This window comes from Pristis pectinata, chromosome 19 (assembly GCF_009764475.1).
Source record: "Pristis pectinata isolate sPriPec2 chromosome 19, sPriPec2.1.pri, whole genome shotgun sequence".
NCBI lineage: Eukaryota > Metazoa > Chordata > Chondrichthyes > Rhinopristiformes > Pristidae > Pristis > Pristis pectinata.
The window spans coordinates 40,916,855-41,493,570 of NC_067423.1; the positions used below are offsets into that span (position 1 = coordinate 40,916,855).

The following is a 576,716-nucleotide window of genomic DNA, read 5'->3' on the forward strand; positions in this document are numbered from 1 at the left end:
ACTGTTCATTTCCCCCCATCGATGCTGCCTGACCTCCAGCATTTTCTGTGCGTTGCTCCAGATTTCCAGCATCTGCAATCTCGCTTGTGTCTCCAGAGCATAGGCATCGTGGAAGTTAGCCAGATGTTAAAAATCTGAAGTAGAAAATGATGTACTCAGTAGGTCATGTAACGTTTGGAGAAAGAAACAGTTAATGCTTCAGGCTTTGAAAATAGTTTTTAAACTACTGCAGATACTGGAAATCTGAAATAAATAGAACATGCTGGAAACACTCAGCAAGTCAAGCCGCATTTCTCCCCATAGTGTTTTTCTTTAACCATGGCTTCCCTTCAACCATAGTGGACAAACCCCTGAATGGGTATCATCCCCTACACAGATCAAGAATAGTTTTCCCCAATCCTCATTTTCCACTTTACCACTCTCTGCATGAGTTTATAACATTGTGAGAGGCATAGATAGGAAAGACACTCAAAATCTTATTCCCATGATAGAAATGTCGCATACTAGAGAACATGAGAGGAGGAAACTTTAAAAGAGGTTATGGGGCAAGTTTTTACACAGTGGTAGGTGCCTGGAATGGGTTGCCAGGGGTAGTGGTGGAAGCAGATACGATAGTGATGTTTAAGAGGCTGTTAGACGCATGAATATGCAGGGAATGGAGGGATATGAATCAAGTACAGGCAGAAGAGATTTAGTTTAATTTGACATAATGTTCAGCACAAACATTGTGCTGTACTGTTCTATTCAACAGATCATCCTGCACAATTTTCACTAATTTCAACAAGATTCCACCACCAGATACATATTCCCTCCCCTTTCCCTCTGAGTATCTCAAAGGGATTGCTTTCAGTTTGCTCTTCCTTCTCCATCACCCAGTACCATTTCCACGACATTTTCACATGCCACCACAGGAATTGTAAAACCTGCTCTCTTATATCATCCCTTCCCACCTTCAATTGACTGAAAAGGTCCTTGCAGGTGAAGAATTTGCACTTCTTCCAATCTAGTGTACTGCATTCGGTGCTCGGAATATGGTCTCCTCAACATCAGACACCACCTGTATTTAGTCTGCTTCCAGTTGCATGCTTCTTTAATTCCCCATCTCATTCCAGCTCTGACTTCTTTGTGGCATCCTGCACTGCTCCAATGAGGCCTAACATAAACTTGAGAAATAGCACCTTATCTTCTTTCAATCACATACCATCCTTCAGAACTTAATACTGAATTCAACAATTTTAGGTAGCTCCTTTTTTTTGGTCAGTAACAGAACTGGCCAGTTCTGCTGTAAGATCATCCATGTTTAATATTAACTCAGCGTCTGTCTTTCTGCGGGGCATTTCCAATATTCTCCTTTTGGTTTCAGTTCTCTGCAACAGCTCTGACCCGTATTTCACAACTTTTACATGTCCTTTTATTTGTTTTCTCTCTTTCTTTCTCTATCTGCCTTCAATAATCTATCAACCAAATGGCATAGTAAACAGCATATTACCATGGCAACCTGGCCGTACCCTATCAATGATCTTTTCTTATTCATCCCTTTCCCAGCATCGCTGCAACTCAAAATTAACAAGCTTTCTCACTTTTCCGGTTTTGATGAAGGGTCTTTGAATAGAAACCATAACTCTGTCTCTCTCCACAGATGCTGCCTGACCTGCTAAGTACTTCCAACACTTTCTGTTTGTATCTCAGATTTCCATCATGTGTATTTTTTTATTTTTCTATTTCTGTCCATCCCAGTACTAGCCAGCTCAACTCATCAACAGCTCCTTTCATTTACATAACACCTTTTAATACGATGAAAATGTTCAAGGTGCTTCAAAGCACCATTATCAAATACACAAATTTTCTCTGGGCTACACAGGAGATGACCAACAGCTTAATCAAAAAGGTAAGTTTTAAAAAGGATCTTAAAGGAAGAAATGTGTAGAGATGTGGTTAATTCTAAAGCTTGTGGCTATTGCAATTGAAGGCATGGCCAGCAATGATGAAGCGACAGAATACCCAGATGATCAAGAGGCCAGAACTGAAGCAATGCAAATACCTCAGAAGGTTACAGTACTGGAAGAGATTTTAGAGAGAATAAGGATGAAAATTTTAATGGTTTTGATGAAGCACCTCTGACCTGAAATATTAACCCTGTTTCTCTCTCCACAGATGCTACCTGACTTGCTGAGTGTTTTCAGCATTTTCTGTTTTTATTTCAGATTTCCAGCATCTGCAGTTTTTATATTTTCATTTACTGAGAATTTTAAACTTGAGGTATTGCTTACCTGGGGGCCAATGCACATTATCAAGCATAGCAATGGTGTGATAATGGGACTTGGTATGCATTATGCTGGGATGATCAGTTTTTCAAAATGGCGAAATAGGACATACGGATCGAGAAATTGGTCACAGAATCCTGAATTTTTTCCAGCATTATATTATAGAAAGACATTTTTTTCTGGTGAAATGTGATAAAGATCACTTCCAGGCTGTTTTGCTTTACTCTGGAAAATCAACCAGGCATTCGTTGGAGAGATAAGGACTTGCATGGATAATGCATTTACAGCCACAAATCTGCACCTAGCAATATCAGTCTTTTTCATGTTTCAGCATTACTGGATGAACTTTAGGCATTTTATTTCCAAACCCACATATTGGCCACTTCGAGACCAGCCAGACTTTCAATACGATAGAGACACAAGACACTGCAGATTCTGAAATCTGGAGCAAAAAACAAACTGCTGGAGGAATTCAATAAGTTGAACAGCAGCTGTGGAGGCAAAAGGATAATCAACATTCGAGTCGAATCCAGCAGTTTTTTTTTTGCTCCGGACTACAGCATCTCCTCATCCTTGTTCTCTCTATAATCTCTTCCAATTCTGTAATTGTCTGAGGTATCTGTATTGCTTTAATTCCAGCCTCTTGAACACCTGGGTATTTTGTTGCTTCACCATTTACTGTCACTGATTCCACATGGACAATCATTGAATAGGCAGGATAGGAGAGAGAGGACAAGAAGGAAGTTTTGGGGGGGTGGGGTGAGTCAAGGAAAAAGATTTGGATCATCTCCAGTGACTCCAATAGCAGCGGCAAGTGGAAGTCATATTTTTCCTTCCACCCCATTCCGCCCCTCCCGCACCTTTTTATACTGGATATCTCTCTTCTTTCTTTCTAGTCCTGATGAAGGATCTCAACTCGAAACATCGACTGTCCATTTCCCTCTGTAGGTGCTGCCTGGCCTGCTGAGTTCCTCCAGCTCCTTTGTGTGTTGCTCCAGATTTCCAGCATATGCAATCTCGCTTGTGTCTCCAGAATTGTACTTTCGTTCCTATTATTTGCTAGGTTATAACAACATTTTTCACATTACATTTATAGCATTTTCCCTGAAAGTAGAGTCACAGGTAGACAGGGTTGTAAAAAAGGCTTTTGGCATCCTGGCATTTATAAATCAAATTGAGTATAGGAGTTGGAATGTTTTGGTGAGGTTGTATAAGTCATTGGTGAGACCAAATTTAGAATATTGTGTGCAGTTCTGGTCGCCGAACTACAGGAAGGATGTCAGTAAGATTGAAAGAGTGCAAAGGAGATTTACAAAAATGTTGCCGGGTCTTCAGGAGTTGAGTTACAGGGAAAGATTGAGCATGTTAGGACTTTATTCCTTGGAGTGGAGAAGAATGAGGGGAGATATGATAGAGGTTTACAAAATGATGAGTGGCATAGACAGAGTTAATGCAAGTAGGCTCTTTCCACCTAGATTAGGAGAGATAAGTACAAGAGGACATGGCTTTAGGGGGAACATTAGAGGGAACTTCTTCACTCAAAGAGTGGTGGGAGTGTGAAATGGGCTGCCATCTGATGTGGTAAATGCGGGCTCGCTCTTAACTTTTAAGAGTAAATTGGATAGATACATGGACAAGAGAGGTCTGGAGGGGTATGGGCTGGGGGCAGGTAAATGGGACTAGCTGAATAATGTTTCGGCACAGACTAGAAGGGCCGAATGGCTTGTTTTCTGTACTGTAGTTTCCTATGGTTCTATGGTTCTATCGTGCACAGTTTGTCATCTCAACTTTTAGAGTCAACATGTAATCAGGAAGATGAATTTCTGTCGATAAAGGGTGTCAAGTAGATGTTGCTGGATAACTGAAAGTGGCAGATGTTACACCCTTGTTCAAAAAAGGGAATAGAGGTAAATGGACAACTACACACCAGTCAGTTTAACCTCAGTGGTGGGAAAATTCCAGAAACAGTGATCAGGGTCTGAATTAGCAGTCACTTGGATAAGTGTGGGTTATTATACAAAACCAGGCAAATTTTGTCTAGATAACTTGGCATTTTTTTTTGATGAAGTGACAGCATGGGTCAATGAGGGAATTGCAGTTGACTTGGTATAAATGCTTCCAAAAGACATTTGATAAAATACCACATAATAGGCTTTCCATCAAAATTGAAGTACATGAAATGAAAGAGGCTGTGACAACATGGGTAGAAAATTGGCAAAGTAATAAGAAACAGAACGTAGTCATGAAAGGTGCTTCAGGATTGGAGGGAATGTTCCCTAGGGGTTGATACAGGGACCACTGCCTTTCTTAACATGTACCAATGACTTGGACCTGGGTGAATGGAGCAGAGTTGCCAAACCTGCAGATGACACCAAAGTTGGAGATTTATAGTAACAGATTTAAAGCAGATATAGATAGGCTGGTGGAATGGACAACAGATGAAATTCAGAATCTGAGATACTTAAAGTGTTGCATTTTGTTTCTATTTATTTATTCAATTTTTAGAATCTGGACATTGCTTATTTCCACCCATCATCACGCTTGGCCTTGGCAACTGAATGGCTTACCTGGCCTTTTCGGAGAGGAAAAGTCAACCACATATACGCCAGACTTTGTCCCTTAAGGGGTATTAGTGAATCAATATAGCACTTTTGTGATCATGACTGGGTTTTTTAAAATTCCAGATCATTATAGGTAGTCCCAAGGTTACGACAGGGTTCTGTTCCTGAGAAGTGTTCATAATCCAAACTCATCATAAGTTGGAAATGAACAAAAGCAGTATGTGGAAGAGGATCACAGAAACATCTGTGACAGGAGAGCGAGCAGGCACAGGAAGAGCGGTTGGCAGCCGGCCTCACTGACTCAGTGAGTGAGTGAGTGAGTTTGCCCAGCGCTTCCAGCTCTGTCCAACCCTTGATTATTGTGGCTTTTGGTGTTTGGAGGGTGGGGGGAGGAAAGCAAAGGTACATGGAAATACCCCATTCCCCATGGCAGAAGATGCTGGCAGTGTCTGTAATACAGGGAGGGCCTGTATCTGAATTTACATTCCACAGTTGCCACAGTGGGATTTGAACTCGGGTTCTGAAGTCCAGGCCTTTGAATTATTCACAACATCTGCTGCACCACCACCATCTTCCAATTACATAAGAGATAGAAGCAGGAGTAGGCCAGTTGGCCCCTTGTGCCTGCTCTGCCATTCAGTCAGAACATGGCTGATCTTTTATCTCAGCACCACTTTCCTGCATTAACCCCATAATCAAGGAATATCAACCCTATCAAGCAAAAGACTCCTCCTGTGTAATAGCAGAGAATGCAGTTTATCACAATCATGGTAAGAGGACAAGTATAAAATGACATGGAAACACACACAGTGCAAACAATGACATTTGATTACCACATCATCACTCAATAATGAGAGATACTTGACATCAGAATTATCAGAATAACGTGTGGTGAAGAATGGAGACAGACCACAGATCAAGAAAGTGCAGTGTTCAATCTGCATATCGTCCCTACACAGCACAAGTGCTTCAATCTCAGCAGAGCAGCCTTCGAGCAACAGCGGATACAGCTGCTACTGGATGACAAGCTTACCTAATGGTCACCACAATTGCTAGGCTATTGCAGGCACACTACAAGAAGAAGATATTCCATCCTTGCGTTCTGCATTGATATAACACAGAAGGTGGTAGTTACAGGTTACAGGCTTAAGGGAAAACAGCTGTAATAAGTATACAGCTTCTGACCTATCCAATTATGATACATAACCACTGCCATAGACCAAGTAAATCTTGTACTGGGCTATTTAGTCAAATGCACCATTTATGTCTTAGGCTGCAATATCCACTGTCTCCTACACATAAAAGATTGCCCAAAGAAAATAATAACAGGATTTAAAGTGTAGAAGTGCTGGAAAGAAAGTCAGTGTTTCAACATCACTTTGTCCTCTATATCATGGTTTTAGTAAAATACAGGCCCAGATTGCTTTCCCAGAATTTCAGTGGAACCCAGATCAGCATGCCCACAACTGCCTAACATGTCGATCAGCTCATTTCTGATCAGGTGCTCAAGGTGCAACAAAGTGCTAAGGTGATTGCCTTTCATAAAACTGGGACAGCAGCCAAAGATGGAAAAAAAACTACTGATATTATTGTTGTGTTATACACATGTTCATGCAAAGAACGCTACTTCAATGGCTCATTCCACTTCAAGACTTGTGATCGGGTAATTGCATCCTCAATTGACATCAGGCTGGTTAACATGGTAGACTAAACATGGTATTTGCTTTTGTAGAACTTTCTGTACAAAATGATTCCATATGGACTTCTGCAGACGTCCAGAATAATATTTTTCCACCACTCACCAACAGTCATGCCCATCAACCTCAAATTGGTCATCTGGCAGAGACCTCAACTACTGAATAACTGGCTCCCACAGGACCCAGTCTTAGTACCACCTTAATATATGCTCAGTAATACTCTACTGACGCTGTTTCAGAAATTTGGATGACCTACTCATAACCATCTAGATAGATAGGTATTTATCCAGATAGTAAAGTTATTTCTAGAAACTGGAAAATAGGAACATTAGGATCAGGAGGAGTCTATTTAAGAGCCTCATGCCTGTTTCCCATTAGTTAGGTCATGGTTAATCTGTACCTCAACTATATCAACCTACCTTTCTTTCACGTCACTCGATATCCTTAACTAAGTAAAGTTTATATATTTTGGCAAGCTCTAAATAGCCCTATATTCATAGTCTTTTGGGGGGAAGAGAACTCCAGATTGCTGCTACCCTAATCTCCCTCCTGAATTATCTTGTTCTAAATCCAAGAATATGCCTCATTGCTTGATTCCCTCACCAGAAGAAATAGCTTTTCTGACCTGAATTGTACACACCCAACCTCAATTGTACACACCCATTGCTATGTATTTTATTAGTAATTTGTCTAAACAAAATAAATCAGATTAGTCAAACATGACTTGCGCATTAACTATGTCATAGTAGCTCTCTCCAATTATCTTGTACTTGTTGAAGTGCTTAGTCACTCTATGACTAGTTCCAGTTGCTCCACACAACTGATGTTAAACTAACAGGGCCATACTTGTTCTTTCTTTCTCCCACCCATCTTAAAATAATATATAGGAAATTTGCCAATTGCACTCTGAAGACAAAATTCCTCAATTAAGGGAGGCTAGAAAGATTGTGGTTAATGCTTCTGCAATTTTTAATTTTAACAAAGGAAGGAAAGCATCAGATCCTGGATGTGTATCTATTCAAGACACATTATTTGCTTCATTACCATTTTTTAAAGATGTATTCAATCCACTAGGTTCATCCCCTGATTTAAATGTTCCTCTAATCACTGGTATTTTACCCTCTTCCTCTTCTGTGGAAATGCTACTCTTATAATAAATCTACCACTTTGGGTCTATCTGCTCTTACAGGTGGTTGTAAAAAACACATGATATTATTTTAAAGAGCAAGAGTGTTATCCTCAGTGTCTTGCCAAGATTTATATCTCAATTACACCTGATCGTTTATCTCATTGCTGTTTGTAAGAGCTTGCTGAACTCAAATTGGCCATGCCTGAGTGGAAGACAGCATCTCTCACCACATTTAAGAAGAATCTAGATGAGCACTTAAATTGCCAAGGCCAGAAGGCTATGGGGCTAGTGCTGGTAAATGGGATTGGTGTAGGTCAGCATGGATACGGTGGGCCAATGGGCCTGTTTCTATGCTATACGATTCTGTGACTATTTCCTAAATTACAAGTTTCTGCACCTCCTGAAGCAATTCATTGGCTGTAAAACACTCAGGGAAGTCTTGAGGTTGTGAAAGGCATTATGTAAATGTAACTGTAATCCAAAAGTAAAATGCAGAAAATGTCAGAAATCTGATATAAAAACAGAAAATGTTGGAAATATTCAGCAGATCAGGCACTATTCCACTTGTGTACCGAACACGAGTATCCCAGCTTTAGACTTCCCAGTATTTTCTGTTTTTATTTGAGACTTCTGTTTTATATAAATGTAGTTCTTTTTTTTACCTTGTGATCCACATAGTATCAACTGTGTCAATGTTTAATAGACCAAACTTTCACGTAGTCACCTTCTTGCTTTTATCTATAAAATCTTTTATTTAGATATTTACTTTGTGTGCCTTTGTTGTTTAGTATCTTTCCAAGTCTAAATTTCTGTTTCTTAGTACATATGTATGCTTCTTTTACTTTTATGCTGTGTCTTACCTCATATCTTAACCATGATTGTTTGCGGGACAATGCAAGTGAAACTTTACTCTTTATGATGCAAGCAAATAAAAACAATTGAGCACTATAAACATTCTTGTAAAAGAATGGTTAACTTGGCATTTCAATTGAGCAGAGTTCAGTTATCCTTTACAGGAACCTTTACTGAGGTTTCCTCATAACAGTCTGAGGTTCTTCTCTGATGACCAAAGTAACATCAGGATGTCCGATTCAACAACAATGAGAGGAACTGCTTGCTTCTTACATTAACCCATGTATGTTTGTATTCTTCCTTGGCATGTCATATTGGTGGCAAAAGACATTATTGTCCATCCTAAATCACCTATGAAAATATGGGTGGGTAGTTGCCGCCTTCACTCTCTGCTGAAGGAATTCCCACAATCCTGTTGAATGTTCCAGGATTTTGACCCTACAAAAGTAAAGGAACAGCAATATATTTCCAAATCAGGAAGAGTGTGTGATTTGGAGCTGGTAGTACGTCATTGGGTGGCAGTTGTGACTTTGGGAGGTTTTGTCTAAGGAACCAGTCAAAACAGACATCTGTAACCATTGATTTACAAGTGCTTGTATCTTATGATATGTGGCACACAAATACTTTTCAGCCCACAACTTGGTCTTTGAGCATAGATGTTAGGTTGAATTCAGTGCATTTTACACAACTAAACTCTGATCTCAGCATCCATTCCTTATTTGTAAAGGCGTATGGTGTGTTGGCCTTCATTAGTCGGGGTATTGAGTTCAAGAGCCAAGAGGTAATGTTGCAGCTCAATAGAACTCTGGTTAGACCACACTTGGAGTATTGTGTTCAGTTCTGGTCGCCTCATTATAGGAAGGATGTGAAAGCTTTATAGAGGGTGCAGAGGAGATTTACCAGGATGCTGCCTGGATTGGAGAGCATGACTTATGAGGATAGGTTGAGTGAGCTAGGGCTTTTCTCTTTGGAGAGAAGGATGAGAGGTGACTTGATAGAGGTGTACAAGATGATAAGAGGCATAGATCGAGTGGACAGTCAGAGACTTTTTCCCAGGCTGACAATGGCTAACATGAGGGGGCATATATTAAGATGATTAGAGGAAGGATTAAGGGGGATGTCAGAGGTAGGTTTTTTACACAGAGAGTGGTGGGTGCATGGAACGCACTGCCGGCTGAGGTTGTGGGGGCAGATACATTAGGGACATTTAACAGACTCTTAGATAGACACATGAATGATAGAGAAATGGAGGGCTATGTGGGAGGGAAGGGTCAGATAGATCTTAGAGCAGGATAAAATGTCGGCACAACATTGTGGGTCGAAGGGCCTGTACTGTGCTGTAGTGTTCTATGTTCTATTATTCCTGTTTATGCCACATCTAACTGCACAGTTGACATCACAATTTTCATGTCAATCTCACTTGAATTAATTATTTGAATTAATAAATAAATCTCACATTTGAATATGTAAGTAGTGACAATTTGTTATGATTGTTCAAAAGGACTTGGACAGCACATGCAACCAGAGACTAAACAAACAAGCTCAGGCAAATAGCCAAACTGGAACTGGTTGAATTCTACATCAACTTTCAGATTTGGATCTGGTTTAAGGGAAGCTGATCTTGGTGAAATAAATCTCAGCCCTGCTGGACACAGTGATGTTACTTTTCTGATTGAATGATAGCATTGTTAAAAACAGTATGGATCCAGTAAATTTACTGTGAAAGGATCTAATTTCACGGGCCTGGAATTTGTTGTGTTGTTGTGAATAATAACTCACTGCTATGATTCTTTAAAACTGATCATCTCTTTTTACATCTGAATGTAAGTAAACATAGAAACCTGAAAGTTGCTGTCAGTTCCCATGCTCCTCTTCTGGGTGTACTGTTGTAGACATCCCTGAGGCAAGTTGGTGATTTGACATTGACTTCATCTCTTTATGTACTGTTCTCACTGTAATGTATTAAGGCTTGTAAATGGAGTTTAAGTCATAGTTATTGCTCAATAATCTGGCCTTGAAGCACCAATTCGGCTTGTGAGAAGTCTCATTCCTTAATGATTATTGTGCACTTCCATGATTTTTTTCAATAAATGATTTTAAAAGTCATTGTATTTTAGTATATATTCCAATCATTTTTTTAAAATTTCCATGATATCTTTAAAATCTATTCAAAAATTGCCATTTTTTATTCCCTGATTTGTTCTATGTGAGACTTCTTCAATCTGATAGACTGCTCCACAGGAGGTGCCCAATTGTAATTCATGTCAGAAAAGGGAAAATACACACCACAGAGAATTCTGAATCTTTGTGGGGTGCTCTGAGTCAGTGGCAAGGATTGTCCCTTTGTCCATCGACAGAAAATCTGGGTAATTAAGTTTTAAATATTGTTTTAGCAGAAGTATCTTGACTGCACAACAAAAACAACTTGCATTTATAAAGTTTCCTTAAAGTAGGTGGACTGATTAATAAGTTTGCAGACAACACAAAAATTGGTGGAGTTGAGGATGGTGATGAAGGTTGTTCGAGGATACAGCAGCATGTAGATCAGTTAGAGACATGGGTGGAGAAATGGCAGATAGAGTTAATTCAGACAAGTATTGCACAAGTGTGAGGTGTTGCACTTTGGGAGGTCAAATGTACAGGGAAAGTATACAGTAAATGGCTGGACCCTTGATGGACAGAGGGATCTTGGGGTGCTAGTCCATAGCTCCCTGAAAGTGGCAACACATGTAGGTAGTGTGGTAAAGAAGGTGCATAGCATACTTACCTTCATCGATTGGGGTATTTGGTATTAAAAGTCAGGAAATCATGCTGCAGCTGTATAAAACTCTGGTTAGGCCACATTTGGAGTATTGTGTGCAGTTCTGGTTGTCGCATTACAAGAAGGATGTGGAGGCTTTGGAGAGGTTGCAGAAGAGGTTCACGAGGATGTTGCCTGGATTAGATAGTATTAGCTTATAGGGAGAGGTTGGAGAAACTTGGATTTTTTTCTCTGAAGCATCAGAGGCTGAGGGGTGACCTGGTAGAAGTTTATAAAATTATGAGGGGCATAGGTAGGGTAGACAGAGTCTTTTGCCAGGATGGAAATGTGAAATACTAGAGGGCATAGGTTTAAGTTGAGAGGGGGAAAATTTAAAGGAGATGTGCAAGGCAAGTTTTTTTTACACTGGGAGTGGTTTGTGCTGGAATGAGCTGCCGGGGGTGTGATTGAAGCAGGTATGATAGTGACGTTTAAGAGAGATTTAGACAGGAACATGAACATGCAGGGAATGGAGAGATGCGGATCAGATGCAGCCAGGTGGGATTAGTTTAACTTGGCATCATGGTCATTACAGACAACATGGGCCGAAGGGTCTGTTGCTGTGCTGTAACTGTTCTATGTTTTAATGTCCAAACATCACAGAAGGGTGGCATAGTGACACAGTTAGTAGAGCTGCTGCCTCACAGATCCAGTGAGTCAGGTTTAATCCTGATCTCTGGTCCTGACTGAGTGGAATTTACACATTCTCCCTGTGACTGTGTGAGTATCCTCTGGGTGCTCAGGTTTTCTTCCACATCCCAAAGACACATGGGTTGGTAGGTTGATTGATCATTGTAAATTGCCCCTAGTGTGTAGGTGGTGGTAGAGTCTGGGAGAAATTGATGAGAATATGGGGAGAAAGAACATGGATTTGTATTAATGTGAATGTGTGTTTGATGATCAGCATGGACTTGGTGACTGAAGGGCCTGTTTCTGTGCTGTATGACTCTGATACTCTTAAGTGTTACCAAGCAAAGTTTGACACCAAGTCACAGGCTGATGATCTTTAAGTGAAACTAAAGAGATATTAAGAGAAGTAATCAATAGCTTGGTTAAAGATACAGGTTTTAAGGAGCATTTTAAAGAAGCAATGGGAAGGTCTGAGATTGTGTTTGCCAATGGAAGAGCAAGTGAAAATCAGGAGACACAAGAGAATGCAGATGCTGGAATTTGGAGCAAAAAACTGCTGGAGGAACTCAGCGGGTCAGGCAGCATCTGTGGAGGGAAATGGACAGCTGAAGTTTCGGGTCAAGACCCTTCATCTGGACTGATCTGGACAGATGCTGCCTGACCCACTAAGTTCCTCCAGCAGTTTGTTTTTGCAAATGAAAATCAGGGATGTGCAAAGCATTAGAATTGCAGGAATACAGAGATCTGGATCACAGGACTGGAAGGAATAGGGAGAGGTGAGATCTAAGAGGGAATTAAAAACAAGGATGAGAATTTAAAAAATAGAAGCATTATGAAACCAGGAGCCAATGTAAGGAATGATGAGTGAATGCACACTATGTGGAGGAGTGACATGATTGCATGATGCCGTAAACTGGGAAGACAAGATAAAGATCAGTATTCATGCACAATGAGTTCAACAAACAAAAGATGAGAGGTGGAGAGTAAATGGGGAACTCACCAAAATATCTGAATTAATTTTTCCTCTGTGTGAAACTTTGCAAATTAGTTAATACATTTGCCTAGTCAACAAGAACTATACTTCAAAATTTACTAGTTAGAAACAACTTTGTGGTGTATAAAGACCATGATGAAATATGCTATTGTACTGTAGGAATTTTAGGAAATATTAACTTGATGCACTAGGAAACATTGTCTCCTACCTCACATGCTTGGATTGTGTTATGCCAGGAATAACTGGGACATTGATTTTGAAATCAATCTTATGGATCTTCAGGAATTTCTATTGAAGGTCATTATCATCCATATTATAAATGCAGATGTTGTTGTATAGGCAAGGTTAGTGATTTTCTTTTAAATCTGGCATGTCTATTTTACATTGACAACCGTATTCCCTGCTGTACCGAAATAGTTAATGAGAGTCCAAGATAACAACCAGGACAGTTATCAAAAAAGTGAATTCTGATTTGGTTCGGTCTCTTGAGCTCATATTTTGCAGTTAGCAACTTTAAATTTTGATTGGAATTCTGATCAGTTGTGATATTGTCACTCTTTAATGAATAGGAAATCTTGTTCAAGGAGCTAGGTTTTAAGGATGATCAAGAAAGGGAAAGGTAAAGGTAATTTGACAGCAAATGATCTTGGCAACTATAGGCAAAGGCTGAATGATTACATTTAGGAATGTTCAAGAGGCCATAATTTTAAGGTTTGAACAATCTTGAAAGGTTGAAGTTTAAAGGTTACAGTAAAAGGTGGTGGGGTTAGTGAGGCCATGGAGGATCTAAAAACAGACATCACTTAAGGGGCAGTTAATGTCAGTCAACAAGGGCAGGGTTGAAGAACTGAAGTGGATGGTGCAAGTTAGGACACAGGGTGGAATTTTGGATTGCTTCAGGTTGCAGAGCCTACATAAGGACAGTTGATCAGGAGTGCTTTGGAATAGTCAAGATGGGATGTAGCAAAGGGTTTCGGCAGCAGGTGATTTGAAGAAGGTGAATCAGGCGAATGAGTGAGATGGAAATAGGCCATCTTTGAGAATGGCGTGGGTAATATGTGCTGAGGATCATTTTGATCTCAAACATGACAAAAGACTGTGAACAACTTGGATCAATTTCAGTGTTTACAGGTAGAGAAATGGAGTTGGTCGCCAGGGAAAACACGTGTCATAGTCTAAAGACAATTGCTTTGTTCATCTCAATGTTTAGGTGGAGCAAGTTTTTCTCATCCAGTACTGGATGTCAAACAAGCAGTCCAATAATTTAGAGAGCCATCATGAGAGAGAGCTGGGTGCTCCAATAGGGTTACTACAGGAAATTGATGCCGAGGTAAAAGGTAAGCATTATATTGCAAACAGATGCAAGGAGCCGATTGGCCTACTCCTATTTCTTATATTTCCAATGGTTGCTATCAGCCTACACCTGAAAACTGGTCCTCTGCTTTCAGATGATGACGCCATGGGAAAGCATGTAGACAGGAACAGGAGGAAGCCCAGAAGATGAGAGTTGGGGGACACTGAAGATAACCACACAGGAGCAGGAAGATTCTCTGAATGTGATACATGAAGTCAGGTGAGTGTGGTCCCACCCAGCTGTAGGTCTTTGGATGGTTCAGGGAGAAGGGTGCTGTAGTTAACTATGTCAAAGACTTCAGACAGGGACGAGAGAGAGATTCCAACGAGGAGCTTCAGGTGAGATGGGTATGAACTTGGGAGGCTAGTGTTTTGACTGGAGTAGGAATGGTCGGCAGAGGAGTCACAGATTGATTTCTTGGGGAGGTCAACATGGCAGATTTGTAAGAATTGGGGACAGAACCATTAAACATGGGCACAACCTGTGACCTATTGGAAGGCATGCTGCTCTTCCACCATTCTCCAGTCAGATTCATTTACCTCTCTGCACTCTTGTCAACTCATCAGCAGCCTCCTTATTGCACTGAATCCTACCTCATACCATAATTTTTTTTTCAAGTAGAGTCTTGCTGCAGGCAAGAGTTCTGGAATTTACTTTTTTTTAAAGCAACCTTTTGTCAAAGTGAAGAACTGTGGAACTCGAGAGCACTAGTGAGCAAATCATCCAGTAGCAGGATTCTCAAAGAGCACATCATAAGATTGCAGAGACAGCAAATTATAGTCAATGCGCGGTGCAGATTTCCAGTTGGAGATGTAGAACATCAGCAGCTTGCAATCCAGTTACAGTACATCCTTGTGATTTTCCTCATGAGATGCATCTTCCAAGTACTGTAAAGGCCTTATATAAAACTTTGCATTGCAGTGGGCCCTCTGGAGTTTTACAGATCCATGTTTCAGTACCAGGCTTACCTACTTGCTTGTTAAAGGCAGATTCTCAAGGGGGTGGCTTGAGATGCACAAGGTTCCAGGGAGAAAGGGGGAGTAGGAACCTATTACTGTATTTTTTTTTTACACAACTCTTATCCTGTTGTTGCCTCATCCAAAGAAGGAACTATTTTGCGTATCTACAAGAACATGAACAGGCCACTTAGCCTCTCAAACCAGTTCTGCCATTTGGTAAGATCATGGGTAGTTGAATGGCCAAGAAAGGAATGGAATCAAACCATAGGGTGTATGAAGCAACGTAGTTACTGCTAATTATATTAAAACATGACAATCAAGAAATGAGTAAATGCAATAGCATCTCTATCACAAAGGGAGTTGTGGAAATGTTAAATAACTCAAGTAGTTTTGTATTCCAAGCAAATGAGAACTTCTGAAATATCTGTTTTTAAACATAATTACCTTGAGCCAATTTTGCAATTTATTGTTAGGCAACTCAAAAAAGCACAAAGTAACTTTGGGGTGATGAACCTGCGTCGTTTGGGTTTTTAGGTCCAGCAGGGACTTCAGGTCAACTATCTGCCTTCAGAAGAATACAATCTGTCAAACTGGACAGTTGAGTTAAATTCAATTCAAATAGGTCAACAGTGTCTTAGACAATAACTGAAATACGAACATTCAATTTTAAGATTTTATTGTATTAAGCATCTCAGTGAACTATAGATAATTATCATCACACAGTGAACAAGCTCATCGCACTCCTTATGCTGTGAAAGACTTCACTTTTAATACAGGTTTGCTTCTTAAACAATGCAAATGTGAAAATACCAAAAGAAAAATTATAAATCAATGATGAGTCAAGTGTTCTTTCCTTTTAGAGTGGAATGCAGCAGGATACCAGTAACAGAGATCAGCTCATGGTTAAACCCACTGTCTTTCAACTGATTCATCGTCTTTTGGAGGATTGGATTAATCCTCCGCCTGTGATACCTTTACAAACAGAAAAAGAGCCATTTTTTATTCCTCTATCATGAATTCGCGAAATATATTTGTATAAATGTTTTGATGTAATGTAAACTTCATTAACGGTTCTGTTGCAGGAACAAACAGTAAATAATTTCCATTAACAGAGTAGCATATGGAGTAAGTGAGCAGGCAAAACTCTGTTCCAAGAGTGTGAGGTCAACCATTTGGATCTGCAGAAGTAGAGTTCAGAGGATTTAAATAGTAAGTTAGCTACTGAGATCTAGGTCCTCAGTACTCTAATTACAAAGCTAATGGGGTACATTAAAAATAATTTTTTAAAAAGTGGCGTGACGGCATCTATCTAAAAAATCTATGCAAAGGCTATGTACAGAAATCTGTTTAGACCAACATCTGTAATAATATATTCAGCTCTGTGAGACCACCTGAGGAAGGACATACTGGGGGAAAATCTCTTACCAAGGTTCCACACAGAGCCACTATGGATTCTGTCTGCAACTGAGAAAGTCAAAGCAGAAGCTAGTCTGCAGCCTTTCACTCAGTCGAGTACAACTTAAGGGGCACTGGTAAGAATGCATTTGAAGCACTGAATACAGTTTAGATAAGGATGTGCACCTATTTGGAGTCAGTGAGAGAAGGTTCACTAGGTTGATTCCTGGGATAAAGAAATTGATTTATGAAGAAGATTGAGCAGGTTGTGCCTTATTCATTAAAGTTTAGAAGAATGAGAGGCGATCTTGTTGAAAAACAAAATTCTGAGGGGGGTTGACAGGGCAGATACTGAGAAAATATTTCTCCTAGAGGGGGCATCCAGAATTATGGGACATAGTTTTCAGAATGAGTCCCCCATTTCAGACAGAGATAAAGAGAGACAATTTCTCTCTGAGAACAGTGAATTTTTGTAGAGTTGTGGACGTGGGAAAGGTAGGGAAGCATTAGGAACAATAGGAGCCTAGAAGGTTATGAGAGTAGTCCTAAATGAATACTTTCATCAGTATTTTACTGAGGAATGCTGATGTTGTGGTTGGGAGAATTTAGCAAAGGGGAAAGGTGAGACTAGCGCAAATCTCAATAAATAAAGACGAGGTACTTTGTGGGCTTAAAGATAAATAAGATGGATAAGTTCCCAAGGATAAATGGGATCTATCTGTTGAGAGAGAAGGGAAGAGATTGCTGGGGCTTTACCTGAGATTTAAATCCTTGCTGACCATAAGTGAAGTTCCTCGTTGATTGGAGGACAACAATGTGGTCCCCCTTTTTCAATAAGAGCAGCAGCAAAAAGCCTGGTAAAAATATAGATCTGTGAGCCCAACATCAGTGGAGGGAAGGTATAGGGAGAAAATGGTGATGGACGGTATTAGTGATCACTTGGAATGACAGAGTCTAATCAGAGATAGCTAACGTGGCTTTGTCTGACAAATCTGATCCAATTTTTGAAGAGATGATCATAAGTGGTATTGATGAAGGTAGTGCAGTAGATGTGATTTACATGGACTTCAGTATGGCCTATAACAGGTCCCATATGGGAGATAGGTCCAAAAAGTTAGAGCCCAAGGGATCCAGAGGGCAAGTTGGTAAATTGGATCCAAAATTGGCTTGCAATGGGAGGTGTATACAGTGATAGTAAAGGGTTGTTTAGTGATTGGATACCTGCTACTATCCGGGGGTCAGTGCTTGGGGACATTTGCTGTTTGTAATATATGTGGATGTAGAGGCACAATCAGTAAGTTCACAGATGGCACGAAGATTGGTGAAGTCGTCTTAGGCTACAGGGTGATATCGATGTGTTGGTGAAATGGGCTGAGAAATGGCAGATAGGGTTCAATCCAGGCAAAATTGAGGTAATGTATTTTGGGAGTACTAATGAGAATAGGACATACACCATGAATGGCATGGTCTTGGGGAGTACTGATGAACAGAGGGGACTTGAAGTAGAAGTCCAGAGATCCTTGAGGGTAGTTAGGAAGGCATTTAGGAAACTGGCCTTCATTAGTCATGACATTGAATACAAAAGCAGGAAGGTTATGCTCCAACTTTATAAACTTTTGGTCAGGTCTCAACTGGAGTTCTGGACACTGCACTATTGGAAGGATGTGATAATGCTGGAGGGGGTGTAGAGGAGATTCACCAGGATGGGGCAGTTCAGCTATGAGAAGAGACTGGAAAAGCCAGGTGTGTTCTCCCTGGAGCGGAGGAGGTTAAGAGCAGACATGATTGAGGTATGTAAAATTATAAGGGGTATAGAGTGTAGGAATCTTTTTCATCTTATCAGAGATGAATAAAACAAGAGGACAGATTTGGGGTGAGGGGGTCTGAGGAGAGATCTTTTTCACCCAGAGAGTGGCGAGTACCTGAGAGTGGTAGAAGCAGAGTCATCGACAGCATTTAAGTAGTGTCTAGATGAGCACTTGAATTGCCTGGACATAGAAGGCTGCAGGCCACATATGCTGCCTAGTGCTAGAGAGGATGCAGAGGAGATTCAGTTATAAAGAGAGACTGGAGAAGCTAGGTGTGTTCTTCCTAGAGCAGGGGAGGTTAAGGGGGGACAAGATTGAGGTATATAAAGTTATGAAGGCTCGAGATAGGAAACTGCAGGAGACTTTTCCCCATATCAGAGATTTAGGGCAAGGGGGAAGAGATTAATTTAGTGGAGGAAAAAGGTGAAGGTTTTGATATCCAAGTTTATTTTCGTACTTATTTTGAAGCTCTTACCCTGTGTATTGGGACTTTTTTTTATTCCTCGTATTTTTCCCCAGTTTTTGAATTTTTGCATGTTGCACTCATCATTGGCTATTCTTTTGGCAAGTAGGACTTTGCTCTTTAAGAATAAAATCTGATTATGTAATCTCATTTATTTTTTTCATGCACTTCCCACTAGCAAAGCCTGCACCTTTTTCCTCCATTAAATTAAGATTGTGATTAGGAACAATATGGGCTCCTTAAACTGAAAATGGTAAATGAAAATAAGGAAATGGCAGACCTACCGAATAATTACTTTGTATCAACATTAGTAGAAGAGACAACCCTGAAAAACACCTCAGGAAATCTAATTCTGAACAGTGGTGCAGCTGCCTCACAGCTCAGTGACCCAGGTTTGATTCTAACCTCTCATGCTGTCTGTGTGCAGTTTGTACATTCTCCCTGTTACTGTATGGATTTCCCTCGGGTGCTCCGTTTTCTTCCCACATCCCAAAAAGTTGAGGATTGGTAGGTTAATTGGCCACTATATATTGCTCCTAGTGTGTTGATGAGTGGTAAAATCTGAGGGGAGTTGATGGGAATGCAAGGAGAATAAAATGGGCTTAATGTAGGATTACTTTAATTGGGTGGTTGATGGTCAGTGCAGACTCAGTGGACTGAAGTGCTTGTTTTTATGCTGCATGACTTTGACACTATAATCATACTAAAGGGTGACAAATCCCCAGAGCTTGATGGTTTCTATCCCAGTGTGTTAAAGTATAGGAAAAGCATTTGCAAAGTGCTAGTGCAAACTTGCAAAGTTGTCGTTACAAAGTTAATCTTGGAGTTTTTGCTTTAGACAAGATAGTCAGTACGTGAAACCAGGGAACAGTAGACCAATTAGCCATCAGAAAATTACTAGAGTCTACTAGTAATGATCAAGTATTGAGCAATTTAAGACATAGAATAGCAGTCCTGAGGAATTAACAGTTAGGATTTGGAACACACTCTGCTATAGCCTAGCTTCAACCCCCAGTCTAGATAAATGATTTGAAGTCCCTAATGCTCTCCAACAAATAGTAATTGATGCTAGGTCAATTGTTAATTTTAAAATATGAAAGTGATAAGATTTTTGACAACCAGAAATTTAGAGCGAGGTCACAAATCAGCTGTCATCTCTCACTGACCGGGAAAATAGGCAATCCTGTTGCAGTGTTACCACATTATGATCTGTAAAGGGGAAGCTAGAGCTGACGCAACTGATCATGACGCATGTATAAAAGAAGTGATGATAGAGCTGGACAGGGCTGTACATGGAAGCTTTTATGTTGACGTCAAAAGGTGTTTAATAAAGTCCTTCAGAGGAAACTGTCAGCTCTGGTTGGTGCTTATGGATTTGAAGGCATTGACCTGGCTAGGAAACTGGCTCAGCAGCAGGGAATAAAGTGAGCATAATGGAGAGCTATTTAAATCAGCAGTGTCCTGCATTGACCTGTGTTGGTGCCCCAACTAATCAACCGAATGATAAGATAGAAAGCCCACAACAATATGCAGTGCAGATAGATGGAAGTAATAAAGAGATGTTAGTGGGCCAGGCAAGTGGAAAAAAACATGTCAAAAGAATTGGACCAGTAATATTTTTTAATAGTACTGGAAATAACAGATCAATACGGACTTCTGGGTCCTTGTATATAGATTAAAATGTCACAGCAGAAAATAATCACAAGGCAATAAAATGGCGATCTCTGTATCTGAAGAACTCGAAAACAATGGGGGTGGGTGAGATTGGGGGTGGGTACAGTTCATTATAAAAGCCCTGTCAGACCACAACACTAGTATTATGAGCAATTCTAGAGACTACACACACTATGGTTATGTTTAGAAAGCTAATGGGCAACGTTATTGAAATTTTACAATCTGGAGGGGATGAGCAAAGTAGACAGAAACCATTTCCACACTGAGGAGTCTAGGGTGTGGGACTTAGTCCAAACCCATCAGGAGACTGGAATCCCCTTCCGTAAACAGCAAATGATGCAAGGTCAACTGTTAATTTTAAATATGAGATTGATAGATTTTTATTCACCAATTGTATTAAACTATACTGGGCTAAACTGATATATGGAGTCAAATCACAGATCGGCCATGATCACAGTGACTGACAGGTTGAGAACTATTCAACCTACTCCTTTACCTCTGATTAAAAGACTTGATAGGGTAATCAGAAACTATTTCCTCCAGTGAAAACATCCAGAACAAGGAGCATAATCTTAAAATTAGTCCAATACAAAGGGCAGTGAAATTTGGAACTTTCCCCCCATAAAAGTTATTGAGACTGAGGGTTAAGTGAAAATATCAATGCTGATTGTTTGGTTTTAGGTAGATAAGAGTATTAAAGGCTTACAGAATCAAGGCAGGTAGATGGGACTTAAGATACAGATCAGCTACAATCTAAATGAAATGATACAACAGACCCTGGGTGCTGATTGGTTGCCACCTATGCAACAGTGCTCCTACAGAATATTTAACTTACAATAAGGTCAATACAGACCTAGAGAAAGTAACACTCTGCAGTTAAAATACATGAATAGATAACCTGACTGAGAGCTTACCTTTACATACCCACAAGTAGAAACATTCCCGGGGGGGAGGGGAAAGGAAGAAATTCCAAATATCTGAGATACCTGAGCTTAGTCCTGCCACTCTCATGTTGGTGCTGCAAGATATTCTTCATGAAGCAGCATACATGGACTGGAATGAGGATTAATCTTCTTCAGGTGAACACTTTTAAGGTTGTAGTAAACACAGACTCATTCAACATTTCTTTTAAATACTGAAATCTGCCATGGTTGTGTGAGCTGGACAAATAGTACTTACTGCCCAAATGGATACCAGCGGTGTTTTGTTGTGTAGAACATTTTGCTGAGTTCGTCAATTGTAGGCCCCTGTTTATCTCGCAGCACTTCTTTGTCTAATCTGGCCTTCAGTACCTGGTCATGAGTCTCCTCTTTATTCTCCACAGGTGATGGTCGTAGGATGGGCTGCAAAAGAGGGTGGATCAAATTTGGGAACTGACCACCATTCAGCCAACAACAGGATAACTTTAAAAAATGCTTTCATGGACCTCAAATCCAGAGAACTGAAACAGTGAAGATCATTACACAATCTACACCAGGCCTCTGCTGATAACATGCCCCCCTCTGTCAATTACTTCACCTCTTTGATCAAGCTTTAGGTCATCTCCTTGACCTATTCTTGAATAATTGTGCTTCCGTAAAGCAATGTCGAAACAATTTTCGACAGTAAATGTAAATGCATGACTTTCTAGAAGATCAGTGACAGTATATATTACGATAGCATGTGTAACAGCTTGGGTTTGTCATCTTCATTCCCTGTCCCTACAAGAGAATGTCTTTTCCCAGCAGAACTTCAAATTCAGCAAATGCAGAACTTTGGCATCAGGACTGGGCAGCTCTTGAATCTGATGCCATATTAATTCAAAACTTAAACATTAACAGGAACAAATATGTCAGACCCAGGAATTGTCATTTATTCTTCTTTAGACAAATAGGTCCAAACTGTTACTCTGAAAAGAAACATTTTCTTCTGGAGTATATTTTCCAACCAACAATAAAACAATTTCACCCTTGTTTTGTCCCACAAAGGATCATCTGGCAGACTAACTGCATTCAGATATCCACCATGGCCTGTTTGGTTGATCCACTAGGAAAGCACTGGAGTGCATCGCCAATGTCACAGTAACCCAGTTCCCCCTCACATGCCTACAGCTGAGGTCAGGAATCAAGCACAGAGTCAAGGAAAGCACAGGACAGCTTATGAAAGACATTGAGAGCTCAAAAAACAACCAAGTCTGGAGGAGTATCAAAAGTGAAGAGGTGAACTAAAAAGGAAATTGGGCAGGCAAAATAATATTTACAGCTGAAATAAAGGAAAACCCTAAAGTGGTCTATAAATGCATGAAGGGAAGAGGATCACTAAAAAAAGGAAAGAGTGGGTTTCTATTAAAGACCAAAACTGGAAGCCTTAGTTTGGAGGTGAAAGACATCTGTCTTCATGGAAGAGGGTGATGTGAGAGTTGACATTGAGGAGAAAGATATGAAATACCAAACAAAAGATAAACAGCGAGCAAGGACATATCAGGGGGCTCAGCATCTTTAAAAATGTGGATAAGTCACATCCAGAGTTTTAAGAACCAAGGGACAAAATGTGCAGGCTTGATTACAAGTTTCCATTGTTCTTTGGCTAAAGATGTTTAAAACTTGTTCTGCTGCCTTCAGGAGTTTGTGTACATGTGTCCCAAGACCCCTCTGTTGCCAGAAGTCTACGTACACGGTTCTTCCCAATAATGATAACAAGTGAGTAACTGCATTCCTGACTCTTTTACTGAAATAGAAAGCTAGACTTTACTGCAAGAGGAATGGAATAAAAAAAACAAAGTTTCAAAATCATACCACGACTGTAGAAGACTCTAAGGAGTTTAAAGATGTGCAAAGCAATTATTAAAATATATACCCAGAGAGTGGTAGGTGCCTGTAACATGCTGCCAAGGGAGGTGATGGAAGCAGATACAAAAGCAATATTTAAGGGGCATTTAGACAGACACATGGACAGGCAGGGAATGGAGGGATATGGACCACGTGCAGGCAGGTGGGGTTAGTTAGATTGGCAATCATGGTCGGTCAAAGGGCCTGTTCTTGCACTATACTGTTCTATGTTCTGTGTAGTACAATTCTTTCTAAAATCCTGGATGGCAGATTGATAAAGAAAGTAAAAGTTTAAGCAATCCAAAGGAAAGTGGCAAGTTGAATTGAAAATTGGCTTGATGACAGAAAGCAAAGTGGAATGGTCAACAGGACATTAGTGATTGAAGGGCCGTATGCAAGAGGGATTGGTGGGGCTCAGTACTTGACGCCTGATTATCCATGGAACAAACGTACTTAAACAGAGGGGACAAATTGAGTTTGCGGATGACAGCGTTCTATTGACCATGTAGTCAAAAGTGAGAAAGTAATTTCTAGGCTACTAGAAGACATCAATGACTATTAGGTGAGTACAAAAGAGCTAAATGGAATTTTATCAGAAGTTTGAATAATGCATTTGGAGCAGGCAAACAAGCAAGGGATTATATTAATTGTGGCATAAACAGAGGGGTCTTGGGACACATGTACACAAATTCCTGAAGGCAAGCACGAGTTTTTAAAAAAAGAATCAATGTTCAGAGAGGCACAGATTAATCAAGTTTAGCCAGAATGGACTTATTAAGGGAAGGGTGTAACGGGATGCTTGCCTTTATGGACATGCATTTAAGGTGAGAGGGGGTAGGTTCAGAACAGACAGTGAGGGGTACATTCTTTTACTGAGAGAGTGGTGGATGCCTGGAATGTGTTGCCTGATAGGGTGGTGGAGGGCAAATTCATTAGGAGCCTTTAAGAGGGGCTTGGATGGGCACATGAATGAGAGGAAAATAGAGGGATATGGGCGTTCTGTAGGTAGGAAGGATTAGCTATGACAGCACAACATTGTGGGCCAAAGGGCCTGTTCTGTGTTTATTGGCCAGGCAAAGAATACAAGAGCAGGTAGATCATGCTGGAACCATGTGAAACATTAGTTAGGCCACAGCTAGAATTCTCTATACAGGGTCAGTCACCACACTACGAGAAGTAATGTGAGAGCACCAGAGAGAGTACAGGGAAGATTTACAAGAATTCTCACAGAGCTGCAGAATTGTGGTTTGGAGGAGAGACAGTCTAGGTGGGGGCAGTGTTCTTTGGAATAAGGACCCAGGGTGGGGGGGGGGGGGGGGGGGGTTTGGGGGGGTAGGGATTTAACTGAAGTGCATGAAATTATGACAGACCTACATGGAGTAAACAGGAAGGGCCTATTTCTCTCAGCAAAGAAGGTCAGTAACTAGACAGTGTAATTTTTGGTTAATTGCTAGAGATATTAGGGGAGATTTGAGAAAAATTATTTCATTCAACAGGCAGTGGGAGTCTGGAACTCACTGCCTGGAAGGCTGCTGAAGGTAGAAACCCTCACCACATTTAAAAAAAGCACCTAAATGAGCATTCAAGTGCAAGAATAGACTAGGAAGTGGGACTATTATGGTTTGCCAAATGGCTGTAAATATGAACTGTGTATCACGATTCGAAGTTATCTTGTCAGAATTGAGTAACACTACATCTACCACAAAGTACACAGAATGTACAAAAGAAACTCCAGCACAAACATGCTTAAATTTTAACATGCACAGGTCATTCAGCCCCACCTTGGTGTGTTCGTATGGGATGTCCACCGATGGGTGGTAACAAACAATTGTCTGTCCATCTGACGTCAATGCAAGTTCAACTTTACTGTCAAGAAAAGAAGATAAAAAACATAAAAACCAGCAGCAATGGGCATCCCTCCCACCCACCCTGCTTGCTCCACCATTCAATAAAAGCATGGCAGATCTAATCCCAGCCTCAGCTCCATTTTCCTGTCCAGTTCAATAGTTGTCCATCAGGGCCTTGACAAACTATGATCCAGGGGTGCAAAATTCCAGAGATACAAGGCCCTCAGAGAAGAAAGTCACTCTTTACCTTTGTCTTAAACTGTGCTCTCCGTTCTGAAGTCCTCCCTGATGGGAAACATCCTATCAGCAGCTACCCTGTCTGGATCTCAGAATCTCATGATTCAATAACATCATTTCATCTGAACTCTGAGTGTTAAAAATTGGCTTAGTGGCAGTCTACAAACCAGCTCAAATCTTTCCTCAGAAATCAACATCTTCATTCCAGGGATCAGCCCACTGAACCTTCTCAGAGGTATGATCAATACCAACGTATTGCCCCTTACGGAGACCAGAACTGTATGGGGTATGTGATCTCTACAGACTTTGCAACTTTTTTTTACTCCATTCCTCTTGCAGTAAAGTCTAGCTTTTTATTTCAGTAAAACAATCAGGAATGTAGTTACTCACCAGTTATAGTCATTGGGAAGAGCAACGTATGTAGACTTCCGACAAACACAACCCCAGCCTCCACCTAAATAACAGAATGTGACTCAGGATTATTAACTCGTACCACTGTATTAAATACAGAGAAATAAACGACTGCAGATACTGGAATCAAGATGAAAAAAACAAGATGCTGGAGGAAATCAGCAGGCAGGCAGCACCCGTGGAGAAAAACAGATGATCACATTTGAGGTAAGGACCCTTCTTCAGGACTGAAGATGGGAAAAGGGGAAGCCCAAATTAAGGTGGGTGGGGGGTGGAAACAGAGCAGTGATAGGTGGACAAAAGAGGGGAGGTGGGGTGGGCACAAGGTGGTGATAAGTAGATGCAGGTAAGAGTTAGTGATAGGCAGATTCAGGGGAGGAGGGGAGAGCAGATCCACTGGGGGATGGGTAAAAGTTATGGAGGCAGGCTCCCCATGGGGGGTGCTGTTCTTAAATACATCTTTGCAGAGTTAACTTACTGTCAGTAGTCATGACTTCAAAAATCTTTATGGAACAAATTAAAAAACTTTATGCACAGCCTTTCTAGTCTTTAAATGTGACACAAAATATCAGGGCAATAAATGTACACTTCTCTACCAATGTATTCTGTAGTCCACAAAGTTAAATTTTCATACATTTCCAAAATTAAAATTCTAACTGAATTTCAAATAGACTGTATATCAAACAGATCAGAATGTAATGAAAACGTGCTACAGTATACCAATTATTATGCGCCCCAGAAGCCGTTAAAGTCCTACTACAAGAAGCATGATCTCCAGACTTCCTGCTTCCTGGAGAAGTGAACCAGCTCGTTCCCAACTAATTTCACTATTTTACCCAACACCCCTGTACATTTACATGCTCATCACAGGTTCTTTACTCTTATACTGTCAAAATCGGGTTATTTGTCCTCATACTCCATCTTTCCTGATCACCTTTCATGCCCACAATTTGATCTGGGCCACTAGAGATTTGTTCCCAAAGCAATCATGCCCACCACAAAAATGGCTATTCTGTTTCCATCAGAGCTTACTAACTTATCCCCAACAGATCTTTGGATGGTACAGTGCTGCAGCTAGTAGAGCTGCTATCTTGCAGCTCCGGAAATCCAGGTTCATTCCTGACCTCCAGTACAAAACCTGCTCAAACCTTTCCTCATAATCAACCCCTTCATTCCAAGAACCAGCCGAGTGTGGAGTCTGCATGTTCTCACTGTGAGACCAGAACTCCAGACCGATAAATGGTACATGCACAGGTGTTGATCACCATGAAGCTAGTGGCCATTGATAGATGGAGACTGGGAAACTGAATGACACAAGTGGTGGTCATGCTGGTTCAGAGAAGTTGAAGGCTTGTAAATCACAACAGATCTGCCTGGAAAAGCTGTAAATAAAAGGTGATGAATGAGGGCAGAAGTCAGAGAGAAAAAAATGTTTCTCTCTCCATGGACACTGCCTGACCTGCTGAGTATTTCTGGCAGTTTCTGATTTGCAAGTTCTGAGCATGTAGACACAGGAATGGTATGAAAATAAAAAGAACTGCAGATGCTGGAAATCTGAAATAGAAAGTTTCTGACAGAAAGCCAACGGCCTGAAACGTTAACTCTTCCTCCCTCCATAGATACCGCCCGACCGAGAGTTTCCAGCATTTTCTGTTGTTGTTTCACATGAAAAGTACATTGTATTCCCAGGACCAAAGATTGGTGTGTGTGAGTGGGGGCGAGGGATCAGTCGGCCTCACTGACCCAGGGATGAGGTGTGAGGAGGGGAACGGGGGTCAGTCAGAGGTCGGGCTCACTCCCGGCACCAGAGCGGGGAGGGGTCCTGCACTCCGACCCACGGCCGCCCGGTGCCCGTCTCCCCGCCGCCCGGTACCTCTCACGGCCGCCCGGTGCCCGTCTCCCCGCCGCCCGGTGCCCGTCTCCCCGCCGCCCGGTACCTCTCACAGCCGCCGCTCCGCCCCGAGTTACGAGCCTTCGTCCGACCGCCAACGCCATGTTACCGGAAATGGGACGGAGTTACCAACAATATGGTCCGACTGGCAACCGCAGTCGGCGCACGGGTTCCGGCTCGGTCCCCGGCGCCGGCGGTGCAGCAGTGAGGACAGGGCAAGGAAAGGGCGGGTGGAGTCTGGGGTTGGGACACAGTATCAGAGAATTATTGGGTTTATAATTAAAATATGAACCTTACTCTTTGGTCATCAGAGATGCCAGAGTATCCCATCGTCGCTGCCACGAAGTTTGGGGAGAATTAGTTGTGCAGTTGTCAGGTGAACCATTCACTATGAAAGTATCAGCCGAGGGGCTACGCCAGGGCAATGGTTCAAACATTGTCAAAAATGAAGATAGCCGGATAAAGTTATTTGTAAACGACATAAAGGTGTGGGGATAGAGATGGTAGGGATAGAGGCAGTGGGTGACTGGGAGGAAGGAAAGTTAGAGAGGCTACAGAGAGAGTAGAATTAAAATGAGAGGGAAAGGTTTGGGATCTCAGCTGGTGGGCAGAGGATGACTTTTTTTTAATCATTTCTGGGATACAGACGTTATTGGCGAATGGATTAGGAGCAGGTGGAGGTCACTCAAGCCTGTTCCACCATTTAATGAGATCGTGGCTGATCTGATTGTAACCTCAACTCTGCTTCATGTTTACCCAGGGAAACTTTCAGCTCTTTGCTGATCAAGAATCTATCTCCCTCTGCCTTAACAATATTCAAAGACTCTGCTTCCACTGCCTTTTGAGGAGAGATTTCAAAGAATCGTGATTCTCTTTAAGTGAGGAAAAAAAGCATAATTTCTGTCTTAAATGGGCAACCCTTTTGTTTTAAAATAGTGATGTTTGGTTCTACATTGACCCACAAAAGGAAACATTCTCTCCTCATCCATCTTGTGAAGAACCCCGAGGGTCTTGTGTGTTCCAATCAAGTTCTGAAGGAGGTGGCTTTAGAGATTGTGGAGGCATTGGAGATGATTTTCCATGAATCAATAGAGTCTGGCATGGTTCTGGAGGACTGGAAGGTTGCAAATGTGGTTTTGCTGTGTAGTTCTTAAAGGAGGGAGACAGCAAAAGGGAAATTACAGACCTATTAGTCTGACAACAGTGATTGGAAAGGTAGGTTATGGAATACCTACAGGTGCATGACAAGATAGGTCCAAGCCAGCATGGTTTCCTTAAGGGAAGATCCTGCCTGACCAACCTATTGGAATTTTTTGATATAATCTCAAGTAGGATGGTCAAGCAAGAAGCAGAGGATGTTGTGTATTTGGATTTTCAAAAGGCCTTCGATAAGTGCCGCACAAAAGGCTGCTTAATAAGATGAGAGCTCATGGAATTACAGGTAGGATAACAGAATGGGTGGAGCATTGGCTGGTAGGCAGAAAGCAAAGGGTGGGAATAAAGGGATCCTGTTCTGGTTGGTTGCCAGTTACTAGTGGTGTTCCGCAGGGGTCGGTGTTGGGGGCCGCTTCTTTTTAGACTGTATATTGATGATTTAGATTATGGAATAAATGGTTTTGTGGCTAAGTTTGCAGATGACACAAGATAGGTGGAGGAGCAGGAAGTGTTGAAGAAACAGAAAGGTTGCAGAAAGACTTAGATAGTTTAGGAGAATGGACAAAGAAATGGCAGATGAGATTCAATGTTGAGAAATGTGCGGTTGTACACTTTGGAAGAAGAAATAAACGGGCAGATTATTATCTAGCTTGGAAGAAAATTCAAAATTCAGAAGTGCAAAGGGACTTGGGGGTCCCCGTGCAGGATACCCTAAAGGTTAACCACCAGGCTGGGTTGGCGGTAAAGAAAGCGAATGCTATGTTGGCATTCACTTCAAGAGTAATAGCGTATAAAAGTAAGGAAGTGTTGATGAGGCTCTATGGGGCACTGATGAGACCTCATTTGGAATACTGTGTGCAGTTTTGGGCCACTTATCTTAGAAAGGATGTACTGATGTTGTAGAGGATTCAGAGAAGATTTATGAAGATGATTCCTGGAATGCAAGGGCTTACATACGAGGAGCATTTGTCGGCTTTTGGACTGTATTCATTGGAGTACAGAAGAATGAGAGGGGACCTCATAGAAACATTTCGAATGTTGAAAGGACTGGACAGAGTAGATGTGGCTAAGTTGTTTCCCATGGTGGGTGAGTCCAGGACTAGAGGGCACAGTCTTAGAATTAGAGGGTACCCATTTAGAATAGAGATGCAGAGAAATTTCTTTAGCCAGAGGGTCATGGATTTATGGAATTTTTTGCCACGTACTGCTGTGGAGGCCCGATCATTGGGGGTGTTTAAGGCAGAGATTGATAGGTATCTAATTAGTCAGGGGTATCAAGGGATATGGGGAAAAGGCCGGGAATTGGGGCCAGATGGGAGAATAGTTTAGCTCATGGTGAAGTGGTGGAGCAGACTCGATGGGTCGAATGGCCCACTTCTGCTCCTTTGTCTTGTGATCTTGTGAAGTGGCCTCTCTCCCTACTGAACTCCAGTGGATACAAGCCCCGTGTGTCCAACCCACCCTGTCCAGATATCAGTTTACTAAACCTTCTCTAACAACTTCCTAAGCATTAATGTCATTCCTTGAATAAGGAAACCAATACTGTACATCTCTCAGCAATGTCCTACCTAACTGAAACATAACCAGGCAAGGCCAGTATTTAATGCCAATTCCCAATTGAAGGTGGGATAATTTACCCATTGAACCATTCAGCACATCATGTCTGTGCTAGTCAAAAAAAGAACTGGCCAGCCATAACCCAACATTAGTTCCATGATTCTGTAGGTTACAGCTCTTCCAGTCCATATCCAAGGACCATTTAATAGTGGGGAGAATTTCTGCTTCTACCACTTTTCATGCCACAAGTTTCATACCCCCATCTTTAGACCCCCATGTTTTCCTCACCATTCCTCCAATCCCACTAATTACATCACACCTCTCCCTCTTGGTTTTTGATCCCTCCTATGAAGGGTAATAGGTGTTTCCTATTGATTCTTTCTACAGCCCCTTCAGTTCCAAAGTTCTAATGAATCCATTCTTTCCTCCTAGGTTCAGTTTTCCAGTCCTGGCAACATCTTTATTAGTCTCTGCACCCTTTCAATGCAATCACATCTTTCCTGCAAGATAACAACCAGGACTGTAGATGGTTCAGGTATTCCTCAGTGTACAAGGGGGTTACATCCTGGGAAAATGATTCTTGCATTGCTTTTAGGGGCAGCACAGTGGCACAGCTAAAAGAGCCGCTGCCTCACAGCTCCAACGACCTGGGTTCAATCCTGACCTCTGGTGCTGTCTGTGTGGAGCTTGCATGTTCTCCCTGTTGTATCGTGGGTTTCCTTTGGGTGCTCCAGTTTCCTTCCATGTTCCAAGGCCTTGTGGGTTGGTGACTCTATGACCAAGCTAAATTTCATAAGTTGTAAATGCTTCCCATTAGTTTTATTGTAAAAGACCTGGTTGTGTTCCGGTGCTAAAGAACCAATGTTCAATGCAATTCTAGTGTAACCTCCCTGGTCTTTTATTCTGTCTTCTCAGCTCATAAAGGAAAGCATCCTACTGGCCTTTGTAGCCCTCCTATTGGCCTGTCCCTTTTAAGATGTATGTACCTGTCCATCTGTCTTCACTGAAATATATTACTTGTTGAAGGCAAGACTCCACCATCAGAGCCGGAGGAGGACTCTGTTACCAGTGGTTGCAGGACCACTGTGGCTATGAACTCTTATAATACAGAACCAATTTTATCAATGCACCAGAGAAAGCATCCTATCTGGATGCACCACAGCTTGGTTTGGCAACTGCTCTGCCCGAGACCATAAGAAATTGCAGAGTTGTGGACACAGCCCAGCACATCATGGAAACCAGCCTCCCCTCCATGGACCCTGTCTACACTGCTTGCAGCCTTGGAAAAGCAGCCAACATAATCAAAAAACCCCACCCACCCCGGACATTCTTTCTTCTCCCCCCTCCCATTGGGCAGAAGATATAAAAGCTTGAAAGCACGTACCACCAGGCTGAAGGACAGCTTCTATCCCACTGTTATAAGACTATTGAACTCATCTCTTATATGTTAAAGATGAACTCTTGACCTGCCAATCTACCTCGTCATGGCCTTGCATCTTATTGTCTGCCTGCACTGCACTTTCTCTGTAACTGCAACATGATATTCTGCATTCTGTTATTGCTTTTCCCTTGTACTTCAGTGTACTTATGTTTTGAAACGATCTGTATGGATGGCATGCAAAACTAAGTTTTTCACTGTACCTCAGTACATGTGACGATAATAAACCAATTCCAATACATTACACAAAGGGGCCCCTTGGCCCACAATGTCTGTGCCGACCAGGATGCCAATTCAAACTAATCCCATCTGCCGACATGTGGTCTATATCCCTCCATTCCATGCCTGTTCATGAGCAGGCACCTACCACTCTCTGTATATAAAAATAGAAAAAAATTCTTGCCTCATAACCTTTCCCCCTCTCACCTTAAGCCCTCTAGTACTTGACTTTTTCCCACCATGGGAAAAATGACTCTGACGAAGGTAAGATCTTTATTAGTCACATATACATCGAAACACACAGTGAAATGCAGCTTTTTGCATAGAGCGCTCTGGGGGCAGCCTGCAAGTGTCACCACACTTCCGGCGCCAACATAGCACGCCCACAACTTCCTAACCCGTACGTCTTTTTTGGAATGTGGGAGGAAACCGGAGCACCCGGAGGAAACCCATGCAGACACGGGGAGAACGTACAAACTCCTTTCAGACAGCGGCTGGAATTGAACCCAGGTCGCTGCGCTGTAAAGTGTCATGCTAACCGCTACACTACTGTGTCGCCTCTGAGAAATTTTATGCACGTCTATCAGGTCTTCCCTCAGCCTCCGACACTCCAGAGAAAACAATCCAAGTTTGCCCAATCTCATCTTAAAGCTAATACTCTCTAATCCAGGCAGCATCCTGATGAACCTCTTCTGCACCCTCTCCAAGGCCTCCACATTGTTCCTGTAATGTGGTGACCAGAACTGCTGACCAGAGTTGAACTTGTTTCGGGTTGGAGCGTGCAATGTTTGCATTCTCTCGGAGTTTTCCACCCACTGGTGCACTTCCAGCAGCTTGTTCTGTCTTCTGTGCTGCACTTCAAGGGAAAACTTCTAATGAACCAAAGACCAAGAACAATTGTTTTGTGCAGGAGTTTAAGTCAAAATAATATCCTTCATCATCAGTCATACCACTCCCTGGTAATTTTGGAAATTTGGACTGACTCTGAAATTCCTTGTTGAACCAGAGCAGTAACAAGAAAAAAATCAATCAGCAACCAACCTACAACTATTTGGTGATCTATATAAATACAACATAAAATAAAAGGTGCTGTAAATACTCAGTGGGTCAGGTAGCATATGTGGAGAGAGGAAGAGAGTTAACATTTTAGGGTCAATGATCTTTCAACAGAACTTATCTCTATTAATAATATTTCTCTCTGCTGTTGCTGCCTGATATCCTTAGTATTTCCAGAACTTTTTGTTTTATTTCAGATCTCCGGGGTCTGTAGTACTTTGCTTTTGGATTTTTTAGATATTGTTGGTGGGCCATTCTTGCAGATGCTAAATTGTGCAAAGTTAAGAACGATATAAACTAAAAATAGAGGGCTATGGGTAAGCCTAGTAATTTCTAGGGTAGAGACATGTTCGGCACAGCTTTGTGTGCTGAAGGGCCTGAATTGTGCTGTAATTGTTCTATGTTCTATGTAGATTGTGGAACTTCAATTGGCAACAGTGGTGCTCAAATCATGATCTGCCTACTCTGCATCCTACTGGCAGATGTTGGTACTGCATGTACGGAAATAGCAAGCATTACTCATACCTCAAATGTGCTGTGTGCATCAGTTGCCATATTAGAACCATTGGTCCCCATTGCACTCAAACACTGGGCGTTTCACAGCTGAAGTCTGCTGCCAATCTCTTCCCTTCTAGCCTGTCCCAACTCATTTGTAGTTTTCTTCTTTTGTGAAGATAAAAAGCCACAACCCATTCAATCTTTTCGTTAGCTGTGATATCTCAGTTCCTTTTCACAGGAAGGAAACTAGAACTCCAGACAATATTTAAAGTACATGTCCCAAAGGGGTTTAAATAACTTTTTTTTAAAAATTGATTACATGTTTACTTTCAGCCTAATTGAGCGAATCATACACTTAATTAAACCAAATGAAAAAGCATGATAATTTTTGTGGTAAGTGCTTTCTAAAGTGTGACACTCACTGATTAATAAGATAGCCTACACTAAACTTTTCAGTCACCAGAGATAAAAGGAACATTGTCTGATGGAGGTTATGTGATCTCATTGAAAAGTATTTTTTCTTACTGTTCAATATATATCCATTATTTGATTAATGCTGGAGGCAATAACGCAAACACAGGCAGTCATCCTCCCCGGTGATGCGAAGAGAAAGCCTACAGCTGACACTGAGAATGCACATCCGCAGGGGGCTGCAGTAGTTCCAGCAGGAGGGACACTTTCTGTTGGATTCACTATTGCAAACGGTTTAATGAGCTTCTTCAAAGACACTGCTCACCTACCTCCTTGTACTGCTCTGAACTACTTGGTCTGATTTCTTCGCATTGCATCTCTCTTCACAGATGCTACCTGACCCGCTGAGTGTTTCGAGCATTTTCTGCTTGTATCTCAGATTTTCAGCATATGAAAATTTTACTTTAAAATACTGGAACTACTTGGTCTGACTTCCAACCACACCCCTCCTCACATCCCCCTCTCTGTTAATACATTTACTTGTATCTTCAGCGGGTGGACACCAAATCCTTGGGCAATGTAGTTCCTCTCCTTGACAACCAACACTGACAAATCCTCACTCCCAACCACTTGACACTACTCCTACTCACTGCTTTCTTCTTTGCCTCCTTACAGGGAGAGAAAACACAGACCACTGGGGATGGGCAGGGGACTGGAGGTGGTCCTCCGCTATCAATCTGCCAACATCAGCTGAGAGCAAGGCCTTGGAAGTCATGGTTGTCCAGATGGGGAGATGTGTGTCTGTTATATTGGGTGCAGCACTGGACAGGATATCAACAGCAAGTGACAAGTGATCAAGCACAGAATGGAAACCTGCAACATTTTTCTGCTGAGAGTTCCATTTCGTTTCTTCAGTCTTCCGAGACCTTCACCCATCCAGCTGGGTAGGCAGTGGCAGGACGGACACGGTGACCACTCCTCCATGGAGGCTGCATCCTCTGAGTTTATATTGTCAGAGGACTCAAATCTTTTATCCACCAGCACAGAATCTGATACCACAGTGCAGCCAGTAACACGGGTAAATGTGTGTTAGCACAGGGCATCTCATGTTCAGAAAGAAGCCTGAAGTCCCACACCACCAGGTTCAGGAGCAGCTACTTTCCTACAACCATCAGGCTCTTGAACCAACCTGCACAACCGTAACCCTACCTCAGCAACGGGACACAGCGGACCACCTCTTGCACTGCCATGGACTTGTCTCCGAATGTATTTTCCTGTATTAATGCATCATTTTGCACAGTCATTTTCTTCAGTCTTGTATAATTTATGTTCTGTGTTGTCTGTACCTACCTGCCTGTGATGCTGCTGCAAGCAAGTTTTTCATTGTTCCTGTACCTCACCGTACTTGTGCACATGACAATGAACTCCACTTGACTTGTTCACAAGTAAACAGGAGGAGATGGCGGAAAGAGGAATGTCACGGGGAAGCCCACATTGGGGAGTGCAGGGCTCTCCTAGCTCCTCTCGGCTGGAGCAGATGCTGCATCGGGATACTTTTGGAGCAGTAGGAAGGAACGTGCGAGTTACTGGCGGGCATCCCAGCAGCACCATGCGTCCTTGTAGAAGGAGCACTGTCAGTGTTGGGATGTTATGTTGCAGGATTTTGTAAGAATATCTTGGTCCATATAAAGAGTAGCTACCAATGTGATCATCAAATGCAGCAGTTTCACGAGTGGTCCAGGCCATTGCCTCAGGCTTCTGCATCATCATTCCCACCTTGAATAAGGTCACAGATGTCACTAACTTGGTTGTTTAACAACCCTCAGACCAAAGCGCTCGGCAACTCATTGCTGCCGGTGAGGTGCAGAGGGGTGGAAGGCATGATCATGACAGGGCTACACAAGTTGATTTTGAACAGTGTGTTCCCCTGTCTCACCCTTTAACCCTCCTCCTCCCAAGTAAGAAACCCCCACACCAGCCTGCAGGAATGCAGCGGAGCAGCCTACACTGAGGCACATACACATTCCAAAACCTGCAGGACCTCAGCCAGTTCCTCTCAGCTGTAAGAGCTTGAATGTGAGCACCCTGCCTTGACCTCTGCCGAAGCATTTCCATCATTTTGAAGCGTTAGGAAGAGGAAAAGTAAAGACATGGCAGCATGTGACTAATAAAGTGTTAAGTTTCCATTGTAAGCATTCACATACTAAAAATTAATTGATACCACTTTCTGGTCTGCAGCAATCATATTTTCTGAATGGCAAATGCCCTTTGAATGTTTGGAATGGGGAGATCATCCAGCCTTGCTCAATCACAGGTCTGCTTTGTTTTGGTGGAAAGGGTGAGGTGCAGAAGGGTATGTGTCTAAATATCATCCAATAGACATTTAACTGGACCTGTGGGTTTCATGAAAATGGTGTTGATGGAGAAGATCAGCTGTGATCTCGTTGAGGCTTCCTCACTGGTGTCACACGCCACACTTTCAGCCCTCAGGTGAGACTGCCTGGAGTGCAAAGGTGGAGTGCCACATGACAAGCGAATCGGGACAGCTGGACAAATGTCACCTTGTAGTTGCAGACAAGCCGGACATTATTGGAACGTTATACATCAAATAGCAGCAGGAGTAGGCCACTTGGCCCCTCAAGCCTGCCCAGCCATTCAACCTCAACATCATTTTCTTATCCAATTCCCATATCCCCCAATTCCTCCAATATCCAGAATTCTATGAGTTTTGAATCCACAGTTTTGAATCTCTGGGGGAGAGAATTCCAGAGACTGGTGACTTCTGGGAGAAGAAATTCCTCCCCCTCTCTGTCTGAAACAGGCGACCCCTTATCCTGAAACTCTGCTCCCTAGTTCTAAAAATCCCCATCAGTGGAAACATTCCCTCAGGAGATGATACGTTTTGATAAGATCAACTCTTAGTCTTCTGAACTTTAATGAGTGTATACCCAACCTGCTCAACTTTTCTTCATAGGTTAACCCTTCACCTCAGGAATCAGTGAGTGAACCTTCTGTGCACTGCTTCAGGAGATCAGCAAATGGCTGATAACCACATGGCATTACAGCCCGTGCACGTCATCTATCGCAGAACCCACAACTTCCACTACAAACTTAATGATACTGCTCCCAGGCAGCAGATCTGGTGATAAACCCACCCCAAATTTCAAACATACACCCTATTTCTGAAGGTGGCGAGCAGAGGGACCAGTTTCTCATACGCCTGCTGGCCTATTCCTGCTCTTACCTTCTTACCTAGTTGTGCAGTGTCTGGTAGCTATCCACTGAGACCAGCCAACCCAGGAGGGGTCAGGCGGAATGAAAGACTGCTTCCAGTGGCCAACTTGGGCAGCCTGCCAGTTATAGGAAGATCTATCCCGGTGTAATAAAAGGCTCACTGGCTTATTGGATCAATACCGACCTCTCTCTCATTTCTACAGTTGAATAGAATGGTTTAATAAAAAGTTTAGATCTAACAACAGGTTATTAGACTTATAGAGACATACAGCAGCATCAATCACCCATTTACATCAACCTGATTTTTATTCTCCATCATTCCCATCAACTCCTCCCAGAATCTACCACTCATCTATACACTAGGGGCAAGTTACAGTGGTCATTAACCTACAAACCCTTGTCAACATGATGCTCATTTCACAAACATCAAACCACATTGACTGCAGGTCATGCAGTATTCAGCTCCTAGCTGCTTAAAAAACTTTATGATATCTGCTGAGGATCACTGAAAACTTCCTTCTGAGTCAGATGGTCAATGATTCATAGGTCACTCCAGAGACTTGAGCAAAAAATCTACGCTGACACTTCAGTCAAGAATAGAGTATACTTTGGGATGGTCCCAAGTGATTTACAACCAATGAAGTACTTCTGAAGTGTTGCTGCTGTTGTGAATAAGGGTAGCTAATTTGCAAGAGGAAGTTGTCACAAATCACAATGAGATAATGAGCACATAATCTACTTTTAGTGTTGTTAGATAAAATATTGGCCAAGGCACTTGGAGAACCCACTTGCCCCTGCACATCTTTAAATAATGCCATGGAAACTTTTATGCCCAGGCTACAGGGCAGATGGGCCAACAAATTTATTGTTCATCTTGAAAGACAGTCCCTGCAACAGTGCAGCACTCCCTCAGTACTGTTCTGAAGTAGTTTTGGGCTCAGGTCTTTGCTGTCAGTTTCAAGTCCTGAGGGACAGTTTCAGGCGAAATAGTAAACCAAAGTCCTGTCTGCCCTGAGACTTTGAATAACGCCACTAGCTTTGTTGACTCTGAATAACTTTGGGTTGTCATAGTTGTTATTAGTAACTTTCTTCTTTCTTGAAATCAGAAAAACACCGGATTTAAAATACTCCTTGGCTATATGGATTAATCAAGTTGTGTTTCCTATGCTTCAGTGATGGGCCTTACACTCAACATCCAGAAGACCAACATTCTCTACAAACCTGCCTCTGCTGCCCCACACCCTGTTCTGACAATAAAGGTTTGAACCATTTTCCACATCTCAGGAGCCAACCCTCGACACCGATAGTGAAATTCACTGCCTTTAAATGCAGCCGCACAGCCTTTGGTCGATAGAGGAAAATGGCACTGGAGGACCTGGCACAAACACTCATGGTTCATTGGGCAGCAGTGATCCTGCCCTCCAAGATGCTTCTGATGCTGAGGGCAGTCATTTCAAGGCACTGACAACACCACAAATGCTGTCTCCAGAGTCACTGGAAGGACAAGCAAACCAATGTCAGTGTCCAGCCCAACATCCCCAGTACCATGTCAACAAACACAATCTATTCATCTTCTTTTAGGCTCAGTGGTTATCCCCATGTCCACTAAAATGAGCCTGTCTGGTAGCTCAGAAACTGCAGATTGGAAATTAGTTTTGGAGCCCCCTCCCTTTCTATTCATGAAAGATTGTTAACCTTTAACTTCTGCTCAGTCTAATAGTTACTGCATATGGAACTGGGCTGAAGTTCTGCATGGAAACCAGCAATATATTCCAAGGCATTGTGCAAGGACAACCTTGGGGCTTGAAGATGGTTGTCATGTTTAACTGACATCCCTGATGGCTTCTCTCGACTCTGTGCTGTGAGACAGTGACTCATGCAGACAAATCCAGCTCAAGGTAGCAGTTTGTAAATAGCTGGCTGTGGATCAGAGGAACCCATCAGGAAATGACCGGTCTTTGTTTTGGTTCTGCTTCTCGAAGGGTTTTTATACACCTTCGTGATATTTTGAAGTTTGATGACTGGTTTTGGATGTTTAGTGGGTGTCGGGGGCCTCTGTTCGTAAAGTAAGATCAGAAAACACTGAGAACACCCAGCAGGTCAGACCGCATCTGCAGAGAGAGAAACCAGAGATAATGTTTCAGATCCAAGACTCTTTGTCAGAACCTTCCCAGTTCTGATGAAAGGTTCATTGACCTGAAACATTAACTCTATTTTTCTCTCTCCAGAATCTGCCTGACCTGCTGGGTGTTCCCAATGTTTTTGTTTTTATTTCAGCCTCTGTGTCTTTTGTTTGGTTTTCAGTCCCTGCCCATGGAATCCTTTGACAGCCAGCAAAGCCCTGTCCTAGAGCAGCCATCTGCAAAGCTGTCAATGGTTTTCAGCATTTCTAACTGTCTGGCATTCAGGACATTTAAGTACTATGAAAATGAAATAATGAAACAAATGATTTAAAAACAAAATCAACTAAAACATTTATTAGTTTTTAAAATACATACAAGTGACTCACATGCTTCCATACAGCCCTATAAGCCCTATTTAAATGAATGGTTCATTGGACCCTGCAGGGCATCCGAGAGCAAAGTGCCCAGTGTAAATGATGGGGAAGCTCAGCCATTTCCTGCTCTGCCTTGGGACTCCACAGGGAGGCTACCAGCAGAACACAGCTGGAAGATGGCCGGCAGCTGGCAAAGCACAGCCAGTAAGATTAAAATTTCTCTGTTTTGCACAAATTCAAAAAAACTTACCATCACTTATGCGGAGAAACATTGGCAGTTCTCTACAGAGCTGTAAAAGCAAAATACAGGCCACGTATTTGTTATGGATGAATGCTCAAAGTCTTTAACTAATGACGTTAATACATGCTTGCACTTGAACAGAACTGCAATGCATGACCAATATCTGGATCGATAAGAAAATCATCTTTTTATAATGTTCTCTTTACTCCTTTGTAGCCTGGTGCTTAATAAGTTGTATACAGCATTAGTGTTAGTCAGTCTGGTTTTATGTAACATGGGTTTAAAACACTCCATCTACAAAATTCCTGCAATTAGGAAATTTAGTTTCTCCGGAACATGAAAATATGCTGTTGTTACAGTGTGGTGTTTTGCCCATCAAGTGCTATCACAGTTGGTACTATATCAAAGAGCTAGCATGAAAATTATGTTTTTTTAAAAAAATTAGAATAGATCTCTTGATCTATGGAAAATTGGAAACACTATGAATGCGGCATAAAAACTTCCATCCATGACAGTCAGATCTTGCCCAAGCTGAAAAATTTATCTTTGTGACTAACAAAATCAAAGATACATTTGTCAAGGCAGGGTTTGTGATTTCACCCTGTCCAGCACACAAGAGGCATTTTCACACCCCAATAGGCAGCAAGGCATCCAAACTATTCTATAGACGGCCTCGTCAGTAAATGAGTGGTCAGTCTACTGAGCAGCCACTTTAGTGCGATGTTAAAAGCAGTTAGTTTTTTTTATAAGATATCTTTATTAGTCACATGTACATCGAAACACACAGTGAAATGCATCTTTGCGTAGAGTGTTCTGGGGGCAGCCCGCAAGTTTCGCCACGCTTCCGGCACCAACATAGCATGCCCACAACTCCCTAACCTGTATGTCTTTGGAATGTGGAGTTGTGATTAATACAAATTATATTGCTTTTCGAAGTTATTTTGAAATACTATTGAGAAATGATACGTGGTCAGTGTAGCCTGTTCGAGAGGACAAGTGCTTTGCACCTTTGGTTTCTGGAAGGGTAGAGGTTGAATTAGATGGGACACTTCTCTCTTCATCAAGCATTTCCTGTGTTCCCATCAACAAGTCACGGGAACAGTCTTCAAATTACGGACTATCTATCTTTTGGATGGGTTGAAATTCTGTTAAACATGACCTCTGCCTTTGTGAATGACTATTGGTACAGGAACAATTATGATGTTATGGTCTTGCCAAATCACTGATGTGGATACAACATTGAAGTTTGTGAACCAAAGCTCCTGCTTTATGCAGTCATAATGCCATTCATGCACCACGTGAAAGACAGGAAACTGCAAGAGAGAACTTGCTCAATCTTCCTTGCCACAGTCCTTTCCTTACCTCCAACCTGCTTCCCATTCCAGTGTAGCTGTCTATGGGACGATGGAAGACTGTTCAACCTATGTCACCTCCACTCCAGAACCAAGGTCACCCTCACTTTGTTCATTGAACTGCACACATTCAGAGGCCAAGCTCCAAGTCATAGTCAGCTGGCTAACCTGAGCGTCTGAGCAAATTCCAGGCTGTAATTATACTCAGGAGGCTCCAATGGGCAGGCACGACATTCACTTGCCCGACACCAGACTCCCAAAACAGACACTCTATTCTCTATCATCGTATTCAGAGGGAAAGGTTCAAAAATGATATCAAAGTTGCTTAGGAGTAAGCGGACATGTCTACTCAAACTGGAGAGGGAGCTTTGAAGACGGCATTGAGAACCTTGTGTCTGTGCATTTGGAACACACAGAAGCCCTGCATGAAGATTGGAAGTAATGCAGCCACTCCCAGACTACCCACCCACTTGGTCAAGATCCTCCTGCCCCACCTATGGCAGAGTTTATAGATCTCACATTGGCCTGATCAGCCACCTCAAAACTAGATTGGAAGCAGCAATCATCGATCCCAAAGAATGGCCTAAGGGGAAGAAGTGAGCTGCACTGTTGTAACAGTAGGGTGAACACTCTTGTGCATCTTTTCTACTTGAAAGTAGTACTGCAAGCCTCAACAAAGTATGTTTCCCAAATAAGTTGGAGTAAGCACTAACAGTGTGAAGTGAGAGAGTTTGATAAGGCAATAACATACTGACCACAGGTGGGTGACGAACAACTGTGGTGAGCACAGACACTCGGCTTTTAGTAAATGGGGATACACCAGGTCATTTACGATTCTGGGTCTACCTCACCATGAGTGCAAGCATGAACAGGCAGTGTGGATGTTGCATGAAGCAATGAAAAACTGCCCTGGATCAAGTTCCAGATTAACCACACAGATGGGCCACATTGAGCTAATGAACAGTCTACCGACTGTTTCCCTCTCCACAGATGCTGCCTGACCTGCTGAGCGTCTCCTGCATTTTCTGTTTTTATCTCAGATTTGCATTATCTGCCACGTGGTTGTTTTTCATGTTCCTTTATTAAACATTTTGAACTCAGGAATCCTTACAGTGTCAGTTTTGCCACTCTAACCTCAAAGTCAGAAGGCATTAGTTTAAGTCCCACTTCTGGGGCAAGCAAAAATAATTTTTAAAATACAATTGAGTTGACACAGTACTACAGAACTGAGAGTGCATCACTCTCAACATTAGATCCTTTCAGACAAGAAATTAAATCAAGTCCTTCTCTTGATTCTCAGGTTGACATAAGATCTCTCTTAGCACAACCTGAAGAATTAATTTTTGGAATCATCTATGATTATCTTATATTTATAATTCCTAGTTCCTCTTTCACCCATTAGTGGAAACACCTTTGACATCTACCACATAACCTCAGTTCTGCCATCAGTGGAGTAAATCACTTTTCATCTTCTCCAGGTCCTCTACCTTTCTTTATAAATAAAACAGAGACTGGAAAAGTTCACAGCATTCCAAAGTACTTTACGGACAATGAAGAGCTTCTAAGGTGCAGTCACTGTTGTAACAAAAGGTAGCCAATGTACAGCAAGCTCTCACAAGTAGCAATGAGAAAAGTGCCCGATATTGATTGAAGAACAATAATTGGCTAGAATTGGTAGAATTGTCCTGCTCCAAATTCCTCAAGGGAGAACAGAAGGCATGTGCTTCATACAGCCGCACCCTGGCGAATCCTCAGCAACTCTTGTCACCTGTTGCAGTGGTTACATAGAGTGGTGTGGCACTTTGCAAGCCCCAAGCACATTTTCAACTCCAGGCATTAGGCAGTGGTCTGAGCTCCCACCACAACACTCAAATGCAGGGTAACTACTGCTGGCTTTGCAATGGAAGCTGCAACATCAGCCATCAGATGCTGCTTCATGGTTGGGTCCGTGGATGCACCCACAGAAGTTGGCCATCTCGTCCACATTAGAAAGCATGAGCTCCAAACTCTACACAAAGCTAAACTATGTCCACACTTCTCTGTGGATGTGGGAGCATTGGAGAGGGTGCAGAGGAGATTTACCAGGATGCTGCCTGGTCTGGAGATTATGGATTATGAGGAGAGACTAAGGGAGCTAGGGCTTTTCTCTTTGGAGAGGAGGATGAGGGGAGACATGATAGAGGTATGCAAAATATTAAGAGGAATAAGAGTGGACAGCCAGCGCCTCTTTCCCAGGGCACCAATGCTCAATACAAGAGGGCATGGCTTTAAAGTAATGGATGGGAAGTTCAAGGGAGATATCAGAGGGAGGTTTTTTAACCCACAGAGTGGTTGGGGCGTGGAATGCGCTGCCTGGGGTAGTGGTGCAGGGATGTACATTGGTCAAATTCAAGAGATCGTTAGATAAGCATATGGAGGAATTTAAAATAGGGGGATATGTGGGAGGAAGGGGTTAGATAGATTTAGGCACAGTTTAAAGGTTGGCACAACATGGTGGGCCAAAGGGCCTGTATTGTGTTGTACTGTTCTATGATTCTCCATGCTCCTTGTCAATTAGCATCCTTGCTTCCTGGCAGGCCAATTGATGCACCAGGCGTTTCGTTGTCATCCCTCTCCTCACTGCATCAGAACTCATGTGCAACTGCACCTCCCAGGAAAAACTACCATGCACACTGAGCCGAAGGCTACACACGCTGAGGTCCCACTGCACTGCAGATCCCAGCTTTGTGCTGTGCTCTAAACTCTGCATTGTTGGTTATCACAGTGATAAGAGGGCAAGGGTACAGTTGTGACGTTGGAAGAAATAGGTATGACAAGAACATACTTACATTATTAAATAAATCAGAAGAGACTGAGAACATGGGAGATGGAATGTGAGGAGGACAATTACGTACGAAGATGCTATCGTCTTCGAGCTTTCAGCCAGCACTCCACTGGTGTTAGAATATGCAGGCATTCTCCTCCTGCCCTGGTGAACCCTGCGGCCTTCTGTTCCTTGCCCTGCAAGAGAGAGGGAGCAGTGTTGGTGAACATTGTGCTGTGGCACTGCTAGTTGACTATCTGGCAACAAGTGCAAACTTTGTGAAGCTTGCAGCAGTGCAAAGGGTACTACTGGCGAGGATGCAATAGCTGGATGCCAAGGTCAGGGTCCTAATTGTCAGAGACCGCGTGTGTGTGGAGGGAGTGCGGTGCATTGAGCAGCCTCGGGGGCTTGCTGTGCGGTTGGTGGGATATGGCACTGGATGAAGAGTACACAGTGGTGAGGTCATTCAACGTCTTGTGGCAATGCAACCAGGTTCTGCTCCTGGCTACGACCTTCTGGCTTCTCGGTCCCTTGCCAAACACGCCACATCCCTCCGTCCCGCCTCCTCCACCAAACCAAGTGCTACCTCGGAGTGCGCTCTCTTCCTTAAGGCTAAGCCATCCCTCGCCATTTCCCAGATCAGACTCACTTCTTGTAGAACCCTCACTGCGCAGCACTTTTTAAAAACCAGGTTGGCATCCAGAAAACCAGAGCGACCGACCTTCAGCGGGAGCCGGTCGTTCACATCGCTGGACCCCTGGGATGCGAGAAGTTGCGGCCGGCCCGCGGGGATTACCGCGCATCGTTACCTCCCCGTTCTCCGGGGGAGCGGTGTCCGAATTAGACTCCTCGAATTTCTAAACTAAAATGCTGGAAGCACTCAACGGTCTGGGAGCATCAACAGAGATACGGTTCGGGTCAGTGGCCTTTCATCGCAGCTGTTGAGGGGGCAACGACCCGCTGAGTGTTTCCAACATTGCTGTTGTTAGTTGGGGTTTGCAGCAGCCTCGGTGCGTGTCACACCACTGACGGCAGGTTCCACGGTTCTCGCCGGCTCCACGGCCAGCCCGGCAAACGAGGAGTCGTGCCCGTCACCGTGGCTGCGTTACACAGGCACCAACTGCATGGTGTGTAACTTAGAGACACAAACTTGTCCCCAGTTCTCACTCAGTAAAGTGGCGACAGGATTTTCGACAAAAGACGGGCTGGTAATTAAATACTTCCCGAAGTGAGGCTGTGACCTGCAGACTGGAAGCTGTGCAACACCGCGCCGAACTCTCCGCACACCCTGGCGCTTTCAAGGACACTGAACCACTCCAGTCACCTCCCATCGCCATGGAAGAAAGGCGAAGATTACTCCCTTTCCTGATCTTCACCTCCAGGAATTCTTGGAAACACTTCGGAACGGGGCCCAGTTTAAAGGGGGAGTGGGATTTGAAGGGCAGGGTGGCCGGGCATTTTGATGCGGGCCGGAGGAGCAGAAGCCCCGGGGTGAGCCGAGAGGGAGGGGAGCGCGGTGCCGGGGCAGGTGGAGGCGCCTCACCTTGGCTTTAACTCTGGATATACGCCAGGCCATGTGACTCAATTCTTGGAAAGTTCCTGGAAAGCGGCCTGTGTGTTGGGAGAGGGGGGGAGAGGAGCCGCTGAGGGGAGAATCCTCTTCCTCCTCCCATGTAATAACTTGTTACAACTAGTCTCAACAGAAGCGCGGAGACTTTGTGTCCTTCACCCCTCCCCGCTCTCTCACAACCTCCCATCCCTCACAGGTCACGTTGCTCCGCGCTCTCTCTCTCTCTCCCTCTCTCTCTCTCTCGGCCAACTCTCCCTCCCTCCCATCACCCAATCCTGCCACCGCTCTCTTCCTCCCAATCCCTCCCCTCCGGCCTGTTCCCTACGGTTGGGTGGGTGGGGTGAAGCCGTCACGTTGTTGTTGCCAATCCCCAGTGAATGGCATTTCCTTTGAATTGTACGGCGCTGGCCCAGGGTCCGGGGTCAACTGTCCGGTGGCAGAGAAAGATTTTAAAGCAGCGACCGTTCCCTGAAAGCGACCCCTCTGATAGCCGTGCGACAGAACAGTTGCCCCGTGGTTTCCTTGGCTCTGCTCGGCTCAGTTGTTTTACACACTCACTTGTTGACAAGTGTGAGTGATTGCACCGGCAGGCGAGTGTTGTCCGTCCGAATGTGGCGAAGAAAGTAAACGGAAAGTGTTTGAAGGATTTGCAGCCACTCGCTGAACCAGCCATGGGCACACTCGGTCTCACACTCACCGCGCATCTCCTGGTAAATTCCCGCTGTTTCTATCATGGGTTGACTGGCGATTCCTCACACGCGGAGGTTTGTTTTCCCAATTGCATGAAACCGACTGGAAGCGGAGGGGCTGCGGCACTTTGGGCGGACGCTGCCCACGCCTTCTGGTTGAAATGTCCCCCTGTAATGAACATCGACATTTCCGACTACCGCGGATGTCCCGCAGGTGATCACAGACTGGAGAATTGCTCTCAGACTCTCTCTCTCTCTCTCTCGTTTCTTCCAGGTAATCCAAGAAAGCGAGCGAGTCGATATTATCTTGTGTAGCAGAAAAGTTCCTTCTCCCAGAGGGAAGATTTTGGTAATGCAAGCAAGAGTGGGACTTCGCATTTCTTTGAAGCCCTTTCCCATTACTTGGACAATCGCTTCGCTGGAGTTTCCACCCCAATGACTTGCCAAGAAGCATCGGACGATGTGAATTCAATGCGGACTGGCCGGGGTCCCCAGATAGAGGCGAGGGCGTCGGAAAGCGAACAGGACCGCATTTCGGCAGCCATGGCGGATCTTCAGAGGACAGGTATCCAGTGCGCCTTCGCTCCCATTGCAATGTACGTGTGACTGGTCCTCCCCACACTAAAGCCACCTCCAGGCACTTAATGCAAAGTCCCCTTAAAACCAAATAAATTTGGATTTTTAATTCTTCTGGTCTGTTGGACACATTCTGTAGCAATTCAATACTCTATCTCACGCTTGGACCTTTGGCGGAGTTCATTGAACAACTGTTTACAGAAATCTCTTTATTTTCGCGGACAAACTAGGGATCTGTACAATCCGCTAAAACGTATGATATTCGTGAAATTCGCTGAAACTTGCGCGGGAATGATGTTGCATCGTGACCGTGTTTGAAGATGTCTCTTCACATCTCACATTTTACCGAACAAAGTTTTCACTTTCTGTTGATCTATTTTTTTGGGGGGGGGGGGGGGAAATCGTTTCGTGTATTGTTTATTACATTGAAGTTACCGAGACGGCTTAATGGCGACGGCCTCCGGGGTTTAGTGTTTTTAAAATGACTGAGATGCCACAGACTTGGATAGGAAATGTTATGATGAATGAGAATTGACATTTGAAAAAGTTCATCTTCAAAACTAAAACAGAAACTTAAGGGCGGGTTGACCGCTAGTTCGCGTGTGGCTGTGAAAATGTCATATTTAAAATGATCTTCAGAAGTAGGTGATATCAGATTTTCCCACCTCCAAAACAAAAAGGATGGTGTGGATACTTAGAGAGAAAGATATGCGCAGAGGGAAGAAAGGGAGTGGAGTGCAGGGGGGGCCGCTTGGGAAGGCCGTGCAGGTCCGAGTTGTGCTTTCAGATCCTTGTACTGGCCAAGTAGATGTTTTGTTTTACGGGCTAAAGGTTGGCGTCAGTATAAAATATAATTTCCCCCAAGCTCAGAATAACTTCAAACTAGCAAAAAAAACTCAAGTAATAAGCTATAAAAGATACCTTATTACCGAGATTTTACCATGCGCTCACCTTTCTGATTTAAGTAAATTTATTTCAACTATTTCCTTGAAAGTATATTTCTTCCATGGGGGGAAAAAAAATCCTGATCCAGGGATATTTGGGTTTTTGTGCCGGCCACCTGGTTCCACAGTGGAGTCCTCTCCGTTTTGACATGCCATGTGGAGAGTGAAACATGCCGGTGGGCACTACATTACCAAAGGACTGTTTGCAGAGCCAGGCTACTGAAAAGGCAAGTAGACCGTTCTCACACCTCTTAGATCTGCCTGCAGCCTTTGACGCACTAAACTTTGTTGTCCGGCCGGGTGGGACTGTCCGTCCCGACTTCAATTCCTCCCTATCCAGAAGGAGTTACTGCAATTGGCTTCTGCTCCCGCACTTGACCGAAGATCTCTCTTGCGACCCTTGCAGTTCTCGCTTGTATGTGGCACCTTGGTGATATATATTGGAAGAGAGAACACCAACTTCTCCAGTACGGTTCTAGCTCTTCCGACAAGCTCTCCACTGGCTCGGTGTCCTTGCACCGCTTCTCCGTTATTCAGTAATAAGTGAGCCACAATTTCTTCAATTAAAATGTAGGGAAGGTGTAGGCTCAGCTCTGATTAGTAAGAGACAACATCATCGGGCAGCGATCGTTATACAAGTGTTCGCAGTGTTGCCATTAGCACATTGCCAGACCTCGCTGTCGGCTGCAAACTGCTCGTTCTCCTACAACTCTCGCTTTTCCCAGATTCACCAATATCGGCTGGTCGCCTGGAGACGTCTCGATCCAAAAAGGCGAGGCCATTCATGGCTGCGGACCTTGCGCCTTCTAATCCTTCTAAATGTCCCTGGCATTTGGAAAGATTCAACAATTAATGGATCAAGTAAAATTTAAATCCTTAAAATTGTCCGTTTAAAACACTTCACTCAACTCAAGTAATTAAATAAGTAATTTAGTTAATACTTACCGGTCTCCCTCACAGCCTTTTCTCCAAGTGGGATGGAATCTCCATGGATGCAACAGGCTGGTTGTGGGATTTAGAACAAACTGGTGTCCCAACACGGATCGGGGGAATTGTAGTAGGTTTGCGTTCCGCCACTGTACTCCACCAGCAGTGTAACATCGGAAAACCCCCTGTGTAGCGGGCCCAAGAGGTTGTGGACATGTGTTCACACGGGATTCCAGACACCTTCCATTTAGCGGTGATTCCCAGCAATTCCACCTCATTAGTTTTGTGTAATTGTTGGTGATGTGCGAAAGAAAGATGTGAGTGTTTATAAATGATTTTGAGTACATTTACTTCCTTGGCCACGTTAAAATGGAAGTTTGCTTAAAATTAATGTGCGCAAACTACTTGTATTGTGTGCAGGATTCTTTAAAACTAAAATTACTGCATGCGGCTAAAGTGGCATGTGTCAAAGCTTCACGTGTGGCTGGTTAATGATTTCTGTCGAACCATTGTGGACTGAAATGAAGTATGTTGAAATAAAGGTAAACCCATACATCTTGTAATTATGGGAGAAATTACTGGGAACTTTGCTGGTGAAGCCCTGATATTTCACCTATCTTCCCTTCTCTCCATCCAAAAGGTCTTTTGATTTATTTGTTAAATTACACACGTTACATCTCAAATTATCACGTTCTGTTACTGATGTAAAGCAATCCTAACAGAGGAAAACAAGCTAATCATTAATCTGGATTCTAAAATGCCTGTCATGAAGTTGGGTCACGTAAACAACTACAATTATTTGGATGTCACTGAGAACTTGACCCTTTAAAGGGACTGATCCCTTGGTAGTCCAGCATTACAACCATGCTCCAGACCCCTAGGCTGCCCACTAGCCAAGGTATACCTGTCACCAAGTTGTCCATTATTGTGACACATTGACTGCTGGTGTTTGTATGGCGCTTCTGTTGCTGTCTCTGCAATGGTGGGCATTCGGATTGTAATTACAAGAAACTTTTGCATGCTGATGACTTTATACCAAAAATCTTTCAAATGCAACACAGAAATTAAGTGGCTTTCTAGAAAAACATTTGGCCCCAGTAATGTCCAGGACTGGTTTGCTTTGCAATGAGAGAGTCTAGGGAGGGATTTCTTCAGTTTTTATTCCCTGGCTTTTTCTGTTTGCTTTTTATTTTGCTTCACCCAGGAGATTACGTTAGTTCACTTGGGGTGGAAATTATAAGTCAATTGGTTAGCATGGCCATTTGCTTTAGAGGAAATCAGGCTGCAGACTTAATTTATTTGGCAGATGTTTTGGCTTGGAAGAATCTGGTTGCTTCTACAATGATAAGTAGGGTATCCAAGCATTTTGACCAAAGGATGATGAAGGAACAAAAGAACGAGAGTGGTGTTAATGTTAGTGTTCATAACCTCCAGATTTCAGATTTCCAAAAGTACCTTCTTCCTGCATTATAACAGTGACCGCACTTCCAGCTACAAAATTTCACAATTCATTGAGGAGCAAGGTCTCACAAACGGCAATGTGATCATGGCCAGATAATCTGTTTTTTATTTGTTGGTTGAGGGACAAGTATGGTGTACAGTTCTCCTGACTATCTTGGAAATAATGCTACAGAATGCTTTCTTACAGTCACTTACGAGAGGGAGCAAAGCCATAGTTTAACATCTCACAGAATTAGGAAAGGCAGCACTTCATCCGGGCAGGGACTACAGCTTAGATTTTGGGCTTAAGACTCTGCAGTTGAACTTCAATGCAGAACCTTCTTACTTAGAAACAAGAGTATTAACAACAGAGCCCATAACAAGAAGCAATGATATACAACTGGCACAAGGAGATCAAAGATACTCCCATCTCATTTGCAACTCCAATTGAGCGGTATGGCAAATTGAAACAATTTCTGTTGTCTGTCATGAAAGATATCAGAATCTTAGAAGCTGATGCTTTGAAAATGTTCTGCACTTGTAAGCAAATCTAAGAAAAAAAATGTGACCTCTACAACATCAGAGAAAAGATAAAACACTGGTACGGCTGTGAAGAACCAAAATGGACAGGATGAATACTTTTTCCCCTTTACCAAGGCAGCAAGCTTGTTATAGAAAGCTTTTTAAAATTAATGAAAGCCATTTATAGAGAGGAAAAGAAACAATTAAAGGGGGAAAAGCCTTTTTACTAAAATACTCACAGATGTGGAGCTAATCTTTACGGGGCTCTTTCCTTGAAAACAAACAGTATAAAGGAATATAGGGCCTGAGGAGAAGATGCAAAAATGATTAACAATGACAATGTCAGAACTGAGCTGTTACACCTATCAAAATAGAGACTATTTCTTAACCTGATGCTGTTTAAATTTTGGATGGATTTAATACGGCAAATGCAGAAACGTTTCCACCTGTTGGGCTAGTTTAAAACTTAAGGGCACAAATATAAGATTGTCTCTTGAAAATTCAAGAGAAAGTCTTGACCAGAGACCGTTTAGAATTAGGAATTTGCTATCGCATGAAGTGGTTGAGACAAAAAGCACTGTGTTGGGGAAAATAAATAAGTATTTGAGGGAAAAACAATTAGCTGAAAGGGGTAAATGTAACAGGGCTGGTGGGGGTGTGGATTTGTGTGAGAATCACTGTGTTCATTGGAGTCCTGCACAAAGACCAATAGTCATTTATTTAACCAATCCTGCTATCAAATTAAGATTGGAGCAATTTTGTTTGATCATTAATACTTTCGTTGTAATCATCATGGATGATGATTACATCAAATGGGAGATGGTGTTGTACACTAGTATGGACTAGTGGACGTCCTGTGACACCACCTGTTATTGAAGGGGTAATTTTCAGTTGTGTCATAGTACAACAGGCAACTTAACTCTCCTGGTCTTTGTTTTATTAAGCTCAAAATTACTTGCTTTGTGTTTATCATGACAAGTGTGTGATATTAGGGAACACCCAACAGAGGCTAGCTTCTTTAGTGATCTAAACCAATGCACGATGTTGGTAGGCCAGAGTGGGGAGATTCAAATTTGTCAGGAACTTAAACATAACCAATGTGCACATGCTCAAAGTGTTAATAACTATTGTGGGAGAGCAGTGTAACGTGCTCTTGTTTGACCATTCTGTGTGTCAGTGTCAATCTAGAAACAATTGCAAGTTCGTGCTTGCTCATCAACAGAGTTAAAAACGCAAACTTCAGGCATCTTACACAACTTGTTGGGGCCTTAAGAATTTTGGTCAATGGTGGAGGGCCTTGAAGCAAATTAGGTGATCAGGAATGGGGCAAGGGAAGGAAGTTCCTAGTAAGCCAAAAGATGTGTTTCTACTCCTTTCAAAACCACGATATATTAAGTGTTGTCAAAGTCTTAAGTAACGGACTGTGTGCAGTCTGGGTCTAAAATGAACAAAGATGTGATTTCAAATTGAAATCTGAAATCAAAACTGCCTTTCACCCAGTGTCACCTACTGCAGGGACTGGAAGGATCTTCTGTTGTTTAAGAGCTGTTTCCAGTTATACCACTGTTAAGGTCAGCGTTATTTACCATTGTATGTTTTGCACAGGTATTTAGTGCAGCGTAGGGCCACCCATCAAGGGGCAACAAACTAGACCATTCAACCTTCAGAAAAGATGGTCTGTTCCCTCCATGGATAAAAGTTCCATGGCTTTCTATCTTACTTCCTGATATCAACAATTAGCATGTAAGCATTGTCAATCAACCGTTTGATGGGGGGGGGGGGGGGGGGTTCTTTGCTTGAAATGAAATTTGTTGGGTTTGTTGAACATGAACTACAGTTAGTGGAGAGGCAGCATGCTGTATTCCTCTTCTGAAGACACATTGCACCCTAACACAGAATGATATGTCCACTTCAAACACCCTGACATTTCTGAGAATTGGAAAGGTGTTGGATAGTCATGGGTGCAAATGGCAAATGTTCCCTTTCTGTCCATCTCCCTTTGAATGTGCTGGAACCCTGGGTTTGGGCCCTCTCAGCATTTTCGGATCCTTGAAATAAAATATCAAACTGTCAGGCACATTCCCTCAGCAGATAACAGTGTTGATCAGTGTAATATTAATACAAGACTCCTGGGCACAGTGAGCCAGCTGTCCAGTTATAATTCCAAACTCATACCGAATCTATTGGAATTGCACACATCTAATTATGTGCAAACGAAATTAGATAAATGATCACAGCAACTGCAAATCTGAGGTGTGTTCAAAACATTATCAAATGGAACTGGATGATTGGAACAGTCCAAATAACATTAATATCAAAACAATGTATTATTTTTAAAAGAGCATTAGTGAACAGAACAAAAGATAAGGTATTTTATTTCATCCTTAAACTGAAAGATAAAAGTTGTGAGAAATTCCAACTAGAATATAATCACTCATTTCTTTCTTTTTCTAGTATTTTAAAATAGATTATTTATTGGTGATGCGAAGATTTCTATAAAGTATATTTTTATTAAATGATGCATTACTTAAAATGCAGAGGTTTGAATTAACCACCACAGTTCCTTCCTACTACTCACCTGTCACTGAGGGTATTAATATCTGTGTTGTACCCTAGATCAATAAATTAATCAAAATATTTTCTTAATAATGTCTTCATGAACACATCATTGCAAGGTAGCATGGCAAGTATATGAAGTCTAGCTTGTAAGATTATCTTTAGTATTCAGTAATATCGTTGTATCTCCCTTCAGGAGAAGTTCATTGCCTACTCAAACACTGCATCTCTGTTACAATCATGGGAACACAAAACTGGAGTTGTAGGTTGCTTTGAATCATATTAAAGGAAAGAAAAACATAAAATCTCACAGCACAGGAAACCATTCTCTCCATTGTGCCTGTTCACAAGTAGAGCTATCTAATTAGCCCCACTCTCCTGCCCCTTCATCTAGAACCTTGTAATTTTCTCCACTTCAACTATTTCTCCAATTCAATTTGAGATGATGGCGGTGAGGTGGTGGTGCAAGCAGGTCAGAGATTTCATTATTTAGTTTTTCCAGTGTGGGTCACTACTGGCTGCACTTTCAAAGTGCAAGTTTCCCAGGCAGCAGGGTAGGCAGCTAATTTGGCAGTGGCCACTCCTATTGCTTGTCACCTCATTTTTCTCTTCCTCCTTTGCAATGTTCATGATCAGAATATGCTTCCTGACTGCCTTTTGAATCTGGCTGCTGTTGTTGGAGGGGGAAGTGACATTAGTTGGCATTTTGGGAAACAGCTTATTTGTGATCTGCCAATTAAGGCACTCTGGGCATGTCCTTGTATTGCATTGGAAGGATGCAGAAACACAGACAGTGAAGGGAGTGGTAATTTTCATATAAGTGGCTAATGGATGAGCACAGCAGCATTGTGGTTAAGTGGCTGGAATTATGTCCAGAGGCCTGGACCATTGATCCCGAGACAAGAGTTCAAAACCCACCACGACCACCGAGGACTTTAACTTAAATGATTGTGGAATAAGGAACTAAGATGAAACTACTGATGGTTGTAAAAACAATATCCTTCAGGGAAGGAAATCTGCCATTCATACCAGATCTGGCTGATATGTGACTCTGGAACCTGTCTTGTCAATTCAGAAATGACTTGGAACAAATGTCCACATCTCGTGAGTAAATGAAAACAAAATATGGCTGCTAGTTCTGGCAGGGATAGGAAGGAGGCTACAGATGGGAATAACTACCTACTACATTATCCAGAACCTTTCAAGCCCCTGCTTTTGAACAATCCAGGAAGCTGACGCTCAGTCCAAGATCCCACTTGTTTCCAGCCTTGCTATGGTACAAATCTCTTTATTAATCTGTTCTCTGCTGTCTCCTTTTCTCCAGAATTGTTGTTTACCGCCTCTATTGTACAAGTCCAGATCTCAGCGAAGCACAACTTGACTACCCTGACTGGTAACTGCCTTCCTCCTCTGACACAGTTGGAAACATTTACGGTGGCTCCTATTTCTGATGTTGACCGTTTGAAACTAATCCACAATCGCAACAACTATCTGCAAAATGTTTCCCAGAGGGAACTGTGGAAGCCTGAGCTTTTAGTCATTTCAGCCATTCTGAACTTTAAATGACCCTATGAAGAAATGTTCAATCTTGCCTCGAGTTCATTGGCAAGTTTCCTGATCCCTGACAAACGCATGCTGGAGATGTTAAGTTCAGATCCCTGCTGAAATCTCTTCAAATTTAATATAGTAAATGATAATTTAACTCTGGCAAGTAGGTTGTTTTTATTTACCTGCATTAAGTGCAGAAGTAGCTACTATGGAAGCAATTATGTTCAACACCCACATCCATCTTGTCCTTGTGGGTTCAAATTCTAACCCCACCTACATATGAAAGCTTGTTGATAAACACTGTATTTCGCCTGTCTAAAAAGGATGATGTAAAATGCTTCACTTTATCTGTCTACAAATATAAAAAAAGTGTAATACCATATTTCACCTGATATAACCATAAGACATTCCAATGCAGCCATTCCTCAATTTAGGAAAGGGATGCTTTTCTGGAAAACATTTTGTTAAGCAAAATGTCATAAATTAAAAAGTGTGGGCAAAATGTATTGTGGTCATTTAGGTACAGTGTATTCCTATGGCAGTGTATTCCTATTCCTACATCACTTGTCCATAAGCAAGGAATACTATAATACACCAGGATTTGTCCTATTTGTTTGTATCTTCCTATGAAGTCAGTTAGAGCATTACCAAAAATTTCTGTTGGCCCAAGATCTGATCTCCATCCACCCTAACCCCCAAATCCTGGGACTCTTCTGAGTGTCTCTGGTGGTGATGTAGATTGTCTGAAATTGGAGCACTAGTAATTGGCAAGTTCTGCAAATGACTGAAATGAGATTTGTAGCTCACTTTCAGACAAAGAATATTCTGTTCTTTACTGGATTGATTTTTGGACTTTTTGATTATAAAATGTTAAAATTCCAATAGCAACATCCAGTTGACCATTAGGGGGTATTACTGGGTGTGAAATTTAACTAAATACTGCATACAGTTGGGCAGATGAGAAATGGTGCAGGATTATTTGGTGCTGTTTCCAAGCTGCAGTGAAAAGAATAATCTTGGTGACATTCATGATTTAATAATAATTATTATCAAATCATTTCCCCAGCCTCATTATTGGCTGATGACTCTAGTGCACAGGCATACAATGAAAGCCATTTTGCCATTCAAAATGTGATGGGGCAGACCATTAGCATGCCGAAACAATCTTCCACTGTCTGGACCATTTTGGAGGAGCCTGCACTAATCAGCAAAGGAGTGTGTTGAGAATTCTGGTGATGTGCTGAACGCTGCACTGCCTCATCATCTTGCTAGTGAGCAATTAAGTGGAAGGAAGAACATAGCCTGCCCAATTTACGTGCCTCCTATCTAGAGAGCACCAGCTCTGAGGAAGGTGTCCATGAATAACTTGTCAAGGTGTGAATCCAGAAATAAGAACCCCAACTCTGTATTGAAGTGTAAATAAACTGCAAATCCTGGCAATCTTCAGGAAGAAATAAAAATGCTGGAAAAGGTCAGACAGAATTTGTGAAGAAAGAAACAAGAGTTAATGGTTCATATTTCAGGTTGATGCTGCTTGACATGCTGAGAATTTCCAGCATTTTCTGTATTTATCCCATTTCTATATTTCTAGTTTGTCTCTGTCACTGCCTTCAGTCTCTTTGGGCACAATGCAAAACAGATTTTAAACCAATCGTACTCTTCAATAACAACATGCCAACATCTTGAATGGTGCACTGGAAACGTTTTGTGTGAATAACTTCTAATGCGACGTGAGTCTTCCACGTTCAGACCCGCAGCTCTTTCCCCGTATCCGCACCGCCAGCCCTCTGCCTTACCCCAACTCCGCCTCCTGTCCCTCCCCGGCGCCACAGGGCAACAGCACGATGCCGAGAGCACACCGCTGTTGGAAAACCTCCCGCCGCCGCCAGCCATTGGCTGGCGCTGCCCAATGAAGGGTGGGATTAGTTGAATGCCGCGCTGCCAATCAAGGCAGGGGCAGGACTGTCATGGGCGCCAAGGACAGGCTGCACCCTCTGGGGGAGGTGGGTTATTTACCCGGTGGGATTTCTATTACATCAGATTGCAGAGACTCCAAACAAAACTGTAAGAGTAAGGCGATTTGTAAAGTTGGCAATGTTCAAAAACAAAGCTAAAGACTGCGGCCGCAGGAAATCTGAAATAAGAACAGAAAATGCTGGAAACACTCAGCAGGTCGGGCAGCATCTGTGGAGGAAGAAACAAGAGTTAATGTTTCAGGTCAATGATCCCTCATTAGAACTCACACTTACGAGTATGGCTGGGGACTTTCTGTGGTGGGAGCCTCGCAGGCTGGGCTGTGAACTGCACCCACACAGGGTTGGCTGACTGGTGGGCAACAGCACAGGCAAGGCTTGGAGAATTACAGCAATCTCCCCGAGAGAGCACAGCAGATTTGTGCTCCATGGAACCATTACCCACTCGACCAGGGAACAAACCTAGTGATTGACGGAGTACAGCTTGCTCGACTGCTCTGATATCTCCGAGCTATACTGGCTGTGGTTTGACCTTGCATGGCTGTAATGCTGGCAGTACCTAGGGGGAGAGAAGAACGGAATTAAAATAACAGGTTGATGACCTTTCATCAGGACTGGCCAGTTCTAGTACAAACTGGAAAGGCTGGTTATCTGAAATTGTTGAATTTGACGTTGAGTCCTGAGATTTTGACCGTGCCCAGTCAGACGATATCAGAGGTGTTCAGCACAGAACCAGGCCCTTTGACCACAACCATGACAACCTTTTTACCCAGCAACACGAACCACATTTGCTTGCATAAAGTACCATTGAATGTGAAGGCTGGTGAGGGTAAGGCGATGACCTTATTCTGGGCGATAGGAGAGGGAGTGAGAGCAGAAATTGGGCAAATGGACAGACGTGATGGAGCAGTGTCAACTATGGTGGAGGGGAAGCAAAGGTTATCAAGGGAGGAAGACCTTTCATTAGCACTAGTGTGGAAAGTGCTGTCATCTGAAGGGAGACATTGAAGCCAGGGAAGCTAGGAGAATGGAATGGATTCCTTACAGGAAGCAGAATGGGATAAGGTGACGTTAAACTAGCTACAGGAGTCTGTGGGCTTGTAACGGACATTCATTGCTAGCCTACACCATGAGGTAGAGAGAAAGTAGTTGAGAAAAGAAAGGCAAGAGTCAGAGGGCAGCACAGTGGTGCAGCCAACACTATTGCTTCCTCACAACCCCAGGGACCCAGGCTTGAGCCTGACCTTGGGTGATGTCCATGTAGAAATGGCAAAACAATTAAAGGGGAGTGGATGGTTAAGTCAGAAAGAACACATTGCAGGGCAGCAAAGAAAATAACAAGAGGGGGATTATGACTGATGGGATTGCAGTGTTGGGAGTGAACATGGACACAGTGAGCTGAATGGCCTCTGATGCCATAATATGCAATAAAGTTTATAGATGGGGTAGACAGTCAGAATCTTTCTCCCAGGGTAAAAATGTCAAATACTAGAGGGCATGCATTTAAGGTGAGAGGGGCAAATATTTTTACAGAGAGTGGTAGGTGCCTGGAGCGGGCTGCCGGGGTGGTGAAGGAAGCAGATACTATAGTGGCATTTAAGAGGCTTTTAGATAAACACATGAATATGCAGAGAATGGAGGGACAGGCAATAGTTTAATTTGGCATCATGTTTGGTGCAGACAGCGTGGGCCAAAGGGCCTGTTTCTGTGGTGTGCTGTTCTATGTATATCACCCTTGTGAAACTAACAGTGGAAGTTGGCAGCAAAGGTAATGATTGCTTCAGCTTCTGTGTGAGACCAGTAACTGGCACTGATGTTCTAGAATAAGAAGTGAGGGAAGGAGCTTAAGTGAACTGTTGACATTGCGGTCATACCTCTATCAACAATAACATGAGAATGGCCAAGGACATCGCATCTGGCTTGCATCCTTCCTGATATTACTAATAATGGCTGAAAACATTTTGTAAACCTTATTTTTTTTTCTAATGAACATTACGTAAAATTGCATTTAATTCATTTTTATGAGCCGCTAAGTTTTGCTGGTATCACCTTGGGATTTTCAAAAGTCACTGTACATGTTATTTCTTATGTGTCTTGTTTATCGCAGGATGGTATTGGGGAGCTCTTAATGCAAATGAAGCAAATGAGAAGTTAAAGGAAGCCGCTGAAGGAACTTTTCTGGTGAGGGACAGTTCGCATCGTGATTATTTTCTCACCATTTCTGTAAAAACTGTTTTGGGACCAACCAACCTGAGAATTGAATACCAAGACGGCAAATTTAGACTGGACTCAGTGATTCTTGCAAAACCAAAGCTTCAGCAGTTTGACAGTGTGGTCCACTTGGTGGAATATTACGTAATCTTATGTCGGATGATACAGAATGCCCAATGTCTAACTCCCCAGAACGGAGACGTCCAGCTGCAGCTGACCAAACCATTGTATAATGAGACTCCCACTTTGCAACATTTCTGCCGTATTAATATCCATAAAGCAACCAAAAAGATTCATGAACTTCCTTTACCAACCAAACTGAAGAAGTACTTGTTGGAATACAAGTATCAGGTTTAAAACTTTCTATAGAGGGAGGAAGTCCAGGAGAGAAATTATGTTCAAAGTGCCTCCCCCAGTCAGGAACTTGGTTCCTGTTTGATTGTTTTGTTTTTTGTAAAGTATTGTCTGATCTTATCACCTCTGGGTCTTTCTAGCCAACTATTCTGTTCATTCTTTTACTGGAATGGGATGTTCAGGAATTGCAGCAGCAAAATTGATTCAATCAGAATGTTATTTGGTTACTAACTGATCCAATCTGAAGCAACCTAACCATGGAAAGGCCTCTAGCAATTAAGTACTGAATAGTGTTACCCTTGGAGTTGACTTTCCCTTTGGATTTTATTGTTTGGGACATCTTGATTGAAACAATTAACTGATCTGCATTACATTTTTCAATCATGATTGATCTTGGTTTAATCACATATTAGATTGATACACATCACTGCTATTTATTCATGTACCAGATATTCCTCTTTCAGTATACCAAGTTTGTTATATGGATGTCTGTTTGCCTATATCTCAACTTGCTCCTTACTGTTGGAGGGGGTGATTTTGCTGCTTGGTCAAAGAGTTTTTGGCTCAATCACCTTTATCTCCTTCATCATAAGTTCAGAGTGGAGATGTTTACTGATTACACAAGGTTATTTTCCATTTACAGCTTCTTAGCAAATGAAGCAATCTGTACCTTCAAGCAGCAAGTCGTGGACAACATTCAGTCTGGTTGACATAACACAAAACAACTGCCAAGCAATGACCATCTCCAACTACACCTGGCCATAATATTCAACAGCATTACTACCACCAACCTGTGGGCTGGCCTCCCATCTTGCACTTTCCACAAATTCCCACTCTCACATTCAAATGCCTACATGGCCCATCTCTGTTCTCCTCCAAGTTGCTGCCATTTTTGGCCTCATGCCCTTTTGCTGATTTTCATCAATCCACCGGTGCTGTGGATCAGTCCAAGGAGTGACATCCTTGAACTTCTCCCCCACCCTCCCATCCTTTAGGGCACTCTTTAAACCTTCATCGTGGGCAAGTTTTCAGTCACTTGTAGCCTATATCTCTTTATGTGGTTCAGTGTGAAACATTGTCAAATGATGCTTCAATATGCAACTTCCAGAGAGGTTATGGCAAGAGATTGAGAAAAATATTACAAAAAAGGCAGACATTGCTGCAATTCATAAGGAATCGTACTTTTGATTAAATGTTTTGGATCCATTTGGTAATTTGAACATTTTTATTTGACTGAGTTTTTATAATAGGCTTCAGAAGTGGAAAATATATCCCTACAAAGAGTAGTGTGGGAGGTTGGATTATTAGCTGCTTTCCAGCTCCTGGGATTAAAGTTCTCTGAACTCACCAAAACTTCATTGTGACAAGATGTAAATTTTCTTTCAATTGGATAAACAAAGGAGGCAGAGTACATCTGACCGAGATTTAGTTCGTAACTCTCTACACTACCTTACACCTGTGGTTCCAAACACTGACATCTCCACCATCTGTCCCCATTTTATAGCTCTCCTCATCAGGTAGTGACACTTGGCACCCCCATCAGTAACCCTCCACTTTGATTCTGTCCCTGATCCTCCACACACAGTTCGTTCAAAGAAATGTGGGTAAGGGAATATTTTGCTACATTACAGGTTCGAAACAAATACAAGTTTTTGCCATAGCAGATGTACAGGGATTAGTTTCACTCAAGCCATGAGTGTAATGCTGTTTTAGACCAAAATGGCACCTAGCATGAGTACACACTTCTGCATATTGTGCCAGATTCCAAAATTCTCACATGTGCACAGCTGATGTCCCCCAGAACTCTGCAGAGTAGCAGATAAATCATAATGGCAATCTTAACTTACAGCACAGAAGTGACACCAATATGGCTGTTTTGGACTTGTTCTCTAGTTGAACCCTTTTCTTGACTATGCAAAAGACTGAACACCATTAGGCAGCAGAATATAAAAAAGAATCATAGGAACCACTTGAAGGAACATTTGCACCACTTACAGCTTGGTGGGTGATTTTCTTCTGGCCATTGATGGAATTCCAAAAGTGTTTTGCAATAGTTGTTTCAGTTGCTAAACCCTGTAGGTTAGAGCAAGTACTGAAAAGCTTTGTCTTAATTTGAAGGCTTCTATTGCTGCTGCCTTGGAACACAGGATGAGGCTGAGCCAGAGCCAGTGGCATAGACAATGGGACAAGCCAACCGGAAACAGGAGGAGCAAGAGAAGGGCTCTCAGCATGAGGCCCAATGCACCTTGGATGTCCAGGAAACAAATCTACTTGAATTGTACAGTTGAATAATGAGTCAGATGGCTGTTCTTTAATAAGGAATTCCTCAATGCAATCTGTCACCTTCTACAGCCACAGCTGCAACCTCCAAGCAGGACAAGGATAATATTGCTAATGGCTGCCAAGGTGATTGTAACAATGAATTTCATGGCATCTGGCTCATTCCAGGTTGGAGCTGGAGATATTTGTGTTATTTCACAGTTTGCTGAGTAAGGGAGCTCACTGATACCTAATATTCAAAGACAGCCAATTGCATTTCATTCCATAATACCAGAGACCAGCCAGGATTACAGGCTTTCCTGATGTGTAATGTGCCACATTACACCACAGGAAAGGCACCACATGTCAACCCTGCTGAGCATGGGAACCACAAGAGGTTCCACACCTATCAACATCCAACTGATATGCAGCCAAAGGCAATTCAATGCCCAGTACCCAGACACCTATCAGGTTGTCATCTGCTCTGCATTTGAGTAACCCAAAAGGTGCTTACTGGATGACTAGAGCACGTGGCCCAAGACTCCTATTTGCAAGCCTTGCACACACAGGGACCATCATACAGTGAAACTCATGCCACAGCATGAGCTGTGACAGAGCAATGCACAGTACTTGGCACAGTGGGTATCAAGACCTGTTGTGGTCCGCTACATGCTGCACAACCTCCTAACGTAAGTGGATGGCCCTTGCCACCAGCTACGTGACAAAGGGCTGAGAAGCAGGAGTGGGAGAACAGGAAAGAAAAACGAGGCGGCAACCGAGGATAATCACTTGCTTCCTGGCCTCAATGTCAAGAACTAATTCAAATGAAATGTCAGTAATTGCAACCCCAAATCCCCACACATCTGCCCCCTGCCACCGATCATCTCAGCACCTGCTCGCTCACAAAATGCAAATTAAATGCCATTAAGAAGAAATATTCCAAACCAGGTTTATAAATGAGATCGGGCTATGTTGTATGCAAAAGTCAAATTCTGCATTTGTCATTGTCTTTCTTGCATGTCCCGTTGCTTCCTAATGCACCCACACGGTCCTGACTCAGTCACTGCGGTGGGCAGCTTATTCTTCCCAATAAAAATGGCAGATATTCTGAGAGGTTGATCTCGAAGGCTTGAGTTTGGACTGGCTCACCTTGGACAGGCAGCAGTGGTCTGAACTGGATGGTGAGCAGTAGCAGCAGGGATAATGGTGGAAGGGTAGACACCTGAGGGTCAGTGCCGTCTCCCTCAGAAAGGATAGCAGGTCCATTCCCAATGGAGCCAGTGTCACACAATTGGGCTTCACCAGAGCAATCCCAGTAATCTGCTGCTTGTACTGTGGCTTTAGCCATCAAGGTTGGGTCCATGTACGCAAACAGAATCGGCCACGTTACTGTACTGGAAAGAATGAGATCCCAGCTCTTGCAGAAAGTCCTGTGCCAAGTTGGTACTGGGCCTCCTTCAGGTTCCTGGACTTGGAATATAAGCTTTATGGGAGATCTCCCAGAGCAGACACCTATTGTGTGTTTCTGTGTCAATCCCTTTCCAATTCAAGCTGTGGTTGAGATTTGTTACAAGAAGAAATCAACTTCAGTTTGAAACAAAATAACCACATTAAACTCAGGGAGAAAAAAATATTTTATAGACTGCTTTCACAGACACACCAAAAACTCTTTGGAACAATGTAAGTAGGTAAATCTGCTCATGTGTCTTCACTGAAAATGACGACAGGGTGTACTTCAGGAAGTCACAGATCTTTACACTGCGCCTTCACCATATTCTGCACAAAAGCACACTACTGCAGATGCTGGAAATCTGAAATAAAAACAAAGTGTGGGAAGTACTCAGCAGTTCTCGTAGCACTGCATCATGCCCACAGGTGTCCTGGCATTGAGCTCTACAACCATCTGTTCCCACACCCTTCTGAATGTGTATCTGGAGGGCTCCTGTGAATACAGTATCTCCCCCACCTCCACCAAGTCTCTAAGGAAGCCTGCTCTCTCACATATTGCATGGCCATTTCCCAGGGCAGATCTTGCTGCTGGCACAGCACACCTGGCTCTTTAAGAGATGTAGGCTTGCTTTAAGTGATGCAACTGGTTATAAGTGGTGCTAGCAATTTATAGTAGCATAGCTACAGCTAATCAGCGGTAGAATTTATTGCAACAGGTAGGGAGCATTAGATGGTAAGTTCTGTTAATGTCAATTAACAGGCATGGGTTAATTACCTTTTACAATCACTGTGCCTGTTTGTTGGGGTTATCCAATTTAGCCCCAGATTTTTTAAAATGCCCTATATTCCAGGGTATTTTTGAGGGAATTTCAAACTAAATCTTGGGTAGTGCTGCTGTGAGACAGTCAGCCTAGAACCTCAAGGAACAGTGGATCACTCAGAGGGTTCTGTGATTTCAGACAATATTACAATGTACAGGATCACGTGTCAAGAATTACTTGGATGTTCCTAGTCTTTGATTTTCCAACATTAAAAATGGGAATGTTTACAATTAATTTGTGTACTGTTTGCATTTGTGCAGTTCATTTGCCTGTTTAATGTTCAGTCTGATAGTGAGAACGCAGGGCTACATTGCTGTGTTCAATTCCCCAGGCAGTATACAATCAGGTTCATAGTTCATCTCAAGTCTGCTCATGGACTGTCACTGGCGAACATTAAGGTAATAATAAAAAGTGTGACATTGAAATAAAAACAGAAAACGCTAGAAGTACTCAGAAGACTTGGAAGCATGTTAAGAGAGAAGCACAGTTAATACTTTAGGTCCAACATCTCATCCAAAAAACTGATTATAACAAGAGAAGCATAAACGCCACTCGTGCTAATTTCAATTTAGTCAGTCTGGCAGGAGTAACTTGGTTTGAACATCTGCTTTGAACCCTTTCTGATTGTTACTTGCCTTTGACTTTAAAAGAGTTTTAGATGGGAAAGTTGTGAGACAGGTTGGGGCTGGAGAGACGGGTTAGGATAGAGATGAGATGGAACGAGCTGCGAAATGCAGCTTGGGTGAGATGTGAAGTGGGTATTCAGCTCATCGACAGTGCATTTAGTGGTGGCTACGTGTGTAAATTATTACATTGAGTGGACACCACCAAGCTGATAAGTTGTCTCTATTTCAGTTAATAGTCATAGGTTAATTGCTTATTGCATTGGGGTGGTTGGTCTTGGGGCAACATGACGCAGTTTGAGGGTGGGTGATGTGAGATGGGTCTGGCCATTTGAGACTCGGCTGTTGGGCGAGTACATGAAATTGGTCAGAAGGCTATGTGGGTAGGATTTGGTGGTTGAGAAATAAGCCTCAGCAGATGTGCGGGTCAATGAAGACTGCAAGATTTGGGGTTCAAAATGGGGCAGAGGGTGTAAACGGACAGGTGTAAGGAAGGATGGGGAGACGAAAAGTGGAAAATTGGAGGTGGGATGAATAGCGTTAAATAACTGATGGGCAGGTGTAAAGCAAACATCTGGCCTAATCCATCAGCTCCCTGCTGAGGAAGTTAGGTAAACCTTCACAGCCTAGATAAGTACATAAGAACTCAAGAAATAGGAACAGGGGTAGGCCATCTGGCCTTTTGAGCCCACTCCAGCATTCATTGATTATGGCTGACCTTCTACTTCAGCTCAATTTTGCAGCACTATTCCCCATTTCCCTTATTCCCTTCTTGTCCAGAAGTCTATATTTAGAATGAACTCAATGACTGAGTCTCCACAACCATCTGAGGCAGAGAATTCCAAAGCTTCACCACCCTCTGAGTGAAGAAATTTCTCCTCATCTCATCCTTAAATGGCCAACACCTTATTCTCACACAGATGCCAGGCAACAATGATATCCAACAAGAGAAAATCCAGTTATCGCCTCCTGATATTCAATGGCATTACCATCACTGAATCCCCCACTATCAATATACAGGGGGTTACCATTGACCAGAAACTGAACTGGAGTAGCTATGTACACAATGTGGCTACAAAGGCTGGGAATCCTGTGGTGAGTAACTTGCCTCTTAACTTCCCAAAGCCTGACTGCCAGCTACAAGACTCAAGTCAGGAGTGTGAAGAAATACTCTCCACTTGCCTGGATGAGTGCAGCTTCAACACTTAAGAAGCTCAACACCATACAGGACATAGCAGACCACTTGAAAGACACCCCATCCACAACCATTCACCGACTCCACCACCAATGCACAGTAAGCAGCAGTTTGTACCATCTACAGGATGCACCGCAGCAACTCACCGTGAATCCTTCGAGAGTACATTCCAAACCCACCACCTCTACCAACTGGAAGGGCATGGGCAGCAAAAGCACGGGGACACCACCCCCACACACCATCCTGACTTGGAAATATATCACCGTTGCTGGATCAAAATCCCGCAACTCCCTCCCTCACAGCACTGTGAGTAAACCCACACCTCAAGGACCACAGTGGTTCAAGAAGGGCAGCTCACCACCACTTTCTCATGGGCAATTAGGGATGGGCAATTAAATGCTGGGTCAGCTTGTGAATGAATAAAAGAAAATTCTGAGATTGTGGCCCCTGGTTCTACACCTGCTGAACTTGGGGCAACATCCTCCCTGCATCCAGTCTGTTCAGCCCTCTAAGAATTTTGTAGGTTTCAATGAGATTTCCCTTCATTCTTTTAAACAGTGGAGAATCAGGCCTAGTCTACTCAATCTCTCTTCACACGATAAACCCACCACCCCAGGATCAAGTTTTTTTGTGCTCCTTCTATGGCGAGTATATCCTTTTTATAGGTAAAGAGATCAAAACTGTACCGAGCACTCCAGTTGCACCAAGGCCCTAGATTATTGCAATGAGATCTTTTTAACCCTGCATTCAAATCCTCTTGCAATGAGAACTATTTGCCCTCTTATCTGTTAGTGATGTGCATTTGAACCTTGCACCTCCTTGGCTATGGATATTTTTTGAATTTTATTACCTTGTCAGATTTTACATGGATCAAAAAATTTTTTTCTTTCATATGATGTAGTTTAGTAACTTGATTCACTTCTATCTGCCAGGGTTTGATTTAGGACATACATAAGGATTTTGTTTGCAGGTCTTAGGCAAGAATATAATGCTTGCCACAAAAAAAAGGCCATAATGTGTACAATAATGGATTTTGCTTTCATCATTCGCACTATATTCTCATCCATGGGCTTTTACTCCACTAGCTCTTGCTTTCTGCAAAGTTCAAGGGACTGCTCCTGCGTAGAAGTGGTACATCTATTGGAGTATTTGTATCATAGCTTTGATGATCAAAGGCGTACGGAGGAGACATTTCACATTAATGCATTTTATACGGTGGACTGAGTGTTCACTCAATGGTCTGCCAATTCTTCTTTGAATAGAAGGTTACTCCTTCTGGAAGTGGTAGTTTTTATGTATATGGTTCATTAGAATCCCTTTCATCTGAATTAGAGGGCTGTGGATTCACATCCCACTCAAAAGATTTGGCTGCATAAACTGAGGCTTGTCCTCACATGGATGTAAGCAATGCTACAGCACTATTTAAAGAGCAGAGGAATTTTCTTGGGAGTGCTGGCCAATGTTTACCCTTCAACTAACATCACCAATAGCATCTGTTCATTATCACAGTGCTGCTGTGGGACCTATTATCTGTACACAAATTCGCTGCCATGTTTCTAACATTTCAACACTCCATTGGAATATACTGAGATTGTGCAAGATGTTGTATAAATAAAATGCCCATTCGACTCCTGACATTTGAATGCTTTGATGGGTCAGAGAAGGGAGGGTGTGTGGAAAATATTAACCTACACAATCCTTGAACTGGTAGGCATTATGTGGGACAATTAAACGACTACCCCACCTCCCTTTCCATTCTTGCCAACAGCAATTTTAAATGCCAGGCACCTATTGGACCTATCCAAAGTTGCCAAGGTACTGTTCACTAATTTTCTGCAATTATTTTCCAGCTCTGTTCTTCTCCCTTATGAATCCTTGCTCAGCGTCCAATCCCCCTGGCAGATTAGCTTAAACCCTCTCCAACAGCACCAGCTAACCTGTCATGAGGACACTGCTCTTGGCCCGGCTGAAGTGCCAGCACGCTCTCCAGAACCAGTCACAAGAATCTAAAGCCCTGCAGCACATCCCTCAAGTACCGGCACCACAAAATGAGCTCCTGTTACTCTCAAAACTCCCTCAGTCAGACTTCCACCACTGTGGAATACAAGATGCTGCCTGACCCACTGAGTGTTTTTAGCACTTAGAGTCATAGAGCTCTACAGCACAGAAACAGGCCCTTTGGCCCAACTAATCCATGCCGGCCTGGTTTTCTGCCTAGTCCCATCAACCTTCACCCAGACCATGGCCCTCCATACCTCTCTCATTCATGTACCTATCCAAACTTCTCTTAAATGTTACATTGAACCTGCATCTTTTAGAAAAGATAAGATATCTTTATTAGTCACATATACATCGAAACACGCAGTGAAATGTATCTTTTGCATAGAGTGTTCTGGGGCAGCCCGCAAGTGTCGCCACGCCTCTGGCGCCAACATAGCACGCCCACAACTTCCTAACCTGTACATCTTTGGAATGTGGGAGGAAACCGGAGCACCCGGAGGAAACCCACGCAGACATGGGGAGGACGTGCAAACTCCTTACAGACAGTGGCCGGAATTGAACCCAGGTCGCTGGCGCTGTAATAGCGATACGCTAACTGCTTCACTACTGTGCTTGCCCTTCCGCTGGCAGCTCATTCCACTCTCTGAGTGAAGTAGTTCTCCCTCAGATTCCTCTTAAATATTTCACCTATCACCCTAAAAAATGAGGTTGTTCATTACAAGTTCTGAAAAACAAATTCCTAAGCATGTGAGGAAAGTAGATCTTCCCGTTGTGGGTAATTTTTTTTAACTTTAACTTGAAATATCCAGGTTTTAAATTGGAATGATGAATTTTGAACAGAATGGATGTTCATATACAAGTGAACTTGGTGGCTGTTTTTGTCATTTGCTGGATAGCAAGATCCAAAAAACAGCAATAAGATAATAACCAGACATTATAGTGATCTTATTTGAAGGATAAATATTGGCAGAAAGAGAAGTAGCAAGTTCCTTGAAAGTGGCATTACAGGTAGAGTTGTAAAGAGGGCTTTTGGCACATTGGCCTTCATAAATCAAGGCACTGAGTACAGCAGTTGGGATGTTATGTTGAAGTTGTATAAGGCGTTGGTGAGGCCAAACAGAGTACTGTGCACAGTTCTTGTCACTTACCTACAGGAAAGATATCAATAAGCTTGAAAGAGTGCAGAGAAAATTTACACGGACATTGCTGGGACTTGAATTATAGGGAAAGGTTGAATAGGTTAGGACCTTATTCCCTGGAGCGCAGGAGAATGAGGGGATATCTTCTAGAGTATACAAAATTATGAGGGGTGAATGAATGCAGGCTTTTACCCCTCAGGTTAGGTGAGACTAGAACTAGAGGTCATAGGTTTAGGGTGATAGGTGAAATATTTAAGAGGAATCTGAGGGAGAACTACTTCACTCAGAGAATGGAATGAGCTGCCAGCAGAAGGGGAAGCACAGTAGTGTAGCAGTTAGCGTATCGCTATTACAGCGCCAGCGACCCCGGTTCAATTCCGGCCACTGTCTGTAAGGAGTTTGTAAGTCCTCCCCATGTCTGCGTGGGTTTCCTCCGGGTGCTCCGGTTTCCTCCCACATTCCAAAGATGTACAGGTTAGGACGTTGTGGGCGTGCTATGTTGGTGCCAGAGGCGTGGCGACACTTGCGGGCTGCCCCAGAACACTCTATGCAAAAGATACATTTCACTGCGTGTTTCGATGGATATGTGACTAATAAAGATATCTTATCTTTTCTAAAAGATGCAGGTTCAATGTAACATTTAAGAGAAGTTTGGATAGGTACATGAATGAGAGAGGTATGGAGGGCCATGGTCTGGGTGAAGGTAGATGGGACTAGGCAGAAAACCAGGCCGGCATGGACTAGTTGGGCCAAAGGGCCTGTTTCTGTGCTGTAGAGCTCTATGACTCTAAGTGCTAAAAGCACTCAGTGGGTCAGGCAGCATCTGACCCACTGAGAGAAACAGAGTTAATGTTTCAGGTTAAAAACTCTTTAGGAACTAAAAGGTCTTTAGGTAGATATTGGGAATGTTGGGCAGGATATAGGAAGGAACTTTCCTGCTCTGCTTTTAAAAATCTATGGGATCTTTAACACTGAGATGGCAGACAGATCTTGGTTTAACTGTCTAACTATGTCAAACAGCCATGATAACTTCTGCCTTTGCCCCAAGAGAATCATGAATTATTTTTTTGCAAATTAGTTTAAATAAATCTTTTGAACATAGCTGACGGATACAGCTTCAGTTTGCACCTGTCCTTTAAGCATTGGAACTGACTTCCATCTGTTTTATTGGAGTAGCTTCTCCACCAACATTCCTGACTCCTGTTCTGTAGCTTGCTGGTGTGCAGTTAGAAGTGAGCCAGCCACACCCCAGCCTAAAAAAAAAGGCAGGCTTGGACATACTGTAAAACTCCAATAACCTGCTACCCAACCACTCGGAAATCCTGATGGACAGCTGGCATGGCAACGTCCAACTGAATGGAACACTGTGCAGCAACGAGGCCAGGCCCATCTTTTGCAGCACTGGAGACTGGTAGAACCTCAGCACAAAGAGAAGCTTCTGCAGAAAGAAACCTTTGACCACGTCCATCAAGCACTAATGTCCTGAAGACCCTGCAGGAGAGGGACGTGATTGATCCTGTGAGATGGTTTACTGTCAAAGTCACCTGCCAGAATGCCTCATCGCCAGATCTACCCAACAAGCCAAGATCTCACCTGGCTGGCAGTGAGAGGGGTGCTCCCTGTCAGATCCTTCTTACACAATAGAAGTCTCATTCCCAATACACACTGTGGGGAGGGATGGGGGAGTGGGGCGGATGGGGGTGTGGGGGCATGGGGGTGGAGGGATTGGGGGTAGGGAAGGGGGGATGGAATGGGGAGGGGGAGGATGGGGGAGAGGTGTGGAGGGAATGGGGATGGGGAAGAGGGGGGATGTAATGGGGAGGGGAGATGGGCTAGATGAATTGGGGAGATGGGGAGACGGGGATGGGCTAGGGGGATGGGGAGAGGGGGATAGGATGGAGGGAGGGGGAGGTTATGGGGGAGTGGGGATGGGGAGAGGGCGGGATGGGATGGGGAGGGGGGATAGGATGGAGGGGGGGAGGTTATGGGGGAGTGGGGATGGGAAGAGGGTGGGATGGGATGGGGAGAGGGGGATAGGATGGAGGGAGGGGGAGGTTATGGGGGAGTGGGGATGGGGAGAGGGCGGGATGGGATGGGGAGGGGGGATAGGATGGAGGGAGGGGGAGGTTATGGGGGAGTGGGGATGGGGAGAGGGCGGGATGGGATGGGGAGAGGGGGATAGGATGGAGGGAGGGGGAGGTTATGGGGGAGTGGGGATCGGGAGAGGGCGGGATAGGATGGGGAGAGGGGGGATAGGATGGAGGGAGGGGGAGGTTATGGGGGAGTGGGGATGGGGAGAGGGCGGGATGGGATGGGGAGAGGGGGGATAGGATGGAGGGAGGGGGAGGTTATGGGGGAGTGGGGATGGGGAGAGGGCGGGATGGGATGGGGGATGGGATGGGGGGAGGGGGAGGTTATGGGGGAGTGGGGATGGGGAGAGGGCGGGATGGGATGGGGATGGGGGATAGGATGGAGGGAGGGGGAGGTTATGGGGGAGTGGGGATGGGGAGAGGGCGGGATGGGATGGGATGGGGGATAGGATGGAGGGAGGGGGAGGTTATGGGGGAGTGGGGATGGGGAGAGGGCGGGATGGGATGGGGAGGGGGGATAGGATGGGGGGAGGGGGAGGTTATGGGGAGTGGGGATGGGGGAATGGGGTTGTAGGGGGATGGGGTGTAGGGGGATGGGGTGTAGGAGGATGGGGGTGTAGGGGATGGGGGTGTAGGGGATGGGGTGTAGGGGGATGGGGGTGTAGGGGGATGGGGTGTAGGGGGATGGGGGTGTAGGGGGATCGGGGTGTAGGGGGATGGGGGGATGGGGGTGTAGGGGGATGGGTTGTAGGGGGATGGGGTTGTAGGGGGATGGGGTTGTAGGGGGATGGGGGTGTAGGGGGATGGGGGTGTAGGGGGATGGGGGTGTAGGGGGATGGGGGTGTAGGGGGATGGGTTGTAGGGGGATGGGGTTGTAGGGGGATGGGGGTGTAGGGGGATGGGGGTGTAGGGGGATGGGGTTGTAGGGGGATGGGGTGTAGGGGGATGGGGTGTAGGGGATGGGGGTGTAGGGGATGGGGGTGTAGGGGGATGGGGTGTAGGGGATGGGGGTGTAGGGGGATGGGGGTGTAGGGGGATGGGGTGTAGGGGATGGGGGTGTAGGGGGATGGGGGTGTAGGGGGATGGGGTGTAGGGGATGGGGTGTAGGGGATGGGGGTGTAGGGGATGGGGGTGTAGGGGGATGGGGTATAGGGGGATGGGGGTGTAGGGGGATGGGGTTGTAGGGGGATGGGGGTGTAGGGGGATGGGGGTGTAGGGGGATGGGGTTGTAGGGGGATGGGGTGTAGGGGGATGGGGTTGTAGGGGGATGGGTTGTAGGGGGATGGGGGTGTAGGGGGATGGGGGTGTAGGGGGATGGGGTGTAGGGGGATGGGGGTGTAGGGGATGGGGGTGTAGGGGATGGGGTGTAGGGGGATGGGGTTGTAGGGGGATGGGGTGTAGGGGGATGGGGTGTAGGGGGATGGGGGTGTAGGGGGATGGGGGTGTAGGGGGATGGGGTGTAGGGGGATGGGGGTGTAGGGGATGGGGGTGTAGGGGATGGGGTGTAGGGGGATGGGGTGTAGGGGGATGGGGGTGTAGGGGGATGGGGTGTAGGGGGATGGGGTGTAGGGGGATGGGGGTGTAGGGGGATGGGTTGTAGGGGATGGGGGTGTAGGGGGATGGGGGTGTAGGGGGATGGGGTGTAGGGGGATGGGGGTGTAGGGGGATGGGTTGTAGGGGGATGGGGGTGTAGGGGGATGGGGTGTAGGGGGATGGGTTGTAGGGGGATGGGGGTGTAGGGGGATGGGGTGTAGGGGGATGGGGGTGTAGGGGGATGGGGGTGTAGGGGGATGGGGTGTAGGGGGATGGGGTGTAGGGTGGAATGGGTGAGTAGGGAGGTGGGGAGCAGAAAATGGAGAGAACGGGGGGAGGAGACTGCTGGAGGTGATGACAAAGAAATGGAGGGTCACCGTTATTACAAAAAGAACAGTCCCCAGAGTTTGGCGGCCGGGCGGTGCCGAGGTGTGGGGAGACTGTCCGCCTGTCTGCAGTGATTAGTCTCACTGTACCTCGGATCACACTGCCCTCCATCAGCCTCTCTCCTCCCGGGCCGGCGGAACCAGCGGCCGGGCCGGAGCGATGGAGGCGAAGCAGCGGCGCGTCCTGCGGAGGCTGCGGCTGGAGCTGGCCGAGCAGCTGCGGGTGGAGCAGCCGGTGCAGTACCTGTACCAGGAGCGGGTGGTCAGTCAGAGCTTCCTGGAGGAGCTGGAGGCCGAGCCGGTGGGCGCCCGCAGGACCCTGAAGCTGCTCGACTACCTGCCGGGCCGCGGGCCTCGGGCTTTCGCCGCCTTCGCCGAGTCTCTGAGGGACGAGTTTCCGTGGCTGTGCCGCCGGCTGGAGGAGGAGGAGAGGGCGGAGGAAGAGCCCGAACCGCCGGCAGGTGAGTGCTCCACCATCCCCTCGGCCCAATGTCTCCCCTGCCTCCAACCCCACCGTCCCCCCACCCTCCAGTGTTCCCCCAACCGCGACGTCCCTCACCCCAAAGTCGTCCATCGACATCTCTCCCATCCTCGTCATTGCCCCCCCCCCGACCCTCTCCCCCGACTAGCGAGCATCCCAAACTCCACCCCCAACATCACTCTCCCAGTATGTCCCACCATCAACACACCTCCACAACCCCCATGTCCATCCCACTGTCACCTTCCTCCCACAGCCCTCAACATCCTCCAATCTAGTGTTTGCCCCCATTCTATCATCCAGTACACTCTTTCACCTGCCTCCATCCAGGTCTTTATAGTCCTCCACCAATATCCACATCTCAGGACAACGCAGTGTGTCTCATCACTCACTCTCTCCCAATGCCCCCACCCAAACACCATGCTCATCCCTCCATCCCTCCACATGCTCACCCCTGTGCGCCATGTGGCTCCTCTGCCTTCCCCACCATTCAGAGTCCTACAGAATGGAAACAGGCCACTTCACCCACCACAGCCACACCGACCAGTGGGCACCTATCCGTATTAATCCCATCTTCCAGCTGTGGCTTTCTATTCTTCACTGATCCAAACGTCATTGACTGTGGTTCCACCACTCTCTCTGGCAGTGCGTTCCACGTACTCACCGCTCTCTGGTTGAAAACAGTCCCCCTCAGATCCCCTCTAAATCTCTTACCCCTTACCCTAAATCTATAGTTTTAGTCACCTCAAAGAAGGGAATAGATTTCCTGCAGTCTACCCATCTCTCCTGATAATTTTACATACCTCAGTCATGTGCCCTCTTAAACCCCTCTGCACCAGGGAAAACAGACCTAGCCTCTTCAGTTTCTCCTCATAAGTGAAATGCTCTATCCCAGACAACAATCTCCTCTGTACCCTCTCCAGTGCTATCATGTCCTTCCCATAGCGTGGCCAGAATCGCAGAAAGGTCCTTCTGTTTTTTGTCAGTCCCTAAGACCTTGTGATTCATGGTGTACGTCCAGAGCTCATTTGTTTTCCCAAAATCCATCACCTCATATTTATCAGGATTAAACTACACTTGCCATTTCTTAGCCCATTTCACCAATACATCGGCATCAACAACTTCACCAATCTTTGTGTCATCTGCAGACTTACTGATTGTGCCTTCTACATCCACACCCAAATCATTCACACATATTACAAACTGCAAAGGTCCCAGCACTGATTCCTGTGGGACACCAATCACAAAGGCAACTCTTTATCATCACCCGCTCTCCTCTGTCAAGCATTTATGGATCCAAATTGACAACTTGTCCTGGATCCCATGAACCCTAACCTTTTGGACCTGTCTCCCATGTGGGACCTTGCCGAAGGCCTGACTGTGAACGACATCTACTGCGCTGCCCTTGTCAATACACTTTGTTACCTCCTCAAAAAATTCATTCAGATTGATTGGACAAGATCTGCCCTTGACAAAGCCATGATTAGTCCCTGCCTTTCCAAGTGATCATTAATCCTATCCCTCAGAATAACTTGCCTCCACTGATGTTTGGGCTCATGGGTCTGTAATTGACAGGCTTTCTCTTGCTGCCTTTCTTGAAAAGGGAGACCATATTTGTCATCTTCCAGTCATTTGGCACCTCGTTTGTGGCCAGCAAAGATTTAACAACCTTAGCCAGAGCTGCAGCAATTGCTTCCCTTGCCTCTCACAGCAGCCTGGGATCAATCTCATCTGGCCCTGGGGAGTTATCCACTCTTAAGCCACTACGGCATCAAGAACCTCCTCTTTATTTATGGAGACTTGCATGAGTACTTCACCTTCCCCTTCTCCAATTACAAAGTTTGTATTCCTTTGTGAGTACCAATGAAAAGTGTTCATTTAGGACCTTGCCTATACTTTCTGACTCCACACACAGATTGCCCCTGTAGTCTCCAATAGGTCCAGTATTCTTGCCTTGGTTATTCTATTATTCATAATATACTTACAAAATATCTTCAGATTTACCTTGCTCCTGTCTGCAGTTGATATTTCATGACTTGTTTATGCCTTCTTAATTTCCTTTTTAAGCATCATTCCTTTGACTAGTGGAGATGGATGAGTCTGTCCTTAGGGATGGTTGGAGTTTAGAAGTGACATTGTTGGAATGCATGACGTCAGTTTCCACATGCATTTTGCCATTAGCTCTGCATTTGCCCCTTCCCCCTACCCCTTCAGTGTTTCTGAAGTGTCGGTTTGATTATCTGGTGATAGAATGGAATCCTCCAGCTAAATGTTAAGAAGTCCAAAGACTTTGTCTTCAGTTTCCCAGAGGCTCAATCCCTCTCCCTGGTAACTTCCTGAAACGGAACTAGGCTGTGAGCAGACATTTGTCTCAAAGATTGTGATCATCTATGCCACTGATTTCCACCTCTGCATCAGTCCTCAATGTTTTCCAGCCTCAGGTCATCTAGCGCTGAACCTCACGGCCACATCTTTGTAACCTCAGGACTTTACCATTCTAGGGCTCCCCTGGCTGGGTTCCCATCTTCCACTGTAAACAAACTGGAGCTCTTCCTAGACTCTGTGAACTAACTTGCACTGTTCCAATCAGCCCTTGACCCTGTGCAGGTTGACTGCACTGCCTCACCTTTAAAACTCTCATTGTTTATGAGAGCTCCAGCGACCACACCCCTCTACTTCAGCCTTCTGACATATCTACATTCCTCCAAATCTGGCCCGTGCCAGGTCTGGTCTGTCTCAATTTTCACCACTCCCACCATTAACAACTTAGCCTTCATTTGCCTGGAATTCCCTCCTGTAACCTCACCACCTCTCTCCCTGCCTTCAAGATGCTCATGCCTTTGGTCAGCCATCCTGACAAGCCACATAAAGCAGATGTTCAATAATGCCCTTGTAAAGTGCCTTGAGGCATCTTACCATTATAAAGGTGAATACAAGTTTATGCAGTAAAACCTGCCCAACTGTAAATGCTTTTTTTTTGTTAATGTTAATACTCTGATCATGTTCTCCAGTGACATTATGGAAGATAGTAACAGGGAAAGATTAGCTCAAATAATTGTTCATAGTACTAAGATAACAATATTCATCTGGGGAGAATGGGAATTGGTCAATAAATAGGCCATACTTAGAGGGGTGGTTTTAGGATTAATTGGCAGTGCTATGAACCAGCCTTGGTCAAAAAAAGTTTCACAGCCGGACAGATGAGAATATTTTCCGTCCCATGAGGCTTTACACAACAGCAAAATGGCACCAATGAAAAGTGATTTAAACAAAAGTGTAGGTTTAGACTTGGATCAGCAATTATGTTGTAACCAGTCAAATTGCAGTGGGCACTGGTCTGGGAGGGGATGAGAAATAATTACGCTGTAAAGCACAAACGAAGACAGCAGGCAGTGTTAGAGACGTTTCCTTCTGCAGAACAAATAGAGTTTGACTTTTTCAGACTAGCTTAGAAAAGTCTTTATTTTATTCTATCTGTAAAATTCTGTCCTGCAATTAAACAGTAGTAATGCAGATGAAAAAAACAAGATGCTGGAGGAACTCAGCAGGCCAGGCGGCATCTGTGGAGAAAAACAGACAGTCAACATTTCAGGTCAGGGCCCTTCTTCAGGACTGAAGATAGGAAAAGAGGAAGCCCAATATATGGGGGGGTGGGGGGGGGGAAGCAAAGCAGTGATAGGTGGACAAAAGAGGGGAGGCAGGGTGGGCACAAGGTGATGATAGGTAGATGCAGGTAAGAGATGGTGATAGGCAGGTGCGGGATTGGGTCAAAGGTATGGAGGCACCATGTTTGGAGGTACTGTGGCTTCCCCCCTACTGTGGTCAACAGAACTCGCACCCGCATCTCTGCCATTTCCCGCACCTCTGCTCTCACCCCTATCCCTCCAGACCCAACAAGGATAGGGTCCCCCTTGTCCTCAGATTTCATCCCACCAGCCTACGTATCCAACACATCATTCTCTGCCACTTCCGCCATCTCCAACAGGACCCCAGCACCAAGCATATCTTCCCCTCCCCACCCCTTTTCTGCCTTTCACAGGGACCGCGCTCTCCATGACTCCCTAGTTCACTCCTCCCTCCCCACCCATCCCACTCTTATCCCGGGGACTTTACACTGCCCCTACACCACCTTCATCACCTCCATCCAGGGACCTAAACGGATCTTTCAGGTAAGACAGAGATTTCCCTGCACCTCCCCTAATATCACCTACTGCATTCGGTGCTCCAAGTGCGGCCTCCTCTACATTGGCCAGGCCAAACACAGACTAGGTGACCGTTTCATAGAACACCTGCGCTCTGTCCGTAACCGCGACCTGCATCTCCCTGTTGCCATTCACTTCAACTCCCCCTCCCACACTGTCACAGATATGTCAGTCCTCGGCCTCCTCCACTGCCAGGAGGAGTCCAAATACAAACTGGAGGAACAGCACCTCATTTTTCGTCTTGGGTCCTTGCAGCTTAATGGGATGAACATTGAATTCTCCCACTTTAAGTAAAACAACTGCCCCCACCACACCACACCATACCTCTTCTTTTCTTCCCTTTCCTAGCCTCTCTCTCATTTTTTCTCCTCGCCTATTTTTTCCTCCCCTTCCCCTTCCCCCTCCCCTCCCCTCTCCTCCCCCCATGGGTTGCCTGCCTCCTTACCTGTGACCCACCCCCGGTGGATCTGCTCTCCCCTCCTCCCCCGCACCTGCCTATCACTATCTCTTACCTGCACCTACCTATCACCACCCTGTGCCCACCCCACCTCCCCTCTTTTGTCCACCTATCACTGTTCTGTTTCCCCCCCTATATATTGGGCTTCCCCTTTTTCCTATCTTCAGTCCTGAAGAAGGGTCCTGACCCGAAACGTTGACCATCTCTTTTTCTCCACGGGTGTTGCCTGGCCTGCTGAGTTCCTCCAGCATCTTGTTGTTTTTTCATCTGCATTCCAGCATCTGCAGTCTTTTGTTTCAATAGTAATGCAGAGTTCTGAGAATGCCACATGCGGCTTTCTGAATGCTCAGTCTGACTGTTAGTCATTAACGTGAACGTGATGATTTGGTCAGAGATGGTAAATATGAGTTATTAATCACTTTCAGAATGTAAGTGCTACCAATTTTTAGTTTCACTTTCAAGTGACTGATGTAACTCCTTACGTTTTTAAAATCAAAAATATTTGATTTTGCTGAACACGTTAAAAAAAGAAAAAAATTACCCCAGACTGAACCAAAAATGAAAGAAATTGAAGGCCAAGGAGTCTCACCCTTAATTTGGCATTGATCCTGCCCACAGATGTCAAATAGTTCCATCTACTGGAGGGTTGGGGAGATGCACGTGAGTACTCATTCTGAGAATGATAAATGAAAAGGGTGCTGGACATACTGAGCAGGTCAGGCAGCATCTGTAGAGAGAGAAACATGGTTAATGTTTCAGGTTGATGATTTTTTTTTAATCAGAACTGGGGAAGGTGGTAAACCGAACATGTTTTCAGTTGCAGGGAATGTCTCTGATAGGGTGGAGACCAAGGCAGCAAAGCATTGAGTGAGGGTGGGCAAGGCTTGTTAATCTGAGCAGATGAATGGGAACAAAGGGAGAAAAATACTGGAATTTTGAATTGTAGAACATTGTATTTGCTGGAAATCTGAAATAAAAGAAAATACAGGAAACTCTCAAGAGTTCGGGCAGCATCTGCAGAGTGAGAAAAATGGAGTTAATGGTAGAGGTTCATCAGAATTGTCCATTTCCGATCTACAGGAAAGGCTGGTTATCTGAAATTGTTAAATTCAATATTGAGTCCTGAGGTCTGCAATGTGCCTAAACGAGAAGACAAGGTCCTATCCCCAAGCTTATTTGAGCTTTGTTGGAACATTATAGGAGGTCAAAGACGAAGAGGTCAGAGTGGGAGTTAGATGGAAAATTAAAGTGTCAGGCAGTTGGAAGCTCAGGGTCATCTTTGAGGACTGAAAGGGAGCAGTCTGGAAAACTGTTGCTCAATTTTCACTTGGCTTGACTAATGTGGAGGAGAAAACATTGTGAGCATCATATGCAGTACAAGCGGTTTCACCCGAGAGGAGGGCTTGGCCCTGGAATGGTGAGAAGGGAAGAGGTAAATGGGCAGGTGATGCCTCAAAGAACAAGGGATTGATTTGGATGATAAGTGGGGTATTTATTGTGATATCATAGAATCATAAAAATTATTTTAGAACAGAAGATGGTTAGTGAGCTCTCGTTATAAAATGACATCTCAGCCTAATCCCACTTCCAGCACTTGATCTATGGCTCTGCAGGTCAAAGCTCTTCAACTGCCTGCCCCGGCACTGTTTAAATGTGTTGAGGTGTCCATCTCTCCCACCCTTTGGGCAGTGAGTTCCTGATCGCCTCTGGGTGAACAAAATATTTCTTCATCTCCCCCCTAATCCCTGGACCTGCTCTATCATTCAGTTAAATATTAGGCAGTGTGGGCAAACACTGGAGCATAAGTGATAGGGGTTCTGCTTGTTGGAAGGAAACAATAACAAATTGGAAAGTTCTACCATTCTCTATTAAACTTGTGACCTTCCAAAAAAAACTATTGAGTTATTGGTGATACTGAGCATCAGTAAAGTCATCAGGGTTTCAGAGCCAAAATATTATTTAGAATCAAGTAGTAACTCATAATAAGTTATTTATTTTCTCCACCTCTTCCTCAAAATCTATATTCTCTCCATTCAGTCAGTCCTTTACCACAACTATTGGGGATGTAGTTTTTAAAGATTATGGTAAATACCTGTGAGCATTTAACTTTGTTTGCAAGAGGGGAAAAGCTCTTATGTTCTTGTTCCTCTTGTGTAAATGACCTTTATAAATCGGCCTTAGGAGATTGATCCAGGTTTTTATAAGCTCCTGGGTAAGCCTAGCTATTCGGAGTCCTGAAACTATTTTAAAATGGTGCGTTCCATGTCGTACATGGAAGCTCATTGATGAGGGCTTACTTCTGATAGAAGTAGGGCCTTGGAAACACATGGCTTGTGTTCTTCATCTGCCTTTTGTATGAAAAATAAATTGCAGTTCCATCTGCCCTCTTGAATAGATAAAAAAAAATTCCTCAGTTCCATCTTAAGAAGACCAAGGGAGTTCTCTCTGGTGTCTAAGACAATATTTATCTCTCCACAAGCATCAGTAAGTTCGATTTAACCAGTCATGAGTCACATGGCTGATTATGGGATCTTCGTGTGTGTGCTTTGGCTGCTGCATTACCACATTAAAAGAAGGGCTACTCTTCAGAAAAAGACTTCACTATTTGTAAAGTGCTGAGGAACATCCTGAGGTTATCTTGAGGCACCAGAGGTAGCTAATCAAAACTGACCATTCAATGGACTTTGCAAAATGCTTTCAGCTGACAAAGTGACTTTGAAGTATTCAGTTCTAATATAGGAACGTAGTCGATTTGTATGTACAGGCTCTCACAATCATCAGTGTAGCATGTCCAGATAATTTGTTTTTGTGTAATGTAGATTGAGGGAACAATATCGGCCAAGAGGACGAAAATAATTTGTCTGCTCTTCCTCCGAATACGTTATGGGACTTGAGAGGAAGGGGGCCATAGTTTAATGTGATACCCTAAAGATAGTGCAGCACTCTCTCACTACTGCCCTGGAGCTCCAGCTCAGATTTAGTCTCGAGAGTGAGACTTGAATTTGTGCAGCTGACCTGGTGTACTGAAAACTAGTGTTCAATTTATTGAATGGTGGTCGAAGCTTGAGGGGCCTTGGTCTACTCCTCCTTATTTGTGTCAATATGCTGATGTAAATGGAATGCCCTTGTGAATGACAAGGTTTGAATAGACTGCATCATGTATACAAATTTTATGAAAAGAAGTTGGAATTAAGACAGAGACACAAGACACTGCAGATGCTGGAATCTGGAGCAACAAACAATCTGCTGGAGGAACTCAGCAAGTCGAGCAGCATCTATGGGGGAAAGGAACTGTCGACACTTTGGGTCAAAACCCTGCATCGGGACTGAGAGTGGGGAGGGGAGATGACCAGTATAAAGAGGGGAAGGAGAGTGGTGAGACAGGATTCCAAGGTGATTGGTAGACTGAGGAGAACTGAAAGATGACGGACAGGTGGTGCCAGGTAGGGGAGGAGAGTGGGGATGGAGTTGGGAGTCAGTGGCAGGTGGATGATAGAGGGAGGCAGACAGAGAGAGGAAGAAAATGAGATGTAGAGGGAATGAGGTGGGGGGAGGGGAGGGTGAAGGTTGGAGACAGCTGCTGGAGGGAGATAAGCAGGAACATAAAGAGAATGGGAATCATTAGGGGAATGGTGAAAGGCTGATGGAACCAGAACCAGAAGTTAAAATTAGATGTTCTTGTGGCAGCTGATGGGCCTCAAACTGGCGCAGGAAGCACCAAGGGTACACCAGAAAGGCTTCTGACCTAACATTGGTTTGTGCTATTTTCAGGCATCCCTGGAGGGTTTCTGGAATTGGCTTTAAGCTCTACACAAGTGCATGTATCTTTTTTAGTACAGCTGGTTGAAATTGAGTCAGAACTGAAACTGGCGACGTGAACAGCGACACTGTAATATAGCCACCCCCAAGTGAAGGCACTGCGGTATGTGACCACTGTTTTGGTTGGGCTTGTGGGTGCTGGTTTGTGGTTCTGGAGAAGTTATAACTTGATGATGATGTGTCCATTCTAAATTTGGTTCTTGCAATTTGCAATGACATAGCTGAAAAGCAACAAATGCAGAGAAGGTAACTTAAAACTGCATTCATTATTTGTGGAGAGAGCTAAGGAGAAAATTTAAAAAATTCTCCATGGATTGGGGAGGAGCAGGACTGTTTGCCAATGGCACAGTATCCAATCACCATAGTGTCCTACCCAGTTAAACCTGCTACCTTGTCGCAGATCATACCTGCTGTATACGCCACACAATTACCCATTGCTTCTGACAGACACAGCCAGCAGAAGGGGCATGGTATTCATAATCTTGAAGCCAGGTGAGCCTCCTGTGGAGACATAACAGGCTCTGGCAGCTCTCCAGAATCATTTAATGTGGCCTAAGGCCCAATTTTGGATAAGCATCAGATCTCCTGATTTGGCGAAACCCATTTTATGTTGAATGTGGATTCAAAGTAATTCTCCCTCCTGGTTTCATTTAGCCCCAGCGTACACACCAGACCTTGTCACATTGCCCCTTCAGCAACATTTAATTTCAGAGTAGGGCAAACCTCAAATCCTAACCAAGGCCCTGAAATATTTCAGACAGTTTGTATTGAAGATATAACATCAGTTTTTGAAACCCACACATCCATCAAATCTCAAACATTTTGCATTACTTGAAGTAATACATCATATATTTGGCTTATCTAACTTTCCACTGATTATGGACTACTGAGCAAATAATACACCATTAGGCTCAGGACTTCATCAACAGGACCTTTCACCTCCCTCAATATTCTCTTCAGGCACAAACTTTCCATCTAGGTACAAGTGGCCTTTTGGAGATTATACTGGTCTTCCCCTGCAGTCAGAGCTAGAGTGTTCAGCTGACTGCAAAAGAAAGAGGAATGAGTTCCATCTGTAATTACATCTTGGAAGACAAGTGGTCAGGTCACATCTGCCTGACTTCAGAATCTTTGAGAGCAGAGAGCTTTGGAACTGTGCAAAGACTGTGTCATCAAAGAAACATGCCAAGAGATAGAGATCTGAACTGGAAGAGTGAGTGGACATAAGCACAAGCTGGAATAACTGTAAACCAGTGCTCTTTTTATTAAGTGTTGTGTAAATATCTGCACTGCAATAGCTAAGCATTAGGGGACTAATGCCTGAGGAATGTAGTGGTTGGTCTGTGTATTGGAAACACTGTGTTGTGGCAGTCCTTTTGCATGTGCTTTGTTTTAAGCGGGTAGATGTAGCATTTGTTGGATCTTAATGTTTTATGCTTTCAAGGAGTGGTTGCCATGGGCGATCTCCAACTTGGCATACAACAGGTATTGCACAGAGCTGTTTCTGTTTTGGTTGTAGACCTAAGAACCAGGCACATAGATGGGAAATGTAACAAAACACAACATTAATAAGTCCTCATGAAAGAAAGTGTGTTCATGATGTGGCCTAGCTTGGTCCATGGACCTAGAATTCTGTTTAAGGACCTACTATGCTGAGGAGCACTGATTTCTTGAGCATTTAAGAAAATAATTCAAGGGAAAATTATCTGGTTGCAGGTGCACACTGCCAGCTTTAAATATTTTTTTAGTTTGACAGCTCAGCCTTGCAACAAACTGCTCAACAAGCCAATGCTCATGTCCCGGGCAAAAGCAAAATACTGCAGATGCAGGAAATCTGAATAAAAAAGGAAAATCCTGGAATTACTCAGCAGATCTATGGAGAGAAGAACATATTTAACATTTCCTGTTGGTGAACTCCCATCATTAACAGGAAGAAATTAGAGAAGAACAAGCTTTAAGGTACAGTTTTTCTGCTGCATCTTCAAGCCTGTTTACATCTTTTCCCAGTTCTTAAGAAAGGTCAATGACCTGAAATGTTAACTCTGTTTTTCACTCCACTGCCACTGGCTGACCTTGCGGTTAATGACTGGCCTAGACAATTTGTTTCTTGTACAATTTGTGACCCACAACTAGTCACTCAAAGTGAGCATTGTAAACTGCACAATGCGCTTCTTTCTTTAGATATCTTAATCTATTAAAGCTTAATCTATTAAATCTATTAATACCATTGGATGTGAAATGATTTTAACATTTCATTGTTAATTTCATAATTTTTAAATAACCTGCAGATGAGCATGTTCAATGCCAATATTGTCAGTTATACCCTGAAGTAGAACTGTGGACAGATTTGATTACCCACACATATGGAAACAGACTATTCTAAGTGATCACCAGCCAGGGCCTCTTACCATTGGACCAAAGCCTTGTCCTTTTGAATCCATGTGGTAACTGGTGTACACTGCCATAAGAATTCATGCACATGCAACTTCAACTCTTCAACATGAGGTTTCTGATGCTCCAAATCTTGAATCTCATGGACAGTCCCATCATTGACCAACCTCTCCTGCGTGAGCCATGACAGGTAGGAGATGGCCCAGCATAGACTTTGGCAACATTGGGAAGAAAGAGTGTTTGAAGATCAGGACCTCAAACCCAGCACAAAGCTCACAGTCTACTGGGCAGCAGTGATTCCTATTCTTCTGTATGCTCCCAGGGTCATAGACTACCTATAGTAGGTACCTCAAAGAAATGGAGAGATGCCACCATTGCTCTATCCACCAAATCCTCCAAATCTACTGGCAGAATAAGAAAACCAAATGTCAGTGTCCTCCCCCAGGCCAACATATCCAGCACTGAGACTCTAATTACACTCAAATCTTTCTGAGGGACGGCCATATCATTCACATACCCAACTCCAAACTCCCAAAGTACATCCAAGCCTTGTCATGGCAAGAGAGTACCAAGTGCGCTCCAAAAACAATCCAAGGTTGTCCCCAGAGCCTCTTTGGAAAAAGTGTAACGTCTCCACCGATTTGTGGGAATCATTGGCTCTTGACCTCTCAAAAGGAGCATTCTGTGTGGCGCTGAGAACCTCAAGTCTTTTCATTGGGAGAAATCAGAGGCCCAACATAAATGGCAGAAGAAGCACACCTCCCAAACTACCCGTCCACTGTCTCCATCAAACATTTCTTACCCCACCTGTGACAGTCCCACCATGTCGTCAGTGGCCATCTCAGAACCCAATGGACCTGGAGTGGAATCAAGTCATCCTCGACCCTGAGCAGCTGCCTAAGATGTAGTTATTTTTCCCATAAAGTATTTGTGACTCTCCTTTTAATTATAGTGTGCATGTAGCAAACCTTGGAAGAAATGTGAATGGGATCTTTCACAACTTTGTAGCCAATGAAGTACTTATTAAAATCAGGTCATTGTTATTAAATAGGAAATATGGAAGCTAATTTGTGCACAGCAAAATCTAACTGTAATTGGGTAAGTAACCAGAGTTTACAAGTTAATTAAGGGGTCAATGTTGCCCTGACCTGCAGTCTGTGAACAGTATACACTACAACCACAGTGCACCTTTAATACAGCAAGTAGATATCAAGGCCACTGACAAAGCTGCAGATTCGTCTACTTTGGATAGTGTTGAGCTGTGACAACTGCAGCCCTGTGGATGAGTTGTGGGCATTTTGTCCTACTCCTTCTCTGAGGAATTAGAAATTCTGAGAGGCCAAAACGAAGCCCAGGCCTTTGGTTTATTGACTCTGCTCTGTTACAGTGTTAGCCCAGGTCTGTGGTTATGAAGTGAGGCTTGCGGCTTGGTGAGGGTGCAACCATGAGCCATAGCTAACACCTTTCACAAGTTTTTTATCAGTACAGTTGCTGGTTCACGTGCATCTCATTGTGCACTGCTTAGGTTCATTGCATTTTCCCATATTAAGTCACATTTTATATCACTGAGATGGAGTAGTTAATTGTTGGCCTCCCCCATATCCTGCTCATCTCAAGGTTTTCCAGCTGCTGTATTATAAGCCAGCCTGTGAAGTAAAGTCAGTACTAGTGCTGTTTGGTGATTTTATATTTTTCTGCTCCATTCATAACTCCTTTGACAGCACAGCTGCCATGTCAGTATGATTCAACACATATTTATTCAATTTTTGAGATTTGGGCATCAGTGGCAAGACCAGCATTTACTGCCAATCGCTACTGGCCCTTGAGATGGTGACGATGAATGATCTTCTTGAACCACTGGAGAAGATGCTCCCACAATGCTTTTGGATAGGGAGGTCCAGTATTTAGCCCAGTGACAATGAAGGACCAGCTATATACTTCCAAGTCAAGACAGTGCGTGACTCCGAGGGAACCTGCAGGTGGTGGTGTTCCCATGCACTTGTCCTACGGGTGAGCGAGGTTGCATGTTTGAGAGGAGCTGCAGTATGTATCCTCTACCAAATGCACTGCATTTAGTGCAGCCTAGGCCACTAAATGCAATACATTTGGTAGATGGTACACACTGCAGGTACTGTGTGTCAGTGGTGTAGTAACTGGATGTCTGGGATGGAGTATGCATCAGATGGGCTGCTTTGTCCTGGAAGATGTTGAACCTATTGAACATTGTTGTAGCTGAACTCATGTTGGAGATTATTTCATCACACTTCTGATGTGCTCATTGCATATGGTGGAAAGGCCTTAGGATGTCAGGTGGTGAGTCATTTACCACAGGATACCCAGACACTGACCTGCCCTTGGAGTCACATTATTTATGTTGCTGTTACAGTTGTGTTTCTGGTCATTGGTGTCTCCAAGGATGTTGATGGTGGAGGATTCACCAAATAATGTAGTTGAGTGCCAAGGGTCAGTGATTAGATTCTCTCTTGTTGTAGATGTACATTGCCTGGTATTTTTGTAGCATGAATGTTAATTGCCACTTATCAGCTCATGCTTGAATGTTGTGTAGGGTCTTGTTGAATGTTGTTATGGATTCCTTCATTTGCTGAGAAATTGTGAATGGATTTGAAGATTGTTCATTTGGCAGTGGACGTCCCTTCCTCTGACCTTTCTATAGAAGGAAGAATGTTGGCAGAGGACACTGCCCTGAGGAAGTCCTGGCGTTGGGTTGGGATGATTGACCTCCAACAGCTGTGACTGCCTTTATTTGTGTGGTTTTGTTTGGAGTAGTTTCCCCTTGATGTCCATTGACTTCAGTTTTACCAGTGTTCCTTGATGCCATACTTTTGTTGCCGTGATGTCAAGGGCAGTCACTCGCACCTCGCCTCTAGCCTTTGCCTTTTTGGTTCATGTTTGTACCAAGGCTGTGATTAGGCCTGGAGCTGAGTGGTCTTGGCAAAAGCAAAACTAAGTGCCGTTCAATAGCACTGTTGATGGTACACCTTTCATCACTTTGCTGATGATTGAGAGTAGATTGGTTGGGCAGTCATTTGCTGGATTGGATTTGTTGTGCTTTATGTGAACAGGACACACCTGGGCAATTTTGCACATTATTGGGTAGATGCCATTGTTGTAATTATACTTGAAGAACTTGGATAGAAGCACAACTAGATCTGGTGTGTAGGTCTTCAGCACCACGGCCGAGATGTTGTCTACATGGATTATAGTAAGGTGTTTGACGAGGTCCCTCATGGGAGGCTCATCCAGAAGATTAAGATGCATGGGACCCACGGTCACTTGGCTGTTTGGATTCAGAATTGGCTTGCCCGTAGAGGATATAGGGTAGTGGTCGATGGGACTTATTCTGGCTGGAGGTCTGCGACTAGTGGTGTTTTACAAGGATCCGTACTGGGACTTCTGCTGTTTGTGATATATTTAACTGACCTGAATGAAAACATTGATGGGTGGGTTAGTAAATTTGCAGACAATACAAAGATTGGTGGTGTTGTGGATAGCGTAGAAGACTGGCAGAGGATACAGTGGGATGTAGATCCGTTGCAGATGTGGGTGGGAAAATGGCAGATGGAGTTTAACCCGGCCAAGTGTGAAGTGTTGCACTTTGGGAGATCAAATGTAAAGAGACAGTACACTGTTAATGGCAAGACTCTTAACAGTGTTGATGTGCAGAGGGGTCCGTAGCTCTCTGAAAGTGGCTACACAGATTGATAGGGTGGTAAAGAAGTTATATGGCATGCTTGCCTTTATTAATTGAGGAATTGAGTTCAAGAATTGGGAGCTTATGTGGCAGCTTTATAAAACTCTAGTTAGGCCACATCTGGAGTATTGCATTCAGTTCTGGTTGCCCCATTACAGGAGGGATGTGGAGGCTTTGGAGAGGGTGCAGAGGAGGTTTACCAGGATGCTGCCTGGATTAGAGGGCATATGTTATAAGGAAAGGCTGGACAAACTTGGGTTGTTCTCTCTGGAGCGGCGGAGGCTGAGGGGAGATCTGATAGAGGTTTATAAGATTATGAGGTGCACAGAGTAGACAGTCGGTATCTTTTGCCCAGGGTTGAAATGTCTAATACCAGAGGGCATACATTTAAGGTGAGAGGGGGTAAGTTCAAAGGAGATGTGTGGGGCAAGTTTTTTTTACAGAGAGTGGTGGGTGCCTGGAATGCGCTGCCTGGGGTGGTGGTGGAGGCTAATATGATAGAGGCATTCAAGAAGCTCTTAGATAGGCACATGAATGTGCAGGAAATGGAAGGATATGGACATTGTGTAGGCAAAAAGGATTAGTTTAGTTGGGTACTTGATTACTAATTTAATTAGTTCGCCACAACGTTGAGGGCCGAAGGGCCTGTTCCTGTGCTGTATTGTTCTATGTTCTCATAACTCTTTTTTGAGATCACGTGGAGTGAACCGAATTGGCTGGAGACTGTTGTGGATCTCAGGAGTAAGCCGAGATGGATCATCCACCCAGCACTACCAGCTGAACATGGTTGCGAATGCTCCAGCCTTGTCTTGCCATTATTGAGGGTGGGAAGGTGCTTGCAACATCCTCCCATTAGCACTTTAATTGCCCACCGCCATGCACAAGTAGATATAGTGGAACTGTAAAGCTTTGGTCTGTTAGTTGTGAGATTGCATAGCTCTATTGGTAACAAGAGATGGGTAATATTTCTATCACTCAAGCCAGACAACGACCATTAATAACTAAAGAAGGCCCAGCTTCCTCCATTCCACATTAATAGGCATCACCATGGCTGCCGCTCTCAGCATCTCCATCCTTGGAGCCTCCCCTCCTGTCCCTGAAGCTTAACTGCACCAGTCACATTTACACTGGGTTTATGAAAGCAGGGCAGCAGCTGGATGCTTTGTTATGGGTTGTTCGCCCCAACCTTACAAAATATTAACCACATCTACAAGACTTAAGGTAGGAGCATGATGAAATACTCATCAGGAAGGGTCTAGCTATGACAGAAGCTCAGTGCTGACCAGGATAGAGGACTATGCATGATTTACAGCCTTGACCACTGCAGAGGTTCAAGAAGGGGCTCACCACTACCACCACCACAACAGCAACTTGAAATGGGTAATACATGCTGTCCTTCCTGGTAATGCCCACTTCTGAAATAAGAGCAGCTCGGTTAACCTGCACTTTGTTTATTCCTGTCCCATGACTTTTCTTGAAATGGGAGATGAAATGCTCAGATGCTGAATCCATGTTTGGTTTTTTATTGGACCAAGCAAATTGCCCTTGATATCAGGAGAAGCTGCAGGTCTGGTACTTTAATGCATGTGTTCACAGATTTGTAAGATGTATCAGAGCGTGGTTTCACTAAGTACAGGATACTTCATGTATGAACTAATTCTTGGGGGAATATGGAAGGACAAGAAAGGAAGAGTATTCATGAGGGGTTATGATTGGCATGGCACATGACTTCTGAGTTTACTGAGTGAGTGGGCTCAATAGTGTGACTGGGCTCAACGCCAAAGTTGAGGATCTGTGTTGCGGCCCCGTTACAATTAAACTCTGGTCCTGTATGAAAGAAAATCTGTTCTATCCGGACTTGCAAAGAAAAAGCCTAACTGGAGTGACTTGTAATTCTGCTTGCAGCTGAAAAAACACATATCCCTAACATCATAATGAAATTCATCTGGATGTCTTACTAACACCAGCATCGATTCGTCATTGTGTGGTTTGGAAAACTCTCTTTCTTGGCAAGTTGAACAGTGAACAGTAAACATAAAGCACATCGTTGATTGTTCCTGCACATTCCTAGACATTTATGTGCATTGGGGAGCAGTAAATGTTTCCACTCCACTAAGTACATTTTGGGTCTATTTTCTCATTTTCCAGAACGGTAGAGAATAAATGTAAAATGGTGCAGTGCAGAGAGAAAACACTAACAGTTACATAGAGCTCTGGTTGAACCAATTTGGAACAGTCTGCTCATATCTGTGCTGTGAACCTCATAGAGGGATGCAGTAAAGATTCACCTGAATTAAAAAGTTATGTAATGGGGACAGTTACATTCTCAGGCGTGTAGGAGATTGAGCATAATTGAAGTGAAGGATGATGTCAGGAAGCAATTCCTCACACAGTTACTGGAAAGCTGGTTGGAAATATCAGTACTGCAATTGAAAGGTATTGAGGAACCTAGGCAAGTGAAAGGAGTTTAGTCAGTCTAATTGAATGGTTGAACTGCCTCAAGGTGGTAAATGGCAGCCTCCTATTCCTGTGAAAGACAATGCTTTGCCTGGCTCCAGCAACACTCTCTGTGGTCTTCCTTAGACTGACCTGCAGGATGTCAACTAAGCAAATACTACATGTCAAATTAATGTAGTTCTGCAGTATTTTCCTCTCTACTGAGAATCTCTCCTCTGCATATGATGGTTTAGTTCTGAAGTTGAACTGGAAAGCTACAAAGTCACTCAGTACCCCTTTTTCTCTCTTTCAGATGATTTACAGTCAACCATTTCTGAACACATCTTGAACGGTGTGCCCACTGACAAGCAATTAAATCAGCTTTCCGGCCAACTGGGAGCAGAATGGGAGAGAGTTGTGGTGGATCTCGGACTGAAGAGTTCAGACATCTATAGATGTAAAATGAACCACCAATACAATGTGCAGGCACAGATCCTGGCAGCATTTGTCCTGTGGAAACAGCGATTAGGAAAACGTGCCACTGTGCGGAACCTGTGCAACAGTCTTATTTCAGCAGAAGTTGACCCCACAGTGATAAGCAATGCATTTCAGTAAAAAAAAATTGGGCTGGGTTTGGCCTACTTCCCAGGCTCACCATCTACAGTGAGAAACGAACTGCTGTAGGAACTCAGTGGGTCAGGCAGCATCTGTGGAGGAAAATGGACAGTTGACATTTTAGGTCAAGACCCTTCATCCACATGAAGGGTCTTGACCTGAAACATTGTCCGTTTTCCTCCACAGATGCTGCCTGACCCGCTGAGTTCCTCCAGCAGTTTGTTCTTTGCTCCAGATTCCAGCATCTGCAGTACTCACCTTCCTGCACTTACCTGGGCTAGAAGTGAAGAGCTAGTCAAGCTGACCACATGTGTTTGGGAGATATTTGATAAGGTGCAGCAAGATGGCTGCAAATAGGTCTTGGCCAGTGCAGTCCTTTGGCCTCATCTCTGATATTCAGAGACTTTTGAAAGTGTAAGGTTATAATATAAAGATGTTTTTAAATATTAGAATGAGGAAGGTGAATTCCTCAGTGTAATGCTAGGCTTTCTCAAGCTCTGCCTTTTGGACTCGCATTGAGTTTACACAAGTCCATGTAGTATTTACCCAGGAGTGGCAAAATGCCAGTGGTTCCATTTGGAATCATTGGGCATAGCCAGCCTCCATGGCCCATTGATCTTCAATGTCACCAAATCCTCGTCACCTTGCACAACCTGTATGCTGTGTGAAATATTTAAGGACCAAAAGACAATGTCCTTTTTGTCTTTGTGCAGTACAGTGCAAGTCTATGACCTGTCAAAAGAAACTGGAAAGGGTGTTATTTTGAGAAAGAAATGTTACAGGATATAGGCGGAGTCTTTATATGGTATATTTTAATGCTGTTTTAAGCACTTTTCTGATTTGAAACTGTATGAAGTAATAATAAACAAAGATCGATTTTCAGTTTTGTAAGTGTTGTATCACTGTGTGAAGTATGTCTAGTCAGAGCTTGAAGCATCATTTAGCAAGATGTGCACCAAGGCCTCTCATATGATAGCTGGGTATGTAAAACAGTACTTACATCAATGGAGGAAGGGCAGGGTGATCAATGAAACAGCATTTTATGAAATCCCATATCCTTCAAAGGATAGCTAGATAAGTGCAGGAGGCAGAAATGATTAGAAGGTTATATTGACAGGGTTAGATGAAGAGGAATGGGAGGAAGATCACATGGAGCATAAACACTGGTCTGTAAACTCCCATTGAGCCCAGTTCAGAAGTGGTAGATGCTTTCAAGTTGTACACATTTTCCACATTTTTAAAAATGTTTATATCACCAAGCTGTGGTTTGGTTGATTGAATCCTGGACCCAGGGATGAATTGAACTCATTCTGTCCTTGGCAAAGGAATTCCTATGTGAAGTAGCTTTGAAAACTCTTGATCTGGGTCCATTGTTTACTGGTTTTGCACAATATCAATAGTGTATGTTGTAACTGAATTGTGAATATCTTTCATTCAGGCCTTGTAGTTGACCCAACTGCTCTCCCTAGATATCTTCTTGGCTTAATGGCTTAACAATCTGGATCACCTGAGTTGCTTTTTACCCCACAGCCAATCTAACAACATCAATTCCAAACACTTCCCACTTTACTTGCTTATTGTTTCCACTATTGGTTTACTACCTCAACTGCTAATTTCTTAAAGATTCTCTTCATAAGCCTCAACTCCACACCTCTTATCCTGTGCCCAGTGGTTTGTGTCTTCTCCCAACAATTCAATATTTTCCCAGCACCACAAACTTCACCTGTCCTAGAGAATCAACATCAAGAAAGTGTAGTTTTATCCCAGCAATTCTGCCGTCTCCCTCACAAACCCCCTCTAAACCACTTGTTCTTTTATTCTTGCTTATTATACTGCATTATTTTCCTTTTCATGTACAACCAGTGTTTATATCTAAAATGGGCTGTCATAGTAAAAATCTGACCAGTCCCAATGACTACCTGTTCTGAGTGGGACTTCCTAAGCAGTCCAGAGGTGGGAGAGAAAGAAATGCTTTGTGTTGAGTGAGAACAGATGACTTGGAGAAGCATAGAACAGTATAGCACAGAACAGGCCCTTCAGCCCACAATGTTGTGTCGACATAGCTAATCCTTCCTACCTACAGAATGCCCATATCCCTCTATTTTCCTCTCATTCATGTGCCCATCCAAGCCCCTCTTAAATGCCCCCAGTGAATGTGCCTCCACCACCCTAACAGGCAACGCATTCCAGGCACCCACCACTCTCTCAGTAAAAAACGCACCCCTCCTGTCTGTTCTGAACCTACCCCCTCCCACCTTAAATGCATGCCCTCTGGTATTGGATTGCTCGATAATGGTAAAAAGATATTGCTTGTCCACCCTATCTATGCCCCTCATAATTTAATACACTTCCAACATATCACCCCTCAGCCTCTGTCGCTCCAGAGAAAAGAGCCCAAGTTTGTCCAGCTTCTCCTGATAGCACATGCCTGCTAATCCAGGCAGCATCCTAGTAAAACTCCTCTGCACCCTCTCTAAAGCCTCGACATCCTTCCTATAGTGGGGTGACCAGAATTGCACACAATACTCTAAATGCAGCCTAACCAGAGTTCTATAGAGATTCATAATAACTTCTTGACTCCTATACTCAATACCTCGATTAATAAACGCAAGCATTCCATAAGCCTTCTTAACCACCCTATCTACCTGTGTAGCCACTTTCAATGAGTAATGGACTTGCACCCCAAGGTCTCTCTGCTCTTCAACACTTTTAAGGGTCTTGCCCTTGAGAGTGTACTGCCTCTTGACGTTAGTCCTACCAAGGTGCAACACCTCACATTTATCTGGGTTAAACTCCATCTGCCATTTCTCTGTCCACATCTGCAACTAACCTATATCACGCTGTATCCATCGCCAGTCTTCTACACTATTCACAACTCCATCAATCTTGGTATTGTCTGCAAACTTACTAACCCATCCATCAACATACTCATCTAGGTCATTTATGTACTGTATATCACAAACAGCAGAGGTCCCAGTACAGATCCCTGCGGAACACCACTACTCACAGGCCTCCAGCCCGAATAAGTGCCTCCAGCCCGAATAAGTCCCTTCAAGCACCACCCTCTGTCTTCTACGGGCAAGCCAGCTCTGGAGCCAATTCTCCACTGACCCCATGCATCCGAACTTTCTTGATTAGTCGATTATGTGGGACCTTGTCAAATGCCTTACTGAAGTCCATATAGATGACATCCACAGGTCTACCTTCATCAGTCTCTCTCGTCACCTTGTCAGAAAACTCAACCAGGTTAGTAAAACGTGACTTGCCCCACACAAAGCCATGCTGGATTTCCCTAATCCAGCCATTGGATTCCAGGTGATTGTATATCCTATCTCTAAGAATTTTCTCCAGCAATTTCCCTACAACTGAAGTGAGACTCACTAGTCTATAGTTCCCTGGATTTTCCTTGCTCCTTTCTTAAATAGAGGAACAATATTAGCCACTCGCCAGTCCTCTGGGACTTCACTCGCGGTCAGAGGAAATAAAGATACTGGTCAAGGCCCCAGCAATTTCCTCTCTTGCCTCCCTCAGTAACCTGGGGTATATCCCGTCGGGCTCTGGGGACTTATCCACCTTAATACTGTTTAGGAGACTTAACACTACCTCCTCCTTGACCTCTAAATACCCTAATGTGTTACTGCACTCAGTTCCAATATCTGCATCCTGCATGTCCCTTTCCTGGGTAAATACTGAAGAGAAATAATCATTCAGAACCACACCCACATCCGCTGCATCCAAACATAGATTCCCTTCTTTATCCTTAAGTGGTCCTACCCTTTCCCTCATTATCCTTTTATTCCTGACGTAGGTATAGAATGCCTTTGTGACACAGATGTCTACGTACTTGAATAATTCTGCAGCAATAAAACAGACAGAGCACTTTGTGTTGATTCAAGCACTTCAGGAACACAAAGGGAAGCAAAGAACACATTGAAATAATTCAGCCAGGCTGGACAGATAGCCTTGAGTTTTTGCCAGAGGTGTAACAAAGGCTGTTTCTCAGTGGTGAAAGGGCACAGTTGGAATCTGAATCTTTTCACTGTCAGCCAGTTCCTCTAACTCTGATTTTATGATCTCTCTCCCCTACATACACAGAGCTCTTGAACTGTTGCATTCAATTTTATTTCACAGAAGGGAAAATATTTTCCTTATAACTAGAAGTATGGCATCTATCTTATTAGCTGCAAATACTGTCAGGAGCGAGGACCCAACTATCTATAGGAAGATGGTGTTTTGTGTGTGTGCTGGCAGGTTTGCTGTTGGCTCTGCTTGAACCACAGCTGAGAAATGAATTATGCTCAAGGTAGCAGACAGCCAACTGCCAATTCACAGACCTCATGCTTATAGTGGCAGTGCAAAAGAAATTAAAACAAATAGTTTCTGTAGCAAATGACCTATTGAATGTTTCCAGGAACACTACTGACAAGTTCATCAGCTGCTTTCTTGGAAATCAGTACAAGGCTGGCTTCTCTCCAAAGACCTCGAGGCATGGATTGGATTATCGCCCAAGGCTGGATTTGACAGGGAAAAACTCGTTAATGTGGGTACAAGGATCACTTCATGGCTCTTTCACATTGTTAATAACATGGAATGCATCAAGTTTAATGAAGAGCAAATAACAAGATGTGTTTGTGGATTTCATATTACATGGAATCTACAGCACAAAAACAGGCCATTGGCCCATCTGGTCTGTGCCAGTATTAATGCTCTGTGTTGCCATCCTCCTAGCCTCTACATGCCCTTCTACTCTGCTTTTCCTTAAAGGCATCTATGTTCTTCACCTCATCCACGCCCTGGTAGCCTTCTCACCACTGCTTGTGCGAAGATGTGTTAAAGAGTTATACATGAACAGCTGGAAAAGAACCAAGCTCCCGACCTAATTAGGAACAACTTGCGTACAAAAGATCAGTGATAAAACGTTGAAAATTATGGGAAAAAATGCTGATGAGTTTTTTGCCAAAAGCTCTCCATGATTCTGTAGAACAAAGTGAAATGTTTAAGACTGTGATACATAGATTTTGTTAGTTAAGTATATTAAGAGAAAAGGAGGAAAGGCAGGCAAAATTAGTTAAGATACAGATCAGCATGGATCTCATTGAGTGCTGGAACAAGCGTGAGGAATTGAAAGTTACAAACATTTCTCAGCATGATGTCACAAAGAAGGCACCCGACCTACGTGGAAAGACTGGAGGAATAGGGGGTGTATTCACTGGCACCAAGAGGATCGAATGGAGATGTCCACAATTAAAAAGGGGTTGGACAAGTATAAATAAACCATTCTTCCATTAGTGGGTAATTTAAAGGTTTATGGTAAATGTCAGCTACAGGAAGGGTGAAATTTTAAACGTCTCAATGTAATTGGAATGTATGATATTTTACTATAAAGTGATTAATACATGTCAGCATCCTTTCCCAATTCAATGTCCCTAATATTGAGGCCCTAGTTACACTCAGTTGGCTCCACTGGGCAGGCTACATCATTTGTATGGATACCAGTCAGTCCAGATGAAAGGTCTTGATCTGAAACATCGACTGCATTTCCCTCCATAAATGCTGCCTGACCTGCTGAGTTCCTCCAGTTTTTTGTGTGTTGCCTCACATCATTTGCATGCCTGACACCAGATTCTTGAAACAGATGCTATTCTGAGTGCTGTAATGGCAAGAGATCACCAAGTAGGGAAAAAAATTCAAGAATGTTCTCAAAGCATCCTTGGAAAAATGTAATGCCATCACTGACTCTTGGGAATCCCTAGTCTATGACCCCTGAAAATAGAAGAGCTTTTGAGAGTCCGTTTGTTGGGAGTACATAGAAGCCCCAGCATAAACAGCTTGAAGGAGTACACCACTCCCAAATTACTCACCTACCCTGTCCAGGACATCCTGCCTCGTGTTGTGGAGTCTGCAGGTCCCACATTGGCCTCATCAGTCAACTAAGAACCCATAGAGCTGGAATGTAACCAAGTCACCCACCATCCTGAAGGGCTGCTTAAGAAGCTGATTGAAATTAAACGACTGAGAGGATGTGGGCAGAAAGCAGGAAGATGTGACTATACAATCAACCTGAATTTCAGCTCAAGATTCAAGTCCTAAGTTCTGAAAAATCTACATACTTTTACAATGAAATTTGTTAGTCTTTCATATGGTGGAACCTGGTAGGTAAGGGAACTCCAGTGCATTGAAGGGTGCGTGGATAACAAAGTAGCAAATAGGTTGGTCATTCTTGGTTTACCAGTGATGAGTTCTCTTCCAGCACTACAATTGGGATTCCTCTTTCCTGCACAGCCCACATATCCTATCAATATATCCTTCTGTTGCTTTCTAATTCTCAAAGAATACATCCAGGTGCTGCACTCAGTCTGAATTTTAAGCCCAGGGCTCCGGAATGGCACTGACGGCAATGTTATCACTGAGCCATAAGCTGACAAATGCAGCCTGCTGCCAACATGTAGATTCCTGAGACGACAATGGTAAATATGAACGAATGCAAGGGTACAGTCCCTGAATGTAATATGCTAGACCCAATTAATGGATATAGCTCAACCGAGCAATGTGAAGCCTAAGGATGTGGGAATGCTGTAGCTTCTAATTTTCAGTTACTTAATCAGATCTCAGTTGCATTAATCAAGCTGAAATCTTGACACACAGCAATGACTGGCTTTTCCCTGCCACATGTCAGTCAAACAGCCTCTTGTTCACTTCTCTAATCTTTTTGTAACTAATAGGCTAAAGCGTTCAAGGAAAATGAAATTTTAAAAGAAGTTCCTATTGCCGTTCTCCCTGGTTACTCCCAGTACCGAGGGTTGGCGCTCCTCAATGCAGAGCTGTGACTGAGGTGCTCCCAGGAGCGCCTAAACAGGAGAGGGTCCCGAATAGCAAAACTTACCACTGTATCCATATCCCATGATCTTGACTTTACTAACCTTCACAGCCACGAGGCGCTCCTAGTATTCTAAAACTCTCGTGTTGCCTATTTGTTAAATATTTCTGGACTTACATCTAACGATCCAAACCCACGTCATAAACTACAAGATTCATCAATCATGTTGTTCCACGTATCTTGTATGGTTTCGGGTCTCAATCCGTATTATTACCAAACACAAAAAAAGCAATGGTGCAGGACATACTAACTTCATTGTTTTTTTAAGTTGATGCTAAAGGCATTTAAGAAATGTTTGTTACATACTTCGGGATGTCAATGTTCATAAATTTGAATTCTACCACCGCCAAACTGGTTGGCTAAACTTGCATGAGTGCATTTCAAAAGTACTACGACAGATGTAAAAATCTTTGACGTGTCCCATGATAGACTTTCAGAAACACCTTATTTACTGAGTGATCATTTTAGAATACTGTACCTTAGCAACCAAACGTCAACAATCCTGTATGGTACTCGGAGTGTAAAATTAGGTGTGGAGCGAGATATTCGTTATAATAGTGAGACGTTGGCAAAGATAACAACCTGAAAGGTCTTTGAGCAGAGAACATATTGGTTGGAAATTGCTGTGTTCGGAATTGCAGCGCCGAGGCTGCGCTCTGGTCTCGCCCGGGCCGCCTCTGCTCTTGGTCCATGTGACAGCGCCGTCCGACTGCCTGCGGCTTCCATATAAGGACAGCAGCCAGGTCAAAGCCATCAAGCACGTGGTTTAGTGCAGCTGCTGGCGTGTTGCTGCAGTAAACTACTTGAGCGCTGCAATTCTTCATTGCACAAGGAATCTGCACCGTGGAGCACTGCGGAGAGAAAAAAAACACACGATCCGTCAGGAGAGCGCTGGCACATGTACTGAGTCCAGCTGCAACACTGAAAGGCACCCGGAAAATACACACACACACACACACACACACACACACAGAGAAATTAGCAAGAAGTACCCGGCGAATGCCTCTCACCCTGGCCCTAACCCATTGCTCATGAATCAGAGATGGGCAATCACTGCATGGGCAACAATGGATGAAACCAAATTCAAAGGCCGATTCAGCATTCATTGCTGCAGCTGGTAATTCAAACCACTAGCTAGCATGTAAACAGTTAATGCTTTGACAGAGGACCTGTCATTGAGAATCCAACCCATCCCACACAGTGGCACAGCTGGTAAACCTGCTGCCTCAAAGCTCCAGTGACTTGGTTTTGATCCTGACCTCTGGTGCTGTCAGTGTAGTGTTTGCATGTTCTCCCTGTGATTGTGTGGGTTTCCCCAGGTGCTCCAGTTTCCTCCAACATCCCACATCCCAAACAGACCGCAATCAGTGAGGTTAGGCAGCAATTCCTCTGGCATGATTATTCTCAACACTGGTGCACCTCAAGGCTGCGTCCTCAGCCCTCTACTCCCTATGCGCTCATGACTGTGTGGCCAGATTCTGCTCTAACTCCATCTACAAGTTTACAGATGATACCACCGTTGTAGGCCGTATCTCAAACAGCGATGAGTTGGAGTACAGGAAGGAGATAGAGAGCTTAGTGGAATGGTGTCATGACAACAACCTTTCCCTCAATATCAACAAAACTAAACAGCTGATCATTGACTTCAGGAAAGGGAGCGGTGTACATGCACCTGTCTACATCAATGGTGCTGAAGTCGAGAGGTTTGACAGCTTCAAGTTCCTGGGAGTGAACATTACTAACAACCTGTCCTGGACAAACCACATGGATGCCATGACCAAGAAAGCTCACCAGTGCCTCTACTTCCTCAGGAGGCTAAAGAAATTTGGTTTGTCCCCTTTGACTCTCACCAGCTTTTACCGATGCACCATAGAAAGCATCCTATCAGGATGTATCACGGCTTGGCAACTGCTCTGCCCAAGACCGCAAGAAGCTGCAGAGAGTTGTGGACACAGCCCAGAGCATTACAGACACCAGTCTCCCCTCCTTGAACTCTGTCTTTACCTCTCATTGTCTTGGTGAAGCAGCCAGCATAATCAAAGACCCCACCCACCCGGGACATTCTCTCTTCTCTCCTCTTCCATTGGGTAGAAGATACAGGTGCCTGAGGGCACATACCACCAGACTTAAGGACAGCTTCTACCCCACAGTGATAAGACTATTGAACAGTTCCCTTATACAATGAGATGGACTATGACCTATGACCTCACGATCTACCTTGTTGTGACCTTGCACCTTATTGCACTGCACTTTCTCTGTAGCTGTGACATTTTACTCTGTACTGTTATTGTTTTTTTAACCTGTACTACATCAATGCACTCTGTACTAACTTAATGTAACTGCACTGTGTAATGAATTGACCTGTAAGATCGGTTTGTAAGACAAGTTTTTCACTGTTCCTCGGTACAAGTGACAATAATAAACCAATACCAATACCAATGTGCAGCTTGGTAGGTTAATTGGCCACTGTAAATTGTCCCTTGTGTGTAGGCAAGTGCTAGATTCTGACGTGAGTTGATGGGAATATGGGGGAAACATGGTGAACATGGTTAATGTATATCAATGTAAATAGGGTGCTTGATGGTCCACATGGACTCAGTGCACTGAAGGGCCTGTTTCCTTGCTGCTATACTTTATTATCTATTGAGAATCTGGCCTACGTGGCAATCCTGTTCATGGTGCACAAATAGATGAATGGTCACAATGGCTCAGGTCCAATGGAAGATGCTCCACCAATAAGGGGGTTATTCTGAGCTGTCTCCTCCACAAGTCATCAGGTGACGATGTGGAAAGCCTCTGAAATCAGTCAGTGATTGTATTAGCAAGGTCACCTGCGAAGAGTGATGAGTGTTTCCAAGGATGTTGATATCCATTTTCCATGATGTGCATTGCATTGGCCTGATTTGGTTCCCTTGGTTCTGTCCTAGACTGATATTCAGGGCCATTAATGTATCACTATAGAAACCCAAAGATTTTTGGCAACACCAAGTTCCTCAGATGCCTGCCTCATTCTGATGCTGCCTGCCATGATCATTATTCTCTGGGAACTGCTGTGTCTGATGTTGCCCCTCATCCTCCTCCTGCTGGAGAGTCTCAGGCAGGGCTTTTGTTGGTGAGCTTGTACGGGACGAAGCTTGAAACCCAGTCTGCCTGATATTGGTGGGTGGGGGGGGGGGCAGACTGGACAGATAACAGAAACCAATTTGGAGCAGATGGTGGCATCCTCCAAAGGGCTCCAGGTCGACCAGTAAATTCAATTGTGGCGACATTCACTGGAGCACAGATAGGGCACAGTGAAGAAAGGGAAAGCCTTTATCCGCCTGGGAATATGCTCACCTCTCCCTCAGAAGGACATAGGTTAAAATTCCATTCCAGAGCACAAAGTTAAGCAGAAACATCAAACTGTTGGAAATGCCATCCTTTGTAGGATACATTAAACTGAGACCCTGCCTGTTTTCTAAGCTGAATGTAAAATAGTGATGTGTAACTTTAGGGGAGAGGGAAAGCCAGACAAATTCACAACGCAGAAACATTTATGTGAAATGGGTTTATTTAACAAGATAGTAATTTTCCACCAAAACCATTTAAAACATCTGATATTTGTTAATGATGTTAACACAACCTCTTTCATTCCTGCTCTTGCTTTACCAGAATCCAGCCCTCAGTGTTCCTTGTGCCCTTTTGCTAGGGGAACTTCGACAGGAGATGGATGATTGTCTCGTTCACACCACTTCCATAAGGAGCCCTTGCAGCCATGGAAGGAGTGGCAGGGAGGACCTTCCATTCAGGTCATGTCCTGGTGACTGTTGGTCAGTTCAGGCAACAAGATGTCTGCCAAAAGGCATGGGGCTCTCTGGTAAGGATATGGTGATCACCATGTTTAACCTAGCAGAGCAATGATCCGGAATCCAAGGCTAAAATTCCAGGGATGTTAGTTCAAATCCCAACATGGCAGCTCTGGAATTTAATTTCAAGTAATTAAATAATTTGGAAAGGTAGTGACCATGTAAAAATCTATCTGGTGCACTGAGGAAATCTGCCGTCCTTACCTGTTCTGACCTCTATGTGACTTCAGAACCACAGTATATACTGACTCTTAGTTGCCCTCTGACATGACCACTCAGTTGAATTATATCTGCTGTGCTGAATAGATTAAAAATAAAACCAGATGAAACACTCAGCATCAACCAAGCACTGTATTCAGACATATCAAGGTCACTCCCAGTCCTGACAACCTTGCAAGCCGCCCTTATGAACTTGTATGGACCAATGTCTAACTCTGCAGAACTCTTCCAAAGCTCAGTCATAGCAAGAGATTTCAGGACTGGGAAAATGCCTGAACAACATCCTCATAATCTTTCTGAAAAATGTAATATCCTCCTTCATAGACTTGTGAGAATCCTTTGCTTGCCTGTTCGGCACCTCCGGCAGAGTTTGTAAGCCCCACAATGGCCTCATCAGTCACCACAAAACCCTGAGAACTGGAGTGGAAGTAAATCACCCTGAGGACAGCCTAAGAAGATGGAACGTTATGGTTCAGCTGCATTTTCTGGTTGAAACTGAAATACTATGTTCAGGTGCTTTTGGACACAAGGTCACCCAGGAAGTGGTTAGGAAGTTAGACTGGCGGAGAGCTGTTGAGCAGGAGGTGGGATATTGTTGTTACTAGTACAAGTAAATCTCACAGACATGCAAACTGTGGGAAACCTATGAGCCCTGTCAGGTTTTTCAGGGAGACACACCAAGAGAACAGCTGTTTCATCAGTTGCTATCAGCTGTGCCTTGGTAGGTGCTTCACTGACCTGAGTTAGAAGAGTTACAAGGCTATGGCTCCGAGTCCCAATCCAGAAATATCAGTGTAAAAATCAGGGCCAAAGACCTGGTACATCGGCAGCTGCTCTGGCCCGGTCCGAGGTCAGCTGACTTATAGTCAAAAGCAGTCTCCTCAAGTTAAATAAAATGTTTGCCATATGGCAGCTTTTTCAGGCTTACAGCTCCAATTTTTCTCCAGGACCAACTGTTAGAAACAACCCACCTTCCTACTGCAAACTTTTGTCCTTCCTTCCCGAATCCCCTTCTACAACCCCACCTCCAACCAAAGCTGGCACATCTTTTCTTCTTGCCCTTTCCAAACTTCCTCTGCTATCTCTCTCCTGGAACTGCTTCAAACCTTCTCTCTCACTTGTTATTACCCATTTCTCCTTTCCTGCTCCTCATGCCTCCTCTCCTGCACACACCCCCCCATAACAACCTCTCTCTCATCGATCAAACCTCTCCTGCTCCCATAACACCCCACCACTCATTTCCCTTGAACCTCCTCCCCTGCTACCTTGATTCTCATCTCCCTCCCACCCCTCTCCCCCAAATCCCATTGGCTGCCCTTATCTCTGTCCCTTTGTGCCCAATGGCACTTTGTCTCACAGCAGCTTTAACAGTGCAGTACTCCCCAGTACTGAACCTGATCATCAGCCTACATTTTTGCACTTGGAACTCTGCACCATAGCCTTCTATTTCACCCACTGAGCCACAGCTGATACCATTTTGTTGAACAGCTGTTTTATTGGTAAGTTTTTGTTTTGATTAACTCCCTATTTTTACTTCCAGTCTATAAAATGATCCAGTTTAGGTAACTGAAGCCATCTCGCAAGACGTTGCCACGCTCCAGAATGGTGATATTGGAAATTTAAGCCTTTTCCCTGTGTTGCTCATTCACCATTTACCACCAGTTGTTACGACTTCAGCAATTACTGAAATTCATAGTCTAGATCCCCTTCATCACAAGGGGTGAACTGTAACTCACAAAAAAAGTTTGCAATAACCTTCTGAGAAAAGCAGAAGATGTCTGTGTAAAGGGAAATTTGCTTCTGACTGGCCTGGGGATTTTTGCTTTTAATAAATTCTCTTAAATTTTCACTTTCTTTTTTGGAATTTTCCTAATGGTTCAAAGGAATAACCAAGTATAAGGAAGAGAGTCTGGTGAAAAAGTAAAAAAAAACTGAAATAAAAATAAAAAATATGAGAAATAGCAGATCAGACAGAGAAAGTAAGTTAACATTTCAAGTAAGTGACTTTTCACCAGAAAGGTTTGAAATCAAGCAGATTTTAAGGCGCCAAGGAGGTGGAGAGAAGAAATGAGATCTGTAATAGGGTGGACACCGACAAAAATTAAAAAACACCAGTGTTGGTGGTGCTGGCTGAGAGAGAGCAGTGAAAGCTTGTTAATTGCGGTTGATCTGTCCAGTGGAGGTGTAAATAGAGACAAATGAGGAGAGAGGATAAAGAAACAATGTCAGAACTGGAATACAGAACATAGAAGTTGCTGGAAATCTGAAATAAAAGAGAATACTGGAAATACTCAGCAGGTCAGGCAGCATCTATGGAGAAGAAAGAAAAAAACAGAATTAACTGAATTATGGTTAATGACCTTACACCTGAACTGGGAAGGCTGGTTTTCTGAGATTTTGAATTCAGTGTGGAGTTCTGAGGGCTGTCACATGTCTGGTCAGAAGATGAGGTGCTGCTCCTCTAGCTCACATTGGGCTTCATTGGAACAGAGGCCAAAGACAGAGCGATCAGAGGGGGAGTGAGAATTAAAGAGTTGGAGGCTCAGGGTTGCCTTGGTAGACTGAACAGAGATGTTCTGCAGAGCAGGGGGTGTGAGGTCAGCATGGACATGTCCTCTCTCCAGTCAGGATGGGTGTGTTTGATGTGGCCCTGCACAAACAGATACATTTATAAAGTGGGGCTGTGGGAATGGAGCAGCAAAATTAACCTCAGTTACTGAGGATGTGCTGCTTGTATAAAAGTATATGTTCATTTAGCTCCATCATGTGGTCAGTCTCATTAACTCCACATACAGGGTAGGAGAAATTGTTCTATGGAATAAATGACTGATGTTTTCCAAAAAGGAAGTTTCACTCCCAATTTTTAAAGTTATATTAATGAAAAGAGTTCACAGATTGCTTCCTTTAACATTGTACAATGGAAAAATCTGAGAGAAATAACTAGCACGCACAATTTTCACCAAACATTCAAATCTTTGTGACTGAAGAACTGAATTGGTGGTCACAGGCTAAAGGCCCATCCTAGACATAACAAGTGCTGACAATCCTGTTCAGTCCTAAGGGAGAGCTGTTCTTTAATGGATGCTTTCTTTCAAATGAGATGTTAAAATGAGGCCCCATTTACCCACTTGGAAGGGCTATACAAAGTTTTATGGGCAGGTTAAAGAAGAGTAGAAATACTTTCATTTTATCCTGGGAAATATTCTTCCCTCAATCAATGCCCAAAGCACACTGTTTGTGGGATCTTGCTGTACCCAATTTTACTGCTCTGCTTCCCCATTACAGTAGTAACTGCATATCAAAAGTTTTGAGATGTCCTAAGATGATGAATGGTACTATGGAAATTAAAGTCCTTTTCCTTTATTGCTCGTTCAACATTCACCACCAGAAACAATGACGCACAGACCTTAAAGAATCAGTTAGATTCTCTGGCACTCATTTCACCAAAGTTGGAATAGTTGGAAACGATTCTCTATCAGGAGTTTCAGTGGGATGAATAATGTTGGTTTCAACACCAGTTTACGGTTTGCAGGAGAAAACATCTTAAATTAGTCAGAGAATCATACAGTTATACAGCATACCATGTCTGTGCTGACCAACATGCTAATCAATACTAACCCTACTTGCCTGCATTAATTCCTCTATGCCTTGCTCATTCAAGTTCCCTTCCAGATGTCTTTTAAATGTTGCTTTTGTTCCTGTCTCCACTACCTCCTCTGACAGCTCATTCCAAATACCAACTACTCTTTGTATGAAAAAAATTACCCCTCAGATCCTGCTTAAACATTCCCCCTCTCAACTTAAATCTGTAACCCCTAATTCTAGACATCCCCACCATGGGAAACAGACTCTGGCTATCTACCCTATCTATGCCTCTCATAATTTTATATACCTCTATCATGTCACCTCTCAGCATCCTTTGCTACAGAGCCAGCCTGTTCAATCCCTCCTTATAACTCATGCCCTCCAATCCAGGCAACATCTTTGTGAATCTTTTCTGCACCTTCTCTTGCTTAATCTACATCTTTCCTCTAGTGTGACAACCAGAACTGCACACAATTTTGCAAGTGTGGCATAACCAACATTCTGTACAATTATAACAAGATATCCCAACTCTTGTACTGAATGCCTTGGTCGAAGCAATGAAGGCAAGCATGCCATACGCCTTCTTCACCACTCGGCCTGACTGTGCTTCCACTTTCAGCAAACTAGGTCTCTGTTCAACAATGTTCCCCTGGGCCCTGCCATTCACTACTTTATCTGCCGGTGACATCTCATGGCCTCTATTTGCCCTCCTAATTTCCTTCTTCAGTGTACTCCTACAGCCCTTATATTCTTTCAGGGACTCATTTGATCCCAGCTGCCTACAACTGACATATGCTTTCTTCTTTTTCCTCTCCAGAGCCTTACTATCCTTCGTCAATCAAGGTTCCCTAATCTTGCCAGCCTTGCTCTTCACTGTAACAGGTGTGGTGGTAGTGTAGCGGTCGAAATTAGCCGTCGAAATTAGCCTTCCCCCAATTTAATTTGAGTATCAGTCTTATCTTTTTCCATAACTATCTTGAAATTAATACAATTATGGTCACTGGTCCCAAAGTGTGCCCCCTCTGGCCAGTCTGATTTCCTAAGAGGAGGTGGACTGTAGCCCCTTCTCTAGTAGGGCTATCTATATATTCTAGAAAACTATTCTGGACATACTTAACAAATTCTGCCCCATCTAATCCCTCAGCACTAAGGCAGTTCCAGCCAATATCAGTGAAGTTAAAATCACCAACTATTACAACCCCATTATTCTTACACCTATCTGTGATTTTCCTGCATATGTTCTCCGCTAATTCCCGCTGACTATTGGGGAGGCCTATAGTATAATCCCATCAAAGTAATCACCCCTGTTTTTATTTCTAAGTTCTAAGAAAATAATTCATTTTTCAGGATGAGCAGAGGGACTCTCCCTGGTGTCTTGGCAAATGTCTATTCCTTATTCAGTACCACTAAGGTACCCTGCTGTACGCAAATTGGCTGTGTTGTTTCCTGCCCAATTTGAAACAAACTCAATGGACAATGTTTCATCTTTCAATGTTGTGAAAAATGATGTATAAATGCATTTTTTTAAAGTGCAAGAAACAAAAGATGAAGCAGAGGTCCAAGGTCAACTAATTCTTTACATATATATCATTGCAGCTGAGGGATTCTCATGCACCAAAATGCACCAGGCTTTCTCTGTATTAGTTTACATAATAGGTGATATTTCATGCGGGTAATCATGTGATGTAATGATGAAAGAGCCTGTAGTTTCAAGATATACTAGGTGGGGCTGTGGTTTCCTGCCTTCTAATTAGGTTAGCAAGTAAAGCCACCTTCTGCTCCTTGGCATCATGTTTTTTTTGCAGTAAAATGAAGGTGGTCTCTTCCCTAGGCCTGGTTTTCTTACATCCCATGTGAACAAGCAAGATGATGCTGCAGTGCTTGTGATTATACTGGTTCACAACAGACCGAGGTAGTGGTTCTCTGCACTCCTGTTGACTTGCTGATCCAGTATGTCCTTCTTAATGAATGCTTATCTGTTTTTATCTCAGATTTTTAGCTTTCTTTCACTGAATGTTGGTTTTCTTTATCCAAGCAAGATTTGGTGCCTGATTTAAACTAGTCATAGAGCAATACAGCACGGATGAAGGCCCTTCAGCCCAACAATTCCATGCCGACCATGGTGCCCACCCATCTAGTCCCAATTTTCTGCGTTTGGCTCATATCCCTCTAAGCTACACCCCTGCATGTACCTATCCAAGTGCTTGTTAAATGATACTATTGTACCTGCTATTGTGCCTCGAATTGTACCTAATGTACTATTGTAACTAACCCAAGTTTACAGAAAATGTAAGATTATTTCAGTTCTTTCACTTTCCATTGGATGGCTTAATTCATGGCCAGTGCCAAATTAATCTGCAGCAGCAACAGGTTAATGGGACTGTGGTAATGTTGAACAGCTATCATCAAAAGGAGGAGGCCAGGTTCAAGGTTTTGATCTTTGAACACTCTTGTCATCAGTCGACCAATGTCTGCCTTTGCTGATAGATGACTGCCAATATATGGAGGGTGGGGAGTTGGATGGAGGAGTTGAAGATTGAGAAGGTTGATGAAGCAGCCTTGCTTGACCCCACTTGTACTGGGGTTGTGCTTGTGGTGGATCTGTTGGTTAGGATCACAGCAGGCTTGCCATCATGCAGCAAGTGTAGAATGGTAATAAATTTCTAACAATGCCATTCAGAAAAGGATTTTTCATAATTGTTCAAAGGTTTTTGTGAGGTTATAAAAGGTGATGAGCAGTAGATGGTGCTACTCCCCAAGCTTTTCTCGGATTTGCCACAAAGAACGTCCTGCATGCTTGTGAGACATGGGCAATGTCCAGAGCACTGAAGCACCACCAACAGTGTCTTTGCAAAATTCTCTCAATCTATTGGCAGGTTCAGCAACGTCTCCAAGCCAGCACCCTCAGCATCAAGGCTGTGATCTCACTAAACCGGATCCTGTCACCAGAGACCCAAATCAAGCACTTTGTTGCAAGTGCTGTCAAGAGAAGAGATTTCCAGAAGGACAGAGAAAATGCTTCAAAAGTTTTCAAAGTTTCCTTGAAAAAAAAGTAACATCCTCACCAGCCCAATGGAACCTGCAGCCTATGACTGCTCAAAATAAGGAGCACTTAAAAAAACATGAGCACTTCCAGCCTCCATGAGCAGAGCACACAGGCACCAAGCACAAACAGTAGAAGGAGTGTCCAACATCCCAAACAGCCTGTCCACCACCAACCCTGTCAAGCACTTCCTGCCCAATAAGGGGCAGAGTCTGGTCCCTGTGCAGGATTTTTCAGCCACCTTAGAAACCACAGAATTGGAGTAAATACAAGTTACCCCAAGAGATTGCCTAAGATGGAAAAACAGCAAATAAGCTCCACAAGCAGGAAATGAGTAAAGCCTCACATTATGTTGAGATTACAAGACAGCAGACCCAGACAGGCCTCATTGGTAGTTATTTCTCAAACATTTGAGAAATAACTACCATTTACCCATCTTTCCCCATATCCCTTTCCTTCAACCATCCATCAAATCCCATCCCTCGGAATAATAAAACTTCTCCTGCTCTTTGTCTCATATCGTTTGCATCTTGTATGTTTACCTGTCCTAGCTTGTCCTGCACTGCCCTGCACTACTACACAATGTCCCATTTTATGTAAGTGACACCAAATCCAAACAAGTTAATCATGTTGAAAGTACATGGGTGGAAGTTATGATCCAGTGCACATTCCTTCTCCTTACACCCCTGCTACAACTCTAACCCTTAAAAGAAAATGGAATTTTTGATTTATTTACAAATCAAAATAATGGGAGAACTGCTGCATTAAATACAAAGAGTAATAGTTAAATTAATGCTTGATTCACACTAAACAGCACAGAGTGCTCAATAGCGTTCCCAAGACAGGAACATGAGAAATAGGAGCAGTTCCATGATTCATCAAGATGGTGGCTGATCTTTTACCTCAGTGTAATTTTCACTACAGGTCAGGGGACCAAAACTGTACACAATACTCAAAGTGTGGTTTCACCAAGGCCCTGTATAATTGTATTAAGGTATTTATAGTGGAATCCTCACTTAATAAAGGTTAACATGCCACTTGCCTTTCTGATTGCTTGCTACACCTGCACGTTAACTTTCATTGACTTGTATATAAGGACACCCAGGTCCCTTTGAACATCAACAATGCTCAATCTCTTTCCATTTTAAAAAATACTCCGATTTTTCGTAATGTACAACAAAGATGATAATCTCATATTTTTCCACATTTTATTCCATCTGCTATATTCTTGTCCATTCATTCAGCTTGTCTACTCCCTGAAGCCTCTTTACATTCTCCTTCCTCCTCACATTCCCACCAAGTTCTGTATCATCAGCAAACTTGGAAATATGACATTTGGTCTCTTTTGTTGAATTGTTGATATAGATTGTGAACAGCAGGGGCCCAAGCACCGATTCCTGCAGTACCCCACCGGGCACAGTCTGGCAACATGAGAATGACCTGTTTGGGCACACTCTTTAGTTTCTGTCCATTAACCAATTCTCAATCCATGTGAGTATGTTACACCTAATTCCATTGTAACCTTACTAACCAATCTTATCAAAAATCTTCTGAACCCCATCCACTGGTTCCTCTCGTCTATTCTACTCGTCACATCCTCAAAGAACTTCATTAGGTTCATCAAGAATGATTTTCCTTTCATATGTCCATGGTGATTGTGCTCAGTTCCATTATTCTTGATGGTTGTTCTGTTATTACATTCTTCATTATAGCTTCCACCACATTCCCTCCTACTGATCTCAGCTTAGTAGTTCAGTAATTCGCTGTTTTCCCTCTCCCTTTCTTTGATAGTGGGATCACACTTACAACCACCCAATCTGCAGGAACAAGTCTAGAATCAGTAGAATTTTGGAAGATAATCAGAGCAAAAGATTCTAAAATTATTCCTGCAGATTGCTCACTAGATCCTTGTTTCTGGCAGGTTTTTTTGTGAATTCTTCCATGAAGATTCAAAAATATTTATTTATTTTATCTGCCACCTTCTTATTCCCCATTATAATTCTCCCTTCTGTTGATAAAGAACCCACATTTGTCCTCACTGGTCTTTTCCTTTTTATATGTCCACAGAAGCTTTTACAGTCGATTTTATGTTTCTTGCCAGGTTTATGTTCTATTTTTCCCTTTCTCCATCAATATTTTCATCCTCCTTTGTTGAGGTTGAAAATACTTCCAATCTTCAGCCTTACTGATATTTCTGGCAATTTTGTAAGCTTCTCTCTTTGACGTAATACTAACTTTAATTCCATCTCTCAGTCACAGATGGACTACTTTTACCATTGGTTTTTGAGCCTTAAAAAAGAATACATTTAATCTGCTATATTAGATGTATTATTTCTTTAAATGCTGGCCATTGAATGTCCACCATCATAACTTGTAATACATTTTCCCAAATAACCATAGCCAACTCGCCCCTGATACTTCCATAGTTTCCTCTGTTTAGGTTCAAGGCTGTAGTTTCAGAAGGAACTTATCAATTTAAAGCTCAAAATAAGATTCTATCATATTAAGGGAACTTTTTGCTCCAGTCCTCTTTATAACAAGATAATCAATTACCCTTTCTCATTGCACAATCCAAGATCTAAACAGCCCTGGACAGATGCCTGACCTGCTGAGTGTTTCCAGTATTTTCTGTTTTTGTAGCCTTTTCCATAATTGGTTCGTCAACATATTGATTTGAAAAATCATCCCATGTACATTCCACGAATTTGTCCCCTTTCTTATTACCATTAAATTTTGTCCAGTCTAAATGTGAATTGAAGTTCCCCGCCATTACTATATTACCTGTAAAACATGCACTCTAATATCCTGATTTATGCTATACCAAATGTTACAACTGCTATTTGGTGGCCTATAAATAACTCCTACCAACATTTTCTGCTCTTTATTGTCTCTTGGCTCCAATCAAACTGATTCTAATTCTACATCATGATCTGCTGAGCCAAGATCATTTTTCACCTCTGTGCTAATCTCATCCCCTGTCAATGGAGCTGCTTTATCTCCTTTTCATTTTTCCTTGAACTTCCAACTCCCAGTTTTGGTCAACAGCCCCCCTCACCTCCCACCCCCTGCAGCTAGTTTTCCTAATGGCAATTAGATCATGCCCAGTTACATCTATTTTAATTATTTCATCTTGTGCTGAATGCTGTGCACATTTATAAGTAGAACCTACTGCCATTTTAACTGTTTCCCCACTTTGACCTTATTTGCTCTTTGCTTTTGTCTACTTATTTTCTAACTTCCCGTTTTCTCTCCTTTCTGAATTATCTGCAAAATCCTCATCTCCCTGCTCCCCATTAGCCCCAGCAATCCCCAGTACAAAGATATTAGTCCCAGGTGTGATCAGTCAAATTGCACATATCCCACTGATTCGAGAAGCAACCCCAATGTCTCATCTCCAAAAGCCCTCCCTCCTGCACCATCTCTCCAGCCACAGACTCATTTGTTTTCTTCTCCCACTTCTGCACTTGTTGGCATGTGGCACTGGGAGTAATCTTGAGATAACTACCTTTGAGGTGTTCATTTTTAATTTCTCCATAAAATCCAATAGGGCCTAATCACTTTTTGTACTCATGTCATCGGTACTGATGTAGACAACAACTTTAGGTTGTTTACCCTCCCCTTGCTGTAGCTGATGCTCTGTAGCTGATACCAGGGAGAAAACACATGATCCTGAGAGCCACATCTGTGGCATCAGAAGCAGCTGTCTGTCCCCCAAACTATGAATCCCCTGTCACTGTTGCTCTCTCATTCTTCTTCCTTCTCTCCTGTGCAGCTGAGCAGCTTGTGAGTGAGTGCCAAGATGAACCATTACCCTCACCAGTTTACAAAAGGGAAAATTCATCAGTGAGTGAAGTGGACTCAGTGGATTCCTGGACTATTTCCCTGGTGGTCACCCATTCCCTCTGTGTCTGATCATTTCCCTACACACGTAATCCACAAAATTCTCAGTCTGGTGGACACACCACTGTGACGTCAAACATCATTTTGGCTCTGAAACCTGGAGTTATGCTGTTGCAGCTGGAGACACATGGATGTCTAGTTCACTGGAAATGTCTATGACATCTCGCATGGCACAGGGTGCAGCTACACTTAGCAAATCTCTCCAGCATGCCTCTCCATAATAGATAACTGATAAAGTAGAAACTTGTCAGAAAATATTTACCAGCTACTCACCAATCAGCTCCCTGGCTTGCACTAACAAACCAATGCTAGGACCACCATGCTCAAACCACACAAAAACTTTACTTTTAAACGTCACCCGAATTCATTTGACAGGTATCTGATAGTAACGGGCTTCAAATAAAATGGGGAACCCCTCACAAAGTTACTTGTTAACCACGTCAACTAAAAGCCACAAAACAACAGGATGTGATTTTAAAAGTAAACAAGAAAGACAAAATAACCTGGTCCTTGTACTCACCAAAGCCTAGCCTCTGTGGACCACATTGTTCTTTAGGACTCACTTTTAAACACAGTGAAGGGGAGAGGATAGGAGAGGTGATGGGGAATAAGGGACAGATGTGGGGGGGGGAGGTGAGTATTGGTAGGAGGGGAGCGGTGGTGGGTAGTGTGAGGGAAGAGCTGTGGGGTAGAGGCCAGGTGGGTTGGGTGTGTTGAGGTGAATGGGTGAATTGTGAGGGAAAGTGAGGTGAATGGAACTGGGTGGATGGAGGGATGGGAGCGGATGCGGAGGGATGGGAGCGGATGGAGGGATGGGAGCGGATGGAGGGATGGGAGCGGATGGAGGGATGGGAGCAGGCGGAGGGATGGGAGCGGATGCGGAGGGATGGGAGATGGAGGGATGGGAGCGGATGGAGGGATGGGAGCGGATGCGGAGGGATGGGAGATGGAGGGATGAGAGCGGATGGAGGGATGGGAGCGGATGCGGAGGGATGGGAGCGGATGGAGGGATGGGAGTGGATGCGGAGGGATGGGAGTGGATGCGGAGGGATGGTACCAGGGGAGGGGTGAGTGGAGGATGGTGTGGGACAACGAGAGTACGAGGATAGGATTCAACATCCACAGTACTGATGAGATGTCTCTGTAATAATGTTTAATCAAGAAATTTTCAACTTAATTTCTTCTAACAAGCCAGGTTGTTTCACTCAGAGTCATGTAATAATAGCGTGAATTCAAGAGATGGAAAATTTGACTCTGAGTTCTATACCAAGTGCAATTTCACGTGTGAAGCCCCCTTGAGCTTGGGGCTTTCCAAATGACAAGAGTCCCAGCACTGTAGTCAGGATGTCCTGCTTACAAGCAACATTATCTTATTAGTTTTTCATCCATTCTTGGGATGTTGACATTGCAGGCGAGAACAGCTCTCCTTGTCCCTTGAGATGTTGGTTCTTTATCCACTGTAGCAAAAGCGCCCCCGTGGTGCTGTTAGTTAAGGAGTTCCAAACATCGAGGATTTAAGGGAATTAGCAAAAGAACCAGAGAAGATACTACATAGAGTCATAGAGAGATACAGCATGAACCCAGGCGCTTTGGGTTCTTGAGTCCACATCATCAATCAAGCACCTATTTTAACACTTAATCCTCTCTTAGACCATTTTATTCCCTTCATATTCCCAACAACTTCTCCAGATTCTACCACCTATATACATGCTAGGGGCAATTTGCAGTGGCCAATTAACTTACCAAGCCATACGCCTTTAATGCCACAATTTGTTAAGAGTACGGATTGCACTATGGGTAGTATAAGCAGATATAATATGGTGTTGGATAACTAGTTTTAATGGAGAAATTTGCAGGGCTTTGGGGAGAACAGGAAAGTGGGACTGACTGGATTGCTCTTTTACAGACCCAGGAACACTAAGGATTCTGGTCAGCCCTGACTCTATCTGGACTGTTCCCACCAGACAAATTATATTAAAATCATACCCACTATTTCCACATTTTTCACAGAGGGTGATGAGAATGTAGACCTTGCTACCACATGGCATAGTTGAAGGTGGTGGTATTGAAATGTTTGAGGGCAGCCTTGGTTCATTGACAAAGGAACAGAGAGGAACTGTGGCATGGTGGGAGATAACTCGTATGGAGTATAAACTGGACGAAATGACCCAGGTGTGTTGTGTATTCCATGTAACTTAATCCAATTCTATCTAGAAAAGGAGAAACCTACAAGTGTTTAGAAATGGGATTGAAAGTGCAGGAGAGAAATTAAAGGCAAAATTAGGAAAGCAAAGAAGTGATGTATAAAAGCAAAGATAAAGAACAAGAGGATAATCAAGGAAAGAGCAGAGTCTATTTCGTCCAGAAAGGGTAAACTGTTTGTGGACGTGATGGATATGGGCAAAGTTCTTAAAAATACTTTTGCAGCTGTCTTCACAAAAGGGATGGAGGGTGAGAAAGGGGTGTGGGAGATGAGGATGGGGTGGAGAAAGGGGAGGAAGACAGGGAGGAGGGGAGAAAGAGATGCCAATGTTACAGGTAAAGAAGTTTGTGAAACATTGGATGGACAAAGCACAAGAATTCTTTTCTTTGGAAGTGGATAAATTACCAGGTCCAGATGAAATACATCCAAGGCCATCAAAGGAAGTAAGGAGAGGTATCTGGGAGACTCTGCGTGTAATTTTTCAGTCCTTCCTGGCTACAGGAGGGTGCCCAAAGATTGGAATTCTGCTAAGATGCTACTGTTGTTTAAAAAAGGAGACTTAATTGAAGTGTATAAGATTGTAAGTCTAGATAGAGTAAATAGGGTCTATTCCCGTAGTCAGGGATCAAAATCCACTGGTGTAGATTCAAAGAAGTCGGAGAGGAGAAAAATATTTTTAGCCGGAGCGTAGCTGGCGGCAGGAACTGACTGCCGGAGACTCTCACCACATTTTAACAGGTGCAGGGAAGAACAGTGAGCTGCAGATTCCGCACCGAGTGCAGGGAGGTGGGACGAGGTAGGGAGCTCCTCTCCCACCAGCACCGACAGGCTGCGCTTCTGTGTGTAAAGCAGAAATACCAGCAGGAAATCCAAACGGAAAAGGAAGCGAGTACCACTGTCTCGGCAAGTTCTTGCCACACTCCGCACTGAGCGAGTTGAGAGTGCACTCCAATGGAAGGAGGGCAAGGTCTTGTGCACTGGTAGCCCGGCTCTCCGTTAAGTGCGACGCCCATGCATCCTCCAAAGGGTCTTCGCCTCTGCCTCCTGCTCTTTAACACTTTGCTTGCTTTGGCCACGGAGCCGAGCTACCGGTTTGAGATGGGCACCAATAACATTGCAATGAGCACCAGTGACGGCGGCAGGGTGTTCGTGGCCACCGACAACTCCTTGTACCAGTTCAACCGGAGCCTGGCGCTGGAGATGTGGGTGAGCACGGGGCCGCGGCTGGACGGGCCGTGTGTGCACAGAGAAGGTTGCTGCGTCCGCTGGAAGAACACCACCAATGTGAACAGGATCCTGGTGGTGGACGAGAAGAACAAGCGTCTGCTCACCTGCGGCACGGTGAGGGCCGGCGCCTGCGAGGTGCGTCAACTGAGCAACATCAGCGACTTCCAGACGGACCTGCTGGGCCGAGTGGCCGCGCAGGACCCCCGAGCCTCCACCGTCGCTTTTCCAGTAGAGTTTTCCGGAAAGTCTTACATGTTGACAGCCGCCACATCCACCGACGAGAACAGTAGGTTTGTCCCCGAAAGCTGTAAAGGCAACGCCAGTTACTACGGGATAGTGAAAACGCAGATCTTACTGAGGTCTCTGGACGCAGAGGTGGGATCCGGGACCTTTCTTTACTATGACACCGATCTTCAAGAACCGTCCGTCGATCTTCAGTCTTCCGCCGAGCACCAATTCGTACAGGGTTTCTACTGGAGCAACCATACCTACATCTCACTAAATAACAACATCTCCGCCCCCCAGGTCTTCGTGGCTGAAGTTCCTCTGCTACAGCACAACGCTCTGGTCAATGTGTCCTGCCAGCTGACTGGGGACGGAGCTCTGCAGGTCCTATCATCCGCCCACATCCTGACCCCCCTGCACCAGTCCTTCCTGGCTGCAGTCTTCTCTCGACAGAAACAACCCCAGCACAATGGCCTCTGCGTTTACAACTTGGAGCAATTTAACAAATGCAAAGGTGCAGAGAAGGTACGTTTGCTCATGGTCGTTATTTAACGCGAGGTCCACGGTTAACATGTCGAATAAGGGGCAAATAAATCAACAAAGTGGAGTATTTCCTTGGGGCAGGTACACCAACATTTGTCGAATAAAGTTACCGAATCCCAAGAACACTCACTGTTAATTGGAGCGGTGAGACGAGATGGCATTGGTCAAGCGTGAATAAAGTAGAAACAGTTCACTTCAATTAATAGACAAATGACTTCCAGGCACCTCTTCAAGGTAAAATTAGCTCACTAACTCACATCCAAGGACCTGCATTAATGATCCAAGAACATAAGTTCAAATCCTGTAGGGAAGCTAAGGAATTTAACTTCAGTTATTTAATTAAATTTGGAAGAAAAACCTAATGGCAGAAATGATAACCACCAGGACTGTCAACAGAGACAGTAATATTTGCTTCATCATTCACATCCACTGTGGCACTGTGATTTCCTGAGATTCACTGTGTTGACCATGAGAGACAAAAGGGGAACTTCTAGTTCTCGACACTGTGGAGGTTGAGAAACTTACGGGAAGGTGCAGGGGTGAAGTGAAGAAAAGGAAATTAGGAATGCAATGAGGGTGCATGAAAAAAAGTGGAGGGAACATAAAGGGGAAACTCTTAGATCTTCCAGAAATAACAGAGGGAAAGTGGGCTAGAAGAATGGTATTGTCGGAGACCAAAATGGCAGCCTTAGCATGGAGGTGGAAGATGTGTAAGTTCTGAATGAATACTTTGTATGTCTTCCTGGAAGAGGGGGAATGATAGAGATGTTACTGTTAAGGAGGAAGACTGAAGTGTTGGAAATTTAAAAAAGAGAGGGGAGAGAGAGAGTGTGAAAACTTATTGAGCAGTTCAGCATCTTTAAAAGTGGATAAATCACCAGGCCCGATAAAATGTTTCCCTGGCTCTTAAAAGACAGAAGAGGGGATGAGCACAGGGTTTGATTATTATTTTCCAAAGCTTATAGGGATAGAGCTGGAGGACTCAAAGTTTCCTGACATGGTACCATTGTTTAAAAAGGGAGAAAGGGCTAGTCCGAGTGACTACAGGCCAGTTAATCTGACATGGATAAAGAGGAAATTGTTCAAAAAAATTCTGAGGGCAGCTCGGGACAGTGGAAGACAGAAAACGTGGATTTATTCTTGAAGGGAATATGGCGCCAGGCGAATCTCATTGAACTTTCTGATGTAATGAATGCACGTTCAGAAATCCCTGTAGCAGCAGGACAGGCAGATGAGATGGTTAAGAAGGCATGCAAGGTTCTAGCCTTTGTCAACTGAGGCATGGAATACAAGAGCAGGAAGGTCAGACTAGAACTGTATAAGACATTAGTTAGACCACAGCTAGAATTCTCTGTATAGTGCTGGTCACCACAATGCAGGAAGGACTGACAGCACCATGAGAGAGAAGATTTATGAGAATTTTGCCAAGGCTGGAGAACTGTGGTTTGGCAGAGAGATGACTAAACTGGAGCTGTTTCTCTTAGAACATAGGAGACAGAGGGGAGATGTACTTGAGGTTTGTAATATTATGAGAGGCCTGCCCGTACAGGGTAAACAGGAAGGGCCTAGTTCCCTTAGCGGAGAGGCCTGTAACTAGGGGGCATACAATTAAATTAATTGGTGGAAGGATTAATGGGGAGTTGAGGAAACATAATTTCACTTAATATGAGGAGAAACTTTTTTACTCAGCGAGCGGTTACGGTTTGGAGTGCACTGGCAGGGGAGGTAGTGCTGGCAGGTTCAAATGTGGATTTGAAAGGAGAAATTACAGTTCTGTGGGGAGGATGAGTAGGGAGGCAGGGGACTGGCTGGAATTGTTTTACATAGAGTATAGACTTGACAGGAGGAATGGCGTAATTCTGTGAGTAATTGTTCTGTAACTCTGGCTTTGTTCTGAATCTTGCTGCTGGAAAGGCTGGTGGAGGCAGAAACCTTCAAGTTTCTCAGTGAACACCCGAACAGCCATAAGCTGCCAGGCTACAGATTGAAGCCTGTCAAGTGGGCTTAACCTAATGCCCATTCTTCAGTAAACATGATTGGGCGAAGGGCCTCCTCATGTGCTGCAAATTTCTATGATTCAGTGAAAAGCCACATTTCAGCTGCTTCCCTACAATGGAAACAACCATCTCTAAATCAGGTAATGGTAGATTTAAGTGATATTTAAGTGTTCCCCCATGCTCACCCCACCCACCCCATCCCCCACCAAGGACGGGAGATACAATTTAGACCAAAACTCAGCAGTGATGTCCTTTTTCAGGAGATGCTAAACTGAACCTTCAGCTGCTCTTTCATGGATGTATTAGATTCCATGGGATAAATGGAGGAGAGGTATTCTTATCAGTGTCCTGGCCAATGTTTATCCCACAGCAAAAGTCATTAACGGGGATGGTGCTGCTTTGCTTTGGTTTAGGTGTGTCTATGTTTTACTAGGCAGTGGTACTGAAGGTACATCAGCATTAACAGTCACCCAGTTCAAAACAATTAAATTCTTATTTGCCTTCTGAGAATGTGTGGAAATGTTAGGAAATGAACTACAGTACAGTGAGGATTTGTCTCTGTAACAATTGCAGAATAATTTGTAAATTAGAATGGAAGGAGAACTTTCCACCAAGAAGTCCATGCAACTCTATACCAAAGCAATGCAGCTCATCCCACACCCTGGTCCTCTCTCCATAACTCTGTAATATTTTCTTTCGTGTACTAACCCAGTTCCTCTTTGGTTGCCAAGATGGAATCCATTTCAATTACTATCCCTGGCAGTGCATTCCAGATCCTCATTGCTCACTGTGTAAAATATTTTTACCTTGTGTCATTTATGACTCTTTTGCCAATCACCATCATTCTACATCCCCTAGTTTGTGACCTTTCCATCAATGAAGTTTCTCTTTTATTTTATTTTCTCTTTTCAGTTTCTCTCTATCGACTCTGACTATACACATCTTGATATAAAATCAATAGAAAGAAGGGACATAGGGTCAGAAGAAGTGGAGCTAAGAAATGGCAAGGGTAAAAGGACAATAATAGCAGTTATATATAGGCCCCCTAACAGCAGCCGGGATGTGGACTATAAGTTACAGTTAGAAATAGAAAAAGCGTGTCAGAGAGACAATGTCAAGATAATTATGGGGAATTTTAACATGAAGGTGGATTGGGAAAGCCAGGAAGGCAGTGGATCTCAGGAGAGTTGAGTTTGTGGAATGTCTATGGGATGGCTTTTTGGAGCAACTTGTTGATGAGCCCACCAGGGGATCAGCTGTTTTGGATTGGGTGCTGTGTAACGAACCGGAGGTGATTAGGGAGCTAAAGGTAAAGGAACCATTAGGAACTAGCGATCACAATATGATTGAGTTCAGTTTCAAATTTGAAAAGGAGAAGCTGATATCAGGTGTATCGATATTTCAGTGGAACAAAGGAAATTACAGTGGTATGAGAGAGGAACCGGCCCAAATTGATTGGACGAGTAAGTTAGTTGGAGGGACGACAGAGCAGAAATGGATGGAATTTCTACAAGAAATAAGGAAAATGCAGGATAGATATATTCCAAGAAAAAAGGTTATGAATGGAAAAGTGGCACAAATGTGGATAATGAGAGAGGTTAAGGCTAAAATAAAAGCAAAAGGGAGGGCATACAAGGAAGCAAAAATTAGTGGGAAAACAGAAGACTGGGAAACTTTTAAAAACTTACAGAAAGAAACTAAGAAGGTCATTAGGAAAGAAAAGATGAATTATGAAAGGAAGTTGGCAGATAACATTCAAAAGGATACTAAGAGTTTTTTTTTAAATATATGAAGAGCAAAAGAGAGACACGGGTTGATATCGGACCAATTGAATACGTTGCAGGAAAGATTATAATGGATAACAAAGAGATGGCAGAGGAACTAAATGGGTATTTTGCATCGGTCTTAACTGTAGAGGACATCAGCAATATACCTGATTGTCGGGGTCTCGGGATAGAACTGAGTTCAGTCAAGGTTACTAGAGAGAAGGTGCTCGGGAAGCTTAGTGGACTAAAGACAGATAAGTCTCCTGGACCAGATGAAGTGCACCCTTGGGTTCTGAAGGAGGTGGCTTTAGAGATTGTGGAGGCATTGGTGATAATTTTCCAGATATCAATAGACTCTGGCATGGTTCCAGAGGACTGGAGGGTCGCAAATGTAGTTCCGCTGTATAAGAAAGGTGGGAGGCAGCATAAAGGAAATTACAGACCTATTAGTCTGACATCAGTGGTTGGAAAGTTATTAGAATCGATCCTCAAGGATGAGGTTATGGAATACCTAGAGGTGCAAGGCACGGTAGGTCCAAGCCAGCATGGTTTCATGAAGGGAAGATCCTGCCTGACCAACCTATTGGAGTTTTTTGAGGAAATCTCAGGTAGGGTGGATAAGGGAGAGGCTGTGGATGTTGTGTATTTAGACTTTCAAAAGGCCTTTGACAAGCTGCCGCACAAGAGGCTGATTAATAAGATGAGAGCTCAAGGAATTACAGGTAGGATATTAGAATGGGTGGAACATTGGCTGGTAGGCAGAAAGCAAAGGGTGGGAATAAAGGGATCCTGTTCTGGTTGGCTGCCGGTTACCAGTGGTGTTCTGCAGGGGTCGGTGTTGGGGCCGCTTCTTTTTACATTGTACGTCAATGATTTGGATTATGGAGTAAATGGTTTTGTGGCTAAGTTTACAGACGACACCAAGGTAGGTGGAGGAGTAGGGAGTATTGAAGAAACAGGAACGTTGCAGAGAGACTTAGATAGTTTAGGAGTATGGGCAAAGAAATGGCAGATGAGATTCAATGTTGAGAAATGTGCGGTTGTACACTTTAGAAGAAGAAATAAATGGGCCAATTATTATCTAGATGGGAGAAAATTCAAAATTTGGAAGTGCAAAGGGACTTGGGGGTCCTCGTGTAGGATACCCTAAAGGTTAACCACCAGGTTGGACTGGTGGTAAAAAGAGCGAATGCTATGTTGGCATTCATTTCGAGAGGTATAACGTATAAAAGTAAGGAAGTGTTGATGAGGCTCTATGGGGCACTGGTGAGGCCTCATTTGGAATACTGTGTGCAGTTTTGGGCCCCTTATCTTAGGAAGGATGTGCTGATGTTGGAGGGGGCTCAGAAAAGAGCTACGAGGATGATTCCCGGAATGAAAGGGCTTACATATGATGAGCGTTTGTTGGCTCTTGGACTGTACTCACTGGAGTACAGAAGAATGAGAGGGGACCTCATAGAAACATTTTGAATGTTGAAAGGACTGGACAGAATAGATGTGGCTAAGCTGTTTCCCTTGGTGGCTGAGTCCAGGACTAGAGGGCACACTTAGAATTAGAGGGTACCTGTTTAAAACAGAAATGATGAGAAATTTCTTTAGCCAGAGGGTAGTGAAATTATGGAATTCTTTGCCACATACAACTGTGGAGGCCCAATCACTGGGGGCATTTAAGGAGGAGACTGATAGGTATCTAATTAGTCAAGGTATCAAGGTATATGGGGATAAGGCTGGAAATTGGGGCTAGATAGGAATAGTTTTAGTTTAGCTCATGGAGCAGATGCGATGGGCCGAATGGCCTACTTCTGCTCCTTTGTCTTGTGATCTTGATTTTAAATTCCTCCATCAGGTCCCCTCGCAACATCCTCTCTTCACTTTGCCCTCCCTTCCCCACCCCCCAACTCCCCAACACCAGCATCTCTAGTCTCCAGTTCACCCACGTAAATAAAGTCCCTTATCCCTAGAATTGTTTTGGTAACCTCTTCTCCATTCTGTCCAAAGCTTTCACATCTACTCTCAATGTGGTGCCCAGAACTGGATGCAATACACTAGCTGTGGTCAAATAGGTATTTTATAAAAGTTCACCATGACTTCCTTGTTCTTGTAAATAAAGCCCTGGATCCCACATGTTTTTTTAACTTTCTCAATCTCTTCTGTCACTTTTAATGATTAATGCACACATTCCCTCAGATCTCTCTGTTCTTATATCCCTTCTGGAATTGTACTCTTCAGTTTATCTTACACATTCCCATTCTACCTACTAAAATGCAGCTCTACACAGTTCTTAGCATTACATTTCCTCTGCCACCTACCTGCCCATTCCACTAGCCTATCTACAGCTCCATGAAGTCTATTATTGTCCTTCTCACCGTTCATTATGCCTTCAATTTTGTGTCATTTACAAGTTTGGAAACAGTACCCCGTATCCTCAAGTCCAAGCCATCAAAACATATTAAGAAAATCAGGGATCCCAGAGCTGACAACTGCTGAACTCCACTGAATACTTTGAATAACAACCTTTCACTAGCCTGTTCCCAGTTACTTAGGTAATTTTCTCTCAATGCTGCTGAAGCCATTTTCATTCCATTGGCCTTCAGTCCTAATGACATCTATTATGTGTCACCTTATCGAGTGCCTTTTAAATCATATCAAACAGATTTCCCCCATCTTTCCTACTTCTCCATCAGATGTCATGCTTCTGATTAAAAATGTGCCAAAACTGACAATTGCAATATTTTGACATTTCAGAGATTTCTAAAGCTCAAAGGATACACATTCTCACCTTAAAAATGTCAGCCAGCACAGGTGGGATGGACCCAAACCACATGAGATGCCTGCAACTCGAGGATGCACCTTCTCCCCACCCTCCACGTTGTGCTGGTCCTACACATACTTGTTTTCTTTGGCCGGGTGTCTTCCAATGTTCTGGAGAGAAAATGTCCCAGCAGCAACCAGGCTTCAGGTGGTGTAATTTAAGGCCCTGCACAGACAGCCCTGAAGGCTTTTAACAGCTTGTGCTGTCGTATTAATTAAAATAAAAGAATAAAATTAAACTACTTAACTTCACTTACCTTATCTGTCATCTGAGAGGGGCTGTGCTAGATTTGCCAACAATGGTGAAGTGTATCCCTCCCATCCTTGTTCTGTCACTGTGGCCTTCAGATCTTGCTTAAAGTGGTTCCCTTCATCTTTGTTGTTTAGGAACTACCCCTGGTCCCTCTGGTGAGTCCACAGTGGGGTGGGAGAGAGGAGTTTCGGTCGCTGGAGGCCACATGTACAGGCATCTGACCCCCAGTGCATTCTATGCTTCTGTGGAACTGCAGCTATCTGTTTCTCTGTGCAGGTACCAGCACAATCCAGCTGGGTTCGTCCTTTTAATATTTCACTCAAAGTATTGACATTTTTGGGATTTGGGAATGTTCATCCTTTGAACTGCAGAAATCACCTGAAATGCCCACCTATTGTACTTAGGTGATTGTTAATCACAAGCTGCACAGACATTATAGGTTCTACATCTGAGGATCGCTTATCTCTGTGTTTCTAGAGAATGTCTGTTTAAAAATGGATTGCTTTTGAAAATGGAAGAGAGAGGTATTTGACAAAGTGTGCTTTTTCTGAGAACGTGTTAGTTCAGTGGATTGTATTAGTGCACATGTAAGTATATTTAGGCAGCAAGACAAGGAATCATTGAAACCCTACAACATGAAAACCTGTAATCCTTGCACCCTCATTGGGGCCTTGAGATTCTTCCTCAGTGTGATGCCCAGAACCATACACACAGTTCTTGTTACAGATGGTTTAGCCTGACTCACTTATTTGTGTATTCTATTCCCCCATTTATAAAGCCAAGTTTTTCATTATTTTAAAACCCCTGATCAATTTATCCTGTCATCTGCGAGGATTTGGAAATCTACAGCTCTGCTCTCTCTGCGCTTCATGCATTCACAGAATAAACTGTTTTGAATGTACTGTAAGAGTAGAGGGATCTGGGGTATATATACTAACTTTCTTCTCACAGTGCGATCGTTTACACTAATTTGCATTTAGTTGCACTTGTCATGTCTCGATCCTTTTTACCAGTCTATTACCTCTTAATGAATGCTATTTACCTGATGACTATTCACCAATTTTCCAAGTTCTGTATCATTTGCAAGCTTCAAAATTTGTGGTCCCCACACCTATCCAGGTCTTTTCTGTCTAATAAGCAGTGGTCCACTGTCAGGCCCTGGCGGACCCCACTGCATATTCTCTCCACTACGTTACTCTCTAACTCCTATATTCATAGCCAATGAAGCAGCAGTTATTGTCCAGTGGGACTAACAATAGTTAGAGACAGGCACAGAATCCCAGGACCCATATTCAAGGTTAGTGAACATGTGGGGAAAGCAGAGAATAATAACAGAAAACCATCTTTTAAGAGTATATTGATGCAATAACCAGTTTAAATAAGAGAATGCAGAAAATTTGTCACAACTCTTTTGGAAGACATTTAATGAGGTTTTTCACCTTGGCTTTGTTACAATATTTCTGAAATATGGTATAAGACAATGGTCTAGAAATTCATCACTGCTGGGGTTTTGGGCATTAAAACTTTGTTAGGTGGCTCTGTAACACTATACAAAAACAAAACTCTTTGTGTAGGGCCCACATTGTTTCAGGAATATTGGCCATTTCTGATCAAATTGCTCACTGCTTCCAGCACTTAGAGACACAGTTGAGAGTTCATCAGGTAACCCCAAAAGACAGCAGCACACAACAACACCAGCACATTTCTAGGAACTCCATACTGTTCTCTACTTCAACGTGGCAGCTCCAGTAATTCCCAAAACAATAGTTGGTTTTCAAGGCTTGGGACAAGGTCATCAAGAAACTGGTGGATCACTTTACTCATGTGGGGTGGTGTTCTTTGTTTAAAGGGGCCACAGATATTAAAGTTGCAAACATCATATTTTAAAAATAAGGCTCCGGGTATTGATTGAGAACAGACAATTCTCCTTTAACCTGGGACTACTGACGGAGAACCTTTGTGGTTACAGCCAGGTGCTCCTGGCAGATGCCAAGGAGTCTCTGAAAGGACAGAGTGCAGTTTCTGAGTGCTTATCCCTTGGGGAAGCCTGTGATGCAGGCAAATACCCATGTCTACTCTGCCGGCTCTTGTGGGCTAAAGATGGAGCAAGGTGTCATTGACTTCCTTAATGCAGTGATTATTAGCAAATTGCAATTGTGACCCCACTCCGCGCCTCCCCCCCCCCCCCCACTATAAGGATTGATCTGATGTATTTATTTATGTTCTCTTTTTCACGTAACATGACCACAACACAGATCCTGTCAGGTCTTTGGTCTGTGACCTCCAAAATCCAGCTTCAGAAGGGAATGTCAAGTTTCACATTTTTGGTCCTGAAAATGTGCAGTGACATGTACCTGAGACTAGTGGAGAGCTGTGTCACGAACCAGCAACAAAAGAAACACACTGAGCATGATTTAGTGTTAAAAACTATTTTATTAATTACTACTTATGATAATACATCAAATAAAAGTAAAAATGTTAGTATGTTAGAATTCAAAAATGTTAAACCTCAAATGTTAACCCCAAAACTAAACTCGTCGTGTGTGTGTGTGTGACAAAGTCCCAAACTCCAAGTTCCGGAATGGTTCTTAAAGTTCAGTTCCGCAAGCCATAAGGTGAAACATGAGCAAGGGCTTCTTCAACAACCACCATTGTCTGAAGATAAGACATAGACGTAGAGAAACATAGAGAGAGTACATATGAAATCCAAATGTTCCACGATGGAACCCAAACGACACTTCAGTGTTTACTCGGTAGTGACTTCCTCACCCCGAAAAGCATCCGAATCGTGGTCGTCCACACACAAATACCTGTTTCCTTCTACAGGTCAGCAACAAAGTGAACTCCACCGGATTACTTCCAACTTCCATACATGGGTTTCAGTGGCAAACACAGTTATTGTTTCTCATCCATCGATAGAGAAAACAAGCAGGCTGGTGTCTCTCTCCCTTCTCTCTCTCTCTCTCCTTCTTCTTCTGACTTCTTCAACAACGTCATTACGTCCTTTATCTTCTATTGATGTAAGCACGCCCCACACACACATACACACACACTCTCTATCTTAAAGGGACTTTCACTGAGTCCGTAACAGCAGTGACACTTGTGTGATACACTGGAATTTCTAGGCAACAGAATCCGGAATTTCTAGGCAACAGAATCCTGAATTTCCCTTGATATGACTCCAGCTCGAGAAAACTGTGAAGAAGTGCAGCTGAGTTGTGTCTTGCAGTCAAGGCCATAGATTCCAAGGGGAAAGAAGCAATAGGTTTGTACAGGGCAACAATTAGGCCAGAGTTAGATAATTTGTACAGCTTTGGGCACTCCATTGGAGCTGGCCAGCTGAGGCACTGCCAAAGGAGAATATATTGGAGGTCAAAGCCATGGAGTGGAGAGATGGGAATGAATGAGGCCATGAAAATATTTCAAAAGGAGGATGGAAAGTTGCAGAGGTGCTGGGAGGTCAGGAACTGATTGTGGTATGTGGAGGTGTGAGTAATTGGTGAGGGGCTCCTGGTGTGAGGAAACACAGTTTGGTGCATGCATGTCGACCTAAGAATGCATTGGAATAATTTAGTGGAAGCAAAGGATGAAGATTTCAGCAGCCAATGGGCTTTGGAAGGGTCAGAGACAGGCAGTGCTTTGGAGTTCAAGTAGCTGGTTTTTATAATGGCAAAAGTAGGATGTTAGAAGCTGAGCTCTGAATCAGACCGGTCACTAAGGTTGAGAGCAGAAGAGTGGAAATGTAGAGTGAGAATGACAACCACTAACTCCAGCTCTTTTATATCCTGTTTAGTAACAACTATATAGATAGGATGCAAAACTGGGCTGAGAAGTGGCAGATGCAGTTCAACCCAGATAAGTGTGAAGTGGTTCATTTTGGTAGGTCAAATATGATGGCAGAATATAACATTATTGGTAAGACCCTTGGCAGTGTGGAGGATCAGAGGGATCTTGGGGTCCCAGTCCATAGGATGCTCAAAGCGGCTGTACAGGTTGACTCTGTGGTTAAGGAGGCATACAGTGTATTGTCCTTTAACAATCGTGGAATTGAATTTAGTAGCTGAGAGGTAATGTTGCAGCTATATGGGACCCTGGTCAGACCCCATTTGGAGTACTGTGCTCAGTTCTGGTCGTGTCACTACAGGAAGGATGTGGGAGCCATAGAAAGGGGGCAGAGGAGATTTACAAGGATGCTGCCTGGATTGGGGAGCATGCCTTATGAAAACAGGTTGAGTGAACTCAGATTTTTCTCCTTGGAGCAATGAAGGATGAGGGGGGACCTGAGAGGTGTATAAGATGATGAGAGGCATTGATCGTGTGGATAGTCAGGGGCTTTTTCCTAGGGCTGAAATGGTTGTCACAAGAGGGCACAGGTTTAAGGTGCTGGGGAGAAGGTATAGAGGAGATGTCAGGGATAAGTTTTTTTACTCAGAGGGTGGTGAGTGCGTGGAATGGGCTGCAGGCAACAGTGGTGGAAGCAGATACAATAGGGTCTTTTAAGAGACTGTTGGATAGGTACATGGAGCTTAGAAAAATAGAGGGCTATGGGTAAGCCTAGTAATTTCTAAGGTTTCGGCACAGCTTTGTGGGCCAAAGGGCCTGAATTGTGCTGTAGGTTTTCTATGTTCTATGTTCTTTCTGTCCATTCATTATATTTGCTGTTACAATATACAGCTGATATTTTTTTGGTAACAAGTCACTTATAGAGATCTCATGGGTAAGCTGGAGGCCCAGTGGTTACATTACAGGATGAGCAGCCAAGAGACTGGCCTAACTATCCAGTGTTCAGATTCCACCACAGCAAGTGTGGAACTTAAATTCAGTTAATAATGTGGAATTTGGAATGTGAACAACAAATAATCTTCGTAATGACCATAAAAACTCATTATAACCCATCTGGTTCATGAATGTCCCTCTGTGGAGGAAATCTGCCAACCTCAACTTGCCCAGCCTATATGTTACTCCCATCAATGTGGTCTTAAATGCCCTCTGAAGTGGCCCATGATTCCTGCTCTGTTCAAACCATGTGGGTTTCCTCTGGGTGCTCTGATTCCCTCGACGTCCTGAAGTTTGATTAATTGACCACCATAAATCACTCCTAGTGTAGGTGAGTGGCAGAATCTGTGGGGGATTGATGGGACTTTGAGAGGGAATAGATTATGGGGAAGTAAGTGGGGTAATGAAATTACTCTGACAGCTATCATACACTTGATAGGCCATGTGGCCTCCTTCTATGTCATAAGAAAATGTATGAAAATAAATTGTACAACCTGAGCAGTGAATTAGGACATAGGGAGGTCGCTCCCAGCCCATTCGACATTGCAAAATCCTGCCCTGGGGACTGCTGTTTAAGTTGGGAGTGCAGTCCCACAGATGAGTCTAGCAACAGTCTGACACAGTCACCCCCCAAAGAACCAGACCTTACGAACAACGTGCCAGACTCCTCCATCACAATCCCTGTGCAGGCCCTGTCCCTCTGGAAGGACGGATCCATCAGACGTGGCAGTATGTGTCATACAGCTGGGAGGGAATAGCACTTGGAGTCCTCAACGTTGACTCCAGACCCATGAAGTCAAACATGAGCAAGAAAACCTCCTCTTGATTACCGTGTACTGTCCTCCCTCAGCTGATGAATCAGTGCTATTCCATGATGAACGACATTTGGAAGAAGCACTGAAAGTGGCAAGGGCATGGAATGTACTCTGGGTGGGTATTTCAGTGTTTGTCACCAAGAGTGATATTGTAGTACTGTCGTCCCGAAATCAATTTTCCCTTTCTGTCCGCTGTAAATAACACAGTGCCACAAGGTCGATTCAAACAAATACCTTTACTAGCAGTGCACCGCTAGGAGAATTCTCCTCAGCACTCATTAAGAGTCGCTTCCTGAGTTCTCTCCGAACAAAGGGCAGACAGACATTTATACAGGAATTGTCATGCATATCCCATGCGAACGGCGCCGCGAGTTTCGGTCAAGCTATAGAGATCCCGAGACACCTATCACACCTTTTGTCTTAGTATAATTGAGTTATAATCAAGGCTTTCAAAGGCAGGTATCACCCTTCATTGTTCAGACCAAGTCTTCACTTTGATGTTAATTACACTCAGTATCGCCACTGTCTGACATATCGGAATGGTTCGTTACCCAAAACAAAACATTCCAACCTAACTAGTGGGTCAGCAGCTTGCTAGTCCTTGCTAAAGAAATATAAATGCATATATATATATTTTGTTTGCCAGTTATAGGTATGGTTGCAATTCTTAACCCTTCACTTCCTCATTCCCTCCTTTTTATTATTTCATGATAAACTAGAGCGGCGCTGAGAACGGGCCGAGAGCTCATTAATAAGGACCTTGCAACAGGTACTTAGACAGGCCAGCACCACACAGCATACTATTATAATCACTATTAGTCCCACAGCTCCATGCAGCAGGTATGATGCCCACGACCCTCCTAGCAGCCACCCCAACCAACTTGTCCCTCCTGTAAATCCCTGTCTAAAGCTATCTACTTGCATCTGAATGTCCTGAATGGCATGGGAGATGTTGTAGGACTCATCTCTCATGTTGGTGATACATTTGTCCCCAACTATAGCACATACTCCTCCTTGCTGAGCCAGCTGGTAGTCCACAGCATACCGGGTCTGCTGGGCATAAAGTCGAAGCTCTGCCAGTTCCCGGTTCACTGCCTTCAGGCCCTCCATAGTACTGTTTCCCAGTGCAGCCGGTCCACAAATAAGGTAGTTCCGGTTTTTTGCGGCTATAGTTCCTGCCGAACCCCCCAGAGAGAGAGTACTCAGTAATCCATGGCCTAACGATGCTAAGGGAGATCCCAGTGACATAGGATCCCTCCAATCCTCACAGAACTCCTCACTAACTGACCGCACCACAAGTCTTCGTCGGACATGAGCCTTCTGGGGGCAGGGGACCGTGACCGGCCTGATCGTTCCTATTGCAAACCAGGCTGGCAGAGTGGGGGTGGCTGTGGTGTAAGTGCCACTAAAGAGGAACACATACCGTTCCTTAGCCCGGTAGCAGGTTACATTTCCCGATTGCCATGGACTAGGCATTTGAGAATATCGAGAGATCCCAGCAACATTTCTCCCATGCTCCCTCAGGTAATTCTTCCTGGTTAGCCATTCTAAAGAGACATTAGATAATCTCACGTGGGTCCCGTTCACTTCCCCACAAACCCATCGCTCTCCTGCAAGTAACGTAGCACACCCAGTGGCAGCGCACTCACAGCTAAACCATCCCCCTTTAAACCCGCAATTCTTCTCTGTACAGGTAGTGGTGGCACATGCTATCGTATGCTGTACAATCGCTAGCCCACAACCCCACCCTATGCTGGTGAAACAGTGGGAGAAGGACTGGTGGTGGGCTGTACTACTAGGTCCCGTTACTGTTCCTTGCAAGCATTTACCCGGCAGCACCCTCCTGTAAGTTCCTATCTGTCCAACACACTTTGTTTTTGAAAATTCATACTTTAAGAGGGCCCTGGGGCTCCAGCTTGGTGTGGCTATAAAAAGGCCTTCCACTGACTCTGCCAAGGGGTAACAAACGGTGCGATTCCCATGTAGCTGCATATGTATTTTGTAAAACAAATTATCCTCTAACGCCCACACAAGAGTACTGGTAATGGTGATGAGTCCGAATTTAAAAGGTATTAGCTTTCCTCCGGTGGCTATCATTTGCAGTCGCTCAGATGAATCCAACATTCCTGGCCTTTTACTTTCACGGCTGTTGGTGTTTGGAGTAGTATCTGGAAGGGGCCTTTCCACCGAGGTCCCAGTTTAGGGCGCTCCCAATCCCGTATCAGTACCGAGTCTCCGATTTCCAGGTCAGGCAATTCCGTATTCTGCCCTTCAGGTGGTTTAAAGGCACTCTCCACCTGCGAATGAAGAAACTTGGAGGACGTAAGTTGTCTGAAATACCTTTGTAGTTCATCCCCTATGATATTAAGGTCAACCTGTGTGGGGGGTTGGGTGGTGGCATCCCATGGGGTTCTTCCCGGACGCCCATAGACGATTTCAGCAGCCGATACCCCGGTGGCTGAGTGGGGGGTGATTCTCATATGGTATAATGCTAAGGAGAGAACCTTCAACCAGTTTAGACCTGTCTCTGGTTAGTTTATTCTTAAGGGTGCTGTTAGCTCTCTCTACTACACCCGCTGCTTGAGGGTGGTAGTTGCAGTGGAACTGTTCTTCGATATGCAGTGCCTCGCACAATTCCTTATTTATTTTCCCTATGAAGTGGGGGCCATTGTCAGAACTTATCCGTCGGGGTACCCCAAACCTTGGTATAACCTCTGTGAGCAATAACTTTACCACTGTTGAGGCCTTATTGTTGGTGGTTGGAAAAGCTTCAATTCATCTACTAAATACATCAACAATAATAAGACAGTACTTGTAACAATGTACACGCGGTAATTCAATAAAGTCGAGTTGTATGCATTCAAAAGGACCACCTGGCGAGGGGGTTTTGCCTGGGGTGCACTTCACCCCTTTCCCAGCATTGGTTTGTTGGCATATCAAACACGACCATATTTTGCCTTGTGCTGCTTCCTCCAATCTGGGGTGCCACCAGGTACGTAATAAAATGTTACTCATTCCCTCCTTGCCAAGGTGGGTGTCAGAATGTAGGCAGTCAATAAGCATTGGTAACAAAGAATCAGGTATACATACTTGACCGACTGGAGTAACCCAGAGGCCGTGTAGTGCAGAGTGCGTACACCCGTGCGCCTTGCACATTTGTTTTTCTGAGTCAGGGGCGTCCCCCTGTAAGTGCTGCACAGTCACCATGTCTGGGGTGCCCGGCGTTGCTATCTTTGGCTTGCAAACAACTGCTTGTTTTTCCATAGTGGAAACGGTTTTAGACCCCTGGCATGCTGCCAATTTCGCTTCTGTATCTGCCCTGTTATTGCCCTGGGTTATTAGGGAGGCATCTGAAAGGTGAGCGGAGCATTTAATGATGGCCAATTTGTTTGGGAGGAGGATGGCTTGGAGGAGGTTCTTTACATAAGCCGCATTCTGTATGGGGCTATCTGTATGGGGCTACCTGTAGAAATCCCCTGTGTGTCCAGAGTTGGCCAAAATCATGGGCAACTCCAAAAGCATAGCGGGAGTCAGTGAAGACGTTAGCTACTTTGTCCTTGGCTAAAATGCAAGCTCGGGTCAGGGCAAAGAGTTCTGCTTTTTGGGCAGAGACTGGGGGCTGCAGAGATGCAGATTCCACACTCTGGGAGTCGTTTACCACGGCATAGCCACTAAGGTGGGTGCCCTGTTCAGAAATGTAGGAACTACCGTTGATGTACAGGTTTAAGTCGGCTGACTGGATGGCCTTATCTGAAAGGTCCGGACGGGGTGCAGTTAAAAAGTGGTTACGTATTAGACAGTCATGAGGTGGGTCTGCAAGATCCTCAGGTGGGGCCTCTAGGAAGGTGGCAGGATTAATGGTCGTACAGTAGGCAAAAGTGAGGAGTGGGTTATTCAGGAGTGCTACCTCATATCTGTTTAAGCGGGCCTGGGTAAGGTGTTGCGTCTGGTGAGAAGTTAAGAGTGCCGTTACGGTATGGGAGGAATAAACCATCACTGCCTGTTGCAGGGTTATATTGGAGGCTGCTGTTACTAGGGAATAAATGGCTGGAAGCATTTGTGAGCATGGTGGAAGTCCCCTTGCAACTGGGTCCAGCCGAGTGGAATAGTATGCCACCGGTCTTTTCCTATCCCCATGGGTCCTAGGTAATTATGAGGGGGTGGTGGTGGTGGTGGTCCACAAGGGGGCCCGTACACTGGGGTTCTTAAGTCATTGGGGTACAGTGGTTATCCTTTACCGGACCAGTCAACCCCTTCTGGAACGCAAAATTGCCGCTCCATTTGATAGCCCGTATTGTCGGAGTAGGAAGGTTGTGGCCGAGGGGGTCTCTGCACCATTTCCTGTTTTACCTTTGTGGCTTTCGTATCACGCCCGTTACTCCAGAAGTGGACTAGCGCCCTCCTCATGGCTTGTTGTGTGTGGTCAGGCCAGTTCATGTCATTAGTGCGGATAGCTGAGGCCACTTCCGCAGGGATGCATTGTAGTAGGAGGGCGTTAAACTGGGGGGAGGCATTGCCTCTGTTGTAGGCATCGTCCCCCGCATAGGTACCGTAAAGTGAACAGAAACGGTCCCAAAAGTCTGGGATCTGTAGGGTCACCATAATCAGTGGTAGAATCAGAGTCGGTGTCCATCTGAGAATCTATTGAAGGACCGTCCCTTGCCAAAAAGCTTCATCGTTTGTCTATGGCCTTAGAGCCACCCGTCTGTGGGCTTTCCCTTCAACTAAGCCTCATCCTGGTTCGGGACGCAATAGGGCCGTCCTGTGGGCGGGACTTGGCTAGCAGTCGCTGGTGGTAAGGGCGGGACGGCTGGCGGGCTAGCTGCATTATATGGGGGCGGCAATGAAACCGGGGGTAGGTAGGGACTGTGGGTCGGACCATCCAATCCTCCTCCTCTTCGTCCGTATCATTACTTTGGAACAACAGGGGCACGCCAGACATGTCGGGAGGTACCTCCACTTTATCGTTACCACTTTTATTTTTATTTCTGCTCTTCTCCTTATACACCTCATTTACCTCTTCTCTCTCCCTTCTGCTCTTTTCAGCATCGTGGTCTCCGCACTGAGACTTCAGGACTTCCCAACTCTTAGGATTTCCCTGTTCATCACACACACTAATTCCCCTTCTGCACGCATTATGTTCCCAGCTAGCCTGCTTAGACTTATTTGTTAGGTCTTCGGCCGTTTTTCTCCAAGTGGACATTAATAATTTCCATTTTTCCCCTGTATTCCGCTCCCAAATTGCCTTTTCTGCCTTTAGGCATTTATCTACGTCCCAAGTTCCCCCCAGTGGCCATATTTCGTTTCCCAATTTCTTATTGAGGCATGCTGATAATTTACGGAAGTTACTTTTGTTCTTCGGATCGTCTTTACATAACTTAGATAGTGGGGTATTGGACCCAGACTTATCGAGAGTTTGTCCCATTTTTGTATTCTACCTGATTGGACGGTACGAATTGCTGCGATTACCTATAAGATCGGTCTCTTTCCCTCACCCACTTCAGGTTCCTGACCTTCCCGTGGGGGATTTCCCCTTTTAAGAACCGGTCTAAGGCAGGGTGGTAGTACCGGAGAACCGATCTCAGAACTTAGAGCTCAAAACCTTGAAATTCACAACTTAAAATCCCAAACCCAAAACTGGGGACTCGAACCCTGAACAGAACTTAACTTAACTTAACTTAATTTAACTGGGGACTCGAACCCCAAACAGAACTTAACTTAACTGGAGACTCGAACCCCGAATAGAACTTAACTTAACTGGGGACTCAAACCCCGAACAGAAATTAACTTAACTGGGGACTTGAACCTCTCCTTACCTGTGGCACTCGGACAGGCTCGCGAGGAGTCTGTCAGAGGATTGTCGGTAAGCGAAGGGATCGATCAGGTGCCCGACTGCCTGAGAGGGATCAAGGTGAATCGTACCTTGTGGGCCCATCCGTCTCAGGTGGCCGTTATCCCCGTCGGTCGCTCACGCCGCTTCCGAAACCTCGTCTTGGACTCCTGGCTGGCTCGCCAAATTGTCGTCCCGAAATCAGTTTTCCCTTTCCGTCCTCTGTAAATAACACAGTGCCACAAGGTCGATTCGAACAAATACCTTTATTAGCAGTGCACTGCTAGGAGAATTCTCTTCAGCACTCATTAAGAGTCGCTTCCTGAGTTCTCTCCGAACAAAGGGCAGACAGACATTTATACAGGAATTGTCACACACATCCCATGCAAACGGCGCCACGAGTTTCGGTCAAGCTATAGAGATCCCGAGACAGCTATCACACCTTTTGTCTTAGTATAATTGAGTTATAATCAAGGCTTTCAAAGGCAGGTATCACCCTTCATTGTTCAGACCAAGTCTTCACCTCGATGTTAATTACACTCAGTATCGCCACCGTCTGACATATCGGAATGGTTCGTTACCCGAAACAAAGGCAGTTAACATACTTAACATTCCAACCTAACTAGTGGGTCAGCAGCTTGCTAGTCCTTGCTAAAGAAATATAAATGCATATATATATATTTTGTTTGCCAGTTATAGGTATGGTTGCAATTCTTAACCCTTCACTTCCTCAGTACCACTACGGACTGAGCAGGCCAAACGCTGAACGCAGAATGCGTCTGCTGCAGGTAGTGAGTGAAGTTGGGATCTTTTCTGGGATAGAGGTGACCTATACAAGAGGGACGGCTTGCACCTGAACTGGAGGAGGACCAATATCCTGGCGGGCAGATTTGCTAGTGCTACTAGGGAGGGTTTAAATTAGATTGGCAGGGCGTTGGGATCCAAAACAGAAGTAAGGCAGATGGGAGGCTGGAATTTGAGACAGAATTCAATGACAGTTGGGAGCAAGGAAAGACTGTTGGATTAAACTGCATTTATTTCAATCCAAGAGGCCTGACAGGTAAGGTGGATAAACTCAGGGCATGGATAGCTACACTGGACTGGGATATTATTGACATTACAGAAACATGGCTAAGGGAGGGACAGGACTGGCAGTTAAATGTTCCAGGGTACAGGTGCCATAGGCAAGTTAGAGGTGGAGGAAAGAGAGGAGGGGGAATTGCATTTCTGATTAAAGAGAACAGCAGTAGTCCAAGATGAAATTACTGAGGGATTGTTCAGTGAGGCTTTATGGGTGGAGCTGAGAAATAAGAAAGGGATAATCATCTTTGTTGAGATTTACCATAGGCCCCCTAATAGTCAATGGGAATGAGAGGAAAAAAATATGCAGGGAGGCTGCAGAAAGTTGCAAGAATATTAGGGTTGTCATAGTAGAGGATTTTAACTTTCCTAATATAGACTGGGATTGCCATAGTGCTAATGCCTTAGATGGGGTGGAATTTGTTAAGTGTGTTCAGGAAAGTTTCCTCAGGTAATATACAGAAGGCCCTGCTAGGGAGAGGGCAAAGCTTGACCTACTCTTGGGAAATAGGGCAGGACAAGAGACTGAGGTGTCACTGCGGCAAGTGACTATAGTTCTATTAGTTTTAAATTAGTTATAGAAAGGGACAGATCTGGTCTACAAGTTAAAATTCTAAACCGGGCCAAAGCAAATTTTGATGGAATTAGACAGGAACTTGCAAAAGTTGATTAGAGTAGGCTGTTTTCAGGTAAAGGGACAGCTAGCAGGTAAGATGCTTTTAAAAGTGAGATATTGAGAGTTCAAGATCTGCATGTTCCTGTTAGAGTGAAGGGCAAGGCTGGCAGGAATAGGGATATTGAGGGTCTGGTCAGGAAAAAGGAGGCATGGGTCAGGTATAGGCAACTGGGATCAAGTGAATCCCTAGAGCAGTATAGCAGATGCAGGAGTATACTCAAGAAAGAAATCAGAAGGGCAAAAGGGGGACATGAGATGGCTTTGGCAGAGAAGATTAAGGAGAATCCAAAGAGATTTTATAAGTATATTAAGGGAAAAAGAGTAACTAGATGGAGAATAGGGCCCCTTAAAGACCAAAGTGGACATCTTTGTGTGAAGCTGCAGGAGATGGATGAGGTCCTCAATGAATATTTCTCCTCTGTTTTTACTGTGGAGAAGGACATGAAGACTTTGGAGCTAGGGAAAGTCAATGGGGATGTCTTGGGGATTGTCCGCATTACAGCAGAAGAGGTACTGGATGTTTTAAAATGTATGAAGATGGATAAATCTCCAGGGCCTGATCAGGTATACCCAAGAACATTGTGGGAAGCTAGCGAAGAAATTGCGGGAGACCTGGCTGAGAAATATGCATCATCGTTAGTGATGGGTGAAGGACCAGAAGACTGGAGGCTGGCTAATGTTGTGCCTTTACTTAAGAAGGGGCTGCAAAATAAAACCTGGGAACTATAGACCAGTAAGCCTAACATCTGTGGTTGGTAAGAGTCTGGAGGGGATTCTGAAGGATAAGGTGTACATGCGTTTGGAAGGACGGGTTGATTAGGGATAGTCAGCACAGCTTTGTGCATGGGAGATCATGTCTCACAAATTTGATTGAGTTTTTTTGAAGAACTAAACAAAAAAGTCAATTAGAGCAGTGCGGTAGATGTAGTCTATATGGACTTCAATAAGGCCTTTGATAAGGTTCCGCATGGCAGGCTGCTATGGAAAGTTAGGTCGCATGGGATCCAGGGAAAAGTAGCTTATTGGATACACAATTAGCTTGATGGTAGGAAGCAGTGGGTGATGGTAGACTGGAGGCCCATGATTAGTGGTGTTCCCCAGGGGTCGGTGCTGGGCCTGTTGCTATTTGTCATCTATATCAATGATTTGGATGAGAATGAACAAGCCATGGTTAGTAAGTTTGCAGATGACACTAAAATAGGGGGTGTCGTTGACAGTGGAGGTGGTTATCAGATTTTACAGAGGGATCTTGATCAGCTGGATAATGGGCTGAAGAATGGCAAATGGAGTTTTAATTTGCATAAGTGCAAGGTGTTGCATTTTGGGAAGACAAATGAGGATAGGACTTTCACAGTGAATGGTAAGGCCCTGGGGAGTGTTGTAGAACAAAGGGACCTAGGAGTACAAGTACGTGGTTCCCTGAAAGTGGCGTCGCAGGTAGACAGGGTGGTGAAAGAGGCTTTTGACATGTTGGCCTTCATCAGTCAGGGCACTGAGTATAGAAGTTGGGATGTCATTGTTGTAGTTGTACAAGATGTTGGTGAGGTTGCATTTGGAATATCGTGTTCAGTTTTGGTCACCCTGCCATAGAAAATATGCCATTAAGCTGGAAAGAGTGCAGAGGAAATATACGAGGATGTTGCCAGGACTCGAAAGAGTGAGTTACGGAGAGAGGTTGAGCAGGTTGGGACTTTTCTAATTGGACCGTAGGAGAATGAGGAGTGATCTTATAGAGGTACCTGTATATAAAATCATGAAGGGCATAGATAGGGTCAATGTGCACAGTCTTTTTCCCAGAGTTGGGGAATCAAGAACTAGAGGCGAAAGAGATTTCATAGACACTGGACTCACAACTTTTTCACCCAGAGGTGGTCACTATATTGGAGTGAGCTGCCAGAGGAAGTGGTTGAAGCAGGTGCATTAACAACACTTAAGGGGTACTTGGACAGGTACATGGATAGGAAAGGTTTAGAGGGATATGGGTAAAAGAGGGCAAATGGGACTAGCTTAGATGGGAATCTTGGTTGGCGTGGACCAGTTGGGCTGAAAGGCCTTTTCTCGTACTGTATGATTATGACTCTATAACATGAGGGATAACCCTATTTTATCTTATCCTCATCAATCTAGTTGTAAACTGGTAATTGGTTTATTATTGTCATATGTACCGAGATACAGTGGAAAAACTTGGTTTTGCGTGCCATCCATACAGATCATTTCAAAACACATGTACATCGAGGTAGTACAATGGAAAAGCAATAATAGAATGCAGAATATAGTGTTACAGTTACAGAGAAAATGCAGTGCAGGTATACAAATAACGTGCAAAGGCCATGACGAGGTAGATTGTGAGGGAAAGAATTCAACTTTATTGTACAAGAGGTCTGTTCAATAGTCTTACAACAGCGGGATAGAAGCTGTCCTTGAGCCTGGTGCTGTATGTTTTCAATTTTTTGTATCTTCTGCTCAGTGGAAGGAGGGGAAGAAGAGAGAATGTCCAGGGTGGGAGGGGGGTCTTTGATTATGTTGGCTGCTTTCCCAAGACAGCAGGAAGTGTAGACAGACAACCTCAAATGGACTACATGGTCATTGTCATCTACATGACAGCACTGGAAGGAGTGATCAACATATAATTGTTGTGGAGACAAGGTCCCATGTCCAAACCAAGGAGACCCTCCAACGTGATGTGCGGCAATACAAATGCACTGGATGGGATTGACACAGAACACATCTGATGACTCAAACCTGGGCATCAGTGAGGACCATCAGCAGAATTAGAAATGCGCATCAATAAAATCTTTCTGTCATGGTCCGGCATATCCCTCACTCCTCCATTACTATCAAGTCAGAGAATCAACTCTGATTCAATTAGGAGTGCAGAAGGACATGCTAGGAGCAGTACCAGATATACCTAAAGTGAGGTTTCTGCCTAATGAAGCGACAACACAGGACTACATGCATGCTAAGCAGCAAAAAAGCACACAGTAGATGGAGCCAGGCAACCTCCAAAGGATCAGATCAAGGCTCTGCAGTTCTCCCACATCTAGTCATGACTGGTGTGTGAACAACTAAACAGCTGATGTGAGGAGGAGGCTCCAAGAACATCCCCATCCTCAGTGATGGTGGGCCCAGCAACCGAGTGCTAATGACGAGGCTGAAGCATTCACAACCATGTTTAGGCAGAAGTGTCAAGTAGATGATCCATCTTGTCTTACTCCTCAGATCCCCATCATCATACAGCTAGTCTCTAACCAATGAAATTGGCTTCACATGATATCAAGGCTAGGCTGAGAGCATATGATACAGTAAAAGCTATGGGACAAGACAACATCCCAGCTGTAATATTAAGGATAGATTCTAATCTGTCCAATTACTGACAAATCAGTGTACTTGCAATTATCAGTAAAATGATGGAAGGTGTCATCAACATGCTAACAAATGGCACTTACTCACTAATGCTCAGACTGGGTTTCACCACGTCCACAAGGCTCCTGACCTCATCAGAGCTTTGGTCCGCACACAGACCATCAGGCTGAATTCCACAGGTGGGAGCATCTTTCTTTGATATCAATGTAGCATTTGACCAAGTGTGGCAACAAGGCACCATGATAAAACTGAAATCAGTAGGCATCAATGGGAAAACACTCCAATATCTGGAGTCATAACTTGCACAAAGGAAGATGGCCGTGGTTGTTGGAGGTCAATCACCCCAGCTTCAGGACATCACTGAATTCAGGCAGTATCCAAGCCCTGACTTCAGATGCTTCATGACTTTTCTTCTACCTTAAGGTGGGAGGTAGGAATGTTTACTGATGATTGCATGAAGATTCAATTCCATCTGCAACTGGTCAGCAAATGAAGCAGCCCATGCCTGCATGCAGTACCATCCAGAGAACATTCATCATGGGCTAACAAATGGCAAATAAAGTTTGTGCCACAGAAGTGCCAATGACCATCTCTATCAAGAGGGACTCCAAAAACCTACTCATAATATTCAACAAGATTATTACCTCCAAGACCCTCATCATCATCAACATTCTGGGGGTTATCACTGATCAGAAAATCTACTGGATTAGCTGCACAAATACATGAACAATTTGTGTATCCTGTGAGACTGATTCAATCCTGACACCAATAGCCTTTCCATCTACCAGGCACATGTCAGATGTATGATGGAATACTCTGCCTGGACGAGTACAGTTCCAAGAACTTGATACCATTTAGTTTGACTTTCAAGAAGCTCAATATCATCTAGTTTAAAGTAGTCTGTTTGAGTGGCACTCCATCCACTACTCTAAACATTCATTCCCCCCACAGTGGCTGTAGAGTATACCATCATCAAAATGCAGATCAGTTACTTGCTCTGGCCACCCTGACAGTACTGCCAAAACTGGCAACCTGTACCACCAAGAAGAAGAAGGACAGCAGTTGCACACCATCCTGATTTGGAAATATATCACTGGTCCTGCATTATCAGGTACCAGAAGGACTGTAGTGGTTTGATAAGGCAGCCCACTCTCAGCTTCTTGAGGGTGGTTAAGGATGGGCAAGAAATGCTGGGGTTGAAAGGAATGGGGAGGGTTGGTGAGAGCAAAGGGAGGAGTGTGAAGGTTAACATGTTTGGTTTCTAACTTCTCTCATCTCTGAGCAAAGTTCAGCAACCTGAAATATTAACAAAAACAGAAGTGCTGGAAGAACTCAGCCAGTCAAGCAGAACTGGTGAAAAGAGAAACCAGTTAATGTTTCAGATTGAAAAACCTTTATCAGAACTGAGAATGAGAGAAGGGAAGTTGGTCTAAGCAGCAGAGGAGGTGGGGAGAGTAATGGGTGGTACAAAGGTAAGGACTGTATTGTGGGGGAATGATGTAGCCATTGAATGGACACCTGAAACGTTAACCCTGTTTCTCTCTTCGTCATTGGTGCCTGATCTGCTGAGTATCTTCAGGATTTTCTGTTAGTATTTAGGTTTCAAACATCTCACTCATTTGAACCTGAGGTCTTGATTGTAAGAGTTTTCCCCTAGCTAGTGATAATCTTTCTGCTCCATGTTTACTCAGTGGGGCAGATTCTCCCTGGCTGTGACCGTCAGTTCATTGCTGACAATTCCAGGTGGGCTGAATGTGTTCCTTCTACACTCTGTTGCTGGATTCCCCATTGAGTCCAACGTTTGGGGCCAATCTTGCTACGATCTCCTCAGCACTTGGCTGGGCAATGGCTCCCAGATCCTGCCAGTCACACCTGCTGTAGGATCAGAGACTCCTTTGATTTCAATGGGGATTCTGAAGAATAGGAAGCAAACAATAAGGGAAATTATTTTGCTTTAGTTTAATTATTTTAATATTACCACATTATGGTCTTAATTAACTTTTAATTTTTAAAAAATATTGACTTTGATTTTAACAGCTTTTAAAATGTAAGAGAAATTTAAAATCGATGTGTCAGTGACAGCCTGGCAGAAGCTTTGTCTTCCCCACTATATTTTGGGGGCACACTATTCCATCCAAAGCCTGCTTCCCATTCAGATGTTACCCTACCCAAGGGGATATAGGGCGAATGACATTGTCTCTCATGTCTGTCCCAACAAAGTGCAACAGCTCGTGATGCCACCATTGACTACAATGGCAGGATTGGTCTGGCAAGCTCCATTCTACTCCTTGCTCAACATTAGCCATTGTCCAATCCCTCATTGTCTCCTGGGTCAGGAGGAATGAGAAGGAATGAAAAAAGGTGATTTTCTGGAAAGAGAAAGGGAGAGACTTGGGGTAAGAGAAAGAGAGAGACTGGGGAAGGGAGAGCGCGAGGGGGAGACAGCACAAATAGACGAGAATAGATGATATTAAGCAATTGATTTTTTGACATTTTAATTTTATATCTGCATTTATTAAAGTATGAATATTGTTAGCATTAATGTTTTTCATTGTCTTTTTACAGTTTGTTTTTAATTTTGTCTCCCTTTTAGAATTGTTTACCCACATTATACAGTATGCCGCTGTTTAATTACCCTGGATTGCTCTCTGTGTCAGCTACATTGGTGCAGAACTGGATTGTACTGTTCCTTGGGGCAGAAGATGGACGATTAATTAAGGTCAGGACCAATATTTGCAGATTAACTATACATGATTACAAAGCCCTTCCTAAAGTTGATCCATGCTGACTTGATGGAGCTGTACGCTTTGTTTTACAAAATGCTTGAATTTATCCACAGTTCTGTTGAGGATAGTTTGAATTTTTTAGGAGCAAATGTATAAATTTTATTTAGAAATAATGAGCTGATCTCAGGCTCCAGATGTACAGGTGTGAATTGGCCAACATTCGCTGGGAGAGTGTTGTCAGTGGAGCAGCTGTCTGCTGGGATTTTTCTGTCAGTCTGCTGGGATAGGCCTATGACTGGAGTATAAAGTCTGCTGGTTTTGCCCTTTCAGTGAACAGTCCATGGGGAAAGTCTTGCCAATCTAGCAGTTTGCTGGAGTTGTCATTTCAGCAGGGTGGTTTCCTGATAAGGCTTTTGGAATTGACCTAAGTATACAGGGAAAGATCTGCAGTGGTATTGTCTGCTGAAGCTGTCTTGTCAGATGTGCAGGAATGCCTTTTTAGTGAAAATTAATGTGTTTGGTATTTGTGATCCTCTCACTAATGTTAATAAAGTGACTGAGGGGGCATTTTAGGAGGAAGGCTCAACAGGGGCCTGAGAGGGCATATTAGGAGGGCAAATTAGGAGGGAGGTCCTAATGTGCATCACATTGATGGCCACTTCCTGGGCATCTGATGTACTATCTTCTCTCTTACAGTCTTTCTCTCCTCCAAGGCAATCCTGTCAGGCTGCCATGGGGAGTATGCCTTTAAGGGCCAATTCCATTTCCTGATTGCCATACAGCCAAATTTTGGTAATGGCACTGAATTTAGCCTGGTCCCATCAGAAAGCAAGCAGATCATGTTTGCCTTACAGTTTGAACACTGCTTTCTGGGTGTAATGCACCCCAGCTCTGTTGCACATTTGATTTTGGCCAGTTTTATGGTTTATTTGAGAGTGGCATGAGTTGGTACTGGAACGACAAACAATGTTGAAAAAAACTCAGTGGGTCAAGCACCATCTGTGGTGGCAAAAGGTGTAAGTCAACATTTTGGGTCGAGACTCTGCATCAGGACAGGGCTTGGCACTGATCCTGAGTACAAGGAGCAGACCTCATGTGGTGCACACAGCCATCTGGCCCATAGTGTTCTAAGAATCTTAGTACATGGAAGTTCACAAGCTGTGAGTGTTTAGGATCCAATTTTGCTGCATGGTTGACTGTGCTGATCACTATGATAGTGGGTTGTGAGTTCAAGCTGTACTCCAGAGACTTGAGCATGTGATCTAAGATGATACTATTGTGCCAGTATGAGAGAGTCTTGCATTATTAGGGTCACTGTCTCTCAGTTGAAACATTAAACCAGCCTCAGCTTGCCCTATCAGGTAAAGAGGCCATAAAAGATCTCATGGCACCATTTCAAAGAAGACTAGGGCAATTTTCCCCATAGTCCTGGACAACATTTATCCTTCATCCAATATTATTAAAACAGGCTATTAGCCTCACTGGTGTTGTGAAATGTTGCTGCACACTTGTCAATGGTAACCAGGGTTTCAAAATCACAAACTCTTAACTGCGACATATCATATGATGTGAAAAGCCCCACATTAAATACAACTTGCCCTTAATTTCTCCTTGCATCTTACTGCCACCTCTAAAATATGACTAAATCCTCCTGTAAAATACATCAGTTGAAAAGCTGTATGCTGGTAACTGTTTAGATAGGTGTTGGAAGTCATTTTACTATTCACTATTAATTGATGTTGTAATTTTCTGTAACTGGTAAAAGAACTATTCCTGGAAACTCTTTAGGTCCATTGTTTGTGCCATAGAATGGTTTTAAGTTACTCTGTGCTGAATGGACTCTGTTGAAAGTGACCACTATCTTATTGATCATGGTGCAAACACACAAGCATTTAGTTTTTGTACAATGCTTCCACTTTGGGTATATGTTTGCCATGTGAATTTCATCTTCCTCCTTTTCCTTCTGGGCTCAACATCAAGTTCTCCAATGTTTGGTAACTTGCTCCTTGTTTTGGCCTGTATCCGAATTGGCCACTTCTGCTATTATCATTCAGCTCAGTTTTTCTTTCTCTATTAGTTAATCTGGCTTCCTGGACATGTCCAGTACTCTTGCCATTTATAGCATGTTATAAAGGGGAAGAATAATAATATGATTCTAACTGCTGCTTTAATTACCACCACAACTCACTTGGTCTCATCCTTTCAGAGGTTCACCATTCCCCGCCACCTTCTCTGCTACTGAATTTTTATTGTTTTCCCCATTTCCCTGTTCTAATGGAGGGTCCCACACCTGAAATGTGACCTGTTTCTCTTTCCACAGATGCTGCCTGACCTTTTGAGTGTTTCCAACACTTTGTTTTTTACTGCATCATGGTTATTTGTTTGTGGATCCTAGGGTAGCCCAGTCTGAAGCTCAAACCTTGTCACACCCTTTGGTCAAGGGGACAGTTATCTGTGCTCATTGATGAGCCATTTCCCTTTGTTCTTCCCTTCATTGTTCATTGACTTCAGTTTTACCAGGACTCCTTGATACAGGCAAGTGTAGATACTTCCAGTCACTTAATCCATCTTTAGTTCAAGGCTGTGATGAGGTCTGGAGCCAAGTGGTCCTGGTGAAGTTGGTGAGTTCCACTTAATAGCAGTGTCAGTGACACCTTCCATCACTTTGCTGGTGATTGAGAGTAAAGTGATTGGGTGGTAATTAGCTGTATTGGATTTGTCCTGCTTTTTGTTAGAAGGATTATTGCTGGTCAGTTTTCCCAATGGGTAGGTGCTAGTGTTGTAACTGTACTGGAAGAGCTGGACTGGAGGGGCAGCTAGTTCTCTAGTATGACAACCAGGATGTTATCTGTTCCCATCAGCTTTCCTGTATCCAGTGCTCCCAACTGTTTCTTGATATCACACCTTCAATTGAAGGCTCTCAATCTGCTTCTGTTATGGTGGGACGCTCAGGAGGAAGCCGAGATGGATCATCCACCCGGCATTTCTGGCTGAACATGGTTTCAAATGCTTCAGCCTTATCTTCAGCACTCGCATGCTGAGCTCTGCCATCACTGAGGATGGGGATGTTCCTGCAGTCTCTTCCTCCTGTTAGTTAATGGTCCCCCACGATTTACAACTAGGAATAGCAGGACTGCAAAGTGAGGGATATGGTGGCCTGCGTGGTTCCAGATTGCGATGGCATACAGTTCTGCTGCTGATAATGATCCACGGTGCCTAATGGATGTCCAGGTTTGAGCTGCCAGGTCTGTTCTGAACTTATTTGGTTTAGCAAGATTGTAGTGGCACACAACATGATGGAGGGTGTCCACAGTTTGAAGAGGACAAGGACTGTATGGTGGTTGCTTCTACCGATGCTATCACAGACAGATGCAACTGGCACAGTTAGATTGGTGAGGACGAGGTCAAGTAGGTTCAGTCACTTGCCACAGACCCAGTCTGGCAGTTATGTCCTTGAGGACTTAGCCAGATTGGTCACTGGTGGTGTTACCAAGCTACTCCCAGTGATGGACATTGAAGACCCCCACCAGAGTACATTCCGTGCCTTTGCTCTTTCTCTGCTTCTTCCAAGCGTTGTTCCACGTGGAAGAGCATTGATTCATCAGCTGCGGAAGGACAGTACATGGTAATCAGGAGGCTTCCTGACTTGTGTTTAACCTGGAGCTATGTAACTTAGTGCAGTCTGGAATGAATGTTGTGTACTCTGCGGTCTACTCCCTCCCACCTGTGCACCATTCTGCCACCCACTCTAAAACATCCTATCAGTGGAACAAGATGTTCCCAATGATTGTGGTGGAGGAATCTGGCACTTTGTTTGTAAGGTGTTATTCTGTGAGTAGGACCACATCAGGCTGTTGCTTGGCTACTTTTTGAGCAGCCACAACTACTCCCACCTTCCCACGTATGTGAGGAAGACTTTGCATGGTCGATTGTGTTGGGAATGACTTTGCCCTCTGTTTAGGTCAATGCCAGGTAGTCTGTCTGGTTTTATACTTTCACTGTTAAGTGTAGTAATTTTGGTAGAACTGAGCAGCTTCTAGAACCTGGAATAGTACAGCACAGTACGTAGACCACGATGTTGTGCCGACCCATATAAACACCTAATCCCTGATTAACCTAACCCTTCCCTCCTACACAGCCCATAACCCTGCATTTTTCTAACATCCATGTGCCTATTTAAGAGTCTTTTAAGTGTCCCTATTGTATCAGCCTCTACCACCATCCCCAGCAGTGCATTCCAGGCACCCACCACTCTCTGTGTAAATAAAAAACCTATCTCTGATATCTCCCCTAAACTTGCCTCCACTCACCTCAAAACAGAAGTCCTCTGGTACTGGCCATTGCTGCCCTGGGGAAAAGGTGCTGGCTGTCAACTCTGTCTAAGCCACTCATAATCTTAACACCTCTATCAAGTCGCCGCTCATCCTTTGTCGCTCCAATGACAAAAGCCCTAGCTCGTTCAACCTTTCCTCATAAAACATGTTCTCTAATCCAGGCAGCATCCTGGTGAATCTCTTCTGCACCCTCTCTAAAGCTTCCACATCCTTCTTATAATGAGGTGACCAGAACTGAACACAATACTCCAAGTGTGGTCTAACCAGAGTTCTATAGAGCTGTAACATTACCTCGCGGCTCTTGAACTCAATCCCCTGACTAATGAAGGCCAACACACCACACACCTTCTTAACCACCGTATCAACGCGTGGCAACTTTGAGGGATCTACAAACTTGAACCCCAAGATCCCTCTGTTCCTCCACACTGCTAAGAATCCTGCCATTAACCTTGTACTCCGCCTTCAAGTTAGATCTTCGAAAGTGTATCACGTCACACTTTTCCAGATTGAACTCCATCTGCCACTTCTCCACCCAACTCTGCATCCTGTCTATATCCCGTTGTAACCTATGACAACCGTCTACACTCTCCACAACATGTCCAACCTTCGTGTCATCTGCAAACTTACTAACCCATTGCTCCACTTCCTCATCCAAGTCATTTATAAAAATCACAAAGAGCAGGTGTCCCAGAACAGATCCCTACAGAATACCACTAGTCACTGACTTCCAGGCAGAGTACTCTCCATCTACTACCACCCTCTGCCTTCTGTGGGCAAGCGAATTCCAAATTCATGCAGCCAAATCTCCATGGATCCCATGCCTCGTGACCTTACGGATTAGCCTACCATGGGGAACGTTATCAAACACCTTACTAAAGTCCATATACACCACATCCACTGCTCTACCTTTATCAATTTGTTTGGTCACCTCCTCGAAAAACTCAGGCTCGTGAGGCATGACCTGCCCCTACACAAAGCCATGCTTAGTATCCCTAATAAGACTATGCTTCTCCAAATGCTTGTAAATCCTGTCCGTAAGAATCCTCTCCAGTAGCTTGCCCACTACTGACATAAGACTCACTGGTCTATAGTTCCCAGGATTATCCCTATCACTTTTCTTGAACAAGGAAACGACATTTGCCATTCTCTAATCCTCTGATATCACTCCAGTGGCCAGGGAAGACACAAATACCATCGTCAATGTCCCAGCAATCTCTTCCCTCACTCCCTGTAGTAACCTGGGGTATATTCCATCTGGCCCCGGGGACTTATCTATCCAAATGTTTTTCATAAGCTCTACACTACCTCTTTCTTAACCTCGACATGCTCCAGCACGTTAGCCTGTTCTATGCTGTCCCTCTCCCTAGTGAACACTGAAGCAAAGTATTCATTAAGGACCTCCCCTACCTCCTCCACCTCCAGGCACGTTTACTGCCAAAAGCTTGCTAAATTTTTGGAGGGCATGTGAGTTAATTACATTGTTGGGTCTTGAATCACATGTAGGCCAGATCAGTTACAGATGGCATATTTCCTCCGCTGAGGGATATTCGTGGACCAGATGAGTAATGACAACAGTCCAGTAGTTTCACTAGTGATCATTTCAAAGGATAGTTGTTGTTTTAATTCTAAACTCTAGATATTTAACTAAATTTAAGTTCAACACCTGCTATGGTGGGATTTGAACACTGGATTGCTAGGCTGATGAATGGGCTGCTATTCCTACAACTAAACCACTGTACCATCACCTGATCTGTGAGGTCTCTCATGAGTAAATTGTTACCAAAATAAAAATCAGCCATTTGTTGCAACAGCAAATGTAACGCGTGGACAGAAAGTTGTTACTGAAGAGGATATAAAAGAACCAGAGTTAAGTGTTGTCATTTTCACACCATTCCACTGTTCTGCTCTGAACCACACTGCTCAGAACCTTGGTGACCGGTTTGACTCTGAGCTCAGCTTCTGACCTCATATTTTTTCCACTATGAAGACCAGTTACTTGAACTCCATGGCACTGCCTGACACCACACCTTCCAAAGCCCATTTGCTGCTGAAATCTTCACCCTTTGTTTCTACTAAATTATTCTGATGCATTCATGGAAGGACTTGCATTATCTGCATTCATTCAGTCTTACATCCATTCACCTAAAACAGTGCCACCTCAAACCAGGTCTCCCTCACCAAATACTCTTGTCTCCACAGACCACAATCAGCTTCTGATCTTCCAACACCTCCAAGTTAAACCTTTCAACCTCTTGTTGAAGTATTTTCATGGGCTCACTTGTTGCCATCTCTTGTTCCCACTCCCTGGCTTTAGCCTCCAATGTCTTCTTGCCTCTGACAGTGCCTTCAGCTAGCCAGCTGCCATGTGTTGAGCTACCTTCCGATTGCCCTCCACCTCTTTCCTGCTTTAAGTCAGTCCTTGCTTTGAATATGATTTTGCCCCCCACTCATTGCTTATTTGGTAACTCAGTTATTTTTTCATGTAATTATCCCATTTTTGTAAACTTCTCCATCCTAAAAGACACTATATTTCAAGTTTCTTTAAACTTAGTTTCTCATTTCTGGCATTTTGCTGCTGAATGTGCTGTACATAGGATCTTTGGCTTTAATGTCTGCTTAATTCCATCATGCCCAAATCTGTACAAGTGATCGAACTGTTACCCAATCGTTGTCTCACAAAAATTTGTTGCTTCTTTACTCCTGGACTTTATGATCTTGACTGCAAGACACAACTCAACTGCATCTTCTCAATCTGCAGTCATATCAAGGAAGATTCAAGGTGTTGGTGGAAATTGCTGGTGTTCAAGGTGTTGGTGGAAATTGTGGTGTAGCCACAATATTCACATGGTCAGTGCAGTTGAGTTTTTACTGCTGAAGACTTAAACTGAATGTCATTAAGTTCACAGCTAATCTGCAGATGCAGTTGATGACAGCACAGCGCTGTACAAGTTCACTACTCATTCTGCACACTGCTCACAATGAAAACTGAGCTTTCTTCGTTTCTTCAGTTTGCTGCAACCAAAAGTGACTTGCAAAGCCCATTGCCGAGTCCTAACACTTCTCTATCTGTATGAGATGTGGGTTTGACAGACTCCTCCCAGAAACCACAGTGACCAGGTCATCCTCACTCTCAACTCCCTAACTTCAGGGTCACTCAGCCAAATCTTCTCACAGTTTGCTGATGATCGCTGCGTTCAGGAGATCAATGACACCCTGCTCCATTGGACCTCTCCATTAGCCCACAGGAACCAGCAGAGCGGACACGGGTATTTGCCTGCATCGCAAGCTTCCCAAAGGGGCAACCACTCAGAAACTGCACTCTATCTTTTCGGAGGCTCCTTGGCATCTCCTGCCAGGAGCACCTGGATTTAACCTTGGAGGTTCTCTGTCAGTAGTCCCAGGTTAATGGAGACATCCATTCTTTATTGGAATATTGTCTGCCTCTGTTCTCAATCAGTATGAAATACAATTTTGCAACTTTTATGACACTGGACCCTTTAAGCAGAGAAAATCTCCACACGAGTAAAGTGATCCACCAGCCTCTCGAGGTCCCTGTCCTCAACCTAGCAGTGCATCTTCTCCCTGCCTTGAAAATCACTGGAGCATGTAGAGAGCAGTATGGAGTCACTGGATGTGTACTGGTGTTGTTGTGCACTATTGTCTTGAGGGGTTGCCTGATTCTGCTCTCAGCTGTGTTTCAAAGTGCTGGAAGCAGTAAGCAATTTGAAAGTTAATGGCCAGTATTCCTGAAACAGTGTGGCATTACACAAACAGCGCCAATGAATATTGCCATCTTTTAAGAGTTTTGCTTTAGAGCCACTGGAGCAATGTTACGGATTATAACATTGAACATAATAATGTCTTAATGCCCAAAAGATCAGCACTGGTGAATTTCTAGACCCTTGACTGACAACATATTTAAGAAGTAATGTAGGAAAGCCACTGTGTGAAACTTCATTAATTGTCTACCAAAAGAGTTGTTACACCATTTTCTTCCTTAAATTGGTTATTGCATCAAATATACTCTTAAAGGCTGGCTTTCCATGACTAATCTCTGCTTTCCTGCATGCTCGTTAACCTTGAATGTGGGTTCTGAGATTCTGTGTCTGCCTCTAACAGTTGCTGATCCCACTGGGTGATACCTGCTGGTTTATTGGCTACAGGATAAGAATTATACAGTAATGTAATGAAGAAATAATACAGAGGAGTCCTCCATTGCTTGTTTGATATAAATGACCTGGATGGATGTAGGTACCCAAATTTTGAAGCTTGAAGATGATACAGGACTTGGAATTTTGCTAACAGAGATCAGGTAAATAACATTCTTTAAGTGGTAATAGACCAGTAAAAAGGGGCCAAGACATGGCAAGTGCAACTAAATGTAAATTAGTGTGAAGGGATGTACTGTTAAAGGAAAGTTAATGTATATCCCAGATCCCTCTACTCAAAACAGTTCATTTTATGGTTGTATCAAGAGCAGAGGAAGTGGGCATTAGATTTCCAAATCCTTGTAGGTGACAGGGTAAAATGATCAGTCATTTCAAAAATAGTGGTAAATTTGGTTTTATAAATAGAGGAATAGAATACACAAACAAGGAAGTCAGGCTAAACCATCTGTACCAGGAACCATGAGTATGGTTCTGGGCACCACAATGAAGAAGGATCTCAAGGCCCCAGTGAGGGTTGCAGGACTATAGGTTTCCACCCTCCAGAGGTTCAATAATTCCAAATGTTTAAACAATTCTCTTCAGAGAGTTACTGTTCAACCACCCTTTTGGCCCTCTGTTCCACACCATGGCTTGCTGCTAAATATATTTGCGTGTGCATTAATAGGGTCCACTGAACTAATACATTCTCAGAAAAAAGCACGCTTTGTCAAGTACCTTTTCCTTCCATTTCCAAAAGCAATCCATCTTGAAACAGACTTCCTCCGGAAACACAGAAATAAGTGATCCTCAGATATACAACCTATCATGTCTGTGCAGCTTGTGATTAACAATGCAGCTAAGTACAATACACTGGCACTTCAGATGATTTCTGCTGTTCAAAAGGATGCACATTCCCAATTCCTGAAAATGTCACAAATTTGAGCAAAATATTGAAAAGACAAAACCAGCTGGATCATGCTGGTGACTGTGTAGGGAGCCATGCATCTGCAGTTCCAAAGAAGCATAGAACACACTGGGGGCCAGATGCCTATGCATGCATCCTCCAGCGAGCCAACCCCCTCTCTCCCACTCCACTGTGGACTCACCATAGGGACCAGGGATAGTTCCTAAACATACTGAGTTGAAGGGAACCACTTTAATCAAGAACTGAAGCCTGCAGTGAGGGAACACTTTGCATCTGACCCCACAGCTTTACACTAGCCACTACTGGTAAATCTAGCTCAACACCTTTCAAATGATGGCTAAATAAGTGAAATTAAGTGGTTTGTTTTTGTTCTTTTATTTTAATTAACACAACAGCATGAACTATGAAGGGTGGTCTGTGTATGGTACCTTAGTTTTCACCACCTTAGTTTCCAATGCCTGAAACCTTGTCGCTGCTGGTGGAGAACGCTGAATGACACCTGGCTACAGAAGGTCAGTGTGTCTGGGGAACCAGGCTTTGGGGGAGGGTCCCAGGTTGTATATAGGGGGAGGGTCCCAGGTTGTACATAGAAGGGCTACTTCTCCCGCAGGCCTCTCTGTCCAGTGCTTTGGTGTGGGGAACTGTGTTGTCCAAGCAGTTTCTCATCGCAGCCCCCTCAGAGCAGTGATCCAAATGTTTTGGCATAAGGAACAATGCACGAGGAATGACGTTATCATGTGTTGCCTGGTCACGGAAATCACAGAAAATAAGGTGCTGCTCGACAGCAAGTACTGACTGAATTTTCCAAGGGATGCAAAATGGCCCAGAAATATTAGTTATTGTGTCTCACTATGAAGAATATCAATATCAACTGTGTGACACTGAAAGATATGAACCAAGGAAATTGAGTTTCCAGGCATATGATCTATCCAGGCGTATGGAGAGGGTTTAGAAAAGATTTACGAGGATGATTCCTGGAATGAAAGGGCTTACTTATGATGAGCGTTTGTCGGCTCTTAGACTATATTCATTGGAGTACAGAAGAATGAGAGGGGACCTCATAGAAACATAGAATATTGAAAGGACTGGAGGGAATAGATGTGGTTAAGCTGTTTCCCCTTGTGGGTCAGTCCAGGACTAGAGGGCACAATCTTAGAATCAGAGGGTACCGGTTTAAAATAGAAATGAGGAGAAATTTCTTTAGCCAGAGGGTAGTGAAATTATGGAATTCTTTGCCACATACAGCTGTGGAGGCCCAATCATTGGAGGCGTTTAAGGAGGAGATTGATAGGTATCTAATTAGGCAAGGTATCAAGGGATATGGGGATAAGGCTGGAAATTGGGGCTAGAGAGAAATAGTATTAGCTTAGCTCATGGAGCAGACTCGATGGGCCAAATGGCCTACTTCTGCTCCTTTGTCTTGTGATCTATGCATTACCAATCAACACATTGCTGCACTCTAGTGTCAGGAGAAGCTACAGGACACACCAGTGCCAATAAACACTACGCAAATACTACCGATAGTAACTATTCTCGATCACACTAATGCCGGTAAAACTGCAAGCAAACTGATGCTGGTATGCCTTGGAATTCCAGATCAATCTAGTGGGTGTAGTCAGTGTGTCTGGCATGAGAGTGGTCCATTTTGTTTACCAGCCCCAATTGCATTGATTGGTACTAGTGTTCTCCATTGTTTTATTCACCACCCTCCTTTGGACCTATCCTCCTTTCAGTCCCTCCTCCTCACCCCTTTTCCTGTTACACCGATGGCTGTATTGGTGCTGCTTCCTGCACTTGTACAGAACTTGACTGCTTCATCATCTTTGCTGCCAACTTTCACCCTGCTCTCTGTCACATGGTCCTTGTCTGACTCTTTCCTTCCCTTTCTTGACTTTTCTATGTCCATCACACAGATCAATATCCATGACAAGACCACCAATGCTCACTGCTATCTCCACTACATCTCCTCCCTCCCTGATTCCTGTGAGGTTTATTCCATTCTCCTGTGAGGTCTATTCCATTCTCATTTTCCACACCAGTGCTTTTCAGATGTCTTAGTTTTTCCTCAATCACAGTGTCCCCTCCTCAGCCTAGAGATTTTGCCATGGTAACAACAGTGGTCACTGGCCAAATTTTCCGTGATAGAGAAAGCTGTGCAGCCTTAGAGATAGCGATAATGGTGGGAAAAACAGCTTCCATCACATCCAACAGGTAATGAGAAAGACTGTAGGATCCAGAGATTCTGTTAACACATGAAACAGGTTCCCAGCAAAGGCCAGGTGCAACCCTGAGATCCATATGAGTAGCCGCATTGCCCATCATGAGCCCTCACAGGCAGTCTCTGCACACTGCCTCAGGGGTTCACTACGAAATGAGCAATGTGACGATGAGATCACTGTTTCTTTGCAACACGAACACCAGCAGGGGTTTTTGCCAGGTTCCTAGCACAATGCTGCATATCCAAGCAAATTTTTTTTAAGAGTATAAGGAGGGTACGTACCTGCGTGTATTTGGAATCAAGGACTAAGAATGATATAATGAATTAGTGCTCTGTGAGGTAGCGCTAAGTAGGGTTTCAGTGCACTAACCAAGACAGTCATTCATATCAGGCATGATTTAAAAAAAAGCCTTGCATGCATTCCAAATACTTGTGGAAGATAGCCGCGATCCATCACTTGGAAAATTACTATCATCAGGGCAGGATCCTTTTTGCAGTATTCGCAGCAGGAAGGCTTTTACCTGTGCCACTTTCTTCAATGTCATTTAAAATAGCAAGACGCAGTTCAATGCACTCATTGCAGTCAAAAATGCTATTTCAGTAACTCAGTTATTCCTGCTCTCAGTTTCAGTGTTTCCAGCTGGGGCAGCATAAAGTTTTGGGTGCTTATCGCTGGTGGATGGGCTAGCCCTTAACCATGCCCCTTTTCTCTGGGGTTAAAAAAGCATCTATCATAAATTTCAGCCTACATGGATGCCTCCACCTCACTGCCTCATTCTATCATGTTGTTGATCTTCAATCCATTGTCACACGACATACTTTGGGATTATGTTAATTGAGTCATAGAGTCACACAGCACTAAAATAGAATCCTTCACTACCACATCCACGCTGACCATCATGCAACCACCTGTCCTAATCCCATTTACCAGGACTTGATCTGTATATTTCAATACCTTGGCATTTCAAGTGGTCAGCCAGTTACTTTATAAATATTATGGAGTAACTGCCATCACCACCTTCTCAGACAGTGGGTTCCAGATTGCAACTATGCTCTGGATGAAATAATTTTTCCTCAGGTTCCCTCTAATTCTCTTACTCCACACCTTAAACCTATGCCCTCTGGTTTTAGATGTCTCTGCTATGGGCAAAAGTTTCTCACTATTCACCCTATCCATGCCCCTCATAATTTTGCACACCTCTATCAGGTCCCTCCCCAGCCTCTCCTCATAACTCAAATGATCCATTGCAGGTAACATCCTCTGAATCATCTCCAATGCAGTCACATCCCTCCTTTATGTAACAACCAGAACTGCACACGATACTTTGGCTGACACACAGAGACTCAAGAGATTCTGCAGATGCTGGAATCTGGAGCAACACACACAAAATGCTGGAGGAACTCAGCAGGTCAGGCAGTATCTATGGAGGGTGATAAACAGTCAAGGTTTTCGGCCAAGACCCTTTATCAGGACTGATGAAGGGTCTCTGCCCAAAATGTCGACTGTTTATTTCCCTCCGTAGATGCTGCCTGACCCGCTGAGTTACTCCAGCATTGTGTGTGTGTTGCACAATACTTCGGCTGTGGCCTAATCAAAGTTTTATAAAGTTGTATCATGATCTCCATGCTCTTGTATTCTATGTCCTGGCTAATGTAGGCCAGCACTGAACAGTATTCAAAGCTGCAACTACATCTGGGGTTACTCAACAAAGGAAAATAAATAATGCTTGTGAAGCTTCATTCACAAATAGTGGGTGTGTGTATGCGGTGGTGCGGGAGTGTGTGTGAGGAGTAGCAGTGTGTCTGAGGGGGTGGTGGGAGGGATGGGGTATGAGGGCGTCGAGCACCTTACATGATGCACCTTTAACATGCTGATACATTTTAATTCTCTACTCCAGAGGTGCTGTGGAGGCTCTGTCATTGAATGCATTCAAAGCAGAGATTGATAGATTTTTGGATACTGTATTGAGGGATATGAGCATGAGTGTGTGGAATAATATCAGCCATAACCTTGTGAATGACAGCGCATGCTTGAGTGGCCACACGGTCTCCTCCTGCTCCTGTTTATATTGTAATGTTAAATGCATCCATGAAGACAGTATTTATGAGCCTGGGTGTACTATGCAAGGTCACTTTTGAAATACTTTGCCACCAAACATTGCAGTTAGTTGAGAGATGAATGCCTTCAGTGTTCTTTTGGGAGTGCCACCTCTGTTAATATGCAGCAACAGCAAAGAGACTTAGACTACATATAAATAATGGAACTCTTCTCCACATTTCAATTAATCAACTGATCAAAGGTATGTACTTTTTCTTTTGTCATCATTTTATTTTATTTTTCTTACATATCAAAATTTCCTTTTCAATGCACATAATCTTTTTCCTGGGGGAGGGGAACTAAAAACTGGAGGGCATAGGTTTAAGCTGAGAGGTGAAAGATTTAAAAGGGACCTGAGCTCAGCATGGACAGAAGATTGGCTGACTGGCAGAAGTCAGAGAGTGAGGATAAAGGGGTCCTTTTCAGGATGGCTGCCAGTGACTAGTGGAGTTCCGCAGGGGTCAGTGTTGGGGCCACAACTTTTCACTATATACATTAATGATCTGGATGAAGGAACTGATGGCATTGTGGCCAAGTTTGCAGATGATACAAAGATAGGTGGAGGGATAAGTGGTGCTGCAGAGGCAGAGAGTCTGGAGAAGGGCTTGGACAGGTTGGGAGAGTGGGAAGATGGAATACAGCATGGAGAAGTGTGGGGTTATGCACTTTGGTAGGAAGAAGATGCAGACTATTTTCTGAGTGGAGAGAATTCAGAAATCGGAGGTGCAAAGTGATTTGGGAGTCCAAGTTCAAGATTCCCTCAAAGTTAACTTGCAGGTTGAGTCAGTAGTAAGGAAGGCAAATGCAATGTTAGCATTCATTTTGAAAGGACTACAATATAAAAGCAAGGATGTACTGTTGAGGCTTTACAAAGCAATGGTCAGATTGCATTTCGAATATTGTGAGCAATCTTGGGCACTGTATCTAAGCAAAGATGTGTTGGCCCTGGAAAGGGTCCAGAGGAGGTTCACAAGAATGATCCCTGCAATGAAAGGCTTAATAAGGCTTAATGTATGAAGAGCATTTGGTGGCTTTGGGCCTGCACTTGATGGAGTTCAAAACGATAAAGGGGGAAATCTTATTGAAACCTACTACCAAATACTGAAAGGCCTGGATAGAGTGGATGTGGAGAGGATGCTTGCATTAGCAGGACAGTCTAGGATCCAAGGACATAGCCTCAGAACAAAAGGACATCCCTTTAAAATTGAGATGAGGGGGAATTTCTTTAGCCAGAGGGTGGTGAATCTGTGGAATTCATTGCCATAGAGGGCGACGGAGGGCAAGTCATTGGATGTATTTAAGGCAGAAATTGATAAATTCTTGATTGGTAAAGAGGCTAAGGGTTACAGGGAGAAGCTGGGAGAACGGGGTTGAAAAAATATCAGCCATGATCGAATGGCGGATGAGACTTGATGGGCTGAATAGCTTAATTCTGCTCCTATATCTAATTGATCTGAATATAACCACCTAGAAGAATTCTGCTTGGTTCCTCAAGGCAGTGCTGTCTGCAAAATATGTCTGCCAGAGTGGATTCCCTTAGAATGAAGATAACGTGAAATCCAGGAAAATTCCTCTCATGATCAATGACAGTTAAATTTTGAGCAGAGAGAGGTCCTCCTGATTCATAAAGAGCTCTGGCTTCTGAAGTGCAGTTGATCACTAGCTGAACTATGGAGAAGCCAATGAGGACACACGCTCACAAAGCTACATTTTTATCACGGCAGAAAAGTAGAGGACATCCCTTTTCTGAGAGAATGCAGCATCTGTGACCTCTCTGGTGCTGTGGTGAGCAAACTGTGAGATATGGCATTATCATAGTCAAATGGTTAAAAACAACCAGCCCAGAACAGAAGAATGGTATTCTCAGTTTGAACCAACATTTGGAGGTTGCCACATACAAGAATGGTTAATGGCTCATGAAGTTCTCCGAGAAAATATTAGATAGAGACCCACTTAATAGTAAGAGTAAATTTCTGAGTATTGATTAATCAGTCACAGAATTATGAATCAGGAACTGTGTAGAGAAGCCATCTGTGGCAATTAAATTGTGAAATAGATGTAACTACAGATTGAAACTAGACCTTCACAGATAAGGGAACGATGCTACAAACATTCTCTCATTTTCATTATTCTCCTTGGGGAGTTACCTAGGTTTGTGGGGACTCAAGGTGTCAGAGGCCTAATAAATTTGAAAACAAGACAATGACCGTCTGGTTGGAGTGTGATGAGAAACAATGAGTCCACACTGGAACAGCTCCCATGGCATCCAAGACCTCAAAATGGGCAGAAGAGCTAGTTATTACTATGGTAATGAGAGATAACTAGAGACCTAGGTTAAGATAGTAAAATACTTAGGTGGTGAGACTTGGTCATGAGACCCACATGGGGAAACTGTCAGGAGCAATTGATTACACACTCCTCTTTGCCTGGTTGGCTCAGTACAATAACTAGGATGCTACACAGTTGGTGAAGAGGAAGAAAGTAGTGTAGCAATCAATAGTCAAGCTGCAATGGCATGAAGATAGACAAAACGGGTCAGACCTGGACAGATATATCAGTGGTAGAAGAACATTTGGGACATGAAGGCATGTGTCTTGGAAATGGATACCACCACAGAGGCAATGATATCAAGTAGTTGTCAAGTCCTTGAGGCCCTGGCCAGGGCAAAGAAGGAGGCATGGGTCAGGTACAGGCAGCTGGGATCAAGCAAATGCCTGGAGGAGTATTGGGGATGCAGGAGTGTACTCTAGAAGGAAATCAGGAGGGCAAAAAGGGGGCACGAGATAACTTTGACAGAGAAGATTAAGGAGAATCCAAAGAGATGTTGTAAGTATATTAGGGGGATAAAGAGTAACGAGAGAGAGTATAGGGCTCCTCAAAGACCAAAGGGAAGACCTTTGTGTGGAACTGCAGGAGGTGGGCAAATTTCCTTAATGAATATTTCTCTTCTGTTTTCACTGTGGAGAAAGACATGAAGACTTCAGAACTAGGAAAAGTAAATGGGGAGGTCTTGGGGATAGTCTGCATTACAGTTGAGGAGGTGCTGGATATCTTAAAAGGTATGAAGGTTGACAAATCTCTAGGGCCTGACCAAGTATATCCAAGAACACTGTGGGAAGCTGGAGAAGAAATTGCGGGAGGCCTGGCTGAGATATTTACAAATTTGTTAGCCACAGGTGAGGTACTAGTAGACTGGAAGGTAGCAAATGTTGAGCCTTTATTTAAGAAGGGCAGCAAAGAAAAACTTGGGAACTATAGACCAGTAAGTCTAACATCTGTAGTAGGTAAGTTACTGGAGAGGTTTCTGAAGGATAAGATATACATACATCTGGAAAGGCAGGGGTTGATTAGGAGTAGTCAGCATGGCTTTGTGTATGAGAGATCATGTCTTACGAACTTGATTGAGTTTTTTGATGATGTGGCCAAGAACATTGATGAGGGCAGGGCAGTAGATGTGGATTATATGGACTTCAATAAGACCTTTGATAAGGTTCCACACGGTAGGTACTCTGGAAGGATAGATTGCATGGAATCCAGGGAGAGCTGGCTAATTGGATACACAATTGGCTGTGGTGGAAAGCAGAGGGTGATGGTGGAAGGTTGTTTCTTGGACTGGAGGCCCGTGACTAGTGGTGTGGCTCAGGAGTCAGTGCTGGGCCTATTGTTGCTTGTCATCTATATCAATGATTTGGATAGGAATGTACAGGGCATGGTTAGTAAGTTTGCAGATGACACTAAAATAGGTGGTATAGTGGACAATGAAGAAGGTTATCAAAAATTACTGGGGGATCTTGATCAGCTGAGGAAATGGGCTGAGGAATGGCAAATGGCAAATTCAGATAACTGTTGCATTTGGAAAGTCAAATTCAGGTAGGCCTTTCACAATGAATAGCAGGGCCCTGGGGAGTGTTGTAGAACAGAGGGACCTTGGAGTACAAGTACATACTTCACTGAAAGTGGAGTCACAAGGAGACAGGGTGGTGAAGAAGGCTTTTAGCACACTGGCCTTCATAAGTTGGGGCATTGAGTATAAAAGTTGGGAGGTCATGGTGCGGTTGTACAGGATGCTGGTGTGGCCGCACTTTGAGTACTGTATTCGGTTTTGGTCACCCTGCTATAGGAGAGATATTATTGAAATGGAAAGAATACATAAAAGATTTACAAGAATGCTGCTGGGATGAGAAGCATGGAGTTATAGGGAGAGGTTGGACAGGCTAAGAGTTTAGGAGACTGAGAGGTGGTTTTATAGAGGTGTATAAAATCATGAGAGGCACAGGTAGGGTGAATGCACTCAGTCTTTTTCCCATGGTTGGGGAATCAAGAACTAGAGGGCACAGGTTTAAGGCGAGAGGGGAAAGATTTAATACGAACTTGAGGGGCAACTATTTTTACACAAAGGGTGGTACCTATGTGGAATCAGCTGCCAGAGGAAGTTGTTGAGATCGGTACAATAACAACTTTTAAATGACAGTTAGAATCAGCCAGTTCCACCATGGACACAACTCTCCCCACCATCGAGGACACCTTCAAGAAGTGGTGCCTCAAGAGGGTGACATCCATCACTAAGGACCCTCACCATCCGGGACATGCCCTCATCTCATTACTATCATTGAGCAGGAAGTAGAGGAGCATGAAGACCCACAGTCATCAATTTAGGAACAGCTTCTTCCCCTCTGCTATCAGATTTCTGAACGATCCATGAACCCGTCAACACTACTATGTTATTCCTTTTCTTCGCTCTATCTATCTATCTATCTATCTATCTATCTATCTATCTATCTATCTATCTATCTATCTATCTATCTATCTATCTATCTATCTATCTATCTATCTATCTATCTATCTATCTATCTATCTATCTATCTATCTATCTATCTATCTATCTATCTATCTATCGATTTATAGTAATTTCATGTCTTTGCACTGTATTGCTGCTGCAAAGCAACAAATTCCACGATAGTGATAATAATCCTGACTATGATTCTGACAGGTACATGGATTGGAAAGGCTTACAAGGTTATGGGCCAGATGCTGACAAATGGGACCAGCTTGGATGGGGCATCTTGGTCGGCATGGACCAGTTGGACCAAAGGGCCTGTTTTCGTGCTGTATAACTCTATGACTTTAAGTGCCAGTTTTTAAGTAGGACTCAATAGAAGTGTCCATGTGATGAGGGTACTTTCATGCCCGTGAATACATCCTCCAGAGAGCTCTGCAGCTACTTGCAGAAACCTCCTATTGTGAGTAGCCCTTTAAATGGTGTTACATTGAGCACATGGTACCACAGACACCTGTCTTTCTGTGACTTTCAGATGTCTGCCATTGCCCTAGAGCAGGGACCTCCAATTTGTATTGGCAACAGCTGAGAAGTGGCATTGTGTGGGCTTTTCCATCATTAGGTGTGTGTGTAATTCTGAAAGCACATCAGATGCACAGGTGGGATCCTGTCCTGAGTGCGTGATGCAATGAGAAACAGTCGCAATCTCATTCCATTTCAGCTAAAACTCATTTGTTATCACATGGCGCAGAATAATCATCCGATTTCCAGGTACTGCAGTCAGTTCATTTACAACATCACTTACACAAGTGATACACTATTTGGGACTTGACACTATTTTAGTCATGCATTCTGATATTTTATAATGATCCTTACTGATAGCATGTCTGGATGTCTCTGGTTCATGTTGCACTTTTATGCATAGTTTTGCTTTGTGTAAGAACGAAGAAGAATAAAAAGAAGAAAGAAAGACTTTTTTTCCAATGTCTTGTCCTAATGCAGGGTCTCGACCTGAAATGTCGACCACCCCTCTGCATCCACAGATGCTGCTTGACCCACTGAATTCCTCCAGCAGTTCTTTTCTGTGACTTGTTTTACAACACTGTTGTTGATGACCTCAGGCTATCTCATGCTTTTGAAGTGGAATCAGTTGTCACTGGAAGATTGGGAGATGCAGCAGCCAACCTGAGCACGCACACTCTGACAAACCAATCATGAGAAATGTGAATGGGAGTAGCAGTTTGAGCAGTTAGTTCAGGACTCAGACTGTGGAAGCAATGTCCATATGATTCTATTTGCAGATTTATTAACTGCATGACTTTTATTGCAGCTGGTTCTGGATAAAAATATGAAGGTCATTCGCCCAAGCATTCTGATTGAACTGAAAGATGAATCTCCAATTCGCCACAACATAATGCTTGATAAAGTGGACCCAAATTACTTCTACCTGTTAACTGAGAGGATGGTAAGCTGATATTTTTTCACAGTCTTTCATATTTTTGTCCTGTATTTAAATTGTTTCATTCCTGGGATATGGCATCGTTGGCAAGGCTAATGCTAGTTACCCTCTGTAGACGCCCGGGAAGGTGGATATTGGCTGGCCGTTTGATCTATTGCTATGTGATGGGCTCAGCCTCTTGCAGGACATTTAAAGATCGTGTTAGCGGGGGACTCGAGTCATATAAACTCCAGAATGGGGAGGGGGGAAGTCAGCAGGTTTCCCTCCCTGAAGGTCTTTGATGAACTGGTTGGGGTTTCACAATAAAAAAAATCCATGTTTTGTCTAATACAGTTAGATTCTCATCAGAACGGGGAAAAGAAAGAAAGGGTAAAAAAACAGGTTTTTTATAGGTTAAAGACCTTTCACATAATGAATATTTTGCCTTGATCATCTCTACTTAAATCTTCAAAGGATTTGGTTTTTAATGGTTTCAAATAGTGACTACACCAGGATGAAGATGGTTGGGTGATTTCCAGTTATTGAGTTTCTCCGCTTTTATTGAACAAAGTTGCAATTGTTTCTATCATTAGTTCACTTTCCTCTGCTCTCTAAACAGACAGCAGAATAATTTCTGAGTAAATTCATATTGTTTGCTGTAGAGTTGACCATTGCAAGCACACCATTGTTCCTGCTCTGCCTCCACTCATTGTCTGATACAGTGTTATTTGTTTCTGGCTGCTTTGTAATTCCATGAGTGAGGAGGAAAATTTCATTTCTGTTTTTAATTAATTCCTCCTTGTGATCACTTTGACTGCTTAAAGAGCAGTAGAGTAAAATGTAGTGACAGATCTTCCTCAACCACCTACCGAACTCCATCTTCCCAGATTTTTTTTATTTGGAATCAATTTCTTTCGGAGTCTCAACTTGTGAAATTGTTATTTAAATTACTTCCTATAATTGACTGATGGTGGTCCATCCAGTGGCTGCCTTATGACTGATGGCTGGTTTGTCTCAACTCTACCTTAATGGTGTAAGAGAGCTTTTCTTTGATAAGACGAGGTTCCAAGCTTTCTGCATTATATAATTGAATATTAAAATATGTTTCTCAGTAATATATACTGTAGGATCTTCATATTGTTGGTAGCATCATCATCTCAAAACCAACTGGAAGAGTAGGGGCTGAAACTGATGCTGTGCCATAGTGAACACAGCTTTCACTTCGACAGATTTGCACTTGCATTATGTTGGCTCCATTTTAGCCCATCACTCCGGATGAATTTCACCCCAAACCTTTTGATACCAGACTCAATTTAGTAATTGTCAACAGCAGCTGGTATACTTTCCATTTCAAAATTGAAACAAAAAGCACGAACATTGCACTTTTCATCACCTCTGTGCTCCCCACCAAACTGCACACCATCCTGGTGTCATTCTTTCCACAGAGAGGTGAAGGTCCTGAGAACCCCCAACCAGTAACACTGTGGAAACTCCTCCACCATGGGGGTCCGGAGGATGTAGATGATACTAGCAACTCCAGCATTAACTATCCCTTGAATCAGATGGTTTCTGGTCCATTTCAGAGAACAGAAAATAACAAGCCATATCAGTGGGTCTGGAGTCATATCAAGGTCAGAAAAGGATGGCAGGGTTCCTTTCCTGAAGGAGACTGGTGAACCAGATGCAGTAGTTTAAAAGGAAAGCTCACCAACATGGTCTCAAGGCAGCCAAGGATGGCCAGTAAAGGTCTCCACTGCTCACCCTGAGGAAACAAGAAAAGCAGAGAACTACAAAACTCAGGGGATTTGCACCGCAATGCTTGCTGGCTGCCAAGCCTTCAAGGTTTTGCTCCTTCATTTTAAGAAGCAGAAAATCAGAGGCTAGCAAATTCAGAAGTGGAAATCCCCAGTCTGTATGTCTCTGGAAAGTGTGCCTTATACTGAGGATGTAGTTGTATCAAAGGTTTACTTCAGTTTCATACTTTGGTCTTAAAACACCGAACAAGTGGTGCAAGAACATTTTAAACAGAGTGCAGCAGTCTAGAATATTTACAGATACAAATTTACCATGAGGAATAACATGACACAATTTGCAAACTAACTAGATATGCTTTGTGTGCGCTTACAAAGATTCATTTGCCTTATTTATTCATTTGCCTCATGAGGATGTATTTTGTGAGTTCCAGAGAAAAAACAGCTGGGAGGGGATGGTGGGGCATGTGGGCAATAAGGCAATTGACGGTAGAAAAATAAAGAAATACACAAGAAAAGGGAGGGCAGACGGCATGTGAGGCGATCCATTTTGACTTGAGGGATAAGGAGGCCATTTCCTTCTAAAAAGGAGAGTTACTAAATGCAGTGCAGAAACAAAGAAATCTGGCAATATTGATAAGTAATTCACTAAAAATAGCAGCAGTGCTAGGAGCCTGAAAGGTAGAAAAGGAAGAGGTGAAATGTGCTGTTGGATAGGGGGTGGTATTGTGGGTTCTAGATGAGTGAACAAAACACTTCTTCCAGGAAGGAGTTCTGCTTTTACTGCTTTCAGTTCATTTTGCTGCAGTGACTTTCTGATGGCTCCATCACATCACCACATTGGTCAGATCAACACACATTGAATGACTGCTTTGTTGAACATCTTGGTTCCATTCACAAGAATTACTTCCAATTTCTGATCACCTGTCAGTTTAATTCTCTACTCTGCTCCTATTCTTACCCCTTTAACCTTAACCTTCTCTATGGTTCCATTGAAAGAGCACCTCATTTTCAACAAGACTCTTCACAGCCTTCTGGCCTCGATACAGGCTTCAGATTATAGCTTATAAACTCAGTTTATAACTGCTGCCCCATTTTTTTAAATAGCAGGTTTTGGTAATGGTTCTTCTTTGGTAATGGTTCTACAGCTCTTCAAAACCCATCTTTTTACTGCTAACATTACCAACTCCTTTTGCCTTGCTCCCTTTTTTTCATTTTATCACTCCTGGTATCCATGCCAGTGCAGATCTTCTCTATCATTTCATATCTCCAGCATCCACAGCATTTTGCTTACATTTAGTATATTCTAACCTTTTTTTTTAGATCTCACTCACTGATTTGCCCTGCCAACATCATCACTCAATCTACATTTTCAAATAGATGGAGCAGAAGGTTTTGTACCTTTTTCTTCTCTCTATCACTATCTCTGAAACTTTGTCTTGGATTCTTTATTGCTGTCAATATATGTTCTGGAAACTCAACTCAACAGTAACTCCATCTTCCATCAATATTGCTTTCGAGAAACCATCAGCGAGTTCGTATCAATAAAACCCATGCTCACAGTCTAGCACTCTGTATTGCTGTTCTCTTACTTATTGCTATACAATGTTCAAAACTGGATGATAAGACATGATGATAACAAAAAAAACAGCTCCTATCATCAGCTTTTGAAAAAAAATTGCAATTGAAAAGCAGATGATTAGAATCTGAATATAAACAGAAAATGCTAGACATGCTTGGTGGGCCAGGCAGCATCAGACAATGTTTTGAAACATTAGCTTAGTTTCTCTCTCTACAGATGCTGCCTAATCTGAATATTACCAGCATTTTCTGTTTTCATTAAATAAATGTGCAAGGGTGTGAGATGTTCTCTGCACCTTTCCAAACATAATCATGAAGTACAGGCAGTAGCTCAGTTTTAGCTCACATTTGCAAAAAACATTGAGTACATCAACATGTACTCATCTGTTATGTGAGAATTTGGGTGAAAACAGTTGCTTTGGGATCTTTAGTTGTGGATCTTTGCCATACATTGCCTTTCCTTTGGTCAAAATCCTGATGCGAGGAGGGTGACAGGACATCGGGAAGGTCTGTGATAGGGTAGAGACCAAGAGAGACTGAATGACACAAGTGGTGGAGATGTCGATTGAGAGAGGCTGGTGAAGGTACATCTGGAGGAGGTGTAAAGAGGAGAAGATAAATGAAATCTGAATTATTGGGGGAGGGAGAAAAAAAACAATGTTGAAAATGTGAGATACAAACTGGAATGGGTGATTACCTAATACTGATGAACTTACTGTTGAATCCTAAGGGCTGTAATCTGAGCAGCTGGAAGGTGACGTGCTATTTCTCAGGGTTCATTTACCTATTTCCTTATGGCACAGGAGGCCAACCATCCATCAGGTCTAGGCTGGCTCACAGAGAAATCCCATTCCTCCATTAATTTACCCTGAAACTTATTTTCCCCATATTCTCATTAGTGGCCCCCAGATTCTAACACTCACCCATGCAAGCAGCAATCTTCTTGGCCTATTAACCTATCAACCTGCATGTCTGTGGGATCTGGGAGAGCCCGAAGGAAACCCACACAATCATGGAGAGGACATGCAAACTTCATATAAACAGCATTGGAGGTCAGGATTGAACCCCTGTTGCTGGAGCTGTGATGCACTGAGGTTCATTGGAACAGTGTAAAAGACAAAAGTAGAAAAGTTAGAATGGGATGGAACTGTCACCTGGAAGCTCAGGCTTGTGAACTGAACTGAGTTTGTGTTATACTAAAATAATACATACCATCATAGCAAAACATAGTATATACCATTTCCAACCCTTCACCGATCTGAGGAACACCCACAAATCCCAGGGTCCTGTCCATCCATGTTCTGGATTGGCCACCCCTCATTCTGCCTTCATTAAAATCATAATTGTGTGGGGTTAAGGCTAACTGGGCTCTTGTCTTTGTAACCTCCCATCAAACCAGTCCACATTCGTGGATTACAATTCCCTTCTTTGTGCGTGATGAGATTCCTAAAGTCTTCTTTCTTTTGGCTCTGTAGGTGAGAAGGCTGAAGGTGGCATCCTGCACCCAGTACAGTTCATGCCAAGGTTGTTTGTCTGCACAGGACCCGCACTGTGGTTGGTGCATTCTCGAGGAAAGGTCTGTTTGTGCAAAGCAGATGAGTAGCAGCAAAAGTGCTGACACCTACACCATAAGGCAGTACTGGTATCAATCCATTTTGTATCAAAGTCAGGACAGAGTATTTGGGAGTGAGAGTACTATATTTAGCACAATTGGATTTGTTGGGCCAAAGGACCTGTATCCATGCTGTATTGCTCTATGGCCCTATGACTCTAATTTCAGGGCTGGTTTTTGGATCGTGTTGCTCCTGCCGCTGCCCATCCTCCAGTCTTTCCATATATCTACTGAGCAAATTACTATGGGCCAGATCATCCTGGAACCAACCTGCTGCCCAAACTCTTCACAGTGGTGCCTTCCACCCACACTCACTTATTCCAGATGCAGGGGGCCAGACAAGCTGAGCTTCTGCCCCTCCCAGCTCCCAACTGTGCACTCAACCAGGGTCCACTGAGGAGGGGCTGGCTCTAAGGGGCAAATGGGGCACTGTATCCTGAGGCCTAGGCTCAGGAGTCACCAGCTGTCAAAGTCCTTTTAATTTTGTAGATTTCCAATCGAGACATTTAAAAATTATTCAAATAGGTTTAAATAATTAAAGATAATAAAAACATGAAAAATCATACATTCAATTAAAACACATTAAAACAAACAATAACAATATTAAAATAAAGGAAAATATGCATCCTTTACATGGGAAGCAACCTGGAAGGGCTTAGTGTTTGTATCCCAGTACTGATCTACGCATGTGGGGCGATTGTGCACGGTCTCTCCAGGAAATGAGCGCTCTACCCAGCAGTGCAACAGAGATCAAGATGTGCTAGTATCCAATTTTCATTGTGCCTTGGACCTCTCCACAGGACTGGGCATGCACAAAAGTCCAAAGTGTGCTCAATTCCCTGTTGAATTGCTGGTTCTATTCAGCTCATGTTTCGTGGTGCTACTAATTAATGCAGACCACCTCTTAGTAACCTTGCTTCGTCTTCAAAATATTTCCTTGGGACATAGTAGGAGGCCAAGTCTACACCAGCTCACACAGTAATCCCATCCCCCCATCATTTCTTCCCTGTAATCTATTCTTCAACATTTCCATTAGTTCTCCCCAGATTCTACAACTCACCTACACATTGGGGGCAGTTTTTTTTACACTGGCCCATTATCCTACCAACATCTTTGGGATGTGGGACAAAACCAGAACTCTCAGAGGAAACCTACGTGGCCACAGGGAGAACGTGGAAATGGAATGTGGAAACACAGACAGCACTGAAAGTCAGGACTGAACCTGGGACTCCGAGACTGTGAGGCAGTAGCTCTACCAGCTGTGGCACTGTGCCGCATTTGGTTTGAAATCAACATAATTTCTTCAGCATATATCCACTGCTGTATTTTAAATTTCATCTAAAACTATTGTGATGCTTGATTTTCTTCAAGATTCTACACATTTTATAAGTTTACTTAAGACATTTCACTTCTAATTTGTTTTCCCTCTTTTGTTTTGCCTTTTAAATTTGGCTTTGATTATTGAAACGTGAACAAGGCTATACTTACTACTATTCTGAATGGAAAAGATTTTGGTAACTTATTTCTTAGTCATCAGCCAGTTGTGTGGGAAGTGATTACACATGGACTGGGTAAGATGCCAGGCTCCCTCTTATTGAAGCACATTATTGACCCAGTTGCATTTTCCCCACAATGTAATTGTTATGTTGAACCCTCCTTTGGTGTTGGAGTGTTTTTTGATCCTAAGGCTGATATCACTGACTATAAAATGTCTATAGCATAGAGGAGGTCATTCAGCCATCATATCAGTGCTGGTCAAAGTCGAATTCCCTGGTATAATCTCACTTACCAGTAATGGGTGCCCTGGCCTTCAGTTCACAGCTCTTTAAGTACATATTGAAGTATTGTAGAAAAGTGATTAAGATTTCTGCCTTCACCACCCTTTCAGATGTTGAGTTTTTCACCTAAAATCTTCTGGGTGGAAAAACAAATCCCCTGTCTCCTCCCTAATCCTTCTACAAATTACATTGTATCCATGCCTCTGGTTTCTGTCCCTTCTAGTGAGTGTACAAGGTCCTTCCTGTTTACTCCACGTAATTTTATACGCCTTAATTAAGTCTCCCCTCAGCCTCCTCTGTTCCAAAGCAAACAACCCCAGCCTATTCAATCTTTCCTCACAGGTGGGCTTTCCAGTCCTGGCAACACCCTTGTTAATGTCCTTTGCCCCTTCTTCAGTGCAATCACATTGTTCCTGTAACGTGGTGAGCAGAAAAGTCTGTCTCTTCACTTAACATCCCCCTTCCTGGGTCATGCCTTGGGATGAGGCATATGTAGAGGTGCAACAGTGTGTTTGCTGTTCAGGCCCAGGGGCCAATATTCATTGACCTTACCTTATGATTTGGATGTTGTTAGTTCTTATGAGCCAGACCAATTTCCAGGCTAATGTTTTAAGAATTTTCTGTTCCCATTGTCCATTTTGATTGACTTGCACCGCTGAACAAACAAGCTCCAAGGTTGGCATCTTGAAAACCCTTTTGCTGACGTCACATATCACTGCCATAGACAGAAAATAATCATGGATTAACCTCTAAAGCACGGTACTATTTGAAAGAATAAAGCTTTCTGCAATGTACAAATGTTGAAATATTAACAATATAATGTTATAACTTCGCAACAGGAATGTAAAATAATGTCTACATCTTTATATATTGAAAGCTAAAATTAATATTATCATATAATGCCACTCAACACAATTTGTAAAATGTGCCTTTTTTTAATAGGTGCTCCTTTAGGAATGAATGCCAAGAAGTAAATTGGATAAACATTGCAAAACAAGCTGACAGCTGTCCAAAAGTAACCTTTAAACCCTTGGCAATAGATCATACTTTGAAGAAAGAACTGGTAATATCAAATTATCTCAAACTTTAGAAATTGCCTCATGGATTGTGTTACTATGTTAATATTGTGCATACGGGTCCTTCCCAGGTTATGAACGGCCAACTAATGGACGGCCCACACATACGAGTGAGTGTTTGGGAGGCTGGTGGAATGGATTTGCTAGCTGCTGTGTGGCTGCAGGCATCTGCTGCTGGATGGGAATGGGGCATTTCCATGTGCCTTCTCTCTCCACCACCCCGAGTTACAACATTCATGGGGCTGGTCGAGCTAAGCAGAGCTGGGAGCACTGAGCACACTCACACACTCACTCATTGAGTCAGTGAGGCCAGCTGGCAGCTGCTCTTCCTGAACCTGCTCACTCTCCTGTCACAGTTCTTTCTGTGATCCTCTCCCACACACTTTTTATTCTTTTCTGACTTGCGAACTATTTGGGTTCGGAACAGTTCTCAAGAACAGAACCCTGTTGTAACCTGGGGAAGACCTGTAATTGTGATAGATCACATTAGATTATGTTCTGCTCTCAATTACTTAAGGGATACTTAGGCACCAGAAAAGGAACCAGAAAGACTTACAATCATTAGAGAAGACTGGACAGGTTAGGCTCTTTTCCTTGGAAAAGAGGAGGTTGAGGGTCAAATAAGCCCTTTTCCGGGAAAGTGCAATATTGTAGGATTGTAAGCTCGTGTCATAATAAATGTAATGGATGTAATAGGGAAATCAGGGAGAAGTGTTTTTGTCCAAAGAGTGATTAGAATGTGAATCAATCCATTACAAGGAGTAAATGAGTTAAACAACAGATGATTTTAAGGAGAATCTAGGTAAAGATGTGAAGCAGAAAGGAACAGAAAGAAATGTTGACAGTGAGATGAAGAGAAATGGAGGAGGCTCATGTGAGGTATAAACACTAGCAAAGGACAGCTGGGCTAAATGGTTGTGATACCATTTAAACACTGTCACCATTCCCCTCATTCCTTTCTGCTTTAGTTAACATAGAACAGTACAGCACAATACAGGCCCTTCGGCCCACAATGTTGTGCCAACCATTAAACCTTGCCTAAGACTATCTAACCCCTTCCTCCCACATATCCCTCTCGTTTCCCCATAAAATCATCTGTACTGTTTTAGTTTCAAGTTTGAGAAGGAGAAGCTGATAACTGGTGTATCGATATTTCAGTGGAATAAGGGAAATTACAAAGGTATGAGAGATGAGTTGGCCCAAATTGATTGGAGGAGTAAGTTAGCTGGAGGGACGGCAGAGGAAAAATGGAAGAAATTTCTACAGGAAATAAGGACAATGCAGGACAGATATATTCCAAGAAAAAAGAAGGTTTTGAATGGAAAAAAGGCACAGATGTGGATAACGAGGGAGGTGAAGGATAAAATAAAAGCAAAAGGGGCGGCGTACAAAGTAGCAAAAATTAGTGGGAAAACAGAAGATTGGAACGATTTTAAAAATCTGCAGAGAGAAACTAAGAAGGTCATTAGGAAAGCAAAGATGAGTTACGAAAGGAAGCTGGCGGACAACATTCGGAAGGATTCTAAGAGTTTTTTTAAATACATAAGGAATAAAAGAGAGACACGGGTTGACATAGGACCAATTGATAACGGTGCAGGAGGTATTATAATGGATGATAGTGAGATGGCAAGGGAATTGAATGAATATTTTGCATCGGTCTTCACCGTGGAGGACATAAGCAATGTGCCCATTAGTCAGGAGTCTCACGAATTGGAGCTGAGTTCAATTGAGATTAATAGGGAGAAGGTGCTTGGAAAACTAAAGGGGCTTAAGGCTGATAAGTCTCCCGGACCGGATGAGGTGCATCCCCGGGTTCTGAAGGAGGTGGCTGTGGAGATAGCGGAGGCGTTGGCGATTATTTTTCAGGAATCGATAGATTCTGGCATGGTTCCGGAGGACTGGAGGGTAGCGAATGTAGTTCCGTTATATAAGAAAGGTGGGAGGCAGCACAAAGGCAATTACAGACCTATTAGTCTGACGTCAGTGGTGGGAAAATTATTGGAGTCTATCCTCAAGGAGGAGGTTACCGAATACCTAGAGGCGCAAGGCAAGATAGGACCTAGTCAACATGGTTTTGTGAAGGGGAGGTCCTGTCTGACCAACCTATTGGAGTTTTTTGAAGAAATCACAGGTAGGGTGGATAAGGGAGAGGCGGTAGATGTTGTGCATTTAGACTTTCAAAAGGCCTTTGATAAGGTGCCTCACAAGAGACTGATTAATAAGATGAGAGGTCATGGAATTATGGGCAGGGTAGCAAAATGGGTGGAGAATTGGCTGGTTGGCAGGAAGCAAAGGGTGGAAATAAAAGGATCTCGTTCTGGTTGGTTACCGGTTACTAGTGGTGTGCTGCAAGGGTCGGTGTTGGGGCCTCTCCTTTTTACCTTGTACATCAATGATTTGGATGATGGAATAAATGGTTGTGTGGCTAAGTTTGCGGATGACACCAAGATAAGTGGAGGAGTAGGGAGCATAGAGGAAATAGAAAGAATGCAGAGGGACCTAGACAGTTTAGGAGAATGGGCAAGAAAATGGCAGATGAGATTCAATGTTGAGAAATGTGCAGTTGTACACTTTGGAAGTAGAAATAAGCGGGTAGATTATTATCTAGAAGGAGAGAAGATTGATAGTGCGGTAGTACAAAGGGACTTGGGGGTACTTATACAAGATACCTTAAAAGTTAACCACCAGGTTGGATCGGTGGTTAAGAAAGCGAATGCTATGTTGGCATTCATCTCGAGAGGTATAGTGTATAAAAGTAAGGAAGTGTTGATGAGGCTCTACGGGGCGCTAGTGAGGCCTCATTTGGAATACTGTGCGCAGTTTTGGGCCCCGCATCTTAGGAAGGATGTGCTGACGTTGGAGAGGGTTCAGAGGAGATTTACGAGAATGATTCCAGGAATGAAAGGGCTTAAGTACGATGAGCGTTTGTCGGCTCTTGGACTGTACTCGCTGGAGTACAGAAGGATGAGAGGGGACCTCGTAGCGACATTTAAAATGTTGACAGGTACGGATAGAGTAGATGTGGCTAGGCTGTTTCCCTTGGTGGGCGTGTCCAGGACCAGAGGGCACAATCTTAGAATTAGAGGGTACAGTTTCAAGACAGAGATGAGGAGAAGTTTCTTTACCCAGAGGGTGGTGAAATTGTGGAACTCCTTGCCACGCACAGCAGTGGAGGCCAGATCAGTGGGGGTGTTCAAGGAGGAGATAGACAGATATCTAAATAGTCAGGGTATCAAGGGATATGGGGATAAGGCTGGCAAATGGGATTAGAATAGTTTTTTTTTTCTCTCTCTTTTTTTCCCACCCCATTTCTTTTTCCCTTTTCCTTGGAGCAGACTCGATGGGCCGAATGGCCTGCTTCTGCTCCCTTATCTTGTGATCTTGTGATCTTGTGATGTGGAGAGGATGTTTCCGTTAGTGGGAGAGTCTATGATCTGAGGGCACAGCCTCAGAATACAGGGACATCCTTTTAGAACTAAGATGAGGAGGAATTTCTTCAGCCAGAAGGTGGTGAATCTGTGGAATTCGTTGCCACAGAGGGCTGTGGAGGCCAAGTCATTGAGTGTATTTAAGGCAGAGATCGATAGGTTCTTGATTGGTGGGGGGGAGTTAAGGGTTATGTGCAGAAGATGGGAGAATGGGGTTAAGAGAAAAAAAACTCAGCTATGATTAAATGGCGGAGCAGACTCGATGGGCCGAATAACCTAATTCTGGTCCTATACCTTATTGGCCTTATGGTCTATCTATTCTCCACAATAATACACTCCACATTCTAACCACACTTTGGGCAAAAAAAAATTCTGAATTTCCTGATGCATCTTTTGGTGACTCAAACTTACTACCCCACAATTTTGATATGTTCCACTATTTTTATTATGATTTGCTGTTTTTGCAACAACTGATTCATCCACTATATATCATTCACTGATATATCCTGTGACTTTAATTTCACAATAAACATTTTTTTTAGCGCTTTACAGTAACATTAAAAGGGAACCCTGGCAATCTAAGCAGAGAAAATGCAGAGTGTATGTTGAGGAACACCAGGAACAACGAGGTCATTTGCCATGCCAGTTACAGCACCCAGTGCCTCTGTAAACTGTCTAACAAAACCTACAGTCGGCTCTACGGTCAAACAGGTACGGTACAGTCAGGTGAGCAGAGACTGGATTTTGTCTGGCTAGGCGAACTTGATCTGTTACTATGCAATATATCCTTTGCAACTCAATGTAACATTCATTACTCTGAATTTCTTATGTTTGGAGAAATCCTTGGCAGCCTTAACTTTTCCAAAGAGCAAATTGATATTGCTGAATGCTGATAATTCTCATAAAGCAGCATCCATTCAGAATTTAGCTTGAGTAAATCCAGATGTAAAAGGGTCCTCTTTGTTTCCAATGTCTTAGTTTTGTATTTTATCCATTAGTATCATATGTAATTCTTAGATTTTTAGTTAATCAGATCTAAAAGCCCTCCGGTTAGTTTCAATCATTTGTGTAACTGAAGTCATGAACCTAAGCCAACAGCCCTGACAGTAATGGTGTTAGGAAGGTTTGTTTGCTCAGCCTTCCTTCAGATTGCACCCTCCTGCCATTTTAACTGCCAGGAATCCAACAAGGAGGAAGCTGCCTATCCTAGGCAGGTGGGCAGCGAATTAAAAAGGACTATTGTAGCCCTGTGATGTCACCAGCGCCTTATTGTGCTTTCAGTTTAACTCACGGGGTTGGGAGGCCCAATTAGCACTGAGTACATCAGCAAAAATTATAAACAATAAGAGTAGGACCAGGAGAGGACCAGGTTTCTCTCTGAGCCAAGACAAGCAGGAACTTACTTCCCTACCCAGCAAGAACACCTTGGTCTCTCACCTCAGCTCCAGTGTTCACTCCCATTTTCACTACCTATGATTGGTTTGGATCACCTAACTGTTTATTTAATCGGTGGGAGATTACAGAGCTGTGATATACAGAGGGATCCAGGTGGGCTGAGTGCCCGACTCCTGCTGTTAATTTACATGTTTGTTTGTGAAACTCCACTTACCCAGAGGGGGACCATTCCCATCTCATCCCATTGGCTCTTCCATCATTCCCACCAGACTCAGACAGGGAAATGCAAATGAAACTCAGAGTTAGAGGCCTGGTGCTCCTTCCTGGGGTTTTCAGCCCATCTCACAACATGTAAACCCTGAGTTAAAACCAGACCTTAAAATTCCACAGTGTAAAGATTTTAACACACTTTTCTTGCCTCTTTCCTGCAGACCCAATCGCCATAGAGGCATCTGTGAAATTAATGTCCCTGAACTTCTCCACCAGGGTCAAGCTGCATAATTGTTTTAAGATCACCACATCTGGCGGTAACAATCCGTAAGTTTGTCAGCACATTTGCATTAATTAGAGCCTTTATATTAATCCAGATAAAAACGCTCTTCAGGAATACAAAACAGAAACAATTTCAGAAAAAGATGTGGAGCAATTGCATAAATCCTATTCCTAAAGCATCAGGATCCTCATTCATTCCCACTATGGTTATTGAGTTGTATAGGAATGTCGGCACTTTCCCATATCATGGTGGAATGAAGGACTGTAGTCTTTGAACAAGCACAATTCAGTTTTGTTTGGCTTTCTCACCTCTGCACTGTCAAGGGCTGGGTGATTGGTGAGGAACGCGTTTGCAGAATGAATCGTGCTATTGATGGCTGTACCTTCCTTTGGCCCGATATCACAGTGCTGCGCTACCTTAGTTATCCCCAGGCATAGACAACAAAGGAGTAATTAAACATATGGTGGATTGAAGACACATATTGGAGATGACCCTGGCTCAGGAGGAGCACTCCTGCTTCTGTGTCAGATAGGTTCAAAGCCCATGCCAGACATAGCAGATTGATGTTTCCATGTTGGACGGTCAGAAGACGTTTGTAAAAGATTCTGTAGGAAGTAGAAAAGGGGAGTTCACTTCATTGGCAGTGAAATATTTGGGGATGTCCTGAGTCTATGAAAGTTGGGATACGAGTGTGATAACATGAGAACCAGACTGGCATAATAAACAGAACATGCTGGGGACTTTCAGCAGGACAGGCAGCAGCTGTGGAGGAAGAAGCAGAATTAACATTTCAAGTTAATGACCTTTCACAAGAAACCTGATTGCCCTGAAACATTAACTCTATTCCTCTCTCCACAGATGCTGCCTAACCTGCCGGGTATTTCCAGCATGCTTTGCTTTTTTTCATATTTCCAGTGTCTGCTGTATTTTCCCTTTTGGAGCTGGTCTGGCAGTTCAGGCTGTTTGCTTGGCCTAAGAGTTGCTCATCCAACAATGGCAGGTCCCTTTATCTCATGTATTTACTGAGGTCCTATCGACTGTACAATTGGCAGTGTGGCTGCTGATGTTGTTACTTGTGGTGATGTAGCATTGAGACTCCACTGTTAAACAGTGTTGTCCTGAGAGCTAGTGTTGTTCACACCACCCAGCAGTGAATGAATGTTCCACTTAGAGTCATGGAGTCTTACAGCATGAAAGCAGGCCCTTCCGTTGAGTCCATGCCAACTATCAAGCACTCATTTACACGAATGCCATTATTTAGTCTTCCCATATTCCCATTAAGTCCCCCCAGATACTACCACTCACATACACAAAGGATGATATACAGTGGTCAATTAATCAACCAACCTGCAGGTCTTTAGGATGTGGCAGGAAACTGGAGCACCCGGAGGAAATCCACATGGTCACAGAGGGATCTTGCAAACTCCACACAGACAGCAGCAGAGGGCAGGATTGAACCTAAGTCCTTGGAGCTGTGAGGCAACAGCTCTACTAGCTGCATCACTGCCAAAACAAAAACAGAAAATACTGGAAATACTGAGCGGGTCAGAACAGATCTGTCGGAATAGAAACAGAATCAATGTTTCAGGTCTGAGACCTTTTGTCAGAACCGAGAAAAAACCTAAAAGAAGCTTGTAGACTCAAGAGACTGCAGATACTGGAACCTGGAGCAACAACAAGATGCTGGAGGAATTCAGCGGTTCAGGCATCCCCATTCCCCTCCCCATTCCCATGGTGAAGTGTCTGTCCTCAGCCTCCTCCACTGACAGGGTGAGGTTAAACACAAACTGGAGGAACAGCATCTCATATTGCACCTGGGTAGTCTACAACCCCACAGCGTGAACACTGAATTCTCCAATTTCAGGTAAACTGCTCCCCCTCTGTTTCTTTTCCCTCTCCTCCTGATCCACCCAGTTCCTTCTACACCCACCCCAGCCTCCCATCACCCCACTTCTTTCCCCTACTCCACCCACTCCATCTGCCCATCACACATACACTCCTCCCACTGGGTCCCCTTCCCCCTGCCCACCCCACCTCCCTTATTTGATTCCATGCTCCACATTCCTTTCCTATCAGATTCCATCATCTGCAGCCCTTTCTTGCCTCGACCTATCACCTCCCAGCCTCTGTTACTATTTCCACTCTTTCCTCCTTCATCTGCTTATCACCCCTCCTCATCTGGACCTGCCTATTGCATGCTAGCTCTTGCTCCACCCCTTCCTTTCACCTCTTTATATTGGTTATCTATCTTTCAGTCCAGATGCAGGGTCTCAACCCGAAATGTCAACTGTCCATTTCCCTCCGTAGTTGCTGCCTGATCCACTGAGTTCCTCCAGTATCTTGTTTATTGACAAAAGGAGCTTGTAAAACTGCAGGGAGGGTGAGGGTGAGGGAGACTCTGATGGGGTAAAACCAGGGTGACCATGGGGATAAGTTGTAAGCAAGGTTATCTGGTCTTTGAGTGAATGGGAGCAGTTAATGGACAAGAACATAGACAAAAGAATGTAAAGAGTTACGAAATGCTGAGCAGGAGGTCAAACCCAGTAGGTCAAGCTAGCATGTCCTTTACTCCCTGAGATTAAAAAAAAACAAAGGAAAAGAAAAGGAGGCTGAGCTAATATTACAGATGGATGACTGATACAGATTGAGTAATCAAGTTACCTGAAGTTGTAGAATTCAACATTGAATCCAGAAGGATGCAACATGCCCAAATGAAGGATGTTTGTCAAGTTTGCATTGGACCTCATTGTAATGCTACAGGACATCACAGACACAGTGAGAGTGGGAATGAGATGGTGAATTAAAGTGGCAGGCAATGGGAAGCCCAGAGTCACTTATGAGGATTGAAGGCAGGTGTTCTGCAAAGTGTTCATCCAAACTGTGTTTGGTTTCCCCAATGTAGAGGAGACCACATTGTGAACACTGAGTGCAGTACAGTAGGTTGGAAGAAGTGCAAGTGAATCACTGCTTCACCTGTAAAGACTGTTTGGGTCCCTGGGTGGAGGGAAGGGAAGAGGTGAAAGGACAAGTGTTGTGTCACCTGCAGTTGTAAGGGAAAGTGCCGTAAGAAGGAAGGTGGTTGGTGGGAACAGAAGAGTGGAGCAGGGAGTCATGAAGCAAATGGTCCCTGCAGAAAGGGGAGGAGATTCTCTTTGAAAGTGGTGCAAATTGCAGAAAATGATCTGTTGAATGCAGTCTAGTGGGGTGGAAGGTGAGGACCAGGGAAACTCTATCCCCCTTCTGTTCCGGAGGGGAGAGGGTGAGAACAGAATCATGGGAAATGGATGAGATGCAGTCAGCAGGTTTGTTAACAATGATAGAGGGGAAGTTGTGGTTCAGAAAGAAGAGATGCTTCAGAGGCACCTATACGAAAAGTCTCATCATTGGAGAAAATACAACGGAGACAGAGGAACTGGAAGAATGGAAAAGAGTTCTTACAGGATGCAAGATAGGACAAAGAGTAGTTGAGATAGCCATGGCAGTCTGTAGGTTTCTTTTGGACCCTGAACTTTAATTCTTCATCTCATTCCCTCTCTGACCTGGAGACACAAGAGACTGCAGATGCTGGAATCTGGAGCAACAAAACAAGCTGCTGGCAGAACTCAGTGGGTGAAGTAACATTTGTGGAAGCAAAGGGATAGTCGATGTTTCCGATCGAGACCCTGCATCAGGACCTGCTATCCCTTTGCCTCCACAGATGCTGCCTGACCCACTGAGCTCCCCCAGCGGCTTGCTGTTTGCTCCCACTGTGACCTATTGGTCTGTGCGTGCCACCCGCCCACCCCCCCCCCCCCCAACCCTGCAGTGTTATAGTGAGGCCCACAAGGTTGAGGAACAGCACCTCATTTCCCTGTCTGGATATGTTGCAGCCTTCAGGACTCAGCATTGAATTATACAACTCCAGACAACTTGATTTCTCAGTCTGTATCAGTCATGCATCTGTAATATTAGTTCAGCTTCCTATTTTTTCCTTCCTTTGTTGTCTCTCTGGGAATAGAGGAGATACCCAGCCTGTCCAGCTGGGCTTGTCCTCCCACTCTGCATTTCAGAATTCCCACATTCTTTTGTCTATGTTCTTACCCTTCAACTGCTCCCATTCACTCGATGACCAGATAACCTTGTCTACAGCTTATCCCCATGGTCACCCAATCAGAGACACTCCCTCACTCTTCCTGCAGCTTTACATGCTTCTTTTGTCTCCTATTCAGTTCTGATGAAGGGTCTACGACCTGAAACATTAACTCTGTTTCTCTTCCCGCAGACAGAACACAGAACAGCTCAGGAACAGGCTCTTCAGACCACGATGTCTGCGCTGAAAGATGTGGCCTGACCTGCTGAGTATCTCCAGAATTTTCTGTCTTTTGTTGCAGATTTCTAGCACTGCAGCTTTTTGATTCGTGCCATTGTGCCACCCATTATATGCTCTGCCATGGGATGACTGGGTCAGGTGGAGAGTTGGTGTGTTGTGATTTCTGTGTTTCTCTGCAATGATCAGCCGTTAACAAAAGGTCCTTTACTCCCTTTGTTCACCAGATGTTCTGAATGTGTTAATTCTGGCTGTCAGTGGTGTGCGGTGGAACATAAGTGCTCTTCATCTTGTGAACAAAGTACAAATCAGGTAAGTCATCAATGTTATCAATATCAATATTGATATCAATATCAGAGAACAGACATGAAATTAATAAGATTATGTTTTTTTAGACCTGCCCTCATATTACTCATGCAAAACAAACTTCAAACACAGATCTTCACATTTTCCTGAAAGACGCTGAAATACTTAAGGTAAGGCTTGAACTTCACTCTTGTATCTCTGAGAGGGTAAAGGTCATTGGTGTCACAGACTGCTTAAAGTGAGTGGTTGAAACTTCGACTGTGATTGAGCCACATTTCACTTAGGAAAGAGCTGTGAGATGCCTATAGACTGGAAGAAAGATGTCTAGGTACCATCTGTGGCTCATTGGTGTCATGGTCAACCCTGAGTCAGCAGATTCAAGTCCCATATCAGAGCCTTGAGGACATAATCCAAGCTGGCATTCCAGTGCAGTTTAGCTAGAAAAGGTGCTTGTATTCAAATGTGATGTTAAACCATGGGTCCACCTTGCTTCTTGAGTGGGCATAAAGGTTCCTAGGTCACTAGGAAGAAGAGTAGGGGAGTACTTCCTGGTATTTATCTCCTAGTTAATGCTTATTAAAACAGATTATCTGCTCACTTAACTTGGCACTGTTTGTTGAAGCTTGCTGTGTACAAGTTTCTACAATTCCCACATTACAACAATGATTTCACCACAATGACTGGTGTCTTTGAGGCTGTGAAAGGTACTGTGTAAACGCAAGCTCAATGTGAGGTATTGAGGAAGGCGAATAAAGCAATGGAATGTATATTATAATTGTAGGGTAATGAGAAGTGTAGAGGGACTGAGAGATCTGCAAAGGTAGCAGGACAAGTAATGAGGGTGTGGATGGTGTGTGGAGGATTGGGTTTGGAATTAGGAGAGTTGGTGATATCAGAGGATGCAGCATCATCAGGGCAAGGGAAAGGGTAGGAGCAGCTGATAGTTCGCAGTGATGGAGGAAGGAAAGATGAGAAAGGGTTGGATAAGCAATCGAGCCAGAGTCCAGAAAAGATAGCAGAGTGTGGGCCACTAACACAAAACAACTTGCTACATTTTCAACACATAAAGGTGGTTAAGTGGAAAATATATTTTGTTTTCGATAACAGACATGTAGTTGCTCTTAACTGTAGAGAGTGTATCTGAATAATCATTACATATTGGAACCCTCCCTTCAAGTTCCCTTCCAAATTTCACACCATCCTGACTCAGACATGCATTGTGTTGCAATACTGGGCTCAAATCCTGAAATTTGGTGCTTACAACGGGAGTGCCAACATCACACGTCCTACAGCACTTCAATTAATTCACTCACAGGACAGGTATAATTGACATTTATTTTCCATTTCTAATGTTTATTTGGTGTCAGACAAGCAAAAGGTGACAAATTTTCTTCCCTCAGTGACATTAGTGAACTAGGTGGGTTCTTATGACTTTCTAGAGGTTTCATGTTCACCATTATGGGTGTCAGCTTTTTGTTCCAGATTTACTTAATTCCACAGCTGCAGTGACAGGGTTCAAACATACATCGGTGGTCCATAAATCTGCTTTGCTAAGGTACTTGATAGGGAAAAGGCCGTATGGACAAAAGAATTGTCAAGTTGCCCAAAACCAGGCCATGTACATTTGTAAACCTCATTTACATACTGGGTAATCATCCTTAAATTTATAAGAAGAAGATGTAAAGATTATTGGTTGGTACTTTCTTTATTGTATAGGTTGCACTTCAAAACAAGTGCAGCCCACAAAAAGCTGGAGAAACTCAGTGGGTCAGGCAGTATCTATGGAGGGAAATGGACAGTCGACATTTTGGGTTGAGACCCTTCATCTGAACTTCAAAACAAGTGCCTGATACTCACAGATGTTATGAATATTTAACAACCCATTTCCTGTTTCAGCAAGCTGGTTCCTCTAGCTTTTGAGCACAAGGATGAAATCTGCCTCACGAGGTTGTCCTTATGCAAGTTAGAAGCTGACTGCTTTCTAAATTTGCTGAGTGTTCATTATTCTAGCAGAAATACTTCACCCAATATTCTGTTAAAAGAATTTGGATGGGCTTGTCTGATAGTGATCTTGTGCACTGGACTATTCACTATCGCACTCTTTGGAAAATAAATGCTTTGCAGTTCACACTTATTAATATTATCATTCCACAAGAGGTGGAATGGAATCTAATGTACCATCCAGCAGCAAATGTATATGGAAAGGAACTATGTGATCAGTTAATTCTGTAACCCAATTATTAAACATTTAGCAGTAGAATTTCAGTAACCATGTGTGACCATTGCCCCATAAGCTCAGAGGCAGCAAGCATTGGGACCTGAACTAGCAGGCCTTAAAGGCCTAAAGTCTGTTTTAGATGGCCTGGACTCCCAAAAAAGTGGGCCAATGGGATTTCATGCAGTGGTTAAATTACTGGACCAGTAATCCAGAGCCAGGACTAATGATCTCCATTTGGCATCAAGGGAATTCAAAATTTAAAGAGGGATAGATAGGGTAGATGGTCAGAGTCTTTCTCTCAGGGTAGAAATAACAAATACTAGTGGGCATAGGTTTGAGGTGAGGGGGAAAGTTTAAAGGAGATTTATGAGGGAATTTTTTTCCTACACAGACGGGAGTAGGTGCCTGGAACATGCCACCAAGAGAAGTGGTAGAAATAGATAAGATAGCAACGTTTAAGAAGCATTTAGACAGACATGAACCGGCAGGGAATACAGTGTGATATTGTCATATTTATGTTGTTATATTGTTAATGTTTGTGCTGACTATGATGCCAATCTGAACTAATTTCATTTGCCTTGTATAGAGCCCATTCCTAAGCTGTACTGTTCTATATTCTCTAATTAAACAAATTTAAAATAAAAATATAGTAGAAGAAATGGTTCCCATGAAACAAGATTGTTATAAAAATCCATTTGATTCAGTAATGATCTTAGGGAGGAAAATCTGTCATCCTTATCTAGTCTGGCTTAGATGTGACTCCAGGCATACACAGCTGATCCTAAAGCCATCTGGTTGTATCAAATTGCTACTACAATGTATAATAAAAATAGGGCAGCTGACATTGATCTCATTAATGGACTCAACAAAAACAAAGATTCATCTAGCTGAGTTGACCCACTTCATGTACATCTGCAGACTTTCACCAAAATGAGGAAACCTGTCCCATATACTAGTCAAGCAATACCTTGACATAGTTATGCTCTCAGAATTGTGCCTCTCTGCTGATATCCCAGATGGTGTCAAAGTAACTATAGGTATGTCCCTGGGTCTCCTCAAAACTGACCCTAGACCCGCAGCATCAGCTTAAATCCAGGCAGGAAAATCCTCCATAAATGACCATCTCTTGTTTCTTGTCAGCTAATCAATCTATACAGCTCAATGTTGAACATGACTAGGGAGAAATATTGAATGTAGCAAAGGCACAAGAAGTACTGTGATTGGGGAATTCAGTGTCGATCACCAGGGGTAGCTCAGTAGCATCACCATTAACAGAGCTAGACAAATCTTGAAGGGTACAGCTACAGAGTGTGCTTGTAGAGGTGGTGAGAGGACCATCATGAGGGAAAAAACTTAGATGCTTCTGCCCATGGTCAGTAATGGTAGGAGTGACCACCACATAGCACTCACTGCCTGATGGGGTAGTTAATATATACAGTAGGAGCCTTCCAAAGGTAATTGCATAAATAATAGAATGAAAGGTAATATTTCAGGGCTTTGAGGAAAGAATGGGGTGAAGGGATGAATGTGAGATTGGACTGCTCTTTAGAAGTAGCTGGCATATTGATAGCCAAATGGCTTCCTCATGTTCTGATTCTATAATAAATCTAGGTTTATAAGACACATGGTACTGCAATCTGTTGGCCTCAATTTGAGGTAACAAGGGTCTGAAGATAATTTGAGTTATAATATAACTCAGGAACCAGATACTGAGGAAGCAGAGTGGAAATGAGCAAATGACCCCAGCAAGAGGGAAATTGGGAGGACAATAAAAGGACATGAGATAGCTTTGGTAGATAAGGTAAAGGACAATCCTAATAGATTCTACAACAATAGTAAGAGCTAAAGGGTAACTGGGGAAAGCATAACTCCCCTTGAGGATCAATGTGGACGTCCATGTGTGGAGCCACAGGAGAGGGTCAAGCTGTTAGATGAATATTTCTCATCTGTATTTGCTGTGGAGTGGCCATGGAAGCTGAGGAATTGAATAGTGATGTATTGGAACACATTACAACAGAGGAGGTGCTGGCAGTGTAAAGTTAGGGAAGAAATTGCGGGGGCCTTGGTAGAGATATTTGCATCATCTTTAGCCATGGGTGAGGTACTGGAAGACTGGAGGATGGCTAATGTTGTGCCGTTATTTAAGAAGGACTGCAAGGTCAAGCCAGGGAACCATAGGCCAGTGAGCCTAACATAGATGGTGGGAAGGTTACTGGAGGGGATTCTGAGGTACAGGATCTACTAGCATTTGGAAAGGCAAAAACTGTTAAGGGAGAATCAACATGCCTTTGTGCATGGGAAATAGTGTCTCACAAATTTAACTGAAATTTCTGAAGAGGTTTCAGTGAGCAGGAGCTGCAACATGGAATGAGAGGCAGGAGTTTTGAAAAGAGGTGAGTCTCTGTGCTTGGTGTTCTTTTTCAGTGAGCAGGACGCTTAAAGAGGCACTCTTGCATATTGTTAGCAATAATTGGCTAATTAGCTAATCAGCAGCAGCCAATAAAAAGAAGCTAGGGTTAAGTGGAGCAGTGTAGTGGTTAGCGTAACGCTTTACAGCTCCAGTGACCCGGGTTCAATTCCCACCGCTGTCTGTAAGGAGTTTGTATGTTCTCCCCGTGTCTGTGTGGGTTTCCTCTGGATGCTCCGGTTTCCTTCCACATTTCAAAGATGTACAGGTTAGGAAGTTGTGGGCTTGCTATGTTGGTGCCGGAAGTGTGGCGACACTTGCGGGCTGCCCCCAGAAGACTACGCAAAAAAGATGCATTTCACTGTTTCGATGTACACGTGACTAATAAAGATATATTATATAAAAAAAGAGGCTTCAGCGAGAAGAGGCTAAGCAAGTAACCTAGGTGAGGGGAGTGCGAGCAGCTCTTTTATATAAAAAAAGGTTTCAGTAAGAAAGCACAGGTAAGAACGGGTAAGGTCTTTATTTTGTTGTTTGTATATCCTTTGTCCTTGATTCAGTGCAGGCAGGATGGAGTTAGGGCAGTGGAATGCTCCTCCTGTAAGATGTGGGATGTCAGGGAACCTCACAGTCTCCCTGATGACTACATCCGCAGGAAGTGCACCCAGCTGTAGATCCTGACTGACCAGGTCAAGAAAATGGAAATGGAGTTGGATGTACTCAGGACCATCCAGAAAGCTGAAAACCTCATAGATGAGACTTTTACTCAGGTGGTCACACCCAGGGTACAGGCTTCAGATAGATGGGTGACCACCAGGAGAAGTAAGGGGAGTAAGCAGTCAGTGCAGGGTTCCCCTGTGGCCGTATCCCTGAGCAACAAGTATACCCTTTGGATACTGCTGGGGGGGATGACCTATCAGGGCACAGCAGCAGCAGCCAGGTCAGTGGCAATGTGGCCGGTTCTGCAGCTCAGCAGGGAAGGGTAAAGTCAGGCAAAGCAATAGTGATAGGAGACTTGAAAGTTTGGGGGACAGACAGGAGATTCGGTGGCCATGAATAAGGCTCCAGGATGGTTTGTTGCCTCCCAGGTACCAGGGCCAAGGATGTCTCAAAGCAACAGCAGAATATTCTCAAGGGGGAGGATGAACAGCCAGAGGTCGTGATGCACGTTGGCACCAATGACACAGGTAGAAAGAGGGAAGAGGTCCTGCGCAGTGAGTATAGGGAGTTAGGAAAGAGGCTGGAGAGCAGGACCTCCAAGGTAGTAATCTGTGGATTACTCCCGGTGCCATGTGCTAGTCAGGGCAGGAATAGGATGGTAGAACAGATGAATGAGTGACTGAGGAACTGGAGCAGGGTTTCAGGTTCTTCGATGATTGGAACCTCTTCTGGGGCAGGGATGACCTGTACAAGAAGGATGGGTTGCACTTCAACTGGAGGGGAACCAATACCCTGGCTGGGAGGTTCACTAGTGCTACTTGGGAGGGTTTAAACTAGTTTAGCAGGGGGATGGGAATCAGCGCACCAGGTCAGAAAGTGGAGGGATTGAGAGGAAGTTAGATGTGAGGGTCATCTGTAAGTGTGTGTATTTGAATACTAGAAGTATTGTGGGTAAGGGTGATGAACTTAGAGCATGGATCAGTACATGGAACTATGATGTTATGGCCATAAGAGATTTGGTTGAGAGAGGGACAGGAATGGGTGCATAACGTTCCAGGGTTTCAATGTTTTATAGTAGATAAGGAGGTAAAAGATTGGTGGGGGCGGTGGGGGTGGGAGGAGTTGCACTACTAATCAGGGACTACCAGCTGCACTCAGTGGAAGGGCTCGTCCGCTGTGTCTATATGAGTAGAACTCAAAAATAGGAAAGGTTCAATCACTACAGAGCCCCCAATAGCCACTGGGACATTGAGGAACATGTATGCAGGCAGATTAGGAAAAGGTGTAAAACTAATAGGGTTGCTGTTGTGGGGAACTTCAACTTCCCAAATATAAACTGGGACCTCCTTAGTGTAAGAGGTTTAGATGGGGCAGCATTTATTAGGTGCATACAGGAGGGTTTCTTAAATCAATATGTAGATAGTCCAATGAGAGCAGGGGTCATACTGGAGCTGGTGTTGGGTACAAGCCTGGCCAGGTGACTGACCTTTCAGTGGGAGAACAGTTAGGGAACAGTGACCACAACTCCTTAAGTTTTAAGACAGCTATAGATAGGATAAGTATGGACCTTGCAGGAGAGTATTAAATTGGAGCAGGGCAAATTATGAGATAATTAGGCAGGAACCAGGGAGAATTAATTGGGAACAGCTGTTTTTGGGCAAGTCTACACCTGACATGTGGAGGGTGTTTAAAGACCAACTGCACAGAGTACAGGACAAGTATGTTCCAATAAGAAGGAGGGACAAGGATGGCCGGGTAAGAGAACCTTGGATGTCGAGAGAGGTGGTCAATTTAGTTGAGAGGAAAAAGGAAAAGTACGTAAAGTTTAGGAAGCTGGGATCAAACCGAGCACTTGAGGATTATAAAGAAGCCAGAAAGGAACTCAAGAAGGGAATTAGGAAAGCCAGGAGGGGCCATGAAAAGTCCTTGGCAAGTAGGATTAAAAAGAATCCCAGGGTATTCTATACATACATCAAGAGCAAGAGGATAACTAGTGAGAGGGTAGGACCACTCAAGGATAAAGGAGGGAACATGCGCTGTCACGAACCAGCAACAAAAGAAACACACTGAGCATGATTCAGTGTTAAAAACTATTTTATTAATCACTACTTATGATAATAATAAAATAAAAGTAAAAATGTTAGTATGTTAGAATTCAAAAATGTTAAACCTCAAATGTTAACCCCAAAACTAAACTCGTCGTGTGTGTGTGTGTGGCAAAGTCCAAAACTCCCAGTTCCGGAATGGTTCTTAAAGTTCAGTTCCGCAAGCCATAAGGTGAAACATGAGCAAGGGCTTCTTCAACAACCACCGTTGTCTGAAGGTAAGATGTAGATGTAGAAAAACAGAGAGAGAGTACATAAGAAATCCAAATGTTCCACGATGGAACCCAAACGACACTCCAGTGTTTACTCGGTAGTGACTTCCTCACCCCGAAAAGCATCCGAATTGTGGTCGTCCACACAAATACCTGTTTCCTTCTACAGGTCAGCAACAAAGTGAACTCCACCGGATTACTTCCAACTTCCATACATGGATTTCAGTGGCAGACACAGTTATTGTTTCTCATCCATCGATAGAGAACACTAGCAGGCTGGTGTCTCTCTCCCTTCTCTCTCTCTCTCTCTTCTTCTTCTTCTTCTGACTTTTTCAACACGTCATTACGTCCTTTATCTTCTATTGACGTAAGCACGCCCCACACACACATACACACACTCTCTATCTTAAAGGGACTTTCACTGAGTCCGTAACAGCGCTTGGAAGTGGAGGTTGAGGGTGAATACTGATGCAAACTACTCATTAAGGAGAAGGACATGGAGAATAGGGAGATAAGTGTGGAGCATGCTAATATGCTAGGGCATTTTGAGATAAAGGAGGAGGTAGTGTTGGGTCTCTAAGGCATTAAAGTGGATAAGTCCCCAGGGCCTGATGGGATAAATACTAGGTTATTGAGAGAGGCAAGAGATGAGATTGCTGGAGCCTTGACCAATATCTTCGTGTCCTCTCTAGCTACAGGCGAGGTCCCAGAGGACGGGCGAGTAGCTAATGTTGTTCCATTATTCAAGAAGGGAAACAGGGATAATCCAAGTAACTACAGACAGGTGAGTCTCATGTCAGTGGTAGGGAAGTTACTGGAGAGGATTCTTAGGGAAAGGATTTATGACCGTTTGGAAAACCATAGCCTATTTAGGGACAGTCAGCATGGCTTTGTGCAGGACAAGTCTTGCCTTACTAACTTGATTGAGTTTTTTGACGAGGTGACAAGGGTGATTGATGAAGGTAGAACTGTGGATGTTGTCTACATTTGACAAGATCCCTCATGGGAGGCTCATCCAGAAGATTAAGATGCATGTGATCAACGGTGAATTTGCTGTTTGGATTCAGAATTGGCTTGCCCATAGAAGACAGAGGGTAGTGGTCGATGGGACTTATTTTAGCTGTAGGTCTGTACCTAGTGGTGTTCCTCAGGGATCCGTACTGGGACCTCTGCTTGTTTGTGATGTATATAAATGACCTGGATGAAAATGTACATGGGTGGGTTAGTAAATTTGCAGATGATACGGAGATCAGTAGTGTTGTGAATAGCGTAGAAGACTGGCACAGTGGGATATAGATCAGTTGCAGACATGGGTGGGGAAATGGCAGATGGAGTTCAACCCAGCCATATGTTAATTGTTGCACCTGGGGAGATCAAATGTAAAGAGACAGTACACTGTTAATGGCAAGACCCTTAATAGTGTTGATGAGCAGAGGGATCTTGGGGTTCAAGTTCATAGCTCCCTGAAAGTGACTACACAGCTTGATAGGGTGGTAAAGAAGGCATATTGGCATGATTGCCTTTATTAGTTGAGGCATTGAGTTCAAGAGTCAGGAAGTTATGCTGCAGCTTTAAAAAACTTTAGTTAGGCAGGATCTGGAGTATTGTATTCAGTTCTGGTTGCCCCATTATAGGAAGGATGTCAAGGCTTTGGAAAGGGTGAAGAAGAGGTTTGCCAAGATACTGCCTGGATTAGAGGACATGTGCTGTGAGGATAGGTTGGATAAACTTTGGTTGTTCTCTCTGGAGCGGTGGAGGCTGAGGGGAGATCTGATAGAGGTTTATAAGATTATGAGAGGCATAGATAGAGTAGACAGCCAGTTCCTTTTCCCCAAGATTGAAATGTCTAATATCAGAGGGCATGAATTTAAGGTGATGGGGGTAAGTTCAAAGGAGACATGTGGGGCAAGTTTTTTTATACAGAGTGGTGGGTGCCTGGAATGTGCTGCCTGGGATGGTGGTGGATGCAAATACGATAGGGGCATTCAAGAAGTTTTTAGATAGGCACATGAATATGAGGGAAATGGTAGGATATGGACATTTTGTAGGCAGAAGGGATTAGTTTAGTTGGGTATTTTATTGGTAATGTAATTGGTTCAGCACAACATTGTGGGCCAAAGGACCTGTTCCTGTGCTGTATTGTGCTATATTCTATGTTTCAGGTGACAAAGAGGATTGATGAGGGTATGGACTTTAGCAAGGCATTTGACAAAGTCCCACACGGTAGGCTAGTCTAGAAGGTTAGATCACATGGGATCCAGGGTGAGCTAGCCAACTGCATACAAAATTGGCTTGGTGGAAGGAGTCAGAGGGTGGTAGTGGAGAGTTGTTATTCAGATTGGATCCCTGTCACCAATGGTGTGCCATAGGGACTGGTGCTGGATCCACTGTTGTTTGTCATCGACATTAACGATTTGGGTGACAATGTTGTTAACATGAATATTGAGTTTGCAGATGACACCAAAATTGGTAGTGTAGTGGAGAATGAAGAAGATTATCTAAGAGTACCACAGCATCCAGATCAACTGGGGAAGTGGGCCAAGGAATGGCAAATGGAATTTTACTTGGACAAGTGTGAGGTGTTGCATTATGATAAGTTAAACCAGGGCAGGATTTATACAGTCAGTGGTAGAACCCTGGACAGTGTTGTTGAACAGAGAAATCTAGGGGTACAGGTACAAAGTTCCCTGAAAGTGGAGACACAAGTAGACAGGATGGTGAAGAAGATGTTTGGCATGCTTGCCTTCATCAGTCAGGGCATTGAGAACAAGAGTTGGGGCATCATATTACAACTGTACAAGTCATTGGTGAGACCACACTTGGAGTATTGTGCTCAGTTCTGGTTTCCCTGCTATAGGAAGGATGTCATTAAGCCGGAAAGGGTGCAGAAAAGATTTACAAGGATGTTACCAGGACTGGAAGGTTTGAGTTATCAGGAGAGGCTGGATAATCTGGGACATTTTTCTAGGAGCATAGGAGGCTGGGGGCTGACCTCACAGAGGTGTATAAAATCATGACAGCCATAGATAAGGTGGATAGTCACAGTCTTTTACTCAGGGGAGGGGAGTCTAAAACTAGAAGGCATAAGTTTAAATTGATTTAAAAGGGACCAGAGGGGCAACTTTTTCACACAGAGGGTGATGGGTATATGGTGATGGGTATATGGAACAAACTTCCACAGGAAGCTGTGGTACAATTACAATGTTTAAAATACATTTGGGCAGGTGTATGGATATGACAGGTTTAGAGGGATATGGCCCAAATGCAGGCAAATGAGACTAGCTCAGATGGACATCTTGGTTGGCAGGGATGAGATGGGCCTGTACAACTCTATGACAAAAGTGGGCACCTCTGGAAATTCTGATCCCACCAAAATCAGTTCAATGGGGGTCTTATTAGAGTCAGGACTGGACCAAATGTGCTAAAGAAAATGTCGCGGAACATTCAGAATTGCACTATTAATGAAGTATTTTCAAAGAAGTTTCATATTGCAATGTTTTACAGAATTCCAGTCTGAAGTGTATATTTAATGGGAAGGTTGAAGCCACGGCCAAATGGATTAACAATTCTGTCATCCAATGCCCCAGGCCTCAGGTGAGTGGAGTTTCTTACAATTAATGAAGCCTCTTTCTGTTAAATTTGAGTTATTTTATCTTTCTCTGTTACACTACCACAAACAAAATTTGGGTCCAATTCACAATTCAACTTCGAACTTCTATGTTCAAACGGTAAATGTTGTTTTAATTTCATAGCATTCATTGCTTTATTGAGGCTATTGATTTTGTCATGTTACTGATTTCATCAGCAGGGCAATGTATGCAGTACTTTATAAATAATTGTGCTTTTATACTTTAAATGCAGATCCAAATATCTATAATGGCCCAAGTTCATTTTCTTCTTTGATTCTATGATCATTGTGCCATTTGGAATGGAGATATTTAGAAGGCTCCACAAAATATTAAACTTAAGTAGTGGTGTGGACTGGGTTAATTTCAACAATGTCACAGGCTTGAGCACATAATCCAGGCTGACACTCTGGTGCAGGACTGAGGAGGTGCCATCTTTCAGCTGAGACATTAAATTGAATTTCCATCTGGCCTTTCAAGTCAACAACAAAAAAAAATCCACCTCTGTACTTGAGAAAAGAACGGGAGAAATAGTGGAACAATTGAGATGCAATGTAGGTTAGTTCAAGTGACAGTCTTCAGATCCTGTGGTAGTTATGGATGAGGACAAGACTGGAACTCGGGGAGAAGTTCTAAACTGGGGAAAGGCTAATTACAATAGTACTAGGTTGGAATTGGGCAGAGTAGATTGGGAACAGTTATTATTGAAGCTTACGTAAGGTTTAGGAAGCTGAAATAGGACAGGACCTTTGAGGAATTTAACAGAAGCAGGAGAGAACTTAAATAGGGAATTAGGAGGGCTAAAAGGGGCCACAAGATGTCCTGGCAACTAGGATTAAAGAGAATCATAAGGCTTCTTACACATATATTAAAAACAAAGGGGTAACGAGACAGAGGGTAGGACCACTCAAGGTTAAAGGAGGGGATTTATGCCTGGAGCCAGAGGAAATGGGGGAGGTACTAAACAAGTGCATCAGTATTCACCAAGGAGAAAAAACATGGAGGATGGGGAGATCAGGGAGGGTTTTGATGATATTCTAGGGGATCTTGATATCAAGAAGGAGGAGTGTTGGGTCTCTTGAAGAGCATTCAGGTGCATAAGTCACCAGGGCCTGATGGGATTTATCCCAGGTTTTTGGGAGGGGCAGAGGGGGTTGATGGGGCTTTGACAGATTTGTATCTCTGTATCCTCTTTAGTCACAGGCGTGGTCCCAGGAGAATAGCCAGTGTTGTTCCTCTGTTTAAGCAGGGCAGTAAAGACAAAGCAGGAAATTATGAGCCTTGCATTAGTGGTAGGAAAATTATTGGAGAAGATTCTTAGGGATAGGATTTACTTGCATCTGAAAAAGCATCGACTTATTTGAGATAGTCAGCATGGCTTTGTGCAGGGGAGGTCATGTCTTACAAACAATTGTGTTTTCTGAGAAGGTGACAAAGCTGATGAGGATAGGACAGTGGAGGTAGTATACATGGACTTTAGCTTTCGACAGGGTCCTTCATGGTCAGCTGATCCAGAAGATTAAGGCACTGGTATCCATTGAGACTTAGTTGATTGGATTCAAAATTGGCTTGGCAATAGAAAAGAGGGTAGTGGTGGAGGAGTGTCATTCTGACTGGAGGTCTGTGACCAGTGGTGGTCCACAAGGATAGGGCTTGAACCTCTGTTGTTTGTGATGTACATAAAAGATTTGATTGAAAATGTAGGTGAGCTGATTAATAAGTTTGCAGGTGACTCAAAAATTGGTGGGGTTGTGGATAGTGAGGAAGGTTGTCAAAGGATTCAGCAAGATTCACCAGTTAGAAATGTGGGCAGAGAAATGGCAGATGCAATTTAATCCAGAAAGTGTGAGGTGTTGCACTTTGGGAGGTCAAATTTAAAAGGCAAAAGGCAGCACCATTAGGATGTACAGAGGGATCTTGTGGTGCAAGTCCATAGCTCCCTGGAAGTAGCAACACAACAAGATAGGGTGGTAAAGAAGGCATACTGCATACTTGCCTTCATCAGTCAGGGTATTGAGTTAAGAAGTTGGGAAGTCATATTGCAGCTATATTAAACTTTGGTCAGGCCACATTTGGAGAATCATGTGCAATTCTGGTCATCACATTACAGGAAGGATGTGGAGGCTCTGTAGAGGGTGCAGAGGAGGTTCACCGGGATGTTGCCTGGATTTGAGAATATTAGCTATAAGGAGAGGTTGGACAATTTTCTCTGCAGCATTGGAGGCTGAGGGGGTGACCTGATCAAAGTATATAAAAGCATAAGAGGCATAGATAGGGTAGATAGTCAGAGTCTTTTTCCCAGGATGGAAATGTAAAATACCAGACAGCAAAGCATTAAGGCAAGAGGGGGAAAGTTTAAAGGAGATTTACAAGGCAAGTCTTTTTACACGGAAAGTAGTAGGTGCCTGGGACTTGCTGCCAGGGAGGTGGTGGAAACAGATACAATAGCAATGTTTAAGAGGCAGTTTAAATTGGCATCATGGTTAGCATAGACATGGGACGAAGGGCCTGTTCCTGTGCTGTACTGTTCTATATTCTATGATACATAGTGAAATAGAAGCTAGGAATATGGAACTGAGCAGTTACACTTCAGGTGGGACTCCTTTCTTGCTCGGAACACAATTAGTCCAACAAGACTACTAGTTAATAAGACTGCTGTTGTTTTTTCATATTTCTTTTCTTACAACATGGAAGGAGACCATTCAGCCTACTGAGTCTATTCTGGCTCTCAGAACATATCCATCAATCCCATTTTCCCAGTTGCCTTGTAGCCTATTCTCTCTTTCTTTCTTTTTCAATCATTAATTTCAAATTAATACAGATTAATATATATAACATTGGTAATTATACATGTAATACAAAGAGATCGGGAGGACAATCATGACATTATATAGTCATAAAGAATAAAAAATATATTCTAGGCCCCATGGTTTCTTGGTAAATGAATATATTACAAAAAAGATCAAAAGGAGAAAGAAAAAGATTCATTATATTAAAAATAAACCCAAATTGAAAAACAAAATTGTAAGTAATAAAACAAAACAAACTAAAAGAAAATTTCAAAAGAAAAAAAACTGGACTGATATTTCTCAGTGAACAAAGAGCATTATTACGTCGTCAACTCTGCTCCTCTAAATTCAAAGATTATTGAAAAGGGACCTATATCATATGAAGCTATTGAATAAATGGATTCCAAACTTCCTCAAATTTAAGCGAAGAATGGACAGCGCCACTCCTAATTTTTTCTAAGTTTAAACATGATATAGTTTGAGAAAACCATTGAAAAGTGGTGGGAGGTATTGGATCCTTCCATTTAAATAAAATGGATCGCTTGGCCATTAATGTAACAAAGGCAATCATACAACAAGCAGCAGCAGATAGGTGGCTAGATTCCATCATTGGTAACCCAAAAATTACAGTGATTGGGTGAGGTTGTAAATCAATATTCAATACAGTTGAAATAATGTTAAAAATGTCCTTCCAATATTTTTCCAAAAGAGGACAGGACCAAAACATATGTGTCAGGTAAGCCACCTCCGAATTACATCTATCACATATAGGATTTATATGGTGATAAAAACGGGCTAACTTGTCCTTCAACATATGGGTCCTGTGAACCACCTTAAATTGTATCAAAGAGTGTCTGGCACACATTGAAGATGTATTAACTAATTGAAGAATTTTCTTCCATATCTCTGTGGGTGAGAGTATCTGGAGTTCTCTTTCCTATTCATTCTTAATTTTATAAAGTGCCTCTGGACATATTTTCATAATTAGATCATAAATTATTGCTATCAAGCCCTTCTGATAGGGATTAAAGCCTAAAATTTTTTCTGTAATTTCAATTTTATATGGAGTCGGAAAAGAAGGCATAGTAACTTTTAAAAAATTTCTATTCTGTAAGTATCGAAAAAAGTGTGATTTAGGCAAATTGTATTTATTAGACAACTGTTCAAAAGGTAAAAAACAGTTATCAATGAATAGATCACGAAAACATGTTATTCCCTTCATTTTCCATAAAGAAAAAGCTAAGTTGATTCTAGATGGTTGAAAGAAAAAATTAGATTGAATGGGGCTTGATAAATTAAATTTATTCAATCCAAAGAATTTACGGAATTGAAATCATATTCGTATTGTATGTTTAACTATTGGGTTAGTCATATGTTTACTCAATTTAGTAAGTGCAAAAGGGAGTGAGGCTCCTAAAATAGAAACTAATGAAAATCTTTGCACTGATTCATACTCAAGGTATACCCATTTGGGACATTGAATTACATCTAAATCTTGTGCCCAAAAAATTAAATATCTGATATTAATTGCTCAGTAATATAATCTAAGGTTAGGCAAAGCCATGCCACCATCCTTTTTTAATTTTTGTAAATATTTCTTACTTAACCTTGGGTTTTTATTCTGCCACATATATTTGAAAGAATTTTAGAATCAATAGTGTCAAAAAAAGATTTCGGGATGAAAGTTGGAATTGCCTGAAATAGATATAGAAATTTTGGTAAAATATTCATCTTAACCGCATTAATTTGGCCTATCAATGATAGAGATAATGGGGACCATTTCGTAAATAATTGTTTAACGTGATCAATTAAAGGTAACAAGTTAACTTTAAACAGGTCCTTATGCTTCTTGGTAATTTTAACACCCAAATACGTAAAGTGGTCTGTTACTAATCTAAATGGTAATTGCCTATAAATTGGGGTTTGCATATTTAATGGAAAGAGTTCACTCTCATTAAGATTTAATCTATAACCAGAAAAAGCACTAAACCGAGCAAGCAGTGATAGTACTGCAGGGATGGATTCCTCCGGGTTAAAAATATAAAGTAACAAGTCATCTGCATATAGAGATACCTTATGAATCCCCCGTCCACGAGTGATACCAAATATATTAAAAGAATCCCGAAGGGCAATTGCCAAGGGTTCCAAAGCAATATCAAATAATAAAGGACTTAGAGGGCAACCCTGTCTAGTACCTCAAAAAAGCCTGAACAGAGGGGATCTCTGATTATTAGTAAGTATTGAAGCCATAGGTGTATGATAAATCAAGCTGATCACAGGTATAAAGTTGGGACTAAAATTAAATTTCTCAAGTGTATTCAATAAATATTCCCATTCGACTCTATCAAACGCCTTTTCAGCACCTAATGAAATAACACATTCTGAAATTTTAGATGAGGGAGTATATATAATATTCATTAACCTCCTAATGTTAAAATGCAAATAACAATTCTGGATAAATCCTATCTGGTCATCAGAGATAATTTGTGGAAGAATCTTTTCCAAGCTAGAAGCCAATATTTTGGAATCCACATTTAATAAAGAAATAAGTCTATAAGATGCACATTCAGTGGGATCTTTATCCTTTTTAAGAATTAAAGAGATAGTAGCTTCATAAAAGGATTGTGGTAGTTTACCCACTGATAGGGCATCTTTAAAAAATTTTCCTAACCAGGGAGAAAGAAGATCAGAAAAAGATTTTAAAAATTTGACTGTATACCCATCAGGACCGATGGGTAGCCTATTCTCTCACATGTACATATTAATATTCCTGAATCTTCTACTATCTACCTACACTAGGGATAGTTTACAGTAACCAAATAACTGATCAACCATCCATGTGTCTGGGATGTGGCAAGAAACTGGACCATCCAGAAGAATCCCACATAGTTGTAATGGGTAATGACTAAGAATAGACAAAAGTTAGACAGGCAGGCAAGTTTCTGAGAAATTCAAGAACAACGAACGATAATGATAAGAAATGTCAATGATCCCATCATTAACTGGGACTTTAACAATGCCAATTGTAAAGAATCATAGGGAGGTTACAGGATGGAATAAGGTGGAGAAATCTTGAAATGATTTCAGGAATACATTTTTAAATCAGTATGCAAAGAGGTAACATCAGACTGATTGGTAGGAGGGGAGCATTGTGAAGGCAGCAGTCATAATTCAGTGCAAATTAGGATTGTTATGAAAAGACAAAAAGATAAATGTGTGGTAAAAGTTCAAATGAGGATAAGGCCAACTTTTCTAAGCTGAGATATGGTTTAGCAAAAGTGGATTAGAAGCAGCTTTTGAAAGTAGATTAGTGTGAGATCATGGAAGACATTTATGGACAAGATAGTGAAGGTCCTGATGAAATATGCTCTCAGTATGGGAAAAGAAGAACTCCCCAAATATTTACCCCTTTGGATATCAGGAGCATACAGGATCAGGAAAGTAATACTAAGGGCTCTGCACTGCAGAAGGCAGAGAATGAAAAAGGCAGGGGTGAACATAAAAAAGAAATTGAATAGGCAAAGTGGATACGTGGAAAGATATTTACAGGTAAAATCGAGGAACAACCTAATTTGTTTTATAAGCAAGTTAAGGGAGAGAGGATATCAAAAGAATGAGAAGGACCTATTGGAGACCAATGGAAATCTGAGTGTGGAGGCAGAAGTCCTGTAAATAGATCTAAACAAATACCTTGCACCAGTCTTCAAGGAAGGGTTTATCTAATCCTCTTTTTTTCAGGGTAATAGTGACTGAGGACTGAAAAACTAGTATTAAAAAAGGGATAGACAAAGTAACTGTAGACCTGTCAGCCTAATCTAGAGTGTTGGCAAGTTATTTGAAAAAAAAATGAGGAACTGCATAAATCAACACTTAAGGAGGAAAAAGATTAATAACGGACAATCAGCATGAACTTGTTAAGAGAAGACTGTGTCTGACTAATGATTGAGTTTTTTGAGGAGGTAGCAAGTTGGGTCAATGACCTCTACATGGATTTAGTAAGGCAATTGACAAAAGTCCCATATATCAGATTGGTCAGGAAAGTTAAAGCTCATGGGATCCAGGGAAACTAGCAAATTGGATTAAAAATTGGCAGAGAGTGTTGGTTGATAGGAGGTTTACTGATTAGAGGGCTACGTGGAGCAGGGCTTCACAGGGCTCAGAACCAGCTTCCTTTTTGTGGTATATATCAATGATGATTTAAATGTTGGAGGCAAAATTTAAAATTTTGTAAATGACACCAAAGTTTGGCAGTGTGGTTGATAATAGGAAGGAAGTTGTAAGCTGCGGGAATATATCAACAAACCAGTTAGGGGGGCACAAAAATAGCAGATGCAATTAAATGCATCTGGGGAGGCAAACAAAGCAAGGGAATACATGATAATTATAAAATAAAGTGTACTGTAGGGGAAAACTGGATGATGGAATTTAAGTCCATAAATCCCAGAAGGCAGCAGAATAGATGGCTAAATTGGCTGAGAAGGTATACTGGACAAATCATAGAATAGGAGAGTAGAAGAACTTGTGAGAAGTGAATAAAGTACCAATTAGGCTATAGATAGAGCACTGTAACGGTGTGAAATGATAGAGAGGTTGTGGGATGACTGACAAGTGTGTTGCCAGGGCTGAAAATTTTTAATTGTTAGCAAAAATCATCAAAGCTGGATTATTTTTACTTTGGAACAAAGGAGAACGAGGGGAGATTTGACTGAGGTCTATAAAAGTATGAAAGACGTAGACAGAAGAAAGAGTAAGGATCTGTTTCCCTCAGCAAGGAGGTCAATAAACTGGGCTCATGAGTTTAAGTTATCTGAGAGAAGAATTAATGAGAACTTGAGGAAAAATAAAGGATAGTGGAAGCCTGGAACACTGAAGCAGAAACTCCCATCATATTTCCAAAAAAACAGATGACCACTTGAAAAGCAGTGAAAAGAAGGCCAGGGACCAAGAGGTGGGGAGCCTGATAAGCTTAAGAAGATTTTTTCCCAGGTATGGGCATGCGGAGTTGGATAGCCTTCTCCTGTGCTATAAATTTCCATGATTCTTTGAGAAATAAGGGAGCATCTTAACAGTAGTGATCACAACAGAATAAGACTTGGCTAGGAAATCATATATGGCAGTGACAAAAGATGATGTCATAGGTTAGAACAAAAGAAATTTTGAGGAAACTAACAAAGAACTGGAGAAGTTAAACTGGAAAAAAATCTTGAAAACAAAGATAAGAAAAGAGATAGAGACGGGGAGAAAGAAATCTTTAGAAAAACTAATCAAGAAAGGTCAAGGAATAGATTTGAATAAAAGCCAAAACAAGCAAGCTAATGTACAGGTACCATGGATAAATTAAGGACTAAAGAAAAAATTGATTTAAGGAGCAATACACACAAAATGTAATTCAAAATAAAAATACCACAGATGCTGGAAAACTGTAATGAGAAAGAACAGGCTGAAACAATGTTTCAGGTCAACTGAGCAGAACACAGGGAGTGACAGAGGGAACAAAATGTAAAGTCTGGATGGTGGGGGAAACAAGAGAGATTAAATGACAAAAGTGGTGATGGAGCTCAGTGGAAAATGTTGGTAAAGGTAGCAGTGAATACCATAGATAAGTCTTCAGGTGAAAGAAGAAGACAAATAAAATCAGAAAGGCAAAACAACTGCAGATGCTGAAAGTCTACCTGCATTTGTATCATCAGCAAATTAGCTAAAATACACTTGGTCCTCTCATCAGAGTCATCATTATAGATTGTAAATAGTTGAGGTCCAGCACTGATCCCCAAGGCACCTGACTAGTTGCTGCTTGCTTGCTGGCCTCAAAATAATTCATTTGTCCTGATTCCCTGTTCTCTGCATCCACAACAGTGTATTACTCTGAATGCCATGACCTCTTACCTTGTGCAGTAACCTTTTATGTGGTTATCATATACCATTTAGTATTCCAAAGGCACTACATCTATTGGTTCACCATCATCCACCCTGCTTGTTACATCCTCAAAGAACTGTAATAAATTTCTCCACCATGAATTTGTCTCTTTCATGAAATCTTGTTGAATTTTCTGGATTGCATTAGGATTTTCTAAGTCACCAACTACTTCCTTAATCATGGATTCCAGCATTTTCCCTGTGACAGATGTTCGGCTGACTAGCTTACAATTGCCTACTTTCTGTCTCAGCTTGTTACATCTGCAGTTTTCCAGTCTGCCAGGACCTATCCAGAATTTAGGGAGCTTTGGATGATCACAAACAATGCATTCACTTCTTCTGAGGCCACAAGCCATCAGGTCCGGCAGACTTTAATATCACTAGCTTGTCCAATACATTTTCCCTAGTGATATTGATTGTTTTAAGTTCCTCCCTGCCTGTTGCCCCAGATACAAAATACTTGTTGTTAATAATCATTTTCTTTTAGTAGAGTTAGAATACCTAATTGTCTGCTTTATATTTCATAATCTATTTCCACCCACCTTATTAAATATTTATTCATCACTTGCAGCTTTCCAAAATTTTCCTCATCTTTGCAAAAATATATGCCTTTTCCTCCTATTAAACATAAGAATCAAGGAAGGAATAAGGAATCAAGGAATATAAGAAGAAATAACATAATGTCATTCAGACACATAAATAACAATCAGAAATTGGACTAGGATAGGGCCAAATGACAAGGAACATAATATCATAATTCAGGATACGGAAATTATTGAATAACCACTGCAACTCAGTTTGACCCAAAACAGAGAACAAAATTCCCTTTCCTCCTTTCAATAATTCTTCTTGCCAGCTTATTTGGAAGTAGTTGAAATATTCCTTGATGACTATCATATGATTGCTTCTTACCTTGATTTGTCCACAAATTTCCCCCTCTGATTCCCTTCCACCATTTTATGGTATACACTCAGTCCTCGCTGTCTATGAGGGTTGAGGGCACGACTTTCTGTGAATAATAAAAAAAGTGGATATGATTAAGTCTCACTTCTTTCTAACCAATACCCCCTCCAAATAAATATAAAACATTCCTGGATAATGTTTCAAACATATTAACATTCATTAATAAACATTTAACTACCTAAAATGAAATGATATTAGCCAACAAACTACTTCCACCCAATGTATTGATACTTTCAAGCAGTGATTGATTTTGAAACCACAAGTTGCTGTATAAACAAAGACCCCTCTCTATCCCAACAACACACAGCAGGGATCCACATGACACAAGTGTTCTGGAAACAAATCATGGTATTCGTACAGACGATGATTGGTCCCTCAACATGTACACGTATAAAGATATCTTTGCTTGAAGAAATTCAGAATTGGGCTTGGGACCAACCTTGCATGTATGCGGATCTACTGATAGCAAATCAGTGGATAATGGGGATTGAGTATGAATTATTCCTTAATTTAGTTGTTAGGTTCCTTATCCTTTGATTGAAACCACATAGATGCTGTGTCTAATTAGCTGGCAATGACTATTTATTTTCCTACAACCATTATTCTATCTACTCTTCTATAGATATAGCTACTCCACTCTTCGTTTTAAATGTTATTTATCCTGCTACATTATTTGACCTTCCTTTTGCCAAAGTCACTATGTTTCATTTAACCCTGCTGTATCCAGATCCTCTCCACAAAATATTGTTTTGGTTTGTAAAAATATTGTTGCACCAATAGACTAAATTGTTTTCAGCATTACATCAAAACGATACCCATCCATGACATTCCTATTCCCTTTCTTTACTTTTGTCATTTATTCTCTTGTTGTGAATCTTCCCAAAAGCAGTTTTTCTGTTCCCTCCCTCCATTTTATTAGTTGAAGTTCTACTTTACAATCCTGATAGCCCTTTCTGCTATGGCCTGGGTTCAGGTGCTGCTTCCCTGACTTCCAGTGCTGTTAACATCATTCCATGAAATGGGACCCTCCTTCCCACACTTCCTCTTAACATCATGTTGACCTTTCCAATCTGTTTCTGCCTTTTTCCGATCACCTATCCTTAATCATTAGCAAATTGATGGAAAGTAGCACTAACAGTGCTATCAAATGGCATCGACTGGCCATTACCTGCTCCCCGATGTTTGGTTGGTGTTTTACAAGGACCTCTAACAGCCTTAATCCAAGTATGGACAAAAGAGCAAAACTCCAGGGTGGGCTGAGACTGACTGCTCTTGACTTCAAGGAAAACTGGAGAAGCTGAAGTCAATGGGAATCAAGAGGAAGACTCTTCACTAGTTGGGAGTCGCAACTTGCACAAATGGTTGTAGTTGTTGGAGGTCAATTATTCCAGCCCTAGAGGTTTGCTGCAGAAGTTCCACAGGGCAGTGACCTATGTTCAGCTGTCAAGAAATCCATCTACGTCAGGCTTGGACAATAACTCCAAGATTTTAATTGTGAAGTCCTGCTTTGCTATTTGGTTCTTGTACCTCTTTAGCAGGACTGCTTCTCTAACATTTCCTCTATTCTTCATTCCAGTATTGACCACTATAACTTGATCCTTCCCCATCATTTTCCAGATTTTTCTAGATGTCTGTACCCTTGTACCATGAGGCAATGTTCCTCTGGACTCTCTACCTTGACTGCAAAGAATAGTTGCCTAAAAATTCAACTGACCATTTTGGTGTCATGTGGTGTCACTCCAGAAATTTGACCAAGGCATCTCCACAGTGAGTCAGCCTTAAAACTCTGATGGGAACTTTTGCATTATGGATCATTTCTGATGCAATTTATCCCTTGGAGCATTGTCGAGTAACCTAGACTGTGTTGTCCTGGGACCAATCATAGTTGAGTGCCCCCGGATTATCTGGTCTTTCCAGGGCAATATTGGACTGGGTGCCCTTCAAACAATCAATGCCAAGCTCCTTCCAATCACCCGGACTGTCATCCAACCATCAGTGTTGGGTGTGACATTAACCACTAAAAATACTAAACAGTCAAAGGAATTTGGGTATGAAGTTTTACTTCGTGGAATCTCCCCAGGTTTTCCCCCAGCCTCCCTAGCCTCTCTTTATATTTCTTCCTCACTGTTACTATTTGGTTTAAATTACTTAGCACCTCCTTCCCCTCCCTCCTGCAGAAAATTCCCGCAAGTACAAAATTCCTCCTGCCGTATCATTTTTCAGATGCTCCCAGCTCTGCATGAAATATATTTCAAGGGCTATAATCACGGTCATACAACAGAGAAACCGGTCCTTGGAACAAATGAGTCCATGCTGTCAAACACACTAATCCCATTTTATTCTCCCCACATTCCCATCAACTCTCCCCACATTCTACTACTCACCTACACACTCAGGAAAATTTACAGTAGCCAATTAATCTATCATCCCATTTATCTTTTGGATGTGAGAGGAAACTGGAGGAAACCCTTGTGGTATGTGAACTCCACACAGACAACACCAGAGGTCAAGGTCAAACTTGGGTTGCTGGAGCTAGCAGCAGCACTACCAGCTGTGCCACTGTACTACCCAGTGCTGCTGATAATGTGTCCAAAAAGTAATGTATTTGGTCTCCCAAATAGACAGGGTGACCTTGTCAAAATCAGGAACAACTCTATAGTGGATTTGAGGAAATGTGTAAACTTACCTCTGGGTCAGTGTGACTCACAATACATGGAAACAGCAAAAAAAAATTCACAGAATATTAGACTGATGAGCTGCTCATTGTACTAGAGTTTAGCACATTTGGCTCCTGCCTATTTGTTGCTGACCCTCCTCTGTACTGTGTTCTGTCCTATAAAGGGGTTTGTCCACTTTCTATGATCAATTGCAGTAATGTTTGCAGCATTAACAAATCTCTTTTCCAAAGGCTGAGGGACCTGTTTTGAACGTGTCAGTAATTCCGATGGAATTCAAGATTTTTGCCGTTTTAAAAATAAACGCACAAGTTCACAAATGCTACATGTGGTTAATTCAGCATCTACAGTCTCTTGTGCCTCTAAATTAACACTGTTTTCAATTGCAGTTTGAGGATGAAAGAAGGATAATTCCTGTGAATCTTGCCCATGCTACAAATCCCAAAAATATTATTGACAATCCAAACAATATCACAGGTAATTAAATGTTCATTGTTTATACTTTCCTCTTTAAATACCAATAACAGTAATGTGGCAAATGTTTCAGACCTTTCTGTGGTGTTAAACCTCTGGTGCTTTCTATAAAGAACATCTGATCCATTAGATTCATGTTGGATTATAAATTGAGACACTCCCATGTGGGTTTTAGATTTGTAGAATAGCTAGCTCTCGTAGCAGACTCATGACCCCATGAAAACAAATCTAATTTGTATCCATGTTCCTCAACATATACAGCTTAGAATCAGAATTTTACTTTATTGATTACATAAAGCTCAGAGGAGTGAAACTGGTATCAGGCAACAGTACAAGGGTGGCAATAATGAATTAATGTTACACCCATGCAATTAACATTCCCATGGCTTTACTGTCTGTGACTGTGCTCTGGGGTAAGATGGAAGATGAGGGTCATTGACCTGAAGTTATGTTGACATAGACATAGAAAATTACAGCACAGTACAGGCCCTTCAGCCCACGATGTTGTGCCGACATTTTATCCTGTTGTAAGATCTATCTAACCCTTCCCTCCCACATAGCCCTCCATTTTTCTGTCATTCATGTGGCTATCTAAGAGTCTCGTGAATGTCCCTAATGTATCTGCCCCCACAACCTCTGCTGGCAGTGCGTTCCACGCACCCACCACTCTGTGTGTAAAAAAACAAACCTTACCTCTCACATCCCTCCTATATCTTCCTCCAATCACCTTAAAATTATGCCCCCTCATGATAGCCATTTTCACCCTGGGAAAAGGTCTCTGACTGTCCACTCGATCTATGCCTCTTTATCATCTTGTACACCTCTATCAAGTCAACTCTCATCCTCCTCTCCAAAGAGAAAAGCCCTAGCTCACTCAACCTATCTTCATAAGACATGCTCTCCAATCCAGGCAGCATCCTGGTAAATCTCCTTTGCACCCTCTCTAAAGCTTCCACGTCCTTCCTATAATGAGGCGACCAGAACTGAATACAATACTCCACGTGTGGTCTAACCAGAGTTCAATAGAGCTGCAACATTACCTTGCAGCTTCTGAACCTAATACCCTGACTAATGAAGGCCAACACGCCATAGGCCTTCTTAACAACCCTATCGACCTGCGTGGCAACCTTGAGGGATCTATGGATGTGGACCCCACGATCTCTCTGTTCCTCCACACTGCTAAGAGTCCTGCCATTAACCTTGTATTCTGCCTTCAAATTCGATCTTCCAAAGTGTATCACTTCACACTTTTCCATGTGTTCAAATCCATCTGCTACTTCTCAGCCCAGGTCTGCATTCTATCAATATCCTGTTGTAATCTACAGCAACCTTCTACACTATCCACAACACCACTCACCTTTGTGTCATCAGCAAACTTACTAACCCACCATTCCATATCCTCATCCAAGTCATTTATAAAAATCACAAAGAGCAGGGGTCCCAGAACAGATCCCTGTGGAACACAGCTGGTCACCGACCTCCAGGTAGAATACACTCCATCTACCACCACCATCTGTCTTCTATGGGCGAGCCAATTCTGAATCCACACAGCCAAGTTTCCCTGGATCCCATGCCTCCTAACTTTCTGAATGAGCCTTCCATGAGGAACCTTATTAAACACCTTACTAAAATCCATGTACACCACATCTACTGCTCTACCTTCATCATGTGCTTTGTCACATTCTCAAAGAATTCAATCAGGCTCGTGAGGCATGACTTGCCCCTCACAAAGCCATGCTGACGGTCCCTAATCAGCCTATGCATCTCCAAATGCCCATAAATCCTGTCTCTAAGAATCTTCTCCAGTAATTTGCCCACCACTGAAGTAAGACTCACTGGTCTGTAATTCCCAGGCTTATCCCTACTCCCTTTCTTAAATAAAGGAACAACATTTGCCACCCTCCAATCATCTGGCACTACTCCTGTGGCCAGTGAGGATGCAAAGATCATTGCCAAAGGCACAGCAATCTCTTCCCTCACTTCCCGTAATAATGTTGGGTATATCCTGTCCGGCCCCAGTGACTTATCTATCGTAATGTTTTTCAAAAGTTCCACCACATCCTCTTTCTTCACATTGACATACTCTAGCATATCAACCTGTTGTATGCCATCCTCACAAATGTCAAGATCTCCCTCACTGGTGAATACCGAAGCAAAGTATTCATTAAGGACCTCCCCTACCTCTTCCGACTCCAGACACGTTTCCTCTTTTATCCCTGATCGGTCCTACCCTCACTCTAGTCATCCTCCTATTCTTCACATATGTGTAGAATACCTTGGGGTTTTCCTTAATCCTACTCACCAACACCTTCTCATGCCCCCTTCTAGCTCTCCTAAGTCCATTATTAAGCTCCCTCCTGGCTACCTTGTTAATCTCCAGAGCCCTGTCTGATCCATGCTTTCTACACCTTACGTCAGCTTCTTTCTTCCTCTTGACAAGATATTCTAAGTCTCTTGTCAACCACGATTCTTTCACTCTACCATCCTTACCCTGCCTCAATGGGACAAACCTATCCAGAAGCCCATGCCAGTACTCCCTCAACAACCTCCACATTTCCACTGTGCACTTCCTCAAGGACATCTGTTCCCAAGTTACACTCCCAAGTTCCTGCCTAATAGCATCATAATTCCCCCCTCCCACAATTAAATACTTTCCCATATCGTCTGCTCCTATCCCTCTCCAAGGCTATGGTAAAGGTCAAGGAGTTATGGTCATTGTCTCCAAAATGCTCTCCCACTGAGAGATCTGAAACCTGATCAGGCTCATTGCCTAGCACCAGGTCCAGTATGGCCTCTCCTCTAGTCGGCATGTCCACATATTGTGTCAGGAGTCCTTCCTGGACACACCTAACAAACTCTGCCCCATCTATCCCCATTAAACTAAGGAAGTGCCAATCAACATTAGGGAAGTTGAAATCACCCATGATAACAACCCTGTTATTTTTGCAAAATCTTCAAAATCTGCCTCCCGATCTGCTCCATGGACAGTAAGCTGAGGTAAGAGGCATGAGGGAGATCGTTAACGGTGATTTGAGGTAGGATAGAGACTGGAGGTCATTGACTGTGAGCTGAAGAAAAGTGGGTGGTGAGAGTTGCTGTTGAAGTGTTGAGGCCATTTTGCACAAATTCCAAAAAACAAGTTCATAACCCTCCACCCCAAAGTCAATGCCTTGGTGGAATCAATATTGTTAATGACAGATGCCCCTTTATTACAACCTGTAACCTGAATCTGCTGGTTGTTCCACACACCTACAGGTTCAATAACAGCTTTTTCTGCCATTAGATTCTTGAACCAATCTGAAAAACCTTAACACTACCTCAGAATATTTTTTTCTCTTTCTCCATCTTGTTATGTTTAATTTGTTTATTTTTGTACATATTAGTAATGTATAATTTATGTTAATTTAAGTTTATGTTAACTTGTGTTTGTCCTCATCTTGTAATGCACTGTGCTGTAAAAAGTTAATTTTCATGGCATTTATACCATGTATATATGCCTGTGACAACAATAAACTTGAACTTGAAACTTGTTTAGTGCTGTTAAAATAGAAGTATGCATCTTAGCAAGTTTTGCACCTTAACCTTGATTACTGAAACTACAGCTTTCTTTCTTTTACTGTGTTCATGCACTCCCATTGTTAATTTTTTTGTTTTAACAGTTTACAGTTGTGATGTTCAGAAGCCGAATTGTGTTTTCTGTACACCAGAAAGGACTTGCATGGTAAAGAATATTGCTTTTTATTAATGTTTAATGTTGGAATTGTGTAACTAAAACATTGATTGGATCTTGCATTTTGTTGTTCACGTGAATGGCACAATGTTTATGAATGAAATGAAATTAATACAAATTTCAGTTATCCCAAGGCAAAATACTAGGAACTGGAAATGAAATAGATTCTTGAAAATAGTCAGCAGGTCAGGCAGTATCTGTGGAGACAGGAACAAGGTTTCAATACGACTTTTCTGATGCAGGATCATCAACCTGAAATTTTAAACCTTTCTCTTTCCACATATAACGTCTGCCCTCTTGAATATTTCTAGCATATTCTGTTTTATACAAGGTTTCATCAATCTGTGGGAGGCAAAATACTTTATCTGTTTCTCAATATTCTGTAACTCCATTCTTCTTTTTCTTGTGATTATGGGGAGGGAAACCAATATTCATGATCCTAGAAGGCCCCACTTCTTTTCTTGCAATCCTTCTCCTGTTGACATGTCTGTAGAATATTTTTAGTTCCTTCGTCTTTTCCCATGATCTCTCTTTGCCTCTCTTATTTTCTTTTCCACTCCCACTCTGAAATTTATGTAATCAGCCTGTTTCTCATTTATGTCAACAACTTGTCATCTGTCACATACATTTTTCTGCTCTGTTTGAGTCTACTATCGTTGGTCATCCATAGAGCTCTGGCTTTAATTTTCCTACCCTTCTTCCTGATGGGAATCAACCTCAATTTTATAAACTCTGCCACCTAGAAATGGTAATAAAGAAAACTCTTCTTTTGTCAGGAAACAATTGTTACATATATAAATCCAAACCGGGTGGCTTCATCTGGAAGGAGCACATTGAGCATTATTGGGTCAGGGCTAAATGTTGGATTGAGTGCTGCACTTTATGTCAGTGGAATGGCTGATCACATTACAGACAAGTAAGTGAAAATAGTCACAAACTATGAAGAATAACTGATAATGAATCTTTTTGAATGGAGTGAACTTGTCAAGATTTAACAAATGTAATATTTTTAGTCAAAGTTGAGGTAACCAGATAAGTTTGTTTAAAAACATGAGAATGAATTATGTTTATATCATCTGTTAGATTTAAAGTTTAAAACAGGCTTGATTGTCCATTGGGAACCTTGCATTGTTGGAAATCATCACTTTGTTTCACTTCATTATTACAGATCTTCCTGCATTTAGGCAGCTTCTGTGTCATGTTCTGTCACAGGGTCTGCACCTTAAATGTCAACTTTCTGTTTTTGAGTTTTTTCAGCAACTTCTGTGGTCTGCCTATACTGCCGAGGAACAGTTATTCTTAGTCCTAGACATGCATTTCTCGATTTGCAGGCATTTAATGACGGCCAGGTGAATTTTTTCCTTCAGCAACAGTCCTTTCCCCTCTCAAGCACAAAAATGTTACAAAAACAATGAACTTGGCATGATAAAAGAATATTGTGTTTTATTAACATTTCCTCTTCCAGATCAAACAATTGCACTATTGAGAACAGCACATTGGTGAAATGTGTATTACCAGAGGCAATCCATGGCAAGAAATCTGTGTGTCTGTTGTATGATTCTGAAAGGGACTGTACGGCTAACAGAACTGCTTTACTGGAGTATGTCATCAACAGCCGTGTTACAGAGATTCGCCCAGCAGTATCGTGGGTTCGGTATGTATGGCAGCAACATGGGGAAGGGATGACATGGCAATGTTACATTTTGAGTTGTTTCAAATCTTACTCTGGGCCTTTTGTACCTTGGAGGGGGATGATGTGAACACTCATGTCAAAGATCACAGTCAGGTTGAGAAAGTGAGGAGGGATCGATCACTGTCGTCACAATCACAAACTTGTTATTGGTGATTTTGATCACAGCTGTTTTGGTGTTGTGGCAAGGACATGGATTTGGGAAGCCACAATTTGCCCAAGGGCTTTGGAGAGTAAAGGGAATTTGGAAATGGAGCAGAAGTTTGCAAGAATTGAGGAGGCAAGGGTAGTTACTGAGGAGAGGTCACACAATAACAGAAATAAAAAAGGGGACAGACTAACTGAGAAGGGAGAACTGTTAATGATATTAGCTCATACGGGGGTCAAGCAGAGAAGCTAGGTGGTAAGCGGTTCAATGGGAATAGGGCTGAGGGGCAGGTGGGGGGGGGGGTCTTATGGCTGTAGAGGACAATGCAAGTTCGGAGCTAGGAAAATCATTATAAGTTTCTTGACCTGACTCAAAGAAGGGAAGCACCAGATTGATTTGTCTGAAATCCAGATCTTAATGACTAAGTTTGTGAAGTCATCCAACTTGTGTATGGGGAGGACCTTTTCCCACCTACCACATCCCCAACCACCTGATGCCAGATTCACTCAGGAGCAGCTCAGCTGCCTGAAACAGCAGTGGGGCTGCTTCATGATGCAAACTTGGGATCTAATTTTTGTTTTATTCATTCTGTTGCCTTGGATAAGATGGTGGTGGGCTGCCTTCTTTAATCATTGAATGGTGAAGGTACTCCCTGTATGCCATTGGTTGGGATATTGCAAGGATGATATAGTCATCAGTATTTAAATCTAATGCACAAACAGGCAAAGTTCAAGACTAAGTTCTGCTTAAATGTATCCAGCGTTTGAGCAATGGAATCAGTTTCAATTAAACAAGCCACAATGCCCTAAAATCTGACCACAAAACGTTTCTGGATCCAGGGTTTGCAGTGCAAGGAAGAAAATAGTAGTTAGTTGGAGCATTCCTTTCAGCTCCACGGATTTACTGTAGGGCAAATCCTGGGATTGGTCCTAATAGCTTCTCCTTTACTTCGCTCCCCATCAGGCATGGCTGAAGGCCAGCTGCAATAAGGTCCCTAACAGATCATGAGAACGTAAGAAACAGAAGCAGGAGTAGGCCATTTGGCCCTTTGTGCTTACTCAGTAATTAAATAAGATCATGGCTGATCATTTACTTCAACACCACTGCCCTGCACAATCCCCAGATCCCTTAATTCCCTAAATATTTTAAATATCAGCCTCTGTACTGAATATTCTCAGCACCTTAGCCTTCCTGGGTGGAGAATTCTAAAGATTTACTACCACATGGTAAAGAAGATTCTGCTTTTCTGTCCTGATTGCCCAACTCTTTATTTTGAGACTATGACTCCTAGTTCTAGATACCCCAGCCAGGGGAAGCGTCAGCTCAGCATCTATCCTGTCAAGCTACGTAGAATTCTGTATGCTTCAATGATACCAGATCTGATTCTCCAAAACTTGAGTACTTGGGTCACGTTTCCTCAATCTGTTCTCATATGAGAATCTCACTACTCCAAGAATAAATCTGGTGAACTCTCTGTATCACATATACAGCATATTGTTAGCTAGACAATATTTCATGTGCAATCGTGCCAGTGCCCATATTATTGAAGTTATCTTTGTTCTTGTACTCAAAACCCTTACAATAAAGCAAACATACCAATTGTCTTTATAATTGCTTGCTGTAGCCATATGTTAACTTCTGTTGAGTCATGTACAAAGACACCTTTATCCCTCTGAAGACCAACACATTTCAATCTCTAATCATTTAAAATTAACCTACTTTTTTACACTACTAAAATGAAAGCCTTCCTACATCCTCTTCACTGCCCACACTGCATCCAGGTTTGTTTTAATCACTAAACTTGGATATATTGCATTTGATCCCTTGATATTGATTGTGAACATCTCAGGCCCCAGCTTCAAACCCTGCAGCACCACTCTAGGGATGCCACTTCCAATGGCATTAGGCTCAGTGCTGGGTGTGGCTCAGACCAACAGCTGCCATGGTTGGTACCATTAATAGTCATTTTAAAAATTCTGCCATTCTGGCAAGTTAAGTTACTCCCCATGCTGTGTGCTAATTACTTTTCAACTGAGAGCTTTGATTATTTTACATAAAGGCAGTTCCATTCACCCATTTAATTTGGACTTCCTAATGTTTATTTATTGGAAATTTCTGTTCATTGTCATTACATTCTTGACAGAAGTAAGACAAAATCAAACATTACACTAACCCCTATACAGGAGGATCCTACTGTCAAACATCAGACCCTAAGCTGGAAGCTACAACTGTCAAAGATGAATTCTGTGTCAAATAATGACCAACGTTACACAGGGGATCCCATGTCAAATATCATCCACTACACAGGAAGATGCCACCTTCAAATATCAGGCTGACCTACACAGGGAAATCCCATTGTCAAACCTCAATCTCACTATGTACAGGGAGACCTCACTGTTCTTTACTAATATTTATCTGTTGTTGAAGTCTTGATTTCTCATTTCTGTTCTTTTTACAGTGGAGGCCGAAGAATGACGATAAGTGGCAAAAATTTAGATGTGGTTAAACAGATGCAGATGTCATTGACTGTAGATCAAAAGTCATGGATTGTGAGTTCATTTTATCTTCAGTGATTGATCCATCCTGTTCCTGAGTGATGCATTCAGGGTGGAATGATTGATTCTTTAGATGATGAAATTACAATTTACTTTAGAGGTGAACTCCTTTCCATTTGTTCCTTATTAATGCTGTCTGTTTGTCGTATAGGATTGTTCAGCTAATAACGGGACCTGGATCTGTGAATCACCATCTATCAGAAATGGGATTCCAGGCAACTATTCAGTATCTTTTCTCATCTCTGGATCTGAGCAGCTAGTCCCTCTGATGTACCAAGAGAACCCTAAATTTTACAACTTTACGACGACTGCCGATGAGAAACAACTCCTGATAACTGTGATGGTAAAAAGTATTTCATTTCCTCACAGGCTTAACTCCTTTGCTCACTTGTTTTGAGACACTCCCTAACTTGTTTCTCTATTTAAATTATTTATTTTACAGCGAAAGGAAGACAATTTACAACTTTCCAAATGTGAACTTAAGATTTATGTTCCCAGGAATAAGGGTGATCCATTAGAATGTAACATTACAGAAGTGATGAAAGACAAAATAAAATGTGTATTAAACACATCTGACACTTCAATATCAAAAATAGAGGTATGTTCATGGGATGGGTGTTTCTGAGTTATTTTAATACTGAGATCAGTTCTTTGTACCACACTTTATCAAGGATGTAAGCCTCTGAAGAGGAGAATTACTAGAATGAAAGCCGAAGAAAGTGCTTCCACTGCCACAAAGTTCAATAAGCAAAGTACACAGACTTAAGGTAACCACCAAAGAACTAGGACTTGTCAGGGATTTAGAATTTTTGAGTACAATGAGTCCTGGTTACAATGGTGGAAGATTGAATGTTAACTTTTAAAAGGAACTGGATATCGTTTTGAAAAGAAGAACTTCTTAAGGCATTAAAGGAAGTGCAACAGAGTCTGTTGGTGGCGCTTGATGGACTAAGTCATAACTTGGCTTTGGTCCAGGCACTTTTCAATCTATTATTTACCACCCTTTAATAAGTCTTTTACAATACTGGCACAAGTTTAATCTTGATTTTTAACTGTGAAAATGACCACCAGATCTAAAGCCTCTGCTAATGGTAAAGGTAGTGGAGACCAACCTACTTTGGAAGCTATTTCTAATCTGGACAGAAAGTTTGATCGGAGCTTTGCCGAATTGAAGTTTATTTTAAAAGACATTGAAGAAAAACAAAATACTCTTATCCAGGAGAATGCCAAACAAAGGCAATTAATTGCTGAACTCGACCAAGCTGGTAAAGAGAGAGATGCCAAACTCCACTCACTTGAAAAAGCCTTAATTACGACCAAGCAAAACCTGGAAAAGCAACAACAGAGGATCATTGACCTGGAAGGACGCAGCAGGAAGAAAAATTTAAGGATCATCAATTTTCCAGAAAATATCGAGGCTGGTAACCCTACGGAATTCTTCTCTAATCTTTTGGTCGATGTTTTTGGTTCTGAAATGTTCCCTCTTCAGCCCATTTTGGATAGGGCTCACACAGCATTAAGATCTAAACCTGCTCCGGATCGAAAACCTCGGCCAGTAGTACTGAGATTTCATTTTGTCAGCATCAAGGAACTCCTGATTTGTACCACTCGTAGACGTGGAATGATTCAAGTTATACAATGGAAGTTTCGAATCGTTGAAGATTACACCCCAGAAGTTATGAAAGAAAGGCTGACCTACAAACCAATTATGGCTCGTCTTTATCAAAGCAATTATCATCCTGCATTATTATTCCCAGCAAGGCTGCGAATTACACTGCCCGATAGATCTCGTAAATGGTTTAAATCTATTCCAGAAGCCGAGAATTTTCTTTTGAATTAGCTTTTAATTTTAGAAGCTAAGAAATTGCAGAAGAGACACAGTGTTTTTCCTTTGATTTACTACCTACTTGTTTTATTATCTAGTTAATTTTTCGATTTAAACCTTTCTTTTTTCTTCTTTTAATATTTTTAATGTTTTGATTTAATAACAATTAAGAATTTAACAAAATGACTGATCGTTTGCTTTCTTTCGAAATAATTATTAAACCGTATTTTTTAACTGTCGGCTGTTAATGCCCTTTGGCTGTTTCAATCTCACAACTATGTTGTGAGTTCGTTATCTCTGTTTGTATTATGTTGTTCATTTTTAGACAAATCATGGGTGGTTTATATATTTTTTCAATTTGGACTACTGCCACAAATAGAACAGGGGTTAGTTGAATTAGAGGGTAGCTTACTGGCTGCCTATTGGCCAGTTTTCGGGCTGTTAGGGGAGGGGGGTGGGGTTGTTTTTTACTTTTTTTTCTTCTGGGCTAAACTACAAATTTTTCTAAATTGTCGTCACATCCGTTTCCTCTTTGAATATGTTTTTTTACTTCTTCCTGTTGGTAAGACTCGGAAATATCAAGATTAACCCTTTACATACCATATTTTTAAAAATCTGTTAAAATGGATAAGACTATTAATTTTATTTCATGGAATGTTAACGACTTAAATAATCCACTTAAACGCAAGAAGATTTTTAAAGTTTTTCATAGATTAAATGCTCAGATTATTTTCGTTCAGGAGACTCACATCAGGAAGAAAGATAATCAATGGTTTTTAAGATTTTGGAGGGGTCAACAGTTCCATTCGAATTCACAAGCAGAGGTGAAAGGAGGTTCTATTTTTATAGACTCCTCAATTTCGTTTGTTCATCATGAGACAATATCAGACCCAAATGGTAGATTTTTATTAATTACTGGTCTGCTTCATAATAAAAAAAGTTGTTATGGTTAATGTTTATGCACCCAATGTAGATCACCCTGAATTTTTTAAACATCTATTTGCATTTTTTCCTGATTTAAATGAATATACTCTGATTATGGGTGCAGATTTTAACTGTTGTCTAAACCCTTCCATGGATAGATCTGTGTCAAATCCTGCACTTCCAAACAAATCCGCTGTCTTTATTAATTCCTTTTTAGTTGAATCTGGAATTTTAAATGTTTGGAGATTTCTACACCCATATGATAAAGAATTTTCATTCTTTTCTCATGTTTACCATAACTACTCGAGGATTGATTATTTTTTTATTGATGCTAGATTAGCTCCACTTACTATGGACTGTAAATACGATGCAATTGCCATTTCTGATCATGCACCATTGACTTTATCAATTAAATTACCAGATGTATCCTTTGATGTCAGACAATGGCGATTTAATCCTTCTCTATTACAAGACTCAGATTTCGTCCAATTTATCAAAGAACAGATTTCATTTTTCTTTTTAACTAATTTTACTGAAAAAATTTCCAGTGGGATAATATGGGATACTTTTAAAGCATACATCCATGGTCAAATTATTTCATATTCTGCTGGTTTGAAAAAACAAACTGATAATGAAGTATGTATATTGGTTGACAAGATTAAAGAAATCGATAAAAAATATTCTGATACTCCGAATCTGGAGCGTTTTAAAAAGAGAACAGAACTCCAATTACAACATAGTTTATTATTAACATCTTCAATTGAAAATCTACTACTTAAAAACAAAAGTCAATTTTATATACATGGTGACAAACCTGGTAAGTTATTGGCCAACCAATTGAAAGCTACTTTATCTAAACATCAGATTAATAAAATTAGTAAATCAGATGATATCTACATGATAGATCCTGTTCAAATCAACAAATCCTTTCAAGAATTTTATTCTTCTTTATACCAATCAGAATCCCCTGAGGATCCTACATTAATGTATGAATTTTTAAGAGATCTGAAGATTCCCCAACTATCTTTAATTGAACACTCTACATTAGATGCTCCCATTTTGGAAGAAGAAATAAAGAAAGTAATATTTTCAATGAACTCGAGTAAAGCACCCGGCCCTGACGGATATACAGCTGAATTTTTTAAATCCTTTTCTGATATTCTTGTTCCCTGGTTAGCCAAAATTTTTAAAGATGCCCTATCAGTGGGTAAACTACCACAATCTTTCTATGAAGCAACTACTTCTTTAACTCTTAATAAGGATAAAGATCCCACTGATTGTGCATCTCATAGACCTATTTCTTTACTAAATGTAGATTCAAAAAATAGACCGGAAAAGGTTCTCCCACAAATTATCTCTGAAGACCAGACAGGATTTATTCAGAATCGTTATTTACATTTTAATATCAGGAGATTAATGAATATTATATCATCCCAAATTCCAGAATGTATTATTTCACTAGATGCTGAAAAGGCGCTTGACAGAGTCGAGTGGGAATATCTATTCACGACACTTCAAAAATTTAATTTTAGCCCTAAATTTATATTTGCGATTAAAATGATTTATTATACACCTATGGCTTCAATACTTACTAATAATCAAAGATCTCCTTTGTTTAGGCTTTTTCGAGGTACTAGACAAGCTTGCCCGTTAAGCCCTTTATTATTTGATATTGCTTTAGAACCCTTGGCTATTGCACTTCAGGATTCTTCAAATGTATGTGACATTACTCGCGGACAGATGATTCATAAAATATCTCTCTACGCAGATGACCTGTTACTTTATATTTCTAATCTGGACGAATCTATCCCCGCAGTACTATCACTACTAGATCAGTTTAGTGTTTTTTCTGGCTATAGATTAAATCTTAATAAGAGCGAACTTTTTCCATTGAATATGCAAACCCCAATTTATAGCCAATTACCTTTTAGATTGGTAACTGACTATTTTATGTATTTAGGTGTTAAAATTACCAAGCAACGTAAGGACTTATTTAAAGCTAATCTATTGCCTTTAATTGCCCATGTTAAACAATTATTTACTAAGTGGTCTCCACTGTCTTTATCATTGGTAGGCCGAACTAATGTGATTAAGATGAATATTTTACCCAAATTTTTATATTTATTTCAAGCGATTCCAACTTTTGTCCTGAAATCTTATTTTGACACTATTGATTCTAAAATTCTTTCATATGTTTGGCAGAATAAAAACCCAAGGTTAAGTAAGAAATATTTACAAAAACTAAAAAAGGATGGTGGTTTGGCCTTACCTAACTTTAGATTATATTATTGGGCAATTAATATCAGATATTTAATTTTTTGGATACAAGATTTTGATGTAATTCAATACCCCAAATGGGTATGCCTTGAGCACCAATCAGTTCTTGAATTTTCATTAGTTTCTATTTTTAGGTGCTTCACAGAAAATACTGGAAACATTCAGCAGGTTAGGCAGCACCAGTAAAAAAGTACTAGGAAAGTGAGAAAGCAAGTTAGCTTAAAGTTGACGAGAGGGTTGGAGAGCAGTTGATCGGACAAAGAGATACGACTAACCCAATTGTTAAACATACAATACGAATATGGTTTCAATTTCGTAAATTTTTTGGATTGAATAAATTTAATTTATCAAGTCCCATTCAATCTAATTTTTTCTTTCATCCATCCAGAGCTGACTCAGCTTTTTCCATATGGAAAAGGAAGGGAATAGTATGTTTTCATGATCTATTCATTGATAACTGTTTTTCATCTTTTGAACAATTGTCTAATAAATACAATTTGCCTAAATCACACTTTTTTCGATATTTGCAGATTAGGAATTTTTTAAAAACTACTATACCCTCTTTTCTGACACCTTACAAAATTGAAACTACGGAAAAAATTTTAGGTCTTAATCCTTATCAGAAGGGCTTGATAGCAATAATTTATGATTTAATTATGAAAATACGTCTAGGATCATTAGACAAAATTAAGAATGAATGGGAAAGCAAACTCCAGACATCTATACCTATAGAGACTTGGAAGAAAATTCTTCATATAGTTAATACATCTTCAATGTGTGCCAGACACTCATTGATACAGTTTAAGGTAGTCCACAGGACCCATATGTCCAAAGATAAGTTAGCTTGTTTTTATAACCATATAAATCCTATATGTGATAGATGTAAATCGAATGTGGCTTCTTTGACACATATGTTTTGGTCCCGTCCTCTTTTGGAAAAATATTGGAAAGACATTTTTAACATTATTTCAAATGTATTGAAGATTGAGTTACAACCTCACCCTATCACTGCAATTTTTGGATTACCAAGGATAGAGTCTGGCCATTTATCTGCTTCTGCTAACCATATGATTGCTTTTGTTACATTAATAGCCAAACGATCCACTTTGCTTAAATGGAAGGATCCAATATCCCCTACTACTTTTCAATGGTTTTCTCAAACTATATCACGTTTAAACTTGGAAAAAATTAGGAGTGGTACTGTTGATCCTTCGTTTAAATTTGAAGATATTTGGAGTCCATTTATTCAATATTTTCACATGATGTAGATCCCCTTTCAATAACTTTCCAACTTGGAGGAACGGAATTGATGACATAATATTGCTCTGTTTCTACTGAGAAATTTTAGCCCAGTTTTTTTTTCTTTTCTTTGTTGTTTGTTTTTTTTTTTTGAAAATTTTTTTTGTTTAGTTTATATTGTTTACAATTTTTCTTATTGATTTGGGTTCTGTTTTAATTTATATAATAAATCTTTTTCTTTCCTTTCTTTTATATTATATTCATTTACTAAGAGATCGGATCTACAGATTTGTTTTATATTTTATTGTTCTTTATGATTATCTATGCTATGATTGTTATCCTGATCTCTTTGTATTACATGTATAAACATTGATGTTATATATCAACCTGTATTAATTTGAAAACTAATAAAAAGATTGAAAAAGAAAAAAAATGTGCAACAAAGTGGGAGAAATTACACAGCTCTTCAAAGTGCTGACACAGGTATAATGGGCCATATGGTATCCTTATATATTGTACAATGTGTACAGACTTGTACATTCTGCACTACCTTGTTATAAATCTGAGAGATCTATTTTGTTAAATGTATTTTTTGCTCAGATTCAAAGGCTATTTAATGTTAATTGTGCTCTATACTGAAAATAATGGAAGTAAAGCTGATGGGACTTTTTACCCACATGAAACAAGAGAAAAAGGATGAGCATATTGATGGACAAAACTGAGACATAGCAATGGTTTTACGGGTTTTGTCCTGAGGACAGAAAGTACAAGAGTGGGAAGAAACAGCAGCTAACATTACAGCTGTGGCATTCTCACCTCTGAATTTGATGGAGAGATATTGACCTAAAATGTGTGTTCCGCCTGGCCTGGCTTGCCCAGCGTTTTCTGTTTTATTTCAGATTTCCAGCATCTAGTATTTTGCCTCAGGATTGCTGTGGTTATAGCTATATGTTACCATCAATCCCCTGAGCAGTAATTTTTTTAATTGACACCTCATTGAATGCTAGAGTGAAAATGGGAAATGTGACCTTAAGGATGAACATCATTCTAGGTAGACTAGTGAAAATCATCTCTGCTCTTTCGGTTGGGTTGGACACTTCCCAGAGCCCAGAAAAGAATCTTGTGTCATTGCAGTCCTTGGTAAATATTCTGAATTACTGTAAGTCCTGGGAAAGAAATAACCACCTCAAGAAATAATTCTACACTCCTCTAACCTTGGTCTAAGATGTGGAAAAGAATCCAACACCATTCTAAATTCCAGAGTCAATGCCTCAACTTTCCAAATTCCTGAAAATCCTGAAACATTCTGAGCCCAGAAAAACATGCTGCATTATTCTGAAATGTAAACCCCACAGAAAGAACATCCATCATTCTGAACTGTGTGGTGCAACCACTGATACAAAATCTTAATTATTTACTCCTAGTGATGAGACTTACTCTTGTCCTGAATTTAGATCTGGTCTTGTTTGCTGCATAAGTGTTAAAGTTATGTTTTCTACTTAGGTGAGAATTGGAAAACACATTGATGTTCTATTTAATAAATCTACCAGCAAATCCATGTACATTGGATTAGCCGTGATACCTGTTATGCTGGTGATTTTCATTGCCAGTAAGTATTTAATGTTTAATGTTAAATAATGAAAGTATTTTTTATAGAATAACTAATTTCTGTTGGTGCTCTCTGTCTGCCAGTTCCATTGGCCAGAGATGGTACAAGGGGAGAGAGGTAGGGATGAAAAAGAGGGTGAGATGGACGAATGGACAAGAAGGATGGATGGGATGGAGGAAATGATGGCAAGAAGCTGGACTGATGGATTGAAGGTTTAATAGATAAAGAATCAGTGACTGGGGAGAAAGGAATGGATGGATAAAAGATAAGAGCTGTTTATGAACGTGCAGTGATTATGTAATTAAGGCTTTGAGAAGTAATTATTGATTAGATGTGTGTTATTGCAGTTGGTCAAAAATTAGACTCTCAGAATGACATTGGGTGAATCAAATGTCCATAGTAAGATTCAATGAATGGAAAACAAAAACACAAATCCTGGAAGAACTCAGCCAGTCAACTGTGGAAAGAGAAAACAGTTAATGTTTCAGTTCTGATGAAGAGCTTTCAACATGAAACATTAACTGGTTTCTCTTTCCACATATGTTGCATGACTGGCTGAATTCTTCCAGCAGTTTTGTTCTTGTTTCATGTTCAAGCATCTGCAGTTTTATTTGTTTTTAAATGTATGGGAAATTGTCAGAAAGACAGCAGTATTAGAAGTGTTACGAACCAGCAACAAAAGAAACACACTGAGTCATGATTCAGTGTTAAGAACTATTTTATTAATCACTACTTATGATAATAAGAAAAATAAAAGTAAAAATGTTAGTATGTTAGAAGTAAAAATGTTAAACCTTGAACATTAACCCCAAAATTAAACTCTTCTTGTGTGTGTGTGGCAAAGTCCCAAACTCCAAGTCCAGGAATGGTTCTTAAAGTTCAGATCCGCAATCCTTAATGTGAAACATGAGCAAAGGCTTCTTCAACAACCACCGTTGTCTGAAGATGTAGATGTAGAGAACATAGAGAGAGTAATTACAAAGTCCAAATGTTCCACGATGGAACCCGAACGACACCTCAGTGTTTACTCGGTAGTGACTTCCTCACCCCGAAAAGCATCCGAATCGTGGTCGTCCACACAAATACCTGTTTCCTTCTACAGGTCAGCAACAAAGTGAACTCCATCGGATTACTCCCAATTTCCATGCGTGGATTGCAGTGACAGACACAGTTATTTTTTCTCATCCATCGATAGAGAAACCAGCAGGCTGGTGTCTCTCTCCCTTTTTCTCTCTCTCTCTCTTTGACTGACTTCGACTGACCTCTTCAACAACGTCATTACGTCCTTTATCCTTTGTTGACGTAAGCACGCCACACACACACACACACACACACACACACACACACACACACACACACACACACACACACACACACACACACACACACACACACACACACACACACTATCTTAAAGGGACATTCACTGAGTCCGTAACAGAAGTATTTAAGGGAAGTTTTCTAAAGGTATTGGAGCATTGTGATTTGATAATGGAGTTTGGTTTTAGTGTGCTTAATTCTATACTACTGTTTATTATTGATGAATAAATAGAGCTTTGCTTTATCTAGATCAATTCTTTATGCCACAATTCAGTTAATATATTGATTAGAAAACTATGAAACTCCTGGTTTTGGGAATAGCTCCTGCAGTAGTTAATTTTATTTGATGTGGAACTCGGTTTTATTTGATTCACAATTGATCAAATTATTTCCTGTCTTTAGTTTATTATTGTGCATCTCATCAGAAAGACAAGCAGTTCTCACAAAAACTAGAAGCCCAAATGGAGCTTTTGGAAAGTCAATTCCGGTCTCAGATTCGAGAAGGTAACTGGCAAATGTTTAATGCTGAAAGTTTTAGTATTGCATTTAGCATTACACAGTCTATGGTAATAAAGGTAATATAGTACTTTTGAGTCTTGCCAATCTGTTTTTATCAACTTCATCCTGGACGCCACTCACATGTATGGAAATTTGATGGGAAAATTTGTTGTCCACATCCCAAAAATGGAATCATTTTAGACATTACACTGGGCATTATGTGTTTCTAACATCCTTTATCCAGATACAAAACAGGCATTAATCCTTTTGTAAATGAAAATACTGGCTTGTCCTGAGCCAGCAACACAATCACATTCAGGGAGGAGGGTTCACAGGGGTTGCTTATACATAGAAGTCGAGTAATTTGCATGAAGTGGTGTCCCAAAAGAGAGCCCTTGACTTACAACATGATTGTTACAGCAGCAGCCCAAACTTGGGAGTCTTTTTCACCTGAGAGTGATTGTCAGTCAAGATCTTCAGACTGCATTATCAGCCAAAATGCGAGTCCTTAAGCAGCCCCTTCTCAATATTTAAGTAAGAAATGTGCTTGAGGTTTTAGCTGCTATGTTGGAAGCCTGTTGGACCAATTAAGGCTTGGTTTATAGATCTTTGTCTATTCTCTGGCTTGTGTTCAACTGTTTATGAAAGCACCTCAAGCAAATATGAGGATCAAAAAGCAGATCATGAGAAGGAGATATAAAACCTGTGAGAAACCCTTCAAATTTTATTTTGGGGAGATTATATCTTTTCTTATATTTGAGGCAGTTTAATGCTGCGGGGGTGGTTACTCTAATGTTGTAGGAACATAATTACTGTGTAACATTGATAGTGGGGGTCTAAAGTATTGTTGCAGATTATAGCTTAATATTGTTGGGTGGTGATGTTTAAAGTGAAGTATTGAGGGGCTGGAGGCAAATTATCCACCTATTTTTTAGGGGAAGGTGATTGACTTGAAAATAATATGGGTAAAATTTCCTCCACTTAGAGTAAATATTAGAAATTTTGAACAATTTGTTTTTTAAGGTTTCGTTGAACTTCAGACTGAGGGATCGGATGTGTACCTGATAAATGATAATTATAGTATCCCATTCTTGGATTATAAGCATTTTGCTACAAGAACATTCTTTCCAGAGGTAACATTTATAACTATATCTTTTCAAAATGTTGCATAACCAGACAATGACAGAACAATCTCAGTCCATGGTATTTTGTCATGTTAATGTACCTGAATCTTAAAGTATTTTGTCCATTTTTTTATGATTTCTCTAGTCGGCAAATGAATCCTATGAAACAAATTTTGTCAAAGATCTGATCGTCACTACGCCTCAGGTACACTATATATATTAGCATTCATTGCTTTATGAAACATTGACCTAAAATTACTGTTGGTGACATTCAAAATTTTTAGGCAGTCTTTGAGGACGAGCTGCTTCTAGTCCAGTTCTGTGGGTCCTAATGTTGCTGATGAGACCAATGTGGGTTCCGCAGACTTTGCCACAAGTGGGTCAAGAGATGCTTGATAGGGCGGGTGGTGATTAGTTCAGGAAGTAATGTGCCTCTTCCGCTGTTTACAGTGGGCCTCTCTGTAACCTGATGAATGGACTTGAAGTTCTTAGTGCCCTCCCAAATGTTCCTTCTCCATTTTGAGTGGACATGGGCCAGGGATTCCTATGATTTGGTGGGAATGTTACACTTCATCAAGCAGCCTACGAGAAGTTATTTTCTTCTGTCCACCTAGTATTGTCTTGCGATAGCAGAGTTCTGAACAGAATGTCTGTTTTGGCAGTCTCGTGTCGGGTACGTGAACAATGTGGCTTACTCACTAGAGCTGGCTGAGTGTAATTACGACCTTAGTACTGGGGATGTTGGCCTGGGAGAGAACCCTGACATTGGTTCACTTATCCTATCACTAGATTTGGAAGACTTTATGGAGGCAGGGTTGGTGGTACCTCACCAGCGCCTTATTATTCTCAACACTGGTGCTCCACAAGGCTGCATCCTGAGCCCCATACTCTACTCCGTACTGGTTTATTATTGTCACTTGTACTGAGGTACCGTGAAAAGCTTGTCTTACAAACTGATCATACAGGTCAATTCATTACACAGAGCAGTTACACTGAGTTAGTACAAAGTGCATTGATGTAGTACAGGTAAAGAAGGTAACAGTACAGAGTAAAGTGTCACAGCCACCGAGAAAGTGCAGTGCAATAAGGTGCAAGGTCACAACAAGGTAGATCGTGAGGTCAGAGTCCACCTCATTGTATAAAGGAACCATTCAATAGTCTTATCACAGTGGGGTAGAAGCTGTCCTTAAGTCTGGTGGTACGTGCCCTCAGGCACCTGTATCTTCTACCCGATGGTAGAGGAGAGAAGAGAGAATGTCCTGGGTGGGTGGGGTCTTTGATTATGCTGGCTGCTTCACCAAGACAATGAGAGGTAAAGACAGAGTCCAAGGAGGGGAGGCTGGTGTCCGTGATGTGCTGGGCTGTGTCCACAACTCTCTGCAGTTTCTTGCGGTCCTGGGCAGAGCAGTTGCCATACCAAGCCACGATACATCCAGATAGGATGCTTTCTATGGTGCATCGGTAAAAGTTGGTGAGAGTCAAAGGGGATAAACCAAATTTCTTTAGCCTCGTGAGGAGGTAGAGGCGCTGTCATGACTGCGTTGCCAGATTCTTCTCTAACTCCATCTACAAGTTTGCAGATCATACCACCATAGTGGGCTGTATCTCAAATAATGACGAGTTGGAGTACAGGAAGGAGATAGAGCTTAGTGACATGGTGTCATGACAACAAACTTTCCCTCAATGTAAGCAAAACAAAAGAGCTGGCCATTGGCTTCAGGAAGGGGGCAGTGCACATGCACCTGTCTACATCAACAGTGCTGAGGTCAAGAGGGTTGAGAGCTTCAAGTTCCTAGGAGTGAACATCACTACTAGCCTGTCCTGGTCCAACCACGTAGATGCCACGGCCAAGAAAGCTCACCAGCGCCTCTATTTCCTCAGGAGGCTAAAGAAATTTGGCATCAACCCTTATCAATGCACCATAGAAAGTGTCCTATCTGGATGTATCACGGCTTGGTACGGCAACTGCTCTGCCTGGGACTGCATGAAACTGCAAAGAGTTGTGGACACAGCTCAGCACATCACGGAAACCAGTCTCCCCTTCATGGACTCTGTTAATACTTCTCGCTGCCTTAGTAAAGCAGGCAGCATAATCAAACACCCCACCCACCCGGCACATTCTCTCTTTTCCCTCTCTCATCATGCAGAAGATACAAAAGCCTGAAAGCATGTACCACCAGCTTCAAGGACAGTTTCTATCCCCTGTTATAAGACTCTTGAGTGGTTCCCTAGTACAATAAGATGGACTCTTGACCTCACAATCTACCTCATTATGACCTTGCACCTTATTGTCTACCTGCACTGCACTTTCTCTGCAACTGTGACACTTTACTCTGCACTCTGCATTGTTTTACCTTGTACTACCTTAATGCAGTGTGTAATGAATTGATCTGTATGAATGGTATGCAAGACAAGTTTTTCACTGTACCTCGGTACAAGTGACAATAATAAACCAATTCTAATTCCAATTAAGGAGTCTAGTGCAAGTTGTCCACGTTTATAGTACGGCAGAGATGACGGCTATCCAAGAGAATATGAACTGTATGTTGGGTTTGAGATTTAGATCTTCTCACACTCTCAGACCTCACAGAAATACCCCGATGCAGGCACAGTGCCTGTCAGATAATATTGTCATCTGATGAGGGATTGCAAGGATGACCACAACACCTGCAGCATGACTCTTGGACTGACCATTGCCTAGTCTACTCCATAAGCCCCAAAACAAACACAGCAACAGAGATGAGTGTTGGAGCTTTGTCCCTTATTTATTGGTGGCCATGCATGTTATAAATATGCAAGTTGGAGCCCTACATAGGAGAGAAGAATACTTCCAAAATAGGAGATATTTCGCCACCGAAATCACCAACATGGATCTTGAGTGTGTTGATTATTCTGCATTAGTTTTTAGTTGGATTGCTTTCAAATCACAATTCACAACCAGTTGGAGCATACTTGGTTTATGTACATGTAAGAATGGATTTTTGATATATTTCTTTTTCCTTTTGTTTTGGGATAGTCCATGTCTATAGAGTAATTTCATGAAGATATTTTATAATTTTCCTTTTATATAATGTAATCTAACCCAAAGATAAGCTTAAAGACTTTGAAAACAAAATCATATGTTGCACAATCTTTGTTTCACTTGAGCAGAGAGAGGAAAGAAACGAGCTGAATGAAGGATTTAATGCCTTGTACAACTTCTTGAACAATGAACGGTTTCTTGTGACCTCAATACATATTCTTGAGCAACAAAAGGATTTCACCATTAAAGACCGGTTAGTTTTTAGCAATTTTTGTCACTACTTTCCTTTAAAACTCTAGGGCTTGCTTTAGTTACTCAACTGTTCTTTATTGACTGATATTATCAGCATAAGTTATTTTGAAATTTCAAAACTTTTCACTGGAGCAGAACTGAATTTTCCATTGGAACATACACATCCAATTATCAACTTCTTTTCAGTAGGCAGTAAGTTAGATTCATGTGGGTATTTGGGAGATGGGGACATTTAAGATACTCTTAGATAGATAGAGAAATGGGGGGCTATGTGGGAGGGAAGGGTTAGATAGATCTTAGAACAGGATAAAATGTCCGTACAACACTGTGGGCCGAAGGGCCTGTGCTGTGCTGTAATGTTCTATGTAAAGGAATCAGCTGTGATCTTACTGAACAGCAGAGCAGGCGTGAGGGACTGAATAGCTTACAAAACTCAACACATATCTTGGAATTCAAGAAAGTTAACAGTCTGAACACTCTGTTTTTAGAACATTATATATGCACTATTATCTGAACTTTTGGATAACGTACTGAAAAAAGCCAATTATTTATTGTTAACAGGTGTCGATTTGCTTCGTTTCTCACTATCGCATTTCACAGTAACTTAATTCACCTGACACATGTGCTTGACCAACTCCTCAAAGACTTGATGGATCGATCAACTGCACAACCAAAGCTGTTATTACGTGGCACAGAGACTGTGGTTGAGAAGCTACTGACAAACTGGGTGTCCCTTTGTATGTACGGCTTTCTGAGGGTAAGGAGTGTACACACTATTATTGTGCTGAAATGTGTGTGAGTACAATGTGCTGTAAAGTAGTATGTATTGAACTACATACAGTTTCCATATCACTTTGCATTATCATTCTGCACATATTTGGTATGTTGAAAGAAACCAGAGCACAAGGTGGAAACCTACATGGTCACAGGGAGAAAATGCAAACTCCACACAATCAAGCTCCGGAGGTCAGGACTGACCCTGGACTGCCAGAGCTGCAGGAGACCATTGAAACAAAAACAGAAAATGCTGGAAATATTCAGCAGGTCAGGGGAGAGAGGAACAAAGTCAAGATTTCAGGTCAATGAAACTTTATCAGAACTGGAACTGGAAACTTTGATGAAGGGTCATTAACCTCTTTTTCTCTGTCCACAGATGCTGTGTGATATGCTGAGTATTCCTGGCATTTTCTTTGTTTTAGTGAACTCCATTTGGAGTTTTTATGACACTCTGACTGCTTACTATGACTAAGACAGGTTTATTTCCAGATTTTTTTAAAAAGTGAATTCAAATTCTCATATTCACTTGGTGGGATTTGAACATATTCTCTAGACAGTTGGTCTTCTGATATGACTTCGCAATGTTCATATCATTGCTGAAATTATTGAAAGCTGTTTTCCTGGTTACAAAAGTAAATATATTGGCTGATGCTGTAATGAGGCAAACATTCCAGGAAGATGTCAACTACTGAGCTGGATTGACCAAAAACATCCAAGATCTGTGTCATTGCTAAAGCAGTTAATGTTGTCACAATTGAAATGCTATCATTGGTTTTGTAACATAAGTATTAGGGGAAAGTTTTCCTGAAGTTAGTCAGAGTTCCTCTTAACTTGACCATGGACAATGAACAATTTCCATCCACAGAATGACTCAACTATAAACTGAAACCTTTATGCATGGTGTGAACAGAATGTGTCTGCGAGAAAAGGAGTTGTTCTTTTCCTATCTCACATGCTGCAGAGACCAATAAAATCCCCACACTTTGTGACGACCAAAAACAGTCAGGCCTTGTATAATTTTCTCAAAATACAGATTATAGACAGAAATTTCAACTGTGATGGGTATGTGTGATGGATAATATTTCATATTTCCTTATGGAACAGAAGGAGGCATGCCAGCTCTCACAGCATTCCCATCAATCCCATTCCCCTTATTTCCCTGTGCCCTGGTTTCCATCATATACCCATTTACTCACCTCTCCTATCACTAACTTACAGTAGCCAGCACACCTTTGGGATGTGGGAGAAAACCAGAGCACTTGGGGGAAACCCATGCTGTCACAGGGAGAGTGTGTAATCTCCACGCAGACAGCATCCGAAGTCAGAATCAAACCCAGGGTTGCTGGAGCTGTGAGGCAGCAGCACTACCTGCTGTCCTGCTGTAGCACCTTATGATTTTGTTGGAAAGGGGACCTAATGGGCTGATCTCATCTCATCCATTTTACAACCATCCACTTCTCTGCTAAAGTTGAAAGTACTGCACTTTGCTTGTAGATAATAGCCATGGCCGTTGCATGGTTCACGTAGCAATGCCAGAATATGAATGAAAGATGAACACTGGAGATTTGAGCACAAAATTGCAGTTGACACTGCACTGCTATACTAAGGAAGTGTCACATAATCAGTGGTGCCATCTTTGAGACATTAAACAATGTCCCAGTCTCTCCTCTAAGACAGATGCTCAGATCCTGCAGTACTGTTCACAGAAGAGCAAATGAGTTGTCCCGGTTCCTGATCCAATATTAATCACTCATGAGAGTTGGTTCTTTTCTAATTGAAGGAATCCGTTGGAGAGCCATTATTTAAACTTGTATCTGCAATCAAGCAACGGATTAACCTGGGTCCAGTAGACGCAATCAGTGGTAAAGCACTATACACACTAAATGAAGACTGGTTGCTGTGGCAGGTTACTGACTTTGAAACTCTGGTAAGTGTATTCTCAGTTGTGGCACACATCTTAGGGCAATCATTACAGTAAATTATATTACCTAAATCTTCGCTCTTTAAACTAAAAATAGGCAATGTGATTCCATCTCCTGTTCACGAGGTATCATGATACTGCAGCAAGCCAAATCAACTCTCGTGGGTGATAAAGAATCATGACTTGCAAAGTATTTATTTGAAATGCAAAGGAATGAAATTGGACAGACCAAATTCACCCCAAAGTTTTAAATATTTTATCTGATAACAAAAGATTGAGGTGGACAAGAAAAATATCAAACAGGGAATTGTCTAAATAACTTTATAAAATGTACATTTGTACTCAATTTCAATCTTCTGATTATAAACTCCTACATCCACATTTATAGTGAGAATTGCTTATGCAAATTTGGCAAGCTGTAACTACACCAATGAGGGTGCTGCAGGTGCACTCATGATTGATTAAATTCATTCCAGGTAACCTGATTTCAGTGATGTTGCTTCAGGCAAACTGTTAGTCAAGACTTTTAGAGAACCCTCATGTGCTGCTGACATACTGTAGTGTATCAACACAAATACTGGCAGACGATAGAACCTATCTCCTTTCCCAACCACTTTTCTAAGACTTTCTGGAATATTCAATGACTGAGAGTCCGTGAGATTAGTAATTGAGAATTTCAGGTATCCCACACTGACTGAGGTATAGATGGAGATGCACAAAAAAGAGAAGGATACACAGAAAGAAGGATAAATGGGGGTGTGAGACTTAAGGGATTGCTATCAGCACTACATGGGAACCAGACAGTGAGAGGGACGGGGCAGGTATGGCTACTGAAGTGCACCACGAGTCATTGCTCTCACATAAATGGAGGAAGAGAGCTGTCTGGTGTTGGTTATTACTTAGAAGTAACACTCTCGTCTATAGGCTATGAGTTCATTCCCCAATCTAGAGAAGTATACATTCAATCCAGGCTGATGGTAGGACTGAGGGAATGCTGTACCATGCTTCATATGATGATGTTAGGTCAAAACCAAGACTGACAACTGTCTCATGGAAGATATCATTGCACTAACTGAACAGGGCAACAAAGATCTGCTGGTGACCTGATCAAAATTATTCCTCAATCAACAACTAAAAACAATCTATCTGGTTATTTATTTCATTACCATTTGTGGGATCTTGCTGTGCACAAATTGGCTGCTTTTCAGTACTCAAGGAATTTGGACTCCATTAGCTGTAACACACTTTGAGATGATGTCACATTGTGAAATGATCTGTGGAAATACAAGTTCTGTCCTCACGAACACTGACTTCAGATTATTACAAGTTTCACTTTTTTAGTCCCATTAGTTTGAAGGCTTAACCACATAATCATGCTCATGATTAAATAATGAAGTTAACTATTTTGGTTCCTTTATTCACACTGCTCTTCTCTAGTTTTGTGTACTGTATGATTCAACTTGTTCTGGTGACATACTACACAAAAATCTTTTATTTCCTTTGGGCTATGTGAGCAAAAATGACTTGCTCCCACTTTCCGTTCTTCAGGAAGGAAAAGAGTTTTGCTTTTATAAATCAAGATATCACTTCTCCCAAGATGCCTAAAGTACTTCACATACACGAATTTATTTCAAAAAGTTATGGTGACCAACAACAAAGCCATTTGTTGGATGAAGATGCATGGGAGCAACACGCAAAGGTGTTTCAGGAACTCAGCGGATCAGGCAGCATCGAAATTTGTTTATTCATTTCAAGTCACACACCATCCTGACTTCAGAATATGTCATGGTTCCTTTATCATTGCTGGGTCTAAATCCTAGAACTCCCTATCCAGTGTGAGTACCTTCACCAGAAGGGCTGCAGTGGTTCTGGAAAATAGCTCACCATCTTTTTCTTTAGGGCAATAAAGGATGGAAAATATTGAGGAACAGGGGGATCTTGGTATACAAGTCCAAGAATCCCTGATGGCAGCAGCACAGGTAAATAAGGTGGATAGCAAGGCATATGGATGCTTGCCTTCATTAGCCAGGGTATAGAGTCTAAAAGCAATAACATTAAGGTACAAAACTATTAAACAACAGTTAGGCCACAGCTGGAATATATGTCCCAAAGTATAAGAGCAAGAAAATTAAAGAACAAATATGTAAAACATTAGTTAGATCACAGCTGGAGTACTGTGTACAGTTCTGAACGCTGCACTATAGGAAGGATGTGATTGCACTGGAGAGGGTGTAGAAGAGCTTCATCAGGATGTTGCCTGGGATAGAGTGTTTCAGCTGTGAGGAGAGATTGGATACACTGGGTTTGTTTTCTTTGGAGTAGAAAAGGCTGAAGGAGACCTGATTTGAGGTACACAAAATTAGGATCATAGATAGTGTAGTCAAGGTAGATCATAGATAGTCAAGTTTTTTCCTTAACAGAGGTGTCTATAACTAAAGGTTAGAGCTTTAAAGTAAGCAATAGAAGATTTAGAGGGAACTGCAAGATTTTTTTTGCCTCAAAATGTGATTGAAATCTGGAATGGACTGTCTGAGGGGGGTGGTGGAGGCAACATTTGTTATGGATCTGGAATTGGATCCAATGCAGTGTTATGTATGCTGTCATGTGTTAGTAATGCAACTCAAGCCTTGTATCCATCAGGTTCTCCTTTGTACTGAATTGTACCCAATTCCTGCCCCTTCCTCTTCTCTGACACTCGGGTAAGTAGAGTGGAGGGGATGTCATTTTGAAACTTGGCCAAAGAATTTTACAGATCTCTGAGTTAACATTTTTAATTGATTCCACCCCACATCTCAAATGTTTTCTGGAGAGTTCCAGATATTCATTGTGGTTTTTTTAAAGTGCTTCCTGATCAATATTGGAATTAAGGGTTATTCTCCCTTTTTTTCTGGATTACCAACCAGCATAAATAGTTTTTCTCCATCTTTTATTTATTCTTCAGGATGTAGCTGTTGCTGGCAAACCCAGCATTTATTGCCCATCCCTAATTTCCCTTGAACTGTTGCAGACCTTCTAGTGAAGGTACTCTCACACTGCTATCAGGCACACAGCTGCAGTATTTAGACAGAGTGACACTGAAGCAAAGGCAATATACAGTAAATCTCTACTAATCTGGCAGCCTCGGGATTTTGGGGATGCTGGACTAGCAGATTATCCAGGCTGTTGGATGCCACTCCTGTTAATACCCAACACAGTTTTATTTCCTGTTTTTTAGGTTACACATTTTTCAATTAATGCAGTGAGTTTAAAGGGAACAACAAATCTAAAACACTGCGGTCCCTTGCTCCAGCCACAAACTTATCCATGTTCCTGAGTGGCAGTGTTCATGATGTCAAACCCAGCTTTGGCTGCACACTTGGCCCAGAGTGCAGACCCCAACTCTGGCCATCCTCCCAGCTTGCACTCTGAACACCGCTCCCCCCCCCCCCGCCAACAACATTCTGGATTAATAAGTGATCTAGATGCTGAACCATCAGAATTTTGCAACAATCAGATACCAGGTTATCAGAGTTTTGCTGTATTTCCATGTCAGGATTTGGAAGGGAACCTGCAAGTGGTGTTCCCCTATGCCTGGTGCCCCTTGTCCTTCTTGGTGGTAGATTTGTATTATATTTGTTCACTGGTTTGGGAGGTGCTGCCAGAGTAATCTGGATGATTAATGGCAGTGCATTTTAGAGTTGGTATACACTGAAGCCACTGTGTTGGTGGTGAAGGAAATAGGATAGTTGATGGAATTCAATTAAGCAGGCTGCTTTATCTTATATGGTGTTGTGTGGTGTTGGAACTGCACTCATCCCGGCAAACAGACAACATTTCATCATGTTCCTGATATGTTCACTGTATCTACTAGAAAGGTGTGCGTTTATTATGAGGTGACTCACTCCCAACAGTGATGCTCAGCCTCCAACCCCTTCTTGTAGCCACAGTCTTTATGTGGTTGATCCAGCTGAGTTTCTGGTCAATGATGACCACCAGAATGTTCATGATGAATGTCCTGGCAATGGTAATGCCATTGAACAAGGCCTTTTGTTGGAAAGAAGGTCACTGATGAAGAAACTGGCTAGGCCTGGGACAATGTCCTGAGGAATACCTGCAGTGATGTCCTGGAGCTGGGATGACTGATCTACAATATGCAGTCATTGTCCTGTGTGTAAGGCATGATTCTAGCATCTGAGTGCTTTCCCCAAGACGACCTTTGGCATCAGCTTCACTAGAGTTCCTTCATGCTACACTTGGTCAAATGCTGCCTTGACGTTGCCTCACCTTAGATGTCCCTGTGGTCTATTGGCGCTGGCCACCTCTCCTTGTGAGGCTTTATTTGCTTAAGATCGCTGGGATGCTTGCCATCTCTGCTCCTGGACTACTATGATCTATTCTCTTCATGGGCTGCTAAGAATGTATCATACGTGACAACAGTGGAAATCGTGGTTTCTTTCTTGCCAGCTGTATACAGCCCATCTTTTCCCGCCATACAGCAACTTGCTAAGAAAGCAGACCTTTCATTTCAGCATTTAGTCCTGAGCGTAAGTTTGTTATTCTTCCATGCCTGCTTTATGAATTGGCTAAAGCTGGTGGCTGCCTTTCAATGTTTATACTGAGTTCTTCACTGAGAGAAATGTTGTTTGTCACAATGGACCAAGGTAGCTGGATTTGTTACTGATTTCAGTGAAGTATTGTTGAGCCTGATTAGCCATAATGCATTATAGAGTCATCATAGAGTAAAGCATTGTTGCATAGCTACATTTTTCTTATCACTAATTGTGAGGGAGGGCATGGGAAGATCACTCAATGAACCACTGAAGTTGTTGTTCTGTCTGATGATGCAAAGATTATCATGCAATACAAAAACAAGGGTGATCAGGGAGACTGCTGGGACATCTCACTCCACAGCGTCACTGGCAATCATCTTAAGGAGGCTCCAGCAATTAGTTGACTGAATATATCCAGAGCCACAATGCAGTAGGAAGATCCTTCCACCTTAGTTTTGAGAGAAATGCAGGGGGCAGAAAACACCACTCCAGCTTGTTTTTGTGGACCTTACCAATGCATCTGAGGAAAAGTGGTCTCCATCAGATACTGGAGAAAATTGGCAGTCTCCCCAAAGCTTTCCTTTCAATGTTGATATGCACAGCAGTTTATTCATTCTGTGAAGGCTGAAAGCTAGAAAAGAATAGTGGCCAATCTTGATTAGAGAACTCCTCCATGCCTGTAGATAATGCATATTATAACGTACCTGGAAGTTATTACTGGCAATATTATTCAAGGAATGTTTGACAAGCCCTTGTGATATTTTTATGTTCAATGGAGGATTGAACCCCATAGCCTGTGAATTCAGTAGATGTACTGCTGGTACGCAGTTACATTTGAATACCTCCATCTATAACAAGTCTTCAGTCCAAACACCTCATTCCCACTGGATAGTTGGCAAGCCATTTTCTGAAGGAGTTAATCAGCATCTGTTGCTTTGTTCTCCAGATTCAATACCTTGTGGCAAAATAAACTTTTTTTTCTCTTGAGATCTGACGATTCTTCTCCTCACTCCTGGTTCCAGTCACTTAGCAAATGAGTATTAGTGTCATCCAGGCTTCTTGGAATTTTAAAGATGTAATTATGTGCCCTTCAGTTGCATTTTCTCAGTGAAAGCAAGATCCACAGTCAGCTCTGCTCAAAGCTTTCTAGCATTGAATAACCTTTCTCCAGAATTTCTCTGACACAGCAAAGGCATTTAAAAAATAGGTTCCAAAGCCACAACTTGCCTTCCAGATGCAACCCTACTGTTGATTTATATCCGGCTTAAATAATGTTTTAGACTATAGCCAGATGCTCAAAACTGCTCTTTTTTATTGATATATCCTCACACTGACTATAAACTTCTTGAAAGTTTTTGATAATCAGGCCTAAATCACTTTTATTCATTCCATGTTTACAAATAGCCATTCTGACTATTTTATAATGCATTACATATGACCTCATAATTAATCACATTAAAATCCATCTCACAATTCCCTTGGTTGTCTTTCTATTTACTTATTTTCTCTCGCTGTCTGCCCGCATTAATCCAATAACAAGACAGCATCGCCTAAATATTAGCATCGCCTGGGAAATCCTGGCCTCAGCCTATCAGAGATATTCCATCTTATTCCTCTCTTTTCTATCTCTTTGCAATTTAAAACTAACTTGTCTTCTCACTTTATCAGTTCTGACGAAGGGTCCTTGATCCAAAACATTAACTGTTTCTTTTTCCATAGATGCTGCCTGACATGCTGAGGTTTTCCAGCATTTTCTGTTGTTTTTATCCCACAACTATTTGATCTGTTTACTAGGCCCAAACCTTTTTTCGTTTTTTTTTTCTCCATATTTCTCAGCTAACCATAGTTGAACCAAAGGCAATTCAACATTCTTCAACCCATTTATAAATTCTTGCTGCACTGTTCTCTCAAAACATAAGCAAGGAATGCTTCATTCAAAGCTGTATTTTAGCTTTCAGATTAATTTAGCAGTGGATTTGTGAAATGGTTAAATATTCTTCCAGCTTTGTGGATCTCACCACATTATAATCTTTTTCTTGGCAGAAACTGAATGTTTCATTTCAGCTAAACACTGAAGATGATATTGAAAATGATCAAGACAGCAACTCCTGTTTTGAAGTGGAAGTTTTGGACTGTGATACTATACGACAAGTAAAGGAGAAGATTTTTGAGACTTTCTCCAATAAATATGGTTACTCCCAAAGGTTTCAAATGGAAGACATTGACCTAGGTAATTTTTCTCTTCAGATTTCAACTTTTATTAAAACAGCTCCAGCTCACAATGATAAATGAGCACTAATACACTGAATGGTATTAAAACTTACATGGCCCAGATGTACAAACTCTGGCCTCAGATTATTGGTTCTACATTCGGTTAGTTGATCTCATCAAATGGGAGTGGAGTTATGAATTATTCCCACTGATCAGGTTAATGACATCTCAAGGTGTTACAAAGGGTAAACAAAAACAGAGTGCTGAAAGAACACCGCAGGCCAAACAGCATCTGTGGAGGCAAAAGGTGTAAGTTGATATTTCAGATCGAGCCCCTACATCATGACTGAGAAGGAACAAGAAAGGTTGCCCATTTGTAGCATTACTTTGAGGGTGGGGGCAGGTGGGATTTTTCTGGTAGGTGATAGGTGGAACCAGATGAAGAAAATAACATGCAACCAGAAGCTTGAGTTGATCATTGTGGCAGAGCACAGGTGCTTCATGAAATGATTACCTAGTCTACACTTGGTTTCACCACAGCATGAGCACCAAAGGCAGAAGGGCATGTTAGAAGAGGTGCAGGTGAATTTTTGCCTCTCCTGGATAGCTTGTTCAGGTCCCTGGTTGGTGGTGAGGCAGGAGGTGAAGAGACAGTTGTAGTAATTCCTAATGTCTTCAAATTCACCTGGAACATCTCTGACACTTCCTTTTCAGGATCTCTCTGTCTCCATCTTAGAATGACAGTCTTGTCATTATCATCCTCTATAAACCCACTGACTCCCATGCTACACCAAACTGTAAGGATACCATCAATTTTCTCAATTTCCCCATCTCCACCACATATGTTCTCAAAATGAGGCCTTCTGCTTCTACAGCTTCTGAAATGTCCTCCTTCCAGAGAAATAGGTTCTGCCATAGTTGATGAAGCCCTCACATGTATTTTCCCCTATTTACCACATGTCTGCTCAGAACTCTCCACCGCCCCCCACCCCCTTCCCCATCCCTATCTCCAAGCAGAACAGCAATGGAGTTCCCTTGATCCTCACCTTTTATCCCATCAGAGTCTGCATCCAACATATCATCCTCCACCATTTCCACTAGCACCAATGTGATCCCACAATTAGTCATATCTTCCCCTCTTCCCAACACCTCCCCCTTTCTGTTTACCAGAGGACTGCTCTCTTTAGGATTCCTCTTCTGCTCATCCATTCCCATCTACCCCTCCCAGTACCCTGGCACTTTCTCCTGTAACCATGTCCCTTCACCTCCTCCCTCACCACCACTTAGGGATCTAAACAGCTCCCCGCCTCTCCTGAGTGGGGACAAAGATTCACCTGCACCTCATCTAACCTGGTCTATTGCACTCAGTGTTCATGCTGTGGCCACCTCTACATTGGGGAAACCAAGCGTAGACTAGTTGACTATTTTGCGGAGCACCTGTGCTCAGTCCACAACGGCCAACTCAAGCTTCCAGTTGCATGTCATTTTAACTGTTCTTCCCCCCACCAACTGATTCCATATTCTTATCATCCCCTCTGCTGCTGGTTCCTCCTATCATTTACCAGCTGCTGTCCCACCACCACCACCCCCATATTGCTATATACTGGCAACCTTTCCTGTTCCCTCTCTGTCCTAATGCAAGATCTCAACCTGAAATGTCGACTTCCTACTTTTGCCTCCTAAGATGGTAATCAACCCACTGAGTTCTTCCAGTGTTCTGTTTTTGTACTAGATTTCAGCATATGCTGTTTCTTTTTGTCTTAGTATTATAAATGGTCTTTGTTACCAAAAATTTAAAAGCTAAAACAACTTGCACTTGCATTCCAATAATGCCTTAAACTTGGCAAAACCATCATAAGACACTTCCTTTTCAATCCTTTCTATTCCCAGACTGTCTTTGCCCATTTATCCAGAATTTGTTTGCTGTCATTTACCTTTACTTTTTCTGTAACAGCTTTTAGAGCAGCTTGCTTTACTAATATTATGGGAAAATCATGTGACAAAAATATTACCACTGAGCCACATAGGAGGATATTATGAGCCACATAAGGAGATATTATCAGAGAGTCTGGATGGAGAGGCTAAGACATTGGGGAAAGAATTCCAAGGCTTGGGGCCCAGGCCTCTGAAGGCTCACTGCTGCCAATGGTGGATAGATGGAAATGGATTAGAGGTCAGAAATGGTATAACATGGGGGTCCCACAGGGTTATAGGATTGGAGAAGTTACAGAGAAAAAGAGAAGTTGTGTGTACTGTAAGAACTGGAAGAGAAAATAAAGAGTGAAAGCTGCTGAGATGTTGAGATTTATTGCCATAGAACTCACCCAACAAGATACCTTTCTATTCCCAGACTCCCTTTCCTCACTCTACTAACTTTTGTTTGGCTTAATCTTCTATCTCTTTTTCCCACACCTTTTAGGTCAGCTTATTTTACTGTTTTACTTTCTCATGGTGGCTTCATCCTCAGTTTCAGAGGTCCTTTGACGTGTAAATGCTTTCATCATTTCATTCATGCAGCCAGCTATCAGGGCCTGTCTCAACACCAAATCAGTCCTGATTCATAAACTGCGAGGTCTTTTATGCCAGGATGCACAGTTTCATTAGGAGGTTACCTTAAAACAACTATAACATGCCTTATGTCAGTTATTATGAAGTGTGAATTGTTTTGCTTTTGAGAATGAATAATGATTATTTCAAATAATATTTATGATGCTAGTTATTTATAATGCACACTTCAAGAATAACTTCTGATCTGAATAAGACCATTTAGTGATTATTTTACTAATTCTCTGTTTGCTCCAGTGCTTATTGAGAGGGGAGCACACCAAAGACTACTACAAGATATTGATCAGACAACACAGGTCCTTGAAGCTGGAGTGAAGAAGTTAAATACTATTAGCCATTATCACGTATGTTGAGTGTATGGGGCCTAAGTAATTCACCAGCCACTTTTAATTTGCAGCAATCTTCTCTGCAAAGGAGTTAAGTAGAATATGAGGTGGTGGCAAGCTGTGGGTAGGGGCGTAGGGAGGAGAGGTGAGGAGGTTAAGGGAGGAGGTCCAGATGAGGTTATGGGGGAGGAGGAGGACAGATTATGGGGGCAGGTGGGGAAGTTATGGGGAAGGATAATGAATGCAAGTTATGAGGGAAAGTGTAAGAATGTCACATGAGGAGAAGGGCAGCTAACGGGAAGGAGAGCAGATTACAGGGAGGAGAGCAGATTACTAAAGAAAGAAAAGAGAAGGTTATGAGAGGAGGGGAGAGAGTGGGTTGATGGGAAGGGAGGGGTTTAGGTAAGGGGAAGAGGAGGTTATTGGGAAGGGAGGAGGAGATTTTGGGGACAGGGAAGAGGAGGTTAGAGGGGGGAGAGAACATAGTAGGAGAGAGGGGATGTTGAGGTTATGGTAAGTGGGGGTTGGGGGAAGGGGAGAGGTGGTTAAGGGGAAAGGGAAGCAGAGATTATACTGAGGAGAAGGAGAGGAGATTCCAAGAAGGAGCAGGTTGGGAGAAAGGGGAACAGCTAAAGGTGGGGAACAACAGGGAGGTAGATGGTAGATGGAGAAGCAGGCCATGGGAGAAGGGTAAGGAAGCTACAAGGAAGAGAAAGAGGTGGTTACAGGAGGAGGGGGGAGTGGGTTATTGGGCGAGAGGAAGGGTAGGTATTGGGCAGTGGGTGAACAGGTGAGGGAGGCTGAGAAGACTATTGAGTGAGAGGGCATCAGGTTATGTGGGGATCAGGAACAAGTGGGAGAACAAATTGAAAAGGGAGGAAATGACCAAGTTATCAAAGGAAAGGTAAGGTGAGAGGGTGGGTTGGTGGGAAAGGTTATGGAGGAAGATGGAGAGCAGAGAATGCAGGGAGGGGGGAGTGGGTTATGGAGGAGGTGTATTTGAGAAAGAAATAAGGTAATGAGATAGTAAGTTATGAGAATAGCACATGGGGAAAGAAATGATGAGAATGTGTATATGTGTGTATTTGACACTGTCAGTAACCCACTTATTTTTACAAACTATTCAGATTCCAAATGGAGCATCAACACTTGTAATAAGAAGAGCAAAACATTCAAAGCCAGGTAAAATACACTACCATTAATCTTCAAAATAATTGATTATGTCTCTTGAATCTCAATAAACATTTCACCAAATAGGTCAATAAAGGCTTTAAATGTTTTACTTCCTGGAAGTGCTGTATAAAAATACAAAGCAATGAACTGTTGTGTCCTGGCTTCAGGTTAGTGGTTGTAAAAGCTCAACTGGATATTATTGGAAGGACACGTGGGGAAAGTATTAGTTACACTGTCATGGAGTTGTACAACACGGAAACATGTTCTTCAGCTCATCATGTCCCTGTCTGTTGTTGCTATCGACACTAATCTCATTTACTCACATTAGGTCTAGAACAAGCCTTCTATGTCTTGTTCTTCGTTCTTAAAGAATTTTGGATATTTTAAATCTCATTATACATTCATTTTCTCTAAAATTTGTTCCAGGCTGAGGCAAAACATTGAGGTGATGCTATCTATTTCCCATGCCTTGTTGCGCTGACTGCAGTCTGACTCAACCACCTAGGATTGGATTGGCTAGTCCAAGTTCTGGTGGAATGTTCCCTTCCTTGATAAAGATTAATGAACTAGTTCTGACAGCAAGCCGGCAGTTTTCATGGTCTTATTTCTGATGCAAACCCACAAATTACTCGTTTTATTTGCAATTTCAATTTCATAATTTGACATGGTGGGATGTGGATTCTTAGTCCAGTAGCAGAAGCACAATGCTGCCAACCCTATGAACACTAGATTGTATTCTCTATTCTGAAACTGAGATAAGTCCAAATGAAAACTCCTTTAGGCTACTAACCAATGGTTTTGAAACAGGCATATTTTCTGATATATATCTAAAACATAAATATCCATCAGTTCAAAATTGGATTGAATGTTGTTTATTCATCAAAGGATTTGAAATTGGGAACTGACCTATTTTCCACACTGATATCCCTTGCCTTTCATGCAAAATTCAAAATTAAACCTTATACGTGCAAAATACTAACAGTTTTTCATAAACCGTCCTCTTCCAGATACTCTGGGTGGTGAGTTTTGTCACTTGGTATGTATTTTGCACTTTAGTTCAATTCTACTCACCATTTCCAGTGATTTGTTCTTTTTGTGACTGTATTTTACTTTATTTAGATCTCACCACATTCAAAGCTTGTAGAATCTCCTGTACCAGAACAAGGCAAACAGAAGTTCAAGGTCAAAGAGATGTATCTAACAAAGCTGCTGTCCTCCAAGGTACCATAATATTCTTGTTTCTTTATTGTATATTTGCAACCACAAAATTTCACAGCCATTTTAAATCTAACGATTTATGGAGAAAAACATGTTCCCTTCACAAAACTGTTTTGGATGAACAAAGGATTTGTATCACTAAAGGGCCTTTCACCATCTCAGGGCATTCCAAAGCACTTAAACAGCCATGAAGTACATCTTGAAAAGTACTCAGAAATGCAATAGCCAATTTGTGCAAAGCAAGTATCCACAAACAGTAATGAGATAAACAGTAAAATAATCTGCTTTGGTTATAGCAATTGAGAGAAAGTATTGACCAGAAGCACTTCCCTGCTTTTCTTCAAAAAATGTTATGGGATGTTTTATATGCACCCAAAGAGGGGAGAAACCTGAAACACGGCACTTTTGACAGTGGAACATTCTTGCATTTCCCATTACTCCACTGCAGTACTAGGCAGGATTATATGCTCAAAACTGTGGAGTAGAATTTGAACCCACAACTTTCTAACTCGAGTGTGAACTCTAAGTTGAGACTGTTACATCTGTATCTGTATGACTCCAGTCCTAAAAAAGTGCACAGTTACTTTTTATTTGTGATTCAGAAATGAGTTAGACTTAATTAAGATCCAGCTCAGTCTGAGTATCATTGTTGTGATGTGTCATGGCTCTGGTTCCTGCACTCCCTTTCCTTTCACTGGGCTCCTGGTTTCCACACTCCCTTTCCAATCACGAGGACCCTGTACCCAAGCTCCTTTTCCACTCACTGGAGCTCCAGTTTAGCATGGTTTTACAACTCATCTGCATTCCCTTTAAACTTACCTGGTTCACTGGAAAATTTAAAGAGTAATTTGTAACATTAAAAAAAGTAATTTAAAAGTGTAATGGATATTAATAGAAATAGCATCCAATAGTCCAGAAAATTTGACATTCCAGCACCACCAATTACTGGATTACTGGAGTTTTACTATAATATTTGCACATTTGAAGTTGTGCATTTTTACTAATTTGCGATTTCCCCCACCTCCCAGGTTACCCCACTGTTGACAAAAAATGTGAATGTAAAGTATAATGGAAACACTTACGGAGAAATCCTATTGGCACTAAGGTTTTTGGCGGATAGGTGCAGTGGCAAGACACAAATGGCCATTTTGTTCTTAACCCTCTGCTGAAGACTCAGCTGCAAGATCAATGCAAAGATTCCTCAATTTGTGAAAGGACTGTGCTCCTTGAAGACATTTCCTGCAAAAATTCATAAATTAGGAAGGTTTTTCCTATTTATTTCAGTGTAATAACTCCAGCTGCGGACCAGAGCTCAAGAATTTTGGTCAAAAAATTCTAAACACTTAAAAATACATCAACATATGTATCTGAAATAAAAAAATATTTTAAATTATTAACATTATAATAATTAAGTCTTAAATTAAGATAATAAAAACCTACATAACGTACCCTCCAGGGGGATGCTCACCAATGAAATATACAAGATCCTGAAGGTTCTTGACAGGATAAGTGTGAAGAGGATATTTCCTTTTGTGGGAGAATATAGAATTAGGATCACTGTCTCAAAGTAAGAGTTTTCCATTTAACACAAATGTGGGTCAAAATGTCTTTGGGGATTGTAACTCTTCATAATTCTTTTCTGCAAAGGCAATGGAAACAGAATCTTCTTTGAGGCAGACTGTTGATATGCAAGGCAAGTAGGCAGCAATGTGGAGTTCACATTGCAATCAGATCAGAATGATTTTATTGAATGGCAGAGCAGGCTCAAGGGACCAAGTGGTCGTCTTCTGCTACTGTGTCCCTTTTTTTGTATGTAAGTGGTAGTGGGAGCTTTGCATGTGGAAGTGGCTGCAGGTAAAGGTGAGAGGCAAAGTTGACACAGAAGTTTGGATGACCGTGATGCTGATGAATCTGAGCTTAATGGAGTTTGCAGTGTTGAAAGCAAGAGATTTGCATTTGTTCCTAGGAAGCTTAAGGATGGTATTGTTGGAAGTCTGTACAGCTTTATCATCAGGCAAAGCTGCTTATAACAAACCAAGGCACTTTTCATTATGTGGCCACACCTATTGTTGCTCTCCATTTTATGATTATTGTCTTTGAAGATGGCTATTGTTTTCTTTGTGAAAGAATGCCTGCAAAAAGCCTTCTCATAATGAGTTTTTTTGATGGTGGCTTTTTGTTCCTCCTGTGACACTGTTGTTGAAGCTCCAACAGATCTTTGTTTGTAAGCTCCTTGCCATGCGATTACAGTAATTCTTCCACATCATGCTTGTCTACTTCATCACACCTAGCCTCATTTGCCAACTTAATAATGTCTTTGTGGAGATTTTTCAAGCTTGTAAACCTATGGCAGTCATGCACGCACTCTAGCCATAATCTCCTGCATAGTTCATTGTTATGTGGGTTACATTTTCCCAAGAAACGCTGGCATAGTCTATGGCTATCTTGATATTGTAACTTCTGTTTATTTCCTGAATGGTGAGTCTTCTGGACTCTGACATGGTATGCCTCATTACATGCTGCAGGTAATGAGCCTGGAATGTAGTGATAGCACCCTGTTCTATAGGCTGTAACTATGGAGTTGTGTTGGGAGGAGAGGTTCAGAAACACAAATATTGTCAGAAGGAGGAATGCAGAGATCAGGCTGTAGTCAGATTAGCCATGATCTTATTGAACATTAAAGCAGGCTCAAGGGGCCGAGTGGTGTGCTCCTGCTTCTAATTTGTATCTTCACACATCAGTGTGAATAGTGGCTTTGCTCTCACCTCTCCCTCTGCCACTTCGACATGCAGAGTCGCCAGGACTCCTATGGGTTGACGAGTCTGAAAAATCTCAGAGTAAATATTGTCAAGTTGGCAAATGACACAAGATGTTAACCAGATGTCCACCAGATGTCCAGGGATATTGTCAATGATCTGCAAGGCTTTGGTGTCCAGATCATTCGTCAGGCAATATTGTTTTCTGAAGGGGGAGAGAAATGATGTGATGTAATTTTGGGAGAGTATTGCCATATTTAAGCCTTTTTGATAGATTGCCAGTCTTTCATTATCTTGGATTCTCTAAGTGATAGATTAAGCTACCAGTCACCCTCGACATTATCTCCAAAAAGAGTAAACTGATCTCTGGCTGCCTTAAAGCGGTTTCCTCATCTCTTAAGATGAATGTGCATGATGGCATCCTCTCCCAAAGGAGTCTCATCCATGTTCAACATTTGGTTAGGAGAATAGCCATCTTCCTCAATGATTCCTTTCAGCTCCCTGGGCAAACTTTCTGCTGTCACAGTGTCTGTTCTGAAACATTAAAATAGGCTCCTTCAGAAGATACGTCACCTTCCTCATGTTCTTTTAAGTCTTTCCATACCAGTTTTGCATTTTTCTGGTTCATTATCAAACTTGGGGGGGGGCACAAGCCTTGATTCTGATCTTCTAACCACATATGATACATTCCAGGGTAACAGTTTGGGCACTAATTTTTATTTTGTACTCATTCTTCAACATTGTTTGCACTAATGAACAGCTGAAGTCCACTAAATGCTCACCCTTTTCACTTCAATTAATTACAAATGCTTATAGCTTGCTGTGTTTCCTTAGAGGAGGTACAATCTTTGGAATTGCTGGAGCATTTTGAAGCCACAGTGAAAGATGCATAGAATAATTTGTGATAAATCCCAATAACAAGTAGAGCACTGCGACCTTGACAAAAATAAATGCTGTAGGAGAAAATATGAAGTGCGTTATCAGTGGAGATTGGTATGCTCTTCATTATACGATTAAAGTTTCATAAATGGAGGTGACATACCCTCAAAAATCAACAGCATCATCGCAACAAGCTGTAAATCCAAATGTTTCCAATATTCTGTTCAGTACTCCATTTAAGGCTGCAATTGGCCTAGAGTGATGTGATGGGAAGAGAGTTTCTGGAAAGAGTTTTATCATTGTAGAGGAATAGGCTTAAATGGGTCTTTAGGAACTTCTTTTTGGTTATTATCATTAAAACCCGTGGAATTCAAGCCTTAATATGATGTTTCTGAAGCTTGTGAAGCCATAACTTGCTTTAACTTGAAAGAAATATTTTCATTTATATAGTGGCATTCCTGACTTCAGGTGCTTCAAAGCCCATGAATAATAATCTCAACTGTAGTCACTGTTGTAATGTAGGAAGCACAGCTATTAAGTTGCACATAACATGCACATAACCAGTAATGCAATACTGATATAACTTGTTTTAGTAATGTCAATCAAGAGAGAAATATTGACTAGGACACTGGAGTGAACTCTCCTGATGCCCTTTGAATAGTGCTGCAAGAATCAATGATGCTCATTTCAAAGGCAGAAAGGAATTCAGTTTAACATCTCGCCTGAAAGCCAATACCTTCAATATTGTAGTTAAATTCCTGCTGAGAGTATGTGCTGTCATCTCTGAAATGCAACTTGAAACCTCAACCTTCCTACGCAGAGACAAAAGAGCTCCCATTATGATGGCATTTGAATTGAGGCTTTCTGAACTATTAGTTTAGTGGCATAACTAATACACCATTGTAGTTTTTCTTCTCCTAATGATCAATCATTATGCAAAGCCTGGAAATCCTAATAACTCATTCTGAGAATAATTACAGAAGTTATGGGGAAAGGGCAGATAGGTGGATCCGAGTCCATGGCCAGATCAGCCATGATCTTATTGAATGGTGGACCAGGCTTGACCGACCAGATGGCCCACTCCTGCTCCTATTTCTTACGTTCTTATGTTAAGCTAAAATGGTTTCAATTAATGAGAGTTAGTTTGGTACTTTTAGGTAACAAATGCCTAATGTTATTTTTCAAAGCGACAGAAAATCAATGTAAACAAATTTACATTTGTAAACACCTCTGAGTCAAATTGATGGCACAACATTTAGTGGTACTGTCTTGAGGCTCCAGGGTGCCTCACCTTGGATGCCATTTGTGTGGAGTTTGCACACTCTCCCTGTATCCCTGTTGGTTTCCCTGTGTGCTTAATTTTTCAGCAACTTCCAAAATGCTCAGAGTTCGATAAAGCTAACATTCAATGCTTTTTTGATTAACCTATTGAGGAAATAATTTATTAGGTACTTAGTAGTCACACTAGTGGCAAAAGTTTTGAGTAGGTGCTTCAGATTATTTAGAGGGAAGTAGAGAAAAAACATGCACAATTACCCTAGCCCTAGAGAGTTTTCAGAGGCACTTGACCACTTAAAGAGCAATGACTCTGCAGGATCAGAACTTCAAAGGCAGTCATCATTGTGATATGCAAATTCTATACGAGGATCTTCAGCTAGACACACAGGCATGGTCTGTTCTCATTGCTAATGGAGTCACAGCCTTCACCTTCCTAGCCTCAGGAGCATTCCGTTCCAGTTGGTAGCTGCAGAGCTAAGCAAGACACATTGTACTCTTTGCTGTTCTCTGCAGCATTAGTCACTCAAGTTTTATACTCAGGGAAAAGCAATTTCGGTTAAGAGGTGGCAATACACACATATGGAAATACAAACATATGAGCTTGCCATCAGTTGGATTCATGTGATGGCATGGGTTTTCTTTCAAAATCTGGAGCTCTTCATAAAGAAATTTAAGTGGTTGCAAATCACAACAAAAACTTATCATCAAACCATTGTGATTCTGCAGTGTTTCCTGGAAGATCATTCTTGGGGAGTCTGCTTTACCAGACATAGGGTTACCTACTTCTTCCAAAATTTCTGACTCCAATCATTCCAGCTGAGTATCACTACCATAACAGTCACAGCATAACAAGAAATGTAGCGGGAATGCCATCAGCCTCGTCAAGACGAGATTCTGCTACCTACAGCAATCCAGGGCACACTCAGTAAATACCCAATCAATGAAAAGACTTTGTAACCTACATGCTTCACAGCTCTAGCAGTAGAGACAAAACCTGAAGTGACCCAGCCAAGAGACAGAGAGCCATACCTCAAGAGGAAGACCAACAGGAGAAAGACGAAGGTTACTCCAACAGAGGTACTGCCACTGGATAAAGAGCCCCAATAGCACCAGCAGCAGGAACATGTAGCTCAGTGCAGGAAGGAAGTCACGTCTGGCAATGCTATTGCATGGTTGCATTACACATGCTAAAAATCATTAACTTTTTCCATTCAAGAACAATACAACTCTTGTATGGAATTCAATACACTATAGTTTGAAAGCATATTATCAAGTCATGTGCTGATTATGCTTGTCTCTGCGTGGATGCTGCAAGGGTTCATCCTGATATCCTTCCATTCACAAATTTGAAGAAGAAGAATCAGAATACAATTCTGCGTAGAAATGGTTAGTGTCAACATTGGAATAGTGCTGTTATTTCATTCCAGATAAGTACTTTAAAGTACCTGTCTCTGTCCATTAAGGATCCATTGTAACTTCACTAGATATGAGTGAAGCTTCAAAACCACTGTAACCTGGTTACTCAGCTCATGGAGAGTGGCAAACTGCTCCTAGGTGACACCTCACCACTCATTAAGAACAGCAGTCATCCCATGTGGGATCTTTGCTTCATGACAGTCAACTGCTAATGGGAGGCATCTTACTGTTCCTGAAGAGCTTCAACCTGCTCCAGAGTGGCAGACACTAGACTCTACCTGGATTAACATGACAGTTCAAAGTAGCAGAGTGATGGTGATGCTTCTCTGGCTCCAGTGAGAGGAAGGGGATAGAATCCCCACACTCCTCGGCATCAACTGCATTCGGTCAGACAGGCCTGACAGTGTGAGAACTATCATAGTGTACATCCACAGGAGTCTTCTCTTAAAAGCCCCCAGTTGTGGTTCTTGGGTAATCGGTAGACAGATGTACAAACCCTTCCTTCCAATCAGACCCATAACTGATTCCATATGCTGCCTTTCTGAATGCAACCCACTAATGCCATGTTTCTCTCCCTATACTCTTCTCTAAATGATATGTTTCTCTTGTGTTGCTAAACCTGAGGCAGTGCTATGTGGTGTCTGGTGTAGTGATGCACTCTGCTTTTCTCCTCCTCTTCCTCCATTATTACTTCCTCCTTCTCTATTTCTTCTGGATCTTGTTAGTAGGCTGAGGGGAACCATGGCCCTCTTGTCACAAGTCATCTTTGTGGAATAGAAGGTTTGATCAGGGAAGAGGGGAAGTGTGAATTGTGTTGTGTGAGGGAGTGTGCTTATCTCAACAGCAGTATACACCATAATTTAGTTGTGCTGTGGAGCTCAACTTGACACATGTAAAACAATCATGGCTCAATGCCTTGGTGTGGTACATATCTAGAAAGATAAGATTCCTTCCTACATTTGCTCCATTCTACAAAAAGTGTCATTCCTGGAGGACAGGACATCAGCCACCTCCTACCAGACTTTTCTAATGTCAGCCCCCATGGGTCACTGGTACACTATCCACTTCCATCACACAGTCCGTGTATTAGCTGATTGGAATCCCAACTGTCCTCCATGTGTTTTGCTGCTGCCTGACTGCCATGAAGTGGGTCTTTAAGTGTGGATACTGTGCAACAAACTGTCAGAGTCTGAATGAAATTCATTGCTTCCATCATGATTTGCATTCGTTAGCAAAGCAGCAAAAATGTTAGACGCCAAAAGCTTGATAGAAATACGAGAAAAAGTACATCTGTTAAGAAAAAAATACTTTTAAAAATCTAAACTTCAGTTTATATACTTCAGGCAACATTTTTGAGTTCATATTTTTGGGATCTGGGCATTGCTAGCAAGACCAGGATTTAATTCCTCTCCCCAAAGGAGAAGGTGGTGATAAATACAACTCCTTGAACCATTGCAGTCCTGGTGAAGGTACTCTCACAGTGCCACTGGGGACAGAGTTCCAGGATTTAGACCCAATGGCAATGACAGACTGGCGATATATTTCCAAGTCAGGATGGTGTGTGACTTGGTGATGTTCCCATATGCCCACTGCCCTTGTCCTTCTTACTGGTAGAAGTCACAGACTTGGGAGGTGCTGTTGGAGTGGCCTGGTTGAAGAACTGCAGTGCATTTTGTAATGGTACATACTGCAGACACAGTGGTGGAGGGAATGAATGTTTAGGGGCTGGATGGGCTGCTAATTAAGTGGGCTGCACTGTCCTGGATGATGTAGAGCTTCTTAAGAACTGTTGGAACAGCATTCATTCAGGGAAGCAGAGACTATTCTTCATGCTCCTAACTTGTGGTAAGTTCATCCTTCCTTTGTCAGCTATTCTTACTGCACCTCTTCAGTCAGGCTCTTTGAATTCTGGTGATACCATTCACCCACTCTGCTACCTGCAACCAGCTCCTTTCCCATAATGGTTTGATTATGTTTTCAGTCTGAAGTGCTGTAGAAATCAGCTCTGTTCCATCTCTCTCATACCACTGATTTCTTCTATTTCAGGTTGCACTTCAGTCTTATGTTGACAACCTCTTTAGAAGCATCTGGAACACGCAAAATGGCAAGCCACCTATTGCCATTAGGCACATCTTTGACATATTGCAGGCACAGGCCTACAATAAGAAGATAACTGATCCTGATGTGTTGCATATCTGGAAGACTAATAGGTATTGAAGCTTGAACCATTGCATCCATTTATTGATGTAATTGATGTTTTCCCTATAACTTGTGAGTGTTCAGGAAATAGAAAATGCAACTTGGAAATCAACACTGGATGTCTTCAGCTTCATGATGAGGCAAATGATGGGTCTAGATCTGAAGGACAAAATTTCAACACAATTAACATGTAGAGGGTTGGGAAGTGTATGTTGCCTCACCTAGGGTTGAGGAGTTGTGCACAAGAGGGAGGGGTTGCAAAGATTCCTCGTCACCCATGCCATGACGTGACTGCTGGAATGGTCAACACCTCATTCACTCTGTAATCTTCAACAGCCTAGCCCTAAGCATCAGCATCAACAAAAGTGCTGCTGCAAGAAAATCAATGTTGAAGGTCCCCAGGGCCTCACAAAGGTAGCTCTTTTCAGATAGTGCCTCTCAAACAACCTGTTGACTCCCAACATACAGGAGCCACAGAATGTCCACAGTATAATGGACTTACCCTGAGGTGATGAGATTCTTGCCTACTTTAAGAAGGACCAGGACTTGTATGATGAGACTAAACAGGATATTGAGGAGATAATTAACAACAAACGTAAGGCATTCTTCAATCAAAAGCCTTACAATCCTCGATAGAAACCACTTTTCAGAAGTCCTGTAGGCGACCTGTGATCTGAAGAACAGATAGTGGGTGGAAAAAGCACAGAGGGCTCAGCAATTCACTAATAGCCATAACTTGCATGGGTTCTTCAGTGCTGTCAGAGCTATCTACAGTCCAAACAGCCAAGGCCCCCACTGAGTTAAAAATGGAAATGAAGCTATCAAGAGCAGACAGGCAATCAGTGCCTACTGGAAGGAACACTTTGAAGACCTCCTGAACCACAATTCTTTCCTTGGCAGGATCACCTTTGTCTCCATCCCATGGCAGCCTATTATGTCCAGACTTGTCACCGTTCCTGACAGACAAGAACCTGAAAGAGCCATGTGCCAACTGAAACAGAACAAAGGTTTGGGAGCAGTTGGTGTTCCTGCTGAACTCCCAAAACTTGACAGTGAAAAGCTTTGGTCATGAATCCACAACCTCATTGCCAACAATCTAGGGACAGGGATATACCAGAGGATATGAGAAGTGATCCGCATTTTCCAGTGTCTCACTATGAACCTTTATTATTGGAGAATAGTGTGTTGCAGCGGGGACAGGTTGGTAGAGGGCTGTGGTCTTGCAGTTGTTAAATGTAAGGTTCATCCTCTCATGTGCTTCAGTGAACAAGTGGACGATCACTTGGAGCTCAGCCTCTGAGCAGATGCAAGACGATGCCAATCTTCCAGAAGATAAATCTGACAGTGGAGACTACAGAGAGATCTTTCTGCCGTCTGCATGGAAGGTCATCGCCAGGGTCCTCCTCAACCATCTCCTCCCAGTGGCTGAAGAGATGCTACGCACATCCCAATATATATTCCAACTATCCACCAGCACATCCATGTAATATTCACTGTGCAACTACTTCAAGATGTATGCAGACAGCAGTGACAACCAATATTAACGGCCTTTCTTCGACATCATTATAGCCTTTGACAATGGAAGGGACTGTGGAACACCCTCCTCGGATTCAGCTGCCTTCATATATTCACTTCCATCTCAACCTTGCTTCACGATGGTGAGCAAGCTATGATTCTATACAATGGGTTTATAACAGAGCCAATCTAAGTGAAGACCAATGTCAAACAAGGATTCAACACTGGCCTGACACTTTCTCACCGCAAAGCTTAACCTCACTCCTACAAACTTCCTGTGGGGGTGGAGCTAATCCTCAGAAATAATGGGAAACTATTCAGTTTGGAGTGACCACACTTCAGAACCAAAGTCACCCTAATATCAGGAGTTGAGCTACAAATATGCAGATGACGATTGCATCTGCTCAGAGGCTGAGCTCCAAGCCATTGTCCACTTGTTCACTGAAGCAAACGAGAGGATGAACCTTACATTCAACATCTGCAAGACCACAGTCCTCTATCAACCTGTCCCTGCTGCAACACACTACTCTCCAATAATAAAGGTTCACAGTGAGACACTGGAAAATGTGGATCACTTCTCATATCTCAGGAGCCACCTCTCAGCAAAGACAGACATCGATGATTGATTGAGGAACAGGATACAAAGTTCAAGACTGGTATAAAACTCATGGTCAACTTGGCAGCAGTGATCCCAGTCCTCCTCCATTCTGAGACCTGGACTACCTGCAATGCGCACTTCAAAGCATTGGGAAGATACAACCAACACTGTCTTGCCAACATCCTCCATATTCACTGTGAAGACAAGTGAGCCAAGAAGTATCCCAGACCTACGTACCCCATATTCAGACCTCAATTACTCAATCAGCTCGTGGTTAGACCAAGTCGATCGCAGACCCAATATCAAACTCCTGAAACCAACACTGTCTACTGAGCTCTTAAATGGGAAGAGATTACCAGGGTGGACAGAGGAAAAGATTCAAGGATGTGCTCAAAGTCACCTTGAAAAATGGCAACATCCTCACTGACTCTTAGGAATCCCTGGCCGTGACCACACAAAGTGGAGAAGGACCATTCAGGATGATATTAAGAATATTGAGTCCCTGCATCAGGAGTAAAGAGAAGCCCCACATAAATGACAGGAGCCCACCACCTCACAAATTACCCACCCATCTGTCTCATCAGTCACCCTCATTGCATGTGTGGAGAAGTTTGTGATTCCCACATTGATCTCATCAAGTTACCTCACAACCAACAGAACTGGAGTGGAAGCAAGTTATCCTTAATCCCAAGGTCACTACTGTAATACTGGAAATATAACAACCAATTTATATTAAGTTATCCTTAATCCCAAGGTCTGCAAACAGCAATGATCTGTAATGTTTTAGTGTCATTGGTTGAAATATTGGCTAGAAGACTGGGTAAGTGCAGGCGAGATTTTTCCTGTTCTTCAAAATTCCATGAGAAGGCAGCCAGAGCCTCGGTTTATCACCTCTAATTGGTTGGCAACATAATAGATTTTTGTGTCTGCCACATGGGCAGCATCACTGGGGGAATGAATTGCCTACACGTTATAAATCCACCACACTTCACTGATTCTCACTTCATGGAAATGCAATGGAGTGGTAATTGAATGGGCTCTACCTTGAGCAAGTTATTAAATCTGTTAGATTACAGGTGGAAATAAATGAAGGCTTACACCAATCTCTCCAGTGATCTTCCCCACAGTGTTAGAAGGTCTTGTCTGATAATGGCATAATGCCATCCTATTCCAAACTGTGGGCCATGTATAGTCAGTCATGTAATCCTTAATGTTCTAATCTTTAAATTGACATGGCTACATTTTAACAATGCCTTCTTTTGCCCCCAGTCTTCCGCTCCGCTTTTGGATAAATATTATTAAAAACCCCCAGTTCGTGTTTGATATTGAGAAGACCCCACACTTGGATGGCTGCCTCTCTGTCATTGCACAAGCTTTCATGGATTCATTCTCCCTATCATCACAACATCTTGGGAAGGTAATTATGTAAGGGCTGATATCAACCTATGGAGGAAAACTGGAGGTAAAAGTTGGGAACCTGTTGTATACTTCTTGAGACCCACCTTATTACATACATCTGGTCAGTTATATACATATTTGTCACTGAGCTTCACGTCGTACACATAGCCCATTGTATACAAACCTAGCACCTACCCTCACTCCATTATAAACACGCACTATAAACGCCACTCATTAGACCCAACCTGCCCTTCATACACCTCACTCAACCAACAATTTTCCCATCACATGCTCTAAGAGTTATATACCCAATCCTTTTATACTCTCCAACCATCAAAGTTTGTGCAAATCAAATACTGTCCCAAAAACACCCATTACCTGCTTCCCTTGATAGATGTGCCCTTTATATACTCAACCAACATAGACTCTGTACATTATAAAAAAACCTTACAAAAAACCTGCCCATTATACACTCACCCACCATATATCCTACCCTCACAAACCTTACTCAGTCTGGTAAACTCTCACTGTCCTGCAACCCACTATAGTCCTGCCCAGACCTTCAATGCCCTGGTCTCAAGCCTCCCAATCTGTCTACTTTCTTTCCTGTGGGTGTTGCATTCACTTGTTCAGAAAAACTAATTAAGATCAGGATCCAGTGGGGTGGCAGAGTAGTAAATGACTGAATTTTAATTGCTCCCTGCCTCACCACCAGGCAAGGAGAATTTAAATCAGAATTGATGACCGTGTTGTATTTTTCAATGAACGTAAGTAGTTCTAGCTGAAGATTTGAAGTAGATGTGTTTACTTCACTGCCAAGTTTGAGACGGTGGTGGGTTGGGGGAGAGCCATTCACTTAAGGCTATTCCACTGCCCAATCAGATCTTGGCTGGTCTGTTTCACTTATACAGTGTTTAATTGTCAGAATATATTACTCTCTCAGGATTAGTTCAGTGAAAGCATCCTTGTTGCTTGAATCAGAAGATTGTGGGTTCACATCCCATTCTGGATCCCTGAGCAAATTGTCCATGCTGACACTCCAGTACTGAATGGAAGGAGTATGGCACTGCTGCAGATGCCATTTTCTATGTGATGTTAAACTAAGATCCCATGTGCTGGATAGAGCCGTTCCACAGGTGTCCTGTCCAATATATACCTTTCAATCGCCATGAGCAGAACAAACTTAACATTTCAGGTAGATGACTTGTCAAATGTGTTGCTCTCTCCGGAGATATTGTCTGATCTGTTGAGTATTTCTAGCATCCAAGGTTTTTGCTTCTTATCAAACCTTGGATACGCTGGCTGCAGTATTTTTCTACGTTACAACAGCAACTGCACTTCAGTGAAATTTTATTGGGATATTGTGAATACTGTAAGAGGCACGATGGAAATACAAGTTTCTTCTTTTCAGCATTCTCCAACAAATAAAGTGCTTTATGCCAGAGATGTTCCACGATACAAGGAGGAAGTGAGAAGTTATTACAGGCAAATTGCTGACCTAGGCTCGGTGAGTGAGGAGGAGATGGAGAATTTTCTCAAGGAGAAATCCCAGGTACTGAGTTTTAAGTCAAAAATTTCCTCACTAGTTCATTTCATCTCCAGAGGGTAACATTTTAAACAATGTGATCATTTCCTTTCAGAAACATCAGAATGAATTTAAAGAAAAGGCTGCTATGGTCGAACTTGGGAAATACATCCAAAAATATTCTGCTCGGGTAAGGAAGGGACTGCTCAGGTTGGACACACCATTGCTTAACAGACCTGAAACCAAGAGCCTTTTTTGACATGTCGCTCATTTTAGCTTTGCTAATCCCCCTCTAAATTCGGGGCAAGGGGAGTGAGTGGAGCGGGTACAGGGCCACATCTCAGGACCCTGCCTCAGGAGGTCCGTGCAGGGTGAGGGTCCACCTCTGCTCTCCACAGATGGCGAGCAACGATGGGGTCGGGACGGGCCCGTCAGAGCAGGGGGCTTCTCTCGGGGGGTGGAGGGTCCTTTGTCAGCTTGGGGACAGGGGCTTCTCTCTGGTGGGCTCTCAAGATGCAGGGGTTTCTCTCTGGAGGGGGGGAAGGCAGGTTCCATCACGGTAGGAGAAGTTTTTTTTCTGAGGTGGGGAGAGGGTCCCCCTCAGGGGGAGGGGGTTTCTGTTGGGTTGTGGGACCTTCCTCTCTGTTTTGGGGCGGGGTTGTTGCATTGAGGCCGGGCCCTGTGACCGGGGAAGGGGGCGCCGACTCCCCTCACTGACCTCGGCCTGTGTTCCAGCTGGCGAGCGGACCGGAGAGCGAGGGCCTGCCCGACATGAAGGAGGGACTTTCCAAGATCCGGGAGTACTTCCTCCTCAAGTCCACCTGTACGTGGGAATGAACCGCCGCCGCCGCCTCCTGGGGGATGGATCCGCGGTGAGTGACCCCCCCCCCCCCCCGGGCCGTGTCTCCGGCGGGCAGCAACGGTCGGGTTTCCAGCCGGCGCGAAGCCGTTTCCCGCCACCGCGGGGCGCGCGCCCGTTCCCGCCTCCTGCCCCGCGGCTCGGGCGCCCACGGCCCGGTCACCCGGTGCAGCTGCACCTGGACACTCCTCTCTGTGCAGCTGTTCGACCGGTGAATGGGAGGGTCCCTTGAAGCTTTGTACAGTTTGTCAATGTTACTGCAGTCTCTTTCTGTAATGTACAATTTGTTCAACTCTACAAGTCACTGGACTTCAAATGAAAATCGGGGGTGGGGTGGGGTGGGGGGGGGGGGACTGCAGATACTGGAAATCTAAAATCAAAGAAAAAAATACTGGAAATATTCAGCACATCAGGCAGCATCTGTGGGAAGAGAAACAAGTGACTTTTGGCACAGTAAACTCAATTGAATAGGTTTTAATTTACTCAGCAAGTCAGCCTGCTTGACCTACTGAGTTCTTCCAGGATTCTGTCTTTGTTCTAGATTCCAACATCTGCAGTCTCTTTCGTCGTCTTTAATTTACTCTTCCATAGCAAATTCATTACGTTTAATAATTAAACTAATGTGCATTTTGCACAATTGTCAATTATGTAAATTAAATGGAACCAATGTTTACATACTAGAAACGTGAGCTTCGTTCTTAGTTGATTGTAAGGGGTAGACTGGGTGAGTACAATGGTGTCATGAAGTACAAGGGCTGAGTCAGTTTGCCATTGTACCGCCCATCCTTTCAGTTTGGGCCATTGACACTCATTGTTTCCCTTCAGACTAATTCTCTGACCATTCAATGTGTTGTAGTTAATGTTTTCACTACTCCAGCTCAAGGTTAGTAACACTGTATTCCAAAACAAAAGCTGCACTGCTGGAATTATTAATTTTGTTTGCACCAAATCAAACTACTGATTCTTTCTACTTTTCAACGTCATTTTGTACCTTTCATTCTCAATGTCACATTAACCTGTGTCAATGTGCAAATTAACTGAGACTGCATGTTTGACTAATTGTTGTATTTAGTTGGCATCTTACTTCCCAGAAGAGGAAGGCTTTGTGGAATTTTTCATATTTTGCCAGAGTAATTGCAAGAAATCACTTATAAAGTGCATTTTCATGGAACAATTATATGGATTGCTTTAATTCTTGTGTGGTTACTTTAAAATAAAACATTTTATAATTTTACAACATGAATAATTATCAGCATGAATCTGGCTTAACAGCCATGGCTCTGTGCAACATATTCTCATCAGTCAGGGTTCAAGTCCTAGCTGAGGTTTGAGTAAATGATTTGGGCTGATCCTCCACTGCACTGAGTGAGGTGATATAGAGAGATACTGCTTGGAAACCAGCCCTTTGGCCCACCGAGTCCATTCTGACCATCAACCACCTTTTTGCACTCATCCTACATTAATTCTATTTTTATTCCCGCCACATTCTCTTCAACACCCTGCAAATTCTACCACTTACCTACACTTTAAGGGCAATATCTTTCCAATAGGATATTAAACCAAGGAGCCCATTCCTTCTTTTCAGGCCACCAATAGAGTTCTTTTGAGGTTACAACTAGCAAGATAAGGAGTAAATCTGTTATTGTGATATATTTGGATTTTCAGAAGACTTTCAGTAAAGTGTCACTCTGGAGGTTACTAAAATTAAAGTTCATTGTATTGGGGATAATATACTATACAACAGCGAACAAATGAATGTGATTTTCAGGTGGGGAGGCTGTGACCAGTGGGGTGGTGCAGAGATTGATGCTGGAGGTCCAGCTGTTCCACAATGATTTGCATGAAGCATTCAGGTGTAAGCTGATGATACAAAACTAGGTGGTTGTGTAGGCTGATAGGAGAATGCAGAGAGGTTTCACGGGAATATAGATAGTGAATGGGCAAGGATACATCAGACAGAATGTAACATAGGAAAATGGACAATCAGTTTGGCAGAATAAAGGTGGAGCTTTTTTTTGAAATGGAGAGAGATTGAAATGTGTTAGTGTTTAGAGGGGTCTTTGTAGAACAAACAGAAAGGTTAAGAGTATGTTGGCCTTTTTTTTGTAAGAGGATTTCAGTAGAAGAGTAAAGAATTCTTACTGAAATCATACAGGGCTCTGTTAAGGCCACACCTGGAAAATTGTGCACGTCTTGCCACCTGAAGAAGAATATATTTATGATTGAATATAGCAAAGGTTTGGCAGAGTCATTGCTGAGATTGGTTTGTTGTGTGAGCAGACTGGGCCTACACTGTCCAGGAATTTAGATGAGTGGTGATCTCATAGAAACCTACAAAATTCTTATGGAGTCTCACAGGGTAGATGCAGGGATGAAGTTTCCCTTTGCTGATTTGTCTAGAACAAGGAATCAAAATAAGGGTCAGTCATTTGGGACTGAAATGAGGAATTTTGCAGAAGACAGTGAATCTTTAGAATGCTGAGCCTAAGAGCTGTGGAGACTCGGTTGTTGAATGATGGATTGATTTTTGGATAAGGAAATTGAGGAATATGGGAATAGTGCAGGAAGGTGGTGTTGAGCTGAAGGGTCAGTTATGATCTGCTTGAATGGCAGAAAAAGTCTGGACTATCCCAATCCTGCTTCTATGTGAAAGAGGAAAAGAGAGATATTACATTGAATGGGTCCTTGAGCCACCAAGTCCACACTGACCATCTAGCACCCATTTACACTCATCCTGCACTATCCCATTTTATTCTCCCACTTCCCATCAACTTCTCCCGGATTCTGCCAATCACCTACACATTAGGGGAAACAACTTACAGTGGCCAATTAACTTACAAACCCGCACGTCTTTGCAATGTGGGAAGAAACCAGAGGAAACCCACTTGGTCACAGGAAGTGTGTACAAACTCCACACAGACGACGCCTGAGGTCACGATTAAACCTGGGTCGCTGGCGCTGTGTGGCAGCAGCTCTATGAGCTGTGCCACTGTCATTTTCACTCTTCTATGTACACTGTCCTAAAAGGAGTTATTTTGTTTGAGTCAGATATTAACTATTTTAGATAATTTCCATGCATTGTTGCTGTAACCATTATACAGTGTATGAACCCACAATTAGATCTGCATCCCCAGTCACTATGACCCACAGTCAGTGAATGTTCAAAATCTTGTAACATAAAAGAAAGCAGCAGTTAATATCTCAAATGTAGCCAATTAGCAGTTTTAATGATCCATCTATTTTAGTGCTGTTGATTAGGCAAATGTCCTGCCCTGTATCTTAGTCAATCTGTTTGGCCCACCTGAGACCACACATAGTAGTTTATAAGCAGAAGTTGTGCATGCTGATTGAAGACACCCAGTTGGGATGAAGCATGGAGATGTGTTGCCTTGCAAGGCAAGGACTTAGCAACGAAAACTAAAAATTATTCAAACTGATTTGGCAGTCATGCTGCCACCTGGCCTGTTAATAGAATATTATCCCTGATTGATGACATAACAGCTAAGACTTTAAAGGTGATTTCTTTAAAGGCAGCCTTCATACATTCACAAATGTACACAGTATGATCAAGCAAAAATGTTTATTTGACATGTGATCAATAAAAACTTTGAAAAGCCATTGTACTTGTAGTCACGTCAATTAACAATTAATTGTATAAAAGCAATCAACCCATAAGTAATCATTTAAAAGATCAAAGTAAAACCATGTGAAAAATGTTAAATATCTTAATGGAGTTTATTATAAATTAGGTATGCTTTGACAGATTTGTAACAATTAAATATAAATGTAAAATAAAAAAGTGTGACAACGCAAATGTTCTTTGACTGACTGTTCTCAGCGAGGGCTTTCTATAGTAAGGACCAATACAAACTGGACACATCATAGATCTGCTGTGAGCGCTTCAAATCAATGCCGTTAGTAGCAAGGAACACAATTCTGTAGATATGAAAAAATTAAAGCACAAGAACGTTCCTGCATTTAAATCTATAATACATTTCAGAATAAACCTTTTACATCCTTCTGAATAAACTGTATAATTTTTAAATTTATAAAATGGAGAACATAAAATAATTAAACAGAGATGTTTTCTTGCATGCTTCTGGGATTTTGAGCTTATGTTGTAAGCTTGAACTTCCTGTTCCAGTGCAAACTTACTACCGTTGGCACACTTTACTGCTGTTATGTTGTTGCTGTTGACATTTCATTGTGAAAGGGTGTGAGTTCCAGAATCTGAAATGTGGTTTCATTTTCCTGCAAGCTTACATAAGCCTTGGTGATTAAACTCCTTTATTCTAGTTAAACCTTGTTTTTGTCCCCTCTTAACTCCCTCCACCTATTGCAACTCCCCTCAATTTAGACTTGAAAACCTCATTATCCCTTTATTATAACTTAAAAGGTTGTGTTTTAAAACTCCTACTGGAGAAACTGCACAGAATACATTTCTTAAGGGAAACCAAATTCAGGAAATACAGACTGACCACAACTTAAATGTAAAGAGGAAGCAGATTGATATTTTGTGTGAAGCATTCCTTCTGCCTTGATCAAGGTAGGCATAAATCATAGCAAAGGAACATTATGAACATGTTCATAAGGCTATTCGGCCTTCCCCATCCATTTCACTCTTCAGTCAAACAGTGGTCGTTCTATATTTTAACTCTATACCTTTTGTGTGAAGTACTGCCAAAAACTTAGTGACTGGCATTGAGTGGTGATACTTTGTACCAAGGAAAAGTAGCTCCAGTTTTGAAACTGGTTCCCATTCTTTTTTTTCTTTTTATTCTTGCAAGGACAAATTTCCTTCTGGAAACTTCCAAAAACAGTTAAACAATTGATCAATTCAGATCGTTCTTGCACTCTAGTATCTGGATATAGGTGCTTGAATTTGGAAGGCAGCTCTGTTACCAGCCTCTGAACTGGGTGACGAATGCAGACTAAGGAACAAAAACTCCTAGACTATAGGGGAATACCCATAATAGTCCAGTTCTCAGGTATGTTTTCTGAGCTTTCACACAATAAATACAAAAATTCCAAAGCATCTAAAGACAGCGAATGGCTTCCTCAAGAAACCATATCTGTAAGTATTGTGCATGGAACAGGGATATGGGAGAAAAGTGTCCATTTTATTTGTGAGGTATCACTTTATAATGTATTGAAAAACATATTACCCTGTCCACACTATCAAATCACAACTCTTCTCAAGGCACCATAAGTTATGTGTAAAGACTTGAGAGATAGTGTGTTGCGTCATGTAAACCAGTTTCACTTAGATTTCTCAACATGTGCAATATTTAAAATCAAAGTTGTGCAATAAACAGCACCAAATAAATGACGATTATTTGTCATTTATGACTCAAAACGTTATCTCAAAATCTGTAAACATCTGGTCAATCAAGAGCACCAAGCTCATGTAACTGCTGCTTCTGATTGGTCTCTAGTTCTTCCAGCCGCTTGCGAATCAAACACAGCTCATTTTGATGCTGCTCTTCCTTAAAAGTTGAAGAAAGGCCATATAATTTTTAAAGAGTAATCCATGTTTAAAAGCATCAGTTAAGATTTTCAAAAGTTTGTATTTTTGCAAGTTTTTTTAATTGTACACTATATAATAATCTAAATGATAATCTCATCAAAAAAACACTCCAGTATAGGAAAATGACACTTTCATTCATATTCCCTACCTCAAAGCAATCACCTGCCTATCTCACTATCTCTTACCTGCATCTACCTATCACCACCCTGTGCCCACCCCGCCTCCCCTCTTTTATCCACCCATCACTGCTCTGCTTTTCCCTCCTAGAATATTGGGTTTCCCCTTTTCCTATCTTCAGTCCTGAAGAAGGGTCCTGACCTGAAATGTTGACCCACCTGCTTTTCTCCATGGATGCTGCCTGGCCTGCTGAGTTCCTCCAGCATCATTGTGTTTTTCATCTAGATTCCAGCATCTAAAGTCCTTTGTTTCTCCTATAATGTTGGAAATTCTCTTCCAGAAATGAAAGTTGACTTTAGGCCAATTGCTGATTTTATATTTTGTTTATTAAAGAGGAGGAGGGTATACAGAGTGAGAATACAGATTCACTATGGTCATGTTGAATGGCAGAACAACCATGAAGGATACACAGGGTACTCTTGCAGCATTAGAGAAATTAATGGGACTGAAATCCAATAAATTCCCAGGACATGTATAACTTGCATCTCAGGATTTTGAAAGAAGTGGGGATGGAGATAGTGGTTGTACAGATTGTCATCATCCAAAGTGCCATAAATTCTAAAATGGTTCCTGAGATTGGAAGGTAGCAAATGTCACCCAATGATTTAAGAAAGGAGGGAAAGATAAAACAGGAACTACAGAGCAATAAGGAACCTGACATCAATAGTAGGGGAAGAAATAGCATCTACTGTGAAGTAAATGGTAACCGGGCACTTAGAAAATAACAGGAGTGGGCAAAGTTAATGCAGATTTACAAAAGAAAATCATGTTTGAGGTCAGCGTTTTGTTTTGAGGTTGTAGATAAGGGGAACCAGTGGAAATGGACATTAATAATCTCAAGAGATTTGCACGAGAGATTATTAAAATTAGAGAAAATGAAATGGGGGTGATACATTGGCATGGACTGAGGTTTGATTAATGGACAAAAAACAGAATAGATATAAACCAGTCATTTTTGGGGAGGAAAGCTGTAACTAATGGGGTGTGGCAGAGAGTTATGAATGGAGGCCCAGCTGTTCACAATCTGTAACAATGATCTGGATGTGGTAAGTGTAAATAATCCAAACATGATGAAGATACAAAGCTGGGTGGCAGCGTGGCTTGTGAAGTGGATGGAGAGGAGCTTCATGGGATACAGGCTGCCTAAGTGAACAACTGAGCACATGGCAGGTGGAATATAATGAGGAAAAAAAGAAAAGTGGAGTATTGAAAGATGTTGGTGTCTTAGAAGACATGGGTGCCTTTGCACACAAATCACACAGTCATACATATGGAGCTTGATAGGGTAGAAGCAAGGATGACGATTCTCCAGTGGGATTTTCAAAAACTAGGGGTCACAGTCTCAAAAATAAGGGCTCAGCCATTCAGGACTGAGATGAGGACAAACATCTTCATCCAGTGAAGTGAATCTTTGGAATTTTGGAAGGAGGATCAATACAGTGACTATTAGATTTTCGGATATTAATTGCAGGAATCAAGAGATATAGGCTTTGTATAGGAAAGTGAGTTAAACAATCAGCTGTAATTTTATTGAACGGCAGAAAAGGTGCAAAGGGCTGGATACCCCACTCCTCAATGTCCTTCAGTTCTTGTTGCTACGAAAGGAACACTTGCACTTATAATGCACAATTCACAACTTCAGATGCTTCACAACTGAGGAATAACATCTAAATTGAGATCACTGTTGCACTCAGCAATCTCTTGTAAACAGTAGGGTGATAATGAGCAGGTCATCTGTTTTAGACACGTTGATAAAGGAATGAATATTGCTAGAGTATGAGGGATAACTCACTTGCACCTCTTTGGAAGTAGTGCCATGGAATTTATTACATCCACCACAGTAGCTAGGCTTAAATGTCACCTTCAATAGTAAGGGCGAGGATCACACTGATGTCCTTGACACAAAGACTGAGAACATCAACCAGTTGTCTCTGCTACTTTCCTTCCTTCCCAGCACCAAACTTTAAGTTCCCTCACATTCTACCACTTCCTCCTCTGATTTTCTCTCCAGGCTCGTCTTGCCACTTAACCCACTTTCCACTCTCATCTACTCCCCACTTAACTGCTAACTACCATGTCTTGTTTTCATGGTAGTTATGCTGTTAATGGCTCTCCCTCCTCAGGTGGTGACCCCCTCTCTTTCAAATCTACCTTTGAAACCCACTCCTCAAATAAGAAGTCCTGCTCTTTCCATCCTTACAAACTAATACCCATCTCCAACCTCTTTCCTCTCAAAGTCCTTGCCTCAGAATCTCTGTCCATGTTTTCTGGAACACTGCATAATTTGCTCCAGCTACCTAATTAGCACCATTGCCTTAATGTCTCCCCAATGGACCACAAATGTTTCCTTCTAATAGATTACCAGAATGGCTTAAACTATAAGATTGGTCACATGGAAAAATTCTTCAACTTATATCAGTGCTGACCTTGTGGTTGACAACTCCAACAAAGAACCACGATGAGAAAGTGGCATGAAGCATAATTAGTTTGAAGAATCTATAAGAAACTCCAGAGGTAAAAGACTGTATACACTGCTGTATAAATTTCTTCATTAATTATCAGATTTGATAGTACAGAGGAATGGAAATAGACTATTTAGTTCTTTAAGCTGCTTCACCATTCAGTAACAGATATGATTTGTAATCTAATTCCATAAGAACTCCAAATGCTACCTTTGTATTCTTGGTTACCAATCAATCTCAGGCTTAAATTTAACAATTGAACCAGCATTACCAAACACTTGAATGGATTTTTAAACTTCTACCACCTTTTATGCTTAGAAGTTTTCTGTAACTTCATTCAAGACAGCTGGGGCTAATTCTTGGACTACATCCCCCAGTTTTAGGGAAATAGCTTCTCCCCATTAATCCTCTCAACTTATTAGAAACTTTAATCTAATCACTACTTAACCATCTAAATTTCAGATAATTCAACTCTGCTTTGTGTAATATCTCCAAGTGATTTAAAAGTCCACTTAATTTTCTGGTAAAGTGACACTTCACTCCATCCAAGCCCAGTATATCCTTTCTAAGCCTTCCAGTGTTCCATGCCTATCTCTTACACTTCAGTCTTCCAGATATAAAGCCCACTGTTCCATTAGTCTTTTTAATTATTCTCGGTAACAGTCCACCATATTTTAGCAATTTCTAAACTTGGACTCTGAGTTTCCTTGGACCTTCAATATTTCTAGCTTCTTGTCATTTCTAAACTATTATATTCTCTTTAGATCCATATTGGAAGGGCACATACTTGCAAATATTATCACGCATCTTTTGTAATAAACAAAATTGCAACAGAAAATTTTTAGCAGATTGAAAGCATTTACTGATTTCACTAAGATTTGGTACCTGAGTGTTTCCAAATGTTGCTTCATTGCCTTGCGTCAAGGTAGGTGGGAGAAAATTGATTGAATTACCCAGACCAGTAGATGAAAAGTTTGCTCCCAAAATGAGTCTTCGGAATTCATTGTGTCGACGCTGTAAATCCTTCAATCTTTTCTGAAGTCTGGCATGATTTTCATAGGGAACATTTTGTCTAGAAAAATTGATAATTCAAAAGTTACATAGAACAGTACAGCACAGGAAAAGGCCCTTGGGCCCATGATGTCCGGGCCAAACATGATGCCAAATTAAGCTAAATCTCTTCTGCCTGTACACAATCGATATCCCTCAATTCCCTGCATATTCATGTACCTAACAGCCTCTTAAACACACTATCATAATGACTGTCGTAAATGCCACAATCGTTGAACAGTAATGTCAAACAAGTTATTGCCCTCTTGCTTCTTCATACTTGTTTTACAGGTTTACTTTATACTGTCTAATTACTATGACTTGGTATGGTTATACTGACTTACAAGACTCAAAGAAAAACAGCTTTCTGAAAGGGTATCCTGATGGCTATTGTATTATTTTAACCTTCGTAACCACTAATACATCTCAACAAAAAGAACATTCTGTTTATTCCATTGGTACTTAATGACTATTGAGGCATGCAGGGATCAGGTCCTGTCATAGAACACAAATTCAGGTATAGATAAGTCATCTCTCAAGCCTGCTCTGCCAAATTGATAAGATCACAGTTTATATTCCACATCAGCTCCATTTTCCTAACTTGTCCATACAGTCCTGGATTCCAAAAATCTTCTAATCTTACCTTTGAATTATGCACATGGTCTGGATATTCAGGTGCCTTGAGCAGAGAATTCCAAAGATCCACAGCCTCACAGATCCTCATTTGGGTGAGGAATTTTCCTCTCTTAGTCCTAAATGACCAATCCCTTAGCCTGAGTCTATGATACCTCATTCTGGACCATCCAGCCAGAGCAAACAGCATCTGTTCTCAAGAATTCTGAATGCTTCAATGAGATCAATTCTCTTTCTTTTGAATTTGGGACATCGTTCTGCTCAAACTCTCCTCTCCTATCACTGAGCCTCTTATCCCAGTAATAAATCAATCTAGTGAATCTTCATTGTAGCCACTTTGGAACAAATTGGTATTGGTTTACTTTTGTCACTTGTACCGAGGTACAGTGAAAAACTTGTCTTGCATACCGATCATACAGGTCAATTCATTACACAGTGCAGTTATATTGGGTTAGTACAGAGCACATTGATGTAGTACAGATAAAAACAGTAACAGTACAGAGTAAAGAGTCACAGCTACAGAGGAAGTGCAGTGCAATAAGGTGCAAGGTCACAACAAGGTTGATCGTGAGGTCAGAGTCCATCTCATTGTATAAGGGAACCGTTCAATAGTCTTATCACAGTGGGGTAGAAGCTGTCCTGAAGTCTGGTGGTACGTGCCCTCAGGCTCCTGTATCTTCTACCTGATGGAAGAGGAGAGAAGAGAGAATGACCAAGGTGGGTGGGGTTTTTGACTATTCTGGCTGCTTCACCAAGACAGCGAGAGGTAAAGACAGAGTCCAAGGAGGGGAGCTGGTGTCCGTGATGCGCTGGGCTGTGTCCGCAACTCTCTGCAGTATCCTTCCCTTGGATTAGGCAAGGTATGTTTCTGGAAGGACTGCCTCACTTAAGTTACAGGGACCATCTACAATTATTTCATTATTTATAGAATCAAAGAACTGTTTTGGCATTGAAAAAGCCATTTGCCAGGTTTATGTCAGGCCCCAACTAGAGCAATCACATCGGTCCACTGCCAGAACCCCTTCCCAGTGGTGCTGCCACGTTCTCAAACCTTGAACTCTACCTCTCCCGTTATTGTTGCTTTAGCATTTCTTTCTGCACTTCTAAACACCATTGCATTGTTTTGCACTGTATTTACTGTTGATTTATGATTACTATACACACTGTTTACACTGTAAGCTTCACACGAGCAGTGAATTCCATTTGCAACCAGCTGCATCTGATAATAGACTAACCTGAATCTGAATTCCACAGATTATTTCCTTTAAAGAGCTTGTACAATTCCCTTTCAAAAGTGCTGAGTGGTTCTGTTTCCACAACCCTCATGACTCCAAGAATTCTGGACAACTTTGCCTAAAAACTTATCCCTGACATTTTTGTCTATGATTAAAATTTAAAATCTGCTCCCCAAGGCCCTTGAACTCTCTGCTAGCAGAAACAACTTCTCTCCATTTACCCTACATAAATCAGCTTTTTTTTTTAATCACTCTTATTTCAGGATTGGTGGCAAAGTCATCATTTATTGCCGGTTCCTAATTACCCTTAAGAATGTGGTGGTGAGCTGCTTTTCTGAACCCCTGAAGCCCTTCTAGCAAATTTTAGATGGAACTCTCACAATCTTGTACACCTCTCTCAGTTATCCTCCCAACCTTCCTTCCTTTAAGGAGAACCACCCCAGCTTCTCTAGTTCAACAACAACACAGAAAATGCTGGAGGAATTCAGCAGGTCAGGCAGCATCTATGGAGGGAAATGAACAGCTGACATTTCAGGTTTCAGCCCGAAACGTTGCTCCAGTTTGCAGCATCTGCCATCTCTCTTGTGTTTTCTAGTTCAACCTTGTAGCTGAAACCTCTGTAGAACCTTTACAAGCTTTCCAGGTGAACAAACTTAAGACATAATAATCTATTTGTGGCCTCACCTGTGTTTTATACAGTATCAATGCAACCTCCCTGTTTTTGTATTCGTCATACATTATCTTCTGGCCACAGCTAACTCTTCCACCTTCATATACTGTCCGTAGAAAAAACAGTTCCAATTCCATCACCTGCACCTTCCCTTCTTCCTAACATTTCCTCTGGTATCTCGCACTGCAACTTTGTTTTTTTTCCCCCAAGAAATACCTTCTGGGGCTCCTGCCTATGTGACTGCCCCAGTAAATATCCACAGCCAAATGAGCACCAAGATACTGAAGAGGAAGAGGAAAACAGAATACCAGGTTAATCGAGAGAAATATGAAAACAGACCATAAAAACAGATTAGCAGAAGTTGATGTTGGTCCTGCCAAGACCAATTATAATGGGGAAAAAGGAAATGCCAGAGAAATTATATTTTTGGATCTGTCTTCATGGAAGGTACAGAAAACCACCCAAAAGTAGTGGAAGAACCACAGGTCTAAAGTGAAAGAAGAGCTGAAAGAAGTTGGCATTAATAACAAAAAGAATGAAGAAATTAATGGTACTTAAAAGCAATAAATCATCAGGACCTGAGGACCTACATCCCATGATGTCTTTTTGCAAAATTCCATAGATTCTTAAACAATTCCCACAGATTTGAAGTAGGAAATGTCATCCAACTATGTAAGAAAAAATGGAAACTAAAACTAATTATAGCCTGATACCATTAGCAAGGAAATTGCTAGAATCTATGTTTAAGGAACTAGTAGCAGGGGACTTGGCATAAATTTATGAAGGGGAAATAATTTTTGAAAAATCTGTGAGGGGTTTTTGTGGTTGTAACTGGAAGATTAAATGAGGAGGAACTAGTCGATGTACATATTTGGACTTTGTGAAGGCTTTCAAATAATGTACCATATAGGATGTCATTAAACTAAATTAGGGTAGATGGGATTGGGGGTAATATACTGGCTCGGACTAACATTGGTAAACAGATATAAAACAAACAGTATGTACCATATAGGATGTCATTAAACTAAATTAGGGTAGATGGGATTGGGGGTAATATACTGGCTCGGACTAACATTGGTAAACAGATATAAAACAAACAGTATGGAAAAAATGATCATATTTGTTAAAAATGTGAGGCTATTCATTTTGATAGAAAAATAGAAAAGCAGAGTATTTTTGTTTAAAAAAGGTAAGAGATTGAAAGGTATTGGCTTTCTGGGGCATCAGGGTGTCCATGTATGTGAATCACTAAAAGTTAATGAGCAAGAGTAGCAAGAAATTAGGAAGGCAAATGGTATGTTGGCCTTTATTGCAAGAGTATTCTAGTACAAGGGGTGTCTCAATGCAATTATGTAGATCCCTGGTGAGGCCACAGCTGACATATTGGTGTACTATATCTGGTATACCAGCCAGGGAATATATTTGTGATAGAGGGAGTACAATGAAGGTTCTCCATATTGATTCTTGGATTGAGGATATTGTTCTATGAGGCCAGTTTAGGAGAACTAGCCTATACTTTCTGGAGTTTGGAATAATAAATGGTGATCTTAACCAAACATACAAAATTCTTATGGGGTAAAGGCAGGAATGATGTTTCACCTAGCTGAGAATCTAGAGCCAAGGTCAAGATAAGGGGTCAGACATGAGAAGAAATTACTTCACCCAGAGAGTACAAATCTTTGGAATGCTCTACCCAAGAGGGATGGAAAGGTTCAGTTACTGAGATCAATAGATTATTGGATAGTAAGAGTAAGAAAATGTTGCCTTGTAAGCATATCTTACTGAATGGTAGAGCAGGTATGAACAGCCAAGTAACTGACTCCTGCTTCCATTTCATAGTTTTATAATATTGTGAGTTCTCTTGTCATAGTCACAAAGACATGCTGCAAGACCAAGATCAGAATCAGAATTATCACTGACATACGAAATGAAACAAAACGAAATGCAGTACAGTGCAAAGACATAAAATCTATAAATTACAAAAATAAATAAATAGTGCAAAAAATAGGAATAACAAAAAATAGGATCGTTTAGGAATCTGATGGTGGAGGGGAAGAAGCTGTTCCTGAATCAGTGAGTTTGAGTCTTCAGGCTCCTGTACCTCCTCGCTGATGGTAGTAACGAGAAGAGGGCATAACCCGAATGATGAGGGTCCTTAATGATAGATGCTACCTCGAGGCACCGCCTCTTGAAGGTATCCTCGACGGTGGGGAGGGTTGTGTCCATGATGGAGCTGGCTGAGTCTATAACCCTGTGCAGCCTCTTGCGATCCTGTGCATTGGAGCCTCCATACCAGGCTGTGATGCAACCAGTCAGGATGCTCTCCACCGTACATCTATAGAAATTTGTAAGAGTCTTTGGTGACATACCAAATCTCCTCAAAGTCCTAACGAAGTAGAGCCACTGGCATGCCTTCTTCGTGATTGCACCAATGTGTTGGGCTCTGGATAGATCCTCTGAGATGTTAACGCCCAGGAACTTGAAGCTGCTCACCCTTTCCACTGCTGACTTCTCAGTGAGGACTGGTGTGTGTTCTCCTGACTTCCCCTTCCTGAAGTCCACATCAGTTCCTTGGTCTTGCTGATGTTGAGTGCGAGGTTGTTGTTGCGACACCACTCAACCAGCCGATCTCTCTCACTCCTGTAAGCGTCCTCAACGCCATCTGAGATTCTACCAACAATAGTCATCGGCAAATTTATAGATGGCGTTTGAGATGTGCTTAGCCACACAGTCATGCGTGTACAGGCAGTAGAGCAGCGGGCCAAGCACGCATCCTTGAGGTGCGCCTGTGTTGATAGTCAGCGAGGAGGTGGTGTTATTGCTGATCTGCACCAACTGTGGTCTCCCTATAAGGAAGTCAAGGATCCAGTTGCACAGGGAGGTAGAGAGGCCCAGGTTTTGAAGCTTGGTAATTAGTACTGAGGGAATGATGGTGTTGAATGGTGAGCTGTAATTGATAAAAAGTAGCCCGACATATATCTTGCAGTTGCTGTGTTTATCATTCGATTTCATTGACTCCTTCAGTCTACTTCAGTGACATGAATGTCTTCCAGTTGCCATGCATCTGTTAGCACATAACCAGTACATAATCCTACACCATAATCAGATTTTGGGTTCATTTCAAACGTTAGCTGTGGCTGGCTCAGAGAATAGCCCTCTTGTCCCTGATTCTAAAGATGATGAGTTGAACTCCATGCTATAGACTCTGGCATAAAAGTGAAGTTCACACTCCAGTGCAGTACTGATAGAGTGGTGCATTATTGGACCTACATTCTTTCAGATGAGATGCTAAATATAAACAATATCAACTTTCTCGTGGTCAGAAATAATTCCACAATACTATTTCAAAGAAGTTAACTCTAATGACCAGTGTAATATTTTTCCCATGGGCAACATCAAAAGTAAAAATCTAGCCATTATAACATTGCTGTTTCTGGGAGCTAAACTGGTAGCCATGTTTTCTATATCAAATAATGACAATGCTCTACAATAACTTCAGTGACTGTGATGCACTGGTTGTGTAAGGCATAGTATAAATATATATCTTTTCTATGGACTGTTTTGCCAAATTATCAAGTATGAAGTTGCACAAGCCACTGAATGTATAGGTTACAAAAGTAGGGGTAGCATTTTTTCCAGAAGGTCATGGGTAGCATTTGGTCCTGAAGGTTAAGGCACAAGGGATCTGAAGCACGTTAGCAAACTGGATCCAAAATCGGCTTGGTGATAGGAGGCAGAGGATTGTGGTGGATGGGTGTTTTCTGACTGGAAGTCTGTGTAATGTGATGTGTGTAATGCCTTGGATGAGAACGTAGCTAGTTTGATTAGCAAGTCTGCAGGTGACATGAAAATTAGTGGAGTTGTAGATAGTGAAAAAGGTTGTCTAAGGATATACAGAACATAGATTAGTCGGAAAGTTGGGCAGAGTGGTGGCAGATAGAATTTAATCCAGACAAGTGAGAGGTAATGCATCTTCGGAAGTCAAATTCTGGTAGGATATTTAGAGTAAATGGCAACACTAGTGGATAGTGAAGTGAAGATGGCGTTTGGTATGCCTGCCTTCATAGGCCGAGGTATTAAGTACAAGAATCGGGACATCATGCTGCAGCTGTACAAAACATTGGTTAGGCTGTACTTGACAATATTGAGTACTCTGCACTCTACAGGAATGATGTAGTAGCAAAAGAGAGAATGCGAAGAGATTCATCAGGATGTGGCTGGGCATGGAGCACTGCAGGAGAGATTAAGGAGAGATTGGGTAAGGCTGGGTTTACTCTCACTGCAACATGGAGGTTAAGGGGGTGACCTTAGAAGATTTTAAAATTATGATGGGCACAGATAGAATAGATAGTCAGAGTCTTGTTCCTATTGCAGGGGAGTCTAGAACTAGAGAGGACAGTTTAAGGTGAGAGAAATTTAAAGGTCACCTGAGCAGTAAGTTTTTCCACACACAGAGCAGTGGTTATCTGGAATGGACTGCCAGAGAAATTAGTGGAGGCAGATACAGTTACAACTTTTAAAAGCAATTTGGACAGGTACTTGGATAGGAAAGGTGGAGACGGATAAAGTGTGGATAGGTGACACTATCAGCATGTATGAGGTGGGCCAAAAGGTCCTGTTTCTTTTTTTGTACAATTCTATTATGTTATAGAAGCTTGAGAGAGATCCAGCTAGAGTGTTTAAAACATTAAAGGATTCTATAGGGGAGGCATTGCAAAAATAATTCCTCTGGTGGGCAAATTAAGAAGAAGTACGAGAAATAATAATAATCATTCGGAAAAGAAACTGGGAAGCACTTCTGAATTTTGGAATTCTTCCCCTCCCACCACCATAACCCTGAAAGTACTGGGACAACTGGAGTTTTAAAGACTTTTTATTATACTGGGAAAAAGAAATCAGAAGGTTAGGCAAGAAGATTTTTGTTGAGCAAGGATATCAGGGAGCTAATGCGCATAAGTAGATTGAGGTGTATATCGAATATGAATGGCGGAGCAGGCCTGGCACGCTTAATGGGCTGCCCCATTCCTGGGTCTCAATGGTGTACCTTTGTGGAAGTTAAATGATAGAAATAATAGAAACCCACTCACTTATATGTGCGCTTCTCAATTTCCAGCTCTTCTTTTTTTGCCTCAAGCAACTGTACCTTTTCTTGTAATCGTTTCTGCTTACTTTCATTCAATGTTTTCCTCTGTCGAAACAGAAGCAGAAAAGACAAAATGTTAATGGCAAGGTTGGATTTCAATAAAATAGACTTTCAGTAAATTAAAGGATGAGACCTTCTTCTGAGCTAAAGCTGCACGCTGCAGTCGGTCTTTGGCCTGGCAGTACTTCTCCTCCAGTTCTGCATTACGACTCTGCAGCTTATGCTTCTCTTCCAACCACTCTATGCGCCTGTCATCCACCTGTCTGCGCAAAACATAAGATGGATGATCCAGCAGTCTTGGGGATTATCAAGGAAAGGTCTGCAAAATGAATCTTTGAAGAATACCAACTGGACTAGGAAATTGCTGTAATACTGCCCCAGTGGCAGTAATACAAACATAATAACATGAAACATTATAAGTAAACACAAATACTTAAAATGCTTTATGTATTGTCGTAAGTGATTATTAGAATTAGAAAGAGTAGATAATATGGTCAGTTAATAACATAGCACCTTCCTCTATTCTGACTGTAATAATATTCCAAAGAATTAGAAGATTTACAATAATTAAAATTCCATCCATCAATCCAATCTAGTGCAATGAGTACCTGGGATAATAATTGAGTGAATGATAGCACCACAATAATCACCTCTGTGCAATCCAGAGAACACCATCTCATTCACTGCAGTGGGCAACATCTAACTAGAACTGTAGTTCAAATATTAAAGACTGCAAATCAGAAATAAAAATGAAAAATGCTGTAAATACTTGGCAGATCAGGCATCAGCAGTGAAGAGTGAAACAGAACTAATGTTTCAAGTCCAACATAACCTTTCCCCATAATAGTTTTGATGTAAAGTCAGACCTGAAGCATTAACTGTTTTCCCCCCTCCACAGATGACATCAGACCTGCCAAGTACTTAGAGCATTTTCTGTTTTCAGACCCAGCTTGAGCAAGTATTTCTGCAATGAGCTAACGTTACCCAGATGTCTTGAGTTCCAAATTTACCGCAAAGAAATAGGGAAAATATCAAAGCGGAACAGCTAAAATGCTGCTACTAAAATTACTCTGATTGAAAGAGCTACTTACTTTTCAGCTTCCTGCTGTGCCCGCTCTGCTTGGCTTCTTCCATTTCGCACTTCTTCCTTTAAGCGATCAAGCATTTCTCGTAGCTTTTTATTGTTCTCTAGTAAATCATTTTCCGACTGTGACACAGTGTTAAACTGGATCTGTAGTTCATTGATTTGCTTCGGTTGGGTGTTTCGGGTAGTGGTGGGGAGAGTAAGGTGCAAGGGGTGGAAAAGGAAAATCAAAATTTAGTTCCCGTTGAAAATCAGGTTTCATTTTACATGCATTTTGCCAATTCTTAATTAAAGTTTATGGTTCAACTTATTTGTCTCACAATCATAGGATTTTCTAAACCAACATATCAACAACATAAACGAGTCTCAACATAACGTTTACAACTGAGGTTAAAAAGTGGTTTAAATCCTCTAAGAAATATGCATTATTGTAACTGAAAAGTAGTTGATTGTTCAAAGTGGTTTAAGTGCTCTGAGAAGTATGTATTATAGTAAATGAAAAGTAATTGAAAGTAAAAGAGGGAGGAAAGTGTAAAATGTTTTCATTTTATGAACAGTTTGCTGTAGTTTGCTGTAAAAATTACAGTAGATGCATTGTAGTGCAATGCACTGTTAGAGGTGCTCTGATTAGGAGAGAATCTTTTCAGAGAGCAATTTAATAAGGTACCTGTCTTAGTTCTTCACTGTCATTCCTTTCTTTCTCAAGTTCATCTATCCGATGCATGTGCTGTTGAAGTTTTGACCTGCAGCATGAAGTATTAGCAAACAGGCACCAACATTTACAATTTGCTGGTTCTTTCTATGTATGTCCAGTAAACAAAAGCACAGTGGGTCACATTACTGAAGTTTACCACTGTCTATCTCTTCACTTTTCTAGAACCATCTACCTTTGAACTTTTCATTTCATTCCACCACTTCCAACTCAGCTTTAAAATATTTTTTCACTTTCAGCAATCCAAGTGCCATGCCAAATTTCTCACTGAGAAAAATGCTTTCCTCCCTCAGCTTCTGCAATGGATATTTTCTCATCTTCAGAATTCTGCTTCCACTTTATCTTACTATGTATCTTTCCAAAGGTCACTATCACCCTCAGTCAGTCCCTCCAGACAAATTTACCTATCATTTGACATTGTTTTCTCATATGGACTCTCTCTTCCTCTATACCAATTACAAATAAGGCCATCTCAATCCTTTCCTTGTATCCCCTTTAATTGATGTTCCTTCCCCCACACATCTCCCGAGCCTGTTTTTCCTTCTGTGACTGTACTTGGAGAAAGTTCTCTATGCTAAGTCATTTACAAGGTGCACAAGGGATGCTATTCCAGCTTTAAAATACATTGTTAGGCTGGTCCAAAAATAGGTGTTTAATGATGAGTGCTTAATATGGGAAAGATTAATTATTACTCAGTCTTGACATTTCCCCCATAAAAAATTTAAAATCTGCAAGCTGTTATAAAACGGGCAAGGCATTTTCAGACAACCGTGAGAACTGTAGAAAATAAAAGATGTACACCAAACCTTGGTGCACCAGTTCAAACCTGAGGTTCAGGATCTCCCTTTTGGATGCCTCTTCTTCTAACTGTACAGCATGCATTTTCTGTCCCAGATGTTCCTTTTCAGCCTGCCATGTTGTATCTTGTTCAGCCTTCAGTCGCTCCAGGTCAGCAACTTTATTTTCTAGTTCCAATCTTTGAATAAATAAATACTTTAATTATTTTACAACAAGGAAAAGCTGACAAGACTGCCAGTGTTCAAGTAAAGTCCTCCTGGATGAAACTGGATATCGGTGAGGAAAAAAAAAGCAATATCACTTTATTCAACTGACATTGGATTCCATTGATCTCAATAAAAGTATCGGGCATAAGAAGTAACAAGCAGCAAAAGCAACTACACCTGCTTTGGTCGTTACCCGAAAGTAACTTCATCCCCTCCCCCTTTGTTTGGGGTGATGACTAGAGAAGAACGTTTAGAAAATTAGGCTCAATGTAATGAAATAAAAGACACATGAAACTTCTATTGAAGAAATAATAAGATACATTTATATAGAATCACAAGATGTCTCCAGTGGATGACTTTAGAATTATGGTTATTGTTATTGAAAAAGCAAACCTGGCAGTTCATTCATGCACAGCAAGATCCCAGCAGCAACAAATACATAAATAACCAGATCAACCTTTTTTATTGGCTGGAACATCAGGTAGACATGATCTATGTTTAAAATCTCAACCAAAGATACTACCTTTGGTGGTGCTGCATTACCTCATTACTATATTTTCAAATCCATAATGGGATGTAACTCAAGGGATGAAGGTCCAACCAACTGCAGCCACCTGACACCTGCTGTATGAAGTATTGCATTTTGCTAATATACCAGGCCAAGTGTACACATACAAATGCAATTAAAATTCCCTCCCTCAGTTTTCAGGGGATGTAATTCAACTTGCAAGGTAATGGTTTACCTTTTTCCTCTTGCTCTGCTTTAGTCCATTAGGACAGTCACAGTGACTCAAGTTTGTTTTGCAATCAAAGTTTTGTACTAGAAATCACTTCTAAAAGTTTTGTAATTATTACAGTATTTATAGAAGCATGGACATGCTTTTATCCCCCAGCAATGTGATAATAAAACAAAGTAATTAAGTAATGTAAATAAAACAAAGTAATTAAGTAATGTACTCTATCTTAGTCAATGGGAAAACTAACACTACTAGAAAGACCACTACATACCAATAACAGTGTTACTGACCATATGAAGGTTTACAATTTTTTTGTAATTCATTCATATGACTATTGCAGAAAAAGTAAAAAGGTTCTCTAACAAGAGCAGTTATTAAAAAGATTGATTAAAACACTTTTTTTAAAAAAACTGATCAGTGTTTTCCTCCTTTTACTTTTTCATTGGAGATGGTTTTACCTGGCATCTGTGTACTGTGAATGTTCCTTCCACTTATTAGCCCAATCCCAAATGTTATCTAGAACTTGCTGGATGCAGTTATAGATTGCTTCATTAAGTCAGTGGTTGCTAATGGGATTAAATATTTGCCAATTTCAGCAAACATTCCCTTTCTCTTTATGATGGATGGAAGATCACCGATAACGCAGATGAAGACAGCAAGGCTGTTTATTGAACGGGGACTGGTCTCCTAGCTTGAGGGTGATGCTACAGTGGCTGATGTGTCATGTCACTGGGTTATGGATTGTGATATAACACTGTTTTGCTGCTGGCCACCTGTGCCTCGTGCATGCCCAGTATGGAGATGCTAAGTCTGTCTGAAACTTTCCCATTCAGCGTGGTGGCTGTGCTATACACCATAATAGAGGGTGCCCTTGGTACTAAGGATTGTGTAGTGATAACTCCTACCAAAACCACCATGGACAGATACAAATCCATCCAGTAGGTGAAGATGAGAACAAGTTTATTCATAGAATCATAGAAAGTTAGAGCACAAAAGGAAGCAGTCAGCCCATCATTTCCACACTAGGCAAAAGAAACAGCTATTTTAGATTATTCACACACCCCAGCTCTAAGACTGTACCTTGGAGGTTATGAATCTTCAAGTGCTCCTCTAGGTACTTTTTAATTATGTTGCGTGTTTCTACTACTACCATCCTTTCAGGTAGCAAATTCCAGACAGCTACAATTTTTCCTCAACTCTGCTCTAACCTTTCTGCCAACTACCTTAAGTTTGCGCATCCTAGTTTTATGACCTCTCTAATAATGGAAACTGTTACTTCCCGTTCATCTTTATCAAGGCATCTCATAATTTTATACACTTTTAATTAAATCTACCCCCAGCCTCTTTTGTGCCAAAGGAAAGAAATTCTCCAGTTCTTGTAACATCCTCATGAACCTCTTGTGTACGGTACCCTCTCTAATGCTATCACATCCTTCGTCGTGTGATGTCCGGATCTACACACTGTGGTCTAATTAGCATTGTGTCTAATTACCTTCTAACTATTGGTCAAATGCTAGCTGTTGCCCAACTAGTATTTTATATAGTCCTAGCATTACCCGCCTATTATATTCCATACCTTGGTGAATAAAAGGCACACAAGTCGTACGTCATCTTATTTACATCATCTACCTGCCCTGCCACCTTCAGCGTTCTGTGGACAAGTGCTCCAAGGTCCCTCACTTCAGCTCAACAATCCTACCATTTACTATGTGTCCTCCTCTTTCTCTGCCTTGTACAAATGTACTACCTCACCATTCTTTGGATTGAATTCAACCCGCTATTTTTTTTAGCCCATCTAACTTGTCCACCAATATCTTTCTGCAGTCTACCAGTTTGTCCCTCACCATTAACCACATTGTTAATTTTTGTATCACTCACAATCTTAATCACAGAACCCACATTTAAGTCCACTGTTCTACACCACATACACTAGGACATGTGGCCTGTAGAACTGCATATTAGACATCCCTCAGCTATTTTTAACTCGGTTTTCAGCCACTGAGCTAAACTTGGACCCAACCTGCCACTTTTCTTTTAATCCCATGGACCTTTACTTTTCCCATCAATCTGCCACATGGGACTTGCAAACACCTTATCAAGTTCCATGATATGAGACTACATCAAATGTGCTTCACTCATTGATCCTCCTTGTAACCTTGTCAAAATTGCAATCAACTTAATCGGACACAACCTCCCCTTAATAGATCCATGGAGAAAATGCTTGATTAACCTGTATTGTTTTAAGTGATGATTTATATGGTGCTTCAGAATTTTTCCCATTAACTTTTCAATCTTTGCGGGCTTCCCTGTAAATTCTTGGTTGATCCCTTCCTCCCTTTTTAGACAACAGCATCAGATTAGCAATCTTCCAGGCTTTGGCACTTACCTGTAGCCAGCTATTCCTCCTGTTGGTTCTCTCTCTACCTATTGCAGAACCAGCATCTCCTTCAGGAATCAGACAGTTTGGTAAGTTGTGATGCTACCAAGTTACTCTTAGTAATGGACATTGTAGTCGACCTCCCAGATTACATTCTCTCCTCTTCCAAGTGGTATTCAATACCGAGAACTACCAATTCACCAGCTGAGGGGAAGCATTAGGTGGTAATCAGCAGGAAATTATCTTGCCCAAATTTAACCAGAAGCTATTAGACTTCATGGGGTCCTGGATTCCCAGGTCCACCTATTCCGAACTGTGCCGCCATCTCTGCTGGATCTATTTTGCTGGTGGTACAGGGTATACCCAAGGATTATGAGGAACACTCTCGGACACCATCGTAGCTGATGACCATTTCCCAGCTGCCCCACTAATCCAACAGACCTGAGAAGACAGCCCAAGGCCACTGTTCTTCCTTGCACATAAACTGCGCTCCACTATAATCACAGTAATCCTGGCACATCTGGGATAGCATATATTGAACTCTGACACACCTTCATTGTTGCTGTCTTCAACAGTTAAAGAATGTGGGAAAAATACATTGACAGTTAGGCATTTACATTCTCCAAGATTGCTATTTTTGACAGGTAAGTTACATGTGACCAACTACTGTAAGGCAAGGCAATATTGTTTATAAACACAGATCAGAAAGAGGACAAAATTGATGATTAAGTAGAGAAAATGGTCTTTCACCACTAGCTCCAAACACGTGGGGCTGGATTTCAATGGTATCCAATGTGCAAGGGTGAAAAGAATTGGTAGCTAATATTTTCACAATTTTCCTTCTAAAAGTTCCATGAAGAATACCTACTTTTCATCTTGCAGTACTGCAAGTTTCTGGAAATCTTCTTCTTTAGCTGCCTGAACTTTCCGGATTAGCTCTCTTTCTTTTTCTGCCATAAGCTCTTTGTGTCTTTCAATGTTGGCCTTCAGAATTTCATTATCTGACTGCAAACCTGTTGGACAAAAACAAAAATGAATTCTTAAACACTGTTCACAATTTCAGCAATCAGACAGCAGAGAAGTTTAGAAGGGGAGTGAATACCCAGATAGAGCACAGAAATTTATACATACAGGTTGAATAAGCAGATTAAAATCTTGGTTTTTCAATTTAGCTCCTCTGCAGTTTTAGGTATTTAAATCCTCTAGGTTAGCAATGGCTGGAATACAGGAATTTCACTTACATAACCCCAACACAATATGTCTGAGCAGAATCAATGCACTCTAGTGGTAGACATTTCTTTCCTTGCACGATCATCATTGTTCTAGATCTATCCTGGTCCTCTCAGTCAAATCAGCAACTAACACAGGAACAGCTTTAATAAGCATGCAAACTTCCATCTTCTCACCCAATCCTGCCTTAGTTACTCTAGATGAGGCCACATGCAAACTAGACGAACAGCGACTCATATTCTGCCTGGGTCGTCTACAACCCAAAAGGCATGAACATTGAATTCTCCAATTTCAGGTAACCTGCACCTCTGTTGTTCCTTACACTCTCTCTCCTTCCAATCCACCCAGATCTTCTCCCACACCTCCTCCTTTCCAACCTCCCACCCTGCTACCCAGTTTCTTTCCCCTCCCTTGCCTATTTCCACCTGTCCATCACCCACACACACAACCTACTATCCCCTCCCCTCCCCCCACTGTTTCCACTTACTTATCTGGTTCCATCGTCACCTTCCTTTCCTATTAGATTCCAAAATCTGCAGCCTTTGTCGTCTCCACTGTCACCTCCCAACCTCTGTCACTAACTCCACCCCTCCCTCCCTGGCTCCATTTGCCTATCAACCCTTCCTCACCTGGCTTCACCTATTGCTTGCTAGCTCCTGCCTCCCCCTCAACACTTTATACTGGCTATCTCCCCTTTACACTCTCAGTCCTGATGCAGAATCTTGACCCAAAACATCAACTGTCCCTTTGCTTCTATAGATGCTGCCTGACCCACTGAGTTCCTCCAGCAGTTTTTTTTTATTGCCTTAGTTAATGCCACTCTGGGATAATTTTCTCCAGATCTACCTTGGGAAGTCTGACATCAGAGTGCCTCCATAAACTCCTTATGAGTGAATCTATCCTTCTCCCTGGCCACTGTCTCAGACTGAACTATGTTCAACACAGCAGTTAAGTTATATGCTTTCCATCATAAAGGTTGCTTACTTACCCCTCCTCAGTAATGCTCCTCAAACCCATATACAGCCATCACCTCTAAACTCAACTATTGCAATGTTCTTAGGGATCTCCCATTCTCCATAAACCGTACATTGTTCAAAACTGTTGTATGTACCCTGTCCTGTAATCTTGTTCTCTGAACACCAGGACTCCTTGTACTGTCCTTTAAAATATATCCATGGCTTCACCATGGCAGCAAAAAATGTAAAACAGATACAGATCCAACATTACGCCCAGAGTCACACATTTCTGAACTTTCTTTGCATTTTCATGAACAACTAAGTGATACATGTCAGCGTTCAGGTTCTTTGTAATATCCCCGCCATGAAGTCTATAGCAATATACGGTTTGTAAATCAGATCAGCAAGGATACCATCCATTTGGCTTTGTATGTTATCTCTTTCCCTCTCAATTTCCCCTTTGGTTCTTGCTGCTTCTAGTTTGACGTTTGTAACTTCCAGCTTATGGGAATGTTTACATTCTTCTAGCTGTAATGATAAGAAAATAATTTAGGGTCCACCATTTACCCCTTTTAAGCTGTAACTACTGTAGCAGTACAAAAAATGCAAATCAGTATCAACAAAACCCTTTACAGCAAATATAGATCAGTTAGAATTTACTATACATTGCAGAACTGATACTTGCAAATAACAGTCATACAGCTTCTATGGTTGCATCTTATCATAGTGGAGTGGCTTCAATACTGTTCTGACCTTTGCAATGTGGCAGCAAGAAAATGGGCATAAGACAATCATAGCATCATAAACTGGTGATCACTGGAGCACAGAAAGGAAACTGGAGAGCAATGGGGAATTGCAATTCCTATTAACTTGCTTTGGCATAACTTTTTAAAAGCATATATCAAAATACACCGAAGGATACTTAGTCTTCCCATTCAAATTCCAAGATTATAAAATACACCATACAAATCCGTCCCTCATAGTTTTAAGACGTACAAACCAGTTGTGGAACCTCATAAGGAATATAAGGGGATGCAACATGGAAGATGCAAATAGACTTTGTGGCAATACGTATATCTGCAGGGTTTGTTTTCTGCCATTGACATTAATGTTAATGTGATAAATAGTACAAGATAAGTAAGACTGATCTTTGTTGGACAAAATCTAAAATTAACCTAGCGTTTAAATACTCCAGAGAATCTAGTGCAGGCATCGTTCTTCTAACTCACTTTGACAGACAAAGCATTAACCTCCCGCTCAGCTTTATGCAACTTGCTGGTCAATTGGGTGTTCTGCTCAAAAACCAGCTGCAGTTCCTTCTCCAGACGCTCCAGGTGCAGTTTAAGTGATTGCTTCTCTGCCTGTGAACAAAACAAAAATACAGCATATTGCACCTAGTAACAATTTCACATAAAGTTTACAGCCAACATCGCATGAACGGTCCTAAATGGAGACCTGTGGTCAGCCCCTTCTTGCACAGTAAGTGAATGCTGCACTCCTTAATTTTAGAAGCCCAAGGCTTTCAGCAGCATGTCAGAATTACATTTCATCATTTATATACTTGCTCTGCCCCAAAACCTTAGTTATGGTTGAAGACAACATAATAGTTGAGAATTTTGGCGAGATGTCAAATGCTTTTCCCATAATGGTGTATCTAGATGTTAAAGCAGCAGCTGCAAGCAAAGAAGACTTGTCTTCATGGGTTTTTGGACCTACCTTACCTTGTCCCCTAACCTAGCCAGAAATCCTATTTATGATGTATTTTCCAGTTTTTCAGGGTGCACATTCATCCTTGAAGCTAATTATCCTATTGCTCTAGGGTTCTTTGCATACAAAGTTGTACCATTAAATAGGTAATTCCAAACCACAAGGCCGGAAACACACAAAAAATGGTAAGCTGAAAGGGAAATTTGCGCAAAAAATGAGAAACAGACCCAAGGCAGGTAATTTAACATTTTTCTTTTGTCATTCATAATCTCATCAAAGATAAACTCTGTGTAACTACCAGAACCTGCATATTCAAGCTAGCATGGATCGCTGAATTAACTAAGGGCAGCAAGGCCTTGTGGAAAAAGGGAGATGGCTCACGTATAAATGGATGCACGGTAGATGGTTACCTTATTGGTTGCTTCAGGAGAAAGTTATACATATTAATAGAGAAGCCACCACTGCACAAGGAATGTGACCTTTTTGTTTCTCTAATGACTCATGTACTGAACATTGAGCAGTACAAACATACATAAGTGACAGGCCTATGATGGAATCAGAAGAACCCAAACTAACAAACAAGTCACTACAGTATGGGTAGATGCCCGTCCAGAACAGACAGGAATTTGGTAAAGTCATTTGTGGAGCCTTCCAGTACTGAATTTCAAACTACTTTTGGAAGTTCTTCTGATTATTATGTGAAAGCATGCATATCTTACTGCCCTAATGTTTAACACTAGAATGACTGCAAAGAGGTTCACATCATCTTTGACTTAAGGACCTTTTGAGTTTTAATCATCTCAAGAACTGCAAACAATACAACAGGCCTGCAGTTATCAGCCTAGTGACTTGTGTTGCTAAAGCAGGAGTCTAATTCCCGGAACCTCAGCTATGCGATCCTTTGGCAATTTAGTGGTGTTTACTGTTGTATTAAGTCAAATTTGAATGAACTGCAGATTTGGTCATGTGCGCTTCTGCGCAACAATGGAAATAAGCTTACCTCCAAAGACTTAATAGCACTTTGGAATTCAGCCAATTGTCTCACTTGAATTCTCTGCACACTCTCAGCTTGAGCACCGGAATTTTCTCTCTGAGCCCGAAGCTCTGCAACCTCTGCCTCAAAGCACTTGACCTTCTGACAGAGTTGGGCCTTTTCCCTCAAGAGGGCTTCGACGCGCTTACTATCTCTGGTGGGATCAATATTCATCATCTGGTCGTGCAGAGCTTGTTTGTCAGCTTCTAGTCTAGCAACCTACCACAAGAAAGAATAAACCCAAGCGATAAGTTAATCCATTTTTAAAGCCTTGACCATGCAGCATTATAGAAATAAATGCAACAAACAAGAAAAGGAGGTCAAACATTTAGGAAAGCGTTGAATTTTGAAAAAGCTATAAAATGACACATACCCACTCTGAAAACAGCCACCTCTGGTTTAACTGGGGTGAGTTTGGGGAATGGGGTCAGATAAGTGCTCTCAGTAATTTAAGCATGCTAATGAGGTTATGCACTTTGCATGCTTTTATCTTTAATGGACACGAGCAAGACTTCAGGCCCTGGGAAAACAGGCAGTAAAAGGAAGGGATGAAAAGTTAAGTCACTTTCCAGTACTGTCTGTGGGGCATGAAGAGCAATAATGATGACTCACATTCAAAAACTCAAAGGGAAGAACTTCAAACAAGGCCCTGCCATTAAATTTGTAGAACTCAATATTATATGCTTTTCCCAGACCCCAATTGGCATAAATATTGTGATGTCTGTACCACAAATGGAAAGTTCTCCTATTTCCCTGCACTAGCAAATTAAAAAAAAGAATGACAGAGGAATTCTTAGATACAGAATGCCAATACCACAAGAAATGCCACTGTTGCATTCCCTTCCACCAATGCAGTGTGTCCAGTAACTTTGCTCATTCTTACATAAATTGGTTGAAGACCTAGGCCTAGAAACTTAATTGCACCCAGTTGTCATCATGCAACTGAATTTCTAACCATTGGTACTTCCATTTACATGGATATGGAAGTTACACATGTACGGATTTTCTCCATTTCTTTGCTGGGGTTTGGTACCATTGATGCAAGGCATCCTAAGTCCTGGCCCAGAGGATGTTACAACACCCTTGAAACTGAGTGAATTATCAGATTGTTTGATTGTACAGGACATTACAGAAAATCCCAAATTCATCCTTATCTAATATCCAGATGGATTTCCTGAAGGGGTTTTAAAGCTCTGTACTTTTCTTCTCCCATAAGACACTCCTCAAAGCTTCCCCCTCAGATTAAAAACAAAGAACAGTACAGCACAGGAACAGGCTCTTCGGCCCATGATGTTGTGCGGAATTAACTAAACTAACTAAGCCCAATTAAACCAATCCTGTCTGCCTGTACATGGTCCATATCCCTCCATTCCTTGCATATTCATGTGCCTATCTAAGAGCTTCTTAAATGCCTCCATTGTATCTGCCTCCACAACCACTCCTGGCAGTCCATTCCAGGCACCCACCACTCCATTTTAAAAACCTGCCTCGCACATCTCCTTTGAACTTTCCCCCTTCACCTTAAACGCATGCCCTCAAGAACATAGAATACGTGACTAAACTTTTGATCACTTTTCTAATGTCTTCTTATGTCAATTTAGTTGTCCAATTATGCTCCTCCTCCTGGATATGCCTGGACATTTTATCACATTAAAATGTCCTGGCACATCGCCAAAAGCAGAAACCTTAGCCAATCAGGAAGGAAAGAACCCTGAAAATACTCAAAAACACTTTCTCATTTATTGATGTGCTAAATACTCTAATTGCTAAATCTGTTCTCCATTTTATGTGGATATCATCTAACATTTGGCCATCTCGGCTTGCAGGTAGATCTTCCTGCATTACTCACCATCCTAAATAATAATCAATCACATCCAGTCACCTCAGAAAAGCCTGAATTAAGGAATGAATTGAGCTCAGTATGGGTTCAAAATTATGAATTGGTTACAGGGTTTAAAGCTGAATAAATTCAGTATCATATTACTAATTATAATTTTTATTCTTAATTTTATTTTTAACAAAATATCTAAAGCTTAAAATAACATTGCAACATGGTCTGAGTATGTTTCTCTTATGTACTTCCTCTGTGACATCCGATTCATACATTTCCCCTAAGGAAATGCATGAATCAGATGCTTTTTATTACCACCCAGCACTGATATCAGCTTTTTTTTAAACTTCAGAGAGACGTAATTACTTGAATCTAAATTTCCTTGCTGCTGTAGTGGTTTTCAACGGTAACCCCAGACCAATAGCCTTCTGAACACTTGTCCTGTAATAATCACTAGGCTTCTGACAATTGTTTCAATAGTAGGAATTTGAGAGAGTTGATGGGAAATTCCAAAGCTAGGGGCCATAAATGTGATGATAATCACCAAAATTCCAGTAAGCCAGCATTTATTGCTCATTCCCAACTGCCCTTGAGAAAATGGTGGGGAGTCACCTTTTTGAACCACTGCCATCCTTCTTGTGATGTTACTCCCACAATGTGTTTGAGAGGAACTTAGACCCAGTGACAATGAACGAGCAGCAATACATTTCCAAATCAGGGTGGTATTTGACTTGAAGGAGATCAAAACATAGGCAAGTAACTACAGTGCAATTTGTAGATTATATGCACTATAGCCACTGTGCACTGAAGGTAGAGGCTATGAAGATTTATGATGGTAGTTTGGGTACCAATAAATGGGCTGCTTTGCACTTGATGGTAATGAGCTTCTTAAGAGTTATTAAGACTTGCACTCATCCAGAAAAGTGACAAATATTCCTGACATGTGCTCTGTATACAGTGCAAAGGCTTTGGGATGTCAGGAAGTGAGTCATCCTCAGTATCCAGCCTCTAACCTTCTCTTGCAGCCACAACATTTACATTCTTAGTTCAGTCGGGTTTCTGATCAAGGTGTTGATGGTGGGGGGATTCTGCAATGGTAATGCTACAAAATGTCAAAGATAAGTGAGTAGACTCTTTCTTGTTGGAGATGATCACTGATCGGTACTTTTGTGGCACGAATATCACTTGCCACTTATCAGCTCATGCCTAATGTTGTCTAGGTCTTGCTGCATGCTGACATGGCCTGCTTCATTTGCTGAGGGTGTGTGAATAGAACTGAATATTGTGCAATCATCAACATCCCAACTTTTGACCTTATATTGAAAGGAAAGTCATTGATGAGGCAACTGAAGATAGTCAGCTCAAGGGCATGATCCTGTTCCTTTGTGTTAAGTATAATTTCTGCTATTGAGGTGTTTTTCCCTCAAATGCTCATTGACTTCAATTTTACCAGGACTCCTTGATACCCACACTCAGGCAAATATTGCCTTGATGTCAAGGGCAGTCTTTCTCATCTTATCTCTGGAATTCAACTCTCTGACTCATGACTGGATCAAGTCTGTGATGAGGTCTGGAAACAAGTGGTCCTGGGAAAACTCAAACTATGCATCAATGAAAAGGTACCATTTTATAGCAGTGTCAACAGTACTTTACATTACTTTGCTGATGATTGACAGTAGTCTAATTGGATGTCCTGCTTGTTGTGAGCAGAAGCATCCACGCAATTTTCCACATTGCTGGATAGAGGCTGTTGTCATAACCGTACTGTTCCCACTTGGCTAGTGGTGCAGTTACTTCAACATTCTATAACCAGGATGTTGTCTGGTCCCATATTCCTCACTGTATCCAGTTTTCAGCAATTTCTCAATATCACATGGAGTGAATTAAATAGGAGGAGGGGTGAACACTACCCCATCCTCATCAACAGAGCTGCTGTAGCGACAGTCGACAGCTTCGAGTTCCTAGGCATCCATATCACCAGAAACCCTTCCTAGTCCCTCCATACTCATGTGGTGATCAAGAAAACACATCAGCACATGCACTTTCTTAGGCGTCTGGGAAGATTCAGCTTGTCCACAAGGATTCTCTCGAACTTCTCGAGATGGGCTACAGAAAGTACCCTGATGGGTTGCATTTCAGTGTGTATGGCAATTGCTCTACGCTGGACTATCTAAACCTGCAGAGAGAGGTAAACACTGCCCAGTCCATCACAGGGTCATCACATCCTTCTATCCAGTCCATCTTCACAATGCATTGCATCAGGAAGGCTATCAGTATCACCAAGGACGTCTGCCGCCCTGGCCATTCCCTCTTCTCTCTTCTACCTTCTAGAAGATACAGGAGCTTGAAAGCCCGGATGACCAGACTCAAGAACGGCTTCTTCCCCACTGCTGTCAGACTTCTGAACCAATCACCTCTTTCACATCCCCTTACCGGTGGTGCTGCCACATTCTCAGACCCTTAATTCTAGCTCTTCTGTTATTGTCACTTTAGCATTTCTTTTTGCACTACTTCAGTTTGCACTACTATACTTTGCATCACTCTGTTGTTTTCTGCTCACTGTATTTATTATTACCATGTACACTGTTTACTCTGTGAGCTTCAACACACGAGCAAGGTATTTTATTGCACCCTGATGTATATGACAATATGGCGATCTCAGCAGGAAGCTGAAATGGATCATCCACTCAGGACTACTGTCTGAACATGGTTGTGAATGGTTCAGCCTTGTTTTCAGCACTCACACTGGGCCTCACCATAGTTGAGTTTGGGGATGTTCTTAAGGTCTCCTCCTGCTGTTAACTGTGTAATTGTTCACAACAGGGCAGGGTTACAGAGCTCTGATCTGACTCATTGATTGTGACATTGCCTAGCTATGTTTATTGCACGCTGTGGTTGCTACTATCTTTTTGTAGATCTGTATTGTTGCTAGCACTTTAGAGTGAGCTATATCTAATGGAGAGCAAAGCATGTGCCAGGTCAAGAAGTTACAGATTGTGGTGGCGTACATTTCTGTTGCTCTTATGGTCCACAGTGGCACATGCCCAGATCTGAGTTGTCATATTGGTTCTGAGTTTACCCCATTTAGTATGATTGTAGTGTTACACAACATAATGGAGAGAGTTCTTGATGCAAAGACATGAATTTATCTCCACAAGGACTGCTTGGTGGTCATATGTACCACTATATGACCACCATATTTTCTTGATCACCATATGACCATACATACCACACACAGGTGGATTTGGCACAGATAGATTAGAAAGGAAAAGGTCAAGTAGGTCCATTGTTTGCTAGTTCATACACTATCAACAGCATACCCATTGTGACAGCTATGTTTTTATTTCTTTATTCTCAGGATGTGGACAACACAAGCAATGCTGGTATTTAATGAATATTGCTAACTGCCCCTACACTGAAGAGTTAGATAAGAGCTGGTTGGTCTGGAGTCACAGATGGGCTGGAAGGATGGCAAGTATTCTTTCCCTTAAGGAAGGACATTAGGGAACCAAATGAATTTTCACAACAATCCATTTGTTTCATGTTCATGTTCTACTGAGGCTGGTATCTGCTTAAATAATAAAAGCTGGAATATAGTTACATTAACTTAAATTCCTCATCATGGAAATTGAACTCTGAATTTGGATTAGAATCAATGGTTCAGAAGTCTGACTGCTATTCCAGCTAGTTAACCACTATGATGCCATGTACTCCAGGACTAGAACAGTTTCGTCAGTGGTGGTGCTCCATCACACTCTTGGTGATAAAAACTGAAGACCCCCATCCAGAGTAAATTCTGGGCACTTGTTATGACACTGATGTTCAACATGGAGGAGCACGGATTCATCAGCTGAGGGGAGACATTGGGTGGCAATAAGTAGGAGGTTTTCTTGCCCATGATACACCTAATGCCATGAGACTTTATAGAAAAACAGAAAATAGCAAAAGTAGCCAGTCAACCTTTGAGCCTGCTCCACCATTTAACACAATCATGGCTGATCATCCACTTCAATATCCTTCTCCACAATCCTTTGACCTTTTTAGCATTAAGAATTATATCTACCTCCTTCAGGAATGGATCTAATGATGTGACCTCCACTGCCTTCTCTGGTAGAGAATTCCACAGGTCTATTGACCGCTGGGTGAAGAAATTTCTCCTGACCTGAGATCTAAAGACCCCAAATTCTGAGGCTACAACCATTGGGAACATCCTCTGTGTGTAATCTGTTAAGTCCTGTTAAAACTTTATAAGTTTCCAGGAGATCCCTGTCAGTCTTCCAAAACTCCAGTGAATACAGGCCAAACCAACCAATCTCACCTCGTATATCAGTCCTGACATCCAGGATTCGGTCCAGTAAACTTCATTGTTCCTCCAATGCACGAACACCCTTCCTCAGATAAGGAGTTCAAAAATACACACAAAAATCCAGAGGGTTCTCACCAAGGCCTAGTACATCTGCATCAAGACTCCATGTTCCTGTACTCAAATCCTCTTGCAATGAAGGCCAACATACCATTTGCATTCCTGACTGCTTGCTGCAACTCAATGCTCGGTTTCAGTGACAGTTGTAGAAGGACACCCAGGTCTCATTGCACTTTCCCCTTTTCCAGTCTATCACCATTCAGATGGTGCCCGAGGTCAATGCTAAGGACTCCAAGGACTACTCCCACCTGTCCACCACTGTGCCACCTTTCTTGTGCATCTCTGTCTACTGGAACAGGACATACTCAGGGACTGTGATGGAAGGGTCCGTTAATGTTATCTGTAATATACGATTCAATATCAGGCTGATAAGGCTGTGCTACCTCTCTCTCGATTTAGACATTATTCCTCAGGTGTTTGTGAAGAGGATTTTACAAGTTTAAGAGAAGTATGAATGAATTCGCTGTATCCAAATTCAGTGCCTGTGTCAATGCTGGGTTGCCTGTCCAGTATGATTCTTTTCCTTCTTTAATTAGGGTACATCTGAGTGCTTTGCTCAGCATTTCAGAGGCCAACTAAGAGTCAACCATGTTGCTCATCCTTTGAGCACAACAAAGGAAGAATCCTGATTTCTGTCCCTACTGACTGAGGCTCTGACTCGTCCCTGGAACTCGACTCACTGACTGCACATCCTGTGACCCACAGGCGCTCGTCTGCCTTTACAGAATGAGCAAAGAAACCGCAGACTGAGCCGTCACAAAGCTAGTTCTACTGCACTCAGAGCCTTAGGCCTGATGTGCAATACAATTTTGCAACTGGGGTCCTTGCATAAACTATGCATCGCCTCACTGCATAATACCAATTTCCTTCGCTGAACTGGAAAATTTCTAGGCTAATGTCTTTACACATCTTCTCCACCAAACCCCCACAAACTCCAAAATTAACAATTCCAGTCATAAAACCAAATCACCTCTCTTTAAAAGGACTTTAAATATAAAGAACACAAGGTTCAAAATATTTTATGACCCCACCCCCCAGTGGATACAGCAATTTCTTATTGAACAGATCTGCTGCATTGATTCCTTCAACTCAAAAGCAAACCATAATATGCAGGCTATTTTACTGGTTGTGACAAAGTTAGACCTGCAAGGAAATCAATCACCACTGAAAGCAAAAGAGCACCATTGACTCAGGAACAACCTGCTTTCCAACATGAATACAAAATATAATCAGAATGTTTGCATCACTGATGAAGTATTCTCTCTAATGCTATAGTGGGAGCACTATCACTACACCGAATGCAGTGATTTGAGAAGGTCCAAAATGACCATCATCTCAAGCAGCAGGAAGAGACAATAAATGCAGATTCACCAATTTTAGCAACACCCTGAGAACAGGCAATAAAAAGCTGGGTCCAACTGAGATGAGAAATGGTTTGATTTGTAAAGAAAACCTTAACTCACATCCAAAGTGCAAAATTATTTTAAAGGAAAATCTGTTTAAAAGAAAAATAAGGCTATTTTTAAAGTCTGAACCTCTTTATAAAATCATTGGGTTTTTACTTCTCAAGTAGGGGAGAAAACTTCAATATAGTACAGACTGAGGCTTGCAAGATTATTAAGAACAGAAGCATGTGGCCACAGATACTTCGGGCCCTAATAAATCCCCCTCTGATCACATAAGAGAGAATTTAAGAAAGCAGAATTGTGGGAACCAGCTTAATGACTGGCAAGAGGGAACAACACTGGAAACAGCAGCAGACAGGAAAGGGCGACCACAATGAATACAGAAATCCTAGGGCATCCCACAGATCCAATTGATTGACAATACTTATAGGCATGCAGAGTCAGGTTTGCGGTAGGGTGACCAAGCAAAACAGGAGTTCATAACAGGAATGCAACATCAACAATTCTTACCTCAGCTTCAAATTTAATCACTTTCTCATTCAGGATACGTTCATTCTCTTCCTTTTGATGCTCAATCTCTGATTTTAGGAAAGTGTATTCATATCGCATTTTATTATATTCTGCTCTGTATCTTTCAACCTCCTAAAACATTAAATGGCCTTCAGTTTCATACAACAAATTTAAACTAATTATTTTATTAAATCAATCAAAATTGTTAATAAGGAAGAATTTTCCTTTGCTTTATTCTCACCTCTTCTTGTTTCCTGAAGCGTTCTCTCATAGGTGCCTCTAGGTCTTGTTGTATTTGTGCTTTTAATATCTCCAGCTTTTGAGGTGTTACTATCTGGGCAGGAAAATAGAAAGGTCATCAAATGTAGAAATGGATTTATCTTAGGCTACTCAAAGTATGTCTTTTCTTTTGTTTCCAAGTGTTGAGTGGCTTATGTACATTAAGAATTTAAAATGAGCCTCCATTCAAGATGAGTCATAAGCATTAGAGATTCCAGTACATGCAGACAGGTACATAAGGATGGTGTCATTGTACTTGAATTGAAAGTGTCTTGGTTGCTGTTCCAGCACATCGAAACTCACTTGGAGAAGGGGCCAGATTTGAGATGGAGATTCTTTGTGATGGTGGGGTGTGGGGGGTTGGTGGTGAGAAGGATTGGTGATAGTGGGGGGAGGGAGGTGGATTGGTGGCAAGAGAAAACTGTCTGGCTGCCATTCAGACTGGGGAGGTAAAGGGGTGGGGAAGGCTGGACAACCACAGAGACTTGGAAATGGATGGGTGCCGCTGGCCATAGAGATCAGAGGGCAGAGGTGGGGATGTGGGCAGGACTGGCAGTTTGCCAATGTTTTGCGACTTCTGCTATCTACAAGTAAATTTGGCTGTCCAGTATAACTTCAATATGAGGCATTAACTATACTCTTCAGGAGCTGCAGGGTTGGGTGTGGCCTGAAACTTTAGACCAATCCCAACACTTTAAAAGGAGTGGCCCATGATGTAATTGCATGACTTACTGCGAACCAAGCAGCTCTAAACTGCAGAGGGTCCAGGAATCCTGTGGACGGAGGCTGGCTGCAGCTGAGGACCAGAGGTGAGAATTTTACTTGATTTCCCCAATGTGGGGCCTGATCCACGGAGCCCACCAATTGTCAGGCCCGGTTTCAAAAGTAGAATCAAGATTGCGTAGGTAGCTTACAACTTGATGCAATCCAACAGATCTCCCACTATTTAACTTACTGATGTATTACAGCACAAAATGAGCCATTCAGCTCATCAGATCCACACTGACTCCAAATCCCAGTACTTCCATTCCCCTTCTCCTCTGTGGCCCTGCAACTTACTCTCTCCCGTATGCTAATCAAGCCTCCTTTAATTCTTTTGCCACTTATTTGTATTAAGGGGTAATCTACAGTTACCAATTGACCTCCCAGCATTTGGGAGTTGCAACAACACCTGTTGGAAACCCATGCAGTCATGGGGAGCTCCAAACAGACAGCACCCAAGATCAGATTCAAAGCTGGGGTTCAGAGGCAACAAAGTAACACTTGTATAGTGCTTTGTAGATTTTGCATCAGATTCCTGAAAGTCCCTAGCAAATCAAAATTTTTATCTTAAGGTTTCTCTCAGTACAATAACTTCAGTAATAACTGGAACAGTTAGGGTATTTTCCATACGTTTTAGTTACGTACCTAATTGTTTTTAATTCTGTCAACCATGTGTGGTTTGTGGATTTTACTAAAGGGATTAGCATGTGGGCTTAAATTCATCAGTATTTTTGTTTTACAAAACATACTTAAAAACATTTTTAAAAACTCTAACGACCAATGTTAATGGGCAAGGTCAGAGATGAATGCGCTCTAAAATATAAAATCACTTGACATCACATAACTTCTGCTACCAGATAAAGAACAGCAAATTACATATCTATTAGAATTTGTTAGATGCAACAGCAGTGATTACAATTCAACAATTAGATTTCAGTGCCAAGATATAAATCTGTATACCATTCATCAAATGAAGATCATGTTATGGTTCCTATTAACTTACAACATAACAAGGAAGGTAAAAACCTATAGCATATCCATTACAACATTTAACTACATTCAGAGTTTCTGCAATCTACCCAGAAAATCTATTCCATGCCTTGATCACTTGGATGTTTTAGATTTACCTTTCTCATGTTTACTACAAAAAGAATATCATTCACAATCTCAAGGTATCCAAAGAGCTTCACCGTCTACTAAGTACTTAAGCTATGTAACATAGGCAAACACAACAGTCAACTCATCAACAGCTTCCATTCATAACAATGTAATAAATGATTGCAAATTGTGTTCAGTGATCAAAAGACAAATTGTTGGATGAACTCAGTGAATCGAGGCAGAGGGATTGTCTGGTTTTCAGATAGAGAACCTGCATGAGGAATTTATTTTATGCTCCAGATTCCAACTTCTGCAGTCTCTTGTGTCTCCATGTGTTTAGTGCGTTGACTGAGGGAAAGTTTTTGAACAACACAAGTGAACCCCTTACAGTGTATTTCTTCAAATAAACACCATGCCCGACTGCTCTACTCTCTCTACACTGATGATTGTGTGGCTAAGCACAGCTTAAACGCCATCTATAAATTCATTGACAATACCACTGTTGATGTTAGAACCTCAGATGGTGACAAGGAGGCATACAGGAGTGAGATATAATGGCTGGTTGATTGGTGTCGCAACAACAACCTCGCACTCAACATCAGCAAGACCAAGGAACTGACTGTGTACTTCAGGAAGGGTAAATTGGGAGAACACACACCAGTCCTCATTGAGGGGTCAGCAGTGGAAAGGGTGAGCAGCTTCAGGTTCCTGGGCATCAATATCTGAGGACCTATCCTGGTCCCTGCACAATGATGCAATCACTAAGAAGGCACGCCAGTGGCTCGACTTCATTAGGAGGTTGAGGAGATTTGGTATGTCACCAAAGATTCTTACAAGTTTCTAGAGATGTACGATGGAGAGCATCCTGACTGGTTGCATCACAGCCTGGTATGGAGGCTCCAATGCACAGGATTGCAAGAGGCTGCAGAGGGTTGTAGACTCAGCCAATTCCATCACGGGCACAACCCTCCCCACCCTCGAGGACATCTTCAAGAGGCAGTGCCTCAGGAAGACAGCAACCATCATTAAGGACCCTCACCATCCAGGTCAAGCCCTCTTCTTGTTACTACCATCAGAAAGGAGGTACAGGAGCATGAAGACCCAAACTCAACAGTTCAGAAACAGCTTCTTCCCCTCCACCATCAGACTTCTGAACGATCCATGAACCACCTCATTATTCCTTTTTTCTGCCTGCTTGTTTGCTCCATGCATCTATTTATTTATTTATTTGATTCATTCATCCGATTTATTATTTGCTTTATGGATTATATTGCTGCTGCAAAAAACAAATTTCATGTCATATATCAGTGATAATAAATCTGATTCTGGGAACTTCCATATCCATCTGAGGGTGAAGAGAGGGCTCCATACAACATATCTAAAAATTTCTTAAATATTCATTTCTGAAATAGCTTCACAGTGCCCCATTTAAGGCAGGGAGGTCCAAGTTTTTAACGACTTTCATTTTAACTTATTTATCTGATGTTAGGGAGCAGCCTTTTGACTCTCCACTTCACTGCTTCCTGTGGTCAAAAGTATTACTTGTACTCGATGACTAACAGATCACTTAGTTGGCACTAACTTCGATCACAGATAAACAAAAAGGTCCCATGTTCTATTTTGAGAAAGGGCATGAATGTTAGCCACAGTATTCTGGCCAATATCTATTCCCTCAGTCATGATCACAAAAACTGAAGTTATCATATTGCAAATTGGCTGCTGTATGTGGGAGCCTTCTTGTAAGCAAATTAGCTGCTGGGCTTCCGATTTTACAATGATAACACATTTCAGCACATTGGCTATAAAGTGCTTGTGACATCCTGAGGTTGCAAGAGGCACCATACAGAGTCTGGTTCTCTTTTGTGATCTTCACAGTGCACTTAGTTTTAGCAAGCTGTTCTATGTTCGGCAGCCACTCGGAATTGAGGATTACTTACTTCCACTCTGGCTTTGTGAATTTTGAGGGGACGGATGAGGCCACTGTGGAACAGCAGATTCTTCCAGAGATGGGACAGATGCTGATGAGATGGTGGGTGGGTAGTTGTGATGTAGCACACTCGTTCCACTGCTTATGGAAGGTTGTGTGTGATCACTATGCAATGCCATTCTGAATGCTCCTTCAACATTGCCAACTTTGAGTTTTCATGGGCCAGCGGTGTGGAGGAGTCAGTGGGAATCTTTGAACATATCCTTGAATTTTTTTCTCTGTCCACCTGGTAACTGCCTCCCAAGGCATACCTTGGAACGGAATGTTTGTTTCAGGAGTCTGAATGCAGGCATGGTTGAGATGTGGCTGGTTCAAATTGTCTGACTGAGAGCAGCTGGGGCCTTGAAGCTTTGAGTGCTGACCTTGGAGAGGATGCTAACGTTGGTTCACTTAAGCCACTTGTGAATTTGCAGGATTTTGCGGAGACAGCATAGGTGGTATTCTTCCAGTGCCTTGAGGTACTTGTAGGTAGTCCAGGTCTCAGAAGCATTTAGGGGGACAGGGTTCACCCAGTTGACCATGAGCTTCCTGCCAGGTTATTTTCCATTCTGTACTTTAATTTGCCTACTGAGGTTTTTGTTTTATTAACTGCTGTTCTAGTAACTGTGCAAAACAAGGAAAAGGTTGCTAATGATCTTGTGTTTCTTATGACACCCTAGCTTATCTCATGATATAAATGTATGACTTCCTTTCTCACATGCATAAACAGAATTTTTTCCAAAGCATCTACTAACGCACAATGTAGACGTTTAGCAAAATTTTTAGTTCGATTTTATTTTAGTGTTGCAGGTCCCCATATTCATGCCCACCTAAACAGAAACTCTGTTTGAATCAATTACATTTCAGACTCCATCCCTCTCCAGACAACTGTCTGAAACCAACCCACGTCATTCACAACTTTGGTGTTAATTCCCACTCTATCATGGGCTTCAGGTCATATATCCATGACATCACTAAGACTGCCTCTTTTCACTTCCATAACAGTGTTCACTCCGCACCTTCATCAACTCATCAGCTATTAAAACCCACTTCCATACCTAAAGGGGCATGACAGGGTAGATGCACAGTTGATGTTTCCTCTGGCTATGGTGTCTGGAATCATGATTCCTTTTCCTCCCGCAAGGCACTCCATTAAATTTATCTCCCTGTACTAATTTTTGATCATTTGCCCTATTATCTCTTAATGTGGTTGGACATCAATTTATGTTTAAGAGTGCTCTGTTGAAGCAACTTGGGATCTTTTGCTACTTTAAATTTGTTAGACAGTTGATTAGAATTTTATTTTATGAGAACTATAATGTCACCTGCATTTTCAGTTCCTCTTGTTCCCTTGTTTTGTCTAATAATTCCCCACGAAGTTCAGCAAGAAGAAGTTGGAATTTCTCATGAGTACTTTGTTTGTCCGTCTGCATTCGCTTCAGCTCATTCTGGGCTTTTCCATATTCATTCTGCAACCTGCAGCAACAGTCAACCATTTTTACATGAGTCTTGCAATAATTCATCAAATCCACTTACAAAAAAATTGACAGTTCTATAATACATCAGATTGAAGAACATACTTCACTAATAAAACCTTTCCTTTTAGTTCTATTAGGCTGTATTCTGCTCAAGTTACAAAGGACACATTTTTTGACCTGAAAGTATTTTCTTAATATAATAAGCAACCCCAAAGTTCTTCACCTTTTTCAACTGGGCAACTGTCTGACTGTTTCTGCTGTTAGATTAGGATCTAAATTGCTATTTAAATTGTTATTTTTCTTTTAGTTTAATTTTCTTTATGCTTGCTTATATGTTTGTAAAAACACCTGTTTATCTGTGAATTTTCAGTAGATTTTCAGTAATTTGTAGTATAGTTGGTTCTGTACTTCTGTAGTTTCTTTGTCTGTAAGCCTGAGATGTCATGGCAGCATAAACCAAGACTGTCCTTGTTGTTCCCATCAGAGAAGACTCCCTTATCTATCCACCTTGAACTAGTTTGTAGTATAAAAGAACCTTCTGGACAACATCATCTCCAGATCCAACATTGCACTGCTTCTAATACCTAGCCACCCTTGTTGTAGAACAGTGTCTAGAACTGTACCATATTAGTTCAGCCAAAGCTAGTGTCTTACTAAGATTTCTCAGATTTTCTTGCTACACCTGCACATCATATTTTTGTTTCAGAGTACAATCCACAAGTACACGTAGTAATGTCCTGCAACCAGGAGTAATTTAGACCTATTTGCCTGGAAACTCCAATGCAGTGAGCCAATGATCATGTTTAGCTCATTGGCCCTGTTGGATTTGATTGTTTTAAGTAGTTTTTTTTAACATGTATAGTGTTTAATACACCTCAAGTGGCTGCACAAGGAATGGCCGCTTCCTAGCTTATTGGTTCGTCCATCAAGTGAATACGTGTTTTCTCATTGGTTAGTTTTGCCACAGGGATCTAATAGGTTTTTTGATTGAATTATTGTTAGTTAAGGAGTACCCCTTATCTCAGGTATAAAAGGTGTTGTTTATTGTTAATCTCTCTCTCCCCTATCTCTCTTGCTTATCTTGCTCTCTTCCCCCTGGCCCAAGCTCATCTTTAGTTCCTTTTGTCTCAGCTCATCTCCTTGTAGTGAAGCTAGTGCCATGCGCTCTGTGACTGTTTCTTTGTTTTAAACTTTTCCAATAAAACTTTGTGAAGCACCAAGTTGTTTTCAACTCATTCTTGGAATCCTAATAGAACCGTGGATTTGAAAATATCTGGATCCAACAGCCCATTGTGCCAAGTTTCAGTTATGACCAAGGTCTCACATTTTGTGCAGGTGAAAATGTGCTGTTCTTTCTTCCTCTTGCAAAGCTAGATTTGTGAATGCCACAGGCTCAGTCTGGGTGAGGGAGTGGGGGGATATTGGAGCCCAGGATTTGACAGGGGTGTGGTATGATATGATCATGAATGGACACTGCCCCATGTTGATTTTGGTGAAGTTGGGTTCCAGTCAGGAATGTAGTCTGGCCCCTGTTGAGTTAGGAGTGGAAAGGAGGGAATGAGATTGGAAACAGGCATATTGATGTCAGTGGGGAGGTTGGGGTTGGGAGCGGGGATCAGAAACTAGCAGCTTGTGGAAAAACAGGGGATTAGAGGCCTGAACTTTACGGAGTGCCGGTAATGCTGTGGGAATAAGAAGTAATTATTCCAAGAGTACCCACAATGTGTGCAATGTAGCTTAAGTTCCCCTGCAATGCTTCTAAATTCTTTAACTACAGAAGACAAAAGCATAACTGGCAAGTCTTGCAGATTGCCCATATTTCTTGTTCTTTTTAAATGATTCGGACCCCTACAGCCAAAGGTGAAAACATTATGGGAAATCATGATGGTGTACAGCACATTCTAGGATGGTAAATAACAATGGGGCTAAATGCATGTGTGTGAGATACAAACTGGGGGATGGGGTGACGTAGAGAAGCAGTGTGTGCACACTCTGGTGCGAGCGAGCAGCACATCCAACAAAGGGATAAAGGAGCAGCACTGGAAGGGGGAAGGGCCTGACAGCTGCAGCAGCAGGGTTGTGAGGGCTGACAGTGCAGCAGAGGGGTAGAGGGCTTTTGGCGGGAAGCTGATGGGAGTGAGAGATCGACAGCAACACCAGGAGCAGGGTTCAGTTTGCTGGGTGCTTTTTATTCATCTTAACCCAAGAGGGTGATCTGAGTACTGCACTATCCCAGAAAGGCCACATAATGGCACAGAACAATAATTAATCTGGAATCATCCTGCAAACCACAAAATGCACCCACTGATCTAACAGGGGAGATTAGGCCTAGCCGGTTAGGTAACTCAGCTGTTAATGTAAACATTTTTAAAAACTGAAAAAGTTAAGCTGGAATAGTAAAATTGTCATTACGCCCTTTTCTTATGCTACTAGAGTACATTTCAGCAGAAGCAGCTCTTACACAAGAGAGACACACAAGAGACTGCCAACGCTGGAATCTGAAGCAACACACAATCTGCTGGAAGAACTCCGTGGGTCGAGCAGCATCAGTGGGAGGAAAGAAATTGCTGACGTTTCCAGCCGAAACCCTGCATCAGGACTGAGAGTGGAGAGGCACCTGAGAGAGAGACTCTGCTCGACCTGCTGAGTTCCAGCAGATTGTGTGTTGCTCCAGCTCTTACACATTTTTTTTTCCAGGGGAGCCAATGATTTTTAGGTGCATTTCCATGGGCAGGTCATTTTTCTCAAAGTTTTCTCATGGTTATACCCTTTGCATTCAGTTATTACAAAACATTATTGAAATCCCATCCCTATTTAGTCAGGATGTTCCCAATCTACAAGGATCTAGTCACAGTCCCATGATGAATAATTTGGGACTGCACTTGTTCTGCAGTCACCCAGGCCCCTATACATACTTCCCTCCAATTTCTCACCGGAGAGGACTGCAGTGGCAGTGGTAGGGGGAAGTGACTCTTTGGATTATATTGTAATGTTGTGTTAAATATGAAACACAGGAAATGGAAACTTTGTTTTCTTGCAGATTTCATTCAGTTAATGAACCGGTTGAAGTTCTGTATTTTTCTTTTTTTATATTGTGATTTTGTATTTTGTCGGATCTCAAAATTTGTTTTCAGGTTACAGCTGAATTTCTCATGTGTTGGAAGTAACTCTTATGCATTTGAAAGCTCTTGTATACAAAAGCTAAAAATGGGTTGACACATGTGCACCAGGTTTACTGAAGGCCCTTGGGTTACCCTGGGCCACTTTTTCATCATTAGCAATAGATTACTATGGTCTCATCTGTTAATGCTCCATAAAACCTACAACTTTGACCAAGTTTTTGATCATCTGTTCCTCAATGGCTCGGGTCATTATGTTAAATGTGCTATATAAATGCAAGCCTGTGTTGTTGTTAAGCACTTAAGTTTTTTTTGAAGATGTTCTTTTATTTTTCTACTGACAAGGCACTTGATATTTCATTATTCTGAAATAAAGTTTTTCTGAGTAAGACAGCCAGAGCAACTTTCTGTCTGGATTGAAGAAGTAGTTCCAACCTGTTCCATCTGCTTTCTGGTATTTTATGTAACTAACATCCCCAAAGCAGTCCCCTGGGGTGGGAGCAGGGATTGGAGGGGACTGATACTTCTAAGCAAAGTCATGCCATAAAAAGGGCAAGTTTTGTTTTCCCCATATCCTTTCTTATGTTTGCTCCTTTGTAAAAATTCCATACAGGAATGACAGGTTTTTCAAAGGATAATGCTATCAAACTATTCTGAGTTGTGCAAAATTCTCAACTCTAAGGTTCACACATTAGTAGCGAAATTCCTAATAACAGAAACAAGCTTATGGCCTTTTCAAGTTGTCCGCAACCATGAAGGCAGGTGACTTCATAAACGGGATTAAAAGACATGATTTGCATCACTACAATTCAAAAAGACCAGATAGCACACATACCAGTGAGCAACAAAAATATTCATGTTAAATTTGCATGCCAAGGGTAGAATTATGTTCTGAACAAAACTGAAAGAGACGTGTTGCCAGACCAGTTTCAACAATCATTCTGTGTCATCTTAAAGTGAACCGTTTCCTTAAATTCCCTGCCTTTTCTGTGGGCCAGTTTCAAAAACTATTAGGGGACATAGCTGATAACCACTGGCAATACACTAACTACAAAATGGCTCCTGACTCTTCCACCACATGCAATTAGTACAAACAGTAACTCCAGTAGTTTCAATGTACTGATGCACAAACAGGAACCACAGATGCTATGATTTGTTGCCATAGAACTAAACGATGTTGTTGCACTATAAAATATGAGCAACATCCAAAAGATATACTACATAACATACAGCAAGATAAAAATACAACACTGAAGACATTGAGGAAATTAATCTTTAGTTACAAAGTGAACAGATGTATTAACATTTCCAGCAGCACACAGCCCTGCACTTTATTTTATGCTGATATCCAATTTTCTTTGGAAGGTTCAGATTCAATCCACTTCCGCTACCCTTTCAGATACTGCTTTGCAGATCACAACAATTCACTGTCTCCAATTTCTCATCTCATCCTGAACAGTTTTATTCTCATCCATAGACCACTCTCCTAGTTCTAAGTTTTCCACCTGAGAAAACCCTCAGCATCTTATGCTTAAATGACATTGTCTCTCATTCTTCTCAATTCCATGGAATATGGGCAATTTGGCTCAATCATAGGGCAATATCCTCACCCTGTCAATCAATCTAGTGAACTACATTTCAGCAACTCTAACGAAATTATAACCTTCAGGACAATGAAGTTGTGATTTGAAACATTAACTCTTTTTCTCTCTCCACAGATACTGCCTGGCCTGCGGATAATCTCAGACACTTCCTGATTTTATTTCAGATTTCCAGCATACATAGCTTTTTGCTTTTGGAAAGTACGCCCTTCCTTGGTTTTAGAAGACAAATCTGCACATATTACGCCCTGTACAATCTCAGCAATTACAGGAAGACTACATTCCACACCTTTTAAACGTACAGATATGCTACACCTACAACATCCCATTATCTACGATACTAATACCCTCATTAACAAAACTCTATTAGATTTGTCAGCTCATTTTCCAGTGTATGAACAACACTAGCTCTCTAATCACTCGGTTTTCTAAATGCCATTACCATGTCCTTGATGGATTTTGCTGACACTTGATATCAGGGTGATTGATCTATCTGCTCTCCCCTTCCTTTGTTTTACAACAGTGTTACATTTACCACCTTCCAAACTGCTGGTATCTAAAGAACCTAGAGAAATTTGGAAGATCATCACCATCTCCATAGATGCCACCTTTAGAATCTTGAGATACAGAGATCTGTTGTCTTTCAGTCCTCTTAATGCCTAATATACTTGCATTTAGTGATATGAATTACTTTACATTCATTGGACTACTGGCTTCTCCCTTGTTAAAAGTTTGATATGTCATCTAAAGTGATGCCAGATACAAGATGCTTATTTAATGCCTCAACCAATTTTTTTATTTTCCATTATAGGTTCTCCTGCTTTGCCACATTTATATTTGTTATTTCATATATATTATCATGTTTTTAAACTTACTAATTTATTTTCATACCCTTTCTTCTCCCTTCATCAATTTTTTTGGTCACATGTTGCTACTCCCTAAAACTCTCCACACTTTTCTTGGCAACATTTTAATCCTCTTTTAATCTAGAATTACCCTCAATGTCCTTGGTTAGCTGTGGATGGATCACTTTCCTGTGGAGCTGTTACTTCTCAATGAAGTGTACATTTGTTGGAAAGTTGACACATTTCTTTAAATGTTTGTCATTGTTTATCTCCCTCATTTCTAGTTAATTCAGTTCAAGACACTGAATTATGTTCCACTTGAACTGAATACAAAATTTCATCACATAATGATCACTTTTCCCTAGAGAGTCCCCAATATGTCTCATTGCACAAGGTAATGTATAAAATAGCTTATTTGCTAATTGGTTTCATGAAGCAATGCTCTAAAAACTGTCCCAAATATATTCCATGAACAGCCTCCATACTGCTAACAGTTTGATTTTCACAGACCATGAAGATTACAAACCCCTATCAATATTTGCAAGAAATCTATTTTGTCAATTCTCCTTCCAACAGAGTTAGAAGAATTCTAAACATGCCCACTACTAGTGTTCTTCTATTCTTTGTTATCATTTATCTTCATTTCATAATCAGCCTACTTCTCTGTCTACTGTGGCAAGATCTCGCCCCCACCTTTGCTTTATGTCACCTTTATTATTAAGACAAACCCAACCCTCCTCATGTATATTGAAAAATTTAATTCCCATCCCTACACACATTTGAGCCACACTTCTGTATTGGTTATTGCCTCTCGTGATTAGTTCATCTATTCTGTAACTATTACCATCCACTATCATCAGACACACTATCTTCAATTTTAACATGTTACAATTTTCACAAGTTTTAACTTTAAGGTTCTGCTCCAGCAAAACTTTACTGCTTGTAGCTTAATTCATATCAACTTTTATTCACCCTTCTCTCTGTGTTAGTTGACCTACCCTGACTCCCAATCAGATGGGCCTCAATTTAAAATCCATATTACTGTTTCCATATCCTCCACAGCCTCACTACTCCCCATCTGTGACCTCAAACAGCCCTATAAGCTTTCAAGATCTCTGCATGCCTCCAATTCCATCTGCCTGCACATCACTGAATTCAATCACTCCACCACTGCTCATTCTGGTACTCTAAGCTTTGATGTGCATACCTCTCTAACTCTACTTCTTTCCTCCTTTAGAATACTACTTTGAAACTTAAGGCTTGGCAATCTGTTTCGTTGTCTCTTTCCGTGGCTCAGCGTTAAAATTATTTTGTTACTGTCACCGGCATCTTGATACTATTTGCAAAATTGAAAAGTGCTATATATAGGCTGTTTTGTAAAATAATTTCTCATTTTGCCTCTGCCTTTTTTGCTAATTTTCTTAAATTTTGTCCCCTTAAAACTGGCTCTCCTGGCAGTGGAACCAGCTTCTCCTCATTTACCCTATCAAAGTCCTTTATATTTTGAATGACTCTGTTAATTCTCCCATTAAACTTCTCTGGAGTAATGAAATAACCATAGCTTTACTGGTCACTTCAAATAACTGAAGTCCCTTCCACAAGGCCTGAACCACCTTGACACAAGTGTGGAAAAAATGGAACTCTTATGCTAAATGTTATTTTCTCTGTGCCCATCTGCAAGAATGCACTGCATTTTCAGTTTTATACGGTTTTCTAGCACATACAATTACTTGCAATACCTTGTGTGTTCAGCCTTCAGTGTCTGATAGTTGTTTTTGTGATGTTCACATCTCATTCTCTCATCAATTAACATTTTTTGCAGTTCTGTATCAGTTCTACATAGATCTACTCCTACATCTAGTGGAGATGGCGGTTTGGGAAGATCTTCCATTGCAGGACACAAACGTACGGATGTCAGTTCTATAAAAGGATCCAGGAAACCAGGATACAAGAAACTCTCTTCTGAAGAACACTTGTCAAGTGCATAGAAGCCTCACTCCTGAAGTCACCTGAAATAAACTGTCACATAAAAAGTCATAAGCACCAGAACTTCACAAGTTCTCCCTCTATTAGTCACTCCAATTTCTTTCAAAATACACGTTAATAAAGTGATCTTATTCTCTTTAAGATCATAAGTAATCTTTAAAGATTAAAATACCAGCTAACTCCAAATCAGGGAAATGCAAAATATGGTACTTTCCCACACATCCCAACAGTCCTAGCTATGATCGCTGATCTGTTTAATTGGTAACTCAGCTGGAGGTTGTGGGAATGGAATGATTTGTGAGCAAAGAGTTGAGCAGGTACAATTGCCTCATATGTTTCCCTGCTGGATTCTAGAAAGAACAAAGTTGTGGCAAGGCTGGGAAATACCAAGAGTTCCTATTCTGGAGCCCAACTAGAGTTTCACCCCTTTAAAAGTGTGCACGTAAGAGCATCAGGTAAGTGCAACATGAGACTTCACTGTGCTGCTCTTCAAGGTCAAACAGGAATTGCACATAAATGGGAAGTATACACAAATTTATATAATTCAAATCAAACATAGTTGTCAGTAGTATTAAGAACTTTAAAATCTTTGCTTAAAAGATTTGTGCACATCACTCCACTTGGTGGGTTAACGCAGCTCATGAGCTGCAGGTGCAAATTCAACCCAGACTGTATGAAGCAACAGCCATAACTGTGTACCCCTTGGATCTCCTTTAAATTTATTCCCCTCACCTTAAACCTATGTCCTCTAGTTCTAGACTCTCCTGCCCTGAGAAAAAGATCATGACCATCTATCCTACCTATGCCCCTCATAACTTTATAAAAGGTGACCCATCTGCCTTCTACGTTCCAGTGAGAATAAACTCAGCATATCCAATCTCTCTTTGTAACTACAGCCCTCCATTCCAGACGACATCCTGGTGAATCTCTTCTGCAGTCTCCCTATAGCTATCACATCCTTCTTGTATTGTGACGACCAGAACAGTACACAATACTGTAACTAAGGAAAGAATAACTGAACACTTACATTTTCAGATGATCAGACAGACCAGGCATTGTCTTTTAACTACTATTTATTACCCATCTTTAACTGCCTTTGAGATGGTGAGAACAGCCATTGTCTGGAAAAGGACAACACTGGGTCTGAGAGGTGCTGCTAGAGCCCAAGTGAAACCACCTTCAACTGATTTTTCTTTGATCAGTAGGGCAGAAGTGTGAATGTTTGCCGGTAACTGTGCAATGTTAAAGTCACTCCACAGCAAATGAAGCAGTCAATGCCTGCAAACAGCACAACCTAGACAACATTCAGGCAAGAGCTGATAAGTGGAAAGTAACATTCAAACCCAAAAGTGCCATACAGTAATACCTCCAAGAAGAGATAGTTTAGCCTCCTATCTTACAGCATTATCATTGCCAAACCCCTCACTATTAATATCTTAGTGGTCACCATTATCCAGAACTTCAACTGAACCAGCCACTTAAGTACCATGGGTGCAAAAACAGATCAGAGGCAGGATATCCTGCAGCATGCAACTCACCACATGACATCCCAAAGCCTTTACACTATCTACAAGATGCAAGTCAGAGGTATACAATTATACTGTAACTGTATAGTACTGTCCCCACTTCCCTGGGAGAGTACAGCTCCAATAGTACTCAAGAAGTGCGACAGCATCCAAGACAAAGCAGCCTGCTTAATTACCATACCATCACAACATCCTAAACATTTATTCCGTGCACAACTGGAGCACAGTGGCTTCAATGTATGTCCCAAGGCATTCCTGCAGTGATGTCCTGGGGCTGGAATGATTTTCCTTCAATAACCTCAACCATCTTACTTTAAGCAATTATGACTCCAACTGTTGGAATGTTTCTCCCTTGATGTTTAATGATTTTGGTTTTATTAGGACTCTGGGATTTTACTAGGACTGATGTGAAGAGAATTCCATCACATTTCTGATTTGTGCATTGTAGATGGTGGAAAGACTTTGAGAAGTTGCTCATCACAGAATACTCAGCATCTGACCTGTGGCAATAGCCAGATCATTTACATGGATAATCCAGTCGAGCTTCTCACCTATAGTGACATCACTAGTGACCTATAGTGATGAAGAAAACTAGCAATGATTATGCTGTTGAATGTTAAGGCTGAGTAGCTGGATTCTCTCTTGTTGGAAAGACTCATTGCCACAAGCCATAAATGTTACTTAACACTTATCAACCCATTTCTTAGTATTGTCTAGGCCTTGCTGTATGCAGATAATGCATTTTCTGGGTTGAACATTGTACAGACATTCACACTTCTGACCTTGTGATAGAACAAAGTTCACTGATAAAACAGCTGAAGATGGTGGACACCGCCAAGAGGAACTCATGCAGTAATGTCCTATGGCTAGGATGATTGACCTCCAACTACTGCAATTATCTTCTACTGCGCAAGGTAAAATTCCAGCCAGTTTTCACTTTCATATCCACTGGCTTCAGTTTTATCAGGGCACCTTCATGCCACACTCTGTCAAATGCTGCCTTGATTTCAAGAGCAGTCACTCTCACCTCACCTCCCCTCTGGAACTGAGTTCTTTGTTCATGTTTGAACTAACACTGTAAGCCAAGAGGTCCTGACAAAACCCAAAATGAGCAGATTACTGAGTATTTGCTAAGGGTAGGTCATATGTCAGTGAATGTTTTTTGGATTAAAATTGCAGACAAGAGAACACCTACAAGGTATTTGATTTGGATTGGACAAAATCTGTCATTATGTAACTGTAAGCTAAAGTAGAAGCTCCTGGACTTGGAAGCAAATTATTGACTTGCCCGGGAAATCAGCTGAGGTGCAGCAGAGTTGGAAGGATGGGATGGTGCTAAAAAGTGTAAGAATATGACTGGTAGTGTCCCACAAGACTCTGAGTTGGAGCCATAATTATTCACCATATTGCTATATGATTTGCACGATGGAATAAAAAGCTAATTTGCCAATATTACAAATATAAACATTGTATGTGGTGTAGACAGAGGCATTAAGTTACAAAGAGATATTTATAGAATGACTAAATGAACAAAACTATGGAAATTGGATTTTTCCTTTGGGCCTAAAAAAAATAAAACAAAGTACTTTCTTAAAGGTAGAGAGATTTGCAGGCCAGGACAGATGAATTAATAAAATATAATGGATAGTGAAAGAGAAGCAGCAAAAAGGCAATGGGATGCTTGTCAATATGTTCAGGAGACTGAAATACAAGGGGTGAGAAATTATGCCACAGCTACACAAAGCCTTGGTTAGATCAGACCTGGAAATTTATGAACAGTTCTTAATACACACCTTGAGAAGGCGTAAAGTCCTTGAAGTGTGTGCTCTGTAGATAAAACACAATAGTGACCAGACACCAACAGTTAAATTATCAAGAGTATATTTCACAAGTTTTGGAAAGTTAAGGTGTGATTTGATATTTCAGATATTATTGGATACTTTGAAATTATTTCTGTTGGTTGTAAAATCTAGGACTAGGGTTCATAATCCAAAGATTAAAGACAGATCTTCAGGAGTGAAATTAGGAAAATAAAATCACTGCACACATTAAAAAAAACAACAAAATTTGGAATTCCACAAATGGCATCTAATATTAGGTCTATTAATTTTAAATCCAAAACTGATTATTAAAGGTTTGTTATTAAAGGTTTTCAGGAAAAAAAAGTGGCAAGCTCATAAATATCTATTAATGGCAGAACTGATTCAAGTTCATAAATATCCTATGCCCGTCCTATGGGGTCATACACTGAGATTTAAAAATATAATTGAATCTATGTAATCAAATGAAGTTAATGTGATATTCCCCTAGCTTCACAGTTTGCTTTATTTTACCTTCCTTCAATTTGCCTCTTCATGAATATATTACTGACGAACAATAGAATAGGCCTATTTTTAGACAGCAATTAAACAAAAACATAGCAGGTTAGAAAGTCCAAACGGCCTAGTTCTGCTTTTCGATGATGTTATCAACAAGCTGTGAAAATGAGGCACTTCTCATCCAGTCCACGTTCGAGTGAGTGGGGAATCCACCGCAGTGATTGCCCCTCCCTGATTCCACCAGACCAGGTCAACCTCCCCCAGCAAACCGAGACACAGCTGGGTCCCTACCTTGTGCGCCTACGGCCGCGCTCCCCACCTCTAATGTAAAGGGGCAGATGCCCACGTTGCCCCCCGACAAGGCCGGTCCACCCCTCGCCGCTCCGCTCCCCTCCCGGTTGTCCGGGCAACGGCCAACGCTCCTCAACAGGGGCAGCGCCGGCCGGGCGCGTTTTGGCGGGCTCGGCGCTCCCCGTCCGTTACCGGAGACGTCCACTCGGGACTTCTCAACCTGCCGGAGTCACCCAGATCCGGGCCCGCTCTCACCACCTTTGAGCTCGCCGATCACTCAGTCACTGGCGGGCCGCCGCTGCCGCCATCACGGGGAGGCCGGTCGCCACCGACGCGAACAGGCCGCACAGTCCACCCGTTTGCGCATGCGCGAACCGTCCCAGCAGCGGGCCGGCCGGGGAAGCGGCGGCGGGAAGGTCCTGGTCCCGGCCCCTGCCCGGGGCAGAAAGCTAACTGCTCGGCGGGGCTGCTGCAGTGTCGGAGGTGTCCTCTCTGGTGGATGTCGCCTCCACGTTTCACTGTGTTTCGATGTACCTGTGACTAATAAATAAATATCTGATCAAAGACACAATACGTTTCTCATGGCGTTTGACCAATATTTATCTCCCAACTCGAACAGACCTTTCTGAAAATCAATAAACCTGCAGAGACTGGAAATCTGAAATAAAAGCACAAAATACCTGATATACTCAACAGGTCCGCCAGCATCTGTGGAGAGAAGCACGGGCTTTCTGCTCGTTATGGTACTGCTATAGCTATTATAGTCCCATTTCCCCCACATTACAGTGGCGACTACTGAAAAAAAATGATTCGGATGCAACGCCAAGGTAATCAGTAGTTGATTTATTGAAAAATAATACCTAACAGGCTGGCAATAATAATGGCGATCAAAATATCCCTCTATGTTCCAGGCAAAGGCACAGTAGTGTAGCGGTTAGCCTAACGCCTTACAGCGCCAGCGACCTGGGTTCAAATCCGGCCGCTGTCCATAAGGAGTGTGTACGTTCTCCCCGTGTCTGCGTGGGTTTCCTCCGGGTGCTCCGGTTTCCTCCCACATTCCAAAGATGTACGGGTTAGGAAGTTGTGGGCATGCTATATTGGCGACGGAAGCGAGGCGACACTTGCGGGCTGCCCCCAGAACACTACGCAAAAAGATGTATTTCACTGTGTGTTTCGATATACATGTGACAAATAAAGATATCTTAAAGGCCTCAGGGAAGTTGCCATAGTGGTTGATTGATGAGGTTAGTTTTCACAGAGTTTCACATGTGATCAACTTGTCCGCAGATTTAACACCTATCATCTCACCAAGGTTCAAGGTGCAACAATTAGCTAAAATAAGCAGCAGAACCATAAGACCATAAAATACAGGAGGAGAATTAGACCAGTCAGCCCATGGAGTTTGTTCCACCATTCAATCATGGCTGATTTTTTTTCCCCTTAATCCCATTCTCTCTCCTTCTCCCCATAACCCTTAACCCCCTTGCCAATCAAGAAACTATCAATCTGCCTTTAAATACACCTAATGACTTGACCTCCACGGCCCCTTTGTGCAACAAATTACACAGATTCACCACCCTCTGGCCGAAGAAATTCCTCCTCATCTCAATAAAGGGACGTCCCTTTATTTTGTTGCTGTGCCCTCGGATCCTAGACTCTCCTGCTGATGGAAACATCCTCTCCACATCCACTCTATCCACAACACATTAGTTGAAAACATCAAATGTTGTTAATCTGCCCCTATCCCCAAGATGATTATGCTATAATTTACGAAGTAATTTCTTGATTGTAAGGCTGTTGGGCTCTTCAGATATGTGAAAGCCATTTTTGAAAAGTACATTCTGTCCTTTAATAACAATTTGAATAGGAAAGTCTAGGTTGGAAAATAGCAAAGGATCATTGAAGCCATAAGAGGTGAACATCTACAGTAGGGGTTTGATCTTTTTAACTCTGGTTGTGTCTCTATCAATACTATAACAATCTACCTGCTTTAATTAAGCAAATATTGTGTTGTGCCATAATAGCAGCAGTGTGGGGCTTTCAATCAGTTCTTTGCAGAAGGAATACCCTTAGTTATGTGTATTTTCTAACCAACTAATAACAAAGGATGTGTTTTGGAATTTTAAGGAGTACAGGACACAGAACGTTTTCTAATTGGGGATGACAGGATATCCTCCAGTTATACTCAATATGTGCAACCCACACAAAAGATATCAAAATGAATATGAAATTGCATCTTGAAGCCAGAACAATTTTAAAATGACAGATCTCTTTAACTTGCCCTATACTTTTACTTTACTATTTTAAAATGTTTGTGCTGCACCCTGTGAATTTAGCATCTCTAGAGAAGTGAACTATATCAGTCACACTCCAAAGCATGTTAGTGTAATCCTTACGAAACAAGACAATTACTAATAAAATTAGTCCTGCACCATGAATAAGTCTGGCATGTAAAAACACCACCTCTGTACAGTGGAGGTCCACTTTTTGGATCCTCAAGATCAATACTCAATTGTCCACTGGCCTCGCCTAACAAACAGGCTTCTTTGGTACATTTGCAAGGTTACATATTGTGCAAAATGCAGAAGTGTGCTAAAGTATGTCTGATTCTTAAGGACTTTAAAAAAAAGAGGAAGCTGTAGCACCATTCAATGAGGTCATCATTGATCCTGTTTCCCCAAGTCCACCTTCCTGCCAGATCTTCTCCATATCTGTCAGCAATAAAAGAGAATAGGCTAATCGTAATATTGAGTAGTATGCAATGCTGATTTAATGTCATATTGCTATATTAGAGCTCAATACCCTCTCTTAAACTCACACAGCTATACAAGAATTCAGCTGTTGAAAAAACTCTCACCAATTCTGTGTAAATGGATCATCAACAAATTGCAGATTAGTTGATTGCATAAATCACAGCTGTGTCATTGCCACAACACTTTTCTCAATCTTTCTCGTCACAATGTTGCACCATATCTCCAACTAACTTCCCATGGAAATGGAGCTAATCTTCAAAGCTGATGGGAAATGGTTCAACCTACAGTGATCACTCCAGAACCGAAGTCATCTGAATCATAACAGTTGAGCTGCAGTGTGCAGAAAATATTTGAGCAGTGTGCAGAAAACATCCACAAAACCAAGGTCCTCGATCAACCTGCTCCCACTGCACCACACTCCCCCCCACCAACAATAATGGTTCATGGCAACCCTGGAAAATGACCCTTTCCCATACATTGGGAACTACCTCTCATCAAAAAATGAAATTCACCAATGCCTTCCCTGCACCAGCATCTGGTCAATTAAGGAAAAGGGTCTTTGAAGATCAAGACCTCAAACCTGGCACGAACTCATGGTCTACCAGGCAATAGTAGCACTTGACCTCCTACATGCATCGGAGATCTGGATTACCAACAGTAGACGCCTCTAGGCACTAGAAAAATACCAACACCATCTCTGCAAAATTCTCCAAATTCAGTGGCAGGGTAAGCAAATATCAGCCTCCTCTCCTAGGCCAGTATCCCCAGCAGTGAGGACCTAATTGCTCTTAGCTACATTGGGGAGGCCACAACGTCTGACAACAAACTACTAAAATACTCTCTTCCTCTGTCATGGGAGATAACTAGTCAGACAGAGAAAAAGGTTCAAGGATGTGGTCAAAGCTTCCTTGAAGAAGTGCAACACCCACACAGACCCCTGGGAACTTCTGGCCCATGACCGCTCAAAGAGAAGGAGCATTGGGAATAGTGTTGAGAACCATGAGGCCATGCATTGGGAGCACACAGAGGCCCTTTGGAAGTGGAAGGAGTGCACCACTTCACAAACTATCCACCCGACTGCCCCATCTTTGACAGAGTCTGCAGTTCCTACTTTGACCTAATCAGTCACCTTAAAACGCACAAAACCAGAGCGGAAGCAAGTTGATTCCCAGGGACTGCTTAAGAAGAGTTGCTGATTCATTTCTTATTCTACTGGTCGTTGCAATGATTCCATAAGTGTATGGTGCTATCTAGCATTTATTCTGGAAGCGGAATGGCGCGCCAGGCGCTGAAGCACTTTGCCTTGATTTTAAGTTTTGACAAACTGTTCCTTCCCAGTGTTCTGCTGGGAGACGGAGAAGTGTGAGGAGAAGGACAATCAGCAGGAGGACATATTAACTCAGGGAGCAATTCAATCTGAATTTACGAGAAGAATAGTATGCAAGGTATTTGTGTTAATGGCTGCTTCAGCCACAGGGCAGGATAGTGACTTCCTGATTGGTGTGAACACATACTGCTAAGCTGCATTCTCTGTCCAGGCTGGAACTGGACCTACTGACAGTTTACTACCCACCAGTGCAAAAGGTAACTGAGGCTCCATTTCCAGCCCAGCAGAGTACATTCTTTCGGTCAGCATTAGGGAGAGCAGGCACATGGATTCATGAAGATTAAAGTCTTACCCATGTTACAGGATGACATTGACCCTAAGCATCTCTTTGTACTCCCCTCAATGTCCATGGCACACCATGCAAGTCATTGCTCAATATCCTAGTAGGCATGAAGCCTCCAATCTGCACCAGATTATTACACCAACTGCACTTGAGCTATCATGACAACCCAAAGATTGGCCACTGGGCAGCAAGTGCTGATGACGTCTCTTGAGGCACTTGTGAGCAATATGCACATAATGGACACAATGCTGCTACACAGAACCCTGTAGAACAGAGAACTGATGTGGTCAAATAATTCTACTACCCAGCTTGATCCACAGGAGTCTTCAATACTTGGTGGAATGAGACCTGACAGGTGGTGGCCTGTTGCGTGCTATCAAACCTCATCACATGTTGGCTCGGCTCTTGCTACCGGCGGAAGAGCAAGTGGCTTTGTAGTAGAAGAAGGAGACAGCCTGGGCTGCCATCGCTGCCAGGAATATCTTAGACTAATGTATCCAACTCTATAATCAATGAATGAACCCCAAACACCAATTGTCCCACAGCTCACCTTCCCTCTGTGGCTGACCATCGCAGCATCTGTTGACCTATATTCCAAAATGAACAATAACACAGAATACAGCACCCCAAACTAAATTCAAAAATCAAATTGCATACAAATGTCAATTCATTGCCTTTACTCCTTTCCCTAGGTGCCTGTCTTCCCGGCCTTTGCTTCTCCCAGCTCTCCTATTGTGATCCCCTGAAGCTGCGGCAGGTTTGGTGGAAGGATACAGCCTTCCAGTTGAAGACAGTCTTGAGGAGCTCTGAGCTCAGAAGGTCCATCTCCGAACTGCAGTTCTTTGCCAGCCCATGAATGATGTCTTGCTCAGAGTCATTACAGAGTCGTACAGCACAGAAATGGGCCATTCAGCCCACCATGTCCATGCCGATCTTTTTGCCCATCTATCCTAATCCTGTTTGCCTGTATTAGGACTGTAACCATCTGTGCCTTGCCTATAATTCCTGCCGCTGTCTGTAAGGAGTTTGTACATTCTCCCCATGTCTGTGTGGGTTTCCTCCCACATTCCAAAGACGTATGGGTTAGGAGTTATGGGCATGCTATGTTGGTGAAAAGAGTGGTGACACTTGCGGGCTGCCCCCTGCACATTCTCAGTAACGCAAAATGACGCATTTCACTGTGTGTTTCAATGTGCATATGACTAATAAATATCTTAGTGATTGTATCAGACTCCGCCACCTCCTTTGACAGTGAGTTCCAAATATCAACCACTGTCTTTGTAACCTTCCTCTCAAAACCCCTTTAAAGCTCTTTCACCTTAAACCTATGCTCTCTTGTTTTTGATACCCCTACCATGGGAAAGAGAATCTTTCTACCCCATTTATGCCTCTTGTAATTTTACCAGAGGACAGCAGATTAGTGTTCTTTGGAGTCACTGCCATACCCCAGGGGCAGCACCTCAATATTCCTGGTAGTTTATAAGAGGATCCATTTCGGGACTATCATGAGACTCTGCACTGATGTCCACAGCTGCAGTGGCCATAAGTCTGAATTTACCAAGACTACAGCAGCCAGATGTTGAATGGATTCTGCTTGTGCTTCAGTGGAAGCTTAGTCATCAGCCATCACATGGTTGGGCTGAGTATATTAACAGAGTTGTGAACTACTTCAAAACAGGATGGGACTGAACTCAAGCGTTGCAAAAACCATGTTAAAAGTGGCACCACATTCTTCTGTGCAGCACTTCTAGCAGGACTGCTAATGCACCACATTTCAATGTGCACACCCATCAGCTCCCTTCTGTAGGCTGCTCTATTTAACTGCTCATCAAAGCCTGTCCAACCGAACTTGTGTGGTACATTCCCCTCCAGTGACCCCGTAGCTGACTACAGACTGCAGTGCTTAATGACACACCAGCTGCAGATCCCATCTCTAAGCTAACTTGTAATTACACGTGCGGTGGAAATATCTAAACTACCATCAATATCTGAACTAGTAACTGGGAGTGTTGAACTGAGCAGTGGCTTCATCTTTACTCTCTTTTACCACTGGCAGGTCAGTTTGCTGTTTCTGGCAATCTAAAAGGTGAAAATCACCTGGGCAGTGAGTGTTGACTGGAGTGCATGAGGACTGAGGCAAGCAAGAAGTGCACAGTTATGATCATCTGTGCTGCTTTTATCAGATGAGTGGGTATGGGTTCATCACACATCACAATTTTTAGAGGGCTTGCTAAAGAGTTTTTTGTTACTCCAAGATCCAATTGGCTTTGTGGATGTACTGCTTTTAAATTATAAATGAAACTCTTGATCACATGCTGTTGGTAAAAAGAGGCATGAGCAAAAAGCGCAGATTACAGAATTGCATTAGTGCTGAATTGACACACTTATTTTTTTCACTGAACTTATACACTTCCTAATCCATTTATAGGCATTCGTCTCTGGACATCACCCAAGTTTGAGGCTGAAACCGAAGTGCTGGAAACCAGCATCTGAAAATGAGTGTTCATAATGAAAAGTGAGAGACATTTGCTATCAACACTTCCATGAGGCCAAGGGTATTGTTTGTACTTGATAATGAATCTGGCTAATCGAATGCGGAGACACACCACTAGAAGATCACATTTGAATGGATTGATTGGCAGTGGTTGGGCAGGCAGCAAAAAGCTTAGTGATAGTGCTGATAAGATGTTTTATATTAGATGATTAAATGCCAGGAATATAGATATCCACACTTGGATCTTGGCATTTACCAACAGTAGGGTACGGAGTCAGCTAGAAATGACTGCCTATGAGGACTTCTGAATCATTAGGGGTTCCCAGCCAAGCATGACTGCCACTTTTACTGGACACCCAGCTAAGACGTAACAAAATCTTGAAATACGTAAAATTTTCAAAATCTATTTTAGCTTTCAATTAATTTAAAATTTAAACCACTGCCAATTCTGAAAACTAAACCCCTCCTATGCATTTTTCAGAAAATGGTCATTTAATTTGAGGCCTTAATCTGAATCATCAATAGATTATAGTTATACAACAAACAGGCATACATAACAAGTTTAATTCAAATCTTATTACAAATCAAGTGATAGGATTAACAAGATTACTGTGTAGTCAAGCACCCAGTGTGGATTCTCAAGAGATCACTCACATATCCAACCTTTTAGTACCATCTTCAACCATTGCCTCTTTCTGGTCACGTTTCATGCTGGCTGTAAAAGCACTGCTAAATATCTCCTGAAAAGGTATAGAGTTCTTCATCAGTGCTGGTGGGACAAAGTCAAACCAACAATTAAATGTGATCTAATTGTTCTTGTATTGGATATTCTTGCATTTTAGCACAATAACAGATCTGGTTCTATGCTCTTCTGGTTAGACATGGATTGCACCCCCCCCCCCACACATAAATATATGTACATTTAAAATCATAAACATAAGATAAATTCTATAAGACCTAGATGGTAAATGTACCTCATGATATTTGAAAAGATGACTATACAGTACTAGTGTATTCAAAATTGCTCTCTCCAAAATAATTACATACGACAAATATTTAACAAGTACCTGGCTCAGAAAAAATAACTCTCTTCTGGTCCAGTAGGCGCAGAGTTAATAATTAGAGTGAAAGTATTGACTGGACACATTTACCTCAAAGCTCGTATAAAAGTGTTCATTTTCAGGACTGGTTTAATAGAAAGTTTATTATATCCTGATAAATGAAAGCCTCGAGGCCAAGTAGGATGATGGAAGTGATCAATTGCGCATAACTGAGCAGAAAGACAGTCATCAAGTGAACTTGCCACAATTCATGCATTCAGCTTTGTCAGTCAGACGGCTCTCCCTCTTCAATGACAGGTCAACATAAGGTGAAGGCATCCAAGTAAAACAACATATGACACCCTCATTCAACTCTTCTCATTCCACTTTGCTGGTTTCCAGTTGGTCTCTAAAATATGTGATCAAAGACCAGTGATACCTTCCGTTCTAGTTAGTCATGTCTGTTCAAAGGATCAGCTCATACAAAAAACGACATACAGCAAAAGGTCAAAGGAGAACATCAGGCGTTGGCTCTGGGCTGCAGCAGCAACAGGTCTTGGAGAGGATCTTGCAACAAAATAGTTTATTGGACACATCAATTAACCCGCTTTCCAAATCCCATTTAATGTTGGTATACAAGGTGGAAATTATTTTATAAATTCTTTTATCTAAGATTTTTATTTCAAAATAACATTTGCATGACAAGAATTTGAAATCACAGTGGATATATAAAAATATGCTCTGTTAGACACTGAAGCTGATCCCATTTCTTCCAACAGATGAAAATGAATATCACTGCACAGAGCGTACACATGATGTGCAAACGGCTCTTCATGAGAGGGATGCTGAACTTGGCAACCGTAGAGACACAGACAAGGATGACAGTCATGATGGCTAAAAAGACGTTGATACATTTCCCCAGCAGCACCTTGGCATTGGCATTTTCATTCTGCACTACTTGCTGCTGCTGCTGATGTAACTCCAGGGTGGCGAGGCGTGTCTGGCACGATTCCAGTGCTTCCTACACGAGAACACACAAACACAGGGTTCATCAGTGGGCGTGGCTAAGGTAGCCAGATAAGGCACCATTTGGGATAAATTTTTTTTAAGAAGTATAAACTGAAACTGCAGGAGATATGTACATAGAGAGGTAATTAATGATTCAGCTTGACAACCTTTCATCAACTCCCCAACAGGTTGAGAAGAATATCTGTGGGCAAAAAAACAAGGGTTCCTAGACTGCCCCGAGACATGACATCTCAAGACTGACGTCTTAAACCCTACTTGGTTTTGAAATCACTGCCCTTGGATGACTGGCTTTGCTGTTTGCAACCTCAGCAGTATTCTCCAGCCCTATTGCAATCTCACTTCCTTCACTCTACTCAGATCCACATGTTACTCTTCACAAGCAGCAACCCACTTTTATAACTGTACAATACCAGTTATACTATTCATACGTTTCAAATATTTACTTTAGACGCTACCCTGAGGAACTCCTGCACAGCTGCCCTGTGGCTGAGAGGATTGGCCTCCAACCACCACAACCATCTTCTTTTGTGCTAGTTATGCCTCTAATTAGCGGAGCATTCTCCCTCTGATTTCCATTGACTTCAGTTTAGCCAGGACTCCTTGATGCCATACTCGATCAAATGCTGCCTTGCTATCAAGGGCAATTACTCTCACTTCACCTCCGGAGTTCAACTCTTTTGTCTATGTGCGGACCAAGGCTGTAATGATGTCAGGAGCTGAGCGACTTTGGCAGAACCCAAACTGAGTGTATGTGAGCAAGTGCGAAGCAAGTGCTGCTTTATAGCACTATTGATTATCAATAAAGTGATGGAAGGGATGATTGAGAGTCGACCAATGGGATGGTAACTGGCCAGGCTGGATTTGTCCTGCTTCTTTGGACAGGACATACTTGGGCAATTTTCCACATCATTGGGTAATTGCCAATGTTGTAGTTGTACTGGAACAGCTTGGCCAAGGGCACAGCAAGTTCTAGGGCATGTCTTTAGCACTATCTCTGTAATATTTTCGAAGCCGATAGCCTTTGCTGTAGCCAGCACCTTTAGCCATTTCTTGATATCACATGGAGTGAATCAAATTGGCTGAAGACTGGCATCAGTCATGGTGGGGAGCACCGGAGGAGGCCGAGATGGATCATCCAACTCAGCACTTCTGGCTGAAGATTCTTGCAAATGCTGAAGCTTTCTCTTTTGCACTGACATGCTGTGCTCCCCATCATTGAGATTGGTGATAGTCGTCGAACCCCCTCCTCCAGTGAGTTGTTTAATTGTCCACCACCATTCATGACTGAACGTGGCATGACTGCAGAGCTTAGATCTAATTTGTTGGCTGTGGGATTGCTTAGCTCTGTCTATTGCATGCTGTATATGGTGTTTAGCATTCAAGTAGTCACGTCTTGTAGCTTCATCAGGTTGATCCCTCATTCTGAGGTATCCCTGGTGCTGCTCCTGGCATGTCCTCCTGCACTCTTCTTTGAACCAGGGTTGATCCCTGGTTTGGTGGTGATGGTAGAGTGGGGAATACGTCAGACCATGAGGTTGCAGATTGTGGTCGAGTACAATTCTGCTGCTGCTGCTGATGGTCCATAGTGCCTCATCGGTGCCTAGTCAGAGTTGCTAGATCAGTTCCCAGTCTGCCCCATTTAGCATGGTGGTAGTGCCTCATGATAATGAATGTGAGGTGGGGCCCACAGAGGGATTGAACAAGGGGGCAAGAGTTTAAGGTGAAAAGTTAGTCATTGAACACATGGATAGCAGTCACCAGGGCTTGGAGAGAGCTGAATCTAGGCAGATTTAACAATGCACTGATAGATCAGAGTGGAATCCGCGCTTAAAACAGAGGTGAAAATGCACGCAACTTAGGCATGCTGGTAGTCTAAAATTTATTCAACTTTAGGAAGTCCTGTTTAGATCTAACACATTAATAACTAAACTGTGCCTGGTAACAATGTTTGCTTCACTTCAAGTGGTTACAAACTTTATTTCCTCCTTTCACTTCCTGTATCCCTATGGGATATGACAACACTGAGAGAGGGGAGGTGGGGAGATTGTTTAAGTAACACACATTCAGCAGCTAGACAGGATGTGAAAGATGAAGGAATGGCAACACCATGCAAATTAGCCCCCTTCCTGTTCTGGTTATACACGTGTATAATCAAATAGCTAATCACTTAGGAAAGCTGAACATAATTAAACCCGGTCAACATGGTTTTATGAAAGGTATATCATTTTGGCCAAATTTTCTTGAATTCTTTGAGGATGTGACTGGGAGAGTTGAGAGAGGAGAACCGGTAGATGAAAGTGTATTTAAATTTCTAAGATATTTGACAAGGTGTCACATAGGAGGCTGCTGCATAAATTGAAAGCCTGTGGTATTAGAGGAAGTGTGTTAGAATGAATTGAAAATTGGCTATCTCATAGAAAACAGAGTTGGAAGAAATAAGTCCTTTTCAGACTGGAAGGGGCAACTAGTAGAGTATCCCAGGGATTAGATCTTGGGCTGCAATTGTTCACTATTTACATTAATGACGTATGTAAGGTTTCCACATTTTCTGATGAAGAAAATGGATTGAAGGGCATATTGTGATATGGATACTGTGATTTTGCAATGGGATATAGATTGTGAATGGGCAAAAGTGACAAATGGAGTTCAAAGTGGGAAATTGAGGTCATGCGCTTTGATAAGAGAAATCAGTTTAAGAATAGGAAGGTTTTCTTACTACTGTTTAGTGTGTTGGTGAGGCTGCACCTGGAATATTGTGCACAGTTTTAGTCCCCTTACCTAAAAAGAAGATATAGTAACATTGGAGGCAGTCCAAAGGAGACTCACCAGGCTAATTCCTGGGATGAAAGAGTTGTCATACAAAGAGAAACTAAATAGTTTGGGCATGTGTTCCTTGGAGTTTAGAAGAAGGAGGGGTGACCTTATTCAAACATATAATATGCTCAGGGTGCTTGACAGGGTAGATGGGATGTTTTCACTGGTAGGAGAGTCTAGAAAAGGGGACATACTTCAAGATAAGGGCCTGGGCATTTAAAACTGAGGGGCGCAAATACTTCTTCTTGCTAACGGCGGCAAATCCCTGGAATGCTCTGCCCTAGCAGCTGGTGGAGGCTGGATCATTAGTATTTAAAGTGGAGGTGGATAAATATTTGATAGATCGAGAAATAAAGGGGTGTGGAAAAATGGGACAGGAGGAGATGAAGCCAGTGTAGATCAGCAGTGATCATATTAAATAGCAGGGCAGGTTTGAGGGGCCTGGTGGTCTACTCCTGCTCTGATTTGATTGTGTTCTTCTGACCTTTTGCCAGAATTGAAGAGTCTTTGACCTGACACACGAGCTCTGTTTCTCTTTCCATAGATATGGCCTGATCTGCTGAATGTTTCCAGCATTTTCTGCTTTTATTTTAGTTTAAGATATCTGTCAGGCTTTTAAGAGAATAGAAGCTATTTTATAAAATATCCTCTTGGTAACAATCTAACATTCAGCTCTCTGCTAAAAGGTCACAGTCCTGAAATGATTGTTAATTATCAGTGACAATCACAGCAAATGACGAAAATCATTGATCAGTCTGTTCTATGGGCGAAAGCAAGTTTAACTTCTGGGCATGAACTCCTTTATCTACAATTAGAAGAACAAGAAACCAGATCAGGAAGAGGGCATCTGCACGCACACAGTTCCAGTATCGGCACTGTGCTGAAATGGTGGGTTGATGACATATGCTTCTTTTTCTAAAAAAAAGGGGAACTTAAAAATCAACATTCCAACCAAAGGCTACAGGTCATCAGATCCAATCAAGCTAAAAGAAAATCCCCAGTAATAGTACCACTAACATTGTACAATGTTTTTGGTTGAATTACATACGACTGACAAAAGGTGATTGACCTGAAACACCAATGTTTCTCACTCCACAGGTGATGCCTGACCAGCTGATTATCTTCAGCATTTTCTGTATTTTTTGTTCCAATTTGCAGTATCTGCAGTTTTTTTGCTTTAGTTTACAATATTAGGATTCGTGACCAAAAACTTGTTTTCAACAGTAATTTAGGGAGGGGAGAATAAGAGAAAAGATTAAGGAGAAAATTTCAAATCTTGCAGCTAAAGGCACAACTACCGTTGGAGTAGTATTGAAAGCCCAAGGGATCAGAATTGGAGGAAAACACAAGGTTCGGAAGACTACAGAAGGTAACAGGGAATGGAGGGGGAGAAGCTACCAGGGCTTTGAACACAGACTTGAATTCTAAAATTGATATCTTACACAGAGGCCAATGTAGGTTAGTGAGCACAGGGCAAAGCAGTTCTATGCTGAGAATGTGTGACAGAAAGCTGCAGACCTGAATATCACGTGCCCGCTCATATGACTGATAGGCTACTTTTTCTTCAATGCTTGCCAGCTCTTGTTTTAGATCCATTGTTTCGTGCTGATGAAGCTCAGAGAGGTCATTCAACTGATCTTCCAAACACGCCAACCTGAAACATGAGAATTCATCCTTAGATCTAACAGGCAGTTATGTAAAAAATTGTCTTCTAGTTAAAGACCTGTTTAATACAGTACCTTCTACAATCACAAGATTTTCCAAAGTTCTTTATAAACAAACTGTCATCCTGAAGTGGAGAGACTCTTGTAAAAATGGGAAACAACTAAGTGGTATACAGCAAGCTCCCATAAACAGGAATGTGGCCAGCTACCAGTCTTGGAATTGTATTCCACTGTTACCATTTGCGGACCTGCTGCTGTAAACTTCAGACTTCAGTAACCAGCATTACACTTTTCCCCTTGCGTGCTGCAGTGGGGACAAAGAAAAATGCACCACCTAGTTCCAAAACTGGGTCCAGATCAGGGGCTGGAGGGGCTGAGGTTAGCCATCAGTACTGAGATGCTAGTAATACATACTTAAGGCCAGGATGGTAAGATTGATGAGTTGGGGGTTTAGTTCAATGAATGTGGAGATGGGATGTGGATAAAACACCAAACAATAGGAGGAAAGTCTGGAACTTTGCTCAGTGGGGTGCCAGTCTAGCACAGTACTACAAGAATATGCCCGTCCCAGGATCAATCAACAATGGTTTTTCCCAGGAAATGTGACCAACTTCTCACGTAATGCTCCAAAAGTGGGGCCTTGGCATAATTTCATCCACGTCTGGGGCCTCACTTGGCACACAAGCACATCTGAAGCTGAGAAGTACCCAGCTAACTTCATAGAGAGAGGCAAAATGGCCCAGGAGCCATTGTTATCATGTTTCCTTCCACCCTAAGTGCACTTTTAATCACAGAGTCCTGAAATAATCTGTCATGCAGTCCAATTTCTAGACCAATCTGTTCTAGTGCTGTTGGTTGCACCCAATCACGATAGACCTAAATTCAGGAAACACTTACTTACTCCTCTTCCAAATAGTGTCTTGGGATCTTGACATCCTGGAGACAGCATTCATTGTAAAGGCAGCATCTACCTCAGTACCGCTTTCACATGTACCCTTAGATTGTATGTTCAGGCCTTGGGGACCTTAACCCATTTTCAAGCATAACTGATACTTCAATATACAATACTTACATTCACTTTTTACTGCATGCAGTACAGCCTGACCAAAAAAAATGCTTGTCCTGTATTGGGTGGAACATTTTTATTAACTTTAGCATGTGATGCAGCACCATCCAGTGGCTAAATTTTACATTACATGCAGCAACTTTGCTCGAAAATAACTTTCCAAAATAGAGTAAATTCGACCACAAAGCGCCTTCCTGACCCAGATAAAAGATCACATGCAGGCCAGTGTATCATCTTGTAATGTAATGCCTGAATTTAACCCCTTGCTGACACTGGACACAGCACAAGCCAGGGTTCCTCTGTTACAGTAGGCAGCCTCTTCAACAAATAACAAGTGAACTTTATTCCTACATTTCCATCACATTGATACAGTGACACTAGCACTGGGCCCCCAGCAAGTTTCAATGGACCCCCAACAAGTTTCAATGGACCCCCAGTTGACATTGTGTGTCAATCTCTGATGAGGGAGACAGGCAGGTTGCTCTTATTCACACACTCCAGATTGGAAAGTTGGTCTTTCCACTGACTTGCTTTGCAGATTTCAGGTGATTTGATGAAAGGGTAGGCAAAGAGAAACACTTCTAGAGGAGCAAGGTGTGGGATTGTGCTGCGACCACTGACTCTGTAACCCTTAAGAGAGCTGAGATCACATCTTATAGCTGCGTGGTCCTGCTCAGGTTTTCAGTACTAAAAGAATATTCCCAATGTAACTCCCCGTTTGGCCTTGGTTTTCTGTCTTCCAGAGGATAATGTGGCTAGTGGGTAGAGGCTGACTGATTGCAACGATGACATCTGCTGTGGAGGGGCAATATATTGCTTCATATTTTCTGTTGCTGGGGAGGTGTCAGGGAAATCATAATTTAGAACTGTTTGTGCCCAGGATACTACTGCAATCCGGTGTCCAAGGAGGGTGCTTGTAAAGTATGATTGCTTTCATCAAAAATCTAATTATTTCCATCCAAATCTTTCTCTCGCTGCAAACTCCGGAAGCAAGTTTTAATGCCACAAGCTCCAGAGAAGGGAATCACAGACAAAGCAGAGTTAAATAATGTCAGGCCTGGTTTAGTTTATGGAGCTCATCCTGGACCACTAGTCTTGAATATGTAATCCAGGTGATACAAGTATGGAGAGAATACCGGTCGGATTCCATCTTTTTAACCCTGTCTGTCCTCTTGTGGGAAAATGTTCCTCAGCAATACTGATGAAGAGCAGAAGAACTTTCTCCATGTCTGGCCCAATATTTATCAGTTAAAAACAGATTTGCGCTTCATTATGTACCATGTGTAGGACTGTGCTGTGTGGATATTAGCTGTTGGGTTTCCTACTTTACAACACTGATTGCACCTCTGAGTACTCCAACAACTATAAATTGATGTACACTTGTTTTTGCTGATACTACATTTAGTTCAACTTCTTCAGCTGACGAACATCCTCACCAATCTGCAGCAATGTGCAAGAGGAAAATCAGGGTGACACCACAAAGTGGCAAACTAGTAGTTTTCCTGCACACCACATGGAAATAACCAGAAATATCACTTAGCTAGCCAAGTAATTAACTCATACAAAACAGGATCATTTCAATCAGTATGTTGTCAGTGATAAATTCCATCTGATCATAGGCATAGAACAAACACTGGATGCCAATTGGGAAATATTTGGGTTCCCTTTACAGTATCACATGGAGTGTGACAGAACTCACTGTGGAGCCTGCTGCATGGTGCAGAGAAGGTTACATCAGTTAGCCACATGACAGATTTTCTTAAAGGTAGTAGTGATTCCATCAACCTTAAAGTAACACTTGTAATTTATAGCTATTACACACGAGCCAAAAACCAAAGTACACATGCCACACCATTCCCTGCAGTTGTCCAATCACGGTACTGAGTGACAGTCTCTCGTCCAGAGCAGACTCTCTTGTTGTGGGAATGCTGATAGGATAGGGTGTGTTCCTGATGTACCTGCACTGCCCACCAAGAGTAATGCAGGTGTGAGCAGGAAACCCACGTGCAGCCTGCTAGGCTCAATCAGCTTCAGCAGCCACGTGTTGCTCAGCCAGACATTCAGCAGAATGATGGGAGATTCTTGCACCAGCCCACATTGGACATGCTGCAAGCTGTGGTCTGATGTGTTAATATTTCTTTGGAACAGAAAATTTAATTCAGAAAGTTCAGTTTACGTGTCACGCTTCTTGAAAGGCCCCTCCTATTGAAGCTATTATTTGATGTGTTTCTAACACTAAGTTGAAATATTTTTGTAAATTTTGTGAGGCACAAAATATCCTAAAATATTTGTAGCTATTTTTGCTTTCAAGTCTCGTTTTAATTTTGCTTTTGTATATCCTTCATAATTCCTCACCACTAGTTTCTCTATGCTCTTCTAAAGTTTGTGTGTCACTTATTTTCTGCCCCTTTCATTATGTGTTGAGAGTAAAATAAATTAAACCAACTGAGCACAAGCATCACACAACAATTTGCCTGTTAATAGATTTGAGAATCAAATGCGATGCACATGTTGTCACAGGTGCATGTTACTAAATATATCCAATGTTCTGTGCAATAACGTGTCACCCAACCAGATTATCTGATTATCTCTTTGCTGTTTGTGGGGTCTTGCTATCTATAAATTGGTTTGTGTGTTTCCAATGTGAAAATGCAAAGATACTTAATTTGCTGCAGTGTACTCTGGGGAATCTCAAGGTCATGAAAGGTGCCAAATAAATTTGTTTAACGCATTTGTACCTGATTACTCGAGTTAATCAGAACTGTTGCTTTTAGGTTTAGAAAGAAAGCCAGTTATTTCCTTTTCCCCTGATTCTGACAACCTCTCTGACTATTCTTTTATCATTTTCGCTATTTAGCTCAAAGCCCACATGAAAAACTGAGCAACTGTCTGAAGGGAGGAGGTTTAAAAAGACAGTAGTAAATACCTGCATTTACATACCTCCTTTAACACAGAAACACATTCTAAGATGCTTCACGGAGAAGTTGCCTAATAAAAATTTGTTCTGAACCAGAGGGGGAGGTACAAGGAGGGTGTCTGAATGTTTGGTCAAAGGTGTGTTTTGAAAGAGATTCTTAAAAGGAGTAGAGGTGAAGGTTCAGGGAGATTTAGGGAGGGAATTTTTGATCTTGTGCCCTGGACTGTCGAAGGCACAGCCACCAATGTCAGAGCAAAGGATGCACAAGAAACGCTATACGGTGGGGGGGGTGCGCGGTGGAGAACTCCAGGGAGAAAGAAATTTTAAACAATAAATGTTTTAGACTGTAAGCTTTCCAGACAATGAAGCAATGCAGGTTCAGCAAGCAATGGGTGAATTGCACAGGCTATGAGTGAGGGCATTGGCAGCAGAGTTTTGCGTATGTTTAAATGCACTGAAGGTGCAGAATTTGAGGAAGACCAGGGGAACACTGGATTAGTATTGACGCCAGGTAATACACTGTTTCAGAAGCAGAAGTAGACAACCTTGGTGATGCAGGAGAGAAGGATTACAAATTCACCCCGAGCAGAGTCCGCTTCACCCGGGAGAGGGGCTGGAGAGGGAGCGGAGAGCAGAGTTTGTTGTGCGGCCACAGATGAAACCTCCTGATAAATATCTGCAGGAAACTGTGGCTCAACCAACAGACAGTCAAATGATGGAACTCATGACAATCACACCACAGATTACAAGTGAGCAAAATCCATCATGCCCCTAAAAAAAGTCAGCTGTTATATTCTCCCATTGTAGAACAGTACAGCACAGGAACAGGCCCTTCGGCCCACGATGTTGGTGCTGAGCATGATGCCAAATTAAACTAATCTCTTCTCCCTGCATATCCATGTGCCTGTCTAAAAGCTTCTTAAGCACCTCTATCATATCTGCCTCCACCACCCCCCCACCCCCAGCAGCACATTCCAGGCACCCAGCACTGTGTGAAAAAACTTGCCCCGCACATCTCCTTTAAACTTTTCCCCTCTCACCTTAAAACTATGACCTCTAGTATTAGACATTTAGACCCTGGGAGAAAGATTCTGGTCATCTACCCTATCTATGCCTCTCACAATTTTATAAACTCCTATCAGAAGAATAGAATAAAACTTAAACAAACCATTACCTGTAGTGCTCCTCTTGTAATGTTTGGGTGATGATGCCATAGTCTCTGTTAAACTGAACCTTTAAATTCTCAATGTCCTCTGACAGCTGGGATTGTGCTTCTTTCATTTCCCGGAGTTCCTCCAGAAGGGCGGGCAGCTTGCTCTGCTCCCTCTCCAGCGACCCGGACTTTGGGCTGGCCGTCTCTTTGATCCCGAAGTCAGAGTTGCCATTGCTGTCGGCAGAGACGCTGGAGCCCTCGTCGTCGCTCATGTACTTGGCCTTGGACACCAGCACGGCACTCCCGCTCAGAGCCCGGTGCCCGGCGTCCCGCTGGAAGTCGTCCATGGAGTTCTTCAGGTGCGCAATGTTGTCGGCGCTGCCAAACTTGTTGCGGATCAGGTTGGCGATCTCCCGTGGCTTGTTGAGGACGAACGCTGGCGGTGTGAGGGTCACCCCTGGGAGGCCCCGACTGCCCTCCAGGGTTGGGCCTCCTGCAGTGCTGGCTGCAAGCCTTGCACTGCTGCTGCTCACCTCCCTCATGTTCTGCTGTGAGCCCCTCAGCCCCTCCCTGGAGACCCTGGGCCCATTCTGCTCCACCTCCTTCAGCTTGCGATGGTAGTGGTCGAACTTCTTCTGCAGCTGGGTGATGTTGTGGGCGGACTTCTGGTTCTTCTTCTCAAAGACCTGTTTGACGCGGCGCGCCTGCTGCTTGTCGGCGTTGTTCACCAGCTTCAGGTACTCCGTCACGTTGGCATCCCGGATCTCCTGTTCGATCCGCAGCTGCTCCGTGATCTTCAGGACCTTCTGCTTCAGCTTGTCCGCCATCAGCCTGTCATTCTGGAAGTCCAGCAAGCCATCGGTCACGCTGAAGTTCAGGTTCGTGTCTGAACCCCCTCGTCTCATGTTCCCGGGCAAACTGAGGCTGCTCATATCCGAGCAGTCGGCCTGAAAGGTCAAGGAGAAGGATGGGTGAGCTACACAAGCACAGCGCCCTGGGTCCACGCTCAAAGCCTGCAAAACCCATGCCCAGCAGCACCAGGCACCACACGCCCATACCCGGAGGCACCAGGCTGTCAGGAGGTGTTGGTCTCCAGTTCGACTCCCAAAACTCGAGCCACTATCCAGGTGGACCTCCACCATGGTACCAGGGATGCTGCTCTGATCTCCCACAGGCGCTGAGGGAGCACCTCAGCCCCATCTCAGGATTCCTACCCATGCTACCCTGCTGTGTGAAGTCAAAGGTCCTGGTGCACCATTTCCAACACAGCAGAGTCTTCCTCCCCATGCGGTGCCCATCACTCCACCCATCACTGAAGCTGTCATTATGGCACTGCCTTCTTGCTGACGGGACTCCCTTTGAAGCCCTTGCTTTCCTTTGCTCCCCTCTTGCAGTCCTGCTGCCTGACCCTCTCCTCACCTCTAACTGTTCTCTCTCATCTCACTGCCCTCGCCTCCCGCCCTACACCACTCAACACAGCACCTGCCCTCATCCCCAGCCTGACCCTGCATCTCTCCCAACCCACTCCTCCCCTTCCCTCCCATTTCCACCCCTACCGTTGAACTCTCTCTAGCTCTCCTGATGAATCCTCCCCTCTTGTCTTCCCCTTGCCTCGCTCTTCAGTCTCCACACTCTTCTGCCCCAGATTAAGTTCCCTCATGGATCTCTCTTGGTGAATATCAGGAATTCCCTCCCCAAAATTCCTTCCCCTTTCCTCCTCCCAAAAACTCCTAAAAAAAAACCCTTAGATCAAGTGTGAGGTCAGTCCTCCTAATATCTGGTCCTCAGTCTCAGATTAACAGTAGCACAGTGGTGCAGCTGGGAGAGCCACTGTCTCACAGGTCCAGTAATCCAGCTTCAATCCTGACCTCGGGTGCTGTCTGGGTGGAGTTTGCACGTTCTCCCTGTGTTATTATGTAGTTATAATAAAGAACTACAGTTCCCAGTAGGCAATGCAAAGGTCACATGGGGGGAACAGGAACTGGCTGTAAAAAGCAAGGGAAAGCAGGCAGTCTGTTGTTGGTTAATAAAATGTTCGGATGTTAAACCCGTGCAAAGTTTGTCTCTTGATGAAGAACAAACATAACACCCCTGTGACTGCACGTGTTCCCCGGGTGCACTGGTTTCCTTCCACATCCAAAAGATGTGCCAGTTGGTAGGTTTGTTGGATACTGTAAATTGCAGTTAGTGTGTAGGGGGCAGCTACGCACAGTTGATGGGAACACAGGGGAAAAGGTTACAGGGAAAATGTAGTGGGAAAATGGGATTGCCCTGTGAGCTGACATGGACTCAGTGGGCCAAATAGCCTCCTTCTATAAATATGAAATGAATTATTCTGAAGATTTATGATTCAGAGAATCATATTCAAGGAATCTCTGACTTACATAATCAATTCTTCAGCTAATGCAGTCAGATCTTTCCACTGGATAGAAAATTTCCCTAAAAGACTAATAAATCTCAAAACAAATTATTGCCCTGCACATTTTCTGACAGTTTATACCAAGTACAGAAAATGTATTGCTCAAGTATGTCAGAAATTCAATTCTGTGAACTGCAGAAATGCCATAAGTTGCAGCATCAACATCGGGACTTTGAACTTGCCCTGGCAGAAGTTGTGGTTATCCAGATAATGGGTGTTGTAATGGAACTGAATCAGCAACCCAAACTCAAGTTTAATTCCACATGATAGTTCCAAATTTTAGTTTTTAAACTCGAGAAATAAAAAGCTGCCATCAGCAAAACTACCACAAAATGTCAGATTGTGGCTTAAACCCACCAATAAATCCAATAAGGAATTCAGGGGACCTTCACTCGAAGTGGTAAGAAGGAGGAAGTTCCTAACACAGGGAGTGAGTAGCCCAGGTGAATAACAGAGATGCATTTCAAGAGCAGATAACCTAATCCACGAGGGAGAAAGGTACCGGAGGACGATGTGCTGGAGAGCAAGTAGTAAGGTAGGAAGAGACTTGTACAGAACACAATCACCCTCACAGAGGAATCTGTATGGAAGGCCAGTTTCTATACAACGTTCATCAGGGAAGCAGTGACATCCAACTTCTGTAGGACTCCCCTCCAATTCAGATGTTTCCCCAGCGTTCTCCTTTCCTTCCACTCTCAATGAAATGTTCTGTAGCGTCAGGCTCCTATCCAGCAGCTCACCTACTGAGCTCATGTTCACATGTGGGTTTAGACAATTAATGCTGTCATCAGCTATCCACCACTGGGTCAAGTGTCACATTGAAGCCTGAGCTTCAATTTCCTCTCCTCTCTTCCCTTGATATCCATATGCACAGGGACCCTTGGCTGACTCTTCTCCTGTCATCCGCTCCAGTGAACACGTGCCCAACCAATGTGTCCAGATTGTGCTCCTAATGCAGTCCCGGGACAGTATTTGTGCAGTGTTTCACCACACCTGGCATGTGCACACTGGCCCAGAGGAGGAACAAACACTGCCTGGTGCAAGCTTGCAGGAAATTTCTTGTTCCAAGGGACCAGGTGGCTCTTCAAATTGTCTGCATGCTGACCCGCTCTTCCGCACCCAATCCCTGATTGGTATCGTTGACCAGGCTCCTCTGGGGACCTATTCAGGGACTGGAAATACATTGGTCACCACGTTGCCTTTACAACAATCCAGCTGCTTCTATGCACAGTAGACCACTGCAAGCAAAGCTATTCTCAGGCACACCGGGGACGATTGAGTAATTCTGCTGTCGATCAAGGCCGCTGTCCGCAGATCTGTTAGTGACCAGACTGAAGTGGAGGATCCAGTTTGCATGCAACCATCCTCCACTTGTGGTTTTTTTCCTGAAAACTTGCCCTGCTTTTAATTAGGAGGTTGCTATAACTTCTTTCCTAAGTTCCGTTTCCTCTGCTCTTCAAATAGCTTTTGGAAATAAGTTGATGAGTTTGCTGTAGAAATGACTGCGTTCACAGACACATGGCCCACCCTGAACTCACCGGGCTGACAGTGTTGTAGACAGAGACAGTTATTGAATTCACCGACACTGTGCAATGATGAGATTCGAACTCATGACTTGTAGCTTGCTGGTCCAGTGCCACCAGTCCACTCCACTCTTTCTGTCTTCACTGTACTGTTCTTTCTGTACATCGCTGCACTTGGATGATTTCCACAATGGGAATTCCCTTTTCCTTATGTTCAAGGAGATATAGAGGGATATCCAGGAAATTGATATTTTCCTGAGGATACCTGATGCAGTCTGTTACTGTCCTGACAAGTACAGGAGGCACAAGTTCAGCAGAGAGTTGGCAGTAATATTCTGCATCCAGCCATACCCCACAGTGCCAGCCGTGAGATTCCCTTCCACGTTCCCCTGACCGGACACATCCTAGGGTAGAATGCACTGGGGTGACAGAAGGGACACTCATCTGAACACCCCAGTGTGGCCATCCATCAATGAGCAGGATGGAAGGTTGTTGTGTCATAGAGAAATACAGCACGGAAACAGGTCCTTCAGCCCATCGAGTCCACACTATCAACCACTAAGATAAGATTTCTTTACTAGTCACATGTACATCGAAACACACAGTGAAATGCATCTTTTGCGTAGAGTGTTCTGGGGGCAGCCCGCAAGTGTCACCACGCATCCGGCGCCAACATAGCACGCCCGCAACTTCCTAACCCGTACGTCTTTGGAATGTGGGAGGAAACCCGAGCACCCGGAGGAAACCCATGCAGACATGGGGAGAACGTACAAACTCCTTACAGACAGCGGCCAGAATTGAACCCGGGTCATTGGCGCTGTAATAGCTTTGTGCTAACTGCTACGTTAAACCCAACTTTTAAAAAAAATTCTCCCCTCATTCTTTTTGCCTCCCGTCAGACTCTACCACTCAACTACAAGTCAGAGGCAATTTACAGTGGAAAATTAAACTACTAACTCACACATCGTTAGGACATGGGAGGAAACTGGAGCACTCAGTGGAAACCCACATGGTCACAGGGAGAATGTACATACTCCATGCAGGCAGCACCGGAGGTGGGGATCAAACCCAAGTCTCTGGGGGTGAGAGACAGCGGCACTACTAGCTGGGTCACTGTAACACCCATCACTTGAACTTATTCAATCTCCCGTTCAGCACCTCGAGCTTGCTCCGGCACTCAGCACTTTCATTCCATTTAACCACCTTTGATCCAGATTCCTTGAAATGCTTCCCTGAAAAACTAAACAACTGGAACATAGAACAGTACAGGAACAGGCCCTTCAGCCTACCACGTCTGTGCTAACCAATAACCCCTGACATCTGCAGCCCTATTGGGAAAAGTTCCAAACTCCCTCCACTGTCTGTGTAGAAATGTGCTCCAGCTCTACCTGTTTGCTATCCACCACTGTAGCTCCACCAAATGTCTGACACAGAAACAGAAAACACCAGAAACACTCAGCAGGTCAGGCAGCAGCTGTGGAGATGGGATCCGCATCAACATCACAACTCAACGACAACTCACGGGAACGGAGAAGATTTGATCTCGTGACCTACAGCTTGATGACAGATGAAGGATCATTGACCTGAAATGTTACCTCTGTTTACCTCCCCACGGATGCTGCCTGACCCACTGAGTGTTTCCACCATTCTCTGTTCTTGTTTCAAGTTTCCAGCATCTGCAGTTTTCCACTTCAATTCTATAATGAATGTTTATTTTAAAACACCTTAACTTAAACAATCTCACCAGTTATAGAATCAACCGAGTTTTGTTAAGGATTAAGTTTGCAAAAGACCAGAATCTGCAGAATAAACAACAGTGGCTGACTGACACAAACCGTTATTTCCATGCAAACTGGCCTGTAATTTGTGGCTGAGATATTCCATGAACTCCAAATGGCCACAGGATGCTGATCAACACTACTCTGTGGCTTCGTGAAACACCATCAACTGCCCTCAACCTCTGAAAATGCTGCATTAATTGGCCATTAACTTGCCACAGAAGGTTAAGATACACAGTTAATAATTAGTCCCGCCAGTATCCTTTTAAGGATGTGACTGTTAATGATGGTCATTAATGGTACAGTGGTGGTGCAGTGGTTAAATTACAGGATTAGTAACCCAGAGATCTGAACCAACAATCCAGAGACCAGTGTTCAAATCCCACCACTGCAGCTGTGGGCTTTTAAATTCAGTTAAGATTCAAAAGCAACATTTAAAGAGGCATTTAGATGGACTACTAGGGAGGGATATGGACCACGTGCAAACAGGTGGGATTAGATTAGATTGGTTTCATGGTCCACATGGACATTGTGGATGGAAGGGCTTGGTCCTGTGCTGTACTGCTCTATGTTCTAATCTGGAATTTTGGGAGGGGGGTGGGGGGGGGGGGGAAGATAATAAATGGTTTTAGTGACTGATGACAACAAAAACTACCGATTCTTGTCAAAACCCATCTGATTCACTAATGTCCTTCAAGGGAAGAAATCTGGTTGTTGGAAATTAATTGTCTCAGCCCCAGGACATCACTGCAGGAGTTCCACAGAGCAGTGCCCCTGGATGAACCACCTTCAACCTTTTCATCAATGACCCTTCCTCCATCATAAGGTCTAAAGCAGGAATATTTGCTGGTGTCTGCACAATGTTCCATTCTATTTGCAACCTCACAACAAATAAATCTGTCCATGCCTGCATACAGCAAAACCTGGACAATATTCAGGGATAGGCTGATAAGTTGTAATATTGGCACCACAGAAGTGCCAGCCAATGACTATCTCCAACATCTAATCACCTACCCTTGACATTCAAGGGCATTATGTCCCAGACTGCCCTCACCTCGCCATCTCTGTCCTATGGGTCACCTTTGACCAGAAACTCAATTGGACCAGCCATATAAATTTGTGTGGTTACAAGAGCAAGTCAGAGACTGGGTACTGAGGGTGACTCAGTTCTTGGTACCCCAAAACCTTCCCACCATCTACAAGGCACAAGTCAAGAGTGTGATGGAATACTTTCCACTTGCCAGGATAAATGCAGTTCCAACAACTTCCAGGAAGATCAGCACCATCCAGGACAAAGCAGCCCACTTAACCATCACCCGATCCACCACCCTAAACATTCATTTCCTCCACCACTGGCGCACAGTAGCTGCGGCCTATACTATCTACAAAATGCACTGCAATTATTTGCCCAGGCTACACTGACAGCACCTCCCAAACCCGCAACCTTTACCACCAGGAAAAATAAAGGCAGCAAGTGCATGGGAACACCACCACCTGCAGGTTCCCCTCCAAGTCACACACCATCCTGACTTAGAAATATACTTTTGTTCTTCCGTTGTCTGTATCCTGGAACTCCCTCTCTGACAGCACTGTGGGGGCACCTTGACCAGAAGGACTGCAGTGGCTTAAACAAGGCAGCTCACCACCACCATCTCAATGGCAATAAATGCTGCACTTTCTCTCTGATCTAGGGAATGAGGAATTAAAATTGTTCCTGGGGTTTTCTCAAAAAATATTTAAAATTATATCATTTCCTTCCCCTTTCTGTCCCTGTTTTGACTTTGAATACATTGGTTGCAAAGATGTTGGTCCTATCATTCTTGAAGCTCCTGGATGTCCCATTAACCTTGGTGCATTATCAGTTTGCATGTCCAGTGACATATTGGCAAAATATTTCGAGGCACAAGAAATTCTGCAGATGCTGGAAATCTGGAGCAATACACACAAAGTGCTGGAGGGACTCAGCAGGTCAGGCAGCATCCATGGAGGGAAATAAACAGTCGACGTTTCGGGCCGAGACCCTTCATCAGGACCGGAAAGGAAGAGGGCAGAAGCCGGAATGAGAAGGTGGGGGGGAGGGGGAGGAGCGCACGCAGGCAGGGGATGGGTGAGAGGGGGAAGGTAGGTGGGTGGGGGAGGGGGAGAGGATGTAATAAGCTGAGAGGTGATGGGTAGAAGAGGCAAAGGGCTGAAGGAGGAGGAATCTGGTAGGAGAGGGCAGTGGACCATGGAATAAAGGATGGGGGGGGGGGGAAGGGGAGGAGAGGAGATGGGCAGGTCATCAAGGTGGGAGAAGGGAGCCACAGGAATAAGGGAAGACAGAGGAGTGGGAGGGAAAGAAAAAGGGATGGGGTTAGAGAAATTGACGTTGAGGCCATCAGGTTGGAGACTCCCAAGGCGGAGTATGAGGTGTTGTTCCTCCAACCTGTGCCTGGCCTCAACGTGGCAGTGGCAGTAGAGGAGGCCATGGATAGACATGGGAGTGGGATGTGGAATTGAAGTGGGTGGCCACTGGGACGTCCTGGCTGTTGCAGTGGGCAGAGTGAAGGTGCTCGAGTAGGGTGCAGGGAAGATGCAATGGATGGGCATGCTGCAAGACATTATCTTCCCAGAGATGCCAGTCCATTGAGATTTTAGGAGGTTTTGAAAAAATTACTATTATGTGGCCACCTCTCTTTCTATGTAAGTTCTTGTCTCTCCTGCATCTTTAGTCAACTTTAGTAGGAGCCCTGCACAAGCTGGCAGTGGATAAATGGTTATAGCCATGGAATGAGACGGGGATCAACACTAATTCATAAAGAAGTACTATGAAAGCACCACACAATTGACACTCAGGTCCAGAACTTACTCGGTCTACTCAGCAATTCCCACTCCACCCCACCCCCAAAACAAACCCTTGGATATGGGGTTTGTGCCAGAGACCAGAAACACTGCAATGTGTTACAGTTCTGTCCAAAATGAGGGGACAAGCATAAATCCGACAAGGTCAATCAGCACATTGGTGATGCTGGAAAACCTTTCAGAAACATGAAATTGGGCCAAAGTTAATTGTTACTTGGAAAATTATGAGCTGATAAATGAAAGGCAGCATGGATTGGAAAAAGCCAATTTGAATGTCACTGACGAATGAAGTAATAGAGAGGGTGGATGAGGGTGATGTGATTGAGGTTACGTATAAAGACTTTCAAAAGGTAATTTTACACCTATGTTAGACTATTGTTTATTGACTACAGCTCCGTCTTTAATACTATAATTCCAAGCAAACTCATCTCCAAACTCCTAGACCTGGGACTCAACACCTCCCTTTGCAACTGGATCGTTGATTTTCTGACCAACAAACCAGTCAGTAAGGATAGGCAGCAACACCACTGCCACGATTATTCTCAACACTGGTGCCCCACAAGTCTGCATCCTCAACCCCCTACTCTACTCCCTATACACTCATGACTGCGTGGCCAGAATCTGCTTTAACTCCATCTACAAGTTTGCAGATGACACCACTGCAGTGGGCCATATCTCAAATATGATGAGTCAGAGTACAGGAAGAAGATAGAGAGCTTAGTGACATGGTGTCATGACAACAACGTTTCCTTCAATGTCAGCAAAACAAAAGAGCTGGCCATTGACTTTAAGAAGTGGGGGGGGGGGGGGTGGTGCGGTGCACATGCTCCTCTTTACATCAATGGTGCTGAAGTCAAGAGGGTTGAGAGCTTCAAGTTCCTAAGAGTGAACATCACCAATAGCCTGTCCTGGTCTGACCACGTTGACACCATGGCCAAGAAAGCTCACCAGTGCCTCTACTTCCTCAGGAGGCTAAAGAAATTTGGCATGTCCCCATTGACTTTCACCAATTTTTAATCAATGCACCATTGGAATCATCCTATCTGGATGCATCATGGCTTGGTATGGCAACTGCTCTGCCCGGGACCACAAGAAACAGCAGAGAGTTGTGGACACAGCTCAGCACATCATGGAAACCAGCCTCCCCTCCATGGACTCTGTCTACACTTCTCGCTGCCTTAGTAAAGCAGCCAACATAATCAATGACCCCACCCACCCTGGACATTCTCTCTTCTTCCTGCTCCCATCGGGCAGAAGATACAAAAGCCCGATAGCACATACCACCAGGCTCAAGGACAGCTTCTACCCCGCTGTTATGAGACTATTGAATGGTCCCTACAACGATAAGATGGATTCTTGACCTCATAATCCTCTTCGTTATTGGCCTTGTTGTCTGCTGTACTTTCTCTGTAACCGTAACACTTCATTTTGCATTCTGTTATTGTCTTACCTTGTACTACCTCAACGCACTGTTGTAATGAAATGATCTGTATGGACGGTATGCAAGACAAGTTTTTCACTGTACCTCGGTACACGTGACAATAATAAATCAATTCATCTACAAACCAATTTACCAATTTATAAAGTTCTATAGAGCAGATCTGTTTGCAAAATTAAAACACAAGGGTTTAATGGAGAAGTGCCAATGTATGTGAACATTGCCTTGAAGATGCTAAATAGAATGGTGGTGTACAATGGGATTTCAGACTGGAGGGAAATTTCCAATGCTTTCTGGGGTAAGAGTTGGGACCACAGTCTTTAATACAAGTTAATGACATGGAACAGGTACATCGGGAAACCAAGCCTCAAGTCATTAATGACTTGCTCAATGGGCCTTACACTAAACATCACAAACCAATCTCCGCCACCAACCTGCCCCACCCCTGCCATGGCGAGACTCAGTAAAATATGGACCAATTTCCACTCCTCAGAAGCCACCTCCCAGCTAAGACGGATGTTGGTGAATGTCTCTGTCATCACCTTCAGTGCACCAGCAGCACCTTCAGCCAACTGAGGAAAAGGGTGTTCAAAGATCAAAAGCCCTCAGACCTGGCACAAAACTCCTGGTCTACTGGGCAGCAGTGATTCCTGCCCTCATGTCTGCTTCAGTCTCAGACTATCTACAACACTGGATAGGTACCACCAACCCTGTGTCCACAGACTCCTCCAATCCATGGGCAGGGTAAGTGAAACAATGTCAGCATCCCCTCCCGACCAACATCAGCAGACTGAGGCTCGAGTTACACTGGGTCAGCTCCACCAGGCAGATTACAAGCCCTACACCAGACTCCCAAAATGGACACATTATGCCAAACTCCATCACAGCACAGCTCGACAGAGGGAATGTTTAAGGACATTTTCAAAGCCTCCGGGAAAAAGCACAACAACCCCACAGACTTGAGAAATCTCTGGTCCACAACTGCTTAAAATGGAGCAGCACCCCAGGACAGCACTGAGAGCCACGAGTCTCTTTTGGAGCACATGGAGGCCCAGTGTAAACAGTGGGACAGGTGCGCCACCTCTCAAACCACCCACCCAGTGAATCAGCTCCTGCTGATTCCACACTGGCCTCACCAGCCACGTCTGAACTCAGAGAAGCAGAGTGGAAACAGGTCATCCCCAAGAGTAAAGGATGGTGTGGGCCTGGGTGTCGAAGGCAAAATGTCAGAGTCTGCAGAGGGAACACAACTCAAATGTTTGTTATTACTTTCCACAGCATTTACTACAGGGGGAGTGGATGTTGGAATAGGTAAAGGGATGTTAATGCAAAGAAGTTTTAGTTATTAGATGGGTAAATGAAATGAAAAGAGATAAAATAAACTAATATGGTCCATGTTTAAAGCATTGTGTGAAGGGAGAGATCTAGGGACGTGGATATTAGACTGTGGCACAGCAAGCCGTGAAGATGGTACAAGAGCATATGGACGGGTGCATTTAACCACGGAGACAAAAGGTGCAAAAACAAGCTTGTGCTGAACCTCTATAAACACCGTTAGGTCCCACCTACAACACTGCATTTAATTCTGGCTCATGCTTTAGAACAGATGTCCAGCTTTATAGAGGAGATGTTCAGATTTCTAAGCAGAGGATCAGGAATAAGGAGTTGGATTGGGTGAAGCTGCAGTCAGGAAGATCATGGGAAGGGATAAGATTGAATAAGGAACCAGGAGTGTCAGTGACCAGAGGACACAGTCCTTTATAAACGGGGGGGGGGGGGGCGAGGGGGCCGTGATAGATCACGGTGGTAGGCAGGGATGTGGAGCTCAGGTTACACTGGGTTAGCAATGATCTTGTTAAATCATGGAGCAGGATTGAGGAGTCAGGTGGAATCTGCCATAGGTGATTGACAGGGTGGATGGGTGAATGAATGGGTGAATAGATTAGATGGGTGGATTGGGTAGATGGCTGCTCCTAATTTGCTTGTTCATAAGTGATTGACAAAATGCAGTAATAATGTGATTTTTCACAGGTAATTGTCACTGGTTTCAGGGCCCGAAGGGACGAGGGAAGCAGTGAGCTGGAGGGGAGTTGGGAACTGGTTCTACCGAGGAACAGGCACAGGCTGAATGTCCTTCTGCGCTGGCCGAGAAAAAATAAATCGCCCCAGGAAGAACTTTATGCTCCATTTAAACCACGTTGCTTCTTCTCTCCAAGCACCGAGTTCAACGTTGTCAGCTGCAACTCTCAACAATGAGCCCGAAAACAGTGGCTTCACGACCCGCACCCTCCTCCCCCCGACAGTGCGAGTCCAGTCCCGCTGATTTTTTAAGTCAAGGCCCCTTGTGTGGATATGGAAGGTTTGGAACAACAGTGGTGTGTTCTGCCTGACTTATAAAACGCCGGACTAACTCGGCGTATATCTGTGGAAAGAGAAACCAGTCGGCGTTTCAGATGGAAGACCCTTCCCCAGAACCGGGAAAGGGAGGAAGCAAGAATGGGGTGTAGGTAAGAGAGGAAGCGAGTTAGTCTGGGGAGCAGAGAAGGTGGGGGCGGGCAGTGGGTGGGATGTTTATTCCTCAATCCACATCGCTAAACAGATTGCTTGGTTATTATGAGACTGTCGTTTGTGAGAATTCACAGTGTAAACTGCTAAATGTGTCCCCTGCGTTATAACAGCGACTCTGTTCCAAATTTACCTCTAGTTCTGGGGTCCCTGCTGGCACTGGTATGGCTCTGCAAGTTTTTTTTAAGGAAGGCAAGATAGGTGAATCAAGTGAGTGAAGAACACTGGCGGACTACCTACCTGCGACCGCCACTCAGTTCGGATCAAAGTCTTCCAGCACAAACAAGACGGGAAGTGTGAGCAAGCAGCCGCTACCCAACGCTTCGCCTTTTCACATCGTACTCAACAAACTGCCAGACTGCACTCACATCGGTCCCGCACTCACTGCCAGAAAACAAGTCGCAATATTGATCAACACACAAACACAGCCGCGAGTGGCACATCCAATCACCAGCACACTACCGTATTGGCAGGTTGAATGTCGCTGCACCACATATTTGCAGCACAGTTGTTTCGATCCCCGGACTCCTGGCCCACTAACCCAAGCCTGCAAGGACAGTTCGTGCCATGTTTACAAACCCAGATGAAGTTACACTGCGCACTAGACACAGAAATACCTGACTTTGGTTAATCGCTCCGACCTTCGCCCAAGTCTCACAATCTATTTGCAAACAGGAATGCTTTGGACGTCCGTGATTTACCTTCCTCGTTCGCCACATATCCAGATGAATCTCGTCTCTGCTCATGTCTCCGAGTCCAAGTAAACCGGAGGAACCTGTTCTACTGTGACTGTACACTTAGCCGGTAAGGTGGTGCCAAAAGCGGAGCAAATTCCATTGGCCCGGGAGTCGACTCCACCTCACTTACTCTTCCCGGGCCAATGGGCTGGAGCTCCGCTCTTCCAGGTTTTCCTGCAACCCCTCTCAAGTGTAGTTTCTGCTTTAACCGTTTACACCCCCTCGCATTCTGCAGTCTCTTTCTTGAATTGAACACAGGATGCCCCCACCCCCTTGTATTTCAGCCCGGCTCACTCACCTCTCAGTCAGAGGGGTACAGATTCAAAGCTTCCCTTCCTGGGGTTTGAACAACCACCCCCCCCCCCCCCCCCGCGGCGGGACGCCAGGAGTGTCACACCGTGGGAGGTGACATTCTGCGGATGAAACCGTAAACTGAGGCCCCACCTGTGGTTGTAAATATTCCCAGAGCTCGGTTTCACAGAAAATGCAGAGTTTTTCCTGGTCAGCATTTAACAACAAACATCACCAGCACGGGTTATTCAGCAAATGCTGGGAACACCCAGCAGGTCCGGCAACATCTGAGGAGAGGAAACAGAGTTAATGTTTTAGGTCGGAGACCCATCGTCGGGTCATCAATTTCAAACATTAACTCTGCTCCTCTTCCGAATGAAGGTGCCTGACCTGCTGAGTGTTTCCAGCATTTGTGTTGGTTTAGTATTGACACGTGTCCAGATACAACGAAAAGCTTTTGTCTTCTGTTTTCAGAAGTTTAATTTTAGTAAGACCATAAGATACAGGAGCAGAATTAGGCCATTCGGCCCATCGAGTCTGCCCTGCCATTCAATCATGGCTGATTTTTTTCAGCTCCATTCTCTCGCCTTTTCCCCATAACCCTTAACCCCCTTACCAATCAAGATCCTATCAATCTCTGCCTTAAATACACCCAGTGACTTGGCCTCCACAGCCTGCTGTGGCAACAAATTTCACAAATTCACTGCCCTCTGGCTGAAGAAATTCCTCCTCATCTCAGTTTTAATGGGACGTCCCCTTATTCTGAGGCTGTGCCCTCAGATCCTGGACTCTCTCACTGGTGGAAACATCCTTTCTGTGTCCACTCTATTCAGGCCTTTCAGTATCTGGCAGGTTTCAATGTGATTTCCCCCGCCCCTTCTGAACTCCATCGAGTACAGGCTCAGAGACATCAAACGCTCCTCATACATTAAGCCTTTCATTCCTGAGATCATTCTTGTGAATCTCCTCTGGATCCTCTCCAGAGCCAGCACATCCTTCCTTAGATACGGGGCCCAAAATTGCTCACAATATTCCATATGTGGTCTGACCAACGCCTTATAAAGCTGCAGCAGTAATGTTTTATTTGGTCTTTGTCATGTTACTTGCAGGATCTTTCTCCATGAATTGACATGTTTTCTACATTTCAGAAGTATTTCATCAGTTGTACGGTGTGTTATGAAGTCATGGGGCAGTGTGAGGTGGTGTAGAATATATGCTCAGTTTTTACAAAGAAACATAGGAATCACTGGGCCACACTGCCCTAAGCCCAGCAAGTTCTCTCTGTTCTGGTGGTCGCAGGGGTTATTTAGTCTTTAATACAAACAGAAAATGCTACAGCTGGTCAGGCAGCATCTGTGGGGAGAGGAACAGAGTTAACGTTTCAGGTTGAAGACCCTTCATCAGAAAAAGATAACTCTGCCATGGATGCTCCTGACCAGCTAAGTGTTTCCAACAATGATAATGGAGGCTTTGTTAGCTTGTCATATCTGTCTGCCAGGGGCTTGTACTGGAGACTGGGAGGATAATGCAAATAACACGTGTGCAAGGTGGACATGGAGTGCTGTGGACCATCACTAGCAGAAGTGGACAACAAAACAATCAGCCACATTGCTTTATCATTTCTTAATCTCTCTGGATCCAGGCATCGGTAGCAAGGCTGGCATTCTTTACCCATCAATAGTTGTCCTTGAGAAGGTGGTGAGCTGCCTTCTTGAACTGTTGATCCGGCGATGAAGCAGGAAACCTACAGGAAGCTCTCTAGGAATCAGGGGGTGGCCTTCAGCCAGTGAGAGCCAGTGGCCAGAGGCTGAAAGATGACAGGCAGAATGGACTGCCTCAGAATGAAGGAGTGCTGTGAGCTGGACAATGGTACGGTGCTGATCGTCATGCTGTGGGCACATAGAACTGAACATTAAACAGTACAGCACAGGGACAGGCCCTTCAGCCCACTGGCTCTGTGCCAACCATCAAGCACCCATTTACACTGATCCTACACTGTTTCCATTCTATTCTCCCCACAAACCCATCAACTCTTCAACCACCCACCCACACACCAGAGCCAATTTACAGCAGCCAATTAATCTACCGACCCAACATCTTTGGGATGTGGCAGGAAACTGGAGATTCCAGGGGAAACCCATGCGGTTACAGAGAGAATGGGCAAACTCCACACAGACAGCACCGGAGGTCAGGATTGAACCTGGGTCTCCGGAGCTGTGAGGCAGTGGCTCCACCAGCTGCACCACTGTGTTGTCCAACAATGCAAAATTTACTGATCATTCCTTCTTGGCAACAACTCTCCAATCAGTCCAGCTATAAGGTAGAATTTTGTCCCAACGTTAATGAAGGAGCGCTGCTGTTATTTCCCAAGCAGTCTGGGGAGTAATGCAGAAGGATATTTGCAGAAATCGGAATTCCCCTGACTGTATAAGCAGTGGATGTCACAGGTTTGTGAGCTGCAGCCAAGAAGAGCCTGACGTTTACGCTGTCTAGTTTGGATCCACTTGATTCTTTCACTTTGACTTTATCAGAGTGGGTGTTAGTTGGGCTTTCATTTGCGAATACTCAAAGCCCCTTCATGACCTTCTGACTTCCCACCAGCTCCAGTTCAATGTAGATGTTAACTTCTGTGACATTAACAACTGAAGGCCTGGTTGACACGTAGGGTGGCCATTGCTGGCTGGATGTAGTCCTGGAGGTTTGATTATGGGATGCGGCACCATCAGTTGGTTCTCCATTATTGGTCGCTCTCACACTGCCCCACCTGCCAGGCTCTTCATTAACCAATTAGACAACAGTTGACTTTTAGTCGCACAACTTCTTTTTGTCCCCATCTCCAAAATTTTTCATAATGAAGAAATGTTCAAGAATAGAATATAAAAGTAAAATGAAAATAGAATTGTCTTGGAGATTAGAGTCCTGTCTGGAAATTCCAAACAACTTGTTCAATGTTGGGAAACTCTACAGAGCTGTCAACACATGACACATGTGCCTGACAGTAAAACAATGAGGAGGCATCATTGTAAATCCAGCCTGCTGTCTCCACAGTGTCCCTGACAGGTATCTGAGTCAACATGTGTTTCTGCGTGATGCCTGGGGCCTGGTTGCGGCTTTCAAAGAACAACGAGGCAATGAGTCAAATGAAGGAAGGACAAGCAGCAACCTGTTTCTCAAAAGCCCTACCCTGCTTTGCATTCTAAGTATATTCGTTTATCATTCTTGTTTTGAGGGCTGCTTGGAACTGTCCTTCATGAGGACAATCTGATTGCTGATTTAACACCAAAAGCTGGAGTGTGTGACCCTCTCCTGGCACGGGGTAGTCTATGCTTTAGTTATTCTCCCCAAGAGGTCTCTCATCCAACCCGTTTTGGTGGTAAATAAAGGCCCTTTCATTTTGTAATGATAACTGCATGTTCAGCAAGTACAAAGTGATTAACTTTTCATATACTCCAGGGAGGAAAAAACAGTAGAAAGCTTCTTTCTTAAAAAATTAGTTTAATTACCCAAAACATTGTTATTTTGCAATATACAGGTCACCCTGAGTAACAAATGGGTTCTGTTTTTATAGACATCCTTAAGTCTATTTTGTCCATGTCAGAAAATACACAAAGACTACTCAATATGGTAACTGCACCTCCACAGTACTGTAATGAATGGCATCAAAAGCACACAAGACTGATCAGAAAGAACAATTACTAAAAGTGGAGAGAGAACGGAAACTAATTCTGCGGTTCATAGGAATTAATGTATGTATATATATCAGACTTCTGAATTTAATATTATGGGAGCTCATTCGTATGTATGGGTGTCCATAAGTCAGGCGTTTGTAACCCGGGGATGACCATAGTTTTCAAATACTTATTCCCTGTACCTACACTACTGAATAAAACTTATTCCAAGTTGCCAGGAGCGCACTTCACAACTGCCCTTCCCAACACAACACTTGCGTTTTACCCTGATGTACCCAGCCCCACACGACACTGGCACAACCACCACTCCCTGAGCTCCATCCCCTCCCCTTCCCAAGGCACATCACAATTCTCCAACCTTCCAATCCCTATTTATTCTTGACCACCTGACCCTGTGATCCCTTGAGGTCTCTGTACAGTCCTGCACCCCTCCCCAACCTCCTGGGGCTCCCCCCATTCAGATAAGATATTTATTTATTAGTCACATGTACATTGAAACACAGTGAAATGCATTTTTTTGTGTCACCACTCTTCTGGCGCCAACATAGCATGCCCACAGCTCCTAACCTGTACGTCTTTGGAATGTGGGAGGAAACTGTGGCACCCGGAGGGAACCCACGCAGACACGAGCAGAACATACAAACTCCTTACAGGCAGCGGTGGGAATTGAACCCAGGTCGCTGGCGCTGTAATAGCATTACGCTAACCGCTATGCTACTGTGCCGCCCGATCCTGGGCTCCTTCCCATTCCTCCTGATTCCCTCAACCCTGCATCCACTCCCTCGTACTCAGCTCTGATCCTTCCCCCCAGCCCCTACCCTTGGACTCACAGCACAGATCTCACCTCATCTCACCCCATCCCCAAAGTCAGCTCGACTGGACAGAAGCTACTTCATACATTTCTGACCGTCAAAGATTGTGGAGAAAATCATTTCATTTTCTGACAGACTTTTGTTTTCCCACCACTTTTGTCCTGGCTTCATACTCCCCCGAATGATGTCAACAGTAGTGCAACACTCAAAATCCAGGCCAGTGGGCAAAATGACAGTTATTATTGACAGCCAGGTTTGACTAACCCTGCTTCCCCTGAACTGTGCCAGTTAAGGTGCCAACTGCTTTCTTTGGCTCCCTAAGATCTGTGACCACCCCCCCCCCCCCCCCCACATCAGCCTGGTGTGTCTGCCTGTGGAAGTCAGGGTTAGGGTCTGGGTCACTCTCAGTTTCCCAGCCTCGGAATCATTCCAGGAAACTGCTTCTGATCTCTGCCACATCACACAGGTTGCTGATCTCTGCTGCCCAACCTCCATACCCAGGGGGAGCAGACTTCATCTACTGTCATCTAGACAAATGGAAACAGGCCCTTCAGCCCACCAAGTCTGTGTTGACCATCAACCAACAATTTACACCAACTGTAAGCCAATCCTATGTTGTTTTCCCCACATTTCCATCAACTCCCCCCCAGATTCTACCCCTCACCTACACACTAGGGGCAATTTACAATAGCCAATTAACCTACCAACCTGCACGTCTTTGGGATGTGGGAGGAAACAGGAGCACCTGGAGGAAACCCATGTGGTCACAGGGAGAACATGTAAACTCCACATGGACAGCACCGGAGGTCAGGATCGAAACCGGGTCGCCGGAGCTGTGAGGCAGGGGCTCTGCCTGCTACACCACTGTGCCCCTTTTACCTTCAGCTCACAGTAGTGCACAGAGCTACCAGTGCTGGGGTTCCACACCGCACAATATGGTCTTAATGCCAGTTAGTATTTCAGAAAGGATGTTAAACTGAGGTCCTGATGTTAAAGATCTTATGATATTAAAGATCTTACAGCACTGTTTTAAAGGAGCTCTTCCAGTGCCCTGGTTAATATATTTATTCCACAATTTGTTCAGTTCATTCAAAACCAAAAAAATGCAGATGCTGGAAATCGAAATAAAAACAGAAAATACTGGAAACACTCAGCAGGTCAGGCAGCAACTATAGGGAGAGAAAAGAGCTAACATTTCAGGACAATAATCTTTCATCTGTCATTCATCACTTCATTGCAGTTAGTGGTACCTTACTGTATGAAAATTGGTTGCTACATTTCTACACATTACACTTCAATGGCTGTAAAGTCCTTTGGGATTTCTTCAGGCTGTGAAAAACACTATAAAAATGTACACCTTTCAAGCTGGAGCAGTTATTTGACAGTGAGAGCTACTCCGTGGAAAAGAATGAATAAAATTCTCTTCCACCTCTGATAACAGGTCATTGACTAGAAGCATTAACTTTGCTCCTCCATTGATGCTGCCTGACCTGCTGAGTGTTTCCAGCATTCCCTGCTTTTATTTCAGATTTCCTGCACTTGCAGTATTTTCATTTTCATTTTCCCTTCATGTTGTCCCAGAATATTTGAACTTGCTGAGTTCTCATAAATGTTGCATCCTTTCTTTTACAACCTGTCAACAAAACTGAAATAACTCTTTTGGTTTGTTTATCTAAGCTTTAAAATGAAGGCGAGCTTGCGGGTGTGAGAAATTTGAGCCAGGAAAACTGAGCTTGGGGCTGTACTGTTGTAGATATGAGCACCATCACTATCCTTCAGCCTGAGAGAAAGAAGCATTTCCTTTTCCACTATTAACTTCCACAACAAATCATTGCACAGTGCTTCACACGGGTGCAACGTAGGGTATCAGGGACATCACTCCATCTACAACATTCCCACAAAAATAATAAGCAGATAATCCGCGTTTGTTGAAGACATTGAAGGATAGATATTGGCCTTCAAATATTTGGATTACTGGTCCAGTAACTCAACTGCTGCAGAATTATACATTGTAACAGGATGAGGCCATTCAGCCCCTCGAGCCTCTGCCATCATTCAATATGATGGCTGATCCTCATTCTCAATACCATACTCCTCTCTCTCCCCAGACTCCTTGATACCTTTTGTGTTTCAGAATTGATCCTTATTAAATATGTTCAGTGACTCGGCTTCCATAGGTTCACCACCCTCTGGGTGAAGACATTTCTCTGCACCTCAGTCCTAAATCTCCTACCCTCTACCCCTTCACCGCACACCCTCAATGGCAAGTTTATCCTTTCTCAAGTAAGGATACAATACTCCAGGTAGGTCAGTGCAACCAAAGTCCTGTACAACTGTAGAAACACTATCTTGCTCCTGTACTCAAAACCTCTTGCAATGAAGCCAACATACCCTTTGCCTTCTTAACTGCTTGCTGCACCTTGGCGTTCAGTACAAGGACACCCTGATTTCCACGCACATCAACACTTCTCGATGTCACAGCTGTAATTCCACCTCTGTTTTTCCTACCCAAGTGAACAACTACACATTTATCCACATCATTGTGCATTTGGAATATACTTCCCCACTTGCTCAACCAGTCTGAATCGCCTTGGAAGCCTCTTTGCTTCGTCCTCACCACCCACAAACCCACCCAGTGCTGTGTTGTTGGAAAACCTAGGGATGTTCCACTTGGTGCCTCATTCAACTTGCTGATGAAGCTGGTGAATCTGGGGCCCAACCACCGATCTCTGTGGTACCCCATGACTCACACCGCCTGACATTTATTCCTGCTCTGTCCTCCAGCCTTCCTGTCAGCACTGAGTCACTGGAAGTGACAGCAATAGCTTCCTTATCACTAAAAAATGCTGGCTGGTGGATTCAGTCATCAACTGAAACCTACCTTCAAGTCTGCTACGTTATGTAAATATAGTAACGAAACTAAAAGCAGTGAAGTGTCACACCAGATTAAGTCAGGCTATTGCATTCTTCAAGGTCAGGCATGGAACTCCTTCCCATAAACTACGCAGACACAATGGTGATAAGGTGGACGAAACTCAATATGTGATGGGATTGGGTAAAGTACAACGTGAGTGGTAAACAAGGACTGCAGACAGAAACCAGGGAGAAACAACAAGCCAGCCTTGCATTTGAACTGCCATAATATCCAACACCTTCACCAGAATATTAGAAAACAGCCAGTTGCAGGAAAGATAAACCTTGACTTTCAACCTGCTGAGAAAGGCTGGAGGAGTTTCGCAAAAACTAATCAACATTTGTTCTTGCTGCTTGATTTTGTATGTTATAAACAAAAGCAAAGATTCGTGTAGTTTATGCACAAGTGGCTAGAAACTGAATTGCCGAACACTGTTTTATTCAGTGTTGTATCAGTGAAGATCGGTTTCTCCTGGAGTGAAGCACATTGCTGCCCATTTCCTTGCGGTTTTGCACCTGATGAAAATTTTGGCTGGGACACTCATGTCATGAATCACCGTGTGATCCCAACACAAGACGTCATCCCCCCTGCGCCGTTCCTTTCGGAGAGGACGTTGGACTACAGTATCCCAGCGAATCCCGTTATTGCCCACTCCCAGGACAAGGAGGTCCTCACTTCACAGGCCTGACCAGACAGCCTGCAGGTTTACTGAAATATCTGCCTTCTATCCTTCCCCACCCCTGCACCTGGATCTCCAGGTGCATCCTGAACCCGTGACCCCTTTCCCCACCCATCTCTTGGTTTTTGATCCTTCCTCTCCCCACCCCCCACAATTTGCCCCTCCCCCCCTTGCTGGAACCTCCCTGTCCCCCAACTCCCATGGGAAGAATACAGGAGAAGTCCCCAATCCCTCGTTCCTCTTGCACGCCTCCCACAACAAGAACAGTGCCTGAGACCACCCTGGTCCCTCACCACCCCTCCCACCCCCATCCCTCCATCCAAGATGAAAGTTGGAGAAACCCCCAATCCCTTCCCCCCTCTCCTCCCTACACAGGAGTTAGCACATCACCACAGATTTCCATCAAATCCCTCATCATAGGCTGGGATCCCAATTGGACCTACAACAGTCCTCCCTAGCCCATTCTTGGCAATACAGGATCTAGGCACACATTCCCAAATATAAGTGTTCGATGGTCGTTGACAATGCTTACGTTTTGATAAGGCCAAGATCATGGGTTGTCTTCTGCATTGTTTTAGGGGTTCCATTATAAACAAGTGTAGCAAAGGTGTAATGAGGTTCACAAATTGCTTTCTGAAATGGAAGATCTCAAGTAAGACTGAAAAGGAGGGAATATTTCACTGCAAAGTTTGGAGAAGAACACACTGAGGTCTTCCAAGAGCATGGAAATAATGATAGAATGTAAGGTAGATCGTTCCCAATGGTCAGTGTGAGGCCACAGTCTCAAGATCAACAGGAAATGAATAAAAAGAAATATTACCAAATGTTATTTATATTGAAAGTGATGAGATCCAGCAGTGGTATCAAATCGGCATTACAGTCAGCATAGACATCATGGGCCGAAGGGCCTGTTCCTGTGCTGTACCGTTCCATGTTCCTTGTGAAAAAGTCATGTTGTCTTACAATTTTAAAGTGAAATTAGCTGATTCAACAATAGGAGCATGCAAGGAATTTGAATTATTCTAGTGATATTAAAGGGTTTGGGGAGTGCTTTTTGTCGTTGGTGCACACTGTAGCTTTGGTGTGCTGGTGGTGGAGGGAGTGAGTGCTCATGGTAGTGGATGAGGGGATCGACTGCCAATCGAGGTGAGTCCCTCGTCACTGCTCTTATGGACACTGTATTAATGTGACTGGTCCAGCTGAGGTTCTGCTCAATGGTGACCACCAGGATATTGTTATTGAGGACCTCTGGGATGGTAATGGTCCTGAATGCCAAGGGTAGATGGTTTGACTCTCTCTTGTTGTGAAGGGTCATTAATTGGCATTTTCCTGGTGAGAATCTTATTTGCCAGTTATCAGCCCAAGCCTGAAACAAAAACAGAACACGCTGGAAATACCCAGCAGGTCAGAATGTTCTGACGAAGGGTCTCCGACCTGAAACGTTGTCTCTGTTTCTCCTCCCACAGATGCGGCCTGATCTGCTGAGCGTTTCCAGCACCTTGTTTTAGATTTCTAGCCTCTGCAGTTGTTTTGATATTCAGTCCATGCCTGAATGTTGTCCAGACCATGTTGCATGCAGGCATGGGCCGCTTTACTTGTAAATGGAATTGAACATCATGCAATCGGCAGCCAATATCCCCACTTCTGTCCCGGTGACAGAAGGAAGGTCATTGACCAAGCAGCTGAAGATGGTTGGGCCAAGGACACTGCCCTGAGGAACTGCTGAAGGGATGTCCTGGGGCTGGGATGATTGACCTCCAACAACTACAGCCATCTCCCTTTGTGTGAGGTATGAATCCAATCACTGGAGTGTTTTCCATTTGATACACATTGACTACAGTTTTACCAATTAAATAGGACTGATTAATTAAAACTCTGCAAAGAGGAATGGGAAGACAGTATGAGCAACACTCCCTCCACTAACATCATTATGGTTGATTATCTGCTTGTTATCACAAAACTTTGCTTTGAACAAATAGACAGCCTTATCTTCCCACATGAAACAGTGACCACATTTCAGAAGTATTGTTCTATTTAAAAATGTTCATAATAGCAGGGATTTTAAAAACAGCAACACACAAGGGAGCTGGAGGAACTCAGCGGGTCCTGATGAAGGGTCTTGACCCGAAATGTCAGCTATCCATCTCCCTCCAAAGATGCTGCCTAACCCACTGAGTTCCTCCAGCTCTGTGTGTTGCTCCCGATTTCCAGCATCTGCAGTCTCTTGTGTCTCCATTTTAAAAACAGCAAGTCATTTTGAATTTTCACATAGGTATAAAGGATTATAAAAGTGGGGAGACGTATAAAATGGGGCACTGACGCACTAAAATCATATTTATACTATTACAGAGTCAAAAGAAATCTTCCCCTGGCATTTATGATATTGCCATCACAAGACAACGAGAAGTAATCTTTCTCCAGGGTAACTAATTGCACCATTCAGTGCATTGACAAGGCTGCTGAATTCAATGGCTTTGTTGCTGGCTGGTTATCCTGTGAGAAGTTTTAACAGGATAGAAAAACAAATCTGTCTTATGCACGGCACCTGACAGAGATTGGAAGGTTGAACTGCTGTCTGAAGTTCAAGCCCTTTAATGACTGCAGCTTCTGTTCTGAGCTGTGGGATTTTAACAGGACTTTCAACAGTGAAACTTTTATTTAGTCCTTTACTAAATCCAGGGGAAGTCCATTGCTGCTAAATCCAGACTTGCTTTTCAGCTTATCCATGATAAACCCACCGACTCCCTCTGCTATCTCGACTACACCTCCTCCCATCCTGCTTCCTGTAAGGAGCCTGTTCCATTCTCTCAGTTTCCCCAGCTCCATGACATATACTCTGTCGATGAGATTATCTGGTACCGCTGAGATGTCTTTCTTTTTCCTTAACACTGACTGTAGTTGAGGGGCTGTCAACCAGATCACCTCTATTTCCCATACCTCTGCTCCAAACTCCTCTCTCCCAGCTAGAGCAGTGGTAGGGTTCCCCTTATCCTCACCTTCCACCCCATCCACCTCCACATTCAGCAGCTACGCACACACAAAATGCTGGAGGAACTCAGCAGGTCAGGCAGCATCTATGGAGGGAAATGAACAGTCGACGTTTCGGGTCGAGACCCTTCATCGGGACTGGAAAGAAAGAGGGCAGAAGCCTTCTGTCTAGTCCAGATGAAGGGTCTCAGCCCGAAACATCGACTGTTCATTTCCCTCCATAGATGCTGCCTGACCTGCTGAGTTCCTCCAGCATCTTGTGTGCGTTGCTCCAGATTTCCAGCATCTGCAGTCTCTCTTGTGCCCCCACATTCAGCGGATCATCCTCCATAACTTCCATCACCTTCAACAGAATTCCACCACCAGACATACATTCCCCTCCCCTTTCAACATTCTGAAGGGACCATTCCCTCCGTGAAGCCCTGGTTCCCTCCGTGAAGCCCTGGTTCCCTCCTCAATCTCCATCAACAGCTCCCCTTCCCACGTTGTTTTCCTGTAAACTCTAAGTGATACAACCCAGGTCCTTTCACCTCTCCCCTTCCCACTGTCCAGGAAAACATGCCCAGCAGGTCAGTGACCCAGACAGTCTTTCTAGGTGAAGCAGCGATTCACTTGCACTTCTTCCAGTCTAGTGTACCGCACTTGGTGTTCCCGGTGTGGTCACCTCTATGTTGGAGAAACCAAACGCAAATTGAGTGATCATTTTGCAGAGCACCTGTGTTCAGTCTGCAAGGCTGACCCTGGGCTTCTGGTCACCTGTCACTTTAATTCTCCCACTGTCCTCCCTTTCCTTGAACCCCCTACAATGTTCTAAAGAGACCCAGTGTGAGCTTGAGGAACAGCCCCTCATCTTCTGTCCACGTACATTGCAGCCTCAGGATTTAATGCTGATTTTCAGTTCACTGCCTCTTTTCTCCCCCTCTCTCCACAGATGTGGTTGTACCTTTCCCTTCCAATTTATTTCTTTTATTCTCTTGTCTCTAAGTCATAGATTTTCAAGTAATAGTTACCTTGACAATTTTGGTCTGCACCCTATCACACACATTCACTCCGTTTTCTCCACTCGATGCACTTATGTATGGAATAATCTATCTGGATAGCATGCAAATGAAAGCTTTTCACTGTATCTTGGTACATGTAACAATAGTAAACAATTTACCAATTACCAATTACTTGTCCCTCTCTGTAATTTAACACACACTTGTTTTCTCACCTTTCCAGTTCTGATAAAGGATCTTTGACACGAAACATTAGCTCTTTCTCTCCCCACAGATGCTGCCCAACCTGCTGCGTGTTTCCAGTGCTTTCCCTTTTTGTTTCAGATTTCCAGCATCTGCAAGTTTTTACTCCATTTGGCTCACACCTTCTTATGTTCAGGCCATCCCTCACTCTCATAAGCTCAACACTGCTGATATAATTCTGGAAGATGTCCTCCAATGAACTCCTTCAATCTCTCCATAGAGAGGTAGAGGAAATAGTTGGTGAAAAGCAGATACAACCTGTTCCATTACAGCTTGTGGTCACTGTGCACTTCATTAACTTATTTTTAATCTAATCATACAAAATTAGTGAAGACACCCTATGTCCCCACTTCAGTGAGTTACTCTGCTTGCTAAGAACTGGGTAGAACTAAAGTGGCAGGCCACAGGAAGCTCAGGGTCCCTCCTGTGGACTGAACCCAGGCTCTTCCATTCCATTTGGTTTCTTCATAGTAGAGGATTCACATTGCACACTGCAGTAAATTACACTCCTCCCACTATCTTCACTGCAACTTAAAATTTAAATTTTTATTCTCTCTTCATCAGTTCCAGTGAAGGGTCCCTGAGCTAACACATTCGTAGTTTCACCTTCCGCAGATGCTGCCTGACCTGCTGAGTGTTTCCAGCGTTTTCTGTTTTAAACCAGTACCTTATGACAAATAATCAGAAGTTCTCAAGGGGTTGGCTTTCCATTGTTGCTGCCTCTTCACCCGACCTGCTGAGCATTTCCAGCATTGGCTGGTTTTATTTAAGATCTCTAGTATCTGCAGGAGTTTGCATTTGTTGCAATGTTCTGCTGCATTACACTAAGTGCAGTTTATTGCATTAGAATCCACAGTAACTGGAACTGCCCTCTTCTCATTACTATCATTGGGGAGGAGGTGCAGGGGCCTGAAGACCCACATACAACAATTCGGGAACAGCTTTGTCCCCTCCACCATCAGATTTCTGAACGGTCCATGAACCCGTGAACACTACTTCGTTATTCCTTTTTTCGCACTATTTATTTATTTTGTAATTTACAGTAATTTTTATGTCTTTGCATTGTACTACTGCTGCAAAACTACGAAGTTCACATCATATAAGACAGTGATATTAAACCTGATTCTGAATGTTTAGTCCCACCAAATTCCCACAAGTCCACAGTCCCTCTCACCAGTGAACGAGCTCACTGGCACACAGGGGAGGTCATGTGACCTACAGGTGTGCCACTGACCCAGTGTTAAAGGCACAGCCCCCAAACACCTCTTCAACTATGCCTGATGACTCAATTCACCTTATTAAGGAATGTGGGAATAAAAATAATACCAGGATTAAATAAAACAAGAGTTTATGGATTAGGGTTTTGGAAATTGAACAACATCCAATTATATTGCAAAATAGATTCAGGAAATAGAGCCAGTCATTGCTACCTCTTGTGATGTTTTCAAACACATCAAATGGATCTTCCCATGTAGATCACCACCAGATTTTGTATCCCACAGGGCATCACCGCACAACTAATCCAACAAACAAGGACGAGACCAGCTCTGTAGCAATCGGAGTCTGAGTGCAAACACATCCTTTCAAAGGGTGAACCCACCGTTGAGAGCAGCAGCGTTAGGTGGGGAGACGGACTTTGGTGCTCTGGGTCTGTCTGTGTGAGGGCTGAGAGCTGATGCTGGGGGTGGTGAGTCTAGGACTAAGTTCGCTCCCCACCTTTCCACCATTCATCAGCTGAAAATAAGTCTTGGTTGAGGTTGTAAGCGGTCTAGTTGCTGGTTTCAAGGCATGCATCACTGTTTGGTAAGTAAACAACAGTTTTCTCAAGCTGTAGTCACTTCAAGGCACTGACCTTCCCCCAGCTGCCCGTCCTGAGTCTGAGTGAGCCAGAGACCCTGTCACCTCCCTCAGCCAGAGGTCCACAGCATCCGGCCTCCACCACTGCTGGGTCCTGGCCCCACCTATCTGGGCGAGCCTCACACCCCTCCTTGATCATCTGCTCCACGAACTCTCCTGATCCCCACTCCGAACTGTCCATCTCCCTGCCATCTCCTTCCCAGCCTCACTCACCCCGCAGTAAATAAAACATCCCTTCCCGCCCCAGGGGTAACAGTGTGAGGACAAGGCAACACACTGCATTAGCTCTGCACTCTCCATGGAGTCACGGAGCCATACAGCATGGAAACAGGCCCTTCAGCCCACTGAGTCTGTGCTGACCATCAACCATCCATTTACACTGATCCCAATTTATTCTCCCCACATTCCCATCAGCTCCGCCCTCCCACCACCCCACATTCTACCACTCAGCTACACACCAAGGGCAATTTACAGTGGCCAATTAACCTACCAACCCGCACATCTTTAGGATGTGGGAGGAAGCCAGAGCACCCGGAGGAAACCCACGCGGTCGCAGGGAGAGTGTACAAACTCCACACACAGAGATGCTGAGGTCAGGAGAAAGGTCTCTGGTGCTGTAAGGCAGCAGCTCCACGAGCTGCATCACTGTGCTGCAGTATTTTCACTTAAGTTCATACCAGACACAGTTAATCTTCCCATCCAATTTTATCCCCATTTAAACAGACAACAATTCAGCTTTCTGAACAGCACCAGATTCTCCCAGTCGGATTTTGCTCCATTTGCTGTGTTACTGTAGGCAACCGATTACCATGAGGCACACCCCAGTGCCAAGATTTGACTCCCTGCCTGTCCTTGTACATTTAAACATGTGCCCAGATCCCCTGGAGGCTAATTGCTTTTAGTTTTGAATGAATCAGGGGAACTGAATTCAGTTCTGAAAGTCAGGAGAGAGCACTTGGTTTCTTTTCCTTTTTTTTATGTTTGTTTTTCAATATACTGTATGACATTAGCTGGGTTTTCTGAACGCCCCCCCCCCCCCCCACCCTGAGTCTCTGATGGAGAGATAGATCCTGTCCCTTCCAGGGTCTCACAGCCACAGGATGTCCGTCTCTCAGCAGTCCAGGAGTGCTGGACAATCTCAGCTGAGGCAGAGATCGGTGGAAGAGGAGGGCATTTTCCGACAGGAGAATTCCTGGCTCCCAGTGACAAGGTGAGGGACCAGCTTCACAAGACAGTGAGCTACCACCATCGGCTCTGCTGCTCTGGCCTCGTCCAGACCAGGAGCAAAGGGGTACAGCAGCAGTACTGTCCTGACAGAGGGCCTCAAACCTGAAACGTTAATGCTGCTTCTCTCTTCACGGATGCTGCCTGACCTGCTGAGTGTTTCCAGCATTTTTTATTGATACCCACCCTGTCTCTGCCTTTGCTCGTCTTTCTGCTGGGAAGATTACCAAAGGCCTTTAAAGACACCGGTGAAATCATCAGTGAAGCAGTGTTGTGGCTTGGTTGTCTCAGCCTGCCCTAAGTATTGCTCTTGGTTTATTATTGTCACTTGTACCGAGGTATAGTGAAAAACTTGTCTTGCATACCGATCGTACAGGTCAATTCATTACACAGTGCAGTTACATTGAGTTAGTACAGAGTGCATTGATGTAGTACAGGTAAAAACAATAACAGTACAGAGTAAAGTGTCACAGCTACAGAGAAAGTGCAGTGCAATAAGGTGCAAGGTCACAACAAGGTAGATCATGAGGTCAGAGTTCATCTCATCATATAAGGGAACCGTTCAATAGTCTTATCTCAGTGGGATAGAAGCTGTTGGGATCTCATGGAATCTGCTGATGCAGAAACTCAAGAGATTCTGCAGATGCTGGAATCTGGAGCAACACACACAAAATGCTGGAGGAACTCAGCATGTCAGGCAGCATCTACGGAGGGAAATAAACAGTCGATGCTTCGGGTCGTCCTGTTGAAGGGTCTCGGCCTGAAAGGTCGACTGTTTATTTCCCTCCAGAGATGCTGCCTGACCTGCTGAGTTCCTCCAGCATTTTGTGTATCTGCTGATCCAGGTCCTTTAGATCAACTTGGTCTCTTGTTTCTTCCCGACATTGCTCAGCCCTTGCCCTGCCTACAGACAGCCCGCCCCCTGCACACAATCTACTCACTCAGACACCAGTCGCTGCCTTCCACTCTCCCTGCTCCATCTCACTCCAGCAACATCTGGCTGAGCGAAGGCACTTTTATTTGAGGGAGGATTGTTTATTTAATTGTTTATAACTTCCTGGCAGTCCAGCCTCTCTCAGTGCCAGGTTATGAGAAGGCTCAGTTCCTCTAAACCTAGTGCAGAGTACTTGCCGAAGTAATGCACATCACCTGATCACAGTGCAGCCCAGAGCCTGGACTCCATGTTCAAATAAATTAAAGGCAAATTCCAAGCAGTCATCCCAATCATGACGTGCAGACAGTGACAAATATTAAATGTCTGTTTGTTTGTTTGTAAGGAGTTTCCAAGAAGACCTTTCCTGTTCTCAACATTAATGTTGAAGTTAACGATAAAAGTACAATGGATAACTGGGAGGAACAAGTGCCTGGGGTCAGTATTCAGTGCGATTTGGATTTCAGTGCGTCTGGATTGTTGGTTAAGTGTTTAATTGCTATTCATAACATCATAGAGTTAGACAGCACGGAAACAGGCCCTTCGGCTCGACTCCTCCATGCCAACCAAGATGCTTATCTACACTAATCCTATTTTCCTGCATTTGGCCCATATTCCTCTGTTCCTGCCTCTATCACCTCCTCTGGCAGCTCGTTCAATAAACGCACCTCCCTCTGTGCGACAAACTTGCCTCTCGGATCTCAGGCTCTTTAGGCTTTTATTAAAGAACTAAGATCCTCCCAGGACACTCTTTGCCCTTTTGCCTTTGTCAGACATCTGTCCATGACACTCTGTGACAGAAATAAAAACAGAAAACATTCAGTAGGTCAGGCAGCATCTATGGGGGAGGGCTGGAATAATGCTTCAGGTCCAGGGGTCTTTGACTTGAAATGTTAACGCTGTTTCTTTCTCCACGGATGGTGTTGAGTGTTTTCCAGCACTGTTTTTATTGCAGATTTCCAGCAGCTGCAGGGTGTCAGTTTTCATGCACTGTCACTGCCCAGGGTGTCAGTGCAGCTCCAGCTCTTTCTTCTGGGAATTGGCAGCACAGTTGCACAGCTGGGAGAGCCACTGCCTCATAGCTCCAGAGACCCACGTTCAATCTTGACCTTGGGTGCTGTCTGTGTGGAGTTTGCACGTTCTCCCTGTGACTTAGGTGGGTTTCCCCCTGGTGCTCAGGTTCCTTCCCACATCCCAAGGAGGGGCAGGTTGGTAGGTTACTTGGCCACTGTGAGTTGCCCCCTAGTGTGTAGGTGAGTGGTAGAATCTGGGGGGAGTTGATGGGAATGTGGGAGGAATAAAATGGGATTAGTGTAAATGGATGCTCAATGGCCAGCAGGGACTTGATGGGCTGAAGGGCTTGTTTCTGTGCTGTATGACTATGAAAATCTAATCCAGTCTTGGCTGAGGGAGGAGTCCCACTCTAGAGGCCTGAGCGCCCAGGCCAGGCTGACACTCCAGTGCAATACTGAGGGACTGCTGCACTGTCAGAGGAGCCATTTCTCTGGTAACACATTGGGTCAAGGTTTTGAACTCCTAACTCCACCCCAAACCTCCCAGGTCAGAGCTCTGGACAGCCAGTAAAACGGGTTGTCTGGTTATGTTTGCTGGATCTTGCTGTGCATCGCATTTTGCATGGTAAGTGCTTTGAGACATGCTGGTGCTGGGATGGATGCTGCCCAAACCTCTCCCCTCACTCCACTGCCCAGCATCAGTGCTCCCTGCCTCTGGGCTCCCAGCTCAGCGCCACTGCATTCGGACCTTTTGCTTCCACTGGCCATCCCTGCTGACCTTTGGTTAAACCTCGACACACATGCTGACCACATAGACACAGCCCAAGCTCTGTTCTGCCCTTCTCTGTCCTTGGGGGATGCCCCGTGGTGTGATGGGTGCTGAGGTCCTGCCCAGTGGTACCCACCCCCCTGCCTCAACTAATGGTAGACCAGGACAGGGCCCTTGACTGGTTTAGGGGAGGGGTGATCAGGGGCCTGGAACAATTTACGGGTCTAGGGGATGGAGGGTTCCTGCATTGTCTGGACGTCGTTGCATGGCGGAGGCTGTGGATTAGAGGTAACTGTAGTGTTGAAAGATCATACAACCCAGCGAGGGATGGCCTATAACCAGGCCTGCAACCAGGGCTGTAACCAAGACTGAACCCAGGGCAGTCACCATGTCTGTAACCAGGTATGTAACGGGGGCTGTAACCATGGGTGTAACCGGGTGTGTAACCAGAGAAACAAAGGACTGCAGATGCTGGAACCTAGATGAAAAACACAATGATGCTGGAGGAACTCAGCAGGCCAGGCAGCATCCGTGGAGAAAAGCAGGCGGTCAACGTTTCGGGTCAGGACCCTTCTTCAGGACTGAAGGTAGGAAAAGGGGAAACCCAATATATAGGGGGGAAAGCAGAGCAGTGATGGGTGGACAAAAGAGGGGGGGTGGGGTGGGCACAGGGTGGTGATAGGTAGATGCAGGTAAGAGATAGTGATAGGCAGGTGCGGGGGAGGAGGGGAGAGCAGATCCACCGGGGGATGGGTCACAGGTAAGGAGAGAAAAAAAGGGGGAGAAAAAAGAGAGATAGGCTAGGAAAGGGAGGAAGAGAAGAAGCATGGTTGGGGGGGGGGGGGTGAAGGGGGAAGGGGGGATGGGGATTACTTAAAATGGGAGAATTCAATGTTTTCCTGCCGTTAGGCTGCAAGGTTCCAAGACGGAAAATGAGGTGCTGTTCCTTCAGTTTGCGCTTGGAATTCTCCTGGCAGTGGAGGAGGCCGAGGACTGACATCTCAGTGATGGAGTGGGAGGGGGAGTTGAAGTGACTTTAATGTGCCTGTAACTGTTTGAAGTGACTGTAACAAGCCTGGTTACAGTCAGGCCTGTAACCAGGCTTGTAAGTAGGCCTGTAACAAGGGCTGTAACCAGGCAGTGCTGGGGCCCAGAGGAAGCTGGTGAGTGAATTTCGGCTGTCCCACCAGCGGTGGGAAGGTTGGGACTGTGTTTTCGTGCCCGGGTGCCTTGGCCCTCTTTGGGCTGCTCCTGGTTTGGTGAGGGGTTCTCCTGACACCCCCGTCAGCTGGGAGGGGTGAAGCAGACTGCCGTAGGATTTCTGAGTTCAGAAGTTCTCCTCAGGACATTCTGAGGGGGCTAGGCAGGGCAGAGGCCGGGTGGTCTTTCTGGGTGATGTGTCTGGACCCAGAGTCACAGGGCAAGGGTTCCCAGTCGGGACGTCACCCTGGGTCCAGACACATCTTTAAATTCTCTACCCCAGAGCCTGTGGAGGTGCAGCCACCCAGTACGTGAAGAAGAGATCGACCACATTAAGGAATCGAGAGCGGGGAAATGGTGCTGAGGTAAAAGATCCGGCAGAAGGGCCTCCTCCTGTGTCTCCCGGTGTTGTTGTGTCAGTGGGCCAGTTACATCCACTGCCTTCCTTGGGCTGGGTCAGGGTGTGGAGATGGGCTGGCAACGCGGTGTTGGGGAAGGGGCGGGAGGGGATTCTGGAGCCGGTCGCTGGGACTCCTGGATGCTGGTGATTTACTTCCCCCTCCCCTTCTGAGAGTGCAGAAGCAGCGGCCACAGGACGGAGGGGAACGTCCCACGAAGGTGGGGGACACCTTCTGTACGCCATGGGCGGTGGGGGCGCTGCCCGTGGGAGGGAGATTCCTCCATGATATTCTCAAGGAGCCCGGATGACGGGTGGCTGAGTGCGTGGGCTAGACTGCCCTGATGCAGATGGACTGAATGGCCTCTGTCCATGTGTGGCCATGCTGTGAATCAGTCTGAGGGCTCGGGGCGGGATCGGGTCTGTCCTGGGACATGTCCCAGGGGCTGGTGGAGTTTCTGACCCCTGTGGGTTTGGACTGTGCAGAGCCTGGTGGTGTGTGCAATGGGTGTGAGCACAGACTCCTCAACACCGTGTGTGTGTGTGTGTGTGTGTGTGTGTGTTTCCAGCACCTGACCAAGGCCCAACTAGTTCTGGGGACAGGTGGAATTGCAGGGTTTAATGCAATGAGGGGCTGGCTCAAACACACACTGATCACTGTGAAAGATCAAACCCCCAACAAAAAATAACAGCAGCACCATAGGCACATTAAGTCTGCTCCATAGTCAAAGTACCAATGTTGTGAAGAGGGAGGAGGGTGACAGCCCAGCTGTGAAAATACCCCCATTTACAGGGAGAGGAAGTGCCTCAAAGATTGGTTTCTGCAACTGAGGAATTTCTGAAAGTGGTGTTCAACAGCCGGACCTGTTCCAGGAAACACTGGTGAAAGCAACTACCAGAGGTGGCTGAACAACTGGGGTTGTTTGTGCAGGTAAAAGTTAGACTTTTCACAAAGCTCAGCGTTAAATGTGCGAATAGACCCAATCACAGGTTCCCTTGCACCATGCAAATACTGCAGTATGTTATGCAAATACTGATCTACTTCAGCATTTAATTGTGTTCATGATCTAAATTAAAGAAATACTACATTCGGTCTGCTTCACAGGGTATCACAGTGACACAGGAATGGGCAGAGACCACTCTGCCCTTGATCGTGTTCCACAGTTGGACCAGATCAGGGCCCTGGGTTTACTATTCCACTGGCCTGCGGTGCTGGGAATGTGAGGAGTTACTGATTGATCAGAGAATGGCCAGTGAACCTTGTTTGCCAGCTCCTTCCTGCTGACAAGAGGGGTGCTGTTGTGGACTGGGGAACTGGCCTCCACCACACAGAGGCCACGCTCCAGCTCCCATATCCCTGCCAACCATGCCCCCACCACTGAACATCAAACCACTGCCTCTCAGACTTACTTCCTCTGGAGATATATGAAAACAGTTTGAATGGAAGATCGTCAACCTGAAAGGCAGATACTATTACAACGTTTAAAAGGTATTTGGACAGGTACTTTGTTAGGAAAGGTATAGAGGGATAAAGACCTAATGCAGGCAGATGGGATTACTGGGGATGGGCATCACAGTGGGCATGGAGGAGGTGGGCTGAAAGGGCCCATTTCTGAGCTGTATGATTCTATGATTCTGAAACGTTGACTCTGTTTCTCTCCCCACAGATGCTGCCTGACCCGCCGAGTGTTTCCAGCCTGTTCCTGCCCTTGACCCAGTGTGTTTCAATGGTCGCTGCAGACAGGTACAGAGAAGTGGAACCTGGGTGGGTGTCCAAGGACAGGGATCAGGCCCTGCTGAACTTCAGTGCTGGGACCACCTCCAGAACAGGCACTGACACAACGACCCATTAGTCCGTTGTTAAAGGCACAGCCCAACTTGTAGATCAATGTCTCACGTGACCAAGCTGAATCCATTTTGCACTTAAACACTTCAGTCAGATCCCTCGAGCACTTAGTTATAATGATTTACGTGCAAGGTGCCCCAAAGTCTCCTGTTCCTCCCCAGCTCCTCATCACAGCATCAGACAATGTTCAGATTATCTCTCAGATCCACTCTGGCTGGTGTCACATTTCCCCAACCCAAACCTCTCTATTGAAAAGTATGCAGCCATAATTTAAAAAAAAAATTAGTTCTGGAGTTGTGGGAAATGCCTTCGATACTGGTGACTGTTGCCTACTCTCGAGCTGTCCTTTAGAAGGTGGTGGTGAGCAGACTGTCTGAGCTGCTGCAATCCAGCGCTGTTACAGAGGGAGCGGCAGGATCCTGACCCAGCAATGGATGGTGTGTGTGACTTGGGGGACACACAAGTTCAAATTTGCAGAAGGTTCATAAATATAATTGAAAGGGACAGCTGGTCTCACCGCTGGAGAATTTACAGAATCATAGGAGAGCATTCGGCTCGATGTAAGAACATTCCAACTAGTCCCACTTCCCCTCCTTCTCTCCATAGCCCGGCACTTTTTCCTATTGTCCAGACTAAGGTGTGAAGTTACCTCTGCCATAAGTCTGTAATATCTAAGACCTGGTGTGCTGGTGTCCCTTACTTTAAGATCTTTCAGCGACATTTCTTGGGATTCTCCCCAGAACCAGAGGGTACTTTCCTGTGTGAAATCTGTGAGCAGCCTCTGTGGGCCTGATAGAAGTGGGAGAAACTCAGCTACTGAGCAAGTCCCAGCAGATGTTGGATCCCTGCCACATCTGTTCGTGTTAACTTCTCCACATGTGCTTTGGCTTGAGCTGGATCTATGCAGAGTCCTTGGGCCTGTGGCAAAATGTCCAATAAAAGCATCATATTGCCTCCGAGACACAAGAGACTGCAGATGCTGGAATCTGGAGCAACAAACAAACTGCTGGAGGAACTCAGCAGGTCAGGCAGCATCTGTGGAGGCAGAGGGTTAGTCAGAATCAGAGTCAGAATCAGGTTTATTATCACTAACATATGTCATGAAATTTGTTGTTTAGCGGCAGCAGTATAGTGCTAGAGATAAAGACATAAAAATTACTGTAAGTTACGAAAATAAATAAATAGTGCAAAAGAGGAACAACGAGGTAGTGTTCGTGGGTTCATGGACCATTCAGAAATCTGATGGTGGAGGGGAAGAAGCTGTTCTTGAAACGTTGAGTGTGGGTCTTCAGGCTCCTGTACTTCCTCCTCAATGGTAGTAACATGAAGAAGGCATGTCCCAGGTGATGAGGGTCCTTAATGATGGATGCCACCTTCTTGAGACACCACCTCTTGTAGATCTCCTTGATGGCCGGGAGGGTTGTGCCCGTGATGGAGCTGGCTGAGTCTACAACCCTCTGCAGCCTCTTTTGATCCTGCACATTGGAGTCTTCATACCAGGCGGTGATGCAAGCAGTCAGAATGCTCTGCACTGTACATCTGTAGAAATCTGCAAGGGTCTATAGTGACATACCAAATCTCCTCAAAGTCCTAATGAAGTAGAGCTGCTGGCATACCTTCTTCATGATTGTATCAATGTGTCAACCAACGATTCAATGATTGATGAGTCTACGACTGATGAGTCAACGATTCGGGTGGAGACTCTGCATCAGGACTGAGCATGTAGAGGGAAGATAGCCAGTATAAAGTGGTGAGAGGGAGGGGTGAGACAGGAGCTGGCAGATGATAGGTGGAACTAGCCGAGGTGGGGGGGATGATGGGCAGATGGAGCCAGGTGGGCGAGAGAGAGGAGGAGACTTTATCTTTGTCCAGCACTACTCTACGCCCACAGCCCAGCTGAAGAAATGTCTCCAGAAGTTTACAGTGGCCTTGAATTGTTTTTTCCAGCTTTTCTCTAAACAGCCACAAAATCATCGGCAATAATTCCTATTTCCTGAGGTTTCCTTTGGAGAACCTCTGGTAGAGAGCTGATCCCAAATGACATTCACGTCCAGCAATATTCTCAAAATATGTGCAGAAGGTAGTTGACTGTGGGACTCGTACCAAAGCCTGGTTTGAACACCTAGAACTATAAGCCTTTAGCATCCTGGAGGTGGGGAGCTCCATTGTCTATGGGGGGCAGTGGAGAATGCCTTCAATAGCATTATTCAGATCTTAAGGATCTAAACACACCTGCAGCGATCTACCTTAGATTTTACAACACTGAACTAAGCGGTCGGTGTTGCTACTGGAGCAGGAACATCTTCCTTTATATCCACTGGCAACAAACACAATACATGTACGATGTACCCATTGTTTCATCATCTGATTCAGTGCACTCCCAAAAGCACTGCGCCACCATACCACCGTAGTGGGCCGAATCTCAAATAATGATGAGTCGGAGGACAGGAAGGAGATAGAGGGCTTATTGACATGGTGTCATGACAACAATCTTTCCCTCGATGTCAGCAAAACAAAAGAACTGGTCATTGACTTCAGGAAGGGGTTGGTGCACATGTTCCTGGTTACATCAATGGTGCTGAGGTGGAGTTAGTTGAGAGCTTCAAGTTCCTAGAAGTGAACATCACCAATAGCCTTTAACCAGCACCTCTAATTCCTGAGGAGGCAGTAGAAATTCAGCATGTCCCCTTTGCCACTCACCAATTTTTCCCGATGCACCATAGAATGCATCCTATCCAGATGCATCATGGCTTGGTATGCCAACTGCTCTGCCCATGACCGCAAGGAACTGCAGAGATTTGTGAACAAAGGTCAGCACATCACGGAAACCAGCCTCCCCTCCATGGAGTCTGTCTGCACTTCTCACTGCCTTGGTAAAGCAGACAGCATAATCAAAGACCCCACCCAACCCGACATTCTCTCTTCTCTCCTCTCCCATTGGGCAGAAGATACAAAAGCCTGAAAGCACGTACCACCAGGCTCAAGGACAGCTTCTATCCTGCTGTTATAAGACTTTTGAAAGTATGATAAGATGCTCTTTTGACCTCACAGTCTCCCTTGTTATGGCCCTTGCACCTTATTTTCTGCCAGCACTGCACTTTCTCTGTAAATGTAACACTTTATTCTGCATTCTGTTATTGTTTTCCCTTGTACTACCTCAATGTACTGATGTGATAAAATGATCTGCATGGATGGCATGCAAAACATGTTACAATAATAAACCAATTCACCAATTTACAAGTTGTCCACTTCCATTGCTAAACATCCAAGGATATTTCTGCATTAAACGTTCTTTGGTTACTGGCTTGTAATCATTTAATCCATATATCATCACTTCAGTTAATGCTGTTCTATTGATTGCATCAATATCATTACTCTTGATGTTATCTGTGTTTAAACGTGTCTCTCTAAGGAGAAGAAATATTACACTGCTGCTATCTGCAAGCTTAGATTTACAATCACCACAGTAAACCAAGAGTTGTACATTTTCCAACTGGAAGGCAAGTTCCAACATAAACTTCAACCACAGATATAAGCTGTTATAGTAATGCCCAATGTAAGCTTGAGGAACAGTGACACAATGATGCAGCCAGTGGAGCTGCTGCCTCACAGCACCAGCAACACAGCTTCTATCCCGACCTTGGGTGCTGCCTGTGTGGAGTTTGCATGTTCTCCCTGTAACCGCATGGGTTTCTCTTGGGGACCCCACTTTCCTTCCACATCTGAAAGGCATGCAGGTGTCAAGGTTAACTGGCTGCTGTAAATTGCCCCTAGTGTGTAGGATAAAATGGGACTGGTGTAGGGCTGGTGTGAATGGGTGGCTGATCAGTGCAGTCTGAGAAGATTGAAGGACCCATTTCCATGCTGTATCTCTTTCTGAGCAGGGATCTCACTGACAACAAAAGCTTTTGTTCCTGGAACTTCATGCTTTGTTCCTGTTCTTGCCGTCTGTGTATGTGCAGATGATTCTTTTCCTGGCATTGCTCTGCACCCACTCATTACATATCTTACAAAGAGCAGGACACATGTCTCCCCTGTGCAACTTTTGTTTCTTCCTATAGTTCAGTCCTCTGGAGGCTTTGAGATTTCGTTAGCCTTATCTTGCTGGTTTCCTCTGTCACCCCGAGACAGTCATTCAACTTTAACCTCGTCTCAACTTCTGGTCGAACCTCCGACCCCTCCCCATGACAAATCTCATCCGCTTTCACCAAGGTCGGGTGAGTTTCTTGGAGCAACCTCCTGTGCATCCATGGATCTACAGTTCCAAACACTAGTCTGCTCTGAGTATTTCTTTTGGAGTAATTACATGAAACTAATAACTTTCAGCAAGTTTTAGTAACACTGCATTGATTCTCAAATTTACCTTAACCCCTCCTGCTAAATGAATTCCTTCCAAAAGAGAATATTTTTGTGCATTTGACAATATTTAGAAAATTCCTTCAACATGCAATTTATTTTTCTCACTCTCTGCCCCACTTGATTGGCATTGCATCAACCACCGTACGGTGCACAGCAGCCTGCAGTGTGTACCAATGTCCGGAGATACCACAGCTATTACCATGTCCTGACTCCTCTTTAATAATAACTTACCATGGTTTGTTACAAAGAGAAACTCACTTCTATTGAAAGTAAAATAAAGTCAAAAAAGCTCATGGATTTTCAGACCGAAAGAAAAATGGTGGAAATTTGAAATAAAAAAAGCAGAAAATGCCAAGATACTTAGCCGGCCAGTCAGCTCCTGTGGAGAAAGAAACAGTGATGCAAGGTTATTATTCTGAAACTTCAACTCTGTTTCTCTCTCCACAGATGCTGCTTGACCTGCTGAGTGTTTTCAGCATTTTCTATTTTTTCCAGCTGCTTTGTTTGCAGAAGAAAGATCCAAAGGAGTATAGGCTGTCTCCAGGCTGTGAGGGCTTGGCCTACAGACACCCCAACATACAACCAAACAAATGTAATGTTACTAAATTCCGAAGACAGACATATGTACATACATTCATTCTTATGGACGGCAGAACTAGTTTCCTCTCTCTATAAATGCTGCCTGACCTGCTGAGTGTTTCCAGCACTTTCTATTTGTTTTTCCAAAGCAGTACGAGGTTTCAAGAGCTGTTGATGTTTTCGGTACTTGGTGACTGAAAGAATTGAGAAAAGTCCTTTGTTGAAGCACTGAGTGTGGTGAAGGGTGAAGTAGAATTGTGGATCAGGGCAGCTTGGCTGGTGCTGTTGGAGGGAGCTCAAGAACATCCAAGTGCCGATGCTTGGCCTCAGCCTAGACCTCAGGATGTGACGAGAACAGTGATGTGGGAAACACTTCTTGAACTCCTCCATCTGTGATTGAGGGTGGATCGGACATGCGGAGTGTGGAATTTTTAGTTGGAATCCTCAGGGAGTAAGTCCAAGTCAGAGACAATTGATAAGGAAAGTGATGGCCTATGGAATTGAGTTTTGGTCAATGCCTTGGTGAAAAATAGAAGGACTATGGAAAACATTGAGGGGAAGAAAGGTGAAAGAGACAGAGGGAAATCCCGTTGGAGAGAGGAGCAGAGTCTCTTTAAGGTGGGGAATCCTGGAACAGAAGGGGGAGCAAATCCAAAAATAAAATCCTGCAGATGCTAGGAATCTGAAATAAAAGCAGAGAGTGCTGAAAATGCTCAGGAGGTCAGGCAGCATATGCGGAGAGAGAAACAAAGCTAATGTCTCAGGTCAATGACCCTGTCTCTTTTACCCAATTTGTTTGAACATCATGTTTGCAGTTACAGCTTATAATATCTAAGTTCAATCGAGCTCACATTTAATGTTGATTCCATCTTGCTATTTGATATAAAAACAGAAAATGCTGGAAACACACAACAGATCAGGCTGCACCCGTGGGAAGAGAAACAGTTAACGTTTCAAGTTGAAGGCCCTTCGTCAAAACTTCCAAAGTGTCTCTGACCTGAGAAACTCTGTTTCTCTTCCTGCAGATGCCACCTGACCTGCTGAATGCTTCCAGGATTTTCTGTTTTTAATTTACATTTCCAGCACCTGTAGTCTTTTTTGATTTTCAATTGCATTTTAATAGCTTTTTGGAAGTCTCATATCCAAGCTGAAAGCCATTGAAAGTCTGGGCACATTTTCCTTTTTCAATATAATCCTCCTTTGAGATATTGGACGATATAATCTGTTGTGGACATTTTGCCCTGAGGGCACACATTGACATCAGTGGATTAAAGTGTCATGTTGCTAATCACAACCATTTCTCTTTCTCACGGGGTTTTACCATCAACCTTTCTTCTCCACTCTGTAATTTGTGAGATTTGACACTTTTCACTTTAAGTGGAGTTATAACAGCAGGAAACGTTGATAAAAGGCATGTAAGTGGCAGCGGCTGTGAATCTGACATCAACTCCCGAGACTCCAGGCAGAGGCTGAATCTGGGCTGGTGCTCTGTGCAGGGAGGATCAGAGGTGCCAGCTTTTAGCTGAAGCATTAAACAAAGGCCTTTCCTACTCTTTATGAGTGCCATGGGTCTACCTTAACCAGGAGTGGTTTACCAGCTCCTTGTCCTCTCATGTTTATTCCTCAACAAATGCTGCTTAAACAGGTTACCAGGTAATGGGGATTGAGGAGGTTGGGGGGTGGGGGTCTTGTTGCCTTTGGATTACCCGCCATTTTCCAGGCATGGATGGTTGATGGTCAGCACAGACTTGTGGGCTGAAGGGCCTACTTCTGTGATGTTTCTTGCTACGACTCTTTGGTTCTGCACTGTGGACTATCCCAAGGTTTCGATCACAACAAATAGAATGAAATCCTCCCTTTCTTCAAGGCCTTCACATGTCTGCATTTTATAAACATGTGGATCCTCCTCAGGCCTGATCCCACTGGATGAGATTCTGCTCCGGCTGGGAATATTTCAAGGCAAGAGATGTGAGTTGATTGTCACTACAACAGGCAGGCGTCCATTATCGGAGCAGGGAGATCCCAGAACTCCGAGGGACACTGAGGTTGGGAATGGAGGGGTGGTGACCCTTGAACTTTCATCCTTGGGGCTGAGTTCTCTCTCATGGTGGTCCCCAGAAACTTAAGTGAGGTGTTGGGGGTGGAGGGGAGTGGTGTGTGGGGGAGGGGTGAGGATGCAGGGGAGGGGTGGGGTTGTTCTGAGGTCCAGGGGACAGATGGGGGGGGGGAATAGATACCTCCACAGTGGTGAGGGATGGGGTGCTCACACCGTGGGGACAGGAGAGGACAATGCCAGACTTGAAATGGCCACTGTGTCAACAGACCACGTTCTCCTTCATTCCCGTCCCAATTCCATAGAAGATCCACTGGCCCCCTCTGCAGTTGCTGCTGAAGAGACAGTGGCTTCTCTAAATGCAGACGTACCCACTCGCATTCACAGTCTCACACACATTCACACGTTCTCTCTCTTTCTCTCTCTCTCTCTCTCTCTCTTTCCATTGCCTCCATTTAGGCTGCATCACCAAGGACTGGGAGGGGGTCTGGGCTCAGGCAGGGACCTCTGTTATGTGCAGCCCCTCACTAGGCTGGAGCAGACCACCCTTCTCCTGACTGGTGACATGATCACCACAGTCTCTCCTTCATTACCCTGTGCATTGCTTCATCACTACAAAGGTGCCATAACTATCCAGCTGAGCAGGGTATGAGGAGAGGTTCCCTCTCCACAGAGCACCATCGTTAGGGCCGGAGGAGGCACAGGAGGGTGAGGAGGAGGGGGAGTTCAGGTGTGGACGATACTGACCACAGTGAATCGTTGCATCTGTCGTGTGTGATACTGTACATCTCACGGGAGATACACAGGGCTGGAGCAGACTGGAGTCCGGGACCAGGCTGCGGCAATCTGGAGCAGGGGCTCCCCAGGGGTGGCTCCGTACATCAGTACCACCCCGGAGGACTTACAGGAGGATTGACATCACGTGGCTGATGGTCTGTGCACTCTCAGGCTGCCTGGCTGAACGAGCAGTTCACATGATCAGAATATTTACAGATTAATCACAGGGTCCCTGAGTCTTCTCAAGGGTATGAGTCATCACCGTTACATCCATTCCTTGGGTTTTGGAAGGTGTAACTGAGTTCAATCAAATCTTATGTTGTTTCCTCTAGTCTCCACTGAATTGTCCTCTGGAGTACTCAGGTAACCACACAACCCTTCGATATTCCCTTGTTTGTCTCCGCTCTCATTAAGCAATTGATGACAGTACTCCTGATTACATCTCCGATTCTCAATCTGCTCACGCATCGACTGTCAGTCCAGCCCCCTATTTCCCAGTATTTAATTTGTTAGGTGGTTTTAACACACAAACTCTATCATGTTTTGTTTCTCTCTGCACCTCAGGTCATATTTTCATTTCTGATTCAACTGCATCTCTCCACTCTCCCCCTGAAAATTAGCTGAACAGAGCTTGGCCATCTGAATCTTCTGTGCATTAGTAACTCAGCAGGAGCCCAATCTGATGTTGAATGTGGCGCCTTTGATGGTTTAGCAAAGAGTTTGCTAATTAGTATCTCTCTGCAAAACTTGAGACACCCTGTAACACTTGCATCTTCAGAGATCCTTTGACAACTCTCGCTCAACACCTCACTGCGCCATTTGATGCTCAATGATATGGTGAAATAAATCAGTGTTTAATGCCATTTTATTTCATATAACATTCAAATAGAAATAAATGGAACTAAGGATCATTATCCTTGCTCTGCTGGTAAACTGTGACATGATGAAAGGGATACCAATTCTTTAGTGCAGCCTGAGACCTAGTGTGTTTCATCTCGATCCATTTCAAGTTACAATCTTTGAGTATTGAGAGTATTAATCCCTTTCTCACAATAGTTACAAGCGGTAAACAAATGGGCTGCCAATCTCCCAGTTAATTAGGTCAGAAGGTTTATGGGGAGTCAAAAATTAATGGTTACTAAGATCTAGTAGGAAATTCAGGAAAAACATGACTTACCCACAAGTGGAGTGGGAATGTGGAACCTACTGCTACAGGGAATAGATGCTTTTAAGAGGAAACTGGGTAAGTGGATCAGTAGATGTGAAACAAAGTTTGCATTGATGGGGTTGGATCCATTTGGTTGATGGTGATGTCCCTGGAGTAAGAACGTTGGCATAGACCACTTGGTTCAAATGACTTATTTCAGAGCTGTAAACCTTGTGTACTTGCTGCAGCCCTGCTAGTAAATGTCACTGCTACTTTCATTAATACTGCAACACGTCCTTGTCCTCCCAGGGAACCTGTGTGCCAGCCTGCGTCATGCTGCCTTCTCAGTGTCGACCAGCATCTCAGTAGCCAGCAGAATGTTCCATCTTCTCCTCAATCCCTTCCAACCCACAGGCTGCTTCTAAACTTGGGTCTTGGAGCCACCCACTTGGAGCAGGTTAATTCCATCAGCGGCTGGAAATGACCATGTGGGCTTCCACCAGAATTCAGCCATACAACGTACATCCTGCAGAAACTGTGTTTCTGACCATCAAGAATGTTGGACTCTCTTCAACCGATCTATCGGGTTTACACAATCTTTTGTGCAGCTGAAACAAGTTTCCTTTCCCACTTTTGAAGATGACTGAAGGTGAAGGAAATGAATTATGAGATTGTGAAGCTCCTACATGTATATCTTTGAGTATAAAATCTCCTTATCCCTCACCTCGCATCACTGTCTTGGGTTCCAGTATTGTTGTCTGTTGGGCTGTTGTGACAGTGGGAGGAGTTGGGGCAGTTTTTAGACCCCTCAGAGACACTGCCAAACCTCGAGTGTGGAATAGAGTAGTGTGGCTTGGTGTGACTGTGTAGCTTGTAGTGTAATAGACCATGAATTGATGCCGACACTGGAGACACAAGAGACTGAAGATGCTGGAATCTGGAGCAATCTCAGTCCTGATGCAGGGCTTCGTTCCAAAACACTGACATTTCCTTTCTTCCCACAGATGCTGCTTGACTTGCTGAGTTCTTCGAGCAGATTGCTTGCTGCATGAATTGATGCCGTTGTTTCTGGCTGCTGCGGAGTAGTGGAGATTAGTGAGGTGAATGCACATTACGCTCTTTCATCATTGAGAATAAATCCTTGATATCCCTCCCCAGCATCACTGTGGGAGTCCCTTCATCGGAAGGGCTGCAGCAGTTCAAAAGGACTGTTCCACCGCCTTCAGGAGGGTGTTTACGAATGGGCAATAAATGTTGGCCTTGCCCGTCACAGTCACTTCTCCAACTGAATGGAAGTACCTGCACAAGGCAGTAAAGTGAGTGATCGGAGAACACAAGGCATGAGTTGGAATTGTGTTCCCACTGTGGCAAGGTTCAATTGGATGGGGAATCTTTGATGGAGACAATTTTGATGCAATGGTGCTTTGGAACCCTTGTGGTCAGTTAGGAAACAACCTCTTCCAACTCTTCATTCAGCAATTAAAATTTGTTAGGACTTTGTTTCATTAATGGTTGAAGAGAGGTTTTGTCATCTACATGCGATATCTCCACTCTCCACATTCTGACCTGCAATGGACTAGAAGCAACATTGCCAGTCAGTCACTCATGAACAGTGTGAGCTTGCACCTTATTGTCTACCTACACTGCACTTTCTCTGTAGCTGTGACATTTTACTCTGTACTGTTATTGTTTTTACCTGTACTACATCAATGCACTCTGTACTAACTCAATGCATCTGCACTGTGTAATGAATTGACCTGTATGAATGGTATGCAAGACAAGTTTTTCACTGCACCTCAGTACAAGTGACAATAATAAACCAATACCAATACCAATCACTACCTCACAACTCCAGCGACCCAGATTCAATCTAGACCTTCAGTGCTGTCTGTATGGAGTTTGCACATTCTCCCTGTGACCACGTGGGTTTCCTTCGGGTTCCTCCCACGTGGAGGTTGGCAGGTTAATTGGCCACTGCAAATTGCCCCCTAGTGTGTAGGTGAGTGGTAGAATCTGGGGGGGGGGGGGGGGGGTTGAAGAGAATGTGAGGAGAATAAAGTGGGGAGCAACGTAAGATTAATGTTGATGGGTGCTTGATGGTCAGCATGGACTTGGTAGGCCAAAGGGCCTGCTTCCATGCTTTTTGACTCCATGGCTCCATCACTATGTGCTAACTCAGAACCGGCAGGACCCAGGAATATAAATCAGTGGATTCTGCCACAGAACAGTGGGTTCAGAGTCTGTGGAATGTATGGGGCATGTCAAGGAAAGGGTTAAGGTGCAGCTTTACATTTCAAGAAAAAGTCCCTTGCTTATTTTTGCTTCAATGAGTTTAATCTGATGCTGAGTCTGAGATAACAGAGTTAGAGTCACACAGCACAGAAACAGGCCCTCCAGCCCATTCTATCCAGGCCAACCATCAAGTCGGACCGATCACTTGGACCGTACTCTTCTCTACCTTGGCAGTTCAGGTGCTTGTTTACATGAGAGTCTCTGCCTCCTCCACTCCCTCAGGCAGCGCGTTCCACATTCCAACCATCCTCTGGGTGAAAACGTTCATCCTCAGATCCCCTTTAAACTTCTTACCTCTCACCTTGAACCTTTGCCCTCTAATTTTAGATACCTCTACCGTGCGCAAAGATTTCATATGATCCATGCTCTTGATGCCCCTCGTTATTTTGTATACTTTTATATCAGGTCTCCCTTCAGCCTCCTGTGCTCCAAGGAAGACAAATCACCTTATCCGATCTCTCAGAAATGAACTGCTCCAATCCAGGCAACATCCTTGTGAATCTCCTCTGCACCTTCTCCAATGCAATCATGTGTTCCCTACAGTGTGGCGACCAGAACTGCATACAGTGCTCCAGCTGGATCCTAATCAATGTTTTATAAAGTTGCACCATTACCTCCCTGCTCTTATATTCTACAGCCTGACAATTGACAGCAGGTATCCCGTAAGTCTCCTTCACCACTTTATCTACCTGTGCTGCCACCTCCAAGGATCTATTGGCTTGTTTACCAAGATCCTTCTGTTCCTCAATACTTCCTAGGCTCTTCAATTCATTGTGTATGTCCCACCCACAGTCCATCACTTCACACTTATCAGGATCAAATTCCATCACCATTGCCCTGCCCACCTTACCAACTGAATAATATCATCCTGTAGCCTATGACAACCCTCCTCTATTAACACCTCTAATTTTTGTGTCACCTGCAAATTTACTAATCCTACTGCCTACATTAGCTACTATGTTGTTAATAAATATAACAAACAGGAAGGGTCCCAGTACTGATCCCTGTGGTACACGGCAGGTCACAGCTTCCAAGCACAAAAACAAACTTCCAGGGTCATCCTCTGCCTCCTATTACCAAGCTAATTTTGGATCCAATTTGCCAACTTGGCCTGGATCCCATGGGCCCTAACCTTTTGAACCAGTGCCCCATGTGGGATCTTGTCAAAGGCTTCACTGACATCCATGTAGTCTACAACAACCACACTGCCTCATCAATACATTTTGCTACCTCTTCAAAAAAATTCACTGAAATTGTCAGGCATGATCACCCCCTAACAAAACCATGCTGACTAGCTTTCATTAACCCCTGCTGTTCCAAATGTAGATAAGATATCTTTATTAGTCACATGTACATCGAAACACACAGTGAAATGCATCTTTTGCGTAGAGTGTTCTGGGGGCAGCCCGCAAATATCGCCATGCTTCCTGCCTTCCCCCTCTCACCTGGACTCACCTGTCACCTACCAGCCTGTGCTCCTCCCCCTCCCCCGACCTTCTTATTCTGGCTTCTGCCCTCTTCCTTTCCAGTCCTGATGAAGGGTCTTGACCTGAAACATCAACTGTTTATTTCCCTCCATGGATGCTGCCTGACCTGCTGAGTTCCTCCAGCATTTTGTGTATTAATCTTGTTCTTCTGTTTTTTCTTCCCCAATAATCTCCTCTGATGTTAGACTCAATGGTCCATAATAACCTGGCTTATTCCTGCTGTCCTTCTTGAATAAAGGTACCACATTTGCTCTCCTCCAATTATCTGGTATCTTACCTGCAGACAATGAAGATTTAAATATCTCCATCAGAGCCCCAGTAATCCTCGCCTCCCTCAGCAGCCTGGGATACATTCCATCAGGCCATGGGGATTTATCCACCTTTAAGCCTGTTATGACATCTAATATGTTCTTTCTAATGATAACATGTTCTAGAATTTCACCATTCCCCTCACTGAATTCTCCAATTACAATACCCTTCTCCTTAGTGAATCCAACGGAGAAGTATTCATTTAAGATCTCACCCACAACCTTTGGCACCATGCACAGATTGCCCATTAGTGGACCCTCCTCTTTCCCTGGTTACCATCTTGCCCTTAATATACTTACAAAATGCTATGGGATTTTCTCGAATCCTATTCACCAGTGATACTTTGTGTCCCCTCTGAAACTCCTAATTTCTTTTGCTTCCTTATTTATCCAACCTTCTGTATCGCTTGACACCCACTGTTCCTTGGGCTTTACCCTTCACCTTCATGGGAACATGTTGGCTCTTAGCTCTCACTATTTCACTATGAACCCCACTTGTCACATGTAGACCCACCTCCAAGTAGCTGCTCTCAGTCTATTTTTGCCAGGTCTTGCCTTCTGGTACTGAAATCAGCCCTCTCCCAATTCAGGACCTTAATTTCCAGATCATACTTTTCCTTCTCCATAACTACATTGAAGTCTATAGAGTTACCTCTAAAATGCTCTCACACTGACATTCTAACCCCTTGCCCAGTTACAATCCCTGAGATTAGGTCCCATACTCTACTTCTTCTCAGACTACATGCATACTGACTCAAAAAGCTCTCCTGGATGCACTTTAAAAATTCCACTTGCTCTACACCTTTCACATGAAGGCAATCCCATTGAAGACTAGGGAAGTTGAAATCCCCCACTGCTACAACCCTGCAACTCTTAAGCCTCTCTGTGATTTCCCTACGTTCCTGCACGTTCTTCCTGTGACCACGTGGTTTCCCCCAGATACTCTGTGTTCCACTGGGTGCTCTGGTAGGTTAGCTGGCTCCCAGATTGCCCCTAGTGTAGGTGGGTAGCAGGAGAATTGATGGGCGTGTGAGAAAGAAAATAGTTGCGGGGCTACAGAGGAATAAGTAGAGGGGCAAAGGGATTGATGGGATGGCTCTGCTGGGGGCTGGCATGAACCCAATGGGCTGCACTGAAGTACAAAGTAATGATGCATGATTAAGTACAGTACTGTACCACATCCACCAATGGTCAAAGTTTTCCAATGCTTTCACAAACTGCTTCCATTTTGTTGTTAGCACAACCTCACTGCATCTACTTTTATCAGAGATCAGCTGTTTCTCTCTGCACAGACACACTTCTTTCTTTCAGCTTTACACAGTGTTCATGCAGCTGCCTAAACATTTCTTCTAATGGTCAAGGATCTCCTTCTTTGGCAGCTATTAATACATCATTTTGATTGCTTAGGCAGTGACCTTACCTTGTAGTATCTTGTCCATTGTAGCTTGAAAGATGTTCAGTGATGAATTCACACATAATGAATTTTTGTGTAGGAGTAATAATACATGTATGAATTCACTGTCAAATACTTCTGACTCTCCTTTCCCACATGCAACAGAACAGATGCATGTGACCAATCTAGTTTGCTGAGTACTTAGGTTCCTGCAGCTCTCTGTGTAGATGCTGTGAAGGTGTCATTGGGTACTGCTTATTGTTACCTGCCCAGTCCAAAGTCACCTCGTAATCAGTCAGTTCACTATGGGTACAACTACACTTGGTGTTGTCCCATCACCATCGCTTGTCTCACCAAAGCTCTGCTTTTCTAACTCATCCAATTCCTAGTTCTTCAGCGTGCCCAGTCAAGGGTCAGTGACTGATTTTGGACCTGCCTTGATACCTATATGAGCACAGTGACCATGTAACACTTACCTAGGTACCTTGGGACACTTTTGCGGTCCAATAGTGTTCGAGCGTGATTCTGAACACCTCTTTCCAGTTTAGCTTCAATTTTCTCAGCTAATCTTTGACCATCAGTGTTGGCCAATTTGTGTCAGCAGCTACAACCATTGATTGTTCTACTTGCTGACCATCATGATGCCCTAAACATTTCACCTAAACTTTTCAAATTGCACTTGAATATGCGTTCAAGTATGTCAGTCAGGTCGATGGCTGAAGTGACACAGATAGGCATTTCTATCCATAATTGAACAACCTGCTGCTATATTGATTCTTACTTACTGAAGGCACAGAAGGAGGCCACTCAATCTGTCAGCTCCATGCTGGATTCCCAGAGTCCCATCACTTTCAATCCCCTTTCCCTTCTGGTCCTGCACCTTGTTCTCTCTCACATGCTCATCAACTCCTCTTTGATCTTCTTGCCACTTACTGCACAAAGGGGTAATTTCCAGTGACCAATTAATGAACCAGCACATCATTGGGATGTGGGAGGTGACTGAAACACCCAGAGGAAACCCATGTGGCAACGGGAGAACATGCAAACTCCACACAGACAGCACCAGGGGTTGGAGCTGTGAGGCAGCAGCACTCAGCTACTGTACCAATGCGACACACCAACCATTTTACCGCACTCTTGTCCTGAAGTTGCTCTGCTTTCTGCCAATGCCTCTGGTGTGTATGTGTGAAACAAGCCCAATTCTCCATTATATGTACTTGCTTCAGTCCGGTGCAGACATCCTCTCTGTGGCTTGTTGATGCATCAGCTTACACCCTTTGATGAAATCATGCAAGGAGAGTTATTTCGATTCTTGTCCTTGGCCTTAGACCTGTGTGCTGAGGATATGGTTCCTTTCCCTCGATGTTGCAATGTGGTGGATGGCTCCCATTGTATCTGCAGCAGTGTCTTGCCCCCAGTCTGACCCTCCAGCTTCAGACACTGGTTTGGAACTCGAGTCTTCACTTCTCTGCTGTGAGATTCTGTGCATTTAATAAAACCAAAAAATGCTGCAAACACTTAGCAGGTCGGGCAGCATCTGCAGAGAGTGAATGATGAAGGGTCATTGACCTAAAATGACAACCCTGTTCCTCTCTCCCCAGATGCTGCCTGAGAGTTCCCAGCACATCCTGATTTTATTTCAGATTTCCAAGCATCTGCAGGTTTTCGATTTTGCTGTGCATTTAATAACTCTCTCATCGGATTGGACCATAGCAAACCCATCACAGAGTCACAATCCAATGAAGAGCAAGAGGACAGTACTGCTGAGCGCCCTGGGATGGATACAGGGAAGACCAACAGCATTTTTCTTCTGAAATTCTGGTCCACTGGGGCTTTTGTTGGCCCTGCATTCTGTTGTGGTTGAAGTGTGCGCAGGAGTGAGCAGACCTGGAGGTGGAGGGCAGTCTTTGTCCCCCAGGAGCTATCACTGAAGATGCAATTAAGCTCTGAGAAGGAATCACTAGTGCTGATCAAGAACTTCTTATGATCCACGACCAGGGAGGGGAATCCTTCCTGTTGATGAGCAAGTCTGGATATTAATGGGATCCCCTGTGGGTACATGGGAGGAGGCAGAGGCTGCCTGCCCCAGACGCCACCATCATCTCCCTGAAACCATGAAATGCTTCCTCTGTAAATTCCGAGCCCGGGTGACCTCTCCGATGTTGCGGCATGGCAGAGAGCGGCTGCTGCCGCTGGGAATGATCCACTGGCCAAGAACCTGAGTTTCACTGTCACCTTGACCTCCACGGGGAGAGTTATCCAGGGATGAGGGCACGGCCAAAGGTTGTCCTGCAAGATGTCACGTTGAAGACTGGAGCCTGTGAACACATTGTTCATCAGACAGGTTCAGGTAGGACCTAGTACCTCTGAGGACCCTCTCGGAACAGGCTCTTCACTGAAGGGCATGTCTGTGCCTCCTGGCCCAGGGTCCCTGACTCTCCCCAAGTGGTCTGCCATGCCTCCAGGAGCCTGTAGTGATAGAGTGCTGTCAATGGGGGCACCACTGAGGCTCCCATTGAGAGAGGAGCTCAGCTGCTCAGTGCTGAAACAAATACTCCCTGTCAGCTTTCTGTGGCCTTTGCGAGGAGCTTGAGCAGTTGGCAGCAAATTCCGAGGCTTCCCGGTCAGTGCACCTGATGCCCCTCTAAATTGGGGGAAGATGGCGAAGGAGGAGCGCTTGCCCTAGTCCCCTGAGTCCGTTCTGCGATGGTGGTTGGGCAGAGTTCTGAACTCCACCTTCTCTCGGTTTGATCCGTGACCTGTGAGGTAGTTGGGTCCAGGTGTGATAACACTGATCGCCTGGGGTAATCTCGTGACTGGTACAATTTCACCCAGAAATGGTCATCAACACATCCACTCTGTGTACGATCCACACAGTTACTTCAAGCTGGAAGAACTGTGCTGCACCATCTCACTTCTGGGCACTTCAATGCAATTAAATGGTTGAACAATTGAAACATTACTGTGAGAAACCCCCTGATGATTATCTAATATTTTCCCTTGCAAGTACAATCAGGTGTGCAGCAGGGTTCCAGAAAATTCATTTCAGTTCTGACCTTAAATTAACATGAATGCTTTCGATGGATTTTACCCTCACAGAATGCTGACAACCGTTAATGGATACTGAAAGCATTTAATTGTGAATTCATGAATTATGGATGATATTGAATGTAGATTAAAACAGATAACGAGTTAGTGATTCCCTACCAACACTCAGTAAAGAATAAAGGTCTTTGTAGTTAATTATCTCATGGATAATTGACCAAAATTCATTCTACTAACTGAAGTCTGGTTCCTCAGGAATTTAGGATCAGAATCTTTTCTTGGATTATTATTGTTTACTTTAAGGACCGGGAAAGGAATTTTCCAGATGTTTGTTTCTAACAGAGGTGCGTTTTCAATTTGTCTTTCATCCCTCTCTTGGCCTTGGGTGGAGAGGGGAATCTATACACTGGTGGTCCATGCAGTTTCCACAAGGACAAGTGGTCTTGGTCCCATAGACTTTCCAAAGGGAAGGTCATTTCTTGAGGACTCCTGAGACACATCCTTCCCCACCATCGGTAGTATCTACAGGAGGCGCTGCCTCAAGGAGACAACATCCATCATCAAAGATCCCCATCATCTAGGCCATGCCATCTTTTCACGCAAGAGGTACAGAAGCCATAAGTTCCACACCAGCAGGTTCAAGAACAGCTACTTCCCTTTAAACCATTCAACTCTTGAACCAACCTGCACAACCCCAATCACTTCAGTATAGCAACACCATGACCACCTTGATTACTTTCCACTAAAATGGACTTTGTTTTTTTGTTCCAATTGTGTAATTTCTTGTAAAATAAAAATTATGTATAATTTATGTTTAATTTATGTTTTTCTTGTGAAAGCTGCTTATATGATGCTATGTGCCTGTGATGCTGCTGCAAGTAAGTTTTTCATTGCATATACGTACTTGTGCATATGCCAATAAACCAGCTTGTACCCAGCAGCCATGACATCGTAAAGCAGACCAAGCAGCCAATCATATTAAATGATTTGATCTAAAAGTAAACCAGAAGGAGGTCTTTAACCTGAATACAGAGCGTGGAGTATTGAACCCGTGCTGGACTAGGAGGAAGCTGTTCATTGGGTAGGGGGTTCACTGGAATTGGGTTCTATCTCAGTTATTACCTCTACCATTTACATCTCCTCTACAGAGTGCTGAGGCGCTGTGCAAAGGCTGCCTGTTGTTGCTAGGCTGTTGCTATGACAGACTTTACACTATGACATTCCCAACCAATATGCAGGTCAGCATTGCCCAGAGGACATTTCATGCAAGTCGTCTTGTGTTTGTGTTGGAGCAGGAGTCGGTGTTGAACTGAATCAGTGATACAACACACTCCTTGTTCATCTGTTGGTTTATCTCATTACCTTCATGTTTGCCTACCCTCCTTGAGGGAATTGTGTGGAGTTCATGGGATGAGTCACAGGTTAATGAGCCGGGCCCTGACGGGAACACTACTGTACTGTCCCAGAAGCAGCAGCAGTGTCTGATGGGCCCCTACATGTGGTTAGGGGTAGGCCATACACCTGCCAGTCAGGTGGTACACTGACCCTTGGCACCCGTGGGTGTTTAAGGGAGGCAGTTCCTAGTGTCTGTTTCCCCTGTGAAGATCAGGGGCCTGTACTGAGCTGTTTCATAGAGCTGTTTGGTCATCAGGGGTCTGGGAGAAAGTTCCACACGACCCCTGGCACGATGAGGGGTGAGTGACAGAGGTGGCCACAGCAGCCCGGACAGTACAACCCAGGTCCGGAGAGTGAGGGGGCACCTGGAGGGGATGTCACCCACGTCACACAGGGAGCTTGAGCCTACAGACACAGGGCAGTGCAGCCTGTTGTGGACGGATGTTGTATGGGGATATTGACTCCACCAGTGTCTCCTGCATCCTCTGACAGACAGTCCCGTGATACCGACCTTTGGAACAGTACATACTGAGGGCCAGATCAGATCAGATCAGATATCTCTATTAGTTACATGTACATTGAAACGCATAATGAAATGCATCTTTTGCGTAGAGTGTTCTGGGCGGCAGCCCGCAAGTGTCGCCACGCTTCCGGTGCCAACATAGCATGCCCACAACTTCCTAACCCATACGTCTTTGGAATGTGGGAGGAAACCGGAGCACCCGGAGGAAACCCATGCAGACACGGGGAGAACGTACAAACTCCTTACAGACAGCAGCCGGAATTGAACCCGGGTCGCTGGCACTGTGATAGCATTACGCTAACGGCTACACTACCATGGGGGGGGCGGTAGTGGGAGGGGGAGGGGAGAGGGGGGTGTGGACGGCGAGGGGAGAGAGGGTGTGGGAGGGAGTGGGGGTGTGGGAGTGAGAGGGGAGAGGTGGTGTGGGAGAGGAGGGGAGGAGGATGTGGGAGTGGGAGGGGAGGGGGTGTGGGGGGAGGGGAGGAGAGGGGTTGTGGGAGGGGAGAGGGGGTGTGGGGAGGGGAGAGGTGAGGAGGGGAGAGGTAGGGATGGGAGTGGGAGTGAGGGGGTGTGGGAGGGAAATAGGAGGGGCAGGTTGGGGGTGTGGGACAGGGGTGTGGGAGGAGAAGGGACGGGGGTGTGGGCGGGGAGTGTAGGGGGGAGGGGAGGGGAGTAGGAAGGGAGTGGGGAGACTTCCTGCTGTCCATGGTTTATCCCTCTTCCTCAGTCACCTCCTCACACATCCTCCAGCTCCGGCCCCTCAACTATCCCTGAATAGAATCGCTCCCCCTCGGCTGTCCAGAGGCTGACATCTGGAGCTCGCTCACTAAACCCCTGGCCTCCAGACCCCTCCCTCCCCCTTCAGCCACTGCCTAAAACCCACTCTCGCCCTCCCATCTCCTCAACTGGCCCGCACCAGGCAGGCACTGTAGTGTAGCCATTAGCATAATGCTCTATAGCGCCATCGACCCGGGTTCAATTCCGGCCGCTGTCTGTAAGGAGTTTGTACGTTCTCCCCATGTCTGCGTGAGTTTCCTCCGGGTGCTCAGGTTCCCTCCCACATTCCAAAGGCGTACGGGTTAGGAAGTTGTGGGCATGCTGTGTTGGCGCCGGAAGTGTGGCGACACTTGCGGGCTGCCGCCAGAACAGTCTATGCAAAAGATGCATTTCACTGTGTGTTTCGATGTACATGTGACTAATAAAGATATCTTATCTCTTTTCATCTCACCAAATGTTGTCAGTAAATTCTTGGAAATTTCCTTGGGCTGTTTTGTTATATTAATGATGCTTCTGAATATAAGCTGGTGCTGTTGAATTAATTGCTGGATTTATTAGCAATGATATCCAATCACTGGCCCCTTACCTGGTAGCTCTGTACAAGGCATTTGCTGTTATCATTTACCCCTTGATGTTCAGTCTTCCCTGTTAGTTATATTATCAGTTTGGATACTACCCATTATAAATCTTCTCTGCTCCCTCTAATTGCCTGCTTGCAATGTGGAAACTGGAACTACGCTTTGTACCCTGTGCATGGTCTAACCAAGGTTCAATACATGCCTATTATAACTTGTCTTTTTCCCCTCCCATAGTATAAGTTTTGGAAATTAGGGCAAATTTTACAAGAAATATTTCACTCAGGTGGGGAATCTTGGGAATTATCTCTGCCGAAGAGCTGTGGAGGCTCCCTCATTAGGTCCAACTAAATCTGTACATCTTGCTTTGAATGATTATTCAAAGCAGAGGTGGAGAGTTATCTGGGTATTAAAGGAATTGAGGATCTGGGGATGGGGAAGGAAATTAGGTAGAAGATCAGCCCCAATATTAATAGTGGGGAAGCTGTCCCCAGGACACCCACACCAACTGAATGTGATGTGTTAAAGGTGGAGGGAGATGTGAGGAAAGTACTTATTACCCAGAGAGAGATAATGAAAGGGAACTCGCTGCCTGTAGCAGTGGTAGGAACAGAGTCAATCCGGGCTTTCAGAATTGGCTGAGGCAAATAACTCGCAGGGCTGCAGGGAAAGGGAACTGACTGGATTGCTCTCCAAAGAGCCAGCACAGACTCAGCGGGCCGAATGGATTCATTCACCACCATGGGACTGGATGGCAAATTTTCCCTTCCTAAAGGATATTACTGAACGAGATGAATTATTTCAATAATCTTATAAGTGCTTATTTTTGATAACTTTTATTCTTAATCCCAAATTTAATCAACTGACTTTGAATCCAGCAGAGCCGCCATAGTGAGGTTTGAACATGCCTTTGGATCATTACTCCAGGGCAGATCTGGGAAGGGAATCACTTGGCCACCACTGGTCTGCTTCTGACCACAAGACCACATAATGGGGCCTCCCAAGGAGCGCATGTCAGCCAAGGCTACATTAAATGGTCTGTCTTTGCTGCAACACACAAGATGTTCTTTCACATCTAAGAGCTATTGAAGCTCTCCCGCTTGGATCTGACCTGGCCTCAAAACAACAGATAAAACATTTATGGAAAATAAAGTTATTGATCATGTACCACCAGACTTAAGGACAGGTTCTACCCCACTGTGATAAGACTATTGAATGGTTCCCTTATAGGATGAGATGGACTCTGACCTCACGATTGCACCTTATTGCACTGCACTTTCTCTGTAGCTGTGACACTTTACTCTGTACTGTTATTGTTTTTACCTGTACTACATCAATGCATTCTGTACTACCTCAATGCACTCTGTACTAATCCAATGTAACTGCATTGTGTAATGAATTGATCTGTACCATTGGTATGCAAGACAAGTTTTTCACTGTACCTCGGTACAAGTGACAATAATAAATCAATACCAATACAAATACCAATAAAACCAAACTGAAAATACTCCGAAAAGGCTACATTGTTCTAAGTTCAATTTCCTAAGGGATGGTGGATGAGGAACTGCTCTGATTACCCATACTGAAATGCTGAAGGTACTGGGGATAATTTAAACTATTATCACGGTTGTAATGGATTAAGAAGTGAGGACAGTCATAAACATGGGTTACAATGCATTTAAAGGGGTGGGGTAGGTGTTGCCCTGGTGTGCGTCAGCAGATGCTCTAACATCTATTGCTGTTTTTTATTTCCATTGGTCTTGCAGGGAGGGAGAGAGAAGGGGCTGGAGGACTCCAGGAGAGGAGAGTAAAATTCGCTGCAGTGCTGAAGAGATTGCAGCCACAAAATACACCTGAAAGAAGCAATTATTACTGGCTACACTTGCAATAAGTGAAATGTTGTTAAAACGTTGCATGTCATGCACTCAATAAGAAATTAACATCCACGCCCCACCCCACCCCATAGAACCGCTCACCTTCCTCCCCAATAAACCGTCCTGGTGACAATACAGCAGATTGGGACTGCATTCAAAGGCTTATCTGTGATACAGTCTACTGACAAGGTTACTTTTGCTTTCAAATTGTTAAAGTAACAATGTAAGGTGCTGCAGCATAACTAATCCTTCCAAAATACATAGTATGTTTCACAGTCTCGGGACATCTCAAAGCTCTTTACAGTGAATTCTGAAATGTACTCACTGTGAGAACAAGGAAACAAATCTGCACATAGCATGATCCCACGAATAGCATGGGACAGTGGTGCGGCTGGTCGAGCTGCTGCCTCATAACGGCAGAGACCTGGGTTCAATCCTGACCGCAGGTGCTGTCTGTGTGGAGTTTGCATGTTCTCTCTGTGACCGCGTGGGTTTCCTCTGGGTGCTCCGGTTTCCTCCCACATCCCAAAGACGTGCGGGTTGGTGGATTAATTGGTCACTTTAAATTACCCCTCATGTTAGTGGGTGGGGACTTGAGGTGAATATGGGGAGGATAGATTACAGAGAAAATAAGTAGGGAATGGGATTGCTCTGTGAGCTGGGATAGACTCGATGGCTTCCTTCTATGTCATAAGGAAATATTGAAACATGACCAGATAATCAGACAAGTGGTGTTGATGAAAGGAGAGGACACCAGGGACAAAGCCATTGATCAGTAAACCCCGCTGATGAATCATATGATGAAATGATCTGTATGGATGGCATGCAAAACAAGGTTTTTCATTGTACCTTGGTACATCTGACAATAATAAACCAATTTACCAATATTATATTCCACCTCTGTAGATTCCAGCTCGACACAAATAACATAAATATTGTCAAACATCTTGCATCGTCATCGCTGTATTTACTACTTCCTGCTACCAAAGCAAGATAATACCCAAAGAATACAGTTGACTGCTGACAACATGCAGGATCCCTGTGTCCCATTCTGCACTGACAGCTCCAAATAGGACCCTTCGGGTAAAGCGTTAGATCAAGTTATTCCCCTGCCTGCCTCAGTAGTGAAAGAGATCAACACCATGCATCAAGGATGGTTCTGGTCACCACACTAGAGAAAAGATGTAGGTTAAGCTAGAGTGGGTGCAGGAAGTATTGATTCAGAATGTTGCCCTGATTGGAGGGCATGTGTTATAGGGTAGATAGCCAGAGTCTGTTTCTCACTATCTGAAACTAGAGGCATAGGTTTAAGGTGAGAGGGAGGGGGTTTAAAGGAGATCTGAGGAGTAAATTTTGCACAAAGTAGTTGGTGTCTGGAATGAGCTGCCAGAGGAGGTGATGGACACAGGAACAGTAACTACATTTAAGAGGCACGTGGACAGGAACTTGAATGAGCAGGGCACAGAGGGATATGGAACTAATGCAGGCAAGTGGGATTAGTATAGATAGGCATGCTGGTCGGTATAGACACAATGGGCTGAAGGGCCTGTTTCCATGCTGTCGAATTCTATTACTCTAATGTGCAATAACTTCAATAAGGAATTCAACAACAACAACCACTTGCATTCATCTAGTGCTTGTATCATCATAAAGCACCCAGAGTTACTTGTGGAGAAGCTACTAATAATTTGTTTTGCCACTTGCTACCACATGGACCGGTCGATGAATTTTGGAATGGGATTGCTCTGTGCGCTGGCACAGACTCGAGGCTTGTTCCACCCACCGTACTTGTACAGGCCCGTTGCAGATGGTCTCACTCCACTGCTCCCACAGCCCAGTACACGTTTCCTTTTCAAGTATAGATCCATTGCTTTTTGAAATGTCATGAAGCCTCCTCAGTTTTACTCCTGACTGGCTCAACTCTGATTTTACAGTTGTCTCCTCTTGTTATGACCCCCATCCTGAGAAGTATTCTGCAGTTACTCTGTGGAATCTTCTGTATTATACAACTTGACTTTCATTGTAAAAGGCATGCAGATGGACTTAAGGGGATAAACCGTGACATCATAAGGAATAGGAGTTTAACCTGTTTGGTTTGGGCATTGAGAGGTGGGAGTGGGCTGGCGTGGATCACTTGGACTGAATGGCCTGGGAAATCTTATCATGTTCAAGCCAGCATTTTCTCAATCAGCATCACTAAAATCAGTTAAACTGAACAACAATTCTGTGATGAGATAAATCAGATAAATGCGATAAATCTCCGGGAAAAGTCATAACATAATAAAATGCAAAACTTCCTTTTCTATCCATTATTTTTTGTTTCAATTTGTTCAATGTTCTGTACGGCCTGTCCAAGAAAACTCCTTTGCCGGGTGAATACCTCAAGTTTGTTACTAAAAACAGGTAACACTTCATTGGAGCTCAACTAGCCAGTGGGCAGTTGGAGCCTGGTTAGCCCTCCGTGGCAGAGGTTCTTGTCTGAGGCGAGAGGCAGCCAGGCACTGAGTTAATTGACCAGCCAGTGTGGCTCACGCCTGGAACTGGAAGAGCAGACCTCATCAATTTTACCATTTAGGTGAAGGCATACCATACGATAAACGAGTTATCCTCAGTGAAATTTCCTAAGGTTCGATAATAAGAAGGGCAAGCACCTTATTTGGAATGTTGACTTTACAAACAACTCAGGGTGACTTTCTATGTGCTTTATTACAACGAAAATCAAGCTACAATAAAATTGCGATAATCCAGCATGATTGGGACTTTAGTGGTGCCGGACTGGCAGATTTTCTGCACTTTTGAATGTTATTTCTATCAATACCTCAACAGTCTCTTCATTCACTTTCTTTTAGAATGTTGCACTGTATGATAATAAATTTTCCAGTGAATGAGTTAAGTTGACAGGAAGCCTGGGAATGGGGACCCAGTGAGTGGAAAGGGGGTGCAGGAACCGGGGCCCGCTCAATGGGAAGGGACCACAGGAACTGGGACCCCACTTAGTGGAAAAGGAGAGCAGAACCCAGGATCCTGGTAAGTGGAAAGAGAGTGGGGCTAACACCTGGTGAGACAGATGCTGGATCAATGGGATTTCCAAACAGTCAGACAGCAGATTATTGTAGTCTTACTGTATATAGTCAGGGGATTCCATAGGATGGTACAGAGTATTTTTCTGGGTAGGGAATCCATAAAGAGAGGGAATAACTGTAAAATCAGAGCTGGGCCATTCAGGAATGTAACCGAGAACTTCTTCCTTTGGAAGACTCAGGATGCTCAGGGAAAATTGGGACTTTTAAGATTGAGATCAATGGATTTCTATTGGGTGAGGCTACAGAGTGATGGGAGATAGGGTTAAGCTACTGATGAGTTATGGTTTGATTGAATGGTGCAGTGGGCCTGCAGAGCTGAATTGCTTAAACTTGTGCCAATGTTCCTGTGTCTGCCTGCACCACTCTTGACAAACATGGTTTCATGGATATGGGGGCCTTTCAGTAATTATGCATTGGGAAAGGGCAATAGGTTACTGCTTCTCAGTCTAAGCTGAAGAGTGGCTGCAAATAAAATCCAGGCCAGCATTGTTACACAGCTTTCCATGTGATATCCGGCACTTGTACTGTACAGAACACAAAATATATGTTTGGTGTGATAACAGGAACTAGATAAAGTGGTTAGCTCTTGAGAAAGGAGGGAGGGCAAAATCAAGATTCCAACACAAGTTACATTAAAAAAATGTCTTGGAATTGTGCCCAGAAGTGCACTTCACACCTGAAAGGGGAATTCTGCACAGAAAGAAACATAGCCTTCCTCCATCTAATGAACCTCAGTTACGGTGATCACGGACACACCCTCACACAAAGTAATGAAACTTGAAACTAATTAAATTACACATTTGTAATGAGAATTTGCACATTGAAGGTCACAGTACTTAGTATTTGGTCTAAGTTAGTGAACATTAAACATTGATTGGTAACTGGCTTTTGCTGCTGTACATTAAACCATTAATTAGTACCAAGTAGTGACCATCAAAGCATTAACCAGTATCTGATGTGGCAAATGGACTCCCAGCCCCATCAACCCTGCAAAGTCCTCCTCACTAGACTCTGCCAGCCCACATTCTAGCCAATAACAACCCGGCATTGTCATGCTCCAAAGGCATACATCCCGGTCAACATCCCAGACGCAACCTCTGGGAGCATTCTATCCCAACAGCAGGACAGACCCACCTGAGGTGGCAGCACAGAGGTATAAAGTCAGGAGGAAGTGGCTTGGGGGCCTCAATACTGAAGTCCCATGGCACAGGCAGGAAGACCTCTTGCAGGTTATCATCTACGGCTCCCTCTACTGACCCATCAGTACTCCTCCATGTTTAACATCAAGGGCTCAACAAGGGAGAGGGCAAAGCTTGACCTATTCTTAGATAATAGGGCGGGCCAAGTGACTGAGGTGACAGTGAGGGAGCACTTTGGGACCAGTGACCATAGTTCATCTTTGTGTGGAGCCACAGGAGATGGGCAAGGTCCTCAATGAATATTTCTCCTCTGCTTTTACCGTGGAGAAAGACATGAAGACTTCAGAAGTAGGAAAAGTAAATGGAAAAGTATTTGGGATAGTCTGCATTACAGTAGAGGAGGTGCTGGATGTCTTAAAAGGCATGAAGGCAGACAAATCTCCAGGGCCTGGTTTATCCAAGAACACTGTGGGAGGCTAGAGAAGAAATTGTGGGAGACCTGGCTAAGATTATTTGCATCATCGTTAGCCACAAGTGAGGTGCCGGTAGACTGGAAGGTAGCGAATGTTGTGTCTTTATTTAAGAAGGGCAGCAAAGAAAACCCTGCGAACTATCTACCAGTAAGTCTAACATCTGTAGGAGGTAAGTTACTGGAGAGGATTCTGAGGGATAAGATATATGTACATCTGGAAAGACAGAGGTTGATTAGGGGTAGTTAGCATGGCTTTGTGCATGGAAAATCGTGTCTTAAAAACTTGATTGAGTTTTTTGATGAGGTAACGTGGTTTATATGGACTTCAGTAAGGCCTTTGATAAGGTTCCACATGGTAGGCTGCTCTGGAAGGATAGATCACATGGAATCCAGGGAGAGCTGGCTAATTGGATACACAGTTGGCTTGATGGTAGAAAGCAGAGGGTGATGGTGGAAGGTTGTTTCACTGGAGGCCAGTGACTAGTGGTGTGCCTCAAGAGTCAGTGATGGGCCCATCGTTGTTTGTCATCTATATAAACGATTTGGATATGAATGTACAAGGCATGGTTAATAAGTTTGCAGATGACACTAAAATAGGTGGTATAGTGGACAATGAAGAAAGTTATCAAAAATTACTGCTGGATCTTGGTCAGCTGAGTAACTGGGCTGAGGTGTGGCAAATGGAGTTTAATTTGGATAAGTGTGAGGTGTTGCATTTTGGAAAGTCAAATCCAGGTAGGACTTTCACAGTGAACGGCAGGGCTCTGGGCAGTGTTGTAGAATGGAGGGACCTTGGAGTACAAGCACATCGTTCGATGAAAGTGGAGTCACAGGTAGACAGGGTGGTGAAGAAGGCTTCTGGCATGCTGGCCTTCAGAAGTAAGGGCACTGAGTATAAAAGTTGGGAGGTCATGGTGCGGTTGTTCAGGACGCTGGTGAGGCCACACGTGGAGTATTTTGTTCAGTTTTGGTCACCATGCTATAGGTAAGATGTTATTAAACTGGAAAGAATGCAGAAAAGATTTACAAGAATGTTGCCAGGACTTGAGGGACTGAGCTATAGGGAGAGGTTGGACAGGCTAGGACTTTATCCCTTAGTGTAGGAGACAGAGAAGTGATCTAATAGAAGTGTATAAAATCATGAGGGGCATAGATAGGGTGAACGCACTCAGTCTTTTTCCCAGAATTGGGGCTTCAAGAACTAGAGGGCATAGGTTTAAGGTGAGAGGCAAAAAATTTAAGAGGAACTTGAGGGGAAACTTTTTTACCCAAAGGGTGGTATCTATGTGGAACTAGCTGCCAGAGGAAGTGGTTGAGGCAGGTATAATAACAACTTTTAAAAGACAGTTGGACAGGTACATGGATAGGAAAGGCTTAGAAGGTTATGGGCCAAATGCTGGCAAATGGGACTAGCTTGGATGGGGCATCTTGGTCAGTATGGACCAGCTGGGCTGAAGGGCCTGTTTCTATGCTGTATGACTCAATGGAGAAAGTACTTAGGGCAGCAAGGACAAGGAATGGAGCAAAAAACAAACTGGTAGAGGAACTCAGTGGATCAAGCAGCATCTATGGGGGAAAAGAATTGTTGATGTTTCAGGTTGAGACCCTGCAGGGCGCTGTTTGACCCACTGAGTTCCTCCAGCAATTTGGTTTTTTTGCTCCAGGTTCCAGCATCTACTGTCTCTTGTGTCTCCAGGACAAGGAGTGGAGTCTGTGTGAGGGACCTTTAGTGGTCCGGTAGCAACATCACTAACCGAGATGACCAAGGCCTGACGGACATTCCTGCCTGAATGGGTCTGTGACAAAGGCTGAGAGAACTATTTGACCTTGTCCTCACCAGCCTTCCATTTGCAGATGCATCTGGCAGGGACAGTATTGGTGGGAACTATCACCACAGAGTCCTTGTGGGACAGTCTGATCGTCATATTGAGGGCACTCTCCATCCATTGAAGGGCTCTGTTATAAGGGCAGAGACAAGGGGAAATGCCTCAAGCCAGAGAGTGGTGAACCTCTGGAACTCACAACCCAACAGACCTGTGGAGGCTCAGTCACGAAGGATATTCACGACAGATTGATGGCTCTTTGCGGATATGGGGTTGGAGCAGGAAAGTGGGGCGAAGGAGAAGATCAGCCATGATCTTGAGGAATGGGGGAACAGGTACAAAGGCCCAAATGGCCTGCTCCTGCTTCTGTTTATTATGTTCTTATTCACCAATAATCTTCTCACTGATGCTCAGCAACTCCCTCCCCACCAGCACTGTGAGAGTACCCACAACATGTGAGCAGCAGCAGTTCTGGGTAGGGTCAATTTTCAATGGTGTCCTGTGCGATCTACTCTGGAGAACAGTATGTGGGTAAGTGCAAGTCCAGGGTGCAGTAAGTGCAGACACCAGCCCCCAGCTCCTAGCCCCCAGCCCCCAGCTCCCAGCCCTAGACCTGTTCTGGAATCCAGTGCCCGGTGCCCACTTTGTACCGAAAAATCCACCCAGCACCAATGATCTGTAAACCTTTACATTTTACTCCTGGTAAATCAATTCTGCTGATTAAGCAAAACTGATAGTTGAATGGTTAAAAGCATCCACTTAACCATTCCGTCAATGCTGTAAACTATTGGTCATTGTTAGCAATCAATTCACCGACTTTATTCAGCATCACAGTGACAGAGCCAGGCAGTTCCCACATGGTGGGGAGTAGTTCAGTTGCCGTGGTGCCCACATTAGTGAAGCTTCTTCACTGAAATCAACAGACAGGTGATCACTCATCCATCGATGAAGGTGAAGGTTTAACTGAAAGATAATTTTTGGAAATGGCAGGAAATCTGAAGAGATTGAGGACAGAGCTGTTTAGAAAGGGATGGACCTCAGTCTGGAGAACCAATGATGGAGCCTGTCCTCAGCCGAGCTACTGACCTGCACTCGAGCTTTGTCCTGACTCAGCCTGGCTGACCTCCCTCTCTTGGCTCAACAATACCCGGCCTTCACCTGTGTGCCCACTGACCCACATTGCCTCCCAGTCCACCAACATCACATTTCCAATCCTTGGGTTCAAATCCACAGCCTCCCTATCCCTGTAACTTCCTCCAGACCCACCACCCTTCAGATCTCCCTCAGTCTCTGAGTAACCCCGCTCTCTCCCACCCACCTTTGGAAGTTGTTCCCTTGGTCTTCCATGCCTTAAATCCTGCATCTCTCCCTCCACCTCTGCTTCTCTTTCAAAGCACTCCTTTAAATCTACCTCTTCGACCAGGCCATCTGTCACCAGCCTAAGTCTCCTTCTTTGGTTCAGTGTTAACTTCTGACTGATTCCACTCCTCCGAAGTGACTTATTTTTATAAGAACATAAGAATTGGATCAGGAGTAGGCCACCTGGCTCCTCACCAGCTTTGACATTCACCAAGATCTTATCTCAGTACCATTTTCCTGCACTGTCCTTTGATTCCAGTAAAATCCAAAAATCAATCGCTCTCTCTCTGAAACATACTCAGTGACTGAATGTTCACAGCTTAGAGAATTTGAAGGATTCATCTCTCTCCAGGCTGAGGGAAGTTCTTCTCATCTCTGTCCTGAATGGCCAGCCTCTTATTTTGAGATGGTGTTACAGTTATGGCTGTTAACGTGAATGAACTGTGTAAAATTAGATGATTGCTGACTGCTTCTCAACATTGTGAAAATAAGCCGCAATAACCCACAGTACACAAATTGGATCTGATACAACTGATGCGTGAAGCGTGTTACATTCTAAAACAATCTCATTGTTGTTTTCACAAGAGAGAGTGTATCACCCACCAACGTCTCACTCAAGCAAGGCCAACAGAAACTAAAATAACTGCTTCTTTTGTGTAATTATATTTGGCCATTCCATATAACCTTTTCTAAAATAAATATCATAATTGTGTTTATAGTTGGGAGGGTTTTACAGTTGCTGCTGCACATCCTGTTGTTTCAGCAAGTTTTAGTCAAGGAGGACAGTTTGCAGATATGTGAAAGGACTAAACTGGTGACAGAAATGACCCACGTAACTGAAATAGAACAGTAAAGTATCACTAATTGAATATTAGTCACCCATTATAATGCTTATAAACTTCCCCACTTTAGGAAAATCAACTAGCTGTGTAATTAAGAAGATAACACCAATAACTACAACTTCTATTTAAATAACTTCTTTAATGTGGCATAAAGGTCCAAGGGCACTTTACTGGAACATTATGAAAGAAGAAAATTAACACCAAGCCACATATGGAGATAGTGGAGCAGATGACTGAAGTTTTAAGGAAAATCAGTGCAAAATGTGAGGTGGCAGGGTTCAAGGGAGGAACTGCAGACAATTGAAGGCACAGCTGTCTGGGATAGAACAATAAATATTTTAATTTCCTTTTGTTTTTAGACAGTGATACGCAAAGACTTAAGAGAAGGATTGGCACTCACATCCCTCTGCCGTTCAATAAGACCAGGGCTATCGTCTACGTCACCACTTTCCAAGCCTATCCTCATGTCGTTTTGATTCCTGGAGTGACCAAGAACCTGATGCTTTCAGTCTGGAATGTGCTCACTGAGCCTACACAGTTTCTCACTTATATCAAATGGTTAAAAATAAGTCTTACAGTTATAAAGCACTCTTCAACTACTTTCCAGCTGAGAAAAAACTCTTGAAGTGTAGTCATTGCTGTAAGTTAAGATTTGCAGCAGGCAATCCGTACAACATAATTTCTCACAAACAGCATTATGGATGACCAAAAGGCTTGCATCTAATAGCATTGGTTAAGGGATTAATATTGTCTAGTATCAATTTCGTAGCATTTTGGTTGGTAGCATTTGTCAAGGATAAAAGTCATCCAGGACATATCTCTGGGAGATTGGTATAAGTCAACAGAACACTGCAGCAAAGGCTGGACTTATTCACAAGTTGCAGTTAACTGCAGATTGCTGAAGTTGTGGACTTTCAGGAATGTGGAACATCAAGGATTCACTGGTCAGGGAGCTGGGAAACAGTCATAGAAAAGAAAAACAAAAATACGATGCTAAATCTAAAATGAAAACAAAAATTGCTGGAAATACACAAAAGATCAGGCAGCATCTGTGGAAAGAGAAACAGATAAGGATTCAGATCAGAACTGAAATGTTAACTCTGTTTCCCTTTTCGTTGCCTGACCTGCTGAGTGTTTCCAGCACTTTCTGTTTTTATTAATTATAGGAAAGCAGCCAAACCTACCCAAAGACAAGCTTCATACCACTGAACGTTGCTGCAGCCTACTCCCAACACAGGAGAGTTAACCTATCAGGGAACATTATCTCCCAAGTGACAAGCCAAGAGCAATCAGTGAGGGAGTGAACAAGATGTCTATATACTAAAGGACAATGGAAGGTGTAACCGGGCTGAGTGCAGGATGCCGGGGGAGGGGGTGGGGAAACATACTGTCTGAGAGGGTGGGTGTCAGGAGAACCCTCCAATTCAAAGTTATCAATCATCTGGTCCCGCTGCTCACTGCAGTCCAGTCAGACTCAGAGGCCAGCATGTTATCTGCTACCACTGAGGCCGGTGGTGTAGCATCCACTGAGTGCTGAATGAAGAGTGATACAGTGGTGCAGCTGGTAGGGCCACTGCCTCAGAACACTGAGAGCTGGGTTCAATCCCGACGTCCAGTGCTGTCTGTGTGGAGTTTGCATGTTCTCCCTGTGACCACATGGGTTTCCTCCATGTACTCCGGTTTCCTCCTACATTCCAAAGACGTGCAGGTTGGTAGGTTAATTAGCCACTGTGAATTGCCACTAATGTGTAGGTGAGTGGTAGAGTCGGGGGTGGGGGAATTGATGGGAATGTGGGGAGAATAAAATGGGATTAGTGTGGGATTCATGAAAATGTGTGGTTGATGTCTGGCACGGACGATGGGCTGAAGGGCCTGTTTCCATGTTGTGCCTCTCTCCGTGACTCTCCAACCACCCTCTGTATATGTCCTCACCCTCACTCCCCCTCCCTACACTCCCACCCTCCCTCATTAGTGCCATTTTATCCCTGAACTCCCCTGCCGTGTCCCTTTGTGAACCCGCTCGCCTGTCCCCCCTTCCCATCTTCCACCCCACTCTCCCCGTTTCCCTCGGTGACCCTCTCTGGCTCCTCTCGTCTGTTGTAGCTGTCCCCGTCCCTCGGCCCATCCTTTCCAGCACACCCTCCCCCCACACCCCTACCCCCCACCTGAACACCCTGGCAGTCCCAGGAAGCACTCTCAGCAAGGGAGACACCATGACCTCATCCCCTCATCTATCCTGTCGAGCTCTGCAATGAGATCACACGGTAGCATAGTGGTTAGCGTAACACTATCACAGCGCCAGCGACCTGAGTTCAATTCTGGCCGCTGTCTGTAAGGAGTTTGTACGTTCTCCCCGTGTCTGCGTGGGTTTCCTCCGGTTTCCCCCCATATTCCATAGATGTATGAGTTAGGAAGTTGTGGGCATGCTATGTTGGTGCTGGAAGCGTGGTGACACTTGCAGGCTGCCCCAGAACACTCGACGCAAAAGATGCATTTCACTGCGTGTTTTGATGTACAGGTGACTAATAGAGATATCTTATCCTTCTAAACTGTAGAGTGCAGGTCCACTTGACTTAATCATTCTGCGTAGCACAATCCCTCCATCCCAGGAAACAATCTGGTGAAGGTTCACTGTACTCCCTCTGTCACAAGTATACCCTTGTGTAGGTAGTGAGACCAGGTCTGTACACAATAATTCAGGTGAAATCTCACCAGAGCCCTATATAATTGGATTAAGGCATCTTTACTCTCAGACAGTCCAGATGAAGGGTCTCAATCCAAAACATTGACTGTCCATTTCCCTCCACAGATGCTGCCTGACTCACTGAATTCCTCCAGCTGTTTGGTTTTAGTTTCAGATTCCAGCATCTGTATTCTCTTGTGTCTCCCTCTTGTCTCCTAAGCCGCTTCATCTGATGAACGTGGTGATATACAGACTCCCTGAACCCATGGCAACAAAAGTTTACAATAAATGAAGTGAAGAAGGTGACAATTACCATCATCATCTTTGGAAGGGGATGATTGTCAGGAGCAAGATTTGGATCTACAGCGAGGCCAGACACATGGACAGGCCCTGTGATCTGCTCTGGACATTACTTTGGCAAACTTGTGATCACAGTTGTGAAATTCCAGGCTGCAGTGTTAACTGTTGCTCTGACAGAGGCTTAAACATTCAGGGAACTGCTGTATGTTGAATTGATCCTTTCTCCAACACTACAAGAATGGGTTGGACAAACCTGGATTGTTTTCTCAGAGGCTAAGGGGCAATCTGATAGAATTATGTAAAATTATGGGAGGCATAGATAGGGTAGATAGTTGGAGTCTCTTTCTCAAGGTAGAAATGTCAAATACTAGAGGGCATAGCTTTAAGGTGAGAGGGTAAGTTTAAAGGAGATTTATGAGGCAAGTTTTTTACACTGAGAGTGGTGGGTGCCTGGAAAGCATTGCCAGGGGAAGTGGTAGAAGCAGATACAATAGCAATGCACAAGTGGAATAAAGACAGGCACATGAACAGGCAGGCAATGGAGGGATACAGACCACGTAGATGGGATTAGTTAAATTGGCATCCTGGTCAGTACGGACATCGTGGGCTGAAGAGCCAGCTCCTGTGTGCTGTACTGTCCCATGTTCTAACACCATGTTGTATGTCACTGATTTTCTAAGGGTGTGAAATCTTCCAGACTTCAGCAGAACACTGACTTATGTGAATCCAACAAACATATCTTGTCCCTTTGCCTGCTTATGTGTCCCTTCAATTGCACAAGGTCAAAGGGTCTTGGATACTAGGAGAAGATCGGGCAGGGGGTCAACCTCAAACATTTACTCTGTTTCTCTCCCCACAGATGCTGCCTGACCTGCTGAGTGTTTCCAACATTCTTGTTTTTATTTCAAATTTACAGCATCTGCAGGATTTTTGATTTCTTTTCACCGTGGAAAGAAAATGTCATCACCTGTATTTGGTTGTCATTAATAAATCAGGATATGATCAATCATAACACAAAACAAAACATGGGAGATACTCTGTGGGCCACTGAGCATTGGTAGCACTCTGACATGTCTGTCTGTGGACTATAACACTGATCCAAGGAAGATCAATGTAAACCAGAGGAACAGCACCTTGCATTCCAGTGAATCACTTTACAGTGTTCCAGACTCAAACCCTGGTCAAAGAATTTCGGACCTTAGCAACCAGTTTTGAACTGCAGATGTTAGTAACAATTCTGCTGTTACCATTTTCACCTCCTTTAGACCCATCCTTCCTTCCTTCATTTGTCCCATTACCACCTCCCTCTGTCACAAGAATTTCGGACCTTAGCAACCAGTTTTGAACTGCAGATGTTAGTAACAATTCTGCTGTTACCATTTTCACCTCCTTTAGCCCCATCCTTCCTTCCTTCATTTGTCCCATTACCACCTCCCTCTGTCACAAGAATTTCGGACCTTAGCAACCAGTTTTGAACTGCAGATGTTAGTAACAATTCTGCTGTTACCATTTTCACCTCCTTTAGCCCCATCCTTCCTTCCTTCATTTGTCCCATTACCACCTCCCTCTGTCACAAGAATTTCGGACCTTAGCAACCAGTTTTGAACTGCAGATGTTAGTAACAATTCTGCTGTTACCATTTTCACCTCCTTTAGCCCCATCCTTCCTTCCTTCATTTGTCCCATTACCACCTCCCTCTGTCACATCTTGTTGTTTAATACCTCCTTCCTCTGTAGAAGATAGAGAAGGAAACAGGGTTAAGGTTTCAGGTTGACAGCATGTAAACAACAGTAACCTCGGAGTCAGGGGAAGGAACAAAATAAGGAAGGTCTCTGATTGGTGGAAGGCAGGAGGGATTCAACAACAGAGGTGTGCAGTGGGAGGAGGCAGTAATGGGACAAGTGAAGAAAGATAAGTATCTGGAGAAGGCAGTGATATTACTAACAACTTCAACCCACAAATGGTGGTTATGGTCTGAAATTCCTGAACTCCATTTTGAGTCTGGAAGATAGTAAAGTGATTAATTGAATAACAAAGTACTGATACTTTAATTTATATTGATCTTCACCGGATGAGTATGGGACAAGGACAGAAAAGTAATGAAACTTGGAGGTCACAGCTCCACTCTGCACTGAGGTGTTGTCCAATCCACACTTGGTCTCCAAGCGAGCACATCGTGAGCAACCGTTGCATTATTAACAATTGAAGGGAATGCAAAATAAACCAGGGGTTCACACGGCCTTAAAAGACACACAAGTAGGAATCTCACTTAAATTACATCCGCCGACTGAGAGAAAAGTCAAGGAAATTTCAGCCCATATCTGTTGTGAGCAATAATCCCTTTCAAACGCCAGCATGCCTTGCATCTTTCCCACACAGCTGTTAAATATTTAAATGAGCAGAGCTGGAAAATTCAATAACTCCCACTATTGCGCAAAGTCAAAGATAAATTGATATTGGTATTGGTTTATTATTGTCACATGTACTGAGATACAGGGAAATGCTTTTGTTTGTGTGACACCCAGACAGATCCTGCCATGATCATAGGTGGCACGGTAGTGTAGCAGTTAGTGTAACGCTATTATAGCACTAGTGATTGGGGTTCAATTCCCACCACTGTCTGTAAGGAGTTTGTCTGCATGGGTTTCCTCTGAGTGCTCCAGTTTCCTCCCACATTCCAAAGACGTACAGGATAATAGGTTAACATGGGTGTAATTGGGTGGCGCGGGCTTGTTGGGCTGGAAGGACCTGTTACCGTGCTGTATAAATAAAGTTTTAAAGTTTTTCATAAGTATGCTGAGGTAGTGAAAAGAAAACAGAATGCAGAATATAGTGTTACAGTTACAGAGAAAGTGAAGTGAAGGCAAACAAAACTCATCCTCCCTTATAAACGTTCTCTATGGAAAAAATTCCAAACAATGAATGAAACACTGCAAAGACTTTACCTTAATCTTTCACCAAACAACATAATTCCTGTCCAAAGGTAGCACATTTAGTCAAATCCCATTTTCTTCATTCTCTATGAGGAGAGAGACTGAGAGGTGATCTTATAGAGGTGTATAAAATCATGAGCTTCGTGGGCTTTGCTTTGGAGGACTTCGGAGCAGATAAGTTTTTCTTTTTATTAAGTTTTAAGTATAAGGCTTAATAGGGTTATAATTTACTAGGGTTAGTATTTTTAGAAGTTTTTAGTGGTTGAGTGGGGGCTGGACTGCGCAGGCGCGGCACGAGCAGTTTAAAAAGGAAACCGCCTAACAGCAGGCAGTGGAGTGAGTAGGAGCAGAGTGTGCCGGGCTTTGGCTCAAGGGGCTTCGGCGTAAAGAGGTAAGGTAGGTGAGTAGCTGGTAGGTAGGCGAAGGTATGGTTACCGTTATCTGTGATAAATATTTAAGTAGAAAAACTAGGAAAAAACAAGGTATTAGTTCCGATGGAGGACATAGTGGTGTGCTGCAGCTGCTTGATGTGGGAGCTCGTGGACCTTCCTGCGGTCCACGATGGCCACATCTGCAGTAAGTGCTTGAGGCTGGAGGAACTTCAGCTCAAAATCGATGAGCTGGAGTTGCAGCTTCAAACACTGCGCAGCGTCAGGGAGGGGGAGAGTTTTGTCGATTCTGTTCATCAGGAGATGGTCACTCCCCTTACAGCAGGTACTGCTGGAGTCCAGGAAGTAGATAGAATGGTGACTGTCAGGGGAGGGAAAAGGAAAAAGAAAATGAACAGGCAGATAGAGCAGAGGACCCCGGAGGCTGTTCCCCTCAGTAACAGGTTTTCCGCTTTGGAGACTGTTGAGGGAGATGACCTGCCGGGGCTGAGCAGCAGTAGCCGGCTCTGTGGCACTGGGACCGGTCCTGCTGCTCAGAAGGGAAGGGACAAGAGGAAGGCAGTAGTGATAGGGGACTCGATAGTCAGGGAAACAGATAGGAGGTTCTGTGGCAGTGAGCATGAATCCCGGATGGTATGTTGCCTCCCAGGTGCCAGGGTCCGGCATGTTACTGAGAGGGTCCACAGGATTCTAGAGCGGGAGGGAGAACAGCCAGCAGTCGTAGTTCATGTTGGTATCAATGACATAGGTGGGAAGAGGGATGAGGTCCTGAAAGGGGAGTTTAGCGAGCTAGGCAGAAGGCTGAAGGACAGGACCTCGAGGGTAGCAATCTCAGGATTGCTGCCAGTGCCACACAAAAGTGAAGGCAGGAATAGGAGGAGATGGCAGATAAATGCGTGGCTGAGAAGTTGTTTTTAGATTTATGGATCATTGGGATCTCTTCTGGGGAAGGTGGGACCTCTACAGAGAGGACGGGTTACACCCGAACTTGAGGGGGGCCAATATCCTTGTGGCCAGGTTTGTGAGGGTGGTTCAGGAGGGTTTAAACTAGATTGCAAGGGGGAAGGGAACCAAAGGAGTAGGTCAGAGGAAGAAGGGGATGGGGAAAAGTCAGATCTTACAGGTAGAGAGGCTTTGAGGATGGAGAGGCAGAGTACAGGCTATAAAAGTAGTAAGGTGGATGGGCTGAAGTGCATGTACTTGAATGCAAGAAGCGTCAGGAATAAGGGAGATGAACTGAGAGCTTGGATAAGTACATGGGACTATGATATTGTGGTTATTACAGAGACGTGGCTGACATCGGGGCAGGAATGGATATTGAATATTCCTGGTTTTCAGTGTTTTAAAAGGGATAGGGAGGGGGGGGAAAGAGGAGGAGGGGTGGCGATACTGGTCTGGGACACAGTTACAGCTGCAGAAGGGGTAGATAATGTAGAAGGATCCTCTCCAGAGTCAATATGGGTGGAAGTTAGGAACAAGAAAGGGGCAGTTACCCTTCTGGGAGTATTCTATAGGCCCCCAAGTAGCAGTAGGGATACTGAGGAGCAGATTGGGAGGCAGTTTTTGGAGAGATGCGAAAATAACAGGGTTATTATAATGGGAGACTTCAACTATCCAAATATTGATTGGCACCTACTTAGTGCCAAGGGTTTAGATGGGGCGCAGTTTGTTAAGTGTGTCCAGGATGGATTTCTGATGCGGTCTGTTGACAGGCCGACTAGAGGGAATGCCATATTAGATCTAGTTTTAGGTAATGAACCGGGTCAGGTGACAGATCTATCGGTGGGTGAGCATTTTGGGGGCAGTGACCATTGCTCCATAACCTTTAGAATTGTCATGGACAGGGATAGGAGCAAAGAGGACGGGAAGATATTTAATCAGGGGAAGGCAAATTATAAGGCTATAAGGCGAGAACTTGGGAGGGTAAATTGGGGTGACATTTTTGAAGGGAAATGTACTATGGAGATGTGGTCGATGTTCAGGGATCTTTTGCAGGATGTTAGGGATAAATTTGTCCCGGTGAGGCAGAGAAGGAATGGTAGGGTGAAGGAACCATGGGTGATGAGAGAGGTGGAACAACTAGTTAGGAAGAAGAGGGTAGCATACATAAGGTGTAAGCAGCAAGGATCTGACAGGGCTCATGAGGAATATAGAGTAGCAAGGGAGAAGCTTAAGAAAGGGCTGAGGAGAGCAAGAAGGGGACATGAAAAGGCTTTGGCAAGCAGGGTTAAGGAGAATCCCGAGGCTTTTTTCTCCTACGTAAAGAGCAGAAGGATGACTAGGGTAAAGGTAGGTCCGATTAAAGACAAAGGTGGGAGGATGTGCCTGGAAGCTGTGGAAGTGGGTGAGGTTCTCAATGAATACTTCTCTTTAGTATTCACCAAGGAGAGGGGTCTTGATGATGCTGAGAACAGTGTAGGTGAGGGTGATGTTCTGGAGTATGTAGATATTAAGAGAGAGGATGTGATGGAGTTGTTAGAAAATATTAGGACAGATAAGTCCCCGGGGCCTGACAGAATATTCCCCAGGCTGCTTCGTGAGGTGAGGGAGGAGATTGCTGAACCGTTGGTTAGGATCTTTGAGTCCTCGTTGTCAACGGGGATGGTACCGGAGGATTGGAGGGTGGTGAATGTTGTCCCCTTATTCAAAAAAGGTAGTAGGGATAGTCCAGGGAATTACAGACCGGTGAGCCTTACGTTTGTGGTGGGTAAGCTGTTGGAAAGAATTCTAAGAGATAGGATCTATAAGCACTTGGAGAAACATGGACTGATTAGGGACAGCCAGCATGGTTTTGTGAAGGGAAGATCTTGCCTCACAAGCCTGATGGGGTTCTTTGAGGAGGTGACCAGGAAGGTTGATGAGGGTAGTGCAGTGGATGTGGTCTACATGGATTTTAGTAAAGCGTTTGACAAGGTTCCGCATGGTAGGCTTCTTCAGAAGGTCAGAGGCCAAGGGATCCAGGGAAGCTTCGCCTTGTGGATTCAGAATTGGCTTGCCTGTAGAAAGCAAAGGGTTGTGATGAAGGGAGTGCATTCAGATTGGAGGGCAGTGACTAGTGATGTCCCGCAGGGATCGGTTCTGGGACCCTTGCTTTTTGTGATATTTATTAACGACTTAGATGAGGGGGTGGAAGGTGGGGGTTAGCAAGTTTGCAGATGACACAAAGATCGGTGGTGTTGTGGATAGTGTGGAGGGCTGTAGAAGCTTGCAGAGGGATATTGATAGGATGCAGAGCTGTGCTGACAAGTGGCAGATGGAGTTCAATCCAGAGAAGTGTGAGGTGGTACACTTTGGAAGGACAAACTCCAAGGCAGAGTACAAGGTAAATGGCAGGATTCTGGACAGTGTAGAGGAGCAGAGGGATCTGGGGGTTCATATCCACAGATCACAGCAAGTCGCCTCGCAGGTGGATAGGGTAGTTAAGAAAGCTTATGGGATGTTAGCTTTCATAAGTCGGGGGATCGAGTTTAAGAGTCGAGAAGTGATGATGCAGCTTTACAAAACTCTGGTTAGGCCACATTTGGAGTACTGTGTCCAGTTCTGGTCGCCTCATTGTAGGAAGGATGTGGAGGCGTTGGAAAGGGTGCAGAGGAGATTTACCAGGATGCTGCCTGGATTGGAGAGTATGGATTATGGGGAGAGATTAAAGGAGCTAGGGCTGTTCTCATTGGAGAGAAGGAGGATGAGGGGAGACATGATAGAGGTTTACAAGATATTGAGAGGAATAGATAGAGTGGACAGCCAACGCCTCTTTCCCAGGGCGCCAATGCTCAAAACAAGAGGACATGGCTTTAAGGTATTGGCTGGGAAGTTCGAGGGTGATGTCAAAGGGAGGTTTTTCACCCAGAGAGTGGTTGGTGCATGGAATGCGCTGCCTGGAGTGGTGGTGGAGGCTGATACATTGGACAAGTACAAGAGATTGTTAGATAAGCATATGGAGTAAACCCTGTTGTTTTTACACCTTTCCCTAATCTGCCTGCATATCTATTCTTCAATGTCCTGGTGGCTATTGGGGGTCTGTAGTATAATCCATCAGAGTGATTGCACTTTTCTTATTTTTGAGTTCTATCTATATAGACTCAGTGGATGAGCCCTCCATTATGTCCCCTCTGAGTGCAGCTGTGATATTGTCCCTGATTAATAGCACAACTGCCCTATCCCTCTTTTACCTCCCTCTCTATCTTCTCCAAAACATCGAAACCCTGGGACATAAAGCATCCATTCCTGTCCCTCTGTCAACCAAGTCTACAGCTAAAGGAATCTCCCCGGCTACAGATAGATTTATATTAATTTGTTTTCTGAGCTCCCAGTGGGTTTTTACTAAATGTGGCTGCTGAGTTTAAATCAACCAGCACCACTCAATATTGCAGTCACTGTTTGGGCTCAGCCGTCAACTCCATCAACTCCAGCCTACCAGACAACCTAGACCCATTGCAATTCACCTATCGGCGAAACAGGTCTACAGCGGATGCCATCTCCCTGGCCCTTCACTCAGCTCTGAAGCATCTGGACAGTAAAGACACATAAGTTAGGCTATTGTTTATTGACTACAGCTCTGCCTTCTATACAATAATTCCAAGCAAGCTTGTCACCAAACTCCAAGACCTAGGACTCAACACCTCCCTCTGTAACTGGATCCTTGACTTTCTAACAAATGGACCGCAATCAGTGAGGATAGACAGCAATACCTCCGGCACGATTATTCTCAAAACTGGTGCCCCACAAGGCTGCGTCCTCAGCCCCCTACTCTACTCTCTATACACTCACGACTGTGTGGCCAGATTCTGCTCTAACTCCATCTACAAGCTTGCAGATGATACCACCGTTGTAGGCCGTATCTCAAACAGTGATGAGTCAGAATACAGGAAGGAGATAGAGAGCTTAGTGGAATGGTGTCATGACAACAACCTTTCCCCCATTGTCAACAAAACTAAAGAGCTGGTCATTGACTTCAGGAAAGGGGGCGGTGTACGTGCACCTGTCTACATCAATGGTGCTGAAGTCGAGAGGGTTGACAGCTTCAAGTTCCTGGGAGTGAACATCACCAACAGCCTGTCCTGGTCAAATCACGTAGATGCCACGGCCAAGAAAGCTCACCAGTGCCTCTACTTCCTCAGGAGGCTAAAGAAATTTGGTTTGTCCCCTTTGACTCTCACCAACTTTTACCGATGCACCATAGAAAGCATCCTATCTGGATGTATCACGGCTTGGTACGGCAACTGCTCTGCCCAGGACCGCAAGAAGCTGCAGGGAGTTGTGGACACAGCCCAGCGCATCACGGACACCAGCCTCCCCTCCTTGGACTCTGTCTTTACCTCTCATTGTCTTGGTGCAGCAGCCAGCATAATCAAAGACCCCACCCACCCGGGACATTCTCTCTTCTCTCCTCTTCCATCAGGTAGAAGATACAGGAGCCTGAGGGCACGTACCACCAGGCTCAAGGACAGCTTCTACCCCACTGTGATAAGACTATTGAATTGTTCCCTTATACAATGAGATGGACTATGACCTCACGATCTACCTTGTTGTGACCTTTCACCTTATTGCACTGCACTTTCTCTGTAGCTGTGACACTTTACTCTGTATTGTTACTGTAGTTACCTGTACTACATCAATGCACTCTGTACTAACTCAATGTAACTGCACTGTGTAATGAATTGACCTGTACAATCGGAACACAAGACAAGCTTTTCACTGTACCTCGGTACAAGTGACAATAATAAACCAATACCAATACCAATACCAATCCATTCAGCAGCAGCCAAACGATCCACTTGGAATGGAGCCAAAGGTAAACTGAAGCATTAACGTGTAGAATTAGAAAGCATTAACTGAGGAAATAGAATCCATTTTTCACACATTCTTGGACCTGAGAATCACAGCTAAAACCAGTATTTATTGCCACGTGCTTAAGTATTCCCAGAGTGTTGTAGGGAGGGAGTTGCAGGACTTGGATCCAGCGATGATGGAGGAACAGTGGCATGCAAAAGTTTGGGCACCCCTGGTCAAAATTTCTGTTACTGTGAATAGTTAAGTGAGTAGAAGATGAGCTGATCTCCAAAAGTCATAAAGTTAAAGATGAAACATTCTTTTCAACATTTTAAGCAAGATTAGTGTATTGTTTTTGTTTTGTACAATTTTAGAGTGAAAAAAAGGAAAGGAGTACCATGCAAAATTTTGGGCACGCCAAGAGATTTGAGCTCTCAGATAACTTTTACCAAGGTCTCAGACCTTCATTAGCTTGTCAGGGCTATGGCTTGTTCACAGCCATCATTAGGAAAGGCCAGGTGATGCAAATTTCAAAGCTTTATAAATACCCTGACTCCTTGAACCTTGTCCCAACAATCAGCAGCCATAGGCTCCTCTAAGCAGCTGCCTAGCACTCTGAAAATTAAAATAAATGATGCCAACAAAGCAGGAGAAGGCTATAAGAAGATAGCAAAGCGTTTTCAGGTAGCCGTTTCCTTAGTTCATAATGTAATTAAGAAATGGCATTTAACAGGAACGGTGGAGGTCAATTTCATGAAAAGAACACCTCTCCAACTGTTAAGCACAGGGGTGGATCGATCATGATTTGGGCTTATGTTGCAGCCAGTGGCACGGGGAACATTTCACTGGTAGAGGGAAGAATGAATTCAATTAAATACCAGTAAATTCTGGAAGCAAACATCACACTGTCTGTAAAAAAGCTGAAGATGAAAAGAGCATAGCTTCTACAAAAGGATAACGATCCTAAACACACCTCAAAGTCCACAATGGACTACCTCAAGATGAAGGTTTTGCCATGGTCCTCACAGTCCCCCAACCTAAACATCATTGAAAATCTATGGATAGACCTCAAAAGAGCAGTGCATGCAAGACAGCCCAAGAATCTCACAGAACTAGCAGCCTTTTGCAAGGAAGAATGGGCGAAAATCCCCCAAACAAGAATTGAAAGACTCTTAGCTGGCTACAGAAAGCATTTACTAGCTGTGATACTTGCCAAAGGGGATGTTACTAAGTGCCCAAACTTTTGCTTTGGGCCCTTTTCCTTTTTTGTTATTTTGAAACTGTAAAAGATGGAAATAAAAAAGTAATCTTGCTTAAAATATTAAAGAAATGTGTCATCTTTAACTTTATGCCTTTTGGAAATCAGGTCATCTTTTACTCGCTTTGCTACTCACAGTAACAGAAATTTTGTACGGGGTGCTCAAACTTTTGCATGCCACTGTACACTTCCAAGTCAGGATGGTGTGCGCCTTGGAGAGAAACTTATAGCTGGTGGTGTGCCTGCTGCCCTCGTCCTTAGTGGTTGAGGTGATAGGTTCGAGAGGAACTGTAATGTGTCTATTGTGAATCTTGTCAATGGAACACACTGCAGCCAAGGTGCACCTGTAGTGGAGGGAGTGAATGTTTCACATGGTTGAAGGGGCGCCAATCAAATGAGCTGCTTTGTCTTGGATGGTGTTGTATGTGGCTGGAGCTGCACTCATCCAGTGGAGGGTATTGCATCACACTCCTGCCATTGGGCCTTATAGAGATGGAAAAGCCTGGGGTGTCAGGTGGTGAGTCACATACGACAGAGTATACAGCCTCTGACCTGCTCTTGCAGCCCTGGTATTTATATGGCTGATTCAATGGATTTCTGTTCAATAATGTCTCCAGGATGTTGATAGTGGGTGATTTGGAAGATGGGGTGCTGTTCCTTATCTTCTCCTCCTCTTCCCTTTTAGCATTCCAAAGGGAACATTCCCTTCCCAACTTCCTTGTCTGCTCTTCTGTCTCACCCACCAACCACTCCCCTTTTTATGGCATTTTTCCCTGCAACAGCAGGAGGTGCAAACTCCACATCACATGATTAAATCTTATGTAATTAAGACCTCCAGCAACACGACCTGGGAATTTTTTGGAATTGACTCAGAGTTCCCAGTTATTTATGGACTTGGGACAGGTGGACAGAGACACAGACACTGTAGAAACAGAGCGACAGACACGGTGCCTGTGCTGGGCTTCAAGACAAGGTCCAGTGGTGGTATTGGGGGCAGGTCACTGGAACAGGAATCCAGAGACCTGGACTAACCATCCAGAAACGTGGGTTGCAATTCCACGTGGCAACTGTGGAATTTCACGTTTGTTCATAAACTGAGATGACAATGATAACAGCAACTTGTTTCAGTAACATGAGCACGGAAAAAGCAACTGGATTGTTGTAAATATCCCACCAGGTTCATCAATGTTCTTCAGGGGAGGAAATCTGCCATCCTTACCTGGTCTGGCCTACATGTGACTCCAGACAATCACCACGTGGGTAGCTCTGCACATCACGAAAACCAGCCTCCCCTCCATCGACTCTGTCTACACTTCTCGTTGCCTCAGTAAAGCAGCCAACATAATCAAAGACCCCTCCCACCCGAACATTCTCTCTTCTCCCCTCTCCCATCAGGCAGAAGATACAAAAGCCTGAAAGCACGTACCACCAGGCTCAAGGACAGCTTCTATCCCGCTGTTATAAGACTGTTGAATGGTCCCCTAGTACAATAAAATGGATGCTTGACCTCATAATCTAGCTTGTCATGACCTTGCACCTTATTGTCTGCCTGCACTACACTTTCTCTGTAACTGTAACACTTTATTCTGCATTCTGTTATTGCTTTTCCCTTCTACTACCTCAACATAATGATGTGATGAAACAATCTGTATGGATGGCATGCAAAACAAAGTTTTTCGCTGTACCTTGGTACCTGTGACAATAATAAACCCAATTTACTCTGTGATCAACAGCTCACTACCAGCTCCTCAGGGGCAATAGTGTATGGGTGATAAATGCTGGCTTTGTGAGTGAAGCCCGGATCCCAATAAATAAAAATATTGTGCATATTTGGGGCTTCTGAAATGGCTTAGCTACTGCAGAGGCTCCCAGAGGGCTGGTTTTTTTGTTCTCTTAACTGCTGTGGGGAATAGGCTTAGTGAAACATGTAAACAATGGGGTTACATTTTCTGAGAGATTGTCTTGCTTCAACTTCAGCAAAATTTTGGACCAAATCTTCATGACATAATCAGAGAGTGTTTCTGCTAAAATTTAGTCTTATTTAAGACAAAGTAGTGCGTGAAGTCTAGAGGAATTTCAACCCCATCATATCTTTTTTCTAAATGTAACAAAAATATTTACACTCGTCCACAACCATTAACTCAGCCTATGATGGGCATTCACACTAGTTAGAACTCTAGAAATTTGAGGCAATCCCTTTGAAATTAGCCAGAAATCAGAGTATCAAAGCAACTCTTTAAATTTATGCAACAAAATACCACAGCAGTGAAACCAGGTAATGGTTGATGCTGAGCTAAATGAGGGGAAATTAGGAAGGATGGCTTGATAGAGGAGAGGTGATGAGGTGCAAAGGTTTAGGGAGAAACTCCAGAGCTGAATTGAGAGTGTTTGTTGACATTAGTCAGCACTATAGAGCTTGAGGTACAGCTGCACTCCCTAGTTTACGAGTAGCATCACTCCATAACACTCACTAGTATTATTGTGTTTATACACTTGTGTAATAGTTGCGACCATTACTCATGTGCTTAATGACATTGTGTGCTTAATATCGTGCACTGTCACCAGTAATCACAGTGGTGCACAATGTTGCCAGTAAACCCTATGGTTCACACTACACCTGTAAACACTCCATGGATAACACTTGTGTCAATAAATGCAATGGAGAACACCATTGCCAATAAAATGCGGCAGAAACACTGGTTCTGGTGAACACTATGGAGCACTCCCATGCCAGACAGACTGAATCACACCCACTAGTTTGCTCTGGAATTCCACGGCATACCAGCACTAGTTTGCTTGTAGTTTTACCAGCATCAGTGTGCTCAAGGGTAGTTACTATCAGTAGCATTCACATTGTGTTTATTGGCACTGGTGTGTCCTGTAGCTGCTCCTGACACTAGAGCGCAGCAATGTGTTGATTGACAACACATGGATCATACGCCTGGAAATTCAATTCCTTCGCTCTGTATCTTTCAGTGTTATACAGTTGAAATTGATATTATTCATAGTGAGACTCAATAACCAATATTTCTGGGCCATTTTATATCCCCTGGAAAGCTTGGTCACCATTTGTTGTCGAGCAGCACCTTGTTTTCTGTGATTTCCGTGACCAGGCAGCACATGATGATGTCATTCTCAGTGCATTGTTCCTTTTCAGGAGCGGCACAGGAGCATTTGGACCCGCGGGTGCTGTGATGAGGCACTGTCGGGACAACACAGTTCCCCACACCACAGCACTGGACAGGGAGGCCTGCTGGAGAAGTAAAGCCCATCCATACAACCTGTGGCCCACCCCCAGCAATGAAATACCACCCCCCCAATCTGCGACATCCTTCCTGATCCCCTCTCAAAAGTTGGGCTCTGATACCCCTCCCATCCCTGACTACAGGCTTGACAAACCTCAGGGAAGGAGGGGCAGAGGTGCATATATTTCGCCCATAGAGATGGGCAACATCTGGCCTGCTGTGCCCAAGGCTTGAGACAGCTGAAGCTTTAGTGATGGCCCAATGGCCAAATGTGACCAGTTACTAGTGTCCACATTTGTGCTGCTCCAGGGCAGCCTAATGGGCACATGGGCAATTCTAGACAAGCATGAGACTGTTCTCAGCAACTATAGTGTGCCAAGGTTGCTCTAATATTTACTGGCAAGAATGGTGGGCTTCAGTAGTTTGCAGCATGGTGTTCACTGAATCCTTGGGACCTCGCAGAGTAACGCTGGATTTCACAGCAGCTGACTTCCAGCAGTTGAAATTCACAATCAGCTTTCCCCATTTCACCTGCCACCACAAAGGAAGCAATGGATGTGAAGTACATTGAGAGCTTTGTGTCTATAATCCACTTCACCTGTGCAGCAGAGCCTGTTCTCCAGTGGTCTCAGATCCCTTGCCACTGCAGCAAGACCTGGCTCTGTGAAGCTCATGTGATAGCTGGTGTACATTAGCTACCCCATGTTAAACAAAACCACACACAGGCAGCTTTCACTCCACAGTATGAAGTTCAGGACCTGGAATGTCAGGATTCTCATGGACAATCCCCACAGTGACAGATCTGGTCACTGTTCCACTGTCATATCTCGGGAACTCAGTCACTTTGACGCACTGAGTGGGACATGATGGCAGGAGGTGGCCACTTTAGAGCAGGTAAACTGGAAGAGGAACCCATCAGCATGGACTGAGCTTCACCATCAAGATTGAGCTAGTCTGCTTTCTCAGGAATGCTCCCTGAGAAAATAATGAGCAGTATATGACCTTTTAGCTCTCTCTTAACGTGGAATCTGCACATTATAGTTGTCAGTGCGTATGGTCCAACCCTGGAAGCTTCGACAAGGCCAAGAAGGACTTCTTAAAATACCTAAGTCTACACCCCAAAGGGAGATGAACTGATCCTCCTGGGAGACTTTGATGCCAGGGTGGGAAGATCACAACACTGCGGGGAGGCAAGATCAGCAATGAGAGAGTTGGGAAGTTTGACTCCAATGGGCTCCTTCTCCTGGCAAAATGCTTGGAGCACGGCCTCAGCATAACGAACATGCAAGATATTATAGCAACACTCCTGGTCTATGACAACTGTTAGATGATATTATCATCTGAGCAAGGAAGTGCAAAGGTGTTCACATCACCCATGCCATAGCTAGCACTGACAGGTACTGCATGCCCTTCACCTAGTCCATCTGTTATCTCCATTACCCTATCCCTCTACCAAGAAGAATGGCATTTCGAGGAGATCGAGGAGACTCCGGGTGCTCACCCTGCATTGCCTCACTGCAATGCTTGAAACTGGCCTGGTCCATGCTTCAATTAGAACCTGGATGATATGGACCTCAATGCACTTACCACCACCCCATCCCCCATTCTGCCCCTGCACTCCCTTGAGAACCAAATTCCTTGATATCCTGGATAGCTGGTTTCAAAGGTTCCAAATTGTCCACCAGCATCCACAGCCTTTGGGACAGAGAATTTCCTATTCTTTGGATCCCTCACATTGAATGCACCCCACTGAACACATTTAACATTTTAAATACTCGACCAGATCCTTCCTGCAGCTCCTGAACTCTGGGCAGTACGAGGCAAGTTTACACAAGTATAAGGGTAGTTCCTGCCATGATCTTTGGCCCACGCAGCCTGCCATGTGCTCTTGTTTCAACAAGCCCAATGGCCTAATTTGTTTATCAAGATACATTGGTATTTTTGGTATGAAAATGCACACTTGCTTCTCCCAAAGTAAGTTCCAAAAATAATGGAGAGGGAAGAGAACTATTTCAGCTGGGATTTAAGTTGTAGTTCGAGCCTTCAACCCATTCAACCTGCTCCTCCGATGGAAGGTAAATTAGACAGACAAGGAGGTGTGAGCATGGACAGTGCCAGAGGGGTTGGCCGGGGATGTGTGGCCCCAAGAAGTGCAGACATACAGGTAATTACCGATAGAAATATGAGATAATAGATGCCAACACAGAAGTACAGCTCACGACGGCAGGGAACTGTGCAGATTGCTCCAAGTCCAGGACATCCTGAGTGACAGATGCCCACACATCAGAGAGGTCGGAGGTGACCTGAGGGCATGAAAAGCATCCTACAACTGCAAGTCCTTTCTGAACCCTGCGATGAAAAGATCCGTCGGAATCCACAATATTTGGTCAGTGTTAATAAACTATTTCTCACTTGCTGTCCTTCCTTCTTCAAGAATCTTTCTCTAACTATTCATACGGCAGATAACTCACAATGTTTGCAACAATGACAAATGCTGACAGTTCAGCTTTGTCATTCCAAATATAACTAACAGGTTGCACAGTTTATTGTTTCAAAATAGGAAGTTTAAAACTTCTAACAGCTCAACAACATGCCAGTTACACTTCCTTTTTGAAATATTTGTAAGACTGAAATATCCAAGTAAAGGTAGTGGCAAATGTTACATAAATATAAATATCATTTTGAAATATAGTTCTGTGTCCTACCTGGCTTATAATGATATTTGGAATACTTTTCATTTCTCTCTGTCGCCCCGTGTCGATGAAGTTTTTAAAACGCAAGGAAGTGTCCTGTGAACAAGTTTAACCAGTAATTGTTAAGGGCATCCCCTTCCTGTCTCTGGCACCCTTTCCCCTGAAGCCTTTAAATAGACCAATCACTGATGGACCTCCAGCCAGTTAAACCAGTTTTTAATACTTATACATTACAACACAAATGCAGTTCATTCAAACCATTGGGTCCATTCTGGCTCCCGCAGAGCAATCCCGTCAGTCCCGTTCCCTCTCTCCTTGTTTCCCTGTTCCCCTGCAATTCATCCCCTCTGGCACATCCATCACCTTCCCTTTACATACACTAGGGGCAACTTCCAGCAGCCAATTAACATATCGTCTGCACATCTTTGGGGACGTGGGAGGAAACCAGAGCAACTGGAGGAAACCCACATGATCACAGGGAGCACATGCAAACTTCACACAGACAGCACCAGAGGTCAGGATTTTACCGAGGTCGCTGGAGCTGTGAGGCAGCAGCACCACCTACTGTGCTGCCACCATACACAATATTTCCAGCAAGGCTCACTCTAGTTTCACTGCCTGTTCTGTGGCATCCATTTCATGGCAAAAATATATCCAAAATCCCTTTTGTCAAATCTGTTATCAGTTAATGAAAAGCATTGCAATCAGTATGCTTTAAGGACTCTCAACATTTAATTCTGCAAAGACTGCCCCTTGAAGTTGTACCAAAAGAAAAAAAATCAGTTATTAAAGAGCAGTAATCTAAACCACTTTTCCAGCAATGCTGACACCCTAAGAATGAATTTATTAAAAATATAGAAATATAGGAAACCTGCAACACAATCCAGGCCCTTCAGCCCACAAAGTTGTGCTAAACATGTCCCTACCTTAGAAATTACTAGGCTTACCATAGCCCTCTATTTTTCTCAGCTCCATGTACCTATCCAAAAGTCTCTTAAAAGACCCTATCATATCCGCCTCCACCACTGTTGCCGGCAGCCCATTCCACGCACTCACCACTCTCTGAGTAAAAAACTTACCCCAACATCTCCTCTATGCCTACTCCCCAGCACCTTAAACCTGTGTCCTCTTGTGGCAACCACCTCAGCCCCGGGAAAAAGCCACTTTTCCATAGGGCATTAATAATAGAGGTTACATAGAGAATAAGGGTAGCACTGTGACATAGCTGGTAAAGCCACTGCCTTAGGTTCAGCCTGACCTTGGGTTGCTGTCATTGGGTGTGAACTTTGCATGTTTTGGCTGTGACCACATCGGCTTCCTCCAGATGCTTCGGCTTCCTCCCACATCCCAAAGACATGTGGGTTGGTAAATTAATCGGTAACTATAAATTGTCCCGAGTGTGTAGGAGGATGGTAGAATATTGGGCTAGGGGTAATTGATGAAATTGTCAGGAGAATGAAATGGGTTAGGGTAGGATTAGTGTAGCACAGAACTCCTGTCGAAGAGAGGAGGAAAAATTCTTCTGTGAGACCCTCCCTCATTGCTCCCCTTCCATGATCTCTGCTGCTCTCCAGCTCTTTGACTCACCCATCACCTGAACTCACCCATCCCCTGCCTGACTGTGCTCCTCCCCTCTCCCTCCCCCCACCTTCTTATTGTGGCTTCTGCCCCCCTTCCTTTCCAGTCCTGATGAAGGGTCTTGGCCCGAAACGTCGACTATTTATCTCCCTCCATGGATGCTGCCTGACCTGCTGAGTTCCTCCAGCACTTTTTGTGTACTGATCAATGAAGATTGATTATTTGGCAATTATCATGTGACTGTACATGCCAAATTTCTGTGTGCACTTTGGCTGCCCTAAGTCCACATCACAACAGGAACTGCTCTTCTTGCACATCATGGGCTATGAAGCTCTCTGAGGTGTTGAGAGGAACAATGGAAAGGCCTGGGGTGTTCAGGGGCTTCTGAAGCAGTTATGGGGACACGGTTAGGATGGGCAGCAACATCTCAATGCCATGCAGCAGGAGCAGGCAGGCACCCAGTTTCCAGTAGCACCATCTGCCCCCAAGGGGCCTGCCCCCTCTCTCTGGGCTGCAGGTGCATACGGGATATCAGAGCAGCTGTCGGGAGGCTGGGCCAGCTGCTACCCAACCCCAGGTCTCCTGTTACTGCAAGTGCATCTATCTAGAAGATTGCTGGCACAAACCTTCCAGCACTAGTTAAAGGGGGTCATAAAAAAATAAATCAGTAATTGCACCTGGCACAAGGCAGGAGGCAAGACTGGAGGTGAGCTTTCCAGATTAGAAAGATCGGGAGTCTTTGAACGCCTGATCCATTGTTGACTCTGACATGGCCCAGAACCATTCTGTTCAGGACAACTAGGAATTGGGAAAAGTGCAGATCGTATTGGTAATACCCACATCCTGAGAACCAAATCAATAAAAAAACAGATAATGTAAGCATGAAGTGTGTATTTCGGGTTGTGCTGAGTGCAAATGTGTGTCTGGAGCTGAGTTTAGGTGTGTGTATGGGGCTGCGTTGGGTTTAGGGTGTGTTTGGAGCTGAGTGTAGGGTGCTTGGGGCTGCATTGAGTGTACACTGTGCGTTTGTGGACATATTGAGTATAGGTGTGCGTTTAGAGCTGCACTGAGTGTAGGGTGTGTGTTTGGGGCTGCATTGAGTGTACATTGAGCATTTGAGACCGTGTTCAGTGCCAGGTGTGGGAATACTGTCATTAAGCCATTTCATGGATTAGTTAAAACCTCCACCATGAACGTTGTCAGTGCAGGGCATCACATCTGACTTTGATGCATCAAAACATGGCAACATTTGAAGTACTTCTGGTTCTTTATGCATCTTGGATGAACTGGAAGGTCACAACTGCTGGTGAGCTGACAGTACCCTTTGATCTTGTGGTTGACTGTAGTTAAAATAAAATGACTGAAGGACACAAAACGGATCCAGGAAGCTGCCATCATCTCAGTGGCAGCAACTAGAGATTTAACTAAAATTGGCATGTAATCTGATAAACTTGTGGACATAAGACAGAAAAAATGTTTCTTTCAAACTAATTTTCTTCAATATTAACACATGTATCTGACAACTATATTTAAAATGAATGGAGATGTGATGAATTATTTCTGCTGCTTTAACGGGTATTCAAGAGAAGGGATGAATAAAATGTTGAGTAAACATCACAGTTCATATCTGGGGAAGTGAAGCTGGAATGTAACGGAATAACGTTCCTTGTGCAACTTTTAAATAAAACAATAGACTGGAGATTATGTCCTCTTCATTTGGCAAGGCTGCTTTTATTTTATGTTAATGTTGTGTGGTACAAGTCTGATATTGGCTGGGTTTTTCTTTTACTGCAAAAAAATTAATTGCTTATTGAGCAACAACATTTGCATTGCTGAATGTAAGTGTGTAGATTGGGCAATACTAAATGTCAGGTTCCGTAATTTAGGAGGAGAGTTTCCTGAAGGAACAGAAGGAAGTCAAGAACTGACAAATGGGTGTTATGCACCTCAAGAAAATCCACAATAGAATTTGGTTCTTCCCTTTTTAATACAGGGAGCCATGGTTCTTGGGTTCACATGTACGGGATTACCCAGAGTGGTTCTGTGACGTAAAATGTGTAAGAATCTTCTGGTGCCAACATGGGAGATGGGAAAAATACACTTTCCATGTACTATTTAACTTATTTTGTCAAAGAGTTTAGTATAAATTATTGGTGGAAACACATCTAATTTAAGGTTGAGACACAAAAGTAATCTGGGGCCTTCCGAAGGGAACCACAAGATCTGGAGGCTGACCTCTCTTCTTTCCACCTAATGGCCAGGGTTGACCACAATGCATTTGCAGGTCTCCACCTCTGTAAACATCACTGGTTCCCATTGCTGTGAATCTAAGGTCACTTGGTATCTATTTTAGAGTTGTGAACTATCACTTTAGTACAAGCATATGTTATATTTATGTGCAAAAGTGGAATAAACTGCTCTTAACCAATAAGGTATCAAGTCATTGATCCTATTTGAAGTGTAGTAAAGAGGTTCTCAGAATTACAGAGCATCTTTGCTGGAAACATGTTAACGCAGATGGAATTCAGTAGTGGTAAGGATTTAAGACTTCATTTCATTACATCAGAGCCACAATGTAATCTCAATCTGGACAAGTCTTTGCTTCACAGAGGTTCCCTTTCAAGCCATTCAGAGTCATTTATTTTCTGAGACAGGTTGTTTATTGGGATGAATGTAAGGGGTCTCCTCTGTAAAGACATCAGCTCTGAGCAGAATTGCTTGTGAAATTGAAAAAGATAAAAAAAAGACTGATGAATAATTAGAAGTACAAAGAAATGATTGAGGGTACAGGGTAGAGTCAAAAGAACTACAATGCAAATTTTTAAAAATTATTTTCTTAGGGGATAATTGATTGATTTTGGGAATTAATCCAAAGATATCAGGGAAAGATGTGTGAATGCATTTATAAGTAACATAACTCATCTGGGCAACACACAAACTGCTGGAGGAACTCAGCGGGTCGGGCACCCTTCATCTGGACTGGGATGAAGGGTCTCGACCCAAAATGTTGACTGTCCATTTCTCTCCATAGATGTTGCCTGACCTGCTGAGTTCCTCCAGTGGTTAGTGTGTTGCTCCAGATTCCAGAATCTGCAGTGTCTTGTGTCTCCATAACTAATCTGGACATGCTTTACCAATGGGCATTAATCTAGGTCAATGCAGGTTCTTGTGGATCACTACAGTGCAGGTGTGAGCAGCTAATTGATGCCTGTTCCCTTTTGAGTTGCTTGTGGCTTTATCCAGACTGAACAATAGAACAGATGTATTTGCTAGCCTACTGCTACTATATCCAGTGGGATATAAGCAATGACCTGCCAGTCTGTTGATTGGTTAGCATAGAAGTCCAGGAATGGATTGTATCAAGGGTTCAAAAAGGATTTGCCATACATTGCTTCTCCTTGTGTGAAAAGGATGAGACCAGCAGTGGATACTTTAGAACCTTCTCAAAGTGAAACCAAATTGCAGAGTTCAAAGATCGGGAGTCTTGGAACAAGACTTTCTTTTTGTGTAGCCTTGTACCCTGGGATGTATTTTACAGACATAAAATGAGCGGTGGAGTGTTTTAGCTGCAATTGGAAGGAGTTTTCTCTTCATCCTATACAGGCTACACTCACCACATGTTGTGTCAATTTACCCATATAGTATTTTATAAACTCGTGTTTTCTGAAAGGAATCAATGAATTCCTCTCCCCACCACCTCACAGGCAGACCTGTTTAATAGACCGATTAGTGAAAACAAGGTTAGCATGAATCTACAAGCCTTCATGTTGTCAGTATTCCCAAGTGCAGGATGCTCTGCCTCCAGAGACTGGCAGTGACATCAGACTGCACACAATGTCACACCACTTGCCCAACACCAATTACACAAGGCTGAGGGAACACTCAGTCAAGACCTCACCGGAGTGTAGAGGCTTGACTCAGTGATAGTCACAGGGCTCCATCTGGACTGGGCCACAGCTGCCTCCCATTAGGTAGGTGCCATATTTAACTTTCCTACATTAGTCATTGCCGTATCACAGGTTCCTCAACATCTGCCTAACTCTTCAGCATCCGCCCAGCCTTTCCCATCTGCCCAATCCCAACATCCGCATGACCCCAATAAACTGGCTGACTTTCCACCATCCACCTGGCTTCTGTTATCTAATTATGCCCCTACCTTTGCCCAACCTACTAACTGCCCAGCCCCTCCATCTGTCTGACCCTTCATTGTCCCAACATCTATCATCCACCAACCCCATCTGCCCAACAATCCCATGCCTGATCCCCAATAACTTCCCAAGCCCTGTGACCCTGTCACACCCAATCAAATACCCTAACTCAATTATCCACCCAACATCTGCCAAACCCCATCATCAGCCCAATCTTCCATCTACACAAACCCCATCATCTCCCAGATCCCCTACATCTGTCTGAACCCACATCTGCCCCAAACCACTTTCTCTCTAACCACCTTCATCTGCTCAACCCTCCCAACATCTGTCCAATCCCAATTATCTGCCTAAGTGCTACCCCCTCCATCTACCCAACTTCCATTAACTGCTGAAACCCCCCCATCAGCACCTGGACATCCCCCATCATCTACACATCTACCTGATCCTCCAATACCTGCCCTACTCGAGCAACCGAACTGTCACATCTGCCTGACTTACTCCATCATATGCCCAACTCCCCAACCCCTCCCCAGCCACCTTAAATCTACCCATCGCCCTATATCAGTTTCACCCATTATCACCTGCTTAATCCCCAATGAATGCACATCTGCTATCAACTGCTTGACCCCACATTATCCACCCAAATCCCCAACTACACTGCACCTACCCAGCCCACATCTGAACAATCCCTCATCATCTTCATAACCTCCCAACATCTGCTTAACCCCAACACTTGTCATCCTTTCCCCATTGTCTGCCTGACCCAAAACTGTTGGGCATCCCATCATCTGCCCAACCTCTTCATAATATGTCCAGCACTCCCATTATTAGCCTGACCTCACTTCATCAGTTTGAGGTCCCATTATCTGGTCAACCCACCCTAATATCTGCCGGACCCCTATCATTTTAGATTCCATCATCCGCCCCTCTCATGATATGCCCAACCCCTATTATTTCCCTGACCTTCCAACATCTGCCCAGGCCCCCATGATATTAGACCCCAGCATCTGCCCAGTCTCACGTCATCTCATCATTCCATCCTCTGACCCTTCCCCCAGTGACCTTCTCCCCCATGCCCTCTCCACCTCTCTCCTTAATGGAAGTTCTGTTTTCCCCAGTCTTCACGCCCTGTGCCTGGTAAAACACTCAAAGTTCTTCAGCAGCTAAAGTAAAAGTTGCCAGTGCTAGTTTGACCATTGAGCACCGCTTGGCGTCCCCCTGTAAGTTACCGGATCAGCAGTTAATCTCCTACAATCATCTGTCAATCTGCTTGCGCACAGCAAGCTTTTTCTGGAAAGCCACAATCTCAGCCGATGCATGTGCAGGAGCAGGTTGACAAGGTTCCTGTGTTGTTCCAGGCACACCATTTGTTGTAAAAAAGGTGTTTGGAAGTGCCCTGAAGGTGTACAAGGTGCTTTATGAATACATTTTCTGCCTAACTTTCTAAACTCCACTTCCAAACACCTGGTGGCATGGACTGGACTTGGAGAGACAGCACTGAAGGATTCACCAACTACAAGAAGACCAGAGTAAGTTTGGAAGGGAATTGGCTCCCCTGGAGGCCAGCTTGAGCCTTGAAGGTCTTAAAGGCTCGTCCTTCACAAAAAAAGTAATTCCCTGTGTACCAGCAGTATCTCCATACATCGGGAAGCTTCTGCCATCTGCCTGAGACTGTGAAGATCACTACCAAACTGCATGGCTTCTGGTGCCTGTTATCAAATCTCCACATGAAGCGTAGGGTCCCCTCTTACATGTGTGGCAGCAGAGTGACACCACACTTGGGTCATGCAATCTTCAGGCCTCCTCCACTCCCCACAACCCGGAGAACAAATGGACTGGGGCTTCAACAGTCTGTCGGTCTGCAGGAAAGCCAAATCACTGACTGAAATTAGGGCCAGTTGTGCATCCGGAGTGGAACACGTTGCCCTCTTTCGGCAGGACAGCACATCTACATCATCACTGCTGCCTCAAGTCTCAATCAATGGGCACCCTGCTGCCAGACAGTCAGTTGGACAGAGTGTCTGACAGCCATCCCTGAGACCTCAGAGGTCAGTAACCTTCTCAAAGCACCTCAGCTGACTTATAGCTGCTTTGCACCCCCTGCGCTGAATCTCCTGGGGGTGCACCTCATGACTTGGTGAGTCTTCATTGAAGGAATTCAGTATGTCTCACACCTGATTAACAATGATATTTTTAAGCATTTGTGTGAGGCAGCAAAATGATAAACCTTTCTGAGGCAGCAAAATGATAAACCTTTCTGGTGTTTGAGCGAGGATAGAAGGACAAGGCTCTGTCAGTGTGGTGGGAACCCAGGTTGTTCAGCTGACCTGATCTGCAGCGAGCATTGGTTACAGGCTTGTCTCTCTCCTCATATCCGAGCAGGACCAACACCCTTACCTTGATGAAAATGGGTGTGTGTTTAAGACTTTTAAAGAATGCAACAGAGTAGATGCAGAGAAATTGTTTCCTCTGTTGCAGGAAACCTGCCAAAATCAGAGCTCAGCCACCCAGGAGAGAAATAAGGGAGTACTTTCAATTTATTTGCTGGCTACAGTACAGCCTGTAAAACTGGAACTGAAGGTGGTATTTTACTGTGTGGTAGCATAAGGTGACGCCATGTTATAATCTTTCCTGTACGATAGCACCTCTGTTGTGTGCGTGCGTTGCTAAATGATCTATGTGGGGATTAACCACTGCACCACAAAAGCCTGACTTATATTTTAATTTTCAACAGCAGAGCAATATGTTGTTTTTTGAAGACACAACTAACATAACAATTACAGACAATCTATGCAGCGACTCTGTAATCCTATTAGACCAGGTCCATGAACTGACTGAGATCCCTTAAGGACTGGTTTGAGAGTGTGCTCCAATAAATAGAAGCTCCCACACTGAGGGTGGTGAGGATCAGGGTTCCCTCTGCTGGCAATAAACTGAAATCTTCTTCAGGAATAGATTTTCAGCAGCTTGGGATGTCAGGAAAGGCTGGGTGAATGGGGCTGAGATGCACATCACACGTAACCTAACTGCAAGATGGGTTAGTTTTGATAGTCCTCCCCTCATTCCCAGTCATCTTCTGGTGAATCCAGAAAAATTGTGAGGCAGATCATTGGTGTTGATTAGACCTTGTTTGGAAACACAGTGAACTGTAGTAAACAAAATCTGTTCGTGCCCTTAATGGCAAGAGCTGTACTTACCAAAGAAGCAGACTAAAAACTAGAAGGTAAAAGCATCCAGAAAAGCAGAAACTGTCTCAGAACCTGACAGCAGGGAGAGAAGCAAAGGACAAAGGAAGGCACAGTGGTGCAGCTAGAAGAGCTGCTGCTTCACAGCTCCCGCGATCCAGGTTCAATCCCGACCTCGAGTGCTGCCCCTGCGGAGTTTACATGTTCTCCCTATGTAGGTTTCCCCTGGGTGCTCCGGCTTGCTTCTACATCCCAAAGCCATGCTGATTGATAGGTCAGCAGGTTAATTGGCCTCTGTAAATTACCAGGTAAGTGGTATAAACTGGGGCAATTGAGAAGAATGTGAAGCGAATAAAATGAATCTGTGTAAATGGGTGCTTGATAGCTGGCATGGACGTCGTGGGCTAAATGAAACAAATGGTGAAAAACTATCAAAAGATCTACAAGAATGAAGTGTGCAAGGCAGTTTGTTAGGGACATTAAACTCCATCCACCAATAATATTGAGTTGGATCATCTGACCGCTGTTCCCCACGAAGTTACCATTAAGTTATAGCCACTGCTCGTCACTTGTCCAAACCTTTGCCAGTCCTGTGGAGCTCCTAATGGAGTTCAACAGTCCACCGCTGTGTCCAGCATAGCACTGGCGTCAATAAGATGTGTGAGAGGCCATGTGGCTCTCACGCATGCTAACCATGGCAGCATTTGAAACACCCACAAACAAACAGCTTTTAAGCAGCTTCTCTCTCTTAAGTGGTTGCTCAGGATCAAGGGTGACTTCCATTCCAGTTTCCTGGCTTCTGAGGTGGCTGATGAAGCCAATGTGGGATGCATAGACTTTACCACAGGTGGGACAGGAGGTGCCTGACAGGGTGGGTTGATGGGTAATTTGTGAGGTGGTGCCTTCTGTCATTTATACTGGGCTTCTGTGCGCTTCTGACAAATGGCCTTGTGGTTCTCAGTGTCATCCTGAATGCTCCTTCTTCATTTTGAGAAGTCATGGGCCAGAGATTCCCACAAATCCCTTGTCAAGACGGAGCTTGGAGTAGACAGTCTGTTTTTGGGAGTCTGGTTTAGGCATTAGAGCCAACTCAGTGGAATTATGGCCTCAATGCTGGGAATATTGGCCTGAAAGAGGACACTGACATTGGTTTGATTAGCGTAACAGTTAACTTGGAGGATTTAGAGGAGGCTAGTTGTGCTTTGAGGTGCCTGCTGTAGGTAGTCCATGTCTCAGATGAGAAACCTTTTTACCAGGAAGGTTTTGGTGTCAAGTCTGAGGTCTTGATCTTCAAACACCCCTTTCCTCAATTGGCCAAAGGATGTGCTGGCATTTTGAAGGCAACGGTGCATTTCACTATCAATGTGTACCTTTAACAAGAGTTGATGGCCAACATATGGGATGTGGTTCATATCACCCAGGCCCAAGGTCTTGTCATGGAATATTGTCTGGGGCAGGTTGGTAAAGGACCTTTCTTTTGTAGATGGGAGGTGCAAGGCCCACCCTTTCATCTGCTTTAGTCATGAGTCCACAATAACTTGGATCCTGGTCTCCAAATGTGCTCTTTTCTCCAAATTATTTTCGGGATCGGGATCTTCGGTGTTGAGCCACTTTCTTGAATTGCTGCATTCCTTCTGGTACCATTGGACAGGGAGTTCCAGGATTTAGGTCCAGTGATGATGAAGGACCAATCAGGACTTGGGAGGGAACCTACAGGTGGTGGTGTTCCTAGGTGCCCGCTGCCCTTGTCCTTCTCAGTGATAGAGGTCATGGATTTCTGATGTGCTGTCGGAGTAGCCTGGGTGAGTAAATGCCATGCATTTTGCAGATGGTACACACTGCAGCTACTTTCGTCCTGTGGTGGAGCGACTGAATGTTTAGAGTGATGATGGGTGTCAAGTGGGTGGCTTTGTCTTGGATGTCATTTAAGTTCTTGAGGTGTTGGCACCACACTCATCCAGGCAAGTGGAAAATATTCCATCACACTCCTGACTTTTGCCTTGTAGACGGTGGAAAGGGTGTCAGGAGGTGGAAATGAGTAATAATAAGCATCCCCCCCCTCCATTTATATCCCTAGTCCCATCTCATCTGAAGCTAACCAGGAATGTGGTTCTCCTGCTCCGGGCCATCCTTAAGCTGCATTTCAGAATGGCCATATCACTCTCACATATGTCAACCTGTATCCTTAGTTCCTAGACTCCTTGCATTAAACTATATACCTGAACCCTCCCTTTTTCCAGCTTTTGATTCCTCTGCCTCCCACACTTGATTATTGAACTCCTACCTTCCATGTCCAATTTTGCCCTTCATTTTCAAACTGCTGGGAGCTTCCCATCGCCTTGCTGAGGTATTGAACCCTTCCCCAACAGCACCAGGAACCCTCCCCACAAAGATACACATCCTAGCTCTGTTGAGATTCAACCTGTCTGGTCTGTGCAGATCCTACTCTCCCCAGAACTGATCCCAATGTACCAGGAATAAAAAGCCTTCACTCCTGCACGATCCCTGCGGCTGTACACTCAGTACTGCATCACCCTCCTGTTGCTAAATTCACTGGCACCTGGAGGAACCCAGAAATGATTGCATATTGTTAATCTCATCCCCACTCCTCTGAAAGCTGCTCTGAGTTGGGGGTCACAACTTTTCAATGCACTTGTAAGTAACTTGAATGACATGATCGAAAACCATTTGTCCCAATTTGCCAATGAAACAAAGATCAGTCATATTATGAACAGTGTAAATGGAAGAACTGGAAAGATACATTACTAGGTTGAGCAAATGAGTAAACTAAAGCAAATGGACTTCAATATAGAAAAATATCAGATCTCCACTTTGGAGCTAAAAAAGGACAAAAAATTGTGCCATCTAACAGGTGGAAAGCTAGAAGCAGCGGAAGTCCAGAGACTGGAGGGGCTATGGGGCCGGTGGTGGGAGGATGGTGCTGGTTTTTGTGGGTCCATTTACATCAATCATTGAAATGTCATAGGAACACAGAAAAGAGGAGTGGGTCATCTGGCTCTTAGAGCTGGTTCTGACATTCAATAACATCCATCTTATCCTCAATCTCAATACCATTTCCTTGCACTCTCCCCAGACCCCTTGATACTTCTTGTGTCCAGGAAAGGCATAGAAAGTAATCAAAAAGTAATGCTAGAGTTAATATGTAAACAACTGAAATGAGAGGATAAAGGTTATGCTGAGGTTGTATAGTCCCTGGAGCAATCTGAGTAGTTACAGGCACCATTCCTTAGGAAGGAGATATTGGCCTAGGACGGAGTGCAGAATAGAGGTACCAAAATTAAACGTGGATCTAAGGATTAAATGACAAACCAGGGTTGTATTTCCTGGAATTCTAAAGGGGTGATTTAATTGCAGTTTTCAAGATATGAAGTGGAACTGATAGGGCGAAGAGAGGTAGGCTGGTGCATTTAGGCCAAGGAGCCATTGTCCAAAAGTTAGAGGAAAGTCATTTAGCAATGAAGTGAGTGAAATTGTTCACTTCAGCAGGAAAAATAAACCGGGAGCATACTGCAAAGCTCTGAGATGTAGATGGATCTGGGAAGGCTAACAGAACGCGATTCTTTATTTCTAGGGAAACTGAATACCAAATTAGGGAGATTGTGCTTCGATTATATAGGACATTAGTCTCACCACATCTGGAATACCGTGAACAATATTGGTCTCCTTCTTTAGGAAGGATGTTAATGCATTGGAAACAGTTCAAGGAAAGCTTACCGGATTAATAACTGGGAAAAGAAATGGTGCCAGAGAGAGGGAGAGTTTGCAGGCAGCAGGCAGCAGAACACTTTTATATTCATGTTCTGACATTTTAAAACTGAAACCTGCAGCAAAACTACTGCAGTAACAAATGGGCTTTTCAGTAATTTAAATGCATTAGCGAACTTACGATTGCCCAACGGACCCGTCAGACTTGTCAGACCTGACCTCTCAGAATGCGAGTACAGCACCTGGAAGCATTGGGGAGGCCTCCAGGTAAGACTGAAGCGTGGGCATGAGACCCGCACCCCTCCCCAAACTTCCCAGCATTCTTCTGGCCAATGTACAATCGCTGGAGAACAAGATAGAAAACCTAGGAGCAAGAACCTGTAGCAGAGGGATATGAGGGACTGCTGTGTACTCTGCTTCACAGAGACATAGCTCACCCCCAACTCCCCCGACATGGTGATCCAGCCCAAGGGTTTCTCCATCCATCATAAGGACTGGATGGCGGTGTCAGGAAAAGGAAGAGGCAGTGATGTCTGCTTCATGATAAACACGTGGTGCTCAGATGAGGTGGTCCTGTTCCATTCCTGCTCCCTCAACATGGAGTGCTGACCATTTTACCTACTGAGGGAGTTCTCTGCCGTCACCCTGACTGCAGTCTACATCCCGCCTCAGACAGGCGTCAAGATGGCACTTGGGGAATTGAGCGCCATGGTCAACAAGCACGAAACGGCATACCCTAATGGGTAGCATAAGTGGGCAGCATAAGTGGCAATGACACATCAGTTCTGGATGAGCTTAATGCCTTTTATGCATGCTTTGAAAGGGATAATAATGACACCCCTACAGGAGCCCCACAGCTCTGGACGACCCTGTGATCTCAGTCTTTAAGGCTGACGTCAGAACATCGTTCAAAAGTGTGAAACCACAAAAAGCATCTGGCCCAGACGGTGTACTTGGCTGAGTGCTGAAGACCTGTGAAAACCAACTGGCTGGTGCATTCAAGGACATCTTCAACCTCTCACTTCTGCGATTTGAAGTTCCCTCCTGCTTCAAAAGGGTACCTACAGTACTAGTGTGACCAACCCAAGAAGAGCAGGGTGATCTGAATCAATGACTATTGTCTGGTGGCACTAACATCCACTATAATGAAGTGCTTCAAGAGATTGGTTACGGTGCAAATCAACTCCTACCTCAGAAATGACCTGGATCCCCTTCAATTTGTCTATCGCCACAAGAGGTCAACAGCAGATGCTATTTCACTAGCTCTCCACTCTGTTCTGGACCACCTGGACAACAGCAATGCATACATAAATCTGCTGTTCATCAACTACAGCTTGGCGTTCAACACAATCATCCCCTCTAAACTTATCACCAAGCTTCCAGACCTGAGCCTCTGCTTCCCTTTGCAACTTTGATCCTTGACTTCAGTATGGATCGGTAACAATATCTCCTTGTCACTGACCGTCAACACAGGTGCACTTCAAGGCTGTGTGCTCCTGCTCTACTCTTACACCCACGACTATTTTGCTAAGCACGGCTCCAAACCATCTACAAATTTGTCGATGACACCACTGATGTTGCCTGAGTCACGGGTGATGATGAGTCAGCGTCCAGGAGTGAGGTAGATCATCTGGTTGAGTGGTGCCACAACAACATCCTCATGCTGAATATCAACAAAACGAGGAACTAATCACTACTTCAGAAAGGGGAAGTCAGGAGACCATGTGCCAGTTCTCACTGGTGGGTCAGAGGCGGAGAGAACAAACAGCTTCAAATTCCTGGGCGTTAACATCTCGAGTAACCTATCCTGCAATCACGAAGAAGATTTGCCAGTGACTACTTTCTTAGAAGCTCAAGGAGATTCAGCATGCCACCAAATACTCTAACAAACTTCTACAGATGCACTGTTGAAACTATCAGGACTGGTTGCATCGTGGCCTGCTATGCCAATACCAATGCAAGAGGCTGCAGAGAGTAGTGGACACAGCCCGGTCCATCACAGGCACAGCTCTACCCACCATTGAAAGCATCTACATGGGTGACTACAGGCGTGACAGAGGTACAGGTAAGTGAGGAGGGGGTGTTGCCTTTTTGATAAGGGAGGATGTAACAGCAGCGCTTAGAGATGACATTCTTGGGGGATCGTCCAGTGAGGCCATGTGGGCAGAACTCAGAAACAAGAAGGGGAGGGTCACTCTAGCAGGGCTGTATTATAGACCCCCCAGTAGTCAGCAGGAACTTGAGGAGCAGGTGTGTAGAGAAATTGCTCATAGTTGTAAGAATAATAGGGTTTTATTAGTGGGAGATTTTAATTTCCCCTGTATTGACCGGGCCACCCAGAGTCTTAAGGGCATGAACGAGGTGGAATTTGTACCTTTTTTGAATCCATTTCAATAACCTTTAAAGATAGAGGAGCGGAGCTAACTACATAATAATGTTTTTTTTTTAACCGAAAAAATATCAGTCCAGTTATTTTTTTGAAGTTTTTGGTTTGCTTTTGTTTATTTTTTTTTAATTTGGGGGTTCTCTTTTCATATAATTAAATTTCTTTTCAAATTTTTTTTGTAACATGCTCACTTAGTAAGAGATTGGGAGGTTCAGTTTATATATTTTTTTCCCTGTGAGTGTATATATTAACTGTTATTGTTATCCCGACCTCTTTGCACCATATGTATAATCACTAATGTATATTAATTTGAAATTAATTTGAAATTCAATAAAAAGATTGAAAAAGGGTGGAATTTGTGAAATATGTCCAGGAAAGTTTCCTGAGTCAATATATAGGGGGCCCTACTCAGGAGGATGCAATACTGGACCTCCTCTGAGGGAATGAGACAGGGCAAGTAACTGAAGTGGCAGTCAGGGAGCACTTTGGCCCTAGTGACCACAATTCCATCAGTTTTAAGACAGTGGTGGAAAAGGATGGGACAGGTCCACGGGTTAGGGTCCTAAACAGGATCTAGCAGCAGTCGATTGGGTGAGCCTGTTTGAAGGGAAAGAAACAAATGGCAAGTGGGAGGCTTTTAAGAGTGTAATGTCAGATTCCAGGGGCAGCATGTTTCTGTTAGGGTGAAGGGTAAACCTGGGAAGTTTAGGGAACCTTGGTTGATCAGAGATATTGAGGCTCTGGTCAGGAAAAAGGAAGCATATATTGGGTTTAGGAGGTTGGGGATGAGTGAATCTCTTGGTGACTATAAAAAGATTAAGAATCCACTTAAGAGGGAAATCAAGAGGCCAAAGTGAAGGTATGAGATGGACCTGGCAGGTAAAGTTAAGAAAAGTCCCAAGAGGTTCTATAGCTATATTAACAGTAAAAGGGTAACCAGGGAGAGAGTAGCAGCAGGGCCTTAGAGATCAGCAGGGCCACACATGTCTCAAGCCACAGGAGCTGGGTGGGATTTTTATCAAATATTTCTCCTTGACGTTTACTGAGGACAAAATCATGGTTGCTCAAGAGATAAGGGAAGTAAGTGGAGATATTCTGGAGAACATTCATATTAACAGGGAGGAGGGATATGCGGCGTTACACCGCATTTGGGTGGATAAATCCCTAGGACCTGACTGAGTGCATCCTCGAAGTTTGTGGGAGGCTTGAGAAGAAATTGCAGAGGCCCTTGCAAAGATATTTGCTTCATCATTAGCCGCTATTGAAGTTCCTGAAGACTGGAAGGTGGCTAATGTCATTCTGTTGTTTAAGAAGGGTAACAAGCACAAGCCAGGGAACTGCAGGCCAGTCAGCCTGACTTCAGTAGTGGGGAAGTTACTGGAAGGAATTCTGAGGGAGAGGGTCTACCAGCATTTGGATTGACAAAGTCCTATTAGGAGGAGTCAGCATGGCTTTGTGCATGAAAAGTCGTGCTTGATGAATCTTTTCAGAGTTTTTTGCAGAGGTAACCAAAAAGGTAGATGAGGGTAGGGCAGTGGATGTTGCCTATTTAGAATTTAGCAAGGCCTTTGACAAGGCCCTGCATGGTAGGCTGATCTGGAAGGTTAGGTTCCATGGAATCCAGGGAGAGCTAGTTAGGTGGATTCAAAATTGGCTTGGAGGTAGGAAGCAGAGGGAGGTGGTTGAAGGTTGTTTCTCGGAATGGTGGTTGGTGACTAGTGTGTGCTGCAGGGGTCGGTGTTGGGACCCTTGTTATTCATTATATAAATGACTTGGATGTGAATGCACAAGGCTTGATCAATAAGTTTTCAGATGACACAAAATTAGGAGGTGTTGTTGATAGTGAAGAAGGTTATTGCAGATTACGGGGAAATGGGCCGAGGAGTGGTAAATAGATTTCAATACAGGTAAGTGTGAGGTAATGCATTTTGGAAAGTCAAACCAGTGTAGGACTTATACTATGAATGGTAGGACACTAGGGAATGTAATGGATCAGAGAGACCTAGGAGTACAAGTGCATAGTTCGTTGAAAGTGGCGTTACAGGTAGACAGAGTGGTGATAAAGGCGTTTAGCATGCTGGCCTTCATCAGTCAGGGCACTGAGTATAGGAGTAGGGACATTATGTTACAATTGTTTAAGTTGTTGGTGAGGCCGCACTTGGAGCATTGTGTACAGTTTAGATCACCCTATTATAGAAAAGATGTGGTTAAACTAGAAAGAGTGCAAACAAGATTTACCATAGAACCATACAGCACAAAACAGGCTCTTCGGCCCTCTAGTCCTGGCCCACCATACATGGATGTTGCCAGGACTAGAGGGCCTGGGTTATAGGGAGACGTTCACCAGGCTAGGTCTTTATTCTGTGGAACGTAGGAAAATGAGGGGTGACCTTATAGAAATGTTTAAAATTATGAGACATGTAGATAAGGTGGACGGTAACAGTCTTTTCCCCAGGGTAGGGGAGTTCAAAACTAGGGGGCATAGGTCTAGGGTGAGAGGGGAAAGATTTAAAAGGGACCTGAGGGGCAACTTTTTCACACAGAGGGTGTTAAGTATATGGAATGAGCTGCCAGAGGAAGTGGTTGAGGCAGGTACAATAGTGTCATTTAAGAAGCGCTTGGATAGGTACATGCAGGGGTGGGGTTTAGAGGGATATGGGCCGAACGCAGGAAATTGGGACCAGCTGGGGGGACACCGTGGTTGGCATGGACTGCTTGGGCCGAAGGGCCTGTATCCATGCTGTATTGTTCTATGACTCTACATGAGGCACCGCCTCAAGAAGGCGACATCTATCATCAAGGATTCCCACCATCAGGGTCATGCCCTCTTCTTGCTGCTACAGTCAGGACGTACAGAAGTCCCCACACCACCAGGTTCAGGAACAGCTACTTTCCTACAACCATGAGATTCTGGAACCGACCTGCACAACCCTAATCCTACCTCAGCAGTGGAATACTATGGACCATCGCTTGCACCACCATGGTCTTGTCTCTGATTGTGCTTTTTTTTTTTGCACACATCTTGTTTTGCATTGTCTTTTTTTTCTCCACTGTCTTGTATAATTTATGTTCTGTGCGTTGTCTGAACCTACATGCCTGTGATGCTGCTGCAAGCAAGTTTTTCATTGTACCTGCACCTCACCATACTTGTGCATATGACAATAAACTCAATTTGACTTGACTTGAATGGGCAGGTGGACTTATGAGGAAAGGTTGGACGAGGTAGGCTTAGATGAGTGAGAGAACACTTCATTAAACATACAAGATCCTGAAGGGTCTTGACAGGGTGGATGTGGAGAGGATGTTCCCTCTTGTGTGAGAATCTAGAACTGGGGATCACTACTTAAAAATAATGGGACAGAGATGCAGCAAAAGTGTTTCTCTTGAAGGATCCCGAGCCTCAGAACTTTCTTCCACAAAGGGCAGGTGAAGTGGATCCTTTGGATATTTTTAAGGAAGAGATGGAAAGATTCTGGATAGCAAAGAGGTAATATGTTACCGGGAATGGGTGGGAAAATAGAGTTAAAGAAACTTTCAGGTCAGCCATGATGTCATTGAATGGTGGAGCAGGTTCAAAGGACTGAGTGGTCTACTGCTCCTAATTTCTATGTTTATATGTTTGTATTTGTTGGATCAAAATTCAGCAAATCAGATGTTGGTGATGCAATCAGTACTTCTCCAGTACTTGTCAAAGTTTCCAGGCTTCCATAGCTGACAATAGTACAGAAGCAAATAAAAGTGCAATTTTTATTGGTGCTAGAATTTAAGGAATACGAATGCAATGAAAAATCAGTGGCGGTTTTCCAAAGAAAAACGTAACTTTTTAGGATTTCAAAACATGCAAGTCATTTGAAAAATAATTGTCTTCATGACTGTAAGGTGTATTAGAAGAGTGTGTTGAAATGACAAGTAGAGCGGATAGACCTCTGGCGAACTGTCACATTGGCGTGAGCACCAGTATGAATATTAATAATCTGTTGAGAAAGGTTTAAAACAGTCAGATGGCATTAAAATGATTGCGTTACTCAATGTTTATGCCACAGTGAAAGGTAAGTTCACAGACAGTAAATTTGCAATGTTGAACATGCAGCTGAGTGCTTACCATAAGTGCATCAACAAAATGCAGAAACTATAACTGAGCAAATCATAGAAGAAATGAACGGTGGTGGAGTCATTTAGATGAAGCTGCTAATACTACAGTTAGCAAACAGCTCAGTATTTTCTGCAGTAAATGAAAACCAAACTCCTACAGATGCTGGAAATCTGGAACAACTCTGGTTTTACAACCAGATGAACATGTAGCAACTGAAAGAAATGCCATAAAAGTACCTCCTCAAAGCACTGTTGCTAATTTGTGCTCTCCTGACAGACATAGGAATTTTCAGGACCCGTCCTCTCCTAATCTTCAACTTGGAAGTTGGTAAATGAAAAGCAGCTTCCTCTATAATGATAGCTTGTGTAAAACAAATTGCAGAGATCTCCTTAATGTAATACAAGGAAGAGGGTGAACAGGACATTCTTTTCAATGGAAGCCTTGAACTTTTAGTTGTATATCATTTTAACTCTTCTTCCCACTCCCACACTGACCTGTCTGTCTTCTGCCTTCTCTGTTGCTACAGAGAGGTCAAATGCAAATTGGAAGAACCACATTTCATATTCTGCCTAGGTAGCTTACAACCCATTGGTATCAGCACTAATTTTTCTAATTTCAAGTAACCCGCACCCCCAGTGCTCTCCTCCCACACACACTTACCTATTCATCCTAATTTTCTCACTTTGTTCACCTTTCTCATTCCCTCTCCACACCTGGTTCCATCTGCCCATCATCCTCTCTCCACCTGTTACCTACCGCCCTCAGTCCTATTCCCCCACTCCCTGTTGTACTATATACTGCCAATCTTTGCTCTCAGTCCCAATGCAGGGTCTTGACCTGAAACATCAACCTACACCTTTTGCCTCCACAAATGCTGCTTGAACTGCTGAGTTCTTCCAGTGTTCTGTTTGTTGTTCCAGATTCCAGGCATCTGCAGTCTCTTTTGCTTTCAAACATCAGTCCCCACTGGAAGATCATCAACTTGGTGAAAGACACACTTTGGTCTGACCAAAGCTTGTTGGCCTTCCAGTACAAGGTGTCTGTAAGTGAATGCTGCTGCCTAGCATATACCAGGCTGCAGGAGTACATGTTAAGGGACAAAGTGAAGCTTGGTGCAGCCAACACAAAGGCTCTGTGGGGAATGATTGCAGTCTAAGGTCCTCTTGCCACTGTATGCTGAAGGGCTGGGTCCTGTGTAACAGCCTCCATAACACTTGAAGGGTGTATTCTTCAAAGAGACCTCATGAGTGGTATTAGTGCTTTGTACATAGAATATATTAACTTGATGACACCACGACTATATTGACTTGATGACATGATGAATGTAAAGGAAGCAATGTTGTGATATGTATTTCCAATATATACTTTTATGAATAAAGTCCATTTTTGAAAAAAATTGAAACCCTGATGGTTTGACTTATGGTTCACCAGATGCTTACAATGTCCACACACTGGGCTCCAGTTCCTGTGCTCCCCCCCCCCACACACTGGGCTCCAGTTCCTGTGCTTCCCTCCACACACTGGGCTCCAGTTCCTGTGCTCCCCTCCACACACTGGGCTCCAGTTCCTGTGCTCCCCTCCACACACTGGGCTCCAGTTCCTGTGCTCCCCTCTACATACTGGGCTCCAGTTCCTGTGCTCCCCTCCACACACTGGGCTCCAGTTCCTGTGCTCCCCTCCACACACTGGGCTCCAGTTCCTGTGCTCCCCTCCACATACTGGGCTCCAGTTCCTGTGCTCCCCTCCACACACTGGGCTCCAGTTCCTGTGCTTCCCTCCACACACTGGGCTCCAGTTCCTGTGCTCCCCCCCCACACACTGGGCTCCAGTTCCTGTGCTCCCCTCCACACACTGGGCTCCAGTTCCTGTGCTCCCTTCCACACACTGGGCTCCAGTTCCTGTGCTTCCCTCCACTCACTGGGCTCCAGTTCCTGTGCTTTCCAACAACTCACTGGGCTCTGGTTCCCGTGCTTCCCCCTGCGCCACTCACTGGGGTCCCTGGTTCCTGTGTTCTCTGACCATTTGCTGGGGCCTCCATTCTTGCAATCCCCTTAAACTCACCTGGTTCTGTTGGCCATGCTCTCTTTAAAATTACTGGGTTCACTGAAATGTTACTGCACCTTATAAAAAAGTGAATTAAAAGTGTGTTGAAATATCAATAAAATAGCATCCAATAATCCAGAAAAACTATTGTCCGGCACCACCAAAGTCAGAGGACTTGAGGGCTTCAGTTCGGAGGACTTCGGAGCAGCTAAGTTTTTTCTGTTTATCACTTTTATTAGGGTTTTAAGTGTAAGGGTTAGTTTTTGTTAGGGTTTTAAGTATAAGGGTTAGATTTTTATAACTTTCTTTAGTAAGTGTTTTAAAAGTTTTTTCTAACTAGTCGAGTGGGGGCTGGACTGCGCAGGCGCGGCGCAGGAAGCTTAAAAAAGCAAACAGCCTATTGAGCGGGCAGCGTCGGAGTGGGCAGTGGAGTGAGTGGGAGCAGAGTGTTCTGGGCTTTGGCTCAAGGGGCTTCGGCGTGAAGGGGCAAGGAAGGTAAGTAGCTGGTGAGTAGGTAAAGGTAAGGTTTACCTGTTGTCTATTATAGATTTGTAGGTGGGATTAACTAGGGGGAAAGAAAAACAAGGAAGTCAGATGGAGGACGTGGTCATCTGCTGCAGCTGTTTGATGTGGGAACTCATGGACCTTGCTGTGGTCCACAATGGCCACATCTGCAGTAAGTGCTTGAGGCTGGACGAACTTCGGCTCAGAGTTGATGAGCTGGAGTCACAGCTACAAACACTGTGCAGCATAAGGGAGGGAGAGAGTTATGTAGACACAGTCCATCAGGAGGCAGTCACCCCCCTTAGAGCAGGTACATCTGAGGTTCAGGATGCAGATAGAATGGTGGCTGTCAGGGGAGGGAAGAGGAAGAAGAAGTCAGGCAGGCAGACAGAGCAGGGAACCCTGGAGACTGTTCCCCTCAGAAACAGGTTTTCTGCCTTGGAGGCTGTTGAGGGGGATGACCTGCAGGGGCCTAGCTGCAGTAACCAGGTCTCTGGCACTGGGACTGGTACTGCTGCTCAGAAAGGAAGGGTGGGAAAGAGACATGCGGTAGTGATAGGGGACTCAATAGTCAGGGAAACAAATAGGAGGTTCTGTGGCAGTGAGCATGAATCCCGGATGGTATGTTGCCTCCCAGGTGCCAGGGTCCGGGATGTCACTGATCGGGTCCACAGGATTCTAGAGCGGGAGGGAGAGCAGCCAGAAGTTGTGGTCCATGTTGGCACCAACGACATAGGTAGGAAGGGGGATGAGGTCCTGAAGAGCGAGTTCAGGGAGCTAGGCAGAAGACTGAGGAACAGGACCTCAAGGGTAGCAATCTCCGGATTGCTGCCAGTGCCACGCGATTGTGAAGGCAGGAATAGGAGGAGGTGGCAGATAAATGCGTGGCTGAGAAGTTGGTGCAGGAGGGAGGGTTTTAGGTTTCTGGATCATTGGGATCTCTTCTCAGGAAGGTGGGACCCGTACAGAGAGGACGGGTTACACCGGAACCAGAAGGGGGCCAATATCCTTGCGGCTAGGTTTGCTAGGGTGGTTCGGGAAGGTTTAAATTAGTTTGTGAGGGGGAAGGGAACCGGAGAAGTAGGTCAGAGGAAGAAGAGGATGGGGAAAAGTTAGATCAAACAGGTAGAGAGGCTTTGGGGAAGGAGAAGCAGAATACAGGCTATAAAAGTAGTAAGGTAGATGGACTGAAGTGTGTTTACTTAAATGCAAGAAGTGTCAGGAATAAGGGAGATGAACTGAGGGCTTGGATAAGTATGGGAGACTATGATATTGTGGCTATTACTGAGACGTGGCTGACGTCAGGGCAGGAGTGGATATTGAATATTCCTGGTTTTCGGTGTTTTAAGAGGGATAGGGAAGGAGGAGAGAAGAGGAGGAGGGGTGGCGATACTGGTCAGGGACACTGTTACGGCTGTGGAAAGGATGGATGTTGTAGAAGGATCATCTCTAGAGTCTGTATGGGTGGAAGTAAGGAACAAGAAAGGAGCAGTTACTCTACTAGGAGTATTCTATAGGCCCCCCAGTAGCGGTAGAGATATAGAGGAGCAGATTGGCAGGCAGTGTTTGGAGAGAAGCAAAAATAACAGGGTTGTTATAATAGGAGACTTCAACTTCCCAAATATAGACTGGAACCTGCTTAGTGCCAAAGGTTTAGATGGGACGGAATTTGTTAAACGTGTCCAGGAGGGATTCCTGACGCAGTACGTGGACAGGCCGACTAGAGGGAATGCCATTCTAGATCTAGTTTTAGGAAATGAACCGGGACAGGTGAAGGATCTATTGGTGGGTGAGCATTTGGGGGACAGTGACCATTGCTCCATAACCTTTAAAATTGTCATGAACAGGGACAGGTGCAGAGAGGGCAAGAAGATATTTAATTGGGGAAGGGCGAACTATGAGGCTATAAGGAGAGAACTTGGGAGTGTAAAGTGGGATGTCCTTTTTGAAGGGAAATGTAGCATGGAGATGTGGTCGATGTTCAGGGATCTTATGCAGGATGTTAGGGATAAATATGTCCCGGTGAGGCAGAGAAGGAATGGCAGGGTGAAGGAGCCGTGGGTGACGAGAGATGTTGAACGACTAGTTAGGGAGAAGAAGGTAGCACACATAAGGTATAAGCAGCAAAGTTCAGACAGGGCCCGTGAGGAATATAGAGTAGCAAGGAAGGAACTTAAGAAAGGGCTGAGGAGAGCTAGAAGGGGACATGAAAAGGCATTGGCTAGTAAGGTTAAGGAAAATCTCAAGGCCTTTTTCACCTACGTGAAGGGTAGAAGGATGGCTAGGGTAAAGGTAGGTCTGATTAAAGACAAAGGTGGGAGAATGTGCCTAGAGGCGGCGGAAGTGGGAGAAGTTCTCAATGAATACTTCTCTTCGGTATTCACCAAGGAGAGGGGCCTTGATGACGCGGAAGGGAGTGCTGGTAAGGGTAATGTTCTCGTGGTTGTAGATATCAAGAGAGGATGTGTTGAAGTTGTTAAATAATATCAAGACGGATAAATCTCCGGGGCCTGACGGGATTTTCCCCAGGCTGCTTCGAGAGGTGAGGGAAGAGATTGCTGAACCACTGGTAAGGATCTTTGAGTCCTCGTTGTCCACGGGGATGGTGCCAGAAGATTGGAGGGTGGCGAATGTTGTCCCCTTGTTCAAAAAAGGTAGTAGGGACAGTCCAGGGAATTACAGACCGGTAAGCCTTACGTCTGTGGTGGGTAAGCTGTTAGAAAGGATTCTAAGGGATAGGATCTATGAACACCTGGAGAATAATGGACTGATTAGGGGCAGCCAGCATAGATTTGTGAAGGGAAGATCTTGCCTCACAAGCCTGATAGAGTTCTTTGAGGAGGTGACGAGGAAGATTGATGAGGGTAGTGCGGTGGATGTGGTCTATATGGATTTTAGTAAGGCGTTTGATAAGGTACCTCATGGTAGGCTTCTTCAGAAGGTCAGAGGCCAAGGGATCCCGGGAAGCTTGGCTGTGTGGATTAGGAATTGACTTGCCTGTAGAAAACAGAGGGTTGTGGTGGAAGGAGTGCCCTCGGATTGGAGGGCAGTGACTAGTGGTGTCCCGCAGGGATCGGTTCTGGGACCTCTACTTTTTGTGATATTTATAGATGACTTAGATGAGGGGGTGGAAGGCTGGGTTAGTAAGTTTGCAGACGACACTAAGATCGGCGGTGTTGTGGATAGTGTGGAGGGCTGTCAGAGCTTACAGAGGGATATTGATAGGATGCAGAGCTGGGCTGACAAGTGGCAGATGGAGTTCAATCCAGAGAAGTGTGAGGTGGTACACTTTGGAAGGACAAACTCCAGGGCAGAGTACAGGGTAAATGGCAAGGTACTTGGCAGTGTAGAGGAGCAGAGGGATCTGGGGGTTCATATTCACTGTTCGCTGAAAGTTGCCTCACAGGTGGATAGAGCAGTTAAGAAGGCCTATGGGATGTTAGCTTTCATAAATCGTGGGATTGAGTTTAAGAGCCGCGAAGTGATGATGCAGCTTTACAAAACTCTAGTTAGACCACACTTGTGGAGGTGTTGGAGAGGGTGCAGAGGAGATTTACCAGGATGCTGCCTGGATTAGAGCGTATGGAATATGAGGAGAGGCTTAAGGTGCTAGGGCTTTATTCACTGGAAAGGAGGAGGATGAGGGGAGACATGATAGAGGCATATAAAATATTGAGAGGAATAGATAGAGTAGACAGCCAGCACCTCCTTCCCAGGGCACCAATGCTCAAGACGAGAGGGTATGCCTTTAAGGTTATGGGTGGGAGGTTCAGGGGAGATGTCAGGGGGAGGTTTTTCACCCAGAGAGTGGTTGGTGCATGGAATGCACTACCTGGGGTGGTGGTGGAGGCAGATACATTGGACAGGTTCCAGAGTTTGTTGGATAGGCACATGGAGGAATGTGAGATAGAGGGATATGCGGGAGGAAAGGTTTGATAGTGTGAGGGTGGTTTGATGGACGGCACAACATGGTCGGCCGAAGGGCCTGTTTTGTGCTGTATAGTTCTATGGTTCTATAGTCTGGTGACCAAAACTGCACACAGTACTCCAGCTGAGGTCTAACCAACATTTTATAAAATTGGAGCATAACCTCTCTGCTCTTGTATTCAGTGCTCTAACTAATGAAGGCCAATACCCCATATGCCTTCTTAACCACGTTATCTACCTGTACTGCCACCATCAAGCATCTTTCGACTTGCACACCAAAGTCCCTCTGTTCCTGAATAGTCCCTGGGACCCCACCATTCATGGTGTATGTTCTAGCCTCATTAGTACTCCCAAAATGCATTGTCTCACACATATCAGGATTAAACTCCATCTGTCATTTCTCAGCCCATTTCACCAGCAGATGTTTGATAACATGCTTGTAAAGAGCCTTGAGGCATCTCTCATAAAGGTGCATTATGAATAAAGTTGTTGTTATGCAGTAAAACTTGTCCAAAAGGTGTTCCAACTGCAAATGCTTTTTTTGTTAATATTAACACCTTGATCATGTTCTCGAATGACATTGTAGAAGATAGTAACAGAGAAATACTAGGCCAAATAATTGTTCATAGTACTGAGAGAACATTATTCATCCCGAGAATAGGAGTTAGTCCATAAATAGGCCATACTTAGGGGGATGGTTTTAGGATTAATTGGCAACACTCTGAAGCAGCCTTGGTTAAAAAATGTTTCACAGTTGGAAAGATGAGAACATTTTCTGTCCCACAGGGCTTCACACAACAGCAAAGTGGCACCTATAAAAGATGGTTTGAACATAAGTATTGGTTTAGATCTGGATCAGCAATTACGTTGTAACCAGTCAGATTGCAGTGGGCACTGGTCTGGTAGGGGATGAGAAGTCATTATCCTGTAATGCACAAATGAAGACAGCAGGCAGCGTTAGAGAAAATGTTTCCTTCTGCAGTACAAGTAGAGTTTGACTTTTCCAGTTTTTAACCAATTTAAAAAATGAAAGTACCCCAGAAGGCTAGCTTTGAAAAAGCTTTGTTTTGGTCCAACTATAAAACTGGCTGGCAATGAACAACAGTCATACAGAATTTTGAGAATACCACATGTGGCTTTTTGAATGCTCAGTCTGACAAGTGACCATTTGTTGGTCGTTAATGTCAACAAGCTGACTTGGTATGTGATGGTAAATATGAATTATTGAAGACTTTCAAATTATAAATTTTACCCAGATGGAACCAAAAATGAAAGAAGTTGAAGCCCTAGGAATATCCCCATAGATGGAAAGATGAGAGTAGTTTCTGTCTCACACGGCTTCACACAACAGCAAAGATCCTTCCCACAGATGTCAAATAGTTCCATCTACTGGAGGGTTGGTGAGATGCATGTGAGTATTCATTCTGAGAGCAATAAATGAAAACAGAGCGATGAAAATACTGAGCAGGCCAGACAGCATGAGTGGAGAGAGAAAGATGGAATTAATGGTAGAGGTTCAGCAGAATTGTTCACTTCTGATCTATAGTAAAGGCTGATATCTGAAATTGCTAACTTCAATATAGAGTCGCTGAGAGCTGCAACATGCTAAGACAGAAGGCGAGATCCTGTTCCGTAAGCTTATTTTGGGCTTCATTGGAACAGTATACAAGGTCAAAGGCAGAGAGGTCAGAGTGGGAGTGAGATGGAAAATTAAAGTGACAAACAGTTGGAAGCTCAGGGTCACCCTTGCAGACTGAACAGGGGTGTTCTGGAAACTGTCACTCAATTTGTAGATGGAGTTGGGAAACAGTGCCGTGAATAATAGATGGCGGTAAACAAAGAGAGAGGAAAGCAGAAAAAGGGAAAAAAATCAGATGGAGCAAGGTGGGAGGAGGGAGGGGAGTGTACAGACTGGAGACAGCTGCTGCAGGGAGATAAGCCTATTGTTTCTGCCTGCTCTTGCTCCACTGAACTTACCTCGAGACAGGAAACCACTTCATTGTAAGCATCAAATGTCGTCTCCTCCACATCAGTGAAACCAAGTGTAAATTGAGTGGAGACACAAGAGACTGCAGATGCTGGAAACTCTATTTACACTTGGTTTCACTGGTGTGGAGGAGATGACATTTGATGCTTACAATGAAGTGGTTTTACCTGAGAGGAGTGCTTGGCCCTGTAATGGTGAGAAGGGAAGAGGTAAATGGGCAGTGATGCCTCAAAGAACAAGGGATTGATTTGGATGATAAGTGGGGTATTTATTGTGATATCATAGAGACATAAAATTATTTTAGAACAGAAGATGGTTAGTGAGCTCTCGTTATAAAATAACAACTCAGCCTAATCCCACTTCCAGCACTTGATCTATAGCTCTGCAGGTCACAGCTCTTCAACTGCCTGCCCCGGCACTGTTTAAATGTGTTAAGGTGTCCATCTCTCCCACCCTTCGGGCAGTGAGTTCCTGATCCCCTCTGGGTGAACAAAATATTTCTTCATCTCCCCCCTAATCCCTGGGCCTGTTCTTTCATTGTTAAATATTACAGTATGGGCAAACACTGGAGCATAAGCAATGGAGGTTCTGCTTGTAGAAAGTAAACGATAACAAACTGGAAAAATCCACCATTCCCTATTAATCTTGTGACCTTCAAAATATACTATTGAGTTATCAGTGATACTGAACATCAGTAAAGTCATCAGGGTTTCAGAGCCAAGACTAATATTTAGAATGAAATAACAACTCATGATAAGTTATTGATTTTCTCTTCCTCAAAATCTAAATTCTCTTGATTCAGTCAGTCCTTTACCACAATTATTTGAGGATACAGTTATATTTAATTTTGTTTGCAAGAGGGACAAATTTCTTATGTGTTTGTTCCTTTTGTTTAAGTAGCCTTTATAAATTAGCCTTAAGAGATTGATCAGGATTTTATAACCTCATGGATAAGCTTAACTATTTGAGTCCTGAAACTATATCAAAATGGTGCATTCCATGTTGTATATGGAAGCTCATTGATGAGGGCTTCCTTGGTAGAAGCAGGGCTTTGGGAAATACATGACTTGTATTCTTCATCTGCCTTTCAGCATTTATCACCACCTACAATAACTCACAGACTTTAAGGAATCAGTTGAATTCTGTGGCACTTATTTCACCAAAGTTGGTACAGTTGGAAACAATTCTCTATCAGGACTTTCATTGGGATGAATTATGTTGGTCTTCAACACCAATGGTTTGCAGGAGAAAACATTCTATAATTACAAACAGAGTTACTAAATTTTGGAAGTGCTGTCTCTCAGAACACAATTCATTTTCAAGAAGAGCAGAGGTACTCTCCCTGGTGTCCTGGTGAATGTCTTTTCCTTATTTAGAACCAGAGAAATAGATGATCAGGTCGTTATCACAGTGTGAGGCCCTGATGTACACAAATTGGCTGCCCCACTTCCTCCAATAGTGATTACAATTTGAAAGAAGTTCAATTGGCTGGACTGAATCCAACATTGTGAAAGATGATGCATAAATGCATTGTTTTTAAAGGAATTGCAAGAAACAGAAGATGAGGCAGAGGTCCAAGGTCATCTAAATCTTTACAGATGTATTATTGCAGCTGTCGGACTCTCATGCACTGAAATGCACCAGGCTTTCTATGTACTAGTTTACATAATAGGTGATATTTCACATGGGTAATCATGTGATACAATGATATAAGAGTTTGCAGTTTCAGTACACACCAGATGGCACTGTGATTTACTGCCTTTGTACAAGGTTAGCAAGTATGTGGTACCATATTTTTTTCACTGTAAAATGAGGGTGGTCTCTTCCCTAGGCCTGGTTCTCTTACATCCCCACTGTGATCATGCAAGATGATGCTGCAGTGCTCAGTAATCTTGGAAACTTTGATTATACTGATTCACAACACACTGAGGTAGGGGTTCTCTGCACTGTTGTTGACTTAATGAACCCATTTGACCTTCTTAATGAATGTTTATCTGTGTTTACTTTAAATTTTTAAGTTGGTTCCACAGAATGTTTTTCTTTATCTAATCAAAATTTGGTGCCTGATTTAAGTGAACCCAAGTTTACAGAAGATAATTTCAGTTCTTTAACATTCCACTGGATGGTTTAATTCATGGTCAGTGCCAAATTAATCTGCAGCAGCAAGTTAATGGGACTGTGATAATGTTGCACAGCTATCATTGAAAGGAAGATGGACACTGCTGCTCCGTGGACCACAAGCTTAGTGCTGCGTTTGAGGTCTTGATCTTTGAACACTTTTTTTTAAATCAGTCAACCAATGTCTGCCTTTGCTGACAGGTGACTTCCAACATATGAAGAGTGGTCCATGTTTTCCAAGATCTTATGGTGGTTTATTGTCAGAGGGTGACATTGTGCACTGGTGGTAGCTTGTTACAGGAACTATATCTTCCAGATTTTTAATGAAATGTCTACCCATGTGTCCACTTCAATGAAGGAATCAACAATGACTTGGATTTCAGCCTCTGATTGTATGTGTGTAAGTGTTGTCTATGTCCGGTAGCTTGATGACAGAGGTTGGATGATCTTCGTTCTAGAATGGAGGCAATGAAGATTGATCAGTTTCCCATTCATCCACTCCTGTGGGGAGTTGATTGAAGGAGCAGAAGACTGAAAAGAAGGTTGGATCAATGAAGCAGCTTTGCTTGACCCCACCTGCACTGGGGTTGTGCTTGTGGTGGTTCTGATGGTTAGGATCACAGCAGGCTTGCCATCATGCACCAGATGTAGAATGTAATATATTTCTAACGATGCCAATCAGAAAGGGATTATTCATAATTCTTCAAAGGTTTTTGTGAGGTTGTAAAAGGTAATGAACAGTAGATGGTGCTACTCCCTAAGTTTTTTTTGGATTTGCCACAGAGAAGACCCTGTATGCTTGGAAGACATGGGCAACGTCCAAAGCACTGAAGAAACGCCACTTACAATGTCTCTGCAAAATCCTCTAAATTTATTGGAAGGTTCAGCAACCTCTCCAGGCTAGCATCCTCAGTGTCGAGGCTGTGATCTCACTAAACTGGATCCTGTCACCAGAGACCCATATCAAGCCCTCTGTTCCGAACGCCATCATGAGAAGAGAAAACGCTTCAAAAGTTTTCAAAGTTTCCTTTGAAAAACATAACATTCTCACCAACCCAACGGAACCTGCAGCCCATCACTGCTCAAAATAAAGGAGCATTCAAGAAAGCGTTGAACACTTCCAACTTCTGTTTGTGCTTGGTGCACACAGGCACCAAGCACAAACAGCAGGAGTACACAACATCCCAAACAGCCTGTCCACCACCTCTCCTGTCAAGCACCTCCTGTCCTATGAGGGATTTTTCAACCTCAGAAACCACAGAATTGGAGTGAATGCAAGTTACCTTGAACCCCTGGAGATTGCCTAAAGTGGAACAGGAAATGAGTAAAGCCTCAAATTATGTTGAGATTACAGGACAGCAGGCCCAGGCAGGCCTCATTGGTAGTTATTTCTCAAACACAGTCTCCTTGTCCCATTTACCCATCTTGCCCCATTTCCCTTTCCTTCAACCATCCATCAAATCTACCCTTAGTTATTCACAAGCTTAATTTCAGTCCCTACATCTGGAAGTGAATTCCATAGTCTTCCATCCCTCGGAATAATAAAACTTTTCCTGCTCTTTGTCTTAAATCTTTTGCATCTTGTATGTTTACCTGTCCTAGCTTGTCCTGCACTGCCCTGCACTACTACACAATGTCCCATTTTATGTAAGTGACACCAAACTCAAAAAAGTTAATCACGTTGAAAATATATAGGTGGAAGTTACGATCCAGCAAACATTCCTTCTCCTTACATCCTTCACCACACTCTAACCCTTAAAAAAAAATGGAATTTTGGGTTTATTTACAAATCAAATTATGTTGCATTAAATACAAAGGGTAATAATTAAATTAATGCTTGATGCACACTAAACGGTATGGAGTGTTCATTCCCAACATGGGAACATGATAAACAGGAGCAGGAGGAGCCTGCTCCATCATTCATCAAGATCGTGGTTGGTCTTTTACCTCAGTGTCACTTTCACTCCAGGTCAGGGAACCAAAACTCTACACAATACTCAAGGTGTGATCTCACCATTGCCCCATATAATTGTATTAGGACATTTGTAGTGGAATCCTCATTTAATAAAGGCTAGCATGCCATTTGCCTTTCTAACTGCTTGCTACCCTGCATGCTAACTTTATGTACAAGGTCACCCAGATTCATTTGCTCAATCTCTTTCCATTTAAAAAATACTCTGCTTTTTGGTAATGTACCACAAAGATAATATTTTTCCACATTATATGCCATATTCTTACCTATTCACTCAGCTTGCCTAAGGCTCTTTGAAGTCTCTTTACATTCTTCTTCCTACTCACATTTGCACCTAGTTTTGTTTCATCAGCAAACTTGGAAATCCGACATTTAGTCCCTTCAGTCAAATTGTTGATATAGATTGTGAACAGCAGGGGCCCAAGCACTGATTCCAGCAGTACCCCACTGGGCACAGTCTGGCAACCTGAGAATGACCTGATTTGACACACTCTCTGTCCATTGACCAATTCTCAATCCATGTCAGTATGTTACACCCAATTCCATGTGCTAACCTTACTCCCCAATCTAATCAAAAGCCTCCTGAAGCTCCAAGTACGTCACACCTACTGCCTCCCCACCCTTGTCTTGTCTACTACTTACATGGAATCAGAGTACTATAGCACAGCAACAGGCCCATCTAGTCCATGCCGACCTGATCTTCTGCCTAGTCCCATCTACCTGCACCCTTCAAACCCCTCCCATCCATGTACCTATTTAAACTTCTCTTAAATGTTACAAATGAACCTGCATCTATCACTTCTGCTGGCAACTTGTTCCACACTCGTACCACCCTCTGAGTGAAGAAGATCCCCCTCAGATTCCCCCTATATATTTCACCTTTCACCCTAAACCTATGTCCGCTAGTTCTAGTCTCACCCAACCTGAGGGGAAAAAGCCTTCATGCATTCACCCTATCTATACCTCTCATAATTTTGTATACCTTTGTAAGATCTCCCCTCATTCTCCTACACTCCAGGGAATAAAGTCCTAACCTATTCAACCTTTCCCTGTAACTCAGGTCCTCAAGTCCTGGCAACATTCTTGTAAATTTTCTCTGCACTCTTTCAAGCTTATTGATATCTTTCCTGTTGGTAGGTGACCAGAACTAAATTCAGCATCACCAACGTCATGTACAACTTCAACATAACGTCCCAACTTCTGTACTCAATGCCCTGATTTATGAAGGCCAAAATGCCAAAAGCTCTCTTTACGACCCTATCTACCTGTGACATCACTTTCAAGGAACTATAGACCTGTATTCCCAGGTCCCTCTGTTCTACCGCACACCTCAGAGCCCTACCATTCGCTGTGTAAGTCCTATACTGGTTTGTCCTCCCAAAGTGCAACACCTCACACTTGTCTGCATTAAATTCCATCTGCCATTTTTCAGTCCATTTTCCTAGCTGGTCAAGATCACACGACAAGCTTTGATAGCCTTCCTCGCCCCCAATCTTGGTGTCATCTGCAAATTTGCTGATCCAGTTTACCACTTTATCATCTAAATCATTAATACAGATGATAAACAACAATGGACCCAACACCCTCAAAGAACCAATAGATTCATCAAGCATGATTTTCCTTTCATAAATACATGGTGATCGTGCTCAATTCTATCGTTCTTGATTGCTGTTCTGTTATAACGTTCTTCATTATGATTTCCAGTATTCTCTCTGCTGTTGATCTTGGACTAATAGTTCAGTAATTCCCTGTTTTCACTCTCCTGCCTTTCTCCCCTGCATGCCTTCCCTTTACACATAACTAATAAAGTAGAAACTTGTCAGAAAATATTTACCAGCTACCCACCTATCAGCTCCCTGACTTGCACTAACATTACGCTAACAAACCAATGCCAGGACCACCATGCTCAAACCACTCTGTGCTATAGAAGCTTCACTTTTAAAACATGGGTGAATCACCCGAGTTCAGTTGATGGGTATCCAATAGTAATGGGCTTCAGAGTAAAATGAGGAGCCCCTCACAAAGTTACTTATTTACTATGTCAACTGAAAGCCACAAAACAGGATGCGAGTTTGAAAGTAAACAACTAAAATAAAATAAACTTGTCCTTGTACTCACCAAAGCCTAGACTCTGCTTTTCATCTACACTTGGGATGTTGATGTTGCAGGTAAGATCAGCTCTTTGTCCCCTGAGATGGTGGTTCTTTACCCACCTTAGCAAAAGCACCCCCGTGGTACTGTTAGTTAAAGAGTTGAAACTATATCAGAAATAAAAGGGAATTAGCAAAAGAACCAGAGAAGGTGCCTCACAGAGTGATACAGCATGGACCTAGGCTCTTTGGTCCACCAAGTCCGCACTATCAATCAAGCACCCATTTTTTTTTTACACTTAATCCTACTATAGACTATTTGATTCTCCCTACACTCCCATCAATTCCTCCCAGATTCTACCACTTATCTACATGCTTGGGGCAAGCCCCACACTCAACGTTTCAGGAACAGCTTCTTCCCCTCTGCCATCAGATTTCTGAACGGTCCACGAACCCATGAACAAACACTACCTCGTTATTCATCTTTTGCACTATTTATTTATTTTTGTAACTTATAGTAATTTTTATGTCTTTACGTTTTGCACTGTACTGCTGCTGCTTAACTACAAATTTCACAACATATGTCAGTGATAATAAACCTGATTCTGAATTCGCAGTGGCCAATTAACATACCAACTCCCATGTCTCTAATGCCACAAGTTGTTAAGAGTATGGATTGCACTATGTGTAGTTTATGCAGATATAATATAGTGCTGGATAACTAGTTTTAATGGAGAAATTTGCAGGGCTTTGGGGAGAACAAGAGAGTGGGACTGACTGGATTGCTCTTTTACAGACCCAGGAACACCAAGGAATCTGGTCAGTCCTGAGAAACCTACAAGTGTTTAGAAATGGGATTGAAAGTACAGAAGTGAAATTAAAGGCTAAATTAGGAAAGCAAAGAGGTGACATGTAAAATCAAAGATAAAGAACAAGAGGATAATCAAGGAAAGAGCAGAGTTTATTTGGGTCCAAAAAGGGTAAACTGTGTGTGGAGCTGATGGATATGGGCAAAGTTCTTAAAAATACTTTGCAGCTGTCTTCACAAAAAGGGGTGGAGGGTGAGAAAGGGGTGTGGGAGATGAGGATGGGGTGGAGAAAGGGGAGGAAGACAGGGAGGAGGGGAGAAAGAGAGGCAAGAGATGCCAATGTTGTAGGTAAAGAAGTTTGTGAAATATTGGATGGAAAAAGCACAAGAATCCTTTTCTTTGGAAGTGGATAAATTACCAGGTCCAGATGAAATACATCCCAGGCCATCAAAGGAAGTAAGGGGGGGGGGAATATCTGGGTGACTCCCAGTGCAATTTTTCAGTCCTCACTGGCTACAGGAGGGTGCCCGAAGATTGGAATTCTGCTAAGATCCTACCGAAATTTAAAAAGCAAATCTGAAAGGAGACTTAATTAATAGATTCATAGAGTTATACAGCATAGAAAACAGATGCTTCAGCCCAACTTGTCTATGCTGACAAAGTTGCCTAAATGAGCTACTCCCACTTGCCTGTGTTTGGCCCATAGTCCTGTAAATCTTTCCTATCCCTGTACCTGTCCAAATGGTCAGTAATTGTTGTAATTGCATCCGCCTCTACCACTTCCTCTGGCAGCTCGTTCCATATATGCATCACCCTCTGTGTGAAGAAGTTGCCCCTCCGGTCCCTTTTAAATCTCTCCCCTTCCACTTTAAACCTATGCCCTCTAGTTTTGGATTCCTCTACCCTGGGGAAGTCTGTGAATAGAGAATTCCAAGCTGAGAGAAGAAATTCCTCCTCATCACCATCTTATTGTAGGATGGTGTCTCCTAATTTTAGATTCTACCACAAGTAGAAACAGTCATTTAGCATCTACCCTGCCAAGCCATTTCAGAACGTTTTATGTTTCAATAAGTTCATCTCTCGTTCTTCTAAACACCAATGAATATAGACCCAACTTGCTCAATCTTTCCTCATAGTGATTTCTCATCCAAGAAATCAGCACAGTGGATCTCTAAAGTGTCTCAAATGCAAGTACATCACTTCATTAGCAAGGGGACCAAAACTGTTGGTGATACTCTGATCCCCGGTATTCCTTGTATTGTTGTAGCAAGACATCCCTACATTTATACTCAATACCCCTTGCAATAAGCACCAACATTACACTTGCCTTCCTAATTATTTGCTTTCCCTGCATACTAAATTCCTGCGATTCGTGTACCCAGATCACTCTGTATCTCACCATTCTGGAGTTTCTCTCCATTTAAATAGCACTCTGCTTTTCTGTTCTTCCTACCAAAATGGGAATCCTCACATTTCCCACCTGCCTTGGAGGATGGAAAATGGGATGCATTGGAATAGCTTCAGAATTAATTCTCCCTTTTAGTAATGTACCAAATGTGGCAAGTTACTGTGACCATCAGTGAATCACTTAACTAGATAATTTTACTTCTGAATTTTATTCTATGGAGTGAGAGATTGCACTGAGAGTCTGGACCTAGCAATAACCCTTACATATATTTTCACAACAACAGGGTTACAGCATAAAGCTATTGGGAACATTTAAAGAAAGATCAATCCATACAGTGCCCAGAACATCCCTCAGAAATGCCTCAAAATGCTTATCATACTTCACAGTATAGTTGCCACATTGCAATGGAAGCCAGGTTATGTATAGAAGAGAGATGACGTCCAGCAAATATAGTTTTAGCCCTGTTGGTTTCATGAAATCTGAAGAACTATTTGCTGCCATTGGGAGATTCGTGGATTGGGAAGCCATTTAATGGTGTATCAAGAACGTGTTTTGAAGTGGTCGATACGCAGGAGCCTGGAAGCAGCAAGTAATCCAGGTACTCACAATGGGTATTGCCACAAGTGAAGCAAGGTAATTACATACATGTCCACTGGAGCCTCTCCACTAAATCTGTGCTAGGAAGTTCCCATCGTCTAGATTATCCACCTGCTGAAGTAGATATTCGATTGGTGTGAGACGTAGCTGCCCTGGAATGTACTGAAGGATCCACTGCACGAAAATACTTGTTACTTGTTGATTTATTAGTGTATGAAATTGTAAATCTAGATTGAGTAAATAGGAAGGGTCTGTTTCCGTAGACGGATCAAAATCCAGTGGTATAGATTCAAAGAAATTGGAGGGGAGAAAAATATTTTTAGCCGGAGCGTAGCTGGCGGCAGGAACTGACTGCCGGAGACTCTCACCACATTTTAACAGGTGCAGGGAAGAATGGTGAGCTGCAGATTCCGCACCGAGTGCAGGGAGGTGGGACGAGGTAGGGAGCTCCTCTCCCACCAGCACCGACAGGCTGCGCTTCTGTGTGTAAAGCAGAAATACCAGCAGGAAATCCAAATGGAAAAGGAAGCGAGTACCACTGTCTCGGCAAGTTCTTGCCGCACTCCGCACTGAGCGAGTTGAGAGTGCACTCCAATGGAAGGAGGGCAAGGTCTTGTGCACTGGTAGCCCAGCACTCCGTTAAGTGCGACGCCCATGCATCCTCCAAAGGGTCTTCGCCTCTGCCTCCTGCTCTTTAACACTTTGCTTGCTTTGGCCACGGAGCCGAGCTACCGGTTTGAGACGGGCACCAATAACATTGCAATGAGCACCAGTGACGGCGGCAGGGTGTTCGTGGCCACCGACAACTCCTTGTACCAGTTCAACCGGAGCCTGGCGCTGGAAATGTGGGTGAGCACGGGGCCGCGGCTGGACGGGCCGTGTGTGCACAGAGAAGGTTGCTGCGTCCGCTGGAAGAACACCACCAATGTGAACAGGATCCTGGTGGTGGACGAGAAGAACAAGCGTCTGCTCACCTGCGGCACGGTGAGGGCCGGCGCCTGCGAGGTGCGTCAACTGAGCAACATCAGCGACTTCCAGACGGACCTGCTGGGCCGAGTGGCCGCGCAGGACCCCCGAGCCTCCACCGTCGCTTTTCCAGTAGAGTTTTCCGGAAAGTCTTACATGTTGACAGCCGCCACATCCACCGACGAGAACAGTAGGTTTGTCCCCGAAAGCTGTAAAGGCAACGCCAGTTACTACGGGATAGTGAAAACGCAGATCTTACTGAGGTCTCTGGACGCAGAGGTGGGATCCGGGACCTTTCTTTACTATGACACCGATCTTCAAGAACCGTCCGTCGATCTTCAGTCTTCCGCCGAGCACCAATTCGTACAGGGTTTCTACTGGAGCAACCATACCTACATTTCACTAAATAACAACATCTCCGCCCCCCAGGTCTTCGTGGCTGAAGTTCCTCTGCTACAGCACAACGCTGTGGTCAATGTGTCCTGCCAGCTGACTGGGGACGGAGCTCTGCAGGTCCTATCATCCGCCCACATCCAGACCCCCCTGCACCAGTCCTTCCTGGCTGCAGTCTTCTCTCGACAGAAACAACCCCAGCACAATGGCCTCTGCGTTTACAACTTGGAGCAATTTAACAAATGCAAAGGTGCAGAGAAGGTGCGTTTGCTCATTGTCGTTATCTAACGCGAGTTTCACAGCAAAAGGGGGCAAATAAATATGTAAAGTGGAGTATTTCCTTGGGGCAGGTACACCAGCATTTGTCAAATAACGTTCCAAGAATCCTCACTGTTAATTGGAGTGGTGAGACGAGATGGCATTGGTCAAGCGTGAATAAAGTAGAAACAGTTCACTTCAATTAATGGACAAATGACTTCCGGGCAGCTCTTCAGGATAAAACTAGCTCACTGACTCACATCCAGGGACCTGCATTAATGATTCAAGTAAATGATACAAACTATGGAGGCGAGGCGGGGGGCGGGGCGAGGCGGGGGGCGGGGCGAGGCGGGGCGGGGCGGGACCCAAAGCACTAGTGCAGCAGATAGGAAAGTTGAGGTAAATACACATGTTAAAGCAAGCAAATTCAGTAGACAGGACAGGCAGGGACCAGAAAATGAGCAACAAAGGTATGATAGACTAAACTGCATTTATTTTAATACAAGAAGTTTGACAGGTAAGGCAGAGGAACTTGGGCATGGGTTGGTGTATGGAACTGGGATATTATAGCCATAATGTAAACATGGTTGAGGGAGGTCAAACTGGCAGCTCAAGATTCTGGTATATAGATAGATGCTACATGGATGATAGGGGTGGAGGTAAGAGAGGAAGGGGAGTTGCATTTTTTAGTAGGGAGAACATCACAGCAGTACTTAGGGAGGATATTCTTGGTGGATCGTCCAGTGAGGCTATATGGGTGGAACTCAGAAATATGAAAGGAATGATCATTTTGCTGGGATTGTATTATAGGCCCCCAAGAGTCCACAGGAATTAGAGGAGCAAATAGGTAGTGAGATCACAGATAGCTGTAACAATAATAGGGTTGTAATAGCAGGTGATTTCAACATCCCTCACATTGACTGGTACTGCCATAATGCAAAGGGCTTGGATGGGGCAGAATTTGTTAAATGTATCCAGAAAGTTTTGTCAAACAATATGTAGATGGCCCTACAAGAGAGGGGAAAACACTGGACCTCCTATTGGGAAATAAGGCAGGGCAAGTGACTGGAATGTCAGTGGGGGAGCACTTTGGGACCAGTGATCATAATTCTATCATTTTTAAAATAGTTATGGAAAAAGTTAGGACTGGACCACAAGTCCTAAATTGGAAAAAGGCAAACTTTGAAGGTATTAGACAGGAACTAGCAAGGGTTGGTTTGGAGGGGCTGTTTGCAGGTAAGGTGATGTCTGACAACTAGGAGGCTTTTAAAAGTGCGAAAGGGAGAGTTCAGGGCCAGCATGTTCCTGTTAGAGTGAAGGGCAAAGCTGACAGGATTAGGGAAACCTGGTTGATGAGGGAGATATAGGTTCTGGTCAGGGAAAAGGAGGTGTACGACAGCTATAGGCAGCTGGGATCAAGTGAATCCCTGAAGAGGAGACAGAGGAATACACTTAAGAGGAAAATCAGGAGGGCAAAAAGAGGACACGAGATAGCTCTGGCAGGTAAGATAAAGGAGAATCCTAAGAGATTCTGTAAGTATATTGAGAGCAAAAGGGTAACTAGGGAGAGAATAGGTCCCTTTATAGATCAATGTGATCATCTATGCGTGGAGCTACAGGAGATGGGCTAGGTCTTAAATGAATATTGTTCATCTGTAATTATCATGGAGAAGGTTATGGAAGCAAAGAAATTATATATTAAGTTGGATAAATCCATTGGGGCTGAGCAAGTGTATCTTAGAACATTGTGGGAAGCTGGGGAAGAAACTGTAGGGGCCCTAGCAAAGGCCCTCATCTTTAGCCATGGTTGATGTACTAGAAGATTGTTGTGTCTTTATTCAAAAAGGGCTGCAAGGATGCAGGGAATTACAAGCCAGTAAGTATAACGTCAATGGTGGGAAAGTTACTGGAGAAGGTTTTGAGGGACAGGATTCACCAGCATTTGGAAAGGCAAGGACTGACCAGGGATAGTCAGCATAACTTTGTGCATGGGAAATTGTATCCCACAAATCTGATGGACATTTTTGAAGAGGTGATGAAGAAGATTGATGAGGGCAGAGCAGTGGACTTTGTCTAAATGGACTTTAGCAAGGCCTTTGACAAGGTTCCACGTGGTAGGTTAGTCTGGAAGTTTAGATCACATGAGATCCAGGGTGAGCTAGAAAATTGTAGGCAAAATTCATTACAAAGTTGACATATTTGACAGAGAGACCTAGGGATACAGGCACATAGTTCCCTGAAAGTGAAGGCACAGGTAGATAGGTGGTGAAGATGTGTTTGGCATGCTTGCCCTCATTGATCTATATGAAATCTTTCCTATCCATATGCTTGAGGGATATGGGCCAAATGCAGGCAATTGGGTACTAGCTAAGGTGAAGCCTTGGTTGGTATAGATGAGTTGGGCCAAAGGTCCTGTTTCCATGCCGTATAGCTCCATGACTATATGAGTTCAAATCTTGTATGGGAGCTAAGGAATTTAATTTCAGTTATTTAATTAAATCTGGAATAAAAACCTAATGCCAGAAATGATAACCATCAGGACTATCAACTGAGTTAATAATTGGTTCAACATTCACATCCACTGTGGGACCATAATTTCCTGAGATTCACTTCATTCACCATGAGAGAGAAAAGTTCCAGTTCTAGAACCTGTGGAGACTGTGAAACTTACAGGCTAGGATGGGGCAAAATGAGGAAGTTTGTGACAGAACCAAGAGTGCAACACAGCAGAAAGCCTGGAGCAATGTAGAAGGTGCGGGGGTGAAATGAAAAAAAAGGAAACTAGGAAGGCAATGAAAGTGCGTTAAAACTTCAGACAGGCACATAAAGGGGAAACCCCAAGACCTTAAGAGAAAGAGCGGTACTGGTAGAGACCAAAATGGCAGCCTTAATATGTATTGATTGAATACTTTGTATCTGTTTTCCTAGAAGAGGGGTCGTAGAGCAGTCCATGTTCCAAACCTACACCGGCAATGCTCCCCAATTCTTTCTCTGCTACATTGACGACTGCATTGGTGCCGCTTTCTGTACCTGTGTGGAGCTCATCAATTTCATCAAGTTTGCTATCAACTTCCACCCCCTCCCTTCAATTCACTTGGTCTGTCTCTGATACCTCTCTCCCCTTTCTTGATCTCTCTATCTCCATCTCAGGAGACTGACATTTTCCATTTGAATGAATTCTCCATTTTCCAGTAACCACTCCCCTCTGTCCCTTCACCCCCCTTTATTCCCTCTTGATCTCCCCTTTCTTGATCTCTCTATCTCCATCCACTGACATTTTCTACAAACCCACTGACTCCCACAGTTACCTCGACTACTCCTCTTCCCACCCTGTCACTCGCATTCCCATTTCTCAGTTCCTCCATCTCCACCACATCTGTTCTCCAGGACCTCCTTTTTCAGAAAAAAGGGTCCCCGCCCCCACTGTGTCGATGGAGCCCTCACCCTATTCCCACCAGCCCCCCCCCCACAGGCATAACAGGGATAGAGATCCCCTAGTTCTCACCTACCACCCCACCAGCCTACACATCCAACATATCATTCTCCGCAACTTCCGCCATCTCCAATGGGATCCCACCACCAGGCACATCCTCCCCTCCCCTCCCTCCCCCCTCCACCTTTCACAGGGATCGCTCTTTCTGTGACTCCCTTTTCCACTCGTTTTCCCCACTGATCTCCCTCCAGGCACTTATCCCTGCAACCACGCTAAGTGTTACACCTGCCCCTATACCTCCTACCTCACCACCATCCAGGACCCTAAACAGTCCTTCCAGGTGAGGCAGTCCTTCACATGTGAACCCATTGGTGGTATTTACTGCATCGGGTGCTCCCGGTACAGCCTCCTCTACCTCAGTGAGACCGGACTTGGATTGAGCACTATCGCTCGGCCCACTGTACCAGCCAGGATTTCCCAGTGGCCAGCTATTTTAATTCCACTTCCCATTCCCACATCAACATGTCTGTCCACAGCCTCCTCCACTGCTTGGTCGAGGCTAGACGCAGATTAGAGGAACAGCACCTCATATTCTGCCTTGATAGTCTCCAACCTGATGGCATGAACATTGAATTCTCCATATTCCAGTAACGCCTCCCCTCTGTCCCTTCACCCTCCCTTTTATTCCCTCCTGATCCCACTGGTCCCCATCACCCCAGCTCTTTCTCCTCCCCCTCCCTCTCTATCTGCTCATCACCCACACACTCCTCTCACTGGTTCCCTTCCCCACCTCCTTCCCTTTATTCCATGCCCCACTGTCCTCTCCTATCAGATTCCTCCTTCTTCAGCTCTTTGTCACCCATCACTACCGAGCTTCTGACATCATTCCCACTCTCCTCCCTTCCTCACCTGCCTATCACCCTCCTCACCTGGGTGCACCTATTACCTGCCAGCTCCTGCGCCGCTCCTTCCCTCCACCTTTCTATACTGGCCATCTCCATCTTTCTTTCCAGTTCTGATGAAGGGTCTCAACCCGAAATGTTGACTGTCCACTTTCCTCTGTAGATGCTGCCTGACTGGCTGAGTTCCTCTAGCTCCTCTATGTGTTGCTGAATGGTTTCAGTGTTAGGATTAAGGAGGAAGACTGTAAAGATTTGAAAATTAAAAAAAAAGATGGGAGAGAGAGAGAATTTATTAAGCAGTCAAGCATCCTTAAAAGTGGATAAATCAACAGGCCTGAATAAAATCTTTCCCGGGCTCTTAAAGGATGGAAGCGGGGACAAGTGCAAGGTTTGATTATTATTTTCCAAAGCTCTTTAGGGATGGAGCTGTAGGACTCAAAGTTTCCTGACATAGTACCATTGTTTATAAAGGGAGAAAGGGATAGTCTGAGTGACTACAGGCCAGTTAATCTGACACTGGTAAAGTGTAAATTATTCAAAAAAATTCTGAGGGGCAGCTTGAGACAGTGGAAGATGGAAAACATGGATTTATTTTTTAAAGGAATGCAGTGCCAAACGGATCTCTGAGGTAATGAGGGCATGTTCAGAAATCCCTGTAGCAGCACGACAGGTAGATGAGATGGTTAAGAAGGCAGACAGGATTCTAGCCTTCGTCGACTGAGGCATGGAATACAAGAGCAGGAAGGTCAGACTAGAACTGTATAAAACATTAGTTAGCCCACAGTGAGAATTCTCTGTATAGTGCTGGTCACCACAATGCAGGAAGGACTGAAAGCATCATGGGAGTGCAGAAAAGGTTTGCGAGAATTTTGCCAGGGCTGGAGAATTGTGGTTTGGCAGAGGACAAATAGACTGGGGCTTAGAACAGAGGAGACTGAGGGGAAATGTACTTGAGACCTGGACAGGGTAAACAGGAAGAGCCTAGTTCTCTTAGAAGAGAAGTCTGTAATTAAGGAGCATAAAGTTAAATTAATTGGTGAAAGAATTAGTGGGGAGTTGAGGAAATATTTGAAATATTCAATAATTGATATGAGGAAAAACTTCTTTAGGCAGCAAGTGGTTAGGGTCTGGATTGCATTGGCAGGGGAAGTCGTGCTGGTGGTGATCCCGTTTTCTCCCACCAGCATATACATCACCAATATCTGCTTCCAATTTCCACCTTACCCCACCCACCTACCCCTCCCCGCTTCCCTTCCCCCCCCCCCCCCCACACACACACACACACACAGCCAGTCTTGGAATTATGATCCCATTCCTTCCTCCACCAAATGTCTTGATCTGAATTACTTATTTATGTTCCCTTTTTCATGTAACATGGCCACAACACAGATCCTGTCAGTTCTTTGGTCTGTGACCTCCAAAGCCCAGCCTCAGAAGGGAATGTCAGGTTTCAAATTCTTGGTCCTGAAAATGTGCAACATGCAGTGACATGCACCTGAGACTAGTGGAGAGCAGTGACACTTGTGTGATACACTGGAATTTCTAGGCAACAGAATCCTGGATTTCTCTTGATATGAGTCCAGCTTGAAAAAGACTAAAATAGTGCAGCTGAGTTGTGTCTTGTAGTCAAGGTCATAGAGTTCAAGTGGAAAGAAGCAATAAGTTTGCATAAGGCAACAATTAGGCCACAGTTAGATTGCTTTTACAGCTTTGGGCACCCCATAAATGAGGGAAGGTAGGTCAGTGCATGGGAGCTGGCAGGCTGAGTCACTTCCAAAGGAGAATATATTGGAAGCCAAAGCCATAGAGTGGGGATGGGAATGAGTGAGGCCAAGAAAATATTTCAACAGGAGAATGGAAAGTTTCAGAGGTGCTGGGAGGTCAGGAGCTGATTGTGATCTGTGGAGGAGTGAGTAATTGGTGAGGGGGACAAATGTGTGAGGCAACACGGTTTCAGGTGCATGTATGTCGATCTAGGAATGCATTGGAATAATTTAGTGGAAGCAAAGGATGAAGATTTCCTACTCCACTATACACTCACGACTGCAAAGGATAGAGATACTTCACTCCCAATACATTAGCGACGGCGTGGCCAGATTCTGCTCTAACTCCATTTACAAGTTTGCAGATGACACCATCGTAGTGGCCATATCTCAAATAACGATGAGTTGGAGCAAGGAAGGAGACAGAGAGCCTACTGACATGGTGTCATGACAACAACCTTTCCCTCAATGTCAGCAAAACAAAAGAGATGGTCATTGACTTCAGGAAGCGGGGCAGTGCATGTACTCCTGTCTACATCATTGATGCTGGGGTTGAGAGCTTCAAATTCCAAGGAGTGAACATCACTCCTAGCCTGCCCTGGTCCAACCACATTGATGCCACGGACAAGAAAGCTCATCAGTGCCTCTTCTTGCTCAGGAGGCTAAAGAAATTTGGCATGTACTCTTTGACCCTCATCAATTTTTATTGATGTACCATAGAAGGCATCCTACCTGGATGCACCACAACTTAGTATGGCAACTGCTCTGCCTAGGACTGCAAGAAACTGCAGAGGGTTGGGGACACAGCTCAGCACATCACAGAAACCAGCCTCCCTTCCACTGACTCTGTCTACACTTTTCACTGCCTCAGTAAAGCAGCCAGCATAATCAAATACCCCACCCACCCCAGACATTCTGTCTTGTCCCCCCTCCCATCAGGCAGAAGATACAAACGCCTGAAAGCACTAACTACCAGTGTCAAGGACAGCTTCTGTCCCACTGTTTTAAAACTATTGAATGATTCCCTAGTATAATAAGATGGACTCTTGACTTCACAATCTATCTCGTTATGGCCTTGCACCTTATTGTCTACCTACACTGCACTTTCTCTGTAACTGTAAACTTTATTATGCACTCTGTTATTGTTTTACCTTGTACAACCTCAATGCACTATTGTAATGAATTGATCTGTATGGACAGTATGCAAGACAAGTTTTTCACTGTACATCAGTGCATGTGGCAATAAAAAACAATTTATCAGATTTCAGCAGCTAATGGGCTTTGGAAGAGTTGGAACAGGCAGTGCTACAAGTAGGAGTTGAAGCAGCTGTTTTTTTATAATGGCCAAAATAGGATGTTAGGAGCTGAGCTCAGAGTCAAACGGGTCACTGAGGTTGAGAGCAGTCTGGTTCAGAGCAGAAAAGTGGAAAAGTGGTGTGAGAATGACAACCATTAACTCCACCTCCATTATATAGTGTTCAGCAACAACTTCCTGTCCATATGTTAAACTTGCTGTTACAACATAGAGCTGATTTTGGTAACAAGTCACTTTTGAGAGACCTCATGGATTAGCTGATGGCCCAGTGGTTACATTACAGAATGAGCAGCCCTGAGACTGGCCTAACTATCCAGTGTTCACATTCCATCACGGCAAGTGTGGAACTTAAATTCAATTAATAATGTGGAATTTGAAAATATGAACAACGGTCTTAGTTATGATGACCATAAAAATTGATTATAACCCATCTGGTTTACTAATGCCCTCTGTGGAGGAAGCCTGCCAACCTCAACAGGTCCAGCCTATATGTTTCTCCACATCCACCAAAGTGGTTGACTCTTAAATCCCCTCAGAAGTGGTCTATGATTCCCGTTCTTTTCAAACAGAGAAGGAATAAAACAGGATGGAGCACATGCTACCTCATAGCTCCAGCAACATGGGTCCAAATCTGACTTCCGGTGCTGTCTGCGTGGAGGTTACACATTCTCCCTGTGACCATGTGGGTTTCCTCCGGGTGTTCCAGTTTTCTCCATATCCCAAAGACATTGATTAATCAGCCACTGTAAATCGCTCTGAGTGTAGGCGAGTGGCAGAATCTCCAGTTGGTGGGATTGTGCCTGTCAGTTCATTCTGTGAATCTGAGAATTGCTGACAATTCCGGGTGGCTGAATGTGTAGGATCAGAGACTTCTTTGATTTCAATGGGGATTCTAAAGAATAGGAAGCAAACAATAAGGGAAATTATTTTGCTTTAGTTTAATTGTTTTAATATTACTATGTTATGGTCTTAATTAACTTTAAAATTTTTAAAAATATTTACTTTGATTTTAACAGTTTTTAAAATGTAAGAGAAATTTAAAATCCATGTGTCAGTGACAGCCTGGCAGAAGCTTTGTCTTCCCCACTATATTTTGGGGGCACACTATTCCATCCAAAGCCTGCTTCCCATTCAGATGTTACCCTACCCAAGGGGATATAGGACGAATGACATTGTCTCTCATGTCTGTCCCAACAAAGTGCAACAGCTCGTGATGCCACCATTGACTACAATGGCAGGATTGGTCTGGCAAGCTCCATTCTACTCCTTGCTCAACATTAGCCATTGTCCAATCCCTCATTGTCTCCTGGGTCAGGAGGAATGAGAAGGAATGAAAAAAGGTGATTTTCTGGAAAGAGAAAGGGAGAGACTTGGGGTAAGAGAAAGAGAGAGACTGGGGAAGGGAGAGCGCGAGGGGGAGACAGCACAAATAGACGAGAGTAGATGATATTAAGCAATTGATTTTTTGAAATTTTAATTTTATATCTGCATTTATTAAAGTATGAATATTGTTAGCATTAATATTTTTTCATTGTCTTTTTACGGCTTGTTTTTAATTTTGTCTCCCTTTTAGAATTGTTTACCCACATTATACAGTATGCCGCTGTTTAATTACCCTGGATTGCTCTCTGTGTCAGCTACATTGGTGCAGAACTGGATTGTACTGTTCCTTGGGGCAGAAGATGGACGATTAATTAAGGTCAGGACCAATATTTGCAGATTAACTATACATGTTTACAAAGCCCTTCCTAAAGTTGATCCATGCTGACTTGATGGAGCTGTACGCTTTGTTTTACAAAATGCTTGAACACTATGGGCCAGATGGCTGTGTGCACCACACGAAGTCTGCCCCCTGTACTCAGGACCAGTGCCAAGCCCTGTCCTGATGTACGGTTTTGACCCAAAATGTTGACTCACACCTTTTGCCACCACAGATGCTGCTTGACCCACTGAGTTCTTTCAACATTGTTTGTCTTTCCAGTACCAACTCATGCCACTCTCAAATAAACCATAAAACTGGTCAAAGTCAAATGTGCAACAGAGCTGGGGTGCATTACACCCAGAAAGCAGTCGTCAAACTGTAAGGAAAACATGATCTGCTTGCTTTCTGATGGGACAAGGCTAAATTCAGTGCCATTACCAAAATTTGGCTGTACAGCAATCAGGAAATGGCATTGGCCCTTAAAGGCACACTCCCCATGGCAGCCTGACAGGATTGCCTTAGAGGAGAGAAAGACTGCAAGAGAGAGGGCAGTATATCAGATGCCCAGGAAGTGGCCATCAATGTGATGCACATTAGGACCTCCCTCCTAATATGCCCCCTCGGACCCCTGTCGAGACTCCATCCTATAATGCCCCCTCAGTCACTTTATTAACATTAGTGAGAGGATCACAAATACCAAACACATCAATTTTCACTAAAAAGGCATTCCTGCACAGCTGACAAGACAGCTTCAGCAGACAATACCACTGCAGATCTTTCCCTGTATACTTAGGTCAATTCCAAAAGCCTTATCAGGAAACCACCCTGCTGAAATGACAACTCCAGCTAACTGATAGATTGACAAGACTTTCCCTATGGACTGTTCACTGAAAGGGCAAAACCAGCAGACTTTATACTCCAGTCATAGGCCTATCCCAGCAGATTGACAGAAAAATCCTGGCAGACAGCTGCTCCACTGACAACACTCTTCCAGCGAATGTTGGCCAATTCACACCTGCAAATCTGGAGCCTGAGATCAGCTCATTATTTCTCATTATCAGCTTTGGAACACCATCACCTGCAGGTCACTGCCCTGAGGTACTCCTGCAGTGAAGTTCTAGGCTGGGATGATTGACCAACAACCACAGCCATTTTCCTTTGAGCAAGGTATGACTCCAACCTTTGGACTGATTTCTGCTCAAAGTTCATTGACTTCAGTTTTACCAGGACTCCTTGATACAGAGAAGTGTAGATACTTCCAGTCACTTAATCCATCCTTAGTCCAAGGCTGTGATGAGATCTGGAGCCAAGTGGTCCTGGAGAAATTGGTGAGCAGATTATTGGTGAGTTCCACTTAATAGCAGTGTCAGTGACACCTTCCATCATTTTACTAGTGATTGAGATTAAAGTGATTGGGTGGTAATTAGCTGTATTGGATTTCTCCTGCTTTTTGTTAGAAGGATTATTGCTGGTCAATTTTCCAGATGGCAGGTGCTAGTGTTGTAACTGTACTGGAAGAGCTGGACTGGAGGGGCAGCTGGTTCTTCATTATGACAACCAGGATGTTGTCTGTTCCCATCAGCTTTCCTGTATCCAGTACTCCCAACTGTTTTCTGATCTCACACTGAGTCAATTGAAGGCTCTAGATCTGTTTCTGTTATGGTGGGACGCTCAGGAGGAAACCGAGATGGATCATCCACCCGGCATTTCTGGCTGAACATGGTTTCAAATGCTTCAGCCTTATCTTCAGCACTCGCATGCTGAGCTCTGCCATCACTGAGGATGGGGATGTTCCTGCAGTCTCTTCCTCCTGTTAGCTGTTTAATGGTCCCCCACTATTCACAACTAGGAATAGCAGGACTGCAGAGTGAGGGATATGGTGGCCTGCGTGGTTCCAGATTGTGATGGCATACAGTTCTGCTGCTGATAATGATCCACAGTGCCTAATGGATGTTCAGGTTTGAGCTGCCAGGTCTGTTTTGAACTTATTTGGTTTAGCAAGATTGTAGTGGCACACAACATGATGGAGGGTGTCCACAGTTTGAAGAGGACAAGGACTGTATGGTGGTTGCTTCTACCGATGCTATCACAGACAGATGCAACTAGCACAGTTAGATTGGTGAGGATGAGGTCAAGTAGGTTCAGTCACTTGCCACAGACCCAGTCTGGCAGTTATGTCCTTGAGGACTTAGCCAGATTGGTCAGTGGTGGTGTTACCAAGCTACTCCCAGTGATGGACATTGAAGACCCCCACCAGAGTACATTCTGTGCCTTTGCTCTTTCTCTGCTTCTTCCAAGCGTTGTTCCACATGGAGGAGCATTGATTCATCAGCTGCGGAAGGACAATACATGGTAATCAGGAGGCTTCCTGACTTGTGTTTAACCTGAAGCTATGTAACTTATTGCAGTCTGGAATGAATGTTGTGTACTCTGCTGTCTACACCCTCCCACCTGTGCACCATTTTGCCACCCACTCTAAAACATCCTATCAGTGGAACAGGATGTTCGCAATGATTGTGGTGGAGGAGTCTGGCACTTTGTTTGTAAGGTGTTATTCTATGAGTAGGACCACATCAGGCTGTTGCTTGGCTACTCTTTGAACAGACACAACTACTCCCACCTTCCCATGTATGTGAGGAAGACTTTGCATGGTTGATTGTGTTGGGAATGCCTTTGCCCTGTGTTTAGGTCAATGCCAGGTAGTCTGTCTGGTTTTATACTTTCACTGTTTCAGTGTAGTAATTTTGGTAGAACTGCGCAGCTTCTAGAACATAGAACAGTACAGCACAGTATGTAGACCACGATGTTGTGCCGACCCATATGAACACCTACTCTCTGATCAATCTAACCCTTCCCTCCTACACAGCCCATAACCCTGCATTTTTCTTACATCCACATTCTTACATTACATTCTTAAATCTCCTCTGCACCCTCTCTAAAGCTTCCACATCCTTCTTAAAATGAGGTGACCGCAACTGAACACAACACTCTAAGTGTGGTCTAACCAGAATTTTATTGAGCTACAACATTACCTTGTGGCTCTTGAACTCAATCCCCTGACTAATGAAGGCCAGCACACCACACGTCTTCTTAACCACCCTATCAACTTGTGCAGCAGCTTTGAGGGATCTACGGACTTGGACCCCAAGATCCCTCTGTTCCTCCACACTGCAAAGAATCCTGCCATTAACCTTGTACTCCATCTTCAAGTTCGATCTTCCAAAGTGTATCAATACACACTCTTCCGGATTGAACTCCATCTGCCACTTCTCCACCCAACTCTGCATCCTGTCTATATCCCGTTGTAACCTATGACAACCTTCTACGTTCTCCACAATACCTCCAACCTTCATGTATTCTGCAAACTTACTAACCAATCACTCCACTTCCTCATCCAAGTCATTTATAAAAATCACAAAGGTCCCAGAACAGATCCCTGCTGAACACCACTAGTCACCAACCTCCAGGCAGAATACTCTCCATCTACTACACCCTCTGCCTTCCGTGGGCAAGCCAATCCCAAATCCCAAATCCATGCCGCGAAGTCTACATGGATCCTATGCCTCATGACCTTACGGATGAGCCTACCATGGGGAGCCTTATCAGACACCTTACTAAGGTCCGTGTGCACCATATCCACTGCTCTACCTTCATCAATTTATTTGGTCACCTCCTCGAAAAACTCAGGCTTGTGAGGCATGACCTGCCCCTCACAAAGCCATGTTGACTATTCCTAATAAGACTATGCTTTTCCAAATGCACGTAAATCCTGTCCATAAGAATGCTCTCCAATAGCTTGCCCACCACTGATGCAAGACTCACTGGTCTATAATTCCCAGGATTATCCCTATTACTTTTCTTGAACAAGGGAATAACATTTGCCATACTCCAATCCTCTGGTACCACTCCTGTGGCAAGGGAAGATGTGAATATCATCGTCAACGCCCCAGCAATCTCTTCCCTCACTTTCCGTAGTAACCTGGGGTATATCCCATCTGGCCCTGGGAAATTATCTGTCCTAATGTTTTTCAGAAGCTCCAATACTACCTCTTTCTTAACCTGACTATGCTCCAGCACATCAGCCTGTTCTATGCTGTCCCTCTCCCTAGTGAACACTGAAGCAAAGTATTCATTAAGGACCTCCCCTACCTCCTCTACCTCCAGGCACGTTTACTGTCAAAAGTTTGTTAGATTTTTGGAGGGCGTGTGAGTCAATTACATTGGTGGGTCTTGAATCACATGTAGGCCAGATCAGTTACAGATGGCATATTTCCTCCACTGAGGGATATTCGTGGACCAGATGAGTAATGACAACAATCCAGCCATTTTACTAGTGATCATTTCAAAAGATAGTTGTTTTTATTCTAAACTCTAGATATTTAACTGAATTTAAGTTCAACACCTGCTATGGTGGGATTTGAACACTGGATTGCTAGGCTGATGAATGGGCAGCTATTCCTACAACTAAACCACTGTACCATCACCTTATCTGTGAGGTCTCGCATGAGTAAATGGTTACCAAAATAAAAATCAGCCATTTGTTGCAACAGCAAATGTAACGCATGGACAGAAAGTTGTTACTGAAGAGGATATAAAAGAACCAGAGTTAAGTGTTGTCATTTTCACACCATTCCACTGTTCTGCTCTGAACCACACTGCTGAGAACCTTGGTGACCGGTTTGACTCTGAGCTCAGCTTCTGACCTCGTATTTTTTCCACTATGAAGACCAGTTACTTGAACTCCATGGCACTGCCTGACGCCACACCTTCCAAAGCCCATTTGCTACTGAAATCTTCATCCTTTGTTTCTACTAAATTATTCTGATGTATTCATGGAAGGACTTGCATTATCTGCATTCATTCATTCTTACATCCATTCACCTAAAAGAATGCTGCCTCAAACCAAGGTCTCCCTCACTTTTGTCTCCACCATTCACCTAAAAGAATGCTGCCTCAAACCAAGGTCTCCCTCACTTTTGTCTCCACCATTCACCTAAAAGAATGCTGCCTCAAACCAAGGTCTCCCTCACTTTTGTCTCCACAGACCACAATCAGCTCCTGACATTCCAACACCTCCAATTTAAACCTTTCACCTCTGGTTGAAGTATTTTCATGGGCTCACTTGTTGCCATCTATTGTTCCCACTCCCTGGCTTTAGCCTCCAATGTCTTCTTGCCTCTGGCAGTGCCTTCAGCTAGCCAGCTGCCATGTGCTGAGCTACCTTCTTACAGCCTGCCACCTCCTTCCTGCTTTAAGTCAGTCCTTGCTTTGAATATGATTTTGCCTCCCACTCATTGCTTATTTGGTAACACAGTTATTTTATCATGTAATTATCCCACCTTTGTGAACTTTTCCATCCTAAAAGACACTATATTTCAAGTTTCTTTAAACTTAGTTTCTCATTTCTAGCATTTTGCCACTGAATGTGCTGTACACAGGATCTTTGGCTTTAATGTCTGCTTAATTCCATCATGCCCAAATCTGTACAAATGATCGAACTGTGACCCAATCGTTGGCTCACAAAAATTTGTTGCTTCTTTCCTCTTGGGCTTTATGATCTTGACTGCAAGACACAACTCAACTGCATCTTCTCAATCTGCAGCTGTATCAAGGAAAATTCAAGGTGTTGGTGGAAATGTTTTGGAAAGTCACTTGCCATAGGATACTCAGCTTTGACTTTTTCTTGTAGCCACAGTATTCACATGGTTGGTGCAGTTGAGTTTTTACTGCTGAAGATTTCAACTGAATGTCATTAAATTCACAGCTAATCCGCAGATGTAGTCAGACGACAGCACAGTGCTGTACAAGTTCACTTACTCATTCTGCACACTGCTCACAATGAAAATTGAGCTTTCTTCGTTTCTTCAGTTTGCTGCAACCAAAAATGACTTGCAAAGCCCATTGCCGAATCCTAACACTTCTCTATATGCATGAGATGTGGGTTTGACAGATTCCTCCCAGAAACCACAGGGACTGGGTCGCCCTCACTCTCAACTACCTAACCTCAGGGTCACTCACCCAAATCTTCTGATATGTACCTCTTCTCACAGTTTGCTGATGATCGCTGCATTATGGAGATCAATGACACTCTGCTCCACTGGACCTCTCCATTAGCCCACAGGAACCAGCAGAGTGGACACAGGTATTTGCCTGCATTGCTAGCTTCCCAAAGGGGCAACTGCACTCTATCCTTTCGGGGACTCCTGCGTCTGTTCTCAATCAGTATGAAATACAATTTTGGAACTTTTATGACAGTGGCCCCTTCAAACAGAGAAAATCCCACATGAGTAAAGTGATCCACCAGCCTCTTGAGGTCCCTGTCCTCAACCTAGCAGTGCACCTTCTCCCTGCCTTGGGAATCACCGGAGCGTGTAGAGAGCAATATGGAGACACTGGATGTGTACTGGTGTTGTGCACTATTGTCTTGAGGGGTTGTCTGATTCTGGTCTCTGCTGTGTTTCAAAGTACTGGAAGCAATAAGCAATTTGAATGTTAATGGCCAGTGTTCCTGAAACAGTGTGGCATTACACAAACAGTGCGCATCAATATTGCCATCTTTTAAGAGTTTTGTTTTAGAGCTATGTAACGAAGCAATGTTATGGAATATAGTATTGAACATAATAATGTTTTAATGCCCAAAAAATCAGTGCTGATAAATTTCTAGACCCTTGACTGACAACATATTTAAGAATTAATGTAACAAAGGCACTGTGTGAAACTTCATTAATTGTCTACCAAAAGAGTTGGTACACATCTTAATTTTCTTCCTTAAATTTGTTACTGCATCAAATATACTCTTAAAGGCTGGCTTTCCATGATTAATCTCTGCTTTCCTGCATGCTCGTTAACCTTGAATATGGGTTCTGAGATTCTGTGTCTGCCTCTAACTGTTGCTGGTTCCACTGGGTGATACCTGCTGGTTTATTGGCCACAGGATAAGAATTAGAAAGTAATGTAATGAAGAAATAATACAGTGGAGTCTTCCAGTGCTTGTTAGATGTAGATGACCTAGATGGATGTAGGTACACAAATTTTGAAGCTTGAAGATGATACAGGACTTGGAATTTTGCTAACAGAGATCAGGTAAATAACATTCTTTAAGAGGTAATAGACCAGTAGAAAGGGGTCAAGACATGGCAAGTGCAACTAAATGTAAATTAGTGTGAAGGGATGTACTGTTAAAGGAACGTTAATGTATATCCCAGATCCATCTACTCAAAACAGTTCATTTTATGGTTGTATCAAGAGCAGAGGAAGTGGCCTATAGATTTCCAAATCCTTGTAGGTGACAGGGTAAAATGATCAGTGGTTTTAAAAATAGTGGTAAATTTGGTTTTATAAATTGAGGAATAGAATACACAAACAAGGAAGTCAGGCTAAACCATCTGTACCAGGAACCATGAGTATGGTTCTGGGTACCACAATGAAGAAGGATCTCAAGGCCCCAGTGAGGGTTGCAGGACTATGGGTTTCCACACTTGAGAGGTTCAATAATTCTAAATGTTTAAACAATTCTCTTCAGAGATTTACTGTTCAACCATCTTTTTGGCCTATTCCACACCATGGCTTGCTGCTAAATATATTTACGTGTGCATTAATAGGGTCCACTGAACTAATGCATTCTCAGAAAAAAGCACGCTTTGTCAAGTACCTTTCCCTTCCATCTCCAAAAGCAATCCACCTTTAAACAGACTTCCTCCGGAAACACAGAAGTAAGCAATCCTCAGATATACAACCTATTATGTCTGTGCAGTTTATGATTAACAATGCAGCCAAGTACAATACACTGGCATTTCAGATGATTTCTGCTGTTCAAAAGGCTGCACATTCCCAATTCCTGAAAATGTCACAACTTTGAGTGAAATATTGAAAAGACAAAACCAGCTGGATCATGCTGGTGACTGTGTAGGGAACCATGCATCTGCAGTTCCAAAGAAGTACAGAACGCACTGGGGGCCATATGCCTATGCATGCATCCTCCAGCGAGCCAAGCCCCTCTCTCCCACCCCACTGTGGACTCACCATAAGGACCAGGGGTAGTTCCCAAACATACTGAGTTGAAGGGAACCACTTTAATCAAGAACTGAAGGCTGCAGCAAGGGAACACTTTGCATCTGACCCCACAGCTTTACACCAGCCACTACTGGTAAATCTAGCTCAACATCTTTCAAATGATGGCTAAATAAGTGAAGTTAAGTGGTTTGTTTTTGTTCTTTTATTTTAATTAACAGAACAGCATGAACTATTAAGGGCGGTCTGTGTATGGGACCTTAGTTTTCACCACCTTAGTTTCCAGTGCCTGAAACCTTGTCGCTGCTGGTGGAGAACGCTGAATGACACCTGGCCACAGAAAGTAAGTGTGTCTGGGGAGCCAGGCTTTGGGGGAGGGTCCCAGGTTGTACGTAGGGGGCTACTTCTCCAGAAGGCCTCTCTGGCCAGTGCTATGGTGTGGGGAACTGTGTTGTCCCACCAGTCCCTCATCACAGCATCCTCAGAACAGTGATCCAAAGGTTCTGGCAAAAGGAACAATGCAGGAGGAATGACATTATCATGTGTTGCCTGGCCATGGAAATCACAGAAAACAAGGTGCTGCTCGACAGCAAGTAATGACTGAATTTTCCAAGGGATACAAAATGGCCCAGAAATATTAGTTATTGTGTCTCACTATGCAGAATATCAATGTCAACTGTGTGACACTGAAAGATATGAACCAAAGAAATTGAGTTTCCAGGCGTATAATCCATGTGTTACCAATTGTTGTGGAAAAGTATTAAATCACAAGGACTTGGCAGGCAGCTGCTTCAGAAATTTCTATTGTAGCATGATATCATGGAGAGCTCAGACTCCTAAAAGCGGAGTTCCGCAGCTCTGCCCGACCAAGAGATTACAACCTTTATTTATATTACAAGCCTACGTGACTACGAGCATCCAAGCACAAATAGCAGAAGTAAATAGCAGAAGTGAATAGCAGAAGTGAATAGCAGAAGTGAGAAACCATGATTTCAGCCCTAGTCTAGCGCTTTTAAGGAACAAGGGTATAATTAGATTGCCGTATCCTGCGTGGCAGCCATCACCTAACTCTTTGGCTATCGGCAGAACAAAAGTTAACCTTCTAGCTCCACTCCTGCAGAAATTCGAGAACATTCTCAATTGTCTTTCACATTTCTCCCACATATTGCTGCACTCTAGTGTCAGGGGCAGCTACAGGACACACCAGCACCAATAAACACAACGCTAATACTACCAGTGGTAACTATTCTTGAGCACACTAATGCTGGTAAAACTACAAGCAAACTGGTGCTGGTATGCCTTGGAAATCCAGATCAATCTAGTGGGTGTAGTCAGTGTGTCTGGTATGAGAGTGCTCCATGGTGTTCACCAGCCCCAAATGCATTGATTGTTACTAGTGTTCTCCATTGTTTTATTGGCAGTAGCATTCTCCATTACATTTACTGACATTAGCATTCTCCGCCAGTATGCTCCATTGCATTTCAGAGAGTCAGAGTCTTAGAGCACAGAAACAGACACTTCAGCCCACCACGTCCAAGTATTCATCCATGCTAGTCCCATTGACCAGCACTTTGTTTGTAGCTTTCTATGTCTTGGTGATTCAAATGTTCATGTGGATAATTAAATGTTGAGGGAGTACATATGGACCAAGTGCATGTAGATGGGATTAGTCTGGATGGGCATAATGGTCGGCACAGACATCATAGGCCAAAGGCCCTGTTCTTCTGCTGTACTGTTCTGTGTTATCACATGATGATTGAAATTGCTATCTTAAATCTGCACCTAATTGCCCTTGCATGCTATGTCCATGCCAGTATACAATTACAATGTTCGAGCCTCAGCCTATGTCCCTTTTAGCATTCAGGCTGTTTCATTCATGAAATCCTTTGACAAATGGGTGCACTTTGGTGGAAAGAAGTTTTATAGGGAAAGCTGTAAGTCGTTCCTAATGGATGGCGAGTATATAAGTCAGTCAGCTAACTGATTTGCCCATGTGTGGCCAACAAAGAAACAGATGGTCATAGAGTTTTACAGCATAGAAGTGGGCCCTTTGGCCCACCACATCTATACTGACATTTTTGCCCATCTACACTAATCTCATATGACACATTCAGTCTGTATCCTGCTATGCTTTGCCTATTCAAGTGTCTGTCTTAAACGTAACGATTGTATCTGATCCCACCACCTCCTTTGGCAGCGAGTTCCAGATGTCAAGCACTCTCTGTGTAAAAGATCTTTAGACAGCAAACACCTCTTCCCTCCAGTCACCCAAGAAGAAGCAGAAAGTAATTTGGCTTTAATTTTGGCAATTTTAACTCAATCCCAGAAGTCCTGAAATTATCAATGTTGTTCTGCAATGTAGAATTGCCCGCTAAACTGGCCTGCTGTAGTTGCATTTGGCTTACTTGAATGACCTGGTCCCAGTTCATCTGCTGTTGTTCATTGTTTACTGCTTCATCCTCAAGCTAAAGGCCCACGTGTCAGACGCACTGTCTGGTGCACCGGTGCTGCGATCAGCCATCTCTTGGTTCTCTATCCATGGAAGCAAACATTAATAATTGGTATCCTTTGAAGCAATGACGCATCTTCTGCCTCCTTTCCTTGCTTCAGCTTTCTCCTTACCTTTCCACTTGAGTAACACTGAACCTTATTGGGTGAATTTTTTTTTACATAGGTATTAATATTCTAAGCACAACACTACTCCACCACCCTCCTCTGGAACTGTCCTCTTTTCAGTCCCTCCTCCTCACCTCTTTTCCTGTTACACCGATGGCTGTATTGGTGCTGCTTCCTGCACTTGTACAGAACTTGACTGCTTCATCATCTTTGCTGCCAACTTTCACCCTGCTCTCTGTCACATGGTCCTCGTCTGACTCTTTCCTTCCTCTTCTTGACTTTTCTATGTCCATCACACAGATCAATATCCATGACAAGACAATCAATGCTCACTGCTATCTCCACTACATCTCCTCCCTCCCTGATTCCTGTGAGGTCTATTCCATTCTCCTAGTTTCTCCAGTTTTGTCACATCTGTTCTGATGATGTCATTTTCCACACCAGTGCTTTTCAGATGTCTTGGTTTTTCCTCAATCACAGTGTCCCTTCCTCAGCCTAGAGATTTTGCCATGGTAACAACGGTGGTCACTGGCCAAATTTTCTGTGATAGAGAAAGCTGTGCAGCCTTACAAATAGTGATAATGGAGGGAACAATAGCTTCCATCACATCCAACAGGTAATGAGAAAGACTGTAGGATCCAGAGATTCTGTTAACACACGAAGCAGGTTCCCAGCAAAGGCCAGGTGCAACCCTGAGACCCATATGAGTAGCCACACCCAGCTTGCCCATCAACAGCCCTCACAGGTAGTCTCTGCACACTGCCACAGGGGTTCACTTTGTACTGAGCAATGTGCCGATGAGATCACTGTTTCTTCGCAACACGAGCACCAGCAGGGCTTTGTGCCAGGTTCCTAGCACAATGTTGCATATCCAAGCAAATTTTTTTTAAGAGTATAGGGAGGGTACATACCTGCTTGTATTTGGACTGCAGGACTAAGAATGCTGTAATGAATTAGTGCTCTGTGAGGTAGCGCTAGGTAGGGTATCAGTGCACTAACTGAGACAGTCATTCATATCAGGCATGATTTAAAAAAAGCCTTGCTTGTATGCCAAATACTTGTGGAAGATAGCCATGATCCATCAGTTAGAAAATTACTATCATCAGGGCAGGATCCTTTTTGCAGTATTTGCAACAGGAAGGCTTTTATCTGTGCCACTTTCTTCAATGTCATTTAAAATAGCAAGACGCAGTTCAATACACTCATTGCAGTCAAAAATGCCATTTCAGTAACTCAGTTATTCCTGCTCTCAGTTTCAGTGTTTCCAGCTGGGGCAGCATAAAGTTTTGGGTGCTTATCGCTGGTGGATGGGCTAGCCCTTAACCATGCCCCTTTTCTGTGGGGTTACAAAAGCATCTATCATAATTTTCAGCCTACATGGATGCCTCCACCTCACTGCCTCATTCTATCATGTTGTTGATCTTCAATCTATTGTCACATGACGTACTTTGGGATTATGTTAATTGAGTCATAGAGTCACACAGCACTAAGATAGAATCCTTCACTACCACATCCACGCTGACCATCATGCAACCACCTGTCCTAATCCCATTTACCGGCACTTGATCTGTATATTTCAATACCTTGGCATTTCAAGTGGTCAGCTAGTTACTTTATAAATATTATGGAGTATCTGCCACCACCACCTTCTCAGACAGTGGGTTCCAGATTGCAACTATGCTCTGGATGAAATAATTTTTCCTCAGGTTCCCTCTAATTCTCTTACTCCACACCTTAAACCTATGCCCTCTGGTTTTAGATGTCTCTGCTATGGGCAAAAGTTTCTCACTATTCACCCTATCCATGCCCCTCATAATTTTGCACACCTCTATCAGGTCCCTCCCCAGCCTCTCCTCATAACTCAAATGATCCATTGCAGGTAACATCCTCTGAATCATCTCCAATGCAGTCACATCCCTCCTTTATGTAACAACCAGAACTGCACACGATACTTTGGCTGACACACACAGAGACTCAAGAGATTCTGCAGATGCTGGAATCTGGAGCAACACACACAAAATGCTGGAGGAACTCAGCAGGTCAGGCAGTATCTATGGAGGGTGATAAACAGTCAAGGTTTTGGGCCAAGACCCTTTATCAGGACTGATGAAGGGTCTCTGCCCAAAATGTCGACTGTTTATTTCCTTCCATAGATGCTGCCTGACCCGCTGAGTTACTCCAGCATTGTGTGTGTGTTGCACAATACTTCAGCTGTGGCCTAATCAAAGTTTTATAAAATTGTATCATGACCTCCATGCTCTTGTATTCTATGTCCTGGCTAATGTAGGCCAGCACTGAACAGTATTCAAAGCTGCAGCTACATCTGGGGTTACTCAACAAAGGAAAATAAATAATGCTTGTGAAGCTTCATTCACAAATACTGGGTGTGTGTATGGGGGGGAGGGTGGGTGCAGGAGTGTGTGTGAGGAGTAGCAGTGTGTCTGAAGGGGTCGAACACCTTACATGATGCACCTTTAACATGCTGATACATTTTAATTCTCTACTCCAGAGGTGCTGTAGAGGCTCTGTCATTGAATGCATTCAAAGCAGAGATTGATAGATTTTTGGATACTGTATTGAGGGATATGAGCATGAGTTTGTGGAATAATATCAGCCATAACCTTGTTGAATGGCAGCGCATGCTTGAGTGGCCAAACGGTCTCCTCCTGCTCCTGTTTATATTATAATGTTAAATGCATCCATGAAGACAGTATTTATGAGCCTGGGTGTACTATGCAAGATGACTTTTGAAATACTTTGCCACCAAACATTGCAATTAGTTGAGAGATGAATGCCTTCAATGTTCTTTTGGGAGTGCCACCTCTGTTAATATGCAGCAACAGCAAAGAGTCTCAGACTACATATAGATAATGGAACTCTTCTACACATTTCAGTTAATCAACTGATCAAAGGTATGTACTTTTTCTTTTGTCATCATTTTGTTTTATTTTTCTTACATATCAAAATTTCCTTTTCAACTCACATTGTCTTTTTCCTGGGGAAGGGGAATTAAAAACTGGAGGACATAGGTTTAAGATGAGAGGTGAAAGATTTAAAAGGGACCTGAGCTCAGCATGGACAGAAGAATGGCTGACTGGCAGAAGTCAGAGAGTGAGGATAAAGGGGTCCTTTTCAGGATGGCTGCCAGTGACTAGTGGAGTTCCGCAGGGGTCAATGTTGGGGCCACAACTTTTCACTTATATACATTAATGATCTGGATGAAGGAACTGATGGCATTGTGGCCAAGTTTGCAGATGATACAAAGATAGGTGGAGGGACAGGTAGTGCTGTGGAGGAAGGGAGTCTGGAGAAGGGCTTGGACAGGTTGGGAGAGTGGGAAGATGGAATACAGCATGGAGAAGTGTGGGGTTATGCACTTTGGTAGGAAGAAGGTGCAGACTATTTTCTAAATGAGGAGAGAATTCAGAAATCGGAGGTGCAAAGGGATTTGGGAGTCCTAGTTCAAGATTCCTTTAAAGTTAACTTGCAGGTTGAGTCAGTAGTAAGGAAGGCAAATGCAATGTTAGCATTCATTTTGTAAGGACTGGAATATGAAGGCAAGGATGTACTGCTGAGGCTTTATAAAGCAATGGTCAGACTGCATTTGGAATATTGTGAGGGGCCCTGTATCTAAGCAAAGATGTATTGGCCCTGGAAAGGGTCCAGAGGAGGTTCACAAGAATGATTCCAGCAATGAAAGGCTTAATAAGGCTTAATGTATGAAGAGCATTTGATGGCTTTGGGCCTGCACTTGAAAGGATAAGTGGGGGGGGGGGGGGGTTGGGGGGGGGTGCGATCTTCATGAAACCTACTACCAAATACTGAAAGGCCTGGATAGAGTGGATGTGGAGAGGATGCTTCCATTAGCAGGACAGTCTAGGATCCGAGGACATAGCCTCAGAATAAAAGGACGTCCCTTTAAAACTGAGATGAAGAGGAATTTCTTTAGCCAGAGGGTGGTGAATCTGTGGAATTCATTGCCACAGAGGGTGATGGAGGGCAAGTCATTGGATGTATTTAAGGCAGAAATTGATAAATTCTTGATTGGTAAAGAGGTTAAGGGTTACAGGGAGAAGGCAGGAGAATGGGGTCGAAAAAATATCAGCCATGATCGAATGGCAGATGAGACTTGATGGGCCAAATAGCTTAATTCTGCTCCTATATCTTATGGTCTAATTGATCTGAATATAACCATCTGGAAGAATTCTGCTTGGTTCCTTAGGGCAGTGCTGTCTGTAAAATATGTCTGCCAGAGTGGACTCCCTTAGAATGAAGATAACATGATATTCCAGGAAAATTCCTCTTATGATCAATGACAGTTAAATTTTGAGCAGAGATAGGTCCTCCTGACTCATAAAGAGCTCTGGCTTCTGAAGTGCAGTTGATCACCAGCTGAACTATAGAGAAGCCAATGAGGACACAAGCTCACAAAACTACATTCTTATCACTGTAGAAAAGTAGAGGACATCCCTTTTCCGAGAGAATGCAGCATCTGTGACCTCTCTGGTGCTGTGGTGAGCAAACTGTGAGATATGGCATTATCATAGTCAAATGGTTAAAAACAACCAGCCCAGAACAGAAGAATGATATTCTCAGTTTGAACCAACATTTGAGTTGCCACATACAAGAATGGTTAATGGCTCATGAAGTTCTCCGAGAAAATATTAGCTAGAAAACAACTTAATAGTAAGAGTCAATTTCTGAGTATTGATTAATCAGTCACAGAATTATGAATCAGGAACTGTGTAGAGAAGCCATCCGTGGCAATTGAATTGTGAAATAGATGTAACTACAGATTGAAACTAGACCTTCACAGATAAGGGAACGATGCTACAAACATTCTCTCATTTTCATTATTCTCATTGGGGAGTTACCTAGGTTTGTGGGGACTCAAGGTGTCAGAGGCCTAATAAATTTCAAAACAAGACAATGACCATCTGGTTGGAGTGTGATAAGAAACCATGAGTCCACACTGGAACAGCTCCCATGGCATCCAAGACCTCAAAATGGGCAGAAGAGCTAGTTATTACTATGGTAATGAGAGATAACTAGAGACCTAGGTTAAGATAGTAAAATACTTAGGTGGTGAGACTTAGTCACGAGACCCACATGGGGAAACTGTCAGGAGCAACTGATTACGCAGTCCTCTTTGCCTGGTTGGCTCAGTAGAAATAACTAGGATGCTACACAGTTGGCGAAGAGGAAAAAAGTAGTGTAGCAATCAGTAGTCAAGCTGCAATGGCATGAAGATAGACAAAATGGGTCAGACCTGGACGGAAATATCAGTGGTAGAAGAATATTTGGGACAGGAAGGCATGTGTCTTGGAAATGAATACCACCACGGAGGCAGTAATATCAAGTAGTTTTCAAGTCCTCGAGGCCCTGGCCAGGAAAAAGAAGGAGGCATGGGTCAGGTACAGGCAGCTGGGATCAAGCGAATGCCTGGAGGAGTATTGGGGATGCAGGAGTGTACTCTAGAAGGAAATCAGGAGGGCAAAAAGGGGGCATGAGATAACTTTGGCAGAGAAGATTAAGGAGAATCCAAAGAGATTTTATAAGTATGTTAGGGGAAAAAGAGTAACTAGAGAGAGAATAGGGCTCCTCAAAGACCAAAGGGAAGACCTTTGTGTGGAACCGCAGGAGATGGGCAAGGTCCTTAATGAATATTTCTCTTCTGCTTTTCGTGTGGAGAAAGACATGAAGACTTCAGAACTAGGAAAAGTAAATGGGGAGGTCTTGGGGATAGTCTGCATTACAGTTGAGGAGGTGCTGGATAACTTAAAAGGTATGAAGGTACAAATCTCCAGGGCCTGACCAGGTATATCCAAGAACACTGTGGGAGGCTAGAGGAGAAATTGCAGGAGGCCTGGCTGAGATATTTGCAAATTCGTTAGCCACAGATGAGGTGCTGGTAGACTGAAAGGTAGTGAATGTTGTGCCTTTATTTAAGAAGGGCAGCAAAGAAAAAATTCAGAACTATAGACCAGTAAGTCTAACATCTGCGGTAGGTAAGTTACTGGAGAGGTTTCTGAAGGATAAGATATACGTACATCTGGAAAGACACAGGTTGATTAGGCTTTTTATATGGGAGATCATGTCTTATGAACTTGATTGAGTTTTTTGATGATGTAGCCAAGAAAGTTGATGAGGGAAGGGTAGTAGATGTAGTTTATATGGACCAATAAGGCCTTTGATAAGGTTCCACATGATAGGTGCTCTGAAAGGATAGATCGCATGGAATCCAGGGAGAGCTGGCTAATTGCATATACAGTTGGCTTGATGGTAGAAAGCAGAGGGTGATGGTGGAAGGTTGTTTCTTGGACTGGAGGCCCGTGACTAGTGGTGTACCTCAGGGGTCAGTGATGGGCCCATTGTTGTTTGTCATCTATATAAACGATTTGGATAGGAATGTACAAGGCATGGTTAGTAAGTTTGCAGATGACACTAAAATAGGTGGTATAGTGGACAACGAAGAAGGTTATCAAAAATTACTGGGGGGATCTTGATTAGCTGAGGAAGTGGACTGAGGAATGGCAAATGGAGTTTAATTCAGATAACTTGCATTTGGAAAGTCAAATACGGGTAGGACTTTCACAGTGAATGGCAGGGCCCTGAGCAGTGTTGTAGAACAGAGGGACCTTGGACTACAAGTAGATAGTTCACTGAAAGTGCAGTCACAGGGAGACAGGGTGTTGAAGAAGGCTTTTAGCATGCTGGCCTTCATAAGTTGGGGCACTGAGTATAAAAGTTGGGAGGTCATGGTGTGGTTGTACTGGACGCTGGTGAGGCCGCACTTTGAGTACTGTGTTCAATTTTGGTCACCCTGCAATAGGCAAGATATTATTGAAATGGAAAGAATAGAGAAAAGATTTAAAGAATGCTGCCAGGACTAGAGGGATGGATTTATAGGGAGAGGTTGGACAGGCTAGGACTTAAGAGTTTAGGAGACTGAGAGGTGATTTTATAGAGGTGCATAAAATCATGAGAGGCATAGGTAGGGTGAATGCACTCAGTCTTTTTCCCATGGTTGGGGAATCAAGAACTAGAGGGCACGGGTTTAAGGTGAGAGGGGAAAGATTTATTACGAACTTGAGGGGCAACTATTTTTACACAAAGGGTGGTATCTATGTGGAATCAGCTGCCAGAGGAAGTGGTTGAGATCGGTACAATAACAACTTTTAAATGACAGTTAGACTCAGCCAGTTCCACCATGGACACAACTCTCCCCACCATCGAGGACACCTTCAAGAGGTGGTGCCTCAAGAGGGTGACATCCATCACTAAGGACCCTCACCATCCAGGTCATGCCCTCATCTCGTTACTATCATTGAGCAGGAAGTAGAGGAGCATGAAGACCCACAGTCATCAATTTAGGAACAGCTTCTTCCCCTCTGCCATCAGATTTCTGAACGATCCATGAACCCGTGAACACTACTATGTTATTCCTTTTTTTCGCACTATTTATTTCTCTCTCTCTCTCTCTCTCTCTCTCTCTCTCTCTCTCTCTCTATCTATCTATCTCTCTCTATTTATTTATTTTGTGATTTATAGTAATTCCATGTCTTTGCACTGTATTGCTGCTGCAAAGCAACAAATTCCACGATAGTGATAATAATCCTGATTATGATTCTGACAGGTACATGGATTGGAAAGGCTTACAAGCTTATGGGCCAGATGCTGACAAATGGGACCAGCTTGGATGGGGCATCTTGGTCGGCATGGACCAGTTGGACCAAAGGGCCTGTTTTCGTGCTGTATAACTCTATGACTTTAAGTGCCAGTTTTTAAGTAGGACTCAATAGAAGAGTCCATGTGATGAGGGTACTTTCATGCCCGTGAATACATCCTCCAGGGAGCTCTGCAGCTACTTGCAGAAACCTCCCATTGTGAGTAGCCCTTTAAATGGTGTTACATTGAGTACATGGTACCACAGACACCTGTCCTTCTGTGACTTTCAGATGTCTGCCATTGCCCTAGACCAGGGACCTCCAATTTGTATTGGCAACAGCTGAGAAGTGGCATTGTGTGTGTAATGCTGAAAGCGCATCAGATGCACAGGTGGGATCCTGTCCTGAGTGCGTGATGCAATGAGAAACAGTCGCAATCTCATTCCATTTCAGCTGAAACCCATTTGTTATCACATAGCGCAGAATAATCATCAGATTTCCAGGTACTGCAGTCAGTTCATTTACAACATCACTTACACAAGATGCTGGAGATTACTATTTGGGACTTGACACTATTTTAGTCATGCATTCTGATATTTTATAATGATCCTTACTGATAGCATGTCTGGATGTCTCTGGTTCATGTTGCACTTTTATGCATAGTTTTGCTTTGTGTAAGAACGAAGAAGAATAAAAAGAAGAAAGAAAGACTTCTTTTCCAATGAGTCTTGTCCTAATGCAGGGTCTCGACCTGAAACGTCGACCACCCCTCTGCATCCACAGATGCTGCTTGACCCACTGAATTCCTCCAGCAGTTCTTCTCTGTGACTTGTTTTACAACACTGTTGTTGATGACCTCAGGCTATTTCATGCTTTTGAAGTGGAATCAGTTGTCACTGGAAGATTGGGAGATGCAGCAGCCAACCTGAGCACGCACACTCTGACAAACCAATCATGAGAAATGTGAATGGGAGTAGCAGTTTGAGCAGTTAGTTCAGGACTCAGACTGTGGAAGCAATGTCCATATGATTCTATTTGCAGATTTATTAACTGCATGACTTTTATTGCAGCTGGTTCTGGATAAAAATATGAAAGTCATCCGCCCAAGCATTCTGATTGAACTGAAAGATGAATCTCCAATTCGCCACAACATAATGCTTGATAAAGTGGACCCAAGTTACTTCTACCTGTTAACTGAGAGGATGGTAAGCTGATATTTTTTCACAGTCTTTCATATTTCTGTCCTGTATTTAAATTGTTTCATTCCTGGGATATGGCATCGTTGGCAAGGTTAATGCTAGTTACCCTCTGTAGACGCCCGGGAAGGTGGATATTGGCTGGCCGTTTGATCTATTGCTATGTGATGGGCTCAGCCTCTTGCAGGACATTTAAAGATCGTGTTAGCAGGGGACTGGAGTCATATAAACTCCAGAATGGGGAGGGGGGAAGTCAGCAGGTTTCCCTCCCTGAAGGTCTTTGATGAACTGGTTGGGGTTTTACAATAAAAATAATCCATGTTTTGTCTAATACAGTTAGATTCTCATCAGAACAGGGAAAAGAAAGAAAGGGTAAAAAACAGGTTTTTTATAGGTTAAAGACCTTTCACATAATGAATATTTTGCCTTGATCATCTCTACTCAAATCTTCAAAGGATTTGGTTTTTAATGGTTTCAAATAGTGACTACACCAGGATGAAGATGGTTGGGTGATTTCCAGTTACTGAGTTTCTCCGCTTTTATTGAACAAAGTTGCGATCGTTTCTATCATTAGTTCACTTTCCTCTGCTCTCTAAACAGACAGCAGAATAATTTCTGAGTAAGTTCATATTGTTTGCTGTAGAGTTGACCATTGTGAGGACACCATTGTTCCTGCTCTGCCTCCACTCATCGTCTGATACAGTGTTATTTGTTTCCGGCTGCTTTGTAATTCCATGAGTGAGGAGGAAAATTTCGTTTCTGTTTTTAATTAATTCCTCCTTGTGATCACTTTGACTGCTTAAAGAGCAGTAGAGTAAAATGTAGTGACAGATCTTCCTCAACCACCTACCGAACTCCATCTTTCCAGATTTTTTTTATTTGGAATCAATTTCTTTTGGAGTCTAAACTTGTGAAATTGTTATTTAAATTACTTCCTATAATTGACTGAACAGGTGGTCCATCTGGTGGCTGCCTTATGACTGATGGCTGGTTTGTCTCAACTCTACCTTAATGGTGTAAGAGGGCTTTTCTTTGATAAGACGAGGTTCCAAGCTTTCTGCATTATATAATTGAATATTAAAATATGTTTCTCAGTAATATATACTGTAGGATCTTCATATTGTTGGTAGCATCATCATCTCAAAACCAACTGGAAGAGTAGGGGCTGAAACTGATGCTGTGCCATAGTGAACACAGCTTTCACTTCGACAGATCTGCACTTGCATTATGTTGGCTCCATTTTAGCCTATCACTCCGGACCAATTTCACCCCAAACGTTTTGATACCAGACTCAATTTAGTAATTGTCAACAGCAGCTGGTATACTTTCCATTCCAAAATTTAAACAAAAAGCACGAACATTGTACTTTTCATCACCTCTGTGCTCCCCACCAAACTGCACACCATCCTGGTGTCATTCTTTTCACAGAGAGGTGAAGGTCCTGAGAACCCCCAACCAGTAACACTGTGGGAACTCCTCCACCATGGGGGTCCAGAGGATGTAGATGATACTAGCAACCCCAGCATTCACTGTCCTTTGAATCAGATGGTTTCTGGTCCATTTCAGAGAACAGAAAATAACGAGCCACATCAGTGGGTCTGGAGTCATATCAAGGTCAGAAAAGGATGGCAAGGTTCCTTTCCTGAAGGAGACTGGTGAACCAGATGCAGTAGTTTAAAAGGAAAGCTCACCAACATGGTCTCAAGGCAGCCAAGGATGGCCAATAAAAGTCTCCACTGTTCACCCTGAGGAAACAAGAAAAGCAGAGAAATACAAAACTCAGGAGATTTGCACCGCAATGCTTGCTGGCTGCCAAGCCTTCAAGGTTTTGCTCTTTCATTTTAATAAGCAGAAAATCAGAGGCCAGCAAAGTGGAAATCCCCAGTCTGTATGTCTCTGGAAAGTGTGCCTTAGACTGAGGATGTAGTTGCATCAAAGGTTTACTTCAGTTTCATACTTTGGTCTTAAAACACTGAATAAGTGGCACAAGAACATTTTAAACAGAGTGCAGCAGTCTAGAATATTTACAGATACAAATTTACCATGAGGAATAACATGACACAATTTTCAAACTAACTAGATATGCTTTGCGTGCGCTTACAAAGATTCATTTGCCTTTGATGTACTCATGAGGATGTATTTTGTGAGTTCCAGAGAAAAAATTAGCTGGGAGGGGATGGTGGGGCATGTGGGCAATAAGGCAATTGACGGTAGAAAAATAAAGAAGTGTGGTGACTCACCGTCCACGCAGGCGAACTGGCTCGGCGGTCGGGGCGTGTGTCGTCGGAACGGCGGGGCCCAAGATGGCACTGGGCCTTCGTCTTCCCCGAGCGATGGGGGAGAACCCGCATGCGCAAAAAAGATTTCGATGACGTAGCACGTACGTCATTTCCGTTTTCGGAAGGCGGGAACCGCGCAGCTTAGAAGGCCCACACAAGGCGGGTAAATAGATCAGTCTTGTTCCACAGCTTGCAGACCCGTGTCTTTGTTCTTGCATCGCGGTAGCAGCCGCTACATTGGTGACCCCGACGGTCCAAACAGATTTTAGACCCACAAAATGAACGACAATGCAGCAGCCAACGCAGTGGCACTCAAGCTGCTCACCTTTTGGACACTTCGGCCCCTCATGTGGTTCGACCAGGCCAAAGCCCAGTTCCAACTTCGACAGATCACCTCCGACTCCACACGGTACTACCACGTGGTCAGGTCCCTGGACCAGGAGACAGCCACCCAGGTTGGAGACTTCATCCAGTCTCGTCCAGAGGAAGGCAAGGACCCGGCTTTCAAGGCCCTTCTCATTCAGACCTTCGGCCTCTCCTATCGTGAGCGTGCCGCCCTCCTGCTTCATCTTGACGGCCTGGGGGACAGATCTCCATCGGCCCGATGAACGAGATGCTGGCCTTGGCTGAGGGACACAAGCCCTGCCTGATGTTCGAGCAGCCTTCCTCGAACAGCTGCCCGAGGATATCCACCCGCTGTTGGCCGATGCTGATTTTAGCAACCCCCGTGAGGTAGCTGCCTGGGCAAATGTCCTGTGGAAGGCCAAACGTGAGAGCAGTTCGTCCATCGGCCAAATCACCAGACCGCATGCCCAACGCCTACCTAAACCAGTCCCAGCAGCCGAATGACCACGCCCAAGAAACACAGATGACGACACTAACGACCAGCTGTGTTTCTACCATCAGAGGTGGGGTGCGGAGGCCCGTCAATGCTGCCCACCCTGCAAGTTTCAGGGAAACGCCAGGGCCAGCCGCCGCTAATGGCTACGGCAGCTGGCCACCAACACAGCCTCCTATTCGTTTGGGACAAGCAGTCTGGGTGTCATTTCCTTGTTGATACTGGAGCAGAGGTCAGTGTTTTACCCCCGACCAGCTGTGACACTCGTAGTAGGCAACAGGGACCCGCCCTCAAAGCCGCAAACGGCACAACGATACGGACTTTTGGTACCCGTACAGTCCAATTACAATTCGACGACAGCCATTTTACCTGGAACTTTACCCTTGCCGCCATTGCCCAGCCACTCCTGGGAGCCGACTTCCTCCAGGCCCACAGCCTGTTAGTCAACCTGCGAGAGAAACGGCTAGTGCACTCCAGAACCTTCCAAACTTACTCTCTGGGAGAAGCCAGCCTACCAGCCCCGCGCCTGGACTCCGTTTCCCTGTCTGGCAACGAGTTCACCAAGCTCCTAGCCGAGTTCCCATTGGTTCTGGCACCTCAGTTCACGAATTCAATGCCCAAACACGGGGTGCAGCACCATATCACTACGACAGGGCCACCCCTTCATGCCTGGGCACGATGACTACCTCCAGACAAGCTCCACCTGGCGAAGGAGGAGTTTCGCCGCATGGAGGAGCTGGGGATCGTTGGCAGGTCAGAAAGCCCCTGGGCCTCCCCCCTGCACATGGTCCCCAAAGCCACTGGCGGGTGGAGGCCCTGCGGTGACTACCGCAGGCTGAACGACGCCACCACCCCAGACCGCTGCCCCATCCCTCATATCCAGGACTTCACGGCAAACCTACATGGGACCACATCTTCTCCAAGGTGGACCTCGTCCAGGGATACCACCAAATCCCAGTCCACCCTGACGATGTCCCAAAACTGCACTCATCACTCTGTTCGGCCTCTTCAAATTCCTTCGAATGCCATTCGGCCTTAGGAACGCTGTGCAGACCTTCCAGTGGCTGATGGATGCAGTAGGCCGTGACCTGGACTTCGTTTTCATTTATTTAGATGACATCCTCATTGCCAGCCGTAACCGCCAAGAACACCTTTCCCACCTCCGCCGACTGTACTCCCACCTCAGTGATTTTGGCCTCACTATCAGCCTGGCCAAGTGCCTATTCGGACTCAACTCTATCGATTTCCTCGGCCACTGAATCACCAGCGAGGGAGTAACACCCCTACCCGCTGAGGTAGCCGCTATCCGCCATTTTGCACATCCCAACACGGTCAAAGGCCTTCAGGAGTTCGTTGGGATGTCAACTTTTACCATCGTTTCATCCCTACAGCAGCCCATATCATGCGCCCTTTGTTCTCGCTGATGTCTGGCAAGGGCAAGGACATCGCCTGGGAAGACAAGGCCGCGGCTGCCTTCGATAAGGCCAAAGAAGCCCTAGCAGATGCCTCAATGCTGGTATGCCCCAGGACAGACGTCCCAACTGCCTTCACGGTGGACGCATCCAACACCGTGGTCGGTGGGGTACTGGAACAACTAATCAAAGGCCATTGGCAACCCTTGGCATTTTTCAGCAGGCACCTTAGGCCATCCAAACTCAAATACAGCGCTTTTGATCAAGAACTACTAGCGCTATACCTGGCAGTCCGGCATTTCCGGTACTTTCTAGAAGGCAGGCCTTTCACCGCGTTTACTGACCACAAGCCATTGTCTTTCGCCTTCTCTAAGATCTCTGATCCCTGGTCAGCCCGCCAGCAGGGCATTTGTCCTACATTACCGACTTCACAATGGATATCCAACATGTCTCCGGAAAGGACAATGTCGTTGCTGACGCGCTCTCCAGACCAACCATCCACAGCCTGTCCCTGGGTGTAGACTACGCGGCCCTGGCTGACGCACAGCAAGCTGATGACAAGCTGCCCAGCTACAGAAATGCAGTCTCGGGCCTGCAGCTCCAAGATTTTGTAGTTGACCCAGGTCAGCGGACCCTTCTGTGCGACGTCGCAACCGGTCAGCCCCGCCCTATAGTTCCTGCAGCCTGGCGGAAACGCGTTTTTGACTCGGTACATGGGTTGGCGCACCCATCCATCAGATCGACTGTCCGACTAGTTGCCAGCAAGTTCGTCTGGCACGGCCTGCACAAACAGGTCAGTGAGTGAGCCAAGACTTGTCTGCACTGCCAGACATCAAAAATCCAACGACACACCAAGGTCCTGCCACAGCAGTTCGAGCCTACCCGTAGAAGGTTCGACCACATTCACGTCGACCTCGTTGGTCCCCTGCCAGTTTCAAGAGGAGTGCAGTACCTCCTTGCCATCATGGACCGGTTCACGAGGTGGCCAGAGGCAACCCCTCTCTCAGACATCACGACTGATTCCTGCGTCCGGACACTGCTCACAACTTGGATCTCGCGCTTTGGTGTTCCGGCTCACATCACTTCAGACAGAGGCGCCCAGTTTACCTCCAGCCTATGGTCTGCATTAGCGAACATGCTATGAACGTAGCTGCACACCACCAAGGCCTACCACCCTCAATCAAACGGGTTAGTAGAACATTTCACCGCCATCTAAAATCAGCCCTGATGGCTCGCCTGAAAGGTCCTAACTGGGTCGACAAACTTCCTTGGGTCCTGCTCAGCATACGCACTGCCCCCAAGGAGGATCTCCATGCTTTGTCAGCCGAACTCGTGTACGGTGCACCCCTGGTTGTCCTAGGGGAGTTCATACCGACCCTTAGGGGGCAAGAGGAACAACCCGCGGCAGTCCTGGAAAGACTGCACGAGAGGCTCGGCAGCTTGGCACCAATTCCCACTTCATGGTATGGTCAGTCCCCATCCTGTGAGCCCAAGGAACTATGAGACTGTAAGTTCGTTTTCGTTCGCGGAGGCACGCCCCAGGCACCATTGCAATGACCATACGAGGGGCCGTTCCAGGTCGTCAGAAATAATGGGTCCACCTTTATTTTGGACATTGGGGGCAAGGAAGAAGTCTTCACGATGGACCGCCTCAAACCGGCCCATTTAGACCTACAACAACTGGTCGAGGTACCAACACCACGACGCAGAGGCCGACCACCCAAGCAACAGCTAGCACAGCCCGTGAACTTTGGGGACCATATCGCTGGTTCTGGGGGTGGGGGGGGGGGGTTTGTGTGGCGACTCACCGTCCGCGCAGGCGAACCAGCTCAGCGGTCGGGACGCGCGTTGTTGGAACGGCGGGGCCCAAGATGACGCTGGGCCTTCATCTTCCCCGAGCGACGGGGGAGAACCCACACGCGCGAAAAGATTTCGATGACGTAGCACGTACGTCATTTCCATTTTCGAAAGGAGGGAACCGCGCTGCTTGAAAGGCCTGCGCAAGGCGGGTAAATAGATCAGTCTTGTTCGCAGCTTGCAGACCCGTGTCTTTATTCTTGCATCGTGGTAGCAGCCGCTACAGGCCGGACAGCATGTGAGGCGATCCATTTTGGCTTGAAGGATAAGGATGCCATTTCCTTCTAAAAAGGAGAGTTACTAAATGCAGTGCAGAAACAAAGAAATCTGGCAATATTGATAAGTAATTCACTAAAAATAGCAGCAGTGCTAGGAGCCTGAAAGGTAGAAAAGAAAGAGGTGAAACGTGCTGTTGGATAGGAGGTGGTATTGTGGGTTCTAGATGAGTGAACAAAACACTTCTTTCAGGAAGGAGTTCTGCTTTTACTGCTTTCAGTTCATTTTGCTGCAGTGACTTTCTGATGGCTCCATCATATCACCACATTGGTCAGATCAACACACATTGAATGACTGCTTTGTTCCATTCACAAGAATTACTTCCAATTTCTGATCATTTGTCAGTTTAATTCTCTACTCTGCTCCTATTCTTACCCCTTTAACCTTAACTTTCTCTATGGTTCCATTGAAAGAGCATCTCATTTTCAAGAAGACTCTTCACAGCCTTCTGGCCTCGATACAGACTTCAGATTATAGATTATAAACTCAGTTTATAACTGCTGCCCCATTTTTTTAAATAGCAGGTTTTGTTAATGGTTCTTCTTTGGTAATGGTTCTACAGCTCTTCAAAACCCATCTTTTTACTGCTAACATTACCAACCCCCTTTTGCCTTGCTCCCTTTTTTTCATTTTATCACTCCTGGTATCCATGCCAGTGCAGATCTTCTCTATCATTTCATATCGCCAGCATCCACAGCATTTTGCTTACATTTAGTATATTCTAACCATTTTTTTTTAGATCTCACTCACTGATTTGCCCTGCCAACATCATTATTCAATCCACATTTTCAAATAGATGGAGCAGAATGTTTTGTACCTTTTTTTTCTCTCTATCACTATCTCTGAAACTTTATCTTGGATTCTTTATTGCTGTCAATATATGTTCTGGAAACTCAACTCAACAGTAACTCCATCTTCCAACAATATTGCTTCCTAGAACCATCAGAGAGTTTGTATCAATAAAACCCATGCTCACAGTCCAGCCCTCTGCATTGCTGTTCTCTTACTTATTGCTATACAATACTAAAAACTGGATGATAAGACATGATGATTAAAAAAAAAGCTCCTATCATCAGCTTTTGAAAAAAAATTGCAATTGACAAGCAGATGATTAGAATCTGAATATAAACAGAAAATGTTGGAAATGCATGGTGGGTCAGGCAGCATCAGACAATGTTTTGAAACATTAGCTTAGTGTCTCTCTCCACAGATGCTGTCTAATCTGAATATTACCAACATTTTCTGTTTTCATTAAATAAATGTGCAAGGGTGTGAGATGTTCTCTGCACCTTTCCAAACATAATCATGAAGTACAGGCAGCAGCTCAGTTTTAGCTCACGTTTGCAAAAACCATTGTTAGTATGTGTCAACATGTACTGATCTGTTACTTGAGAATTTGGGTGAAAATGGTTGCTTTTGGTATCTTTAGTTGTGGATCTTTGCCATACATTGCCTTTCCTTTGGTCAAAATCCTGATGGGAGGAGGGTGACAGGACAAACGGTAAGGTCTGTGATAGGGTAGAGATCAAGAGAGATTAAATGACACAAGTTGTGGAGATGTCGATTGAGAGAGGCTGGTGAAGGTACATCAGGAGGAGGTGTAAAGAGGAGAAGATAAATGAAATCTGAATTATTGGGGGAGGGAGGAAAAAAAACAATGTTGAAAATGTGAGATACAAACTAGAATGGGTGATTATCTAATACTGATGAACTTACTGTTGAATCCTAAGGGCTGTGGTTTGATCAGCTGGAAGGTGAAGTGCTATTTCTCAAGGTTCATTTACCTATTTTCTTATGGCACAGGAGGCCATCCATCCATCAGGTCTAGGCTGGCTCACAGAGAAATCCCATTCCTCCATTAATTTACCCTGAAACTTATTTTCCCCATATTCTCATTAATGGCCCCCAGATTCTAACACTCACCCATGCAAGCAGCAATCTTCTTGGCCTATTAACCTATCAACCTGCATGTCTTTGGGATCTGGGAGAGCCCGAAGGAAACCCACACAATCATGGAGAGGACATGCAAACTTCATATAAACAGCATTGGAGGTCAGGATTGAACCCCTGTTGCTGGAGCTGTGATGCACTGAGGTTCATTGGAACAGTGTAAAAGACAAAAGTAGAAAAGTTAGAATGGGATGGAACTGTCACCTGGAAGCTCAGGCTTGTGAACTGAACTGAGTTTGTGTTATACTAATATAATACATATCATCATAGCAAAGTAGGGTATATACCATTTCCAACCCTTCACCAATCTGAGAAACACCCACAAATCCCAGGGTCCTGTCCATCCATGTTCTGGATTGGCCACCCCTCATACTGCCTTCATTAAAATCATAATTGTGTGGGGTTAAGGCTAACTGGGCTCTTGTCTTTGTAACCCCCCATCAAACCAGTCCACATTCGTGGATTACAATTCCCTTCTTTGTGCGTGATGAGATCCCTAAAGTCTTCTTTCTTTTGGCTCTGTAGGTGAGAAGGCTGAAGGTGGCATCCTGCACCCAGTACAGTTCATGCCAAGGTTGTTTGTCTGCACAGGACCCGCACTGTGGTTGGTGCATTCTCGAGGAAAGGTCTGTTTGTGCAAAGCAGATGAGTAGTAGCAAAAGTGCTGACACCTACACCATAAGGCAGTACTAGTATCAATCCATTTTGTATCAAAGTCAGGACAGAGCATTTGGGAGTGAGAGTAGTATATTTAGCACAATTGGATTTGTTGGGCCAAAGGACCTGTATCCATGCTGTATTGCTCTATGGCCCTATGACTCTAATTTCAGGGCTGGTTTTTGGATCGTGTTGCTCCTGCGGCTGCCCATCCTCCAGTCTTTCCATATATCTACTGAGCAAATTACTATGGGCCAGATCATCCTGGAACCAACCTGCTGCCCGAACTATTCACAGTGGTGCCTTCCACCCACACTCACTTATTCCAGATGCAGGGGGCCAGACAAGCTGAGCTTCTGCCCCTCCCAGCTCCCAACTGTGCACTCAACCAGGGTCCAGTGAGGAGGGGCTGGCTCTAAGGGGCAAATTGGGCACTGTATCCTGAGGCCTAGGCTGAGAAGTCAAAGTCCTTTTAACTTTGCAGATTTCCGATCGAGACATTTAAAAATCATTAAAATAAGTTTAAATAATTAAAGATAATAAAAACATGAAAAATAATACATTCAATTAAAACATATTGAAACAAACAATCACAACATTAAAATAAAGGAAAATATGCATCCTTTACATGGGCAGCAACCTGGAAGGGCTTAGTGTTTATACCCCAGTACTGACCTACGCATGTGGGGCGATTGTGCACGGTCTCTCCAGGAAATGAGCACTCTACCCAGGAGTGCAACAGAGATCAGGATGTGCTAGTATCCAATTTTCATTGTGCCTTGGACTTCTCCACAAGACTGGGCATGCACAAAAGTCCAAAGTGTGCTCAATTCCCTGTTGAATTGCTGGTTCTGTTCAGCTCATGTTTTGTGGTGCTATTAATTAATGCAGACCACCTCTTAGTAACCTTGCTTCATCTTCACATATTTCCTTGGGACATAGTAGGAGGCCAAGTCTACACCAGCTCACACAGCAATCCCATTCCCCCATCATTTCTTCCCTGTAATCTATTCTTCAACATTTCCATCAGTTCTCCCCAGATTCTACAACTCACCTACACACTGGGGGCAGTTTTTTTTTTACACTGGCCCATTATCCTACCAACTTTGGGATGTGGGACGAAACCAGAACTCTCAGAGGAAACCTACGTGGCCACAGGGAGAACTGGAAACACAACATGGAAACACAGACAGCACTGAAAGTCAGGACTGAACCTGGGACTCCGAGACTGTGAGGCAGTAGCTCTACCAGCTGTGGCACTGTGCCGCATTTGGTTCGAAATCAACATAATTTCTTCAGCATATATCCACTGCTGTATTTTAAATTTCATTTAAAACTATTGTGATGCTTGATTTTCTTCAAGATTCGACATATTTTTTAAGTTTACTTAAGACATTTCATTTCTAATTTGTTTTTTCTCTTTTGTTTTGCCTTTTAAATTTGGCTTTGATTATTGAAACGTGAACAAGGCTATACTTCTGTTCTGAATGGAAAAGGTTTTGGTAACTTATCTCTTAGTCATCAGCCAGTCGTGTGGGAAGTGATTACACATGGACTGGGTAAGATGCCAGGTTCCCTCTTATTGAAGCACATTATTGACCCAGTTGCATTTTCCCCACAATGTAATTGTTATGTTGAAACCTCCTTTGGTGTTGGATTGTTTTTTGATCCTAAGGCTGATATCACTGAATATAAAATATCTATAGCATAGAGGAGGTCATTCAGCCATCATATCAGTGCTGGTCAAAGTCGAATTCCCTGGTATAATCTCACTTACCAGTAATGGGTGCTCTGGCCTTCAGGTCACAGCTCTTTAAGTACAGATCGAAGTATCGTAGAAAAGTGATTAAGATTTCTGCCTTCACCACCCTTTCAGATGTTGAGTTTTTCACCTAAAATCTTCTGGGTGGAAAAACAAATCCCCTGTCTCCTCCCTAATCCTTCTACAAATTACATTGTATCCATGCCTCTGGTTTCTGTCCCTTCTAGTGAGTGTACAAGGTCCTTCCTGTTTACTCCACGTAAATTTATACGCCTTAATTAAGTCTCCCCTCAGCCTCCTCTGTTCCAAAGCAAACAACCCCAGCCTATTCAATCTTTCCTCACAGGTGGGCTTTCCAGTCCTGGCAACACCCTTGTTAATGTCCTCTGCCCCTTCTTCAGTGTAATCACATTGTTCCTGTAACGTGGTGAGCAGAAAAGTCTGTCTCTTCACTTAACATCCTCCTTCCTGGGTCATGCCTTGGGATGAGGCATATGTAGAGGTGCAACAGTGTGTTTGCTGTTCAGGCCCAGGGGCCAATATTCATTGATCCTTACCTTATGAGTTGGATGTTGTTAGTTCTTATGAGCCAGACCAATTTCTAGGCCAACGTTTTAAGAATTTTCTGTTCCCATTGTCCATTTTGATTGACTTGCACCACTGAACAAACGAGCTCCAAGGTTGGCAGCTTGAAAACCCTTTTGCTGAAGTCACATATCACTGCCATAGACAGAAAATAATCATGGATTAACCTCTAAAGCACGGTACTATTTGAAAGAATAAAGCTTTCTGCAATGTACAAATGTTGAAATATTGACAATATAATGTTATAACTTCGCAACAGGAATGTAAAATAATGTCTACATCTTTATATATTGAAAGCTAAAACTAATATTATCATATAATGCCACTCAACACAATTTGTAAAATGTGCCTTTTTTTTTATAGGTGCTCCTTTAGGAATGAATGCCAAGAAGTAAATTGGATAAACATTGCAAAACAAGCTGACAGCTGTCCAAAAGTAACCTTTAAACCTTTGGCAATAGATCATACTTTGAAGAAAGAACGGGTAATATGAAATTATCTCAAACTTTAGAAATTGCCTCATGGATTGTGTTACTATGTTAATATTGTGCATACGGGTCCTTCCCAGGTTATGAACGGCCAACTAATGGACGGCCCATACATTTGAGTGAGTGTTTGGGAGGCTGGTGGAATAGATTTGCTAGCTGCTGTGTGGCTGCAGGCATCTGCTGCTGGATGGGAATGGGGCATTTCCATGTGCCTTCTCTCTCCCCCACCCCGAGTTACAACATTCGTGGGGCTGGTCGAGCTAAGCAGAGCTGGGAGCACTGAGCACACTCAAACACTCACTCATTGAGTCAGTGAGGCCAGCTGGCAGCTGCTCTTCCTGAACCTGCTCACTCTCCTGTCACAGTTCTTTCTGTGATCCTCTCCCACACACTTTTTATTCTTTTCTGACTTGCGAACTATTTGGGTTCAGAACAGTTCTCAAGAACAGAACCCTGTTGTAACCTGGGGAAGACCTGTAATTGTGATAGATCACATTAGATTATGTTCTGCTCTCCATTACTTAAGGGATATTTACGCACCAGAAAAGGAGCCAGAAAGACTTACAATCATCAGAGAAGACTGGACAGGTTAGGCTCTCTTCCTTGGAAAAGAGGAGGTTGAGGAGCAAATGAGCCCTTTTCTGGGAAAGCGCAATATTGTAGGATTGTAAGCTCGTGTCATAATAAATGTAATGGATGTAATAGAGAAATCAGGGAGAAGTGTTTTTGTCCAAAGAGTGTTTAGAATGTGAATCAAGCCATTACAAGGAGTAAACAAGTTAAACATCAATTATTTTAAGGAGAATCTAGGTAAAGATGTGAAGCAGAAAGGAACAAAAAGAAATGTTGACAGTGAGATGAAGAGAAATGGAGGAGGCTCATGTGAGGTATAAACACTAGCAAAGGACAGCTGGGCTAAATGGTTGTGATACCATTTAAACACTGTCACCATTCCCCTCATTCCTTTCTGCTTTAGTTTCCCCATAAAATCATCTGTACTGTTTTAGTTCATGTGGAGAGGATGTTTCCGTTAGTGGGAGAGTCTAGGATCTGAGGGCACAGCCTCAGAATACAGGGACATCCTTTTAGAACTAAGATGAGGAGGAATTTCTTCAGCCAGAAGGTGGTGAATCTGTGGAATTCGTTGCCACGGAGGGCTGTGGAGGCCAAGTCATTGAGTGTATTTAAGGCAGAGATTGATAGGTTCTTGATTGGTAGGGGGGAGTTAAGGGTTCTGGGCAGAAGGTGGGGTTAAGAGAAAAAAAAACTCAGCTGTGATTAAATGGCGGAGCAGACTCGATGGGCCAAATGGCCTGATTCTGGTCCTATATCTTACTGGTCTTATGGTCTATCTATTCTGCATAATGATACACTCCACATTCTAACCACTCTTTGGGCAAAAAAAAATTCTGAATTTTTTATTCTATTGGTGACTCAAGCTTACTACCCCCCAATTTTGATATGTTCCACTATTTTTATGATTATTTGCTGTTTTTGCAACAACTGATTCATTCACTATATATCAGTGAATGAATCAGTGTAAAGTTCATTCACTGATATATCCTGTGACTTTAATTTCACAATAAACATCTTTTTTAGCGCTTTACAGTAACATTAAAAGGGAACCCTGGCAATCTAAGCAGAGAAAATGCAGAGTGTATGTTGAGGAACACCAGGAACAACGAGGTCATTTGCCATGCCAGTTACAGCACCCAGTGCCTCTGTAAACTGTCTAACGAAACCTACAGTCGGCTCTACAGTCAAACAGGTACGGTACAGTCAGGTGAGCAGAGACTGGATTTTGTCTGGCTGGGCGAACTTGATCTGTTACTATGCAATATATCCTTTGCAACTCAATGTAACAGTCATTACTCTGAATTTCTTATGTTTGGAGAAATGTTTGGCCTTAACTTTTCCAAAGAGCAAATTGATATTGCTGAGTGCTGATAATTCTCATAAAGCAGCATCCATTCAGGATTTACCTTGAATAAATCCAGATGCTATATAAAAGGGTCCTCTTTGTTTCCATTATCTTAGTTTTGTATTTGATCCATTAGTGTCATATGTAATTCTTAGATTTTTAGTTAATCAGATCTACAAGTCCTCAGGTTAGTTTCAATCATTTGTGTAACTGAAGTCATGAATCTAAGCCAACTGCCCTGACAGTAATGGTGTTAGGAAGGTTTGTTTGCTCAGCCTTCCTTCAAATTGCACCCTCCTGCCATTTTAACTGCCAGGAATCCAACAAGGAGGAAGCTGCCTATCCTAGGCAGGTGGGCAACAAATTAAAAAGGACTATTGTAGCCCTGTGATGTCACCAGCACCTTATTGTGCTTTCAGTTTAACTCTCGGGGTTGGGAGGCCCAATTAGCACTGAGTACATCAGCAAAAATTATAAACAATAAGAGTAGGACCAGGAGAGGACCAGGTTTCTCTCTGAGCCAAGACAAGCAGGAACTTACTTCCTTACCCAGCAAGAACACCTTGGTCTCTCACCTCAGCTCCAGTGTTCACTCCCATTTTCACTACCCATGATTGGTTTGGATCACCTAACTGTTTATTTAATCGGTGGGAGATTACAGAGCTGTGATATACAGAGGGATCCAGGTGGGCTAAGTGCCCGACTCCTGCTTTTAATTTACATGTTTGTTTGTGAAACTCCACTTACCCAGAGGGGGACCATTCCCATCTCATCCCATTGGCTCTTCCATCATTCCCACCAGACTCAGACAGGGAAATGCAAATGAAACTCAGAGTTAGAGGCCTGGTGCTCCTTCCTGGGGTTTTCAGCCCATCTCACAACATGTAAACCCTGAGTTAAAACCAGACCTTAAAATTCCACAGTGTAAAGATTTTAACACACTTTTCTTGCCTCTTTCCTGCAGACCCAATCGCCATAGAGGCATCTGTGAAATTAATGTCCCTGAACTTCTCCACCAGGGTCAAGCTGCATAATTGTTTTAAGATCACCACATCTGGCGGTAACAATCCGTAAGTTTGTCAGCACATTTGCATTAATTAGAGCCTTTGTATTAATCCAGATAAAAACGCCCATCAGGAATACAAAACAGAAACAATTTCAGAAAAAGATGTGGAGCAATTGCATAAATCCTATTCCTAAAGCATCAGGATCCTCATTCATTCCCACTATGGTTATTGAGTTGTATAGGAATGTCGGCACTTACCCATATCATGGTGGAATGAAGGACTGTAGTCTTTGAACAAGCGCAATTCAGTTTTGTTTGGCTTTCTCACCTCTGCACTGTCAAGGGCTGGGTGATTGGTGAGGAACGCGTTTGCAGAATGAATCGTGCTATTGATGGCTGTACCTTTCTTTGGCCCAATATCACAGTGCTGCGCTACCTTAGTTATCCCCAGGCATAGACAACAAAGGAGTAATTAAACATATGGTGGATTGAAGACACATATTGGGGACGACCCTGGCTCAGGAGGAGCACTCCTGCTTCTGTGTCAGATTGGTTCAAAACCCATGCCAGACACAGCAGATTGATGTTTTCATGTTAGACGGTCAGAAGTCGTTTGTAAGAGATTCTTTAGGAAGTAGAAAAGGGGAGTTCACTTCATTGGCAGTGAAATATTTGGCAGTGAGTATCTCCAGCATTTTCTGGTTTTTGTTGCAGATTTCTAGCATTGCAGCTTTTTGATTCATGCCATTGTGCTACTCATTATATGCTCTGCCATGGGATGACTGGGTCAGGTGGAGAGTTGGTGTGTTGTGATTTCTGTGTTTCTCTGCAATGATCAGCCGTTAACAAAAGGTCCTTTACTCCCTTTGTTCACCAGATGTTCTGAATGTGTTAATTCTGGCTGTCAGTGGTGTGCGGTGGAACATAAGTGCTCTTCATCTTGTGAACAAAGTACAAATCAGGTAAGTCATCAATGTTATCAATATCAATATTGATATCAATATCAGAGAACAGACATGAAATTAATAAGATTATGTTTTTTTAGACCTGCCCTCATATTACTCATGCAAAACAAACTTCAAACACAGATCTTCACATTTTCCTGAAAGACGCTGAAATACTTAAGGTAAGGCTTGAACTTCACTCTTGTATCTCTGAGAGGGTAAAGGTCATTGGTGTCACAGACTGCTTAAAGTGAGTGGTTGAAACTTCGACTGTGATTGAGCCACATTTCACTTAGGAAAGAGCTGTGAGATGCCTATAGACTGGAAGAAAGATGTCTAGGTACCATCTGTGGCTCATTGGTGTCATGGTCAACCCTGAGTCAGCAGATTCAAGTCCCATATCAGAGCCTTGAGGACATAATCCAAGCTGGCATTCCAGTGCAGTTTAGCTAGAAAAGGTGCTTGTATTCAAATGTGATGTTAAACCATGGGTCCACCTTGCTTCTTGAGTGGGCATAAAGGTTCCTAGGTCACTAGGAAGAAGAGTAGGGGAGTACTTCCTGGTATTTATCTCCTAGTTAATGCTTATTAAAACAGATTATCTGCTCACTTAACTTGGCACTGTTTGTTGAAGCTTGCTGTGTACAAGTTTCTATGATTCCCACATTACATCAATGGTTTCACCTCAATGACTGGTGTCTCTGTGAGAGGTTTAGATGGGGCAGCATTTGTTAGGTGCATACAGGAGGGTTTCTTAAATCAATATGTAGATAGTCCAATGAGAGCAGGGGTCATACTGGACCTGATGTTGGGTACAAGCCTGGCCAGGTGACTGACCTTTCAGTGGGAGAACAATTAGGGAACAGTGACCACAACTCCTTAAGTTTTAAAACAGCTATAGATGAGGACAAGTATGGACCTTGCAGGAGAGTATTAAATTGGAGCAGGGCAAATTACGAGGGCATTAGGCAGGAACTAGGGAGAATTAATTGAGAACAGCTGTTTTGGGGAGTCTACATCTGACATGTGGAGGGTGTTTAAAGACCAACTGCAGAGTACAGGACAGGTATGTTCCAGTAAGAAGGAGGGACAAGAATGGCAAGGTAAGAGAACCTTGGATGTCGGGAGAGGTGGTGAATTTAGTCAAGAAGAAAAAGAGACAGTATGTAAAGCTTAGGAAGCTGGGATCGCACAGAGCACTTGAGGATTATAAAGAAGCCAGAAGGGAACTCGAGGAAATTAGGAAAGCCAGGAGGGGCCATGAAAAATCCTTGGTAAATAGAATCCCAAGGCATTCTATACATACATCAGGAGCAAGAGGATAATTAGTGAGAGGGTAGGACCACTCAAGGATAAAGGGGGAACATGCGCTTTGAAGCAGAGGGTGTGGATGAGGTCCGTAATGAGTACTTTGCATCAGTATTTACTAAGGAGAAGGATGTTGAGAATAGGGAGATCAGTGTGCAGTATGCTAATATGCTTGGGCATTTTGAGATAAAGCAGGAGGTAGTGTTGGGTTCTGAGGCATTAAGGTGGATAAGTCCCCAGGGCCTGTTGGGATATATCCCAGGTTATTGAGAGAAGCAAGAGATGAGATTCTGGGGCCTTGAACAATATCTTCATGTCCTCTCGAGCCACAAGCCAGGTCCTGGAGGACTGGCGAGTAGCTAATGTTGTTCCATTATTCAAGAAGGGAAACAGGAATAATCCTAGTAACTCCATGCCAGTGAGTCTCACGTCAGTGGTAGGGAAGTTACTGGAGAGGATTCTTAGGGAAAGGATTTATGAGCATTTGGAAAACCATAGCCTATTTAGGGACAGTCAGCATGGCTTTGTGCAGGGCAAGTCTTGCCTTACTGACTTGATTGAGTTTTTTGACGAGGTGACGAGGGTGATTGATGAAGGTAAAGCTGTGGATGTTGTCTACATTTGACAAGGTCCCTCATGAGAAGCTCATCCAGAAAATTAAGATGCATGTGATCAACTATGAATTGGCCGTTTGGATTCAGAATTGGCTTGCCCATAGAAGACAGAGGGTAGTGGTCGATGGGACTTATTCTAGCTGTAGGTCTGTGACTAGTGGTGTTCCTCAGGGATCCGTACTGGGACTTCTGCTGTTTGTGATGTATATAAATGACCTGGATGAAAATGTACATGGGAGGGGTTAGTAAATTTGCAGATGATACGAAGATCGGTAGTGTTGTGAATAGCGTAGAAGACTGGCACAGCGGGATATAGATCAGTTGCAGATATGGGTGCAGATATGGCAGATGGAGTTCAACCCAGCCAAATGTTTACATTTAATAACCTGGGGAGATCAAATGTAAAGAGACAGTGCACTGTCAATGGCAAGACCCTTAACAGTGTTGATGAGCAGAGGGATCTTGGGGTCCAATTTCATAGCTCCCTAAAAGTGGCTACACAGGTTGATAGGGTGGTAAAGAAGGCATATTGGCATGATTGCCTTCATTAGTTGAGGCATTGAGTTCAAGAGTCAAAAAGTTATGCTGCAGCTTTATAAAAATTTAGTTAGGCAGGATCTGGAGTATTGCATTCAGTTCTGGTTGCCCCATTATAGGAAGGATGTCAAGGCTTTGAAGAGGGTGAAGCACAGGTTTACCAAGATACTGCCTGGATTAGAGGGCATGTGCTATGAGGATAGGTTGGACAAACTTGGGTTGCTCTCTCTGGAGCGGTGGAGGCTGAGGGGAGATCTGATAGGGGTTTATAAGATTATGAGAGGCATAGATAGAGTAGACAGCCAGTACCTTTTCCCCAAGGTTGAAATGTCTGATATCAGAGGGCATGCACTTAAGGTGATAGGGGGTAAATTCAAAGGAGACGTGTGGGGCAAGTTTTTTTTACACGGAGTGGTAGGTGCCAGTGATGCGCTGCCTGGGGTGGTGGTGGAGGCAAATACGATAGGGCATTCAAGAAGCTGTTAGGTAGGCATATTGGATATGAGGAAAATGGTAGGATGTGGACATTGCGTAGGCAGAAGGGATTAGTTTAGTTGGGTATTTTATTGGTAATGTAATTGGTTTGGCACAATATTGTGGGCCAAAGGGCCTGTTCCTGTGCTGTATTGTTCTATATTCTGTTTCAGGTGACAAAGAGGATTGATGAGGGCAGGGTAGTAGATGTTGTCTACATGGACTTTAGCAAGGCATTTGACAAAGCCCTGCATGGTAGGCTAGTCTAGATGGCTAGATCACATGGGATCCAGGGTGAGCTAGCCAACTGGATACAAAATTGGCTTGGTGGAAAGAGTCAGAGGATGGTAGTGGAGAGTTGTTATTCTGATTGGAGGCCTGTCACCAGTGGATAATTGCTGCTGGATCCACTGTTGTTTGTCATCGACATTAATGATTTGGGTGACAATGTTGTTACCATGAATAGTGAGTTTGCAGATGACACCAAAATTGGTAGTGTAGTGGAGAATGAAGAAGATTATCTAAGAGTACAAGAGCATCCAGATCAACTGGGGAAGTGGGCCAAAGAATGGCAGATGGAATTTTACTTGGACAAGTGTGAGGTGTTGCATTATGATAAGTTAAACCAGGGCAGGATTTATACAGTCAGTGGTAGAACCCTGGACAGTGTTGTTGAACAGAGAAACCTAGGGGTACAGGTACATAGTTCCGTGAAAGTGGAGACACAAGTCGACAGGATGGTGAAGAAGACGTTTGGCACACTTGCCTTCATCGGTCAGAGCATTGAGAACAAGAGTTGGGACATCATATTACAACTGTACAAGTCATTGGTGAGACCACACTTGGAGCATTGTGCTCAGTTCTGGTCACCCTGCTATAGGAAGGATGTCATTAAGCTGGAAAGGGTGCAGAAAAGATTTACAAGGATGTTACCAGGACTGGAAGGTTTGAGTTATTAGGAAAGACTGGACAATCTGGGACATTTTTCCAGGAGCATAAGAGGCTGAGGACAGACCTCACAGAGGTGTATAAAATCATGACAGCCATAGATAAGGTGGATGGCCGCAGTCTTTTTCTCAGGGCAGGGGAGTCTAAAACTAGAAGGCATAAGTTTAAGTTGATTTAAAAGGGACCTGAGGGGCAACTTTTTCACACAGAGGGTGATGGATATATTGAACGAGCTACCACAGGAAGCTGTAGAGGTGGGTACAATTACAATGTTTAAAAGACATTTGGGCAGGTATATGGATATAACAGGTTTAGAGGGATATGGCCCAAATGCAGGCAAATGGGACTAGCTCAGACAGACATCTTGGTTGGCAGGGATGAGTTGGGCCTGTACAACTCTATGACAAAAGTGGGCACCTCTTGAAATTCTGATCCCACCAAAATCAGTGCAATGGGGGTCTTATTAGAGTCAGGACTGGACCAGATGTGCTAAAGAAGATGTCGTGGAACATTCAGAATTGCACTATTAATGAAATATTTTCAAAGAAGTTTCATATTGCAATGTTTTACAGAATTCCAGTCTGAAGTGTATATTTAATGGGAAGGTTGAAGCCACAGCCAAATGGATTAACAATTCTGTCATCCAATGCCCCAGGCCTCAGGTGAGTGGAGTTTCTTACAATTAACTAAGCCTCTTTCTGTTAAATTTGAGTTATTTTATCTTTCTCTGTTACACTGCCACAAACAAAATATGGGTCCAATTCACAATTCAACTTCGAACTTCTATGTTCAATTGTCGTCCCGAAATTAATTTTCCCCTTCTGTCCGCTGTAAGTAACACAGTGCCACGAGGTCGATTCGAACAAATACCTGTATTAGCAGTGCACCGCTAGGAAAATTCTCTTCAGCACTCACTAAGAGTCGCTTCCCGAGTTCTCCCAGTACAAAGGGGTAGTCAGAGATTTATACAGGTATTGTCACGCACACTTTAATGAGTCAGGTGCCGGAGTTCTTGGTTGAGCAGGAAACGGACAAAGGGCTACTGCAAATGGACATAGAGCAGCCTCACACCACAGGTTCAGCTCATCGTTTTGCAATTGGATGAGACAAAGGCAGGTATCACCTTCATTGTTTGAGACAGCCTTCCCATTTCCCGTTAAGATTGACCATCATCTCCATAGTCAAGCATAATGGGAATCCAATTAAGTTCCAGACACAGCAATTACCACACAGCACCCAGCCCAGGTAAGCAGTGGTGTGGCTGTTCTGGCCTGAAGGAGACTTTTTAAATCAGTATTTCGAGCAGCCATAATTCTCATCCGTCTTAAGATATGAATACAATTATAGTTTATTAATCCTACACCTCCTCACAAAGGGTAAATGTTGTTTTAATTTCATAGCATTCATTGCTCTATTGAGGCTATTGATTTGTCATGTTACCGATTTCATCAGCAGCGCAATGTATTGCAGTACTTTATAAATAATTGTGCTTTTATACTTTAAATGCAGATCCAAATATCTATAATGGCCAAGTTCATTTTCCTCTTTGATTCTATGATCATTGTGCCATTTGGAATGGAGATATTTATAAGGCTTCACAAAATATTAAACTTAAGTAGTGGTTTGGACTGGGTTAATTTCAACAACGTCACAGGTTTGAGCACGTAATCCAGGCTGACACTCTGGTGCAGGACTGAGGAGGTGCCATCTTTCAGCTGAGACATTAAACTGAATTCCCATCTGGCCTTTCAAGTCAACAACAAAAAAAAATCCACCTCTGTACTTGAGAAAAGAATGGGAGAAATAGTGGAACAATTGAGATGCAATGTAGGTTAGTTCAAGTGACAGTCTTCAGATCCTGTGATAGTTATGGATAAGGATAGGGCTGGAACTCGGGGAGAAGTTCTAAACTGGGGAAAGGCTAATTACAATAGTACTAGGTTGGAATTGGGCAGAGTAGATTGGGAACAGTTATTATTGAAGCATATGTAAGGTTTAGGAAGCTGAAATAGGACAGGACCTTTGAGGAATTTAACAGAAGCAGGAGAGAACTTAAATAGGGAATTAGCAGGGCTAAAAGGGGCCACAGGATGTCCTGGCAAGTAGGATTAAAGAGAATCATAAGGCATCTTAGACATATATTTAAAAACAAAGGGGTGACGAGGCAGAGGGTAGGACCACTCAAGGTTAATGGAGGGGATTTATGCCTGGAGCCAGAGGAAATGGGGGAGGTGCTAAACGAGTGCATCAGTATTCACCAAGGAGAAAAACATGGAGGATAGGGAGATCAGGGAGGGTTATGATGATATTCGAGGGGATCTTGATATCAAAAAGGAGGAGTGTTGGGTCTCTTGAAGAGCATTCAGGTGCATAAGTCACCAGGGCCTGATGGGATTTATCCCAGGTTATTGGGAGAGGCAGAGGGGTTGCTGGGGCCTTGACAGAGATCTCTGTATCCTCTTTAGCCACAGGCATGGTCCCAAAGGACTGGAGAATAGCCAGTGTTGTTCCTCTGTTTAAGCAGGGCACTAAAGACAAAGCAGGAAATTATGAGCCTTGCATGAGTGGTAGGAAAATTATTGGAGAAGATCCTTAGGGATAGGATTTACTTGCATCTGCAAAAGCATCGACTTATTTGAGATAGTCAGCAGGGCTTTGTGCAGGGGACATCATGTCTTACAAACAATTGTGTTTTCTGAGAAGGTGACAAAGCTGATGAGGATAGGGCAGTGGATGTAGTATACATGGACTTTAGCTTTCGACAAGGTCCTTCATAGTCAGTTAATCCAGAAGATTAAGGCACTGGTATCCATAGAGACTTAGTTGATTGGATTCAAAATTGGCCTGGCAATAGAAAAGAGGGTAGTGGTGGAGGAGTGTCATTCTGACTGGAGGTCTGTGATCAGTGGTGGTCCACAAAGATCAGTGCTTGTACCTGTTTGTGATGTACACAAGAGATTTGGTTGAAAATGTAGGTGGGCTGATTAGTAAGTTTGCAGACAACTCAAAAATTGGTGGGGTTGTGGATAGTGAGGAAGATTGTCAAAAGATTCGGCAAGATTCACCAGTTGGAAATGTGGGAAGAGAAATGGCAAATGCAATTTAATCCAGAAATTGTGAGGTGTTGCACCTTAGGAGGTCAAATTTAAAAGTCAAAAGGCAGCACCATTAGGAATACAGAGGGATCTTGTGATGCAAGTCCATAGCTCCCTGAAAGTAGCAACACAACTAGATAGGGTGGTAAAGAAGGCATACGGCATACTTGCCTTCATCAGTCAGGGTATTGAGCTAAGAAGTTGGGAAGTCATGTTGTAGCTATATAAAACTTCGGTCAGGCCGCATTTGGAGAATCGTTTGCAATTCTGGTCATCACATTACAGGAAGGATGTGCAGGCTCTGTAGAGGGTGCAGAGGAGGTTCACCGGGATGTTGCCATGTTGCCTGGATTAGAGCGTATCAGCTATAAGGAGAGGTTGGACAAACTTAGACTTGTTTTCACTGGAGCATTGGAGGCTGAGGGGGTGACCTGATCAAAGTATATAAAAGCATAAGAGGCATAGACAGGGTAGATAGTCAGAGTCTTCTTCCCAGGATGGAAATGTAAAATACCAGACAGCACAGCAATAAGGCAAGAGGGGGGAGTTTAAAAGAGATTTACAAGGCAAGTTTTTTTTTACACAGAAAATGGTAGGTGCCTGGAACGTGCTGCCAAGGAGGTGGTGGAAGCAGATACAATAGCAATGTTTAAGAGGCAGTTTAAATTGGCATCATGGTTAGCACAGACATGGGATGAAGGGCCTCTTCCTGTGCTGCACTGTTCTATATTCTATGATACATAGTGAAATAGAAGTTGGGAACAGGGAACTGAGTATTTACACTTCAGGTGGGACTCCTTTCTTGCTCAGAACACAATTAGTCCAACAAGACTACTAGTTAATAAGACTGCTGTTGTTTTTTCATATTCCTTTTCTTACAACATAGAAGGAGACCATTCAGCCTACTGAGTCTATTCTGGCTCTCAGAACATATCCATCAATCCCATTTTCCCAGTTGCCTTGTAGCCTATTCTCTCACACCTACGTAATAATATTCCTGATTCTTCTACTATCTACCTACACTAGGGATATTTTACAGTCACTGAATAACTGATCAACCATGCATATGTCTGGGATGTGGGAAGAAACTGGACCATCCAGAAGAAATCCACATGGTTGTAATGGGTAATGAATAAGAATAGACAAAAGTTAGACAGGCAGGCAAGTTTCTGACAAATGCAAGAACAACAAAGGATAATGATAAGAAATGTCAATGATCCCATCATTAACTGGGACTTTAACAATGCCAGAGGTAAAGAATCATAGGGAGGTTACAGGATGGAATAAGGTGGAGAAATCTTGAAATGATTTCAGGAACACATTTTTAAATCAGTATGCAAAGAGGTAACATCAGACTGATTGGTAGGAGGGGAGCATTGTGAAGGCAGCAGTCATAATTCAGTGCAAATTAGGATTGTTATGAAAAGACAAAAAGATAAATGAGTAGTAAAAGTTCAAATGAGTATAAGGCCAAGCTGAGGTATGGTTTTGCAAAAGGGAAGCAGTTATATGAAAGCAGATTAGTGTGAGATCATGGAAGACATTTATGGACAAGATAGTGAAGGTCCTGACAAAATATGCTCTCAGTATGGGAAAAGAAGAACTCCCAAATATCCACCCCTTTGGATATCAGGAGCATGCAGGATCAGGAAAGTAATACCAAGGGCTCTGCACTACAGAAGGCAGAAAATGAAAACAGCAGGGGTGAACGTAAAAAAGAAATTGAATAGGCAAAGAGGATACATGGAACAATATCTACAGGTAAAATCGGGGAAATCCTTAATTTGTTTTATAAGCAGGTTAAAGGAGAGAGGATATCAAAAGAATGAGAAGGACCTATTGGAGACCAATGGAAACCTGAGAGTGGAGGCAGAAGTCCTGCAAATAGTTCTAAACAAATACCTTGCACTAGTCTTCAAGGAAGGGTTTATCTAATCCTCTTTTTTTAAGGGTGCCAGTGACAGGGGACTGAAAAACTAGTATTAAAAAAGGGATAGACCAAGTAACTGTAGACCTGTCAGCCTAATCTAGAGGGTGGGCAAGTTATTTGGGGAGAAAAAATGAGGAACTGCATAAATGAATATTTAAGGAGGAAAAAGATTAATAACGGACAGTCAGCATGAACTTGTTAAGAAAAGACTGTGTCTGACTAATGATTGAGTTTTTTGAGGAGGTAGCAAGTTGGGTCAATGACCTCTACATGGATTTAGTAAGGCAATTGACAAAAGTCCCATATATCAGATTGGTCAGGAAAGTTAAAGCTCATGGGATCCAGGGGGAAGTAGCAAATTGGATTTAAAAATTGGCAGAGAGTGTTGGTGGATAGGAGGTTTACTGATTAGAGGGCTACGTGGAGTGGGGCTTCACGGGGCTCAGAACCAGCATCCTTTTTGTGGTATATACTGTATCAATGATTATTCAAATGTCGGAGGCAAAATTAAAAATTTTGTAAATAACACTAAAGTTTGGCAGTGTGGTTGATAATAGGAAGGAAGTTGTAAACTGCAGGAATATATCAACAAACCGGTTAGGTGGGCACAAAAATGGCAGATACAATTTAATCTAGAGCAGTGTGAAATAATGCATCTGGGGAGGCAAACAAAGCAAGGGAATACATGATAATTATAAAATAAAGTGTACTGTAGGGGAAAACTGGGATGATGGAATTTAGGTCCATAAATCCCAGAAGGTAGCAGAATAGATGGCTAAATTTGTTGAGAAGGTACACTGGACAAATTATAGAACAGGAGAGCAGGAAAACTCATGAGAAGTGAATAAAGTACCAATCAGGCCATAAATAGAGCACTGTAAGGGTGTGAAAATGATACAGAGGTTGCAGAATGACTGACAAGTGTGTTGCCAAGGCTGAAAATTTTTAATCGTTAGTAAAAATTGTCAAAGCTGGATTATTTTTCCTTTGGAACAAAGGAGAACGAGGGGAGATTTGACTGAGGTCTATAAAAGTATGTAAGACCTAGACAGAAGAAAGAGTAAGGATCTATTTCCCTCAGCAAAGAGGTCAATAAACTGGGCTCATGAGTTTAAGTTATCTGAGAGAAGAATTAATGAGAACTTGTGGAAAAGCAAAGGATAGTGGAAGCCTGGAACACTGTCTGAGGGATGTAAGCAGGAACTCCCATCATATTTACAAAATACCAGATGACCACTTGAAAAGCAGTGAAAAGAAGGCCAGGGACTGAGAGGTGGGGAGCCTGATAAGCTTAAGAAGATTTTTTCCCAAGTATAGGCATGTGGAGTTGGATAGCCTTCCTCTGTGCTATAAATTTCCATGATTCTTTGAGAAATAAGGGAGCATCTTAACAGTGGTGATCACAACAGAATAAGGCTTGGATAGGAAATCATATACGGCAGTGACAAAAGATGATGTCATAGGTTAGAACAAAGGTTAATTTTGAGGAAATTAACAAAGAACTGGAGAAGTTTAACTGGAAGAAACTCCTGAAAACAGAGAGATAGGAAAAGAGATAGAGACGGAGAGAAAGAAATCTTTAGAAAAGTAATCAATAAAGGTCAAAGAATAGATTTGAATAAAAGCCAAAACAAGCAAGCTAATGTACAGGTACCATGGATTAATTAAGGACTAAAGAAAAAATTGAATTTAAGGAGCAATACACACAAGATGTAATTCAAAATAAAAATACCATAAATGCTGGAAAACTTAATGAAAAAGAACAGGCTGAAACAATGTTTCAGGTCAACTGAGCAGAACACAGGGAGTGACAGAGGGAACAAAATGTAAAGTCTGGATGGTGGGGGAAACGAGAGATTAAATGACAAAAGTGGTGATGGAGCTCAGTGGGAAATGTTGGTAAAAGTTGCAGTGAATACCAAAGATAAGTCTTCAGGTGAAAGAAGGAGAAGACAAATAAAAGCCAGAAAGGCAAAAAAACTATTAGCTAAAATACACTTGGTCCTCTCATCAGAGTCATCATTATAGATTGTAAATAGTTGAGGTCCAGCACTGATCCCCATGGCACCTGACGAATTGTTGCTTGCTGGCCTCAAAATAATTCATTTGTCCTGATTCCCAAACACCCAATGTATTGATACTTTCAAGCAGTGATTGATTTTGAAACCACAAGTTGCTGTGTATCCCAACAACACACAGCAGGGATCCACATGACACAAATGGTCTGGAAACTAATCGTGATATTCGTACAGACAATGATTGGTCCCTCAACATGTACATGTATAAAGATATATTTGCTTGAAGAAATTCAAAATTGGGCTTGGGACCAACCCTGCATATATGTGGATCTACTGATAGCAAATCAGAGGATAATGAGGATTGGGTAGGAATTATATCTTAATTTAGTTGATAGGTCCCTTTTCCTTTGATTGAAACCACATAGATGCTGTATCTAATTAGCTGGCAATTACTATTTATTTTCCTACAACCATTATTCTATCTACTCTTCTTTAGATGTAGCTACTCCACTCTTCGTTTTAAATGTTATTTATCCTGCTACATTATTTGACCTTCCTTTTGCCAAAGTCACTATGTTTTATTTAACCCTGCTGTATCCAGATCCTCTCCACAAAATGTTTTGGATTGTACTAATATTGTTGCACTAACAGACTAAATTGTTTTCAGCATTACATCAAAACGATACCCATCCATGACATTCCTATTCCCTTTTTTTACTTTTGTCATTTATTCTCTTGTTGTGAATCTTCCCAAAAGCAGTTTTTCTGTTCCCTCCCTCCATCTTATTAGTTGAAGTTCTATTTTACAATCCTGATAGCCCTTTCTGCTATGGCCTGGGTTCAGGTGCCGCCTCCCTGACTTCCAGTGCTGTTAACATCATTCCATGAAATGGGACCCTCCTTCCCACACTTCCTCTTAACCTCGTGTTGACCTTTTCAATCTGTTTCTTCCTTTTTCCAATCACCTATCCTTAATCATTAGCAAATTGATGGAAAGTAGCACTAACAGTGCTATCAAATGGCATCGACTGGCCATTACCTGCTCCCCGATGTTTGGTTGGTGTTTTACAAGGACCTCTAACAGCCTTAATCCAAGTATGGACAAGAGAGCAAAACTCCAGGGTGGGCTGAGACTGACTGCTCTTGACTTCAAGGAAAACTGGAGAAGCTGAAGTCAATGGGAATCAAGAGGAAGACTCTTCACTAGTTGGGAGTCGCAACTTGCACAAAGGGTTGTAGTTGTTGGAGGTCAATTATTCCAGCCCTAGAGGTTTGCTGCAGAAATTCCACAGGGCAGTGACCTCTGTTCAGCTATCAAGAAATCCATCTACGTCAGGCTTGGACAATAACTCCAAGATTTTAATTGTGAGGTCCTGCTTTGCTATTTGGTTCTTGTACCTCTTTAGCATGACTGCTTCTCTAACATTTCCTCTATTCTTCATTCCAGTATTGACCACTATAACTTGATCCTTCCCCATCATTTTCCAGATTTTTCTAGATGTCTGTACCCTTGTACCATGAGGCAATGTTCCTCTGGACTCTCTACCTTGACTGCAAATAGTTGCCTAAAAATTCAACTGACCATTTTGGTGTCATGTTGTGTCACTCCAGAAATTTGACCAAGGCATCTCCACAGTGAGTCAGCCTTGAACCTCTGATGGGATTTTTTGCATTATGGATGCATCATTTCCGATGCAATTTATCCCTTGGAGCATTGTTGAGTAACTTAGACTGTTGTCCTGGGACCAATCATAGTTGAGTGCCCCCAGATTATCTGGTCTTTCCAGGGCAATATTGGACTGGGTGCCCTTCAAACAATCATTGCCAAGCTCCTTCCGATCACCCAGACTGTCATCCAACCATCAGTGTTGGGTGTGACATTAACACTAAAAATACTAAACAGTCAAAGGAATTTGGGTATGAAGTTTTACTTCGTGGAATCTCCCCAGGTTTTCCCCCAGCCTCCCTAGCCTCTCTTTATATTTCTTCCTCACTGTTACTGTTTGGTTTAAATCACTTAGCACTTCCTTCCCATCCCTCCTGCAGCAAATTCCCACAAATACAAAATTCCTCCTGCCATATCATTTTTCAGATCCTCCCAGCTCTGCACAAAATATATTTCAAGGGCTATAATCACAGTCATACAGCAGAAAAACAGGTCCTTGGAACAAATGAGTCCATGCTGTCAAACACACTAATCCCATTTTATTCTCCCCACATTCCCATCAACTCTCCCCACATTCTACTACTCACCTACACACTCGGGAAAATTTACAGTAGCCAATTAATCTATCATCCCATTTATCTTTGGGATGTGAGAGGAAACTGGAGGAAACCCATGTGGTATGTGAACTCCACACAGACAACACCAGAGGTCAAGGTCAAACTTGGGTTGCTGGAGCTAGCAGCAGCACTACCAGCTGTGCCACTGTGCTACCCAATGCTGCTGATAATGTGTCCAAAAAGTAATGTATTTGGTCTCCCGAATAGACAGGGTGACCTTGTCAAAATCAGGAACAACTCTATAGCAGATTTGAGGAAATGTGTAAATTTGCCTCTGGGTCAGTGTGACTCACAATACATGGAAAGGGGCAAAAAAAAAATTCACAGAATATTAGACTGATGAGCTGCTCATTGTACTAGAGTTTAGCACATTTGGCTCCTGCCTATTTGTTGCTGACCCTCCTCTGTACTGTATTCTGTCCTATAAAGGGGTTTGTCCACTTTCTATGATCAATTGCAGTAATGTTTGCAGCATTAACAAATCTCTTTTCCAAAGGCTGAGGGACCTGTTTTGAACGTGTCAGTAATTCCGATGGAATTCAAGATTTTTGCCGTTTTAAAAATAAACGCACAAGTTCACAAATGCTACATGTGGTTAATTCAGCATCTGCAGTCTCTTGTGCCTCTAAATTAACACTGTTTTCAATTGCAGTTTGAGGATGAAAGAAGGATAATTCCTGTGAATCTTGCCCATGCTACAAATCCCAAAAATATTATTGACAATCCAAACAATATCACAGGTAATTAAATGTTCATTGTTTATACTTTCCTCTTTAAATACCAATAACAGTAATGTGGCAAATGTTTCAGACCTTTCCGTGGTGTTAAACCTCTGGTGCTTTCTATAAAGAACATCTGATCCATTAGATTCATGTTGGATTATAAATTGAAACACTCCGATATGGGTTTTAGATTTGTAGAATAGCTAGCTCTCGTAGCAGACTCATGACCCCATGAACACAAATCTAATTTGTATCCATGTTCCTCAACATATACAGCTCAGGATCAGGATTTTACTTCTTTGGTTACATAAAGCTCAGAGGAGTGAAACGTATCAGGCAACAGTGCAAGGATGGCAATAATGAATTAATGTTACACCCATCCAATTAACATTCCGATGGCTTTACTGTCTGTGACTGTGTTCTGGGGTAAGATGGAAGATGAGGGTAATTGACCTGAAGTTATATTGACACTGGGGATCATGGACAATAAACTGAGGTAAGAGGCATGAGGGAGATCATTAACAGTGATTAGATGTAGGATAAAGACTGGGGGTCATTGACTGTGAGCTGAAGAAAAGTGGGTGGTGAGAGTTGCTGTTGAAGTGTTGAGGTCATTTTGCACAAATTCCAAAAAACAAGTTCATAACCCTCCACCCCAAAGTCAATTAACATGCCTTGGTAGAATCAATATTGTTATAGCCAGTTGCCCATTTGTTACAGCCTGTAACCTGAATCTGCTGGTTGTTCCACACACCTACAGGTTCGATAACAGCAGTTCCCCCCCCCCCCCCCCCCATTGCCATCAGATTCTTGAACCAATCTGAAAAACCTTAACACTACCACAGACTGTTTTTTTTCTTTCTCAATCTTGCACTAGTGTTGTTCTGTTTAATTTGTTTGTTTTTGCACATATTAGTAATGTATAATTTATGTTAACTTGTGTTTGTCCTCATCTTGTAATGCACTGTGCTGTAAAAAGATAATTTTCATGGCATTTATACCATGTATATATGCCTGTGACAACAATAAACTTGAACTTGAAACTTGTTAAGTGCTGTTAATATAGAAGTATGCATCTTAGCAAGTTTTACACCTTAACCTTGATTACTGAACTACGGCTTCCTTTCTTTTACTGTGTTCATGCATTCCCATTGTTAATTTTTTTGTTTTAACAGTTTACAGTTGTGATGTTCAGAAGCCGAATTGTGTTTTCTGTACACCAGAAAGGACTTGCATGGTAAAGAATATTGCTTTTTATTAATGTTTAATGTTGGAATTGTGTAACTAAAACATTGATTGGATCTTGCATTTTGTTGTTCACGTGAATGGCACAATGTTTATGAATGAAATGAAATTAATACAAATTTCAGTTATCCCAAGGCAAAATACTAGGAACTGGAAATGAAATAGATTCTTGAAAATAGTCAGCAGGTCAGGCAGTATCTGTGGAGGCAGGAACAAGGTTACAGTTTCAATGGGACTTTTCTGATGCAGGATCATCAACCTGAAAATTTAACCCTTTCTCTTTCCACATATGACGTCTTGCCCTGTTGAATATTTCTAGCACTTTCTGTTTTATACAAGGTTTCATCAATCTGTGGGAGGCAAAATACTTCATCTGTTTCTCAATATTCTGTAACTCCATTCTTCTTTTTCTTGTGATTATGGGGAGGGAAACCAATATTCATGATCCTGGACGGCCCCACTTCTTTTCTTGCAACCCTTCTCCTGTTGACATGCCTGTAGAATATCTTTAGTTCCTTCGTCTTTTCCCATGATCTCTCTTTGCCTCTCTTATTTTCTTTTCCACTCCTCTGAAATTTATGTAATCAGCCTGTTTCTCATTTATGTCAACAACTTGTCATCTGTCGCATACATTTTTCTGCTCTGTTTGAGTCTCCCGTTGTTGGACATCCATGGAGCTCTGGCTTTAATTTTCCTACCCTTCTCCCTGATGGGAATCGACCTCAATCTCATAAACTCTGTCACCTAGAAATGGTAATAAAGAAAACTCTTCTTTTGTCAGGAAACAATTGTTACATATATAAATCCAGACCATGTGGCTTCATCTGGAAGGAGCACATTGAGCATTATTGGGTCAGGTCTAAATGTTGGATTGAGTGCTGCACTTTATGTCAGTGGGATGGCTGATCACATTACAGACAAGTAAGTGAAAATAGTCACAAACTATGAAGAATAGCTGATAATGAATCTTTTTGAGTGGAGTGAACTGGTCAAGATTTTAACAAATGTAACATTCTTAGTCAAAGTTGAGGTAACCGGATATGATTGTTTAAAAACATGAGAATGAATTATGTTTATATCATCTGTTAGATTTAAAGTTTAAAACGGGCTTGATTGTCCATTGGGAACCTTGCATTGTTGGAAATCATCACTTTGTTTCACTTTGTTATTACAGATCTTCCTGCATTTAGGCAGCTTCTGTGTCATGCTCTAGAGTCCGCACCTAAAATGTTAATTTCCTGTTTTTGAGTATTTTCAGCAACTTCTGTGGTCTGCCTACACTGCTGAGGAAAAGTTATTCTTAGTCCTAGACATGTATTTCTTGATTTGCAGGCATTTCATGACGGCTGTGAATTTTTTCCTCTCGCGCACAAAAATGTTACAAAAACAAATGAACTTGATATGGTAAAAGAATATTGTGTTTTATTAACATTTCCTCTTCCAGATCAAACAATTGCACTATTGAGAACAGCACATTGGTGAAATGTGTATTACCAGAGGCAATCCATGGCAAGAAATCTGTGTGTTTGTTGTATGATTCTGAAAGGGACTGTATGGCTAACAGAACTGCTTTACTGGAGTATATCATCAACAGCCGTGTTACAGAGATTCGCCCAGCAATATCCTGGGTTCGGTATGTATGGCAGCAACATGGGGAAGGGATGACATGGCAATGTTACATTTTGAGTTGTTTCAAGTGTTACAAGGTACAAATCTTCTGTACCTTGGAAATGGATGATATCAAAGACTGCAGTCAAGTTGAGAAAAGTGAGGATGGATTGATCACCATCATCACAATCACAAACTTGTTATTGGTGATTTTGATCACAGCCGTTTTGGTATTGTGGCAAGGGCACGAATTTGGGAGGCCACAACATGCCCAAGGGCTTTGGGGAGTAAAGGGAGTTTGGAGATGGAGCAGAAGTTTGGAGCAGAAGATGGAGGCAAGGGTCGTTTTTGAGAAGAGGGCACACAACAACATAAATAAAGATTAAGTGGAAAGGCTGTATGAGAAGAGAGAACCATTAACAATACTATCTCACATGGCAGTCAAGCAGAGAAGCTGGGTGGCCAGCAGGACAATGGGAGTAGGACTGAGGGGACAGGTGGAGGGTCTTGCAGATAATAGGAATTCAGAGTGCACTCAGAAGAAGAGAGAGAGGCTGCAGAGGGCAATGCAAGTTCAGTGCTAGGAAAATCATTAGAAATTTCTTGACCTGGAAGAAGGGAGGGAAGCACCAGATTGATTTGTCTGAATTCCAAATTTAATGACAAAGTTCGTGAAGTCATCCAACTTGTGAATGGGCGAGCTCCTCTCCCCATCCACTATTTGATGCCAGGCTCAGTCCTGAAGAGCTCGGCTGCCTGAAACAGCTGTAAGGATGTTTCAAGATGCAAACAGGATCTAATTTTTGTTTTATTCATTCTGTTGCTTTGGATAAGATGCTGGTGGGCTGCCGCCTTGAATTTTTGAGTGGTGAAGATGCTTCCCAGGTGCCACTGATCAGAAATTTTAGGATATTGCAAAGATGATATATTCATTATTATTTAAATTTAATGCACAAATGGGTAGAGCTCAAGCTCAAGTGCTGCTTAAATGAATCCAGGCTTTGAGCTACCTAAATAAGTATCCATTAAAGATGCCATGATGTCTCAAAACCTGACTGCCAAACCTTTATGGATCCAGGGTTTACAGTGCAAGGAAGAAAACAAATAATTAGTTATTTAAATCTCCAATTACCAACTGAAGGCCAGCTACAACAAGATCCCTTAATGGTCATGAGAACTAAGAAACAAAAGCAGGAGCAGGTCATTTGGCCCTTTGTGCTTACTCGGTCATTCAATAAGACTATGGCTGATCGTTCGCTTCAACATCACTGTCATGCACTATCCCAATAGCCTTTGATTCCCTAAATATTTAAAAATCTACCAGCCTCTGTCTTGAATATACTCAGCATCTTAGCCTCCACAGCCCTTCTGGTAGAGAATTCCAAAGATCCAGTACCACCTGGTGAAGAAATTTCTGCTTATCTCAGTCCTGACTGGCCAACACCTTATTTTGAGACTATAATTCCTAGCCCTAGATACCCCAGCCAGGAGAAGCATGAACTCAGCATTTATCCTGTCGAGTCCCACAGAATATTGTATGTTTCAATGATACCACCTCTCATTCTATAAAATTTGAGTGAATGGGTCCCATTTCCTCAATCAATCCTCGTATGAAAAACCTACTCTCCCAAGGATCAATCTGTTAAACTTCTACTGCACTCCCTGTATCTCATGTATATTGTTGCTAGAAAATATTCCACGGGCAGTTGTGCCAGTCCCCCATATTATTGCAGGTCATCTCTGTTGTTGTACTCAACCTCTCTTAACATAAAGCCAATTGTTTTTATAATTGCTTGCTGCAGCCACATGTTTACTTCTGGCAAATAATTTACAAGGACACCAGTTCACTCTGAAGACTAACACCTTTCAATCTCTAACCATTTATTTTAAAAAATCTGCTTTTCTACTTTACTACCAAAACAAAGTCTTTCTACATCCTCTTCACTGCCCACATTGCATCCAGCTTTGTTTTATCAGCAAATTTGGAATATTACACTTGATCCCTTCATCCAAATCATTGATATTGATTGAGGGCCCCATTGATATTGATTGTGGGTTTGGAGCTGGGGCCCACTCTAAACTCTGTAGCACCACTCTAAGGGTGCCAATAGCTTATGGCTCAGTACTGGGTATGGCTCAGACCAAGGGCTGTCGTGGTTGGCACCATAGATAGTCATTTCAAAATCCTGCCACTCTGGCAAGTTAAATTACTCTCCATGCTGTGTGCTAATTGTTTTTCATTTTACAGCTTTGATTATTTTATATACATGCAGTTCCATTCAACCCACTGGATTGTTTGATGTCTCTGGGCCTGTTCTTGATGGAGTTCAGAAGGGTGAGGGGGTGATCTCATTGAAACCTACCTGATACTGAAAGGCCTGGATAGAGTGGGTGTGGAGAGGGTGTTTCCATTAGTAGGAGAGTCTAGGATTCGAGGGCACAGCCTCAGAATAAAGGAATGTCCCTTTAAAACTGAAATGTGGAAGAATTTCTTCTGCCAGAGGGTGGTAAATTCGTTGCCACAGAGGGCTGTGTAGGCCAAGTCACTGGGTCTATTTACGACAGAGATTGATAGGTTCTTGGTAAGGGGGTAAGGGTTACGGAGAGAAGGCAGCAGAATTGGGTTGAAAAAAAAACATCCATGATTGAACGGCGGAGCAGACTGGATGGGCTGAATGGCCTAATCCTGCTCCTATACCTTATGATATTACCCATTTAATTTGGTCTTCCCAATATTTGTTGGATATTTCTGTTCATTGCATTCTTGGCAGAAGTATGACAAATCAAACATTACACTAACCCCTATACAGGAGAATCCTACTGTCAAACATCAGACCCTAAACTGGAAGCTACAACTGTCAAAGATGAATTCTATGTCAAATAATGACCAATGTTACCCAGGGGATCCATGTCAAATGTCATCCACGACACAGGAAGATGCCACCTTCAAATATCAGGCTGACCTACACAAGGAAATCCCACTGTCAAACCCCAATCTCACTATGTACAGGGAGATCTCACTGTTCTCTACTAATATTTAGCTGTTGTTGAAGTCTTGATTTCTCATTTCTGTTCTTTTTACAGTGGAGGCCGAAGAATAGCGATAAGTGGCAAAAATTTAGACGTGGTCAAACAGATGCAGATGTCATTGACTGTAGATCGAAAGTCATGGATTGTGAGTTCATTTTATCTTCAGTGATTGATCCATCCTGTTCCTGAGTGATGCATTCAGGGTGGAATGATTGATTCTTTACATGGTGAAATTACAATTTACTTTAGAGGTGAACTCCTTTCCATTTGTTCCATATCAATGCTGTCTGTTTGTTGGACAGGATTGTTCAGCTATTAACGGGACCTGGATTTGTGAATCACCATCTATCAGAAACGGAATTCCAGGGAACTATTCAGTATCTTTTCTCATCTCTGGATCTGAGCAGCAAGTCCCCCTGATGTACCAAGAGAACCCTAGATTTTATAGCTTTACAACAGCTGTTGATGAGAAACAATTCCTGATAACTGTGATGGTAAAAAGTATTTCATTTCCTCACAGGCTTAACTCCATTGCTCACTTGTTTTGAGACACACTCTAACTTGTTTCTCTATTTAAATTATTTATTTTACAGCGAAAGGAAGACAATTTACAACTTTGCAAAAGTGAACTCAAGATTTTCGTTTCCAGGGATGAGGGTGATCCATTAGAATGTAACATTACAGAAGTGATGGAAGACAAAATAAAATGTGTATTAAACACATCTGACACTTCAATATCAAAAATAGAGGTAAGTTCATGGGATGGGAATTTCTGTGTTATTTTAATACTGAGATCAGTTCTTTGCACCACACCTTATCAAGGATGTAAGCCCTTGGAGAGGAAATTTACTGGAATGAAAACAAGAATGGGGAGAGAGTGACTAGTGGTGCTGGGATTGTTCTTCCCAGGGTAAAGGACCTTGCAGCTACCAACGGGCAGGTGGTACAGAAGCCTGAAGTCCCACACCACCAGGTTCAAGAACAGCTATTTTCTTTTAATCATTCGGTTCTTGAACCAACCCGCACTACCTGGCTGGGAGCCCTGGCTGAGATATGTGCATCATCATTAGCAATGGGTAAAATACCAGAAGGCTGGAGGGTGGCTAATGTTGTGCCTTTATTTAAGAAGGGCAACAAAAAAACTGGGAACTATAGACCAGTAAGCCTAACCTCTGTGGTAGATAAGTTGCTAGAGGGGATACTGAGGGATAAGATATACAAGTATTTGGAAAGACACGGGCTGATTAGGGATAGTCAGCATTGCTTTGTACATGGGAGATTGTGTCTCACGAATTTGATTGAGTTTTATGAAGAAGTAACTGAAAAGTTGATGGAGGCAGGGTAGTAGACATGGTCTATATGGATTTTAGTAAGGCCTTTGATAAGGTTCCTCGTGGTAGGTTGCAATGGAAAGTTAGATCGCATGGAATCCAAGGAGAGCTAGCTAATTGGATTCTGAATTAGCTTGATGATAGGAAGCAGACAGTGATGGTGGTAAGTTGTTTTTCGGACTGGAGGCCTGTGACTAGTGGTGTTCCCCAGGGATTGGTGTTAGGCCCATTGTTTATTCTTGTCTATATCAATGACTTGGATGAGAATGTACAAGGCATGGTTAGTAAGTCTGCAGATGACACTCAAATAGGTGGTGTCGTTGACAGTGAATATGGTTATCAGGATTTACAGTGGGATCTTGATCAGTTGGGTAAGTGGGCTGAGGAATGGCAAATGCAGTTTAATTCATATAAATGCGAGGTGTTGCATTTTGTGAAGACAAATGAGGGCAAGACTTTCACAATGAATGGTAGGCCCCTGGGGGGTGTTGTAGGACAGAGGGACCTAGGAGGACACTCTGAAAGTGGCTTTGCAGATAGACAGGGTGGTGAAAAAGGCTTCGTGCACACTTGCCTTCATTAGTCAGGGCACTGAGTAAAGTTGGGATGTTACTGTTGCGGTGGTACAGGACATTGGTGAGACCTCACTTGGAATATTGTGTTCAGTTTTAGTCACCCTGTTCTTGGAAAGATGCCATTAAGCTGGAAAGATGCCATTAAGCTGGAAAGAGTTCAAAGGAGATTTGAGGATATTGCTGGGACTCAAGGGACTGTTATGGAGAGAGGTTGAGCACATTTGTACTTTTTCTATTGGAGCATAGGAGAATAAGGGGTGATCTTAGAAGTATATAAAATCACGAGAGGCATAGACGGATGAATGCACACAGTCTATTTTCCAGGGTTGGGGAATCAAGAACTAGAGGGCATAGGTTTAAGGGGAAGGGGAGAGATTTAATAGGAACCTGAGGGGCAACTTTTTCACCCACAGCAGAAATGTGGAGGTTGTTTAAGGAATACTTGCATGGGGTCCTGGATAGGTTTGTCCTATTGAGGCAGGGTAAGGATGGTAGAGTGAAGGGACCATGGTTGACAAGAGATGTAGAATATCTTGTCAAGAGGAAGAAAGAAGCTTACCTGAGGTTTAGAAAGCATGGATCAGACAGGGCTCTGGAGAGTTACAAGGTAGCCAGGAGGGAGCTTAAGAATGGACTTAGGAGAGCTAGAAGGGGGCATGAGAAGACCTTGGTGAGTAGGATCAAGGAAAACCCCCAAGGCGTTCTACATGTTTGTGAAGAATAGGAGGATGACTAGAGTGAGGGTAGGATCGATCAGGGATAAAAGAGGAAACGTGTCCGGAGTCAGAAGAGGTAGGGGAGGTCCTTAGTGAGTACTTTGCTTCAGTATTCACCAGAGAGAGAGACCTTGACGTTTGTGAGGATGGTGTACAACAGGCCGATATGCTTGAGCATGTTGACATAAGGAAAGAGGATGTGCTGAAACTTTTGAAAAACATCAGGGTAGATAAGTCACCGGGGCTGGACAGGATATCAAAGGTTATTACGGGAAGAGATTGCTGTGCCTTTGGTGATGATCTTTGCGTCCTCACTTGCCACAGGAGTAGTGCCAGATGATTGGAGGGTGGCAAATGTTGTTTCTTTGTTTAAGAAAGGGAGTAGGGATAACCCTGGGAATTACAGACCAGTGAGTCTTACTTCAGTGGTGGGCAAATTACTGGAGAAGATTCTTAGAGACAGGACTTATGGGCATTTGGAGAAGCATAGGCTGATTAGGGACCGTCAGCGTGGCTTTGTGAGGGGCAGGTCATGCCTCACGAGCCTGATTGAATTCTTTCATGGAAGGCTTATTCAGAAAGTCAGGAGGCATGGGATCCAGGTAAACTTGGCTGTGTGGATTCAGAATTGGCTCGTCCATAGAAGACAGAGGGTGGTGGTAGATGGAGTGCATTCTGCCTGTTGGTTGGGGACCAGTGGTGTTCCGCGGGGATCTGTTCTGGGACCCCTATTCTTTGTGATTTTTATAAATGACTTGGATGAGGATGTGGAAGAGTGGGTTAGTAAGTTTGCTGATGATACAAAAGTTGGTGGTGTTGTGGATAGTATAGAAGGTTGCTGTAGATTACAACAGGACATTGATAGAATGCAGACCTAGGCTGAAAAATTGCAGATGGAGTTCAACCTGGATAAGTGTGAAGTGTTATACTTTGGGAGATCGAATTTGAAGGCAGAATACAAGGTTAATGGCAGGAGTCCTGGCAGTATGGAGGAACAGAGGGATCTTGGGGTCCACGTCCATAGATCCCTCAAGGTTGCCGCGCAGGTCGATAGCGTTGTTAAGAAGGCGTATGGTGCGTTGGCCTTCATTAGTTGGGGTATTGAGTTCAAGAGCTGCAAAGTGATGTTGCAGCTCTATAGAAATCTGGTTAGACCACACTTGGAGTATTGTGTCCAGTTCTGGTCACCTCATTATAAGAAGGATGTGGAAGCTTTAGAGAGGGTGCAGAGGAGATTTACCAGGATGTTGCCTGGATTGGAGAGCATGTCTTATGAGGATAGGTTGAGTGAGCTAGGGCTTTTCTCTTTGGAGAGAAGGAGGATGAGAGGTGACTTGATAGAGGTGTACAAGATGATAAGAGGCATAGATCAAGTGGACAGTCAGAGACTTTTTCCCAGGGCGACAATGGCTAACATGAGGGTACATAATTTTAAGGTGATTGGAGGAAGATACAAGAGGGATGTCAGAGGTAAGTTTTTTGCACAGAGAGTGGTGGGTGTGTGGATCACACTGCTGGCAGAGGTTGTGGGGGCAGATACATTAGTGACATTTAAGAGACTCTTAGATAGCCACATGAATGATAGAGAAATGGGGGACTATGTGGGAGGGAAAGGTTAGATAGATCTTAGAGCAGGATAAAGTGTCGGCACAACATTGTGGGCCAAAGGACCTGTACTGCGCTGTGATGTTCTATGTTCCATGCTCTATATGGAATAACGTGCCAGAGGAAGTGGTTGAGGCAGGTACGTTATTAACATTTAAAAGGTACTTTGCCAGCTACAAGGATTGGAAAGGTTTAGAGGATATGGGCCAAATGTGGGCAAATGAGACTAGATTAGATGGGAATCTTGGTTGGCATGGACCAGTTGGGCTGCAGGGCCTGTTTCTGTGCTGTATTACTCTATCTCTACCTCACTATAGCAACACCATTACCACTTTGCACCACAATGGACTTTTTTTTGTTTTAATTGTGTTCTTCCTTGTATAATTTTGTATAATTTATGTTTTTCTTGTGATTGTTGTGTATCTGATGCCATGTGCCTGTGATGCTGCTGCAAGTAAGTTTTTCATTGCACCTGTGCATACATATACTTGTGCATATGACAATCAACTCCACTTTGACTTTGAAAGGAGATCAACATGGATGTTCAAAATTATGTTGTTTATAGAACAGATAAGAAGAAACTGCTTCCACTGCCACAAAGTTCAGTAACCAAAGGACACAGACTTAACTGGGGCTGGGGCTTGTCAAGGGTTGAGAATTTTTTAATACAGTGAGTTCTGGTTATGATAATGGAAGATTGGATGTTAACAGTCAAAGGGAACTGGATTATCTTTTTGCAAAGAGATTCTCAAGGCATTAAAGAAAGTGCATAGAAGTGGGAATAATTGCACAGCTCTGCAAAGCATGATGGGCCAAATAATAGCCCTCTATATTGTATAATGTATTCAGAATTGTACACTCCACATTGCCATACTATAATCTGTGAGAAATATAGTTTACTAAATATATTTTTTGGTCAAATACAAAATTGAGGTTAATTGTACTCTGCACTGAAAATACTGGAAATAAAGTTGATGGTATAGAATGCCTTGGGATTCTCTTTAATTCTACTTGCCAAGAACTTTTCATGGCCCCTCCTGGATCTCCTAATTCCCTTCTTGAGTTCTTTTCTGGCTTCTCTATATTTCTCAAGGGCTCTGTTTGATTTTAGCTTGCTCAACCTAATTATGCTTGCTTTTACTTCTTGACTAAATTCACATCTTCTCTCGTCATCCAAGGTTCCCTTACCTTGCCATCCTTGCCCTTCCTTCTCACTGGAACATACTGGTCCTGTACTGTGTGCAGTTGATCTTTAAACAACCTCCACATGTAGATTTGCCCAAAAACAGCTGTTCCCAATTAATTCTCCCTAACCCCTGCTTAATACTCTCATAATTTGCCCTCCTCCAATTTAATACTTTCCCACAAGGTCTATTCTTATCTTTATTCATAGCTATCTTAAAACTTAGGGAGTTGTGATAACTGTTTCCTAAATGCTCCCCCTCTGAAAGGTCAGTCACCTGACAAGGTGCATTTCCCAATACTAGGTCCAGTTCAGTCTACTTGGACTATTCACATATTTTCTTAAGAAACTCTCCTGGATGCACCTAACAAATTCTACCCCATCTAACCCTCTTGCACTGAGGAGGTCCCAGTCTATATCAAGGAAGTTGAAGTCACCCTCTGTGACAACCCTGTTGTTTTTGCACCTTTCCTTAATCTGCCTGCATATTTATTCCTCAATGTCCCAGTGTCTGTTGGGGGATCTACAGTATAATCCCATCAGAGTGATTGCACCTTTCTTATTTTTGACTCCTACCCATATAGACTCAGTGGATGAGCTCTCCATTATGTACCCTCTAAGTGTAGCTGTGATATTGTCCCTGATTAGTAGTGCAATTCCTCCCTCTCTTTTACCTCCCTCTCTATCTCTTCTGAAACATTGAAAACCTGGAATATTAAGCAGCCAGTCATATCCCTCACTCAACCAAGGCCCTGGTAAATATTCTGCATTATTACAAGTCCCAGAAAAGAATCTTGCATTACCAAAGCCCTGGGAAAGAATTATAAACCCCGGGAACTAACTGTGCCCTATTCTGACCGAGGTCTGAGATGTAGGAAGGAATCCTGCACCATTCTAAATTCCAGATAAACAGTCCTGCAACTTTCAAATTCCTGAGACTCGTGCAATATTCTGAGCCCAGAAAAAGTATTCTGCACCATTCTGAACCATGAAAAAGAATCATAAACCATTCCAAGTTCTAGGCAAAAAAAGTTGATGATTTTGAGATCTGGGAAAATATTCTGTTTATATTCCAAATTCCAGGTAAAAATTCACCAGCTTTATGGGCACCTGACAAGCCCAGAAATAGAACATCTATCATTCTGAATTCCATCGCAGTGATGCAGCTAATGATGTAAAATCTTGATTATTTACTCCTAGTGATGAGCCTTAATCTAGTCCTCAATTAAAATCTGGTTTTATTTGCTGTAAAAGTGTTAAAGTTATGTTTCTACTCAGGTGAGAACTGGAAAACACATTGACATTCTGTTCAACAAATCCACTTACATTCCATATGTCCTGATCCCTGTTATCGTGGAGATTTTCATTACCAGTAAGTACTTAATGTACAAAGTTAAATACTTAAAGCATTTCTGAGGAATAACTGATCTATGTTGGTGGTCTCCCAGTAATTGTCTTCTCTTGCTTGCCCACTTCATTGACCAGAGGGGAATGGAAGAGAGGGTTGGGTAGATCATTAGAGATAAAGATGTGTGGGATGGAGGGAATAATGGAAAGAAGCTGGACTGATGGATTGAAGGTTTAATAGATAAAGAATGAGTAAATTGGAAGAAAGGAATGAATGGATAAAAGATAAGAACTGTTTATAAACACACAGTGATTGTGTAATTAAGGCTTCGCGAATTACTGATGTGTTATTGCAGTTAGTCAAAAATTTGATTCACAGAATGAAGCTAGGTGAATTAAACATCTTAAGGAAGATTCAATGAATGGGAAACAAAAACATAAATGCTGAAAGAATTCAACCAGTCAAACACATCTGTAGAAAGAGAAACCAGTCAATGTTTCAGTTCTGATCAAGGGTTATCAACCTGAAATATTAACTAGTTTCTCTTTCCACAGATGCTGCTTGACTGGCCGAATTCTTCCAGCATTTCTGTTCTTGTTTCAGATTCCAGCAAACTGTAGTTTTATATTTTTTCAATGGGAACTCATCAGAAAAACAGTTTTGGAAGTACTGAAGGGAAGTTTTCTGAAGATATTGAAGCATTGTGACTTGATGATGGAGTCTGCTTTTTATATGCTTAATTCTTTGTTTTGGGGATAGGGTAAGGCTGAAAGCATGGCTCAACTAAGACAACCCATTCTCAATTTCACTTCCTCTCCATCTTTCAGTCCATCTCCAAATATCAGCATGACCTCACTTCTCACAGTCCCACTTCAACAGTAAGCTACTGTTTATTATTGGGGAATAAATAGAGTTTTGCCTTATCGAGACCAATTCTTTGTGCCACATATTAGTCTCTAAGTTAATTAGAAAATTGTTTAAGGCTCCTGGTATTGGGAATTTCTCCTGCAGTAGGTGATTTTCATTTGAGGTGGAGCTTTGTTTTCTTTGATTCACAATTGATCAAATTATTCCCTGTCTTTAGTTTGCTATTGTGCATATCATCGGAAAGACAAGCAGCTCTCACAAAAAACGGACATCCAAATGAAGACTTTGGAAAGTCAATTCCAGGCTCAAATTTGAGAAGGTAACTAGCAAATGCTTAATGCTGAATGTTTTAGTATTCCATAGTCTGTGGTAATAAAGGTAATACAGTATAAAGGTAATCTGAGTCTCACTAATCTATTTTAATCTGCATACAAGTCAGATCTATGAAAAGTCATGGATTTGATGGGAAAATTTCTTGTCCACATTGTGTTGACAGTTGAGAGAGAGAAGAATTGAGAACAGGCCTGGTGAAGCATGAAGTGGAACCGTGTGAAGTGAGGTCATGCTGATATTTGGAGATGGACTGAACGATGGAGAGGAAGGGAAATTGATAATGGATTGTCTTAGTTCAGCCGTGCTCTCAGCCTTACTGTATCCTCAAAACAAGGGTGGTGGTTCTTTAGAAAATTTGATGTACAGAGGAATCTTGGGGGCCAAGTCCATAGCTCCCTGAAAATGGCCTTACAAGTTGATAGCGTGGTAAAGGAGGTGTATGGCATGCTTGCCTTTAGTCGAGGCATTGATTTCAAGAGTCAGGAAGTTATGTTGAGCTTTATAAAACCCTGATTAGGCTGCATCTGGTGTATTGCATTCAGTTCTGGTCGTGCCATTACAGGAAGGATGTAGAGTCTTTGGAGAGGGTGCAGACGAGGTTTACCAGGATGCTGTCTGTATTAGAGGGTATAAGCTATAAGGAGAGGTTGGACAAACTAGGGTTTTTTCCTCTGGAACCTCAGAAGCTGAGAGGAGACCTGATAGAAGTTTATAAAATTATGAAAGGCATCAACATAGACAGCTGGTATCTTTTTCCCAGAGTCGAAATGTCTAATACTAGAGGGCATGCATTTAAGGTGAGGGGGAAAAGTTCAAAGGAGATGTGCAGGGCAAGTTTTTTTACACAGACAGTGGTGGGTGCCTGGAATGTGCTGCCAGGGGTGGTGGTGGAGACAGATACAACAGAGGAGTTTAAGAGGCTATTAGATAGGCACACGAATATGCAGAGAATGGAGGGATGTGGACCATGTGCAGGCAGAAGGGATTAGGTGTAATTGGCTCAATTAGTTCGGCACAACATGGTGGGCCGAAGGGCCTGTTCCTGTGCTGTACAGTTCTATGTTCCATGTCTGGAATGATACAAGACTCTTTTCTGGGGAGTGCAGGCATCCAACCAGATGAGCAGTATTGGTTTTCAATTGTCTGCCTGGGATGATGTTCATCTTCCAGGTCACATTTCCTATTTTCACTTTAATGTTTAAAAAGGAGCCAATTAAGAAATTGCTGCAAGTGGGCTCAGGTGATTGAGGGTATATAGCAATACCCAAAGCAATCCTGAAGCAAAATACTACATGCTGGAAATCTGAAATAAAACAGAAAATGCTGGAAATGCTGAGCAAGCCAAGCAGACACACATTTTAGTTCAATATCTTTTCATCAAATTCAGAGGTGAGAGTTTCTTTTCTCATCTCTCGATCGGAGTAGCAAGTCCCTCTGATGTACCAAGAGAACCCTATGTTTTACAAATTTACAAAGGCTATGGGTGAAAAACAACTCCTGATAAGTGTGATGGTAAAAAGTATTTCATTTCCTCAGCCACTCTCTTCTCACACTTGTACTCTTTGTCCTCAGGACATAACGCATAAAACCACAGCCCTGTGTTTCCAGTTTTATCCATCCACACGACAGAGGTGGTTTAAGAGGCTTTTAGATAGGCTCTTGCATATGCAGAGAATGGAGGGATATGGAACATGTGCAGGCAGAAGGAATTAGTGTAGGCATCACTAGCTTAATTAGTTCAGCACAACAGGGCCTGTTCCTGTGCTGTACTGTTCTATATTCTATGAAAAATGCAATTTTAATGGTTGTGTGATTTAACTGTCTTAGGGTTAAGTAGGTGTAAATCATAAGACCATATGAGCAGAATCAGGCCACTCCACCCATCGAGTCTGCTTTGCCATTCAATCATGGCTGATTTTTTTTTCAAACCCATTCTCTCGCCTTCTCCCCGTAACCCTTAACCCCTTTACCAATAAAGATCCTATCAATCTCTGCCTTAAATACACCCAATGACTTGGCCTCCACAGCCCACTGGCAACGAATTCCACAGATTCACCATCCTCTGGCTGAAGAAATTCCTCCTTATCTTAGTTTTAAAGGGACGTCCCTTTATTCTGAGGCTGTGCCCTTGGATCCTAGACTCTCTCACTAATGGAAACATCCTCTCTATGTTCACTCCAGCCAGGCCTTTCAGTATCTAGTAGATTTAATGAGATCCCCTCTCATTCTTCTGAACTCCATTGAGTACAGGTCCAGAGACATCAAACGCTCCTCATATATTAAGCCTTTCATTCCTGAGATCATTCTTGTGAACCTCCTCTGGACCCCCTCCAGGGCCAGCACATCCTTCCTCAGATACAGAGACCAAAATTACTTACAATATTCCAAATGTGGTCTGACCAATGCCTTATAAAGTCTTAGCAGTACATCCTTCCTCTTATGTTCTAGTCCTCTCGAAATGAATGCTAACATTGCATTGGCCCTTTTTACTACCGACTCAAGCTGCAAGTTAATCTTAAGGGAATCGAAAAGGGGAACATTTGTAAACAATGCAAAGGGAAACATTCCACAGTGTTTGCAAACAGCTTATGACTGTATTTTGAAGGGGCTTATGGTCCAAACCAAGATAGACAAAACTAGTCTGAGCTAAAGAAATAGTGCTGGACTTGCACTTTAGTCTCACATTCAAATGAAAGGTTCCAACAGGCTCGTGATAATTTTGACTCACAATGAGATACAGGTGTCGCATGGAATGATTTGTGTGTAGGAAAAGAAATGTGGGAGTCAGGTTCTAAATTGGGGAAGGCTTCAGGAGCAGCCAAAATGTTTCCCCCCTAAGAAAATACACAGGACATCGTGTAGAGAAATGAAAGTTGGGGCAGGGGGCAACAGAAGGGTTGCAGAGGGGAAATATCACAATACAGGAGTACACCTTCACCCTATCAAAAAAAAACGGTTGGGGGGAGAAAAGCCTTAGTACGTTACCCAAACTAAATGCTTCAACTCTGGGGACGTGATCATTATACTAGGGACTGTCAAACCCCATGTGTGAGGCCGAGGATAGGTGATCCGATGAGAAATCTTCCCCTGGAAGGATCGTGATGGCTAGGGACAGCCCAGATGGCACCTATCAGTGAGAAATCAAATGATGAGTGGCATCCCACAAGGTTCCCCTGTCTGCATGGTGGTGTCCAGCCTCGGCTAATTGGGTGTGTAATATCAGGTGGGACACGGTGTCAGGAGACCTCTAGAAGAAAGTGTGTTAGGAAGCTGCCTTGCAGAATTCCTTTTGGACATGGGAGGCTCCTGCACTTCCCTTAACACACCATGCCACCTGTACATATTTTAACAGCATGTACAGGTGTAATAGTCTTACTGATTTTCTAATGTTATGGGAGGCCAGGGATTTTGTCTCCCCTGATGGCAAGCCTCAACCCTCACCCCCTAATTGAATTACATTTTCCAAAATCATGGGTTTTGCTTCAGCAGACGTCAGGACTTTGGGACAGATATGTTTTTCGTCTTTTTTTTATAGAGTTTTTATTATAAGGTTTAGTTTTATAAGGCTCTTTTTTATAAGTTTTTATATAAGTTTTAATCGGGAATAATGGGGACTGGACTGCGCAGGCGCGTGACGTCAGCAGGTAGGGCGCGGGCAGTTTAAAAAGCAAACTGCCATATCCAGCGGGCAGCATCGGAGCGGGCAGCTGAGTGAGAGGGAGCAGTGTTCTGGGCTTTGGCTCAAGGGGCTTTGGCATAAAGGGGCAAGGAAAGGTAGGTGACTTGAGGAAAGGAAGGGGTATGAGTGCGATTTCCTGTACTCGGTGTCAGATGCGGGAGTTCCCGGAGTCTCCCTGCATCTGGGAAGGCTACATCTGCGTCCGGTGTGTCGAGCTGCAGCTCCTGAGGGACCGTGTTAGGGAACTGGAGATGCAGCTTGATGACCTTCGTCTGGTCAGGGAGAATGAAGAAGTGATAAAAAGGAGTTATAGGCAGGTGGTCACACCCGGACCATGGGAGTCAGGCAAGTGGGTCACAGTCAGGACGGGGAAGGGGAAGAGTCAGGTACAAGAGAGTACCCCTGTGGCTGTACCCCTTGATAATAAGTACTCCTGTTTGAGTACTGTTGGGGGAGACAGCCTACCTGCAGGAAGCAACAGTGGCAGTGTCTCTGGCACAGAGTCTGGCCCTGTGGCTCAGAAGGGTAAGGAAGGAGGGAGGAGGGCACTAGTGATAGGGGACTCTATAGTTAGGTGGGCAGACAAGCGATTCTGTGGACGCAGGAAAGAAACTTGGAAGGTAGTTTGTCTCCCAGGTGCCAGGGTCCGGGATGTTTCAGATCGCGTCCAAGATATCCTGCAGGGGGAGGGAGAACAGCCAGAGGTCATGTACATATTGGTACCAACGACATAGGTAGGGAAAGGAATGAGGTCCTGAAAAAAAGACTATAGAGAATTAAGAAGGAAGTTGAGAAGCAGGACCTCAAAGGTAGTAATTTCCGGATTACTGCCTGTGCTAAGTGACAGTGGGTATAGGAACAGAATGAGGATGAGGCTAAGTGCGTGGCTGAGGGATTGGAGTAAGGAGCAGGGATTCAGATTTCTGGATCATTAGGGCCTCTTTTGGAGCAGGTATGACCTGTTCAAAGAGGACGGGTTGCATTTGAATCCCAGGGGGACCAATATCCTGGCGGGGAGGTTTGCTAAGGCTACTGGGGAGGGCTTAAACTAGAATTGTTGGGGGGTGGGATCCGAACTGGAGAGACTGGGGAAGAGGTGTTTGGCTCAGAAATAGAGAAAGCTAGTGGTAGGTACAATAGGCAGGTGATAGAGAAGGGACGTGTTCAGACAGGTTTGAGATGTGTCTATTTTAACGCAAGGAGTATTGTGAACAAGGCGGATGAGCTTAGAGCTTGGATCAATACTTGGAGCTACGATGTGGTGGCCATTACGGAGACTTGGATGGCTCAGGGACTGGAATGGTTGCTTCAAGTGCCGGGTTTTAGATGTTTCAGAAAGGACAGGGAGGGAGGCAAAACAGGTGGGGGAGAGGCACTGTTCATCAGAGATAGTGTCACGGCTGCGGAAAAGGTGGACATCGTGGAGGGACTGTCTACAGAGTCTCTGTGGTTGGAGGTTAGGAACAGGAAGGGGTCAATAACATTACTGGGTGGTTTTTATAGGCCGCCCAATAGTAACAGGGATATTGAGGAGCAGCTAGGGAAGCAGATCCTAGCAAGGTGTGAGAATAACAGAGTTGTTGTGATGGGGGATTTTAATTTCCCAAACATCGATTGGCATCTCCAGACAGTGAGGGGTTTAGATGGGGTGGAGTTTGTTAGGTGTGTTCAGGAAGGGTTCTTGACACAATATGTAGATAGGCCTACAAGAGGAGAGGCTGTGCTTGATTTGGTATTGGGAAATGAACGTGGTCAGGTATCAGATCTCTCAGTGGGTGATAGTGATCATAATTCTATCTCCTTTACGTTAGCACTGGAGAGAGATAGGAACAGACAGACTAGAAAGGTGTTTACTTGGAGTAAAGGGAATTATGAGGCTCTCAGGCAAGAAATTGGAAGATTAAATTGGGAACAGATGTTCTCTGGAAAAAGTATGGAAGAAATGTGGCAAATATTCAGGGAATATTTGTGTGGAGTTCTGCATAGGCAAGTTCCAATGAGACAGGGGAGTCACGGGAGGATACAGGAACCGTGGTGTACAAAAGCTGTAATAAATCTAGTCAAAAGGAAAAGAAAAGCATACAAAAGGTACAGAGAGCTAGGTAATGTTAGAGATCTGGAAGAGTATAAGGCTAATAGGAAGGAGCTTAAGAAGGAGATTAGGAGAGCCAGAAGGGGACATGAGAAGGCCTTGGCGGGCAGGATTAAGGAAAACCCCAAGGCATTCTACAAGTATGTGAAGAGCAAGAGGATAAGATGCGAAAGAATAGGGCCTATCAAGTGCAGCAGTGGGAAAGTGTGTATGGATCCGGAAGAAATAGCGGAGGTACTTGATGAATACTTTACGTCAGTATTCACTACGGAAAAAGATCTGGGGGATTGTAGTGGGGACTTGTAGCGGGCTGAAAAGCTTGAGCACGTAGATATTAGGAAAGAGGAAGTGCTGAAACTTTTGGAAAGCATCAAATTGGATAAGTCGCCAGGGCAGGATGAGATGTACCCCAGGCTGCTGTGGGAGGTGAGGGAGGAGATTGCAGGGCCTCTGACGATGATCTTTGCATCGTCGATGGAGACGGGAGAGGTTCCGGAAGATTGGAGGGTTGCAGATGTTGTTCCCTTATTCAAGAAAGGGAGTAGGGATAGCCTGGGGAATTATAGACCAGTGAGTCTTACCTCAGTGGTTGGTAAGCTGATGGAGAAGATCCTGAGAGGCAGGATTTATGAACATTTGGAGAGTTATAATATGATTAGGAATAGTCAGCATGGTTTTGTTAAGGGCAGGTCCTGCCTTACGAGCCTGATTGAATTTTTTGAGGATGTGACTAAACACATTGATGAAGGGAGAGCAGTAGATGTAGCATATATGGATTTCAGCAAGGCGTTTGATAAGGTACCCCATGCAAGGCTTATGGAGAAAGTAAGGAGTCATGGGATACATGGGAACATTGCAATGTGGATACAGAACTGGCTGGCCCACGGAAGGCAAAGAGTGGTTGTAGAAGGGTCGTATTCTGAGTGGAGGTCGGTGACCAGTGGTGTACCTCAGGGATCTGTACTGGGACCCTTACTCTTTGTGATTTTTATAAATGACTTGAATGAGGAAGTGGAGGGTTGGGTTAGTAAGTTTGCGGATGACACAAAGGTTGGGGGTGTTGTGGATAGTTTGGAGGGCTGTCAGAGGTTACAGAGGGACATAGATAGGATGCAAAGTTGGGCTGAGAAGTGGCAGATGGAGTTCAACCCAGATAAGTGTGAAGTGGTTCATTTTGGTAGGTCAAATATGATGGCAGAATATAGTATTAATGGTAGGACTCCTGGCAGTGTGGAGGATCAGAGGGATCTTGGGGTCCGAGTCCACAGGACGCTCAAAGCGGCTGCGCAGGTTGGCTCTGTGGTTAAGAAGGCATATGGTATATTGTCCTTTATCAATCGGGGAATTGAATTTAGGAGCCGACAGGTATTGTTGCAGCTATGTAGGTCCCTGGTCAGACCTCACTTGGAGTACTGTGCTCAGTTCTGGTCGACTCACTACAGGAAGGATGTGGAAGCCATGGAGAGGGTGCAGAGGAGATTTACAAGGATGCTACCTGGAATGCAGAGCATGCCTTATGAAAGCAGGTTGAGGGAACTCGGCCTTTTCTCCTTGGAGCGATGGAGGATGAGGGGGGACCTGATAGAGGTGTATAAGATGATGAGAGGTATTGATCGGGTAGATAGTCAGAGGCTTTTCCCCAGGGCTGAAATGGTGGCCACGAGAGGACATAGGTTTAGGGTACTGGGGAGTAGGTACAGAAGAGATGTCAGGGGTAAGTTTTTTACTCAGAGAGTGGTGAGTGCGTGGAATGGGCTGCCGGCAACGGTGGTGGAGGTGGGTATGATAGGGTCTTTTAAGAGACTGTTGGATATGTACATGGAGCTGAGAAAAATAGAGGGCTATGAGTAAGCCTAGTAATTTCTAGGGTAGGGACATGTTCGGCACAGCTTTGTGGGCCGAAGGGCCTGAATTGTGCTGTAGTTTTTCTATGTTTCTAAAATGCTCAAGCCTGACCATACAGAGTTGTTAAGGTCAAAACACACCGTCAGACATCCCCTCCTGGGAATGTTCAGGCTGATGAACTGGATAAATTGGGGCTAGAACTGGTCAGCCTTGGGCTCTACAGTTAACTGAATCAGTGCACGCCATTATGGTTAATCAAACTAACATTGCAGATCTTCTTCAGGTGCAATGGCAGGACAAAGATTTAAAGCTTCTCCAACAAGGTACTATTCCAGAAGCCTATCGCCAGTGGTCTAATAATTAAACATTCAGGATGGGTTAATTTTAAAGGAAGTGCCAATTCAAGATTGCAATTTCCCTGTCCCTTATCCTGCTCCTCTACAATATCCCCAACTCTACCCTGGTCCAAGTTCAGATATTGTTTTGCAGCGCACAGGTCATGTTGCAAATTTTTCTAAACAGGCAGAAACACTGATGTTATAATTCAGGCTACAATCAATTTAGTTAATGTTTAAAAGTAATGTTAATCAATTAGCATCTAAGCATGACAAGCTCTTGAGGTCATAACCATTTCTTTTAGTAACTTTCCTCATCTCGGTTATTGTGGTCTCTTATCTCTCAGCAGATTGGTTCAGTTTAAAGGAAATGAGACACAGAAATAGCAAGCTGGACAGAGGTAGCAAGCTTGCAATGTTTGCCACAGCCTTAGCTTTCCCCTTCTCAGGGTCTTTGATTATGTTGGCTGCTTTACCAAGGCAGTGAGAAATGAGTCCATGGTGGGGAGGTTGGTTTCCGTGATGTGCTGAGCTGTGTCCACAACTCTGCAATTTCTTGCGGTCACAAACAGAGCAGTTGCCATATCAAGCCATGATGCATCCGGATAGGATGCTTTCAATGGAAAATGAAGGGACATAGATATGTATAAGACCAAATGTGTTGGGCCCCTTTCAGTTACCCAGTTTCTTTCCCCTACCCCACCTGGTTCCATCTGCCTATCACCCACACACTCACTTGGTTCCTGATCCCCTCCCCTCTGCCCAACATCCCTCCCTTTTCTGTTTTCACTCGTAACCTTACTTTCTTATCAGATATCATCATCTGCAGCCCTTTGTTATTTCCACTCCCCCAGCCTCTGTCGATATCTCCACCCCTCCCTCCCCCACCGGGCTCCATCTGCCCATCAATACCTGCTCACCTGGTTCCTCCGGTCACGTGCCAAACTTACTAAAGTTTGGTTCCCTAGCTCTTATGCCAGTGCTTCTATTAGAGCCATTGTTTGGTCTTAGGCATTCCCATCATTACACCTCATGCCACACGTTATTGTCACTTTGATTGATAACATTAGTGTAATCCATGCTAATGTGTGGATGGTAAGCTCCTCTGTGTTACCTTTTGCCATTGAACAACCTGGGTATAGGATGGGCTTGCTTCTGTCCAAATGTCAGTCCTCTGATAAGTAGGCTGTCACTGTCCTATCTACCCCACAGGCCCTCCCTTTGTGGTCTCAAATTAAACACCACCCTTAACTGCACTATGGAAATTTGTACTTTAAACCATAGTGATGTTACTAGAGTTGTTCATGTAGGTAACGGTGAATATTGCCTTCCAACATTTGTTTCTACTTTTCCTTAATCCACCCTCATGTGTAATGTTATGTGTCCTATCTTTTGCTTATGAGGTAAAGGAATTGTCATACATGAGATGTCTTTCAGGAGTTATGGCACAGGAGTCGCAGCCAGTTAGTACAAACAAGAATCAATCTTCAAACTAAGACAAGGATAGCTACATGAATACACGTGATTGTCTGCAGAGAGCTATCTTTCAAAGCAGTAGTAAAAGAAGTCTGTTTTGGGTGTCTGGATTCCCAACAAAGGTGTCTGAATATGCAAAGATATTCTTGTCAAATGAGAAATGCTCCCATTGCAAATATGTAATTCTATGGATCTATATGTCTACTCTCAGATGTCGAAGTAAACTGTAAATATAACTACTGAAACTATTTACTCACTTACTGTTATCTTTGTGCTTAAATAGTATAAAACCTCAATGTATTTTGAGTTCAGGGAGATTCTACTGAATTTCACTCACAGGAATCTTCCACAAGCTCTTCTCCTGAATTTTTGAAATAACACATATGATCGTAAGAGATCGATCTTGTTTTCCTCTGGGGTTGTAAGCTGGTTCTGTGCTTTATGTGACCAAATGCTTCATACATGTATTATTTAAAGAGGAAACAAGAGCAGCATTGAGGCATTGTAAATAGAATATATTGATCTGATGGCACAATGAATGTAAAGAGAGACATGTACTGATTGCATTGTGCTTATTTTGCTTAATAAATAATATTTTTTGAAATTAAAGAAAAGGTCTCCTCTTGGACGTCTGCTTTTAGTGCTGAATAAAGACCTTTTACATCTACAGCTCCAGTCTCCGTGGGGCTCATTCATAGTCACAACACTTGGGGGCTTTTCCGGGATATGTTTCTGACCTATAACATGGCCAGCGGACCTCAGCAGTCTAAGGGCATGAGTATTTTTAAGTTCAACACCCCAAAATTGGACCTGTTCGGGCCAATGACCATGGGTTTGGAATATTATTGTCACATTTACCTAAATACAGTGGAAAAACTTTGGTTTGCATAGCCTCCATGTTGTACATAAGTATATCGAGGTAGTAAAAAGAAAACAATGCAGAATATAGTATATCAGCTGCAGAGAAAATGCCGTGCAGGTAAACAAATAAAGTGCAAGAGCCACCACGAGGTAGACTGGGAGATCAAGAATTCACCTCTACCATCTGAAAGGTCCATTCAGAGTGACCAAGTATCAAAGAACAGAATGGAGAACTGGAGAGACAGATCTAAATTATGATTATGTGTCTGTGTGTTTGTCTAAGGGACCAGTTACCAGATGGCACTGGTAGTTTGGTGTGACAGGGTCACTGGTTGTGACATGTGGTTATTCAGTTTGGGACTTCGGTGGGGGGGTGGTGTCATGTATATTTGTTCAGTGAGCACTCACAAATGAGGCTGGGCACCTGTGTCAGTGCAGCATGGCATGGGAGGCATCATTTGAGGCTTCAGAGGGTGTGTGTACATTTGTTCAGGAGAACTTATAGCGGTACACTTGTTTGTAAGTGTGTGTTTATGTGTGCATGAGGAAGAAGGTCTTTCCAATGGCACAAAGGAGAGAATTCATGGATGTGCTCTTTTATTTAATTCCATTCCTTGTCTTTTGTTTGCTGATGGAATTGGTAATGAAATACTTGCAGGAGAGAATTGGACGTTAAGCACAACCATTAAACAATGTCCAAGCAGAACTAGATAGATACAAGTTGGAGTAACTACAGAGAGAGGGAGATTTGGGTGAGAAGCAGATAGAAGGATTAGAACAATACAAGGACATATTAGTCAGGGATCTGGGCAATTTGAGAGAGAGATGGGAAAGGCCCCAACAGGTAAGCACTCAGTATAGCAACAATGGGAATGGCTAAAGAGGAAGAGAATGAGGTAGATCCATTTGCTGGCCCGGTAGGTTGGTGAGTGGGAATATGCCAATAATGAGAAGTATCACAACTGAGGCAGTGACTGGAGGGATGTGAGAGTAATTGGAGGATGATCATGTCAGTTGTTCAGAAGGCCAATGAGCCCACCATGGACCATGTGAAATGAAAATATTGGGCCTACAAGGAATACTCTGGGCTGGATGATCCAGGTCAGGATGATCCACTCTTCCTGAATATGCTCAAGGCCTGAGAGCCCACCAGGAGCTCTTGGCCTTGGGAACAGCAGTCAGATCCAGCTACTGTGCAATAGTTTCATGGGCCGGGGGAGATAGACCAGAGCAGAGGGAAGAGAGGGAAGAAGGTGGTTATAGTGAATATAGCTGCTCTGAAGGCACAGAGAATTTGCTTTGTATACCAGCAACCGGGGCACTTAGCAAACACTGCTGCTCTAGATATGTTACAGTTGTGGCTTCCTGGACCATAGTTGGAGGCGGTGTCCCAACAAGGGAGGAAGGTGTGAGAGTCACCCACCAAAATAGGCAGAAACCACAGCAGAATCCTCTCTGCCCATATTTACTGCTGATCAGATGATAGAACTAGTGAGGACAACATCCAGGTCAGACGAACAACTGGCAGCAACCCCCATTGCCAGTACTGGTCACCCATGGATGTACATAAGAGTTTTATTAGCATGCCAGCAAAGTGACATGTTTGTGGACATAAAGGCATCAGTATCAATAGCTGATCAGCTCTTGCCAATGACTGGAGAGGCTATTTATATTACAGGTGTAGGAGAAAAAACAATGAGGCAGAGTGCTAACAGGATGACAAGGTGAAGGTATGCCCAATCACTTCATATTGCAAATTTTTCTAAACAGGCAGAAACACTGATGTTATAATTCAGGCTACAATCAATTTAGTTAATGCTTAAAAGTATTGTTAATCAATTAGCATCTAAGCGTGTCAAACTCTTGAGGTCATAACCATTTCCTTTAGCAACTTTCCTCAGCTTGGTTATTGTGTCTTTTATCCCTCAGCAGATTGGTTCAGTTTAAAGGAAATGAGACACAGAAATAGCAAGCTGGACAGAGGTAGCAAGCTTGCAATGTTTGCCACAGCCTTAGTTTTCCCCTTCTCAGGGTCTTTGATTATGTTGGCTGCTTTACCAAGGCAGTGAGAAATGAGTTCATGGTGGGGAGGTTGGTTTCCATGATGTGCTGAGCTGTGTCCACAACTCTGCAATTTCTTGCGGTCACAAACAGAGCAGTTGCCATATCAAGCCATGATGCATCCGGATAGGATGCTTTCAATGGAAAATGAAGGGACATAGATATGTATAAGACCAAATGTGTTGGGCCCCTTTCAGTTACCCAGTTTCTTTCCCCTACCCCACCTGGTTCCATCTGCCTATCACCCACACACTCACTTGGTTCCTGATCCCCTCCCCTCTGCCCAACATCCCTCCCTTTTCTGTTTTCACTCATAACCTTACTTTCTTATCAGATGTCATCATCTGCAGCCCTTTGTTATTTCCACTCTCCCAGCCTCTGTCGATATCTCCACCCCTCCCTCCCCCACCGGGCTCCATCTGCCCATCAATACCTGCTCACCTGGTTCTTCCTATCACGTGCCAACACCTACCTCATCCCTCCCCCTCACTTCTTTAAATTGGCTATCTTGCCTCTACTCTCTCAGTCCTGATGCACGGTCTTGACCTGAAACGTCAACTATGCTTTGCCTCATCGGATGCTGCCTGGCCTGCTGAGTTCTTCCAACAGTTTGTTTTCTGTCTTTCACCAGGTCTCCTCCTGACTGTATGCTTGTCATTGCTGAATAAAAACCTGTTATATCAATAATTCCAGTCTCCGTGTGGCTCATTTACAGTCACAACACTCCTCAATTCCCAACTCGTTTTAGTCTCCTTGATTTAATTGATATTCATAAACGTGAGACTATCCTTATAGTTGTCACAGATCCCTTTCATGATAGCCTTCATTCTTATTTACAACAATATACCCATAATATTCCTTCATTCCCTGAACATCTTGAGCACATTAGGGAACAACTCTCTTTCACATCAAACCTTTATGGAAGTATAACAGACTTCCCAGGAGATACAGGCTGCTGTTACATAGATACAGACTTCCACATGGTGGGATAATTTGTGGAACTTGGGATCCATTATCCAAATTCATCAATGGATACACCTTATTTCACATTACTGCTTTTATTTTTGCAGTTACACTCATTTGATGAGTTATAATTGTTATTTTATTCATTTGTTGGAAAAGAGAAATTACTCTGCACCAGGACGGTGTGTAATGAAATGAGTTATCTGCTTCTGGCTGATCAATAAGGGCAGCATGTACACAATGAATGTAGGACACTAGGGAGCATTGAGGAACAGGGGAATCTTGGTGTGTAAGTCCAAGGACCCTTGAAGGCAGCAGCGCAGGTAGATAAGGTGGTTAAGAAGACATATGGAATGCTTGCCTTCATTAGCCAGGGCATAGACTCGAAAAGCAGGAGCAATAAGATACAAATTTAATAAACAATAGTTAGGCCACAGCCTGCATACTGTGGGACACAGAGTATAAGTGCAAGAAAATTAAGGAAAAAATTTATAAAACATTAGTTAAGTCACAGCTTGTGTACTGTGTGTAGTTTTGATTGCCACACTGTAGGAAAGATGTAATTGCACTGGAGAGGGTGCAGAAGAGATTCATTTAGATAAGATTTCTTTATTAGTCATATGTACATCGAAACACACAGTGAGATGCATCTTTTCTGTAGAGTGTCCTGGGGGCAGCCTGCAAATGTCGCCACGCTTCTGGCACCAACATAGCATGCCCATAACTTCCTAATCCATACGTCTTTGGAATGTAGGAGGAAATCGGAGTACCCAGAGAGATGTTGCCTGGGATAGAGTGTTTCAGCTAAGAGGAGAGACTGGATATGCCGGGTTTGTTTTCTTTGGAGAAGAAAAGGCTGTGGGGAGACCTGATTGGAAGTATACAAAATTAAGAGGATCATAGATGGTGTAGATAGTAAGAAACCTTTCCCCTAACAGAGATGTCTATAACTAGACGTTATGGCTTTAAGGTAAGGAGTAGCAGATTTAAAAGGAACATCAGGATTTCTTTTTGCCACAGGAGGTGGTTGAAATCTAAAAAACTGTCTGAGGGAGTGGGGAAGGCAGGTGCCCTTGCAACATTGAAGAATTATTTAGATGAGCATCTGAAACAGCATTGTACAGTAGGCTATGGGCTGGATTAGTATGGATAGATACTTGATCTCCAGCATAGGTATGGGAGCAAGGGGCGGGGCTGAAGGGCTTGTTCCTATGCTCTATGACTCTATGGTGGAGTAACCCAACCAACAGAGTTCCCAGTTGAATTCCAAATAGTACCACGCAATTGTTAGCTTTTTTAATTTAACGTCATATCTGAAAGGGAGCATCATCTGAGAGTAACTTGCAGGCCAAAAACAGTGTATGGCCTTCTGAGTCACAAGCAAGAATGTGACCAACACAGCCATGTTCACACTTGATTAGGCTTTACAACCAAATGCTATTGTGGGACTTTGTTATGGATCTGGAACTGGATCCAATGCAGTGTTATGTATGCTGTCATATGTTAGCAATGCAACAATGCAAGCCTTGTATCCTTCAAGTAAGTTGTCCAATTGTACTGAATTAGTTTAAAAGTTAACCAACTGGACTGAATGACCCAGCAATCCCAATACCTGCCACTTCTTCTTCTCTGACACTCCGGTGGGTAGAGTGGATGGGATGTGATTTTGAAACTTGGCTAAAGCATTTTACAGAGCTCGGATTTTATATTTTTAATTGATTCCACCCAACACTTCAACTTTTCTGGAGGGTTCCAGATATTCATTATGGTTTTGGTAAAGTGCTCCCTGATACGATATTGGAATTAAGGGGTTATGCTTGTTCTGAATTACCAACCATCAGAAATAGTATTTCTCCATCTTTTTTTTTCCAGGATGCAGCTGTTGCGGGCAACCCCAGCTTTTATTGCCCATCCCTAATTTCCCTTGAACTGTTGCAGACCTTCTAGCAAATGTACTCTCACACTGCTTTCAGGCACACAGTTACAGTATTTAGAATTATAGAACAGTACAGCACAATAAAGGCCCTTCAGCCCACAATGTTGTGCCGACCTTTAAACCTCACCTAAGACTATTTAACCCTTTCCTCCCACATATCCCTCTATTTTAAGTTCCTCCATATGCTTATCTAGCAATCGCTTGAAATTAACCAATGTACCTGCCTCCACCACCACCCCAGGCAGCACATTCCATGCACGAACGACTCTGTGGGTAAAAAACCTTCCTCTGATATCTCCCTTGAACTTCCCACCCATTACCTTAAAGCCATGCCCTCTTGTATTGAGCATTGGTGCCCTGGAAAAGAGGTGCTGGCTGTCTACTCTATCTATTCCTCTTAATACTTTGTACACCTCTATCATGTCTCCTCTCATCCTCCTTCTCTCCAAAGAGTAAAGCCCTAGCTCCCTTAGTCTCTCCTCATAATGAATACTCTCTAAACCAGGCAGCATCCTGGTAAATCTCCTCTGCACCTTTTCCAATGCTTCCACATCCTTCCTATACTGAGGTGACCAGAACTGGACACAGTACTCCAAGTGTGGTCTAACCAGAGTTTTGTAGAGCTGCATCATTACTTTGCGGCTCTTAAACTCGATCCCACAACTTATGAATGCTAACATCCCATAAACTTTCTTAACTAACCTATCCACCTGTGAGGCAACTTTCAGGGATCTGTGGATATGAACCCCCAGATTCCTCTGCTCCTCCACACTACCCAGAATTTAGAGTGACACTAGATGAAAGGCAATATACTGTACAGTAAATCTCTGCTACTCTGGCAGCCTTGGGATTTTGGGGATGCTGGACTAGCAGATTATCCAGGCTGTTGGATGTTTCTCCTATTAATACCCCAACACATTCTTATTTCCAGTTTCTTTACATTACACATTTTTCAGTGAATCCAGTGGGTTTAAAGGGACAACAAATATAAAAACACTGCAGTCTCTTGCCCCAGCTGTAAACCTATTTATGTTCCTGAGTCACAGTGTTCATGATGTCAAACCCAGCTTTGGCTGCACACTTGGCCCAGAGTGCAGACCCAACTCTGGCCATCCGCCCGGCCTGCACTCAGACCTCCCCCCACCTCACATTCTGGATTAATAAGTGATTTAGATGCTGAACCATCAGAATTTCCCAACAATCAGATATCAGAGTTTAAATGTATTTCCATGTCAGGATTTGGAGGGGAACCTTCAAGTGATGTTCCCCTATGCCTGGTGCTCCTTGTCCTTCTTGGTGGAAGATTTGTATTATATTTATTCACAGGTTTGGGAAGTGCTGTCAGAGTTATTTGGGTGATTAACTGCAGTGTGTTTTACAGTAGGCATACACTGGAACCACTATGTGCCTGTAGAGAAGGGAATAGGATAGTTGATGGAGTTCAATTAAGCAGGTTGCTTTATCTTATATGGTGTAGCGACTTGTTGGAACTGCACTCATCCCGGCAAATGGACAATATTTCATCATGTTCCTGACATGTTCATCTTATCTGGCAGAAAGGTGATTGGGGGAAGGTATAAGGGGGATGTCAGGGGTAAGTTTTTTACACAGAGTGGTGGGTGCGTGGAACGCACTACCGCAGAGGTTGTGGGGGCAGATACATTAGGGACATTTAAGAAACTCTTAGATAGACACATGAATGATAGAAAAATAGGGGGCTATGTGGGAGGGAAGGGTTAGATAAATCTTAGAGCAGGATAAAATGTCGGCACATCATTGTGGGCCAAAGGGCCTGTACTGTGCTATAGTGTTCTATAAAGGGGTGGGGTTACTTGGTGACTCAGTCCCAGCAGGCATGTCCAACTTCCAACCTCTTCTTGTAACCACGCTATTTATCTGGCTGGTCCAGTTGAATTTATGGTCAATGATGACCATCAGAGTGTTGATGATGGATGTCCTGGCAATGGTAATGTTATTGAATAAGGTTTTTTGTTGCAATGAAGGTCATTAATGAAGCAACTGAAGATGGCTAGGCTTGGGACATTGTCCTGCAGTAATGTCCTGGGGCTGGGATGATTGACCTGAAACAACTACAATCATAATCCCCTGTGTGAGGTACGATCCTAACATCCAAGTGCTTTCCCTTTGATAGCCTTTGGCTTCAGCTTTACCAGAGTTCCTCTGCGCTATACGGTCAAATGTTGCCTTACCTTGGATGTCCCTATGGTCTTTTGGCACTGGCGACTCTTCCTCACGGTACGAGGTTTTCTTTGCTTGAAGATAGCTGGGATGCTTGCTATCTCTGCTACTGAACTACTGCGTTGGGAACCATGAGCTGTCAAGAATAGATTGTACATGCTGAAGGTCATAGTTGTTGTGGTTTCTTTCTTGTCAGCTGTATGCAGCCCATCTTTTCTTGCCATACAGAAAACTGCCAAGAAAGCAGAGCTTTCATTTCAGCATTTAGTCCTGAGGGTGAGTTTGTTATTGTTCCGTGCCTGTTTTATGAATTGGCTAAAGTTAGCATTTATCTTTCCAATGTGTATATCGAGCTCTTCACTGAGAGAAATGTTGTCTGCCACGATGGACCCAAGGTAGCTGGACTTGTTACTGATTTCAGTGAAGTATTATTGAGTCTGATTAGCCATAATGCATTATCTCATAACTACATTTTTCTTATCACTATTTGTGAGGGAGAGCATGGTGCAGCATGGAAAAATCAATCAATGTTCTTCTGTTTGGTTGATCAAAGATTATCACGTTATACAAAAACATGGGTGATTGAAAAGGGTGGACAAAGACCCTCAGTGGACTGGTGGGAATGGGAAGGAACACAGGATATGTGGGTTACCTGAAACTGGAAAATTCAATGTTCATGCCATTGGGTTATAAGCTACCCAAGCAAAATATGAGAAGCAGTTCTTCAAGTTTGCATTTGGCCTCACTATGGCAGCAGAGAAGGTTGAGAACAGATGGATTGGTGTAGGAATGGGAAGGGGAAGTGAAATAATGTGCAAATAGAAGCTCAGGGTGGCTTCCCCCCTCATTACAAAGACTCATTGCCCTTCCCAATATGGTTCTATCTGTCCATCACCCACATACCTATCTAACTGGGTTTCTTCGCCTTTGGTTTACCTTTCCTATCCCCTTGCCCCACCTGGTACCATCTGCCCATCATCCCTCCCTTATCGAGATTAATTTAACAGTGTATTTGTGAAATGCTTGAATATTCTTTCTGCTTTATAGATCTCACCACAGTGTAATCTTTCTCTTGGAAGAAACTGGATGTTTCATTTCAAATGAACACCTCACCTGACTAATCTCTGTATCCAGCATACCATCCTTCACCATATGCGGCAGCTCCAATGGGATCCCACCCACCAGTCATATCTTCCCCTCTCCCCCACTTTCCGTTTTCCCCAGGGACCATTCTCTCCATGACTCCCTAGTCTACTTATCCCTTTCCACCCATCCAACAAATGTTGCACTTTCACCTGCAACCGCAGGAGGTGCAACATTTGTTCTTACACATCCTCCCTCACAACCACCTATGGACCCAAAAAGGCCTTCCAGGTGAGGCTGAGATTTACATGCACCTCCTCCAACTTGGTCTATTGCATTCAGTGTTTACAATGTGGTCTCCTCTACGTCGATGAGACCAAGAGTAGACTAGGCAACTGTTTTGTAGAGCTCCTACACTGTCCGCAACAGCCATCACGAATGTCCAGTTGCATGTCATTTCAAATCTCCTTTCCATTTCCACACTGACCTGTCTGTCCTCGGCCTTCTCCATTGCTACAAGTGAGGCCAAATGCAAACTAGAAGAACAACACCTCAATTTCCACTTGAGAAACCTACAACACAATGGTATGAACACTAAAATTTCCAACTTCAGGTAACCCACTTCCCCTGTGTTCCTTTCCCACTCCCACTAGTCCACCCAGGTTCTCTCTCCTCTGTTCACCTTTCCCATCTTATCCCCCTCATTACCAAGACCAATTACCCTCCCCCACTTGGTTCCATCTGCCCATCACCCACATACATATCCACCTTGGTTTCTTCTCCTTTAGTTCACCTACCCTCCCACCTCCATCCCCAACCCCCACCATCCCCATGACCCGGGTCCATCTGCCCATCACCCACCATACCTCTCCACTTGGGTTTCTTCTCCTTTAGTTCACCTACTCTCCCACCACCACACCCTCCCACCCCCCATCCTCAAGTCGACCATCCCTTTGCCTCTACAGATGCCGCTTGACCCGCTGCATTCTTCCGGTAGTTTCTTTTGTTCCCTTTAATTTTTCACTGGAAAAGTTGATATAATACTTTGTAACATCTAAAAGTGCTTTAAAAGCATATTGGGGTATTAATGAAACTAAAATCCAATAGTTTGCCTTTCCACACCATCACATCCCCAAATATGTTGGGTTGTTGGAGTTTTATTATAATATCTGCACATTTGAAGTTCTGCATTTTTATTAATTTCAGATTCCCCACCCACATCATTCACCATGCCCCCAGTTACCTGACTGTCTACAAATAAGCATGGATACAAAATATAATCGAAACACTTACATAGAAATCCTACCAGTTCTAAGGTGTTTGCCAGATAGATGCAGCACCAACACACCAATGGCCATTTCGGTTCTTGACCCTCTGCTACAAGATCAACATAAAGATTCCTTGATTTGTGAAAGGGTTGTGCTCCTTGAAGACGTTTCCTTAAGTGAAAATTCATAAATCAGAAAGGCTTTTCCTATTAATTTCAGTGTAATGACTTTGGCTGCAGATCAGAGCTCAAGAATTTTTATCACAAAAACCTAAACACTTAAAAATACATCAACATGCATCTGAAGTAATAAAATATTTTAAATTAAGTTATTAATAGTTAAATCTTAAGATAATAAAAACCTACAAAATGTACCCTCTGTGGCTGGGGCGGGGGGGCGGGAATGCTCACCAATGGAATATACAAGATCCTGAGAGGTCTTGACAGGATAGATGTAGGGAGGATATTTCCTCTTGTGGGACAATATAGAGTTCAGGGTCACTATCTCAAAATAAGAGATTTAAAACATTTAAATCATTTAAAACAGAGCTGTGAGTCAAAATATCTTCCCTGGGGATTGTGAGTTTTCAAAATTCATTTCCTCAAAGGCCAATGGGAACAGAATCTTCTGAGATACGCAAGGTGTGAAATTTTACCTCAAGCAGGCACAATGTGGAGTTCACATTGCAATCAGATCAACATGATTTTATTGAATGGCAGAGTAGATTTGAGGGGCCAAGTGGTCATCCTGCTTCTATGTCCTTTCTTTGTATGTAAGTGGTAGTGGTGGCTTTGCTTAGAATTGGTTAGTGTCAACATTGTAATAGAGCTGTTACTTCACTCCAGATAAGTACTTTAAAATATATTTCTGTCCATTGGGGATGTCCTTGCTTGTAAATTCATTGGATTTGTGGGTGTAGCTTCAAAACCACTGTAACTTGGTTACTCAGCTCATGGACAATGGCAAACTGCTCCCAGGTGACACCTCACCACTCAATAAGACAGTAGTCACCACATGTGGGATCTCTGCTTAATGCTCATCAATGGTTATTGGGAGGCATCTTTCTGTTCCTGAAAAGCTTCAACCTGCTCCAGAGTAGCAGAGACCAGACTCTACCTGAATTAATGTGAGAGTCCAAAGTAGCAGAGTGGAGCTGTTGCTCCTCTGGCTTCTGTGAGACGAAGGGGATGGAATCTCCACGCCCTTCACCATCACCTGCATTCAGCCAGACAGGCCTGACAATGTGACAACTATCAGGGTGTACATCTGTAGGAGCCTTCTCTTAAAAACCTCCCAGTCATGGTCCTTGGGTCATGGTAGGACAGATATACAGCCTCTCATTTCTGAACAAATTCATAACTGATTCATATATTTTCTTCCTGAATGCAGCCAACTTGTGGCAAGTTTCTCATCCCAAGTCCCAAGAGATGTCTTTCTCTTCTGGTGCTAGACCTGAGGTGATGCTATGTGATATCTGGTACAGTAACGTACTGTGCCCTTCTCCTCCTCTTCATTAATTTTTCCCACTCCTCCTCCATTTCTTCTAGCTCTTGTTGTTAGTAGGGTGAGGGGAACCAATGGCCCTCTCGTCACAAGCCACTTTTGGAATAGAGCAGCACACATGCTGAAAATGTTTAATTTGATAGTTGTGAACCTCAGTGTGTACCCTCACCCATAAAGGTAGACCCTCTCTTCCAGCCAAGTGAGACTTAAGTGCAAGAGAACCCTCCTCCTGTCATTTTGCCTAAAACGAGAATAGTCAATGACAATTTCAGCAACCTCAGTATTAGTATTGGTTTATTATGGTCACTTGTACCCAGGTACAGTGAAGAACTTGTCTTGCATACCATTCGTACAGATTAATTCATTACACAGTGCATTGAGGTAGTACAGGTAAAAACAATAACAGAATACAGAGTAAAGTGTCACAACTACAGGGAAGTGCATGCAGGTAAGGTGCAAGGTCAAACAGGGTAGATTGTGAGGTCAAGAGTCCATCTCATCATATAACGGAACTGTTCAATAGTCTTATCACCATGGGATAGAAGCTGTTCTTGAGCCTGGTGGTATGTGCTCTCGGGCTCCTGTATCTTCTGCCTAATGGGAGAGGAGAGAAGAGAGAATGACCAGGATGGGTGGGGTCTTTGATTATGCTGGCTGCTTCACCAAGGCAGCAAGAGGTATAGACAGAGTCTATACTCTTCAGTTTACACTATACAGTCTATATAGACTATTCTAGTCTAGTATAGGCTATTCAGTCTATACCATACAGTTCAGTTTTTTGCGGTCCTGGACAGAGCATTTGCATACCAAGCCTTCATGCATCCAGATAAGATGCTTTCTATGGTGCACTGACAAAAGTTGTTGAGTGTCAAAGGGGACATGCCAAATTTCTTTAGCCTCCTGAGGAAGTAGAGGCGCTGGTGAGCTTTCTTGGCCGTGGCGTCTACGTGGTTGGACCAGGACAGGCTCTTGGTGATGTTCACTCCTAGCAACTTGAAGCTCTCAACTGTCTCAACTTCAGCACCATTATTGATGTAGACAGGTGCATGTACACCGCTCCCTTTCCTGAAGTCAATGCCCAGCTCTTTTGTTTTGCTGACATTGAGGGAAAGGTTGTTGTCATGACACCACGTCACTAAGCTCGCTATCTCCTTCCTATACTCCGACTCATCATTATTTGAGATACGGTATAAAGAGTTTATCAGAGGAGAGAAGTGCGCATGAATAGAGTATAAAGGACTGTGCTTATCTCAGCAGCCATATAAACTAGTATAATTTAATTGTGCTGTGGGGCTCAACTTGACATATCTAGAACAATCATGGCTCAATGACATTGGTCCGGTCCATTTCTAGAATTTCTTCCTACATTTGCTCCATTCTACAGAAAGTGTCATTCCTGGAGGACAGGACATCAGCCAACTCCTGCCAGACTTTTCTGATGTCAGCCCCCATGGGTCACTGATACACTACCCATTTCTACCACATAGTGACTACAGAGAGATCTTAACTTTTGTCTGCATGGAAGGTCATCGCCAGGGTCCTCCTCAATTGTCTTATCCCAGTGGCCGAAGAGATGCACCACACATTCCAGTATATATTCTAACCATCCACAGGTACAGTGAACATCATCTTCACTGTCCAACAACTTCAAGAGGAACATAGAGAGCAGCAACTACCAACATTAATGGCCTGTTTTGACTTCATTAAAGCCTTTGATAATGGAAGGGGCTGTGGAACAATTTCCTCAGATTTAGTTGCCTATAGAAGTTCATTTCCATCTTACGTAGCTTCATGACGGTAAGAAGTTATGAATCTAACCAATGGATCTACAACAGAGCCAATCTCAGCAAAGACTGTTGACCCTTACCTTGGTCATTTAACTTAAGTTTGGTAAATGATCACACAAATGCTAATTAATTCAAACTCGCAACTTTACTGTATCAACTTTATTATATCAATGCAAATATCCAGGTAAGTTATGTTGACCCTGGGTCAACAATTCCTGAATTCTATTGTTCCTTTGGGACCAGTTCTCACCCAAACTACTTCCCCCACTTACAACACTGAAATAGGGGATCTCCCATGGCCAAATGATTGATCCTTCTTCTCCCTGCTCCAGGCATGAGGGCCTTCCTTGCGATAGTTAGTCTGCTGAGTTCTCACTTGTTAGTCTGCTGAGTTCTCACTCATTAGTCTGCTGAATTCTCACTGCTCTACCTCTGAAAATCTTCATTATAATTCTTTTTCCTTATCAGTTCTGCACCATTATACTTCGATTCTGTTGGTTCTGACTTATCGGGCTATCCTGTGTCCACCTTTCATTGGCTCTGGCCCAAGGCTACATATGGCATTACCTCATTGCTCTCCTCCCAAATAAGGATATGCCTCCGATGACACTCCTTTGCTTTTTGCTGATTCAGGCCATTTCACACCAATTACAGCTAGTTCAAGTCAGACAATGGGCTCAGGTTATTTCAGTTCACAGGCACAGACTTCTTCTTATAAGCCCACATTGATTCTTCCGCCTTGTCAAAGAGCATCCCACAAATAACTTCTTATTTTGAAATGATCTCTGATTAGCAGATTATTGGTACGGCCTTCATTATGTCCATTTTCAGTTACTTCAATCCAGTAAGAGTTAATACAGAAAATGACAGCTTCCACTTCTTCCTCCACCTGGAGAGAACAAAGACATTTGTTTTGTCTACTCATCCACTGTCCTTGACTTGTTCCAGTGAGCTGTTCTGCAGATTTTTTATATCTTCAGGCCAACATCTCCCCCTTTATAACTGGACTCCATTCCATCCCAGATCTCGCTCCTAGTTTGGCTAACTCATCTGACTTTCTGTTCTCTTCTGGGGATGTTTCTAGGTGAGCCTTCACCTTTTTTATTCCATAAGTGTTTCCTCTTGCCTTCTCAAATATATACTTCAACAATGGTGCCGATGGTAAAGGATTACCGTCTACTGAAATGTAACCTCTGGCTTCACAGAACATAGAACATTACAGCACAGTACAGGACCTTCGGCCCACAATGTTGTGCCGACATTTTATCCTGCTCTAAGATCTATCTAACCCTTCCCTCCCACATAGCCCTCCATTTCTCTATCATTCATGTGTCTATCTAAGAGTCTCTTAAATGTCACTAATGCATCTGTCCCCACAACCTCTGCCAGTAGTGCAATCCACGCACCCACCACTCTCTGTGTAAAAAACTTACCTCTGACATCCCCCTTGTATCTTCCTCCAATCACCTTAAAATTATGTCCCCTCCTGTTCGCCATTGTTGCCCTGGGATAAAGTCTCTGACTGTCCACTCGATCTATGCCTCTTATCATCTTGTACATCTCTATCAAGTCACCTCTCATCCTCCTTCTCTCCAAAGAGAAAAGACCTAACTCAGTCAACCTATCCTCAGAAGGCATGCTTTCCAATCCAGGCAGCATCCTGGTAAATCTCCTCTGCACCCTCTCTAAAGCTTCCACGTCCTTCCTATAATGAGGTGACCAGAACTGAACACGATACTCCAAGTGTGGTCTAACCAGAGTTCTATAGAGCTGCAGCATCACCTCGCAGCTCTTGAACTCAATAACCCAATTAATGAAGGCCAACACTCCATACGCCTTCTTAACAACGCTATCGACCTACGCGGCAACCTTGAGGGATCTATGGACGTGGACCCCAAGATCCCTCTGTTGCGCCACATTGCTAAGAGTCCTGCCATTAACCTTGTATTCTGCCTTCAAATCTGATCTCCCGAAGTGTATCACTTCACACTTTTCCAGGTTGAACTCCATCTGCCACTTCTCAGCCCAGGTCTGCATTCTATCAATGTCCTGTTGTAATATACAGCAACCTTCTACACTATCCACAACACCACCAACCGTTGTATCATCAGGAAACTTACTAACCCACCCTTCCACATCCTCATCCAATCATTTATAAAAATCACAAAGAGTAGGGGTCCCAGAACAGATCCCTGCGGAACACCACTGGTCACCGACCTCCAGGCAGAATATGCTCCATCTACCACCACCCTCTGTCTTCTATGGACGAGCCAATTCTGAATCCACACAGCCAAGTTTACCTGGACCCCATGCCTCCTAACTTTCTGAATAAGCCTTCCATGAGGAACCTTATCAAATACCTTACTAAAATCAATTTACACCACATCCACCTCTCTACCTTCATCAATGTGCTTTGTTACATCCTCAAAGAATTCAATCAGGTTCATGAGGCACGACCTGCCCCTAACAAAGCCATGCTGACTGTCCCTAATCAGCCTGTTCCTCACTTAAGACTCACTGGTCTGTAATTCCCAGGGTTATCCCTACTCCCTTTCTTAAACAAAGGAACAACATTTGCCACCCTCCAATCATCTAGCACTACTCCTGTAGCCAGTGAGGATGCAAAGATCATTGCCAAAGGCACAGCAATCTCTTCCCTCACTTCTTGTAATAACGTTGGATATGTCCCACCCGGCTCCGGTGACTTATCTATCCTAATGTTTTTCAAACGTTCCAGCACATCCTCTTTCTTCACGTTGACAAACACTAGCGTATCAGCCTGTTGTACACTATCCTCACAAATGTCAAGGTCTCTCTCACTGGTGAATACTGAAGCAAATTATTCATTAAGGACCTCCCCTACCTCTTCCGACTCCAGGCACATTTCCTCTTTTATCCTTGACTCTAATCATCCTCCTATTCTTCACATACCTGTAGAACACCTTGGGGTTTTACTTTATCCTACTTGCTAAGGACTCCCCATGCCCCCTTCTAGCTCTTCTATGTCCGTTCTTAAGCTCTCTCCTGGCTACACTGTAACTCTCCAGAGCCCTGTCTGATCCACGCTTTCTAAACTTCAGGTGAGCTTCTTTCTTCTTCTTGACAAGATATTCTACATCTCTTGTCAACCATGGTTCCTTCACTCTACCATCCTTACCCTGCCTCAATGGGACAAACCTATCCAGAACCTCATGCAAGTACTCCCTAAACAACTCCACATTTCCGCTGAGCACTTCCCCAAGAACATCTGTTCCCAATTTATGCTCCCAAGTTCCTGCCTAATAGCATCATAATTCCCCCTTCCCCAGTTAAATACCTTCCCATATCGTCTGCTCCTATCCCTCTCCAAGGCTATGGTAAAGGTCAAGGAGTTATGGTAGATATTCAGTCCATTACAACTATTACAAACATAAATGCTTCTGAATGTATTATCGCTCTTGAAGGATATCTGTCTGGATGGCTAACAACAAAAGCTATAGCAGCAAGCTCTGCTGCTTGTGCACTCATTATCTTAGGTAACTTGATTGTGACTCTCTATCTCTACTCCATCCTCATCCTCTACATAAATACCACATCCTGTAAGCCTCTCTCCATCCTGAACTCATAATAATCCATCAACAAATACTCTTACAGACAAAACTACTGGCTGCATGACTTTATTCTCCTCTCCCGATTTTAAGATGGGAATGAATGGTCCCTTCCATTCCTGTGCTATTGTCACCTGACACTCGTGGGGTTCACCTTGATAAGTTAGATTGTCAGCGAGCATGATTGTACTATTCACTCTTTCAACCATGACATTACAACCTTGGAATAGGAATGTCCACCGAGCTATTTGATTTTTACTCACTGTTCCATCCTTAACACACCCATCCAGCAAAAGCTGAATTGGGGTATGCTCTGCTAAAATATAAGCAAAATGGTTAACTGCCCAAAAGACCACTAACATATGTTGTTCACATGTTGTATATCCCTGTTCTATTGGAGTAAGCATTCAAGATGCATACACCACTGGCTCCAGTTGGCCATGCAGCTCCTGGAGTAACAGAACTGAATTGTGTTACTAGTGACAGCAACCTCCAAACAAAATAGCTCAGAGGATTTTGGGGCCTTAAGAGCAGATGCTTCTGCCAGACTAGTTTTAAGATTTGATACTGCCTTAATACGTTCAGGTTTTCATTCCCATAGAACAACTTCCTTCAAGAGTTCCATAAGTGGGAAAGCCTTCGTGGCAAAGCCATCTATGTGGTCCCTACAAAACCCCACCAAACCCAGAAATGACCTCAGCCCTCTCACGTTGGTGGGGAGGAGTAGGTTTACGTCCACACATTGTTTATCCATTTCTCATCTCCCAGGGGTTATGACTACTCCCAAGAAACTGATCTGCTGTTTCATGATTTGAACCTTTTCAAGATTAACTTTTAAACCCAACCTCTGTAACCATTGCAGTAGCTCTTGTAGTGCTCCTCCTAGGTCTTTGTCTGTAACAGCAGATCATCTACATAATGAATTAGGTGCTGGGGAGCTGTAAAGGCTTTCAGCCCATTTGCCAACCATTGATGGAAAATGGAGGGTGAGTTACGAAACCCTTGCAGAAAAACCGTCCACATTTACTGTTGTCCCTTCCAAGTGAAAGCAAATTTGGATTGACACTCCCTTTCTAAAGGAACAAACCAAAATCCATTACTTAGGTCCAGTACAGTGAATCACTTCACAACCGTATCTTGCTTAATCATGGTTTTGGGACTTGTGGCTACAGAAGAGGCAGTTAAAGGAGTAACTTTGTTCAGTTCTCGATAGTCTATGGTGAGTCTCCAACTTCCATCAGGTTTCCAGACTGGCCATATTGGTGAATTTTGTAGATGCTATTTTTCGCAGATCTCCCTGTGCTAACAAGGTCTGAACAATTTTCTCTACATCTGCCTCTGCCTGCTTCAGAAATCCGTGTTGCCTCTAGGATTTTGGATCAGGCCTTGCACATACACCTCTCCTTGCATCCTGCCACAGTCATGTTTATGCTTAGCAAATACCTCCTGGCAATCCAAAATAATTTGTCTCGCCTGTGAGTCCTCTGTCATGTCCTCTGTATTCACTCACATCTCTCCAACGGTACATATCCTCTTCTCATGTCATCCTACCCGAATGTCTGTGGGCACTTGCACTCCACCTATACTGAACTGCCAAATCATACAATTAATCGGATCAAAACTTGAGCCTACTTTCCTAATGAAATCACTTCTCAAGATGTTCTTGAGCGACTGGCAGGTCGATTAGCACAACTGATGGGGCATACTCAGTTGCCCTAACTGTATGTTCAGTGGTGTGGTTAACTCCCCTACTTGTGAATGTCCAGTAAATCCAGTTAAAAGGTTAGTTTCTTGTATTTCCCAACTTGGTGCTTTAAATGTGAATGTGTTTAGGGTGGTTCGAGAGCCTCCTGTATCCTAAAGAGCCTCCTACCCGACATTCTACTAGGAGTCTACCGGTATCATCCCATTTTGCAGTGCACACCCACGTAACCGAGGCCTGACACCGTCATCGCGAACCGGGAGCCCCCTGCGGGTGACTCCGGATACAGTCATGGTGTCTCCTCTACACCCTGGACGTTACATTGCGGGTAACGTGGTGGACCTTCCTGGGGCAATGGAGCTGTTGTTAAATTCTGACAATTCCGATCCTGTCTGGGTTGCGGGCAACCTCTCGCAAAATGACCTGCGCGTCCGCAATTAAAACATTTCCATGTATTCATCGGAGGGAAAACATAGGCATTCCGCCCTCTCTAGGCGGTTGCGCTGCCGAGAATGACGGCGGCATACCCGGATATGCACCCCATCTCCCCTAATTCTGCTACTTCACACCTTGTTCTCTTAAATAGGCCATTTTACACCCTTGTTTACCTTTCTCCCTTCTCCCATACTTGTATCATCCTTCTAAGGACCCATGCTTCAGGGTGTGTAGGGTCCGTGGGATCAAACATGTCACACGCTTTCTTAGCCTCAACAGTACTGTGGGACACCAGGGTTCTAAGCCAGTTACTAGTCTGTTGTGTTAAGTTCCGTCCATCCAACATAGGACCATAAACACTCGAGAAAACCGGCCACACTCTAGTCGCAAATGCAGAGGGGTGGTCCCCTTTCCGCTGTCTATACTTATATTAGAGCCTCCACCGGGTCACCCTGATTAATCCCTGCCGCTTCTAATATAGCCTCTTGTAAATCACCCCGAGTCCCCTGGCCTTGCGCCACCTCCTCCCACAGGGCTGAATGCAGCAGTGAAATTAGACACAAAGGGTTAACTTTCGCTCCTCCCCTTCACCCAGACCAAGTATTATCCTGTGCTGCCGAATGCACCGAAAAAGTTCTCTAGTATTGTCCCCCAGCCCCTACTTTGGTGTATCTGCAGCTATAGCACTAATTGGGCATGTCAAAAGGAGTAGAATACCGTGTCACAACCGGTCCCCCTGGCTCTGGTGTGTCCTGAGCTCTCTGTTATCACAGGCGCCATTGGAGTCGGGGGTGGGGCGGGAGCTGAAGGCTCTACCTCCTCAGGACACAGGCTATAACCCCAATCACCTTCATTATTGTAGTGTGTCACTTTGTCCGCCAAATCACCCCTATCTAGATCATCATCATCGTTAGTCCTCATCCCAAATGCACATATCACTCCTCTCTGAGCTAAGAGTTGACCTCGCAGTTTATCTATCTGTTTTAAACACTTGTTATGATCAGCACTGCTTCTTCTCTTATTTAGTGCCGACTTCTGCACTACATTCATAGCAGTCCGTAAATCCTGACATGACTTTTCCATTCGTCCACTTCCATATTCGCCTTTATACACTCCTCTTCACTTTTTTCCTTCTCTCTTGTCACACATTCACACTGAGCCTCAAATTGACTCGTGTATTAAATTTGCCTGCTCCTTCTCCCGCAGCATTTCCTTCTTTCCGCTCTCTCCAATTCTTTCCTGTTTTTCTTCAACTCTTCCCTGCATAGGTAACTGTATCGGTAATGTCCTAATTTGATATCCTAACCTCCTAACCAATGTGGTGGTTCAACTAGAAATAGGGTTCCAGACCCTCTTTCAAGCCCACCTAAGGGACGCCAAATATGTCAAAAAAGGCTACAGCATTGACCTGACACTTTCTCACCCAAAGCTGCACCTCACTCCTACAAACTTCCCGTGGGGGTGAAACTAATCCTCAGAAATAACGGGAAACTATTCACCTAGAGTGACTACACTTCAGAAACAAAGTTACCCCAATACCAGGAGTTGATCTACAAAATGCAGATGATGCTGAGCTCCAAGCCACCATCTACTTGTTTACTGAAGCATATGAGAGGATGAACCTTACATTCAACATCTGCAAGACCACGGTCCTCTAATAACCTGTCCCCACTGAATCACATGACTCCCCAATAATAAAGGTTCACAGCAAGGCGCTGAAAAAGCTGAATCACTTATCATAAATCAGGAGCTACCTCTTAGCAAAGAAAGACATTGATGAAACTTACCATTACCATCAAAACACCAGCACAAGCTTTGGTCAATTAAGGAAAAGGATGTCTGAAGACCAAGACCTGGGTGGGTGGCATCCGTTAGTCTCGCGAGACCATGGATCTGCGCATGGAGAGTCTTGCTTCAGTCGGTAGTGGTAGAGCAGCATCTGTTGTGACTGTAGAGGCCTACACAGGAGTGACAGTCTTGGCTGCAGCGACTGCACTTGAAGGCGTTGTCCTCCTGTGTTTCTTTGGTGCTGTTTTTCCGGCGAGTGCACTTTTCTTCAGCAGCTAGCCTCAGCTTCTCTTCTCCTCGTTTCAGACCTCTGTGTAGTTCCAGCCTCCAGCGAGAGCAATCGCTTGCAATTTCTTTCCACCTCTTGACATTCATGTTCAAAGACTTCCTATCTCTCTTGCAGACATCTTTGAAGCGAAGATGGGACCGTCCTTGCGCTCTCTTGCCAGAGGCCAACTCCCCGTACAGCAGGTCTTTTGGGATCCTCCCATCTGGCATGCGATGTACGTGGCCCAGCCAGTGGAGATGGCGTTGTCAAAGCAGGGTGAAGAGGCTGGGTATCTGAGCGTGGGTCAGGACCTCGTTGTTGGTGACTCTGTCATTCCACTTGATGTCCAGGATGCGTCTCAGGCTATGAAGGTGGAAGGCATTAAGACGCCACTCCTGTCTGAAGTAGATGCTCCAGGTCTCGCTGCCGTAAAGCAGCGTGCTGAGGACGCAGGCCCTGTAGACTGCAACCTTGGTGTGTGTTGTCAGCTTTCTGTTCTCCCAGACTCGCTTTGCCAACCTGACAACTCGCTTTGCCAAGACCTCAAAAGTGGTGCAAAACTCAATGTCTACTGGGCAGCAGTGATCCCAGTCCTCCTCCATTCTTCTGAGACCTGGACTACCTGCAATGGGCACTTCAAATCACTGGGAAGATACACCCAAAACTGTCTTGGCAACATCCTCCAAATTCACTGGAAAGACAAGTGAACCAACAAGCATCCTCTCCCAGGCCAGCACACCTCATATTCAGGTTCCAATTCCCCAGTCAGCTCATGGTTAGGCCAAGTCGATTGCAGACCCAACACTAAAGTCCTGAAACCAACACTGTCTATTGAGCTCTTAAATGGGAAGAGATTATTAGGTGGACAGAGGAAAGGGTTCAAAGATATGCTCACAACATCCTTGAAATATGGCAACATCCCCACTGACTCTTGGGAATCCCTAGCCCATGACCACACAAAGTAGGGAAGGATCATTTGGAATGATATTAAGAACATTGAATCCATGCATCAGGAGCAACAGAAGCCCCAGGTAAATGGCAGAAGAAGCCCACCACCTCACAAACTACCCACCCACCTGTCCCATCAGCCACCCCCGCCATCTGTGGAGGAGTTTGCAACTCCCACATTGACCTAATCAGTTACCTCATAACCCACAGACCGGAGTGGAAGGAAGTTATCCTTGATTCCAAGGTCACCATTGTAATGGTGGAGATATAACAAACAATCTGTATACAGTAAGATCTGCTGAGGGAATTAATTGCCTGCACACTGGAAACTACTCACACATCACTAATTTGCACTTCGCAGAAATGCAATGAGGTGGTAAGTTGAATAGGTTCTAGCAAGTTATTAAATCTGTCAGAATACCAAGTAGAAATAAATGAAGGCTTACATCAATCTTTTCAGTGATCTTTCCCACAGTGGTAGAAGATCTCAGCTGGTAAATGCACAGTACCATCCTGTGGACCATGTAGTCAGTCATATAACACATCTGCAGGGAAGTCAGCACAAAGCTGTCACCATCATTTTTGCCACTCACCAGATTTGGTCACTCGACTATTGAGGGGATGGAACAAGACATATAATCCTTAATGGTCTAATCTTTAAATTGACATGGCCACATTTTAACAATGCCTTCTTTTTCCCTCAGTCTTCCTCTCCGTTTCTGGGTTAATATGATTAAACCTTTCCCCCCACCCCCCCCATGTTTGATATAGAGAAGACTCCACACTTGGATGGCTGCCACTCTGTCACTGCACAAGCTTTTATGAATTCATTCTCCCTATCATCACAACATCTTGGGAAGGTAATTATGTAAGGGCTGATATCAATCTATGGAGGAAAACTGGAGGTAAAAATTGGGCACCTGTTGTATATTTACTGATTGAGACCCACCCTAATACATACACCTGCTCAGTTAATCACCTACTTGTCACTCAGCTGCATTACATACGCACAGCCCATCATCTACCCTCGTTCCATTATAAACATGCACCATAAATCCCACTCAACACAGCCCCTGCCTGCCCTTCATACACCCCACTAATCATACAATTTTCCAATTATACACTATACAAGTCACACACCCTTTCATACACTCCATCCATCAACGTCTGTTCCCATCAAACACCTGCTCCAGAAACATCCCCTACCTGCTTCCCCTAATATGTCCATTATAGACTCAACTCTCATACACCCTGTCTATTCAACACACACTCTACAAACACTGTTCATTATACACTCACTCATCATACTCCCAACTCATATAAACCTTAATCTGTCTGGTAAACTCTCATCGTCCTGCTACCCACTATAGTCCTGCCCAGACCTTCACTGCCCTGGTCTCAGGCCTCCCAATCTGTCTACTTTTCTTCCGGTGGGTGTTGTATTCACCTGTTCAGAAGAACTAATTAAGATCAGGATCCAGTGGGCTGGCAGTGGGATCAGAGTGGTAAATGACTGACAATTTTAATTGTTCCCCGCCTCCTCACCAGGCATGGAGAATTAAAATCAGAATTAATGATTCTGTCACATATATATTGGTTTGTGTTCCCATCAATGCTTGCTTCTGATAATTGACCACAAACTTTGGAAATGTAAAAATAAGATTAAACAGCTTTAAATTCACATAAGAACCTATTAGATGTATTTCCCAATGAACATCAGTAGTTCTAGCTGAATATTTGATGTAGGTGTGCTTACTTCACTAGCAAGTATGAAGCAGTGGGGGTGGGAGGGAATTATTATCACATGTACTGAGATACAGTGAGAAGCTTTTGTTTTCCGTGCCATCCAGACAGATCTTGTTATGTATCATTACATCGAGGTAGTAAGGTGAAAACAGAAAACAGAATAGAGGGTTATAGTTATAGAGAAAGTACAGTGCAGGTAGACAAATAAAGTTCATAGATTGGGAGATCAAGAGTTCATCCTTTAGATCCATTCAAGAGTCTGATAAAAGTGGGATAGAAGCTGTCCTTGAGTCTGGTAGTTCATGCTCTCAGGCTTTTGTATCTTCTGCCCAACGGGAGAGGGGAGAAGAAAGAATGGAGGCAGGGGTCCTTGATGTTAGCTGCTTCCCCAAGGCAGTGGGAAGTGTAGATGGAGTTAATGGAGGGGAGGTTGGTTTGTGTGATGGACTAGCCTGCATTCACAGTTAATTTTAGCGGTCTTAGGCAGAGCAGTTGCCATACCAAGCTGTGATGCACCCAGATAGGATGCTTTCTATGGTGCATCTATAGAAATTGGTACGAGTCATCAGGGACATGCCGAATTTCTCTAGCACCAGAGGAGAGCTATTCATTGTCCAATCAGATCTTGGCTGGTTTGTTTCATTTATGGAGCGTTTAACTGGCAAGATTCATTACTCTCTTGGGATTAGTTCAGCGAAAGCACTCTTGTTGCTTGAATCAGGAGACTGTGGGTTCACACCCCATTGTCCATGTACACCCCACACTCCAGAACAATAGAGGAAGTGTTGCAGTGCCGTGTGTGCCTTCTTTTATACGAGATGTTAAACCAAGATCCCATGTGCTGTTGGATGGATATAAAGGATTCATGGGCAGTATTTTAAACAGAGCCATCTCACAGATGTCCTACAATACTTACCTTCAATCACCATCAGAAACAGACTTAACATTTCATGTAGATAACTTGTCAAATGTGTTACTCCCTCCAGAGATGCTGCCTGATCTGCTGAGTATTTCTAGCATTTTCTGATTTTTGTTCAGCTGTCCTGCACCTGAGTTCCTTTGCTTTTCAACAATACCACTTATTTGGCCATCAACGTTAATGTGATCATTTCCTTTCAGAAACATCAGAATGAATTCAAAGAAAAGCATGCTTGGGGAAAACATCGAAAAATATTCTGTTGGGGTAAAGAGCTTTGTATCCATGGCAATGGTTTCAAAGCAGACTGCTGGAGGACTCAGTGGGTCAGGCAGCATCCGTGGAGGCAGAAGGATAGTCCTTGTTTCAGGTCGAGGCCCTGCATCAGGAGCTCTTTGACATTGTGACCCTCTCCAGACCCGGGGGAGGGGGGGGGGGTTTACAGGGAATGAAGAAGGGGGAGAGTAGGAGGAGGGGGTACAGGGAAGACCTGGGGGGAGGAAGGGTGGGGTGGGGTGGGGTGTGGGGTTGGGGGGGTGGTCATCATCACGTCACAAGAGCTTGCCTCAGGTGTCTGCCTCAGGTAGGTGTGTGGCCTGGTGAGGGTCCATCTCTGTCCTCCAGGTCGATCCCTTGTCCCACAGCCGGGGAGCAATGGTGAGGACTGGCCGGGGTTCAGCCTTCTGCTGGGGGGGGGGGGGGGTCCTTCCATCAAAGCAGGGGGCTTCTGTCAGGGGGTGGATGGCCCTTAGACTGGGGGGTACGGGCTTCTCTCTGGTGGGGTCTCAGGGTGGAGTGGGATCATCTGTCAGATTTGGATAGGTGAACCTGTCGGGGGGGGGGGGGGGTGGAGGTCCCCTCAGGGGGTCGTGGGTTCTGTTGGGTTGTGGGACCTTTCTCTCTGTTTTGGGGCGGGGTTGCTGCATCGAGGCCGGGCCCTGTAACCGGGGGGAGGGGGGGGAGGTCGCCGACTCCCCTCACTAACCTCGGACCGGAGAGCGAGGGCCTGCCCGACATGAAGGAGGGACTTTCCAAGATCCGGGAGTACTTCCTCCTCAAGTCCACCTGTACGTGGGAATGAACCGCCGCCGCCTCCTGGGGGATGGATCCGCGGTGAGTGACCCCCCCCCCCCGGGGCCGTGTCTCCGGCGGCAGCAACGGTCGGGCTTCCAGCCGGCGCGAGCCGTTCCCGCCACCGCGGGGCGCGCGCCCGTTTCCCGCCACCGCAGATCAACAGATTCTGGTTACACAAGGGTACAACACAACTTGGAGCAAAGTTAAGTAAATAGAGCTGACATAAAGATCATCTGCTGCTTAAGGACTTGCACCCATTACAGTATCTTTCATATTTTTATAGAACACCCCACAGTATTCTTACAGCCGATGAAGAACTTTTCTGAAGTCTTATGCACTGTGATAATGTCAGAAACTCTCTTACAGAAATGCTTTAAGTCAATTGCTGATTTTAAATTTTGCTGACCAAAGGTATTAAATAATAAGTGGAGGTATACTAAAACAGAGTACATGATCTCATTGAATGGCAGAACCACCACGAAGGATAAACAGGGTATTTTTGTAGCATTAGAGAAATGAATGGGACTGAAATCTGATAAATTCCCAGAACATGAAACCCACATCTCAGGATTTTGAAAGAAGTGGGGATGGAGATAGTGGTTGTACAGATTGTCATCATCCAAAGTGCCATAAATTCTAAAATGGTTCCTGAGATTGGAAGGTAGCAAATGTCACCCAATGATTTAAGAAAGGAGGGAAAGACAAAACAGGAACTACAGAGCAAATAAGGAACCTGACATCAATAGTAGGGGAAGAAATAGCATCTACTGTGAAGTAAATGGTAACCGGGCACTTAGAAAATTACAGGAGTGGGCAAAGTTAATGCAACTTTACAAAAGGAAATCATGTTTGAGGTTAGTTTTCTTGAAGTTGTAGATGAGGGGAATCACTGGAAATGGACATTAATAAAGTTTTCATTGACTTGTTGCAGAAGAGGATATTAAACAAAATTATAGAGAATGGGATTTGGGTGATGCATTGGCATGGACTGAGGTTTGGTTAATGGACAGAAAACGATGTAGAAATAAACTGGTTATTTTCGGGGATGGAGGCTGTGATTAATGGGGTGTGGCAGGGAGCCATGATGAGGGCCTGCTGCTCACAATCTATGTCAATGATTTGGATGTGGCGAGTAAATGTTAGTAATCCACACATGCTGAAGATACAAAGCTGGCTGGCACTGTGGCTTGTGAGGAGATACAGACTGTCTAAGCAAATGACTGAGCACATGGCAGGTGAATCCACTCCAGGTCTTCCCAGAAGTCCCTTACCTTCCAGTCCAGTTGACTCCACTTCAGGCTTCTAGGTCTGTCCTTAAGCAGTCACTTACCTTCCAGTCCAGATTACTCCATTCCAGCACTGACCAGACTCAGCCACTTACCTACAAAGTGTGGTAGGAGGGCTGGGCTGCAGGTGAGATTGAAGGGGTGGATCACAGAAACATGGAAACAAAGAAACACAGAAAATAGGAGCAGCCTCAGAGCCTGCTCCACCAGTCTACACGACAATGGGTGATTATCCACAGAAGTACGCTCCCCCGACCTTCTCCTCATATTCCTTGATCCCTTTAGCATTAAGAAATATATCTGCTTCCTTCTTGAGTATATTTAGTGACTTGGTCTCCATTGCCTTCTGCCATAGGTTCACCACTCTCTAGGTGAAGAAATTCCTCCTGACCGCGGTTCTAGATGGCTTTCCCCACATCTTGAGGCTGTGGCCCTCGGTTCTGAATTCTCATTGGGAACATTCTCTCTGCATCTCATCTGTCTGGTCCTGTTAGAACATTATATGTTTCTATGAGATCCACTCTCATACTTCTAAACTGCAAAGAATACAGGACTAACCAAACCGATCTCTCCTCGTATGTCAGAACTGTCCCAGAGATTAGACGGCAACTTCCCTCTATGGCAGAAACATCCTTCCTCTGATCAGGAGAACTGCACACAAATCTTCAGATGGGTCTCACCAAGGTGTTGAACGGCAGCAAGACATCCTTATCCCTCTAAAATCCTGTCCTTGTTTCTCCTTGTCAAATCCTCTAATGATGAAGGCCAATATGCCATATGCTGCCCTAACTGCCTGTTGCACCTGAACACTTGCTTCCAGTGACTGATGTACAAGGACATCCAGGTCTCCATGCACCTTCCCTTTTCCAAGTCTTTCACCATTCAGATAATAAGTAGGCTTTAATACCAAAGTGAATAACCTCACATTTATCCACATTATACATACCTGCCATGCATTTGCCCACTCACACAACTTGTCTGAATTACAGTGGAGCCTTTCTGCATCCTTCTCACAGCAAAGATTCCACCCAGCTTTGTCTTGTCTGCAAACTTGGAAATGTTACTTTAGTTCCCTCATCCAAATGTTGTGAATAGCTGTGGCCCGAGCATTGATCCCTGCCTGACCCCACTGGTCACTGCCTGTCACCCAGAAAATTTCATTTATTCCTTTCTCTGTACCCTCTGTCAACCAATCCTCAGTCCACGCCAGTATATTTATCCCAATTCCATCAGCTTTAACTTTAGACGTTAACCTTCAATGTGAGACCTTATCAAAATATATTTGCTCTGTTGAATGTGGAGGTTGGTGGGGTGGGAACAAGCGGATCCCAACCCTCACTATGGGTGGGAAGAAAGGAGATGAGAGCAGAAATGCGAGGAATGGAACACCCGCAAAAGCGACTTGCTATTCTATCACAATCATTTGAAAACTGAGCAGTGCAGAGCACGTCACAGCCCCACAATAACGTTGATCGATACTGCTCACATCTGCCACTAATTTTACGACGAGTGATCCTTGGCTGTCGACAATCCACTGAGGGTGGATGTCAGAGTCGCTGCAGGTGCATTGTATTACTGACGAGTGGGGAAGGATTCCGGTTCATGTTCAATGTCCTGACTCTGTATGTGTAACATTTATGTGGGTGTTGTGCATGTTTATGTATTTGTGTGGGACTATGTTGTATATCAGGAAATATGCTTATTTATAAATATGTAGCATGTCTGTACTTGGTTGTATGGGACCCCATGTATACTGCGTGATCTACGTTTGGGCACGTGTGTCCAGGAGCATGAGAATGTGCATTTTGTGGAGTTTTTTGCATATGTGGGAATGTATTTTTTATATTTTGTGCATGGAAGTATATTGGAATTTTACATGTTGCGTGTAGTTGTGCGGCAGATTTTGAATTGGTGTAACATGTGGGAATATGTTTGTATTTGTATGTTGGTCTGTATCCATTGCTTATCTCATTCAAGGAGTACATAGGAGGAACAGTGTACCAGGTATGCAAACAAATTCAGCAGCTGCCACAAATAGTAGTTATGTGCAAAGATCAGAGTTCAGAGACATTTTTGGCACCCTTGGGTGAATATTATCCTGGAAAGTATGCACAGTTACGCCATAGAGTTTGTACATTCACATCTGTACAAGTCTGTAACTTGTAGAAATAAATAGGTGAAATAAATCCTGCGGAAATAAATAAGTGTTTTTTGACAGTGAATGGTGTCACAGGTGGGAGAGAAATGGCAGGGGTGAAATAGCTTTATTTGGGGTTATCCTTCATTCAATAAACACCTAGGACCTCCTTTTCTGGCTGCTGGCTTTCCAATTTAATCTTGCCTCATCCAGGACACCTCGTGCTTCAACATCACCACCTGCAGTCCTGCACTAAATAAACTAACCAACGGGCATCGTCCACATACTAGGAACAGAAAGGGGAGAGGAAAAGGAGAGAGAGGAAAAGGGACAAAGGAGGATACAAAGTTTTGAAAAGGAAAATGAATCAGAGAAGGGAAATAGGGGAAATAGGGGAACAAGATGCCGCGAGTTAAGCGGCACTGGGGTGGGGATTTGATAAGTGAGAGAAGGGCACTGGGATCGTGCAGGTCGATGGAATGAGAGATGGACCTGATGGGAAAAGGGGTGCTAGGAAAGTCTGGGAGTTCCATTAAAGAGATGGGGAAGGAATACCAATGGAATGAGATTGGAATGGAGACGCTGAGGGCATCCATTCTCCTAAAACATCTACTAGAACAGCAATGTGTTGACCACTATTTATGCCACTTGTTCAGCTGGACCACTTTGTCCACACAGCTCCCCATGTCAATCCCTCCAAGTTTACTTCAAGCATGTGTAATTTCCCCAGGGTGAAAAGGTTTGAGTCTACACGTGGCTCAGTGGGTAGAACGCCCACTCTTATGCCTGAGTCAGAGGTGTGTGGGTTCACATCCCATTTCAAGAGTCAAGACCATAATCTCGGCTGACACCCCAGGGCCAATACCGAGGTAGTGCAACACCATTAGTCGTGTTGACCTTCAAATGGGGCATTAAACCAACTCCTGCTGATACTCTCAGGTGCACAAGAAAGATCCCACAGGAAAATGGAAGTTCTCCTCAATGTGCTGGCCAACATTCATCCCTCAAACAAGACCAAATTACTTGGTCACTGGTCTCATTACTATTTGCAGGACCTACTGCACAAATTGTGTTCCTCTACACTGGATATAAAGCTCTTTGGGATATCCCAAGGTGAAAAGCACAATACACATCCAAGTTGTTAGGAATAATTCTGGTTTTATAAGATCACTTACAGATTTGAAAGAGATCTACTGAAGGCATATTTGTTGATTGTAGACTGATACAAGCAAAATATCCACACTGCAACTTTATTAGTGCTTGATGTCCACACAGAATGAGGAAGAAATGGAAGGTATAATCTACAGTGCAAATTGGGGCAGCACCTGCTCACTTGCTGGTTTGTGGTGGGACCCACTCATGAATCTTCTTCCGAGTAGTCGAATAGGGTACATACTGTCCACTTGAGCCACTCATGTTAAACTGATGAGTGTTCCAGATAAATTTCCGTTCAACTGGAGGGTGTGTAGTGGGGGGATGCTCGGTACAGCAGTGAATCCAACGATGCCTAAGGCAGCCAAGGACACACAAAAAAAAACAATCAAATGATATCTCAAACCTCAACCACAGAGTAGTGCTCAGCTGCTTTCAGTAGCATCTCCTGCGGCCTCCACGTGAAGCCAGGACAAAGCCGTTCTACAAGTAGATACAAGAGTCCTGACCCACCAGGCTGGGATGGAAGGCACTGACCAGCAAATGAGGAAATCTGGAATACATCCCACCCTTTGATGTATCAACCTTTCCCAAATGGCAGGAAAGACAATCCAAGGCAATCACAAGGTTGAAGCCCTTCTAACACTCCTCCCTTTCCAGTCACCTTGGAGCAGATATTCTGACTGGATACATAGACGTCAATTTCATGCATGTTCCCAAATATACAAAGCAGCATCAGCTTATAAACTTGTCTATCATTCACAAGTCTGAACTTCAGTCGGTACTAAATTAGCATATTTTGCATCTGTCTTCACTAGAGGATTCATTCAATGTTGCAATAATCGATAAGACAATGGTGATATTGCATAAATTAAAAATAAAGGAGACGTTTCCAATTTGACCAGAAACGAATGCAGCCCAAGCTGCTGAGAGAAGGAGTGGAGACTGTGGAGACTCTGGCCACAACTCAATCAATGAACACAGAGCAGAGGACTCGAGGACTGCCAGTGTTACACACCCGCCCAAAAAAGGGAGGTGAATAAATCTGCCAATTACAAGCTATCAGCTGAGTGCGAGCGATGGCAAAAATGTCAGAGGCAATAATCCAGAGCAAAATTAATTGACAAAATCAACTAAATGGCATAATCTTAAAAGGACCTGGGGGCGGAGCATCTACATACACCAATCATTTAAGGTAGCAGAACAAGTTATGAAGGCCATTAAAATGCACCCGGCTTGCTGGGTACATGGGGTTCAAAGGCACGGAAGCTGTGTTAAATTTTCTAAACAATACCTAAGCCTCAGCTAGAGTGTGGTGCTCATTTATGAAAGCCACAATTTAGGGAGGATATTAAGATTACGACAGGCAACAAATTGACCAGAACGATACCGGGGTAGGGCTATCAATCATGTGCAGATGCGCTCCACACAACAGAAAAGTTTAATAGAATTCCTGACTTGAATTTTTCTATTTAAAAGATACTAGTGGCAGAAGACATGATAACCACAGAATGGTGACTGGCAAAAGATCCAATCGTAAAAATCAAAGCTAATTGGATAAAAATTGCAGGATGATGGTGAAAGAGAAAGGCAGTGGGATTTAGTCATTTTTTTTGATGTAGAATCGCTGGCAAGGCTGGCATTTATTGTCCATCCTCAACTGCCCTTCAGAACACAGTGGAGAGCTGCCTCCTTGAATCACCACAGTTCTCCTACATGAAGGTACTATTTCATTGGGAGGCTGGACAACCCCATGACAAGTGACTGGCGGCAAATTCCAAGTCAGGATGGCACACAACCTGCAGCCAGTGGGATTTGCATGTGCTCATCTTTCCTAGTGGTGGGGGATGCAGGTTTGTGAGGTGTTGCAGGCAAATAACTACAGTGTATTTTGTTAATGGTACACAATGTACCAACAATGCACCAGTGGCAGATGCTGTGTCAGTCAAGTCAGCTGCTTTGTCCTGGGTGGGGTCAAGCATTTTAAGTGCTGTTAGAACCATACTCAAACAGGCAACTGCAATGTGTTCCATCACACTCGTGACTTGCATCTTGTAGACAGTGGAAATAGAAATGTTGAGTATTTATTAAATGGTAAGACACTGAAAGATGTTGGTATTCAGAAGGATCTGAGTGGCCTTGCACATGAATCGCTGAAAGTTAGTGTGGAGGGTACAGCAAACAATATATTGGCTTTACTGCAAGAGAAATTTAGTACAAGAGTAAAGACATTTTGCTGACTCTGATATAACTACAGCTGGAATATTATATACAGGTCTGGTCTTCCTACCTAAGGAAAGATATACTTGCAATAGGGGGAGTGAAATGAAGGTTCGACGGATTGGTTTCTGTGATGGGAGGTTTGCCATCCAAGGAAAAATTTAAACAGTGTGGGCCAAGGTCTCTGGAATTTAGAGTGAGGGGTGATCTCATTGAAGAAGTTCTCATGGGACCGGACAGGTACTAGCCCTGGCTGGGAGGGGGCGTTCAGAACCAGGAGTCACATTCCCAAAGTAAAGGGTTGGCTGTTCAGGTCAGGGAGGGGAAGAAACTTCTTCACCCAGTGAGCAGTGAATCTTTGGAATTCCTACCCGGAAGGGCTGTGGAGGCTCAGTAGCTGATAGGGATCACAAGATTTACTTTAAAGTTCACAGGCTTTGGATCATAAGTGTTCAGGACCCCATTCTTTACAGGGTGACCACAGTGAGAGTGGATCATCCAGTTAAGCATGGCACTGTGATCTAAGCACCTCCATAACTGCAAACAAAAGCCCTGAATACAACAGAAGTTTACCATTCTGGAGGAATCATGCTCCCATCTACTTCCCAGTAAGTGTTCTTCCCATTCATCACTGAAGTATATTCAACCCATCGATGTCGACCTAGAAATTGAAATCATAAACCATCAACAAACACCATATTCACACCAGTTAATGAGGATGAACAATACCTGTATGTGCTGGTTAACTTAAATGTACAATCCTCCCCTTCACAGCATAACAGTGGCTGCTGCAGACCTCACCAAGTATAGGTGGAGGCCACACCAGAGACCTCAACTCGTAGGAATTCATCACGTTATGTAATACAGAGATTAGGCAGGCAGCTTGTCATAAAACTAATGTACTGATGGGAAGTTGCAGAAGCACTAAAAGATAGTGAAAAAATAAACTTAAGGAAAAGTGGGAGTGGAATTATAATTTTCAGCAAATGAAATGGACATTATCAGACTGCCCTCCCATTATAAACACCACCAATTTCCCCTTCAGATCAAAATAGCAGGTAACATGGATAACATGTAGAGGAATGCGGACATAAGGGCCTCTCACATACCAACCTGTCTCTCATCCCTCCCTCTCACTTCTATACAATGGCTATCTTCCCTCTACCCTCTCAAGAGACACAGACTGGAATCTGGAACAGCAAACAATCTGCTGGAGGAACTCTGCGGGTCGAGCAAGATCTGTGGGGGAAAAGAGTTGTCGCTGTTTCGGGTCAAAGCCTTGCATCAGGACTAAGAATGGAGAGGAGAGATAGCCAGTATAAAGAGAAGGGGAGTGGTGAGACAGGGGCCAGTAGGTGATTGGTGAACCAAGGAAGGATGAAGGATGATGGGCAGATTGAGTCAGGTAGAGGAGGCGGTCAGAGGGAGATGAGGGAGGTGGATGATAGATGGAGGCAGACAACAACAAAAAAAAGGAGGCAAATGGAGCGGGGTGGGGCGGGAGGTGAAGACAGCTAAGAGGGAGATGAGCAGGAACACAAAGGCTACCAGTGCTGGAATATGATAAGGAAGGTGATAATGGGAACCATTAAGGGAGAGGTGAAGCACAGAGAAACAAATAGCAATTAAACAGCATTAATAATGCAGGTTGAACACTGCTGTTTTTTGACAAAATAACACAGTGCCATATTTTATATGAGAGGACAGGTGGATCATCCGAAAGCAGTACAACTCTTAGTACAGCACTCCCTCAGTATTCTCCATATTCTGGCTTGAAACCCATGGATCAGAACTAGAAACCAGGACATACCTCCCACAAAGGGCACTACCACTGAGTCATGACTATAACTAGTAGGCTACCTATTGCTACTAGGCAATAACCTCACTGATCAAAAGCAACACTTACCAAAGAAGTATCGTTTGTCTTCATAATATTTGTTTCCATACTTGTCTTCCCCGACGAGGTTCCCAGTTTTTAGATCACTTGTTCTGTAAAACCAAATACCAATTGATGGCAAAGGGAAAGTCAACTAAATTTCAGCTTAAATAAATAAATAAATAAATAAATTGCACCGGTATTTAAAAAGGTTGATCTGCAGAACAGCAAATGGAACCTATCTTGCCAAACTACTTTTCAATTATTCATACTGAACTATAACCCTAGGCAATTTCACAGCAAAAATTCTTGATAGCACCCCCAAAAGAGCTGAAATAATAGATTTTAGATGATAAATAGCACTGCGTTGAAGGCCATTGGTTGGATTTATCTTTTCTTGAGAACTGGGAATCCCAATGGCACTGCGCTTGATGAACAAAAAGCAGTCACACTAACAGCTGCTGATAACCCGAACTTTAAATTGCAGCTCCTAACCCAGTGTTGATTATGGGGTCAAGGTGGGATCTCCAGCTACAAAGCCTGTTCTAACCTGACAACTTTACTTACTCATTTCTTTGAGAATATTCTACCCAGATGACAGGGTTTGATTTCAAGTATATTTTCCACACCAAGGAAACCAAAGCCCATCCATCTACCCCACCTCCCCACCGAGTGTTCCTGCTGTCCACTGCCCATCGCTTTCCTCTAGCCTTCCATCCCTCTCCCCTCCTCTCCTTACTCCTCCCCTCGCCCCTTATTTTCCCCCTCTACCTTGCCCTCCCCTCCCCACCCCATCCCTCCCCGCTCCCCCCCACCCCATCCCTCCCCGCTCCCCCCACCCCACTCCCCATCTCTCCCCGCTCCCCCCCACCCCACTCCCCATCTCTCCCCGCTCCCCCCCACCCCACTCCCCATCTCTCCCCTCCCCATCCCTACCCAGTGCCTCCCTTCATCCTTCCCCTCCCCATCAACCCCCTTCCCCAACCCCCCTCCTCTCCCTTCCTCCCCCCTCCTCTCCCCTCCTCCCTATCAACCCCCTCTCCCCTCCTCCCCAACCCCCCTCCTCTCCCCTCCTCCCTATCAACCCCCCTCTTCTCTCCCACAACCCCCCTCCTCTCCCCTCCTCCCCAACCCCCCTCCTCTCCCCTCCTCCCTATCAACCCCCCTCCTCTCCCCTCCTCCCTATCAACCCCCCTCCTCTCCCCTCCTATCAACCCCCCTCCTCTCCCCTCCTCCCTATCAACCCCCCTCCTCTCCCCGTCAACCCTCCTTTCCCCATCCTCCCTCCCTCTCCTCCTCCCTCCCTCCCTCCCCCTCCCCTCCTCCCTCCCCCTCCCTCCCTCCCCCTCCCCTCCCCTCCCTCCCTCCCCCTCCCCTCCCCTCCCCTCCCTCCCCCTCCCCTCCCCTCCCTCCCCCTCCCCTCCCCTCCCTCTCCCTCCCCCTCCCCTCCTCAGGGTGACCTCTTCGTTCTCTGACGGTCGCCTCCCTTCGCTGCCCTGAACACAGAAATATTCAGCTCCCATCTATTCCGAATTGACTCCATATTCCTCCCTCCCACCTCAGGAGTTGGAACAAGGCACCGCGGACACCGCCGTGACTCCAAAACTGAGTCCAAGCCCTTCTGAACACGGACAGGACGTCCGCCATCGCTCCGTCCGGCCCCGGGCCCGGACCCGGACCCGCCCCACAGCGCCGACCCGCGGCCGGCGGACTGCCCTGGCCCCTGCCCGGACCCGCCCCACAGCGCCGACCCGCGGCCGGCGGACAGCCCCGGCCCAGGACGCCAGGTCAGCTGACAGGGCCATCCTGCAGCGCCACCGCGTGGTCAGCGGAGTGATCCCGTTGACTCATCGGATATCGCAGCAGCGCAGGGAGGGTCTGATCCACCGTCCATCCTGAGGAAGGCTCTGTCAAAAAGGATGTTTCCGTGGCTAATTAAGAAGTTGAGGATGGTATCAAATTGAAAGTAAAGGCATACAAGGGGATTTTCTTCAGCAACCAACAGAGGATGAGAAAAAGTTACAGAGAGAAGATAGAATTCAAGAATAAATTGGCAAAATAATTTGAAAGCAGACAGTAGGAGCTTCTACAGGTAATTAAAAAGTAGTGAAAGTAAATGCTGGACACAAGAGCACAGGACCACTTGACCCCTCAAGCCTGCCCCACCATTCTATACCATCATGGCTGATCTATGCTGGTCTCCACTCCTCTTCTGTGCCAGTTCCCTATAATCCCCAATTCCTCCATCTTTCAAATATTTATCTTTCTCCACCTTAAGTATATCTGGTAATCTGGTCTCCACCACCCTAGTCCGCGCCACCCATTTTAAACCCAGATTGGACCTACCCGCGCGTCTTTGGAGTGTGGGGGAAGAACGGAGCACCCGGTGGAAACCCACGCAGACACACGGGGAGAATGTACAAACGCTAACCGCTACGCTGCCGTGTTTATTATTGTCACTTGTACTGGGTGCAGTGAAAAACGTGCCTTGCATACCGTTCATATAGATCCATTCATTATAGGGTGCATTGAGCTAGTACAGGGTATTTGGGAGGTTCAGGGGAGATGTCAGGGGGAGGTTTTTCACCCAGAGAGTGGTTGGTGCATGGAATGCACTGCCTGGGGTGGTGATGGAGGCAGATACATTGGACAGGTTCAAGAGTTTGTTGGATAGGTACATGGAGGAATGTGAGATAGAGGCATATGCAGGAGGAAAAGGTTAGATAGTATGAGGGTGGTTTGATGGATGGCACAACATGGTGGGCCGAAGGGCCTGTTTTGTGCTGTATGGTTCTATGGTTCAGGGGCAGAGAATTCCTACATCCTTCAGTTTTAAATGACTGGTCCCTTGCAGCTATGTCGCCTTGTTCATGACCCTACCACTGGTGAAAACATCTCAACATCTACCCTGTCAAACCCCCTTTGGATCATATATATCTGAATAAGGTCACCCCTCATTCTTCTAAGCATCCAAGGAACACAGACCCAAACTGTCCAGTCTCTCTTTGTTGGACAACTCTCTCATCCCAGGAATTAGCCTGGTGACTCTCCTTTGGCCTCACCAACACCCTGTACAACTGGAATAAAACCTCCCTGTTCTTAAACACCAGCCCCTTCACAATAAAGGCCAACATGCCATTTGCCTTCTTAATTATTTGCTGAACTGCCTGCTAACTTTTTGAGATTCGTGCACTGGGACAACTAGATCCCTCTGAACTTCACTCACGTGCAGTCTCTCTCCATTTAGATAACAATCCGCTTTTTGATTCCTCTTTACCAAAGTGCACAACCTCACAATTCCCCACATTAAACTCCATCTAATCATTCAATCTATTTACACCCCATTGCAAAATCACAGTGTCCTCCTCACAACACACCTTTCCAGCTATTTTCGTATCATCGGTAAACTTGGAAGTGTCATATTTCGTTCCCTCCTCCAGGTGATTAATGTAAATAATAAACAACTGAGGGCCAAGAACTGATCCCTGAGGTGCTCCACTGGTTACATCCCCCCATTTAAAAGGACCCATTTATTCCATAAACTCTATGTGACAGCCAGCTTTCAATCCATGCTAACACACTTCCTCCAGGACCTCAGGATCTTAATTTATGCACTAGCCTCCTATGTGGCATCTTGTCAAATACCTTTTGGAAATTTAAATACACAACATCCACAGGTTCCCCTCTATCAACTCTCCCTGTTACATCCTCAAACAATTTGAGTAAATTTGTCAAACATGATTTACCTTTCATAAAACCATGTTTGACTGGGTTTGATTATGGTCAGCTCTCCTAAATGATTAGTAATTTCCACTTTCATTGTTGACTCCAGCATTTTGCCAACAATGGATGTTAAACCAACCGACCTATGGTTCCTTGACTTCTGTCTTTTGTGAACAAGGGGATCATATTGAATGTTTTCCAGTCTTCTGGTACCCTCCCAGAATATAGTGAGTTTTGAAAACTTTGGCCCAATGGGTCTACTGTCTCTGCAAACATCAAGTGGGTCCCCCATCTCAGCAGCCACCCATGGGTCCCCCATCTCTGCAGCCACCCATGTGTCCCCCATCTCTGCAGCCACTTCCTTTGGATGCAGACCATGGGGTCCTGGTGATTTGTCCATCTGCAGCCCTGCAAGTTTCTCTAATATTTTATCCCGTGTGATTGAGATTTTTCACAAGTTCCTTCCTGCTATTTGAAATTAACCCATCTGTTATTCTTAAGGATATTTTGCAGCATCCTCCACGGAGGACAAGACTGTGAAAATAAAAATGGGAAATAGAGAAATGGCAGAGATTCTAAATAATTATTTTGGATTGATCTTCATGGCATAAGACACTTAAAAACATCCCAATAATAATAGAAGATCTGGGAAGAATAGATGACCCTCAGCCATCCCCATCACTAGAGAAGAAGCACGAGGACTGGATGCCTGTATCCCAGCTCTTCAAGGCTGCATTGATGGTTGATACCTTGCACAGTGCTCAGGTCATCAGTAGTCTGGAGACCTGGACTAATAATCCAGAAATCAGAGTTCAAATCCCACCATGGCAGCTACAGAATTTAAATTGTTAATACTCTGGAATTTGGGGGAGGAGGAACCAACCAAGTAGTCTCAGTGATGACGACCATGGGAAAAGAACCACATTATTGGAAGACTTACCTGGCTCACTGACACCCTTCAGGAGAGGAAATCTGCTGTTCTTGTCCAGCCTGTGACTCCAGATGCACCATTGTGGTTAACCCTTAAATGCCCTGTGAAGTGACCTAGCAAGCCATAAGATATAGGAGCAGTGTCAGGCCATTCGGCCCATCGAGTCTGCTCCGCCATTCAATCAAGGCTGATTTTTTTTTCAACCCCATTCTCCCAGCTTAACCCCTTTGCCAATCGAGAACCTGTCAATCTCTGCCTTAAGTACATCCAATAAACTTGGCCTCCACAGCCCTCCATGGCAACGAATTCCACAGATTCACCACTCTGGCTGAAAAAATTCCTTCTCATCTCAGTTTTAAAAGGACGTCCCTTTATTCTGAGGCTGTGCCCTTGGATCCTAGACCCTCCCACTGATGGAAACATCATCTCCACGTCCACTCTATCCAGGCCTTTCAGTGTGAGGTAGGTTCCAGTGAGATCCCCCCTCATCCTTCTGAACTCCATCAAGTACAGGTCCAGAGACATCAAACGCTCCTCATACATTAACCTTTTCATTCCTGGGATCATTCTCCTCTGGACCCTCTCCAGGGCCAGCACATCTTTCCTTAAATATAGGGCCCAAAATTGCTCACAATATTCCAAATGTGATCTGACCAACGCCTTATTAGTTTTAGCAGTACATCTTTGCTTTTATATTCTAGCCCTCTTGAAATGAATGCTAATATTGTATTTGCCTTCATATTTGCCATCGTACTGACTCAACCTGCAGGTTAACCTTTAGGGAATCCTGCACTGGGACTCCCAAGTCCCTTTGCACCTCCGATTTCTGAATTCTCTCCCCATTTAGAAAACAGTCTACACCTTCATTCTTCCTACCAAAGTGCATAACCCCACACTTCCCTACGCTGTATTCCATCTGCCACTTCTTTACCCACTCTCCCAACCTGTCCAAGTCCTTCTGCAGACTCCCTACCTCCACAACGCTACCTGCCCCTCCACCTATCTTTAAATCACCTGAAAACTTGGCCACGATGCCGTCAGTTTCTTCATTCAGATCAAAGCCACTCAGCTGGACCTTTACCAAGAAGGAATGAAACCTGATGGACTCCTGGGCATGAACTTTGGACAGAGAAAAGTCCCTTGCTCCCTGACGACCTCACAAAGTTCTCTGCTGGGGACTGATGTCTAAATTGGAAAGGCTGTCCGAAGGCATGGTCAAGCAACAGTCTGACATCATCACACCTTACAGTAAACGTGCCAGACTCCTCCATCACAACACCCAGGTGTGCCCTGGCCCATCAGAGGGACTGATCTATCAGAAGTGGCTGTACTGTGGTATACAGGTGGAAGGGAGTAGCCATTGCAGTCCTCAATGTTAACTTTGGAGATCATGAAGTCTTGTGGCATCAGGTCAAACGTGAGCAAGGAAACCTTCTGATTACCACTCACTATCCTCCCTCGGCTGCTGAACCAGTGCTCCTCCACGTTGAACAACACATTGAGGAAGGTAGCAAGGGCATAGAATGTACTCTGGATGGGGACTTAAGTGTTCTTCACCAACAGTGGCTTGGTACACCATCATTGACTGAGCTGGATGGGTCCTGAAGGACATCACTGTGGCACGTAGTAAGTGAACCAACGAGGATAAATCTACTCGACCTCATCCGCGCCAATCTATCTGTGGTTTGATGCATCTGCCTACAACAGCATTGGTAGATGAGGCCACTGATATCACTGCTCAGTGAAACAGTGAGCAGGAGAAGACAAGGTCAAAGAACAAGAGTAAACCCTTTTCTGGAAAGAGACCAGAAGCGAGACACAATCTTAATGTGGGTTTAACCATCAAGATAATCTGGTCTGGCCTCTCAGTGATGCCCTCTGTGGGATAAGTGTTGAGCTCATGGCAAGTGTCCCATTTAAATAGTGATATTCTGGAAATTGTGGATTCAGGTTCTGACTGCAATGGGCTGAATTGTTGGACCCTTCAATACTACCACTGGTGAAACAAAGGACTGCAGATGCTGGAATATCCAGATGAAGAACATGATGATGCTGGAGGAACTCAGCAGGCCAGGCAGCATCCGTGGAGAAAAGCAGGCGGTCAACATTTCGGTTCAGGACCCTTCTTCAGGACTGAAGATAGGAAAAGGGGAGGCCCAATATATAGGAGGGAAAAGCAGAGCAGTGATAGGTGGACAAAAGAGGGGAGGTGGGGTGGGCACAGGGTGGTGATGGGTAGATGCAGGTAAGAGATAGTGATAGGCAGGTGCGGGGGAGGAGGGGAGAGCAGATCCACCGGGGGATGGGTCACAGGTAAGGAGGGAAAAAGGGTAGAAAAAGAGATAGGTTAGGAAAGGGAAGAAAAGAGGCATGGGTTTTGGGGGGCTGGGGGGGGTGGCTTTGTGGGGATTACAAAGTGGGAGAATTCAATGTTCATGCCCTTAAACTGCAAGGTTCCAAGACGGAAAATGAGATGCTGTTCCTCCAGTCTGCGCTTGGAATTCTCCTGGCAGTGGAGGAGGCCGAGGACTGACGTATCAGTGACAGTGTGGGAGGGGGAGTTGAAGTGAATGGCAACAGGGAGATGCAGATCGCGGTTATGGACGGAGCGCAGGTGTTCTGCAAAATGGTCACCTAGTCTGCGTTTGGTCTCACCAATGTAGAGGAGGCCGCACTTGGAGCACCAAATGCAGTAGATGATATTAAGGGAGGTGCAGGTGAATCTCCGTCTCACCTGAAAGCACTGTTTGGGTCTCTGGATGGAGGAGGTGTAGGGGTGGGTGTTGTACCTATGGCGGGGGCAGTGGAAATTCCCTGGGATGGGAGCAGGATGGGTGGGGGGGGGAGGAGAGAACTAGGGAGTTGCGGAGAGAGCGGTCCCTGCGAAAGGCAGAAAAAGGGTGGGGAGGGGAAGATATGCTTGGTGCTGGGGTCCCGTTGGAGATGGCGGAAGTGGCAGAGAATGATGTTGGATATGTAGGCTGGTGGGATGAAATGTGAGGACAAGGGGGACCCTGTCGGGTCTGGGAGGGGTGGGGGTGAGAGCGGAGGTGCGGTAAATGGCAGAGATGCGGATGCGAGCTCTCCACCAGTCGGCGGGGGGGGGGGGGGGGCGGTGTTGGTGGTGGTGAAGCCACGGTTGTCGGATGTCCTGGAGTGGAAAGCCTCATCGTGGGAGCAGATGTGGCGGAGGCAGAGAAATTGAGAAAAAGGGATCGCGTCCTTGCTAAGAGACTGGGTGGGAGGAGCTGTAATGGAGGCATAAAAATTCATTCTCTGGTTGTATACATCACTGATCTCTCATTGCCCTCGAGTTGAGGTTCAGTTTCAACACTGCCACTTGCTGAGCAAGAGCTTTGCACAAAGCTGTGGAGGGGAGAGGTCCTGGAGTTAGAGATAGCATTGAAGGAGCAGTGATCAGGACAATGATACTCAGGGATGACGTTCCCAGCCACACGTGTATCAGCGGTTGCAGGTTTGTAAGATAACGTGAAGGGAAGTTTTGGCAGCTCTGATGCAGTGGAAGTTGTGAACCTTAGATGTCGGTGATGGGATGCTGATCACACAGACTGCTTTGTGCTGTACGGAAGAGGATTTTACCCTGATGATGCCACTGAAAACTAAGATGATGCCGTTGGATTCTGCCACGCAGGAGATGGACATTATTACCTGTTACTTAAATAGCAAGTAAGATCAGTGCCACACTTTGAGCCCTAGAGGGAGACAGCCCAGAAACAGGCCCTTTGGCCCACTGAGTTCATGCCAACCACAACCACCCACTTACACTAATCCTACCCCAATACGTTTTATTCTCCACACTCACC

At 43.5% G+C, this 576,716-nt stretch overlaps 8 protein-coding genes and 1 long non-coding RNA gene across 24 annotated transcripts; 4 read left to right on the forward strand and 5 right to left on the reverse strand.

Moving 5' to 3' along the window:
• Positions 1-16,079: 16,079 nt before the first annotated feature.
• mrpl42 (mitochondrial ribosomal protein L42) lies at positions 16,080-27,913 on the reverse strand. The gene is made up of 5 exons (XM_052034173.1): positions 27,820-27,913; positions 25,862-25,925; positions 25,169-25,253; positions 21,760-21,923; positions 16,080-16,212 (listed from the first exon to the last, which is right to left on the reverse strand). Exons 1-5 carry the CDS (start codon positions 27,875-27,877, stop codon positions 16,080-16,082), a joined length of 504 nt encoding a protein of 167 aa, XP_051890133.1. The 5' UTR covers positions 27,878-27,913.
• Positions 27,914-46,006: 18,093 nt separating this feature from the next.
• On the forward strand, positions 46,007-60,765 carry socs2 (suppressor of cytokine signaling 2). 2 transcript variants are annotated; one of them, XM_052033912.1, is made up of 2 exons: positions 46,007-47,058; positions 59,087-60,765. In XM_052033912.1, exons 1-2 carry the CDS (start codon positions 46,929-46,931, stop codon positions 59,545-59,547), a joined length of 591 nt encoding a protein of 196 aa, XP_051889872.1. In that variant the 5' UTR covers positions 46,007-46,928; the 3' UTR covers positions 59,548-60,765. The 2 variants fall into 2 exon arrangements, 1 of the variants encoding a protein (XP_051889872.1); XR_007957821.1 differs by having other exon boundaries at positions 46,920-47,089; positions 59,087-59,210.
• Positions 60,766-62,237: 1,472 nt separating this feature from the next.
• On the reverse strand, positions 62,238-98,110 carry LOC127580438 (uncharacterized). The gene is made up of 3 exons (XR_007957822.1): positions 98,071-98,110; positions 78,767-78,904; positions 62,238-63,614 (listed from the first exon to the last, which is right to left on the reverse strand). It is a non-coding gene; the product is annotated as an uncharacterized LOC127580438 (long non-coding RNA).
• cradd (CASP2 and RIPK1 domain containing adaptor with death domain) lies at positions 73,131-95,756 on the forward strand. 3 transcript variants are annotated; one of them, XM_052033910.1, is made up of 2 exons: positions 73,131-73,501; positions 95,562-95,756. In XM_052033910.1, exons 1-2 carry the CDS (start codon positions 73,201-73,203, stop codon positions 95,669-95,671), a joined length of 411 nt encoding a protein of 136 aa, XP_051889870.1. In that variant the 5' UTR covers positions 73,131-73,200; the 3' UTR covers positions 95,672-95,756. The 3 variants fall into 3 exon arrangements, with proteins under 3 accessions (XP_051889870.1, XP_051889869.1, XP_051889871.1); XM_052033909.1 differs by lacking the exon at positions 95,562-95,756 and adding an exon at positions 90,849-91,975; XM_052033911.1 differs by lacking the exon at positions 95,562-95,756 and adding an exon at positions 81,949-82,091.
• Positions 98,111-113,776: 15,666 nt separating the features above from the next.
• plxnc1 (plexin C1) lies at positions 113,777-258,661 on the forward strand. Of its 2 annotated transcripts, none has more exons than XM_052034240.1 (34): positions 113,777-116,799; positions 142,778-142,903; positions 162,741-162,875; positions 167,656-167,756; positions 170,513-170,633; positions 174,617-174,785; positions 175,901-176,006; positions 180,496-180,580; positions 180,664-180,744; positions 191,681-191,770; positions 204,535-204,622; positions 208,279-208,340; positions 209,126-209,265; positions 209,815-210,003; positions 212,646-212,736; positions 212,894-213,085; positions 213,185-213,340; positions 220,511-220,616; positions 222,339-222,440; positions 223,458-223,567; positions 223,704-223,763; positions 226,709-226,833; positions 227,394-227,589; positions 229,390-229,536; positions 236,103-236,289; positions 239,073-239,179; positions 240,289-240,343; positions 241,342-241,370; positions 241,454-241,555; positions 249,928-250,091; positions 253,463-253,610; positions 255,003-255,143; positions 255,232-255,306; positions 255,852-258,661. In XM_052034240.1, exons 1-34 carry the CDS (start codon positions 115,834-115,836, stop codon positions 255,951-255,953), a joined length of 4,854 nt encoding a protein of 1,617 aa, XP_051890200.1. In that variant the 5' UTR covers positions 113,777-115,833; the 3' UTR covers positions 255,954-258,661. The 2 variants fall into 2 exon arrangements, with proteins under 2 accessions (XP_051890200.1, XP_051890201.1); XM_052034241.1 differs by lacking the exon at positions 113,777-116,799 and adding an exon at positions 117,405-117,527.
• Positions 258,662-309,539, reverse strand: cep83 (centrosomal protein 83). 8 transcript variants are annotated; one of them, XM_052034245.1, is made up of 17 exons: positions 309,152-309,539; positions 304,770-305,049; positions 297,313-297,463; positions 292,124-292,216; positions 291,883-292,014; positions 283,680-283,931; positions 282,202-282,333; positions 281,386-281,500; positions 279,655-279,799; positions 275,495-275,644; positions 274,624-274,699; positions 273,964-274,121; positions 273,006-273,135; positions 272,817-272,917; positions 265,027-265,213; positions 264,106-264,175; positions 258,662-261,461 (listed from the first exon to the last, which is right to left on the reverse strand). In XM_052034245.1, the coding sequence occupies exons 2-17, from the start codon at positions 304,919-304,921 to the stop codon at positions 261,442-261,444; spliced, it is 2,064 nt and encodes a 687-aa protein (XP_051890205.1). In that variant the 5' UTR covers positions 304,922-305,049; positions 309,152-309,539; the 3' UTR covers positions 258,662-261,441. The 8 variants fall into 8 exon arrangements, with proteins under 8 accessions (XP_051890205.1, XP_051890203.1, XP_051890207.1 ...); XM_052034243.1 differs by lacking the exon at positions 264,106-264,175 and adding an exon at positions 308,336-308,369 and having other exon boundaries at positions 309,152-309,533; XM_052034247.1 differs by lacking the exon at positions 264,106-264,175 and having other exon boundaries at positions 258,662-259,911; positions 309,152-309,536.
• A 7,081-nt stretch (positions 309,540-316,620) lies between these two features.
• On the reverse strand, positions 316,621-414,703 carry tmcc3 (transmembrane and coiled-coil domain family 3). Of its 5 annotated transcripts, none has more exons than XM_052034251.1 (5): positions 414,555-414,703; positions 413,488-413,571; positions 327,773-328,698; positions 322,470-322,605; positions 316,621-318,129 (listed from the first exon to the last, which is right to left on the reverse strand). In XM_052034251.1, exons 1-5 carry the CDS (start codon positions 414,645-414,647, stop codon positions 317,824-317,826), a joined length of 1,545 nt encoding a protein of 514 aa, XP_051890211.1. In that variant the 5' UTR covers positions 414,648-414,703; the 3' UTR covers positions 316,621-317,823. The 5 variants fall into 5 exon arrangements, with proteins under 5 accessions (XP_051890211.1, XP_051890213.1, XP_051890215.1 ...); XM_052034253.1 differs by lacking the exons at positions 413,488-413,571; positions 414,555-414,703 and adding exons at positions 340,556-340,699; positions 341,017-341,039; XM_052034255.1 differs by lacking the exons at positions 413,488-413,571; positions 414,555-414,703 and adding an exon at positions 341,497-341,628.
• Positions 414,704-450,347: 35,644 nt separating this feature from the next.
• Positions 450,348-552,833, forward strand: LOC127580587 (plexin-D1-like). Its single transcript, XM_052034174.1, has 14 exons — positions 450,348-451,669; positions 460,653-460,778; positions 480,145-480,279; positions 489,408-489,508; positions 492,250-492,370; positions 493,974-494,142; positions 495,260-495,365; positions 496,179-496,263; positions 496,347-496,427; positions 500,699-500,788; positions 510,105-510,192; positions 511,350-511,411; positions 512,201-512,340; positions 552,608-552,833. The coding sequence occupies exons 1-14, from the start codon at positions 450,704-450,706 to the stop codon at positions 552,831-552,833; spliced, it is 2,496 nt and encodes an 831-aa protein (XP_051890134.1). The 5' UTR covers positions 450,348-450,703.
• An 11,295-nt stretch (positions 552,834-564,128) lies between these two features.
• On the reverse strand, positions 564,129-569,934 carry ndufa12 (NADH:ubiquinone oxidoreductase subunit A12). Its single transcript, XM_052033979.1, has 4 exons — positions 569,797-569,934; positions 568,269-568,351; positions 566,936-567,023; positions 564,129-564,497 (listed from the first exon to the last, which is right to left on the reverse strand). Exons 1-4 carry the CDS (start codon positions 569,883-569,885, stop codon positions 564,320-564,322), a joined length of 438 nt encoding a protein of 145 aa, XP_051889939.1. The 5' UTR covers positions 569,886-569,934; the 3' UTR covers positions 564,129-564,319.
• Between the last annotated feature and the right edge of the window lie 6,782 nt (positions 569,935-576,716).

Excerpts from the sequence above, each read along its gene's own strand:
- mrpl42 (XM_052034173.1), bottom strand. The coding sequence starts at position 27,877 with ATGGCGTTGGCGGTCGGACGAAGGCTCGTAACTCGGGGCGGAGCGGCG. Across the intron at positions 21,924-25,168 it reads TCCCATACGAACACACCAAG|CCCATCCTACGACCATCACC; the intron begins GTGGGGCTGAAT and ends CCTCTTTTGCAG. Across the intron at positions 16,213-21,759 it reads CGCTGGTATCCATTTGGGCA|GTATCACAGGCGGAGGATTA; the intron begins GTAAGTACTATT and ends CTGTTTGTAAAG.
- socs2 (XM_052033912.1), top strand. The coding sequence starts at position 46,929 with ATGACTTGCCAAGAAGCATCGGACGATGTGAATTCAATGCGGACTGGC. Across the intron at positions 47,059-59,086 it reads GGCGGATCTTCAGAGGACAG|GATGGTATTGGGGAGCTCTT; the intron begins GTATCCAGTGCG and ends TGTTTATCGCAG.
- cradd (XM_052033909.1), top strand. The coding sequence starts at position 73,201 with ATGGAGGCGAAGCAGCGGCGCGTCCTGCGGAGGCTGCGGCTGGAGCTG. Across the intron at positions 73,502-90,848 it reads AGAGCCCGAACCGCCGGCAG|ATGATTTACAGTCAACCATT; the intron begins GTGAGTGCTCCA and ends TCTCTCTTTCAG.
- plxnc1 (XM_052034240.1), top strand. The coding sequence starts at position 115,834 with ATGCATCCTCCAAAGGGTCTTCGCCTCTGCCTCCTGCTCTTTAACACT. Across the intron at positions 236,290-239,072 it reads AATGGAAGACATTGACCTAG|TGCTTATTGAGAGGGGAGCA; the intron begins GTAATTTTTCTC and ends TGTTTGCTCCAG. Across the intron at positions 241,371-241,453 it reads GTGGTGAGTTTTGTCACTTG|ATCTCACCACATTCAAAGCT; the intron begins GTATGTATTTTG and ends TACTTTATTTAG.
- cep83 (XM_052034242.1), bottom strand. The coding sequence starts at position 304,921 with ATGGAAGATCTTCCCAAACCGCCATCTCCACTAGATGTAGGAGTAGAT. Across the intron at positions 281,501-282,201 it reads TTAATGCTTTGTCTGTCAAA|CTAGAAGAATGTAAACATTC; the intron begins GTGAGTTAGAAG and ends TTATCATTACAG. Across the intron at positions 272,918-273,005 it reads CAGCTTTAGCTCAGAAGAAG|AGGAAAACATTGAATGAAAG; the intron begins GTCTCATCCTTT and ends CTGTTTCGACAG.
- tmcc3 (XM_052034251.1), bottom strand. The coding sequence starts at position 414,647 with ATGGAAAAGTGGCTTTTTCCCGGGGCTGAGGTGGTTGCCACAAGAGGA. Across the intron at positions 328,699-413,487 it reads CAAATATCATTATAAGCCAG|GCCGACTGCTCGGATATGAG; the intron begins GTAGGACACAGA and ends TTGACCTTTCAG. Across the intron at positions 322,606-327,772 it reads TTACAAGAGGAGCACTACAG|GTTGGCGTGTTTGGAAGATC; the intron begins GTAATGGTTTGT and ends CTCATGTTTCAG.
- LOC127580587 (XM_052034174.1), top strand. The coding sequence starts at position 450,704 with ATGCATCCTCCAAAGGGTCTTCGCCTCTGCCTCCTGCTCTTTAACACT. Across the intron at positions 451,670-460,652 it reads AATGCAAAGGTGCAGAGAAG|AATTGTTTACCCACATTATA; the intron begins GTGCGTTTGCTC and ends TCTCCCTTTTAG. Across the intron at positions 511,412-512,200 it reads CACCAGAAAGGACTTGCATG|GAAACAATTGTTACATATAT; the intron begins GTAAAGAATATT and ends TTCTTTTGTCAG.
- ndufa12 (XM_052033979.1), bottom strand. The coding sequence starts at position 569,885 with ATGGCGGACGTCCTGTCCGTGTTCAGAAGGGCTTGGACTCAGTTTTGG. Across the intron at positions 567,024-568,268 it reads AGACAAACGATACTTCTTTG|GTCGACATCGATGGGTTGAA; the intron begins GTAAGTGTTGCT and ends TTCAATTTCTAG. Across the intron at positions 564,498-566,935 it reads AGCATGATTCCTCCAGAATG|GCATCGTTGGATTCACTGCT; the intron begins GTAAACTTCTGT and ends TGGCTGCCTTAG.